This window comes from Diprion similis, chromosome 4 (assembly GCF_021155765.1).
Source record: "Diprion similis isolate iyDipSimi1 chromosome 4, iyDipSimi1.1, whole genome shotgun sequence".
NCBI lineage: Eukaryota > Metazoa > Arthropoda > Insecta > Hymenoptera > Diprionidae > Diprion > Diprion similis.
The window spans coordinates 10,326,165-10,872,637 of record NC_060108.1 but is presented as its reverse complement, the minus strand read 5'-3'; the positions used below and the strand labels follow the sequence as shown (position 1 = coordinate 10,872,637).

The window sequence follows — 546,473 nt, the reverse complement described above, 5'->3', positions numbered from 1 at the left end:
ACCTGGATCACGATCGCGGAGTATTCCATGCTCCATTGCGTTCTTGGGCATCACATTTGCCACGAATGGATGAAGAAGGAAAACAATGGAACACAATAGAAGTAACAGATGCGGAAAATATGAAAAATGAAGTGCAAATCCCAACCAACAGTGGACGCGAATTTATCGTGAGTCCTGTGGATGTTTTGAATTTTTTTTTAAATCATACCAACTCATGACCGTGGGAAATTCGAAATGTGGCGAATGAAAGGTATTTGACCACCACCGCATATGTGTTCCTGGTTTTTGTTTACGTTTTCAAAATTACTTTCTGCTCATCCCCCGCTGGGACTACGTGGGATTCAATTAATCTAATCATCAAGTTGTTCGTGCAAATACGCTCAGGAATGTTTTTCAATTTGTTAACCTTCCGGTTTTCCCGCAGCGATTTCGACTACAGGGAGAAAAGTTTTAATCAATTTTATCAAACTTTAAATCCACGATGATCGACATTTGACGCAAACAAGTCGTAGCTGTTACCATAACCACATTCGTCATCAACGTGGATCGAATGGACGAAGAAATTAAGGGAAACTGAAAGTGAAAAAAATTCCACTCACTTCCTCCAAATAGAGCGGAACTGATCTTTTAAAAGTTTTTACCGATCGAAAAGAACGACCGCATCAAGAAATCGTTAAAATTCCAAGAATATTTGCTTATGCGTAATGAATTCTGTATTGCAAGTCCGCTTTAAAAATAGTTCAACTAATGACTGCGCTAGTAAAATGAAATTGAAAGCTCCACGGCTTTTTAGAGCAATATGATTTCGACTTCACCTTGCGGTTATACTTTCGATTTGAAAGATTGCAAGAAAATTAATAAATGGATATAAAGAGAAGAAAAAAATGGAGAAACTGTTCTTTAATAAGCTACTTAAAAAAAACAACAAAAAAACCATTCAATTATAATATATATTTGGTGTATAAACCAAACTCATGAACATACGTATAACGTTACACTGCAGTTGTGAATTACTTTGAGAAACAAATTGTTTGATGAACGCGTAATACAAACACAGCTTAAGGACTGACTTAAGGATTTAGATACGATGCAAATTTACATTTCATTCGAATCCAAACGTGTTAGCGCGAGCCGGATTCGACGTACCGAAACCGATATTCGGTCCGAGTACTTCCTGAAGAAAAACTCTGAAATTTCTCAGCCCTAATCTAAAGCAAATAGTAAAAATCGCAAGTTGCAAAAATAAAATAGCAGGAATAAAATAAGACGAATTCCACTCGGGGTTACAAAGCCACCCACCCATCTCATCTTGAGTGGAAAGCTTGCACGGATCTCGGAGCCACGTGGCTTCGAGTCAAACCTTAGTCCTCGAATTCGAAGAGTTTCTCTTTCAGCCGCCGGAACTTAGATGAAAAGTAATCTAATCTCCGTGTACAACGATTACCACATTTCACCGCGTGATTCTGCGCTCTTATTACTGATCAAGGCTCATTCCGAATAATCGACGATGTTGATCCACACTTAAAATGAATCTATTTATTATGTTATCTATTCACTGACCTCTGGAAAATACATACTTTAAATGACGATTAGTCGTTGGTCACAAGTAATAGGAAAATTAGAGTCCTAATATAGGTATATAATACCTTAAATTAGCCATCGATCGGTACAATGTGGGGTGAAAATTTCTCCGCGGTAGTAGAAATTGGCACCGCATCATTTCCTCGTTTTTGAAATCATTTATCGTACAGGCTTTCGTTTATAATCCCATCGTTCGATCCGACGATATTCAAACTTCACCCCTAAATTCTACCCTGTATTATTTCAGATTAGTTTTATTGTTTTAAATGTTGCGTTTTACTTTGTATACCACTAAACGAATTAGAGAGACCGAATTTCTTCTGAAAGAAAATTCCCGCCACACGTTTAATCGACGCGATTTTTTTTCCAACGTATCAATCGCACCGTAATTATTTTCCGATTTATACAGGATCGATAGCACTTTTAAAACGGCTATTCACGATGGTTAAACACTCCGGCACGCGCACGCGACTTTGCAGGCCTTCAAGTTCGAATCTTCCTTCGCGCAACGCTGCAGGTTGTCAACAGGAGCGGCTACTGCCGACTGCGACGCCTGACGCCGCGACGCCTGCGAATCTACCTGCGCGCCTGCGTCTTCGTCAATTTCGTGCACTTAGTACCTATGCACTTGAGTTATATCCTATTTACTCACATACCTGCGGCACTCGAGTATATGTGGCGAGTTAAACTCACAGTGCACAAATTGCGGCCGGCAAATTATCACCAATGACTTTTCATAATGTGTACTTAGGTCTTGTTTGTCAAAGAATAAATCATTATTGTTTATCGGTGTCTTATCGTCGTTATTCAAACTGGCTACAGCGGAAAAATATCTAAAGTAAGAAAGTAAAGAAGAAAGAAAGAAAGTAAGTTTGGCATACACTGAAATTTAGAGAAAAAGTGTGGGAAAGTTTATGAGAATTCTAAGAGAAGCCATCACATTTTTATGGTTACTTTATACATGGTTTTACGGTGGTAAGAATTACAATTTGATAATTGATTGGTGAATTTTATAAATTTGCTGGTTCTACTTACTTCAAGCTAATTACACAATAAGCTGAGAACCACTTTCCTAGTACAGATGGTGGCAGTTTGGACTATCCCTTATGATTCTCCAAAAAATACTTCTTTTTTCATTCGTAATTCACTAATTTCGCTAATTTTTTCCCTGAAAATCTTTATACTTTTTTTTTTTGTGATATTCGTCTCTTCGTATTATAAATCAAAAGAGAATCTCAATTCCGTGTAACATTTTTTGAAATATATACTCTACAGTCTTCAGTCATAATCTTCAAAAATGATTTTCAATGAGCTTTGTACAGCTTTTGATCCATTAGAATTTTTCATACTTGAATTCCACAATTGCAGAATTATCGTTAACGCAAACAGATTATACAAAATACTTACGTAGGTGTAAGCAGGTATCCCTTTAAAAAAACAACCATAATCCTCCAAGTATTTCGAAGTTTATGATAATAGAGATTTTAAAACTTACTAGTTGTATTTCCAATGGAATTTCTCACAGAGGACTATACCTAAAACTATTTAAAAATGGAAACAATGGTGTTGAGAATCCTACCGGCGAAATCGCGAGTTGAGATGATCATGATAAAAGTAAAACCGAGTGTATCGGAAAATTCTTCTTAATATTTCTACGATTTTCATTCCCAGTTAATACCTAATCGACTGGGTTCTGCGAAGAATATTTAGCGGAGTTACGTGCAAAAATGTACTGAACAAAATTCAACGGAATACAGTGGTTTTTTTCTTCAGACACAATCGTAGCACCGCCTAATACTGCTTTGTCAGGCTAACGAAAATTATCGATTCTACCTGCACACAGTAATCGAGTTGTGACACTAGAGTAAAACAGAAGCTAGTGGAACGTGCTCGCGAAGCAAATCACGGTGAGAATCTAGCGAGGCTTACATTCGAGTTTTCGTTCGATGATGCCAACATGCAAAATTTTTCGGGTTGTCAGTGAAGCTTTTTATCGAAATAATTACGGTTGTCATTATGTTACAGCGCAGCGTGAGGAACAACGAACCATTGAAAACAGCCAACGGATTGTTTTCAAAAAATATTCAAGTCAATAATAAATGTTCAGAGCAGAGAAAATCATTTACACTATTGGTATCAGTATAAAATATTTACAAGAGTTATATATTAAAACGAGAAAGAATCTTGATCTCGATTTAGGTCATTTTTCAGCAGTGCAGTTTAATTAGAATAGTATTTTATAATTTCCTGAAAAATGATGAGGGAAAATCTTTAAATGACGTCACTCGTAATCCCACGTATTCGCAAAAGGTAATAAATTGCCGGTTATGCGACGTAGAATAGGTACACGTCCTACAAAAGAGCCTATACACTCTTATTCTTGTATATTCAGTTCTTATGATTTCGTTGGAAATATGGGGAAAGTTCGTAATACGTACTATTATGTCGATTTTGATCCAGAGAACTGTTTTCGTCTCGCTCCGTCCATTTCTCAGAACAGCATCTGTAAGCCTTACTTTGCCTGCATCAAAGTCCGAATGGTGATGTCTTATGATATCAGCTTGTTATATCCGAAAATATTCATGAAGTGCTTGATGGGGTTATGTACAGTTAAAATTTTCAAAAGACCGGTTTTTTTTTTAAATTTCATTTTCGTAATGTACATATAGTTAAGTTCACGCACAGAAAATTTCTTGTCAATCCGGTAAATGTTGACAATTCGATGTGAGTTGAAAAAAATATTTATTTACTATATGTAAAGTGCTTTTGAAACTTTGAATGCGTTTTTCTCAAAACTGTGTTTTTAAAGTCAAGGCTCCACCGATCAGTCTCAGATTATAACACAAGCTTTTGAAGTATATTTTTCAGTAATGAATCGAAAATTTTTTCTCAACGATAAATATTTTCCATTTTATAAACAATTTAAGGCCTAAATTTTTGTTAAGAATCGATTTCTTTTTTTGAGAAGTCACCGTTCTGCAAAAAATTATTATTTTACTCATTTCTTCTATCTATTACAAGATTATATATTACATTAACGAAATATTTTTGGTTTTTTCATTTTCTTTTTCGAAGTGCTTCCGGAGATCAGCTGTAGCAGCTTTCAAAATAATTATTTTTACAAATAAAAAATATTAAGACACAGTCAAAAGTCACTATAATATTTGAACAAATTTCTATTTAAATAAATTGAAAGGTCTTGTAAAGAAAAATTTCTGAAAAATCGATTTTTCCGGCCTCCTGACTGTATATAACCCCTCAATGAAACTGCGTTGAGGAAAAATTAGCTATTGGCAAGAATCTCTCCCTGTGAAATGTACGTCGTACCGGCTCCCTCGTGAAACAGCTCAATTCGAAAACGGGAAAATGGAGTTGGGAAAGTGGCGGTACACGTACAACTGACTGAGTGCTCGATGTCGGTACCATGCCTACAGGTAAGCGCCCCTTTTCCTGGTGGAGGTATTGATGACTTTCAGTAGGTGTAGACTCTATACGGGAGGCGTGGTGGGTATCGCAAAGTGAAGACCACAGATATTTTGTATTGTTGAAATTTCCCATCCCCGAGGAAAGCCATTGGGGAAATTATGAGGGTACACATACACTACGCTGTTTCGAAATTGTTCAATTTCAGAAACAAAGAAATATTATGTAATATTGAATGAGAAGTACGGTTTGTTTTATACGTCGGGCTTTCGTGCTGTTTACACTGTTTTCTCTTTCTTCGCCGAGGGTAAAGGTCGTACTACCTGTACCACTGATTACAAGAGCTAACCAAATGCTCGCGAATTCAGAGCCACACGAGGTCAATCCAAGGCTGGTATTATTTATGCCCGAATGAAATACGTTTCGGTTCAACAATTCCATCGGGAACAGTCAGTACATTGAAACCATCGTTTTTAGAAATCACACCGACAATTGGATAATCAGTACTACGTCGAAACATGGAAAACACTTACCAAACTTTGGATTTAAAATATTATTTGATTCCATTGAGACATACTATGAACTTTTGTGATGGTCTGATAATCCGTGGCTTAATTAATTTTTCACCGTACGATTGAACCGGCAAGATTAAATCATTGATTTTAACTCCACATTACTGGGACAAGAACGTGGTCACATTTTTCAATTTAGTAAGCTTATCTCTTTCCTGATCCAGCACGCTGAACCGTATTGGCTATGATTCTCCGCTAATAACCGGTGCGGGAATGGAATGGAGCCACTGAATCCATGCCTAGCTCATTCAGGCATTGTTCGGCTAGATTTCCTGCACGCCAATTAACAAAAGCAGTGACTTTCAAGAGCTGACAGCATTTGTCTTCTATTCTGTTTGGTCACTTTCTAGGACGCAGAAGCACCGTCCTAAAATTACTCGTAATCCATAGTCCTTGTCTTGGGTTCGAGTTTTTGTGAAAGACATGATGCACGACAAAGACAGGTCGGGCGTTGGAGGCGACTTTTGGGTTTGATAGAAAAATGAAAAAAAAAAGAACAGTAGAATGGTGTAACGACGGAAGGAACAGATTCTGAATCATTCATAACTCGATGCAGATGATAAAAGCGTTTCTTTGATATAGTACCTCTTTGCATTTCTCGGTAAAATTAGCCCGTTAGATTGAATATCTCGATGTTGATGGAAGCTGAGAGGTGCGGAAGAGGCGAGAGAGAATCCTTCAGATGAAAGCGTGTCCTTATTTCATCTTCAATGGATATTTTCTTTGTTTATTTTTTTTTTTCATCATTTTTACTTCCAATTTCCCTTTGGATCTTCGTGCTTCTCAGCCGATAAACAGGCGAGAAATCCACTTTCCGATTCGAGTTCACTGGCAAGATATATATATATATATATATATATATATACATATATATATATATATATACATATATATATATATATATACATATATATATATATATATATATATACATATTCAAAGCAATTGAATTGGCAGGTTTTTTTGTAAGTGGTCATCTAACTCAGTTACGATCATGTGAGAATGATTCAGATTCTTGAATATCAACATCAAGTTCTGGGTGTCAGCTAATTGAAGCGAGTGCTTTCCTAATATATAGTTAAGACTTTGAATCATGCAAAGAGTAATGAACAGTAGTAACAATTACTTGCTACCAATACATGTGTTTGAGAACCGTTCACCATAATCACTCCGAAGAGATTATTTTCTTGAGTAATGGTTCGTGTCGATAAGCGTAGGGCACTTTGGGGAGGCTCACGTAGCCTCTACTTAGCACTTTCTTCTTATATTGATCAGCACAGCCAGCTCGATCAACTGGATGAGTGAAAGAACGAGGCAACGTGACGCGACGTAAGAGGGCAGCGAGAGAGTGCGATAGCATCTTGGTGCAAACTAAGCGAGCCTATTTATCCATGCAAAGTAGTACGACTCTATATCTCCGGTCCTCCGGAAGTGGAGTATTTGTTATCGGACGGAGGCAGGTCTGCCAACAGCGACGCACAAGTTTCCCACTACAGATCTTATCTCCCTCTATACACATTAGACATTATTTAGTCCCGATGTTTTATTGTGTCCGGCAGATCGAGGCTGATTGCGTTTTTATGACTCTCTCGCTTAGCCGTCATTAGCCCTTTCTCCTTCCTCGCTACACCTATGGCCTTAGCAAAAAAGTCGTTATCCCAACGGGGCGATGTGACCCTTTTAACATATTCATAGAAGTTGCACGAAATCTCGCTGACGAGATGACGTGCTGAGCATTGCTGAGAAATCCACGCGCCATTTCTGCAGGGAGCTTGATGATCGTATTGACCTTTCTCTCAAGGCATGCAATTGATTTTCACCGGCTCACGCGATTCCCGGCTTTCACAGTCACTTTATTATGATCCATCATCCATATCAAACATTATGTCAGCCTAGCACTATACTCAATAGTTCTCACCCCTTGAACAATCGATTTGATTCAATATCCGTTCTGTGGGAAATGAAACAGGACAAGAGAAATGAATTGCATGCGAAACCTTTAAAGTCTACATTGAAATTGATACAATTGAATCGAGGATTTCTTTTTACATTCTACGTATACCTAAGATCCACAATAAAATTTGTCTACACTTGAATTGAATATAAAAACGATTATTATAAAAAAATGGTATTGTAGCAATTTTATACATTGCTTGGCCAAGCGTGACAGCTACAAATTTTACCTTAAAACGTTTGATGACCAACTAACTAGCGGACCATAATGTTTGCTCAGCCAAGCCTCTCCTTCTCTCTTACATATGTGTGATCACATTCGTATTCACCCTCACACAATGCATTGACATGACTCAAATTCCAGTGTGCAACGAAGTTTGTCTATCGATATGTCCATACGAAGTATTCAACATCGGAGTAAACGAAAGATACGTATCAAATTGAAGCCCAACGCTGACATAGCTCACGGAAATTAATGTGACCCGTTAATACTAAGGGAGGGTATTTTCCACATACAGTGCAAAGAAACACAGGCCACTTTCCGCTTTGAGGATCGGTTGGGTGGTTTCTGTAAGGGTCAAGAGGTCAACAAGGCGAGGAGGAGGGACCAGGCAACCACGTACCTCTGTGACAAGTCGACCCAATTTAGCAGTTCATAGAATCCTTTTACCGCAGGTAGACACAACATTGACATAATCTTCTGTGCCATTTAATATGGGGTGCGGGGGTCTCGCATATACATACGCCGGTTGAAATCATGCGATGCAAAATAGCCCGTCTCAGATTTCACAGCTTGTCGGGAATGCCTGCCTTGCGGTCTTTGGCCAACCGAAATGATGGGGCAGAGGTGGGTGGCCAGATAGCTTCTGTCCCCTAATTACACGAGCTCTACACTCGTGTCGTCGACGGCAGAGAGACCCACACGCACGCAATGCCTCACATCTACATGGCGAATGGCATACAGTGACGCTCTTTAATCAATTATGCAAAAACATTTCCGGCCAACTCGTTGTCGCGGTCCTCGTCCTTGTTGCAGGTTGGCACAAGTCACGAAACCCATCCTCTTCGACGTTGTATCTTTTTATAATCTCTGGTAAGCTGACACTGTGGATTACGACTAGGTTGCGTTACGGTTGATTCGTTTCTAACTTTGTCTGAACTGAAAGCTTTGTTCCATCTCATCAAACAACTGCACCTCATTGTCAGTCTCTCCACACTTCGACTTTCTTTACTGTAGGTTACTCTTCTTCTATAGCTCCATTTTTCCTTGTTTTGACAAGACTTTCCATGCACCGTGACAGCAACTCAGAGTTACGATGAAACACGGGGGCAAATTAGCCGGCGAGTAAAGCATTTCATCAAGACAGAAGCATCGTCTGATCCAACGATTGCAGACGATTCTGCGACGACTCACGTTTCGAGGAAAATTAGAGAATCGGCGAGTCGTAGACATCCTTCAACATGTTTGACTTTCACCAGCACTTTGGGTAATTCCTTCTTGCAGTGGGCATGATTACCAAACCGTTTGAGGTAAAAATGAAACCGTTCATAACATTGTTGTTAATCCATTACTACAATAAACTGATCATGAACTGCTACCGTATCTACATATTATGTGTATTAGGACGAGCGAAGTAGAAAAAATACACCACCCAAGCCTTTCAAGAATATTGCATGTTCTACTAGGTGCCTACTTCCAGGGATTATACTTATTTGGATTAATGGTAGTCGAACAACGTGAGGATCACTCTGAAGAATTATTTCTTAATTTGTTTCAAATTTCGGGGTGAGTATATCGTTTCCAGTCCTATCCTAGATTCAAAAGCCCAACGCTTTTGTTATTCGTTACAATATTGAAGTAAGACCCTGCGACAGTGAGGCTTTTATGCAATCATCAAATTAGCCGTGAGCTTGTTTTCTTGACCATCTGCCAAGTCTTGAATAATCCTCTTGGTAGAGTTCCAAATATCAATCTTCACTCAGGTCACCCGGTTCGGCAATCTACCGAACGTTCATTCTATTTCCGGGAACCTTTGTCACTTAATTCCGTCGAACCGGGAAACCGGTGTAAACCGGTTACCACTTGAGCCAGGTCAGCCGAGGATGGTGATGCATTTACAATACGGCTTATTTTCGACAGATTCCTTCCCTTATCACCGGTCTCACGTAGCACCTCCTGGCTCACGATAGAAATAAGAAGCGACGTGGCCGTCTCTACGAAGAAGAGGACTATGAGGCTGAGATCGAGGCAGAGGATATATAATGTAGTTTGCTTGAGATTCAGAAGGTGTCGTTAGTACCCGTGAGACCAACCCCCGAGCCACTTCTTCCAAGAGGGAGGGCAGGGCTGGATCGAGCTAGAAAAGAGGGGATGAATATGTCGACGACAAATTGAACGTCACTAGAGATACACGTACGTTGCCCATTCCCAATGATGCCAGCTTCTTCTTCTTCTTCTTCTTCTTCGTCCTCGTCTTCTTCTTCTTCTGCTTCCATTTCTTCTTCTCCTTCTTCTTCATTTTCCTCTATTCTTCCTTCTTTTAAAACTTCTTCTCTATTGCTCTTCCAAATGAGATAGTCGGTGATCTCTCAACCATACTACAACCCAAGGATTCCAGCCGTGCACTCACCTTGCAAAACACTTCCACAGCAGTGTAACGGCCACGGCGCGAAAAAATATTATTTAATCCGCTGGTGCTACTATCAGCTGAGGAATTTATTTGATTTAAAGGCTTGTACAAGTTTACCAAAAATTAATTTTATCAACAAAACCACGTGGCATATTGTACCAACATCGCCACTGACTGTTCTTGATGCAACCTCCGATCGTACCGCCAATAAAATGCGAATGATTTCACTCTGGATCAGAATTAAGACGCGACAATAAATACACTGAATAGACGAATAGAAGAGTCATCTGCACTTTGCTCAAATTCAGCAAAATTTTGAAATACCAAAGTGAAAACAAGCTTGCAAGAACCCGAACAAAAGTAAAGGAACATGACAATTGGAAGGTATGATTGCCCGAGTTAAAGAGGAGCGATTTGTTGGGAAGAAATTGATTGAGGCCTTCGTAGACAGAGGAGTGAAGTTGGATTTGGTAAGGAATTAGTGGATAAGATTCCTCTACGCGAGCTGGCTCCACAATCAGGTCAAACTCAGTTCTCCTCCGCGGTTAATCTATCGCGAAAACCCCAGGGGCTGCTGGCCGGCTGGCCGGATTCAACTTTCTATCCATCCAATGGGCGCATCTTTGTCTTTCAATTTATCCCTCGCTTGCCTACTCCTACCTGCAAGACGTCCTCCATTTCAATCGGAGGCTGCGCAAAAAAGGAAAGAAAAAACAGAATACAAGATTTCAGAATTGTCGGGTCAGCCTCGATATTCTCGCAAAACTTCTTTTAAGCAGCAGAAAGAACTTTGCATCATCTCATTATGGTGAATTAAAATCAAATCGAAGTCGTATCCGTTTTTAATCTTGTGAGAATATCTGCGCGTGGTTATTTCGATAATTTTGCAAGCAATCTGGTTATTAACTGTTACAAGTATACATATAATTAATTCATTCATTGTTCAAGTTCAACGTTTTGTACTTAAGCATGCTTGGTGTGTAGTTAAGCGTGTTTAGTGATGACGGTTTCTTGGCCAAAGAAAAGTAATTCCAGCTGGAGTCTTAGTACACAGAAGCAACTGGATCCAGCAGACGCAAGAGGGCCATTTATGTCAGCAAAAATATGTGTTAATGATAGGGTTTTTTATTTTTTGACCTATTTCTTTCTCGGAACACGAGAATTCTCGAAGTTTCGAAAAATTTCTAAAATATTTCAAGAACCGTGAAGTTGTTAATTAAATGCAAAATAAAACTAATCTTATTAATAATCATCAACATTATATTTACACATTTTCTAACAAAACTAACTAAATTAAGCTTTGAGTATCTTCCCAAAAAAAAAAAAAACTGTTAATGTCTTTTTATTGAAAAGTAGGTACCTACTTTGAATATGTATCTTATTGTTAGCTTCCTTCCTGAGGTAAGTAAAAATATTAATCACACAGTCTTTCAATTAAATAAATAATGGGTACTGAAAGCATCTTTATAAAATCAATCTTTAAATTGAAATTACATACAGTATCTACAGTGACAAGCAATTGAGACGCGGTTTCTCGATTTCTCCACATTTTTTTCTCGTCTCGAGTAAGGACAAAATCTTCCAAAATCTCGACCAGAAACCCCGGTTAATGAGTATCGCAGTAGGACTGTGGAGGATTTATTATAGGCTGTAGCCTTTTTTTTAGACTTTCAATTATAACAAAAAGAATTTTATAACCATGTTATCGGTACGACAAATCCGAACAATCTGTAAATCACTTCGTAAAACTTACGTTCACGCATCCGCGAGAGTTGGAGTAATTCCATGTGAATTCAAAAAAATTCGTAAGACCTCAAGTGACTTCAAGAAAATTACAAAAGAATTCGTACCCGGTATCCTTACCAAGTCAAGTATTCTTCACTCTTTTTACTCAACCAGTCACATTCTTGTTCGCTTGTCAACGTGACGTTGACAAATAATGAGTCTTACATAATATTTTGACACCTTGATCAGGTTAGGCTGAATTGAGGGTAATTAGGTTGATACAATAGTTCAAATCTGTTTGGACATTTTTTTATAAAATTTTATGAGAGAATACTAATTTTTCATTGCAGTAATCTAGTAACTCATGTATTAGATTCAATCCAATAGCTTTCCCATTAATGTGACTCAACAACTTGAATTGCTAAATCGAAATCTTACTCATTACAAACGTATAGTGCAACGTCAAATTTGATTTCACTTTACTTTAAGTTTCATTCAATTTATACTCCATATTCGCAAGAGAATCGCATGATTCTAGAACAGTTATTTGAAAAATGATGGGTGAAGTTTTATTTCGCGAGTGCTAAAAGATTTAAAAAACTCATCGCCTTCGGCGTCATCTAATGACTAATGGCTAATTAGCTATTCCTTAGGGACAATTGAAGACATACTGAGATAAAAATGTAATTATGGCGACCGAGTTTGGGTCGCTATAAGTATGGCTAGATCTATGTTCATTAGTTTGCGTTCCTTGAATGATATATAAGCACGATATCTCATCCTGTGAAACGAAATCGATGCGTTCTCTCGACCTTAGTCTGCATAATTCACGTTTGGAAATGAGACAGCTCTAAGAATAATACGACGGGTTTCGATAGCTCGGCAAAATTCTCTCCTTCTCTCGAATAATAATTGAAGAATTGGTATATCTTCGGTGAAACGGATACTAGTTCATTTAGTAACGCGGTAGAATGACGGCGAATGCACTGCAATTATCCAAAATAAAAAAATTCACAAGCTGCATGCTCGGTTAGCGCAACGCACTTTTCAGCAACTGTAAATATAACAATGTCGCCCAGTTTTCGTAATTTTATTATGAAAAGTGGCGCACGTAGAAAACGAGAAATGAATAATCAGTTGCAGGTACAAGAAATAAGCGATATTAAAAATGTGGTCCCTTGAATTACGTTCTGACTCGTCAGAGATCGAAAAAAGAATGAACCTCGCTCTGACTCCCTTTGAACCTTAATTATTTAGCAACTGCCCCAAGCCGGCTCAACGCGTTCCGAGATTCTTTTTTACCGTGGGGAGAGTAAAATTCTGAAGAAGGGTCGCGATTAGCGAAATCTGCTTCCCTCATTAGTCAGCCACTTCGGGGATCTCGCGACTTTCGGCTGTTGGTTGATGCTGTACGCGTGTATCTGGCATGCATACATCGTCATTTGTACAGGAATATTCCACTTTTTCGTCTCTTTGACTTCCCTCGTTTAACACGGTACGTGACTTCCGGGTCGACATCATGTATATACATATATACAATTTAGGGTGATTCAAAATAAAAAAATGAAATTCTTTTTTTTTACGGAAACAGGCTTAAACTGTCGTTTGAGTATAAAAGTGAACCTATGAAAACTTGAGCTCTTAATGTTAATATTAAGATGCTCCGCATCGCACTTTTCTATTTTCCATAAGAATAACAAGGGAAAAATTGTTTTTGTTTCTTCTGATTTTTATAACTAGCCAACGACGCGTCGTACAGAGAATTCACTGATACATTTTTGTATGGAATTGAACGCTTTATAAAAAAGGTCTCTTGTCATTTTCAGATAAATCTACTATTTCAAAAGTTATTCAGGGTTAAAAATTGACCCCCTGTAACTTTTGAAAGAGTAGATTTATCAAATAATGAGAACAGACCTTTTTTGTAGAGCGTTCAAATCCATATAAAAATGTGCCCTTGAATTTTTTTTGCACAACGCGTAGTTATAAAGGCTAGTTATAAAAATCGGAAGGAGCAAAAACCATCTTTTCCTGTTATTCTTATGGAAAATAGAAAAGTGCGACGCGGAGCATCTTAATATTAATGTTAAGAGCTCAAATTTTCACAGGCTTATTTTTATACCTAAACGAAACTTTTAAGCCTATTTCCGCGGCAAAAAATTTCTTATTTTTTCTCTAATACACATACATATATATCATCTCGCTCAAAATTCTGTGGCACGCCTACAGGAAATATTCCACAATACCATGGGGTGCGTGTCGAAAATAGAACGGTAATTGGTTTTATTACTCAATAACTAATTCCATTAAAGGGATATTCATTTTCATGGTACGGTGTGAGCTAGGCTCCTTTACTCACCCTTCGTTTGTCTGTGCCAACTTAGCGTTATTTATTGCTCATTAGTTGCCGCCATAATTAGCCGAGTTTTTAATAAGTCTTGGGAGGCAGGGAAAAAATTGCGACCCCCTGGTATTTTACAGATTTCTTTTGCAGCAGCAGCAATACGGCTGATCTTGCTAAAATATAAAACTAAACTCTATATAGGGTGAGTCACAGTGTTAAAAAATATGGTTGAATTCACCATATTCAAACTATAAAATGGAGTGACTGAAGTTGACTTCGATTTTTTATTTCACTGAAATGTAAGACATGATAAATTTTTTGTGTCGTGTTGTAGTTTATTCTGTTTAAGAATTTCATCCCTGAACAATAACAACAACTCAGATTAGCCATTTCACCATGCAGCTATCATGACTTGAAACATAATGGTTTAAACTATAGTTGTAGGTATAGTAAGCCGAACGTGTAGTTGTGTTGTGACGTTAGAAAAAACAAACAGTTTTATGTTTATTCATTATGCGTCATTTTGTTTAATTCCTCATGCTGCAGTACATATAAATTTGAACTCCCAATGACTTATATGAAAACCATTGCATTCGGAGGGACTTGAACTGTAAATGCTCGCGTTAATAGTAGCTTCTAGAGCTTGAATCATGTCAGTAATATTGCAGTACTGGGATTTATTCATCCGAGAATTTGCAAAAAAATTATAATGAGTACCAGCTATGCTGAGTGTATAATGCAACTAGAAATATATGATCAATGAAATTGCATTTATAGTTTCCTATGTTATAAACTGACGATGGTTTTAGTCAACTACAGTTATTAAAGTGTTGTACAAACTTTGAGAATTGGAGGAGCTTAGTTGATCAACAGACGCTGCCCAACAACCGATCAGCCGATTGAACAGGCGGACTATATTAAACCAATAACGATATTGAGATCAAACCACTTCCTTCAAATCACTTATTAATAATCCAGCATGTCATAATTGACATATTTTATAACTTAAATTATTTCACTGACAAATAATTGTGAAAACCTTGACGTTGAAACTTGCACACCAAGGAATGCAAGTAATTTTATATATTTTTTGTTCAACACTAGTCATTTTCATCATATGAATACATTCAAACACAAGTAACATCGAATTCAATTAATAACTTTCTTAAGTTCAATACAAAATAGATCGTCTTCTACTCGTATTCATCAGAGCTATGACAATACATGAAAAGCTTGAGATAAATCCGTAGAATAATTGTTTTCTTTCGAAACATGCATTTCGTTCCTCTTAGTAGCATGCCTCTCAAAAACATTTAATCGTAACGTCGCTCTCACTTGCTCGACGATATTTTGATCGATATACTCTTTTCATTCCATATTCCATACTTACCAACAATCAAGTCAAAAAACGAAATTGGTGGCAGTAATCACTCGTCGGATTGGCTGCGAAGTTATCAACTAAGTTCCCCGCCCAATTTTGGAGTTTGTACTGAACCACCCTGTAGGTATCTAAAAATTAGATCCACGCTGTTTTCTCTCCAGCGGATACGCGTCTTCAATTTCATATACAGACTCATCCAACTTTTCAGCTACAACCCTGCTGCTTTCAGGCTCAAATATACGTAAATACAGGCACTAAAGGTATAAACAGATTAAGCGTACGAGAAGAGGGAACGCGCGATGTGGTGCCCCATCAGCTATTCAGCTTATCACTAACGATGTTTAGCTCCACATTTCGTTTCAAAATTATTTCCTACTCCGCCCGACTAGCGAGCACCTTTCTGAATTCGAAAATCTGATTGAAGGAGAATGTACTTAAAAATTCAAACCTAGGCAGCGCCGAGCTTCGTCTGATGTATTTATCTCGCGTGAAGTACATCTCACTTTTCCCTCTTCCACACTATTTCATTCCATTTTATGGTATGAAGATTAACGACGGATCGGAACGCGAAAGTCACTCACAGCACCCCTCATCGTCTGTGAATTAATTCAATTTTCACACATATAATATATATTATATGGGGCATTCCACGTGAACTGGGTAACCTTCAACATTAAAAAATGTCTGGGATCCAAACAAACAATTTGCATAATTCTAAAAGATTACTCGATTGACAAAATTTTGTTTTATGTTCTTTCAGATTACTTTTTGTTAATCAAAGGTAGATTTGAAACGATTTTATCAACAATATTGCCTCTGTTACTACAGCATTCTAATTCCAAGATAATGTCAGTCGAAATTCTTCAGATTTTGTTAGCCAACAAAATTTTACTCTGAACTCCGAAATTGTGTTCAAAAATTTTGAAAAAAAAATTAAGGAAATTACTCTAACATAGCGTAACAATTTCTTAAAAGGAAAACAAAATCAAGGATTTTGTGTTCCGTAGGTGGCTCATTTTACATGGAATGCCCCATATACGGGTACTTCGCAGTTACGAGTATGACGATTGTGTGTTTTCTCCGATGAGACCAAACCTGCAAGGGAGAAGAATTTTTGCTGACGCTGGATCATTATTATTATCAGAATTATTGTTATTAACGGAAAGTTTAATTTTCATCGTTTAAAAATTCGCCGCCCCGAATTCTAAGCCTGATATACTATTTTGAGCTGCAGAATTAGGGTTCTTCGTGCTTTTGGGGAGCCAGCTTCATCGTTCTCAATTCTTGAAATTCTCTCAGATTTATATCTTCTGTGTATCTCCACCCTTGATATCCTCGTCGCTTTCTTTATTATACTTGCGTCATAAAATCAAAGAAACATTTACTGAAGTGTGCCTCGAACTTCTGCTCGACGAAGAAGATCATTTTATAATCGGTTCTCAAATATTATCAAATCAATCCACCCTCACCTGCTTTTATAATATCATTGAACTTTGTTTAATATCCGTCTACCAGACGCTCGAGTGAACGGCATAAGCGGATACTTCCGGAACCTCTGATCAGCTTTTCAATAAGGCGACACGCCTTTAAGTACATCTAAGTTCATTCGATTATTTTTCGTAAGTAACTAATTGCTTTACAATTAGTTTAAAATTCTTGAATTATTTACGTTTCATAAAATCACTCACTTAAGTAGCACAAATTTAGAATATCTATTTCACAAAAATAATTACAATTTTATTATCTTATTTTACTTCAAATCCATTCGTTCAAAGATTCAAAGACTTTTCTGCGGCAAATTGTGATATTTTTTTACTTTTTAGCTCACTAATCAGAGACATCTTTTTAGTATTTGGAGTATAATTATCTTTTCGGCGTTACTTTGCACATATATAGAAGGAAGGTAAGTGACCACGTAATTGATCCAATTTTTGTATGCTGATTCTGATCTTCTCAGTGCAAAGACCCTTTTTCGTATCATTCTGAAACAGTATAAATTTTCCACTGCTGCGGCAGCATAACTGGCTGGAATATCACGATCAATTTACACATCAAGCCTCGCAGAATTTCCGCTGTTTGACATACTCTGTACACATAACGATGCGGACCCCGACAGGAGCAGTTTATCTCTATATTTGTTTGTACCATCTCAATGTACAAATACCTGAGAACACGGCATACATACGTGAAGTGTAGGACGTGGCATCGCGTAGCTTGGATAGTTAGCGCAGAGGTGGCGTTATTTATATCACAAATTAGCGAAACTTGTTCAACTTCAATAAGTAGTCCTGCCGCTGCGGGGGTGAAAGTGCCAGCTCTGGAGAACTTTCCTACTTCGCGTTGGATAAATTCAATCAATGTTCGTACGGACGCACAGTTACTCACAACGGGCGATGCTGCGGATAGGGGTTGAGGGAAAGAAGGCTGCCGTGGAACAGCCAGAGGGAAAGAAAAGATGGAAAAGAAAAAAACAAAGGACAGGAAGAAGTAAAAGTAAAAGAAAAAACTCACGGAAATTTTCCCGCTTAGGAATCCACTGAGCCTCTGACCACTGCGGTGTCATGTTTACCTAGGATCATTGGATTATGGTGAACACCGTCTTCCGAAACGCGATCCTATACATATATGGTGCATTAAACATGGGCGCCTGAGGCGACGACCAAAGATGCTTATTTTCAACGGTGAAATTCACCGTTGGCAAACAAAAGAAAGAATCAAGTGAAGAGATGGAATCAATTGATGGTAATCCCAGTCTGTTTTTGCAAACTTTTTTAAAGATTTTCGAATGAGTATTTGAAAGTGTTTGGTAAAGCTTGAATTTGTGGTTGAAGTTAGCAGTTTTAAGCAAGAATTATTATTATCGTAGCCATTGGACGACCAAAGTTTGAACATTTGAATTTCGATAAGACTAAAATCTTCCGGTGTCGTATAACCTCAGAATTTGCGAGAAGAAATTTCAATATTTCTTCTTTGGCAGAGCTTCGATTTGAGAAAGTTCGTTATAACGTTTTTTAAAATATTCAGGTCAATTTTGGGCAAAAGCTGGATCCAGAAATAAGGAATTCAAGAAATGAAGAAAATGATGAAATTTTGTGTGATAAAGATGAGTTGTCAAGAACTCAGGACATAATTATTCAGAGTGAATTAAAAAAAGTGTAATAATTACTACAGGCATATTAACAGTAAGTTCATTAAAACCAGAATTATCGGACTTATTCGTCCGCAGTAACAATACCTAATTCAAAATCATATTTTGGCAAATACGTTCCTATAAAGCATGGCAATATCTTAACCCGTTAGCTTTAAAATAAAAATATTAACTAAAAGTGCCTTTATCTAAGTGAAGAAACACTTTTTCGCCGGTTTTCAAATGTTTAGGACATCTTTCAGTAATTGAGTTTTTTTCAAAGTTAGCGTTTTTCTCGCAACGTGTGAATAATTGTTCAAAATAAATATCAGCGATGGATTTGAGAGAAAATCTTACCCCCATTTTATATACCTGACAATTATTTAATATTCAGTCCATCTCGAGAACATCGTAAAAAACGAGAATCAAGATTGTACGCTAGAGTGTAAACAAAAAAAACGAATGGCTTAATCAATTTTGATATCTCGAAAATGATATTGATTGTTTGTCAGAAAACATTTTATCATGCTTCGAAGAAGTAATTTTTTATGTTTGTTAAATTGATTTTGATCCATCAACGTTAATTTCTGCAATTCCCAGGGCCTTTCGGATTAGTTAGATCAAGTTACGAAAGAGTTGAACAGATGACTATATAGAGATCAAAAAGAATGCTGAGAAATCATTCGAAATAAATAGTAAGTATATACTCGGTGAACTGGAAGCAACAACACGAAATGTAATAAAAATCAACTAGAAACACTCGACATATTGATGTTAAAGAATTGAAGTTATTCGGCATTTGCTGTATCAAGACTTTCTACGATTTCCCATAATTTAAATAATCTCGGTTGATCCCACCTGATTTCATAGAAACACTTCAACCCTCTGAGTTTCTCCAAAGTACGATTTGATTCCATGAATGAATGGATCGTTGGTTCGTCTCCACCTCCGTCTATCGTCTAGCCCTAGTTATATTACTATGAAAGAAAGAAGAAGTATACAAAGAAGAGGCAAAGGAAGAACGATAGTGAGGGACGAAAAAAGGATTCGCAAGAAAAAGCACAGACGATACCTTTCTCATTAGGCCGCACAAAGCGAATGTCCAGACTCCTGTTTGTTTGCGGAATGAGCTGCATGCCGTGAGCAAAGGCATCGTGCACACAAACCCAGCCCATTTCTGCAAGTGTATACCAAACCCTCCATCAACTATAGAAATATCAATGAAACGGTGACCATCAACTGGCGTTTGTCGGCCTGGGAACCGCCTCACAGCTGCGAGAGAACAATCGCTGCAGGGATGCAGGAATATATGGGTGAGCATTGCTGGCACTCCGTTCCACATCCATGTTGTGTTCGGTGTTTGCGAATATTACGGGCACTTTGTCAGTTTCTCAGCTCTTTGTACTTCCCTCTATACCTCTACGTGGACCAGGAGGAGATCTTTGAGGACTATTGTTCCTAAACAAAAGATGGCGGATACCCGAGGCAATCCAACTGTCCCATGCCGGCGCACTCTTGGTGTTCCTCTGAATGTTAGAGACACGCCTGAAGGGCGGGGGAAATTAAGCCTGCTGACAACATATGATGCGGAATTGCTGTTACACATCCTACAGTTATATGTATGTATGCCTCTACCTGCATGCTGATTACGCTCTTCCGTTCTCTTTGCTTTCTTGTTTTCTTTCTACCATTCGACTCGCAAATTGCACTCCGCTAGTCGTTTATACATGGCTACTTAAAGTCTTCTGATAGGATTAGGAGGCGCATACGCGGCTCTCGGCTGGATATCTCTTCTCGCATCTGCGTCTCTATGTGCAGATCTGATTATCCATGTGCCACGCTGCAACTCACGTGCCAAAGTCGCTGGTGTACAACAGAATCTACGTTTAATCCCGTAATTTGGTCTCGACGTTTCATTTCGGGCATGCGTGAGAAATTGCGGGAGAATTTTTTACGATTTTATTAGATTAACTTAGTTAACATTTTTATACTCAAAGTTTTGTAGGTAGATCGATCTATGGTTTCTGTTTTCAATTTGCAGAGTGTGATTTCCTCGGAATACAAATCTTTTAAAAACCAATCCGATTCCTGTATAATAGAATATCACGAACAGTTGAAACGATAAGTGAGCTTCTATATATTTATTGACTTTCTTTATGTCATAAAAACAAAACAAAAATTCCATCAATTTTACAAATTTACTATTACGATTTCGCAGAATCTATGCTATTATATTATCCGAATGAACGGTTAGAGTTTTCGGCAATTTCGAAGCGAAATTCTCTTGAGGGGTTGTTCCTCTACAAAGTGAACCTAAAATTTGTGAACAAAGAGGAAAATTGAGAAAATGGTGGCTAATATTTGAACAACATCCGAAAATGAATGACATTTGTTGTAATAACAACAATAGGAATTTTTTTTTCATGCAGAATTCACTCTATAGAGAAATTTGATGTCTTCATTATTAAAAAAAAAAATCAAGGCGATGTCTTACAGCGTTTTTAACTCATCGTAGCAGAACTAATGGCAAACGTTGTTAAGAAAAAAACACGTGTAACTACGTATTACAACGCTCGGTTGTCTTCAACGCTCAGATTTTTAACAATAAAAATATTACAAACTTGGAAGTTAACAAAAATTGAGTATGTTTTTCAGTAATTTATAAATGCGAATTGAACTTTTACCACATTTTCAGCCGTCAAAGCCTTCCTAGTCCCCCTAAATATAATTTTGCAAATTTTCAGTTTTTCTTACGCCAAAGTGTTTCAAATAGATGAAATTAATGGAATAAAAAAAAATTAAGAAAAACGGAAAACGATATAAGGTGTCTGGGTTCAGATTTTAATCGACATAAGTGACACGTCCATGACCTACAGTTTCGTTGTTATACTTTGATCGAAATCTTGTCCTCAAGAAACATCCAAGGCCGCAAGAAAATCGATTTGGATGCACCGCTCCGGATATATGCAAAAAAATTCTGAGGGTTGGTACTTCCGATTAGAGCAACCCCTTTAATTCAACGGAAATGTAATAATTTTAATACACCCAACAAACGGCTGTGCCACTCCCTTTGCGCCAATTCGAAATACCGTCGAAACACAAGGCGTTGTTTACTATCTGGTAAAACTTAGTATGACAGATCGTTGCTGGGGGCTTAGGCGTATCCTGTGATATTGAGATTTATAGGGATTCTGTGTAGAGTTTCCGGAGCAGCGGGACCCTCCAGACTGAAAACGACAGAGCCAAAGCTGACCTGAGAAGTTTCTTATTTCCGACGCGTTAAAAATTGGTAGATTTGAGCATCAGGCGATCAGCTAGGTACTCCATTGATTTATCGGCTGGAAAGTCCTTTGAACAATGCTTGAGAAATATTGAAGTCTTGGGGGATGATACACACAAGGACTCTTGACTAATGTTCTATGCGCAGCTCAAAGTGGGGGACTTTTTACCGGGCTGGTACTGCGGTATGAGAATTTTCGTAAACCTTATTACGCAAGTGTTAGTTAGTCCCCCGAGGAGTGTAAGTTTGAAGGAATAAAGGGAATTGATATAGCTACGCAAGCCATTGTTGGCCTGACTGTGACGTATAGCGAACACCCGACAACTTCCCAGGATAGCACTGAGAAACACAATGCCGTTCTCGAAATTAAAAATCCCTTTAAATCGATATTTAATCACGGATTCTCAAGGAAGGAATTCAAGTGCGGTGAAAGGACTGCCGCGATGGCGTTGCGTGCCTCGCGCTATCGGCACATTTCTGGTTAAGGGTACAATTTTATCCACAAATAATCTGGAAATTGTTTGCGTCTAAGAAGAGTACGTGTGCAGTTCGTTCCACCAAGTTTTTTCATTGAGCTTTTATTTTTCATTCAAGTTCGTTTCATTTTCACTTCTTTCGATGCATTAAAAAAATATATATAATCGGAGGCTTTTTACTCGTTAAAATTAGAAACTATTTTTTACCACAATCACTACGGAATTGCATGAAATCATATAAATTCATTTGAAATTAATTGGAAATTGGTTGAATCGATTTTAGGCCATTGAGAAGATCGCTTGGAACAAGTTTAAAACCGTCAAAAACTTCTTAATATCAGCGTTAAATCAATTGAAACTTACAAATCGTTTGAAACTGCTTAAAATCAGTTCCACACCGTTGATAAGATCGCTTGAAACAACTTTGAAATCGTCAATGACTTCTTGGAATCAGCTTGAAATCATTTGAAACTCTTTTAAATCACTTAAAAATCGATTGAAACTCCTGAAAATCAATTCCAGATAGCTCGGAATCACTTTCCAATCGATTGAAACGGTTTGTAATCACGTTGAAATCATTCGAAATCGATTCCCGCTAGAAAATTTTTAATTCAAAAGCAATATTGCAACAAAGTCGTACTTTTGCACCTTGCAGATTAACATGGATATGAATAATCGTAAGAACTGCGTCAAGAATCTGATTCTTAGTAGATGTCAATTATGCTCTACGGATGCATTTTGTATCTGCCGATTGACGTCACTTATAACATTGCAGAATCAATCTCATTCGTCCATGTCGTAATAACTTCACTCTGCTAATGTTTCAATTCACTTAGCGATGGTTATGAGTCCAATTGTGGATCGACATCTACGTTTTCGAGGTATTCATCGACTGGGTTTAATAAATTATAAGTGAAATCAATTAAAGATTCAGTCTCGAAAAAAAAAAATGTTAGTAACAGAATGAAATGAGGTGGCCTCACGGTTGTTCGATACCTTTAACGATTATAGTTGCTGGAAATTTTTTACAACAAAATCGATAACCAGGCCAAAACCAGGATCAAGGATTCTCAATTCACGTCATAATTAGCAGACCTAATTTATCTTTCATATCGAAAATTTTTCCTACCCGCTAAAGTGAGTGAAATTTAAAAGAACTAATAGCTCGTTCAGCAGTCGGTAAAATAAGATCGTGCACCTAATATAATAAGTAAAAACGTGCTTTCTACATTTCTCAAAATAATTCGCGTGATCACAGAATACTACGAATAGTTAATGCGATAATTTTGAAGTTTCTGAGAATATGTTCAAATACTAGGTTGCAGATTGCTATTATCTTATTGCGTCTGTGATCAAATGTGATAAGTCCCTACATAAGAGATTTCAGCCTTCATCATATCACCACAAAACACAGAGAAGTCAGTTTGACAGTGTAATTATCTCATTGTCAGACAGGTTAATTATACGAGGAAAAGAATATCAAATCTTCCCGCAATGGAATTGAGCACAAAGACTTCAAATGCAAGATATGTTGTACTGTAGCCCGGAAAGCAACTAAAAAAAATTACAATTGGTGAAAAAAAACTAATAATTCAAGCTCGGAAAAATGACACTCTGTTAAGCATGTTTCATGCAGTAAAAAAATACTTTCTGTACTTGATAAAACCATGAAATAATCATAAAGCTATGATTATAAGATGTATCTTCTTGGTACTATGTGTAGTCCGAGTTTAGCTTGGAGAATCAATCTAGTTTCTCGATTTTCAACTAACAATAAGTCGTATAATAATCCGAGATGAGAACAATGTAATAAGAAAATTGATCCAACTCTGAACACCATTGAATTCACAATGACGAACAACTGCTCGTTGCCGAAACGAAAGACTTTTGGAGGAAGGCTGCGACAATTGGCAATCGAGAATCGAGAATCGAGAATCGAGAATCGAACCGTCGGAGGCATAAAGGAACCTTTGGACTCGCCCTCGCCCACCTTGGTTTCGGCGAACAGTTTCGTAACCTCTCATTTGTTTCAACAGCGTCTGACTCCCACAGACTCTATTCCGAACCGGTCGTTCGTTCCTTCGACAAAGAGGAAGACAAAGTACAGAGAGACGGTGCCGTTCGAACTTCGATTCAGCGGAATTCTTCGAGAAAATCTCCATAATTTCCGCAATTCCCTTTTGATGTCGAGATGAAAGAGCTGGGGGCCAGTAACTATCATTTGCCCCTGCATCCTTAGCTAGCTTCAGGATTCGAGAAAAGTCCCACCCTACTTCTGAAAAAAGAAGCCTGAGTATCCTCTCAACGCATCGCATTTCAAGACCTGCACATACACTTTCACAACTTCAGGAAGAAAAGTTCCAGCACTTTGATCACGAGGGTATCGAACGACGATACGAAATCTGCGCTCGTTGTATAATTACTTTCTGCATGTATAATGTTCACCATTTTTCACCAAATTTAGGAACACTAGTGCTGACCATTTCGTAATTTTGATAAAAAGATACTAATTGAGAAAAAGAAAAAGCAAAGCATCAAAAGGATTCAAGGAATCGTAGATAGCAATCGCTCATGTAATATTAGAGAATTGTGTAATTTATCGAAAAAGTTAAAACTGTATTCATCTCAGTGAAGTTTGACGGGAAACGAGATGAAAGCGGAGACTAATTGCGAATGAAATGCAACAAAAAGTAATTCACGAGTAAAGTCCAAACAAAGATTACAAACAAACTAATAGGAATTAACTCTAACTGGGCGAGACGCGCTCTGTACTCGTCGATTGAACTTTTTCCGATTCAGGAGACAAAGAAATTATTCAAATACCTTGTACTCAATATTCCAGCATAAATAAAACGAAAGCGAGACGGTCTTCAAACCCCGCTACTTCCACAAAATAATGCAAAATATAAAAACAGCGAACGCCTATCTGCTGTATACTATATACGATTTCGTACAAATGAAACTGAAATGGAATGAAATTGGTATGAGAAAAAGATTATATGTAAAATATTTCTACGCCGTATTCTTCATCAAATTTATGTATATACATCTCTAAGTATTTCGGCATATCTTCAGGCTTTCATTTGTTTCCTTGTTTTTATTTATGCGTGATTGACGACCCAAAATGAGGTAGATATTACAGTAAAATATTGTCCCCGTCCCAAATCGAGAGTCCTGTCATTATCACACCTATCTTACGCACATCTGTAAGCCGTAATCGCCTCGTAAGCATCAGAACTCAAGATGAAAAATATTCGCTCGGCATGTAACCGCCTGTTTCTGAATTCCACAAACCCTTGACTCAGCCCTGATTTTGTACGGAATAAAAAAAAAAAAAAATTCGCCCTCCCTTATACTTATCGGCAAATGTTTGCAGGGAAACAATCGTTCGATCAACATAATCACATGCCGTAGAAAGCGACGCAAGTAGCTGAGAGGAAAATATTTGTCCCGGTAATTTCAAACTCTCTACGAACTACAAGTCTGGCGGAATTAAATTGTGACAAACAAATAAATAAACTCAAATATATCACGGAATAGAATTTAAAACACACACGCTCTGATTTGTATCACTTAGTTGTAATTATAGGTTTAACAACATCGTTTGACAATAATTAGACGTGAATTATGAAACTCAAGATTTCTTGTATAGAATAATTTTTATCCATTCAGGTCAGATTGTGTGCAATGATTGGATGCAACGTTATATTTTATATATCAAAATACTGTTTGTTTGACTTACAACTGAAATTGCATTTGAATGCAGTAACGCTGGAGAAGAAGAATGACTTGAAAGAAGATAATAACTTGATATAGAGATAATTTGTGATTGAGAAACAGGATTGCATCAATCATATTCAATGCCAGACCTAATTATGTCTGATTCTAATCCGCAAATTTAGATACGATTGAAAAACGGTTTTGATCCCGTCGTAGATAATTTCGATTAATTGTATCCAAAACATCTAATATACATGATACTGAATGGGTTCGAGTGAAGTGCACTACAAAAGTTGACAATAATGGCAAACCAAGCCGAGCGGTCCATTGTGCAAAGTTTTTAACGGGAAACCGGAAAGCAAGATCCACGATAATCTAGGTTATCCAGGGTAGAACGTGGAGCTCGAAGAAAAAATTTAGAAGCGAGCGAAGTCAACCTGCAGGGTGATTCGGGAGCGCGCTTTACTCGTGTTCTTGTTGGCAGCGCGGACTTCCGCCTACTGTTTAGACGTGGTTGTAAAAAACTGACAAGTACCTGCGTTGTAACGTGTATGTACGTAGAAAAGACGTAGGTACATAGCTATTACTCAGACCTGTGGTCTGAAAAACCGCTAGTCCCCTGGTTTTTCTCCGTATAGACCGATTAAATCGCACCACCAGCGCTGCCACCCACTGTCCTCAACAGGCGCGCACACAAACTTGAATTATTTATGCATGCATCCAGTTCCCTATCTCTATATATCAACGAGGCTGTTCGCGTGCAGACGAACCGGCCACCTGCAACTACGTAGTCACGCACCTTTTCAGATTGGATAAGCCTTTATGCTTTTTAATGCTCCACCAATTGCAGCCCGCGCTGCCACCCGCGGTTTCGTGTCAAACGTTATATTCAGTTGGGTGTATCGGTTTCGCAGAGATCCATGATCGAGGCAATTTATCGAATTTATTCTGGCATTTTTTATGCAATGAAAAACTTGCGGTATATTTACATCCTGCAGCTGCAGCTGCTCTGACGTAGTTATTCATCTTCAATATCTATGAGAAATTACATGTCTGTACACGACGAAAAAGCATGTTCATTGAACGGTAGTTGAAAGCTACTGGATTTCAAATAGCCACGTCGAAAGCGTGGATGAAATAGCTGTGGATTACTTTTAAGACTACTTAATAGGTGTTTCAGATCACATTTGATAAATTTGGTACCAGTATTGGGGGCGCTGTTTCATCTAGTTGTGTCCATGTGCATTGTGTGAAATGATTCAAGGTGTTTTGAAATGAGGGAATGTCAATTTTTAAACAATAAACTGTATCAAGTGCTTAAAAGTGTTCAAAACTTGCTGTGAGTTGCTTTTTACATAGTAGATTAAGTCATTAAATGGATGAATAATCAGATTATTAAATAAAGAATTTCATACAATTGGCCAGATATGGTGTATCTATACCAAAGACCGATTAAGTGTTTGTATGAACAGAATTCATATGCGTATTCGGTAGAGAAACCAAAAATATTAGTCCATTTTTTTCTCTTTTTAATAAAACAGAAATTAACGAAAACGCAGCAGGCTTAAAACTGCAACAATGTAGCTAAGGTATCCAATTGCTTATCACACCCACCCTTATCTTTGTTGGGAAAGAAAAAAATAAGAAATAATTGTTTTCTGTTTAGACACATATAAAAAATTATTTTTTTTCAACTTCAACTCCAGTCCGTACCATTCCAAAAATAATTGCCATTCTCCCATTTCAAACTGCAGCGAGCAGTGCTGCAAAATGGCGTGATCTACTAAATAAGTACAATCCAGTATCTCATTTGCCCAAACAAAAAGTCGTCGTATATCAAGTGACTTTTTTCTAATGGCTAAGGGTCGTATTTGCACACGAAACGAGAAGATCGGAAGCATGTGAGCATGATCATTCAAATTTTCGGGCAAATGCCTTTTTGGACGGTTGTTTGAACTGGTGCCTGCAATGGTCAGCGAATATGATCGTTACTTTTAGAATGGCCGGTGATTCTGATGACCGTGCAATCGTGTGCGGCGTGCTTGTAACAATATTATAGAAACGTAAACCTTACCACACGAATAAATATGATACTTCTAACAATACCCAAATAAACGCGTAGGGAACGAAATTACCCTCGGTTAGTACAAACATGCCGAAATGTGGTGTGAAGGCTAAAAATACTTCAGCTCAGCTTTAAACTCATACTCAAGGTACGTACGTGTAAGGGCTATTCCTACCCTTTGGCGGCATAAAAAGAGTGGAACACTCTAGACTCTGACCTCAATATTCGAGAGCGGGTTAAGCAAAAAGCGAACTCACTTTAAGACATTTTTAAAGAGCTTTGGTTCTTGGATCAGAACTTGGTGTGTGCCACGTATGATTTGCAGTTTTTAATAGGAATCAGTTTCATCAGAATTACAATGTACAGGAGAATTGTAAAGCACCACGTGATTTTTTCTGATATCCTCTTGGATGTATAATAAGAACAAATGTACTACCGAATATAAGGTTCTGATTGGCATTTGGTCACATCATAAAAGTCGAAGGAATCGTTGAAGAGATATTCAGGCACAAGCTTGAAGACAATTGAAGACAGCTTACCAAATTTCTTTGGTTCAACCATTGAGATTTCAGGGTGAATTCAATGAACTTCTCTCAATTTCATGGGTAACTAGTAGTTATTGAACGACCCAATAAAACCTATGAGATAGCTCTGAAAGCACCTACGATATTCAATATGAAGGTATGTATATTGTATAGATGTGAATTTTATTTGAATGGACGTATAAATTTATGTTTCTTTTGTGTTTGACCGAAATATACATTTCAAGAAAAACATTTGTGATTCTTTAAAAGGCTGTATGATCTTCTTCTTATTTTCTTATTGTTAAACCACTCGTATGGAAGTGGTTCGCATTGCACAAAGTGATGAAGGAATCAAGGTGAAGAAATGACAATGAATAAAAATAATAATGACAGAGGAGAAGGCCCTCCCCCACACTCAACTTGACCTCTATTCTGAGGCACTTAGCGAGTGTAAAGCTTGAGCGCTTCTTTGTGGAAAATCCGGGGTATGGTAGAATGCTCTATTCTTTTGAAAACAGAGCCAAGGCACCTTAGACCAAGTGCCAAAGTAAAAACGTCACTTACAGCTGGGGACACGACGACAGCCGGAGGTCAGGGCGGGGATTAAATCGAATAATTTGCCTCATACGTCGTAGGTGAAGATAATTTTCTCATTCTATATAGCCACAAGGTGGCACATGGCATACGGTATTCGAAAGTTGGTCGCGTGACCAGTAAGACTCAGCAAAACAAAAGGTTTCCCCATCTGTAAATTGAATTAAATTATCAACAGGCACGCCATCGGTGATCTTCATCAGTCTAGATATAAAAGCGACGCGTCCCCAGGGTTCAAATAAGTGAGTAGCGGGTCGCCATCCCAACCGTCGCACCGCGTCTCACTTCAATAATAAAATCTCGATCCCCCGGCGAACACAATTTTACATGAAAATCAATTAGACGTTTGTAAACGTTCTCCGAAATCAACCACAATAATTGACAAAAACGGATTCGAGATTGGGGTGAAAGAACGTCCTCATCTTGCATAATCAAATTTTTGCCGAACCTCGCGCTTTGATATCGTCGCTTGGTGTGCAGGAAGAGATTTAACATGTACTTCAACGAGTCTGTCCTCATCACCCCTGCGGCTTTTGTCGGTGGTGTCGGGTTCGTATTGCGTCGCTTACACTCTGTATAATTAAGTGCCTCCCGGTTACCAGGATTGATCGATGCCAGGATATGAAAATTCATTTTTACGTATTCGCGTAGGATGCGATATGCTAAACGAGAACACTTCACCGCTAACGATCATATCCTCTTCCTCGCTCGATCCCAACGCTTGAATTTAACTACGGTTCCTCCTCTTCACACTCCAGCCTTACCGTCCCTCGCGAAATGAAGTTACAAGTGTAATAAAAAGTGAAAATGCGAATGCTCCGTCTCTCTCGCGTTTCCCTGTTAATCAATTCAAAGTTCAGACTCATTTCTGCCTGAAGACACCACAATCCATAATTGTCACAAATGTCACATGTTAACTAAACACATTTTTCATCGATTTCAGGCAAGTGCAACAGATGCAGGAAAGACTCTTGGGCTGGAACGTGCCACCGGAACATTCGGATTTGGTACATCCTCACTGGAGAGGATTCTTGGCTCCGGGAAAATACTGGCACATTAGTTTAGCCCTGGTCTACTTCATGCTGATGATTATGTCAGTCGTTGGAAATGGCTGCGTCGTTTGGATATTCACAACGTGAGCAGACCACTTCCATGGGTAGAAATTCACGGGATTCTCTACGGTAGAGTTTTGTGGTATGAATGGTAATTGTTCCGCCTTGTGCTTCCACAGATCAAAGTCACTGAGGACCGCATCCAACATGTTCATCGTGAACCTCGCGTTGTTCGACCTCCTCATGATGCTCGAAATGCCAATGCTCATAGCAAACAGCTTCCTCGAACGCATGATAGGTTGGCAACTTGGATGTGACGTATATGCAACCCTCGGCAGCATTTCGGGAATTGGTTCAGCGATCAACAACGCGGCCATCGCCTTCGATAGATACAGGTTCGTTCTGATCAATTGAAAAGTGTTTCACTGAAAGAGGAGTTTTTACTGGTATACTCATTAACACTATTTCAGGACAATATCCTGCCCTATAGACGGTCGATTGAACGGAAAACAGGCTGCAGTTATAGTGGCCTTCACGTGGTTCTGGTCTATGCCATTCTCCATTCTGCCCATCGGCAACATCTGGGGTCGCTACGTTCCAGGTGACAAGTTGTTTTTGCCCATACCTGTTTGATCTATGGTCTAGTGTCTTGTTCATTTCACGTCGTAGATTTCGCTACGGTGAAGTTGCTTCGCTTTCGCTTCTAGGCAGTTGCACGGTGCATATATTGCAGTGAGTAAAATTAGGCCAAGAATAGCTTCTCAGTTACCGTAGGGTGAAGTTACTTGCCTACGCCAGTTCTGCCGTACGTACACGCTACACAGCCACCTAATTACAGCTGCATGCAGCTGGTTGGTTGCTCGATGCGCGGTTGTCGGTAATGCTGACGTTCAGGTGCAACCGGTAAGACGTCAAACTCGCGACAGGCTTTATTGTGAGCGAAGTAACCGAGTCCGTGCAGAAATTTTTATTTCATGGAAATTTTGATACCTTACTTAAGCCAATTTCACTCCCAACAGAGGGTTTCCTCACCACCTGCAGCTTCGATTTTCTCACTGAAGACCAAGATACGAAGGTCTTCGTCGCAGCGATATTTGTTTGGTCCTACGCCATTCCCATTAGCTTGATCGTCTACTTCTACTCTCAGCTAATTGGAAGCGTACGCAGGCACGAGAAGATGCTTCGTGATCAGGTGAACTTTGAACATCTTAACAATATTCCTTTACTAACAAGGGAGCTGTATTGAGTGAGTATACTAAAAGCGTGGGGCTTCAGCTGCCTGTTCAAGTGATGCTCTCGACACGAATTGCACTAAGCCTCAGCAAAAGCAATGCATCTTGAATATCAGTTCAACGCTGCATGTTTTTATCGATCGAAAGTAAAAGTGCATGGAAACTGAGTAAATAAATGAGATAATAATTTGTTTTTATCTCGATTGAAAGATCACGAATGCTGCATATGAATGAAATTAGAATTCCTCGAAGGTTGTAGAATTAGGAACATCACCAGAGCTTCCCGTTGATCAAGTCCTTTTTGTTGTTGGTCATTGGTATTCAATGTTCTCCTCACAGGCTAAGAAAATGAACGTCAAGTCCCTGGTGTCCAATCAAGACAAAGACAGGAGTACGGAAATGCGAATTGCCAAGGTAGCATTTACGATATTCTTCATGTTCCTTTGCTCTTGGACTCCGTACGCCATCGTCGCCATGACCGGTGCCTTTGGGAACAGGTAAATTTCAGTCACTTTATCCCACCTTAAAACGATAAAAAACATCTTGATCACGAGTTTGTTTGTTTTTTCTTTTGTCTTCAGAGAGGCGCTGACACCGTTTTCAACAATGTTACCAGCTCTATTTGCGAAAACAGTGTCTTGCATAGATCCTTGGATATATGCGATCAATCATCCAAGGTAAAACCCACCTCTTAGTTTGAATATACCATGAAAGAAGTGATCTGTAACTCTGTCTTATCAACAGGTACCGATTAGAGCTCCAGAAGAGATGCCAATGGATGGGAATCCATGAACCAGAACCCACGCATGACACGGTATCCGCCACTACAGAGAAACTTAAGACCGAAGACGCTTAATTGAATAGTTGCTGTTTAGAGGCGTGTAACTGAAACTCTGCGATGCAACGAGAAGTTTGTACTTTCACCAGAAGTACAAGCTTTACGAATCATCGGCTGTGTTACATTGGATACATTGTAAACGACGACGAATTACTATCTGAATTTGGACAACGCTTATATGGACACGTGACTACCTTCCTCTGTGCAGTAGCATTGTTATTTGTGATGCTCATTGTTACCCTCGCCGTTGTATAAATTCAATAAAAGCAATTTCAAAGGCATTCGATTTGTATATCTACAAAAAACTTACGCCCTTGACCTATTTCACCATAGTTTTTAATTCTTGGTACATCATAATAGCATAATAGATCGTATTGCAGTAATCCATTGAAGAAAGTCGAGCATTTGTTGGAATTTTGTGAAGTGATCGAAGAGTATAAATGCGAAAACTATGAAGTAGCTGACATTGGAAACAAGACATTCCCAAACCGTGCCACACAATTGCTGTACAAACTACACCCGTTGGTTCTAGTGGTTCAACGAGTTGAATTTTCCTACATGAGTGGTGGTAACACTACCTATCGGAGTGTTAACAAACTGACAAACCTCTAGGTTGGTAGACGGCAGTCGGTAACCTCAAACCACCCGATCGATTCTCTGAGTTAACATTTCGCCGTCGCTTCAGACTTGAACAGAAATGTTGTAATCTACCTTATCACGATACGTTGCATGAAATTACCGACTGAAATTATTGCAGGTAGTCAGAACGAAGATTCGTTGAAACTCTGCAGAGGGGCGTACACATCTGTTTCAGGGCCGGATTTAAAGCCTAAGGGCCCTGGGGCTAAGTACATTTTCCGGGGCCTTGCGTGGGAATAATGTCTTTGCGAATAGAGGAAAGTTTTATAAATACATTCTGACAAGCATAAGAATTAAACATGGCATGATAGACATTGAAAGAATAGAGAGCGTTTGTTAGATAATACTCTTGACTTATTTTTATTCGTAGCACATTTTTTTATATTATATAATCGTATTTGAGTGATCGGAACATCGGAGATCGGAGATCATACAAATAACAATAATATTACCCACTACTTTCAGAAAAACTTGAAATTTGTTGCCTACAAGGTTTTCAAGTATAACTAACTGTAACTATACTTCCATCGGCCAGTTTGTTCCAAAAAAAAAATTGGCAGCGCTAGTCGCAGAAAACTGCAGCAATACATTAGTTATCAGCGTGATCAGAAAAAAAACTGATACTAATCGGCAAAAAAAAAAAAAAACACCTAGCTTTTAGCGCCGTCAATAAATCTCAAATAATCAATAAATTTCGATGGTCTCCTCGAATTTTATTATCATCTCTTCTTTTTACACTAGTTTTTCCCAAGAGCACGATAATAAATTTATTCAATAATATATGGTTGTCAATAGTACAACAATCGATACTGTCTGTAGGGTGGCATCCAGTGAATAAATCACACGAACAAGATTTGAGCTCCACATTTAGAACCAATTCGTTTGAATAAGGTCACGCAACATTACCAACTGCGCTGCATTCGCTCTCTTACCCCTACTAGAACCATTGCTTTCTACGTTTTTATCAAGGTCCTGAGAATAATTATCGCTCGACACTTGAGAATCAGAATTGGATTACTTTTTCATTATTTTCTCCGTACGAAGCTCGTTCTTTCTAGTGAAAGGAAAAATCCTCAGATGCTTTCACGTCAATCTTATTTCATCAGCCTTAGTTCCATTCCAGAATTGTGAAGTCAACTTCTGCATCTAACTTTTTGGACGAAACCGTAAAGCTCACTTGTGTAGTGAATGAAGCTATTCCTCTGAATCTTCGTACCTGACTCTTTACTAATCGTATGTTGAATGTGCTTGATATCATAGGAATTCATTTATAAAGTCAAAGTTGAATAAATGCAATTGCGATATTCATTCGTTTCCAAGAATTTTCGAGAGACCAAATACAGAGATGGGTCCACCTAATTTCCATCTTTTCACTATGAAATGAGCACCGTCTTACGTGTTTAATATTCACACTCTGAGTTGATGAAAGGGTGAGACTGAATATATAAGTTCCTTAATTTCATCAATTTGAATACAGTTTTAAATACATTGAAAACTACCTTCAACTTAATTAGTCAGCCTGGCTGCGTTCAAGGGAATTGACTCGGTGGTATATGGGGCGAGAAATTTCACCAAAATTGAACAAACAATGCTCGCAGTTGGTTATAAATAACCGTTGTGCCGTGTACCGTCTTAAATCAGCTTAAGAAATCGACGCCTTTTCTCAAACCTCTGGGTATAGACGAGCCCATAACAAAGGCCGGAACATTATTCGTGGTAAAGGCTTCTCGTGCGGGAAACGATCAACGAGGAGTCGCTTAATCAGATCCGACGCGTGTAATCAGGAAAAATAATTGAAAAAGAGAGGTTAAGATATCCGCAAAAAAAAAAAAAGTTGCAATATATCAAAGCTCGCCGGGCCGAGGTGGCGATGGCAGCCGATGGTAGATACGACATGAATCGAAATCGAAATTTCCAGTCGCGGGGGTGGCACGGCTCCAGGGATGTCGTTAATTGGAAAATGTGAATGATGGACTGACTTTACTTTTCTACAATTTTCCTGTGTACCCCAACCGCTGAAAGGGGATCAGCTGTACACGTGTACATCCATGTATGTGTCTATACACCTATCTACCAACATCCAAGCAATGGTTGGCTGCCGTACCGATCGGTGGCACAGACCAGCGCCCATTGTCTGCTCCGTGCGCGGGTATAATAACAGTGACTGTGAAAAGCTTGGAAAAATTTCATCAAGGCGTCGTTCCGACTCAAGACATTCTACAAATATGACCAGCCATACTCTGCACACACACACTAGTTCGCATATTTATAAGTTCGGACTCACACGTCTCAAAAGGATATCAAATGTGTCTTTTTATATTCTAACTTTCTATTTGGCGTACCTATAGATGCTATGAATACCGTCTTCGATATTATCCCCGATAATAAAATGCAGCGAGTGATGCGATGCAATACACGATGACGGACAGCATGTAATTGGTTATATTGTATATGACCAAGGAATTTGCGCCGACGGATTGAAAACGTCATCGTTCGCTACCTACATACGCCATGCCACCATTTTATTAGTCATTTCGATGAAAAAATTCTAAAATATTCTTCAAACTATGAATAATAAAGCCCTCAAATTCAAATTGCTCTAAGTGTTTTCATTTTCTTAAAAAAAAAAACTCATAAAAACATGTATAATTTCAAACCGTCCAAGCAATTAACCCCCCCCCCCCCTCCCCCCCAACATGAATTATAAATCAAGCATGAAATTTTATCAGACTCATTAATATAAATGTGGAAAGTTTCGAATCAGTCCACTCAATCCTCGAACTATCACATTTTGATCACGTCTACGGTATATTTTACTTCAGAGGTATTCCATTCTACTTGTTGGAAAATCTAGTGCTAAATGCACGAAATATTGAAACGTAAGTCTCGAATGAAAGATGAATTGGAATTAATCGTTCAGGAGAAGAAAAAAGTGTGCTAGAAACTGCGATCCATGCTGCAAAAGGTGCAGAAAATTTGTAAACGAGTAACGTACAAATAAAACTTATTTACATAGCCTTAAAGCAAAAACTGCCCGGATAAAGAGAATTCAATGTATAGAGAAGATAAAACGGACGTATACATGAGATTTCGTTGTATTAACAACACTTTTGTGAAAACATGCTTAAATGTGCCACTTGAGCGTTAAAATATTGAATCGAGTAATTCAGTGTCTCGATCATATTTAATTATTTCAATTGGTGTTAATTTTCGAACAATCCAACATGGAAAACTGATTCAATAACCGAACAGTACATCCAATGGGTTAATCTCTCTAACTATTCACGAAGTTTCAAGTCAGGTGAAATTAATGAAATCGCTTATAAGATTTATAAAGTAGTGTGATGAAATCGTGTCGAAACACCGCTAAAGTGATATCTGATCCATGAATAACCTACAAGTAAGAACTCGTGAAATGCTTTTGGAATCTCTGAAATCCACGTTTAATTATTCCACCGTTTATTATGCGCGTGATTGCGTCGCGATTTCGGCGTTATATTGCTGGCGTGTATTCATTGTTATTATCAACGAAATATTTTTGTTGTTATAGTCTGCCAAGGGGTTAATCACTGTGAAAAAATTACGTAGGCTGATTACAATTACAAAGATCACAAATTGATTACAATGATTGCAGGGATTACAGAAAGATTGAAAAGATTGCAGTAAGATTACAAAAGTTTATGAAACTGTCACAGAGATTGCAACGATTACAGAAAGATTGGAAAGATTGCAGTGAGATTACAAAAGCTTATGAAACTGTCACAGAGATTGCAACGATTACAAAAGATTACTGAGATGACGAAACGATTACAAAAATTCTAACAACATTAGAAAAGATTACAAATGACTAGAGAAATTGCAATGATTGTAAAAAATTATAAAAATTGTTAGGATTACTAAAGATTACAGGGGCTTACGCGATGATTATAGAGATTACAAACATTCCTGGAGATTACAGAGATCACCTGAGATTACATGGAGATTGTAAAAAGATAACAGAGAATACGCAAGATTATAAATGAGATTACAGTAACTTGTGGAGACCAGATTACAAAAATGATTAACCCCTTGTAGTCTACCTTTTAATATTGAAATAGCATGGTTCTTCCACAAACGATACGCAGATCCTGCTGTACGCAGGCTATTTTGCACTTAGATGATTGCCGAGCAGCGTCCACGTAGCTTTTATTTATCTCAGTGTAAAGTGCGCTTACATATAATTCCGCGGAACTCAAGTCAACTCAACTTTTAAGTTTTAACGGGTTCTCACGATTCTTTCTCCCTCTTTACCTTTTCCAGCTTGTTTCTCATACGCAGCGACGTTTCTTGTGTTCGGCAAAACTTTCCAAGCAAAGATCTGAGGAAACAGCAGCGCGTAACGTTATTCATTGCTTTTGTTTTGAAAGTTAGTCGGTTACGAGACAATTTGCAAAGAAAATACTCATAGAAATTATAAAGGAAAGGGTTCTCTCGCTACTCATTAACCAAAGTGGTAGCTACGTCATAACGTAAAGTAAAATTGAAAAAGTATTCAAATGCTTCCTGGACTCACGAAGCTTCTTCTCTTCATCGGGTTGGGAGAAAATCGATTATTTCGACCAGCCCAACAAACGTGGAACCTGGCATGCGAGCCCTTCATCTCTTCCCAGAACGTAATCACCGTCCATGAATGGGCAAACTATCAATGTACAACTCCTTGGTGCTAGATGAGCAAAATCAGCGAGCCAAATATTGTGGCCACCGTTTCTGTCGGGTCTGCTAAAGCAATTGCACACAAAACGTCAATACTAAGCCTAATCCTGTTTCTCTTAGGATGTTTCGCTCGAGCATGAAGCCGTACAATATAACCTACATTGTGATCTACTCGAAGACAGCTGCCAGACCTAAGGGTGGGCTGAAGACATTCGAGTCTCATCTTACCCTAAACAGAATGTGATTGTCGTTGGCGAAATATCACGGCTGTAGCAGCTGCTGGACTGCTTTGACAGAATTGTACGCGTGGAAACAGCAGCCTGCATGTGTAGTGATAAGGAAGAGGTAAACAAAGTTAGTTAGTGGTTGACGTGCAGCGTCCCATCATGCGCGTAATCCAGCGTCATAGCTGCAAAAGGCAGAATTAACACGCGAGAGAATTGGCCGAGTAATAATGTGTGAATTTTTGTGAAAATCGCTCGTAAGCTCATGCATTTTAATCAAACAGACTGCGTCAATTCGTTCGAGGAATTTGCATATTGGCAATTCTTGATCATGCACGGGAATTATGACTGGAACGAAAGGAGAACCCCTGAAATTGGCGGGTGTAGGGTCCATGCAGAATATCCAATTCACCCGTAGCCGCTTACAGGGTGTTTCCCGTAAATAAATGACACAGATATTTGTCAGAGGAACTTGAGGCGGCAGAGTAAAAGTCTCGAAGTACTAAGCACGTTCTAAGTTCGAGGTACACGGGTGGAAAATAAATAGGATGCGATGCCTCTGACGGGTAAATTCTCGGCTGTTTTCTAGTGCTTGCATAACTAGAAACGGCGTCTCTTCCATCTCGCGTCAACTCTTGGCGAAAGTTTTCGGTACGAGTATAACTAATACCACTCGAGTGTTGGCAATTATGAAATTTAACACTTCATCTTAACGATCCTCGAAAGTACGATGTAATTAGTTGTACGCTTCGAAACTGGCACATCAAACACTTGACGTTTAGCTACCTATTTCATAAGCAATTATTAGGATTATATAGAGAATGTATATGTAATGCCCTTCATAGTGTGGATTATAGTTGACGATGCGTCAAAGGGTTTTGCGATTTGAACGAAGCGAATCATCCGATTTTCAGTAGGCGTGAGGTGTGATAAGTTTTTTTTACAACGCCTGCTTAGGAAGTTTGATTATCAGCAGCGATGAAGCGTGCGGAAAGCGCTGCCCATTTCCGAACAGTGCGGCAAAATGATATCGGTATGAGCACGTAAGTAAAATGCTTGATTATCTACTTCCGATCAACTCAATTAATTCATTCAAGGCGCCAATGGACGTGAAATTTACAACCCCAATGTCACGCTCTGTCAGTGGCACCTCTGGTGCCACTTGTAAAATGAAACCTTTCAGGTGTTGCAGGGCTTACACTCATCGGAAATTACCCACTTTCCGCACTTGTAATACAATATACTGAAGTGAATGCCACAGTTATGGGCCATCAAATGCTAGCATGTTATTTTGCCTGTGGGAATTGATAGTAATAAACAAGGAAAGTAACGGTGTTGCAATTTCTCACTGCTTTCCACCATTGGCTGTTTATCGAGTCATGGGCGAAAGAAGTGTGGAATCATGCGGGGAAGAGGAGAGTCAGAAACTGGGGCGTATACCTTACTCTTCGACGATCAATTCCCAAGTAACTTTGAAAGAATTTAGTAGCAATTGGACCAACGTTTAACCCTTGTTCTTTTCGATTTCGTTACTGATTGTTATAACATTCCTTGGGGTAAGAAAAATATTATGTAATTAACGATTGGGAGTTATGAGCAATTCAAACATGTGATTATTGGTGAGAATCGTCAATATTTTTTGTCATGTTACATAAAATCATCAATAGGAATTCGAAAAAGGTGATGGCCAGACGTTGATCGAGTTGACATGAAATGCACTCATTTAAGATTTTCCGAAAGAGGAATATTATATTCCTTCACTAGTGCAGAAAAGCGATTTCCATGAACTTATTCTACCCGGGGTTATTCGATACAGACTTATTATACATCGGTTCTACACGAATGATTACTTTACGCGGTTTCATTTTACTCTAAGTCGTATTTGCACATGTGGTAACACAAGTTATATAGTAAAGTAAAATAACATGCTGTTTAACGTTACCCATGTAGAGCAATTTTGTGTCGAATATTTTATGAACTACTTGCGTAGAAACGACTCAAGTTTTATAATTTTGTGTGGGATATCAAATGATGTGCATTTGTGATTGTGCGCAAAGTCAATTGAGAAAAATCGAAATGTGGTATAATGGTACCCTCTCAAATTATTGCACGCATACGCAAACGTTAAATTGCTTTTTACATGCTAATAACAGTGCTTAAAATTGAATCATTTTACGCACACTATGTGAAAAATTATTGTATGAAATACGTGCGTACGATTTACGAGCTTATTTTGTAATATATTATTATTAATTGATAATTATGGTGCGTTATTAATTCATAGTAGTTACTAAATAGTTACTTAAACGTCAATTTCTCGGTCAGAATTATTATTTCAGTGAATCGCACGAAACAAATGCATTCATTCAAATCAATCTGATAGATTTACGTAGAATTTATTTGACCAATTAGGTTTTATTGGTATAAAATGAATAGAATTAGTTATTATCAGGATTTTATCAATCACATTCGAATTTCTTTGGATTGCGTTATCAAAAATTTGAACAATAATCGCATTTCCTGTTAATATAAAACAATGGAAATTTTTTTGCTTACCCACACTCAAAATTCTACTTTAATTTTTTTTTCATAGATTTTTTAAAGTTTATTGAATCACTGTCTTTACCTCAGGAGTATATTTTTCTATGCATTAATCAAATTCTGTATTCAACCTATTCAGAAAAGAATGTAAAAAAAACCTGTTGACGGACAGGATTTCACAACATGTGGAACAAGAAGGAAAACAAGAGGAAAAAGAAGTGTGAAGTTATTTATTCGAATAGAATTGTACTTGCATAGAGAAAGTGGCGGATGCATGTAGAACGACATTGTTGGTAAAAATGCGGAGAGAGAAGAAAGAAATAAAAAAGGCAAAACGCCGAGGCGAGCGCATTAGAATAATTCCTTCCGTAAATTACTCTTAAGCACGCAACAAAGCTCGAACAAATGTTTCACGGGTTCGTTTCTCCCGATCCCGAGAGAAATCCCACCATTGAAAATCTTCTGCACACGATAGATATAACCCACGTACATTCTACCTCCCTTAAATTCAATCACCGTGCAATAGTCAGAGGCGAAAGATGGCGGCGGAGTTGAGAACCGCAGGATGATGTCGTTTTTCGCTATTAAAAATTCTATTTAATTTGTTCAGACGATAAATATTCCCAGGTTCCGTCATAAATCGAAGGTGGTAATTGAATTTTTAAACCACTCGAGCTTCTGCAGGTATACCGGCTCGTTGCGCTCGGGAAAGTTCAGGAAAAAGCTGAGGACATTTCTCGGGTAATAATTTTTAAACCTGAATCTTCGCAACCCATCCTTTGCCTTCCATTTCAACGATAAAATTTATATCCTATTTCCACTCCCCGTCATCGACGATGAAGGAGTTTTTGATTTCTTAACTCGACTCCCCTTCTTCGTTCGGGTTTCATATTTTTACAGATTTGACCAGCGTTGTAATCTCTGATAATCATCTACCTCAAATGGTACTTTCATCCATATGACGTTGAGAAAAAAATATTTTATTTGTTAAGTTGATATTCTCATTTTTGTGAATTTATTGACTTTTACACTGATTCTTACCGTGATATTTGCAACTTTTCAACATTTTTCCAGGTATCCGACTTTTCTTCTCAACTGGAATGTAATCTAATCATCTTCAGCCGTACGTCAAGCAAAAGAAGCGCAAAAAACTTGAAACCTTCAAGTGATAACGGTGTGTTGCAGTCGGGGACAGGGGTTTCAGAAGTTGTGACGTCACGGCTTACGATAAGCCCTTCACCCGGAGCGATGAGGAACAAATGACGTACTAACTGCATATAAACTAGGGAGAGCCGCCGCGGGAATATGTGTTGTCCCTCGGCTAAGTCGCCGTTAAGGGGATTAAGGGTTGCTAATACCGTTTCCTAGACATTACTTTACCAGGACGATAAAACCCGTAATCGTATTGTCTTGCCTGATGGATCAGAAGCGGTTCGCGATGGTAAAAACGTAAAAAAGGGGGGAGACCCGTTTGACGCGCTTACAAGAAGGTGATTTTCAGGATTTTTTCTGCATAAATCGTGCGATTGATCATATCGAAATTCTTAGAGTATTATCCTGTAAGTTTAAGCGAACAGAATCAATTTTTTTTTTTTTTTTTTTTTTTGGTATCAAACAAGGTCATCACAGTAATTATAAACTGATTTTTTTGCCGCGAATCCGTCAGTGCGATGATTTGGCGGGTAGTCTGGCACTTGTTGTATTCATCCAAAATAATGATAATAATAAATCCATGATTTGAATCCAATTAAGAAATATATACGATATATGCTAAGTTGCACTAATGGTGATCCTCGGACAAAAAAAATGCGATTTTATCGAAAAATTTCCACGTTAATCATGGAATTACAGTAATTTCATCAGACAATATCATTATAAATTTTGGTTCAAATCCAAAAAAATACCGTAAAAATTTGAAACGATCAATCGTACGGTGTCTTCAGAAAAACTTCCATAAACCACTTTCTTGTTAACTCGTTAAACGCGTCACTCGTTGTGAACAGTTTTCTCAAAAGATGTTATCGTTGTTCGTAATGAGTCAATAATCACATCTTCAAATCATTAATTGGTCCATATGAACCTCAATCTCATTTCAGAAATCACGTTACATTTACGTGGTATTCAATACAACTTTGAAACCTCTCAAGTCTAGATCTTTCAGCACTGATTATGGGTGAAAATAATGTTGCACCGATTGAAAATATTTTTAAACAATTTAGGGCATCCCAGATTTTCTACCCGACCCCCAAGTAAATCGTAATCCCCCCTGTATTAGCCGACTCCATCTATTGTACGTCGTTCAACCCAACCGACGTGGAAGATAACGTGATTGGAAATTTCTGATAAGAAAATCAGTGAGGATGAGTGATTGACTCGAAGCCACGAGCTGGGTTTGATTAATCCTAAATAAGGTTTCTTCGGTATTTTCATTACCACGACCGGTTTTCAGATGTAATTGAAATGTTACACGTGAGTGAGTTGCTGCTTCGGGAATGAATTTGAAGCTGAATCAGAAACGGAAAAGGGGTCGAGGGTTGGGAGCGCGCATATAATACTGCAGAAGTTTTACTTTGATGAAGGAAAAACGTTGAACGTTTGCTCATTGCCTGGAATATGTATATATACGTAGCACATTATACGTATACGTATATACATCTATACACAATATCTGCTTCTCCGCGAAGGTATGTTCATTTATTCAACAACCGCGCAGCGTCCGTAGTAGCAGCATAATTTTAGGATGAGAATCGTTGACCCGGAAATGAAGAAAAGCCATCTTGTGCTCCTATATTTGATAGCATGACGGCAGCCCGCGTTCGTTTCATATTTTTCCCCTTCCTCTTCCTTATTCTCTTCCTGCACCGCTGCAGCGAAGGCAAAAATCTATCGATGTTAACAAAGTTGTAAAACACTCGTGATAAGGAGTCATATTTATTGCCACCTTGTTATTTATGACAATACGCTAGATGGTTTGAAATTTTTTATTTCTTGCATTCTTCCTTACACTCCGAATTCGTCACCGTCGGTTCATCAGTCGCAATTAAATAAACTATGAAATCGCTTGTTCTGTTCGGGAATTGCAAGTGGTAAAAAATTATTCCAACATTTTGTGACTAAATCCTCTCATTTTCAAGATTTTGCAATCATAAGTTGATTTATAGAAATATTGAAAGTTTTCATAATGTTTTAGAAAATCTAAAACTTGGCTCTTGATTTTCAGAGAATCTCTAAACCTGTTTGAATTCATGTATAGTGACAGAGTCTTGAACTCGATGTATTGACATGTTTTAAAGATCACCAATTCAGTTTGATTACAAACCAAAAGTAATTAAGAGTTTCATGAAATTATCTTTTACATCTTCGCAGATCTGATTAAAAAACTATGTCAAAATTTGAGCAGTCTCAAATATTCTTTGAAGGCTTTCAAAAAAGGTAAACATAATTATACACAAAAATTTTATAACAATAATCTAATATATATGTATGTAAAGAAAGTGTAGCCAATGTAGAAAACCTTATTAAAAATGTGCACCAGTGGCATTAAAAAATGTTTCAGAGATTTTTTGTAGGAAACCTGAAGATAGTTTTAGAAAATTGTGAAAAGTTACTGAGGTTCTCTAATTATTTAATCATAGATATAGTATCTGATACTTGTCGGGAATATTCTAGAAATTACAATCAATTAATATTAAATAATCACGTATAAGAATAGAAAAAATAAAGGTTCTCGAATAATTCTTAAGCTTCTTTTGTGGAGTTTTAAACAGACATAGTAAAATCGGTGAAGGATTTTCAGAGGATTATGGGGTTTTTGGCATCATGAATCGAGTTAAAAGAACAGTTGATACATATGTGCAATTTCTATTTTCAAGAAAGAACAACACGCCACATCCTGAAATAAAAAGATAGTCCAAGTTGAAGTGGAACTAATCAGTCAGTTATTAGATTGAAAAAATAGGTGTTGCAAATTAAAACTGAAAATGCTTTGAAATTCAAAATGCCATTCCATCGTTCCAAAAACACATTTAAAAAAATTACTTTTCTTTTGAATCCGTTTGAAATTTTTTTGAGAATCTCTGAATGTAGTATTTACGTTATAATTTCAATGAAATGAATCTCAGAGGAAATTTGAATTACTTCTAAAATATTACAGATATATTTGTTCACCAGGTCAATTATTCACGTTACATAATCAAACGTAAAATTTTCATGCATTTTGAAAAGTAAATCTATATTGTGATTGGATTTGCAAATTTCTCGAGTTTTACACTCGCTCAAGATCATCATCCCTAAAAATCTTCTTATGCTAAGCGAAAACCACGTTTCTATTTGAAGCATTATCGATGTTAATGCTAAGTAAGTAATTTTTATGTTGAATTTGAAACCTGATAAGTCTCAGAGTAGCTGAAAACCTCGGAAAAAATTCGTTTCAAAGTTTAGAGAGTTTTAAATTATATCATTTTAGAAATTTCAGCATGTCGTAACGGCAGGGTGAAGCGTTGGCGTGCCGGTGGACTTCAATTCTGAAAGACTTTTGAAAACTTTATGAAATCGGACCAGCCGAGGCCGCTAGTTAGTTTCTCTGTTGATTTAAGTACACTGCGTTGCCATGGCGCCGGAGCTTAAACCGCTTAGGGGAATTAGTCGTTGCGAGCTGGAGGAAAGTTTGTTGGGCCGCAAAGATCGTCCTCGTAATATCAAAGTCACATCCAAAGCGGAGCTCTTATCTGGAAAATTCGTCGGCAATTACTCGCAGTGCGTAAAATATGAGGAAAACTCCAGAAATCTGATGACCGCTCTTCAATCCTGTAATAAACGATTCAACAGTTCCGGGGAAAAAAGATCCGCGACCATCCTTGCTGGAAGACAAACCTGCAGGATAGAAGAGAAAAAAAAAACAAAAAAAAAAATTTAAGGTAGGAGCGAAGAAAAGAAGACAAAAAATGTGTAATAGGCGATAGGGGAAAGCACATTACGAAACAGCTTTTGGTCACGATCAGGCTCCGCGCAGATCCACTCGGTTTAAACTGTAATTATAGTAAAAGTTCGCAGTTAACACCTGGCAAAGTTCTATCCGACCCACTGAGATAATATGCTAAGCATCGCTTGATATCGCGCCAAGTGAGCCAGGCCTGGCCTCGAGCTTCCCCAGTCCCAAAAGCTTGTTAATAATTAAATTGGCCCTCCGAAAGGACGTTGTATGAACGTCTACATATATACCTACGCACTACTACGAATACAGTTTTTGGCTACCGGATAATCACGTCGTTACTTACACGATTTTGCGTTGGATAATCTTTGTTGTGCTTATGAAAACTCCCCAACGCTTTCCTTAATATTTTGCAGAGATAATTTGAAGGCGTGACATCCAGATGACTCCAAGTTTTCAATTTAATCTGTCGTCTATTACCTTAAAGGAAAAGTTTTTTCAGGTTTTTATTTCATAAATAATATGTTATACAAAATCCGGATGATTTGTGAAAAAATTATTCATCTCGGTTGAAGATGTTGAATGGAAGTTAGACCAGAGTTATGGTTTGGTATAGAAGTTCTTTTTAAAGAAGAAAAAACACTGGATATACCAGAGAGAATGAATGCAAGGAGAAGTAGACAAAAACGAAATACAAATCGAATATGAACCCAAAAACTATCTCGAGTGACTACTAATAATTATCGTCGAACAACTGTATGAAGGTAGGTACTAAGCACTACGTTTGACGTATTGAGCATACTTGTCACCATCAACCCACCAATATGAGCTTGAGCTCAACGAACATCTCGTGATAACTGGAAGAAATTTGCGCAGCTTCCAGTTTAAAGAATAATTGATTCCGTCTCGACACTGGCTACATTATACACATCTAGCAGATAGTGCACAAGAGGGGATGCAGCAGATGATTCACTCTGGAAAGTACGGAGAACCGTCGGTTGCTGCGACGTAAACGGGGAATCCCAGAAGCCAGAGAGGTCCACGTTCTCTCTGAAGCTTCTTTATCTCAAGTACGAATCTTTGCGAAAACATTGACTGGACTTATTTACGAGTGGCTGAGCTCGCTAGGAATTTTTCATTTTTCGGTATGACGCGATAATGTCACTCCTTCGTTCCGGGCCGTAGTATCAATGAAACAGTTTCCTTGTATACTTCAGTCTAAAGTCACGTAACATCGGAAATGTCGAAAGAGTAGAATCGAATTGGCGTTGACGGATGATTGAGGGTAATGCATGAATCCAGAGTCGCGTACTCGAGCAATGGCAAAGGTAACTCGTTTTTTGTTAAGTCGAAGAGGCGCAGCGGTAAACGCTATCAGCAAACGCTCAATCCACGAAGACACCCACACCTGCCCCACGAGTAATTGAAACATGAGCGAAATTCTCCTCCGGAATACAAGTCACGCACGCCGCGATACGCAACTCAACTGCGTACCAGTTGAACAAAAATTATGGGAGCTCCGCCACGCTTCATCATACGTGCGGCTCAGGATTCGACGAACGTATTAGAGGATAAAATGGAAAAACGGAGCAACGGGATACACGAGTAAATTATCAATGAACCCACTGGCACTGTACTTGAAATAGACGTCATACAGATGCTTGAATTGCTTCGCAAATATGCTTAGGAATGATCGTCAATCCAATTTTGACGAATGATGTTCTATAAACAGACTAACGATGAGAGGCCATCGCAGAATGTGGGTAGAAATGAATGTTTAATATTCGGATTTACCATCAAGACAAATCTTACGAGTCCTGTATAATTAATATTGAAGATTTCGAACGGCTTTAATGAATGAAACACATTTTTGTGAAACGTTTGGATGATTGGACCCGGAACATCTGAAAATTAGGAACTTTGGGAGTTTTTATCTTTAAAATATTCAAACCACTTGTAATTCAGAATGGTCGTGATATTAAGAGTTAGGATAATGATAAAGATGAATCTTGACTATGCGATGATTCGTCCCAGATTCAAACTACGTTATCTGGTCACAAGTAGTTTCTACTATCATCCTTCGTAAAACAATTACTTGAAGATGGTGAGGACCAGGAAATCAAACATTGGTTTGCCCCGTTATGGTATTGTCTTTTAGTATATTGCCAGCAGTATCTTCTGGGTACATACATGAAAACTAGTGCCGTGTGATGATGCAGACTGCAGCATATCCGGTTTTATTAAGGACTGCAGGCGAAGCTGGGACACAAAAGACGGCTGTTTGTGGCACTCAGTCTGCAAAGGACCCTCGACTCTGCAACCTTTTTACCAAGCTTTTGGAGCTGTGACCGCCTTTCTACCGAGCGCCCTCGAATGCATATTTCCAAGTGTTTGAACCACGACAAGCTATATACACCAGTCGGGCTCAGAGTGTGGAGTTGAATGACGTTAAAGCCTGCTGTCCAAGCTAGTCGCTTTGTATAAAGGGTCTGAAAAGTATGATGCATTCCTATGCAGAAAACAGTAACTATTAAGAGTATTAAAAAATGAAAATCATAGCGAGCTCTGGTTTGAGATTTGAGACTAAGATGTTGAATGAATTGAAGCGTGAAAATCGTGGTAGAATCTCAGCTTCGGTGTGACGAAGCTTCAATGAACAATTTCATTGTTTGAGCTGGAGTGTTCTTTGCTCTTGAACAGTCACCTGGTAAAGATCGCGGCTGGCAGAAACCCGACATTTTATTCTAGTGATACTGTTGATCATGATTACCATTTCGACCCTTCAACAAAGCCGTGGACAGACTTATGGAAATGAATCGAGGGAGCTGTAACTGAAGCAAATGGAGATAAATCCGTCACGTACACTCTGTTTCAGCTCGTTAGCTGCGTGGCACCTTTTCGGCAGGTAATAAATGTCGCTTTGGCACCACAGCGTGACGTTTGTTAATATTAGTGCTCGATCTATGTTTAATTCTGACAACGTCAGCACGTATTTTTTCGTTTCTGGAGCCCAATAAGTCTTCGGCAGTGGACTCAGTACGCGGTAGAACGATTTTGAGTTGCAGCATCTGTCAGCTCCTGAAAGTCAAACTGGGAGGACTTCCAATAAAATTTAAGATAAAAGCTGAGCCCAACCTTTTCAGGATGGAATTCGATGCCTGACTAGATTTCCGCGGCACAGCTCGGGGTAAGCTATAGAGGCTTAAAGAGTCGGCCACAGCTTTAGTCCCAACTTTACGCACCCTCGAGTAGAACGGCAACGGTACAGGGACGCAGATACTAATTTCAAGGATCAAAGATCACAGCTTTAGACTCTTCTGGCATTTATTCTATTTTGCATAACTACCCTCCGGAAATTTTATGCTGACTATAAGGGAAACGGTGGAATAAAACCAAACGAGGCTGCGGGTTACATTTTTTCTTTTTTTTTTTTTTTTTTTGCAACATTGCGTAACTCGTTAAAAATTTGTCCTGAAGTACGTTTAGTTCCAAGACGTTTAAGCACTTCGAGTCGATAAAGGGGAGTGTCCCATTTTTTGTTTTTTTTATTTTTTTTTAATCATCGCTTTCCTTGTGCCTTATTTCATTCTTTAAAGTATTAAGGATGTGTGTGCCAAATTCGAACTCGAAATTTGCAAAATTGACTCAAAGTAGCAAATGAACACTGCGAGTACTCCATATCCCTGTAAACTCTACTTGAAAGTTTTTAAGCGCATTTTTCTGGGAATAGCTTTGTTACAGCTGGTGTGAACGATATTTGAAAAACCAGAGAACTGATCGACTTCAAATTTTGACAACATGTAGAGTAAAAATCCTCTTATCGTTCGATGAACGAAAAAAGCAATACACGATATATTTTTTCATAAAAAAATTCGCCTAATTTTGTTTTGCCCAATTGATCGTTTCAAGCTTGATCATTTCCTCAAAAAACTTTTTTTTCTGGCTCATCGAACGATAGCTACACATTTACAATCTAATGGTTTTTTTTTTTATTTGCACTACCAAAAGTGAAGAAATCCTGCACATCAGCGGTTGCGGAAATTTCCGCGGGGTTACAGATGAGGAGGGTTAGTAGGCGGAATTTTTATAAGAATAATTGCTATTGTTTTTTTTTCACACACCTGAAATATCAATAAATATAGACTAAAATTTGGAGATAGTTTGTACATTATAATTTTTAGTATATCTAAAAAAATTCTCAATTTAGCTGAAAAAAATGGAACCCTAATTAGTCACACCTCAGTAAAATCGCATGACGGCCACATTGGGTGAAATTCACCCCAGCTCAAAAAAAATTATATTCTGCTTCGACAATAAGTTCTAAGAGTCTAAAAAAAATATCTAGGTATTGTTGAGGGATCGCAGAAAGAGCTCTCTTAGTTTTGTCAGCCAAAATTGATTGTTTAAGTATAGTAAAACATCGGCAAATTAAAGTAAAACGGTAAAAAAATTATTACGGAAAAATTTCCTTCACAGAATTGATTTCGAGCAAAAAAAATATGAAAATTCATTCTTAAACTATACGAGGAATTTGAAAAATGTTTGTGGTAAAATTCACCGACAGTCGCTAATTAGGATTAAACTATTTTCCCGAAATTCAATACGGTTCACTATTGATCGCTTATGGTAGTTGTTCGTGAGTTCAAATATTTTCTATGGTCGTGACACGATACTTTAGTCAGTTCCGTAGAATCTGTGAAAAAACTCATACTTTTCAACGAATTAATTGATCATTTTTTTTTTCTTTTTTCGGATATTATATTGATAAATTTGAAATTTAAGATTAACTGTTTTTGTACTTTCTTCTTTCGTATATTAAATTGATATTAACGTTAATCGCTTTGAATTTGTTACATTTTGATACAAAACGCAACTTTACGTCAAGTATGAATTAAAAGATCAACTAGAAATCGGTTTCTTTTGATGTCCGTCAGTACTGTCTAGCAAATTCTTAGCACTATTTCCTCATAGAATTTGAACTGCTTACAGGACTTCGATACTGTTTTTTCTTTATTGAACAATACAACTAACAATATCACATTCATTTATGGTCCATTTAATACTCTATAATTCTAACCAACTTTTCATTTTTCCAAAGTAATCGAAAGTGATCACTGAAGAACAGTTCAAAATTCGTAGATCACTGCAAAAATCTAGACTATTCGCCACTGAATTATGGTATCAAATACAATTTTGTCAAAATCATCATGTGATTAATAAAAATAAGAAACGAGTTTTTCCTGCTTACACCGTAATTCTTCAAAGTGTGGCATACATACAACGTATTATACACAATAACGTGAAAAGCCGAACATGCTTTCAAAACGGCACAGCATGAGCTCCTGGATAACAGTAAAATATCTACAAGAAGCAGACTTTTGATCCCCGCCGGGCTCCCACTTCGCACTCTGTATGCAAAATACAATAAATACTCAGAAAATATCCGTTCGCATAGCTATATGCGTATGCATTATACCAATGTAGCCCACCTGACGGTTCTCGCATCGTTTCAACGGCGTCCCGCTAGCGGGCGCTGGGCAATCTTCGACGGAATACTTTTATTAAACGGATACGATAAAGCCCGAGTTACGACCGAGAGCGCAATGCCTGCGTTTTGCCCAGGGGCTGGAGGTCCCGTTTTCAAAAATTGCTTACCCGTCGTAGATAAAAATGCGCAAACGTCACGCGTTCCGAGACGCGGAATCAAATCTGGTGAATTCGAAGGACACTGGCAGCCGACGAGTGAGCGTTGATTACAAATGGATCCTTGTCCGACATGCTAGTATAATTGAAAAATTCCAACCTCGGTGGATACACGAGAGAAGTCAAGGATTTAATGAGAGAAATGAAAAAAGGCAACGAAAAAAACGAGGAAACACGGTATACCGACAATTACCGGGTCACTGGGTCGAAGGCTCTTCACGCAAGTACGGAAGTTCCTTTATTCCGTACAATGGAAGTATTTATGCGCAAGGCAAAGGGCGACGGGGTGACGACTGTGCACAAGTGTGTGAAACGGCACTCCGTCGTTTTCACGCAAACCTCCGACACACACGAGCTTCTGTATTTCTTGCCTCTCATTTTTCGTCTTCTTTGCATGTACCTACAAGCTTCCGGCCCTAATAGGCCGAGAACGTTCCGCAAACAGAATTGATTTTCCGAAAGCTCTGCGGCCGCTGAATATCCGCCTCCAAGCTTGCACGCATGTCCCAATATTTCCCGCTTCACGGCTCGTTAAACAGCGATTAGGTCACTCGGCTTAGGCTGGCGGGTACCCACTTCATCCTTCCTTGCACCCCGACCCTCTGCGCCGTCGTCGCTCTGCCCGCCATGTTTGATTATGACATTGCGCCAGGTAGTACTGCTGCATGTACGATGAACCGTAAGTTCATCGTTCAATTTTTCGATTTTAATGCACTCAAACCATTGAGGTCTATCATCTAAGTCTTGGAGAATTCATATTCAGAATAAGTTAAGAATCTTTGACTTTTCCACTAAGCTGAATCATCTCCATTATGTGCAAAAGAAAGAAAATCGTGACTGTTGGAACACTTTGCATGAAAAAGAATGCAGCAATTCTCCAGAATAATCGTATTTTGCAGTTCAACGTGACTCTCTCAACTGAGAAAATCCTTGTAAAGTTGGAAAATCCCAAATAGGGTTAAGGAATAGTCCCGAAAAATTTATGCATTTCCCCTCAGCTTCACCCATAGTATGATAATTCAATCAGTTTGATTGTTCAATGAGAAAAACAAAGATGATCACTAACCAATTGTGAGCACATCGATTCTTCGATCCGAGCAAAATTCACGACATTCTTCGAATCGTTCCAAAAGAATGGAGAATCATAATTAGACGCTAGACACTTGCTCGCTGATATTTCACACTTTAATAGACAGTTGAAATGGAATCAATTATCTTTACACGTTGCTCCAATGCTCGGTCGTAATTTTCAAATTTTCACTGGTCAGACGATTATTCTCTCTGCCTTTACCTGAGCTATGGATCACGATGCCTGGGCTGAACGGTTTCTAATCTACGCAAATGCGTAAACATCGAAATGATGTGACCGATGATCGAATGCCGCGAGTGTTCATGACAGAGATGATCGTAATTAAAGCTTAAAGTTCGAAGCTGAAAGCTCAAAACTGATTTTAAATTGTTTGAAGTTTTCACCAGCATTTAGGAAATTTTTATCAGTTTTTGTCACATTGGTTGCGTAGCAAAAAAAAATCAATTTTCTAAAAACATATAATCACAAAATGTAATTTGCTTTTACGTATAATCATAATAATATTTTGTATTATATTTTAGTGATGAGATTTTTTAATGCAGCTGTTTTGGCAGTGTATTTTCAAAATATCTCCAGAGCTCTTTTCTCGCTCTTCTTCCCCCTCGAAGCAGTCTGGAAATTACTTTTACTAGGAATCCACTATACATTCATCTCGATAATCAATCGTGAGTAAAGATGAGATAGAAGGAGACAAGCGGTTGACGTATTAAACAGTTAAAAAATTCTCTCACAAGATTTGGATTTATATCTACAAAGCTGTTTTTGTGAAAGTATTAAGTATTATTGTACTTTAGACCATGGAAAAATACTCGGACAGACATGCGAAATGGTTATATCAACGTAGCAGAAATTTCTCATTTTTCACGTATGCATAATTAACACTTTTCTTGCCAAACTGAAAGATACCCGTGTTTTGAATAAGTATTCGATTCAAGAATCACTTGTAAGAACTCGAGAAAGTAAAAAGTCCGTATGAATCGTCCCAAAGCGAGATAAGTTGCACTGGATATTTCATTTCGAATATAATGAACGAAATTAAAACTGAAAAGAAAAAAAGAAACGGCAAAAATGGCGCATATAATCGATGGCCGTTCCAACCTTATGGCCCAGAAAAAAAGTAAGCTAGCTTGATTTAAAAAACTATTTTGAAATTTTCGCTGCACAATGTTCCAATAAAAACCGAAACAAACAAAAATTCTACATTTCCGACAAAATGACGACGATCTAGCGATTCCGTGCATAGTACATAAAATTCTCACAAATTTTCAACGTGTCAAAACGAATCGTAAACACCTTAAACTCGGTCGTTCGTTACAGCTGTCAAGGTCGATATTACGATCACGAATAGGTCGGTGTAGGTACATTATATATTTGACTAGGTATACTCTAAACTTGACTCCACGTTCGAAACTTCGAAGCTCTACGTTATAAATGTACGTATAGACGTCCACCTACACTAGCAGCGTATTGTAAAATGTACAAACGTCTGACCCTATCCTCATGCATGTCGCTCATGGGTATAAAGTATCCGTAGACGCTCAAGGGTTGCAAACCAGGCATGGTCACACGTCCAGTCCTGTACGCTCTTCAGACATGTCGTGTGCCGAAGTAGAAAAAGTGCGCACCGACCTTCCAGCCCTTAACCACCCCTCCTCCTACCTCCTCCTACCTCCTCCTCCCCCTCCACCCCCTCCTCCCTCCACCGTCCCTCGCCTCTCACCCGTTATCCACATCAGGAATATAACATATAGTGAAGAGAACTTGACGGGGGTGCGGAGGGCGCGACGAAGGCGTCTGCGCGGAAGCCGTAGCCGTTAGAGGGTTGATTTCGGCTCAGTCAGACCCTGACTTTTGGAAGGGGTGCTGCGCGTTCGCGAGGAGATAAACTCAACGTGCGTTTCTTCGATTGCTCGTATCAAAATCACCGGAATCACTAACGTCAGCATCATTCGAGGGATGTTTTCCTGACCTTGATTGATACGACTGTCTGACGATTATTACCGGCTCAAACTGTGCGGACGCTGTTGAGAACGGATTGAGCCTACTTGTCGAAGGCACCCGCTGAGCTTAGGAGTCGTAGAAAATAAGAGGGATTTTCAGGCGCCCGAGAAACGACGGAAAAAGAATTTTCTCATATCAGACGTCAAGTGCGTGTAAGTGTAATCAGTTAGTTAGTTCAATTTGTGATTGTTGGTTGGTGTGTTGCTTGTAATTGACGCGCCGACGCACCGTCTATGATATTAGACGTATTTGTGAAAAGTGATTACTTAAGTATGTTCATCAAGGCGTGAGCTTCAGGAACGTGTGCTGATTTTTTAAAGGATTCTACACGACCGTTGGCATTGGTGAGTGGCAATTTCCGACACTTTTTTTCTTCACTTCCAACTCACTTTTGAGAATTCTTAACAGCTGAGCTTATCGATCCCACGTGTCATGGCTTGCTGGACTTTGGCGTTACTTCAAAACTACTGCCTGAAAACGCAGGAGATTGTTTAATCGCCTTACGATAATTCTTATAGAAGCGCGCCTTGCTACGATTCTACAACGTTCGCGAAATATAATAAGACTTCATGAAGTTTACTCTTTCTTTTTGGCACTAGGCTTCAGTGAACTGAAATAGCATCAAACAAGCGTGAGGCCTGTGTCAACATTAAGAAAAGAGTTTATTTACTGTTAACAAACGTATATTTGAATATGGCAAAATAAATGTTTCCTTATTATTATGAAACTTTAGTTGAGCAAATATGATTTGTAGACTTTTAACAAATTTCTATCGACTATTATATTTTGGCTCAATTAAAATTTGATAATAATAACGAAACAATCATTTCACCACATTGACGTATACGTTTTTTTAAAGTAAATAAACTTTTTTCTCAGTCGTATTGAAAATTTTTGTTCAATCAACTCTACCAGCTAACGTTTCGCTCCGAATTTTTCGTAATCGGTAAAATTGAGAGCTCGGAGAGCTACGGTTCGAAAATAACGAATCGACCGTGAAGTCAATTGAACTAAGAGTACACTTCGCGTTTTTATAGTCCGATTTGAGTTTTAATACGGGCTAATTGCGGCACTCAAGTTCATTAACTTCCAAGAGGACTTGTACAATTCATCTCGAGTCGCTGCAGGCCGTTGTATATACCTATACCTGAAATTAAGTGCGAGAACAAAGGAAGAAAAAGAGGGGAAAAATGAAACGTAAGAAAATGAGGAAAAGTTAAAAAGAAACGATAAAGTACTCGCTGTAGTCCACGGTTACTGTGATATTATCGAACTCCTGGAGAAGCCTACACGTAATGCAGGATCCGTTCGTGCAGCATTATGGTGTTGCCTGTACCCACATCTATACCATATAGATCTACGTGTGCACCACCATTCACATATACTTATGTGGCAGAAGTTCTAGTTCATATCCATCTCGTACGATGTGTATGATGGATTCCACGCCAACTCACCTCAACCTGCACTTCCACCATCTTCGATTCCCGCTTCCAATTACCATGTTGTGGAACACATCAAGAAGACAGCTTGCGCAAACTTGCACTCTAGCCGTTGATTATTGATTTAGAGGCACTTCCGTTTGTAAACGAGAGTGCGTTGTTCGAAATTCATAGAATGAATTGTCTAAATGTTGACGATACTTCAGACCTTTGTTAGTTCAAACCAAGTCGGTCAGACCTTTTCTTGACCCGATTTCGAAGTGGTGAATATTAAAATTTTTCGAATACTCTCAATTTCTTGAAGATCATTCATTCATATGTGTGATGTAATTTTCTTGAAGACAACACAGTGTACTTATCTCACCAATGTTTCGATAAGCTTTTTACAAACTACCCAAAACTGTGTTTTGCTTCAAATTTTTTATCTAATCACAGAACTTCAGTGTTCAACTCAACTATCAGGCCCTTGCAGGTGATGCGAGATCGAGAAGAAGTTCAGCATTTCAAGGTAACAAATCAATCATTAACAACCCGATGTCAGAGAAATCTGAAACATTTCTGGATACTTCTCAGATATCCCGCGGCATACTAATAGGAAGAAGAAATCTGAGATGGTGAGGTTCAGTGTTGGATCGGAGAGTTGGCTTGGAATCCTCCATGCACATGCATTCGCACGAGGCAAGACAAATCGTTACACTTTTATGCAGAGCTAGGGCATGTCGGGGCTGAGGGTGAGGGGGATACGGATGTACTTGTGTTATACTTACACCCAGTGCTTGACATGTACAGGAACACACACACACAAACACACACATTGTATGCGGAAAATTCTACTGAATTTTATGGCTTTGAGATAAAAGAGCCGCAGAAGCGACGAGGCCGCATAGCTTTTGTATAAAAGTACATTTAAGTATCCTTAATAGCTCTTTTCCTCAACTTATTAAGCCGGCTCCGTTGATATAATTCCGCGAAATATCAGTCGAGGGAAAGAGTGTTGTTCGGAAGGCCGGAACAGCTTGAGATATACGAAGGTACTCGCCTAGCTTCGAAATAGTTTCTCTGCGGCGAGCGAGTTTACGACAAATGATTACTACGTGCAGCGCCACGCGGCCAGGGTGGTGGTAAGGGGTGCTCTCTTGTGGCTGTATGTTAAGCAGTGCGAAATAAAATTCACATCAACTATAAAACTTGTGTGCACCAATTGCGAAAAAGGAGGAAAACGCCGACGCCGAGTTACCTTTTTCTTCTTCTTCACCTTTTCACCAGTAACGAGAAGAAGGTAATTTTGCGAGGGTTCACCTCCGCACAAAAAGCGACATGCTCCAGGTGAAAACGAAACCCTTACGAAATACCGAACTTGCCTTAGGAATCTTATTTTCTCGATTTCCTCACCACTTTTTCTTTGGTTTTCCCAAATTGTTTTCTACGAGAAGGATAGCCAATATAACACTACTTGTCTCTGAGTATTGCGAATGGATGTTTGAAGTATGTGATTTTCCGATCGTGAGCTCATGCAATTTCTGTTTGGTTCTCCATTCTTTTTAAATATTTCTAGTCGTGAAAGTGTAGAATTTTTGTAACTGTAATTGCATTGTTAGCTATTTAGTTTGAGAGAGTATATGGAATGGACATAAGCTAGTTCATAATAGTTAGGTCCAAATGAACGTGATCAAGGTTTGACTCTGACCCCCTACCTAATTGGTTGCCGATTTATTTTCTACTTCTGCTTCATCAAATATACATTTTCTATTTTTTCAGGTTTTTTCCACTAACCCTTCTTCATGATAAGTATTTTAGACCTAATTTTCCATGACTCGAAAACTGTGCATTAGGGAGGAAAGTTGTAAAGAGAATAAATTATATTTTTTTATAAATTGGTCACAAATAATGATTTCAGAATTATCTGCGAATCATAATTGAAATTTTTAAATTGAGAAAAGTGTTACTTTCTATGCATTTTGAATCCCTTGTCAAAATATGTTGAGCAACATTTTTCTTTTTAACATGCTCCCTTCGTTTTGGTATTCCATTAAATTGCAATTAAGTTTCTTTTTTAGTTTTCGGCCAATGCCTTGAAGCATCGTTATTATTGTAAAGAAACTTTACACTTGCTTATTTTTTACAATAATTGAGTATTTTTTTCGTACATAGTGTTATTTATTTCGTTATTATTACAGTGTTATTTAAAAAATTCATTATTTAGAAACCCTCGGCACGCGAGACTCGCTGAACATAATAATTAGAGTAACGATCTACTGAATCCTTGTTGCGTCGACATTCGATGCAACGACGTCTATCATGAACGGCTCTCTCGCTCTCTCTCTCTAATTCTAAAATAATTCTAAACTAACGTTCTCAGATTCAACCGTTACGGTTATCGAGCAATTCGCAGATTATTACAGGTAACAGTGATAGGACGTTTTCTGTTAATAAGCACCTTTTTGTGGCTAATTTTAAGTCAAAGTGTCGTTCAACTGATTTAGAGCCCAAAATAAAAATAAGTTTAATGCCACATCATTTTATACTCTAACCTACTGCATAATTTTTATATTATCGAATATCGAACCGACTTTATTTCGCGACTCTATATCTCTCGTGAGCTACGTCGTACCTTGATAATTGGGCTGCAGTTGGACCGTGCAATTATTCAGTGACTGATTTTAACGTCGACTATAATTAATTGAAGACCCTATTCTCTTCGAGCTACTTCAGCGAATTTCACTCAAATGTTGATCTGTCATGGCGAGTGCTCCGATCTGAGTAAGTTCAGATCATCGTGTACTGTTTGATCGCGTCTTGCACAACGCGATTCTGTCACTTGTGTTAGTCATTGGTTTTACAGTTTCGTACAAAAGAATGCATTGGTCAAGTCATGAGGCTTGACGTTTCCGTTTGAGGGAATAATGCATGCATTCCGACTTGGCTTACAAACATCGATGTATCTCTAAACCTATTAATCTGGTTGTAACTAAAAATAGTCTAAAATCTAACCAGATGATGTAGCTTGGAACAGATGTACATCGGAAAAGAATCATCAAAATTGGTGAAATGAAGAATGCGGAGAGCAAAAAACCCAATGATTTCCGACAAACAGGTGAGTGAGGCTAAAATATGTTTTCAAGCAATATAAAAAAGAGAATTACGAGCAAGTTGAACAGCGAATAAAAAAAAAAAAAGGAAAACTAGAAATGAAATTGCCAAGACGATTTCGAGCATCTATGCTTGTTCAAAATCGCAAGAAAACGCGGGAGGGAGAGGAAAAGATTATTTGAGTCAAGTGATATTCGTTTGATTCAACTAAATGTTGTGGTCAAATACGGCGAACAAATTATTTTTGTCGGACGAAACATGCTAACTATCAATTTATTCAAGATAATACAGAGCCAGTTCCTTGCGATATTGTGAATTTTGTATGAAGAAAATTTTGATTGAAGTGACTATATCAGTTTGATTGAACGCGCCTCGATTGTTTTGTTTCGAAAATTTGAAATTGTTGTATGAAAACAAATTAAGCTTATTCTATTTCATCATTTGTTGAATCAGGAGTTCAATGGTTGAAGCAGGTGATGAAATTTATTGTTACGGAAAGCTTCTGCATTGACTGAACATTGGAGTCGTAAAAAAATTAGTGCAACTGATTCAACCAATTACGCCAGACAAGCTCTGGTTAAATCAACAAAGTATGGCATTTAATCGATGTAGATTTTTTGATGGCTAGATCCGTGTGTACTTATTTGATTTGAAGACTCGCCAAGCATACTCACCTTCGGCTTGTATTGTTGGCCCGAAAGGACCGAGTTTGCCTCCTTTTTACACAATATGCTCTTAGTTAATTTAATTTCGGAAACATTTCGAAAGGTTTACTCGAATCACTACTTCACTCGATCGCGACAAGAAAAACTTTTGTTGAATCAAGGAATTCGCTTGACTAAATCATTTTTAAAAACTAACTAAATCCAAATTATTGAACCGAAGACATTATATTTGAATCAAATAAGGGACACCAGATGGAAGTGAATGGATTCCAACAAAATTTATTTCGTTGGTTCCAGAATGCCTTTCACCACGTGTATACTTTTCAAGCGGTGATGACGTCACCAGTTCGCACACTCGCGAAGCAATTGAAGTCGGTGAGCTTTTTTATTTCATGAGTTTAGCCTCCTTATCTACGTTTATTCAAACTCTGTCTCACGATGGTTTGCAAGCTTTATATCAATGGTTAATTTCAAGCTGGTCATTTCCGCGCAATTTGAAAAAATAATGTAACATAAGAATTTACCTTAATATAATATCTCTCACAATCTTCTCCTTCTTCCAGGTGGTATTGGCAATGCCAATCAACGATCGGCTGTCTCGTTTTCACTTCCATTCCATGTCGACGTCTCCCTCCATCTGTTCAAACGTCCATGTTGTCTGCTAGCAGACAACGAGCTTTTCCCTGCTTACAGCTGCAGTTGGATTGGCATGTTGACCCACTGCTGCTCATGGAGCTTTTGAAAGACCAACTGCTCTCGCTGAGCGATCGCTTACTTACGATCAACTTACTGGTTGGCTTTCTCGTATCACCAATAGCGTTCATTTATGTTCAAGTTACCGTTGATACAGATATTGCTTCTCAGCGATTTTAGGGTTTGACGACTAGCTTTGTAACAAATTCTATTCTTGAAAGTAATATTTTATTTTACATGTAGGAAAAATTGATAAATAAAATTCGTCAGATAATTTTTAAATAATTCTCATGTACCGACAATGAGAGATCTGGTAAAGGGCTTAGAGACCGAGCTACGAAGGCAAAGGTCTTGTGTGACGAGAGAGACAGTCGTTACCGAGCCGTGCAAACGTGCGATGTATAAACCTCTCGAAATGAATAAACAGCTGATATTTATTCTAGGAACTCTGTGTTCTTATTTTGATATCCAACAATAATATTTTCAGTTTCTTCTATTCAGGCACATTTGTTAAATTTTCTTAATCACAATAACATTCAGCAGTCATCATTCATCCAGCAATCAAATTAAAATCAATGCGTAAATTATAACTTGAGATTGTGTTCACCAAGGTCTTATTACGTCTTCCTTCTCTCAAATATCCGACAAGACTGACGAACTGAGGGACTGAACAAGATTTAGTTATTACCTGTCGCTCTGTACACATAAGAGCGTAATAGAAACGTAAACAGTCTAAGTACGACTTTTCGTTCTTGTATACAATAGAGTTTAGTTTTTGTATAAATGTATAATTTTAAATCCCAACACGTTTCATCAATTTTTTGTCTAACAATTTATTATTATCAACATGTTTTGCAGTTTAAACGTTTTTCGAATATAGAAGTCTTCGGCAAGTGTTGAATGATAGATCTATCTATTAAATTCTGGAATATATAGCGCTGAGTTTGAATTTCGTTATTTGCAGTGATTGCCTGATACAGCTTATCGGCTTTATTTAATGACTCGATATTATTATGCCCTTCAGGTTAAGCAATCGCATACGTTTTGGAGTTGGGCATGATGCACGAGTAATGCGTGGCATGACGTTGAGGGATGGTATTCATGCTCTTGTCAATCGTTCGGTCTGCGTTCTTCGGACAATAAGAAAATGCTCGTTATCTATTACAATTATTAGGATTAGATATTGACTAATTTCCTACATTAGTTTTATTTTATATCTGTCTTAATATGAGGTAAGGCAAGATACAGCAGCTTGATCAAATTATTTAAATTATTCTTATTACTAAGCATATATTGTAAATTCGTCATTTTGTATATAAATGTACATATTACGCGTAGAAATAATAATGTATGTATGAAAAACTTATCATTAACCTCCAATATACAAATTTCACAAGAAAATGGAACCATAATTAGACTTTCTGACAATATTCACTAATTTACAAGTTAAAAAATCATCACTCAGTTGCATAGCAGACGTTGTTTGGTCTACTCAATGAAGAATATAATTTCTGAATACTGCAATCTTCCATTACTTTCAATGTGATTTTTCATACATAAATCACTACTAAAGATCATTTACGCAAAGACTAATAATTTATGTTTCATGCCATCCCGCGTGTTCGATTCTTCAATCAACAAATTATAAGCGCTTTACACTGACAGTGGTTTCTGCCTGGATTAATATTTGCCATTTCGCATTCAGATTACAGATATTCGATCAAATTAAATTGGAAACCTGTGCTTGTCATCGCTAGATCCAGTTTTCAGCTAGGCTATCTCGCTTTACCGTATTGTAGCAGGTGTTACGGCATGCGGTGTAGCCGTCAAGTCTGATTTCCACGCGGCCATCTCGATGCTTACGCTTCTATTAACGCAATTTGTCGGCCTCTCGTCGTCGGTAAGAGTGGGTTACACTATCTTCCGGTATAGTTTCAAACCTTTCAGTAAATATAAATCGTATAACTTTGTTAAATAATGTTTTTACTATCAACGATATTGGCACGAATATAAAATACAAATTTTATTCTTTCGAGACTTAGACCAGACTTTTTTCTGCGAATTTATTTGCTCTTCAATCGGACTTCAATAATTAATATTATACTTCATATTATTAACAAATTTTTAATTATACAAGGGGGAAAGGGGGGAGGTGTAACAACAAAGTAAATCACATCAACAATATGGATTGCAAACAACTGCATGAAGAGGTGAGATTTGGTGACGGAGGGTTTTAAAGAGCCTAAAACACCGTGACGCAATATTTAAATGGCCCCTAAAATCTCTTGCCAACATCGTTTCGTCTCGCTTTTAAGACAGTAAGACGTCTGTTCAACAAAGTATAATGCTTTAACCTTTCTATCAAAGTCAACGCGTTCTTACACATATTGCTTTAGACACAATGGAAATTTGTTTCCAAGTTTCACTTCACGGATACGCCTTGCCGAGCACATGTCTATCCTGACAATGAGTGGAAATTCAGAGGACCTGAGGTAATTCGATTTCGTTTTCCAGTGTATGTTCCCTCTTTTGCTTCTCTTTTTTCTTTCTTTTTTTTTTTTTTTTTCTTTTAACGCTACGCCAAGATTGCATGACAATAAGTCTTTCATGCGTCCAGCCTGAGAAAATTTTTAACCCTTTCAGTCCCAGAAGCCACTATAGTGGCAGCCTTCGTCTTTTTCTTTTGCATTTTTTTTTTACATCTTACACGTAAAATCCTGAATTTTGTGGCATTTTCAGGTAAAAAATTCTTAAGCCTTGGAATGATTAACATTTTTTGTGCATTCCTTATTGTTTATGATTCTTATAAATGAACACATGCAAAAGAATGTAATTTGTTAGGGGGAAAATTGGATAAAAAAAAAATATATTAGAAACGCTTGGAATTCATTGGTTGACAAACAAAGATCTCAGAATGGCCTGAAACCGGACTGTCTCAAAATAAATGTCCATACAAATCTCATTCCAAAACACTGTGTAAAATTATGTTGATAATTCACTTCGTTTGCACCCCATTTTAAGGATTGTTTTTAGTTTTATTAAATTTTTCATACGAGCTTTGGATTCAACGTCAAAAGAGACATAAGAAGCGTGTGATCACACTTCCGCGAAAAAAAAACGCGAAAAAAAATGAACTGCGTGACTAAAAGGTTGAACGGAACCTTGTTAATTTCATATTTTATTGGACCAATTCAGTGGCTTGGAAAGATTATAAAGACTTGTTATCTCGACTCCTTTGCTTGGAAGAAGTATCGTCCTCGTTACCATTGAGGTGAAGTAAATTAGTCGCGAATCGATACATCTCACCCCGCTCTATTCCACAATCTTTACCCTCTCATCAGCGATTTTATTCTTGGCTTAATTAAATCGAGTGTAGATAATGTACGTTGGTTTGTTCAATATCTCTAATTAAGCAATGCCGTAAAACTGCGTAGGTACATTTTATTTCAAGCAATTCTCTACGAGACTCCCTGATGAAAAGTAACTATTTTTCATTCCGGTCTACGATAATGAAGCTTAATTCCGTGCCACAATTACGTACCAATTGTTCCGAATTCGAATTGGGAAACTTATGATATTCTACTCTGTGGAAAATTTTTTTTCACAACCGTTTTTCTAAACTACGATCAAACCAGGATATCGGAAAAGACTATAAAGTTCAACTCACCCGAATAAATTATTACTATTATCTGCGAATATTTCACGAATCTAAATTTTACAATTAGAAAATTGTCAGCAATCTTGACAACATGTACATACAAGAATAACTTCTTACAAGAGTGCCAAAGTCTTGATAAGCGCCAGCACACAAATACTAAGTCACAAAAAGGATGAAAGCTTTTACATATACAGACCTGTGCATGTTCCTTCGTCCCCTTAAGCAAACCTGGCAGGAGTTGGGTTTTATTAAATAAATCTAAGTGCGCAGGATTCACTCGGTTGTCAGAATGTTGATAAGTTCTCTATAGTGTAGAACGAATCAAAACTCGAATTGGAGAAATTGAGCCATGTCACATCTGTTTATAGCACACCTTTCCAAATTGTCATGAACCATATGCCTTTATACGAGAGAAGAAATAAGTGTATCCTGAATGAAACCTGAAGCATACGGAAGAAGAATAATAAGAAATAGCTTGTCAAGCGCTTGAAGTTCTTTTATTGAAACGTGAAGAGGAATATTTTTGAATTTGAATCATCCAATCTTTCAAGAAACATTAATTCTAATCTTCATTTCGTATCTCGCAGTAACTTTATTGTGCATTATATTTGTGTATTATGAAATGTATTTGTACTGCGTCATCCGGTTCTTAGAACGGTAAGAACCGCATCTGCTTTGGAGAGGTTGAATAGAATTGCGTACTGCGAAGCAATCACTTCTGTAAACTTCCTCTCGATCCGCTGGATTGAAATCATTCTGAATCGTTTCGCATTTCAGTTTGCAGCTGGACTGCTTCATTGAAAGTAGAGATACACTTTCCAGAATTACGTCAACAGCGTTGGCACTGGGCCTGAATGAAAAGCGATGAAAAGAGGGGAAAAAATTATTGCAGCATTTTCTCAGCACCCAACGACTGTTTGAGAAATGGTTGTATTTGTCACACGTTCAGTCGTTTATCAATAAACTGTTTTGAAACGTATCGCTTCACTTTTAAAATAATTGCTTTCCATCGCCGACAAAATCGTGAAATGATTCTACTATTTCTGTGTCATGGAGGCCATGGTATTCGAGGCCAACTTATGCGATGAATAATCAGAAAATACCCACATTGCATAAATTTGGTAACATTAAGTTTGATTTTACAAATGTTATACCAAGTGAGTTTTTTTCGAATCTATTGCTTATTATATTCACTACTTGACTGCGTATTTACAGTAGAATCGTCATGAAAATAACCTCAAGCAATTTTCCTCAGAAATTGAAACTTGACTCGAAAGATATTTGGAAAACTTATGCCAATCTCTTGTGAATTCTCACAAAAATATTGAATGAGCATTTCTAGCAGGCTTCTGGTACGCTCGTAGGAACCATCGGGATAACCCGAGGCAAAGTATTCAGTTTCGTAAAAGAAGAGGTGAATCGTGTGCGCTGTACTTGGTGTGTTTTGTGAAACCTCATTTCACTTTCAATTTGTGAAAACGAAGAGCATGTGTGGACAGATCTCAGAATAGACGCCGCATGTTGCTGTTCCCACTCGGACTCATGACGTAGCTTCATAAAGTGTATATGTCTGATGTCGAATTGGCTCATTTCAAGAATGAAACCCACAATCAGCTGTCACCGATTTCCTAGCGTAAATGCTCTCAAAGAAGAGTCAGAGTAATTCGTCGTACATGGACTGTGGATACATTCATAACCAATGATCTGGGAATCATCTTCAACTGCGATCGAACTAAACATTGTTAATTTTGGCAAGTCAAGCGTTTCCAAAGAGGAATTCTAATCGATGGCCGTGGACGTGGCTGAATGGACCAGAGCTAGGCTAGAAGTGTTACACTTTACTAGCCAATGTAGCTAACCATACCAAGACCAGTCTCCGTTACATTTCGATAACGAGGCTCCGATAAAAAAAAATTGCTTGGAAATATATAAATGTGACTTCCTTCAGCGCTGAATCATTTGGAAATCAACAATCTAATCTCAATCGAACAAATTTTGATAATTATTTAGTATTTCGATTCTAAAAGTATCCTTGATGTTGAGAGTGTTCGAGAGGTTGATCTTTAGGTCACAAATCAAGTATGCCGTCCACTGAACCACGAATTTCTCGCGATGTACTTCAAAAATGCTCTTAATTTTTTTGTCATTTACTATAAGCATAGATATCTCGATTTTTTAAATTGGGAATGGTTTCTCAGATTATTAATTCCACTGATCCATTGTTGGCGTCTGAACAAGTCACTATCTCAGTTCTGATCAGCCATATCTACGTTGACCTCATTCACGCTGATCTCAAGAACTCAAGTCATGTCGACAGTGTGCAGGATCAGATCTAAGAGAAGTGCGGGGCTAAATTTACCAAGGAAGTAACAAATTTATTTTGAGCGGTAGTAAAGCAAAAGCTACGCTGATAGGAACACAAAGAATTGAGGGTGAACAAACGTGTTTCAAAGTAAGAGGGTGTAAAGTTGTCGTTTGACAAGTGATTCAAGGTGTCAATCACATGCTATTTCAGAGATGTGCTGAGATTTCCCACTTTTTTAGAGTGTGTACCTCATATTCTTGATACTCCGACGCAGGGAGGAAGCGATAAAGTACCGGGTATGGCGAGGACTTAGGGCGGCACAGCATCCCGCCATTCTAAGGCTGGCATAAATGCCTTAGCAAGTCTCGGAAGTGTGTTATTATTTTTTTCAACCCACATTCTGAGTGACGTCTTTTGCTCTGGCGTTGCCATTTCCCTCCAAAAAAGTTAAACTTTCAGTGCAGAGCTTCGGTACATGCGAATTAAAAAGTTATAGAACAAAAATCAAGAGCATATTCCTTGTAATTAAAAAATTAACACCTTCGAGAGGTCGTTCAAACTCTGTGATCAAATTGTTTCAACTCAGTAAGGGAAATCCAAAAATCAGCCGCTGAACTATAGAATTGGGTCTAAGATTTAAAAAAAAGATGCTCAATATTGCCAATTGTGGTCGTACAGTCTTTTTTCTATTCATCGGTTGTATGAATTTTTTTTTAATTTTTTGGTACAAATCTGAAATGATTAAGAAGCTCTGTCTTGTACCGAAATTCATCATCCGACATAAACGAACACCCATTTCTCTCCCCAGTCCGGTGAAGAAATGTCTTGGAAGTGACAGCTGGTGGAAGTGAAATTCTAGACAGAGAAAAAAATGTACAGCACCAACGTCACTTTTGTTCAGGTCTGTTTGTACATTTCAAGGCATACGAAAAGAATTTTTCAACATCTCTCGTGGCTTCTGAGATGCTTAGTCAAATGTAAGAGATAAATTCTGCTTGAAAAGATTGTTCAACTTCAAGGTTTTTCATCATGAATAAAAATAAAGTATCACTTTGTGTCTCTTTTGAACTGTTTAGCAAAAAGAAAACCCTTCCGTTAAGACGTACAAGTTTTGATTGCTACCTGCTAGTGTTGTTTTCTCAAACCGATAAGAATAGAGCGACTCTTGAAAACAACATCCTGGCCAGCACGTACAAAAGACAATCAACTTTATTCGCCCAATTCGAAGAATCTGTCCTATGTCTATTGCTTCATCCTTCTCTTTGATGATCGAGAATTGTGATCTGGGCACAAGATGTAATTAAAGACAGTGATAATCTTCTGCTTCTACTTCTCACTAACGATTCCAATTCTTCTTCCATACTTTATAATATCAGGCAGCTGAACCAAAAGAATTCATCATCAAGTTATTTGTCAGGAAATGAGTCCCTTTTTTCATCCACGTTTTCCAAGGAACATGTCGACGAGGTTCTGAAAGAAGTGACAGCGTCCTAACTCGTTAAAAATTTCTAAATTAGTTGATGCGTCTGCATCCCCAGGGTGGCATTGATCTCATTGAAACAGAAGAACATTGGCAGAGTGTCACTGTGGATATAAAAAGAGTAAGAAAGGCGTGGAAAATACCGTGACCCCATATCCATACTTCGACGATTGAACGCCTCGAATAGGGTTAATTTATGGGGGCCCAAAAACAAGTGAGGGAATACTTTGCATGTGTTGAAGTTTGCGTGCTGAAATGATTTAGAGGTGCACTTCGACCCACGGAACGATTTCTGCAATTTAAGCTCACTACGGTGAATATTTTGTCCGTTGGGTATGCTTTCCATTCCTCAATGCACGCTCCCTGAACTAGGTGTTCGACATAGGCAGGGACGTACGTACCGAGGTACACACGAACCCATCTCTTGTACCCACTGTTTATCCATACACACAAGTACGTGTCTGTGAACTGCGAGATTTACCGTTGGCACGTGACCTTTGGTACACGAAATTAGGGCCGATCCGTCATCCTGGATGAATACCGGCACCCCGCATACGCCAACCAAAATTATACGGGGCGCTGAAACAGCGCTTTCTAACGCTTCAGAATGCAGTGCAGCCTTCCAAAGCCATACCCACTTCCCGGGTGACGTTATGCCGATTTCATTGCAATATTCCTACGTGGTTAGCGAAACTAGCTTTTCTTCAAATCAGTTCAATGAACGCCATTTACGTTGGACTTTAGTAACCATTAGCATCGGAAGAGTCTGAAAGTGAAAGAACTCGCTAAAGCATGTTCAGTTGCTTACAGTCGTACATCGAGGCGGAGGTTCTGGATGCAAAGAAGACGTAATTCTAAACGTAAATGTACTTTTTACGCTATTTACATTTACATGTTTTTATACATGCAATTTGTATTATTGCATATTTGAATTTCGTTATAACGAACTCACTCACATTAAATTAACAATTATTTGTTCAAAAGAAGGCATGTGAAGTTATAATTGCATACATTTATCGTCTTTCTTCAGTTTAAACTGTATATTATAAAAATCAGCTTTCCTTAGTTTAATTTGTCTATGTAAATCGACTTTCTTTGTTTTGAATTGTACCTTTGCTATCTGTCATTTGATTGCAAAAAGTTTCTCTTCAATTTTATACTTCACGTTGAAATTTGTGCCGATGATGGTAACTTGACTTGTGCTTAATTTTGCGGAGCTCTTTTTTCAACGATCTTCAATGGCGACAGGTTCGTTGAAGATGTTTATCACGTTTTTATGTATCCGAAGAAATATAATAATTTTTAAGGAATCACATCACCTTTTATTTTATCATCTCGAAGATACTTCTCAAAGACATATTCTATTAGAAAGTTGTTATATTTATTATTCAAATTACAATTTAGAAATGCAGTTTATTGAGAAGTGATTCAGCACGTCACGCTTCAAAGAGAGTTTAGCTGTGTGATCAAGTCTCCTGGAAGACGGATGGCCACATGCATTGGTAGAAACCCAGTAATCCACGTAATCCACATTTAAATCCAGTTTATACTCGATTGTCTCTTGAAAATTCGAAGCTATGATATAACTTGGCGAGACTAATCGACATCTGATAAAACAAGTTCTAAAGTTTTAAACAATCCCGGCACTGGCTTAGGGCTAAGCATTACAGCCACGAAATAACATGAATAATTGTATTCAATGATGAATTTCGTTGAAACCTCGCATTATATGATCCAGACCAACAATGCCTGCGCACTCTTAGCATACGTAGGTACCTCCACTTTGTACTACATGCGAGGTGACAACGGCGTAGAGGATGATTCGATGCAAGGGTGGTTGAGCGACCTCCGGGTAATGACGTCCGCGCCTATCCATAGCGCCTCGCGCACCCTAGTAACGTGGTAATCGAAACTCAGCGTGCTGAACCGCGTGCGGGAGAACAGCGGCTGCAGGATGGCTGGTTATTTAACCAGGGCTTGTATTTTACCGCTGACAGTGTTGCCGTATCTGCTTGACTACCAACAGCCTGTCCGTTCTGCTTACAGAAGAATGGATAACCGTGGCCCTCCTTCTTGGTATCCAAGGCTCCCTGACGTCTTACCTTGTTCCAGAGTTTTCATGTCCTCCGATAAAGTAAAAAGTGTTATTGAAGAATTTATGGACATAGTGCGGAACCTCTGTCGAGTTACGGGAGTCAGCTTTGAAGGTTTCTCCCATTGCAAAGGTTCTGCAATATATCGAACTTGCTTTGCTTTATCTAGGCTCATTACGATCAACAATTTCTCAAACGCTTAGTTTCTCCACTATTTTTATGATATTAGCTTCTTCTTCTTGCTTTTTATTTTTAAAATGCTCAACAGGCATTCGAAGAAAGATCTTAATGTTCTCTTTCATCGCTCACAAGTAAGAGTTTTAAAGGATACACTGTTTCACAATTAGTAAAAATTCTGACAATAACTCTCGACCTCAACTTACAGAAGTGAAATATCTTGATGAAAATTCCGGACCTTCGTCTGCTCCCTTTTCTCCTTCACATTATATGAAATTCTGGTCAAACTATTAGTATACTGCCTCGTTGAGCAGTTGGAGTTTAGTACTGTAGTCAAAGCGATATTGTCTCTAGGATGCAATTGTCAAAGTTTCATTTGCCGGAGACATGTGCGAAGGTCTAGTATACATATATCTTCTGTCAGTGCGGACTAAAGAGAAGTAGGTAGAAGAAACTGTGCTGCGTACTACAAAACTACGTTGGTACACCTTGACGTCGTTGAGAGTCAAACTTCTCCGATAGCAGTGTGGAAAGTAGCGATAAACGCAACGTGGCAACGGTGGAGCGATACGGCAACCCGGTGGAGAGAACTTGGTAGGGGACAGTCTCCCGTCTGGCAACCCCCAAACTACAATCCTGCTCTCACAGCTTTTTCTAACCTCTAGCGACCTCGTTGGGTCGTTATATCAAACTTGTAAAGAATAAATAAAATCGAGACGGACCACAATACGTGTCGGTTTTTCGCAGATGACGCACTGACTGCAGTGCTTCATTGAGAAAAGACATCTGTGGCGGGATGCAAAGGTTGAATCCCTGTCAAGTTCCAAGCGTCGCTTTGGAAATTACATCGTCTCAGCCAGGGTCTAAAAGCAAGGATGCCAGTGAAGGTGAGGCGTGGAAAGAGAAGCGCGAAGAGGATCCCGAGAAAAAGTAAGAGGAGCGGAAATTTTCTACTTGATTTTCTACTCGACGTCCGCCTTGGCTCTGGCTGTGTGGGGGGTCGAATGTAATTTCTTGGGAGGCGCATTCAGGCGAGAATGCTTATTCACCCCAGAGGCCGTAGTACTTCGAAACGTTCGAGGCTGGGGCTGAAATCCCGATGCGCTCTCGAGATACGAAAATCAGGGCTGGGGCAATGGAGGGTGGAAGCAATGGGACAGCTAGCCGAGAGAAGGAAACGCGAGATGAAGTGGCGGGGAAACACACGGAGAACGCTTAGCAGTCATCATCCTCATTCTCAGAAATTTCGATCAGAAGTCCGTCTCACAAAGTTCTCTGCTGATTTAAGAAGATTAATAATCGGATCGGGGCTCTTAACTGCGCCTTGATAGGCACGCCGGAGCTGGTGACATTATCTAATTATAGCTTACCGATAATTAATTAGCATTCAATGCTCAATTTCAAACACTCCATCGCTGCGCACAACTAATCCGAAATCGATACTAAAACGAGGAATTACATTGTTATTCTCACTTTTGGTACAAGCCTGCGGATCAAATTATTCGAAACATCGCGATACGATGTATAATGTGAACAAAATACTATTCATAAAGAATTTTGACTTTACGATGAACCTATCCCTCCGACTTTTAATGTAAATACGATTTTTGTTTTCATGGGATGTCCAATTATGCGTACTTTGTACAGTAAACGATCAATATTCATTATAATATTGATTTTAGTACGTTTCCAATATGAAAATAAGTGACATGTTCTTCGAAAAGAAGCAACATTACTGCCGATTCTAAGTACGCTACTGAGTGGATTTGCTTTTACTCATACAAGTTAGAATTGTAAATTCATTTATACTTATCTAAAGGTTCCTCGCCAAGTATCCGAAAAGTAATAATCTCGGTGAAAAATTATAACTCATTTTACTTTCGACGAATTATTACGTTTTCGACGGTCTGGTTTATGATAGATAAATTTCAGAAATATTTCGGTATGTCAGTTTGTTTCCAAAAACTCGCGCGGTGGTCTCGGAAACGGCTTTTTGAAGAAGATTTTGAATTTGAATGCTTTTACAGAAGGTTTTCCACTTAAATTGAATGAAACATTATTTTGATACTTCACAGTATTCTGTATGAGTCACAAGTAGTGAATCGTTCTGTTTGATAGCTGCATTTTCAAAATATTTCTGTGCTGTTCAATAAAAGACTGAAAATCATAGGAAAAATTAATTTTCCTAAGTCACTTGCATAAATTTTCCACATTTCATCAAAAGTAACGTTATAAGAAAAGCATTCCTCGAGGACGGAAAAGTAATGTTTATAAAATTAATTTTTGGCCACTACGATCAAAACCTAACTATCGATCGATTTCACCAGCGCTGGAGTAATGAAATGCTTCGTTTCCTGAGTCATAAAAACTCCATCTAACGTTAACGCACATAGTTGATTAGGAGCTGAAAAAATTTTTCCTCAGAGTGATTCAACGTTTGTCAATATGGTAATAAAATTCAAGACATCGTCTTGAGGGAAACGTCAGTTCAGTTGACAATAAATCAAGCCTAGGATAAAGAAAATGGTTTTAAGTTTATCTTTGAATCTGGTTTCGATTGCTACATTTGCTAATCACTTGATCAAATTTCACTGCACGTAACAAATCGTGAAACTTGAAATTATGAACAAAGTGACACCGATTTTGTGAATTCATGTCCTTCTCCACCAGCAGATAATTCAAATATGGACTCGAATATTCATAGACGATTTTTCTGGGGTACATTTGCAATGCTCCTCATCACGGATCTCGAACACGCTATTGATTTTTCATTCTACTTTTCCGTTAACAACAGTTGCAAATACCCAGCCGAGTGCTGGGATGACGAAAAAAAAATGGAAGAGCATATACTCGAGCCAGATGTCGACTGGGTGCTCGTCGATTTCAAGTACTACTCAAACTCTCCGGTACGCGATAGGCGAGTCCCATTGTAGACTTCACCGGACGGATACTGGCGGATATATGCATATGAACATAAAAACAAGCTATGGATACAACGACTTCACCTACAGGCCTGACTTCATCCAGTGCCTGTGAAATTCTATCCCACCTGAATACTAGAAAATGGAAATTCTAGGTATTCAACGCTTGAAATACAAGATGCTCGAAGGATCCGAGAGATGAATCCATTTCTTCAGAACTAATCCTGAAAGGATAGCACGTTGTTCTTCGTAACAAATTCTCCGCTTGAGGATATTAACAAATGAAAACTGCGGAGATAATGAACGTTAAAAATTATTTTACTTCGCCTCGATTCTCAACCTTTACTCCATCCACAACGTTTCCCTCGGGAATGGTTCTCCTCTGAACTGAAATATCATGTAATAATAGATGGAAGGTGAAATTCAGCATCAAATGATATTTCAGCACTGAGGTGGGTTGAAAATGAATTTTCTACATTATTGATCATTCACCGATTTTACATGAAAATTTTGATACTTTTATACATTATTTCCATTAAGTTTGTGTACCAAGAACTGATATTTTACCAAGTTTCGCTTCTCTGAGATTGTTCTCAAAATTGAACTAATTAATTTCCTCAATTTTTTGAGCTTTGCGATAAAATTTTCATCGTATTCGTGTACATTCTGTAAAGAAATTCACCACGCGAAATTTTAACATGGAAGGAATTCAACTTTCTGAATATAATAACATCCCTGAATTTTGAGATCTCCCCCTTCCCAAGTTTTGTCAGTATATCAAACGATGACATATCTATTTTCCAGACCGGTGGGTTTCAAAATATTTGAAGCATAATGTGGAGACGCTGAAAGTCCATAGCAAAAAATATTATATTGTAAATAAGAACCCTGAAGCTAACACAAAAATTAGTATTGAAAGTTGTAAATACTTGTTCAAGATCAGTCGATCGATAAAAACGTTACTCGTGAATAACGAAACTAAAACTCTTTATCTGTACAGAATTTGATGTTCCGGAAAATTCCACGAAGTATAAAAAATATGTTGGAATAATTCGAAGACCTGAGTTCCACGAAAAAATTAATACAAACAAAAATGAGAAATAAACAAAAAATGTAACTGCCCTGAGAGTTTTAAGCGATTTATCAATCCGGATTAAGAGAACAGTTGTCCTGCAGGATGAAAACTGCGCTACAATTGCAGATAAAGTATTGACTCAGTTAATGTCTTGAACCAGGGACCGAGTCTTGAGCGTGCCGCGAGTATAAGGTATGAAGCAAGGTGAGAGAAGGAAGGAAGGGAAAGGGTGGAAAAATAAGCGGAGAGGAGTAGAGAAAAAGGAGAAGAAAAAAAGAGAGAAAAATCGTTTTCGCTCGAGCTTTGAAGAGATTTACGGGGCTGTTTGGACGACATGTCCATGCGCCGAGCTGACGACTTTATTCTATCGCTTCTCCCTCGGTTTTCCCCTACATACATGTAGCTTTACATACAGGTATTATGTACCTGCCCTGCACCAACGTGCTATACCATCGTATTAATACCCGTCTCTCCACCGATGCTGTTTACTCCACCGCAAGCATCCGCTTCTTCTCTCTTAAGGGCACCCATCATTTTACGAGGTAACAACAATTTTTATTATTATGTTGTTTTTTTTAACACCGCCTAGTCGTGGTACATTCCTGGCATCGCATCGTGCCATAAATAGACACGTGAATCCACCTAATGTGAAAAAATTTATTAAATCTACGGTCGTTTCGTCTATAGATATATATATATACAATATACGAGTGATGTGGGTACTTATAATTTTGCGTGAACCGTTTTCTCTCCATCGAAGTACTCCGGTCGAATGGTTTATAGTCAAAGAAAAGATTCCTTTTGGCAAAGTGGAACTGAAGTTTATTAACTCGATACCTCGAAGGTTAGCAAGTGTATACGGGACAGGACTTTGAGCAGCTGTTATCAAGTGGATGATAAAATTGCACCGTTTTGAAATTTATGAACTAATTTCTTTTGTTGAAAGTAAAGTCACAGAATAATGTGACAAATATGGCGATCATTGTGGGGATGATGACACTGAGTTAATTTTGAATTCCTAGTTACGTTCGAAATGACCATCGAGTTATCGCCTGGTAAGAACTTTTTTCAAACCAACCCTCCCATTCCACCGGGTGAATATCTACGAGCCAATTTAATTTTTTCCTGCTCCATGGAAAGGGCGGGGGGATGAAAGGGAGGGAGAAACGTTCTCGGTGTATCCAATCAGCATTGATTTACGGTTGCTTTTGGGGACAATAGTTTTTCCGCGGTAGAGGCGGGTGCCACCCCCGCTTGCGCCGGTGCTAATAAGCGAGAATATCAACGTAAATCTCTCGAGTTAAAGAAGGAGCTGAGGGAATTAGTGTGTCGGTGGTAAGAAAATTGGAATTAAATTTTTGACAGTTATTTATCGATCGTATGGTCATCTACTGCTGTGGAAGGAGTGTTTGCCGAACAGATTCAATTTTTTCTCTCACCATGAGCCACACACACACGTGTTTGGAAGGGTCGCTAAGAATGTGATCGCCTCTGTTTGTTTAACTGTTCGATTCTCTCTTCCATTGTTTTTCATATATCAAAAAAAATACTTCGAAAGAATGAAAACTTGCTATGTAGTTGATTGATACGATAAAAATTTCCAAGATTTCCTCGCATCGAAATAATTCTTGATTTTTCTACCCGAATTTTTTTTTTCTCATGTAATGTATCCGCTCCAATCTGATAATGTCGAACTTTTATTTGAAAAAATAAAGTCTCAAACACATGCAGTGACATGTATATGTATATCACACTTAGAATTAACACTGTGTAATGTAGTGTGGATACAAAAGTTATTGTGATCTCGTGTAATCTACGATAATTTTTATAATCTCTGTAATTTTTACGTAGTCTTTTCACAATCTTCCCTTAAACTTATAATGTTTTATAATCCCTACACATTTTGTAATTTTTTGTAATATTTGCAATCACTGTAATCTATTGTAATCCTTACAATTTTTGTAATTCTTTGTAATCTTTCCAATCACTGTAATCGCTTGTAATCTTTTGTAATATTTCTATGATCTTTGTCATCTTCCTGTGATCCCAGTAATCTTATGTCATCATTGCAATTTTTTTGTAATCCTTGCAGTCTCTGTAATCGTTTGTAATCTTGATGCAATCTTAGCAATATTTTTATAATCCCTGCAATCATTGTGATCCATTTCTGATCTTTGTAATTGTAATTAGTGTACGCTAATTTTGCCTGGCGATTAATGGTATATATTCATCAGAAAAACTGGATTCGTACTACTCTCATTAAACGAGTGTATATTTGATTTCATAATTTCTCTTCCTTACCATTTTCGTTTTCTTAAGTTTCAAATCGATCTGTTGAAATATTTATCCAGAATGTTATTGGGAACCCGTAGCTCTTGTTACAGATGTTTTGTCTAACATCCGTGAAGAACCATTAGATGAATAAAACGAAAGATAATTTTGTGGCGAAAACTTCCGTGGACCAAGTAAGCAAGAATATTCAGAAGCATATCGTCGTTTTTCCAGATTTCAAATGTCCCAATTAATTAATAACAATTAATAATTATGGGTTTGAAATTGTTTACTAATATCCATCTGATACCAAGTTGAATCAAGCTTTTACTCCAACTTTTGAGAGATTAGGTGCGTTTAAAATCCGTTGACTAGTTCCAAAGTATAAATTAGATGTATGACACTGACTAAATGGCATCTGGAAGATGAGATTCGAAAGAAATATCTTTCTACTCGCAATCAGAAAATCAGAAAAAAATATTTTCTGAACTTTACTTTCGCGAAATTCGCTTGTCCTTTGACTGAAATATTTTCCGTGATTAAAAATAAGTCTCATGCCTGCAAAAATTTTCTGAATTTTCGTATAGGTATCACACCATACGTAGGACATCCATTTGGACGTACATTAGTCCGATACAGGACCACCGTCCATCTGAGTATGTGCTAATGGCCAGGTTCACCTTTTTAACAATTCATGCCACAACAGGACATTCTCGAAAACAGCCTTTGTCAACAGGGTCGTATGAAAATTTTTCTAATTAACCAAGCTCTCAGCTCCTTTTTACACCGTAACGAGAGTAGGCTCTGAGTACACAGAGTGAACCCTAAAGCACAAAGTTTTCCAGTGGCTCAGAAAAACTGGATTCATGCTACTCTCATTAAACGCGTGGATATTTTATTTGGGAGTTTCTCTTCGTCGCCATCTTCCTTACTTTTCTGTCCCTTGGTATTGGAGGAATAAAAAAAAAAAGAATTGAAGAAGTGCAAAAAACACATTGAAAACATTCCGATAGACGGTATAAAAATGCGCATAGCTCGAACGTGTTCGGAAAGTACTCGTTTTCAGGTTTTCTTTTTATTTTTTCTTGCTCGATCGGCACAGGAGTTCTGAAACGATCAGGAAGCCGTGTTCTCTTGTGTCGACGTATATGTATATCCGGGAATCTCGTAGTTTAGGAGTCTCCCTAGGGATGAGATCTCCAACTTATCTGCCAATAGCGCGGCACGAGGTGCTTACCCTTCGACCCGCACCCGCACCGTCCCGTATCTCCAACCCGGAAGCCATTGCAGAGACGCGACGCGACGCGACGACGAGCTTTTCCCGCAGTATGTATAAAACCCGATTCAACTATATTCGTTACGTCATACTCGCTGCTGGAGAAACCGAACATTCCAAATCTTCGAAACACTTTGTAGCTTCTATCCTCACCGTATAAAAATATTTTTCCATTCGATGAATAATCGAATAATCGTATTTTAGTCTATTGTGAGTCAGTTGAACTGTTTTCGTAAAATTGATAACTTTATTCAACAATGCAGAAGCATACGCGTAAAATATGTTGTGTTAAAAGAGCTAATTGGCACCGTTCGACTCAAACGCAAGTCACGTTTTACAGCGAAAGTGGTAATAGATCTCTAGGAAAAGCGCGAAACTTTAGTGTTCTCTGATTGGTTTAGCATTCACGACGTCATGTCAACGAAGGTTATTTCGAAGGATCGGTTAGAAATTTCATTTAACCTGTGTAAAAGCGTGGAAACTACTTCGTGTGCGTTTCAACTCCCAAGAACCTTTTTTCATCGTAATGAAAGAACCCCGCAATGATCTTATGGGATCTGTCTATCAGTGAAATCGTCTACATTTTTTGTATGTATAAACATGGTCACTTTAGTCTATGGACTCATCCCCACCTCCAACCTCAATGACCTCACTTGTAGATGCCGTTACCTGGTGGGACCTGGAGCAAATGAGTATTTTCAATTCTTAGATGGAAAAATAGTCAATAGAGAAAATAAAAAGCGTCGCCGTGTTTCGAATAAAATCTCGATCAATTTATTTGAAACATGGTGACGTTTTTCATTTTCTCAACTGTCTATTTTGGGAATCGGAGAACTAAAAACACGTACTTTTTCCAGGCTGCACCACGTAACGTCATCTAAAGGTAAGATCACCGAGGTTGAAGGTTGGACGTAAAGTGGCCATGCCCGTTTTATTTATAAGTTTTATTTATGAGAATTAATAATAACTTTTTTTAGTTCTTCTTGCACAAAGGATTACTAGATATAGGACGAAAATTTCTCCAGTGCCCAAATAATTCACAGCGGAGTGTCGGGTTAACGGAGACTTTTTTCAGAATGTCACAATCCACAACATATAAAAAATCCAGACGATTTCACTGAAACTCAGTTCCTATAAGATTATTGTGGGGTTTTTTCAATATAATCTTTAACACGTCAAATTTTATGCAGAGAAATGCAAATCGATTAATACCTATTTATGAAACCAATGAGTCTGTTTCAAAATAAGTGAAATTGTTTCATGTACGTATAAAGAAATATGTTATTAGTAGCTAGCTATTAGGTGCCAAAAACCATTAAATTTTCCAAAATCACCAAAGAAAACTCTATAATGTAGGAGGAAAGAAAACTTTTTTGGTGAATTCTGATTAGGTCATACTTAGTGACAGTCACGCTTGTTATTTATAAAACTGTCTTCCAAAATACTTGAAGCAATTAGAGTAGCTCCGACGAAGGTTGATTCCTCAAGTTCTTGTCCACAGACACTATGAAAATCCACCGTTAAATTGGTAGGTATAAAACCTATTACTGAAATTGGATGGTAACTACTAGACTCAGATAATAACTATCGATTACCGCAAAGAGGTACCTTGGCACCTTTTTCCGGCTCTGACTCCACATTTTAAATAGCAATTCAAAAGTAGGAATTATGATAATTAAAAAAAAAAAATGTTTTTCCATGTCAATGGTAACGTTCCGAAATAAGTGACGCGATTTTATAGCTCACAAAATTATATGCAGACAAAATGAGTTGCAAAATTATTTTAACCTGAATTCAATCGAACAACGTGAGTGAAAATTGTGAACTAGTGCTAGAAACTAATAGTTGAAAATGATTGCTTGTTAGCATATTCAAACCCTTAATCAATCCATTAAATCAACAAATTGGTACGGTGGGAAATGCAATAACGTTGATTAAGTTTGTAATTTTTTTTATAAATTAAGCAGCATGCAGAATGTTGTAATGATAATTATCGCAATTCTTTCAAATACTTTCCCCACTGTGAAAATGCATTTATGCATGAAATACGTTCAGACAAAAACTTCTCTTCTCGACGCTACTGAAGTCAGTTCCGAAAGCCTATGTATGAGAATCAGTAACTGGATAACCGCAAACCTGAAACAGGGCACGATGAGATTGTGTATAGAGCTGTGCTCAAGGTATTGTGAATTGGATGAGAATGGCTTTTACCCTAATTATAGTGCCCACCCTATTCAACGTCGAGCCCATTGATCTGTCCATATCCGAGTGTTTTCCTTGCGTCGATGAACCGATTGAGGACCCTGATATGGCCATTTCAGACGTACACAAGGCAGAATTCATTGTAGCTTCAAGCCTACCTACTCGTAGCTTGGTCGACGAATACCTCCAGGATAGATATCTTGTGGTTGGATGAAAGCGGACCACGAAGATAGGAAGGTATTTTGCCGAGCGGAGATATTTGGGAAATTTGAAGCATCTTTCTGGACCAACGTACCGCTACGCAGCCTCAGCTCGTCCTCGACCGCGACAGAATTAAAGCTCTTTTCCCTGCATCGTGTGTAACAATTCGGATTATGCGCAAGCTCTAATATCACTTTACCGCAAGGCAGTTTAAATAATTAACAGGAATTTATTGCACCCACCATGTGAGCGTGGTAGCCTCAGGTATTCTTCAACAAGAATACCATCCAACTGATGCAGCAGGTGCACCACAGCTCGGTTGCACCAACCACTGTGTAGTTTGTTTACACCCACCTCATACCTGCAAAACTTTACTCTGAGACCTGAATTTTTTACCATCTCTTCTCGACCCTCATACCAGACGTAACAATTTCCGAACGAGTCGGTTTCGTGATAAATGTGAAAAGTCTGTAGGAAAAACGTAAACATCGGAACGAATCGACACGGAAGTTTTGAGGAAGTTCAAACTCTGTTGAGTTTGTTCAAATGGAAGAGTAACACTCTGCGATACGATGTGAGGTCGAATCGGCGAGATGCAGGCTTCACGGAAACGAATGCGTAGCTGGACGATCGAATGCATAACCCAACTTTTTCACCTGAAAATTCGAAGGAGGTGCAGAGTTTCAGAAGAAATGGGTTTTGTTCTGGGCTTCTCTGACTTGATCTGCTGAGCTGTCGCAGCACGAATGCAGTATGCGCCTTGGCACTATGTCTTAATGTCTTTGCCTCAGCTTGCAGTGACGGATGCACTTGATGATGGTATCTAGTGTGGCTATCGATCGAAAGGAATCAGACCTGTGCAGTGCAGAGTTGTTCGTGCAGCAGACGTTGCATACGTAGGCAGGGTGAGATAGTGAATCGTGCTTTCAGGAATCCAAGCAGAGTGAGGATTTGAATGATTGATTTTTCTGTTTTATGTATATACAATTCAGTCCTGGTGAATCGTTGAGAACACTTCGACAAGTATGCCAATGTTTGTAGACAACGTACGTATCCACATGGAGTTGGTCTCGATGTACTTGGCATTTCCATGTCGAACACGATATCGGAATAAAAACACGTCTTCTATTGAAAAATCTCCGCTGGTTTTTCACCTAGATGAATCGATTGAGAACGAAACCGGTAGAATACGAATATAAAAAGTACAGCAAGTGTGGTCAAGGAACAGATACTGAAGCACCACGAAATAAAATTTGACAATAGTGAGCATAGAGTAGCAGTCTGCGACTCCTGTGCGATAGAAAATCAAATCGGAAACGGGGATTTCGTCGAAATGGGATAAGTCAGATCAAATTGAATATATTCTATCACTGGGGACGATTTGCGATAACCTGTTTAGAACATGTTCCTATTGCAACACCTTTCGATTTATGATATTACATTTGTTGACAGAAGATTCCTAATCACAGAACACAAAACTATCATCTGAATACGAGACAAATCACAGTTTTCTTTCAAACCCCTATTGACTGAACTGATTTTATACGCAGAACTCATCAATCGTCTGCTTTTCGTTTGCACAGTGTTTTAAGGTGAGCAAAAACTAATCGACGAAAGACGTGACACTTTGGGTCTGGAGAAATTGATGCCATCCCATCGGACTATCGTGAAAAAATTCTTCAGGACGAAGAAAAAAAATTTCATTTCGGTAGACGAAATTAAAGTCTGGCAAAAAATTTACTAGATACGAGTCCATTCTAAACGAAGGGATGAATTTGACAAAGAGATGCTGAACGAAAAGCTTTTGCCAGGCTCTGGACTCGCACCTCAACCATGCAACTACATACCACCTAAGTCACAGCGTCGTGCTGCTATTGCCGAGTACAGTTATACAAGTAGATGTAAACTGGGGAATAACGTCGGGCAGAAATACGGCCAGCCGATAGTGGCTTCCGCATGTTACGCCGCGGTGCCCGCTTTGCAATCTAGTGCGGATTAATTCGTTCTGCGGAATAGCTGTCCGATAGGAAATACACCAGTAGAGTCTCAGGCCTCGGGACTTTCGACTTCAATTGTAGTAAGTCCTCCCTGACTACGTCGTTCAGATTCAAACGTCTAAGTCTTACACATTGTGTCTCAGGAAACGACTCACAACTACTTCATTAGTTGCATGCAAGCTACTCAAGGACTCAAGGCATCGGAGATAACAAGTTACACCTGTATTTATGTATAATTACACTCGCATACATACTTATGGGAAGACCGGGGCAAACTAGACGCTACAAAAAAAAAAAAAAATCTCTCCAAGAACTTGAGTTTTTTTTATTTTCATTAAAAATCTTTTCTTTGTTTCATCAAATTTTTTCGCATCTCGACTATACTTGTGTTATTTTAACACCATGTTAATTTAATATTTCTTCTCCCATGTTAACATTTAATTTGTAATTTTTATATTTCTGTGATTCGATAATATGATTGAAAAATTTTTTAAATAAACGCAAAAGTTAGAATGAACCATCTGAAACTTATTTTTTTATGAACTTGTAGGTGACGACTACGTTCGGATCAAGTCATCTTACCGATTGGTCGAGGTACGAAGAAATTGTTTCATGAAGCGAGGAAAAGACTTTATGTTGAAAAAAATTATCGACAAATTTTAAATTTTCAATTTATTTTGCTGAGGTGCCCACTTCGCTCGGATCTAGCCTATTCCTTTGAAAATTCCAATCATTATTGAAATAATGCTGTGCCATAGTCCGCTCTTTTCATTGATTTTTGCAAAAATGTAAGCGAATTTTCCAAGAAATCACTTTCCAATCACTCTTTGCATTGCTTTTTTCTGCTTTGACCATTCGGCAGAACATCTTACCATTTTTAGAACTTGGGATGAAAAGTACAATCTTACGTGTATGAATGTGCTAGTGGAAAATAGTGAGAGAGTGCCTGTCGGTCGTTCGTAATCAAATCTAATGAAACTATTCTTCTACGCAAATTAAATTAATAAAAAATAGACTTTTTTCATATAAATTCAAAAAATTTTTCACGACTAATAGATATAATTCTGTGGTTATTCGTATTTCTACACTTTTTGCCACTCAATCCAGGTAAATCGATTACGATGTAAACCGAACACTGTAATAATAAAATCTCCAACGAATAAACAGTTTTTTATAATAACGAATGAATGCTCTCGACTCATTGAATAAATGGATCAGTGGAATACATTTTTATTCCATTTATATAGCTTCAGAAATTAAACATTCTTTTATTACTTTTTGCAGCAATTGATGAATGTTATTGGTATTATCGTAATAATCAGTAATGTTTATTTGTTTTTAAATATTACTCCGATAAAAAGTATCGATTCGTTGGATTTTGACGCGTGTATACGATATTTCAATCATCGAATGGCAACCAATATCAATTTCCATAGTAAGACTGGAGTTTGCCAACTGTCGATATTTGCTTTGAGTCTGTTCTCGCGGAACATAACCGCATACTAGACAATTCAAAATGACGTTGTCTCTCCACGTAAATCTGTATCAATACATACGTGATTTTCAATACTAAAACACGATTTTCTCAACAAACGCTTCGAACAAATGATTTTCAATTATTATCAAGAGTATTTATATTAAACGGATATTTTTATTGTACACGAAAGACTTTTGTTTCAGGCAAGAATTGGAAATATTTTTCAATATCATACATATGTAGAGTGTGTTTAATCACTGGTAGGCTTTCACCTATTGAATACGACTCTACGTTTCATCGAAATGAATGAAAAAGTGAAAAAAAAAATAACAAAAAATAAAATAAAAAACAAAAACGAAAAATACTAAAGAAGCAATGTATATATATATAAAAATTTAACGGCCAAAGTAAGCCCATGTACAAGTACCTGCGTGGAAATAGTTACCCGTGTAGTTGCTGTGCGAGAAACGACCCCTTGTAGAGCTGGCAAATACCCCGAAGCCGTAGGAGCTGAACTCGAATATTAATCGCAGCTACTGTACGCTGCGTTTTCCTCTCCCAAAACCTCAACCTCTGTGCAACCCACCCTTCGCCCTCACTTACGGGGGGGCTGTGAGCTACTAATGAGACCAAAAACATCAGAGTCGAATTACGACCGTCCTAAAAACGTTACCGGTGTGATTTAAGGGATGGTAACGGAGCAGGAACTGTCTGCACACTATAGCGGATTGAAACACCGCACCATGCTTGCCACCCATGCATACTGTAACTCCGTTTTTTCGTCGTTCGTTGTAAATCACGTATGGATTAGGGTTGAGAAGAAATCATCCTCTGTTATCCTGTTGAGACGGGATATGTGCACTGAGTATTTTCTTGACTATTAAAACTCTGACATACGAAAGGAAACACCAGTTCAACGTAGTCGAAACTTGAAGAGGTTCGTTAGCTGAAATTCAATTCCTTTCAATAATGATGTTACTACATAGACGTGTACTGAATATTTATTAAATTCTTATAATCGTGAACTATGAATATTTTCTACACAAAAATAAAAAAATTGAAAATACTATAATAATTATTTAGCAAAGCTCGGATAACGGTGCTTCGTTTCAAAACGTTTAATGGTCAAGGATCCAATAAACTTGTTTCATTTCACTGTATGGTCGCTCATCTTAGTCAGAAGGTTAGTTTCTAGAAAGCTAATGAAACACTTTTCTCATTATTGGACTGACTACTAGAAGAATAGAATGTCTATTTTAATGACTTAATAAAAATAGTCTTCTGAACAGAATCAACCATCGTAGATTGAAATTGAAGGAATCCACTACATTTTTAACCATAATGAAGCGATTTGAAATAGATTGATTACGGAATGTGCCGAGCTGCTTTTTCACGAGCATTGAAGGTGCATCAGTCAGGTCTGCAGTCATGAACGAATGATTTATTTTTGAAGATTTTTGAAGGGAATAAAGTGAAAGGAGGAATATTTACTTGTGGAGCTTCCTTCACACTTTTCACACTCTAAATTTATGCAGATGTGTTATATTACATGCGCGATCCGGTTCAACCAATTTTATGTGGGACTTGATATCTTTTATCGACGTGAAAGGTATCGTTGGCTAAAACGCGTAACCCAGAAGTATGATATAATGAAGTTAAATTCGGGTAATTCGATCCTCAGCCTCCTTCAGTCTAAAGTACCAAAATAAGCCAATTTTCTCCTAAACTATTGAGTAGATTCAGCGTTACTAGAAGAGATAATTGCTGAATTTCAGTTAAAGACTTGGTGCTTCAATATTTTGATACTATAAGTAATTGGACAAATTTTACGAACTCTAGGTAACTTAGTTCCGGGTGAAGCATGCTTAAAACTTGCATCTAAACTGTCCATCAGGATCCTTTCCGTTGAAGTTTTTTCAGTTAGTACGATCGTGAGGTTCGAGCTTATTTTCAAACGCATCGAGGGACCTAATTTATTTATACCTAAAACTATGGCACAGATGAAAATTTATTCAAAATTCTGTACTAAAACCCGATATTCAAGCAATTAATTTTAGAGTAGTTGTCACTATATTTTGCTGGTTGGATTGTTTTTTCCATCAATATTTAGTGCCTGCTTATTCCAAGCGGTTAAGAGCTGTTCTAAGCTTTGGCTTTTCTTAAACCGAGAAACTCTAGAATCCAGGTGAAGAGGTGGTTAGAAGGTTTACTGAAAACTTTAGAAAAAGAGTAACTAAGGGAATAATCTATGTGGTCTAGAATTGAAAGGCGAGGTTATGCAGTGCTACCTACATGTTGACGTCGACGTCGAAGCGACGACCCACATATCCAAGCCGCGATTTGTACACGGTCACCGAGCTCAGTCACAGATCTCTAATTACAAAGGGGCGGGGGGGGGGGGGGGGGAGGCGAACGTGCAGGGTGGGCAGGAGTCGAGATACCCTGTCGTGGTGATAAGAAATCGACCCGCGTGATGAGAAAAGGAAAAAGCGGCCACGCGGCATGCCATCGTCACAGCGAAAGAATAAAGGAAAAGAACGCAGGGGAAAAGGAAAGGTAAAAAGGGGTTTATTGCCATCTGGGACAACATGGGTAGGTTCTCTGAAAACAAATTTCATCGGGGAACATTTTAAGTTCAAATATCCAACGCTGACCATGTTCCTCATTCCATGAAGTAGCGCGAAATGTTTACCAGAACAGCATAATACTGCAAAGTGTTAAAAACTTACGTGAGAACTTCTGTGGAGCAATTTAACATTGGAACAGATAATATTATAAATAATGTTGCGAACTGTCAATTAGGGATGCAAAAATATTTCAATACATGACAGATATTATGACAAAGTTTGGAATACCTACTATGGAATTTAAATAATATTACACAACGTGGTCATTAGGGTGGCGCAAAAAAACCGACTATTTTTTTTTTTTTTTTGAGTCTCGTGTGACAAAATGTTAGTTTTTGATGTTTTAAGAGCCTATTTCAAAGGACAGTTAAAAAAAAAAAAATTTAAAAGGTCGCTCTACAATTTTTAAAACGTCAGAAATCGTCAAAAATCGATTTTTTTTTTCTCGTTACGATATAATTTTATAGACAAAAAAAAAAATAAGTTTCCGAAAGTTTCAGTTCAAAATTTGAATTTTGAAAGGTCGCTCATAATTTTTTTCAATTTTTTCGTGCATTTCTTTAGATCTTTTCGAGCGACCTTTTAATATTCATACTAAAATTTCATACATTTTTTTTCTTCTATTTAGTAAGAAAGAATCGATAACAATACACCACGACATGGATTAAAAATCAAACAAAATACTGAAAATATAATTTTTTTTTTAATTTGTTGACGATTTTTGACATTTGAAAAAATTTGGAGCGACCTCTTAAAATTTTTTTTCTGAGCTATCCTTTGGAGTGGGCTCTTAAAACATCAAAAACTAACATTTCGTCACACGAGACTCAAAAAAAAAAATAGTCGGTATTTTTGCGCCACACTAGTGGTCATAGCATAATGAAGATATTACTGGAGTATGGAATGATTTTGGAAAAAATATATAAGAAAGATTTCCTCAAGTTTTAACAACAATCAATACTTTGAAAATCTTCTGATAAATCTGATTAAAATAGCCTTGCATTTTATCAGATTACTAGTAGCTGAGAGTTGAGAAGATGATCGCGAAACGAGTGCGTTTTATGGCAAGAGATGAGGCAGCAGCGGTTCTCTTGCCTTCCAAAGTAGAAGCGACCGCAAAGGTCAGACAGAGCCTCGCCGCGCGCAATAGCGACCACAATAGCGAAGCAATCTAGTCGGACACGGCACAGTATAGATAAGACAAGATAGTCTAGTCATGCATACTTTAACAGCAGCTGGCCCCTGTAACCTGGATTCCCAAGTGTGCCCATAAGGTATAACACAACATAGCTGTGGATGCATGTAGGTTATAGGCACATCATTAAATACATACGGGTGTGTTCACATCGTCAGACTAGATAAGAGGTGAGCTTTCCTTGGCTCTGACTCAGACGACGCCGACGCCCGATCCCCACTGGTGAAGAAAATGTTGTTACACATGAAGGATACAGCAAATTTTTCCGTTGAGTGGTGAAGAGTGGTGAAAAATTGTGCAAAACGGACACCGTCCGAGTGGAGTGAATGAAATATTCGATAAGTTTAATTTTCAATGCTGTTACTTAGGCCTGGTAGGCGTTTGTTGCAACGTTCATGCCTAGCGGTAGAGAATCGTGGATGAAGAAGCGTCAACGGTTACTAATGCAAAGTTTAACGTAAAGGGTTTACCACTTGATATAAAACGATACTGTCACTACTTCCTTTCATTTGACCCGATCGATGGTACACTTGGTGTCGTAATTTGTCGAGTTATATGCTAGTGTGCGAGTGTGTCGTAAGAATGAAAAGTTCAATCCGAGTGCCAGAAGCTTCTAGTAGCAACTCGTACGTGATTAACGAGTAATAGAGCATTTTGGCTAGTAGTCAATTTTTTTACTTAAAATCTCGTCGGGAAATTTTGGCAGCGTCAATCACCAACGCAATTCAAGGACATTCGATCAACCCTTTTATCACTTACAACGAGACCGTTGTGTAGTCGAGTCTTAGAATATCTCCATACTATACTTATTTAAGGTCAAAGGTCGAAAAAGGATCTTAGATTACTTTTGAAGGAGTAGATTTATCATAATCATTATCATTTGTCAGAAAATGATGATAAAGCCTTTGTAGAGCCTTCAATTTCCTACAAGAATACGTTCTAGTCTTATCAGTATACTAATATGTTGACGAGTTATAAAATTCCGAAAATTAAAACAAATTTTTCCCGTATTATTTGAATGGGAAATAGAAAACCGCGATGGGGCACCTATAAATCTCAGTATTAAGAGTTGAACCTTGGACAGCAGCTTTTTTTCGTCATTTGGAACAATATTTTCGACCTGAATTTTGAACAAGAAATAGTCAATTTTTTTATACAGTCTAGACTACTCAGTCTTATTGTAAGTTACTTTATATTTTAGAAAGACGTTTTCTCAGGTATTCTTCGCTATTTAGCTCAATGCCTTTGTGAATTTAATAGTCAAGAGATACCCCCCCCCCCCCCCCCCCACACTACGACAAGTATGGAGATATTCTGAGACCCGACTACCCTACGATCTCCTTGTTAGACTGGGACCAAAACAGACACGATGAATCTCAGGCATTCTCCGTCATCAGACTCCTCGAAATGGATATCAAAACCATTTCTTATTAGACATTGAACTCAAACAGCGTTCGTTTTGCACCATTCATTTTCACAATCGTAGACTCGATCGGCTACTATTGTAATGAAATTTATATTGACTGAAAGTAAAAAAGAAATACGATACAAAACTGTGATATTTATTTCTGCCGTACCGAACATCAAAGCATCTGGCTGGTGTAGTTTGACGAAAGGAGGAATGCGCGAGATGGAGAACCTTCACATGGCACTCCACGACGGGTCTGTTATAGTGTACATAGAGTCGGTGAAAAGGAACGGTTCGATCGACGTCGCTCCCCTGCTCGTATCCTCCTGTATTTCTCCCTCGCACCCCATGCTCCCCGCGCTTTCAGCCCACTCTTCGTTATGCCGGTATGCAAGCCCCTACTATCGCTATGATCGATACATGCTCCCCTCCTTCCGGTTGCGGGCTGCACAACGAACTGCCGTAGCACGATGGTCACGTCACGGGGAGCTGATCCACGGCAATCCCGACATGCTTTGGTACATGTGCACATTAAAACGTGAACTACGACGATCGGTTAAGCAAATCGGACTGTGAAGCCAGCAGCACTTGCACGTCTGCCATTTTCCCATACCGCAACGACGGATTGAGGGCTCGAAGAAGAGTAATAGCAAGAGGTTGGGACCCAAGGAACCAGGCAGAGTGAGAAAGATTAGTATGCAGCTGAGTGCGTACGAAGATTTTATTTATTGAATTATATGGTTTTTGAGCAAGGTATGAGCGCCATCATAAACCGTCAAATATGTTACAAGTCCGGAAAGTGGAAGATTCCCAAACAGTGTGAAGCTTGCAGTGTAAGCCAAGGCGAGTGCTGTGATCAAACAAGTTCCACGTTATTTTTCCAACGCCTGTGAAAGACATTTTGATTTCAGAAGTAACAAAGATGTCACTGAGAGCGCGTGAAATTGGGGTTAGGAAACTTACGCTTGATGTTTGAAAATTAAGTTATTTGAAAGTGTGCATACGTCAAAGTAAGCCCTAGTGTGTAAAATCGAGCACTTTAGTTGTGCGCATGTGCCAATGTCGTTTTACCGCACCGTTTGGTAATAGGGCACTTTACGCATGCGTTACAGGTTGCGAAAATCGCACTTTCTAAGTAGGTGTTTGAGAAAAGAAGTCTCACGCCAAAAAAATTTTGTCTATATAATTACTGCTGCGCATGTAAGTCAATCAGGTTTTTTTTGCATAGTTTTTTAATTGTATAGTACTTGGAAAATTCTGAAAAAAATTGCTTTCGAGAAAAATTGGTAATACTGCGCTCAACAATTTCAAACAACTAATTATTGACCTCGAAGGAAACTGAATTTACACTTTCATAGTAACTCGTATCAAACAATAGTTCGCTACTGTTGCATCAAATAGTGTCACACCTTCGTGATGTGAAAGTAAAAGGAGTAACTATCTCATGCTTGCTACAAAAAATCGTTCAAGTTAATTCTCTTGTTTCCGCCCATTCTGCATCACGTGTTTGATATTTTATTTCGAATATCAAAAGACAAAATAGTTTCGATGGTGATAAAGATTTTAAGTGAAAATAAAATCTATTTTTCGACATTCATTGAGAAATGCCAGCTCAATGAATGTTCTAAAATCGTTTTTTGCATTCCAGGAATTAACAAAATTTCTCTTCCCAGCTTCTAGCAATCCTGTACATTTTTTGAAAAAAGTTTGGTACGTAAGATAAAATGAATTGTAAGATTTGAGCAAATGTTGGCTTATATTGTTATTACTGTCGTTGTATCGACACACCTATCAAAAAACTAGCATTTTTATAGCGTATAATGATAGTCAACGATCCATCCCCTTAAATCTTAAAACTATCCAAAAATTGAGCAATTTTGTAATTCATGTAAAAAATGTGAAAACTCGTGCGTGGAATCACTGTACTCCTGTTGTAACAATCACTGAATGAATGAATCAATAAAGACTATTATTATCATCGTATTTTGAATTCGATTTCTTCTGCAAAGACCTTGAAGAAAATAATGAGGAAAAAATAATTCCAACCCGCGTTTTCAACGCTTGTCTATCGCACGATCGGCTCTACCCGATTAAAACCTCAACTTGCTAAAGCTCGTGCGTGTTCCATGTCGGGGGAAAATGGACGTGGCGGTTGAGCAGGGGTGAGTTTCAGTCTAGGTGGAATAAATCTTGGATGACGTCTTAGAGGTGGTCGTAAGTTTTTCACGTGCCCGCGATTAGAGGTGGCAGTGGTTGATGCGGTTCCCTCGAACGAGGCGGGAACTAATTAAACCTCGAATTATCGGGTGCAGCTCACGTCCCGCTGCATTCGCCAGAGGTGAAAAACTGGGGGCAAATTGGAGCCTGGGGACTCCAAGGAAGTACTAACAAGGCGGTTGCATGTAATGCTCGAACCCCGTTCGGACAGGTACGAGACTGTTCAGAGAAGTTAGGAAAGTTACCCGCAAGACTGCGGCGATACAAGCGCGAGTACTACCCTGAGTATATTTTCAGCAAGCCCTGTACAACCACCAGAATAAAATCTCGTTTTGCTTATCGTGCTCGCGAGCACGGCTTTCGAGAGGTTTCGCCTTTAACCGTTTTCCAAATATAACTTCGAAACGCCCTCAAGGACTTATTCATTTTAACGACCCTCAGATATAACGATAAAAAATACTTTGACTTATTCATCTTTTAACCCATTACAATTGAACCCGTTTTTTTTAACCCATACAACAGTCTGATCGGTTCTATCGTCATATTTTATACTCTTTCATTTGAGTTTGTTGGTGTTCGTACGAAAGTTGAACGACAATGGAACAAAAAAAAAAAAAAAAGAAAATTCTCATTCTCAAAGTTTGAGCAAGAAAAACGAAGTTTGAAACACTATTTTGGACCTTTCCATAACTTGGTCATGTCACCGGATTTCCAACAGAGTATAGCCATATTCCTATTCCATATATTTGATACAACGAGCCCGAATTTCCCCCTTTAATCTGGATGAAACAAACAAAATGGATCCACCGCCCTCCCCTACAGGAACAATTCTTTTTCTGTTAGCCACGGAAGTTTTAATGAAAGGTGTAAAAAGTATAGGAAAAAATATGCATGACTTTTAACAGAATTAGCATTGGTATGGATGTACCTTACAGACGAGAAATTGTCTTGTACTGCAGGACTCAAGCAAAGTTTACTTCTTTCACATCATAATTTGATCAGTGCACTTGAAGACAGTCTACTTTGGTGCATTACGTACCAACACGAACACTCTGCTCAGGAGTGCTTCCGGGGTTTATGTGGAGGCGATTTGTCCAAGGTGATGAAAAAAAGCTTCAGCTTAACCTCATCAGGGTTCAATTTTGACGGAAATAAACCAATGACTAGCCACGTGAACCCCGCAGCAGAAGCACGAGTGACCCGTCGAATGGGGAATGACCGACGCTAAGTAGGGCTTTGAATTGCGAGGAGTGCCATCAATTCCGTGCTCGGCCATAGGCGCCGACTTGCCAATAGGCGAGGAGCACTCACTGGATTATGGCATTAAACTTGGGTCGCTGTGGGTCACTTTGGGTCACCTCCTCCCCGACCAATGCCGAGATTCGTTGGCCTGACGGTCGTATGCATACGGATGAAAGACGGATCGTAAAATACATCACGTTTTGTACGATTCCTGATATGATTTCAGTGAGACTCATGTAGGTGTATCGTAGAACACTGAAAATTAAGAGACAAGTATTTTTTTTTCATCTGCGGAAAAACGGCTTGAAGGGGTGAAAACGACCCCCAAAGATGGGCACTCAATGGGGTGGTTTCTTGACGCGCTTCGTGGATTTGAATGAAACTAACACTGAAGTGTTTTTTTAATGAATAGGAAAACTTCAGCGTTAGTTACATTCAAATCCGTCAAGCGCAGCATTAAGAAATCACCTCGTTGGATCCCCATTTTTTGGGGGTCGTTTTCAACCCTCTAAACCGTTTTTCTGCAGATAAAAAGAAGACGTGTCTCGCAGTTTTCAATGTTCTACAATATACGTGAGTCTCAACGAAATTAGAGGGGAACACCAGACTGATGTTCCTTGTGAGAGATCCATATATAGCTGCCTCTTATAATATTTCTTCCTGCAGTATAGCTTTCCTTAAATTTTTTCAAATTTCAGTATAAGCAAAGAATATAGTTTTATGTAGAAAATGAGATTGAATTATGTAGCCATAACTCAAAGATTTATCACCTGATATTATTCTTTTTCGTTATGGTTAATCAAATTTCATTTTCTTGCAACGATTGCAATAATTTGCAATCAACTCAAAACAACTCAAAAAATATAGTAAACTAAACAAACAAATTTCGTGTTATAATAACCAGAAAATGAAGTAACGACGACCATAATCACACCAATTACCCACATGTACCATATTTTCAATTGATTCCAACATTACATTTGAATCTTTAATGCATCGATAGTCATTTCATTAGCATTTTTTAGCAATTATAACGAATGAAATTCTACTCAGTCTTCTCAGCTTCTTACAAGAAGGAATAAAAATCTTGTTCGTGCTTTCGTGGCTATCACGATAAGAATTTTCAGGGAATTAACGTAACCTATTTAATTTACATTTTTTCGAAATATCACAATTCCATTTTTTTGCTAAAAAATTACTCTGCATAATGATATGCAGAAATTGAAATTCTCTTTTGAACGGTACTTGCAAAGTTCAGGTTTTAATTCTGTTTAACAGTGGCGAGAAAATTCTAGCTTTTTTCGTCCCTCTTCTAATCTCAGTAGGAGACAGAAATACTGGGAATCCTCAAGGATCTTGTGACAAATGCGTCGTCTGAAACGACCAGAATCCAACGCTGGAGGATCCGCGAGCTGCAGCAGAGCGAAGTATTGCCGTCGTATAAAATAAAATAGCTTCGAATAAAAGTTAATAAAGCTTAGAGTGGAGGATCAATTGAGAAATGTCGATCAGTTCGGATCGTCTCTATATTCTTTCCATTTTCTCCTTACGTATCGAAATTTTCACCAATCTGGACGCTTCTTTGTAGTCCTATAAGAAGCATATGGGTTTCCATTTAATCACCAAAGTTTTATTTTTATTATCATTTCTTCAGCATAATACAATGGCAGAGTCCAATTACCTTTGGTGAAGCTCCCATACCCATCGCACTTTCCTGCGCCTAAAACTTTTTATATTTTTGAATAAACTCCAGCAATATCGTGTATCAAGTTGTAAAGGCGCCTGGCATTATGACATCTGATATGCCACAGGGAAATCGTTTTTATTTATGCTTCTTGAAACTACGTTCTTGAGTGGTTATATAATACGTGTATTGTCATAGAATTACAATGCACACACCGGAAGTCTTTCGTGTCTAGCGATGAGTTCAAATTACGAAATAATTTTATTGAAGAAGGATATAAATTCACCTTTTTTCACTTTTTGTTACCATTACGTGGGATGATCCACGAACCTTCGGCCAGCTTTTTAAGCTAAAAATTTCAATTTGGCTAAAGTTTAGATTGTTGTATTGTAAACTGATGGGGAGCGACGAGAATCCTGAAATGGCAGGAAGTGCTAAATATTCGAAGACGAAAGTCCAATTCGATAAACCAATAAATTTGATCAACGTCTTATCGCGGAAACGGTGAAGGCTGGACATGAAAATTTAAGGATTTTCGTATATCAGTGTACGCTACGACACACTCGAATTTCAGTTGAATCGATTTGACCCTAAAAACTGGCCGAAGCTTCAAGAAGCGGCTTATGTACAACAATATTATATAATGTGATATGCTATTGAGCATACCTTGCATATTTGTTATTCACAAATGAGAATTATATTAAAGTTCTTCTCCATTCCCATTCTCTTCTTTTTGTGACAAAGTTTCATGGACAAGAATTTGTATTATTTTGTTATTGTTAAAAGTCTTGCCAAGATTTTCTCAAATATAAATCGTTGTAAAGCATTAATTTAGAGCGTTCATCGAAGTATAGTGTTATTACGTTTTCCACGACACTAACATACTCTCTGAAAAATAAATATTCTGTCGAAGATGAAAACTTTCATCTCCTGATTTCAAATTCTGGACAAATGTTTGAAATGAATTTTTATCATACAAGAAAACAGTTTTCACGATACCAATGCGTCAATAAAAATTTTCTAAAATCTCATTCATAAAAAAATTATCATACGAATTTTAATCACATTCTTACGTGAACTTGAGAGACCTTTTTTAGTTAATTACACAGAAGTGTTGTTGAAACAAGTGTAACAAACAAGAAATTTTTTCCATGGATCATATCGTACCGAGCCACCATTATATGGTGGATTTTCACGGTTGCTGGCAGCATTGCAGGATCAAGATAGCACCGTGTCGGGAGGCGGGGGTCGTTACATATATTTAGCTTTCACAAATTGTAGATTAAGAAAATTCTTGAGCCTTATCCCTCCGTACTGTGGAAATTTTGTAATTCACAATTACTTTGATAATAATTATAATCCGTAGGTCTCGAGCCGGAGCAGCAGCCGACTAATAATTCTTTATCTATCTTATTTATCTCTTAACTGCCGTGATAATTCGCGTCTGAAACGTTATAACCACTCGAGAAACGCGAGCCCTTCCTCAAGGAGTGGCATTTTAATTGTTATTCACCGAAGAGCCGAGCTCAGCTCCGTAGCCTCCACCAACACCCGCACGTCGTCCTGAATATTCTGATTATTTAGCAGATACCAGGAGGATCCGATCCACCGTCTGACGTTGAAGGACTCTCAGTCTGGGGAAGTTTGAAAGCTGCATTTTTATTTCCTGTTTTTCGCCGCTCTCTCCTCCGTACATTTTTAACTTAAATTTTTCTTCCCTTTTTGATCTTTCCCCCTTTTCCCCGCCTCTACTCGCCCTTGCAACAACAAACAACCCCCGAGCTGGGTTCGACGGAAACAACAAGCAACTTCCCAGCCAGGGGCGAGCGGTTATCAATTAGAACCTTCCAGCTTCGTCGAAGCTTCGACCCTGCACATCCGACGGGGTGGCCTGAGGGTGTGACGTTATTAATTAGAACTTCGTATAATTTTAATCAATTCCGATCAACTAAAACAACAGAGAAAGAGAGACCTCGGCAACGGTCTATACGTATACTTAAGGACAAGCCTTAACGCTGGGCTCCTCTTGACCTTAGAAACCTGCAGGCGTAACCTTAAATTTGAAGGACTTCAGGGTCGCTGCGAGGCGAGAAATTATCGGTAAAGGGGTTGTCCCAAACAACCCTTCCAGGCCACACCATGTGCCGTCGGACGAGGCGGAAGTTTCCTGTTTAGAGAGGGTCTCGCGGGAGGTGTGACGTCACGATCTCGACCAGACCCCGGAACCGGGTGGAATTAGAGCTGCCCTCAGGGATATTACCACCTCGTGCCGCCGCCGCGTGTCTCACGGGTTATATGCAGCAGCTGCGAAAATCGCTGCATGGAAATTCAATTTGTTTCAATTAAGCAAGATTTGTCTTCTTTTCTTTTCTATTCTTTTCATTTTTTCTTTCTTTCTCCTCTGCTTGTTCTACTTTGAATTGTTTGTACCAATTCTTATACAAATGGATAAAGGTTTTAAGTTGAAAACCCATAAGGTTGCGAAGAGCAGCTCTGGATTTTTTGGACAGTAATATTCATTAAAGCTATAACTTTTCGGTTTGACTTATTTGCGATTCGAAACAAGATGCGAGTTCAATTCTATACGAATTACAACGGTCAACACCAATTATGAGTCTGGGTTTTAGATATTAAATTTTAATTCCTTTTACGTAACTAATAAAAGAAAGAATGGTTTTAATAGGTAAAGTTTGTCTTTCTAGAAACCAGAACGATATTTCTGATTTTAAGAAAATTTACCTATTTTTTAAACACTTATTGCAAGTAACAAATAAACAAACTCTGGTAAAAACTTAAGGACTTATTTAAAAACATTAATAGACAAACGCAAACTTCACAAGTAATGAATAAAGATTTTGGTTATTATTCGATGTTTATAATCAAGATCCATTTATTTAGATATAAAGTAAAGGAAAAAAAAAATTTCCTGATCTGTGTTATGTGACAACACATCCCATTTTCTCACGTCATCTGCATCGCTAGTCATAGTCACATAATTCGTATAGAATCCAAACCGCAATTTGTTACTATCTATAAAAAATACACATCAGCTAATCTAAACGAATTGAATTTCTTCTGAATAAAAAAGTTAGAATTCGAGAATGTGCAATTCTTCCAGATTGCCTGATACGATGATGTGTATTTTTTTCAGTTACTATCACTAATCTCCACTGAAACCTCGCAGTTATAGATTTTTTGGAACATTATTAGTACAGTTACAATAAAATACATACTGAGTAAAAAAGTTTTTCCATCTTATTTCCGTAAGAATTAACTTCGATCACAAAGCGGACTATCTTAAAGTTGAGGCAAAAATCTAAAAAAATTATGCAATTGTTTTTGAATTATTTGAGGTTGATTTTGGGGGTGGGGCGGAAAAAATTCGTCAACAGCTTAAATAAAGACCACCTAAATACTGCACTGTGGAATTTGCATACGGCCGTACGTTGATCAAGATTTATCCAACTATCTCGAATTCACGATGTTTTCTTTTTATTCCTGTCCACTTCAGAGTGTACGAGCGAGTATACGTGATCCTGGACATTCTCTGACGAGGGAAAAGCAATTAAGTCTGGCACCGGTTGAGGGCAGCTTGGAGGGCGAGTACGGATCCGTGTTTGAGAAGTGTAAAATTAAATTCTTCGAAATCACGAGGTGGAGCGTTCGTCTGTAAGCGTCAGTACTATAGGCTACTCGAAACGCACGGATTTATGAATCTGTCTTTCAACCTCAGGCGGATTTACACCACTCGTAGTATAATTTTCTCCTACCTATAATATCGCGTATCAAAGCCCGACTCACCGTTTTAACACCATGAGAAAACTCGGTGAAATAAGGCATGTAACAACATTTCAGAGCAGATTTTCTGCTTGATTTAATCTTTTTTTAGTCAGCGCAACGAACTTTTGTAATTTGGTAATTGAAAAAAAAAAACAAGCTTAAAAGCGTGTTCTTGAGAGTGAAAGTACACTTTTCATCGAAAAATAAAACTGTTCGGTACCTCTGAATTTTTTATAACTGTTGATTACATTCGCGAGTTATCTAATTATGAAATTCTGTGGTTATACTTTGGTTCGTTTCATAATCCGGTAGGTCCGGAAAGTGAGTGGTGAGAATGAAATCGTGAAAAGTTCAACGTTTCGAGAGAAAACTCATAAACAATCTACGCCAGCATAGAATGAAACACATGCGTAAGATTTTTTTTTTTACGTCTGCGAAAAATCTTTGAAGATATCTAGTTTCTTTTGAAAAAAGTATCCTTGCTCTAAAGTTTTGAAAATGGCAAAGCCATGAGACTTTTGCCTCGACCTTTTTACTTTTTTACTTTTAACCCTCTGAGGGGCAGCGGTACACATTTGTACCACCTTTTTTCCTGCAGTTTTTTCATTATTGCCGTTGTATTTTCCAATACCTTTATACTTCTAAGTCGCTTCTAGTATCTTGAAGGTTCAAGCTAAAAGATACTTAAGGAAAAGAGTGGATATTTGTTTATTTATAATTAATTATACATAATTTAAATGCAAAAAACTCGTTTTTTTCAGAATAAATTCAGCCGTTCTCAAACGAAGTGTCGAAACGCTTTGAATTTTTTTTCATATATTCTTCAGGTCTATTACTAACTTCTAAAAATTTTTCAGATTTTTCGGCAGGCTCAAATTTTCAAAGAAAATTATCGAATTTTCTAAAAATCCAATTTCGAAGAAAAAAGTTTATGTTATACATCCGACATCAGAATCGTAATCAGCGACCTCAAAAAACCCTCTATACCAAATTTTGTACCGGTTGAACGAAAAACCACGAACTTAACCTGAAATAGTCGCCATTTCGGGTCCGCCATCTTGAATTTTCTAATTCTGACATCAGAATCGTAATCAGCGTGATTTTGAAAATTTGTTCCATAGAAAAATGTGCCCCTCAAGGGGTTAAGCCACTTCCATTTCGAGATATTCAACTGTTTCTCGACTCGATATTTATATATTATTACACACGCGATAACAGCAAAGTCATCAGAGTGGCGTACATTATAAATAAATTAGTCACTTGTCAGAAGGTGAATTTATTTATCGATAAATATTCTGTTTCAGTGTTTATGCAGCGTGGTTACGAAACACTGTCGCGTAATTGGCTCTAAGCCAACGTTTAGTTGAATTCCAATCTAATACTGACGTCGGGTTTGATCATAGAGTCGTTAAATGCAGGCCTACAGAGTCGAGCAATTCTTCGTCACGCGATACGTTGGACGTTTGAACACCTTCGGGTGTCGTAACCATGCTAGAGTTGACCTCATGCATACATTCATCAAGGGCACTGTGTATTGGCTTATAAGAGAAGGCCACGTGGTGCCGAGTGGCTTGTATAAAACTTGTCGTTACGGAAAAATTTAGATCAGAAGTAGAATCGTATTTTTCAAGTCCATTTCAGGATCGAAGTGCTTGGAAGAAAAGCTTCGGGTCGATGAAAGCGAAGTAACTGTCGAAAGTCGTGACAAAATGCCCTAATTGTGAAAATTAAAAAATTCCAAAAAATACGGCATATTGTTAAAAAAATTTATCAAATTGTATTTGGAGTCGATCGTGCTTCACGCTGCTTGACGATATTCATGGAATTTCTCATCGTATTTCATATAACCCAAGACATTTCATTGCACTTCATCAGATTCCATCAAATCTCACACATGACTAAACGTTGCTAAAAAATCACTCAAAGTTTGTTTACTGCAATTTCCCCGAATTGACAAGTAATTTGAAAAAATACTTCCCAAATTTCAGTCTTCAGAAAGCGACGACGTATTCCGGTTGACAATGAAAAAGAAGACAAAAAATGACGCACAAAAAGTAAAGTGAATTATATTCAGATCGTAAAGTCTTCTTCGCCAAAGACAATATTTTATTCAATTGTAATCCAATTTCTGAAAATACAGAACAATCACTATTTAAAAAATTACTCGAAAATAGCTCAAGTTCTTGTTAAACTGTTTTTTTTTCTAGCATGGATTAAAATTCAATTATTTTTATAACCATTCTTCTGGGTAAACGGTGTGCCTACCCGGCAAGTTGTTGGTGGTGTTCATTCCTCGTGAGAACCCCATTAAATTCTTCGTTAATATTTGAATGTGAGCTTCTCTGCGTGACATTTTTACCTTATTTTAACGGTTTAACAATACTTCAATCCAATTCTTAGGGTACAATACATGTACCGTAAATAATAAGATTTGTCCTGGCAAGAAACAGCTTTAAGACTGACAATGACATGAATTGCGCAAATTTCGAGAAACATTTTTTTTTTTTTTTACTTACCTTGGAATCGATTCGGAAGCTGACAGCAAAAACACTCACCCATGATTTGTACAACGTCCATCCAGCCAATATACCTGCGTGCTGCATCCGGAAGGTGAATCTGTCGATCAGCGACGTTAACGTTCCGTTTTAATTACCAATAGCATTTCTAAATCAAGGAGATATTCCCTGACTACTGCTGTCTGCTTGGAGTTGCTAGAACAAAATAAAGATCCAGTCGCTAGTCTTGTACTGACTATAAATTTATTCACGATAACACGGCACCAGTTCCTTGCAATAATATCAATTTTAATGACAAAAAAATCTGTGATTGCAATGACTGAAAATTTTATAGAACGCATGTCAATCGTTTTGTGGTAAAAGTATGAAATTGCTGTATGAAAACAAATTTTCGTTGGGTCAAGAGTTTAATGGTTTAGATCACTTTTCTATAGAAAAAAGATTTTTCGATATTCTTCAGACCTAGGAGACCAGGTCCTCTAAGAGATAACGTAAATTTTTTGTTATCTAGATGACATATACTTATTTTATTTGAAGTATCTCATCGTTTTTATCAACAAACATGCGACATGGAGGAACAATATATATATGTACTTCAAATAAACTGATATTTAGTTAACTAAATTCCGAAAATAGATGAAAAAGTTCACTCGAATCAATACTTAAATCGATTGCGAGAAGAAATAAGGCTTTTGTTGAATCGAGGAATTCGCTTGACTAAAAATCATTTCTATAAACTAACTAAATCGAAATTGTTGAATTCAAGTCATCGTGTTCATAAAAAATAAGAGATACTAGATTGATAGATAATGAACGGACCTCAACAAAATTTATTTCGTTTGTTCTCGAATCCCTGTCCCTGCATGTGACCATCCATGCTTACGAAATTGAGCACACACAGTATCATACTTTAGCCGTTATCTACGAGCGTGAAGGGGTTTTTAACAAAAAGTCCGTTAACAAGGATACTTTGGCGAGTAAGTGTCCGTAGTTAGCCGGTAGCCGGTTCACACCACCAAGAGCTGGGCTGCCGGGGTTGGCTGATTTTTTTACCCTCTGCGTCCCTTCGCTTTTCCCTCTTTTCTCTTTTTTCCCCTCTCCAGCATTCTCCGGGCGACCCTCTCACCCGGGTCCGAGAGTGGCAGGGTTAGCCAACACAGTTTCAGCCGGTGTGATCCTCTAATAAAAACAACGGGCCAAGGGTCCTCGAGAAAATTGCCTCCACGAGCCGACGTACTCAACGCAGGCAGGTCATACCCGACCATTTAAGCCACTGCTGTCCATTCCTCGAGTGAGCATCAAACGCCTAATTCAGCGTCGGGGTGAGCAGCGCGATTGTCTCAAGTCGAAAGAAAAGGCCCGTTTATACAACCCTCGAAATCGAATTATTTCTCTCGCCAGCGTTTCGCTTCGCTGTCATGATGGCCGTTGTCAAATAAGACGAGCGGAATCGCATATATAGTACTTATATCGGAGTCTCTGTTCTTTTCTTTTCCTTTTTCCTTTTTTTTGTTTTTTCTTCCCGTGTGAGGTTTCTTCAATTAAAACCGTTCGCCGGCCAAGAGTCGTGGAAGCTCGACCTTAAGGGTTGTTTTCCTGCCTCTCGACTCACTGCGGCTGGAATAATTCGTGGAATTGGGAATATTTTGCCCTACCTAGTACCTCCGTATCGCCAAGCAGCCCTCTTACTCCGCTATTATTACTTTCGGTTTTCCGATACTTTAGCTGATATTAAATTACTATATTTCATGTAGTACACCAGCCTTCCGGTAACCACTAAGCTCTTACTGATATAGCCTCGAGCATACTGGCCTTATATCGTAATACAAGTTTGCCGTAAGGGGAGAAGAGAATATCGAGATGAGTAGAGTACGAGAAAAAAAATGCGACAAGTCATTCGTAACGTTTATTATTGATATTAAACCTCCCGCAATGGCTACAGATTTAATTTTACTTAACTTTAATGATTTTCTCTCAGGTGGGTTACTTCACTGGTCAGTTCAAATTTCTAATTACCCATATTGATCGTCATATATAACGGGATTTTTTTTTTAATAAAAGAAGATTTGCAGAAAAAAAATCACGTTCTTATCAAATTCAAACATTTACGAATTATTCGGAGAATGTTCCAAGGATTTTAGCAATGTTTCAATTGAACTCTTTTATAATGTAATGATAAATTTGACGTGAAACGAAAGTAATATGCAAAAATGGAACAGTTTTCAATTGATGTCTCAGAAACAGCAGCTTTTTTCGTACAATTTTTTCACAGGGATTCCATCTCTAGAGTAGAGCTTTTTTCAAATCTTAGAAAACCGGAAACATCGATTTGAATAAGTTAAAAAAATTTCGCAATGCTCTTTAACTATTATATTTCAAAGCAAATCACATATCTTTAACAAAATAAAATTTTGAATAAGAAAAAAATTCATAAAACAAAATATCGAAAAATGGATCAGTCTACTCAAAAAATCATTACTCACTGAATTCTCGATATTTTCAGCTGAAAATAGACTGAGTAACTCTCTCGAGACATAGATAGATGAGAAAAAAATATGGAAATACTGCGTGATGAAGAAATGGTATTTATTTAAACGAGTGAAGTTAAATTTTTGCTAAAGAAATGAACAAACGATTTTTATAATATTTTATTATTTATCCTGAATCAAACCGATTACCTTAGATGAATTGTACATGAAATTGACAGTGAAGAAGCCGTGGGGTCATTTCGACCCCAGTGTGCAGCGTAAGGGTTAAATCAGATCCGCACACTATGTAAAGACATAGATTATGTGTCAGAAAAAAAATAACATTCAGAGCAAAGAATAAAATTTCGAATGCCCAATATTTTCGAAATAATAATTCGTAATTTAAATATCACATCTATAAATCAGTGATTCTAAAAATTCACCAAGTATTTTTATCGTTGAAAAATTACGCATAATCGTTCCCTTGGAATGGATCCCTCAAGGAATCCTTGAACAATTTTCAGGTGACGTAACAGACTGACCGTAAGGTAGGAACACTTGTTTCCAGCAGGATAAGGGCGACTTGATAACAACTAATAAACAAGGGATAATTGGATCAAGTTTTGACCTATCACGACCATAATTCGAGTTTATCACGCCTCGGTTACGAGGAGACAATTATAAAGCGGTCTCTCTCTCTCTCTCTCTCTCTCTCTCTCTCTCTCTCTTTGTGTGTGTATACATCCACACTGCTGGCCTGCTAGGTACCCGGAGAACCATCTCCTACATTCACTAACCTCTCCACGAGCGAGCTTCGTGAAGTGTTGCGGTTTTGCTTGCATGCTAACAATAAGCCATGGTATATTCATGGGGCGTATTTACGCCGCTACCCCTCTTCCCCGCATTCTATCCAACGTTATGTACCCATCCTATCACACCGTCGCGTCGTCGTGTCACGAGAATACGACAAGACAAGGAGAGACAGGGAGTTCACCACCGCGTCTCGCGTGTCACCGAATTTTTGCCAAAAATTGAACTTACTGCTGTTATGGGCTGGGTTGGTTGATGACCAAACCACTCCCAAAAATATAACGCTTGGCTCGGACTAGTTCTCCCGGATGGTGAATTATTTGAATTTGATGTCGTTTTCCCTCTTGGTTGAACCGACTTTGATAATAAAATGGTCACTTACCTTTTGCTGGTGACCGTTGATTCGGGCTATGTGGGCGGCTCTGCGTGTTCGGCCGGTGGTGAAATTGGTTAAAGTTACTGATCGCTTAATTTATATTAGGCGTTAAAGGTAATTAATTGTTCAACTCGCAATGTAAGTTTAACACACGATATTTGTTTATTCAATTAAGGTTTAAAGAAAATTCTTATAATGATTTTAATTATAAAAGATGAAAGGTTTTAAATATAAAGTCACGGAATTCCCTTTTAGCGCTTTAGTTTGTTAAGTTAAATAAAATAAAAGACCTTTTGAATTTCTAACAGATTCTCTGGTCTGATTGATCTGCCTAGAACTGAGAGAACAAATTCTGTTAAAGACTGTCTGACAATTATGTAATGACTGCTTGACGAAACGGTAAGAACTGCTGAACTATGTCACGACTGACTGACGACTATGTCACAACTGTCTGACGACTATCCCACAACTGTCTGACGACTATCCCACAACTGTCTGACGACTATCCCACAACTGTCTGTTCAGAAAAACTGAGAGTTGAGAATTGAGAAAAACTACTTCCTGATTGGTTCCCAGCATCTTTGAGAGAGCTGTCCAATAAGGAAGTATTGATAAGATTTTGAATTTCCCATTCGCTATTAACTACCCCCGCCCTTTGGGTACGGTGTAGCATGCAAAACCATCTTAACTAATCCCGCCTCTTCCATGAGTGCGGGTGGGAATTGCCGTGCTTGTTTTGGTACATGATAAAAAATATTCTACTGTATGTTCGGGATGACCCTGTCCAAACAGACACTTCAAAGATGGATATATGGATTTTAATCCGTTGCACGTGCGTGCCAGATTCTGCATACCTGGAAATATCGAGAAGCGATTTCCGGTCATCTGGTTACTCTTAGAGAGTTTGTATATTCTAGTCTGTTTAGATAAGGATTATCCCGTAACATTATTTAATGAGTAAGATTATTATAAGCTGGGGGTGGTTATTTCCCAGAGCCGTAAAAAAGTGATAAAGAAAGCCGTATGCATACAATGCATACGGAGACTCAAAAACATGAGATATAAATGAATTTAATCGAAACTGAAATAAAACTAATGAGTAGGGGCAGAGGGCATCGAGGATGTGACACCTCCCCCCTCCGTTTCAAATGTTAAACGTGTGTTTAACATTTGACGCTCGCGTAAATGGTCTTCTAGCACTCTGGTGGGTATGAGTTTTATTGCCTGTGATTGAGGTACGACCGGTGGGTTTTCCATGTTTTGTTCTTCTGTAAAAGCTTCTCCATTGTTTCCATTGTCCGATTTGGGTTTTCCCAAATGCGTCAGCAGAGTTGTCAATGAGCTGAGTAGTGCCCCCAGCAGATGTATACTCCAGCCATAAATTGTGTGTAAAGTATACCCATGGATTCCAACATTGATCACCGTTTTAATTAACTGAATAGTGAAGTAGACACCCAGGACTCCAGAACTAGCAGTTCCAAACAACATGAATCCACTCCAGAGTTTTCGTGATGTAGATTCGACGATTTTATTTAAAGAGTTCTCATCCAACAAGCCTGATAAAGATATTTTAGACTCGGAAATAGAATGTCCGGTTGCCCCCCTTGCAACTGCGTTCAAGACAGCTGGTTTTTCGATCGGGAACATTACTCGATCGCGGTAACTTTCCAAATCTTCTTCGGAATAGATACCACTGACAGAAAGAGGTGGCGGTTTGGTATATTTCCAAGATAACTGGGTGATTGGTGTAAGCTTCTCCGGTGCGTCGACGATAACCTTCGGTAGAGGTGAAAATTTGATTGCTACTCCTCGAGCAATTACATCTTCCCATTGTCCGTATCCATCGTCGTAACTGGCACCAACACAAATTCCGGTGTCGGTTATTTTCCCGGCAAAAATCGCATCTCTGATGTTGGTTCTGTTCTGAACGAGTCCTGATACAATCACATTATTTCCCAATCTGACTATTCCAAAGTTATAAAGCCCCATACAGGCTTCTCTGCTAACTTCGTGTATATAAACTCATCGTCCTTTCCTGACCGCAAAATTGTGTGAGTGCATAACACAGTGATAGACTATTCCATCAATCTCAATTTTGCACTGAACGACATCTACATGATGAAATTCAGCTAGTTGCAGCGATTGAACATGGATTTCATCGAAAATAGGTTCCCTTTCTGGTATGTTGCATTTTCCGATGCTGGCAGTGTCGATAATTGATGTGTTCCTCGAAGTTCCTCCACAGTCATATCCCACCAGTGCCCAAGTTACGATGGGCATCAATAAAGCGATCGTAAGAATGACTTTACTCATTGTCCCTTTTCTTTAACAGAGTGTTCTACTCATTTAATAATAAAGAAAATATTTGCTTAATTTAGTAATCTTAAACTACTGAATACAATTGCATTATATCTTTCTGTTCATTCATTCTAAAAGCAATATACTTATATTCAAATGACTGAAACTATTGATTATTATTTCTATGAATTTATCCAAGACTGGAAATATTGTATTATAAAAGATTATTTTCCTAATTTTAAAGTATTCTATTAGATTCAACTAACATTATTTTGTTTATACTTATATTTTATACATCAGTCAATCATTATTCCTAAATGAAGCTTATTTAACGTAATTATACAGAATGATTTGCCTATTACTGAAAATCTACAATAATACTTTCCTTATTCTAGTTAACTATGATGATTAGTTATCCTTTTAAAATTTTTAATTTGTTCATATGAACTGTCTTGATTTTATTTCCAACTTGAATTTTGACATTCTGATTTTCTAATAATTCTTGAATTTCATACGGTCCTGAATATTGATCAGCAAATTTCCCTTTTTTGGGTTCCTTTAGAAGAAAAACTAGATCTCCTTTCACCAAGTTTAACGAATTTAATTTTTTATCATAATAATATTTAGATTTTTCTTTAGAGTGTATCAGGTTTTCTTTAGCCAGATTTTGGATATTTCTAATTTTGGTGAAAAGTTCAACTAAGTATTCTTCGTAAGTTCGATCATTTAATTCCTCAATTATTTCATGTTCAGAAGGTAGTCTCGCTAGTTTTCCAAAAACTAATTCGTAGGGTGTATATTTTGTTCCCTCATGAACACTTGTGTTGTAAGAAAACATTGCAAAGTCTAGCCATTTATCCCAATTATTATTTTTCGTAACATATTGCTTTAGATATTCAGCTAGAACATGATGTGATCTTTCTATAGATCCATTTGATTGGGGATGGAAAGCTGTTGTTTTGCATTGTTTGATTTTAAATTTCTTTGCTACTATTTTCATTAATGAACTTGTGAGATTAGCACCTTGATCAGTAAGAATATGCTTAGGAGCTCCAAATTTACAAATAAAATTATTGATCAGGGCTTCTGCCACATCAATTGAGGTTGTTGAATTTAATGGTACTGCTACGGAATATTTTGTTAATTGATCTTGAATTGTTAAAATATATTCATTGTTTGAAGGAGTGATAGGTAAAGGACCTACAATGTCCATAGATATTTTCTCAAAGCTTGAACCTGGCGTGTCAGTTAACACCATAGGTTGCTTAGTTTTAACTCTTGTTAATTTTTTAAGTTGACATTCCATACATTCCGTAACGTACTGCTGGACTTGCAGTTTCATATTTGGCCAAAAATAGTTTTGTCTGATTCTATTGTACGTCTTTGTAACTCCCTTGTGTCCTCCTATTGGTAATGCATGATATTCTCGAATTATCTCAGTACGTTCTTTGAGTGATGGGACTCTAATTAAATTTTTGCAAATTGTTATTCTACATTCATTATCATTAAAAATGGATTCCAACAAAATTCTAATTTCTTTCCAATTTATTTCATCTATTTTTCCAGATTTTGATATTGATAAAGTATTCAAATTTAATTCTCGAACAACATCTAAAAGAGATTTTAACGATTCTATTAAAATATCACGATCCAAGGGTGTATTTACTGATTCCTTGATTGGTAGGACAATACATTTCTTGCTTCCCATTGGAGTTACTCGTGCTTTTCCTAACATAGCTTCTGTGATTTTTGGTAATTTATTTACATTTTGCAAATCTTTAGATCCCTCATCTAACGGAATTCCTCGAATAGTTGTAAAAATGACACAATTATCACTTCGCATGGAAAGTCTATCCCTAGTCTCAATAAATTTTAGATTATTTTGTGATTCTTCCTCATCTGATTCAAGATTTACCATTTCTATTTCACTATCTGCGGATAATTCTGTATCCTTATCAGATTCATCATCAGAATATTCAACAGGGCTGTTCATGATTTCCTTCTTTTTATTTTCAATGGATCTGTGAACTTCTGTGTTTTGTATGTTATTATTTGTGTTAATAGTTTCTAGAATTTCATCATTCATTGTATTATTAGATTGTTCTTGGTTTTCATTGTAAAAAAGATCAGAATCATTTAAAATATCTTCTGCATTGATATGTGTTTTAAATTTTGATTTACGCATTTTAAAATTGTCCGTGTATCTGTCTGGTGCTTTTATGGTCTGTCTGTCTCGAAGTTTACGACCCATATTTCCTGTATTCTGAACGTTTGGGTTTTCCGAATTTCTATCCTTTTCTACACTTGGGCCAGCTATTACACTACCTTCTCGCGATGGACTACCCTCGTGGTATGGTTTACTACCTGAAGGTCCTTGACCTTGTGGCCTATATATTTTGGGTGTTTCAGTTTTCTTGTTGACATATATAAGTACTTGAAATGGTTCTGTAAAAAGGATATCGATCTTTTCTTTTACTTTTTCCCATGGCAATTTATCTAAACCACATCCTATCTTAGGCATAGCGATTTTATAACAATTCAAATTTTCACATAAACTTCTTAGTGATATCAAACTTCGTTCTAATGATTTTAATGTTGGTTTTTCGTTACTTCTTTTTTTCGTTATTAAATAGAATATGTGTCTATTAACATCTTTTAGAAAAGCTACTTCACCAACAGACTTCCTTTGAGATTTCAAGCAACTGACATTTCCGAAACGTTTTTTAAATTCAAGCGCTATACCTGCGCTCATACTGAAATCTTCTGCTACGCAATGAACTAATGAATAGTTTTGGTCTACTGTGAATAAGTCACCTGAAATAATTTTAATATTTCCTGTTGGCTTTCCTTTCACATCCTGGATTTGTTGTTCAATTGCCAATATTTGTGTTTCATTCAACACTGGGTTTCTTGACAATGCGTCAGCATTGGCGTTTATCCTTCCAGGTTTGTATTCCCAGCTATATTCATATTCTGCAAGTTTTAATCTCCATCGTACGAGTCTTGACATTGGATCTTTGACTGAGTGCAACCAAATTAAAGGTCTATGATCTGTGACCAATTTAAATTTCTTTCCATATAAATATGGTCTAAAATAATTAACTGCATAAACTATAGCCAATAGTTCTTTCTCAATTGTTGAATAATTTCTCTCTGCCTGGTTTAACAATCTAGATGTATACGCTATTGGTAAGTCTTTTCCTACTGTACCTTGACTTAATACTCCTCCTATCGCGAAACCTGATGCATCTGTTGTTACGATAAATGGTTTGGTAAAATCCGGATATTGAAGTATTGGATTTTCACACAATTTATCTCGTAATTGATTGAAGGCTTTTTCTTGTGCATCTTTCCAGAGAAATTTAACATCTTTTTTCAAAAGTTCCGTCAAAGGTTTTGCTATCTTGGAGAAATTTGGTACAAAGCGTCGATAGTAACCGATTAGACCTAAAAATTGTTTTATATTTTTCGCATTCTTGGGTTTCGGGAATTCTTTAACTGCTACGATTTTCTTTGGATCGGGTTTTACACCATCCTCACTAATTATGTGGCCTAAATAGACTACTTCTTTCTTTAAAAATTCGCATTTGTCTGGTTGAAGTTTTAAATTTGCATTTCTTAGTTTTGTCATTAATAAATTGAATTTATCTTCGTGTTCTTTGAGTGAGCTTGAGTATATTACTATATCATCGAGGTAAACAAATAGTTCTATACCCTGTAAACCCCGTAAAACGTGATCCATCAACCTTTGAAACGTTGCTGGTGCGTTCTTTAAACCAAATGGCATTCTTTGAAACTGATAATGGCCATATGGTGTTGAAAATGCTGTTTTAGCTGCATCCTTGTCTCTCATTTTAATTTGATGAAAACCTGAGGCTAAATCGAATATTGAAAAGTATTTTGCACTACCTAATTGATCTAAAATTTCCGTTATATTTGGTAACGGGTAGGCGTCTCCTACTGTCTTTTCATTTAAATTTCGATAATCTATCACCATTCTCCAGCGCTTATTACCCTTGGAATCGTCCTTCTTTGGTACGATCCATAGTGGAGAATTATATGGAGATAATGACGGTTTAATAATGTCATTATTTAATAAATCCTTTACCTGCCTATTTATTTCTTCTTTATGAACTGGCGGGAATCTATATTGTTTAATATTTATTGGTTGTTCGTCGATTGTATTAATTTCATGTTCTATAACATTTGTGGCTCCTAATAGCTCACCGGGAATATGAAACCTGTCTTGGTTTTCATATATTAGACGACGTATACTTTCTTCTTCTTCGTCATTTAAATGTTCGAGTCTTAACAGCTCTAAGATTTCGTTATAACGTGTTTTTGCGTCAATTTTATAAATCTTTCGAATTTTTTGAAAGCTTTGTATGCAATGATCATTTTGGATGCTCTGATTATTTTGATTGCAATGATCATTTTGGATGCTCTTATTATTTTGAATGCGATGATCATTTTGGATGCTCTGATTATTTTGATTGCAATGATCATTTTGGATGCTCTTATTATTTTGAATGCGATGATCATTTTGGATGCTCTGATTATTTTGATTGCAATGATCATTTTGGATGCTCTTATTATTTTGATTTTTTTTGATTATTTCTTTTTGAAATTAATTCTGGATTTGAAAACAAACTTTGTTGACCTATTCTATCGTCATTTCCCTGCCCTAAGGAAAGGTTTGGCTCAGAAATTCCATTTCTCACTAGAGGATTTGCTAAGTCACTCACGCAATTTTCCTGCAAGTCAAGCCCTAAGGTTGAATCATGCAGCGGTATCGCGCCCTCGCTAGGTAGCAAACTTATGGTCGGTACAAGCAACTCTATCTCCTCGTCCGTAGAATTAATTATTCGAATATGCGCTTTTCCGTTATCATTTTTAACTAACGCTTCTCCTAAGAATACTCCTTCTTTTACGGTAAATCTTGGTACGTAACCTTCGTTTACGTCTTTATTTTTTATTTTGATATAAAATGGAGCATTTGAACGTGCGGGAATTGTAACTACCTCACGCGTATTGAAATAAAATACCAAGTCGTTTATTTCGACTAATTCTTGAGCATAATTAATTGTTGCTTTTTGAGATTGGAAAAAGTTCGTTCCCAGAATGCCGGTTTGAGGAATTGGAAAATTGTCACTGACGACATGAAAGTAAACGGGCATTCCAGATATTTCAATTTTTACACATCCTAAGGTGTGAACGTAACTATCTGTTATTCCTCTCAGTTGCAACACATTATTCATATCAATATTATTTAATGATGAAAGACTTCCTATTTTTAAAAGATTCGGCTCCGATCCCGTATCTATCATTACGTCTATTTCATCTATCAAGTCCCTGGATTTTATTTTTATTGTAGGTACTTGATCATTGATTTTTAATTTTATTGTTGCGACGCGGACTCTTGTACCTCCTGAGCAATCATGGCTGTTTGGGTTTGGTTGACCACCCGGGGTCCGCTTTGTGTTACCGAGGGTCCCTGGCCGTTTCCCGAATTCTGATTACTCGAATTTTCTTGAATATTTCTACGATATTGCAATTTACGACACACATCTATTGTGTGGCCTGTCTTTTTACAATATCTACAAGATGCTAGATTTTCATTTGTGGAATTACCTACTTGCTCGTTGCTTCGACCACTTTGAGGTTGATTTTGCGTAAAATTTCCACGTCTACTGTTATTTCCGTTATTGCTATTGCTTCTATTACTTCCGTTATCACTTCGCGGTTGGTTTTCTCGTCTGAAGCGACAGTTTTCCGTTGCATGGTTAGTTCGCTGACATATTCGGCATTTTATAAATGATTGCGGATTAGCCTGTTGCGATTGCTGTTTGAAATTTTGAGCTACTTTTCCCCTTGCTTTCTCCATCTCAAGGCGTCCACCTAACTCTATGGCTGTGTCAAATGCTTCGGTAAGGGAGGTATATCCTTTTAAATGTAAGCCTATGCTGAATTCTGATGGCAGTCCTTCTATAAAGCCCTTCAGTGTTTCTGACTCTATGGCTTTTTCCGTTTCCTCATTCACGTAACTGTTTGTGCGTCGTTCACATTCTAAAATTGCGGTCTTAATGTCTTTTATTCGACCGATGTATTCTATAATGTGCTCATCAGATCTTTTGAATGCTCTAGCTAATTCTCCGCGGTAAAAATTCACTGATCGAGAAGGTGCGAAAACTGTCGATAATTTATCTAAGAACAATTCGAGGGTGTCAAAAGTTTGTTCTTCTACCACGATATACGCTTTATCTTTTAGCTTTGCCTTGATATTCCTAACTAGCTGTTTTTCTAATCTAGGTGCAATCACAGCTTTTGCTCGCTTGCAAGCTCGGACAAATTGAGAAAACGGTAAATTATCCCCGTCGTAAGATGGTATTCCTGCTACAATTGAACCCATCGGAATTGACTGTTCTGCCGTAACGATTTCTACTTCATTGTGCGGACGTTCAGTTCTACCTACATTAATTGATTTTAATATTTCTTTCAAGTCTGCTAATTCATCTTTTATACCTGCTTCAGAATTTGGGATGCTTTCCTCGGGTTTTATTGATTTTACTTCTAATTTCGCAATTTCGCACTCTTCCTCTTTTTGCAAATCTTCGAGTAATTTTTTCATTTCCTCTTTTTTCCTTTGGTATTCCTTCTTACGTTCAGCTAGTAATAACATACGCGGGTCTAATGATTTTCTCTTAAGTTTCCTATTTTTAAACTCTTCAATTTGTTTTTGCATTTCAGCTTGTTCTTTTAAAAATTCTTTCTCGCATTCTTCTAACAATACCTGAGGATCTTCTTCTGTTTCTAGACCTTGAATAGGATTGCTACAATCTGAATTATCATTTGAATGTATTTGTATATTTGTTGCTTCATCTCTTGATTCGACAGTTTGAGATAATGCTTTATTAACGTTTATTACCGTTTCTTCGATTTTTTCGGACACTGGTTCTATCCTAATTTCCGATTCTGTTTGTTTGTCTAATGATTTTTGATTTTTTCGCGTTTTTTCTAATTGTCTTTGTGCTTGAACGCGTTCTTCACGTTCCTGTTCTAATTGTTTTTGTATTTCCAACTGTTTGACTGAAAATTCTTGTTCTAATTTTTCTCGCAGTTCACTTTCCCGTTTCTTGATTTCGTCTTCTTGTTTTTGTGTTAAATCCGCTGACCGTGATTCTACTAATTCTTCAGCTTTTCGTACCCTATTTTGTAATGCGTTAATTTGATCAGCGTATGCAGCTTCTGTTTCTTTAAATTGTTGTGATGTACTGGTAATTTTTTTGCGTTCTAAATCTACTAACCGTTTTTCTTCATTCACTTGTTCGGTATATGCTAATAATTCTGCTTCTGTAAGAGGAGTAACCTTTCCGGTGTCCTTTGCACTTCGCGTTAAAGGCATGATTTTAAGATAAATAGGCTATGCTGTCACCAATGAGTTTTCACACTCATGAAAAAAAATAAAAATTGAAGTCGTAATCGGTGGATTACTAAAAAAAAAAATTCCGGTTTTTGGCTAAATTCGATCCACACCGCTGTTACCACTGTTATGGGCTGGGTTGGTTGATGACCAAACCACTCCCAAAAATATAACGCTTGGCTCGGACTAGTTCTCCCGGATGGTGAATTATTTGAATTTGATGTCGTTTTCCCTCTTGGTTGAACCGACTTTGATAATAAAATGGTCACTTACCTTTTGCTGGTGACCGTTGATTCGGGCTATGTGGGCGGCTCTGCGTGTTCGGCCGGTGGTGAAATTGGTTAAAGTTACTGATCGCTTAATTTATATTAGGCGTTAAAGGTAATTAATTGTTCAACTCGCAATGTAAGTTTAACACACGATATTTGTTTATTCAATTAAGGTTTAAAGAAAATTCTTATAATGATTTTAATTATAAAAGATGAAAGGTTTTAAATATAAAGTCACGGAATTCCCTTTTAGCGCTTTAGTTTGTTAAGTTAAATAAAATAAAAGACCTTTTGAATTTCTAACAGATTCTCTGGTCTGATTGATCTGCCTAGAACTGAGAGAACAAATTCTGTTAAAGACTGTCTGACAATTATGTAATGACTGCTTGACGAAACGGTAAGAACTGCTGAACTATGTCACGACTGACTGACGACTATGTCACAACTGTCTGACGACTATCCCACAACTGTCTGACGACTATCCCACAACTGTCTGACGACTATCCCACAACTGTCTGTTCAGAAAAACTGAGAGTTGAGAATTGAGAAAAACTACTTCCTGATTGGTTCCCAGCATCTTTGAGAGAGCTGTCCAATAAGGAAGTATTGATAAGATTTTGAATTTCCCATTCGCTATTAACTACCCCCGCCCTTTGGGTACGGTGTAGCATGCAAAACCATCTTAACTAATCCCGCCTCTTCCATGAGTGCGGGTGGGAATTGCCGTGCTTGTTTTGGTACATGATAAAAAATATTCTACTGTATGTTCGGGATGACCCTGTCCAAACAGACACTTCAAAGATGGATATATGGATTTTAATCCGTTGCACGTGCGTGCCAGATTCTGCATACCTGGAAATATCGAGAAGCGATTTCCGGTCATCTGGTTACTCTTAGAGAGTTTGTATATTCTAGTCTGTTTAGATAAGGATTATCCCGTAACATTATTTAATGAGTAAGATTATTATAAGCTGGGGGTGGTTATTTCCCAGAGCCGTAAAAAAGTGATAAAGAAAGCCGTATGCATACAATGCATACGGAGACTCAAAAACATGAGATATAAATGAATTTAATCGAAACTGAAATAAAACTAATGAGTAGGGGCAGAGGGCATCGAGGATGTGACACTGCCATACTGTATATAGATGTTATGCGGTACTAAGCCAAGTCTCACTGTGTAGATTAAATTTTCTTTTTAGAGAGTTTACTTGTTCGGAATTTGGTAACAACAAACTAAGAGGAATTTATCTCTTTATAGCTATTAGGAAATTATAAATAAAGTATATATCGCCACGACGAGGGTTTAATATTAAGTTACTATAGTGACTAGAAAATATGATGAGAGTAAGTATTCAGTGTAACTATAGTTCTGAGAAATCTCTGTGATGAGATTTCTACGTTTTTTCAGTCGAATAAGGCCTTAGCATCCAATTATTGCAATAATGATAACAAGGAAATACAGTACAAATAACCATAATTAAGGAGTATCGTAACGCTTACTAGATTCTTAGCTTACAGTAACGAAACTCATCTTTGTTTTTACGTGGAGCTGAATTTTTCGTTTGCCAGAATAAAATTAATATACTTCTTTTATTCAAAAACGACAATAAATTTGAGATGCCTTAAACCCCAGCGTATCTTTCTAGGGTGGAAATAATCATTTGAACTGTTTTTACTACATACTTATTATTCTGCAACAGTGTCCTTAAAAATTTATCAGGGAACGACAAGTCGACTAATATAATGCCAATGGATCCGCTAATTTGGTTACATACTTTTTTTTCTTGCTCGTAATACAGTGGAAACACATGACGATATAATCACTGCCTCAGAAAAAAATTAATTTTCAATTGATTAAATATCTTACTAATTAATGAGTAGTCGAATGAAGTGACGTCATTCGACGTAAACTCTAAAATATATTGTCTTTTTTTTATTCTTACCTTGCTGTTCTGTGGACACACGACTAATCAAAACGGTGTATAAGATCATTATTCACAAACGTCTGAGAATATTCTGAATCCTTTGAACGAAATGTTAAAAGTCAGTAATTAGTTATCAGTTCCAGGGAAATCGTGATGTTTGTTCAATATCTCTAAAACCTCAGTTCGGCTGTGAATAATTAATAAAAATCTGAAATCAGCCAGTAAATGTACAGTTTAATATTACATACTGAAGGTAATTGAGAATTGAATTGAGGGGGTAACCGCTCCTGAACTAAAGTGAACAACGTAGAAAAAATGTCGTGGAGTCACTTGAAAAAAGCACTTGAAGTCATTTAAAGTCACTTGAAGTTACTTCAGAAGAAATTATGTGAAGTCGCGTGAAGTCACATGACTTTGAAGTCTTAAAGTCATGAGGTCAGGTGTAAACAAAAAGAAATTTTTGGTAGTGGTTAGTATACAGTCGTTAACTATGTTGTTTTTACCATAACTTAAAACCATAGTTCTCGGCATAAAATCAAAATGAGATTAGCATAACACCTAGTATGCATTACTACTAATTACTATGATGGTCACTTTGACTACATGTTCTTGTAAGTGTTACAATAATTTTATGTTGGTGTAACAACAAATTGACGACGGGAAAAATTTAAGTGATAAAAAATATGATCAACCTTTGAAACAGATTTAATGTTAAAATAATGTTGATTTAAGTAATCGATAACAATAATCACACTGAATAGTTACTTGTCTCATATTTTCGTACAGTTTCAACAATATTCAAACTGTTGTCGTAACGATATTGATTTGGAACTATGGATTACTATTAACTGTAGCAATAATCTGAACAACTGTAGTGAAATATTTCTCTGCAAAGGACGAGAGATTACACTAGAAAGAAAATTATTATCGTTTAAAGATTTGCAGACTTTGATTTCGTCCATTAAGTCTTGCAAACAACATCGATTTATGGTTTGACAGAATCATATACAACCGAGTCACTCATTCCCGACGAATACCAGAAAGCGTGAATAGAAACAATGAAACAGAGTGATAAGGTGCTGAAATATTGATCGAAATGTTTTCCGCAAGTTTTCCCGTCAGCTTGACAAAGCCTAAATCGTGATGCCAGTAAATAATAACGTGGAGGTGAAAGGAAAGGAGATCGAAAGGTTAATTAATCGTTCGGTAATTGATGGTATTGATTGAAAAGAACAGTATTGTGACCCTGGTGCGAATAAGTTGGAAATCGATTCTCCCGCAGCAAGCAGTTAGTCAAAAGTTGAGTAAAGTAATCACGATAATTGCCTTTTCGTTAGTAACGTCTATCTGAATCACAGCGTACTTGTGTGTGTGTGTGGGGGGGGGGGGGGGGGGGGGGGGTCATCGGGAAACGATAGAAAATTAATTGTTGCAATTATCTATCCGATTGTATTCTTCTTATTCGCATCATTTGAGAGAATCTTCCTTAAAGCCCAAACAAACTTTTCAGAGGGTGCCATAGTTGAAATTCGCAAAATATTTTTTTACATATCTTTGCTGTATAGTATTGCTGGATAGTTCCACGTCGTTCAAGTCAAAATGCTTTTCTGGGAAGAATACTTTCATTTATGAATCTTGGAATACGAATTCAAAATCTGAAACGATACACGTGATGATTTTGCAAAAATTCTGTTATCGTTCGATTTTCAACAGTTCAAAACTCTTTGGTGCCAAACCATTATTCCTGACGATATTCTATACAATATGACAATGAATTTGAAAAAAATTTGCTCCGTTTTTTGTGAGACAAATATTTTTGCAAATTAAATAAATTAATTTCAAGCCGTTAGAGTCGTAATCAGAAATCAAATCCTAAATGATTGATAACCAAAAGTGAAAAATTTCTATCGAAAAGTTTTGTACCAGGTGAAATTAGTCTCTTTGAAATAGCACAGCGTAAAGCAACACGCTTTATTACACACACAACGAAGCAACAAGGAGGAATTCTGGCAAGTTCGCGAATGCTATGCTAAAGTCTAGTAGGAGGTTTTAGTTATACAAGCGCAACGCCGGTAGTTGGAGCTGAAGGCAAGTGCGATTTCTCACCCTTATCTTATCTAACCCCCTCGTGCCACTCTCCCTCCCTCCTTCCGCCACCTCCACCACACACAGTGGCTCTTCCGGTTCTTTCCGCCGTCCCACCCCCTGTATTCCACCCCCTGTCCTGCCCTCGGTTTCCTTCGATTCCATCCACGAGGGAGCAAACTTAAATTTACTCCTAGGGGTTTTAATTCCACGGATTGACGTGAATTCAAGTCCTTTAAACTTTCTTCCTCCCAGAGCCAAAGAGGAAAGCAAAGGAAGGGGATAGAGGGGGAGGAGGACTGAAGTGCAAAAAGAGGGATTCGACGGGGTAATTTCGTAGATTTGCTGATACCCAGCCCTAAGGAGGGGCTGGGCTCGAGAGGAAAGTGGGGGCAGGTGGACAAGGTGGGCGTATTATACATTTATCGACTTCGGTACGAGTTAACCCCCACCCCCGTCGTTCTTATTCTCGTTCCTGGAAACGAATACGGGGAAAAAGAGACAATTTTGTTTGTCACTTGAGCTTTTCCTTCCCCTCCTCACCCCTTCAACGCCCCATGACCCGGAGAGCCTTTGGTGCGAGGTGTTACCCAGTGTGCGGTTTCAGATCCCCACCGATATCGACGAGCTTAATTAGCAATGAAGAACGCCTCCGTATTTTCGACTCCTTGAAGTCAGTGCACGTACAGCTCTGAAAGACCCTTGCCAACCCTTCGGTTCACGGGGTAAGAGAGGGCGACAATCGTCCTTGAAATAATTATCTTTAGAGTGCCTTGGAGAAGACGTGATGGAGGAGATGTTGAAAAAAAATTAACAATTGGTACTGGTAATTGACTTCAATGAGAAATGGTGGAATGATGATTCCATAAAATAATACATTCACTATATGCTTATCCTTAAGGTCATACGATAGTGAAACTTGAAACTTTTTCGATTGACATGAAGTCGATGTCGATAAGTTTATAGTATCGACAGCTTGAACAAGTATTTTTTTATCAGTTCAAATTCATTTTCTTTCGCAAGTTCTTACACAAAAAATTATTTTTCTTCAACAAGTTTCTTGCGTCACATTTTTTCACGTAAAAATTTGCAGTAACGTTCGAATTATTCCGTAATTTATATCTTTACAAATTTCCATAATGTCTTGCGTGTGGTAATCGATCGCAATCTCTGACCGTGTTAATCAAACTTTGTTATAAGTACCTGAAAATCACAACGTAGCTAAAACTCGATCAATTATTACACTTCTAATGACACAGTTTGTCGTATGTAATTAGTAAAAAGTAAAATAAATATTTTAGAGTCAGATCCACTGCTGTCCAGATCCATGAAATACAATAATTTTCAAGCTCTAATAGAAATTCGATAAACTTTTTTTTTTCTCTCTAGTCATCTGTTCAAGGGCAATTTTTGAATACAGAAATTAGCCAAAACATTTCGCACAGAAACCCGAGAGGTTGGAAGTACCAGCAGATAATAACGTCTTTGTGGTTTTTTATTCTGAAGAGAAAAAATGCCACTTCAGTGAATTCTTTCACCTAACTTACGCTCCATCGAATTTTCTTCGCCTTCTTTTGTGTAAAATATCTTATTCGTAATTCTCTGCTACTTTTAAGTCTCTCTTCTTTTTTAAAGTTGTAAAATCACGGTTATGAAATTGGTTTACTTTTTTTTTTGGAAATGATAGGTATTCAAAGTGATGAAAAATTACAAAAATTACGGCAATTTTTCGTCGCAAAATCCTGCAAGTCTTAGATTTTTTTCGTCGAGCCGTTCCCGAGATCATCGTCCGAATTTTTGCACAGATCGATTTCTCGATCAACGTTTTTCTGAAAAATCTGATTTTGGATTCTAGAGGTTCGAAAATGTCAAAATTCTTTGAAATTAGAAAAAGGGATTTTCGACCAAAACTCCAATACCTATACTTATAACATGGGTCGTCAAATTCGCTGCAGTTATAAGCTGAATTTATCAGAGTTATTCATTGATAAATAATCGTTATTGGACGCCAAAATAGTAATTTTTTATTGCCATCTTACACACATATCTCAAACGTGAAAAATGGCTCAACAGCCCCATTCTATATACAATTCTGAACAAAAACACTCTAATAGATTTTCATTCGACGCAGAAATAAAAATTAATCGGAGTGTATTTGTTCAAAATTGTGTATAGAATACAGCTGTTAAGCTCTTTTTCACGTTTGAGATATGTAGACTTCGATGTTTGGATATATATACGACAACGTCGAAATCGACCAGGACACCCCCTTAAAGATATGAATAAATTCTGCCTCGCCACAACTTTTCTTATCCCATTAAAGCTGATGTAAAATATTATTAAATCTGTGGTTTCAGCACAGGATCTAACCGAATAGCTACTCTCGGTCGACTTATTTGAATAATGAATGTATTTTCGGAAAGTAAATATCACCAAAAAAGCAAGGCTTTTACTGTGCGTTCCATAAGAATTCTAAATTTCATTGAATATCATTGGAACACCGAATGGTACGAACAGATATTGAATTAGAAAAACAGAAGAACTGGAGAATTTCAAGGCAAAAAATTGTGTTTTAGTAAGTTTTCTAGGCTAAGTCACTAAATTAATAATTATTATTTTCCTTGTTTTGATCTTGAAAGATGAATTAGTTTGAATAATATCTGGTCTCGCCTTCACGACGATGATGTCTTAAGCGAGATTAACTCAACATCAATTACCGTTGTTCATTACTTGCATTTTTATCAGCTGTGCAGAAATGGTTCTCATGTTTATGACAAAAGCAACCCTTTTACTCCACGTGAAAGGTCCTCAATAATCGCGACTGAATCTCAATCTGAATAAGGAAATACTTGGGAATGAAAACTTTAAGGAAATTTAATAAAATGTACTGCACGCCGGTTGCTCTGCAGATTGCAACGTGTTTCCGTGTACAGTGTCCCGTGCAACTTTGATCAATGCTGAATTTTGTCGCAGCAAAGAGGCCGAGACGTGGACGTATAAACAGACCGAGTAAACAGCGAGAAGTGGAAAGTAGGTAGGAGCGGAAAATACGAGTCTGGCAACTTGTTTGAATTTCTGGCAGAAAATCTCAAAGGAAAATAGCTATGGCTCAGGATAGATTTGTATTTTACTTTGCGTGTGAGTGCAGTATACAGAACTGCACATATTCCAGCTGACGATGAGAGTGTTTAAAGTTTTCACTACTTGTTCACAGAATTTCAAAACGCTGCAATCATCGCTCAACAAAATATCAACTAAGCACTGATCATTTCCTCTGAAATATGTCCAGATATTCTTTTCTGCGTTTAATCTAATAAAATTGTTAATATCAAAATTTATAAATTACTGTCCTTTTATTTTCATTTTCATTTCATCAGCTACATGTTCTAAATGGAATCATTCAATTTCTACGCTTCTTTGTTGCAGCAGGAGTTGGAAAGGAAAGGCTCCACTGAATCCCGAACTGCAAAGTTTCGGTGAGTTGCATGTGAGATATTATACTTTACACTATATATCGTCTCATTCAAATCACGATATCATCAAAACAACGTCAAGTATTCTGGTAATAAGGTCATGTCATATCACGAATACCACGTGTAGTTTGTCAATCAAATATTCACGAACCGGAAGTCCAGTGAATATAATCTTGTATTGAAAATTTCAATGAAACCTTTTGACCTCTTCATGAGTTTCCATGGATTCAGAATAATAAGAAATTCTTGCTCCGAAACGCCGACGTCGAACAACGAGATAAATCAAAGCGTTGCTCGAATAGGCGAGAAATTCTTCATGTCCAGTGCGTGCCAACGAAATGTCAACACCCATCGAGTTCCAGAAAAATTCATTGACGCACGTCAGCAGTTGTGAATATTATTAATAACGAATTGGAAATATTATTACCATGAATCACGTGATTACGCAACCGCGTCACAAAATCTAAATAGTTACTGATACAGATTACGATTTGGAAGGTATGCAACCGCTCGTTCAATACTACTGAAAGAACTCAAAACTGTTTCATGTTTTTCTGAATTTCACCGAGATTGAGAAAAATGGAAAGGGTGTGACGTAACGTTGTAAGAATTCAAATTTTCACACTAGCAACTAAGGATCCATGTCGGAAAATTATACGAGTATCGATGTGCATCGGTGTCGGTACAAAATACCTTCGGAGAATGTGAAAAGTAGTTAATTACGATAGATGAGACGGTTCTCTATGCGAGGATAACCAATCGACAGGAAAACCCTCAGAAAGTAATTACATAACCTAGTCTGATTTCTCTCCCTTCCGATTGCAAAGTACGAATTCGTCATTTCCTACATTCAACTTGCAGAATGGTTGCAGCCTCTCAATTGGAAGAGCTGGAATCCTCATGAATTTCAGCTCGATTTCTGCCGTTCGAATAGGTTGAAGGTTCAATCCGGCAGTGATCAATTATCAGGTTATCTAGGACTCAAGTATCTGATCCACTGTCAGAGAAGACTCTCGCTTTCGAAAGATATCGTTGTTACACATAGTTCTGCAGTCGGTTTGGCGGATCGGCGATAATTCCCGCATACCTACGAACTTTGGAGGGTTTCGCAAAGGCCTAGGTTGCCCAACGTGATACTGTCAATCTGGCACAGATGAAGCAATTAATGCATTATCCAAGTTCGATCGCGAAGGTTCTCTGGGCCTAGTTTAATTTCCTTGCAGTCTCTGAATAACTGGAAATTAATTCTTACCAATAAACATTGAATCTATCATAAGTTCACGATGTTTCGAAAATGTACTTAACAATTCAGAACGGACCGATTCAGATGATTATTTTGTAATGCGACGTTCAAAAAAACTTACCGATTATATGGGTCATTCATTTTCAGGTGAACCCTGATGATCCTATTTGAAATTCCTTTGCATCGGTTGCGTGTGGGAATTTAGGACTAACTCACCTAGGAATGTTGAACGGAATTCGATTCCGCGATCCTTGTATCACGAACCGGAACACTGTATACTCGGCCACGGGGTATCTACGTACATGTTGTAATATTACTGTCAATTGTGGCTACGCGGTAGTCCTACAAGAATTTGGTAGTTTCGATTTCTCAGTTGGTGACAAATTGATCTAGCTACTTTTCTCAATGATAAAAACATTCCTTCTTCACGTACTGGAATTACGAGTTAATTTGTTACTTGTATTCGTACAAAAATCGAAAGTCTTAGTCAATCTTAACTTTAGCTTCAATTATACATTGAGTAAATTAAAATATCAATAATATTTGACATGATTTGATCAATCACAAGCCTATTCGGCTTCTCTATCAGTTTTTTAATTCTTCCAGCGGTTCTGATTCAGGAATATACTTGGACGAATTTTAGCTGAACCATTCCAAAAGAATTGCGGGGGTTTTATGTCACCGTTAAAGATTCGCGAATGTATAACCCCGCAGTGAATGGCTGTGTACCCACGCACATAGTTAATTCAAGAGTCGTCGGAATATGCATGGAGGGAAGTGTAAGTTGATACGGGTTTTAGAAGTCGACCGGAGACCCTGGCATCCCGATTCCATCCCGTAAACTTGTCCTTATGAAGCTGCAGCGGCTAGACGATAAAAGAATTCGATGGCTTCGGCTGGTAGAATTCAACCGAGCCAGAGGAAAGTTTTACGGCGGAAGTTAGGGTCGCATGGAGGAGTAAGGCAAAGACAAACGCCAAAGCAAACGAGAAGACGAAGGCGATGGCGATTCAACGGGGTGCCGAAACTTTACTCATAAATTTAATATTCTAAACAGCCCTTAACAATAGAATCACAGCTAAATTTAGCTGTAAATGACTAGCGCAGAACACCGCTAGATATCCTGCAATTTTCTCTTTGTATGAAGCTGTGGGAGCTTTTTTCAACACCCCTACTTTGATGGATTCGAATTCGCTCCCCTGAGACTGAATTTTCAAAGAATTTTCTCTACCTTCAGAAGTGGTTTCGGGACCTCAGATGAAAACGAAACTCTGCCACTGTCGTTTGAAAGAAATGCCTTATCCTTTACTTTATTTACTCACATATTCATTTCGATTCACGAATTCGAATGCACTCATTCTTACAAATAAGAGAGAAAAATATTTCAGAATTCTTTCTGAGAGGTTTCAATCACTGCCTAGTGAAGAAAGCATCGTTACTTTATATTGATTAATATATTGTACGTGTACTGCAAACTAAAAGCGTATAGATTGCGACAAATATAGAATTATATCTATTTCAATTCACGTCCGTATAATTGAATTATCTGGCAACAACCTGGGTGGTGGATGCTGAGTTTTCTAGTGCATCGGGCAGCGTTCACACGTTCAGTGAAAACACTTATATACACATTGGCTGCAAAAGTTCATAATGGACTTTGCGGAGCGTGATCAAGCGGTGGAAATTTACTCGAGCCGGAAAGAGCTTTCCGTTGAAATGCAACGCCATCGATCCCACTCGCTAAACTGCACCTCAAAAAAACCCGCCATGTTTCAGCCCTTCATAATTTTTCGCCACATCCAACAACCTGCCAAGTTTTCAACACAAGCGTTTTCATTTCGCGGTGTTCAAATAACGTCTAACGAGAAATATAGTTCCCAACGGCAAAGGAGGTTGAAGGTTGGGATATAACCTACTGTGGCTTTAAATATTTACCGGATCTCTACGCAGTGAGACTTCTTACAGGTCTCTGTTATATTCCGGGAGGTCACTATAATAATCATAGAATACTGAAATGAAGTTCGATTTTTTTCCATACAGCCGCTTCTCATAAGAATGGACGATGTTTTCTCTCAACGCAATGTGAAAAATGAATGAAACCCAACCCTACGCACAACCGGAAAAATAATCCGTCGATCAACCACAACCAATCATGGGCTGCGACGTGAGAATTCAATGATCTCAATCATACGACTCGACATTTGTTTGCGTGGAAACATCACATGTTTACTTGACATGACTAAGTGCTTTTTCTGCTTCTCGAAACCGTCTTTGTAGTTAATTTAACAGAGTCATCTTCCGGGGAAGGTGAATAAGAACCGGTCAGATGAGTGATAATAAAAATTACAACAGTCCATGTCCACTTGGTAAGAACTATGAAGATCAATAGCTGTCCTCGAAAATTTTTTCAGACAACGAGTGAGTAAAATGAACAAATCATCGAGTTTTAGGTTGTCAAGGAAACGAGGATGGGCCTACATATAACTGATACCCCATGGCGAGCCACTAATAAAGTGGAACTGAAACACTGCGTACGTATTCCACTTCACATTTGCTCTCCTCGAGCAGCGGCCCAGTGTCCAATGGTCATCAACGAGTAGATACCATCGCAGAGGCAGAATAGCAAATAGAGTCACGAATCGAATTAAGCTTTTCCCAGTCCGATTACCGTTACCTGCACCAACGGATCACACCCTCGCTTCATTGGAGGGGAATTCGATATCTTTCGTTATCTCATCGGCTATTCGAATCTCTGCACGAATTTCGATATGCAGGTGTTCGTTACGTGAAGAGAAATAATGCATTGTCTAAAACAGTTTCCGGGAGTCGTCGTCTAGAGTCAGCTGAAAAAAAAACTTTGGAAAGTCATCGATAGTTGAAGAAAATCGTTTATGCTCATCGAGCCAACGGGAATTGCCTAGCTGTATAATGATTCTCAGATTACGTGGAAAGCTCGAGTAGAAAGTTCGAAAAGAAAGTTGGTAAAAATTATTTCATTATTCGTATTATTTTGTATTGAATTGCGTCAAATTATACTAATTAACGCATTATTATTATCGCTGGATAGTACAAAATACCTCCGAACTTACATAGCACATGAAATATTTCTATGCTTCGAGTGAAAGCCACGAGTAACCTGATAACTTGAAGAAGGTTTGGGTTGATTACATGGTTCAATCCAATCGTAAGAGCTGGAAACTCAACGCGTGTAAAAAGTATTCTAAAAACGAGATAGCTCAAGTTGTTCAGTGAGTGGAGAATTCTTGTAACACAGACGCAGGGTCGATACCCAAGCGGTATAGTTAAACTCTTGCGGAGAAGAAACCGATCTCTATTAAACCTTAGACTCTGGAATATTTGAATTCTTACATACCCTTAAGAAAGGGGATGATTGCCCAACGAATCAGCAATCTAAAGAGACGTGAAAATTCAAAGATACGAAATCAAAAACGTTAAAAGTCAAAAACTTTCAAGCAATCAAAACCAACCAGAATCAGAGAAATGGTTTCGATAAATTAAAGCTTACCTCGCACAGTAGTGACTGAAGTGAATAGCGCCTGACGTCGACTCACGTACATACATCCGATTCACGTGGTGGTGGAATTTCGTTCCTCGATAAATGGTACCTCTGCAGAGTGTTGTCTGTTAATTAAGCTGGAAAAAGCGGTAGCTGCTCGGTGTGTATCTGGTGGCAGCGGTGGGATGGCTGGCCGAGTTTCTGTATAAAGACGCAGGCCGGTACGTCTAAAGGAATAATCGATCTTGGCCGACCTTCGGAGGGAGGCTCGAAGGCCCAGTAGTAATTTTGAGGTGACTGCGGGTGAGACTAATTATTGCAGAGCAGAACGCAGGCTGGTTAGGTCGATGGGGCGTTAGAGTCCCGCAGCCTTTTAGCCCGCGTCGGATTCCGCGCTCTAGTGGCGGTGTTCCACCACCGATAGCTGTACCCATCAATCATCGGAGTTTAGACTCGGACACGTAATTTCCTGGGCATGAATATATTCGACAGGATAGCCCACTGGAGCCCCGTTACGATTGGCTCGGGAATGCGTCTCTGGCCTCCATTGGCTCACCCTTATGATTTACGAGTGCAAGTCGCAATCGGTAATGCGATGTGATTGGTTGTGGCGCGAAGGGTTCGTACCACCACTCTGAGTTATACTCTGTGAACCGGGCGGGTAGCCGGTTCCAACATTAAAAAAGATCGCTTCTTGACTACCTCGTGATCTATAAGGTGGTACCTTGGATGGAAGCCACGTGATATCCGCCCAGTCGGTATGTGCGTACTGTACAGTAAAGAGGTGGAAGTCTTTCTACCGAATTGTACTGTACTGAGAGAATCTTGTGAATTATGCCTGGAGATTGCAAACTTGGTCATATATAAAGAGCTTTGTTGAGATCAGTATCTGTGTCTTCTAAGGTAGCAAAGTTATTTTCGTAAGCCGTAGAGCAAATCTGTCAGTTTTTCATACTTTGCCTTTACATTTTGAAGAACTCTAGGAAATATCATAGCATCGGTCTCGGAGGAAAATTAAAACTTTGTCTTGTGGACGATTTTCCAGAACTGTTTCTTCGATCCTGGTTAATTGAAGGTCAAGATCTTGCTTCTTAAATGTCCTTGGAGGCTGGTATTCACTCTGAATATGACCGTTTTTTTTTATAATTGGATTCGACGTGTCTTATCTTGTTTCGGAAAGAATCGTGACAAAACGTTGACTAAGATTTCACAGCTTTTTGGTGCTATGAACCTTATTTGGTTAGAATTATGGTGTGAAATGAATTATCACTGTAGTTAATACGGAACAAAAAATAGCCAAATGAAGTTTTTTGCAAATAAAGTGCAATAAATTTCTGACTCATTTTTTATTTTTAAATCGAAAGCGCTATAGTCAATGAAGATTCAAATTGAATAACAGCTGAAAATCAGAAACTTTCCAACTATGCAGACATAAAGAGAATTCAAAAGTAGTGCCAAAGTGTTTCGTTGAATAATAGATTCTGGAATATTTTGATAGCACGAAAAGCTTTAAGGATCGTTCAGTTCCTTTCGTCAATTTACATATTTCTAGATCTTTTCTTGAACCGTAAGTTTTCACAAATTTTTACGATGTTCTCGAAAAATACTGATACGTTTGATATATCACAAAAATTTAATTATAAAATTGCACAAAAGACATCTGTCATAGAGGGCCGATCACATGCTACAAAAGATTCCAAACGACATGCAGTAGATACCATTCGTAGAAAATTCATGCTGTCCAATAGTGAGCAAGAGAAAAAAAAAGATGTTATAGGAAAGACCTGGCGTGATTCGTTAGTGAGAAATACGTTGTCTTCCAAGACAGAACAGTGCAGCAAAATTTTCGTAGCAATTTGTTAACAAAGTCTCGGTATCGTTCGGTCCGATCTGAAGTTAGGATGGGTGGTTGCACGCAATTGCCCAGGAGACGAGAAAACAAATGAAGCCGATAGCGTGCGAACTCGACTAGGAAACGTGGCCTTCCCGCGGACCAACCTGGCCCAAGGTAGTTCGAGGTCCTAATATCACACTTAGAGTTCTAGTAAATTGGAGCCATTACCGCGTTACCGTGATTTTATACCGTCGGGGACATAATTAGTCATTTCGCCAAACGCGCACCGTCGTTCAAGCGGCCCTGTCTCCGGAGGAGTGTGAATTAATAAAACGTGATTGCATCTGGTTGAAAGCTAATTTCAAATTCAATAGCAAGGGGACAAACGAGGCTTTGCTGCTTGGTTGGGTGTGAGCGAGGACGTGAGAACTTCACTTGGCGCTACGAGTTGGCTACTTCCTTCGGTATCTACCTCGTCATCTCTGAAATACAACGCGAGACGTAAGACATGATTTGTCAAAAATTCGTATTTCAATATCTCAGAATCTAGGTGGCCACAAGAATTTTTCCACTTCTTACTATTCAGCTTTGAACTGTTTAAACAATGTAACATGAAATGAGTTGATTTTCTTCGATCTGACCTGGTTTGTTAACAAAAGGGTCAGACGAGTAGAAATTGGTACACTGAAAGAAGTTTTTCTTATTTACCTATTGATGGTCTCTGAAATCAATAGTTACGTTTTGTAAAACTCAATTTTATATTTAAAAAAATTGGCAGTAAGACTTTCCAATTTAAAACTTTCATATTTGTGTTATTTTTGGTTATTTTTATCTTTTTCCTTTAGAAAGAGATTTTTTTGGAAATTTATCTAAGAAGTTATCAAGTTCAGGTTAATAGCTCATAAGGTTTCCAACGAATTTGATGCAAACACAAGGTGAAACAATTTAAATTGTAAAACTGTTAAAGTTTTATTTGCATGTATCCCCATTTAATTTTTCCAGTTTTTTCTTTTAATCAAGCACACCTCACAATATACTGACATCGTGAAAAAATCAACTCAGACTAATCTGGTGCTGAAAATCATCTCTCAAGACGACACCAAATTCTTATGAAAATGCTCAATATTGGTGGTAATTAAGGGCGGAGTATCAGCACTGATAACCCGAATGCTTAGAATTTGAGTTGGCAAAATACAGTCTAACTGCAAATTAGCCAGTAGAGTTCAAATTGGTGAATCGAATTGGCAGGGTCTCAGGCTGTAGTGACGCTGGTGATTAGAAGTTAATCCTAATAACTGTTTACATATTATAACTACACCAGGCAACGGATGATTTGCATTGATTCGCACACACGCTGGCAGCCCATGTCCGTATTGCCTACATGAATGGGAGGGGGTGAAAAAATTATCATTGCGGCAAATCTCCGGCCATTCATCCCACGTAGATAACAGGAAGAAGGGTTGGAGGTACGCCTTATCCGGGACAAGACAAAAATGGGATGAGCCAGTGGACGACAATGATACAAACTGCGGGGCTTACCCCTTCGCTTTATTATTTATAGCCCGGCTTTGTAAGGCCATGTCGCACGCTCCACTTTGCCCGCAGTGTCGCCTACCGGTATTATAAACCAGTTAGAATCGCCGTGGATTCTCTTCCATGGACTTCAAGCCGTCCCTCGTCCCCGGCGAATCCCATGCCGTGAAAACACAGGTCACGAAACCACCCACGGATGTAAATCGATCGCCTAGATCCATCCCTTGTGCGATTCACCGTTTGGGCATCGATTCGAAGGGCTCGGACTTGTACATCTGAAATCTTGAACGGAAGCCTGACAAGTTGCAAGTACTTTTTTCGGAACCATCTACGAAGTACGGTAGACGTAAATATGTAATCAGATACCTACCCCAGGTAACGATCTTCTCCAGACAGTGAGCCGAGAGCACCAAGGACTAATGTACGACATCACGGAGCAGAGATTTGAAAAGTTTTATCCAGTAATATATTAGGGTGTGAGAGCTAGATTTCAACCCGACTTGCACGAATACAGTCGTGATAAATCGAGCGAGCCAGTCATTGATGCTCAAAGTGTAGCTAGATCTTTGTTAAAGGGGAAAATTGTTCGCATACCGCAGATTCGTGATTTTTTCGCGGACCAACCACTCGATTAAGCCTCCTTGATTTTCTTCGGGCGATAATTCTGATGTAAATTCATTCTGAACTGTCGAATATTTTTCGATTCCTTTTTCTCTTGAACGGAACCATGAAATTTTTGCATTAAGCGATTCCAAAATTTGATGTTTTTTTTAAATACAACGTGGTCTGTAGATTGATGCATTTCTGAAACACGTTCGGTTCCTGTACAACTGCCAGTATGTATGTATCTTCTTGGCAAATCTGTACAAAAAAAGCGAGGATAGTCTCTTTTCCATTCTGTTTGGTGAGTAACACAAGGCATTTATCATTTCAATTCCGTTTAATAGAGAATTTGAAATGATGCAACATTGTATGAATTACTGTGCAGACGACTAGCCAGGTATCTGAAATAATTACGGCTCGAGGTAGATAACTTTTGATGTGCATTTCATCAGCTTCAGAATTTGAGGTAATCCAGATGCGAGCTTCTCTCTACTGAGTGAGGATCTGCCGTGGATCGACAATCCTGACAGAGTGGTAGACCGAGCGGGAAATTCGGACGAGATGGAAGCACGGTGGGTATCTAGCTATATGCCAGCTAACCCACGAACCTGAGTACAACTAAGACTGCCTGCAATGGCGGAGGTGGTGGGATTTATGCAAACGTCAACCACTAGGACATCCCAAGCTTAGTTTAATTGGATGCCTGAATTACCAGAAACAGCGTGCATAGTTTGCAAGACAGAGCGAAAGTCAGGCTGTAATAGGGGAACCCAGGATGCTGTGGACCTCGGTAATAGTTTTGCTGATATTCAAGTTTGTAAAAAGAGTGAGTTATCCCAATTTTAAAGTGACACCAAAGGAAAATTTTTGAGCAGATGCAGGGCGTGAGAGTGGTCGAAGCTTGCAAAATGGCTGCATGAGAGTGCAGATGTATGTAACGTGAAAAAAAATATGGACTTTGATTCAATTGTTGATGTATAAAGAGGAACTGAACCAAGTATTACAATCGGAACATGTACAGTAATGTTCATTAATGAGTTCTCAATGGGTCACTATTTTTTTGGAATCAGAACTCAAACGAGTTTTCTTTTTAAGTAAATTTTGTGTCCAATGACTAGCGACGCAAGAGACATAAGAAACAAACGATACGTTGATCGTATACATAAAATTTCCGTAGAACAAAAGTTTGTTTCAGTTTTGATTTAAAAAAAATTTAACTCAGTGGGAACCCTTCAATGAACATTATTGTACATCAGTGTGCGCATAACATTCTCAGACTATTTTCGCTTTGAGCAGCCAGTAGGCTCGTTCATTTCCACACCACATTCGATCGTATATTCACCTGGTTTTTCTTATCCGAATAATTTTCCGAGTTCGAGTTTCCCCTAATATCTGCGCCGCCTGCAACCCACCCCCTGCAACCATCAGCCGCCACGTTTTGCGTGTGATTTGTGATCGCCTACTACGCGAGTCCAAATTGACCGCTCGCGTGTCATCGTAATTCAATTAGACACCTCTGGTATACGTGGCTTCAAGCTGTGTACTGATATATTGACCATTCGAGGGTTTGCAATCATTCAACAAATTATTCAGAGTCGTGAAAGATGTAAAATGTCACGCGAATTGAAAAAAGAAAATTCTCTGATAAATTTTTTATCGAGATCCGACCGATGAGTCGTAAATTAATGGAAAAATTTATACATACTTTTTTTCGCTCATGATCAGTGTTGGGTAGCTGATCGTGAATAAAAGTTTTCTGATCCACGAGAGCTGGGAGTTGTAATAGCTTCACCCACTGCGTTCAATTCAATAATTAGGATAACTTCATCCATAGCGTTCGAGCAAACTGTGCATCTAGTTTTCAATAGAGATGACTAATGAATAGCAAGCAATGCGTCTGTGTAATCATGATGAATGGCAGCTCCTCGAATTGATTAAAAAGTACAATCGTACGTCTTGATGGACGAATGCCATCCACCCTCAAGCATCAGTCATCAGTGCTCAGCAGGTACGTGAATGAGAAACGGCGGGCAATTTTCCGCCCTGTAAAAGTATTTTCTGCAAAGCAGAATCGTCGTATTTGGATGTCACCGCGGAGCAAAATTTAGAACTGCAAATAACGGCGAATACACACCGACCGACCCAGTAAATGTTAGAGAATTTCAAATTCACGAGGAGTACGCTGGAAAAATCCAGTGTACATGTGAACACAGGGGTTCCGGATTTATTCAGTCCAGACAAATTAGGGTTGGACCATCAGTGAGCTGGGGGAAACACTAGTGTAAACTTTTTATCCACCAACAGCTCTAAATTTGCAATGGTATTAGACGTTCAAACAAGTATTTGATATTCGGTGCATCTGTGTATATGTAGAAACGATACCGAAACGACGTGATGCTTCACTCACGCAAAACGTTAGGTACAGTGAACATCCGGATTCAAATTTTTCGCGTAGTGAATGTCCAAAAAAACAACGCTTTTCCATCAATTTACGTGTGAGCTAATACTGAAGGTGAAAAACAGTTTTCGGCCAGCAGGGTTAACATGCAGTGCCATGGTGTTGAAAGAATAGTATTCAGCTTACTAACTTCTTAATTAATGTGAGAAAGATAATTTGGGGAAGGTCAAGGATTAACGGATTGCAAAATTGTTTAGTTTGAATTTCGTGACGCTACGGCTGAGCCCAGCCAGCCATCATCAAGTTCTTTATTTACAAGAAGAAAAACAAATAATAATTAAAGAAATGATCTACATCTCAAAGAAAAATCCTATTAACAAAAGAACTGACATTTAGAATCCCAGCCATTTATTTCTGACGTCTTTTAGAATTCAAATTTTCCAATCAATTTTTAACTACATTTAACAAAAAAATTTTAAATCTCAATTTGGCACCCGTTTAATTTAATCTTTGACTCTGTTTCACTACCTAACACAAAATTTACGAATTCCGCTCAACCATTCCGAATATCGATTCGAAATATCACTTCCTCCTTGATCGTCATGTAATCAACATCCACAGCGCTTAGAATAGTCATTTTTCGTAAGGTTTTCATTAATAATTATTCAACTATGTTATTCCCTCATCAATTTTACAATGAGACGTAAATATTATTCCACTTTGTATTGCATATGAATTTTCTGTTTAAAATGTCAATTATCTAGTTTGTAATATGACATAGATTTTGTTTGTTCGTTTGTTGTAAATAAATAGCCTGATGATAGCTGTGATAAATGATTTTACAATCTATTAATCTTTGACCTCCCAAACGAACTTCTTCTTCAAATTGACTAACTTCATCAGAGTGAATTAAAGAAAATTAAAATCTGCCTGAACTATCCTAACGCAGGAATGCTTACGGTGCACCGCAAGTGAATTTTTCATTTCTGTCCAACGAACTCGAGCAATGGCAAGCAAATCTTTTATCCTGATGAGAAAACTACTGAAAAGCTTGTCTGCTGTAGAAGTAAGACTTCATTAATTCAGAGCTCAGTGTGAATTCAAAATGTGATTATTCTTCTATTAACGAATATGAGGTTCGTGAGTCGATCGAATCTCGGTCACCACCCGCTGTGAGAGTGGTTGGTTTTTTTCATTCCTTTCATCTTAAATGTCACTTAATTACACCGATTCAGTTAATCCATTCCCCGCACGTGTCCAATAATTGGCAAAGAAGGTGATTGGTAATCAACAATAGGTAGCGTGCTGCAATTATCTGGGGAGACGAGTCTGGGCCATAGAATACGGGATGGATTCCTCGGGGTATAAATCGTGATAGCTTTTCATACAGTTCGTCTAACTTGGGTCTGATATATTGATCACAAGGGTGAAGGCACACAACCGCCTGGTACAGGGTGTGACTCTCTCTCTGTCTCTCTCTCTCTCTCGCCTATCTTTCTATCCTTACCTCAAAACCTCTGACCTAAAAGCCGCCCCCATTATACAACTATACATCGTCGGTCCTGTTTGCTAGCAAGAAGTTTACTCCCGAGGTGGCTAGTGGGCCTGAAATCCCATGAGTAGAGACTCGGTCCGCCAAGTGACGGTGGAGGCCTTTCAGAGTATGAAATGGTCTAAGCATTCGTCGACTGGAGAACGCTTGTCTACCTAGAGGCTAGATGTTTGCCATGACTTGACTGCTTTTTGACACGGTACCTGAGAAGAAAATTTAGAAACCAGCCAGCACTACTTACCGTGAATGTAATTTTATTTCATCCTTATCTGAAGACGATTTCGTGTGACGAATGCTTTTCAGATACTTCTCGATATTAAGCCAGCATTGTGAGCTCGAAACAACGATTTGCAATATTTCTGAATTGTTACTACAAAAAAGTATCCAGCTGATTAGAAAGAAAAGTAAGCCCCGTTGATAATGCGTGACTCGATTACACGCGTGCATGAATAAATACTGTCGTTGGTATCTCTAAGGAAGGGTAGTCGTAATATAATCTTCCATAAATATCTGATGATCTTTTATCAAGAATTATTTATTACTAGTGATACTATACATAGTCGCATGGCGAGAGAGATTTTCAGGAAAGTATCTCTCTCCCAAATGTCTAAACGGTTCTGAAGTCTCGTCAAGAGCACTTCGACTTCAGCGGAGTTGAGGTAAAATTTAAAATCCATCATTGGAAACGAATACCGTACGAATACACTCTAAAGACTTATGCCTGGACGACGAATCTCAACAGTTTTTAGTCTTTGTTCTAGAAAGATTCTCTCTTTTCCCACTTCTAGCCTTTCCAAGCTTGAATCTTTGTACAAAAAAAAACGGATATATTCGATTCATGCAGAAACGCATGCTTACTTTACGTTCGTATACCATTTCAACCTCGCTCTTCTCCCACCTTTTGCGCTCAATCTCATTTTCATTTGCACGAGCTCTTTCACACCGTCACAAGACAACCGCCTTACGTCAATTATAATGAAATGTGCTCAAAGGGGGAGCTCGCGTAATGAATCGAGAATTGCCGTGACAGAAACGCCAGAATACGACGACCTCGCCGACGATGAAAATGCTTTTACTAACCAGAATTTTACCGCACGTCATCGAGCTTGGGTCAGGTAATACGCATAACGACTTTGCAATCCATCTTGACGCTATGATCTGATGAAATATTGGCTGTTTTTTTTTTTTTTTTTTTTTTTTGGAAGAAAAAGAAACAGTTTTTTATGTTGTTACTAAAATTTCAAACACCATGAAAGCCTGATCATATGAGCAATATATTATTGCATGAACCTAAGCAGCAAGAACTGCAATAGATTAGTCAAAACTGTTTAGATTTAATAGTCACCACATTATTTACTACTTATTGAACAATTGATACTTAATGGAGTTTCTATACTCGGTATGAATAGAACCAAAAAATTCCTATTTCCTGTCGAAAATGGTGAGATTCACCTTCTTGCTTCATCCATAAACAAGGCATTTCAGATGACTATAAATACACTTAAAAATACCCAAGTAGCGAAGGTAAGGATTACCTTATGCCCACGCGCCAGGAAGTTGTAGTTTTTGCCGTCCCTTCGTCCTGTCACATCCCAGCATCCCACCCAATAAATAGGAGAAGAAGATAACTTAAGACTGAAGAAAATTCGATTCTAAAATTCATCCCATGATTTTGGGCCACGCTACTACTTGCAATAGACAATTGTTTCGTCAGAGAATCCCAACTGATATTACCCACACTTCTGCCCAGTTCTAAGTAGCGTGCTGCACGCTGCTGGCTTGACTTCCGGTGGAGGCGCTGAGCTCCGGAAACCAATCGTAGCCTCCAGTCGTGATATACTGGGTGAGGATCCGCTGAACTTGGCTCATGGAGCTTCCGCAGTCAAGGAACACTAGTATGAGATGGTGTTCGAGGACGAAATTCGGCCAGACTCACTATGTATGTCTAACGCGATGATACAAATGCAGAGTTAGTCAGGTTGAAGTGATCTTGGTGTGTATTCGACGTGTTCCGCAAACTGCTAAGCACCATCATTGGTTAGTTCACGGTTCTGTTAACATCGAATACAGCGTGAGCTTTCGGGATGCGCCCAGCAATCCTTGACGCAAAGGTTACTAGATTCACCATTGGAAAGTATAACCCATTTATATTTCATCGGTCGAATAGTGTTTAAACTATAGAGAAGTATTTGTAAAGGAGGTTGAGCAGGATCGTGAATATTCTTCATGGTCAACAGTCGTTTCGCTTTTTCTCTATCTCTGAACTACTATCATCAGTAATAATTACTGACCATGGTCAAGAAGAAGACCAATAAAACGTATCTACTTTTTATGAGAAAATTTTAAACTCCGTTCGTTTTGGTTTATAAGTGATATTGCGAAATGGTTAATTCTATCTCTGTTGGAAATTGCCACCATTTGTAGAAGCATCGATGTGAGTTTCTGCTCCATAATAATTTCCACTGGTTAATATTCAACCTGCGTGCGATCTTGGAGATTCTGCTGAGTTCAGCTTAAGCTTATTACCTGGTGCTTAATTAAATCCATTCAAGTTGCACTCGAGCCGAATATAACGCAAAGGATCCTTTTAGACTTGAACTATACACGTATTCGTACCCACAAGCACATAGGCACGTCACATCAACATCACCAGACACTCGAAGCCCTTCTGCATACGAGTTGAACCTCAACGAGAGAACCTACTAGTAGGTATGCTATAACGTGAATACTTGAATGTGCAGCATCATTGACGAGGTAAATAAAACCAGACGTGTTCCATCCACTTCTATCAATCTGTTACTCGTGTCACTAGCCGATGGAGGGAAATGGACGACACACATATCTGTGGTTTGCAGTTCGTACCAACGACAATTAAAAGCCAAAGATCGATCATTACAAGTGGGCATGACAGTATTCCCTACAATTGCGCAGCAGGACTCAGGTCTGACGCATTTTCAAATTCGTTCAAAAACATAAAACAATTATTGATGGTAGAATTTGAACAGCTAGTCACGGCTGTTGACGGAAGAGTAATTTAATCTAAAGAACTGTACCAGTAAACAATATCGTGGCAAAACTGCATTCCTCAATCATCAGTTATGCAATTTATCGAGTAAGATTCATCCTGAATTTTTTACGGTGGAATGAATTATACGTAGTTTCTTCGGAAGCAGAACGGTAATTCGTTTCCTTGATATTACTTCGGAGGATAGTTGAAGTGAAAGTTTTCATAAGTGCAGTAAACTGCATCTACATAGTTTTAAAAGCCGAATCAAATTGCTCTCCAAAGTGTATTCGGAGATGTTACGTCACTCTTGATAAGGTCAAGACTAATGGTTCAGCCACATTGTAGTTTATTACAAGATCCTTCGGTGGATGTGATTAGGAGCTAGATGCAGTGACGAGTTGATTAGAAAGTAAGAATGGAATATAAGAACAACTTTAATGAAGACAAAACGAGAGTTTTTTTTTTTTAATAAAATCACAGAATAAATGAAATGTCACTTTTGGTGACCAGGAAGGAGTTTTTCATCAGAAAAATTGAGCATTATACAAATGAGAAAACACCGTCCAAGTTAAGTTGGAATCGTATTTGAATATTCAATGCTGGTACATAGCTTCTTTACGCACACAAGTATTTTCTACCTTTTTGTGCAAGGATGGGTAAAAGTCGCTAAATTTATTAAATTTAAATTATTCACAATCCTTTGTTGTAACTGTTATAACTGTAGATTCAAGGTGCTGTATATATATTTTCGGTGTTGCCAAATTTTTATTTCACATATGGTCTTCAATTTAGTTGACGAACGAATTTCTTCAATAATTTCACAATCAATTCCTTAATTAAGTTGAATTAAGTGTGTACTTACTGAGATTCTAGCGTTTAGAATAGCTGTTGGGACTTTATACTATTCGAAGGTAGTAACGTAACGGTAACGATAAAGCTACCTAAATTTGCTCCAGCGACCAAGCCTAACTGGGGGATCTTTACCCTATACTGAATGTAGTAAAAAGGGACGCCAGTGATCGATGACGTCACGAAACACCCCCGTGTTCAACCAATCTGCTTTTTCTTTCACCTTGCGGGCTTTTTTGTCAGCATTTCGTTTTTACTTTTTTTCGGCTCCTTCCATCCTTTTTTACTAATCCCAGGGTCTCACTGCAAGCTACCTCTACTTTTCCGATGCTCGGCGAAAACCTCGAGGTCCAGCTCTCTTCTACGCTTCTAAGGATGACGAGGCATATAATACGTATTGTATACAAGCTCTTACAAAATTTCATTCTTCTCTTGTTATTTCGTTGATTTTTACTGTATGGCTGAACTCGAACTGCGGACAGTCTTCGGAATTCGGTAGTCGGTGATTTTTTTTCCCATTTTTTCTGTGTTTTTTCTTTTATTCATTTAGCGATTTTTTTTCAAAGACTGCTTATACAGGGTGATCTTTTTTAATCGCCTCAAGCGAATATCTCAAAAATTGTAAAAAATATAGGAAAAAATTTTGATAGAAAACATAGAGAGTTTTGAGCGAAAAAGTAATGCTGATATGGATTGATTTGTGAATTGCGTCACTTTTGAGATTTTTTTAGTACATCGTCATTTTAAATAGGGAATGCGTATTTTGACTATTACCATCTGATGGCGGGCTTAAAGACAAATGTGAAAACGTGAAAAGTATATCTGTTGTTCAAAAATTGTCTAAATTTAGCACGCATACTCAAAATTTTCAATAAATTGTAGTATTCGGGCATTTTTCCTAGGATAAGGCATGGATCCCTATAGTTTCAGTACGTTTTTGCATCTGAAAACATGATTTCTAGTTTTTTCTAAGTTACTAACTAAGTTTTGAAGTTTTGTATAAAATTTTTTCTCGTATCTCCTCTGGTCTTCGAGATATTCGCCTGAGGCGATTAGCAAAAACTACCCTGTATAGATACTTGCGTTGTTACTTCCAGCTCAAAAATACTATGAATACTATTTTCTTCCGAAAATAATCCTCAGTTGTTCGTTTCCAATGAAAATATGCACCATAAAATGAGTTAAACGGAAAACAATTGTTTTTGAAATTTCATAACGTGGTAAAAAATTTGTATTTATGATCGATTTTTGTCCGAATCTCTTTAGTATACAGCATCGAACAATAACGAAAAGTATTTGCCTCGTTTTTTTCTTTATGGACGCCTAACTTACAGAGGATTAAATTTTTTTTAATGTTCCATAATTTCTCCTTCTTTACGATCTAACCATTTTGAGCCTCCGAAAACCGTTTCAAAGTTCAAATAATGGAAAAAGCCGTTTTTTGTGAAACATCAGAACAACTTTGTCATATTTACTAAAGTTTTTCAAGTGAAGTAAGTATTAGATTCGTCAACTGAAACCACCATGGGTGTGACCGCACAACGTCACGCTAATGTAATTGTTTCCGAAACCATGACTCTAATACCAGTTACACTTAACATTATTGAATTAACGTTTTCAGTAGTTAAACTCAATTTCATACTCGTAAATTTATTTTTGTCGGTATTTAATCACACGGCGCTGGTCGTTTCATCAATCAATTAATTGACTCGATAATCTACAAAAAAAATCTTGAATACATTATCCTATTAATATCCCCTACAAGAATAGTCCGATACTTATTTATACAAACATCAAGTATGTCCTACAGTTAATTACAGATCAGTGATCACAAGGTAGCGTCGCAGACTGGGCGGTACATGATTATCAATTTATTATTCATAATCAAGGGGACCCCTTTGGCGGAACTTTAGCCCTCCACCCTCTTCGTAATTCGCGTATAAATTCAGCTACCTGGATACGTATTATACTTGATTCGTGGTACCGTTCATCGAGTTTCCCCAGATTTTTTTTCCATCGACAATGAGATTTATGAGTGCAACACGTGGCGAAACAAAAAAAGAGAAGCGTTATCGTTAGATTAAATTATCTCACCCTTACGTTATCTTTTACGTAAATCAAACATCCGCAGTGTAATTTTCACCCCCTAGTTGTATCGTCTGTATGTTACAGGCGTGAGAAAAACTGCTTTTTAATTCCGATTATGGAAATGCAAATTTAAATATCAAAATGTGGGATCTAATAAAATTTAATTGAACCACCAATTTCTAGAAAAATCATTAACTCTCATGTTTCAAATATGTGCTAATCTCTAAGTAAGTAAATTCCCAACAGTGAATGATTAGTATGGATTAGTTTTCCAATCCCACTATATAAACGGCAGATTTCATCATTTTTCCGTCAACTTCGTGTTTTCACATATTCATTTCCATTTTGGTATCTCTTTGCTGTCATACGCGCAAAAATCTTTCCAAAACCTGATTTTCCTTACGTGGATAACGTGGATACAACAGCACTAATGTATGATGCAGTATATATCAGAGTTAATAACAGTGGCCGTTTAGTGTTCGCGATAAGTTATTCGAAGTTGAAGGGTCGGGTTGTCATCGCGTCGCTGACGTGCGCAGGAGGAGCTGTCAGCTCCCTGTCAAAGTTATAAAACGGTACTAATAACGTGAACCCGAAAAGCAAAGAGTGGCAAGGAGAGCCGGAGGCGCTTTTCCACCCACTTGAGCCACAGCGCGAGTGTATCGATCGATATTCAACTCATCGATTAGCCTTCGGCTCCAGAGAAAGACGATCGAAGCCGAGTGACGTGGAAAAATCCACCTGGGGGTAGGGTATGCATGCGAAAGGTCGTTCGGCGAGGGACGGGAACTAATTCGCAACAGAAAGCCAGAGGCTAGGCCTTACAGACTCCTGCCGTCAGCCGCCTTTCACCGCGAGCCCAAACCAGGAATAAGAATGGCTGCTTAAGCTATTTTGCAGAGTTGGTAGCTATAGTTCGGGTGCAAGTTATATGTATGTGGTGGGAGACAAAAATGAGAAAAGCACAAGGAGTTGACAAAAAATTTATCGATCAGAATTTATAGTTGAAGAAAATTGGGTAGATAGTTTGATCGAGACTTGCAATTCACCCTAAACCTTATTTATAAAAGACTGATAAATGTACGAAACGAAATGTTCGAATGATGTAGAAGGCATCTTATAATTGAACGATCTGTTAGTCTGGGTAAACGACAAATATGTCAGAAAGAAAAACTGAAACTAATTAAATTCAGATAATATTTATAAAAAACCTGAAAAGCGAAGCGCGTGATTTTGAAAGAAATACCAGAAAAATTAGAACATGAAGAGTCAAGATAAATAAAGATCGAATTCTCTGATACGTTTCTCGAGTTTTTTTTACCCACTCTAAATCTAAGGTCCAAATTATCAAAATTTAACGGCAAGTCCAACATGATAGAGTGAAAATTAGGTTCATAAGAACGGGGAAAATGTTGGAAGCCGATTGAATAGCTAAAAAAAAATAATTGAACATGTACTTTTAGAATCCTGAAAGTGTTACCAACATGAAAAAGTAAATGTTACATATTTTGAATTATTATGTATATTTTTGAGAGTCAAAAGAGTAGGTACTGTTTACGGTTATGTTCGTATACTCAAAAGAGGAAAGGAATATGGCGAGTCGACTGATACTCGCTACAGGTTTTTTTTTAATCTAATCAGTTCTTACGAGACTACACCATGTACTATACTTATGAAAACACTGTGGCAAAACCAAAGTAAGATTACTCTAGCAATATCAAGTACTTTACTTTCCTCTACATTAACTTTGAGCCTCCTTACAACCCTGCTCTGCTTCTTTTCCTCTTTTTAGCCATCCTTTATACCCAGGAATCCTTATACGTAACGTTTCCTGCACACAATATTTGCAGTTTCTCTTTCTCGTCTGGATTATCAAGAAATTTACCAGGAAATTTTTCAAACTAGTTTTTAACAAGGATTAGCAGTTCAAACCAACCGTCAACCCATCTGCATCTCTCTTAACGTTAAATAAAGATTTTAGTCTTTTTTCTGGACACCACTTATAACTCTCAGCACCCATTCATAGTAGTGTTAAATTGACAAACAAATAACGCTCACATGGCATGTTGTGTATCAATTCATCAACACACCATGCGCGACAAATTCAATATCCGTTGCGGTGAGTGAATCGATTTTTTATTAGAACAGACTTATTTCAGACTTGTTTGAAGTTTGATTCTACAACATGTTCTTCCATCGGTCACCAGGCACGCAGGTGAGTTTGACATGATTAAGACCGAAAAAATATACGGCAAAAGACAATAATTCAGCTCTACTTATCAAAACTCATCAAATCATTCAGACTTTAGTTCTGTAGTTAGTCACTCGTGCATGGACACCATAAAACAAAACAAGATACAGATTCAATGACATTGAATTATTAAGTAGATCTTACTATTTTGAAACCTGGTTCTCAATCGTCGTAAAATTCATTCAAGATCACCCTGATCACTGAGCGAAAAATTTTGAGGGTCGACGATCTGCTTGCTTAAATATGTACTTTTGTTCCCTTCTCACACTTTAGGAGTTGCAGTGCAATTTAATATTTTGTGCATTTAACATTCCTATTCTTACAACCATATTTTTTTCGTTTCCATCCCAGATTCGCAGTGATTATAATTTTTGATCTTCTGATATTCTCGTCGTTCAGGCCTGTTTGTGAAGCCTCGTGTAGCTCACTTCGACCCTCTTATCTCATTTTCTGAAGCTCCGGTCCTTCTTGTTTGATCCCCCTCTCTCGGCGCACTTTTCTCCCCATTGTCCCTTCTACCAACAACAAAATAAAAGGCAAAGAGAGTGGGGGAGAGGGAGGGGTGGAAAAACTGCGAGAGTAAAAAACGAGAACCAGTTTGCAGACCGCATCACGGGACAAAATCATTGGCCACTGATTCCCCGGTCGCCTCCTGGCGAGTTTCAGTTAATTTTTAAACTTTACCGGTGGGCATTCCTTTGGTAATTTAGCTATATTCCCCGCCGTCAACGAAACATGAGTGCCCCAACCCTTCTTCCTATTTTCGGGCATAATATGTACAGCTTCGCCAAATCACAATGTGTATACATATAATTGTGCGTTTTGTGGTCACATCAAATTTTCATTCATATCTTGAAGAGTGTCTGATTTAAATTTTCAGTTGTAAGTTGCAGCTGTTTGAGAATGATTATGACTTGAAGAAAATGATTGAAAGTATAAATAATTTTTCTCCACATGATTCATGTGGTATTTTCAATTTTATTGATTGATTGATGATTTTGTTTAAATTATGAAGGTCTGCTAACAAGCTTTTGCGTAATACGTCATGCATTTCAGTTTTAATTTTTTTTTCTTCATGTAGGTCGTCACCGTCTGCACAATACGATAGTTGAAATGTGGATACAATTACATTGATTCGGGAATAAATATTCAACAGCACACTCAGTTTTATATATTTGCAATATGAGTTGCAGAAATTACAGTAGTTTTTTCCGCGAAATTCATGAGATTTTTTATCATTTAACTCTGACTTCCAGGTTGGAAATCTACTTACTACAAAGTCAAAAGTATTTATGATCGGGTGTACATTAAGATGTTTCAAGAAAAAAAAAATAATTTGCTATTTTTTACCATGGCACCCTCTAAAAAGTTTGTTTAGGTTTAAAGAAAATATCTGTCAAAAGATGAGCGTTCTACGTTATATGGAAGAACGCGCTCAGCTGATTTTTCAGTTTTCTTACATAATTTTTTTTATGAAGAACCGTAAATACATACAATTTTTTTTATTGCTTAAATCGATCACAATTTCATCACTTTATATATCACTTTACGTCACAAAGAAGACCCAAATTTGTAATATTAAGTATCTAATTGATGTTTGTGAAGTATATCTGAAGAAATTTTCATTATTAATTCAATCTTACAGAATAGTTCGAATTTCATATAAACTTTTAATTTACGAGAACAAAATTCCCAGTTTATGTATTGCTGTATTATGAATTCTCAGGAAAGAAATTGAAATTCAAGTTCTACAAAATTCAAAAAATGTGAAACGTAGTGAGAAATAAAATAAGCGCGATCTTCTACATAACGTAGAGCAATCATTTTTTTACAGAATCTTGCCATTACCTATAGAAACTATTTAGGGGATGCCACGATGGGAAAACGTAGATTTATTTCTGAAACACCCCAGTACACATATTGTTATCTCTTGGAAAAATGTTGTTCCCAAAGAATCGACTTCCACGCCCAATTGCTGCTGTTGTTAGCATTTTCGAATTTTTTACACTAACAAGCTACCAAAAGAGCAAAAGTTGCACATGGCATCAAGGGTGAAAGCGAACTGAAAATAATTGGGGTGAGGGGCCAGGGTGCATGCGGTTTTCGGAGAGTAAGTAAACGAAACAATTCAAGACTAACGAAAGTGCCTTACGCCTATGTACGAAGCCACAGATCAGGGAAACGGCGGTCTTAAGGATTAAGGTATGTGCCTTACCCATTGCGTAAAACTTTGTCAGAAGTTTGCGTTCAAGAGCCGCTGGCTGGCAATAAATCGACCTGCATGGCAAACTGTCATGTTATGGCAAGTACATGCGAACCAAACGACATGACTTCTCCTTCTTCGTCTTCTTCTTCCTTTTCTTTTCTGCTTACTTTTCCTTTTTACCACTTTTTACTTTCCTGCCCTGCTCTCGCTCCATCAGAGTAAATGACGTGACGTTCAGGAATTTCCGCCTGCCAATAAACATGATATGAACAGAATTTTATCGCGAGTGAAGACCTTAATTTTATTTTCTTTTCAGCATTTCCTAGTTTTTCCATCAATGTCACACTGCATGAGAGTCGCGTCAAAGATTCGCGTGAAGCTTTTTCGTCGACGTTATCTTCCGACCTGCGTGACGATGATTGGCCCTCGGTAAACGTAATCATCTTTGATAACGCTGGCTAACCGCCGATCTGCCGTTAATACTCCTTCGAGTAAAAGCAATTCACCGCTTCAAGGGCCACAGTGAAATTCAGAAGAATTTCCCCCGATTTTATAAAAATGCATTAAGGAAAAAAAAAAACGCACACCTCCTTGGAAAGTTGGATTTTATCGGACTGTAGAGCGTGCGTAAAATGCCTCATTTTCGAACAGTGTGGTGAAGTGACGTTGGCGCATACGCACAATTGAAATACTATATTGTACAAGTTAGGGCTTTTTTGGCATATTTTTTTTATAATTTTACGCACAGTGTCATTAAGTTACCTAACCTCAATTTCACGCACTGGCAATGGCACCTTCGTTGCTTCTCAAATCAAACTTTCCTTCACGTATTTCGCTGCAGTCTGACAGCGTCTTTCATGGTAAAGCTTTCAAAACCTTGACCAATGAAATTAAGCGTTGAACAAGCGAGCAAATGAAAGAGAAATAGAAAAGGAGATAAAAATAAAATATGAACAATTTTGTAAACGTGATTAACTTTAACCATACAGAGACTTTTTATCATAGTTGTTAGGATAAAAGAAAAAACGTATTCTAGACCGATCTGAAAAAAACATGGATGTGTAAACTGAAAAAAGGCTATAGAATTCGGGATAATTATCGCAGTTTAGCGTGTGTGAAAATATTGACAACGAGAATACACTAATTCGTTCGTTATTCATGAATTTAATTTGTAACGATTAATTACATCCCAGCAGGCACCCTAACGGTCTCTGCATAAATAATTTTAAACCTGTGAAAAACGAAAAAGTAGAGAAAAAAAGAAAAGAAAAGAAAACAACGAAGCGAAAACAACGCGATACAGTCAGAGTAAATAAAATAATCGGGCAACCTAATTAATCTCGCCGTGCATATATATGCCTGTGTGAAATAAATATACGTACACATATGTACTGTGTACATACGCTTCGAAATTGTGACTCGCGTGAACTTTCAGCCACACTGGATAATTACCCCTGTGTACAGCCGGCTGGAGCCAGCATTAGCAACGTGGACACGTATGTTTCTACTCGTATCCCCTGCAGCACGTAGCTGAACGATAATTCTCCATCCTTGATTCGTGTATCATCACACATAGACGGATGCTCAAATTGATATAGGCCTTTCGCTATACTTCTACTGCATTTCTTGCGAGTAAAAGACGAACAGAGCATACGGTAATCTTGTAAAAGGAGAAAGGAATAGAAATAGTATATTACGCACCTAGGGCGGGAAAGTAGGCTATTCCAAACTGCGTGCAAGATGGAGATCCGAGCCGTAAGTGAGGGTGGCAAGAACGCAGTTCGGAATAGCCTTTTTCACTCCCGTATGACGTATACTATTTTTCATCACCCCCTGCATCGGAAAGTATAATTTCCCGATTATGCGAGGGGCTGAAAGTTGTACTTTCCGTGCAGGTGTGGTGAAAAAAAAATTATTTTGAGAAAAACAAAAATTGGAATTATGATTCTAAGATGTATACATCATTGTTCTCTTTGATGTTCTCTCTTTCTCTCTCTTCCACTCGTACAGTGAGGTAAATATTTCATTTTTTCTCACAAGTGATGTAAAAGTGATCTGCAGAGTTGTGGATTTATCATTAGTACAGTATAGTATACTAACTGCAAAAACGTGTAAGAAGGAAAAGAAGGAAAATATGAAATGATAATTTCAAATCACAAATTGAAATAAAAAAAGAATTTTCATCCGAATTATAGATAATTTTTTTCATTAACAAGTTCTCGAATCGCCTAAGATTGATTCTACACAACAATAACGCATTATTTGATGAATAATGAACTTAATCTCTTCAATCAGCACCGACTTTTCAGCCCTGATCATTTCTGATGATTTTATGATTATTTTATTTAAGAAAATCCATCCGAATCGATCTGTAGAACATTGATTTATTAATAAGACGAATTCTTATTTGTAAAAATCAGATAAACAATATCCCGTCTCGAATCTATAATTTGGTTAATAATATGACTTATGCTGTTCAGAATAAAATAATGCCCTTCTTATCATTTCTTTTCTTCGAATGATTCGAATTTCCTTTCTAAGCCTCTGTTTCCACACATTTCCTGGCCTGACTGTACAAATCACACTCTATTGAGATGAGAAACGAGCAGATGAATCTTGCGCAGCGAGAGAAGCTGTTAACTTTAACGTACAAGTGCGTCTATCTGTTTGGCGGTAATTTGTAAGTAAGAATGGATAGGCATAAGGGAAGAGTCAAGTTGGTGTTGGTATCCGTGGGGTTGAGAAAGTGTCAACCTGGTACCAAGAGGAGCAATTAAACGGGGTGTAAATATATGATGAGATGCAGAAGCGGTACTGATGCTATATATCGTCCCGTTAGCTAAGCGATAGGCAAGGGTGTGTTACAAGTACTTAATTAATTTCTGCTAACTCCAATAAAACCCGCATGCATGAATTCATAATTATGCTAACGTGCAGCCAGCTCTCTCGGCCACTTCGACCAGCCATCCAGACTCCGCAAATCCCCCTCCACCAATCGAGTCTCAACGCTGGCTCACCAGCGAATTTGCAGGTCAAACGTGCGTGAAGGGATTGTAGAGTAAAACTAATCAATTCAAATGTTATGAATATCAAATCGTTCACTCTGCGATAGCGTTTAATTTCAACGCGTAATATGATCACAACCACATGATTGAAAATTGCAAACAGTTTACGATTCGTGGAAAATAAATAATACTCCAATCATTGCAGTTCTGGTCTGAAATGAAAGTAGACTGTAAATTGAAAGGAGAATCACTTATGTCTTGATGTTGAAAAAATAGTAAAATTGCAAAAGGAAAACTATTTTCACACCAAAATTTTTATTTCTTTGTTTCTTTCACTGACGTTTGTCCATAAAATGTAAAACACTTGCTAAAAATATGTTGCATTCAGAAATTACGTTTTTCTTCTTTCCTCCAACTATCCCGAGGATACCTTTTTTTACTCATAGTGATCTATTTCCTTTAATATCAATTAAACCAAAATCATTCAGGCAATACTTGAACACTTGAACAAACATAAACTCACCAAGAAATTTACGTAAATATCTTCCAGTGCAGCAGTTTTTGGAACGAGATGATAGACGTATGAATTAATAATCATCGTACCGGAAATGAGGTAATGTCTGAATACAATGGTACATAAGCAAGGCTTACAGATTTGAATAAGGTACTTAATCCCGCCTACTACTAAAATCTCGCATCATTTCCGTCCTGCGGATTAAATTCCCAGCTTCAGTTTATGCCTACCTTACACGTGCGTACACGTATTTATACGTATGGATACCACACTTGCATATAGGTGTAACACACATTACAGACACGTGTGCTTGTGTATAAATTACACGTAGATCCAGCAACACATACGTAGATTCTCAAGCTGTGCGGCACGTGTCAGAAAGTTATTGATCGGAATCGGGTTGGGAATGGTTTAGGTTAGCGGTGTCGAGCGTTATAAACATCTGTCGACCTCGTCACTCTCCGCGACGTTGAAAAGAAAAAACTTTGTACAAATAATGAAAAAGGAGAATAAAAGACACGGGCAAAAGACGACGGTATAGCAGAAGAACAGAGAAATCGAACAAGAACGACGGGTGAAAATGTCTCGTAGTCATTGGTGGGGCTGTAATAACGAGGAAAGAACAACGGCCTTCGAAATCTATTGAAATACCTGTCTCCAGGGATTTGCTCGTGGTGAAACACTGGCGTTCGAGGTCTGTGTGTAACGAAAATGAACGAGAATGAAGTGGAAAAATGTTTTGAAACAGAAAATTTTTCTTTTCCAAAACTTAAGAGAAAAGAATCTGAAATATCCATCACCGTTTTTGACTAATTCTAAAAGGGGTAAGAATCATCCCCAAAGCTCACACTCAAAAATAAGGAAAGTAGTCTCAAAGGGTAAAAACTGGTTTCATATAAAAAAGTTATGACATTATCAAGCAATTCTAAGAAATCGAAATCAAAGGGCGAACTTTGTGCACAGCTTCTACCCCTGAAATAGCGGAATCAGCACGTAAAAACTACGCGTCTGAAGTTTTTTAATGTACTGCATCAGCATGTCACAAAATGAAGAAACCTAGTAAAGTATACTTCTGATATTATCCTTGGTAGCGCCGTCAGATCCTTTTAGGGGATGAGTTGCTGGTCATTACGACTTACGAAATTTCACCCAACTCAGAGAAACAGAGTGAAAGGAAATATCTGTCGGTGCGGATGAGCAAGTACAAACAAACAACACGCTGGTCTGGTCACCTGCTAAATCCATCTCTTAATGACGTTTTACAGGTCCTTTTAGTGTGTACGGACTTGCGATGCCTGGAAAAAGAATTCCACGAAATCGAAAAAGTCAAGCCAGTTAAAGGTAATAAAGCATATATTTGTAACAGAATCGGAAATGGTGTTTTTTGTTTTTGTTTTCTCTGAAACACTGAATATCGTAAAAGCAGGTAACAGTGTCGATCTGAATTCCGATGTTGATTCTTGGCAACAGTATTCTCATATCAAACGTGTTATTTGTAGGCTTTCCGATAATCGGTCCAGCTTGGATACGATGCTAATTGGATTCAATCAAACGGAACAATACACAATATGCAGATTTACTACTGCAAATCGGGTAGTCTTGAAAATCAAAGACTAGCATCAAATAATACATGCCAAACCCAATCTGATAGAATATTGCCTAAAGATACCAATACCGCAGCTTCACTTATGACTGTAGACACTCAATTATACAAGTCTAGGTAGTCAGTAATTCATTTCAGGCCCAACATGTGATAGCATTGCAAAAAATGATCGTTTCATAGATCGTTTTGATCGGTACATTTAATACCACCACACATGTGAAATTTTATTTAAATCGAAGTGCCCGGTTAGAGTAACTGTTCTTGGTAGTCAAAAAAGTATCAACGTCACAAACCATTCAATCTTACATCCGAGATACAATCGAAGCTTGTGAAGTTGAATTCGATACCAAATACCGTCTTTTCATACAAGTAAGATTTCGTTCCCTTCTGCAGACAAAACAAGGGAAGCGATACCATAGCAACGTACTCAGTAGGGAAAAAGTTTTATCGACCTAAGTAATACTTCTTTGAATCAGCGAGAACAAACGATTTACTTGATTTGGATTTATGAATCCGTCGTCCAAACTATTTGGTCGAAAGTTCGTCGAAGGTTTCCAGCTAGTACCGCTGTGCCACGATTATCACCATTCTTAATCATATCATCAGTTTCATAGCATGAATCGCAATGATGTAAATGAAAACAACAGTATGAGTGAAGGTAAAACAGCTGTAAGATGTACCGTTGAATGGGATCGGAGATGCAGTTCTACATGGCTGCAGAGGAAAGGAGGCACAAGTCTGGACTGGAAAAATGTGACGAAGACCGGCAGATAAGTAGAGAAAAGCTTTTATTTTCGCGTCAGGGTGGTACCTAGGTGTGTCTCTTTGGCTCGAGAGTGCCTGGTAAGGGTGCGCGAGGCAACTAGGGAGCGGGCGTGCTTGAGGGTCTCTCGAGGTTACATAAAAGCGCGGGAAAACGAGACAAAAGCATCGATCGCGACTTCGGAATAACCCAGAAGTCCATCTATCCGTGTTTTCTCCTCCAGAGTTTCAGAGCCGGGAGCAAAGCGTGGAAATATGGGCAGGTGACGTTGGTCTCAGGCTTGATCGTCAAATATTTTTGATTAATTACTCTCAACTGCCCAGAGAGGTAAATGCATTCGTCAGTTTTCTCCCCTCGTTGGGTCCGAGAGCTACCGCGATGGGTAGAACCAACGACCAGTAGTTTTCTCTCAGAGTCTCGTCTCAGACGCGAGAAGACAACAATTTTTCATCTCCCTCCCGGACCCCACCCTCCTCATATCGATCAGTCCACCTAGTTTCTCAACTCCCAGACGCTCGTTCCGAGATCCTCTGTAAGTTGTCACGAGAATTTCCTTGACGGATTGTCTTATTTTTTATTCTTAAAGTTGTTCTTCTCATCATTTTTGTTTTATCATTTTCTTTTTTCCTCTGATTTTTTCTACCTAAACTTGCGGCAACGCCTCTTCTCAAAGTTCACTGTTTCATAACAGATGGAATAATTCATATTATTGTGTATATGTGATTTAATATGATGAACTGATTATACTATGAGTAAACAGTGATTTCAATATTTTTAATATGTCACGTGAAGTTCACGTCAATTCAATTTGATAATATTACTTGATCGGAGTAAATATTTTGACAAGCAGCAATTGAATGTATTTCGTATTCTTTTATAAATCTATGTTTCAAGATGAAAAAAAAACGGTTTTTACATTTTTTATTATCTTTTGTCGTTTTGAGTTATATCCATATAAAAAGGTAAAACAGAATACTTTTTGAAATATTGGAATGGAAGGACAAGTTGAGTTAAAAATTTGAAAAAAGTAGGTGATGTTACTTTTGCTGGATGGGTGGGGTAAAAATGAAAACAATAAATGGTAAATAGACAATTCGATTTTAAAATCTTGTCCGTAGATCAGTGTGACGGTATTGATTCAGACAGTCGATAAAACAACTAATTTAAACAGTATAACCTGTACATCGAGGATATTTGAAGGATGAGAAGACGTATTTGTTACAAATCAGCAAAAACTGCAGGACACTCATGATATGCGTGAAGTAAATGTTATGCTCGCAACTATTCCAGCAGATAGATACATATCAATTTAATTTCAAAAGATTATTCACCGTACACACATAGTCTCAATGTGAAAAACCCAACAAAGAAGATCTCTCAACGGAATAGCATGAATTCTTCACGTCGTATTGTTTTCCCAAACCGAGGTGAATTTTTGCACTCAATCGCGACCACACGAAGGATCCAACATTTCAACAGATTATATTCGCCGGTATGCCTTGAAAGAGGTTAAGCCTTACCAATAAGTGTCTCATTCGTTACCAAAATGGTTTCATGTGATAAGGTCAGTGCCCATCTTGGGCTATCTCGACCCGCCATTGACTGAGAAAGACTTCATCGTTGGATCTCATCAGCAAATTTCAAGCATCATTGACTGCTGACACCGTCACGTCCCAGAGCAAAACATTCAATGTAACGACAACCAATTCGGGATTACATAACTCGATATAATAGACTAATAGAGTTGCAGACACAGTTGCGATTTTTAGAAGCTTAAGCTGAACAATCTGTACGTTTTATACCATCTGCCATCGTAACTCAATTTCATGGCATTGAAATTCTGGCCAATAGAATGTTTTTCTCTTTCTTCTTTGTCTCTTTTTTTACAGGAGTACCAATTACGCGATCAACATTCTATACTTCACGATTTTATGTTTTGGGTACAGTCTCACACAGGTGGATAAAAATATTCACCGCAATGCAGTGAAAGTGAAGATAGACTACCAGCTGTTATGTTCATCTACCATTTATTTCACGAAAGTGCAGAATCTCAATTGTCTGGCACACGCGCGTTCAAGCATGCGAGAAAACGACTCAAAATATCGCTTGGAAAAAATGTCGGGCTCTTGAGAACTGGGACATGAAATTGTTAGTGAAACTTTTTCAACCGCCTGGGTCACCTGGCGATGTAGACTGAGGTAAAAAAGGGAAGAAGAAACTCGTGAAAAATCCACAAGTCTGGAGTGTTTTCTATTTCCTCTTTGTCTTCGTCCTATATTACTGTTCTCGAAACTTTGGTAACTTTTACTACACTGCAAAGAGAGCTGAGACATTTATCAGTATAAAGCTTTTGAAAACTGAGCACCATTTTAGAAGCTTTGCATTGTCCGTGCATGAGTATAGAGATCATATGTGTGGAGCGATGTACGTGGAACGTCTCTCGTTTTCTTATCCTCAGGGTGTGAAATTATTGTACTGCAGGTTTACCGAGCGGAAAGGAAGGGAGAGGATTTTAGAAAGTGGACGCGTTTGCCCACAGCGATACGACCGCTTGCCAGATTTTTTTTTTCTTTTTTTTTTCTTGACAATATACCTACAGTTATGGACATGCTTATGCTGCAGGGACCCTTATCCGTGATCGTCCAGCTTCAAGATGGAGAGCCGGACTCTCGATAGGTAGCCATATATCGTAATGGCCGCGGGAACCCTACGGGGAATAAATATTCACATGGGTATGCTAGTAAACACACGCAAAATAGATGGGAAAAAGAAAATAACAGAATAAACAAAAAATGAAGAAATACAAAAAAACAAGACACGGAATAAATGCTGCAATAAAGGCGCCAAGCACTAAATTTCAACGAAAAGATATTTGAAAAAACGGAATACCATGAAATAAGATAAAATTTGATGAAGAAAGTTACGCTGAAAAGATATATGCTCAGTCGGTAGTAGTTGGTAGAAGGAATCGTGTGGCTGAGGAGAGAAAGGAATATCCAACAGAAAGAAAATAGTTGGTAAACCAAGATAAATGTGGGATAAGTAAAGCAGTTTTCAACTATACCGCTCTTTGCAAACGGCTCCGTAAAGACGATAACGCAGATTTCAAATATACCGCGTCATCTACGTCGCAGAAAACGCCGGCGGGAGTGGGGAAAGAAAAATAAAATATAACAAGATTCAAAACAATAATCGAAATAAAATAAGAGAGAATAATATTTACAGGATATGAAAGGGTTAGTTTTTCTATAACACAATCAAAATCGGAGAAGATACAAGAGTTTCGATTCGATAACACAATTGAGACGACATATTCGTATTACTTGATATTTTGTTACTATTAAGAAAATCTAAATATGTGTATGATATGATTAAAAACAAACAAAAATAACACGGAATACACAATACAAGGAATGATTGGAAAACACACAATTTGTGAGGGAAAAGTGGCGTGCGGAGGTGAAACGTAGGTACTAATCTCTTCACAACGAAAACTCCGTCGGTAATTGAAGAAAAACGATAAATCTTACTCTCGATATTCTATATCAAGATTGACACAACAAAACGCAATTGAAATTAAATACAAGCAAGGTATGATATGCAAGGAATGATTCGAAAAGTATGTCAAGCCTTGACGGTCACAGGTCGAGAAATGGCGAAGTTGACCTTTCGTGGTCACACCTCCAAATTCAATCACGGTGGTCATACTGGGTAGATTATACCTAGTCGGTTTTCCAAAATGTATTGTGGCCAAACTGTCTGTCCGGAGTATTTAAAAAAATTACGAAACATGGTTTGAACATTCTAGATAGGGAACGAAGAATTTATTTATAAGAAATAAAATGGTGAGATGTTAGAAAAAATCATAAGGAGGTCAGTGCCTAAAAAGGACACTTTCACTTAAAAAATCATAGCTTTGTAAGTTTATTATTTTTTCAACTAAAACTTGGAGGCGATACTCCTTATATGTAATACTTTCAGGAAAAAAATAGTAGCATAGTGCACGTTCCAAAAAACGTATAGTTAGTTAGTAGTTTCATCAAGTGTCAGATCAACATTGAAGTTTGATTCAAATGACTAATGGTCTGTACCCGTATGGGAAAACTTTAAACCCAGGTAAATCACGACTCAAGTCCCGTTTGAAACCAGGGACTATCAAATATTAAGGCCGAAAGATGATCGAATCCCGTGATTCTACTCAGTATGTCCACGAAGGGTTAAAAGCGTTTCTCCTCTCGTAGCTTTCGAATAAAAGGATATAAGATAGGAGCCAATGTTGTTTGGGCTTGAGAGTAGATAACCGTTAGGTACCTTCCTAGGCTCTCGTGGCGCTCAACATTTTCGCCGTGTCTCTGACGAGACTTGTAAAGACATAGCAGGCTCGGTGGGGTCGTCAGGTTGAGCGTCGTCAAAGCGGGAACAGTTGCAATACAGTACCGGTAGATGAAGCTGGTTTTCAGCTCACCAAGAGAAAGTAGTAATCCTCGCCAACAGATGGAGCGGTATAACAGGTCAGTCGTAGAGTTAGACGTAGAATCCCTACAAAGTGGAAAGTAGCTAGACGGAAGTCGTCGTTTGTTATTTTGGCGGCAGATTTTGCTCGAGGTGACAAAACCGGTGTCAACTGATCCAGTTGTATCAGCCCTTGATCCAACTTGGTGTTGATCCTTAGTCACTTGGTTCGCGTAGTTGAGCAGCAAACGACGATAGTAGAGGTACGATGACGACAGAAGTTTGTGTCCTGTTTTCAAACTGGATACAGATGAAACAGTATAATATAACAGCACCTAGCTTAAAATTCCAAACGATAAAATTTCAGCCTTTATTCCTGTTTCGGCAAGGTTGACTCCGTACAGATCGCTTGTGGAAAAGTTAAGTCAGATGGGATATCAGAAGAAGTAAGTATACAGAACAAAGAAGTAAGAAATATTGTTGATAAGTTTATTTTTAACCATTCAGAATTTGCGGTATGGAGGAGGGTGGTGGTCGCAATGTTAGAATACATGAAACAGAACTAACATACTGGAATCGAATAAATCACAGCCACATTGGAATTTCTTACGAAGTAAAAAAGTCTGCAAAAAACTTACGAATCCAGTAAGATAGGTGGTGTAGTTGATATTAACGCAAGCGATAAATTTCCGAACTTATACGCCGCGCAGTTCTGCTTTCACAACAAAATTGTTATGCAATAGAAAATAGAGCCACGACCAAAAAAATAGTGAAATAACGAGGTACCTCTCGTCTCGTTTGATAGTCGTGTGCCTAACTCGTAGCAAACGAAATTAGTTATTAGAACGAATCACAAAATTCGGCAAATGCTCACTTCAAATTACCTTACAGCTGGCAAAAACCTGTTCTGTGACGTTTCAAATTCTTTTAGAATACATGACAAGGTGATGAATTTTCAGAAGATTTTGAACAGTACTTTACTATTTCAGGCATAAGCTAATTACTTGCCTAATTTTGCGTTTGATTTTTTTTTTTTTTGTGAGAAAACAGTCAGCATCCCTTTTGTCTGCACACAAGAAGACAGGATTTTTTCCCAACTTTTTGCATTTTATCCCATTTGCCACATATGCCGCAAACCATGGCGACGGTTTTTCTTCCCTCTCTTCTGGTCTGCATTTAGTTTTCCCTCGTTCTCCCGGGATCCTGCGATTTGGTAGCCTGTGGACGAATTACGAGTGGGAGGAAGGGGGTAGAGAGAAAGGGAATACGAAGGGGAGCTTAATCAGCTTATTTGGCAGCATTTTAATTTTGTGATATACGGCTGACGCTTGCTGACGCCGCATTCTGCTAATGACCGTAAAGGTATACGGTGAAAATTTATCACCGGTTATATTTCTGGGTAAAAAAGAAGAACTGAAAAAACGAGTGGAAAAACGAAAAAACTGCGAGAACGCAGAAAAAAGAGAAGAATTTTCAACCGCAAAAAGAGGTTGAGAAGAATAAGTTTCACCTGTTCCTTTGTGGGCATAAAATTTGGATTAAAACTGCCCCAGGAGACAGCCGACGAAAAAAGGGTAGACGGGGCGCGGAGAGTTTTAGGCATAACCGCATGTAAAGGCAGACCTTTTCACATATTATATCTTCTTTTTTTGTTTTGCTAAATTCTTCAAACTTTTACTTCACAAAATGTTCAGGCAGGCTCTACATCGCAAATTCTGTTCAGAATACGGGGTAGGATATATCGACTATAGCTATGCTTTCATTTTTGGCACAGTGATTGAAGGATACAAGGGCATGAGAACTCAATTTGAAGCAACAAAGCTCTAGTGAACTCGATTTGCCCAGCTGTCCGTGGAAGCGAATGAGGGTCGAAACGCTCAAGGAATATCACAGAATTGAAGGACCGACATTCCGAACTAGAAAATCCACGTAGAAATTTTTCTAGATATAAAACAAAACCAATTGTGAAACAACGCTCCGTCTGATCGACTAGATAACAATCGGAAAATGAAGGTTCGTAAGTTCTTTCGATTTCAGATAATGAAAATTTAAACACGTGAATTATCAGATCAAGTTTAAGATTGAGTTTGTCGAACTTTTAATTTACCTTTAGAAACCATATTCCATTAGAAACATCTATTTTCTAATAAAAATTTCAATTCCTGATGACCATAATTTTCGACAAGTAGACGACTCTTCCAGAACGTACTTTATCGTTAGACGCATTAGTTTTTCGTTTTCTTCAATTTTCCAACACCATTTTCCGCACTTTCGAAAACTGCTTTTGTGATTTCTTTGCGAATTAACCGTTCTATTTTTTAACCCACACTGCTAAAGGACGAAAGTATTTTCTTGGACCTTTGCTCATTGGACTGTGCATCAAACTTCAAAGAATATAAGGTTTATTACGAGGATGGGCGCACTGTGCATGGCGTATCTGTCAATAGCCGTGGTTCTGCAGGAGGAAGCTTCCTCGCTGTAAGTAGAAGTATGATAATGGGATTCTTCCAATTTCCGGGCTAGCATTACAGGTACAGGAATTCCTAGACGGAGGAGAAAGCTGCAGCAGCCACCGTCAAAGAGTCAAGAAGTAAGATGGATCTCTTTCGGATCTCCCTCTTTCTCTTCATCAACGAGTAAACGTTGGACGACAGGCAGCGCTAAAGAGCGCGCGGCTTTGCAGCTTAAATTGAAGGAGCCACGTCGTGTAACGTGATGATAAAATCGAGGAAACTTGCTCCCGTTCCCGAGATTGTGGCACAGGGTTAAAAATGTTTTTTTGTCTACACATCCGTCGCCAGGCTCGTATCTCATGGGAATTTTTAAAACTTACTATATACGTCAAGTTTATCGTCACATGCACTCTGGAGGGTGCAATTCTATCTGAACTGCCTGAAAAGTGAGCTCGAGCAGCAAAAACTTGGCGATAAAAGTACGGGAAAATTTTGTTGCTCAAACTTCTCGTAAAGATTTGTTGTGAAAAAGATCAATCACAATTTTCGACTCTAGTTAAGATGAGTTGGTCTTGGCTGAGCGGAAATGAGAAAGGATCACTTTTGAAAACTGACGTACAATCAGTATTAGAGATAATTGTTATATATATATACATGTTTGCTTTCTTTTACTCGTATGTTGTATAATATAATAATTTTTTGTTCAATTTCTGGCATGGAACATGTCCTTGTGTCATGAAGAAAGTTATTGTCTGAACGATAATATACGATGGTAATAAAACGGCAAAACAGGTCTGCGTGAAGAAAACCGCTTGCAAGTTACAACAAAAAAGTTGGAACACATGTATTACAGAATAATAAAAAACTGAATTCTGCTGGGGTTAACTTTTAAGGGAGAAGCCCGAAAAAATAACCGATTCTTAATTTTTTTTCACAGGAATAGCTAGTTAATAAAGGGATCGGATTATTGGTATTTTATTAAGTTTATATTAAACTCGTTTTATATAAATTTTTATCAAAAAATATTTAAAATTAACCAAGACATTAGCCTTGACTAAACGGTTAATAAAAAAATGTCCCTTCCACCGCGGCATTGATATCACAGTGAAGGGTTATTTGGAAACAAAATTTTTTTTTTCATCTTGGTTAGTTTGAAGTATTTTTTAGCAAAAATTTACTTAAAACAAGTTTAATGTACACTTAATAAAATACCAATAAACTGATCTCTTCATCAATTAGTTATATTCCTGTGAAAAAAAATTCCTAAAAATCGATTTTTGTTCGGCCGTCACGGTGGCCCGGTCTTTCCCCTTAAAACATGATCCGAAGCAGTGACAAAATTACCTTTTCATCAAAAACGGTAAAGTATGTTATTTTTTACACTGAAAATTCCGGCGCGTAAACATTTTATTTTAATCACAAAGAGCGCAAAACTGATTGTTCGCAGAAAATCACCTTCAACGTGTTTCAAGGCAGCATGAAAAATATGTTCCTAGTGTTTCCGGAGTTATATGGCAGTGCATAATTAATCATGTTTTTAATATTCGTTTATTGAAATTCCAATCTAATTAAAATGTCGAGTCACGAGTCAGCATGCACAAATAACGAATTGAAAAGTGCAGGAACAACTGGCGTTGAATATTTCACGCAAGCACTTCTCATTCCGATTAATTACACGACATACCATTCAAACGTCATCTTAGACAATCAGGCAATTAAATACTCAGAAATACACTCGTCCACAATTCCAATTAAACCTTTAAAGAGTGCAATCCTCTGTGCGCTCAGTACAGATCAAAGCAGAAAAAACAATTACCAATCAAAATACGCAAGAAAAGGACCAAATTTGAATGCTGGAAATAAAGACGGCGAAGGGACGAGGCCCTTTCTTTGTCAGACAGAAAGGCCCCAGTGGGAGTCGTTTCCATTTTCAAATCAGTCGGGAAATCGTGTCCATCATCGATTTCTTCCCGGAGCAAATATACTGGGAAAGTGTGGTCCATCTGGCAAGGCTCGTGAAGTTCGATAACTGCAACTGTATAGACATAAGTACCTTACACCCATAGAATCAGTTTCCTTCCTCGAATACGGTTGCCTTGGGCCCTGGTCGAGGGAAATATTTTCTTCACTTTGCACTTTCCCACCGGATAAAAGCATTTTCACTCAAGAATACTTCTCAACTTTTTTTTACGTGTGTATCTGCATGGATATATGTTTGTACATGCGGACAGAGGTAGACGTACGTGGTTGCATATCGTCAAGTCGTATCAACGCGCCAGACGTTTTCCATGAAGTAGTTGCATTTTATTCCACGTCTCGCTGGCACACACAGTGCACTAGACGACTCGAAATTGAATGTTTCCATCTTTTGGCCATGTTGCTACAGAGGAATTCCCGCTTGCACTTGGATCAAGTGCAAACTTTGAAGTACAATATTTATCCTGCTTTTGATTTGATGGAAAACTGAAATTACCTGTGATAGGTATTAGGATGATTATTTGGAATCTGGGACTAGACTTAGAATAAAATACAGAACACAAATATATTTGGCCTGAAACTCATCGATACTGTTGCATCGAGTTCCTGAGATTTGAGTATCCCATGACGCGCAGTTTCTTTCTTCTGGCCCCAAATGCTTAATTAGGTCTTTGCATGGACAAATTTTGTATGCATATTGAGCAGAAAAACTAGAAATGACTAGGTTATACTGTTTTTTCAATAACAAAATGTTTGACGAGAATATAACAGACTTGAAACTATAACGATATCACATTACTTGTGTTGTATTTTTGCTTGATATCCTTATTTCAGGAAATCAGTGAAATTCGATTGCTTGTAGCATCTGTAACTATCTTTGTGTAATAAAACAGAAAATATACGACCTAATTATTTTACATTTCTCTACGTTAGACACTCGTATTATAATTAACAAAACCTATTGGCTTGATTTTCGTGATAAAAGAATAAGGTGTTGTATTACAAGTGCGGAAAGTGAGCGATTTCCGACGAGTGTGAAGTTTGCAGCGCTCGCCTTTGCTCATGCTGTGTTCACACGAATACGTGTGCAGCAATTGCACGATGCAAATCTCAGTCGTTCGAGTGTAGTATGACGCAGAAAACTGGCCTGTTGAAACCAGTCTAGGAAACAAGGCCCAATTTGCGGGCTTCTTTTCATTCCTAGCCTCTGTGTGCTTCACGAACCGTGAGTGCCGTGTGCTCACGACGGGTTAGTGCGGAGGAAACGAGCAGCCAGCTACTATAGAACAGCGAACAATACGTACCTACCCAGAAGCTGCTCGGCTGGCTGTTCGATTCAGAGTTTCGCGGTGCCATGCCATTGTCTAACTGTTTCTTCAGCTGCCTGTTTCACCCGAATCGTAGTTCTGATTGTTTACTGTTTATTTTTAATGAAGAAAAATTTGTGTCTCAGATTTCCACCTTGAACTTTCGACAGCCCTCTTTTTCTTGAGAGAGACATTGCAAATGTCGTTTTGTTTTCGTACCGGACTACACATCCGGTATGACAATCGATCTTGAACACTCGATATTTCGAGTGGTAGTATTAGACCATTATTATAGATTAGTAATTAGAAAATGAGGTTTTCAAAAAACATTCTATCATAAATAACTTTTGAAAGAATAGATTTATCATGAAATGGTAACAGATATTTTTTGTAGAGCATTTAAATCCCTGAAAAAATACGTTCTGGTCTTGTCAGTATACTAACGCGTTAACGAGTTATAGATTCCAAAGTTTAAAACAAAATTTCCATGTGCTTTAAATGGAAAATAGAAAATCACGATGATGCGTCTCTTAATATTATTATTAAAAGTTCAAACTTTGATGGCTTTTTTATTCGTTATTGGAAGCAGTATTTTTGACTGGAATTTTGAAAAAAGTACATTTTTTTAATACAATTTAGGCAGTATTCATTTGTTACAGTCTTATTCGTGGAAATAACACGTTGATAACGAGCATGGAAGAAAAAACCACACTAGGGTAGTAAAATGGTTTTAATTCAGTATCGAAATCTAAGCACTAAACTTTCATGAAAAGATTTCATAAAATAGGGATTTCGAGCAATAAAGTAGGAAGAAACAAAGCGACGATAACGAATTACATTGATTAACGAAACCTCGTTATCGCTTCTCGACTTTATTCAATCACCTATGAAAAATCGTTAACGGATTACACGACGCTCTAGAATCCCTTAGACCCATGATTGCACACCTGCCTAGGTTCACAAGCTGCGCGCCAATCCTGTGTGGGATAATAATTACGCAAAGGTTGGTTAGGCGCACTATAATTACAAGGGACGCTATCGAACGCTTCTGGATTTACTTGGGGGATTTTTCCTGCCAAAACCAATGGAACATTGAAAGAAAAAAGTTTCCCAGCAGGCAATGGTCCAAGGGAATGAATAATGCAGGGCAGAGTGCGCAACCCCGCAAAATTTTTCGCGCGATAATAATACCTTGCGCACAACTTTCCACCTCCGCCCTTTAGGGATATTACTGCACGATGTATAAATATTATGATACCGGGCCATTATACCCAACGGGGTATATTAGCTCCGAATTTTTTCCCCTCCATCCACCCCCCGCCCCCAATTTATGCTACTGCTAACCGTTTGGCCAGTATTGCCGTAACTCTCACCTCGGGAAACAATAATATTAATCAGTATTGTATCGATATTTCACACGCAGATTATGGCTGCCGGCTCATAATCCATCCAATTTAATATCTGTATGCTTCAGTCGTTCAAATTGGGTCGCAATTTTATTAGCAATCAACGTCGAAGAGTTTGGCAATGGTCGCTTGTAAAAATGTTCAAAAGTCGTAGATGGGTTCAGAAATTTTAATTTGATACAAGATTCATGAACACTAGGGTGGCGCAAAAAAACCGACAATTTTTTTTTTTTTTTTTTCGGCGTCTCGTGTGAAAAAAGGTTAGTTTTTGATGATTTAAGAGCCCACTCCAAAAGACAATTCAAAAAAAAAAATTTTCAAGAGGTCGCTCTAAATTTTTTTAAACGTCAAAAATCGTCAAAAAATTAAATTAAAAAATTATATTTTCAGTATTTTGTTTGATTTTTAATTCATGTCGTGGTGTATTTTTATCGGTTTTTTTTTTTTTACTAACTTGAAGAAAAAAAATGTATGAAATTTTAATATGAATATTAAAAGGTTGCTTGAAAAAATCTAAAGTAATGCACTAACAAATTAAAAAAAATTATGAGCGACCTTTCAAACTGAACTGAAACTTTCGGAAACTTATTTTCTTTTGGTCTAAAAAATTATACCGTAACGAGAAAAAATTTATTTTTTTTTAAATCGATTTTTGACGATTTCTGACGTTTTAAAAAATATGAAGTGACCTCTTAAAATTTTTTTTTTTGAGCTGTCCTTTAGAGCAGGCTCTTAAAACATCAAAAACTAACATATTGTCACACGAGACTCCAACAAAAAAAAATTGTCGGTTTTTTTGCGACACCCTAATGAACACATACCGATTGCTTATATGGCTTATTGGGTACAGCATAATAACTATGTCATTGATTAAGGACTCGATGATCCAAGGGAACCTGCGAAAGATGAAATCATACTTGTGATTGTGTAATTGTAAAGCATCGCTATTCGGCTTACTATTTTCAGCTGAACTCTCGGGTAACTGATATTTTTTCCACCCAACCGATGAAAGTTTATTCGATCGTATAAGATTCAATCGATTTCTTGCGTCCAATAAATTTTCTCAGCGGTCTTTCCGATCGTAAAAAGGTTAGGGTTATTTGGAACACTGTTAGTACTCGTTACTATACTGAGTCAAGAAACTATTACTATCACCTGCGTATCGGGCACGATATAGAGAGTTTGAAACGACTTTTTAATGGGAATCGGTGTAGTATACGTGATAGGAGTTTTTAAGTACTTTATCGGAATTCGAAATAAATATGGCGCTTGTCGCTCGAATGCCTTCACTTTTTTTAAAGAGTTGATTTTACACGTGAAATTGCTTCAAGCCGTTGTATAAATTATAATTAAAACTTTTTTCACACCCTCTGGACCCTAAGAATCAATATCGCAATATCTCGGCGCTACTTCGAGATGAATAAACAATCGCCCCTGGTTATAAGAATTCCGACAATTTCTAGGAGTACAAATTAATTGCTCTCAAAAAAGTACGCTGATATCATACATTAGCTAAAATTCTTGAATAGTTAGAACGTATGTACTACAGGCAATCGATGCAACTCATTTCTTGTGATTCATGAACGAGAAGAGATGAATTTTAAGAAAGCCTTCCAATGAAACACTCTTTTTTATCAGTTTGGTCGTAAATTACGAGAATAAAAAGTACTATTAAACTCTTTTATTTCCAAAATTCCAGTAAACCAAAGAGCAACATAGTACTCCAGGTATAACGCTTATCGAAATGTCGACTATCACGTGACAAATTAAGACAGGCGTAATGTCGACAGATGAAAAATTTGACTGCGACTCGGCAGGAAGTCAGGAAAACTGTGAATGTTAATTTGGGATGTGCTCGTGACTCTCAATGAACCAAAATACCAAAACAAAAATTAAATATGGTAACGAATTCGCCATAGCGAATTTAATAGAACTTAAGAAATCTGGTTATTATGGAAATTTTAAAACTTCATTTGACTAGTTTTTAGGATCGAAAGTGGATCAGGTATCCTTAACATTCCCCGATTAAGAGGTGAGGTCGAGAGAGATCGTGATAATCGGGGGTGAAACGACTTTTGACGAAGGTGCAAGGAGACCTGCAAAATCGTGGGACTCGTTGAAAATAAATTTACGCTAGTTACCTGTCCGTGCGGGCGAGTGTTTAATTGCTAATTGCCCGATCGATGAGTCGTTTACGAGCTTTGCTTCAACTCTCAAGCACACTCCTCCGCGTACCAAGTACACCAAGTACACCAAGTGCAGGTTAGGCAACAGTGTAGGTTACGAAGTGTGTGCACAGGAAACTGCTGGGCGCGTCGCAGGAGCACGCAAGCAAAGTATATCACTAATCTTGACATAGTACAACCCCACTATGATAATTGGGAATACTTTGCCAGTTTGTGAGTCCGTGAAATGTTCCTCAAGAGAGGAAGATGGAAAGGAAGATAGAGAGAGACTCACCTTGGTCCTTGAGGACCCTTGACATCTTATTTTTTTACAACATTATGACGTACGTCACTCAACAGGTGAAGAAGAGTTGATTGATATAAGATTTTATGACGTGATAACTGCAGGGTGATGAAGCTTGGTGCGTACTTTAAGCGTAGCTTGACGTTTCAACTTCAGAGGCCAATGCGGAAATCAAGCCTGGATCCAACTTAAGGCTCGGTATTTTTCATTTGTCTGAACTTAGTTGAGAGTTTTCCAATTTCAGAAGTTCAGATTTCATCAAACTTGGTATCTCTGAAACCTTTATGGTAAAATTTGGGTTTACTTTGTTCTCCATTGCAGAGTTCATCATTGAAGAATATCGACGGTTGCCAATATAGAGCTTATATTTCGAGGATACAGTGAGAATTATGGATTCGTTGAACCAAACAGATAACGCCTACATCGCAAACAAACAAACAATCGGTCCGATTGTAAGTGATTATTGTGGTTATAAGCCAACAGCATTTTGGCACCCTCTTATTTATTTATATGAAATATTGAATTAAAGATTCAGTCAATTTTGAGTAGACTCAACTACAATAAACACATGTGCTGTTTCGTCTGTAATTGATTGATCATCATGTGAAGTTAATTTCATAGTTTTCGCGTTTGATATGCCATAAGACGTTTGCTTTAAAATTTTTTTACTTTTAATCTGCAACTATGTAACGATATCGAAAAAGTGGTGGTTTCGGTAAAAAATAACTTTCTCCACCATCAAAAAATCTCTACGTTTTTTAATGTCTAATATTCGAACAACAAGTTGTTAGGAAAAAATTCGATCTTTCTGTCAGTTCCGAAAAATCTCGCACTCAATTCAGTCATAGTTGGGTGAAAAACATGTCTGCAATTCACCGGACAATAGATTTAAACTGTGGACATGAGAGAATACATTAATTAGTGCGACGATAAAATAGGCCGCGAAAAATATTGTGTCTACTGCTTGTTTTCCGTAATATTGGAGGGTCAACTTTACTCTACTTCAGTTTACTTGTGTTGTCTCGAAACTTTGTCGATCGGAAGTTAGGGTGTGTGTATTCGAAAGATTATTAAACACAATATGGCGTGCAACCCTTACTTTTTCTTGATTTTTCTTAGGGCAACAATTCGACCCTGCTTTCCTCTGATGAAATTTGGGCAGGATGTTCACGATCACTGCTTTATAAGGAAGTCATTCGCAGGCAGAGAAAAGTAAAGAACAAGCGAAGGAGAGGAAGCGAGAGCAAGAAAAAATCCCATATAAATACAAGTGAAGTGCGGAAATCAAAAGGCGAAAAGCCCGAGAAAGTATAATTTTAGCACGGTCTGTATCGAGACTGACTGTACACGTTTTCCCTTTAATCTGTCACTCCAGCTTCCCCGGTCTTCGCTCATCCCTCGTCTTTCGTCTCTCGTCTTCCGCCTCTCGTCGCCCTTTTCCGCAACCCTCAAACCGCAGAACGCGACGCGACGTTGCACAGCATCAACTCACCCTCGCGCTTTTCATCCCTTTGATTATACACGTGGAACGCTACCGGAGCCATTAAAAAGATTTAATTGTAAGAATTCTGAACGTATTACGCGGCATCGTCTGTTCTTCAATTCCGTTACTACACCCCGTCACACCTTTCTTGGCGAAACCCTATTCACTGAAATATACATTCTAAAACCTTAACGTTCCACAGTTAAATGAAAACGCAAAATAAGCTATGAAGAAAGTTACAGGCAGATTAACATACCGATTTTTTTTTACTTTTATTTCGCTATGGTACACATTTTTTTTTTACGTAAAACGGTTCACGCTGATTTCTGATTCTAATTTATACATTTACGAACACATCGAATCATTGAATCGTCATCACTAGGAAGTGGAGTTGAGCGTAGTTTGAACCTGACGTAGACGTAATTCGCACTCGGTTGTTTTATGGAAATAAGGTATGAATGTTCATCATTACATTGAACAATATTATCATATTCATTCGGCATCTGACAGTGAATAGCAACGTCTCGCTTCGAGTTACATATTCAACTATCAAATGTCAAAACTTGTTTGGTAAACAGTTCTTCATCTGCACAAAATAAATAGAATAATACAGCAGCCTTAAAATTAACATTTACAGTTTAACCACTGAATGATTTTCTAAATGGAAATTTAAGAAAAAAAAAACAAAATAATGAGCTGTTCCTTAAGAGGTAAGATTGTTCCAGCGAACGTAGAGACGGACTTACTATGTTAAGCCACATTCCGACTAACGAGCAGGTCGCATAAATATTCAAATAATTCATATTTCAAAGCTAGTTACCCCTTTAAACAAAGGTAAAATTCTCGAAAGTATAATAGTGGAGAAAATCTCTAACAGTGATAATGACTTTAAACATTCAGCATGAAGGGATTATTATTTTTACAGTATCAGGCTAAACTTCGTGTCTTCTTTTCCATATAAATTAACGAGATAAGAAAAGGCAGAAGGACTTGAATAATAAAAATGAAAGAGTAATATGCAGATGTTTAGTCGAACAAGGTAAATAGTAATCAGGCGAATCTTGTTACGTGGCTGGATTTTCCACAGGAGCACCGTTAGTTTCTATTAGGTACGACGGAATATCGTCGGTGGCCGGAAAGAACGGCTCGCATATTTATTAAACACAGCTATACGGTATATAAACATATTCGTCGTATACCGCAGTGGAATTTATTAGCACGTCTCGACTGAGTTAAGTTATAAGGTTTTAACATGCACCAAACCGTCAGAATCTTCCCTATTTTCGCCCAAATAACCGAGGGAAACTAAAGTCAGGAGGTGGGCATAGGGCAGAACACCAAAGCTTTTGTTTCTTCACGCAAGTTCCACGTTATTGATACGAATCGTGCATAGAACTGGCTGTAGGTGCTGCGAGCTGTTTTTCACGCACAACATGGGGCCTCTGCTATACATATATAGACCCGAAAAAACTTCCCTTACAATGAATATAAGTCAGTATTATGGAAGTTTAAATTGAGTCCAGGGTAGATAAATGATGGACAAATCGATTGAACTGCAGTTCCATTTCGATTAGTTTTTCATCACAGAGTTGGAGAAATTTTTTCCGTCGTATATTACTAGCTTTTTATTCAATTTCCGGTAATACTTCGTGCGAAAATGACGTACCGGCGAAAGTTGAAAGTTTTTAACAAATTACCGCATTCGTGAATGATTTCCTGCAGGTTTTCCGTTCGGTGTTGTAAGCTACTGAATTATTTCACGACTAGTCATTATAAATTATTTACTATGTCGTGCTATAATTGTTATTCACTAATTATTAGGGATACATGATTTAAATGATACAGGAAATTATTAAGAGAGGGATTTATCGAGGAAAAGGAATCAATTTTATTTTATTATACGATTGGGTAAGTTTCTTTCTTTCTCTAATTCTTTCTTTATATTTCCCTTTTGCTTAAAACGTGAATCAATCATCGATGTATAATTTTGTACACCCATATATCTGCTTTACGGCCGATATACGTTTTGGAAAAGTTGGCTGTAAAGCAAAAAGCCGTATCACGAATCAATTATTTTTAAACAAGCGCAAACAAATTCAATTGGATCTATTCAAATTTTCTACAAAATAATATTGTTTTTAGTTCATAAAGTACTTTATTCTTTCTAATTCCTATAAAAATGCTTGCATAAAAATATTTTTTTGACCGTATAACGAAACATTTTAGGCCGTGAATCAAAATAGTGCCATAATTAAAAATGGCCGTTGTAGGGAAATGACGTGTAAAGATCAGCCGTATAGAGTTTTATAAATAAAAGTGTAAATATCAATTACTTCTAACCTTTCAATATTGTACAAATAAAAGAATACTTCTAATCATTCATTCCTCTCTTTTAAACCGTTCGCTAGATTAGAATACACTGTTCCTATATAAGTACAAGTTTAGTTTTTCATTTCTGAATCCCACAGTACGTCTTTTCTTTTTTTGTGCGACTAGTCCGTCCTTTACAATCACGGGTTTTTTAATCTCTTGTTTTACTTAACTTTTACTTCGGTTATTGTCAATAAAAATGTGGATGGATGTCTAATAACGGACTTGCTTTTTTTCGAAGATAATTCCACTTTTAATAATCACAAACTACTTTCTTGTCATTCTTAACCGTAAAATGTTCTCAGTTACAGTTTAGAAGGAACTAGAACTAGGCTCTGGCTAGTAACAACAGGAAAAATAACGTTAATTGATCAATTGAAGTTTTCAGAGTATGAATGACAAGCAAACCGATGAAACTCATTCGTTCTCGCAAACTACAGGACTACTTTCTTATTAGACTTACGTAGTAGACGCATTATTTAAACTTTTATAGTATATAGAATTCCCGTGTTATTCTGGAATTTGTTGTTTGTTCCTCTTTTAAATACCGCGACGTGATCGAGATTATTCAGTTTATTTTCTATTCGGTCAACGATTGTTGATTGGCGAGTGATTACCGGTTTGCACAAATTATTTTCAATTCTCCAATCGCCGTTAGGGAACCAACGTCACTTTAATAGCGTTCCGTACATTTTATATTCATCGAACACAGCTTAATACAATTTCGTTTTCAGCTATCAATTTTCAGTTTAATGACAATTTGCTGCTGTACAAATTGATGACACTAGCATACCCTTTAATCAACTTTTCACACAAGCTCATAAAAGAAAACATTATTCCAGCGTTAGAATATTCGTTCTTCATTTAATAAAGGTGAACCGATTCAGCTTCAACTATTCACTATTCATTTGCACGAATTAGCAACAACAAATGAGTAAAATTTTAATATTCACCTTAATTTTTCATACATCAAGTGGCGTTTGACCAGGAAAAATCAATATCACGTTTGCATTTCAGAGTGTTCATATTTCATTCAAAGGTGCCCAAATTACTAAACTTTACTCCGCTTTGTATAAGAATCCTCGTTTCTTTCTATCGATGAAAAATCAATGAAACTTCGATATTCTGTAGTCACACCTCTTGTTTCACAAGTCAAAAGAATTTTCATACTCATTAAGAAGGGTTCGGACGGCTGAAAACTCGCCCTACGAACTGACGATGATCCAAGATTACTAATTTTTACCGAACAAAACCTTGAAAATATTTAAACATGTCTTCATCTTTGAGAAAACTCTAAATATAAAACATCAAATTCTAAAATCCAGACCACGAAGTTTTCAGAAATAGTATTCCCCACACGCAAAAAAAGTTAGCAACTTCCAATTCCATGGGTTATGTCAGAATGTTATTAAAATTAAGAATAAAAAAGAACAAAAAAAAAAAAAAAAAAAAGATACATGAAAAAAAATTAGACTACGTATTTTAATGTGAAATATGTGTTCAAATTTGAGATAATAAAATTCAAGACTAATGGAAATGAATAATAGTTGCAATTTGATTTAGTTTGGACTGATATTTCTCACAGTAGAATAGAAATATCGACGTTTATTGATTCTGGTATACATTCCAGTAAGTAGCCAGTTACTAATTTCTACAATAATCACAAATCAATTGAACCATTTCGGAAATTTAGTTTTGGATCAAACCGATTAAGGTTTCATTTTTATAGCAGATCCAGCGTATTCGGACATCATTACCGAAAAAATCTTCTTTGAATACTAAATTTACTTTTGGTACATGAAATTTCTAAAAAACTGGTATAAGATATCAAATTCATTATTATTTTTCAACTAGATTTCGAATAATTATAAACACACATGTAATATAGTTTTGAGTTTCTGACAGATTTGTCTACGTAGAAAATCTTATTTTCTGAGAACTCAGCAGCATTCACTGAGAAAAATTTCTCGTTGCATAAAATCCCTAAAAATTAGTTCAAGAGATGCAGTTCTGGGTACAATATGAGAATAAGCTTTGTCGCTGTAATCTGAAAATCTAATATTTGTCACTATTCTTTTTTATTGCGGTAATTCATATTATATTCCTTTGTAACCACTGTCACTGTTTAATGTTGGTGCAGCAATACATTGATGTTAATATTTCATTTAACTGAAAAAATGTGGTAAAATGACCAGATTCGAGTTTCCTAAACCAAAAATGTAGTACAAACAACTATAATCAAACTAAATCGTTATTTGTACCATTTTTAATTACAATTTCAACAACATTTGAACTGTTACAGTAACGCTATCCATTCGACTAAAATTTCCTCATAACTGTAAGAAATAAAATTCATGTCAATACAGTAAAATCATTATCTAAAATGCTAATTTCAGCCACGTGGGTCTCCCTCAAATGTACACCATTCGTACTGTAGAAGCTTTATCCATAGAACCAGCCTTCAATTAAGCAAATCATTCGACTTGGAGTGATAAATTCCAATTCCATTTTTCAAATGAGAAATCAGTCGAATCAACAACTAGGATTCGCACTTCGAACAGTCTTAATAATACAAAGTACACATCGATGTCACAGAAGTCTCTATTTGTCATGATTTCTCATCGTCATATCTGGATCTTGGTTATTGCTTGCGTGCGATTCTATGCTTCGTATATCGTCACATCAAGCGTATGGATAACAATAAGGAGTCCTGGATTCAACTTATTGTCTGCAATGTTTCGCTCCTCCTTAATCCTTTAATATACTCTAGTGTACAACAATTTCTTGCGAGTCTTGATTAAACTTTGACAACGAAGAGACGACAAATTCACAACAAGAAATGGATAGAACGTAATGAAATACGAACTCAAAGACAAACCAAAAGTTAGCAAAATTGTTAGACATTTACGTCACTTATAAAAATTCCAACTTCTGAATTCCTTGACCACTTCTGTGGATAAATTGATAGTAACACGACGCGACGTGACATACTTGTAGAACAGCAAGATATTCTGTGTCGATTCAATAGCTGTAAGCTGGCAAAACAACTGTTTCACGTTATAAACGATGGTTAGAATACAAGTCTGGCGGGTCCCAGGAAAAAAGGTAAAAGGTACCATAAAGAAACAAGGAAGAGTAACAACGTTAACGCGGGCAAAGGTCAGAGGGCTGAAATTAATTATACACCAACTGGTAGACTGGCAGGTACAATCTCACAGAATTGTTTATTCTCCTTGCTATTGTTTCCAAAAAGCTACTGTAATTTTCTCGAGTAATATAAAGCTTTGACAAAAATCGTCGATCAAATGTGTTTCCAATATTATAATGGGATATATGTATACATATATGTATAAATGGGATCGATATGTGGGCTGGACCTTGACAGGAAGAAAATTACACAGATGTCTAGATACCTTTACACCGTAGTCCACAGGCAAGGAAATGAATGCTAGGTAACCCACATTCGGACCATATTATTCCAGACATAATTCTCATGGAAGTAAATTTCTCAACCACAGTAGCTTGCAGCCAACTGTACACGGATGCACCATTTTACCAGTTACCCTTTGTGTCCAATGGAATCTCGCCTGAATTCATATCCGAAAATTGTTTATCACACACGGGTAATTTCTGGGGAATGGCGTTGTTTTGTCGAAATATTTTTTCTTTTCACGTACGAAGCTTCGGCAGTTCTGAAACGGCGTTTCTACATTTCTGGAAACAGATATATTTGGTAAAGTATATTGTCAATTTTTATCCATGAAATGTTTGAAATTGAAGAATATAATTGCGAAGAAAAAATAATAGAATGAAAAAAGGCGTGTAATGCATGGATGAATTTCCCATACAAAAATATATCTATAATTATATGATCGCGTAAGGGACACGATGATTTATTATAACATAGATGTATTGTAAGCAATGTTTGAATGTCAGTACCGCACATGCGATCAATTGATTCGAGCAACGCATATTCGGTAACTCTTGCCGCAGAGAATGCATTGAATCAAAAATGTATCAGGTCAGTGAACAGAAACCCATTGTTGCAGAGGGGATATTCTCTACGTGAACGAACGCACATACGGATGAATCGGTCTGAACCATGAAAAATGGAAAGAAAAATGAAAAATGAAAAAATTCAAATCACTGACGAGTTAGACGGTCCGCAGCATTTCCTCAACGATTTCGTTCTTTCTTTCATATCGCTGCAGAATCCAATCCCTAAACGTTGTATCAATGCGGCTATTACTTGCAGGATATTTCCAAGGGCAGAGAAAATGATGAATAATTGAATCGAAATATAACCGATCTTTCCGGATCGGGAAATCCGGTCGATTTACTTGACTGCGTGGAATTCTGCCAGGAAATTTGGCGAACGAACAATTTGGGGTATTCGGGGATTTTCGTCCGAACCTATTATATGTAAATTTTCATCGGTATTAATCGATCATCAGCTGTAGGTATGTATATAATCTGAATCTATAATCTGAGTGTTCTGGAAAAAATTAATCGAAATAGTCAGATTATGCCGCGATAAAATTCCACAGTCAATTTTTGTGATCCGTGTTCTCTGTTGTTATAATTGTTTTTTTTTTCTGAGATGAATTAGCAAAAAAAAATAAAGATAATCTATAATCTTGCAGAAATGAAAATACAACCGACACTGTCAGTAAAGATAGAGACGTGTGCAGTCTACTTGTTTTCATACGTTTCCAATTGATATACGCAATCTATCTGTTTCCGTTTTGTATTCGTAAGAATCTCGTAAGAATTTTTACAGATTAGTATAAATTGTTTGGAATTTAACTAGCTGAATCGTACTTGTCATCACTTACACCTCGTACATGGATTGGTTTATCAGAAGACGTTATTTTCACAAGAATCTCTAGTAGTGTTGGTGTGGCCGAAGTTAAGTTCGATAATACAGAAGAGGATAGTGGTAGAGAATTGATTAGAAGATTGCGAGTTCAATCAAGGTTCCGTAACGGGTCCATCATCGTTGATTGGATCGAGGTAACCTTACATCAGGCGAATCGTCAAGCAAAGTATCGTTAATGGATTCAATCGTTGAAGAAGGTTCTACTATATAGCATCTACACCTTGGTGCCCAAGGTAAGGCCGCACTAATAATGCCAATATGTGACTATACTACAGAAATGATTACTATAAACCTATCAGTGATCGTCGACTGAAGCGCCACCTCGATGTTGGATGCCACAGTGCAGCTCGTTGCATCGGAAGTGTTTCCACGTACGTCTATTTTGCCGTCAAAGTTTCTATCTCTTTCCACCGTTCGATGGCTCATGTAGTGTGTAGGTGCCTATACATCTATATTGTACCTACAGAATGTGAAGATACTCGTATCTCCATGGCGTGCTCGATGTCGTTTGTCCGTATCTTTATTACGGGATGCTATGAAGATAGCCGCGTGACCTGAGGAGGTCAGTGAAATATCGAGAAACGAGGTTAAGCCTGAGCTGGAACGAAATGGGAAGGAGCCGGTGATTGTTGATGCAACAAAGTGCAGCTGAAGGAAGGTGATTTCTTACCACTTCCTCGCTCGTAAGTCTTATCTGTAGAATGGTATAACAACGAATAGGTGATGAGCAGAAGAAACCGGTACAAGATGAAACTTACGAATGTCTCGTCATTGGGAACGGCGCCGAACGAACTGTGGCATGACATTTTCCATTTGATCTGAACTGCTCAATCGAATGAGTTGGATGGAGTTGAATAGTTTAGACAATTGATGTCCATTTTCAATGAATACGAATCCTGAATAATCATATCAATCTCTTCAACTTCTGGCACACGAACCTTGTAATAAAAAAGAAGAGAAAAATTGATATGATAAAACCAAACCTCACAGAGTTATGGCGGACTAAAGATTATGTTTTCCTTACACTAGCCACTCCTACTATACGATCCATATCTATTCATGTCACAGGTTTAGTCCTCGATGGAAATCGAAGGACATTTATCCCCGAAGTTGAACCCTTGCAATCACTGGCATCCTGAGAAAAGTGTATGAATCAAAAAGCAGAATTTCGTTCATCTCAGTCAGCAATGAATCCCAAAAAGGCAACTTTTTGGTGGTCATTATTTCTCATACGATAAACGATGATTCGTTTTTGGCGAAATTCAGGTTCACCCCGAAAGTGAGCACGTTTCATGTACGTTGTAAGAATTTCAAGCCGATATAACGACTTGGTTACCGGGTAATAGCAAGTTTAGGAAGGTCCTCTTAGACCAGCGTCTTCGAAAACCCATTGCGTCACGAACTTGGACTGAAACTTATGAATTTCTTTCCATTATTGTGAAATCACTGTTTCGCTTGTATGGAAACTTAATGACTATATCCCAGAAACGAGCATTCCCTAAGTCGTCAAAGGACATCGCAAAGCTCCGTATTCCCCTCAGGCACTTCAAGGCTCAAACATGCGCGTGATGCAGGAGAGGTAACCGCGCTGTCTGTTTCCAACTGAATTTCAATATTTCATTATAACTGGGAAGTTACAAATTCGGTTTGAGTTTGGATCGGTGATCCCTGCTCAAGATCTTAGCCGTGAAACCTGAATTTTACGTTCTGTGTTCGCGGAAATAAGGGAAACTTATCCCACCCTCGCCCATCACGATGGTCGTGGTCGCGACGCCGTCGAATCGTCTTAATACGACTCAACCGCCCCGAATATCTCCACAATTTGTTACTGGCTAGGTGTACCAACCTGGTATCCTTCACGGGCAGAGATACCCGCTTCTACGACCTCCGCGAACGATATGAGGTCGAACTGCGGACCAGAGTCAACAAACCGCGCTGCTACTACTAGCCTCTATTCTGGCACATGGCCCAGGACCAAAACTCTTCCGCGTCTGTAGATATAAGGCAAGGCTATCTACCTCTCCCCCTGTTCTATCTACGTGTGTACAGGAGCATTCACGTTTGGTTGGAGGTCTGCATACTCTAAAGTAGGCCAAAGGACACAACTTTCGCAAATGTCTTTTGACATTGCTGTCGTGCGAGAAGAGAAAATTTGATCTACGAATACAAGTCGCAAGGTGCGATAAATCAATCTTTATGATATTCTGCTGGGAGATGAAATGGCTAAGATTAGAAAATCGGGACAGCTTGGGAAAAGTGAGTATAAACAGGGATCCACATAAATTTCTCAAAACCTTATCTAAACCTGGTATTTGAGTGATAGAATTTTTAGATAGGACTTTGGGCATTCTCTAAAAATTCAGCACAATGAGAACGATAATAATTTATTCAAGATTTGTTAACATTGTTGTGGTGCCTCAATGACTTCTAATTTCATTTTGCTCGTCAAGCTCTCTACATAAAATTTGAGTTGGATAACTTACACTCGACGATACAGAGCGTAAAATTAAGTTAATTGAAAGTACAATACCCCGAAGAAAGCCTGAGTGTGTAAAACCAAGTATTTCAGTTTTGCGCATGCGTCAAAGTCATTTTACCGTACTGTTCAGAAATGGGGTACCTTACGCAGGCTCCACAGGCTTAAAAAAATCCAACTTTCCAAGCAAGTTCTGGAAAAATGGTTTCATCCATAACCATCCGTCAGCATTACAATTTTTTACTGATTTCAACATTCTAATTTCAGAACTTTATTGTCAAATGCTCGCAAGTATAGAAATCTATTCAGACCATTACACTCAAATCATAAAAAATAGGCAGTGCTTAGAAATCAGTGCTTCTAAACGTTATAAAGTCAATTTTTACCTTTCACCCGTTACAGTTGTACAGAATAAATCGTCATGAACTTTACTCGATATTTTCCAATACCTTTTGGATCTTCGTATATGATAACAATCAATAAGTCGTTGACATGTATGTTACACTTTAACGTGGTAGCCACAAAACATTTTCAGAGTACGTTTCATTCCAACACCCTGTACTACGGGATCGACCATGGCTGTCTTGTCTTGCTGCAAAGCTGCCTCACTGACCGGTGTACTTAGGTGAGTGTCCTCAGCGGCTAATCTCGGTAGACCCTTTTCTTGAGATTACAACATGACAGAGCCACCCCTAAGGCCTCTTGCCACAGGGCAATGGTGGTCGAATAAGGTTTTCTGAGTCAGAATTCAGGGGAGGTTAGTTTACGTAGTCGTTTTTTCTGCTCAGTGGACTACGGGAAAAAATCTCGGTACAATGAAATCGTACATCTGGAAGAAATCATACCAAAAATTCATCACTGAAATCAAGTACTATAGAACTACAAAACCTTTATAACATTGATTTCAGCGTTTATTATACACAAACCTCAGGTATTGGACAGAAAATTAAAGGATATATCAACGACGAGTTTTGCCTAGAAATCAGTCACCGAACAGCTAAGCGCTCAACAATGCTTCCGATATCCAAACCAAGAATAATGTTAAGGACTAACGACTTGTGGTACCAAGATTTAAGTTAGAGACACTGACGATGAGCGTAAAGTTCGTTACTTGCAGAAGCTCTTTCGTTACATGAAACGCAATATAATTATAACGTTCCCTCTCAATGTGATAGATATTGCAATGAATATTATCTATAATTGCAAAATATATATACTGAAGTACGGTTGCAGGGGAGCACTCGATCCGTAACTGCGTTTGTTAGCGATAAGCTAAGGCCTGATTGGGGCCCAACTATATCCTCTGTAACGATTTCAATCTACTGCGAACGACAGTGAAAACAAAAACTATAGAACAAATTTCACTAGCAGTGTTTATCACGTGATGGGTTCCATCCAATGAGACGCATCTTCTTCAAAACGAATATCTACTCGCTAATCCATGTGAATCTCTCTCTTCACTCACCTCTCGTTGGAGTAACATCTTTTAAGTGTTCGTCCACAAGTTTCCACGTTCTTTTTGATTTTACATCAAGTCAGACTATGAACGTGATCTACTAGAATTTATCAGATAAATAACATTCATTCAACGAAGTTCAAGTGAGACCACGATTCAAGAAGATCTTTACGTTGAAAATAATAAAATTTCATCACGATTAAATTGGAAATCCACGATACAACGGACGTGTAGCCATTAAGAACCTTCGACAGAACTGCGCTTCAAAATATAAAAGATAATTAATCGATATGCTGGTGACAATAGAAGAACATTTAAAAGACAACAAATTAATAGATAAGTTTTGTGATTGAGAGCAACGATAATCGAAAACTAAAACTATATAGAAATTGATAATTTGAGAATCGAGAGATAATCTATACAAATCACCTATGTTGGATAAAGACATTTTACGTTTACAATCTATACACGAGAAAACGATTTACACATGTACAATTTTATATTTACATACGTTTTATGGTATACAATTTATGTTGGATGAATGAATGAGCGAGCGGATGGATGAATGAGTCTATAATGTCACAAATTAAGCTGGCTAGATAATCGTAAAATCAAATAAATGAAAAATTTATTATTTTTCAATTACATAACATAATACTTGTGTATTATATATATTTTTTTTTGTTATTTTACCTTGAATTTGATTAAGAAATTAAATAAATATCACACTTCTTTGAGAGAACGGAGCTTCCAAAAAAATTTTCCTTCCGTATTTCAAGTTCTGTTCTTCTTTGTATAGCAGTTATAATAATGAATGGTGACATTTTCAGGATACACGTGCGATTATTGCGTGGTAAACCGTACAGTTTGTGAGATTCAAGAACTCTGAGAAATTCTCGTGTATTTGAACTATTGGAAATTCTAATATCTCTGGATATTCGGTTCATGGTGTAGTGTCTTACGACATCCGTTACATCGTTGACGTGGCAATGTCTGTCCTTAACATAAAATGAATAGATGTTGATTATTTTATCAAGAAAAAATATCTTAGGGCCTACACGTGGAGGAAGAACTGCACATATTTTTATTTCTCCACCCCTGCTATTCAAATTCAATAAAATCGTTCAAGAATTGACTGAACCGACGTATCATATTCCCATTTCAATAACACGACGTGAATTGACGCACTTCTTTTTCCACCTCACATAATCTTGCGGTAACAAATCGTGATGAAACTCGAAGAAGAAGTACGTTCGAAGGCTTGGAATTTCGCGGGGTGTAAAAGAAAAACTTTGTTCAACGAATATCGGGCTTTAAAAATATTTCTTTTCAAGTTTATTGAGAATAAGCTATTGACACTTTGTTTAAGACTAACTGCCTGTACTGAACAGCTGTTTCTTTTCATAAAAACTCGGAAATGCGTTGAAGAACTTGCTGTTTAGTGCTTCACACTCTTCGTACAATAACATCTACATCATTAACAAAAACATCAAATTCATACAGTAAAATTATAGAAATGATAGGTCGCTTCTTTCTAAGTATTTTGTCAACATCAATCAGAATATTATTGCAAAACCTTAAAGTATAAAATATACTGTACTCTGAATGAAAGGAAGATCATGAAAAAGAGAAATAAGTGGTAAGTGCCGATAAATGTGAATGGTTTTGATCACCTTCGTGATCCATAATCCTGATCGTGACGGTATTTTTTTTTGAAGGATAAACAGGGGTAACGATGATAGTAAAATTAATTACTACGCATGTGTATAAGCAGGCCTGTACGAGAGGCAAGGAGAGATATGTAAACGTAATTGTGCCCACCTCTGTCCGCAGGTTGTACAGAGTGGTGCAGCAAAAGATAGGCGGAGCTCCATAACTGCACTGTCAAGTGTGCAGGCAGCGTGCGTGATTATTTGTCAAATAACCCATTATTTAGCAAACACTTGCTATGGCAATACATTGATCGCTCGTCCGCAGGCATTGAACCCCGCAGCACCGAATATCGCCAGCGATTTTACCCGAGGCGATAGTTTTCCATTAGAAAAATTAAAAGTTGAATCGATATAAACTTACCAACAGTGAACTTTTCCTGCCAAAGGAAATTCAGGGAAACAAAAACCATAGAAGCAATATGCATGTGTTCAGGTTTCAAAGGCTCAGACTTTATGCAAAAAGTATAAAAATTCTTCGGCAGCAATGATCACTCTATTTACCGCAATAACTTGCAAGGTTTCAATTGTTGTCAGAAATTTGGAATTGAAGTTGAGGGGGGATTTTCCTTCTTTTTTTTTTCTTTTTTTTTATAAATTTATCGCTTTTTTCTAATTTTCTGATGACGAAACTATACAACGGATCAATGCGAAATTTGACAAGTGGATTTATTTATCTTTCATCTATTCACGAACAAATTAAAAATCATTTCCTTTCAAAAATACGCTTTCTACCCCCCTCGACGCACGATTATCCCCAGTTGACGGTGTGCGTGATTTGAGTTTTCCCATTGATCCTGCAACAAAAACCCAAAAACATTTTACTTTACATCCATGTAGCTATCGTTCGATGAAGCGAAAAAAGAAAAAAAATTGCGGAACCGGTGATGTTTTGGACTCAAACTATCGATTAATAAAAAAATAGATCATTCTTTTTGTTTATAACAAAAAAATATTCAACGTATTGCTTTTTTCTCATCAAACATTAGAAGGACGTCGACTGAGCATGCTTGCCAAATTTTAAGGCAATCTGTTGAACAGTTTTTTAGATATCGTGCACACCAGTTGCAGAAGGCTGTTTCGAGAAAAACGTGTTTCAAAGTTATAAATACGGTTTACGGGTACATATCGAGGACTTACGGTATTTGGGTGCTAATCTGCTATGTGAATTTTAATTTTAAATTTGGCACACATATTTTTAACCCCTTGAAATATATGAAACATCGGTCGGTGAAAAATCGATTTTTTTCATGAAAAAAAATTTTTGGCCCTGTTTGTAATGGATTGTATTATTTATTTTTTTTTTTTTGTGAAGGACTACTTTTTGATTCCAGTTATTCTAGCACCAAAGTATCCAGTACAACAAGTGCAGAATATTTCCACAACTGAAACAAGATTCATTATTATATTTCAAAACGTTTTCTTCCCTAGAACAATTATGCATATATACGGTACTTTTGTATGTTACGCTAATTTAAACACTTGCAATGAAGAATATGTATTAAACATGGATATGGACATGTGCATTAGGGTGGGCCAAAAAATAAATTCTATAAAAGTTTGAGCTCGCGATATTGATATTAAGAGGTGCTCATTTGCGATTTTTCACTTTCCGTTTAAATAACACGGAAAATATGTATATTTTTTTTTATTTTGAAATTTTATTGCTCAATAACGGATTGACGTATCGTAAAGAACAATACATATTTTTGTGGGAAGTTGAAAGATCTACAAAAAGGTTTTTTCGTAAGACTACTGGTTCGAAAGTTGGTGAAAATATAAATTTTATATAATAGTTTCCGTTAAAAATTTATTTCTTGTCAAGTGATCGGAAATTTTGAGAAAATTTCGATGTTTCAGTAAAGAAGATAACATAAACTTTTAGAAATATTATATTTTTTGAATTTTTCAACCATTATTTCATAGTGGAAATGAAAAAAATCGTGAAATTTGACATAACTAATTTTTAATCTTAAATAACTTTTGAAACAGTAGATTTACGAAAAAATTGCATGAGATTTTTTTTTGTAGATCGTTCAGTTTCCTACAAAAATAAGTATTCTTCTTCACGATACACCAATGTATATGGAAATGTAAATTTAACACCTGTTTTTAATTTTGATGAGACTATGGAGAAATTAATGCTTTGAATGCAAATTATTAAAACTTAGTGTAAATTCAGCTAAGACAAGTGCTTATCAGAAAGTGCATCCGATTATTGTATTGTCGATTCGTTATAATTGGTTGAAAGATAATTCCAATTTGAAACAAAGTCAATGTATATCAGGAAAACTTTGATGCAATGAAATAGTCAATATTCCGATGAATTACGAAATTAAGAATTTCAGAATGCCTAAAACTATTATAATACTATTCATCTCACAATTCAATACATTTGTAAAAACTAACTTAAATGCAAGTGCAAATTCTGAATGAATGTGTCAGGATTCATGAATAATTTCGAGGAAAATCTTTTCACTCGCATGAATTATATTTTTCAAGATGTACCTACCTATAAATGTGAAAGATTCCTATAAATAAAATTATCAGCAGAAATTATGCGAAAAAAAGTAAAATATTTTGCAATGAACGTGTCTCGTTTCTGTTCAATTTGTGTCTCATTATAGGAAAATTTAAGGAAAGCATCACCAAATTCATTGGTTAAGCCTCATAGCTGATAAAAGAGATAACTTTGGCCACAAACTCGGTGAAATCAAACTTTCTTAAAATTTGTTAATTGTCTGGAATTTGCTTTGAACCGCTCGAGCATCAACGTTCAATTTTTTGACAGGCTTAGCGAGGGTTGGACGCCCGCCTAATCCAATTGTGAGTGGTTAATAACATGATTCAGTGTTTTCCACTCTTTTGCCTTTCGAGTATTAAAAAGTTGTTAAGTTTTTAGCGTGTGGCTTATACAGCATCAGCACAGCTTCGTAGAGCCAATTAGAATTACAGTTTATGCTGATTCATAACTTTCGACTTTTTGCGACACATGTTCGCGACGCACTTAACATATTTTCCGGGCTGCTTAAGTACCGTCCAACCCATAAAGCCCCGGCACCCTAATAAGCGGGACAATATTTGTTCCGTTCGGTGTTAGATTAGCACGGTGCGAAGCCCCTCGAATTTGTGGGGGTGAAAAATTACTCGAGAAATTATTCCGGAACTGTAGTCGAGCCACGACGTGCGCCAAACTACCCTCTGCGATTATTATCCCAGCTGGAAGTCACCATTCCCGCAAATCCTGAACTGAAACACGGTGTTCAGAGAAATGAGAACAAGGGAATTTGAAAAATTGATCTTTATCAAGCCCTGGAACCGATCATTACATAAGAGTTAATCGTTTAGAACGAAATTAGGTTTATTCCCGACTCAACCATGAAACACTTGAGCTAGTTTCTTGGGTTCGTTTATGGTTGGGGGCCAATTGCAAAAAGCAATAGATATATTTCAATCGGAGAGCAGAGAAGAATCTCAGGGGGTTTGAAATAACTTCCTCTGGTCGAATTCAAATTTCTTATTCATCGACATGGATCGCAAGAAATTATATCAATGGTACAACTGGGTTAGAGTTAACAACCTTTGGAGTTTCTACATAATCTTCGTTTATTTAATGAAAGAAACACACGTAAAATTACAGAATTATGGGATATTTAATATTATAGAATTCAGAGCTCTTATAAATTAAAAGATAATATAATTAAATCTCCAATTTTCTTTAGTATTGAATGTGATTCGATATTTGTTATTTATGAAATCTAAATCCTATTTCTTCCTAATAATTGTCTATTCATTTACGGATCTAATCTATTTTGGAAATATCGTTACATAAACACTTGATTAAAAAGAATTCCCGAAGGAGACAGATAGGGAGATCGAGGGTCATCCTCAACTGCTTGGAAATAAATACTTTTCATAGAATAGAACAGGATTGAAAACTGTCGTATTAAAAAGTTTATAAATTATAATCATTTATCCTCAATAAATATCTATCAACCGTTTCATTTATTATGGTCTGATACGCTACAACCATAATGTTAACTTTTTTTACCACAAAAGCGGGACGGAAATAGCATATTATTACCTCTTAAGGGGGGACTACAGTGAAGTTTTGATAATATTGAATTTTTGATTTTTCAAACGACTAAAAAAGATGTGATCAAAATTTCGTTCCAACAAAATTTACATTATCGTCGTATGTATCCGGAAAAAAATGTCCATCTCCTGCGATGAAAGTGCATGCGCAAGAAAGTTTTGGCAGAAAATCTTTTTCCGTCATTTGGAAAACAAAAAACTCGATATCGCAGAAATTTCACCGAAGCCTCCCCTCAACGTTTTTGCGGGAAATATGAGGCCATATGGCGATTCTTCAACTTTATTCCCTTGTTACATAATGTCCTTTGCCCCACCTGTTCAAATGCGATTGCAAAGTCAAGTGCCTATTAGGTACATTTGTCAAGTCAAGACACTACGATGAAAACAAAAAAATTTTATTCAGTTTGGAATTTCTAAAAAAACTTTCTAAAATTAGCGAGGTGTTAAAAAATTGAAAACTTCAAACATGAAAGTGTTTTTCAGTAATCGTCTAATTCTCAGATTTCTGGTAGAGTTTTTATTTTTTAGGGACTAAATTAAAATACTAATTGTAAGACGGAAAAAGAGTATGAAGATATGAAATTCTGGGCATCGCTTGTCAATGCTAATTTGAATACCTGCATCGTTGGTCGCATCTCTCTGTGCGGAATGTCTATCCACCTGCTTCTGCATTGGTTGATTTTCAAATTTCACGGGGATTTCCCGACAAGCGTTTCCTGCTCACGATGTCTGCGTATATATGCATTGACAATAAAATTTCATTTCCATCCAACCATGTGCAAGGCATGCATGCACACGTGCATATCAATGCAGGCACGAAGCCGGGTGCGATATACGAATCCCTTTTTTTACTCGTTCCTGTTTTTCCCGTCCCGTTCTACTTTTTCCCTCCGCTCTTTCATTTTCCTTTTATTTCCATCCGACCATAACTAACTACACCTGCAATTCACTCCGCGTACTACCTATATATGTATATATATATATATATATACGTAATTTGTTCACGAAACGAATATTTATAATACACACTTTGCATAGAGCGCTATAACCTCGCTGAGGCCTAGTAAACCAGAGTTGTTTGACCTCGGCGCGATTATTCACGGTGACTATAAAAGCCCGGCCAGGGGGATGCCGCAAATTTTACATGGCAAGGGTGAACCGTTTTCTCCCGAAATATTATACTCGTGTCATAATGTGAACAACCGCAATTTCCGCGTAAAAATCAGATCGAATATAATTGCATCAACTGATAAAGAATCTCGGAATAAAATTTTTCAAACAAAACGTGATGGAAAAAACCCTCAACCTGGGTGTCGATTCGTACCCTTAACTTTTTTACTCATACGAATTTAGCATTATCTATGAATTGGGGGTACGAATAAGGGTTGTCTTCCGTTAGGGTAGAGGCCAATGCAATTGGTTCATCCGATAGCCATTTGTTGAAACATCGTGAATCAAAATCTAACGACAATCGACGTGAAGTCCTAAAGAGTGTATATATAGGGGAGGGTTCTGCAAAGTGGGCCCCTGAGGGCGAAGTGGACACTTTAAAATTTGTAATATCTCAAAAACTTTGGGGGCAAAGTGGACCCCCTGAAATTTTTTGGATAACGGGATAAAATTAACCACCTGAACTTCTTACTGAACATGAATAATTCGAAAATCATAATTACTTCAAGGGTTTCTTTCTGATTTTAGGTATTATTTTCTTAAGGGGAAAGCAACATTTCGCCATGCTTTCAATCAAAGTCCAACGAAAATCGACATGAAATCCTAATCAGTGTATCTACATACAATCATTTTTTTTTTTTTTTTGTTTTTTTCAATCAGAGCAACAATTCGACAATTTTTTCAATACACTTTTCTCTAGATCAAATTTCATACCGTTGAATTTAAAGAAATTTACTCAATAATACACATATCTTACCCACTCGGCTCTGAACATATATACTTGGAAGAACTTGGAAAGTGAGCGAATCAGGAACGAACAGAAATCAATTTTTGATGACTCAATTAGACGGTGAAATTTATTTTTTATGTATGTACAAACCAATCTTAAATATTGAAAGCTTTCCTTTTCCTTCTTTTTCTTTTCTTTTCTTTGTATCAAGAGAAAAAAAATGCTACCGCTGTATGTCAGAGATTCAAGACACATTGTTTAGGCGCCTCAAAAGTTGAAGGGTAGATTACATTCTTGAGATTATAACGCAGGTCACGTCAAGGAATTTATCGTGATATAGACCGAGGCGAGAATGGTAGGGTTGAATTTTTCGGTGGTGGGTAGGACGCAGAGGCACTCGGCTTGTACAGAACTGCGAAATCCTGCAAATGCGATGGCTAAAGTTCTCAAAAAAAGAGAGAGAGAGGGAGACTGATTGATTGATTGATTTATTAATCAGTTTTATTCTGCCATGGCAAGCTTTCGGTGAAAACAAATACGTACAGTAAAAATAGGACAATAATTAAAAAAATTAATAATTATTACAAGATTTAACAAAATTTAACAGAATTAGAATCGCATGAATCATGAACCAATTAGAACCTAAAAAATGTTACCATGGCGAACTTAATTAATATTATATAATTATAAACATTAATTTCGTATCTACATGAGTAAAAAAATGAGCTTGGAGACGAGACTTGAAAATTGCTAAACTTTGAGAAGAAGTAACCTGCTGCGGTGAGGTGCGTTGAAAATAAAAGCTGGATAGAGAGAAAGCATCGTAGTGAGTAGTTGTGCGAAGCGTTGTTATTGTAAATACCGGTTGTGGTTTCCTCGAGAGATGCTATTTACTACTGTCTTCCCACCTGAATAATTCAAGAATGTGGCTCGGTGCTCTCTGATCTATAATATTAAATATTAAAATTCCTAGAAAATAATGGCCAATTTGCCACCTGAATGGTGTGATATGAAAATCACGGTGGAAGTCAAAAATGAAATGGATCATGCAACGATTAATGAGACGCTCAAGCGTTGAGTTGAGTTCGTCAGTATGATTATGGCAGACTAAACGGCAATAGTGAAGAAGCAGAAAAATCAGCACAACAACTGGTGATAACCGCGATTCTTGATCGATTGCATTTCGATGGAATTTTAATCGATATAGGGCAAAAAAATTCCAATTATCATATATTTTTTTCCTAAGTGAAGTAACAAAGTCGTTAAAAAAATTATTGTAAAGAACTTTTACCGAACTTTGAAGAAAAATATATGATGATTGGACAGATTTTTCGTTTTTTGGTTCAGACAAGAATTACGAACTGCATCTTTCTCGCCAATTGGAAAGAACTCATTGCTCTACAGTTTAATATTGTATCTATTTAAAAAAAGAATATTTTTACACTTCACCCCATAGTTTGCTGGGCTGAGTTGTTTTCTCCCTTCCAAAAAAATCTTCGAAAACAAGCTTTTTTTTCAAACCAGGATTTACCCTTAAGAGAAATCGGCGTTGAAGCAAAAAAATCCATTTTGCAAGTGTAAGAATTACTGCCATGTGGAAAGATCCTGGATTTACTAATATTGAGCTGAAGACTGTTAGTGGCTGCAAAATTGGAAGAGAGAGAGAGAGAGAGAAAGGAAGGAGGGGAGACACGAGTTTTGTTACTCGACACTACAAACAGCCTCTAATCAACTGCTCCGTCATGTTCTACTTTCCAGATTCCCTCGGATGAAAATTATGTGTATAGTAGACGGGAAAAGCGATGCCGGCTACGGCGGCAGAACCGGGCCAAGCAAAGCGACGAGACACGAGCTGGCGATGTCGGAGCGGCAGACAAGCGACTTCGTGAATGCAGTGCAAATAAGTTGTTTAAACAAAATCTAGCAGAATTCCAGGTGGAAATTGGAAACAGAAAGAAGAGAAACAAAACTAGGCTAGAGGAAAACTAGAGGTTTCAAGCACAACATTTATTTCTGTTCTTAGCAAATTCGCATATATGGAGATTTTATCTGTCGAAATTTATTTAGTTGCGAGAGTATAAATTCATGATGTCGAATAAATGATTTGTAATGACACTGGAATGCCGCAATGTTAAAAATTTGATTCACAATATGTATATACATGTACAGAGTAATTATACACGTAGGTAATGAAAATATCGATGTGCAATTTTTGTGAGAAATGGATAAATTATCTTCCAAAAGTCTCATCTCCTCACATCTTGACCTCGCAAGATAATTTGATTGTTTTATTTTAAAACTTGTGTGAATTAATTCTCAATTTCAATAAAAATTCTCAATCAACTCCTAAAGTCCGCATTTCACTGTTGCAAAATTTTTACGTCGATCGAATATCATGTCAAGAGGTGAATAAAATTGCTTTTTTTGATTTAGCCCCTTCGAAACAAAAAGTTCAAGTCATTGCAATATTCACGTTTCTCAATCCAGAATTTTGATCCATCTGTTTCCTCCTTTACCTAACTTTTCACACCGATTGCATCCCGTTTTGAGATTCGCGTAGCTGGTCTGAATCAGTTATAAACAATCTCGTATCGCTTAGGGTAGAAGATCCGTAAAGCACGCGAATCGAGTGACACGAAACTTTGATAAATTCTTGAACCGTTTTTTCCTAATGAAAGTGGAACATCGTGTGCAGCTTGAGATTTCCAAAGACCGATTTGGGTCGCCCTATTGGATGCTGGTTGAGCCCTCGATTGGGCGCGGACTTAGAGAGCGTGGATATACGCCCCTGGCCCACTTTATGAGGTCGATTTTTCCCGTGCTATTACAGCACCGCAGCTCCTTTCAAAAAGGAAGCGTATAAAGCTAACTAAGCATGAACGCTTCGGCAGCCAATACGTCTCGGAGTGCGACTTAGCCTTGATCCTTCCTTTATATTCACTGAATTTAAGTAATGGAAGTCGTGCTAATTCAATTCCAGTGGTGATCATCGCCGATGTTGAATCGGGTCGCAGTGGTCTCCGACTTCTTTGTCCATATCCCGATGAGTGTGCAGTTTCCGAAAAGCCTTAAGGTGCTTATAAAGAAGCGTTGTACACCTCGAAAACGCGGGGAATCAAAACTCCTATACCGCTCAAGCGATCAGAGTGAAACTTGTGCAATCAATGCCTTATTTTTGCAAAAGTGGAGCGTCTTTTTACTTCTTCAAAATTTGGAAAAAAAATTTACAGATTGGTTACCACCCATAGAAATTGGCTAAATTTTCACAGTCGCACTGAATCGATCGAACTATCCGGTATGATGCCACTCAGCGGTGATGAAACACACATTTTGAGCCTAGCCCCATGAGATTTGATGGTGAAATGACGAAGTAGCAGCGGATCTGGTTTTGGATTACGAAGTACACCGAAATCTCATTTTGGCGACATTTGTTACCGACCTTTCATGTATGCCGGTAATTTTTTACCGACATTACACACATACATTACCGGCATGCTCGTAATGTCGGTAACAAATGTCGCCAAAATGAGATTTCGGTGTACTTCGTAATCGAAAACCAGATCAGCTGCCATTTTGTCATTTCACCATCAAATCTCATGGGACTGGGCTCAAAATGTGTGATTCATCACCGCCGAGTAGCATCATACCCGATAGTTCGATCCGTTCAGTGCGACTGTGAAAATTTAGCCAATTTCCGTGAGTGGTCACCAATCTGTAAAATTTTTTTCAAAATTTTGAAAAAGTAAAAAGACGCTCCACTTTTTGCCGAAATAAGGCATCAACTGCCCAAGTTTCACTCTGATCGCTTGAGCGGTATAGGAGTTTTGCATCCCCGCGTTTTGGAGGTGTACAACGGGTCTTTATAAGCACCTTGATGTCACGACGGCTTACGAACTTCTTTGATTCTTCGATTCTGCACCTAAAAAAACATTGAATGCAAAGTGAGGAAGCGTATTCCATGAGTGGAAAGTACCCCCATCAAGCCGCTTTGTAGTCCTAGAGTGCAGGTGAAGATGCTTCGAACCAATCAGACCCAATCCAGGGTAGATTGAGTAGTTCAATAGCGAATTACCTGCGAGAACACATCGCATTTTGGAAATCAAAAGCCTCATTCAGGCGGAGAAGAGCTTCATGCGAAGTCTTGAAGTTTATATGGAAAGTGATTTTTAAATTAGGTTGGCGTTCATTCCGAACTCTCAGCTGACGCATGCAGACTTGAATAAGTTTGCGTCAATTTGTCTCATCTACCAGCACGCTGACGCCTCGAGAAGGTCTAACGGAATATCGAATATCCCAGAGGAGTTCTCGTAACGTTTTAACGAAGTCTGGAAGTATGCCGCGCGCGTAAAGCTCCCCTCATCAAGCCTTTCAAGGATATTAGATTAACGGCGAGGATGCGTCAAACCAATTGAGTCACATCTAGGATGACACAGTGGAATCTAGAGTGATAGAGAGCGATAGTTACTCCTGAAAACTCAGAGTCGTCGCGGCGGCGTCGGCATTCAGAAGTCAAAAGTACTTCTGCGAAGCCTTGAAGGATGTCTGGGAGTTAAGGAGAGGGCCAGACCTTGTAGAATTTTCATGTTACTCTGGGTTTCATCCCAGAACGGATGCCTCAAATAAGCCTGAAGTATTTTGAGCTCCTGATAGAAGCCCCCGTGATATCTCTTTAGAAAGCCAGAAGTATTTACTCGAGGAACGTAATAAAAGATGTTGTGTAAATACTCCGGAGTACAAGACCAGCCTCTCGATGTCTTGGCTTAGAATGGTCGCAAGTTGAAATTATTATTCGACGCAACGCATTTGGCTTTTGTTAGCCGCGTCCTCCAGATCTTCAAGCAAGCTGGCTGAAACAGTGCGAGGATTTTTATTGCAGCTCTCGTAGTCTTCCAAGATACGTCTCGAAACAATGCTAAGAGGAGAGCATAAGTCTTTTGAATTTATCTCCAGGACGACCTCTACTCCAACTATATAAAACAGTATGGCAGCTTTTATTGAGGGTTCAATTAACACGTCGACTTGTTGTAGTCGTCTGGCTTAAGGGGCCTTACCAGTGTGACACTTCCAAAAAATCGACTTTTTTTTTAGCTCATTCGATAGTTTATATCTTCAAAAATATCCCGTGAAAGCGGCAAGGTCGTATCTTGAATAGTTTTTGAATGACAGCGTTCTAAAGAGCGACCGCTCGCAGGTATAAGCCGCTCCACTTGCCTATTCTAAACGCATTTTTCTCGAAACGACATTTTTCAAAATTGCTGACATCATAACTCAAAGAGAATTTTACCGATCGACTTCAAAATGAAACTGAGTATTTTTGAGTATATTTACTATACAATGACGTACGATCTTTTTGATTGGTTGAAAATTGTCAATTTGGAATTCAAAAAACGACCATTTTCTTACTCTAAAACACGACACTTTTTTCAGAACCACGCCATTTTGTTAATTTTTTATATTTTTCAAAAATCTTAGGTCATCGTATAAGAAATACCTTCAACTTCAATGACCATTTTGAATTTTTTTGTTTGAGCTACTCATTCGGCCGGAATCATGTCAGCAGTTGGGGAACTTTTTTTTTTGGCACCTCAGAAGACAGCACGTAACTCCGTTATTTTTCGATATTTTTGTAAAAAAAAAAAACTTAAAATATACCTGAAAATATACTTTATTATTTCCAAAAAAATTCAAAACATTCTATCGAGTACTTTCTTTTAAAAAAATTCCTGAACATCGCCTAATTTTTCATGGGTTACACTTGTAAGGCCCCTTAATTCCATGATCATAAAATCATAATCATCGAGAAAAAGAAAATCATCCTGGACCTTTCTTCGTCATTCTTCGTCCTTCGTATCATCACTGCGTGAATGATATGATTTTTCCGGTATGAAACTGTTACTGTGATGTTTTATCGAGCGTCAACCAAAAGGGGCGAAGTTGAGAGGTTTTTTCGCTGAATTGTGGCCAAGTGGATCTGCCCCTTCAGTGTTTTTCCACTTTTTAATCAAGAAGACACTTTCATTATCCACATGGCATATCTCGACGTGACCCTTGTTAACGCTGCGAGCACGTAGCGAGATTCTAATTGGATTCAAAATGACTAGCCGACCCGTGCAGGCGCAGTTTTAACGACTCTAGAAAATATCTCAGTCACAGTCGCAGGTGGAAAAGTAAGTACGGATAAATTTCCGAGCGTCTTTCATATGTTCACTATCAAATATCGGGCAAAATCGTGACATGCAGGTGCTTTCCCCCAGGGTATTGAAGACAGTTACCTCATTCACCGTAACTCGTTACACACATTATGTGCTCTAGGATTTCTTGACTTACCCCCTCATCATTATCGTTGTCATTAACGCACAGTAGGATAAATGAAGCTTCTCAAACAAACCTCTGTATTATACTTCATCGTTACTGACGGGTACTAATCACGTGACTAATTTAGATCGTGATACGTGATTCACGTCGCCATTTTTGTAACATCAAATCACTCGTCTCCCATTATTTGTATTACATCGAGGGCTAAGAACCAAAAGAGCGTAACCTAGTGATTATCCGATATGCAGGAAAAGTTTGTTCTTCTTAACTTTTTTTTTGTATGCGTTCTTCTGATCATAAAATCATCGGAGACCGAAAAAACGTGTGTTATACCCTTGTAGTTCTAAGCCTTTAATATGTTCCTATAATACTTATACTTTGACTTACCAGACGATCAATGATCTATGGTTTATCCTCAGAATAAATATTCGTTAAACTAGAAGAATGAAATATTTTTCAAGTACAGTAAAGCAGGTTCTATAAAGATTAAAAGTTTTATACGGCTTCTTATTTAAATAACAATGTTTAAGCAGAAACCCATGAGAACATGAAGTAAGAAGGGCACTCATTTGGCGTCTTTAATCTTGAATAACATATTTCCTCCCTTTTCAGGGATTGTATACTATATACGAAGTCCCTAACATTTAGAGTCTGGAACTCTGATGTCGTTCGCAAAGATTTAGCGATAACTGATACCAGATTGTGAAAAAAAATTGCTAGTCAAAAAGTTAACAATAATTCCACATGTTCAATTTTTAAATAAATGGAAAATCGCCATTTCACAAACAAAGATGAAAAAATTGGAGAACCACTTCTTAATTATTCATCAGAAAATCGAAATCCTTGATTCCTATTCTTGCCCATCACGCAGCAAAGCAAGGCTAAGAATTTCGGAGCATGCGAGAATGCAAAAGAGATGAAAAACGGAGAAAAAATGACAAAGTCAATTTCTGGGGTTGAAAAGAAGAGCGAGAGGAGTAAGAAAAGACGGTAAAAGGAGGGCGTCATTTGATCCAAGTGTACCCTGAAAAGAATTGTAAGAGTATAAGTCGTTCCTTTGAAGAGGTACGTCAAAGGTTTCTCCACACTGAAGCTGAAACTCGAGGCTTGGTACTGAATTCGGGGAGCATATAAACCGTCTGACAATGAACCCAAAGGTACCGCGTGAGGATCCCTGCCTCGGTGTAATAACTATAAGTGATTATCCGTCAAGTTTTTAAAGGCTCACCGCACAGTCGGCGCCTCCACCACCGGAAGTGGGTATAACTTTGAATAAATTCCGTCAAATTGTCTGTGCAGTGGAGCTACGGAACTAGACACTCCTGCCTCTCGGTGAGGGTGTCCTTGCTGCGTCCTTATTTCCGGCTCCTTGCACCGCCTCGTTTCTCGTTACCTCCTCGGTCCCACGGTCAATTCTTCTTCCACCATAGCTCACCATTTTATTGGCTTTTCTGTGGCGAACAGATGTGATTAATTGTAAATGGATCAAGTCAAACGGGCAACCGTTGTCCGGTGTCGTTAACAGTAGAAGCAATAGTCGTAGCAACGGCTGCACCAGCGTTCTTTGCGACAATTCCTTCTTCGATTCTAAAGCTGCTGTGCAGTCGAGTTAGTTTACACTTTTATTTTGTTTGATTTATTTCTGTATTGACCGTGCCTCGAGGCAATTGGCTCCCACCCTCTGATCTACTTCTGGTAATTCCTTTCTAGTACCATCAGCTATTGCGGAAAAAGATGTTTTGTTGCTAAACCAGACAAAAAACAAAAAAGAAAAAAAAAAAAAACTCATATGTATTACGCTATGTTATTTGTCATCTTACCGACGAAGAAGTCCGCAAGGCGACGTTGCGGTGGAAAAACGACGCCCTTAACTTTTCATCGTAGCATTGAGAATATACAGTAATAAACTCAGTCGCAATTCCTTTCTTGACGGTACATGAACTCACAATGCAATAACTTGGCTAGAGAAATCGAAGATCAATGCTCAGAATTCGTCATTGCAATATTACAAGAAAATATCGTAATTATTTCGTTGAGAAAAATTCGCGGATAAGAAAGTTGAAAACAATTAAAAGATGTTTAATTTATATCGTTAGAAATCGGAATAAGTTTTACCGAGTCAATTTTTCACGCTGTATAAAAATTTGTTATTTCTTTTCACGATTTACTCGGTAATGCGTTTATTCCTCGATAAATTCTCTGGAAATAACTTTATACAAACTATATCACAGATTAAACACAATGTTGAATTAAAAAATAATAGATGCTAGAAACTATAATATTTCATTTCCTGAAAAGACGTTTCAATTCCGACAAATTATAATACATTTTCTGGATTATGATCATCAAATTTTTTTACAGATGGAAAATGAACTAAAAATCCAACAAAATCATGACAACATCAAACCAGTTTCCGTATTGTTACGAATGACAAAAAAATAAATATGATAATACACTGATTTATCGAACTAAGAGCAAAATACGAGTAAACTGAAAAAGCCGATATCATATTAAATTACAATTATCAAACACAATAAATTGTTTTAACGTTAACAGTATCAATCTTATGAACTAGAAGTTTCAATCTTACTATCCACTTTCGAAGAAAAGTTTTAAAAAAATGATAAATCTAAAGTAGAAACGTTTTATGTCCAACTTTTAGGACTGAGAATGAATAAATTGTACCAGCAAGGTTATAATTTGTCTATCCAGTACGACAATTTCTGCTCGACTCCGTGTCCCAGAGCAATTACTAGGCGTCACGGCTCAACCTGGCTACCCTCCACTATTATTTACGTTCGAATATAAATCCAAATTCTTAGACCTGGTTTCACGAAATTTCTCACAATTCTCTGCAGTTTCTCAATGATCAGTCGTTACCACTATATAGACGTTCAAAAACAATCTCAGAAACAAAAATGAATGATCAGTCTAATTCTCAAAACAACTATACTATAAAGTACAAGTAAATATCAATTGTTCGCAGATCTGATTATGAGACTTAAAGCTGACTAACTTTATTCAGTTTTTTGCAATTTCTCACCCGAGTATAATCCGCCAATTAATTTGCCAAGAAGCGCCCACTCAATTTGGCGTAACGAAGAAATGAAACGCAGATGAAACTTTAGTGTTGCTTGTCTGTATTTGCCTATTGGCGAACCGCCTTGGTAAACGTCACAGTGAAACAGGGTAATTTGCGGGTATGTATCTGATTCCGGGACAGAAAGTCGCAACGGTTATTACAGGGGTGGTGGCTATACGAGGAGCTGGAAGATCGAAGGTTGGAGGTGGGGCTTCGACGACTCGGTCTGCTTTTACGAAGTCTAAAATGTTTTTCTGTCGGTAGCCCCAGTGCCCAATATCTATGCTAATCCGACCAAGTTTCTTGGTAGACGTCATGTCCCCCGCAACTGAGCTCGCTGCGAGCTACGGAAAGGGCGTCATTTAAGCGGATTTTGAGATCGATGAAGAAGGTCGTACCCCAAAAGGCAGCTGATCCAGCAACACTGCTAGGTATAAAACCCACCCGTGCAGTGTTGGTATATAAGATACATATGCTTCGGAAGATCTTACCTTTCACCCGCTTGTTTAGATTTTTGCGTCTCTTATGGTTCACTTCGATATTCAGAGGGCAGACTATAACCAACGAATGAACTTAATTAACTAATGTACCCTTTAGTGTGAATGTTACGAGAGTTTTGGCTCACCCTCAACCAGAGCGTTTGTTTCCTTACATGGTAACCTTCGTTTGATCGTTTCAACCAGAAACGCTTCCATAAAGAAAAGGTTGCCATACTTATTATTTCCAACAGAATGCAGTGTTGAATTGCGTAACCAACATGGCATGTAAATTGTGGCAACTGTTTTTGAGCACGTCGGTAATGGACATTGACAGTACCTTAAATGCTCCTATTCTTTCACTTGAATGACAGGCGACTATAAATGCGCAGATGACTTAACGTTATCAAAGATATCTATGTTCTATAAATTGTCTGACTTTCAGAGAGACGTGACTGACAATGAGGCTTCCATTGAGAATGAAATGACACTGAGTCGATGATAATGGGTGAATAGCCGATTACTGTGGCTCTTTAGTGCTCACAGACCTGCATGTAATGAAAAAGGTAACTAGATTCCGCAGGTTAATGTCGGAGACGGTTGATAATTACTTACGGGACTTTCATTCCGACTAATTTGGTAGCTGACATCAGGACGCGCGCATATAGCGCTCTTCCTATGTAGTGACAATGGAAAACTGATTAAACTGCAGCGTTTCTCGTGAGCAAAGCATGGCGGCAGCAACAGCTATTACCTACGTGTTCGAGATGCAGTTGAAATTTCCGCGACTAACTGAATCAACGTTACAGCAGGAGCACCTGACTCCTTATATACGTGGGCGTGCACTTGTAAATTCTGACAGACACACGTTCATGCAAATCTATGTACATCTGGTACAGTCATTGCAAGTGCATGCTTATACCTGCTCGCACCTTATTACACGTATACAGCAATGCACGAAGTACGTTGTGCATGTTGTGAGCTGCTTCTGGCAGGTCCGATATCGTTCCAGCCAATGCCTTCTTACCTCAACCTCTGAAGTAATACGATTTCCGGGGGAAATACCTATCTGAGGGAATTTTCAAGATGCTATTCATTTTTTACTTTTCATCGGTTCTGTCTGCGTTTTTCCAGAGTCACTGTTCTTTCGATTTCACCAAGTTTGGTCCAGCACCATATCTGCTGATAAGCTTTGAAGACTTGCAAAACTAGGAGTCAGTTCATACCTTCAACATTATCGAAACAAACTCTTTACGTACTGATCACCAAATATCGGGTTCTTGGAATGCTCAGTCACTTCGTTTTTTTTTATTCTTCTTTGGATATTCTGTGGATCTGTTCTTGAAGTAATGGTTTCGAGACAAAAATTTGAATGTTTCGTACTTCCAAAATGAGGTGCGAATAGGGTGTCTAACTAACACTTCGATGGATTAGGTTTAGTTACGATTGGCCAAATGATGCCACAGGTGGCACCTCTTGTGGTAACTTCTTGCAGAGTTCGAGGAAATCAAGCTGAATGACGCCACTGTCTGAATCTAATGGCAACGCTCTGTTACAGACAAAAGCAGAACTATTATAAGTGTTCCAAACTTGCAGGTAACTTCAGGAAAAGTCTCGAGACGTTTCTATCAAGAGAGTTTCTCCTCATCCGATAACATCGTGATTTAATTCACTGTGATTTTTCAAATGTATTAAAAATACTGACCATGTCACAGTTCTGATAATATTTTGCTATGAATTATAAAGTCATTTGGATAACAAGTAATCACATTCAAGGGTGAAAAAGTTATCGTGATAGAAATAATAATCGAAAATTATTGGATTATTGATCTCATCTTGAGAAAAATAACGATCATCAGAAACTCACTAACAATGTAATATCGTACTAATTTCATTGTATTTTCAAAACTGAAACGATGGTCCATATTTCATCAATCTATGTCATATGGTTTGTCATCTCAATAATATTCATTTGACAATAATTATCTCTCCTTTCGTCAAATTTCGATCGCAATGAAATGTAATACTTGAGGCCTCATTTGGTATACTGAGATTTCACGCGTCTGTATGAATCATTCAAGGATTGATAAGCACTTAAGATTTTGTCTGCCCATATTTACTCAGCATGCACCTTTATCATCTAGGCAACACTAATGATGCAGGTTATAGTACACTAACAAGGTTCGTAAATAACAGGAATCCTCTACTTGAGGTCGAGGGTTCAGAAATTTGGCAAAAGACGAGGCTTGAGTAAATAAAGTTTAATTTCGAATTTTGCGGAGTAAATAAGTAATCGATACTTTTATTTTAAGAGATTCAAACATCAGTAGGAAAGAGAAGAATAAACTGAACGAAGTGAGGTTAAAATTTCTTTTACGAAACATGATACGACGCCACCCCGCAGCGTATGTAAATTTCAATGATACACGTGTATCTGTATGCAAGACGTGCATAGAATATAGATATGAACTTTCGGAATAGAAAATATATAAGAGTATAAAGAGTATAATACCTTTGAAATTCTCTGTGAAATGAAAGAAAGTCTTCAAAATACTCGCAGGCATAGACAGAATTCTTTTTCCAGACTTCGTGCCCTTAGAAAGGGCAATTTGAATTGCAAAAGAGACAAAAAGCAGTTGCTAGATTCGACTGTTCCATACACGAGTGCTGATAGTACTGTCTTACACACGTGATGTAGGATCTTTAAAATTCATTCTAATGGATAATCAAAGAAGTGTGAAAATAGTACTTTTCGTATCTAGTGCGTAAAACACGGAAAATTGAAAAAAATACAATTCGCAGAATCAATCTGAGCTCAACTATGAGTGCGAGAAACAATGATTTGGAGAATATAGGTGTTTTTTTCATTTTACACACACCAGTGCGTAAAACGAAATCTTACACCCGCAAAACGGTGCATAAAATCCCGTTTTACGCATACAAGGTTGGACAGCTAGCCGCTACAATAATTACAAATTTTTTGTGTACCAGTTTACTTCTGCAAATCTGTGGACTGGAATCCTCGGTACACAAGAAATGGTTCACACAGTAAAAAACTGGTGATTTCAAAAAAGGAATTCTTATTTTAAATTACACAAGCGATTTGAATGAACTTGCAAATCACCATAAATATGGAAACGAAATTGTACAACTTTTCACTCTTGGACGTGATTCTTCAGTGATTGTTCTTGAATACTCATTTTATTATGTCTCGTTATTATCAGCATCTTGTTCGACTCGGATTTCTCGACGTCATTATCTTCTTTATATTATCAATTTATCACACTGGACGCCATAATCAGCGATCCTCGTCTCCAGCTTCAGTTAATCTGACAGACATGCTTTCACTTCATACTCAATAATGTACGAGTATGTGTTTGTCTCCTTCATACTGTACTTGTACAATTTTAAGTTTGTAATTGTGGATTAGATCTATGATTGTTTCGTTTACGTTTTTTTTTTTTTTTTTTTAGTATACAGTTTTAAATTTACAATTTTGTACCAATCTCGTCTGTAATCGATATTGCATTCGTATTATCAATACTAGAATCTGTTTTAGTCTCGTTATAAGATAGCTATACCATTTTCAATTTGTAAACATTGTACATAATATTATTCAAAGATCGCAACACTTATTTCGCACAAATTTAATCATTAACGTTTAAATCAATGGTTTTGGATGCCAATTTTCTTTTCATTACCCCGCACTTGATAAGCCTTGTCTCTAATAAATTTCATATTATGCAATAAATTGTTGAAATTCAAATAAATAAACCACCTACCAATACAGGGCGAAAAAGTTGAAGAAAAACTGCAGGCATTGCACAAACCGTATCATATCGCAGTGAAAATATCATTCAAACATGAAATATAGGTCCAGAATTGCGGGTCAGATACTTTATTCAAAGCACGCGAAGCGGGTGGAGGGAGGGACATGCAGGACTGCAGACGGACGACGGGGACAATATTATGTGGTTCCAGAACCAGAAGACCAACACAATGCAGACCACCTGTACATTTTGATTGCGGGATTCCCGGGATAGCATCGCATTGTGTATGGAAAAATTGCATTATTTATGGGCTAAAAAATATATGAGGTGCAATACCTGCTTGCGGTACAAACCATCGTACCTTCACGGTTTCATCCTTGGAATTAAAAGGACTCAGGTAGAGGACGAACAACTTATTGATCCGCTGATCAAAAAACATTATACAAACGTGCGTCAAATCTCCAGTAATATTTGTAATCTCCTCGAACTTCCGTGATCCTTGGAGTCTTGGTGATTTTTTTAGTCTTTTGTAATCATGTTGTAATCTTTGTAATCTTCCTGTGATCTCTTGTAGTGCTTGGAATTTTTGTGAATTTTTGTAAATCTTGCGATTTCTGACGTCATTTGTAATTTTTTCGCGATATTTTTGTAATACCTGTAATCATTGTAATTGTAGGTTCGATGATTCTTGAAAGTTATTAGTGAATTTCTATTCGTGACGTGAAAATTTAAGCAATCGCAAATATTTTGAAGAGACTTGACGTGGAATGGTTTCAAGTGATTCAAATCCAGAAAGTCCTCACGAGATCTTCGTTGGTAATTTAATACTTTGAACTTCATCTAGAACGATATTTATAAGAGTTTAATTAGAATATAAAAAGTTATTCTAAGAAGATGAGGTCGGTTGATTCGATAAACTTTATTAATGAATTTGCAATTTAACCAAAACACTTCAATATTTCTGAGGCAATTTTTTTGAATCAATTGCAGTTTTTACTACTAGTAAAACCGAAATTCGAGTAACAAAACTTATTTTTCTTTTCAAAGAAATGTTGGGACACTAAATTGATTGTCATTCGACAGAGAACTTACTCGTTCAATGTGATATATAAAGAAACAGCCTGTGAGTTGATTATCATTCCTTTGATCACAAAGAAGCTTTTTTTTCAACAACCAAACATTTATCAGAAGAATCATTAAACTTCACTAAGAACTATAGGTTAAAGAATCTAATTCGCAGAAATTATTAGTCCTCTATAATTTTTGCGAATTGTTTCAACTTGAACCTGTAGAAATGTGTTACATTTTCTGATTTTTCTTAAAAAAAGCTATTTATTTTTCGTAAGAAGGGATACTAACTTTTTAAAATACGCCTTTTTGAATTTAATATCGAGAAATACATGATTCTGTTAAATGCAGTAACATTTCTGACTACTTTTAATTTTCCTTGTACGTTTATAAGGTACATTGTAATTTTGAATTCATCTTTATTTTCCGACAGTCAACGTATATTGTTATTCAGATTCTAAATTATGTTGTAGATTAAATTTTTGTCAACTCCAGAATATTAAAATAGCTTAAAAGCTTTCATAGATCAATTTTGGTGTAATAGGTACGATAAGTTTCGTAATTTACGTACCTAATAGAAATTTGAAAGGAAATTGACTGGTGATTTTTACCAACACATCGTTGATTCTACGAGAAAGGAGAGTTAGATGATCGCTCTGGCAGTAAAAATTTGCTACAATTTTGAAAGTAGCAAAATTTTTGCAAAAAACTAAGGTCCAAAGGTGATCCCGGCAATACAGGCACAGATCTCGTTCAGTGGTAAAGAAAATTTTGCTGAAAGCAGTATAACATGTGCAATTAAGAAATAAAAGAAATTATTCACGATGTATTTCTTTCTGAAATGTACACGAGAAACTGTGATCAGTTTTTAAATGATAACAAAATTTAATTTTTTTAATCAAAAAAATGTTCAACTTATCATAATTAAAGTGTAAATACATCTGAATCATGATCTACAAGAGGAGCTTTAGTGAATTGCCTGAATTTGAAGATCTTAATTTGATTCGTTACAAATTTTCTAAAAGTTTTAACTTTTGCCATTAGTCAACCGGAAATGAAAGTGAGTTTACAAGCTTATTAGAACTTCGTCTCGATGTGAATAATTCGATGTCCAAATTGTGATAAAATCGGTTCAGCGGGTCGTCTGGAATCCTGTGTAAAGAAATTTGCCGTACAGCCATGCATCTGTATTTGAAGATGCTTGAAAATAATTCTCTTGATGATAAAACGTGTTTCCGATGTGGTTCTATAATTTTCTTTCACAATCGATAAGTCGTGTTCTTCAAAGGCACGTATAAGCGATCGTACCGAAAAATTGAAGCTAAAAAAAACTGTTCAATAAACTTCAAACTTGTCGGAAAATGCTTACTTTCCGCACTGTTAAACCAATATACTATTATTTGAAGCAATAGGATTATTAAGTTATTTGTACTGTTAGCTGCATAATTCGTGATATTGCGCAACGTTTTACTTCGAAAAATAACATTCCGACAGCTTAAAGTGATTATCGCTGCTTTGAACATTCCGCGACCTATTTAATAAGACAAGAAATTGAAAACAGCGAAGCCCTCTTTCACCTGAAATACCTTGTTTACGTCAGAAACACACATAAAGCAGGTTGGTTTTCCACTGAGACCTGCCACCCAGTGGTATCTACCAATCTAAAGTAAAGGTGCGCTAAATTTCAATCAGACTGCGTAATTCAATGCGCAGACAAACGGCACAATGTTCAGGCGCGAATTTTGCTGTCAGTATGATGTATACCAGCCACATAACTCGGGAACAAATTTATCACAATTAGTTAGGGACTTCGCATGATTTCTCATCAATTTACTCCTCATTACTCTCAGCGCTCGAACACAGGGAACATTTCCTGGGAATTTTTGACAAACCAATTTTAAGAAATACGAACGAGTCGGATTAGTTTGGTGAAATCGATCGACGTTGACTGTAAATTGAGATAGCAAAATAGGTTGAAGGCTAGCGATCGAGGTGAAATTTTTTTTTTGAGTACCGTCAGACATACTGGCGAAAAGCGCAACTTGAAACAATAGGTAAGGTAGAATGTAATATAAGCTACCAAATAAAGCGCAACACATATCTGTATCGATCTCGCCATTGTAATTGGGACAATCAAGTCGTTCAGGCTATGTTGACAGAATTACATTTCTGTTGATGGTAGATGTAAATGGAACGGTAATTGCACAAATACATGTAACGATAAACTGAATAGAGAAGATCGAGACTAGTTGTCACACTGTTTACTATCTGATTTTTAAAACTTTTCTGAATACAAATTTTGATCAATACAGATGTGTGCACTGTAATTACATCCTTTGCGCACCTAGTGAAAATTCCTGGTTTTTCCAAAGCTAGTCTGAATAGTTTTTTCCAATTTTTAGAAAAAAATTGCGCAGCGTGACAACTTACCCTTAAGGCAGCGAGTTGAGAAAACGGGTAAAAAATTATGGACAATTTTTTTACAATACAGAATTACTGTAATCAATCCGATTTTAACGTACCAGCATTGAATAGATTACACGATTATAAACCAAACGATACTGTAACGATAACAATGGTAATAATGAAAATAATGAAAACAATAAAATAACGAAACTGATGACCCCAAGAAAAATTAGGATCATACTAAAAGTAATGAAAGTTATAGTAACGATTACTAAAATTTCAATACTATGAAGAATTAAAATTATGATCATAGCGCGATCCACAGACCAGACTCTTTGAATCAGCTGTTTCATCACGCCGTGACTGTTAATGAGTCAACCAACAACATTGTACAAACAGTCTTGTCTAAGATTTCGAAGAAATATTACCCACGCATATTTTGAATATATTGTTAAAGATAAGATTTTGAGAAATGTAAATTCGCAAGTTTAGAGTTTCTGTGATAATCCAAAATTGTCTCTGATAGTCTCTTCGTACATAAATAAACTGAAAACCTGAAACAATTATGCAAAACTTTAATATTTGGAGAGAAATAATAGTAATTTGGAGAAAAATAATAAGAAATCAAATCTCGTCAAGCATGATATGTAACGCGTCTGCAGCGGAAGTAAGTTGAGGATTGGCCACGATTCTTCAGGGTACATCGTGAAAAATGTTTTTGAATTGACAACACATTTACTGTGCAAAAGGGTTGTCAATTCACGAAATCAGGCCGCAAAATTTACAAATCCGATGCAGCGAAATAAATTACTATGTATTAATCTTAAATTACAATAAAAATTTTTGATTTTACTAACATTTACTAAATCACTTGTATGAAATGTACATTTTTATAAAAATTCAAGTACTAATGTATATTCGATTTGCTACCCCTGACTATGGTAACAGAATTCAAGTTCATTGAAATTAGTACGAAAATACATTGAATTTGCAAAATAAGTTTTCAAAATCACTGAAACGATGTATAGTAAAATGTGTATAAAAAAACTTCTTACAATTTTTCGTAAACTTACAATCGAAACTTTCAACAACGTAGTTTTTGTTTTTGTTAGAAAATGGTGAATGTGAATTTAAAAACCAAACGATATGCAATGGTTTTCTCTGGGCTGGTTAAAAATTCGTCAGATAGGTGTAATGCATCGGCGTGGAACCGGGAGTTGATTGAAGGTGGCGTAAACTTGGGGTACACTGATCATGCAGCAAGTTAAATTGCGCCACGCCCGACGGTGACACGCTGATACGGATTCATCCATTGAGTAGAGGCCCCCTCCACCCCAGTTATTCTCGATCGATCGCACCTGTGACTGACGTGTCGTAACGACCTAACTCATTAGTTGGTGATCCGCGTATTTGCATTCAGCCGTATGTATCTACATCCTGAATCCACCAACAAATGCAGAATAAACAACGGCATACAGAGTGAAGCGAAACGGCCGCGCAGGCTGCGCCTCATTACTTGCAGTGTAATTCGTCTTACAATAAAAACGATATCGCCATAGTTTTTCTACCTCCGAGTGTTCTTCAGGTAGATTCACAATTTACGTGCTTTTATTTTTCACTATCCCCATATCTATGGAATACTATATTTCAAATTTGACTCAAATCAGATTCGACGACGGTAAAAATTCGTATAGAACCCAAGAACCTGCTGTGAGAACCAATCATGCGATGACCAATGGCTGACAAGGTCTTGGTGAAAAACGTCGAGAAATGGCGTTATGGGCAAAAAAGAACTCGGTAACTCGAGTTGTACATACATTTCAGTTTACTGAAATCGGATGAAAAAAATCTCCAACGAGAAATCAAGTGTCTTTTGGTTAAATCAACACTTTTCTTAAGTCAACTTTGCATTCAGTATTTGAATATTCGGAGAGTCAGACACGTAATTGTTCGTTTGAAATTTTTCTTACTCTGTTATTTTTCCATTTTTTCATATTCTACACCTTTCAAGCACAATTCGGACTCAAGGCTTCGCCGCGAAATCTGTAAGACATTCTACAAACAGCGGCAGCACGAGGCTCCAATCAGGCGGATATCCACCAAAATTGCTACACAGCTGAGTGAAAAGGCACACAAGTATACATGTATGTATACGAATTCGGAGATATTGCTGGGTTTGCGAAAAGTTTGCAGAAAAAATATATATATATACGCTTGTAGCTGAACGCGGAAGAATCGTTTCAACGGCTGACTTGACTCGGGATCAGCGCCGCAGTGATCCAGGAATCCGATTTCTCTTATTCTATTCCGGAAAAATCTCTCCGCCATTTCAACGGTTCGTGAGGTACTGGGACGGGTTCCAACTGATCAAAGTCGCAAACATCCCTCAATGGGTCCGCATCCTCAATTTGGAGCCACGATCCACCCCCCCTTACCACATTCGCGTTCAAGTTCTGGCCACCAGTTGCAGGTTCTCCATCCGAATGTGTAGTCCGTTTTCTCGCGTGTTTGCATCTGTGGGCAATTCTAATTGATCTCACTCAGCTTCGCACCATTCGCCAATATTTAGGATGGATATTGCCGCTGTAAGATCCTCTCCGATTCATAAAAACTTCAGGGATGTCGCAGTGTTTCGCCTAAAATCGGTGATCGAGAGCTCATTTTCTTCATTAGCTGCTCGTTCAATCAAGAAAACAGTGTGACTAGTTGCGAGACGTAAACTTATAGTTTTTATCTAACTGTAGCGTATGTTCACACGTATTATGAGTAGAACAAGAATTGATAACATATGATCAGAATTTTGGGTCCACTATCCTTGGTTGATATTCAAAGTCAACATTAAGACCATTTTAGATCACCTAACATGGTGAAATTATCGAATCCTGAAGCTTCGAAAGTTGGGGCTAGAATTTTCATGACTACAATGTCACCCTTAAAACAGCTACTCACGATGACGAATCAGACTTAAATTCCCAACTGCTCATGAAGTCACTTTCAATTTTATAGGAGTCCACTCGTAAGAATTTTCGTGGTTTCAGCACGACTTGAATTTAGTGCAATCTTATGAGAATTTCTTAATTGTTAAAGGTAACTTTATTGAAAATAAATTAATATAGCTTTTTTTTTAATTAATGCTATTGCATAGGAGATTCAATGATTTATGAGTAATGGGCTCTGACGGAGTCATGAAAATCATCGAAATTTAGACAAAATTACTTTTGCGTATGTATACGTATCACTTTTTTTTTACTGTTCTTCAAGCTAGTAATTCAGGCGATGAAAACCGCAGAAAACCGACTTGCAAAAATAATTTAGTTTCATGCGATAATTGCACCGCAAAAGAAGAATGTGCAATTTTTCCTAATCCACGTACGATTTTATATAATTGCCTAATCTTGAAGGCTGGCACATTATACTAATTAGTGTTTACAATTGACAAGTATTTCACTATTTAGACAAGCGCAATGGGTTCCTAATGTTTCGATGTTTAACGAGTATCCGAATTCGATAAAAAAATTCATAAAAAATCTATAAAGTATATAATTCGCTTTGTGTTTGCTGTGAATGATTGATGTTGACCTGATACTAACTAGTTTGGTTCCGACTCTGGATTTTTTCAAATAACTAGTATTCCGGCCCTGTTTACGTACACAATGAGACGAGAGAAAGAGCTATTTTGACTCTTATTGGTTTACTTTTTTCTGGAGAAGAGACACTTATCTTCTTCACATGAGAAGTCTTCAATTTTCATTTCTGAAATTTTCTAGCTAGCTTAGCGAAGACTACAGAGTTCTCCTTCTCTAAACGACGTAAATCGATGATTTTTAATTCACTCGCTGTTTTTGCCACCCAGACATCGAAACCTGAATCTCTTCAGCCCCCCAAGGCACCAGTGAATCCAAACAACTTCCTGTAAAATGCAAGGAATAGAAAATACGGTTACAAGTAGTTGAGCTGTACAAAAGTACTGCGAAGTGCCAAATTTCCATAATTAGGATTGGGAATGGGGACTGTTCAAAGCTGAGTAAAATCAGTGGAAATTTCACATATGCATGTTTGGTTGTATAGATCCCTTGCGTCCCTCGTCGCTCGTCCCTCGGCCTCTGAAGCAAAGATTCGCGAGACACGAGCTCGTTTGCGAGTTGCCCAACGTGACGAAGGTTCAAAGAGGATGTCATCCTTGGTTCGGGGTCCGTCCCTCTCGCCTCGTCGCTCTTCTCCGCCGCAGGGTCTCTTTGCCATTCGGTTTCCCCTTTTCCGCCCCGTCAAAGTTGGAAAGTTGTAACGTTTTCCCGTGAATATTGGCAGCTTGGAAATTTCTACTGGCTTCAGGAATTAGGTATGCCTTATATTAAAACAGCCGCGCTGCCCCGCCGCACCCGTTATACACGGGTTGCCAGTTTGCATAAAATTTCAAATGTCATACTCCATATTCAACGGTCCGTTCTGACTTCTGATTAGAAAATGTCGACGCCGCGCCCACTTCCTGCTTTATCCTGAAGTTTAACTGCCGAGTAGGCGAGTCACGTGTTGTCTCTGCATTTCTTATGCTCTCGTCCACAATTATTGCGTACAAATTGTTCCTGATTTTAATGACCCTTCCTCGTACCTAATATGAGCAGCTGTGATAGGGCAGATGAACAGGCAGTTTATTATGAGTTTTTTAAGAGATGCACTTTTAATTTTGATACAGTTTTAAATAGTAATAATAAGATCATCTTAAATCGTATCTTCAGTTGTCATTATTCGATCTAATGAATCTGTCTAATTTTAATGACTGCTTCTCTCATGTTTGCGATGAACAAAACCGTTCTGATCGATTCACGGAGCCTTCATTCTAGGGATTGCATTGAAATGGGAAAAAATAATGACTAACGAGATAGTTCACCGCAGTTGAAAATATGATAGAATTTTCCAATTGTGAGTTCATCATATTTGATAAAATCAGACACATGTGATCGAATATGAGGAATGAATCACTAAATCATGTGTAAGACTGAAAGAATTTTATGGTACCATGTGTGCGGAAAAATTGCAATGAATTCCCCCCTGTCAAGGCATGTTGGATTGTGTAGTCATAAACTGTATAGTCCGTAAAAAGGTAATAAAATTGACAACGTTGCTCTTCGTGTACAGAATCACGGACTTTAAATTCAGAAGAGCTGGTAGAATTACCTTGTGTAAACAGTATGATTCGCAGAGAAAAGACAGCTTTCGACATCACTCATTGTCAGGTATTAAGAGCTGGTATTATAAGCAATTTTATTTTTCACTTTTTTTTATTCATATTTTTCTCTGGATTGTTTCTTTCTGCTTGATTTATTTTCTTCATGATTTATTGATGAAATTCATTTAGTTTGATTAAGTAGTATTTTCTACGCATTTTTGGTGAAAGTGTAGCAGTCGAAAAAAAATTTTGGTTTTAAGAGTCTGTATCAAATATTCTGATACTGCACTAATTAAAGTAATCGATTTGCCTCAGTTTTCCGTCTAGATAAACTAATGGGTATGTACATACTGAGTGGATGCTTGATGCGCAAAATAGTTACATCAGCCAGATAGTAGGTTGAAAATACAAAAGACAGAGAAGAGTTGAATTGCCTTACATTTATTTGATGAAAAACAGCTGCACGCAGCAGACATTTACGGTTTATTCAATGTGTCAACGAGGTTTTTGCACCAATTGTTCATTCCAGGCGTTTATAAATGTGTGTTACGTATTCGAAATTCGATCGGCATTTAGAAACAGTTGTAACGGTTGTTATTCGCGTGAAAATATTAAATTAATAAAGAGGAATTTTCGGCTGATAATATAGAAGATCCAAATTTATAGGTAATCATGGACATTCGGGTTAATTAACATTAAAATAATTTAAACGTGTATCTGTAAATGGAGAATCCGTTGAATACGATATTTTATTTTCCAGTGACTTTTCACTCATCGATATCGATTATCATATTGCTTTTTTGTTTAAATATTTTAATTTAATAAGTTATTTGCAAAATGTGTATAAATAAAATTGTAAATATAAATTTTCAGGTACTCATTCATTTATGCATACATTCATTCATTCAACACGATAAAATACGCCTTTTCGTTACATATATAATTATATATATACAAAAAAATGTTCACACGCGAAAATTAATGGATAAATTATTTGTTGTATCAAGTTTCTCTTTTAAACAATAACAATTCATTTTGTCTACTTAGCTTTTGCTATCATTTGTTGTCCTACATGATCCGTCGTATCTTGTGAGAAGTGATGTTAGAATTATTCACGGATTTCGTCAAGCCGTTGTCTCATGAATCACATACCGGGACCATCTCTAGAAACTATACAGCAACTGCGCATGCGCGAGTTTAAATCCGCCGTCCGTGCAGTCTGGCCACCCCGAATTTCAGCTGTCAACCTTTGTTTTTGTCGGCCATGTAGTTCATACGCTATTTTGAGGTTAGAGTGTCAAATAATCGAGGTAGTGACTCGCAAAGGCTTGGGAAGTATTTGTCATTGCGCCAGAAAGTTGATTCTTGAAAGAACGGTCGGAATTTAATGCTAATGCTCTTTTACAATTCGTCTTAATCGAGTGAAACAAGAAATCTGTTTAAATGTTTGGTGCTTGGAAGAAACAAAGCAGGTAAGTAGGGACAATTTATTCAATCATTTTCATTACTTCATACATTAAGAATAAAAATGACATTTTTTTCTATCAACAGACAATGCAGTAAGAATAATTGCATCTCTGCTATTCGCTGATATCTGCTCCCCCTATTCAATTCATGACACATGCAAACATTATCACTTCTTTTGTTGGTTGTTGGAAGAAGTTGTGGGTCTTACAGTTTCTTTTAATTTCATATCGCGTGCAACATATCTTTTAATCAACTTTGTCACTCTCTGGTAATTTCAGAAGGTAACATTAGATTTGATGATTCTTGATTGTTCAAGAAATTGGAATATCTTACCGTTAATAACACAACTGTGAATCTCTTTTTCTAGAATTTAGTTCAACAAAATTGTTGTTACGACTACAGAAAATTACCCAATAATTATTCGAGTTCATTTTGTGAATTTTCAGCAATGTTCGATTAAATAAATGAAAGGAACCTAATACTAAAATCAAAATATTTCATTTACTGGAATAATTTCTGAATTTCATGTTGGTGCAGTTCGAAACAAAGAAAATCTATTCCGAAGAGTAAAACTGAGGAACATTCTGTGACCCAATTTGAAAATAGACATTTTCAAAATGTACCTCAGTATCACAATTACCTTTCAGGATAACCATGTTTTAAAGAAATGTTCAGATCAATAATATGAAGATATTAACTTATCAAATTCAAGATTCTAGCCCTTGTTCCTTTGAAACAAATGAATACCTAATTTTGAACGAAGTTCATGAAAACATTTTCTCAAATAATCTCCTACTTGCTGTTATTTAAGAACAATAGACTCAAACCTAAATCCAATAAAGTATCTTCTTCATAGTGCTCGGAACATCATCCGGTAACATGAATATGCGGAAGGAATTCCTATGTCGCTGAAACCGTTATAAAATTCCTTGTTTTCAACTTGTGCCACTAGATAACTTTTGCGTTGCGAGTTCCATTTCCAATCTCAGGATGAGATTTTTTTGTTTCGGACAGTGTTAATATGGGATGCAGAAGTAATTGTAATAAATGTAGATTCACAAACTTTCAGTCTAAGTGAAGGACCATGGTAAGAGTGTAAAATTGAATCTGGTTTCAAGCTATCGAGAAGTTACCGGATAACTCCCTGATAGAGATTCATAATAAAAAAGTTAGCCAGCAAGTAAATCCTACTGTAGACCAAGTGATCATTTGTAACGTGTACTAGTAAGTGAATGCATTCTGTAGACGTTGCTGGAGTTGAACGAGACTGAAGCATGGATGATAGCTGCAACTAGCTAGTCAGATGATACCGTCAATTAATATTGGCTTCAAAGATATTTTCTACTGAAGTTATCCAACATTGTTAGATTGAGATTGGTTCAATTTACCTATCAAAACTCATTCGTAGAATCTGATTCAAGACTTGAAACACTATTCATCTGAATTGAATACCAAGAGAGTAAGAAATAAAATATCAAAACTAAAAAGAATAAAATTTGAAAAGAAATGCGAGCTAATAATACCGCTTGGATTACAATGGTGCACGGAATGATTCCTCGGCAAAATTAATTAGTAGCAACTGTTGAAAAACAAACTTATTACTATTGGCTCGATCAATCTAAAATGATCGAATATTTAGAAATCATGATCTGTGGCGTGTCGTGCTCTTTAGTTTTGTCTCAACTGATGTTCAGAAGGTGGCGACGACCTGAAGAAATTCCCTTGGGTATCTGTTGCCTGATGAAACAACGGAACAATCAGGGTCGATGGTTGGAATGGTGGCACCAATCGAGAAATCAGGGTCCTTGCCATCAACGTTTGGACCATTAGGTAAGGTATGATTTTCCTCCCATTAACCACACTTGAAACTTTGAGCCTACCAAAAAAGACGAATTTTATCATTAAATACACGTGAAAATATTGTCATATGCAAAGATCACAGAATCAGAAATTTACTTACACGCTTCGATGCCTGACAACTTTAGTCCCACTTCGATGATGGATTGTTTCCTATCTGAAAATATTAGAAGGTATCATGATCAGTTAGGAGCTTCTAATATTTTTGGACACAACTGATTTGTAAAAAATTGCATGAAAAATGAACGTTATTGTAACTCATTGCCATGTGACATCAACTGACTCCACGTTCGAAAATTACAATCACGAGTTACCGATCGTTGGATATCGTTTCAGGTGATGCGTTTGTAAGTTCCATTTATTGACTTTGAATTGTTAATTTTTCTTATAGTCCATATTTTCCCGAAATCAACAAAATTCATCGAATCGCGAATGTCACATCATGCTCGCGAGGTTATCAAAATTTGTTTATCCGAACCGCTGAACACGCGGTAATTAAACGTCGCCGTTCTCATCGCGGAACCATTTCCATGTTTTCCCACGTAATGATAAGGAAGGATATCGATTTCTTAAACTGAAAGTCAGAAACAGATCACCACGTGGTATTTAGCCAGACAATAGTACGTATCATAATTCTGTGCATACTGAAAAACACCCGCGAGGGCGCGAAAATCACGCAGCTACCACAATCTGATTGGATGAGACCAACGTCGCGACCGATATCAGCCAATCAAATCATCTATCTGTAAAGTTTCCCAACTTCTCCACCCGCGAATATAAACTCTCCCGCGCGCGTAAACTGGCCACTTTGCAAAAAGATTGCACGTGGTGAACCTCGTGTTTGATAAGTATCGTAATCCTTTTGTGAAGTTTTTTACAGGTTGAAAATGCCTAATTACAAGTTTTCTGTTCAAGAAAAAGTGGAGCTGGTGAAGCATCACCATCAAGGACTGACGTACCGGGAAAATAGAGATCATTTCGCGGCTGCCCACCCGGATCGACCGATACCGTCCATCGCGACAATCAGGAACATGGTCCTGAAGTTTGAGCAAACTGGGAGTGTCGACGAGAGGACGAAGAAAGTGGTCCAGCCAAACCGGCAACTAAGTTGGGATACCAAGCTGGACATCTGCTTGACCATCGAAGAGGATCCCTTCAAGCCAACCAGCCATGTTGCACAGGAGCTTGAGATTTCCAAGGCGTCGGTCAGAAGAGTGCTGCGTGAAGCTAAGTACAAATCGTACAAGTTTCAAGTACATCACGAACTCTTGGTTGGTGATGGCGATAATCGTCTTCGCTTCAGCCAAGAGATGATGGAACGTCTGAATGCAGATGAGGGCTTGTTGAGTCGCATTTGTTTCTCCGATGAAAGTACGGTGATACTTCTCGGAAAACCCAACAGGCAGAACACCAGAGCCTGGTGCCGAAGCAACCCTCGTCTGTTCATTCAGGCCGGCACGCAGTACCCGTTGAAGCTCAACGTCTGGCTCGGCGCCATTGGTAATCGGCTGATCGGGCCATTTTTCATCGATGGGAACCTCAACGGTGAAAAGTATCTTCGGTTACTTAGGGACCACATCGTACCAGCTCTTAGGCTGATTGAAGAAATCGTGAGTGTACCTTATCGTGTGAGGGGGGCCTTTTTATTAGCAGACTCCCTGTGATTTTGAAATAAATACTTGTTATGCTTACTAAAAGTAACGTGTCTTTTTCTGTATTTTAGGGCGAACCTGTTTGGTTTCAGCAGGATGGAGCCCCGGCTCACTTTACACGAGCCGTCCGGGATTACCTCGACCAAGAGTTCCCTGGACGTTGGATCGGTAGAGGAAGCCCGGAGGTGGAATGGCCAGCTCGTTCCCCTGATCTCGCCCCTCTGGACTATGGCTTGTGGGGCCATTTGAAAAATGTTCTCTATGCACAAGGTAGAATTGAAGGCCTTGCAGCACTGCAAGCCAGAATTTTGGACATTCTGCAGAACCTGTCGCCAGATGTTATATCGAACACAACAAATGCATTTTACGATCGGCTCGGTTACTGCGCTGCAGCTGCTGGAGGGCATTTTGAGCATTTATTGAAAGGGAACCAGTGGCCAGATGATCATGGGTGATCAGTAGGGAAGTTGAGATTGGTCTCCTTGAGTTGTAGGACGATTGTCCGGTAAGTTATCGTTTTGTTTACTTTTTCCTTCAATAATACGAGTTAGACTGTAAAATTGACTGCTGTTCTTTTTCTGTTTTTGGATGTCTGGTCAACCCTTCTTTGTTAACTGAACATCGACTGTGGTACATTGGAGTTGCGTAAACTTTGTCAACTATTCAACGGAGTCAGCGAGGATTTTTTTAGGGTATTGCATCAGGTACGTCTACTGTGACTTGCTACTTTTTGTACTCCTAAGCTTTGTGTTCAAGATACCCAATTTTTTTTTATTTCTCGTTACTGATTTTATTTATTTATTTCATGTTTATCGGTACGGATTACTGGCTTCGGGACCACTGCACTGTAACAAATCTACTCCGGAGGCACCTTCTACTGAGATTCAACGATCCATTTATTTTTATCACGGAAGTGAAGATTGGTCTCCTTGAGCTATGGGATGATTGTCCTGTACGTTATTGCGTTGTTTCCTAATTTTTCTTTAGTAACATGAGTTACACTGTGAAATTAACTGTTGTCCTTTTTATCTTTTCGTACTTGGATGTCTGGTGAACTCTTCTTTGTTAACGGAACATCGACTGTTGTACAATGGACTTGCATAAACTTTGTCAACTATTCAACGGAGTCTTTGAGGGTTTTTGAGGGTATTAGGACATTTGTCAAGTACGTTTGCTGTGATCGCTAACTTTTTGTGCTCCTAAACTTTGTGTTTACAATCAATAATTAATTTTTATTCCTTGTTACTGATTTAATTACTCATTTCATGTTCATCGGCACTGATAACTGGTTTCTGGAGTACTGCACTGTAAGAAATCTACTCCGGAGCTACCTTCTACTGGGTTTCAACAATGTACTTATTATTAATTTTATGTGAATAAAGAATCTTTTTGAGATAAACAATATTTTCACTTACCTGCCTCAGTTTGTCTAGACTCCCACTCGTTGATGACGTTTCACATTTTATTTCAGATTTCTTCAATAAATAACTAACCCAATTTCTGCAGCTTTTGATATTTGTTTCTCCATTCGAGCCTTTATTATGTCGATTGAATATCTTCGAATATCGACGACGGTATTGTTGAATGACACTATTCTTAGACAATTCTCGCGAAATAGGAATAAATATTAACATAACCTCAATCCGCTACTTTAGGCGCGAGAGATTCACAGCCTTGTCATATTTTTTGTATGTTGGTCCCCTTGGTTTGCTGACGAAAATTACGCCGCGGGGCAATTTCGCTGACCAATGAGATTGAATTATTTGGCGCATGCGCAGTTGCTGTTTAGTTTCTAGAGATGGTCTCGGTATAATAAGCCTGTGTTCGTTAATAATAATTTATCACTTGATTGGTTAAACGTTAATTTTTAAAACGTGAGTTTTAAACGATGATATATATTAAATATAGAAAAGAGCTCTAGAATTTATCGAGGTAAAATTGAAACGAAGATAGCAAAAGTGAATGTGTAATAAACAGGTGAATCGATTGTAAAGTTCATACTACGAGGTATTAATCAAGTGTTACTGATACGACGTCTTCTCGCAGAGTGAGAACGAGGCTTAGCGAAAATGGAAATCGTCAACGCGACCACAAAGGCCAAGCCTTTACCTATGAAATAGTCAAATTCTATACTTTGTATTAGACTGGAGCTTATTCAAACTGTTATACAGTGCGATACGTGCGTGACTTGGAGCGCATGAGGTATTCCTGAGGTTTCGTCAATCAGGTGAACAAAATGATTCAGGTATCTCCATTCCGTTAACAGAAATATGAAATATTCATTGCATGGATTAATAGAAAGTTGAACAAAATAAAATTATTATGGCCTTTCATTTTCACCCAGAATTTTACAGCCAAGTGGCTTGAAACAAAGCTTTTACCTTTCGGCCCGCCTTCACACATCCATCGAAGATTTATTTCTTCACTGGAATGGAGCGATCAAATATCACGATTTCTGTGGCCATTTTCGACCCCCCTCCCGCTGCCATAAAAAACGTTACTTCATATTTGAACGCGCCCAAAGCTCATGTTATCTGACGTCTTTCGATAATAGTTTGTTCGAGAAAGTTGATCATCTTGTGTACATATTTTGGTTCGTACAACAGCTGGAGTGACTTTTTTAATAAAGTAAAGGTTATACAGAAATTTAAGACATTATGTAGAAATGTCAGTCTGTTTATAATTCGTTGTAAAAAAATGTAAATGCTCTCAAGAGACTTCTCGAAAGTCGAGTTTGTAAATTGTACAATTTTTCCATTAAAGTGTCGCAATCGTGTCGAAATGTTTCGATCGTGCTGTTTGCCGTCTAAACCTTCTACATTCCTCTACACTTATGGGGAATTCCATACCACTTCGACGTGGATCTAACCGCTTTTCTCTGGGATTGGATTCTTTTTTTTTTCATACGACTATTCTGACTTTCTGATGCTCTGATTTGTTTTGAACGAAGTCGAATGCGTACGATTTTTAAAGTGAACATTGTCGTTGACACTGTTTAATTATTTATTTCGTTTTTTGCGACCTGTTCGGAGATAAATAATTTCAAAATTAGTAGTAAGAGTTTGTTCACAATCGGTGCCTGCTGGTGTAACGATTTTTGATACAACGATTTTACTTGTCAAGTGATTATTAATGTATTTTATTATATTTTCAACATAACGCCTGCGACAAATTATGTCAGTTATTTATTGTTAAATGATGTTATACATTTTGACAGCTTGTAAATAGACACATTGAAATTAATCGCATATTAAATGCAAAAATTTATATTACTTAGCGAGATTATTACACATTCGTTCTTCACATTCATTCATTTAAAATGCACCGATCAGCCAAATATATTCATATTGAATAACATTTTTTGTTTGTTGCTTTTAATTTTAATAAATGTAATTCTGTTATACAAATTACGCTAAATTATATGAGAGAGTGAAGTTAAGTTAAACAGAATTTTTCAAGATAAGAATAAATTTAAGCACTAATCGTAAATGTACTAAGCTTAACTGAGTTTGGGTTGAAGAATAACGGTCCGTTGCACGATACACTTACGATCGTGTGCTTATATGAAGTTTGTCGAGAATAATGAGGTCTTTTAGTTAAGATAATCCTCGTTGATCTTACACATGTCCTCCTACAGGGTTCGATGGATGATAATTCGTTATATTATAATTGAGATTGAGATTGGACTATTGTCACATCGACGATACATTATATTTAGTACAATTGTTAAGACTTTAAAAAGAAATTGAAATCCGACTCTACGAGGAATATCTATTATTGTTGTGACTGATCGTGTGAGCGCCTTCTCGCAAAGTGTCTCGTCAAAGCCAATTACTTCTCCCACCTGGCTGGTCTGCTTCGACCCCTTAATCCAACATCTAATTTGACGGGGTGATATTTGAATCTCATAGATGTGACACCCAATTTTCGAGAATTCATTCAAATTTTTTTAACAGATTTTGTTGTTTGAATATGAAAGTCAAATCACAATTAATAACAGACCTAAAGAAGTTTCTCAACAAACTTATAACTGGTATAATGAATATTTTTATTTTGGGTGATGCGGAAAAATGAATAATGTTAATAAAACAACACTTGCTGATTCTGGAATTAGTTTCTGTTAAATTTACCCGATCAAATTTTCATTCTTACATTTCTTTCGTTTCAAAATGAAAATATATGAATAAAATATTTTCATACCTGAACTGAATAACGCCATTCAAATCATTTGTGAGCACCGTATAATATAAGCCCCAAAATTTTAAATCTTTCCCGAATCTCTCAGAGTAAATGTGCGCTCATCGTCATCCAATTATTGATTAGGCCCAAAATTTTTGTCTAGTATACAGGCTATACTATAATCTACGGAGGAACAGTTTTTTTAAAATAATTCCTTCTCAATTTCTATTGATTATGTGATGCCCTTCGAAATGCTACCGAAAGATATTGCAAATTATGAATTGATTTAAATTTGAACTTTTTTTTCATAAAACTCAGATTTACATACAAAAATGTTTGAGCAGCTACCCATAATGTACGGGCTCGTCGTTCTAATTTCTTCAAATATTTCTTCCAAAAACAATTGAAACGAATAAGAGCGGAATGCTGGCCCATTTCAACTCCAAGCTTCAAAACTTTGATGAAGCAGGACTTTTCAGAATTATTCCAGATCCTTGAATTGTATCGATAAATACCGTCGTTTCAAAAACTTATAGATAATTCGAATTGACTTGAAAAAATGTCAAAAAAATGTGTAAGATATTTAATTTCCTATGACTCTTTCTGGTACGTTTTTCTCTATAGTCAATATTTTTCGAGGTATGGTCAGTTGAGAATTTCAATCATGGTTTTTGTTAATTATCTCGTCGACAGTTCGACATAACATAAAACTAACATATTCCAATCTAAAAATTCGTTGGTAGGACTTAATTTTTTTTTATTCATTTGTATGAGTCATTTGTATGACTCGATGCTCTGGCGTTAGGACTAAATTTCTGGGTTCATCAGTAAAAATAGTTTTAGAAATCATTTGTAATCATATCTTCCAGACAAGTGCCAACACTGGTCAATATTTCTTGTCGGTTCAAATGTGCGGTGCGTTTGTCGGTAATCTACCGTTGAATATTTCGCAGTGTCTGTCGATGAGTGAAGTCGTGGTTGAGTTATTTGCGGATAACAGTAGATTCCCCCTCTTCTTCTAACAAACATAACAAAAAGCGGCTGGTATTCACTGTCGGTATTTCCTTCAACTCTGCCGGTACAACAGACCGCATACTATACTGCTACAATCTCAGGCGGCGATGGCTTAGATCAGAGGGTGCTGGGAAAACAGATGAAGCCGGCAGCGATCGGTCACGTAGATTTTGTACCAAGCTGCAGCAAAAATCCGCTAGATGGCGCCACGTGTCAAGAAACGCGGCAGGCAACACTCACTGAGACAATATGGCCGCCGGTCTTCGATGCTGTCACGTCGAGCTGGGTCTGACGTTTCCGCGAGCGCCTTTGCATGTGTATTTTTCGTAAACAATTTTTTTTCTCATCTCAACGGAATTCGAAATGTGTGCGACGCCTAAATAGTCGCGTCGAGTGTCGTTTGTCACGCCTATGAAACTGGAAAGGACTGAAACTCTTCTCGCCTGCCTTCCCCGGTCTAACCTCAGCCCACCAGCCAACAATCGGTGAGTTTCGTTCTACACAGTCGCTCGAACCGACCAACCTAACCGTTGTAAACAAACGAGACGCGCTCGGTTTTCTTTTGTTTTCATCTTTTCGCCCCTTTTTCTCTCTGCACTAACCGCGTTTCTGTAGCAACATATTATGTTTTCGTAAGCAGCTGCACCAGCTGCATAATCCCTACGCGCCCACGATCTCGACAAACTAGTATTGCAGGCCCTACGCTGCCCTACGCGACTACTCTCACCTCTGACAGCCAATGTAACCTAACCTAACCTAACTTAACCTAACCTTCTTCTACCATCGCATTGGGATTTTGGAATACCTACTTGGGCTGCACTTTTTTCTGTGTCGATCTAGCATTTCGCAGCTTGAGTTAGGACCACTTTTTCTAGTTAATTTTAAATTTCGGTTACTCGTATACTTGAAATCAAGCAGCAAATATACTGATGTTGGAGTTGACGTTGATTATGCAGTTTTGAGAAATCTTTCACAGCTTTCTGATACATGTACTTTATGTTTTTTTGTTCACTGTTATAATGTTTTTTTTATTACGCATCGGTGAACAGTATTATCTGTACAGTTTCATTGCTTATTTAATGTAATAAAAAAAGATACGGTCCAATTTGCGATAAGTTTTAGACCGCTGGTTTCTGGTTTTTATTTGTTATCGTTGGCATCACTCACAATGTAACAATATCATGAATACTACTATAATAGTAATATCGAGAGTAATATCTTTGATTATTAGTCCGCATGAAAAGCAGTTGAAGCAAATTTTACACAGTCGTTGACATCGAAACACCGCAGCGAACAAAAATAATAGAGGTTAACAATGTATAACGGAAGTTTTAGTTAGTTTTTGAACTGGACTTTTAAATGAAATGGAGATATGTTTTCACTTCTTGTTTGAATAAAATTCGATTTGTGATAACATCGAGATTCATATAGATATATCTGGGTTCTTGTCTTGCTGATTATTTGATCATTTTTCTCTCATACACATTCTATGTAGGTCATCATATCATTCTGGCTATCATAGGTCATCGTTGGGCTTCTTAATTTCAGTATTCTCATGTAAATGGAATGAATCAAATCACCGTAGAGATCAATGAAATGTGTAAGCAACTGTTCTCTGTGTCTCCCTCCTCCTCACCGCCCATGTTATGTTCTTCTCTTACTTTCTCTCTATGTTTCTATTTTTACTTTACATCTTTCAATACATACATATCTTCCCGAGATTTATACTGAACTTGGCTGTTTGCTTATGAAAGAAAGATGATATAATTGATGCAAAAAATTTACCAATTTTTTTCTCTCTGTTTCATAGAGCTTGTGAAGGTTGGTTGATTTAAACTTAGATAGTGCCTTCGAAAAAATGGCCATAGTTTTTTATAATATATAGATTCGAATCGCATCAAATCCTGTACAGCGAAAGTCAGTTGTTGAATGTTCGTAGCTTCAATCTTTCAGTGCTGATGTAGATTAATGATCTTGCAGCCATTGCTCTAGAATAATTTTTAGAATTTGGTAATATTTTTCCTAGTTTATTGACCCTTTGCAAAGTACACTCAGATATTCAGCATCAATCTTTATAAATTCCGCATTGCAATTTATATGGATGTAGTGTGTACTCTAAAAACTGGTTCGGACAACATTTGAACAGACACTGGAAGGCATAATCTGTAAGGTTTAGACAAGAAAATTATTAACATAAATGCTATATAAATATAATATAAATGACGAACTATGACAAATCAAAATCAAACACCATTTCACTACAGTTACTCCTAATCCAAGTGTTTGCGATTCAATGAAAAAATAACATACCGGAATTATCAATTAATAACTCGGTTCTACAGGGAGTGTAGTAAATGTTGATTGACCGTGGCTGAAAAAATCGTGTTGTGGTTTGAAATTCAAAGACGTTTTTCTTATTTCAATTAAATATATTTTATGTAGCATATTAATATTGTGTCAACCTACTTTATAATTCTAATAATAATGTTGGTCTTCTTTCCTTTATTTACAGTGTGCGAGAAGTTTGTTGAGATTCTTCAGAAGAAAGTAGCCTGGTACGTATTTGCCACTTGCATACCATACTCTTATGTTTCTTTCTATTTAATTTCATGTCTAATTTTTCACTCGCAATTATCCCATTACGATGTCTGATTGACTCACGACCTTCATTATGCTATCCAGAGATAAGTAAAATTGTCTGTATAGTTATGTGTGGTACCTAAAAATGAACTAGGAACAGTTGTTCTGATATCGAAACTCCAACTTCTAGAAAATCTCATTTTTTGATACAGACAAACTTATTTATCAAACACTGACTCGTATAAATCACATAGCTAATAAGGTTTCAAGGATGTTTTGTGCTTTATCGAACAATTATCTGTTATGTCTACTACTCCTTGATGAAACCAATAATGTTACAACTCCAGTGATCTCATACGGGTATTAAACTTCCGTATATACTGCGTCGAGCGTGATTTAAAGTAAAACAATTCAATCTATTGTAGTAGTCAGCCAAAGCTATGGCTTGATTCATGGTCAAACTCATTGAACTCGAAAAAGTTTGTCTGAGCCACGATTGAAACGTTTGTAATTACCAGTAGACTAATTTATTTAACAAGCTTTAATTGAAGGACCATTTTTTTTCAAGTTTTGGCCGTTAAGCTAGCCATATTTATCATCAATGGTATTAAAATTTCCTTCCCATTCTTTCATAGATTCATTACGTTGAACCTTTGTAAGAAGATTCCTGCCTTACCAACTTTATCCGTGCAGCTTTCTGGCCTGCTATCAATCGTAGAGGAGCCTGTGAACGCCCACGCTCACATTTTTCGTGTTCCTGATCTAGCAGCGCTCTCTGACCCAATATAGGTTCTTGAAACTAATTATTGAGGTACCCGGACGGTAAATGCATGTCGGTAACTGATCTGTATTCTATCGTATTAATATCACGGAAGGAGTGGATGCTCGTAGTTTGTTTGGTTTTGAATACTGATCTCCATTAATGGTTCTGTATTATTCACTTTCGTGATGCTAAATACGGCAGAGTACTTGTACGGTTACCGACATGCGCTTACCGACCGAGTACCTCGAAAGTTAGTTCCAAAAATCTGTTTCATGTCAGAGGGTTCTACTAAATAACTAACACGAAAAATGCGAGTGTAGGATTTCTTGAGGCTCCTTTCTGGTGTATCGTTCCCCGGTTCATTTTCATGCGTTTCATCCCCTCTGCCTTACCAGCTGTGCTTTAGCTCAGTCGGTAACATATCTTCGGTGCTTTACTTTGTATTGTTGACCGAAAGAAGATGCTAAATGTTTTATCTTATCAACCATGGAAAAGATTACCATTGATAGTGCTACTGGTATAAACGCAAACTTTTTTCGCCTCGAAGGGAGGGTCTTCTGAGGGTACGTATGGTTCGCAATTGGCAAGACCGACTAACTTTGGTGTGTATCAGATGTCGCCTAAGTCTTTTTTCAGTATCTACTGAAAGTAATGATGTTCGAAAACGAGAAAAACGTGTTTTCGTTCCAGTCTTTGCTATAAAATTCTTTCTCATTATTTTTCGAATTTGGCGATACCATATCGCAGCAGTGAATTATGTTTGCTTATCGCGATTATTTTACGTGCTTTCGATCATCATTGATCTTGACGTAACGTACACATGTATCATTTTATGTAAATCTTACGTGAATTCATGACTTGCAATCAGTTTATTACTTAAGTCGCTCGTAAATGAATCGATGACTAAAGGTCGTTTCGATATGGTCGAAGCCTCTATGTACGCAACCAATTGGATGCAGTTCAACCGTGATATACGTGCAGGAGAAATTCGAAAAAGCGAGTCACAATTAATATTCATATTCTAATATTTTTGCCATGATAACTAGTTACAGTTCTATAGTAACTATTTCTAGTAGAAATCTACATCAAGAAAAATTTTATTTGTAATAGTTATCAGATTATTTGTATTAGAAAGCACAAGGCCACAATAACTTTTCAAATATTGCGGAAATTTGAAAGCAATGTGGTACATTTAACCGTATGGGGTGATTATAATATAAAGGGTGGTACGACAAAACGGTATAAGGTTCCATCATTAAGATTAATCGGGAGAGCAAATAAACTCTCCCAAAGTTTCATTGATTAATTTAAAACAAAAATCTTGATACAGCTTTTTAAAGTACGTGATTAAATTTTTACGAACTACATCGTTTTTCAGGGCCGTGCACATTGATTTTTCAAAAATTTTCAAGTAAAAACGTGTAGTTTCGATACTTTGGCACTTACACCGTTTTGCCGTGTAATAGGTCTATTGACGAGTATATAACTAATACAGAAAACGAACCCGTATTATCGGTGTAATTCACTTTTCAAATATTTCAGCATTATCTTTGTTTCGTATACGATTGAATGCTGAATTTGACGAAGCCGGATACGTCGCGTTTTTTTTTTTCAAATACAAATATATCACTCCAGCACTATAGACGAAAACAAATCGGATTATATTCTTCGGAAATTGTTATTAGCTTTTTTCCTGTAACTGATAGTGAGTGAATGTATTTCAGTCGTCACAAATATGACAATCCTCATGTCTATATAACGTTTAAAATTCAAAAGGGTCGATTCTCTGTGTCTACAAAAAGCATATGCATTAGAAAAAAGCAGAATCGTGCATAAGTTGATGTAGGTATGTGTACACGGAGTTTACAGAAAATTGTCAATTCCAAATCGTGATTTATGTTTGGCAGACAGAAACAGCATATTTCAATCTCGAATATGCCGTAGTTGAAAGCAAGGAGCTAAAATCTGAATTTATTTATTGAACGTAAGTGATTTCGGGTATTCTCAGCTGTTAACCACGAACGGAGGACATGTGCAGATTTTATATATTTCAGTTAAAGATGTTGACTTTCGTATACTAGAGGCTCAAAGTTGCATTTAAATGCGCCTCACTCTCGTAAAATTATTATTTAGTATTTTAGCATGAAAATTTGATGTCATAATCTGTGTTTCATAGACTTGAATAGTAGCATTAGAATAGGGCACGAAAGAGACAATCTTAATCGTTTCTCAATATGACAATACAATAACTATATGTTGTAGTCTATTTTTAATTGTTATTTAACCATAAACCGAGTCGTCTTTTGATAGCGTGAGAAAAATTTCATAACAAACCAAATTCATGCATACATTTTTCATACATTATATTCATAAATTCTCAACGCGTTGTTAGTTTTTTTAAACATGTTGTAAAGACGCTTCATTCCATAGAACGCAATAGTTTCTCCGCAAGGAGATGTTATATTTTTTTCTAAACTGCACATAACAAGTCATGAAATAATTGTACCTCCAGGCTTATCTCACGGAAGAATAATTCGACTCTTCACAAGTCGAAATATAACGTTCATTTATTTGTAACAAACTCCTTCCTCCGACCGTGTCAGGTCGCATATATATATTGCGCAGAGCGGAGGTATTCATACTAATCCGAAAGCGGGGGATTGACAGATGTCATGTTGGGGTTGCCTTGCCTCGCTTCTGCCGCCTGTCCTGAGGGTGAACGCTGCGGGCTTACGCGTCATTTTGGACACGTACGTCTGTGTGTACATTCGAAGAACGAATCGAATCGAATGATGGATTCGCGTTGAATTTGCACACAGGCGAAAACGTACGTTTTCAACTTTTCACCCTTTGGTGGAAGGGCAGTTCACTGCAGCCGGTAACGTCCGGTTCTACGATGATCGTGACTCTCGATAACTCGTTCATCCAATCCTGGTTAAGAAATTCTTATCAAGGTCCGTGTCCGTCTCTTCCGGTTTGCTTTCAACTTTTAACGTCGCGTAGCCTGATCTGAATCCAGATTTAACCTAGATTCCGCTCGTCCTGATCGACCCGAGGGTCTCCAGAATGGATCTAACGAAATTCTTTATCCCCTCGTCTTACGGCTGCAATATAGACCTGTTCACCCGTCATCTTGTAAACGGCTCTCGAGGCAAACCGTTGCCGTTGAAATTCGGGCCGGAGATAAAACTCGACTCACCTTTTTCGGGCTTGCTCGATCTATGCATTTTTAATCGGAGACCAAAGAACACCGACGCTCTGACGTAGTTGTGACGCTTGATACGTCACTTTTAATTGCATTCCATTTTTACCCGAGTGCTTCGTAGTTCATTGTTCGCTATTTTGTATTTCATTCTGCATCATAAAATGGCGTGCGGCATGATATCATAGGTGCGAATAACAATGGCTGCCGAATAAAACTGGAAAGGTATGTATCCTTTGGATGCCTATATTGCAGCTTCATATTTTTGAAAAATATACTCTGGTGATAGTTAAAAGCGAGATTACTCCGGGCTCTTTAAATAATGGATATGTGACTATGATATTCTAATCTTTATGAGAAAATCGACTTTGCATCTTAATATACTGTGACATGTCCACCTACACAGGTGGGCATATGTGCAAATAGTCAGCACCAACACAGCAAAGTGATCACCAACGCACGGCTCAACGCGACGGACGAACCTAGCTTGACCAGGAGATAATCCTTTCCCTCCGTCGACGTTAGCAGCTGCAGAACAGCGACGAAACCAGATCGAACCGGATTTTCGGTATACATATAATAGATTCACGGACTGATCAGCACTCAGAAGCAAATGTGTACCAAACCGCTTACTTCACGCACTTTGATAATTGGCTGTAGGTACTCAGCGAGAGGCGGTTCGACAACTTCATAAATGATATTTAGTTGACTCAATTTTGGAAAGAGATGAAAAGTTTCATTCTGATGAATAGTTTCGCTCGCTCGTGACAAGGACGACGTTTTTTTGAAATGGAAATCGTTTTGACACACTAACTAAATCGAAATTGTTGAATTGAAGTCATCGTATTTGAAAAAAATTAGGGATACTAGATTGGAAATAAATTAGGCTGAAGCTAGCTGCTGGAATTAGCAACTAAACGTTCAAATGTTCGTTCGAATAAGGTAGTTAAGTCTGAAAATCAGTTTTTTTTTTTCAAAAATACTTTTATAGAATTATGAGGATAAAATTGAACTGTATTTTCCCATTTCCAAAAAAGTTTAGTTGCCAATCACGTTTGGTTGCCAATCCTGGCTGCTGGAAGTTAATGGACTCCAAAAAAATCTATTCTCTTGGTTCAAGAATTCCTTTTCATCAGATGTGCCAGTTATTTAGAAAGATGCCGTCTTACCAAGGTAAAGAAAATGCGGTTTTTGTTTGATGATCCACTTTTCTCAATGATATTATAATCAATATTTTCGTCAAGTGTTTTTTCTCTGATTCTCATTTTTTTTTTATCGCGTTTCTCGTTAGAAACAAATGTTTGCCGTATTCATGTGGTCGTCATTCACCACCAGCAAGCCGGCGAAGAAAATTCTTAGAACATTATTTCCTTTTTTCTTTTTCTGCACAACGTCTTTTACAACTTTCAAGTGTCCAAGCTTCGCCTCGCTAGTTGAGGGCCAGGAATTTGACCGCGTCTGGAATTTTCTTACATCTGGTATTTATGGCGCGACGTGACCCTTACATTAACCTCGACTCAGGGGATGCTACACTTTTTCATATTTTTTTTAGTAGTCTTCGCCACGCTCTCGTAACACACGCATCTAGCTTTATTCTTTTGCCTTTTGCACTCTCATTAATCAATCGTGTAAATTCTGTAACTTGTTATTTCTCTGTTTTAATAAACCATTTGTTAATTTCTTGTTACCGTTAACTATAAGCCCGGTGTCAATTGGTTCGTTAATTATCAAATGGTGTGAAAACTCATGTGTTTGCCAAAAAATTTGAATTAGATTATTCTTAATATCTAAAATATCGAAACTTTCAAATTTTATTGTTGATCCCATCAAAGATCTCAAGACAAAGGTTAAGATTTTTCAAAACAAATAGTATACGTCGGTGTATATCGTTTTACTGCACAGATGTAGACTTGAAAGCAAAATTTTGAAAAAATAAGTTCGGAAAATAGTAAAAGATCGAAGACTTGTTTATGGATCAATCCACTAATTACACAGGCCTGTACAAGAGAAAAGGATTGAACAGGAGATTTGAAAAAAGTGAAAAAATATATCATCAGTATTTTTGATTTATCTAGTCTTTTAAGTTTTCTTTGAAAATAATATTGTTCATTTTATAACTCAAAATTCACTTTTATAAATATTAATTATAGTTTATTTTTTCATAAAAATTGTTCAAAAATGTGTAAATATGCGTAACTTGCATAAAAATAAATCTTGATATGCTGTAAAAAAACTAGCGCAATATTTGAATTCAAAATACCTAAAATACCTAAAAAAGCATTGTTATTTTAAGTGGAAATTAAAAGTTATATTTCGTAGGCCTGTGTTATCGGTCAACGATCAGGCCCCAAAAATTTGATTTTGCTGCAATTTAGATATGTCGTTGTGTGTATTTAGGTACAGAAATTTTCCAATTCTTAGACTTTCGAGTCTTGCCGGCCACGAGGAATCCGTTGATTAAGTCTATCATTTTTGGGAATGGAATCTTTTCATAAAGTTTTTACGACTTTCTGTCATCAAAAGAAGAATTTGACCTAACATTTTTCCGACTATCATATATCCATTATTGAATGCAACATGAGGGACACTAAAAAAAATTTCACTGTGGCTCTTCATTACATTATTAGTATACACGTCCGTACACTCGACGATGTTGATTCCGTCACCGACGCAGTCTGAAAACTTCCTTGTCTATGTAAAACTGAATATCCGGAATAATTGGTGAATCGAGGAAAAAAGTATCACGTTGATATCCAAGTTCGAAATTTATAACTTATTCATTCCATGGATCAACTTCCATGATTGAATGTTATACAAGACAGTGTTGCCAAACATACTTAATACCGTCAGTGAGATGCGGATTCGACATCGTTTAGTGTGCGCATGATGCTGGATTACAAATGCACGGAGGATACGTGAGTGTGATTTTATGGCTCTGAGTATCAGGTGGATATCTGGAATTTTATTAGGTACCTAAGAGGTATTACAGCCGTTCGTTGGAAATGCAGCGAGCATCGTATGCTGAAAATACGGCTAGTCGTGACGTACAAGAGGATAGAAAGTAGGTATGTATGTATGTATGTAAGGCGCACAGATTAGGAGAGAATTCGCGATTTATTTGTGATCGAATATCGCGTGTATGTACATACATATGGCAATTGGATTCGGTTCTGAAGAAGAGTAAAACGAAGAGGATGACAACGACAACGAAGAGCGAAAAAACGAGGTCGGAAAATAGAATTTTATCCCTTGCCAATAGCTAGATTGTGTCTTAAGAAGAGAAAATAAGAAAGAAAAAGACCAAAAAAAGCAATGAATCGAAGAGTATTCGAGAGATAGCTGCAGGAAATCGGTGGTTCCCTCTTCGTTGCCCCTTTACTTTTTTTCTATTTTATCTCTCTCTGTCTTTCAATTCCGGGAAAGAAACGCGATTCGTTCGTCGAATGAAGTACAAATGAAATAAACTCGAAACTAACGCGCGTTCTTCTCGTTTTACGGTCGATCCACTTCCGCTAACGCTGTTTCGTCTTCATCATTCCCTCGGTAAGAAATATCATTCGGTCGACTGTAACAGACCAACGAGAACCTGCATATCGCCAAGAGACACGCTGTGCCTCGATATTAGGGTGGCGCAAAAAAAACGAATATTTTTTTTTCGAGTCTCGTGTGACAAAATGTTAGTTTTTGATGTTTTAAGAGCCCACTCCAAAGGACAGTTCAGAAAAAAATTTTAAGAGATCGCGCCACATTTTTTAAAACGTCAGAAATCGTCAAAAATCGATTTTTTTCTAATTTTTTTTCTCGCTACGGTATAATTTTATAGACAAAAAAAAAAAATAAGTTTCCGAAAATCTCAGTTCTAAACTTGAATTTTGAAAGTTCGCTCATAATTTTTTTTCAATTTTTTGGTGTATTTCTTTAGATTTTTTTCGAGTGACCTTTTAATATTCATATTAAAATTTCATAATTTTTTTTTCTATTATTCAGTAAGAAAGAATCGATAACAATACACCACGACATGAATTAAAAATCAAACAAAATAATTACTGATTCATAGAAGGACCAGAATATCGAATTTTCATAGGCTCGAAAATTTTATTCTCAGAATTTAAAAATGTGGGAAGTTCAAGTACGGAAAATTGAAAACATAGTAAGTCGAAATACAGGAAGACAGAGTATAGAAAGTTCAAAACATGGGACAGCAAAATCGAGATTCTGTATGGCGTTCTATATTATCGAGAGGAATTCTGACGACTCCATAGTTTGGCATTCTATGTTCTGATCTTTCAAATATTTTACCTCCTAATACTTCGACTTTTAACATTTTCAAATTCTTTATAATTAGAAGTTGTAACAGTTTAAAAAATTCGATTGTGTGGTCCTTCGATTTTTTTATTAATTTCTATATTTTGTTTTGTAAATAATATGCTAGTCTAAATAACATGATGAACTACACATATCCCCATAACTCTGAGTAGGGGTGGTCAAGTGGTTTGTCAATTTATGGCGTGGGTCGAAAATTGAAAAAGTTCGTCTCACATTGCATTATGCGAATACAGAATGTTTGGTATTTTAATTTCGAAAATTCGAAATACTGGTAAAGTTTGCAGGCTTAGTCTCAAAAATGAATACGGGATTTTTCGTTTCTCTTTTAACATTTGGTCTTTCTCAAACAACATGCGTGTAGGGGTCGTTCTCGATTAAATTAAAATGGATCTGAATTCTGAGTCTAGGTGTCAACTCAAACATTTTTTCAACTCATCTTTTTAACGTAAAAGTAAATCCAACAGCTTATTTTTTGCAATCGTCGAATTTTATTAATCAAGTATCGATTAACGAGAATTTAGACACAAAATTGAAGATCCCCGAAATACGCCAGTTTTTATTTTGATGTTCTGTTTTTGAAAAAAAAAAAAAAAAATACAAAACGCGGATATTTTTACTTCTAATTCAACATGAGATGAATTTGTCTTGATTTATTATTAACCTCTGAATTAGGACCTTATGGAGTAAAATTGTCTGTAGAATTTTCAAATGTGTCAGTTGAATTGATTTTCGACAATTTTAATCGTAATTCGTTGCACTAAATTCGAATGTCTTCACAAGAAAATGAAAAATTCACTACATCTATACAGAATCTTTTATTCCATAGAAATTTACATAAAATCCGTTTACACATAATCCCACATTCTATTTTCTCTTACCAAATTGAAGTGCATTACAGACACAAATCCTTTAAATCGCGCAACTTCTTTCTCTCATACGCGACAGGAATACATTAGCGAATCCAAAATTCGATTCATCTTTTTTTTTAATGCATCTCCAGACTGCCAGAATGGCATGAGGTAGTTAACAAATTTAGTCGTTCAAAACACTCATCGTATTACGCGATTTTCAACATTTTAGTTTCATGGAATACATAACAAAAAAGTGTAAGACAGGTTGAAAAAAATGTTATTTACACACTTAGTCCGAATTTCTATTCCGGACGAAATTTATTCTCTACGGAAAAGATCCCTCGACCATTACGTAAAGTAGATTTAGAAAATGGTTTTCGATGGAGCAAAAAAATTTAAAGAAATAAATGAAACTTAACAATGAAATGAGAAAGTGGAGTATCAATATCCACGTTATCTGACGATTCGAGACGGAGAATAGTAAATGATACAGTGCATTCCAGTCAAATTCGATCACAACTAGATTCGATCATCTCTCTTTAATCCATTTTCCTTTTCTGTATCAGTTGAATTTTTTTTTTGGATTTTTATTCATTATATTTATCTCTAAATTCTTTCAATCCTATAAACGCCACGCCTTTGATGATTTAAAAAAGTAAGATCTGTATGCTTGATTGTTGATTTGAAAAATTGACAAACGAACAACGCTTAAGGATACAACTATGAACGTATCAAAAATGGATCCAAAATTATGCATTTGAAATAAAAGGCTGTCAAATTGTCACGGAATATCCTATGTATAGGGTTTTGCTTGCGTTTCCGGTTATACGTACAAGTGAAACTCGATTCCCTGCCGCGAAGCTCTAGTTGCCCTTAATTAAACCGCTAGACAGTGCAGCCTGTAGACGACGGTACAGGCCGTCGAGAATGAGTCGTATACACATCGGTGTGGGTGGAGGGAAGTAGTTGGCTGGCTGGCATAGGTACGAAGGTATGTGTGTCGAAGAGAAAAGCTCCATTCTCGCCTTAGGAACAACAGCGGACGAGTCTCGCTTTATATCTAGGTCAACCGTGAAATTATGAAGCTAACAAGTGTTTTAAGAAATTCTCTAGTGTTCTCTATCCGCGCCTTCATCCCGGTGGAAATTTTTACATTCGACACCTTTTCCATGTGTACTTTCCCCCTTTCTCTCCATTTATTTTATCCTCTTTCTTCGCGGCTTTCCATGATTCTTTTCGATCATCCTTTTCCTTCTTCTCTTATCTTTTTTTTATTATCTCGTTACCCTCTTTACGTATATATGTATACTAAGGTGGTGCAAAAAAACCGACTATTTTTTTTTTTTTTTTTTTTTTCTCAGTCTCGTGTGACAAAATGTTAGTTTTTCATGTTTTAAGAGCCCACTCCAAAGGACAGCTCAAAAAAAGAATTTTAAGAGGTCGCTCCAAATTTTAAAAAATGTTAAAAATCGTCAATAAATTAAATTAAAAAAATTATATTTTCAGTAATTTGTTTGATTTTTAATTCATGTCGTGGTGTATTGTTATCGATTCTTTCTTACTAAATTAAAGAAAAAAAATGTATGAAATTTTAATATGAATATTAAAAGGTCGCTCGAAAAAATCTAAAGAAATGCACCAAAAAATTGAAAAAAAATTATGAGTTACCTTTCAAAATTCAAATTTTGAACTGCAACTTTTGGAAACTTATTTTTTTTTGTTTATAAAATTATACCGTAACGAGAAAAAAAATTAAACAAAAAAAAAATCGATTTTTGACAATTTCTGACGTTTTAAAAAATCTGGAGCGACCTGTTAAAAAAATTTTTTTGAACTGTCCTTTGGAGTGGGCTCTTAAAACATCAAAAAATAACATTTTGTCACACGGGGCTCAAAAAAAAAAAAAGAGGCGGTTTTTTAGCGCCACCCTAATGTATACATAAATGTAATAACAACTCTCGTAGATTCAGCACTTCTTTCTGTATTATAAACACTTTCATCGTATAAGCTAAATGTGTTTTGTTAACTGCGTGTCAAGTTGGATGCAAGGCATCATTGATGTAAGGTAAACCAACGCGCCGAAATTTTTGATTGTTTAAATTCCGAAATATTTAATCTAAGTAGCTGCTAATACTTGTACCATCATGTTGCTTCACTTTGTCAGTGATAGTTTATTATTGTATTGGCAGCAGGCTCGGAGTAACAACTTGATTAGGATTTTGAACTTTTGTATTATTTTTTTTTTTTGCTCGAAGATTTTTGTCCCTAAAATATGTATCTAATTTGGCCAAAGGTAACACAGCCACGAATTCCTTTTCAATCAATTCAGAGAATATGTTATAAATATATAACGGAAGCTCTTATTTCCTCAAGTTTTTATTTCATTGCCTCATAAAATGTTCTATATATATGAGACCGAGAGTAAAAAAAATGTACTTTTTTAAAGCTTCGAGCACCGTATATTTTAGCATGTTATTATAATATTCTGACTTATACATGTAGCTTTAACGAATTCGCGAGATAAGAAACGCGTGTAATAAATATTCTAATATTAGAATGCTCTCAGAGTTTTTCTATGTGTGCGCGCTTCTTCTTCGATCATTTCAACTTCATTCGAGGATAACTTATTCATTTTGAATAAAAATTCAATAAAATATGACACTTTTGCTGGTGAAAATTCGTACATATTTTTCCTATCGCAATATGTAAAAATAATCCGTTGTGTCAGAAAATTTTGGAAATTTATTTCGAGTTGGCGCAAAAACTACTCATTCGACTTTAATCAACTTTGCATTGTTCTGTAGTAGACATTCCCAAAAAATATCTGCCCTTCGTTTCATCCCGATCCCTGAAGCTGAACCGCAACAACACAAGCAACAATTCAAAATCAAATTCCACTTGAAAATGTGTAATCTCACTTTTAGCCACGTGATGCAAGAACCCTTGCCTGGGCAAGGATCGAAGTTTTTACTACTACGTAAAATTGTTTGTTTGAAAAACTGGAAAACTATTCCGTCAATTTTCAAAATTCTTTTTCCCATGGATACCATTATAAATATATAGTAATTTATGCGTTATTGATTCTAATTGACATTGTCATTGCCAAACGTACAGCTGGAATTAAGACAAAGCTAAGCTTTTTGTGAAATGTTGGAAACTTTTGAAATATTCTTCTACGTGGTGTTGTCCCGTCACTGTCTTCCGGGCATCCTTTAATTAACTACAGTGGGTGAGGAGATGTCGTATCACGCAGACCGACGAATTGAAGTCCGGCCTTTCTTTCCCTTCATGGTTTTACTGCCTCTTGTCTCTTGGCTCTTGGCTCTTGGCTTATGGTTTGTGGCTCTTGGTGGTTCGAGGGCGAAAGTCGGGGACGTGGACGCGGATGCACCAACGAGGATACGCTGGACAACCAGGCCGGGCTCTACAACCCGTTTTGAAATTCTGTTTATATTTCAATATGGTTCAAACTTTAAATCGGAATGTATCATGCAAAGGTGCAGCTTTGTACGATTATTCCTTACGCTGCACACCGAGGCAAAATGGACCCGGAAGATGTTCACCGTAAATTCCATATGATAATCATCCAAAATAATCTGATTTGATCCAAGATAGGTAGTGTAAAAATCTTTAATTTAGTCTGTTTCTAAAACATCTCTTTTTTAACTCGTAGTATTTCCATGTTTTTTTCTTAAGTATCCGGATCTTGAGAGTTACTCAGTCAATTTTTAGCTTAAAATATTGAAAACGCAGTGAGTTATGATTTATTGAGTAGAACAGATCCATTTTCAGGTATTTTGTTGTTTTCTGAATTTTTCATCGTATTCAAAATTTCATTTTGCTAAAGATAGCTCATCTGCCTTGAAATATATATAATAGTTATAGAGTATCCCAGAATTTTGTCAAGTTATTTGAATAGATATATTCGTTTCTATGCAATGATTTTTGATGTGGGGTCTTCGGTGACCCCGGTGGGACACCAATGTTGTACACAGGAGGTGTGCAGCGTAAGGATTATTAGCATATACATACCGATAGGAAACAGTCATACTTAGTAGATTAAGCTTCCAACTTTGTGCTTTGTCGGATTCTCATGCATTCTGGTCATCCCAAGTTTCAGCTACCAAACTCGGCTCATCAGGGTTTTGTGTGTGATGTGTATTTTTTTTATTTTTAATATTTTTTAATCATGCTCCATTTCAAATGATCCTTCTGGATCGAGTCTGTGAATAAACCCAAGTATGGAAGGTGTTCTTGAACTCTCCCCTACAACATGGTTTGTGTGTATCTATCGCAAACAGTGAGACATAGTTGAAATTCGTTAGCGTTCGAGGGCGTAAGGGTTGTAGCATTGGCCAGATGACAAAGTTCAGAACTTTGTAACTGAATAAATCGTGTTGTTAAATCAATTGGGCAGTTCTGAAACCATTCCCCGCCAATCTTCTTTTATTCAGTATTATACACAGTAGCCGGTATATTGTGGTCTTCTCAAGAGGTCAGTTTTCCCGCTCAATTTCCTACCGTCGAATATTTCATTGTCCTCGATCCTCTTCCCAAGCTCTGAGCTTATCGCAGTCCAATAAGCTTCGGATTGTGATAACAAGATACAATTATGCCGTCTGTGTTTTGACCCTCTTTGCCACCTCGGCTGTCCACCGCCCACCCTCTTCCCAGTCACCTAAAAAAAGAAAGATAAAGAGCTCGATAAAGTGGATTTTTCTGTTACTTCGTTACGTTCCATAAATACATTTCATTTCTCATTTACTCATTTTGTAAGGGTCGATTGTGTAATTCTGACAAGACTTCGGACTGACTTAATTCAAGTATGGCCACAGTTGAGAAGAAAAGTCTACATCCTCCCCCCCCCCCCCAGGTGCTGCGTGGTTTTGTGAGTACAAGTAAGTGACACCTTAATGCACTTCAACAAAGACAGTTTCTTCATAGATATTAGAATCTTTCTACATTGATTAGATACAATCTACTTGTACCATTGGCAGTCGAATGTAGTAATAATTGAAACACTACAGGGTACACTCTACACCTTCAAATTCGGTTTAAATATTGTTCTGTATGACATCTTTTCCAAATCATTCAATTTATTCTACTTTCCACTTCGTGAGACTTTGTCTTCATCTCATGCACTGCGAAGTTGACTACTAATCAGCACTCATGTAGGCACGTATATGATGTGGTAGAATGACGTTCGATATTTCGCGGTGTTATTCATCAGCGGCAGGTATACGCGATCGCATCGAACATACACGCCATTGCGAGATGATTAAAGTCATTAAAGCTCTGGTAGCAAGTGACGCGATTCTCTACCTCCTCGCCCCTCGCTCTTCTCTTCAACCATGCCCGTCCCCATTCATCCCCGTTCACCTGCAGCAACCGGTACACCGGCCTCACTGCATCCAATATTGAGCCTCTGGCTACGGTGGTCACGCGGTTTAGTGGACAATGTCGACAACCGGCTACCTCAAAAACCTCGTAACCCGGATGCTTCGTCGACACTGCCTCCTGTGCACGTTCGTAATATGTCCCCTTCGTATGACGTAGAAGCCTTCTCTTCTATCAGGAATTCAGAGAAAGTCATTGTTAAAAATACGCTATAAATGATTTCATTGGTGCTACAATGAAAGAGAAATATTGTCTCAGTGAAAATACTCATTTTTCAAAATTTCAAAAGTGTTTGTTGAAATTTAAGACTGTATTGGTAACTTCAAATATATATCACTTTCGGCTGATCCTCGTTGGCAATTATTTCTCCGCCAATTTTGTGTCTCAAGTTGAAATTATCGTAAACTTAGTTGACCCATTGAACAACCGTGATTTTAATATTCAGCCATCCGATTTTCTCGATGTTGACATTGTCCGAGAATGAAATAAGTAGTTTTTGATCCCTTTGCTTCAAGTAATACTTATATGATTTAATTTCTTAGCTCGTGTTCAGGTGCTATATCCATCTAATCTTATTTCATGTAGTCTAACAACTAAAGATTTGATTTTGGGAAAAAATGAGAATAAAGAGAGAAAAGCAAACTCACGTAGAAGGTGTTACAGCAATCAGATGCAGCATCTGCAGGTTACGTGATAGACCCATTCGGCAACATGCTTCTGCGTCCTTATCCCTCACAGGACTCTGGGACCATGCAGTCTAAAAATTAATTTATAGTAGGTATCTGACTTTTTCTGTTTTACCCTCATCAGATTACCGACCGATGACTACGGTCTCGAAATATTCGTAACTAGAATCGGAATCCTTCGTTTTTAACTCAACATTGAGCTTACCTAGGAACTAGTTGTCAGCAGTTTCCTTTTGGTACACGAATTCTTCCCTCATGGCGGTTATTAAACTCAGGTTATTGTTAGAAATTAGCCGCAGGTGCCTCTTTCTCTCTGCTCCTACTCTACTGTTATTAAACTACCAAAATACCGGCCAGCCGGCCAGCGGACGTTTCCAACTCGTGTCATCCTGGTGGTGCTGGGTTGTTGGAAGAATATATGTAGGCTCACCGAGCCGAGCCAGGATCATTCCACTATACAAGCTTGACTGTTTTGCCACGTTTGCTGACGCGCCTCAAATTAGTCGGCGTTGCAACCTAATTTCAGGTTTGCTTGAACCTCAGATTTGCACAACTGACCGAATTCACTATAGTTACGGATTTTGGATTTCAGTCTCGTCCTGGGGCTTGCGCACCTTTGAAAAATAAATAGGAATCTATTTTCTCTATCCGTGCGCAAAGTTATCGTTACCATAACTTCCATAAACTTAAATCAACCATAATGTTAACTTTTTTTCCTTGAAAAACTGGACGAAAGTAGCATATTAAATTATTCCCTCTTGACGCATTTACGGTAAACATGAGATTTGCGGTAAATATGATGCTTCGCCCCCTACACCCCCACCAGGGCATGCGTCCCTGGACCAGCTTCCACACCTTGGTTCCCACCGATCTACATCCGTGCACTAGTTATGCGCGTTGTTTGGATTTTTTCTTCGTTTCTCTTCAAGTGAATAATGTGGCCAGAGTCGAGTCGGAAATAAATTCCCAATTGTCACACATTAACAAAAGTCGATTACTCCCTTGTTGCATAATGTACTATTATATTAATCCAGGAGTCATTGAATTTACTGAACCTACTTTACTGACTATACTCGTTTATCTATAAAAGTGTAAAATATTCGAATATGAAAATTGTGACACAGGATCTCAGTTCGATAAGATAATTTTTGAAACAAAAAATAGTCAAATCAATAAAAATTATACTTTTTCAAATACTGTAATCAACGTGGGTTTAAAACGAATTGGAATAAGAATTGGAACACCGACATAAAAGTATAACGATCGCCCTGCGACTAGCTCCGAGATTCTACCTATTCAAAACTCGTTTACCTAATTAATTTCGTTCTCATATTGAAAGCAGAAAATTGCCAGCCCCTAAAGAACGTAAAACGCGGGACCCCAACGGGTGAACCATAGCGATGGTATTATTCATTTTGATATCTGAAATCTGAGGTAAATTTTGCGGTATAGCTGGGATGAACAAACGGCGCGTGCGACGACGCAGGGTTGGGTAAAAAGGGTGGGTATCGCATAATGGGGGCGTGGTGCATTGGATGGTCGTTACGTCAGCCGACATAAATAGCCGAGCGTTTTTACACCGGGGAATATGATAGGGCACGCGTCACTCGGTCGGGGCTATATCGCTTGGCGAAATTCCCCCGGAGGGTAGGGGTAGGCAGCTCGCGTCGGTGGGGTTTGATACTCAAAAATGTAGGTGAGTGGTCGGCTGGTCCCAAGCCTGAGGGTACAGGAACCCACGGTTGTACCGCCTATACTCGCATATCGAATAACAGGCAGAATTTAATACCCTGCATGAAATGCACGCCGTGCGTTCAGGTTCTACAAACGCCATTTGTTTGGCAAGCTCTCAAGAACTTACCAACATTCGTATCGATCATTCTGTAAACATACCGTTCTATGCCTGGGTTAATTTTTACCACGATATATTGGGATTGTATAAAGGAAGTAGAATAAAATCATGGCGATCAGAATTGCTCTATTTGAAGTCATGTACGCAAAAATAATGAGCAAGGAATGACAAATATACGCCAATGACTCTTAGCTCTGCATAAGTCTATTTACAGTATAATCGCCAGGTTTTTTTCAAGCCTTTAGAAGTGGTCACATATTTTTCAATGATAGTTTTTCGAATTCTGTAACCTAGTCGATGAAATATTGAACTCTTAAATTAAGGGTAAACGGACTGAATTGTTAAATGCAACTGCTGTCACGCCACATGAATATTTTATACCCCGCACATTTTTTTAGCGCTGCGAGTACTCGCTGCGATTGTTTGATTCTTTCCAAATCTCACGAATCATCCCTATTTAAATAGTTATACCAATTTGATAGTTATAGACATCAGCAGCGTATACATCTGTGCCTATGATATTTGATTCGAATTTTTTTTTGTAAGGCATTAGATTTCACGTGATAAGAGGTGGCATAGACGGATGGCTTATCTCCTCGGTTATCTCCGTTTTAATCCTTTTTGAAGCGAAAATTTTTTTCTTCCATTCTCAAGCCGAGAAAATAACTAAATGAAAAAGAAAATTCGCGGTGAAAAGGGTAGAAAAATCGATGCAGTGAATAAGACGATGTGAATGAATCCATTTTATCTCAAGTCGCAGATCCCACTCGCCCTTTGATCCCCTCACTTGCCAAGCATCCAATCGCAAAAACATTCATTTTATATATAAATTATTTATATATAAAAATGAAAATAGTTGTACAAAATAATGATATTGTTACTTTTGCTTCTGTTATTGATATTATAATAGTTTTTATTCTCTTAAATATATTCGTATCTTCATCCAGTGTTGGTTGAACCTTTTGTTTCCTCTCTATCGAGTATTGTTTCACAGTTCTGCGCCGTCGCCGCCATGGGCCTACCTTTTGCAATGTGTGTAGGGACTCTGTCACCCCATTTGAACCTGTATCAAGTGAGCCAAGTAGCCTTTGAAATGACAGGATGAAAATAAAAACAAAGTCAAACGAGAGAAAAATTGAAAAATACATGAAATAGAAATAACAAATAACACGAATAAATGCAGAAAAGTATTTTTTCACCCCACGGCGAACTAACTTTTGGTATTGACTTATCGTCGTTATGCTCTGCCGGGTCAAACCAAAACATTAGTCATATAATTTTTTTTTTCTAGGATACTTTACACTTACATTAGTTAGATTCTGGAAACTGTACAAAGAGTCTCTTTACTAACTCGACTGCACCCAAAGTTTTGGATTAGCATTGCATTTACGAAATTCAATAATAATTAGCACGTGGAATTATCAAAATAATCTAATTTACACAAAAGTTGTTTCGTAGCTTTGAACGATAAATACAGAAACCAATACAAAATTTTAACATCCAGGATGAATAACTGCCCAAACATTTTCATCAACATTGAACAATTTTGGCTGCCGATAACGGAAATCATTATACTAGAATTTAGTCATGATAATTGTAATTTATACAAATTTTTATGTGTGTATTTCACCAGGTATAACATTAATTCACTTTTATTCCCCTTCACTTCTCTACTGAGAGAGTTTATTTAAATTAATTCTTCTCTCTTTTCCCCTCAACTACCAACTATGCAAAAATTGAGTAAAAACCCTCTATATGAGGCACTGAAGATGCTTACCTGAATTTTTTCAATCATTATCAAAATATTATCGTAAATTTTGATGATTATCAGATTGAATCAAATATGAACAGAATTTTTTTTTAAGGCCAAAAGAACTGCGATGTATCCCTGTATGCCTCACGCTTTTAGAACTGAATGATTCAGAACTGAATTAAATCTAGCGGTGGAATTTTTTTTCAAACTCATTTCAATTTTGTATCATACAACTAAGGTAAATGATTTTGAAACTATAGCAAAAGTTATACGCCTGTCCATTACAGTGATCATGTAATGTTCTTTAAGCCTATAAATTTGCATCAAGAGGTGCCAAGCTTATATATTTTTTTCCTGACATTTTAGTCTATTTTAGAAATATGAATATTTTTTTTTCCAGACAAGACATTTATTTAAAACGGCCTGTAATATTAAAAGTGAAAAAGAAAATTTTTCGATTACTTCAGCTGCACTTTTTCGATTGGAAACCATACTCAAAATAAGGGACACCCGTCAAGATATTTTGTTCCACGTGATATTGATACTTTTGACAAAACGCGTCCCTTAAAAAAATCGTACGCGTGAAGCTTTTGTTATGAATTCTTGAAATGTGTGTCCGATGAAATGGACTTCCGTTCTGAAAGGGTTGAGAAAACTAAGTTGGGGATGTACGAAATCAATTCCCGTTATACCCACCAAAGCGATTATGTCGGTGGGTAGCCTAATGAGTGAGTAAAAAGGTTTCGCCATTCATTGCGCAACGCATCATCATAAGATTCCCAAATAAAGAAATCTCTAAGCCAGCGCAGAATTCGAGGAGACTCGGAGTGTGGGGGAAGCTTTCTCCCTAAAACTGAGAGTTCATAATTTAGACGAGCTTTCTCTCACTTTGTGGTATTCAAGCACGCCCGATTAGCGGGAGACGGAGAAAACTACTCGACTGAGAAATATAGTAAATCTGAATAAGACAGAAATCTTACAGTGATCTCGAATAGATCGAATCTAATCGTCTGTGACGCTCGTCATTTTTTTGCAGTTTCTGGCTTTTATTTTCCGCAACGTCTTATCGGTTTAAAATCTTATTTTGTTATTCGTAGAAATGGGTTTGAAAAAACGTAGCGTTTCCGGATTTCACTCAGAATCCCCTGAAAATACCAGCCTTCAGTGACAAAATACCTTCAGTGATAAATGATGCATTGCCCAATGGATGCTGTCAACTTCTACTAAGTCAATCATCATGCTACCTACCATTAAAATAGTTCTGCATAGGACTTAGAATCGAAATTGAGTTTACGCATCGCCTTCGTTAGACCATAATATGTTATCTCTGACCAAGAAAAAAAAATCGCTTTCCATTCCATTCACTCCTGTAGTTTTAATTTTCGCACATTTGAAACGTTTTCGATAACGATTCAAATATAAAATTGTGAATATGATATGATAATATGGAAAAATGAAATAATTTGTTGAACTACTCCGCTGTGCAGCCTTTAAATTCTCTCGAATCGTGGATGGTATGATCTTGTAACAACTCAGTGCGTAAATAACGACGGCAAAAAATGAAGAGAAAACCCAGAAAAAAAGTCTTGGGTCGAAAGTTCGCGAAAGGGAGCATCAGCCCTCGACAGGGCTAGAAAGGGCTTGAAAGGGAATGAGTAATAGCCGCCCCCTCCTCCCCGCCCGACCAGTCGTCCCTTCATCAAGCCGCACACGCCGCGGCGCTTACTCCTCCTTTCGACTATTTTATTGATAGGAGTCGAGCTGCTGTAGGAGTGCTTTGGCACTAAATTGCCTCTTCTCTAGGCTCCGTGTTCCAGGAGAAGGGACCTGAGCTTTTCCGCGATATCCACGAAGGTGGGTGAACGAACGAGTATAAAGTCTTACGCGGTACTTACAAGCCTCGGACCAGTTTGGATCTAGTACCTGTCCCTCCCGCCCCACTCGTCCGGCCACATCGTGACCTGCTTGAACTAAAAACCCACCAGCATAAGGGGCTGCGGGGTAAGAGAGAGTCTAGTCAGCTGGTAAGTGCCCCCATCCGTCTTGCGGTTGCCTGACCCCACACGGTCTCGAGCAGGAGGTCGGGGATGAGGTGCCGAACAGAAGGGCTAAGGAAAACCAGTCCTGGAACACGAATACACGCATTTCTCTCCGCCCCATTTTCACTCTGCGCGAGCTCGCGTGATTCTTCAGGGGTTCTGTAGAAGTCCCTTCGACCCCAGAGTGACTCTAGTCAACCAAATCTCTCCCTCCTCTGTCAATTCACATACATATGCGTGGCTTCTTCGGAATGCAGAGAAGATTTTTTTTCTGTCTCAAGAATGAGACGTTTATTTTGGAGTCCTTGGATACCCCTACAAGCATTGTACACCGTTACTGATTGTATGTCGTCAAATGAATATGTGGGCTTCATGTTCCCTAAGTACGGTATCAACTTCTTTTGCTCTAACACTGCGGGGCTTAGTGCTTCAATATGTAAGGTACCAGACATCTTCGTCAAATGCTGATTTAACGGCAAACGAAAGTGATCTTGGGGGGGTATTGGTTGCCTTGTTTCACCCATACCGGATATCAGCTACTTGACAAAAGGATAAGGTGCTGTCAGAAGATTACTGTGGTTCTTTCCACTTCGGAGTCATTATTTTTTCAGTTGAGTCGAGCCTTCTTCGCCTTTCATTAATCGGACTGGCATTGTTTGATCACATTGATGTGAAAACAAGTTGGTGCAAGTTATAAACTTTTTCGAGTCGAAAAACAAGTTATGACCTTTAATTGAAAGAACACTGTCATTTTTTGAGAAACTATGCCGAGCAATCTGTTGCAGATGAACGATGAATTAACTTGAAATATTTTAGTGTGGGATGTTTGGTTATAATTGCAAATGAAGATGAAAAACTGGTGCCCCAGAACTCCTGTTTTTCTTCTATTATAAAATTTTCAAAGTAAATCACTAAATATTTGAATTAGGTAGATTCATTGGCTCATTTTCTGCCAACACAGTATCAAATGCCAGCGAATTGATCGTATATCATAGATTTTTGTTCGCAAGGTTGGATATTCATTTCCTGAAAATGTATCGCTAAGCTTCTTTTTTTCTCACTCCTAACCGTTTCTTTACTTTTCCGTTTCCTCTATATCTATTTCTTCGCTTCTGTACTACTTTTTATGTGAACATATATAGTATATATGTATTCTTCATCTCGAATAACGATGATCAGGATAGAAAAGGTACAAATGTTTCTATCATGCATTATCCATACCCGTGATGGCTTCACGGTTAGTTACTCTCTTTATCTTTCTCGGTGCTGGTACTTGTTTTTAACCTTTACGCTATTGAGATGGAACATTTGTGAACAGGTTGCGAACGGGATACCTCATGGGAGTTCCAAGTAGTGAGTCTCCAATAAAGTTCTAAAGCTACCCTCCACTAAATAACATATCCTTATCTTTGCTAGTTTATCACTTAACCGAGTACAATATAATCAATACAACGGTAGCCGGGGGCCTCCTAAACACAGCCACTCTCCCCCTTTGACCACTTTTCTTTATACAACCACTTTACTACCATGCGCTGGCTGATTTAAAACCTTCATTCTTACCGAACCCGGTTTCACTCTCCACAGTAAGCAATGCACATATACCTCGCCCTCTGCTAAAGGTAAGGACTCTGTTTTCCACAATCAGTGTACAGCTTATCTCTTATCGGTTAAGTGTACAATAAGCCCGTACTGCTGCCACTGTACGTGCCGATTACTCTTTGATTCTATACCCTGTCGAACACCATGCTCAACCATATGGTCGACTATCCACCACTGCAAGAGTTCCAATCTACGGGGTGGCTACAAACCATTACAAGCACCAGAACTCAACTTGTGCTGTGGTGTTAGTACGTTCACTTACAATCTACTTACACGTAGTACAGATTCGTCAATACCTGAGGTTAATCACGAATGATGACCATGTAGGGGTGACCGGTGTTGAAATCATAATACTGCTCAGGAAGTCGATTGTAACACGTTATAATTTAGAAAGAAAATGGAAAGGAAGAGCTAATATAAAATTTGCTATTTTCATAAATATTCCGGTCAAAAAATGTGAACAAGACCGAATGTTGAGGATCCAAAGAAAACTGAACTAAAAATAGAAATCAAATACCTGCTCAAAATATATCCTGCAAAAGAGTATAAAACGGCAAATGGAATAAGGTGAAGTCTTGAATGTATATAGTAGTTTTATATATACAGCGAATATAATCAGGTTCAGCTTCTGAGCCGCATTAACGCAGGTCAATGTACAGCCGTAATGCAAAACATTTCAACGTGTTTCTGTCTACAGCCAGAAGCTGGATATTTTGGAAGTAAATCAGGTGTAGGTCGTAATTTGGCGTTTGTGGGGGGTTGAGTCTGAATACGGTATAACCGGTACAGTGTTGACGCCTTTCCACCTCGTGAATTGATTCGGCCGCGAACCGGCTGAACGGTTTAATCTGTACCATTTCCCGCGTAACATATAGCTGGCAGTGCAGGCAGGCATTATTATTAAATGTTATTAAAGGACCGTCTAAGCTGGCTTGATATTTATTTCATCCTCCAACCTCGTTACCGCCACCACCATCCTCAAAGCTGCGGGCGCGAAAAGAGATATTGCGGTGGATTATCCGGTGCTGGTTGATTGACGTGAAATTTGAGAGTAAGCTTTTAATACCTGCGCATCACGTCCGCCTGTCTTCCACGGAATAAGACTGGAAAGACGTAGGGGGTACAGAGTGTAGGATACTCCTTATCCTCGGGCGTGTATAATGCAGGCCACTATCTGCACCTGGTGAAGCGGCTTCTAATTCATGATTCAGTGAGTCATTTTGTTAAGGAAATTAAAAACACTCGAAATATGAGCAATGTATCGCAGCTGGTTCACATTACGCTCATTCCGATTTTTCGTCGCAAATGTAAATGTGAAAGTGAATGGTTTTGATCATTCTACGGTCAAGACTACGTCTGCATGAATGCTGCAAGACTTTTAATGACATTCGAGGTATTCACAGGACTTCAAGTTAGGTTAACTAAATGTGACGTATTTGGAATACGGGGTAGGAGACAACACAGTCACAAGGAATGGTGTCATGACAAACTGTTCATTACTATAAGAGACTTCTCAAGGTACAGAGCTTTAAGCCGATATGCTTGTTTCTCCATCTTTCTCATACAGACTTCACGTAGTTTCACATTGATTTCGTGTCCTTTTCAATAACTAGATTAATCCTAAGGATTTGAATGATTATACAAGAATTCCAATGAAGCTCCCTGACCTGTCTGTATCCATGCTATGTCTTTATCCATAAATCACGTCACTTCACGTGTATCCATATAACTTCAGGTATGACTGCAGACGAATTGAAAAGACCGTTGTACATTTGACTAACCCATCGTGTAACATTTACAATTAGCGTATTGAAAATGTGTAAAACAGAACGGAAGTCATAATCGATTTCATGCCCATCTTTGACCGCGCGTTAACTATCACATGTACAAATACGCGGAAAGAGGGTAGATAAGCTTGTTTTTACGTAATTAGGTCTTTTTGTTGTCGCTTGTATAGGGGCGATCGACTGATAACGGGTTCCCCTGGGTCCAGAGAAAAAGGCAGCCAAGTTTGTTCGCCCGAGTCGTACTGTAGATATGTGTATGGTAGGCGCGACTGTCCAATAATGAGACACGCCATCTATAGCCATTGGACACTTGTTTTTGTACATCAAACATCTGTGTGTAGATCGTATAATGTCCCGAATATAATGGGTTTGACTATATCACACTGAACAAAATTAGGTGGAGAATTATTCCTGGAATATATCACCCTGAAGGGGTCGAAGCAATCGCTAACTACAGAGGAGGTGGGACTTGGTGTTTTTTATCTTCTTACACATTCTTCTTGAAAAGGGTATCCCTGGTTAAGAAAAGCCAAATGACCGTGTTTCGGAATTTTCTAATTACCTGTTCAGAAACGTTTCTTAGGTTTGAAAAACATGTGCCTGGCGGTTCATAACTCGACAACCTCCATCACCCCATCCGGAGCTATAGGATAACAACATAAAACAATTTTTTATACATTTTTGTTCAAAATAGTGACTGCAAATTATCAGGGGTAACATATTCTGTAATGGTATGTAGTCACGAACGACAATCGTACAAGAATCTTTCAATCCCATGTATTAACGTCATAATTATCACCCCAATAATTATCACATTTTATTCAGAAAATCTGACTTTGACTTGTTGACGATAAGAAAAAATCGATATTAAAAATTATCATGACTAATTATATTTAGCACTGAAATACGACGTTTTATCAACTCAATGCTCTCGTATACAGGGTGGCGAGGTTGTATATTAGGTATAGTAATGTTTAAAATGTCGATAGTTTTAGAAGTTACAGTTTTAGAACATACGTAGCACCGAATAAATGACAAGAATTCTTCAAATAAAAAACGATCCTTCTCTCTGATCGGGATGCCGTTATTCTTTTTCTTTTATAGCATTACTCTTTTTCCACGTTTTACTATCGCTGTCTAAACCTGTGTTTCGTGTTTTCTTTTCCTTCGTGTTTTCTTTCTTCTGTTTTATCGTTTGACACATCACATGCTTTGGCTGTTGGAAAAATAATCGCAAAGCGATTTATCTAAAAAAAAAAAAAAAACTATCGCCCGTCGTGTTTCTGAAATTTGTAGGTTTTGTTTGATTTCAAATTACAGCTCATTTTCAAGTAGAATATTATGTATAACTCGATTTTAATCGCCCACCGTCACGTCCGAGTGATGTTATCAGGTAACGTCGTTGTTTGTTTGCTTATTTAACAGAGATGGCGTCGCTTTGCACAGTCATTCATTTGTACAGGATCATTCAAAGTATTTTTAATAATTCTCCAGCTCATTACAATCATAGATTCCAATTTTGCATTAAAAGTTTGGTCATTGATGGAATCAAAATGTGCTCTTTGTGTAGGGTAACAAGGAAAGTTCAATGTTCAAAAACTTCACATCAATTGATATGACAATTCTAATAACTCCATTTTCTTTGCATGACTTGAATCAGTGCGGTCCATAAAATCCGAAAATGTCACAGAATATTGCGACTGCAATATTTCGATACTTTCTATATATTGAGAAAATTGAAACCTTCTAATCTGTCATTTTCGAAATTTACTGCAATTTTGCCCGCCATTCTTTGCGCTTCTACCTTCAGTAAATTTTTACCTTCATCTAGGATTAGACATCGTGGTACCTAATGGCCATAAATTACGGTAGAATTGAGTTATCAACAAGCCGTACTGCAGTACATCAAGTCCGTTTCCGAATCGCAACTCGCGTTCGTTTGTCACGAACGAACAGTACGTTTCTTTCTCATTGTGTTCGATAGATTCCAAGTTCCATAGTCGTGGATCGCGTGCAAATATATAACATTCAAAACCGCCATTCTACTGCCACGGTGCATTCCTTCTTCGTTATTTCTCACCAGACTATGTCCTTGCTGCAGTCATCAGCAGGTGGTGATTAGCACTGCCGCAAACATCGCCTTGGATCTCACTACAGGCCATTATGTTGTGTGCGGGGGATCAAATTAATCGGAGACCACCTACCGTCCTGTTTCTCATGACACAATCAACCGCGTTGCTCTCCTCTTGCCTACTGCACTGTGCACTGTGGCACTACGATGCCTCGCCCTGATGCAATCGGGAAATTCGCCTCCAAATTTAGTTACATCAACGCAATCCTCTGCTGTCATATCTGTGGTACAATCTCGTTAAAGACACCGCCGTATAGAATTGGAGTTTAATTTATGGATGCGAGCCTCTGTCGACGTCGGACAATTTTTGCGTCTACCGTTTGGATACCCTTTATAATTCGCTGGATGCTAATGTCCGTTGAAAAAATTCGCTGTGTTATTTTTTGTATTTTTACACCCAAATGGTTGGGGGAAAGGAATATTGTTTTAATAATTTTAACTGAAAATTTATATTGTTACAAAAAATGTAAAAGAGTTTTGTGGTTAAAACGATATATTTGAACCAGAAGATAAAGCTCCATGTATAAATTTATAAGGAGATCTGATGCCGGTAATGGTGTAGCCAAGTCGCACATCCGGTGACAATTCAAAAGGAAACTTCATTTTAATAATATTGTGAGGCAAAGGTTGGACCCTGTTTTCCGTACGACGAGGCACCACGTTGCGAGATGTTTTGACACCCGTCGGTCGCATTCCGAGTATCTAATTACGCGCGGGGCTATGGGACTGGAGCTACGGGGCGCTGGCTTGTATTGTGTTATTAAGCCACCTAAAGTGCGTTGAAATTTAATCAGGAAAACCATCAAACCGTGAGCCAGCTCGTCTTGGTTCACCCCCTACCTCTACCCACCCCGTGTCTCTCACTCTTCACCCCAAAAACACAGGCGCCTGACCAAACCCTGATAAAATTTCATTCTCACGACTACCCTGTACGTTCCTACCCCCACCGCGCACCCTGACAACGAATTAAGATTTCTAGGGGACAGCATTCAGGCAGTTAAACAGAATCCCTAACAACCGGCATTAAATACATGCATAAGTTTTAAGGGGTAGTACGATAAACATGTTCTTCAAATGTTTCAGTGGGACGCTTTATCGAAAAGTGTAATGTTTAATCAACATCAGTATATTCGAAAATTAATAGTGGTGCCAGTATTTTTTTTTTTTACTTCCATTTTAGTTGACAATGTCATTGCAGTTACTACCGGTTAAAAGAAATTCGTAGTTTTCGAATTTGTCGCACACAGTAATGCGAAATGTTCATCAAGTTTCGAAATTTACAATTCCAACATTTCATTTCGTTGAATAGCCACCAGGTTTTGTTTATTCTTCGAAAATTTATCCTTGGGACTCGGTATCAATGGAAACTGTAATTTTTTATCAAACTTGGTCGAGCGGATCTTCAGGTAGCTAAACTAACGCAACTTCTGTAGTGTAATAAACGTAGAAAATGTTATAACTTGAAATCGCAATTCATTTGTACGAGTAAGTCACGTTTGAATAACTGTGCCCTCGTGATATTACATATATTTGACATTGTATTAGATTACCACGATATAAAACCGAATTACACGAATGTGTAACATTTTGACATCATGCTAACTTCGGTTTAGAAAAATTATCAAAAGCGGTGGCTTTATCGCTGGGCGCTTAATCCGTGGTACGAGAGTGGGGTATCAAACAAGCAAGTGGAAAAATAAAGTACGAAAACATCAGATATGGAATTAAAAAAATCAACTTGACATACGAAAATCCCGTGATGAAACGTACGAACCAATTGTACACTAACGGCTAGTCCGATAATCAGCTACATATAAGACTAAGCTTTGATCTCACTGTCAGTATAATCCTTGCTTTTTCAACGAGTCAAAAAGGCGGGAAGTCGACCCTGATCAGAAGGTAATCCCGGTAAGCCACCAGCGTATGTAGCAACTGGGTTGGATATAAATGAATCGCCTATGATACGATGGGTGCATTGACTGGTATGGGAATTCTCATTCATACAACAGGTATTATGAAATGAAACTATACTGCAGCACTTCGACAATAGAATGGATGTTACATTAGATGAAACAGTTATCGTGAATATCACTGCAACTGGTTTTCATTATCGACAAAATAAATTGACATTGAATCACCCAAATTAATTTATTTCTATGACTATATTTCCATTCCACGACAAAATATGATACCAGTTTTTACATGTAATAATAATCATTATCAACGTGTGACAATCTTTGTTTGTGATGTCGTATATTTTCCTGGAAGGCTTGGAAACGCCAAAGAACTTCAGAGAGCATATTGCGTTGCAGGTGCATCGCGACCGTGTCAAAGTGATATTAGAAAGTTGAGTTGGTGCCACGTCCCGTAACCCATCATTATAGGGCCTAATATGCATTAGCCAGACGTTGTTAATGCAAGCTATAACCCGGCCATATAATATCGGTGGACCCATAACCGCGCTCGCTACTGGCTCCCAAATACTACGGGGTTGGTGGACCGGCAATCGCCTACTTCGTCCCTCGGTAACTCCGTATCTCCTCTGCCACTCGACATCGTGTAACAGTGAATGCTACTTCTATCGTGGTTGAATCTAGGCAAGGCCCAGTATGTGGCTAAATTATTAGGGGGTTGTGTAATTGGCTGGTTGATAGCGTGCGGTTAACTCGCCAAGGTGGTTAAGGTGGTCGGCAGGGCGGTTTCGCACGACTGTCGTTTCTTCACCCTATAGGATTACACGCACCTAACGCGGCCTCTTGCTACACCTGTTCACTCATTTACACGCGAGTCAGAGCCAGAATTTTGATGTGTATAACTTTATATACGTATTAAATTGTACAGGAGCAACATCTCTTTTCTCGACAAGTATATTCTTCCTGCTTTCTATAAGCTGGAATTGACTAAAGATACATACGTCACTAACAGTCAGTATACAAGTGTAACTATTTGTTGGTTGGGAAAAAATTGATTTTTCTCTGGTATAAACATTTTTATTTTTATTTATCTTGGTTTATTTGGTTATTCCAATACAATGTACAACATTTCCTTTTACAACGATTGATAGTCATGGCATTTTGTTGGTTACAACATATTTCTAAGACCAATCTTAGTTACATAATACTTATATCTTGATATTTGGTGTGATTACACCAATTGATTCCAAATCTAGGAAATCGTGAAAGAATTTCTTGGAATCATACGATATCTTGAATGGTACGTAATATGTATCTTTTGGACTATGATTGTATGGTACTGAGCTGGGTTCGTATTTGAATATACGTGGTGTCAACAAATAAGTTTGCCAAACTTTGAGAAATGGTAAATTGAAGATAGGCAACGTAAGTGGATTTACTAACAAACAAAGTTTTTCATTTTACATTTCGCCATCAATGCAGTAAAAGCATTGCCCATTTCACGCAAAGAAATCAAACGTATCAATTGAGGAGTACAAAAAAACGTCATCTTTCTTCTTGCAGGATTACAATTTCTAACTTGCTCGGCCTAAATCTTGTTCTAATAGTTTAAAACTAGAGTTGTCCAAATCTGGTAACGATGATGATGACCTAGTAACTTTAATGTCTGTAGAAGTGTATTAGGAGATAATTATTGTTCGTTGATAGTAGATCAAATAAAAAATCATTGTACAAATCGGTTTTGGGAGCTGCCAATCGTGTGACACCGATGCAGTAATATCATCGACGCAGTTTAGCAGGAGCGAAACTTGTTAGAAAAAAAATACGTTGGAGAGCCTTGTAGAGCAATTTCGTGCACGCCATCATTCTACCTGCATCGCTGCGTTCTATTTCCATTCCATTTCTGCGCCTACCAGCCGGATATAAGGTGGTGCGTCTATGCCAATACTTTGGTCGACTCTGAGTGTACACACCGATCGAAGGTAAGTGGGAGCCTAGATGCACGTGCGATGTGGTAAGGCTCTTTGACTCTAGGGGGGGAAAAAATTAACGACTCAACGCCACCAGACCCTGTCACTTGACTTCTTCGACTTCGGCGTTATTAATGACCCTGTCATGTACCAGCGGAATAAAGTTCGGAGTACTGCCTCATCGTAACTGTGCGAAGAACTCACGAAGCTCAAACTCAACTCTCGAACTGTTTCATGCACATGCATGAAACATAACTGCGTCATGAAGGGGGCTGAAGTTGAGAGTCTCATGAAAGGTGCAATTAATTATTGAGTAGTGCCAAGGACTGGAGTCCCGCCATTCATCTTCGATCTATAACTTTATCCGGATCATTCCTCCTTTCTCTTCAGGTTATTCGGCTTTCGTCGGAGATCGGATATCACGTAGATAGTAGGCATGTAGGGGGACCCGTGTTGGTTGTAACTCTTTTCGAAACACATATTGTTGTTCGCAATCCATTTGTTATTTATGACTGATATTTAGAAAATTGGGTGTATTTATTTTTACTTGTAGGGATGTTATTTTCATCATTTCAAAAAAGTACCCTTCACTATCATTTACAATCAAAGAAAGCCGTGGCTGAAGATGTTACAAATGGCACCTGTAGTAACACAAAAGAATTTGTCGGAAAATCGCTACAAATATGTTCATTTCTTTCATAAACAATATTTTATATTATACGAATGGCGTGCAGATAACTGTTTTGTCAATAAGAAATTATAATATAATCTTGTTAATGGCACGTGCTATTAGGATGATTGCCTGAAGCGACCGCAGTGAGAGGTATGAATTACGCTTTAAAAATGCCCCAAGTCAATCTTAACTATAGGTTTCACCATTTTTCGCTGTCTATACGTTATGCACATCTGAAAATATCGAAATTGTGTAAGAAATGGTTATAGAACAAACGACTGGGCTTGCATAGTGTTAATATGTAAACTACAAATTCAAATCTACATCTTGAGTAATCAAAGCATCATAGTTTTTAGATTATTTCAATTGAAATAAGATTTACAGTTTACGTGCTAAACGAATACATAGTTGAACGGAAATAATATTTACAAAATAATAAATACAAAATTCCGAATCGTCTTTGGATCGAATCCACCGAATTCACTTGGTGCACACATGCGTATTAATAATTTGGGATTTTATACTATCGAAATTTTTCGGCCTTGAAGGTTTGCTTGTTCGATAATTTGTTGTTCAAAACGTCGCCCAATTTTTGAACTTTGGAGAATTCTTTTTCGCAACTCTGACAATCGGAGCCTTGCACTTTCGAGACTTTTTAATTTTGGCTCTTAGTTTGTCGAAATTGAGACAATTTGGAATTCTGCACATTCTCCTTAAAAATTTTGGGGTACATGGTCATTCGGAATTTTGGACCGTACCTTCAGGGGTTCGAGTAAGGATCGTTAAACATTGGGTTTCCTGGACGAGGAAAGTGGAGAAAAGTTTTCAGAGATAGAGTGATACGAAACAAGACAATAGTCAGAGACTTTCAACGTTGTTAAGAAAGGCCATAAATTTTGATAGAAACTTTTCACTGTTAGCTTGCACATTCGGTTGCCAGATGTGGATTCAAGTTTGCAGTGAAGAAAGGCTATCGAGTAAGGGCTTTTGAAAAAAAGAGGAAAACCTTAATAAACGAAGGTCAAAGATTTGGAGTCTCCGTTTAAGGATTTCGCATGATGTTCGTCAAATGTCACATCGAATTCGTAGTCGACATGAAACATTGTAAAATTATGTCCACCTTCTCTCATATGCCTGTAAGGTAAACTAGGCAGATGAAATTAAAACGATAAATTATTGGTGAGCCTAACATTAAAAAGTACGAGACCCAATTATCACGATTAAATCATACGTGGAGTACCTAGCACGTAACACACCGATTTCCCCTACTTGGAGTCAAAATGGTCACGATTCACACCCTCGTATTACAACAGCTATATTGTTTTCTTTTCCACCGAGACACTGGAGACGTGAAAGGAAGAGGTTAAGATACCGATACTACACTTGGAGACGTTGAGAGCTCTTAATTTTTCAAGTTGAAGACGACATAAGTGAAGGTAAATAATTGACTGGTTCAAAACATTCTTCCTGTGAATCAGTGGTCAACAGTTTTCCAACACGCAAAGCCCCAAGCGGGGCTTATTGATTCTGAAAATGTCACCTTTAGGAATCCCTTATTCCTGAGGCTTTGCCCCCCCCCCCCCCCCCTTCCTCCTCCAGTGGTGTCTATCTATCGCTTCTTTTTATTCGCGAAAGAGGAACTTGGGAATGGGGTACGGAACCTTGTGGAACCAGTGATGCTTGGAAGGGTCCCTATCAGCATGGGAATTTGCTGTAGTACAGCACAATCATGCAATTCGATCCACTCGTTCTCGTAATTATGAAAATCGTAGCTTCCGTGCTCGGGAACGTTTCAAGTATTATTTCTCGACGTTTCTGTAACTTGTTACGCAGCTATGAGCCACTTGATCAGAAGAAAAAAAACGATATTTTCTTCATTGCGTTTTATATACTTGAATCCTCATAGCTTGGTCAAGTGTTTTTTCTGCTCGCTGTACCGTCACATCCTATGATATTTAATAACATTCATTACATCATGATAGGCAGAGAAGCTATTTCTGGACTTACTACAATTTTCAGTGAAACTGCTTCAAGTTAAAGTTAAAGTATCTAAGTGGCTAAATAAACGACATGGCAGCCATATAACTCAATATGGAAAAAAGTTGCTGATACAAAAATTAGTGATATCAAAAGTCAGTATGTTTAAATCACAATATTCAGTCTTATTATTCTAATTTTCTCTCAATTTACAGTCGTGTTTAAAACTTGTTTCCATTCTTTGTATATCTATTTTAACAAATGATTATTCATTATACTAATTAAGCCTTGCGGTGCACAAATTTTTTAAAACCACCTATCAATATATCTTTTTGTTGGTTCAGAAGCAGTAGCCAATCACCTAAGTTCTTTATTGATTTGAACTCAGTACGGTTGTTTGTTCATGAATATTTATTGCCTAGACTGTTATAATATTTTTTGGAATTGATTACGATGATGAAATTATTGTCGATAAGTTTGATAGGAAGAGTGGCTATCTGTGTAGCTTCAAGTATTGCAAACACTACCGTACAGATTGGAGTGATTCTATTTATTACACGACATCCAACCATCCTTTTGTTATATTGCAGTACCACAAACCACAAATACCATAGATGACCTCTGCTTTTTAATTTCTAAATCATCCATGAAATTTTATTCAGATTGGTATGGCATGACGACTCTTGAATTGTCGTGTACACCATTCCATGGTTGATACTGATATCACACGGCATAAATTGTAGTTAACTTCACGATTTCATGGCGTGATGTGTTGGGTGATTCCAATTACTTGGAAGATTCTTAAATGATACTCAATTTTCTGTAAAATAATTGCAGTGACACAAAAATCTACTTTCTACTATCGCTGAAATATTCGTATGTGCTTGCGGTGAATTATAGATCGATTGACGTTTTTGTAGAGACAGATTGCGCTGCGACACTTACTACAATCGATGGTACACAGGGTTCATGCTGGCTAAAGCACCTGGCTTTCCGAAAACGATGAAACGTCGACCTGAAATGGGTGAACCGCGTGAACCGGTGTGTCTTCAGATGCACCTAGGGACTGTTTTACAAGGAAGCCCCGTGGCCTTTCAGCATCGTATATTCCCACGTACATTTCCATACTCACCCTGGGGTCCGGGTGAAAGAGAGGCGGATGGGCAATATACAAGAAGGACTCCGCGGCTGGTCTCTGGTGGCTTTGCATTTCGCGCCCTTCACGCGTGACGTCATCACCGCAATACGTGACGCGCGTCCAAGATATCAGGTAACGCAAAAGAGGTGCCTACCGAAGAAATTTTTCTCACAAAGTCCCGTGGTCCTCAGTTATGTATTGGTATTGGTCACATAGATTCAGACTGGCTCAAATCGCCGCAGTCACGGATTATATCTAATGGTAATAGGAAATTTCACATATTTCAGAATTGGTAACGTGTATCAGGGAATTCCACTAGTGGTCAGGAAAAGTTCCCAAGCTATCGGGTGAATGCCAACGTCTATAACACGTAGAATTACCAATATATCAAAGAACAATTTTTCAACTTGGACAACGTCGAGTCGAGCAGTGCAAAAGTTTATACGATCATAAAAATGTCTTAACAACTGATCTATTTTTTGTTCATTCTTTTTCCTGCTTCCAATGAGATGGATTTAAAATATTACACGGCCTCTTATGAGGCAAATTGTGGATTGAAAACTTTGCATATATTGCGAAGATTGCAGCCAAGAAAGAATCGGGATCTAAATGCTAAGATTCCATACCCATCCTGATAGAGATCATTCAAACTGAAAGTGGTAATGAGTTGAAAAGCTTTTTTGACTTTCGTCTCCGTAAGAACAATTCAATGTCCCAATTCCGTTCGACATGCACACCTACAGGGAAACATAAATTTTTGAAAATACTTAAAAATAATTCTGTAAATGACAAAATTTAATTTTTTCTCAATGCAAAATTTTTCGCGAAGGCAAATGTATGAGACACTGTTTACAAATGGTCGTGTTGTAAGATGAGAATGGTTTTAGATCCGCGAAGTATTTTATACAAATAACATGACAAAAATTATGCATTTGAACTGCAACAGAAGAATACGTGAAGTGAAACGTTTTAAAACATCTGTAGAGAAAATTTGTGCGAGTATTTATTTTGTTCATTTTTTTTTTGTACTGGGATTCTGTGGCGAACTTAAAATTGTGTAAGAGCAGCTTATAGGTAGTAAAGCATTGCTTTATTGCGATTAGAGACTTAGTAAGATGAATAATCAGTCAGCGGCCGCGCAATATCTTACAGTAGTTGGAAGCAAAAGGGTAAGATGAAGCAGAATAAATTCACCGACTCGTATACGATGACCCTGCACTGCAGATCCTGAAAGAATAATGAAATCTCAAACCGAGCTTTCGGAGCTTGAGGAAAGAGTGAGGGTGAAAAAATGGGGGAACGAATAGGTTTTAATATCGGGTAGTGTGGCTGCAATGAGAAGTGTAAGGGAGGCTTTGGGTGGTGGAGGAAAGTAAAACGAGTACCCTGCAAGCCGCGAATCTGTTAAGCCTCACAGATTATGGGTTCGAGACTTTGGGAAGTTAATCATGATGATATCATGACGAGTATGATGTTTCCGTTGCTTATATATACATTTGTATCCAAATACCTATATATTTATGTAGAGAATGAACCCAGCTGCTGTGATATACGAAATCATCCTGGGGGCTTAACAAAACATTAATACGCGGTAGGGTGACAGGTCCACGAAAAATACAAACGCTCGACAGGTTTTGGGTGAAAACTGATACACGAGAGCATGTAGAAGTATGTGAACAGCGAATACGTGGCTAGTTTCATATGAAATAACTGTATTGATATGTTTTAGTACGTTTTTTTATCATGACTTCATTCTTTTATCCCACCGCTGTCACCAGTCTCACGCGACGTCAAGTCAATACTGATAGGAGAAGTTCGAAGATATCGGCAGGTGCCATAAGTGTTTCATGTCCGCTAAAACGATTGTAACTTGCAGTACATAGTGCAGTCAGCTGAAACTAGAAGTAGTTAGCCATGGATATGTTAATTTGATACTGTCGCTTACAAATAGTGGAATTATCTTTGGTCGATATTCAATTGGAAGTAAGTTGAATTTATCAGATGAGACTGTTCCAAATTCAAATATACCACATGAATCTATAACCAGCAGTGAACTGGGTCAAAGTTGGAAATAGCTGGCTGGACAGGTTAGCTTGATACCTGGGTATCCGCTTGCTGGAATTATTCAAACGGTCAAAAGTTGTTGTTGATTCGCCCTGTGCATGCTCGAGTTTATTATATCGCATACTATGTTTAAACGTGGACTCGTGTGTTTGTTCATTAACGTGTAATTAGTCTCTTTCAAGAAAATCAAAGATCTCAAAGTCCACATTATTTTACCTGAATTGACGAGACACGTAGAAATCTCGGTTAGACTTTACCTCATTATACACTCCTACACGTGATAATGCTGCTGAAGTGCTGTGAAACGATGCTGTACGAGAGTGAAAGAACGCTACACATGACATGACATTACACTTTATATGCAGCGATATCGTACTCTATGTGTAGTAGGGTGTTTCATTTTCTGGCGATATTTTTTTTTCTGTGTGCTACCTGAAAATCTCATACTTTATACAAATAAAAAAATTGTGCCACCGGGTAAAAGGTTCCAAATGCATCAGAGACTTAGCTCTTTCAAAAATTCGATTTCCCATATAAATAAGACAGAAATTTTTTTTTTTCGATTTCAATTTGATTTTTCGATGTTAAAAAAATTGTACGATTTTGCATCGAATCAGTCAATAGTTTTATTTGAACGATTCAAACTTCGCACTGAATTTTTAAAATTACATCCAAATCAGTGGAAATCTGATCAAGATTATAATACGTGTTTAACAGTTTTGCGAAATTTACATGTCGTGAATGATTCTGCTGAAAGGGCAGTTCAATTAATAGAAGCATATAATCGGAGTTTAACTTATAATGAACAACAGAAACAATACTTATTACAAGTTGTGGCAATGCATAGAAAGAAATTTCCGAATGCTAATAAAAAAACATTAAGTACTAACAACTCATAAATTAGAGAAAAAATTAGTCTTCCAGATATTATCATTATTTATTAATCAAAATTTATATTTGTTTACTAAATTTCAGAGTGGTTCCTGAATTAAAAAATTTAATTGTTTTCTCATATATATCATAAGTTATTATTTGATGTATAAATAAAAAAATATGATTTTAAGAGAATTTGATATGAGATATAATTAACATTCACCTTTCGAGATCTATAACTCAAAAACTGTTGGTCAGGGGGAATTAACTCAGAAGAAGTTTTTGCAGCAAATTTTATGCCCTGCAAAAGCTATACACGTGTTTGTCTCCCAAAAAAAACTTAACCATCGAAAAATCGAATTGAAACCGAAAAAAAAAAAATTTCTGTGTTATTAATATGGGAAATCGAATTTTTGAAAGAGCTAAGATGCTCTAAGAAGCTCTGATGCACTTGGAACTTTTTACCCAGCGGCAAAATTTTTTAATTTTTATAAACTAAGAGATTTTCAGGTAGCACAGAGAAAAAAAAATATCGCTTTGAAAATGAAACACCCTAATGTCTACACTTCACCAGAAATTTTTTCTGCAATAGTATACAGAATTTTTTCGTACGACTTACTCACTTGTTATATAACATACTACTTTCCACTATAGGTGACGACCCTGCAACATATCATCATTAACCAGCAATGGGTTGGTAGATTTAGAAAATCAAAACGAAAGAAAAGCACGGGCGTTAAACAAAAAAAAAAAAAAAAAAACATTTATAGCGTGACGCTTGTCATTAAGGCGGTTGACTCCGCGTGGTTCAGGCCACGTACTTCCACCGATCGCCAGGTCTCAGGCAAGGCTAGAAGTAGAAATTATCTGGTAGAAAGACGTCACTCTGTGCTGGACAAAGCAGATTTTCCGTTATTGCTCCCCAGTGTGTGATGCAAGTCCTGACTTTCCAACTAGACTTAGCCTCGTATTTGGTATCTCAGGACAGATTCTGCAGAGATAAATAGTTCCTGTAGTTGATCCATTGTTAAAAGTTATGGCTACGATGTTTATCGAAAGATGGTGTCCAGTGTCTGTCAACCGCCCTATTCCAAAATTCTTATACAACTTCTTCATTTCTTTTTCCTTTACAGTCGGCTCGTTATCGCCTCTGGATCCCTCTCGCGAATTTCTGTACTGACTGACTGTAACGAGTTTCGAGACTTTTGAAGACGCGGCTTGCAGCCAGTGGTAGCAGCAGTGGCACTAGTGACTCGGTGTGTCAAAGGGAAAGAGCGCGATGTTCTACACCCGACACTTGAGACTCTGCAACGATAGATAATTAGGAGGTTGGCAAATCGTGTGGATCTCAAACGAAACTAATATTCTTGACGTTTCACGCGGCACCGAGACAATCCCGCATGTCAGCTCAGCTCAGCTTTTATTCGACAGACTTCAGTTTGATCTTCCGAACGCTGCTATCACTTTTCTTTTCTACTGTGTTTTCAGCTATTTTTATAATATCCGTTTTTCTTTTCTAAATATTTCTTTATCCTTTTCGATTGTTTCGTATTTACTGCTGTTTGACGCGTTGAGGTTGTCCGCGGTGGATCCGTGCTCTCGTCTTATGCGCTGAGCTTAATTAAAATTTATACATTCACGTGAGATTTATGAGGCAGTACGCAACGAGTTGAGTGATGGTGCAGCTGCGTTCTGACAAAATCTGCTGGATTTCCACTTGACTGACGTGGGATTAGCTCAGCAGCCGCAGCTTTAATCTTCGGCGAACTGAAAAATTCGAATTTTGCCTAACCGCCTCGTCAATAATTATTAGCTATAATAATTCAACCGCGAGCAGTGTAATAAATTTGTAACGTTATTTCATCGTCTACCTTCGCCATGCTCGCAGTTTGGTTAATTTTTTTCTATTGTGTTCGTAGAAGAAAGAATCTGAAAGAAACACTTCGCTGTCAGTGAATTTTTTTTTTTTTATCTTCTCAATGCTTCCAGGAATCTTATCAGTAAATTATTTTTCACAATACGTAATGATAATTTATATTGGTGTTTTGAGTATCCTTCGTTTTACAAAAGAGTCAATTCGATTGAGGCTGGGCATGTTTTAGGGTCGGCGCAAGAGTCGGTCCTCGCGTGTCCAGTCTAATAAGCTAATTAGGCGTTATTTCGCCTCAGCACAGTCGGCGAAAGTAATTTACTTCCCGCGTAACCGCCATACAGGAAATCGATTTTTTCCCTCGGGGTGAAAGGTTTCTTGAAACACGGATAGAGTATAACTTTGTAATTTTTTTCTCAGAAACAATCTCTACAAATAACGTCTAACAGTGTATCTTGCGTATTTAAAAAATTGTTTTTTTTTAATTTAAACTCTCATAGAAATTATCTAAATGAAACCAAAACGTCCAGCATACTCTATAAAAAGAATCTGCCTCATTCATTCTTGTTTGGTCTTTAAATTCCACAAAATATTCACTCCATGGTTTGACACGAAGCCGCTGAGACATTTAAGAGGTTGATTAACCGCACGCCTTATACGAGCTGGGCAAACCCGACGGACGTCCTTGCAGCAAATACGCAATTCAAATCGCAAAAAAAGGACTCGCCAACCTGCTGTGTGTTCTGCTCGGCAATTCCGGGGATTAATCGTGGCTCTATGGTTTAATCAAATCTTACAGCAATCATTTTGACTCGGGTTAAACACGCTTGAATAGTTGATAACACGCAAGTGCACCACCCGATGCTCGGTGCTTGGTGAGTGGCATGCGAACGTGCATGCAGGATGTGGATTCAGATCTAGCACGGATCATCTAGTAGGTGCCCCAATGGAATTGAAAAGCCTTCTGGTTCCTGATAACTTGTGGACAATAATTTTTCAAGTCCAGCTTTATTGGCACACTAGACAAAATGAGCACCGTTCTTAACCGATCGATAGAAACGGCGGACTTTTCTCTTCACTAGCGGTTAGACGTTAGAAAAACTTTCGGGAAGGTTCGATTGGCTTACGCATAAAAGCTTTTGAAGCCATATACGTAGATATCGGGGTCTTTTGCGCCTTCAAACGACTCTCCTCAGAAAAGTTTTGAGATTGTTTTTATCTTGGAGGTTAGTTCCTCGAAATGGCTGGGGTTAAACGCAATTAAAAATAACGTCATCATTCAGCAGTCAAGCAGCGGGTTTTCCCAACCACCTGAAGCTGCTCAACCCAATGGTACATCAGAAGTCTAGCTAACCGTTGAAGTAATGTATGCGCGACTGTGTAAACATAGACCGAGGACCCTCCTTGTGGTAAAAGTGGCTGAACTAATACTGGTTCGCTCGTGGACTTCCACTCCTCTCTTCTTCTCATCAACTCCGACTTTCTCTCTCTGTCTATCTCTCTCATTGAATCCCTCTGAAGAGCTCATGCGTTTACCTTTGATATACTTCTGTGCGGCAAAATGTTCGTCAGGAATTACTCTGAAAACGAGGACTGCCAAAATCGAAGCCCATCTGGATCAATCGAAAGTCACAGACTTTACTTGGAGACACCAACCTTAGTGCTATGGATATTATGTTCTTAGGGAAGGACGTCGGTCCACATGCAATTTTCAAAGAGATAATATCGATCTCGAAAATCCCAATTCTAATCGTCATATAGAATTGGTATAAAAGCCATGTGTTTCCAAGGGCTTTTCACTTTGAGAAAGCGTAAACCAGTGCTTGCTGAGACGCAACAGAAGTCAATCACACTGTAAATTTCACTTTAAATATATTTCACTGACATAGCTATCAGTGGTCTTGATTCACAGAGTTTCTGAGCGATGGAAACCGAGAGCTTTCGTTAGAACTAACGCGTTTTTGAAACCTAATCTCGCGTTCAAAGTTGCGGTAAAATTGAAAGTAAAATTAAAACTATGCCTAAATCGAAACACTTGTTTGAATTTTATTAGTGCCTTAATGCAACTCTTCTTGGATTTTTCGATGTAGCTCCCGAATCGCAAGTCTGTATCTTTGACCAGAAGAATACGTATCGTGTTCGCTAAACCCGAAATCCCAATCTTCGAAGAATTGTTTGCCGAGTGTTTTATTCCCTGAACATTGGAATCTTCAACCTCGCCCTCAGCTGTTTGCTCTCTCCTCGAAGCTGTGTTACTTAGATTGTAACTGCGACACGTGTTGCTTTGGGATAGACTCTGACTGCATTTCTGCTCGCCCTGAGGAGTCAAACTGGTGAAAGAAAACCACAAAACCAGAGCGCTTTGAGCCCTTGCAGAAGAAATCAGAAAATAGAAAATTCATCGTAATCTGAATTTAAGCTGGTTCTTCAGTGACCCCGGAGTCAATAGAAAATCCTTGTGGAGACATGTATAATTGAAATTAAAGTTGCTGGAATAACGCAAGAATACAAAGTTTCTGAATTTTAAGAACATTTTGGGCTACAGTTTATTATAATTTTATTAATAAACTTCTGTTTGTAGTTTTTCATTTACCTACCGTTGTCGTCAGATTCAATTGATAGCAAGTACATAGTTCCATCATTTTTATACATTTCAATCTACAATAAATTTCTTTTAATCAACAATGAACGTTTTATTCTCCATTTTGTAATCATCGCTAATAAATCAATCTACGATATTTAATCTAACAGAATTACTGTTGACGATATTCAAATTCTACGCCATATCACCAGATTCCGTTTCAAATTTTCAAAAAGCTTGCATTCGCTTGTTTGACCGTGATGAGTGTTCATTCATGACAGCAAAAAACACTTGCAACTTTAGTGATCCTTAATTTTGTTCAAAATTACTTAGCTTGTACAGTAAATTCAGTTTTCCATGTCCAGTATAATTGATACGCTTTGCTTTGCAATATGACTAATCAAATGTATCGTGAATTCACTACACCGTACGTGCATAAAAATTTCTGTACATGTTTACTAAGTTTACAGTAAACATTGCTAACAGTGTACCTGACCTCAACCTCAGTTGGCATGAGCATTAGTATCATCGCATCTACGTAAGACCGGGATTCCTCGCGGGCGCCATTTATGTGCAAATTCGTAGCAACCCCATGGCGTCGGTTCCTAACAGTCACCGGCTTCACTAGCATAAGACCTGTTAATGGTTCACAACAAGCGAATATTAACTTTGATGGTATTGTGTTCACCGCTTCTGCGATATGTAGATATTCATGTGCGGATAACAAGGTACCATTTATTTGCACATAACAGTCGCCTTCCCCATCCCGATTAGAGACAGGACATCACCTTCACATAAATATTGCTACGCCAGGTACCATTGAAGTTCCTCTTTTTTACTGACTGTGACAATGTTTTGATAGTCGAAAACATTGCAATGACTTCTCACTGGAATTGGCTAACTTTTAAGCTTTGTCTAACTCCATTCATGACCTCAGATTTTGTCCAATCACATGAAGTTTATCGCGAATCGGTGCGTCAAAAATGATTTCACCTTTACCTTTGGTACCTCATTTCACCAACAGCAAGACGACCCTTGAGTAATCTAACATGCTCTCAGGATATTAGGAAATTATTCGCCTTTGAATGAACCGGTGAAATCGATGTAATATCATTAATATTGTACGCCTTTGAAAGCCGATATGTTTGAAGTCGTCTTTGATCATCTTTGAATAGGCCGGCATACTCCGCAGTGTAGACTCTTTATCGGAAATAAGCGAATAGGATAATATTTTTCTGGCTCGCAGGAGTGCTTCCCATACATCTTAGTAATTAATTTTTTATTTATTCACTATTTCTTTTTTTCTCTGTCTCGATGGCCTTTAACCTAGTTAACCTTTTTTACGTGTAAAAAGCACTCGGCGAAATGTACTGCAGTCGAAGATATGAACCTTGGATTAATAAACGAGCGTAGCAAACATATCTAATTTTAATCACGATACCAGCTTGAAACCGGATGGTGAATTGGCAGTTGAAAGCCGACGTCCAGATTAATTTACTGCTTGATTAATTCCCATTTCAATTCGTAATACCAGCGCACTTGAATTTTCTCTAATTACGATATCATATAATATCAGGTTTTATCTACCGGCAAAAGTCGGTTCCGCTATTGGATTGAAAATTTTTACATTCTCATGATGTTCATTCACTCTTCGACACTTGACAATGACGCACGACGTACGTGCGCAGGTTATGCACACCCGTGAAAAAGGAATTTTTTCCCCCTCTTGTCCCCATATAGATTGCAAAATCGCTATTACTCTTTTTTTCACGAGGCTACTTTCGTCGCATGGGGTCGTTTGTTACAGTCACGCACGAAATGGGCAGTCACGCGTCACCTAACTCTGTCGTCGACTGCCATCCTATACTAGGGATGACTGTGAAAATTCATAAAAAATTGCAGGTTATAAGAACGTGGCAACTGAAATCTGTCTCCTAGACAGAAAGGAAGCTACCACGTACCGCTACTATTATCTTAATTACATCCATACTGAACAGGCTTTCTTTATTTTTCGAGTATCGTTAAACCGAGAATAATTTCTAGGCAAGATTTTAGCTGGTTCTGCTTGCTACTTTTGAAATTGTTAGATAGCAATGGTCTCTACCCGGTCTATTCGTGATTTGATTAATCTATGTCCGAGCGACCGAAATAGATGGTGAACTTTTGCTCCCCATCTGTTCGAGGTTATTGGAGAATACCTCTCAGGTTAGAAGGGTATTTCAGAATTAATTTTTTACATCAGTAAAAACTTTTATCGCGAAGATTGTCAGCTTGACGTAGTCAAATAACTAACTATTAAGTTATTTTGATCACTTGCTTCTCTTTTTGTACAACTCTCTAAAACACTGGAGTTCTCTGTTGCCGCTGTTTGATGCTACTAAGTTAAGCATTTTGACTCAATTGATGCTGATCCGAGAGAATTTTTGTTTCAAAACTTTTGGTACCAAGTGGTAGGTTACATCAACAACGCTTTGAAATTGTCAATATGTTTAATTGCTAATGGGTGGTCAGTAGAATTTTCAAATTAACGTTTGACAGATCCAGGAAAATTCTATAAAACAATCATGAATGAATATGAATCCGGAATTACTTACCGTCTTATAAAATTTTTCAGAGCCTTGTCGATTAATACATGAGTAATTAGTGGCATCAATCAGTAAACTGTAGAATATTGGGTATTTAACTTTAATAATTGACGTTGATCATCGATAAATTCAAACAGATAGCATTAACTGTTGATGAGTGATGATCGCCTTCGATATCCGATGAATGTAACATGTCAACTCACGTTTCTCTTTTTAACAATGCATCGTATGTATAGAATATTGTTTCCAAGAGGTTGTTTTTAGTCTTTTTGGGAGGACAGTTGTCACCCTGAAAAGGTTTTGCCGTATAGATTTATCTGTGACATCCTAAAGGCCAGAACCAATCACATTTGACGGTCATCTGGCGTAGGTAGCCCATAAATCTATCCCTTAGATCCAAGTCTTAGGTCACACACTTGCAAAGAAGTGGTTTCGTAAACTCCAGTTACAATAACAATGAAGCGACTGTAGATAAGGAAAAATTTCAGTAACTCACATATGAAAAACAACCCGCCAATCACGGTGAAGTCGGAGCCTCGCAAGTCACCATAATCGACGTGACGTCACTGGATTTAAAACATTTTAAAAATTAGATAGAATTGGCCAAGTCGTCGAACACTATATAGTAAAAATCTACAAGTTCAATACCATATTCAAACCATATTTTTGCATCGATTTCAGAATTTAATGTCATCCAATTCAGTTCCAGTAACTAATTTGGTCGATTTCTTTAACTATTACGCAATGAACATTCCGAACACTGATAACTATTTATAAATGATCAAACAATTTGCGACTATTATCAGTAATTAATAAATCAGTATTAGCAGTAAAACCGAGTACCCCTTGTTTTTTATCTGACCTACGACACCGAAGAAAACATGTACATTATCAGTAATTATTGCAGATAACATTCAGTTATCGGTAATAGCTAATGAGAGTTTAACAATTATTTCTCAACTCACACAGTGTGATGAACGTTGACAGTTCATAAGTGATGGTGACTATTCAGATATTGTCTAATATATTTTTCGTGGTAATTGTCAATGATAGATATTTAGTTTAAATAATTGCTCGTTGCCATTGCGAAACCATCAAATACTTTGTCGTAATTCTCAACGAATGATGCGTGACCGTATAATCAATAATCTATAAAATGCATGGTGTTTGCAGTAATGATGCTAGTGATTTACGGTGAGGTATGATGATCGATGAAAATCGTTTGAAAAACTAAAAAATAATAAATCGTGAGCAATTGCGGTTTGCCGGTAAACGGGCATTAGAAATTTTGCAATATCTCGGTCGGCCGCGACATCATTCCCAGCAGCGTTCCCCAGGCATCGAACAAGCGTCTCGCTGCGCAACTTGGGCGATTCTAAGGGATGGTTTGGCGAGGGTCTCGAGAAGCCAACCGCGGGGTCACGACGAAGCGGCGTGGCGGTGGCAAAAGGTAAGCCCACGAGGCAGTTTATTAGACGTCCCGCTGTGGCCTTTATTAGCTCGCAACGTGGCAACGCCTACCTTACGCCCTCAAGCTTCCACCCTTCTAACTTCAACGCCCGAGCCATCTCAGCATCGTCATCTCTCGATATATCGGGCGCGTTGCACCCCGTCGATAAGAGGAACGTGCCCTGAATCATTTCAATGCCGTGACGGCCCGACGTTTTAACGACACCTTCTGCCAATCATTATTTCAAACTTTAACGACCCTCTTCGACGTCCCTCAAGCGAGGCTCAACTCGCCTGGAGAATACACGAAGAGCAGTGGTTTGTACATACGATGCAGGTTACTCTGTTTCTGAAATTGTCGGAAACGTTCCCACGCGTTGCTTTTCAATACCGTATCATCGTTCCAAGTTTTTTTTTTTTTTTTTACTTTTTGTTCATCTTATAAGCTGCGTAAGGTGTGAATTGGATTTTCTCCCGGAAATACGACGCCAAGAATTGTTTGGGCGGAGGTCCTTCGTCTTGGCTGGGGATCCCTACCCCGGGAACGACCCGTCAGAGGGTGGAAGTGCGAGAGAGCAAGAGGCAAGTTCATCACTAAGTCATGATGCTTTTATCCAACCACCGTGTCACCCTTGTAACTCACCCGTGCGCCGTGGCGACCCCACAGTTTCCTGTCTCTCCATCTGCCAAGGATATACACCGCCATTCATCCGCTCACCAGTCACAGGCGGGGCACCCTCAACACCTGATACCCACTCCACCTCACCTGACGACGCCTTTAGTCGATCCCGCTTTTCTAATCCACGCTTTCGTTTAGATAACCACGCGACAAGACAACGCTTCTGGCGCTACACGGTGCTGACGCAATGTTGTCACTTCCTGAAAAGGAAAAGAGTCGTGCCCTAACGCAATGGCCATCTTTTCTAGTTTCTTCCGCTTTGAAATGTCTATGATCTAAGCATGTTGTTCTAATCCAAGTCCTTGACTCACTAGCAGAAGCTTATTTTGTTTTAGGTCTTCATTTTGGAATGCATGGATTAGTGAATTTCAATCCTGAATACTTCACATTCTCTGATGATAAAACGTTCCATTTACTGCTTGAAGAATTCTCGCAAACTCCTGTTCGTGTAGAACTAATTTGTCGAGTAAACATGATTCTCTCTCCAAGTGGAACACGGTTAATAACTGGAAGCACTAGAAATGAAATTGCTCCCTTCGCTTGTCTAGCAAAGAAAACATAAGACGGCTAATACTTTTGTAATTTAATAATCCAATATCAAAATAAATTCAAAAGATCGATGGTAAAATGTTCGAAAAATGTACCTGAGATGAAAATTTAGTCATACTCGTATTTCCTTCTCGATATTCTTATAGAATGAAAATAAATCATGATTCATATTGTTCATATTATTTATCCGCGCACGAGGTTCGTGATATCTATTCTTCGATTTCATTTTTTATTCGCAACACTTGCCTAGAAAATTTTATTTTCGAAGTATGCGGAGCGTGCATAGAGCGACCAAATTTCTGAATAATGCGCTAAAATGACATTGGCGCATGCGCACTTTCGGATAAGACAATTTTACGCACTATGTGATTGAACGTGAGTTACTCAATTCTAATTTAAGTGGAACTTTCATTGCTTCTCACATCCAACTTGCCTTCACAAATGTTGCAACAAGCACGCGTGTTACACGTGCGAATGGGTAATACCTGATTCGTGTGATTACAGCGCTAATTGCTTTGGCTCATGCTGAGTTTACACTCATCCGGAAGCAGCCACTCGTCGCACTTATAACACAATATAGTATCATTCATTTCTTCTATTATTTTGCATATTTTTCACCTCATGAGTTGAATAGGAAAGATAGAAGCAAAGTATGGCGGCTCAAAATTTGATTTTTTTTAGAAATAGATTTCTATTTTCTCGTGGAACAAAAAATAATAGTATGTTTGTTAGCAACTCACAAAAATGGAATATTTTGGTTCATGATAAGTATCTGAACAAGAAATCAAAATACCTTCAGATCCATTGGCTGAATAGAATTCAATTCTTTGATTTGTCAACACATCATGCGCTGACAGTGAAGTATTTGCAAAAACTGTTTCTTATTAAAAATAAAACCATTTTACCAACAAACGCAGTTACTGGTACACAACAAGACCTATGAATGAAGGTGTCGCAGGTGTGGCAGATGTACTTGGAAGGATTGAGTAGTTCCGTAATTGCCGTTTAAACTATCGTACAGGAATGAAATATGAATTAATTACGAGAATCGTAATCCAAATTTTTACTACTAACGGGCCACTTAATCTCTCATCGTCTCTGCAATGGTGGATATAAAACCCGGCATGATAACATGCCGTAACACCATATGACTTAGGCTCTTTTAGGGTTGAAAATGACTGTCGTTTGCTTCTTGGCTGTGACGGAGTCGACATACCTAAACGCAGGTGAAAAGTCGCCGGATGGTCTGAATGCACCATGGGGGTGCGGGAGGTGGAGATGAAGACTGCCAAAAGTAGCGCGTGGCCTCAAGGGGTTAAAATATTAAGCTCCCTAAATATTACAACAGGGAGGCTAAGTGGGCTAAACGGCTCGGTGATTGCCACGGGAGTGAAAGCCAAAAGGACGTCGTCCCCTCCCTCTTGCCCCTGCAGGGTTTTCAAGCTTTGAAGTTTTAGCCATTCGCTGAGTCTCACCTTCCAACGCCCAGAGCTCATTATAAATTCAAACTCTTCGTGCGTGAACCTTCTCTCATGTTTCGCACACGTGTACTATGGGCAAGTTTCACGCCACTCGGGCCATTCAACTTGCCATTTCCAAGTTGCATTTGGTGATGCAAAGACTCCGGAAAATCAGCGGAAAGTTTAGGTAAAATCAAGAATCGTTGGAATGACTCATATTGATCATGCATCCCTGGAGCTTGAGCTACCCCATCGATAAAAGCCTACTCTCGGGGATGTATCGGGGAGATTGATTCCCAGAGTTGGGTTATCTACCAAGAGCCGCTATCGATCGTTGATTGCCTGAAGTTGTTTCAGATAATTTTTTGAAATCTTGATAGATTATTTTTCACCATACGTTTAACCGTTTCTGAACTCGTTATCAAATCAGGGATGCAACCAACATTTTTTTTTCTCACTTACTTAGGAACCAGTGAGAATAGATGCAACTTTGACTGGCACGATATTGAACGTGATTGGTTGCTACAATTTTGACTGCTTGAGAATTGAGCCGTGAGAAGAGGAGTGAAAGTGGTATCTAAATCTGGAGAGGTGAGCTGGCCTGCGGTAACAGCTGGTAAAATAAAATCGCTTTGCTCGCAATTATTTAGTAGATTGTCAGCTCTTTTTATTCTGCTTCTGCAGGTAGCTGGGTACGAGGGCTATAAAATCCTGCGCGTATACCGTACTATATATGTTTGCGTATGTGGAATTTTTTTGGTCATCCAGAGTCCGGCGACCCGCAGCCCGGGACGTGGGATCTGAAACCTGGGACGTGGGGGAGCAGAACTCTCTCCCACAGGAGCTTAATTTCACCCGGGACACGGACTACAACCCCGTACCAGAAGTTCGTAGTAAAATTTAATCGGGTCTCCAGGTCCGTGCTTTAGGGAGAGAAGCCAGATTTTTAACACCGAGCACATATTTTCCGCTCTAGTTTCACCGGAATCAAATTGCGCAAAGGGAAAAGTTGTTAGGTTATTAATTCTGAAGACCAACTGGGAAGCGGAGCAGTTAGTCAATTATTTTCTTTCTCTTTTACTCACTTTCACTTTCAATTTCATTCGAAAGTAATGCACATTTTTTTAATTATGTTATGTATCATTTTAAATATATATATTGTAAGTATAATATATGCATATTAGGGTGGCTCACAGAAAAATATTTTGCGATTTTCCATCATGGCATCCGTTAAAAAGCTTCTTTAGATTGAAAGACAGGTTCTGACAAAAGATGAGTGTTCTACGTTAAGTGGAAGAATCAGGCTCAGTTGATTTTTCACTTTTACACTTTTTTAAAAAATGATGCTTGTATTAACAAAAATTATTTCAAATTTAAATGATGATATATAAATGTATACGTGTGCTTCTTTCTGAATATTTTTAAATTTTGAACGAATCCATTGTATGTGTGTCAAGTGTCTATTCGAAAATTGAAATCATTCCTACATCAAGCTGGAAAAATCAATCATTTTATAGGAAACAAATTAGTCACACTCGAATTTTTTTGACTCTTATTTGTTCTTCACATATCTTCTAAACCACGCTATGCCCGAGCTCGGTTGATTCAACAATCTTCAAGTGTCATTATATTCATTCCAAATTTCTAATAAAACATTTTTTATCAAATTACAAAGATGCAATGTAATATTTTGAAATTGCTCATTTCTAAATCAATCTGTATATCCATATTCATCACGTTGTGTGTCGGACTGTACATTATGTAGCGAACTATGCAGTCTATACGATGTAAGAAAAGGTAGATTTTCCCGGTCGCACGTCGTTATTTTCATTTCTTACAAGTAAGCTTGGGTGGCACACCGTCTTTCGAAAAGCTTTCAGGTCGGAAAATTTATAATTCAAATTATACCCAGTTCGAAGTTACCCTCCCGGGTGAAGATGATCTGCGGTGACGCCTTTGCAGTCCCTGATGTAACGGGTGCGAGATAAAGACCACTTTCTTCGAGATGAGGCAGGTACCCAGGTGCTCTTTCTGGGGCTTCACTTTATAGTTCACACCACCAAACCACTCATCGTTATTAATCTTTCGCCCCGAAAAGCCGGTCGCCTGTGGAGTCGATGCTTTCACAACTCTTTAAGGGTTTGTTGTCGTAATCTAAGATCCAGCAATACATCAAACCCCTGATCTTGATCGGCAAGTTGATGTGTTCGTTCGGAGATTACATCTGATGGCTGGCTTCAACTCACTAGTGATTGTGCACAAAACCAGAGACATGCGGGGCTGAAGGTTGTGCCATTTGTTACCCGGATGTTGGCTTTCACCTCTAGCAGACGCTTACTGCAGGTACCTAATCAACCGAAACGTAAGCTTGCTTTTGGTATATAGAATTCATGATCTTACTTATGCTTGACGAAACTAATACAGAACTTGTCTGTATGTCGACTAGGCGATTTCAGACCAATCAGCAAGCGTTGTATGCTCCCAAAGGTCATTGAAGAAGTTCGATAGTCAATGACATTTTAACCTTTTTACACCCATCCGTTCGTTCGAATGATTCTAAGATTGGAGAATAGCTTCATATCCAGACTTGTCTACTGTACATGAGTGTGAAGTTGAATTTTTCTGGAAACCATGTTTCGGAGCAAGTTGTTCAGTTTCTGTTAATCGCGCTTGTTCAAGTAATGAAAAATGTTTGTGCTGTTACTCAAAGCAACAAATTACTTGCTTTAAAAAATTCTTGTTCAATGTACCATCAATGACTGATTAATAAAGAATGCAGTTAGTCAATTGTGTTGAAAAAGATGATGAGATTTCCGAAACTTTCCAAAATCGCTGGCAGAGTTGAAGAAACTTGCAAAAAACTTAGTGAATTGAATACGAAAGGAGGCTTTTGTAATCCACTTGAGCATTGAATACGAACACGTTCGAAAATACTTCAGCCTTAACCTTGAGAGAAAATGTTTGCACACCGCTTATTTTCCTCTGTACTTATAGGATAGAAGTATTTGGAATGTGTTCAAAAAGAAAAGGCAAACACGAAAAAGCAGGGCAAAAAAAATAGTAAAAACATTCTCTACCGTGGCAATTACTACGATTCACTTCCCAAATCTCAATCAGTTCGCGGGTGCACAAATGTGTGTTGCAACACACAGAGAAAAAGCGGGGAAAATCTATTCTCTCTATCAACGATGTCACGCTTCATTCGAATTGCACGAAGATAATGGATCTGCATTGTTTTGTTTTCACCCTAGCGCGTAGGTTTGATGCAGTTGCAGTTGCGTAGCTACCAAGAGTAGTTTTGCTTTCGATTTTGCACCGTGCTAAAATATTATAGCGGTGAGCACTAATTCAATTTTCTAACTTTGGTTTCCACGTGCTTTCACACTTTTCGGCATGCTTTCATTGCAGGTGTTGCTTTGTGTGACGTGAGAAAAGACAAAGAAACTTTCTTGCCGCGGTGAAAACCCTATCGTCAACCATCAAACTTAGCATCCCTTTTCCAGGTCCTCTTTTTCTCCCCCCCCCCCCCCCCCCCCTCCTCCTCCTCTCTTTTCACGTACTTTAGGATATTCAAGCTGTCGCATTCGATCAGTCCTGAAAAAGTTAGCTTTCGAGATTCTTTGTTCTTTTCTTTCACTCTCTCAGAGCAAGCTTCACGCCATTATTCCGTAACGTAACTAGTGACGATAATCGGTTCAAAGCATCCGACAATTGCATTATCAATCTACCTTATTACCGGTTATTATCTGGAAGCGTATAATCGGTGGATAGGTGTGAGACTACGGGAATGCATGTCTTCGTAATGAATTTAATTAGGATTTTATCTATCCTGTGGGGCAATGTGGAACGTGAGGCGCTGAGGGCTGCGAAGCGTTTCATCGCGCACACAAGCGCTCTTTCAGTAAACATACCCGGCACCACCGCATCCCTCAACTGACGCCCCTTTCAAACTCTGTAAGTCACTAATTTGTCTAGAGTCTAGACGACGACGCGTCAGATTGTAGCTAGTGTTTTGTAGCCACAGCTATGCCGGAGAAGGCGGCACGGCACGGCGGCACGCGAAACAAAGCATAAAACGAGAATAAGAGTAAAAGCAAGGTAGAAAGGAGTAAAAGAGAAGCGCATGAAACCACGACGCAAGTGCATCTAAGTACAGCGTATAGATGCGGGCATGTCCGTCGACTGCTGTGCAGCCCAGCCTTAACGGCACGTCATAAAACGGGCACAAAGTGGCAGTGCTGTGGACTTAAATCTGAAACTCTATTTGCATTTATTAAACTTGCGCATAGAGCTTTCTTTGCCGTTTAATTTCGAAAAATCAAACGCCTCTTGAAGAGCTTTAATACCTTGAAATGATACACGCAAATCATTGTTAAGGTAAGTATACCAGTTACTGACCTTGTCACAATTATTCACCTTTTTTGGTCGTATCTGTTTGATCTTTAGTTCTAAAATTACCAAGTAATATATTTGTATTGTTTAACTATCAAGAAATTGGTTTTAGTCACAGAGTTATTCACGATTTGTGCCGTCAATTTCTCATTATGGAAAATAAAAAAGTGAGTAATTGGGTCTAAGCGTTTCGATAACTGGTACACTTATCTTACTTACGTATAATACAGATAAGCTGAATCAGCAATGTTAAGGTATAAGATACATCATCTCAATGTTTAAATTGTGTCTAAGTTGCACCTTGATATATTTAACTGTAAATGCATTAACGTAAATACATCAACGAAAAAAAAAAGTTATGGATGTCTGATGCAGTTACTCCATCAAACTTACAGATTCAAAGTCCATTCACTTGGAAAAAAAACGAAAAATTTGGAATCCATTGATTGTCAGTAATTTCTATTAAATTTTGTACGTTATCAATTTCGATGGATTTCCAATGATTACCCACCGTTACAGGTGATTTCACCTTCTTCCAAATTTTGATAGAATCACAAAAAATCTGGAAGAGATCAGAAATTACCTAGAAGCCTAAAAAAATATTTGATTTACAGAGTATTATCCGAAATCGATGAAAATCGCTTGGAAGGTAACGAAAATAGCGTGATACGGTAATAGAATAAGATTACAGACATATTTCTCAAATCATGAAAAAGGAAAGAACCTACCAAAATAATATAAATAATTTTGACATATCAAGATACTTTTCATTCACAAATTTGGTAGCAACGAATCTATGCACTCTCGTTGTAGTCACTTCTTTATCAACAGCCTCAATAGTTTTTACGGACGCTTTTATTCCCTCCCGATTAATTTAATGGAGCCTGCACTTGATTATCTGTGAATGTAACGTACCATGTATATCACATACACACTTTTACATATATCCTTAATTATGCCACAGTAAAGCTGGATATTAGATGAGGCCTCGCCTCCTTTTCTTCCCATCCACCTAGTTCTAAGATCTTTCGACGCTTCGCCATGTTTTCTCTCCTTGGGTTTCCTCTTCTTTTCTTCCGACGCCAGAGAAGCGTGGAACCAATTTTTCTCCCGGCTGTCGCTCGGCGTTACAAATAAATGAAGCCACCCTGCTCTCTGTCTCCTATTCCAGAAGGAAGGGGTGGCTTTCCGAGCGACTCTCTCTTCTCTTCGCCCTCCTTCGCCGCTTCCCCAACCCGACCAGATCCAACCCTCACGCTGTTCGCGTGGTGAGATCTAATAAAATCGCTCCGAACAGTAATGCGTACGAACACCGAGCTCCGCGAAGATGACGCTCGTCGTCCCGACGCCTCGTACCAACTTCAATCTTGTCATTGACGGCCACTGCGCTCTATCCGGACGCCGAACTAACCACCTCATGCTCTGCTTCCGCACCTGTCAAGTACAAGATGGACACTGATTTTTTCTTCATTTTTCTAATACTTTTCACCGATAAGCAGTTTAATTTAACAGACAAATTTTCAACTTAAATCGAATGCTTTTTAAGTATTATTTTTCTCTTCTCAGTTTCATGTTTCATTGCGGGATAATTTGGCGTTTATTTATTATAGCTTTCTTGCCTTTCACTGCGAAAATTTTTCTGTATTATATGTAATAGTTCATGCGTCATTTGTTTACACTATACTAGTTAGTATATTGCACTTCAGTTTGAGCAGAACATTCCAAACTAATTCGTCGTTTGAGGCCTCGTTTAACGGTCACATCAGCGAATCACCTTTAAAATACCAGTAAGTTTCTTATAAATTGTTCGGTAATCACCGGTTTCACCGAACGACAGTTTTTGAAAAATGTTAGGATGCCCAAATTCATTCTAATTCTAACCACCTTGATCAATTTTATACCTCGTGCGCTCAACAATTTTGTACTTCTGAGAAGCAAATTGAAATGAGTACGAAATTCCGTTTGATGGATAGGTATTCTGAATGGTTACCACAATTTTTTCTCTGAAGATGCGTAGTATGTATGGAAGTGTTCCTTCATTTAAGCCCCATGGATGAAAATTTGATCCTATTATCCGAAGTCTGAACTAAAATGCCATACGTGTTGGAACTGAGACGTGCTAGGCAGTAGCTCGTACCTTTATATCAGCCCTTCCTTGTAACTCACTCTGTGCAGGATCGAGATAATTTTCGAAGTCTTTTGGCTCGTATACATCTGGAACCGGGGGTTGAACCTCGAGGACGTGGAACCCGCGCTCCGGATTCGAGATTTGGTGGGTGGTCCGTAACCATGTTAGGCTGTTCGTCCCACTCGATTGCGAAATGGAAGTACTATAGGTGGATGGCGGAGCGTTGCGTAATTGAGTTATCGAATTAAGCCCGTAAATAAACAGGGGGCACTTTGTTAATTAGGCTTGGGTTTGACGTATTGTTCTGAGGCAGTAGGCAGGGGAGATCGCTGATCGATTTTTTTCACCCTTAACATTGCGTTCTCCTCGCCGCTTACGATCCATCGTCGCCCGAACCAAGCAGCTTGGATACGAATGTAGTTTCCCCTGCCTCGTCGTCTCCGTAATTCGATTATGTGATTCCGAAGAATATCAGCGTCCACTTTTCTCCATTCTATCGCCTCTTTTCATCATTTGTATTCTAAACTTTCGCTGAGTTCCTCCACTTGTCACAGATCGTCCCAACGTTCATCGATTCTCTTTCGTACATGGTTAAGCTCCGGCGGATATTACACGGGGTAGTTCAAGGATCACTAGGATCAAAAGTTTGAACTTGTTAAATCGGTAGGAAAGTAGCCCGTCGATGGGGGTTCGACGAAGTTCTTCCCTCTTTCGTCCTTCGACCATCATGGTCCCGGGGCTAAGGCCAGGCGTCGTCGCATTTTATTTTATCGATTTTCTATGCCAGATTACTGCGCCCTCCTCCATACGTTTTTGTCACTACTCTACCATACATACACTGGTAGTGGCGATGTGTTCTGCTTCCCTGTTGTTGCTACTGCTATTGCTGCAGCTCTTGCTCCCTTTGGTTCACCAGGTAACAATAGAAGGTACAACCACCACGTGGATAGAAATCCGTTACACCCACCAGCCGATGTATCAAAACGAGCGAATTTACCCTGGGTTGGCAAGAGAGAAGGACGAGAGAAGCAGAGATGGGGGAACAACCCGTATAATTCTGTTTGTTTATGGCGCCGTGGTGTCCCGATTCTTCACCGTAATGGCCGCTGCAGCCTGACAAATCTCCGTTTCGTGATTTTTACAGATTGCACAAGCCGTGATACATCTGCTCCCACTCCCGCCATCTCTTTATCTTTGTTTTTTTTTTTTTCTCTTTTCCTGTGCGTTTTTTAGCACCGTTTAATCGCTTGTAGTACAGCTTGAAAAAGAAATAAAATACACAACCCTTGTTGCAATACTGCGCGAAGCCGCGTAGACACATCACGCTCAATGTTTACAGTGCAGCCATTTACACAGGTATCGAAATTCGTGTAGAGGATTTCGAAAAAAAAATCATAGTCATCGCCAAAATTGGTAGCATATACTATGAGTAATTTAAAATTTACTATCTCTGTCGCAAAATAATAACAAATTCTTATTCAACTTTACTCTTAGATCCCTGTATATAGTATTAAATATATTCTTCTGTTGAGGTGAAAAATGGTGCCATTACATTTGAATGAGATCTCAAAAAATAATCGTGGGAAAGAAGATTTTCGTCAGTTCAGGTATGCGTCTTCTTCGAAAGTTTCCAAGAGACTGTAATTCAACGCGGTTATGTCTTGGCACGTGCCCTTCGCCTTAGTATCTACGGCAACGACGGTGAGGGCAAGGGAAAGGAGTAAGTGATATTACACTGGTAAAGATGCGATGTGCAACTAGTGCTAAAACCGAGATGGATCAGCGCTAGGGACTCTCAGACTGTCTCTGGGTGGCATTAATTTTGGTCGGTAGTTGGAGTGGGTGCCTTGTGCTAAGTGCTTTCTAAACATCGTAATCCTCGCTCGGACGATATCCCTTTTATCCCCTTCCGTACGGAATACTCTCCATCCTTCGCGTATAAACCACCAGCCGTGTGTAGAGAAGAGGAGCGGATAAGACACGAGAAGAGACAAGGCAAGACAAGACGACAAGACGACACTCTGAACGAGTGAGAGGCCAGTTTAGCGACAGGCCGTAAGGCTTTGAAACTGAAACTCCTCTAAAGACATACAAATGGCCGTCTTAAAGACCTCCCTTACATAAGCTGCTCGCAAACACCAGCTGACAAAGATGACCCAAACTCAACTACGCACTGTGTCAAGCTCTCGAGGCTTCTCTTTGCTCTCATATCCATAGTTCAGCGTATGTACCCCAGTATAGAGAAAGAGGGTAAATGAAGAGTAGATCCAGGAGGTGAGGGCGAGGGTAAATGGGCTAAGCTAAGGGATTTACATTTTATGAACCTTACAGAGCTGAAGCTGTGGTGAGTTGCTGAAAAGGGTAGTTTCTGGCACGTGCGATATTATAACCTGTATTGTCGAGCGAGATCAGGTCGGACCCCCGTTGTTACTGCCTGATGCTGCCTGCTACTGCTCTTGCTGGCCTTTTCTCATAACTCTGCATATATCCGGCGTATGTCAGTTCTATGGGGGTATAAAATTCCCCGCGAATAACTTTCTGATTTTCTATGAGCTTGTACATTTACAGTTTCATATGTTTTATACACATTTTGGAAACTACCGTAACTACGCGTTCTTCTCCTATGTGTAACCAAGAAAACTGACATATGTAATAACTTACACCTTTTATCTCTTGATGATAAATGGAGAGTCATAGCTTGGAGACCAATCTGCTGTATCAAGATATTAATATTGAGAATATGCTACAATTTTGATCTTTTGATAACAACTTTTGAAAGCTTTGTTATATCTATCATACAAATAGCATTGGTTTTTTTGATTCAAAGCTGTTTAAAAAAATGGAAAACAAGTAGCAAGTTGGCCAGCCAGTATCGCGATTTACGACGATATTGTTCCACTGAAGCGATAACAAACGTGCTTGAAGATTGCACTCCATCTTGGAACATAAAAAGCTTATTTATGAAACGATGCGATACTTTCGGAGACTTATCATGTCAACATCTATCATAATTTTAGAACTGGTTTCATAAGAATATCTAGAAGTCTTAAAAATTAAAATCATACCACTTGATCCGAGAAGTTAAATATTTTTAACATATCGACACAGTGACACAAGAATCAAGTACCTACATGCCTTATTCTGACCGTAGGACCTACGAAATTTTGATTTCGGTTGCAAAAACGGTGTCAAGATTGATCAACGTAAAAGTGCAATTCGTTGAATAGTCAACTGCGGAAGTTTTATGCGCGAAAGTATGAAAGCAAAACTGAAGTCTTAAAACTTCTGTCTCCTTGTGGCAGCCGCCTAGATGGCTGAGCTCCACCGGTTCTTTCTCCTTCAACTTTCACGGAGAAAATCGAAATGACATTATACGGTAAGTTAGCTCGTCTTCTAGCGGCGTGCTTAGGTATCTAGCCGGTAGCTAAAACAGTCTGTGTAGCTACCCCCTGAGGCACTCGTCTTTATCGTTTTCTTCTCGCGCGACGAGAAGACCATGGGAACTTTCTAATATCTGATAACCGTGCCCACAATGCCGAGAGCCGCTACCCTGTATTCGCTGTTTTAGAACCAGCACGAAACAGATTTTCTGTCGAGGAAAAATGGACGCTTGTGTTTTTCAAATCATGTAATATTAACGCACTCAACCACGCAAGTCCAACAGTCTCAACCATTATTTAGCACGATTTTACATGGTAATTGCAGTTAGAGCTATGACTGATCCCATTGCGTTTGTAATTTTTTTTTTTTTTTTTTTTTCATTCAATTTTCATCACTTTGTTGTGAAAAAAATTACTGGCCCTTGGTGATAAATGACGTTTGCAAAATTTTGCATACTTCTTGAACTTTTCGTGACATTCCAAAACCAGAAAAAAAAAGCTTGAGCAAAATCGTCTTCCGTCAGTCTGTGGTGTGTGAAAATTTTTAGTCTCCTATTTTTAGTTTAAAGTAATGTTTACGAACTCTCTCAAGATCGCACTGCCTGTGTAACTTTAAGCTTCATTGACTTACGCAAAATTTTGTCTATCGGTCAAATTTCATGAAACGAATATTGTACTGCCTGTTTGATTTGATTGTATTTAGGAAGTCTCTAGATATTGCTTTTAAGAGGTATTCGGTGGAATTTTTATGGAAATAATCTCTTATTTTTCAAATTCACTCAGAAAGATTTGATCGAAAAATTCTTTCTATAAGATTGAGATTATAAGATTGAAAAAATTTGAATCTTTTGTGATAAAAGTGTTGACACAAAAGAACGTTCGCAGTAGGCGTTCTGCACATAACCGCTACTTATACATTTTTTTTAGTACACGTACTACCATAATCTAAATCTTTTTTAAAGTGATTTTGAATCACATTTTCTTCTGTCATTTAAAAACGGGAAAAATCGTTCGTATCAAGATTTTGCCAAAATCTTCCATTAAATAACTTCGGAAATTGGAGTTTTTCAAACATGTCCTTGCCACACAGGTTTTCTTGTGGAAATCGTAAATAATTATCAAAATTTATTAGAAGCTATCGTATATCTAAAGAATAATACCTAAGATCCGATTTGCAATTGAATGTTTAAACATTTAAAAAATGAAGACAAAATGAAGAGAAAAATATAGTAAAATTGTTAGAATTCAACACCTAAATTATTTGTGAAATAAATCTTTTTCAGATCATCAAACATTTTTCAATGGAAAATTTATTAGAATATTATTAATTTCAAAGTACTATAATTGATTACCTCTCGAAAGTTTATTCACCATCATTGCTTAACTACTTAAGTTCCAATGTTAAGTCCGAGTATGAAAGACGTACTAAACAACCAAAATGACTGTGAAACATGTCATATCGATTGGTTTTTTTTTAGTCTCCCGATAAAAAATTTGAAACAACCAAATGAAAAATTTTTTTTTCTACAAATTCTGTTGTTATTTGTACGCGGATATCTATCCATAAAAGAATGATAGATTTTCTAGCATAATGTAGTACGTCGAGAAAGAGAACGTCGCATTACATAGGTGACTCTAGGAAGAATGAAATGAAGCTGGGAATAGTAATGGCGGAAATAAAGAGCAAAAAAGAAGTCTACCCGCAGAGATCCTGGCCAAAAATTAGAAGATATGAGTACTAAATTTACTGGTTTGGTTAAATGATAAAAGTTTCAAGGCATTTTCACACGGTGATGCTTTCGGTCGACACCAGGGGTTGGCTCCAGCATAAGAAACGTTCGTTGCTGCCGCTGTTCCCGTCTTGCCGCAAGCTACGGGGTAGGTATATTTATTGAGTCTTTTATATTAAAAGCGTCCGTCTTTCTCTCGCCCCCGCTCGTGTGCACCGAAAATTTCTTTCCTCTCGCTCTACTCCTTCACCAAGGTAGGTTTCCTTCTTTGTTCCGTTGGACCCCTAAATCACGCCGTACCGCAACATTATTAACTATTTACATAGCCACGGTATTACAGACACCCTGCGTGCTGGAGAGCCCAGCAAAGTTACCCTCCTTCGAACCGCTGTAATAAGAAAGAAAGAATCCACGAAAAGGAGTGCCGGAGAAATAAATCCTTTTTCTTAGGATGACGAAAATTGAATCAAAATAGAGATGGGAGTTTCGGGATATGCATAGTTTTATGGGGTGTGCGAGTGAATGAACACCGTCACTGATTTTTTAGTATTACACAATGCTGGAATATCCATGTTTTTAATAATCCATGTTTTTAATAATCCGTTCATAATCAATTAATTTTGTGAAAAAAAAAACAAAAAACAAATCGACTATTTATATTGTAAATCCGGTGTAATACTTGTTGTGTCGTCCCTTACATTTCTTATGATAAAATTGCGGTAGTAAAGTTTTCTTTATATAATCGTAAAAAGTGTTGCAGCTATTAAAATCTCTGTGAAAGTATACCCTTGAAGTTAGAACTATAAGCAATTCTCGTAAAAAGAATCTTTCAGGTTACAGATATAATTTTTAACAGTCATTCTACTAAATAGGAGTTTCTCTTGAAGCATCCTCACTCGTGAATTGAATCTCATATATTTTTCACCGTTCAATTTGCTACCACACAGCTTGAGGTAGCATACTGCACGAATCGTAGTAGGATAAATCAGAGTGATCGGAAGATTCGTAGGGTTTCGGATATGTTTTTATTGCTTTACTCGAAGTAATAAAATCCCGGAAGAAGTTTGGTCGATTCAAAGGCGTACGTGTACACGTGCCTCTGCAGAATACGAGGAAAAATGGTGTCCTAAAAATCTTCCAGAAATTCCTGTCTCCTTAATACCCACGAGTACATTTCAGCTTTATTTTTCCTCTTTCGTTTTCTGTTTTCCGCAATTCTCTTATTCATCTATTTCTTACCCCTGAAAGAGACATCCCGGTATATTTAAACCAACACACATAACTGTTAGAAAAATTATTCTCCCTGAATAATAGTTTTCCGTGAGCATTAGACCCACTGGGCTTGTAAGAATTGATCAACCATTCAAGTTTAGAGTACGTGAAACTCAAGGTAGAAAAGTACAAAGCGTGATATATTACTCAGCGGTTTTTTACTCACACTGGGGTCGCCTCGCGTCGTTCAGGGCTCGGCATAGCGCATTAATATCGCGATACTCTGGCATCATCTCGGTAATGGCCCGGGAAGTGAAAGATCACGCACATGCTGAGGATGACGCTGAAGCTGAAGGCTGGGAGCTGAGACTGGTGTCGTTGAATGTACGGATGTGTAAATTTTTACCGGGTATGGAAAAGTTGGTGCGCATCAGTCTTCATTTCGACAAAGGATAAAAAAAAAAAAAAAAAAACCCGCAAAATATGTATATATCAGCTAAAGGTGTAATCCGGCGACGGTGACGACGACGACGACGACGCGAGCGAGAATCATATATTGAAAACCGGAGCTTAACTCGTAAGGTGGGATGCGAGGCTTACACGCTAAGCCAACGCGGGTGACAGAAAGTGGAAAAGGAAAAATCCTCATACCCACATAATCTCCATCTACGCAGTGGATCCGGACCTTAGTTCAAAGTATGGTTACAGTTCATGCCTAGATTGCGGACCAACTTGGCAATCAAAAGTGGCTCAGATAGATGGAGAGTTGGGAGATTGAGAAAAAGTGTCTACACGTGGACCAGAAATGATATTTTTGTCAGTCGACACTCTAAGACGTGGGGATTGGGTTGATTTGATGATATATCTAGAGACCTGGATGCTCACTAAGCCATGGATCGATCGAACAAATTAATTTTCTCCACGTCGTTTTGCCTCTTCTTTAATTAACTCTACTCCGTAAATCACGATTTATTACCGAAACTTTTCCTCTTATACTGCTGGAGGTCTGAAATCTGTCCGCCTCGGTATGCGTCGTGACTTGGACGACAAGGGAAAACGGGACAAGCTCGGTAATCCGACATCGTTGTCCCCCTCTTGTGACATGCTTCTTCATTTCTATAGCCTTTGGAGAGTTACGGTCTTGGGTATACACGTTACTTCGCAATACGTTCACCAGGGAGACGACAATCGAGGATTAAGCAAACGCTGGTAATGTCAGGGAATTTAGAAGAGGTCTGAAAAATAGTGGAATCTCGTTACTGGATACAGAATTTTTTTTCCATTTCATGCCTTAATCAGGTTTTGCCATCGTAATCCAACGAATTACCATGTTGTAGTGGCGTATTAGTAATTCCTTGACTTGAATGACGTTCCTAATGGTAAAATATGATGAATGAATAAGATGAACAGCATTCGTTTACAGTGCCATTTTGACATTTTTTTCATCCTCTGTTATATATTTTCAGTCAAATTGTCATGATAAGGTTACCTTCTTCTATCGTCACTCCAGGAGTGTCTCGCCGCCGGCCCCCCCTCCTACCCGTCTGCCATTTTCCGCCAAATCAGAAACACGACGCACCACTATACACATTTTTATATACATGTTTACGGGATTTGGCAGGAAATGGCACAGCTAATCAGAAAGAAGTTAGTGTTCATCTAGACTCCCCTAGAGTGGCACTACCTTTTTCTGTCAAGTGCTGTTAATACCTAACCGGACAGCACTTACGGGATAAATCCGTTGTCTGTTTGATTGTCTTTAGTTATATTTCCAAATATTCGGCTTCTTTTCTGTAAATAGACTTGATTTCGAGTCACAGATGCCTTTTCGTATCGCGTTTCTTCGTTCACTTCTATATTCGTTGGACTATACAATGTGAGTCAGTACAATGTATACTCATTTATAAAATGATATCATTTCACCGTTGGTTCCACGAACCATTAGTTATTATTAATAATCTCGCCGAAGCCTACTTGATAATAAAAAGTAGACTAGTAGCATACCTCGTTAACTGACGAAGATTCGTCCTTACAAATTGTAGGCCATAGCATAAGAACTTAATGCCTGTAGAGGTAGAAGTGCAGTTGCGTTGTTTCCTAATAGGTACACAACTTTGCCGATGCTTTTCAGTAATCGCAGATGATTCTAAAGATTTTCGTTTGATCACTACGCTTGGTCCCGACTAAAACTGCCACACCTTGTGAACCGAGAGTGAAAAAAGGAACGTATTGACTTCTGCGAGCGTCATTACACGTCAGAATATATGCACTTGGGCAAGAATAAACGAACACACAGTGTAGAACGCCTCGAAACATCTTAGCAAAAGTTGTTCAAGGAAAGCGGCAATACTTTTGCTTCTCTCCTCCCTTGCTTTTCAGATGCTTTCTTCTCCTTCCACTACTACACCTTCTACTCCACCGGCGAAGAGGTATAACTTATATTTAATTACTGTCGGTAATATATTAGATTTAAAGACTTTCCTGTAAAATATCGCAACATTAAGAAAACCTCCGACCACCTTACCCAAAGCCGTGTTGAAGAAAATGATTTATTTTTCATGAATTTTTTACACCAACGCTCGCCACGACAAAGTTGGCCCTTTTACCAGACTGCGGTGAGAAGTTGGTAATTTTTTACTCACCAGAAATATTCTTTTAATTCTCTCTCTCTCTCTCTCTCTCTCCCCTCCCCCCTCTCCTCTTCTCTTTCTCTTTACCTGTCTGTGTTCTATCTTTCAGTAGTGACTGGCTTTGGCTAACTAAAATAATATCTATCATGGCTGCGGATTCTTCTTCATCCTACCGGCATTTATTTTCTATCAAAATCAACACATTCATCCTTTATCTATTGTTGGTAGCCAAAGCCAGTTATGATTTTTCAATAAATACCCAAACCAACCCAATGTCCTGTTGTAATAGACAATACAATTTTTGAAAGGTTTTCACCCTGTTTCAACACCTTGAAATAGGCTGTGCTGATTCCTCATGGTAGAAGTCCACAAAAATCTCTAATATAGCTCACCTTTGTTTTTTTTCTTTTTCCTTTTTTTTCTTTTTTTATATATCATGTATAAATTATTCATTGCGTGAGAGCTTTCAGCCACGTAGAGTCGAGATGTTTTCAGGAGCCATAAAAACAACCTTCGTCTTTTCACCGTTGAGTAACCGCGAATGTGCTCACCGGAGAAGGGAAGCTGAGCAGTAACCCACAATGAATCTTTGTCCGGCACCCGCCATTCCCATCACCGTTGCCGTCACCACACCGAGAATAACCAGCCGCACCTACATGCACCCACCAAAACCCATAGAAAACTATAAAAATAGCTGTTACGCCATACTGTTGGCATATATTTACAGACAAATTCATTTGATTTTAACTCACGTTTCAAAATGTAATATTTTATACAGCAATGGAAATGAATGCAACCAAACTACTATTAATAAAAATGCGTAAAACAGTTGAACATTGTATTGAAAACAATTATTCGTTTACTTCTGATTGTCAAAAAACTGTGTAATGATGTGTAGTACAGGATAAAAGATTAGCTGCTGTACTCGGCGCAGGACAACAAAGTTGATCTGGTAGTTTTAGATTGGAGAATAAATAGGATACATTATACACTATAACGTAAAATTAAATTTAAAATTGTTTAAAAACACAAAGAATATTCAAAGCTAGGATCTTGGACGGTTGTTGTTACGAGTTACATGAAACGTCAAGTGGTTCGGAACGTTCTTCTAATGAAGAGAGCTTGAATAGAAATATCTGACAAGTGTGTGTTATTTTATTTTATTTCTTTAATTTAATCACGTGATTTCAACTTATTGCATTAAATGTCGTATATTATTATTAGTCGATTACCTGATTAGGATTAGGATGCACACACTTGACAACGGAACTCTGGCCTTCTAGTGTTATCGGCCTACTAATCTCTTCCGACATTATATCCTTGATATTTAATTAAAACCGAACAAAGCGTCACCAATAATCCCGTTTATTCCGACCACTCAAGATAAGAAAAACTGAAGCGTTTGTAATATCAGAAATGAACCACATCTCAACTCAACTCAAGTGTCGGTGATGAAGTGAATCACTGGTTTAGTAATAAGTAACAGATGAACAAAAAATGATACAACGAAATGGAACCAGGCAGCATGCATACTCTTATAGACAACTGGAACAGTCAGCATCCACCAATACTCGAGCTCATAATGAGCGTGATATTCAAATAAAAGGATTCATGGACGTTGAACCACTCCTTTATGCCGGCAGTCAAATGACTCCTGCTAAAGCTTATCCATCCATGTTTGCATCGAGGTTAGTTTGTTGCTTGATATATGGCTGGAGTCTGGTACTGAATAGACACGTACCTACATATGTGAACGTGTACCTACGTAATCATCCCCGGGGACGTCCGTGCGGATAAAAGCCTACTTAGGAACCATAGGAAATAGGTGAGTGCACACAGGGGTACCGCATGTTCCTTAATTGACGCAAAGCCAACCCGAATCAAACAGTAAGCTCCCAGTGGACCGCGTGTAGTGTACTACTGAGTACGGTGGCCAACATCCCACTAAAATGTCGAGACAACCTTTGCCCGGTTTTTATCCTTGGTATGGAAGGAAAATCAAGGAAAAAACTAAAGCTGTGAGCCTGTCAACAGCTCGTGACGGAATTGCAGATACTGGATGGATAATTAACGAAACACGTACAGTTTTTTTAACTCGCAAGGATCAAAAATGTGCCATGACGTCCACTGCTCACTTCACACTGCCCGTCTAAATTTTGAACATGTTTCTCCAATTAGTGGTAGAGTTAGAATCGGTTCATTATTCTAATGTTTCACTTCTTTTCCAATAACGATACACTCATTTGTGAATTGGAAACTGAAGTTTTTCTAGTAAGCAACAAATTATTATAGGTATATGTATGGACTCACATCATGGTTCCAAAAGTTATTTTATACTTATGTTAAATATTGAGAAAAAACTTGTTATTTACAATTCTCCGTTTTTACATCTACTGTTCTTTCGCCTACCTATACTCAATTTTCAAAATGTCAATTGTTGCGTTGTTCAAGTATTGCGGTGTGAGTTCAGATCACGATTCAAATTTATTCCAAAGGAAATTGAATAATTCAGTTCAGCTTCTCGCAAAATATTATCTGTAACACCATTTCTACTGTTATCTAGCTTTGACCTCTAGTAATATGACAGCTGGCACGTTGATTTAATATTCTGGTTTGCTGGAATTTTAGATCAATACTCTAATTCCCACTGCAGGAAAATATCTAAAATTGTGAGGATTCGCAGTAGATGTTTCACGTCAATTTATCTGCTGCTGTTTATCATTTACGTGTCAAAATCTTCGCCTCCAAGTTTCCCTCGTATTTCTCCATAAATTTAAGATCTCTAATCGGAGATAATGCGCTAGGTAATTGGCGCGTGCGCGTGTATAGCAAACGCGTGAACAGTGTGCGTCGGGCGTGGTGTAGCCGGTTGAACAAGCGGCTAACGGGGTTTTCCACAAATCCAATTTTTCTCCTAAAGTGGCGCGACTGGGTAGACACATTATTTATTCACTGCCTAACAGAGTGCCCGTTAATTAACGGAAAGCGTCGCTTGGCCGGTGTGCTCTGCACACCCCCCTACACGCATACGTGGGGGCCTGCTGCCCCACCGCATCCACCACCCTTCGATATTTCCTGCTTATCAAACAAGCCCGGGCGAGTCAGCGAGTTTTCAAATCAACGTTGCCTCACCAGAAGTAATTTAATTGTTTCGAGGGCAAACTTTTTATCGTTCGCGCTACGGATCTCAACTTACAACAGTCACCCTTTGACCTCGAATTCGCTCTTTGGCACTTTCCACTCTTGCCAATTCCACACAAGTGGCCAATAAGACTGGTCCCTAAGATCGTTTTCAAACTGTGGTCGTTTTATCAATTACCTTGACCGAACTTTACGACATGAAACGAATCAGGAAATGGAACTACACTGTCGGTGGATGAACCCAGACTTTAAACTCACGATTCAAACTACAAGTGACTTGTCAATCCTACGGAAAATTCATGATATGCGGATCCCTTGATCACGTTTAACAAATCTAAAAAGTGTCATAGCGTTATAAAAAAGTCTGCGAAACTTGCCGTGAAGACAGACCTTGTTATCAATGATGGCCGATGGCGGTGCTCGTCACTATACAGACTACTTATTAGTGACCACGTCAAGCTCGACAGCCCAGAATGAAACCCGTCAGAAAGTTTCAATTAATATGGATAGATGACGAACGAACAATGGCTAACCTGGGAAAGAATATCCGCCGCAAAAATAGTAGTCCTTGATATCACATTTGAGAGGATCTTTTCGTTAGGAGATAGTTGAACTGTGAAGGATCAAGACATGATAAAAATGCATTACTAAAATCGTTGGGAAATCAGGATGATGTAAGAAAAATTATAAACTGCCATGGGATTTGAATGAAGCCTGAGATTTTGGATTCCTTTCGACATCTTTCATGGCTGTCGAATTGGCGAGATAATTGCATTGTGTTCGGCTGTCGGAACGTCTGGTGGCCAGACGAGCGCAGCAGCTCGAGAGTGGCGTCACAGAGGGAAATCTAAATGAAGGACGGCAAACACGTTCCGCTGTACCAGTCATGAAACATTTACACGACCCGACGCTATCTGTATGTATTGGTAGATATATTCGTAGGCGGAGCGTTGATATGGGACTGAGAGTACTGATCCGAACTAGATTAAAAGCATTCGTTAACATTTGGCCAGTGTTTCACGCGGCTAGTGCTTCAATCTACAACAGAGTTCTCCTTGTTTTCCACCGTTTGAACGATCCCCAACGTGCTTGACAAACTCCACTTTTTATACACCTTTAGCCGCAACATGCTCCCCGCATTATACCAGCCAGTAAACGTGTTCTCTGACTTGGCTACAACGTATTTATGATCATGGATGTTGACCTCGACTTTGCTATAATCCGTTATCAACTTAAAAACACCTTCTGCCCAAGATACGATGAATTTTTGTCAATGAGGAGTAGAATAATAATTAAATATCGATGGACTATCGTGTGTGCCAGGTTAAGTACCTGAAATTGTTTTTTTCTATTTAACGATTCCGATTTTCGTCTGGGATGGACAGAGAGAGAGGATAACCAATATTCAATTCATACTACGTTTTGGCTAGGCTAAACCAACCACCTTCGGATTAATTATTAACAAAAAAAAACAAAGGAAACAAAATAAGGTGAACGGTTTGGCAACAATTTGGTTTGATTGTGTCAGTTCAATCTTAATTTGACGTTTAGGTGGCACCTTAACATTGCTGTGATCTTGGGATCATGCACCGAAGTAATTTAATATTCTTACTTGAATTTCTTTTGGGTATCCACTTAAGCGTCTCGTACAAGATAAAAAAGGTCGTAATAATAATTTTTAATTTTAAGGTCTTAAAAATTTGTTTAAAAGGCAGAAACTTTCAAATTAAGAAAATCTCGATTAAAAACCCTTAGGTCACGAACGACCCCAAAGGTGCCAGCTAAAGGTTAAACAAACGTTGTTTGAAAGCGATGGATTACAGGTTAACCATCTTATCGTGCGTAAATTTACATTTGGTGCGAAGAAAAAAATATTTTATATATATATAAGAATTCTAACATGTTGACATAAAGCTATAAGTGTTTTAATATTCAACGAAAAAACATTGTGAAAAGTTACTAACTAACGAGTAATGACTATTCTTAGCATCTGAGTTGCTTAAGGTATGAGGTTCGAAGAGGAAGTGACAATCAACAATTTTAAGGATGTAACTAGATGTGAAACATCGCTGATATTAGAATACAAATGGCTTAAATCTGGAACATCAGTTATTTTATTCAGCGTATTGTCTTTCATCTCCTTTATTGATCTTTTATGCCAGTTACTTTCCTTGTCAATAATCATGACATTATCGAAATCTACCAGTTTTTTTTTTCCTCAGTAAACAATGACGAACTACTGACTCTATCTCTGATACGTCACAAAATTTTATTTTTCTGATAAATCTTTGTATAAATATCATCTACCGATATACATTATGTTGGATTCAAAATCTTCTTCGATCTTTATGAGGTTGAGATGGAGAAAAATGATAACATTCCCCACTTGCAACGGCGTTATTCTACACGGAAGCGACTTGTTTATTCTCTCAGATCATTCCTGTGCAGCATCGGTACACCTCTGTGTGTAAAAAGCCTATTTTTCCCGTGTAGAATGATCTGAGATCAATTTGCCTGCGAAGCAAATATCTGGAGGAAAATCCGCTCGAGTGTAGCCACGTAGCCTGAGACCAGCTACTGGTATCGTATGTCGTCGATATTAATGCGTAACGAGACACGCGTATCCTCTTACCCTTTATTGCTTGTCACCTCAGGTGCGGAATCTGTATTAAGCATTCTCACGTACGGAACGACCGCCCCAGGATACGCATGCAGGGTATAATATCCCGTTCTGATCTTGATATACACGTCACGATATTCATGTTCAAATTATCATCATCACTGACATTATACTTTCAAATTTTTAGTCTCTTCTCGCATGGATCACAGGTATCCATCCGACGTGGAATCATTATTGCATTTGAATGTATCTGAAGAGAAATGTAAGAAAATCAGGTCATGGATTGGAATTCCCGGATATTTTAAAAATCAATTCAAAATATAAAAATATTCCGTCCACTTTCCAAAATGTCAAAGTAATCTTTTGCTAACTTAAAATCGTCATTAAAAAATCTCACAACAGGTAGAAAATTGCAAACATTTTCTGTGAAATTTTCTTTCTCAATGGATAAAAATTTTTCTTATTGAACCAATACTTTTTTTCAATTCAATCGGGAATCTTATATAAACATTTTTTCCCACCGAGTAATCCTTCTTCTGTAAACCTATACCGAGACAAAATTCCTCCAAAGTATTACGTGTACTCAAAATCAACCTTGAGGCGAAAAGATTGAGCATTCTCGAATTGAATGAGAACTGATATTTGGGTTCCAACAGACAGCTTTGAAGTACGGGGCATTGACGAAGATGATTTATTGATTCTGACTCGATCCGCGTCTACAGAATCGCTTATTTTTATAGATAAGGTTTTCAAACATATCTGTATATTCATCATATGCATCGTATGGGGGCATCTATAGACCAACAATATACGGAAGCTTACGTCAAAACACATTCAAATCCTTTGTGCTCTCCGAGCACCGAGCTCGCCCCCAATAGAGAGGTTGAAGATATTTTTTCAACAAGTGCCGTGGATAAAAGTTTTCAATCTCCCAGCTTCGCCGCTGCTGTAGGCTATAAAGTGAAAAACAACGCCTCTATGTGTGTACGGAGTCTCGATTTTATAGAGGAAAAAACAGGTAGAAAACATCAAATCAAATGCAATGGCTCGATTGCCGTTCACCAGAAACAAATTTGCGATCGCAAAACAAGATAAATCATTTTTTTTTGCTTTTTATAAAGTATTGATTTTTTTGTTTGTTTGTTACTAGTATCAGTGGAATACATAGACTGTATTATTAGCATGACAAAGATATTTGATCAAAATCAGTTTCCCTTTCCGTATTACAAAATTCACTCATTTGACACTAAAATATTTGTAATTAGTGACATTTTCTTCGTATTTAATTGTATAATCAATATTTTCAAGCAGAGAAATTTTTTCTCTCTACAAATAAATCATTTCATCGATTCTTGTTGGAGAGAGGGAAAAAAATTTCCTTCGTCTGCGTGTAGAAAACTTCGTTCAATACCACGAAACGATCTTCTTTAATTTATAACCTTAATTAACGCCGGAGTATAATAAGTTGTACCTTACAAGTTTCAAGTGATTAATAGTATTGCCTGTCTTCGAAGACACAATTAAACGTTACTTTATTAATTACCGGAAAAACTGAGCCAGACTCTTCCTCCCCTTATTATCAATGAATTCAAGTCCCGAGACGCGGTAATATAAGATTGGTGTCGGTGAAGATTAGGTAATCTCAAAAAGCTATACGTATAACTACCTACGTCCACGTGGCTCATCATTAATTCTTATTTTTCAAATTCATTTGGCTCAAATAACTGTATCATCGGTAACACCAGCTCTTACTATATATTATAAATTCACTCTAGATTACAAGTTGATTGAGAATTATTCGTGAAAATTTTCTTGTGCATGTTAACGATAATACAAGCTTATTTTTTACGGTCAACATTAATCTCGCTGCTTTAACGCTATTTTCTGCTTACTTCTCATTTTTTATTTCTTAACGCTGAAATCAGTATTTTCTAAGTGCTTCATGGTTTCTTTAAGGTCATGTAGTACTTCTACCTTTACCGACCGAGCACCGCCGACCGTTTTCGAGATATGAAAAACTTTCCTGAATTCCGTTACAAAAAAGCCATGCATCGTCGAAATTTCAACCCTTTCCGTCGTTCGTTTATTTCTTTACTGTAGGGAGAAAAAAGGTCAGTTTGCTCGGTCGGTAATGGTAGGAGTACTACATGATCTTAACAACAAAGGTAAAGTAGCTGCGCGTTAAAAGATCGATTCTTCCGCGTTGGGCGTTCAATCCAACCCCCAAATTTAAACAATTCAATTTAGAAAATATTCGAACCCGCGTTGCTACTTGGAATTTCATTCTCTGACAGCCACATTATCGGTCGTATAACGAGAGAGGACTGTAGCCGCTGGTTCAAACCCGAATCTTAGCCTCGTATCATCATTATTAAACGCAAGTGCTAGACGTTGCAGCAAAATAGATGGAATAGACAACATGCAGCAGCAGCTGCATTGCATTTCTTGAAGCCGGATGACCCTCAACCTCGCCAAAGTTCCACTCTGCACCCGCTCGGTTTTACTGTGTACACACATATATCTTCACGTCTACCTCTGAGTAATAATTAAAATGAAATACCCGCAGCCGATATCATTAAAAAGTAATCTTAAAAAAGAAAACAGTTATACCGCAGCTACCCCCCTTATTAATTGGAGTGGTTATGCGGTATAGAACGACCGCGACCACCACCCCTACTACTCTCTATCTCCGCGATACCCACTTTGCTTGTGTATATATATATATATATATATATATATATATATATATATATATATATGTGTGTGTGTGCATAAGCTGCAGCTCGATCCAACCACGGCATGTCTATATACCTGCGGAAACTTGCTTTAATCTTGCAAAATTCCGTCTGATCAAAATTCATTTCGCTTTATGTACTATACCTATAGGTACTTCTATATGGATGTTGTATCGCTTCAAAACCGGTTATTTCTGACTGGGTTGCTTATGAAAAAAACGAAATTTTTATCATGAGGAACAAGTTAAATCAATATCAGGACTTACGAACGCGATGAATATTTTGTTTGTCTATACATATTTATGTGGGATTTCAAGAATTTTGTGGCAGATGCTAATTAACAAGTTTTCGCGATTTTTTTAGAATTCAAGAATGTTTAATTATTCTCTTTAATCAAAATTTTCTCTTCTCTTTTTGTACCTTATTTATACAATCTAGATCTTTCCTCACATTAGATTATCAAGTCAATAAACGGTTATCTACTCCGCACAATCTCACAATATTATAGAAAAAATAGAAAACCAGAAACCATAGAAAAAATAAATATTTTCCCGACAATTTTTCAAAATTTTTTCAATCTCCATCAGCGAAAGTGAATTATAATTAATACCTTCAACGTAATCAGCGTCAACGCTAGTCGGTGTACGAAGCTCAACCTCAGAGATAATTGTGATTGAAATTTTGTCCAGTACAAAGAATTTTTCTCTTAAATTTTTACCAATTGCTTATAAAAGGGTCGATTAAATAATTCAGTAAATAATGTTACATTCAATTCTATCCTATCCTATCCTATGATACGTATTTTACAATTCCTGAAGAGTACAATTCGCTTCACCCACTCATGAAAAGTTTGCCTAAGAGTCTTCTCGAAGCCGTGGAACGAGACGAGGACAAAGTAGGATTTCAGAAGGGGGATATAAAGCGAGGGTGAAAAATGAGTAAACGGAAAGAAGAACCCGTCTGTGTAAATTAATTATTCATATTTCGTCGGTACTCAGAATTACTTTTCCGTGGCTGCTAATCTTGTATACCTTACACCTGCCATGTATAAATATGTATGTAACGCTTATATGTATACATATATACTTTTTCACATAATGTACATGTTTTTACATATATATATATATATATATATATATATATATATATATATATATATATATATAAGATGTGGGGACTTAGGGTGGGTAGCGTTTAGCAAATTTCGTCTCCCGCGCTTCAGTGAGAAGAATAAAGTGGCTCAACTCGTTAAACTCATTTTCGTAAGGCTAACCCCGCGAAATGTTTATTCATAACTTTTATCCAAACGGCGTTAGGTACATATTCTATATTTCTCGTGTGCGTCTGTGTAACGGGGGTGATACGGTTGTCCAGTTTTAGCGTCTGATCCTCGAGCCGACAGCGCCATCGCCTCTCTTGCCTCGTCGTTTTTCGGGGTATAGTATAATAATATAAACGGAGGGGGGGTGCCGGAAGTGTTGCAGAATTGCCCTTTTTGCCAAATGCAAAGCGATTTCAGTCAGGGAAAGGAAATTAACCGAGCCAGCTTGAATACGTGCGGTTTCATTTTCCCTAATCAAAATAATGCGGTGTGCTCTTTACTAGCTGCTAAAGCGAAAATTTACTGAAGTAACGTCCGATCCCGTCTATAATGTATATATATAGAAATACGTCAATGGAAAGATACGACTTCCGTCGGACTAAAAAATATTTAGAACATTATTCTATGAGTCATCGTGTTCACACATCGCGCGTGTTGCTTACAATAGAAAGGAGAAGAGAGAGAATCAGAAAGAAAAGTTCTTGACTAAATCCATTCGTTTTGGTATTTGTTTGTAACTTTTTCCGTTTGTTTAATCACATTGACGTTCAAGGATCGATTATGATGCTTACGATTTAGCAATAGCAATTTTTCTTTCATTTTCAATAATATTAAAGCCTTGCCTTAAAACTTGAATATTTTACAAACAATTACAATTCTTAAGCCCTGTGAATAGTTATCTTAGTTTTTCAAGTATCGCAATTAACCGGGCACTTGTATACCTCTGATGCATACCAAGGAAATTTGGTTATGAATAAATTGACCTAATTTTTGTTTAAATCAGACTAATCGGACAGAGGCTTCCGTAAAATGATGATAAAATTTTTTTTCTCTGCCGTATTTATAAGATAGTGTTACAGATGAAATCGAGTGTTTATATTCTTAGCTAAAGATCATAGAAATTTTTTTGAATCAAATTTGACTCGGCAGATTAGCTTTAGTCTCACGTTTTAAATCCAAGGAAGTCGAAAAGTTTTCTTTATTTCTTGTATTAATTAATTCATTGATTGATTTTCATTTTAGCATCCTTTTAAGAACGTGTTTCGATGATTTCGTCATATCACTACAACGCGACCTGACTAAAATTTCATTTCATTATTCCGCACAGCCTAACGCTTTTGCATTTCGTCTCCTATTTCGTTCAAATTCTGATCTTAAGTTCGGGAGTTTGATGGGAACAAGGCAAAAGGCAATAACGTATAATTCAATATGCCAAAAAGCGGTTTCCTGCATCGCACTTAACCGACTCAGCAGTTCAATTAATTCGCTACAATAATTCGAAAGCTAATTTACGTACGCGAGTATGAACATGTGTTGTCCGTGTATATTAATTAGAGCGATTGTAGCAGTGCGATTACCTCGCCATTTATTACGCGTTTACTCCCCTAGCAACTTTATTCTGCGACACATACACGTGTCTACGTATGCGTATATAGCTATATAATATGCATATCATATAGGTGCCGCGATTCCTCGCGACACATCGCGCTAGTCGTTCTTGTCATCGTCGACGTTGATTCGTGTCAGCAAAATTATCAAGTTGACGTGACCTGCGAGCTACGATTAACGGGTTACGGGGACTCCGTCTGGTAGTGTGTAAGCACATACACGAACGTATTTGCATAGGTACGGGCATATCGTCGGGGAGTTTATCCACCTCGCATCCCTTATTCGCTACGCGACATTGCCAGGAAACCGCCTGTTAATTATTGCCAAGTTCTCATCGGCGGTTATATGTATATGTGGGCATAACGGCTCCTCGAAGACTGCTATCAACACCGTAGCGTCGAGGAAAAGCAGTCGAGCGACAAGCAGGCAGTCAGCCGGGCCCGGTCGAAGCTCCAACCCCCGAAATTCAAAGCAAAGTAATCAATATTTGGCTTTACCGTAAATAAACACTTCACGTTAGACTGATACTGCACGTTGATGTTTAACGGGAAGTCGAAGAGTTTCGGTTCTTCATCATCGCCATGGAGTTTCATGGGGCGGGGGTCAAGTTCCGAATTTTTAAAAAGTTTTCAAAGTGATTTATTCTCGATTATTTGGTGGAGAAACTTGAAGTAAAGAAATCAATATTTTTCGAAACATAGGAGTTTTTGGTGGTCGGAAATCGGATGGCTCAAAACTTCGGAATGCAAGATTTCTAAAATTCAAGTTACGTTAAAGTAAAATTCTGGGAAATGAAGATCCGATAGAATGAAATTCCGAAAATTAAAATTATTATATTCACACAGCGTAGTTTACTCCACGAGTGGGTGTAAAAATGAGGAAAACCGGAAATCAGAATGACTAGGATTCCGAACGTAAAAATATCGAAAATTCAGAACAAAGAAAGATCAAAGTGGTGAAATTTCACCGATACAGAAATTCACAGAAATGAAAATCTACGATCTTTTAGATTTTCTAATTTTCTCACTTTCGCACTTTCGGAACTTTGACTTGTCGAAGTTAATGCCGTTTCGGGATTTTACCCTTTTGGAAACCTTGTACTTTCGGAAATTTGAGCATCGGTGTTTGGACCATTCGAGACTTTAATGTTTCGTCGAGGTTTGATTTCTTTTCTTAAAGTTTCGCCAACAAAAAATTCAGGATTTGGTGTTCTCGAAATTTCAACCCCGTTTTATTTTCGCGAAAATGAGGGGACTCAGAGACACCGACAAGGAAACCACCTCACGTGTGCCTCACTGATTCATTTCTTTTTGTGGCATGTTGCAGTAGAATGAAAAAATGTTCGACACTCTTCAAGTGATAAATTGACCGTTTAAGAGGCAAAAATCATCCCCAAAGTTTATCCTCGAATAATTAGGGATACCACTATCAAGATAAACAAAACCACTTCGCAGATTATTACAAATAAAATTTTACAAAAAATATCTACATCATGATTAAAAATTTCTGAGAATTGATATTTAAGGGTAAACTTTAGTGATGGTCTGTATCCCTTGAATGATCAAATTATCTCTTAAAAAACGTATCTAATGCTTTTTGATGTACTGTAACATATCAGAAAAGAAAAAAAATCGGTGACGTACACCCCAGGTACTTACTTTTGAAGCACTGGATGGTCGAAGCTGTCAGAAATTGATAACTGAATCTCTTCTGCAAATTCATGCATAATCTAGTATTCAGACTGCATCTTTGGATTTTTTACTTCATTATTTAAATACGAGTAATAGCTTTATTTCGAAAATTTTATCGCATTCGGCGAGTTATCGTAGATTTTGAAAAGTGATTGTATTGTATTATTATTGTGTCGTATTACTCGCATTCACTCGGATTGAAATCATCGGACTATAAGAATTAAGAAAACTCACTCGAGGTGGCTTTCAACGAATTGATTCGTGAAAATGAGCCATGAATTTGACTACATACCTGGTATACATATATATTATGCTAACAAGATACTTTCATTAATATTTGCTCTTTTGATAACTTGTACACTCTATACATACCTAAAGATAAATTTTTTTTACACCCGAGGAGATTTCAGGTGCTTTTTCCGAAAACCACGGGAACTAGTACTTGCAAAAATAAAATAATGAATACAATTATTGAAATGAATAATAGGATAAGCGTAGATATATCTTAAATTAGTTAAAAAAATGAGTGACACATTCCATTGAAATGTTACGTCACTGAAAAACACATTGAGAATACTACTAGACTAGAATAGCTACTTTTTAAAAAACAAAATACCTTGCATCAGTACTCAGATTTAATAAATTTTTTTTTATTATTATTATCGCTTCTTTGCAAGTCTGTTTCGAAATCAGAACACCTGCGGTGATCCGAATGCGTATTATCTATCCTATATTCGCGATTCGGATATTGAAAATACGCCTCACTGTCGAAGAGATTCTGTAAAAATAAGAAATTCTTCACACAGGCACGTCTGGCTGACAGCAGTGCAGTATATTAAACACTCTACTCAATCTTGACGACGCAGTCGTATTTCTCTGGGTCGATAGCGAGTATATATATATAAGACATTCGTCGTATTCCTTAAGTACTGCAATGAATGGTATAAAAGACATCGCAGGATGGTAAGTATACGCGATAATGCCACAGTCTTTAATACCGATAGAAATGAAATTTATCGAGATATTTATTAGATTTATTGAGATGTATAACAGGACGATTGACCGTCTACGAAATGCTTGCTTTCAGATCTAAAACTGTAAATTATCATCGCCGTGAATATTCATTTGGAATATTGTATTACAGATCCTATATCGTCCGGCACTGAAATACTTGATACTAAAGTGATTGCAGGACGGAAATGGTTTACAAATTTTATTACGTCTAGTCAGAGAATTACCAAGGATTCTCTTTATAGCATTGAAAATTTATTCCAATCCTTTTCTATCAATTAAAAAATATAGATCCACTAGCCGGAACAGAGCGATAAATAAAAGTTCTTATAAGGAGAATAAAGAATTGCGAAAAATAAGAAATCGCATATATATATACAACGTAGTCGATTCTCGTATAATGCCTCTCTCCCAAATCCCCCCCAACTGCGTGCTTCCACATTTTTAATGCTTTTATAACAATAACAATTCTCGAATCCATACCTGCCGGCTTGCTGAGGAGAAAAAATTAAACTCGATTACGACAATCGTTTGAGGATATAAATAATCGCGATAATCTTTATTACCGCGGCTCGGCGAAACCCCCAGTAGCACAGTCGGTAATGTTGCGAGTGGCTGACGGTACTAACGAACAGTACATTAGTCGTTGAAAATCTTGATGAGTACCTAGTCGAAAAGAGATTTTATATACTTAAACTATCCAGTAATTTAAATCAGTCGCTTTGCTGCCAGATTTTAATACTTATTTCCGAATTCGCACCCCACTAAATACACACGTGAAGAAACATAAGCATTCGATTTGCCGAGCAAGTAAATGCGAGGCTTTTCTTCACCCTAGAAGTAAAGGGAGGTTAAGAAGATATTATATACCGTATTTGTTCGAGACGAATTTGACTCTCAGATGAATTGCTGAGTCAGCGAAGCTGCTCCATTTTGCTATGTCTACGATTTCATCCTTCTTTAACACAACTAGTATTTAATCCCCTAAAGAATGTTCCTCAAATCATTTATTTTAGTGAAAAGCACATTTCTCATTGCCATATATTGACTTTTTTTTTCCTGAACCAGAACATTTATCTATCGAATCTAACTGTATCGCATAGGCAATAATAAATGTCTCTCGTATCCTGTTGCAATTTATCTAAAAGCAGAGCGAAAAAATGAAACGAAACTACGACTAACGGCATGAGCGAGCAAAGTAGGGGAGGGTGGGGCAAATTGGGCCCTTGGGGACAAAGTGGGTACTTTAAAAAATTTTTATATCTCAAAAAATTTGGGGACAAAGTGGACTCCCTGAAATTTTTCAAATAACAAGGGAAAAAATTAACCAACCTGAAATTTTTATTAAATATAAATTATTCGGAAATCAACGTTTAAAGTTGGTTAAAGTTTAGTCAGAGTAAAATAATTTTCTGAACTTGAAAATTTATGATCACTTTTTCTCGAGAAAGCTATAGATAATTATTTAACATAATTGTTCATATGAAAACTAAACATTTTATTCTAATTGTAGGCATTATTTTCTTAAGGGGCCCACTTTGCTCTACCCTTCCCTAATATAAAAAAAGTAAATGCATTTGCCGTCCAAAATTCTACTCTGAAACCGTTTGCATTGATATGACTATGATGAACTCAGAAAGCAAACTTGAAATTAGTTTGCAAATGTTCGCTTCGAATTAAATATCTCATTCACCAAAATGTAGATTAAAATAAAATTAAAGTAAGACAGAAAAAAAGTGACGTCATGAAGATGTAGACAGTCAAAAAATTATGGGTAATTCCATGCGAACCCGACCAACGTCCGACTCTCACCATTCCTGATTCTGCTTAAAAAATTTTCTACAATTGTCCCAAGTCTGAAATTTTTATTAACTGCTCAATTGTTTATAAATATTTACAGCAATTTTGATAGGAACCTTTCTTAAAATTCTCAAACATTTTTAGAAATTGTATTTTCTAATCCAAACATTTCCACGACATTTCTGAGCGTACAGAATCGAATGAGATCGTGTAGTTATCTGATCAGAATCTTATTCCGGCGCGTTATCGCCAATCCATCAAACACGGAGTCTTGAGATCTGAACCAACCAGAACATTTCTAATCCACTCTTTTTCAGCCCTACCTGGATCCATTCCAGGGTGAACTGAAGACGGTGATGTGCTTCTAGACTATAACGAACACCCTGTACACGGCCTACATACATGAACGGGCAATGAAAAGAGCAGTAAACTTTTAAGCTCGACGTATTCGTGACGACGCGACGCAACGCGCGACGCTAGGACGAAGGAACGTATAACGCAACTGCGAGCATGCGATGATAACATAGGCTTGGTAGGTATATGACGTGGTGCGGTGGTGGTGCGTCGTGCTTCGGGTTATGTCAGGTTGGGCGGACGCGTATAAAAGCATAAACAAAGTAGATTACTTCCGCTGTAATATCATAAATATTGATCAATTATCTCGAATAATTAATTAATAGCCGGGCTCGTTCTTCCCTCGCCCCACGTGTAACACACGCGCCGATACATCCATGCATCCACGACAACCACGTCCCCTCGCGTAAACTTAGTTTTTCACGTCGTCGTCGTCGTCGTCGTCGGTGTAGGACGTACTTTGCGACGCGCCCCAGGCGTCGACGTCTCTACCTTGTGCAGAAACTGGGAGCGCAAGGAAGATGGGGAGAAAGACGGAAGCGGCAAAGATTAAAACACTTGACGCGGGAATATTCTTGTATCAACTTTTATCCGTCAGGTTATGTTCTGGGCGTCTTTTTTCCCCCTTCTGCTTCTTCTTCTTCTTCTTCTTTTACTTTCACTTCATGTTCCTACCTCGGATTATCATGTCGATCATTATTGTCGAGTGAAAGTAAATAACGAATGGTAAAATTCGATTACGACCGACAACGTACCCTTGTCATCGTTGAATTAATCACTCCGCATAAACTTATGGTACTATCGTTAAGTTTTTTTGAACTGTTGTATGACTTTACGTTACTTTCATTATACTTTTCGTATCGTTTTACCACGGCCTTATTTTTTTTTTTATTTTTTTTTTTTTTATTGATTCTGTTCAAACTTGAATTTCAGTCAACCGAAAATCTTGTTACACTCTTGGATTTCTTGCACAGTGATAACGGAAAATTATGAACTCAACAAAACGCATCGGATCAGCAAACTTTAATTACACACTGTATGTTTTTCGAAAGTTACACACATCTTTTAATGCAAAGAAGTGCTAATAGTTGAAGCAAATCATACCTGGTTGTGTATACCTTTTATTTTTGATTAATACATCAAAAATTTTATCGATTGAAAAACAACGCGGTTTTTTCACGAAAATCTAGTCATTCTTGTTTGTTGATTGAAATATCATCACTTAAAACAAGGTCGCTTGATTCTACATGGAGAAAGAGGTGAACTAAAAATTCACATACAGTATAGTAACAGTTGACTTCAATTGCGTAACTCAATTCTCTCGACGATAGTAAATTTAGTAGATAGTAGAATTCAATAGTAAAAAAAAAGAAAATTTGGGATGCAGATCCTTCGAATTCTTTGAAAATTAAAACCTGTTCCTTATCGTCTATGCAGAAGAAACGATTCGAGAGTTCAGTACTTCGTTTTCAGCAGCAGCGCATTCAATGTTTAAAACGTAATCTCATATTTGTATAAGGCGGGCATATTTTCAGACACAACTCAATTTTGTTTTGCAGACTGAGAACTCGATACTGAAAATAGAATATGGATTTATCGATCGATTGTCGAGATGTACGAGACGAAGAATACCTTCACAATATTTTTCCAACAGACCACCGAACCTTTTCTTAATCTTTCAATTCTGACGTTCGAAAAAAATTCAATCAAATCCGGCCAGCGCATGTTTCGCGAAGTGATTGTAAAATATATCAGCACTTTGAAGTGCCAGAGAAACGCGAGCCCCGTTTGCTTCATTTAAACTACAACTATTCCCGCATTTCAAAACTTTGTGTATTTTGTGATCACGCTGCGTGATAAATTGATCAGCCAAAGAGACCGTCATATTCGCGTCAATGTCAGATCTCAAATGTAACTAGAACGCGGTTCATCTCACGCATTGGTCATCATCTGACAAGTCAACTGAACAATTTTTTTTTCTTTCATCATTCTAATTTTATGATAGAAACGAAATAAATTTGCGAATTAATTTCCAGACAAAAACTAATATGATTGGCTAATGCAAACTATTTCAAAAACAATAGAAATATAAATCTACTTATTGTTTATATACTGACAACTTTCTTCTTAACATTTTTTTCAATTAATTGTACCATCAGATTCACAATATCGGTATACGTTGTACTTTTTTTCACTATTGATGTGAAACGACGATGTTAAAATGATCGCTGTGATAAGTTGAACTACCATATTCAAAGTAACCTGAAAATTTTGTAAATCCTATCTCATCTTCCATGACTTTTGCATATGAAAAAAAAAAAAAAAAATGCATTGGTAAACTAGGAAGAACACACGTATAATATGAACCATATTTTTTTGCGTGTAGTTCCGTGGTAATTGGCTGAAAGTAACTTATTTTCGAAAGCCAAGCCATGGCGTTTTCCAGTTTCACTGTCTGTTTACTGGCACAAAAAAGTGTAGGTACTGTCACAGGATTCGAACTATGGTTAATGTGGCGGCACATTTTTTCATCGCATTAGTGCTAAAGTTTTAAGAATTTGTGGTTAAATCGAAGTTTTCCGTGAAAACTTGATAAAAAAAGAATTCTGCACCACCTTGGCAGATAATGGGATATGGATGACGGAGACAAAATACGTGCGTAAGAGACAGAAAAACGTACTCACCCATGATGACCACAAGTCGATTCCATCAACTGCGCTTCATCCCCGTGGTACTGGATTCAAGTAAGGAGACCCGGAAAATTTTGAAGTACAGGTTACTCCCAGGGTAGAGGAACCGAATTTATCAAGGCGAAACCATAAGGGTGCAGAAAGTACGAGTTAAAGTTTTGAGATGGGATAATAGAATCGCGAGTATTTGCTCACGAGAGATGTAAGGGGGTTGCAATGGGGTTCGAGGAAGCGGTAGAGAATGGAACATGCACCAAGTAGGAAGAAATAAAACAGGACAGGGCCAGTCGGAAGACGGAAGAAGAAAATCCTTTGAATTTCTTGTATGTATAACGCACTCCTTGTATATTTTCCCTGAAGCTCGACCGATCCCGAGAGAACGTTACTTCAACCCTCGTGCTTTCAACGCCGTGACAGAAGTGGTCCCTGGGAGCACCACGCGGACAAACATCGGGCTAGAAACTGCGATACTTTGGCCGCTGTTCGAGCTGCACACCCCCTCTCTAGGGGCGGGAATAAATGGGCGCATGCGTCGAGTTGAACCGTCAAAACCTACCCCGATGTTTGTTGCGTCCCGGAAGGATCATCACCTTTATTCGGCGAAGTTCTTGGAATACGCCCTAATTGGCGTATGCACAGCCACCGGATTACCGGAAATTTCTACTGTGACCCTTCAGAAATCCAAACAACCCCCTGACCAATAGCTTCATTACAATCCCAAGCTGAAGAGGTAGAAAAAGCACAAAAAAAAAAAAAAAAAAAAAAAAAAATGGGGAACATGACGATATTTATGATGCAGCAAATAAGATCCGAGCGATCTGAATCGCCAGCCTTCCTTCTTCATCTGGGTTTCGCGTGATCGTGAAATGAAGGAGAAATGATCGTGGCGTGCCGTCACCGCCTCCTTTGAGGGTGCACGCGGAGTGCTTCGTGTGTGGATTTTGATGCGCCGGCGCTGAGCGTCGCGGCGCCTACGGCGGGGAAGAGGAAGCGGCTGCGTTCGGGGTGCGGGGGTGAGTCAGTGAGGTCGCGGCGCGCGCTCTGTGAACTACCCTTATGTGCTTTGGTCGGGTCTACTTCCCGGCCAGCTTTTCAAAATCCCGATAGAATATAAATCCACGTAACGAATTCAAGTGTACGCGCCAATCCCCTGGACCCGTTTATAACCGATTTGAAGACAGGAATCAAAAAAAAAAAAAAAAAAAAAACAAGCAGCAATCCTCCATCGGGAATCAAAAATTCAGCTGCTGGATAAATCACATCAAGACTGTTCGACGGCCTATGTATAAATGTTCCCAAGTGTTTTGGTGTTAGCGAAACATAGAAGACAAAGAGTGTTTGTGTGATTATAATCCTTTTTTATTTGTGTTAATAGGGTTTTTTGTGATAAAAGGCAACGTAAATTGTGAAAAAATCAACGAAATTGGCCATTCCATATATTCACAGCTACTTCTGTGCTTTTTTCCTTCAAATTTTTTGATCACCGACGATCGATTATCTGAAAGAATCACAAGGAATACGAGGAAAGTTTTTTTTTAAAAAGTGCTCAAAATTTTTATGTAACAGAAAAAAATGTCCAAAAAATTTAAGCACACTGTTTGTACCCGTGTGTTAGTTTTCCGTTGAAGTCCGACAAAGCTTGTGGGAACGGCAGAGATCAAGATCGCAAAAATTCGTCGAACGGCAAATTGTGCAGCAGCAGCAGATACAACGGCGGCAGTTGATCAGTCAATACAGTGGCTTCCTCATTAGAGACACAAAGGTTGAACCGAAATGAAAATTCTCTGGGAGCGGGAAGTTCCCGCTCAAAATGATGCCAGCACATGCGAAAATTCTTGAACTATGTGGCCCGAGATGTATTCACTGGTTCAAAGTTTTACTGGATTATCATAGAAACGTCTGTAAAAATTCCGAGCGTCTGTTTCTAAGAGTGTCAAGAATATGGGATGGTCTTGGAATCATAGGAAAAAAGAATTTTAGCAAATATTGAAAATTAAACGTAAATCCCGAGGAAAGACGAAAAGACTCTGGTGATAATTGCAACGAATGAAAGTAAAAATTATCGAAAACCAAAGTGAAATTTAGCAGTAAACAGCGAGCGTCTGGACCAAACTTTCGGGAAATCAAGACATCGAAACGACAGTTGAAGATGATTGAGAGTTGAGAAATTGGTAACTTTTACCTGGACGGTAAATACTCAGTCGTAAACTGCGCGGTTTTACGAAGGTCTGGATGTGTCTGTGGGCATAGTAGCTAGTGAGTAAGTGAAGAGAAGAAAGGAAATGTAATATAACAGTATAAGGGAAAGTGGTAGGTGTATGTAAAAAAGAAAGAGCACTGATAAGGGACGATGGGGGTACTACGCAGGGCGACCCTGCAATGTTACAGCTCGACGTAGAAACTGTAAAAACACACTTCAGACTTTCGACACTCAGTCTTCGAACGACAGCCTTTCCTCAAAAGATTGGAAAAACCTGATTCCAAAAAACCAATCGCGATAGACAACCCACGTGAAACTGCCTAATTTAAACTGTTAAATTGCAACTACTCGACTTACAGTCATTGGTTCGAAACTGCTCAAGGCAATAGCCTGCAGTGGTTTCAGATGCAGGAATCTCAAAAATTATTTAACCGGATCATCAATAGCAATTGACATTGTTTCCACGGGAAGCATTCCATCGTCTGAAGAGAAGTCAGAGTCAACATAGTGTAACCGTGTTCGACAAGTTTGTTTAATCAACAGTACATATCATCGACCGTCGATTGCAGAGTGAAGATGCAGCCCAGCGTAGCAGCGATCGAGAGGCATATTTTTTCATACCGGAATACCATTTGTGTTGTTTACGTAAAATAAATGAAACAGTGTATGAATTTGAAAATATAATTATAAATGAAAACCGAGTGTGTGTGAAGTAAAGTGCACCTCAAGTTCACATAAACTTCCACGCGAACGACAAACATCTTTCGAATTTCACGCTGGCACCACCGTGCTTGAACCGCGTTTGAACGTTGATCTCTTTTCCGTTTTTCACCAGCACACACATAACACAGAACACAAAACTTACACGATCACATACACCGACGAAACACGAGTCCCCGTACATATAAGAATTCCTTGGGACGTTGGAGGGTGAGAAAAGGTTCGACACCCTCGCTCAACGAGCTGACCAGAAGAAAGCTCCATCATTCAAGCCATTGGTTGGTTGGTTGGTACGTCTTTGACACTGGTGTTGTTTTGCTCATTGTAGGAAACGCGAGGAGAGGTGGTGCTCAGGTGCTAAGTGCAGCGCAGGTGGTGGTTGCCCGGGGCAAGGCGAGTCTGGTCAACATGACCCTCGTCTTCCTGGCACTGTTGGTGGCGATCAACCCAATCCTAACGGCAGCAGACGGTGAGTAAACTTGCGACAATGATTAAGAGTGTTAAAAGACATTTACGACCGTGCAAGGTCCGGACTATTTCGAAGAATGGAAAGGACGCGATGAACTTTACGCACGTCATTCGTTCAAAGACTTTCACATCGTCACGTCGCGACGGATCAGTGTTTTTGATCATGCATATACAGGACTTTGAATTCTCTTCGTCGTCACCATCGACTGCAGCAAGTGATTACAACGTCACCCAGTTTGCGGGCTCGATCCAAAAAGGGAATTGAGTCTGAAGTGATGCGATTTTCGTACTGTATTAGCAATTAACCAAACTGATACTTTTCTTTCCCTCACTTTAGTAAAATATTTTTTTTTCTCATTTATACGCTAAGAATAGGTGAATTTACAGGTAATAATCCGTGACCTTAACTGATTTTAAATTAGTTGAAGGTATTTACTCGGGGACGTCGACGTCTCTTAAAATATCCAGATTTTAAAAGGAACGTTGGACAGGCCAAGAATAATAAGAAGCGGATGCGTTTGAAAATCTTCTCTTTAATGACTAAGCTTTAAGCTCTTTGTATAATTAAAAGAAAATGAACGTCGGGTTTTGATTTTTTTTTTTCTTTCTCTCTCATTTCTTTTTCGCTATTTTTTTTTTTCTTCTTCTTCTCCTTCTTTATTTCTCTTTTATTTTGTACGCGTTTTTTCCAGTGTCTTCTCTCTCTCGTCTCTTTCTCGCTCATTCTTCCATTTTCTTTCTCTTCCTTTTTCTCGAACGCTCGTTAGATTTCGCGCAGACTACGCTCTTTATTTTTACAACCCGGCGAGGGTAGAGGAATCTCTTTCTTTCATTCTAGTTTTTCCTTTGTTCTTCTTTCACTTCTTTTCCCTTTTTTTAATCAATTTTTAATCGCCGATCGATCTGTCCTCTGCTATTCGGTACCTGAATCTGAAATGAGACAGATTGGAAGCGGACTGCCGCGGAGGGAGCTATTGGCCGCTGTGGCACCTAACCCATCCCGGGTCGAGGAAGCTTCATAGGGCAAGAATTGCCGATGTTCATAGTAAATGTAAAATTTTTATACACCGCATCACCATCCACTGCCATCGGGCACGTGGTAGTGCAAAACTTCCAGAGATGAAGCCACGAGAAGATCGGAGATCGCACCCAAGATTTCCTCGGAGAGTACTAAAGCAACGATTCAAACGTTCACAATACGCCTGCTTGTAGGTATGAACTGATTCAACGGAATCGTCTCATTCGCCCTTAGTCTAACCGCTCCGTATTATTTTCCAACAATCCCACCCTCGAACGCCGTTCTGCCTTCGCACACCTTCAATAAGACCTCTAATTCCATCCCTTCGACCGGGCACCGATTTAGAACCAATTCTTTAACGGAAATTGATGCAAATAGAAAACAAAAATTAACATCCACCACTACCGATCCTGACAGGCGTTTGTACGAACTTAGCCACGTTCGTATTTACAAGAAGGAAACATTTCTGAAGATTGTTTCAGGAGTTTCCAACTTTGATTTCTTTCCTGAAAACTCACGTACTTTCATGTTACCGCGGATTCTGATTGTTCGAGTTTCTCTGAGTACCTATTATTGCCAAAATTCTGTCTTCACGAATGTATTGGTAGATCGTCGGGATGAAAAATTCTTTTTATTTGTTTGTTATTATTCTCGTCGAGCAAATCAGGATTACCATACATTTTTGAAAATGTTATAACAAAATCAGAATTTTAATACCTTTTGCTGCACAAATATATGCAACTGGTCTGGACACATGGTGAACAGTGTCCTAAAAGTGTCTTTAAAGATTGAGTAATAATCTTCGAAGATGGAGCTCAAAAAGTTGAATTTCTGTTTGTATTCGACCAAATTTCTAGAACCTCCTGAAACAATAATACGCGTAAAAAATACACACAAACTCATACGGATAAATTTTTAACCATGTTAACCATGAAAAAGCAGTCGGTATTGTTTTAAAGTCTATGTGTGAATACGTTTTCCAAACATGTTTGATCGGCGCAAATTGACGCGTGGCAGCTCCTGAAGGCTGAGGGTGAATGTCGACCCGGTAAGCCCCGAGGCCCGTTAAAAACTCATCGGGTCAGTGAGTTATTAAACAGGAGCTCCTGCTTTCGTCGACTATATCAACGTCCTGATTAGCGGGAGTTGTCTAGCGTGGCTCCAGCCGAGTCACTCAATAATGCAGGCCACAGACTGCCGAATCCTCTCTGAAAAGTAGTGGGAGCACCATGGAAAGAACGCTGCCTAACTTTCTCGGGGAAGCCGAAGAGACCAACTTTTTGCAAAGTGACCCCCCCCCCCCCCCATCCGTTCTTCTTCCTCCCTTTCAGCCTCTTTCGCCCCCCGTCAGAACCGTTATATTCCCGAGAGTTGGTGAAGAGCGTTGGGGTACCGTTCCGAGCGCGTGAAATTCTTCCGTCGATATTTATCGCCAAGAGAGATGGATACAGGGTAGGTTGGCAGGGGTGCCACTATCCCTTCTCTCAGCGTTGACGTGACCCGGTGACCTTGAACCCTGCGGATAGTAGTGGTTTTCCAGAACTAACAACCATCGTGGTAATTTAGAAGAAACAACAAAGTAACGATTTACCTGCCTCACGCATGCGAATGTCGAAAACGCGTGTGTTCGTCGTCGTTCACTTTGGGATCAGAGGAGATAGAGGAACTAATAATGCTTTGAACGTTGTTATCTTAATATATGAACCTTCAAGTCAAGACAGTATACGCGTAAAGACCTTCTTGCATATTTTTTCTTTTTCTTTTTTATCAACGTGGTGTTTCAGTAGTTCCGTTAGTATAAATGTTCGCCAAATCATGTGACTCGCTGCACAATTATTTGGCACACAAGGTTTCCCACTACTCGGACAACCAGACGTTGATGCATTGCGATCTCGAAGGTTCTACGTCTGTCGGTGTTTCAATCTCTCGATCTGTAGATCGCGGATCCAGGATCTAGTCGGAGCTCTAAACTGAGATAAAGTGAATTCTAGATCTGAATAAATTAGAATATATTCAAATCCATGCCTAACTAAATTTGGATATCGGGAGAGGGGGGATAAAAAGTGGGCTGGGCTACAGTTACTTTCGAGAGGCTTCGCCGTGCGGTGATAAATATTACCAACCCCGACGTTGGCGCTGAGGCGTGCTAATATTCTTTATTCACCCCATCTCGCTTCTTCTCTCTTCTCTTCTGCTACGACAAAGCCTGTCTTCCGATACGAGGTTAACTTCAGTTAGGTCGGGTCAGGCTAGGTTTGGTTATGTACCCGCATTTGGTGTACGCAGAGATACCTACTCCCAAGTCAGCGACGAAAATCATCCCTCGGTAATCGTTTCGCCGCGTGCTACGAACTGCCTTATCACACGCAACTGCTGCTACTGATGCGCCCCTTCCATTTGCCGCTGCCTCGGAATATAAAACACTTGTAACTCGAACGTTTTACCCTGTTCAAAATGTAAGAGTTTGAAGTGACGCGCCTTTTGGCTGGAATTGTCGTACCGTTACTCACTAAGTCGAGTAAACGAGAAGCTGAGATCCCCCTGACTCTTGAGAGAGTCTGCAGTCAATTAGTAAGCTCCGTAAGGCGAATACCACCTGCCAAAACTATGTTCTATTAGCCGCTTACTCCGGTCAGCCTTGAAATTTTAAAAGAACGAAATTTCTATCGATTTAGAATTTGGAATTATAATGCATCAAATTTTAACTACTTTAAATTTCCGAGGGGTGAAAGTTCGCTACGAACTCTAACGGTTCTAAAAAATCGCGGAAGATACCAGAACCATAATTCCGGAGGAACTTTTGAAAAATAAAACCGGTCTGAATTACGACTAAGTACTTGGAGTTTTATCAGAACGCAGGAAAACTTTCAAAGTCAGCATTAGAAAACATGTCCTGTAAAAAGTGGCAGCTTCCAATGACGGAACTGTTGTACGAATTTCGGAGATCTACATTCGTTGAGATTTTTCTCAATAGTAAAAAAACTTTTGAAAGAATCGATTCGCGCTACCCTTGTTTAAGGCGTATAAATTCTTTGGAAGAAATCTTCAGGAATCTTCGCAAGTGGATTGGATCAACGTCACTTATTCAGTTAGCCGGCGTGCTTGACTATCGGTCCGCAGGGGTCACGATACGACAAGGGGTGAACACTGGCATACCCGATAAAGGGGATCGTATTTCAATATTTCCCACGATCATCGCACCCCAAAGTTCGTTAGCATAAACTGTACCCATGCTCCGTCGGTGTATAGCGAATACCCATAAAGTGATACGGAGAGCAGTGTATCGCAGTCTATAGGGTACGTGGTATAGACCTAAGGTCGAAGGTTGGCTACGGATGGTTATAAAATAAAAAAGTTAGTCCTATTTTATGGAGGTTCTCTTCTTTTTGCCGGAGACTGGAAAGAAAGTGCGAGAAGAAAGGGGGCGGTGGAAGGGGGGAACTGAACTACCTCAAAGAGAAGGAATCAAGCTTATCCCTGGCCTCGACTTATAAGCTTAGCTTCGGTTCGTACATTTGCGGGCTTACGACATCCTGAAACTTTGCTCACTGAGATCACCGAGCAGTCCAGTCGAAAGCATGCAAAACAGATTCTCGCGTCAATGCTAAAGATTATACGTACAACTATATAGTAAAATGAGTAATCAATTGTCAGCTCAATAAACCGATTGCTATCAATTCATTTTTCAAACCGTTCAACTTGAAACAAGTCACCAAAAGTTCAAGTTCAAAACTCCGTATTATAGATAGTGTGTTGAATTTTCAGGAAAGTCTGTATGTTCATTAATAGATTTTTCTCTAATGGAGTCAGAATCGTGATAAAAATATCCACTGCCATCTATGCTTGAAATCTGTGAATATCAATACTATAATAATTAAAAGAGTAGAGAGATTAAATAATGAGAAATTAAAGAGTATTAATTAATAATCGATTCGCATGAATTTGAGTATTGAGTTAATTTCGATCGTATGTTCCCGCCTACTTTGTGAAACTACGGCGGGAATAGCTTGCCACAGAATTCAGTCTCGAATCGGATACGCAGGTGATATCCGCAATTATGCAAGTGAACCGTGGAAACATATTGAGGCTCATACCAAATTTGTACAGATCGCTGACCAACCAACCGAAGCATTTGTTCAATTCGTTCGAAGCATTAAATTAAAGCTAATGAACCCGCCGCTGTAATGTTGAAAGTAATCAACTCCCTGACTCTTGCAGCTCGATGAAATTTCAATCGCGTTCGTAAAACTTTGCCGATACTCCGATAACAGTCAACCGGGCTCAGATCTCGCACCGGAGCAGCACCGAAAGACCACTTTTAGCCTTCGAAATTTCCCCTAATAACAGTAACCACATCGTTACTCAACCAGTTTACGAAAAATAATGCGGTGGAAAATGAGGCACGAAAACATCTACTTCGTTAGAGGAAGGATTCAGTCACGCTGTGTTTTCCTTCCGAAAATAATATCCAATTTGATACTGACAACTAATATACGTGGTGGCTACATTCGAAGCGGTCACTCCCTAAAACCTCAAAGTATTATACAAAGGTTAAGCAACTTTTGCTTTGATCAACAAAATTTTTATCTTAAGGGGGTGCCCTGGTTGATGTCAACATTGACGTATATATGACCAAATATCGAAGTCCACGTATCTTAAACGCAAAAAAGGGTCTAATAGCCACATTCTTAACATAATTATAAATAAAAACACTCAGATACATTTTTGTTTAACGCAGAAACAAGGAAATGGCATGGATTCTATGAAATCGGAATAGGAAATTCGCATATTTTCCTTCTGTATACAATAATTTAGAGATATTTTTTGCAATCCATTTCTTCTGTTCTTTGCGTGACTACCAGGGCAATTATCGCGGTGGATAGAAATAGTACGAATCAACGCAGGCTCAGGTCATGTGACGGTGTGCGATTGACGCCCGGTACATAGAATTGCACTTTGAGCAACATAAATCGAGGTGGATGGAAGCATTCCTGGGTAGAGAGTTTATCTGGGACCAAAGGAACCCTCCGAGATATATCGAGGGTTGGGTCGGATGAATCGATGGATGGTTTATTAAACATCGCGTCCCTGGGAAAGCGGGAATATGTCTCGCGTATTATACGATCATAAATTATTAAAAGGAGAGTCAATATAAGATAAAATTACAGACGGTATTTTCCCCCCGGATAATTTTTCTCTCCTTTTTCCCCCGGTTTTTTTTTTTTTTTTTTTTTTTCTTTCTTTTTCTTCTTTGTTTTTTGCCACTTCTTATCTTATCTTCCGTCATCTCTCTCTCTGTCTTAGGTATACAGCGTAGTAGTACGTACACGTATAATACGATCGGAATGAAAAATTCAGGAACCTCGAGGCCACCGGGTGCATAAACGCGAACGGTTAATAATATTCGCCGAAACAAATGGTCCCTTAAAACGTTTGGAACATTTGCAAAATTTTGGGTATTAAATTTGTGATGGATCGTTCCACCACTCGCGAGGGAAAACCCGGCCAAGCAAGCAGCCAGGCAGGCAGGCGGCAGGGGGCAGGGGGCAGGGGGTAGAGACCACTCTTGGCCTGCCCTGGGAACCCAGGAGAAAATAAACTACGTCGCTTCTGTCTGGCTGGTTGGCTCGGCTGTTGCTGCTCTAGAATCTGGAAAAGCGGCGGTGCAACCCCCGTCTCCACTTTTGTGAATTTTCCCCATCGGGTCAAAGACTCGACGTTCGATGTGCGAATTCGGTGTTCTTGCTGGATCCTCATCTCATCTCTCGTGACGAAGACAGGTTTTATCCCGAAATCGATAATTCGGGTGTTATCAAACACGGAAACGCTCCGATACGAACCTAACTCATTTTCCGCGATTCTGGACACCCTGGAGACTGGGCGACACCCTTGTTCGTCCTGCACGACTGCCCCGCGGCCGCCATCGTTCTGAAATCCTTGTTAAGCTGCCAAGGTCGTGGCCGGGCTCATAAATACAAGGCTGAAATTCGTATGTCATCGAAAATCGTGAACGCAGAGCAAGACTCGAGCTGTGAATTCACCCCTGGAAAAGTGAATATAGATGAATGTAGATACAAAAAAAAAAAATCCGGTGTCTACCAGCAGCAAATCTCCCGCTTACCGACTGAGAACGTTATCAGTTAACTGTGTGAAATATCCGCTTTATGATATTTCCACATCGTATATCCTTACTTTATCGATCTCATTGAGTAATATGGTTTTTCTAACACAGTATGACTTACGCGTTTTTTCCTTTTTTTTTTTTTGTTTTTTTTTCTTGCCTGTGTTCCGTACATGAAATGGTCGTTTTAGCGACAGTACAAAAAAAGAGCAGCGGAGTACGTAAAAGTGCACTTTTACGTCCTAGTACTTGAAAGTGTTCTTTTTTCATTCCGCTTTGGAGAAAAAAAATTATACATTTGTTACATGAAGTACCGTGTGCGCCATGGAGGCAAAGTCTTTTCGCCTCGCGTATTTGCAATTCGTAAAAAGTCGTAGAAAGACTTGCTTTGCTTTCTTGGTACAGAAATACCAATCAAACCTCGAATTAATTTGTAGCTGAAGCTAAGTTTCATGCTTGATCTTTGCAATTGTGTTATTTTCTATTTTCTCTCTCTGGAGCTTCTGGCGATTTTTCGAACATTCACTCGAGTCCAAAAAATGTTCTCAAATAACTAATCGGTGTGAACGGGATTATTCCTTGGCCCCTCCAACATCGTAGAGTACTTGAACAAAAAACTCTATTTTTTGCTATTCTGGATACACTTCTTACTCATTCATTCTCTAATTAAAATTGGCTACTTGCTAATTGTCGGTATCAACGATCTCCACGCCATTAAATAACAACATTCATATAAGCTGATGCAAAACTAAAAACTTCTGATTCGGAGGATCTTTGCCGTAAGAGTCATCAAGTGTAGAATTGACGAATGCCTGACGTCTCTGAAAATTGCGAAGAGAATGTATAACAGTTCTTTCTTTCAATTCAACGATTACGCTCATATTACATTACATCAACCTCCCACAGCACCACGAGTGTCCAGTCTTCCAATTTCCACCCAGTTCACCGATCCATGTAATTCCTTAGACACCAAGCTGCATCGAGATAACCCAATTCGCGACATCGTCGTGTTCCATTCGATAGTTATCGGTGTTATTGGTGAACGAGCCATTGGCAAGCTTGGTGCAGCAGAAGCGAGTGCAGAGCGGGAGAAGCGCCGGCGGAACACCACCGTCCACGTTTAAAGTTAATCTGGTTTAGCGCTCTCTTGCCGTCGTAAAATCAGTTATGATCAAGCCTTCGTGGTACTCCTGCGACCCCGAAGCGACTCGTGACTATCGTCCACGTTCGGTCGTTCCAGCGACCATTATGTACAAAAGTTGTTATTATATATCCTTGTGCAAAGAGCAACTAGCTACCTTCGAGGGCTGAGGACAGGGTGGTTAACTCTCAGGCATGAAACGGAAAATTCATCGTGATGAAGTACTAGCTCGGCTTGGTGAAGAAATTTTTACGTAAACAGAACTCGAAAATGAATTTAAATTTCCAAATAAATTAGGCAGGAGGTTTCGAAAAGGATTGAGTCCCGAGCTTTATTGTTTTTGGAGTGTGCGATATACGAGACATAAAAAAATCGTGCGTATGAAATTTGTTCTTTTGTGTAAAGCTGATGGAGACAACGTTGTAAGAGACTTGGACATCATTTATAACCTAAAATGACTATGGAAAATACTTGTTACTTTTTCTTAAAAAATATTCCGTTTTAGTCATTCTTCTACTTTTTGAAAGACGAATAATTCTGAAATTGAACTTCAGTAATCCCAAATCTATTTTTCAAAGCACCAAATTGGCTACTTCAACTGCCTATAGCAGAGCAACTTCGCCTTATCAACACTCTGCATGAGGCGACAAAATCTCGGTATAGAAATACCCGAGTGCGATGGAATTCAATACGCCATTTACCATTTGAACAATCGATGCCACTAAAAATACTGGCACGCTCGTCATATCGCCTTTGCGATAATATCACATTTGTAGAAATTGTGCACCGACCGTTGATCGAGTTTCAGAGTCTTTCCCATAGTCGAGGATGTCAAACTGATGCTGCTGATGTCGAGTAGCCACAGAGAAAGACGACTAAAGAGCACAAAATGAGGTGAAATTGCCATTAGATACCAAGCTGCTTCTGTTTTGTTATTGGTTGAGCTAATACAATATTGGTTCTAATATTTCGAATCAATAGTCAAACAATTTGATATTCATCAGATTAGCCTGCTTGGAAAGTCTGATGAGAACCTGAAAAGGACTTACGATCAGACTCCTTTGTCTTATAAAAATTTCTACGACCGTTTTTATGGAACTCAATTAACATTCAACAACTGTACCCCAGTTAATCCCTAACAGGAATATATTATTATGACTCTCAACGGAAATGATTTAATCCTTCATTTTTCACCATTTTTTCCTATCAATTTCTTTCTAACAATAACAATTCACATTGTATCGAAATAATTAATCTAGAGTATTGAAAACCTATTACTGAACAAAGGTGTCGAAAAGATCTTTAAATATACAAAAACGGCTATAAAATAGGTGGTGGTAAGAATACTCACCACTATAATCCAAAGAGTTAATGAATTAATCAAAGGTCGATGTATACAGCGCTATTTGCTTCGCTGACCATAGAAAAGGCGAGCAAAAACTCAATGTTGTCACCAGTCTCATGTACCCTAAGGCATCCCAAAACGTCGTCTAGGGGTAAAACAGGTCCGCTTTTCCCAAGCTTGGGCGCATGTTACGCAGCATACACATGCTCAGCACGTATAGCTGTCTATTTAACGTAACGAGGCTAGAGGGCGCTGTCGTGTTTTCCAAACAACGCCTCCCGCATCTTACGTGGCGATATACCAGCCACCGACCGATCCCACCTCGACCAAAACATTCCCAAACACTTCTCACATAGCCTTGTTCCTGAATTCCTTAACAGCCGGCCTGCACCGAGTTTGGTTTATTCATTTAGACCTAATCCGACCCCGCGGGCACTCTTTTCAGATCGATATGGCCAAGTAGGTATATCGCAGGCTTTCTCGGAGTCCCTTTAGCGCACCCTTTGCTGGTAGCTTATATTCCAGAAGCTGTGAAGATAAGAATAATAGTTTTGGACGGATTTCGCGATATCAGAAATAACGATAAAACCATTATGAAGCATACAGTGTTTGGGCTATTTGACCAATTCTCACTCAGCAATACGGCATAAAAAATCTGATTTGCTTACTATTTTCGTATCTTTTCCGAAGTGCTCAGAGGTAATTTCTGCAACATCAGAACCGTAACTCTATAGAATTTCGCATGAAAGATTATTCATCATTTCTATGCAAATTAGCAACTTGGATTTTGTTCAATAATTTTTCAGATCAGTGGATAACTTGCAAGAAAAAAATATGAAAGGCTGTTTCGATGTCAAAAAAAGTTTAAATATGACAAAAAAAAACACTTTTATATAGGCGCAGCTCTCATCCTGGAACTGAATTTTTCAAAGTGACATTGAATGGGATGTCTCGATACATTTAATCAATTCAGAGATGAAAAAAAAAAAATTATCTATCAATCGAATATTTTTTTGGAAAATTTTATACAGGTTGAAATTCGATCGATCCTACAGTAATGCATTGATTTTTACGTTATTTAGTTACACATTTGTAACACTTATATATCGGAAACTTCCTATCATAGATGTCACCAAACAAACTTGTTCACGTTAATATAGGTGAGATTTTGGCGAAAAATATTTTGGATCAAAATAAAAAACCAGAAGAAGTGCTTTATGTCATAGTTGTCCCTTTAAAATTGCACTTTATGAAATTCAGCCTCGCTGAAAAAAGATACGGACTCCCAGAGGAAAAAAAAAATCCGAAAATGTACCTTCTTTAGACATTGAATTTCTTTTAGGTAGAAACAATCTCCAACTTGAGCTTGTTTATATCAAAAATGCTTTTTTGATTTTTCTTCCAACCAATCATTCATAAGTCTGAAAATTTTTATATATCGGTAAATATAGATGAAAAACAATTCTCTTAAAAACCGATAGAGTTATGAAGCAAGTTTTTTCTCAATCATTATCTGTTATTTCATAGAATGTGATATAATTGTGGTGGTAAAATCGAATTTTTCATGCCAGATTGTCGAGTGAAAATGAGTAGAAAATTGAGCAGCAGCATATCCGTGGCAAACAATTCCCTACATTTCTACGAGGATAATCGATGATCGGGGGATGATTGAGACACATTTTTCTGCCGATATAATCAAGCTGGTGAGTTCCTGGGGTCTGGGGGGCGCGAAATATTCCAATAACCTCGCAGCTTGCCCCGCCACAACGCGATCCAATTCGCCAAGATTAGATCTAAGTTCTCCTAATAGACCGCCAGGCAAGGAGAGTCTCACAGTTCACCGTAGCCCGTTTACCATTCACCATTTGCCGCTCTCCGCCTCGGTATAAGAGAATTGAACCTGTAATTGTGAAAGAGAGTTGTAGCCAAGGTGGATGCCTAGTACGCATTAGGTCGAGTGGCGGGTCGATTTGCACCTGGCGTTCGCCACGTAAACGTTAACGTTAACGCGAAGGATGGATACAGCCTCGTCTTTCGCGAACCTTCCCTTCCCTTTTCCGTTGTCGCAGTGAGCATTGCCTGACCTAAATAAATATAACCCAGCACCGTAAGGACCTAGTAGCTATGTGATTCTGACCACGCTTTGAGCTACCAAGTACCAGCTATGATCTGGACCAATTCTTAGGGTTATAGTCAAACCCCGCTTTGTCAGCCGCTACCTTGTGCCAAAGTAGATACGGAATATTGAAGGAAGTACCGCGGAATTATTTTATTCCGAAGCCAAATTGGTGGAAACCAAAAAGGTGGAACTTTAACCCAATCTTTCTATCAGCAAAGTTATGTGCTACAGCAATCGAGTGAAAGTTGACGAAACTCATGAATTTTCAGTGAGAATCGTGGCAACTTGTTTGCATGAACCATTCGAAACATGAATTTTCAAATCCATTATCAAGAATTGAATAATAAATACACATTGACACTTTTGTAGATCAGTTATGCTCATGTAAATTTGAGTGATCGTATTTTCGCACGAAGTTAAAGATATTATTTGTTGATCTATGAAACTGAATATCTGCGTAATGATCCCGTAGACTTTGATTCAACTGTTATGCAAAACGAGTTCAAGTTACCTATTTTATTTATAATTTTTACTCATCGGATACTGTACACGAATATATTGCATAATCTCTCTATTTTTCATCCTAATTCCGTGTATGGTAAGACACTCTATTGATATGGTATGGCATACTAGAAGTTAAATAAGAAAAATGAATTGTTTCCAAAATCCATCAAAAAATCACGAGTATTGTTGTATCGAGTGAATAAACCAATCCTGCGCAGTCATAACAAATTAAGGTTCACAGACTGTAAGTTTCTTCAAAATATTTCTCGGTGTTCTTATTCTGTAAACACGGTGTATTAATTAAATTATCCCTGAAGCCGTGAGCCGTGCGAGCAAATGTCGGAATCATAAGTTGTTGAAGATTCAGGAGTTTCACGTGTTAGCAGGTACTAAGTATTACCATCTTCATGTAACTCGGGGATCCTACTCGTTTATATATTTATATCTTATTTTATATATGGTACGTATTTCGAATAAATGACTACGTGTTTACCATCTCTCTCTATTTTTGAAGTACAGAACTTCGAATGCAGCTCCTTGCATACGTATTATTATGGACAACGATGTTGACTTATATTAATAACATGTAAATCATTAGTGAAAAAACTTTAGCTCGTACAATAAACTCTGTAAACGGGTCACCATGTATTCCGTACGACCGGTACAAAATTCGATGATGTTCCCATGTGCAATTTAGGAACAGAGTTTTTTATCTACTTCACCTTAACAGAGGATTTAAACCGGTTTTTCTAACAGCCTACAGAGATTTTTCATTTGGTAAAAATTAGTTACTATTCATTGCAGCTACACATGCGAATTGTTGTGAAGTTAAGGTCTTTCTGTAAATTGACAACCAAGCAGAGAGATAGGGAGAGAGAGAGAGAAAGAGAGAGAGAGAGAGAATAGAAATTGAAATATGATAGAAAATCATTATTTATTACAATTGTTTGTAAACGTAAGGAGTAAGGTCGAGAGAGTATAGCAGATTGCCAGTTGCAAATAGAAACTCCTGCGAGAGAGAGAGAGAGAGCGTGGAAAAGGGAGGGGAAGAAAGAGAGAGACAGATAGAGAGATTGGCTTTGATAAGCGGCTGATGGCGGAATCGGTTATAGTTGTAAAGACTTTGAACTTGAAGACGCCTCACACCGCCGAGCAAAGTGCTAATTACCAAGCCATTAACAACGCGAAATCGATCATGTAAATTAAACCAAGCTTGAGCTTAATCCGTCAAATGATTTAACGAGGGTCGGACACCTTAATCAACGCAATTAATTAATCTAGACTCCAAATCCGTAGATATACAATACATCTAACACAAGCATAAATCTACGCCCCGTATGTCATCACACACTACATATATATACGTATGACAATGTATATATGCTTACGCGGAATCATATCAACAGTCCAATGAACACAGTTGGCACAAATGTCCTGCGCAATTTCATATCTATCCCATCTATTGTCTGACGATAAATTTTCTTCATACAAAAATTAATATTGCCTGAAATGAGCAAATATTGTAATCGGAAAAAATTGCAGAAAATTGTAATCAGTTTTTGCAGGAATTTCTGCTATTCATTGCATCAAACCTCTCGTTTTTCTTGTTGCGCTATTCCTAGTCGCGCTGTGCACTAGTTACTCAGGCACCTATTATAGGTCGACGGGTCTGACCTCGACGCCCTCTTAGCAACGTTAAGAATGTTAAGATCCTCGTATCATTCCGCTCCTTGTTTCCTTATCTTAACAGCCCATCGACATTGTCTGAAGACTGTCTCCCCTGAAGCGCAACACGATACCGTCACGTTTATCAGCAGCTTGAACAATGTGTTTTTCAACCCGCCCTTTTACTCCTCTTTTTATCATCGTTATAATTTTTTCCAACACCTTCTCCCTCCGTTTCCCATTTCTTTTTTCTTTGGTTTTTGTTCACGGAACAAGCGAGACAGTTCAAAAGTTCAATTCCCCTGCCTTCCAACAGTTTCAACGAATTATCTCATCCCTCTCGTTTTTTTTTTAATCTGCAGAATACGAAATGCAACGGATCTTACGCTCTTTATGGAACAAGTAAAACAATTAACCAAAATGTCATTTGGAAAAATTCCCTTTCATAGCCGAATATGCGTCATAAAATGGTTCAAGTATTCAGAATTGAAAAACAATCGTTTAAGATAATCCTGTACTGATTATTACATTCTGATCTTATAAACATTACTTGTTAATATAAGATTTGAACAAAATTGAGGTAAACAACGTTATAGTAACGAAATTTCTTTTACAATGATTCTGAGGGAACTAGGTTTGCAAAGTATGAGAATATTTCGTTTTATTACGGTTTACTAAATTTCAAACAGTTCCAAAATTGCGAAATAACGGTTTTTCCTCAGCGTGAATCGTTACGATAACGTTGCTAACTTCAACATTATAGATCCGACCATGATGCAACCCAGCCAATTCTCACCGTAGCGATAATTCCGTGGGTCGTCGTAGTTCCGGAAGTCGTAAAGCTTCTGAAACGTACACGCAAAATAGAAAGAGCGTTTCGAAGATGTTTCTTCTTATACTTCGTCTGTTTCTTTCTTGGCAAACATTTGATCTTGATTACAAGGTTTTGGATCGATCTGAGGAAGAAATAGGCAGTGATGCTGCGGGTTAGTCTAGGGTGTTGGCTATAGACGCGGGTCGGATGTGCCAACGACGTATTTCTCGGTCGACCTCGAAGTTGCGGTGAAGTAACTGTTGATTAAGAAGACTCGGGAAGTTCCCGGTGAGGCGAAGAACGCGCACGCGGGTGGGAATCGAGTTTTTCGAGGACCCGCGGCCTCAATTAACCGTTTGCAGACCCCCGTCCTTCGATCCACCGTCCCGCAACCACTGAACTGCCCTTGGCTCGCAATTTTCGTAACTAAATTCGAGGAAACCGATCCCACGTTGAGTGTGTGCGACCTGCCTATCCTGCTGCCCGCAACGTGTCCCGTTGATTGCTGGTAAAAGTAACGTCTCGTGACGCTCACTGGACACCCCTATATATAACCCGTCCGACAGCAGGTATATACTGGAAAAGCGGCGATTCTTTTCCCTCGAATTTTCGAGGTGAGAAACGTTCTAAGCGAACGACACAGTTCTCATGCGGGAAGGTGCGGTTCGTGCCGATCATTCCATTGGACTGTAATACGTGTTGGTGATAGATAATTTTATACTCGATGTGTTTTTTTCCAACATCCAAAGATATACTTTACTGAAAATTTTTTAATTACTGAAAATCTTCCAAGAAGAACAACATCGTGATTGTATATTACAGCGGAAACTTAAACGCAGAATTTTCCGTTGCCACGATGAAATGAATCACGAATTCACGGGTTCACGAATGAAAATGTACGACTTCATTGACTATCATTAAAATTTTTCTGGTAACATTTTTGTATTGCCTACAATATAATGTCAATCAAGTGAATTTGGAAACAACTTATTTTCGTCCAAACTTCGTGTATTTGACTTTCAGAAGGTACCACCTTAGCAAAGTACAGATAGGCCGACTAAATTGAAAGTCGATACGTACAAAGAATGCAAGTGAAATGTGAATGAGAAAAAGGGCACTTCATCAATCACTCGATGACCATGAAAAAAGTTTCGACTTCTTTCAGAAGGTTTAACCTTTAATGAATAATTTCAGTCATCTGTTTTCAAGTTTGTGTACCATTAAAGTTATGAAAATCCTCTCGTGAAAAAAACAAATAGTTAATTATAAAACTTCCATGTTGGCAATGGGGGCTCATGCAGACTATGAAAAAATATATGTCATACTCCTATGATATATTTCGAATTACGAAATAACACCCGGTTGCATTCCACCAAAATTAAAAACCTGCAATGCAACATTCTGAACATACAGAGTTCCGTGGATTTTTCCCAGCACAAACAAGGAGTTATCAAAAAATGTTACCCAAAATAACAAAGCTTAATGTACCGCGGAGGGTGAGCAGTCGCTCTGCGCGTTTTGAGATACATGTTACACATACGCGCACACAGTTAGGCTGTGTGTGTGTGCTTCGGGGTAATAGGTGGCAGCATTAATGATAATAGATTAGACGGCGATGTCGGTGGTTGTCAGGGCAGAAGGCCTACCACCTTGTCCAACGTCCTCTGTCCATACGCAAGCGGACAGTCACTAACACGAAGAAGGAGGTATCCTGGGAGGTGGAAGGTGGTGGGCTGCGAACACGTAATGGGTCGTTGCGGCTGGCCTTTCGCCCGCGAAACTGTCGTGCAAAGAATGTCGTAACGGAGCACTCACTTCTCCTCCGTGTTGGATCGCCCTGATAATTTCCCCCGGAAACCACACCGTCGCTTGTTACCGGGAGGCGGCCCGGCAACCGGCGCACCTCCGTCTCCCTCTCTCTGGTCCTCGTCTTTCTCCCGGTCATCTCTCGCTCTGACGATTCTGACGCGGTGCTGATATTGGATACAATAGACGGGAGCTTGATAGCCAGTCAGGCGGTCTGACTACGACAAACGGGATCCTCCGATAGCCCGGGTCAACTTAATCGATTCAATTATTTGACTCCGATCGATTTGTCCCTGCCCATTATATTCTGCACCAAGCCTGACCTTTGCCCCGTATCTATACACTAGGACGATAACCGCGAATGTATTGTTAAGTTGAACGTTAACGTTGTTACAAAAGACTTCAAGGAAGAAACTAATGTACTGATCAATGCTCATGAATTAAACACTTAGTTACAACGTCTTTTTGTTCATAATACTCGGTAGTGAACACTTAATGATGAACGCTTTGTCACCTGACATCATAGTGTAACCTGAAATTCATTCGTTGTCGCTTGGAACCTTGCAAACTTTCTGACGTTAATCCTGAAACTTCATCTTCATTACCAATTTCAGGTCACTTGATTGAGGTCATGCAAAATCACATCAAATCATTTGGTGACGATCTGAAATTTGGACAGTACTACTTCGTCACCGTCTTGGATCCCTGCGTGAAATTGCTAAAATTCATTTGGATTATGCTCATTAATAGATTAATTATAATCATAGCAAACCGAGATCTTTACATTTCTAACCAAGAAAAATCTTTATCTCAACATGTCCACTACCTTAATTCTACGTTGCCAAATATTGTGTAAATATGGAACCGATTGTATTCAGACAAAACGCGTTCATGTCGTCTATTACGCCAGCAAATTTCGCCGGAGAGTTGGTCACATGCGCTGCTCTCCACCAGACTATCCGTAATCGTATTTGAGCATCGCAGAATGTGATCAGTGTGTTTTACGAAGGTTTAGTCCGACGAGATGAAGCACTGAACCAACAAAAACTCTGAACAGTGCTTAGGATACTCGATAGATAATGTGCCTACTGGGTTCGCCTTCTGTCAGTGAGAAATTTCAGAAATTCATTCATAGGCTACATGGGTGCCGCGACGGGGTCACCGCCAAGGGCAGCAATACGCAGTAGAGCAGCGGATACGGAATGGGATCCGGATGGACCGGGGTTAGTTTTTTGCACGATTCATCCCTTCCACAGACCGAAGCGTTTCCCGATCTCTTCAACCCTACGTCGCATGACAAATGACGGTTGTTTTATGACGCCATGGTACCGACTTCCCCGAAGAGGAAGATTTAGGAGGTAACGTGAGAGAAGCTCGCTCAGGAGAGACTAGAATATGCTTAATATGTATTTCTATAAATTTTATTGTTTTTCTCCTACCACATGGTCCACCCCCCCCCCCCCCCCCCCCCCCCCCGCCGCCATCCCCCAGTCACTCAACTCTTCACTGCGGCAATCACATAGCACCCACTTTAGGCGTCTGTATCTTCAGCGCGCCTGACTGCGTTGAAGGGTGGCACGATAATAATTCATTTACGATTTGCATTTTATGAGATTTAATCATATATATATTTTTTGGCCTCTTCCACTCTTTTTCGCACCAGACGACAGAGTGCCACCATCTTTTCTCCCAACCTCGCGGGTGGCTGGCCCTCCGGGAGCCATCTGTGACATCTCGCCTTAGGACGGCCTGTGTCCAATCGCTACGCAGCCTGGGACGATGCCATGTCGCAGAGATCTTGCTGCGAAATAGAAAACTGGTGATTTTTCTCCTATCCTCACTCATTCGCTCACTTTCTTCCTGCCGTCTGCCCAGCTTCTGTCTCGATGCTTCCGACTTCCCGTTACTCTCCAATTTCTTGCTCATTCCTTTTACTTTACTCTTTCGCCATCGGCGTCTTATCCCGTCTTGGTAACTCCTCGTTTTTACCACCGTCACCCCCAACCCGCTGACGAGGTTACACAGCTAGACGGAGAGAGATCTCTACCACTGACTTACCACGCAAGAAGCTACCGCTATATCGTAAAGTTTCCAACGAGCTACAACTAACCGTTTTTCTGGAACTCGACGATTCCGCAGATTTCTTACTACCAAGTGGACAAGAAAATTTGCTTTCCAGGTGAAATTACTAAATCTGAAGTAGTGAGACAGTAACAGCTGGACATATTTTTTTATTTGGAAATGATATTCTCGATAACGGTAAGAAATTCAATCATGAAATAGAACCGAATTTCACGATCAAGCACCTCAACGACGGTAGGAGCACGTGCAAATATGGAACGCAGGTGGCTGTGATCATAAGTTTGTTGACTGAGAGTTTTACGTCCTGGTATATTCCATTTTACACGTTCCAACGCAACACGATCTCGTCATATCTTATTCATTCCCACGCCTCGAATGATTCCGTCAAAATTAAATATGGATGCAACGTATGTACCATACGTTTACACCTACAACCCTGCACCATCCACTCCATAGATATAAAATTGTGACTCTGCGCGTTTCTTGGATAGAAAATACCACTTGTTATGCAGGACTGAAGCTTGTATCTTTTCAAATTCTGCAACAATTTCCAATGGCAAGAGTGTTCAAAATAGTAAAATGAAGTGGCCAATTTCAATGAATATTTCAAGAAAAATCATGGGTTAGGTTAGAAGGAGCTCCAAAACTTTCCAAACCTCCTCTCCTCGGCTTCCCAAATTACAATTCCTTAAACTTTTAACAAATCAACAATTTGCCCGATTCATGGTGCAGACGTGCGTGATGACATACATCGATACCTCTTTACCATAACTCCTGACCCATAATACTACCATTGGGCAGGGTAATTCAGTGATGACGCCTATCTTAATTCGGACTGTACAAATTGCGCTATTCCATTATACCCGCACAAGTGTTGATACTTCTACGATGCGACAGAATCGACCGGCGGTTTGAAAATCAGCTACCACTGTGCATGGCTAGGCATGTTTGAGGAAAAGAAAATTGGCATTCACGTTCCTGATTACTATTCTATCTGTACTTACCCCTGCACGAAGTGCAGAACACGCTTTCTGGATTCTTCTTTCGCCCTCGACAATTCGAGCACTACAACGGCACATAAATTTGTGTAGGCAATTTCTCGAGGTTGGTTTTACTAGCGTTCGGCGTGCGATTTCAGATATAATAGCTTCAGCCAGAAGTCTGTGTTGGGTCTGTTCTGCTTGAATTGTTCCTGCTATTCCCTCCTACGCTCTGCTCTCCTCTCCTCTCCTTTTCGTTCTCGTTCTCTCCTGCTTGCTCTTTCCTCTTCGCGGATCGCACTCCTCTTTCCCTCTTCCTTTTTAACTCAAGCCCTCCTCCGTGAGCTGGGCAGCCGGTTGGCCTCGACCGGTCGATGCGTAGCCTTCGACTCGCACGCGATCTCAACTTGTGGCGTGCCGAGTAGCTCCATGCCCGCCCTCCGGCCGTCCTCTGCCACCTTTCTGGAGGCAGGTGGAGGACGTTACCACCCCTTGGTCGTCGACGGACCAGCGCTGGTCGCACACTGTAAAAGTAAACCGACGTAGACCACGAGAGGTTGTAAAGTTGCCACTTTTATTGTTCGACTACCGTGCAAACAGGCGGAGAGAAAAATAACGGCAAAAACAGAAACCGAATTGGAAAAAACGGAATAAACGTTGCCTACTGTAATAAATGCATCGAACAAAGCTTGCAGCGAATCTGTTAGAAGACAAACTGCGAGACCTATTTGTCAGCTTACTTAAACTCTTCTCGCTACCCTAGTCATACCTGTCGCGTGTGACTGTCTATGTGTAAGTTTTTTTATACGCGAATTACAGGATATTCAGTGACCTGAAAATCCCAGAAGGCCTAGCTATTGCAGGGATTCTCATTTGCACAGTTTTCAAAAGATACTTCACGAAACCTTTCCTCAACGTGTAAGTTTCGAATTCAAACTGCAAGATTTCCTGTGCAAGTAAAATTTTAGTGGAAATTTTACAGTTCATTTGTACTGTTCTTCCTTCAAAAGATTATTTAGTGCTGTGCAGCTGATTGAACATCAATCAATTATACTACAGACCAAGCGTTTGTATGAAATTCGCATGAAACTCAAAATTGCTGGCCTACAAGTCACGCTCTACAGATACAACTCAATCGTTGAGGGTCGGGTAGTTAGAAATCTTAATTATCGAGCAGGCATTGTATCGAACATTTTATTGGTTGGTTCTTTCGGAAGCGAAGCGACAGCTCTTTCGTGACTTCACACGGATAATGGTGGATTTTATTACCGAAAAACATGATTGAGAAAACTGTGAATAGTCGATCCATCAACCAAGCAGCGTCTGCTAGTCTTCAAATTATTCCGATTTCGAATCAATCAATGGATAACCTGCAAACGTTTAACTGGCTGGGGCCAACACCGTCGACAGCACTTCCAGTTCTCGCCGTATAACTAAGTGTCGGGTGTTCGTAAAGTAGAGCAGGCGGTACGGATCCGAAGGAAGATCGGATCATCGTACCGGCACCCTTGGTTTTTCCACAAGTTGATTAACGAGCTTGCATTGTCTCCGGGTTTTGAGCTTTTTTACGGTGCCATCCAGTCCTCGCTGCCTCCAGTCCATTTTCTTTTTATTCGGAAAACTCGTCTGCCCTTTCCCTACTTCCCTGTCCCCCAATCCCAACAGAGGGAATCATGGCGTTACTGTTTTTTAATTCTCTTTTCAGTTTTGTTTTTGCCTTTTTTTTTCGTTCCTCCCTCATCCGCACCCCCCTTTACCCTCCCCCCTCACTTTGGGGCGTGATAAAGTTACAATTTTACCAACTTTTAAGAGATTAAACGTCATCTATTGTTCAAACCAAGAATACCCCCTACATCTTCGTGAATAGATAGCGCCCTCTGAAAACGAAACCCTGAAACATGGCTTGCGACCACCCCGCAGTTCTTAATTATTGTCCTTGTGATTTTTCATCAGTTGGTTAAGCTTTTCCTCTCATTGCGAGATGTACTTACTCGCCTTCCTACCGTTCCACTGTCGTGCATCAGTTGATGTCGATAATTCAATCAATTGAATCATGCGTATGCAATAAGTTTCATTTCTGTAGAAAGGGAATCTCGTGGGGTATTTCAAAATATTTTCATACACCATTTAAAAGAAATCTCAAATCAAACACGTTTTGCCATCAATTTTTTAGGTAGATTCCACATTTGAAAGAAGAATTGCCAATGGAGATTAGATAACTTGAATAGATTTGATTTGCTCTCGTCTTACCATTGAGCTTTAACCCATCATATTTCACTAACAAGGCGAATATCAGATCTCCAAGTCACGGGTTCAGCTGCAACTTCTGGGGGAAATATGGAGTTTCTGATACGTAGTTCCATTTATTAGGCCTTTCTTTACTCAATTTATAATAGATTAGATTGTCGAAAATTCGCTATACTTTACAATGGTACTGATATACCCATGTACACTTGAATCTGTAAAATACTATCGTCGAAACTTCAACAGAGGGCAATGAAAAATAATGTATAAAGCAAAAATACACAGCAGGTTTCGTTTATTTGACATTTCATTCATCAAGTTACTGATGTAGTCAATTTTACCCGGAGTAAAGAGAAGCCTATAATAGAAAACTACGTATCACAGAAAAAACGATCATAGAAGTTTCAGTAGAATCCGTAATACAAAAGTCTGACATTCTTCTTTGACAAAGATACTTTCAGCCGGATTATAGAATAAAAAAAAAAAATCATAATATTTCCGAATGGTTCAGATTAATTTTTTTATTTTTTTGCAGCGTTCCTACAAGGCACTGCTTTACAAAAAGATGTAACGTTATGCAAAAATGATTCGAATTTCTAAAACTTTCATTTGGCTGTTCTGTGTTTTGTTCTTTTTTTTTTTTTTTTTTTTTTTTTTTTCATGTTACGTTCTGTTTGTAACGCAGAAACGATGCGGAATTCGAGGTAGACGGGAGTATGAAAATTGCTCTCAACTTCGCAATTAATTAATGAATAATTTTGTTTTTCTCCCCCATTTTCCACCGGTTTACTTCATTGTTTTTCAGGCATGTCCGAGAGCCTGCTACGCCAACACACGGTTACGCATCTCTGTAATTGGTTCTCAATCCGCTTGCCTTGCGTGGTTCATATTTTCCCTTTTCAGAAGTTCCGCTCCTCTACCAGCTACCCGGTTTATCCCAAAAGCAAGGGACCGAGGTCCGTGACCGGGACGGATAGATGGTCACAAACGACCGGCGCGCGGTGTGCGGATTTATAAATGCTCTCTAAACGGAGCTGGGTTCAAAGTTGATCCGGCTTTAAAGGAAAAGTACGTTTCGACATAGTTGAAAAATACTTTGTATGTTCCCCGTTCAACGTAATCCAAATATAAAGTGTGTGCAGAGGCATGTGTGGGTATGAAGTGGCACACAGTTCAAGCTGCAGGACGGTGCACCACACATTTTCTACCGCATTAAACGTAGGCGCCCTTCTCCCTTTTTACCCTTGGCTTCACCTTACCTTTCGTCGTCCTTATCGCACCAGCGTGAAGAAACACAGTTTATACATACATATAAACAGAAATGCACATATCTACTCCATTTGGCGATCAGCCAGTCAACCAGCAACGTGACTAGGTGGATACCTGCTCACGTGTGCGTGAGTCCACCTGCCCATGTGTACGTATATGCTCGTTGAAAGACCGCTGCCTGATTTTCTGATGGTTACGCTCGTGAGGGTGTACACGTCCTTCCATAATTGACTCCAAACCCACATAATCGACCGACGAGCAATCGTTGCCTACGATTCGTCTGTCAACAACCATACTGTCCCGCGATAATGGTTCACGCTAAATATCATCAGGTTCGATCATGGGCATATGGACATACTTACACAGCCTGGATGAAATCGAGTTCAGACTTTTACCGAAGACGAATCCCTCGGCTGACATGCAATGGACGTAGCAACATCAGTCGTGTCTGTTTATGAGGAGTGCATTGTGCAATTATTCAATAACGATACCTCTATGCTGTAATAATATAATTGGTTCCTGTTACATTGATTCCTCCATTAGACAAAAAAGAAAATTATGGCAATGGTTTACTAAACGAAAGTAGCGATTACGAAACAGAAGACATAAAATTCTTTACAAGGTTATAAAAGTTTAATTTTAATCGCGTTTTTCACACCACTCGGTAACCACATCTATTTCAGTGTCATCATGTTTGATCACTTTTCTTCCACAACCCGTCTCAGTTCTAACATTCTCCGATTGAATAGAATCTTTTTTATTGTTTCATCAGGGCCCGTGGCTAATTTATTCAACCCAAGCCCCGCCCTGTTGCCTGTGAAACGTGAGTGTATCAGACGCGCGAAAATTGTGCCGTTAAACCGCGAACAAAACGATTAGAGGTGAGTTGTTTGGGCCGGCGAAAGAATACGTTTGAGTTTGAGAAGAGTGGTGGAGTGGGTGAAGAATCGAAACTTTAACAGGGAGAAGGGGATCAGGATTGAAATATAGTAATGGGCGTCGAGTAACGTGCGGGGACCGAGAAGACAGGGGTTGATTTATCGGCGGATAGCATGACGGTATGAATATATACACGAGAGTAATCGAAAAAGAGAAAACGGAAAAAGTCAGTGCGGAAATTGTTGCAGTCATCTAGATCGTGTTAAAAAGGCCATATCCGGCTGATGATGCTGATCTGAAAAAATATTAGTGCGTTGGTTTGATACAGTGATTGCTTTCCAACGCATTCAGCTCGGTAGCAAAAACGCAATATCCGGTTACCCGCTACCACACATGTTGGTAGCGAGTAACGCAGCAGTTAACAAACGACCCTGTTCAACCAATGTTCCCTGTTTAATTGTTCGGTCGTTAACGGGGCAGCCGACGTTGACTTACCAAATAAATATACGTTTTTCAAGAGAGAAATTGTAACGTTCGAACGAAAATACGTTACGATTTTTCACTTTCGCTCTCTGCAAGTATTCTCAGACACAGAATTGCACACGGACGTGTTTTGTCTCAGTCTCGGTCTTATTGGATTATTTCCTGGCCTTGAATTATTCGGGTATTATAAATTCTGTATAAATTTTTACATGAAAAAGTTTCAATTATGACTTTGAAAATAATTGATGAAATTTTAGATAAATTAATCGCCCGTTATTACTCTCTAAGGCTTTCCTTCGCACATCGTCCAACATTTGAAGTTTTTTCATCGTGATCTGGTATTGGTCTCGTCTCAAAAAACAAGACAGGACCAAGCGAAACCCTTGGTCTTGCTCTTTTGTCCAGCACTAAATTTCTTATTGGGTTGCATTTGTAGAAACCTGATGAACCCGGCCCTGAAACAAACGGGGTAAAGTTTTCTTCCCCCACATCCAGCACTTCATTAAATAACCAATAGACTAAGGCCTATTTCCTGATCAAACAGTAGCCCTGCAGGAAGGCAGATGCCGGGATAAGACGAGGACAGCCACTCGGCTGAAACCTTTCGGTCTGCCCATGCCGTACCGGTGAGAAACCCTCGAATCCCCGCGGGGATGTGCCTCGAGCAACCCTCCTGCTCGTCGGGCATAGCATAGCGGCGTGCCGAGCCGGGCACAAAACAGCCCTTATATTAATTAATATAGAAATCAGCATCCTCGGCTCCTTGTACAGGTACACACCACTTTCCATTCCCTCTTACACCCCGGCCTCCGCCCTTGTTTTGTGGTTGATAATTACGGTTCCAGGATTTTCAGACTCGAGAGGTTCGCGAACGAGGATCGAGAGCCGGTGAAACTTTGTTAGTTCAGGGAAACCGGATATGTGACGCCGTTTCCCGTACCAAGTTTCTCGTGCCCGGTACTGCGCACGATATGCGAGAAGCACCTATCGTCTTCCTGGCATTACCCAACCGCCCGACCTCCTCGTACCTCCTCGCCATCAACGCGCCAGGTTAATTTGAGCTTCCGTTTTTACCCGATTAGAAATTAGTTCCCACAACCAACTTACAGAATTCGATTCTATACGCCAGCCGCTACTACCCTTCGATTATACACCTTCATGCCGCCGCTGCCTAATGAATTTAGATTTTAATTCGTGCGACGATGTTCGGCGATTTTTAAAAAAAGAAAGTCATTTCTCTAGTGTGCTATACTCACTTCTCTGCCAACCTTTTCTGTGAAATTCACCAAAAAGTTTTCAGCTATGACCCGTCGCCATTCATGTCGTCAGGAAAATGTAGACTAATATTCAAGTTTATTAACATCAATAACAATAACCTCAGATTCTGTGTAACCTCTGCATTACATGCATCTGCATCTATCAGTTTTCGTTCATAGAGTCAGCTGAACCTTTTAAAACGAATAGTGTATCAATTTTTCCCGTCAACGTCATTCCAAGGTGTATATAGATCATTTTTTTTTTTCATCAAGTAATCAGTTTTCTCTAGGACTATGACCTAGACCACCTGTACCACCGAGAAAATTCAACAAGCTTTTGACCATAATAAAAAGGTATCGCAATTCAAGACGCGATTGAATTTTCGGAACGTCAAGTACCTTTTTGGAACAATGTAATGCAACATTGTACGTGTAGACGTTGCAAGTTGTGGTGCACATAAAGCAGGGAAAATGGAAATAATAGAGATCTATATGTCTTCTCTCAGCGATAATATTTTTCCTGATAATACTGCAATTACACGCGCGGATGTTTGTGAAAAATGGGAATGGAAGCGGCGCGTTATATATATGTATGTGTAGTAAGGGTCGTGCCTGGGTATTCGCCGTCTAGACAAGGGTCATGTTTATGTACTCGCGCCTCGCGCGATGTTCGGGCTACTTTTCCATTTGTATATCTTATTTAAGCACGCGAAACAATACGTGCCATTGTTTACCGGCGGTCCCGCACATCCTCTGTTTCACCGGCTGCCGACTACCAACTTCCGCACCAGCAATCCCAGCTTTCCTTGTTTACCAAACACATCTCAACACCCTTCTTTTCAGGTTAGCTCAATTTTATTTCATCCTGTCAGTCTGATCATAAAACCTAATCGGGAAATAGTTGGGCTTTGTCAGCCTGAGAATGAGACAGTGAAACAAACTGTATCTTTATTTTTATACTATATTACTGGAAATTGGACTGCAACGAAGAAATCTTATGCTTGAAGCACAAGTTATTCCATCGGTATAATTCAAAAGCCGGAAGAGAGTCTTGAAGAATCATTCGTTAGAAAAAATAGCAACATGAAGCACCAAATTCTTGACAAAGTAAAAAAAATCTTCACACTCAGTACTTTAGCCATTAATAGCCATTAGTACCATAGCCATAGTTTTTCAAACTATAAGCAGTACCTTCGAGAAGCGATTTAGTGAAATGATAAAAGACGACAGTCTTCCAGTTTCAGAAAACGGGTTGCTTTTCAAGTGCCGCAAATGTCAAGCGAAAATTGCTGTACAAATTCAGGCTATATGTCAGCTAGCTCACATATCTGAACATCTACTTTTCACGTGGTGCATTTCACTCTTGAAAAATTTACGTCTAGTTGGTATTTTTACTATCCGCTCGCGTCGAACGCCGGCTCAAGCGTTGTACGAGGAGGTGAAATTCCCTGCCTCGCCTTTGAAGCTTGGAATATTGAGTGCCTGGGCTCCAATCGTGTGCTGGGAGGAGATCAGAGCGATCGCCAACTGCTTTCAGTTTGGCTCGGTGTTCTCCGATGTGAATGATCCGCGGTCTGCATCCTGCGTTCGATGTATACCTATCATGGTATACTTCGGTGTGTTGGTTAATGGTCATCAATAGATTTCGTTGCAATTTAGCCGAGCTTTAATCTCTGCGATCGAGCACTTCTTGTATCCTCAATCCAGCTGACCGTTATCTTTCACGGCAATGAATACAACGTGTTCAAAGAGCTCCGCTATTCGGCCCGACCTCGAACTCGACGGATTAACGATTTCTGTAAATGATCGAATGATTGTGAGTGGCTATCTTGCGGGTCATCTTCTCTGTTTAGTCATTCTCGCTGCATACTCTTGGATCCCTAACAATACCTTAAAAGCAAAAAAGACTTCATGTGCCAGTCAAATTTGTTATTTAAATTATTTATTCAAATTTGAGCGGCATATAATAAAGCAAATTTGCTAATAATTAGTTATAAAATGGGCATATATGTGTTAGTTGATAATTGCTTAATGTTCGAATGTCGTGCTGATAATTTTTTTCATTATTTCTTGGTGAAAAAGAAAGTTTGTTCTGAACTCAACCACCAAAGTGATTATGTTTGCGAAGCAGTAATTTCAATATTGAGAACGAACCGCTGTGGTTCGCAGCATCGAAACTGGAAAATTTTTAAGGTCGGGATTTGTTTTAAACTACAGTTGGCAGGTGGTTTGATTAATAACGCAATGTAGAAACGCTGATAAAGTTAATTGATTAAATAAATAGACCTTATGTAGATACATTTATTCATATGTATCGTACCCTAACTGGCTCTAAGCCAATTCAAAGTGATTTAATCAATTTTCATTTGGTGTTCCTATTCCAACTACGATCTGTATGTATTTTGATACGCGTTGCATTCAACGAAATGTATGGAATTGCGCTGTATATGGAACCAAATTTGTATAAGCACTGTACTAGCGGATATACTTTCAACGAGCGTATTCGAAAATTGCCGAACGATTGGATCAACTTGGAACTAATTAATAAGGCTCCAAAAGATTTCACACTTGCAAAATGGTATAAAATGCAGACAACGTTATCATTGCTGTAGAACAGGCATTGAATTACATTCCAAACTTTATCGCAGCTCATCAGTTCTAAAATGTCGTAAATGCTTCGTGGAAACACTTTCGCGATGCCGTTTACCATCGCACGTTACAATTCACAGCTTGAGAAGAGTAATTAACACTAAGTAACGTCACGATTTTAACTGAGAACAAAATCTCTAATTTAAAAATCCTACATCTACCATATTAATCCCCTAAAAACATATTTCCCAGATGAAAGTTATCGCAAATAGACATTATCGTCTATCAAGGTTGGATGTTTTAATGAACGCAGGTACCACAAGTTCGAGATGGTGTTTGATAGTATAAACAACCCACCAGCATGACGTTTTTCACTGTTACTTTTGACACTGATTTACTGCATCCATTGTACCAAAATATAAAATTTTGCGACGGACAACCTGAAAGAATTCCAAATTTCTAGACACCGTAACTATATCATCTCTTTCTTCACTTTGAGTCGACATAAGTGTGGAATCTTTTGTTGAGGTAATAATATACGTGGGCATCAATTTTCACTCTCGTACATACCAAGAGTACTATTTACCTCTTGGTAGAAAATGGATATACGTGGGCAAGTATCTATATTTCTTGCACCACGTCCACCTGTCCGTACAATTCACATCATTCTTCTTCATATCTACGCCGACTTTGCAATATTCACCAGGCGTCTTTTGTGAGCCGGCTTAACCCCTTTCACCTTCCTTTACTTGATTTTTTTAATACTCATATTTTTCAAGACAGTGTATGTAACTTCACTCGACGCGACGTAGGCGCAAACCAACCCCTCTTGGCGTAATTCCCGTATCTTATTTATGAATCTCCTGATGCAGAGGAAACTGTTTTTAAGACAGAATGATTTATGCAATTTCTCAGCACAAAGAGTGCGTGTGACCCAGGGAGTTCTTAATTTAGCAGATTACCATTCTGCGTGCACGATACATTCCCCTAAGATTATCCGCGGTACCTACTCTAAAACTACTTATCATACCCCCGGCTCTGCTTTCAACCTTCCACTTCATTTTACTTCTAATATTCAACCATTTCATGAACGTTATGTGTGTGTAATTTATGGATTTCATGCCAAGCGTTTCTCCGTACTAGAATATCAGACCATTGATGCCTTATGATAATGCAAAGCAATATCATCAGCCAAAGATATTTTTGCAGATTGGCAATATTCCGAAATCACCATAGAATACCTTTCAATCTCAATAGCATTTTTTTGGTTGGTCAGAAATATTTCGACGGCAGTTTGGAAGTTGACGATCGATCATATTTGGAGGTCGATGATTTTGGGTGTTCATAAAAATGAAACTAAAATAGGAAAGGCTGGATGCTTGGAAATTATCAATCAAATGCTAGAATTATACGGTTTACCTTCCATTCCTGTAACGAATCCCAGACCAAATGAAATATAATATTTAACCTAGAGTTGAGTCTCTTTGTCTCGGTAGTTAAAAGTCAATATCTGCAATTGAGCGGAGTTGGACGCAAGTCCTTGCTGGTGCAGGATTGCAAAGCTGCACAGGCGAACACCAAACACCATCCAATTTCCTTTCCTCGTTTCCTTTCGCCGGCGTTGCGCTGGGACGCTCTTCCACGTCCCCCTAGCTCTGTCACTCCGACTTCCTTTTCCTCTCCCCCCCTTTCCTCCGCTATCTTCACTTTCCTCGATCCACCCTCTCGGCATTTTCCCGCGATTTTCCCAGCTTCCTCGTTTTCACGCTTGCTCAAAAATACTCCCTCGCCGTGGCTCAGCGTCGAGCCTCAAAGGGTGAACCAGGATTGATCTTAGCACTTCTCCAAGGACTTCCGCCCTCGTCGTCTCACTCTTTAATTGAAATTCAACGAAGGTCGCCTTATTTTCTCGTCCAACCGTCTCTCCCGGGCTTTCCGTCCTCGGGTCTCGGTCGGAATTCCGAATGATCAAAATTAATATTGACCATCAGTCATGTTAAGCTTCAGCAGTCTAACCATTGAAAATCATGACTAGTCAAATTTTAGAAAAATTATCAAGTAAATTAACTCAATACTGTAACAAAAATCTCTCACAATCCACTGTAATCAGTTGAAAAGTTTTTACAACTAATTTAAACTACTATTCAGTGTTTTAACCTAGACCACGATAGAACTGCCTAACCTACCTACGAGAGGCGGATCATCGTGACTTAATATATTGAAGTGATCGACGAAAGGACCATCGAGTTTCATAGCCATTTAACCACGACATATGTGGGCCGCGGGTGAAGCGGAAAATTCATGTTTAATTGCCCGGAAAATATAAAAACTTTGAAATAGTTTTGTTAAAGCCAGAGAACGGGCGGAAAAGCCTGGTTGAGTGAACGGGTCAATACCGGGTGGCTTAAGAGGGACGGGATTTTTAACTTCGCAAACTATTTCAGCATCGTTCGGACCTCAAGAGTCCGTTCCAGCCAATCTCGCTGTTCCGCTTTAATAACGAGCCCTCCTGATCCGAGCAATCAATATGGTATGACGTCGTACGTGTGTGCCAAGTGTGTCTCAGACGTGCCCCCATCTCCAAACTCGCGACAATCCTTATTATCGTTGACTATTATTAGCAACAAAAAGGTAGGAGATGCGGTCAAGCGCGATCATTTGATTCACAGTTGATGAAATAATACTACAATAATTTAAAAAAAAATTCATTTTCATCAACTGTTATTGAAAAAGAATCATACGAATACAGGAATTTTTCTAATACTTGAGAAAATCCAAAATATTTTAATGCCATAAAACATCAGGGAGAAGATTAACAAATTTACATTTGACCATTATGGTGAGAATTGAATCCACGCCGGTAAAATTTTGACGTTAAACTTTGTTTTTTTCCGCTTACCGCATTTTGCTTTGTAATTGTGAAATTCAGAAAATTTGCAATATTCACAATTCCTCGCGAATAACTCTAAGAAAATAAGGAATTGATTAAAGTTTTTGCTGCTCCTACGTGATTCGTTTTCCTCAAGAGCTGCAGGATTCCATAGATTGAAGTCAAACGTTATATTGGGATCAGCTTGAAAAGTTGAGATATAAAATTTATTCGAATAAAAATTGATAATTTATTGATTTATCTACCACCCTTATCAATCATCGATAATCAGCAGACTGAGATAAACTTCAGTATAGCAGAAATTTACTTTCGTTCCGTTTAGTGGCTGAAAACTTGCATTTTCCCAGTTGTCAGTAACGTTTACAATTAGTCACGCTGCTAGATCACGAAGTACCATCGTACTATTGAAATTTTCACGAGGCAACTACTACGCACAATCTGAGTCGACGTACATAGCGCTTTGCACAATTCGTATCTACATATTACACGTCCACATGTGTTGCGTATCAAGCTGCTGCTGCTGCTGCTGCTGCACTTGCACGCGATATTTGCCAGGGTTCACTCAACCGCGGCGCCAAAAGTTGACGATGAGCTGGTGAAAGGGGGACTTGAAACTCGTGAAAACTACCCCCGTCCAATTAAGGATGTATTGGATGTACATTCTCAGCCAAAAGTGAGTCTCGTCGACAACATTAAATCCTTTGTGATAAGATTAAAAGCTGAAATGAACCACAATTAAAATGATAAAAAAATTAATTTTGAATAATTATAATGTCCAAAAGTTGTCAAGAAATTGTTTAAATTTTCCGGGAGTGTTTTTTTTTTTTTTTTGTCATGTGAAATGAATTCGTTAATTTTTCTCAATCCACATGAATTTCTAAATAATTTTCTTAAATTTTTTAAATTTCCGTTTTCGAAAATTTTTGAGGGTTGTATTTACGAAACTATTCGGCCAATGGCCCGGAAACTTTATTATTGTGACATAAAACGTTTCTACGTATCAAAAATTCACGCTTTTTCCTCCATTTTGCTAAATATAAAATTTTCGGAAATGGAAATTCAAAAAATTTGAGAAAAAAGTCTTAAAAAATTCATATGTATTAAGAAAAATCTATAAATTCATTTCACATGACAAAAAAAAAATATTTCCAGAAATTTTCTTAAACAATTTATTTATAACTTTTGGGCATTATTATTATTTAAATTTAATTTTCTTATCGTTATTATTGTTCTTGATGTCTTTCACATTTTTATCTTGTGACGAAGTATTCAATATTTTCGTCTAGACTCACTTTTGGTTGAAACTGTATAGCCAATACATCCTTAAGGCATCATTCTCACAGGGTGGGCTTAGTGCTGAAAGGCAACTTTGTGGCTACGCTCTATTAATCTGTTACGGCTGAGTGCAGTACCTGAGCAAATGCATTCAACCGTGACGCTCCTCTTTCATTTTCGCATCCCATTCTCGCTATCTCACATCACTCTCTTTCTCTCTTGCTGCAATCTATGATGCTGTAAGCCAAATCTGCCTAACATCCCATACATCCCACTTGTCGTACGTACGCGTAGTAATGTACGGGTCAGATTATGTGCTTTTTTCTCCGTCTGAATGCAGCTCCCTGCACCCTTTGGTGGATATTCTCGTTGTTGGAGCACAATCCTTTATCGAGCATGAATAATTCTCGAGCAAATACTTTTTTCTGCGTCTGTGCTTCTTTTTAGTGGTTTTATTTTCTTTTGTTGTTGTTGCTTTTTTTTATCATTATTACTAAATTTCCCTTTTTTCTCTTTCACCCTAGGTGTCTGTGTATAAATTAGTATGCATATATAAATCCGTTGACTTTTAATTTCCTACCGCAAAAACCTGAGTATTCATATCATTTATTTTTTAAGAAAAGAAAAAATTCTTTTGACACTTGCCAGAAATTTTTTTTAGCCCGCTTTGTGTTGTACCAACCGTCGCCACTATTAATCAAGCAGTATATAAAGATTTATTTCTTTCAACCTTGCAGTGTGTCTTCTATTTGTTAATATTACGAGAAAAGCCTGATTATGCCGAAAACTTGATGTCACTTTTGATTTATTAGCTACACACAGCCGTACAATTTTTTTAATTCATATTACTTGTTTCAATATGAAAAGTGAAAAAATGCAACAAACCGCGAGGAACACAAAATAAAATGTAAAAAAACGTATTATCCCTAACTTCTTGAACTCTGATTGAAATGCCGCTTCTTCACAATACAGAGTTTCAAAAAAAGTATATACGTCTTGCAGCGAATTTCATTTCAGCGATTTTTTCATCAATATTTTTTTATGAAAATAGACTTTACTTGGTATTAACAGATAAAGAAGAATAATAGAAAGTTTCTTCCTCTCCCTCAATAATCTTGACCCTTCTTCGTGCTAGCGATCAATTTTTATTGCAGTGTAATTTAACAATTTTTTGTTAAATGATTTTGTAATTTCCTCGATAAATCTACTGAAAAATACTAAAATTAACTTTTCAGGTGTGTTGAAATGATCAAGTACAGTAACGAACATATTCCACCACTACACAAGAATTCAAACTGCAGTGTTCGGTTTACATCGGAATTTCTCAGTGCAACGATCCTCACCGAAACAGTCTGTACAACTCGGCATTTCCCTCTAATGTTTTTCTCGTTAGACTGAATCTTAACTGTCGGTATAATGCGGCCCGAGTAACGTGTAACGTAATGATCCTAGTGTTCCTTGAAACGGGGCGTTACGCCGGGTGCGGCGAACCTCCCTTCCGAACGATCAGTTAAAATTTCGTGAACTGGCCTGGGAGAATCGTAGGTGCGCCCACCGGAATCAGGCTTGCCTATCCAACCCCCAACGCCGGGTCCAACCCAACCCACAAGAGAGCTATGCGAGCCACCAACGCAGACAAGGGCGGCTTCCCATCAGATAGAGCGTATAGAGCCCTCGTATATTTCGGGGCCCGTTATTATCGAGGGGTAGATTTCATCGTGAATATTTATGAGGGTGGTCTCCACCTCTCCTTGCCTCTCGCCTTCTCTCTTCCCTCTTCTCTCCGCATTCTCCTGCGTCGGCATTTGAACATATATGTATTTAACGGGTGGTAGGTGCGTACCTGCAACCAGCTACACCTTGGCCCTATTCCCTAGTCCTCGGATACTTGCCGAATAAAAGTGGAATCAAAAAATACATCCACTGTGCAGACACATTGGAGGTTGGAGGTTGGAGGATGACCTAGGCGGTAATTTCTCATCTCTTAAATTTCTTTATTATGCCTGAATTTATTTTACTGGTACGCAACTGTGGCAGAATCAAGGGCAAAATGTTCCGGGGATGCTCTTGTCAAGGAGATTGTGGTGAATTTGGGTGTAAGCTGTAGTGGGAATGATTTTTTTTTCAAACTTCTAATAAAAGTAACCGAAAAAAATTGCTGGAGAGTATCATTCATAGGTGTGTGAATAACAGATACTGGAAGCAGAAGGTTGATCTTCGTGCCTGAACTACTCGAAGAAAAATACACGTGAATATGGTTTACGACGTTAGTTCATTGGATGAGTGATCGAATGTTGAAAGCTTCACAGAATAATGACTACAGCGTGTCTGAATCTGTGTCTCATCCATTTTCACGAGTAATCTCATCCTAATATCGTCAACTTTTCATAAACAAAGAAAGAGCATCTTACTCATATTCATTAAATTTTTCAACACCGCACTGCTTGATTTCAACATCAAATAAAAATTCGATTTATAACTACTATACATCAGTCTCGGATACTTACATTTTAAATAAAATACGTTTCAAATAATATGTGGACATTTGATCTTCGTTAGATCATCTTATGTCCAGCTTTCACGTGCTTAATTCAAAGAAGGTATCGTTTAAGAACAACGTTAGATTTGAAAACTCGAGATAATAACGACTGAAATCGTACAAGAAATTGATGACAGCTATTCAAGAAACTGATCAGCTATCCAGAAGCTGTTGTACAAGCTATTGTCGAGACGAGTTTTCAATATGAAACTCGACGAGGTATCTTAGCTATTGGAGCTTCCCTAGTTACCGTAAATTTATTACTTGATGTAGTAATGCAAAAATTTTGATAACGAAATAAATTCACTTCTACTCCAAAGAGTCGGATTGGACAGTGAGAAAGTCCACTATCCGTGGCGGTGGAAAATCGGTTTTGCTGAAAGTCTCTCCCCTTAACCCTTACACTGCATACCAGGGTCAAAATGACCCCACTGCTTCTTCACCGTAAATTCCATGTGGAAAACACTCAAAACAATCTGATTTAATCCACGATAAATAGTGAAATATCGTAAAAATCGTTAGTTCAGTCATTTTCCAAAAATTCAACCTCACTCGCACAAATAAATACCTCTTTTTTCACCGCGCATTATCTCCATATTTTTCAGAAATATCTATGTTTTGAAAACGGGTACTCAGCCAATTATCAGCTGAACAGACTGAAAATACATTCAGTTACGATTTTTCGAGTTTTTTCCGTGTTCATAATTTCATTTTGCTAAAGATAACTAATTTACCTTGAAATATAGTAGTTCCAGAATTTTTCCAAGTCATTTAAATCGATATATCCGTTTCTGTGGATTATTTATGACTTGGGGTCTCCAGCGACTCCGGTGTGACACCAGTGTTATACACAAGAGATGTTCAACGTAAGGGTTATAAGAGAAGTAAATAGTGACCTGAAAGCCCGCTAGAGAAAACTCCAATCCCTGAATTTTTAACCACTCTATTCTCCTTTCTCGCTGGCATGGGCATACTGGAGAAGCGAAGCAGTGAGATCACCATTTTGGTACAAACGAAATAGTTAATTTACCGCTCGGATTCACGAAACAAGTGTTGTGCCATCGTCCGTGACAGGCAGATGTTGGAAGCCGTCTCATGGAATAGCCGGACCGACTACAGTTTCCGTGGTAAAACACCAGTCTGCTTTCTCTCTTTCTCTATCCCACGAAAGGAGAGAGAGCAAAACAAAGGGATGTGGCCTGGCAGGGAGAGACGACAGCTAAAAGGATAGCCGGCAGTAGCACCCCTGTCGACCGTCGCCCAGGGACAACCTAGCTGGACATTTTTACCAATTTACTCCTTACACCCCGAGGCACGTGAGACGCTGTGCTGGTCCCGAACTCGTAGGAACCAACCGAGCTATGCTCCATCAGAGTCTGTATCCGGAGCCAAAGGTCGTCGTGACGGTGCTCTTCCAGCGCCGCGCCTAATCAAGCAAAATTGCCGAAATTCAAGCGAGTTAAGGTCTCGTTTATTCATTTAGTTCGTTTCTAGATGTTTTGGTTTTTTCCACCTTTTTTCGATATCGTTACCCCAGGCCAAATTATTTTAAACTTCTTAATTCTCCCATGAACATGAATTCGTGAACAATCAACTACGGGAGCAAAATATCGAGAAAGAAATAAGGTTTTCCACACTTGTATCTTTTGCGAGTTCAAAATTAGATATCGTAGATACTTGGCCTGAAATATTTCACCGTCTTTTTGACCTTACTATATCAGAGTCAAGAATTATTTGCATGATTCGTATTGTAATTCGTATTCGTAGACCAATGAATTTTGACGAAGTATAGACATCGTGAAAGGTAGAGCCTTTCGCAAGACTAGTGTGTAAGTCTTCAAACAAGTTTGATGGCTACTCATAAAAAGTTGGAACTGTGGACTGCCACTTTGCAGTAATAAAATGAAATGATCAAGATCATTTGTTGACCCTATGAGTCTACACTTGAGGAACGATTGAAGTTAGGCCAAGCACTAAAGTACTCGACGTTTCTAAAATGTCTGCCCAGCACTTTGGGACAAGTGTTCATGGCCCCCAATGTGATAATATTTTCAACAAATGGATCTAAGATTAGATGCAATGTTGATTGTGAGTGCATCAGCTATGACAAACGTTTCGTTACCACGAATCAATGACCACAATTTTAGTAGCCTGTCAATGTAAATCTGAATTTTCAAAAAGCAGCGTTATCCAGTTATCAAGGACAATTTCACAACTTGGATTGATAAAACCTCGATATTCCGAGGTAGAAAGTGATTTCCATAGAACCTACCATGCAGCAACAGCGAGATTTTTTTCTTTCTAACCCTGTCTCTTGAATTTCCGCACCTCCGGTAGATGAAAAAATTTCTTTCCCTTCCCACCCTTTTTTTTCCCCCGACAAAAGGATATAAAAATTCTGACATCAACCCACAGCAGACAAAAGTGCGACGAAGATGGGATGTTGCGGAGCTGTTAGCATTGCAATTTGAAGCGATCGCAAGAGATTTGGGAAGCTTTGCAGAGCTTTTGTAGAAACAAGCTCACTCGCTCGTTCGACGAACGGGCCGAGCCGCATGCCGGTCCGTCGAGCGACCGGATGTCGAGGGTGGCGACAAAGGGCGGAAATTCTCGTTTGGCTCCCAGTTTCCGGCTTCTTCCCCAGCACCGTGCCAATGTCTGTCCGGACCCCTGCAACGACCTCCCTTACTCGGCAGGATGACCTACACCATACTTGTGTGCTTGCACGATGTATACGCGGAGGAGTTGCTCGAGGGAAAAAGGCGGGAGGGAGCGAGAACCTCCGAAGGATTCGACGACCCACCATCGGTTGACTGATCCAATACACGTCGGGCCGAGTTCGGGATTCAGCGTAAAACTCGAACTCAGCTCCGTTCTCGAACTTGGCCAAATTGGATACGCGGTAGAGGGCTGGCGTCCAGGACGACGGCGGTCGCCGATGAGCGAACGCCGCGAAGCGGAAGGTGGGAAAATACGACGAAACGAGCACCGGAACAAGGGAACGATGAATTCTTCGGTTGCTCGGTTCTTTCTTCCCCTGGATTTACTTCCTCTTTTCACCCTCTTGTTCGTCCGTTCCTTCTTCTTTTATCCACCTTTTTGTCACTATCCTATGCATGCCTAGCTTCATAAGTAATTCCCATAATTACATTGAACTGTTTGTGTTGTTATTCGAACGGCTTGTGCCCGGATCAAGCGTTTAAACGTTTAGCTGTTGTTTGATAGACAATCGATTTCCCATATTGTGGAAGGAAAAATTCTGAATGTCAAATAAAAAAATGCTTTCTTCCTAATTTCTTATACAAGATGTCGACATTTTTTCAAGACTTTGCTTGCCTGAACTAAGAGGTCATAAGTTAAATTAAAAATAGCAACATTTTTTTAACCAGATTGCATTTTTTTTTTTTTTTATATATAAATTTTGTACCTACTCCAACATGGAAAGATCAGCGAAGCTTTCCGAGGTAGGTTTTCGTTCAGAAGCCGTTATGGTTTGAAACGTCGATCTTTCCCATGACTTGACAGCAACAAAAAACTATCCAAATTGTATTCAAATTTTTGTCTGGCTTTGGATAATTTGTACTGATATTTGATCGCGTTACCAAATCCCACTGTCCCTCCGTTAATTGAAGGTGGTGAAAAAACATCACCATGATGTCGGTAGTACAAATTTGACGTCACCAGCTGTAGATGGGTCGGCGAATGTTGGAACAAGAGGCGCAACGCAGCCACTTCGGATGTCAGGAGATGCCGGAGAGAGAAAGAAACTAAAAACAAAACGAGAATAAAGAAAACAAAAACAAGAAAAAAAAAAGGTTAGCGCGCACTTGAGTGACGCAAATGAAGTCTCGGCAAGAGCCAGCCGGCACATTGACAAAACCGTACGCTCGAGAATAAGGACCGGGAACTTCTCTGCTCTCCGCACTAGCTCTTGCCAGAATTAGCAACCCCCGAACCAGCGAATATAGACGTACATACTCGTCGTCTCTTCTCTCGTCTTCATATGCCCTGGGACATCGTTAGAAGCCACGATTCCAAAATCGTCCTCTCTTTCTCATCCCGTTTTCTCGCACGCCTAGATGCACCGCACGGTTTGCAATTTATACCTACTCGCTTCATTGCGACGGAATTACTATAAGTCTTTATTTTTTTGGTTCTGGATATCTAGTCGATGTAGATTTTAAAGTTGAAGTACCAAGTCTGTAATTCTCATCCGCAATTATCGTGAGATTGAGAATTGTAACGTCAAAGTAAACGACAAATTTTTGGCAAACACAAAATATCTTCATTACTGGAAATCTCAATTCGTTTAGAATCTGAAGTTTGAAGTTTATGAACAGTGATTTTATTTTCAGTGGTTAGTTACGTTATCAATAATAACTTATACCTCGCCAATTATTATCAATGCCAAAGTATGCAGCTTATGAATCATCTTTTCTGTAACATGTCTCAATTACTTCAAAATTTTCTCTCTAATCGTTCTCATCTGTAGATAAAAGGATTTCGTCATAGAATCTTGATCATCGTTATTTTCATTACCCAAGATCGGGTGATCATCGAAAACAAATATATAATGCATATAAGTTTCGAAACCACAACCTGATTTCTATCAATTTAAATTCAGTAACAAGTACCTCATTCTTAGCATAGAAAAATACTGTATAGCTTGTCAAACTTTAAGGTATCACAGCTAGTTGTATTTGTAAATTCACTGTGGATCTACTGATTAATTATCCAACGTATTACCACTAGATATTCAGTTGCTCAATAAACACATTCAAGTATTTTCAATCTGAACTGATAGTAAAATCGAAACAACTATACGCTTGCTTCGTTTCATAACAGTTATCACACGAAAATGTGATCTTTGTATTAATTTTTTTCACGTCTTACCTACATGGATACGTCTTAGTAAATATCGAGCAAACTTTTTTCCACATCTTGATTGACAGTGTCAATGACTCGAAAGAGAGTGCTACAATATAGTTTACAATTCACATGAAATAAAGATCAGTTTAGCAATCAAAATAGCAAAGAATTCATTGTTTCTAATCGATGTACTTCTAGTTACGGAGAGCGCGTGCTTACACCATGAGCCGAAGCTTACACCAGGCAGGCACGTAGGTGCTGGGGAGCTTACAAATATCCGGAAGAAAAGGAGAACAAAATGTAAAGAAGCGTCGAGCTTACCACCAGGTCAGACTGGCATGGCGCTCGCATCCCTGATAGCGAAACATCCGTAAGCGAGTATAAACGCGAGTAACAATGAAGCGGATGATTATCGCAAAAATGTATCTCGCGCTGCTGGGTCGACGCGATTATGGTATGTGTGCAAACCCAACAACTCCACGCACATATATTTAGTACAATTCTTACTCATGCGCGTGAAACGGCAGGTTTATTTTTCCACCGAACGTTTTTTATTTTTCACTTCATTTCCTACTTCCTATATAATTTTTCAAAACGTTTTCCTAACCTTCTCCTTTTACTTGCAATACCACACAAAGTTAGCGTTAGTGTGCTGAATTATTGAGCTACCACGAGCTTGCAGGATTCTCAACGTAATATATTATCCGATCGCCGTACCTAAATGTAGGTTTAAAGCTTTATGTGTACATACGTGCGGTGTACTTAGTGTGACAGTGGTCGGTTTTGTCGGACAGTAACGCGACCGAGCTCGGCGCAAGAAGTTCCCCCATAGTTTGCAGCAGCTTCTGTTTCATGTTTTGCGTACTCGCGACGTCTGTTACACCCCGCCTCATCCCCTCAACTACTCGCTCATGAAATCCCGGACCGGCTATACGCCACCCCTTAAAACGGTTCGAAAAAATATTATGCGGACAAATTATTGCCGTCATTATTATTAATATATGTAGTTGTAGCATCATACATACGTGGCACGGATAATTACCTACACTTTACCTGCGCAGAGATGGAAAATAGGGGCGTTTGTAGTTTGCAAATTTTGCATAACTCCACCTCCTGGGTAGAATTATTTCCGACCGCAATATAGAGTTTCGGAATAGCAGCAAACAATTGACATCACGACCGCAACCTGTGAATAAACTAGACATTGGAACTCTGATGTGCGACAAGAGTATAAGAAGCTTTCGTAATTGCCGTACTGCATACAAATGTGTAATGGTAGTCGTAAATTTTCAACATCAGATAGCTTTGGTATCAAAGTTTCTTCCTCTATGCGGTCGTTAAAATCTAAAACTCAGGATTTTGACGTTTTAGCCCCATCGTTATGAAACTAAAACGTCTAAAATTCAGAGTTTTTTTATTTCACCGATCGTAGACTTCAAAAAACATTAGGATTGGAAAAATTTTATGATCAAAAAACCAAGTATAGGTTGAGACTCAAGATTACCAGGAGCTGAAATTATCACCGTATCTTGGATGTTATGAAGAAAACTATTCCAAGATCGAGGGAAGATTGCTAGATGATAGGTAAAGAAAGAAAAAGCTTCGGTGGATAAACCGGTGGAAATTCGCGACGGAGAATAAAGTGATAGACGGGTCGCAATAGGTGTATCTATTAGTTGGTGATCCAATGAAAGCGGAAAACAATTCCAAGCTAGATTAAGAGTACGAGGATGAGGCATGAAAAGGTAGATGCAGGGATAGAGCAGGGTGAAAAAGGAAATACAAGAAGTGGAACGGGAGAAAGAAGAAAAAAAAAAATACCGGGGAGAAGCCGAGACAAGACGCACGTATACGGGATCTCTATTAAACAGAGCGAAATTCGTTCGGAAAAATCACACCCTGCGCCATTGGACTGACGCGACCTGACGGCCCATGAAATGAACACACTCCCCGACCGCCGTGCCGCGTCACAACTACCCTAGCTCTTACGAGACGCACACCCCCTCAATTCTCCAATATGACGCAGCTGTAGGTACACATTCACGATCACACCTCCGTGTAGTGTGAAAAATCCACACGTCGATCGGCATAGGGTGAGGTGCGTGCAACGTGACAGACAGCTACTGAATACGCGATACAGGATTGTACGTCTGAGCCCGGAAGAGGTCCTCCATCCACTCGGTGAAATCAACACCGAAATTAGATCGACGTAACGCGCTTGTTATTCTCCTTTACACATCTCGATCCGAGACAAGGCGTTGAATGATTTCGCCGTTTAAGGGTAGTGGAAGGGGTAGAGCTTGGATTTATAGTTTCAACTACATTCTAGAATTTTTTTCTTAAGATTAAAAACAAAATGGTGGAATGGCGTGTGTAAGTAGAGAACGACCACGTTTTCAATTCGAACTTGTGACTAGATTATTGAATTTCAAATCCACCATTTTTTTATACAAATTTTTTGGCCGAAAAATTATTATTTTTTTTTCATCTGAGTTACTGATCGAACCCGAAAGAGTGTTTTAATTCAAAAAACTTCTTCCATCTGTCACAAGTTAGACAGTGATGTCAGAAGATGCACCACCGCAAAAGCCCTCGAACTCTTTCTTTACCTATATGCGCCATGTCGCCATTTTGTTATTAATTTTAATGAAAAAACTCTCAAACTGTTTTTGAAATTATAAATTTTAAAGCTCTCGAACTCAAATTGCTCTAAGTGCATTTTCTTAAAAAAAATAAAATAAAAAAACTAAAATAGGTATAATTTTAGACCGTCCAAGCTGTACCAACCCCCCACCCCCCTCCCTGGCAAGCTTCCATCACATTTTTTGTCGAACGATCTGTCAACTCAAACCGTTTTTTCGATATAATCAAGCCTCGCTGAACACCTCGAGTCACTCCTTACTGACTTCTTCATACAAAATTACTCGCCGTTTTTACCCCCGCAGACTCTGAACCCTACACATTCAGCTCAGCTCGATTCACAGCTTATTTGTTTGCGTGAGTGGGTGATATGATTAATTGCATTCCTGCCGTAAGCAGACCTCTAAGCGTCATATATCCTGCCATAATAACTTCTGTTGTCCATATTTCAAAACGGTTCATCGGTTTATATGTGGAGACCGATAGACAGGGTGAAAATCCATGAAATACTACCGATCAACGAGCTACTTGGACCCGTGCCAGACACTCCAGAAGGAGAAATATTATATTTCCCATATTATCCGAATGGAAAAAGTTGCGAGCCAACTGGTACTCCCTCTTCCCCCCCCCCCCCTAACCTCCTCTCCTTACCGTATTTCAACTCAAGGATCTCCCCGTTACGCAGATTCTTTGGCGTGCTTCGTTGTTGTACGTTGGCTGCCTCTGGCACCGTCTATTTGAGCATGACTCGAAAGTAACGTTATACCGACTCCTTGTTTATCGCGTCGCTTCTTTGCATGCTCATGTATACCCGGCTGTTGTTTGCGATCTCTCAACTCTGCAGAAGGCAACTCCGACCACAAGACGAGCGTGAACAAGTCCTAATATCAAAAAATCTTAAAATCTGCTACCTTACCGTAGGCCAGGACAAAGCAGAAAAACTGGATTTCAGAATCTCACCCGTACTTGTAAACAATTAAGATTTCAACAAGTGATGGCATATTGTTCATTGACTTTAACAATGCACATGAACTTGTAATGAATTTGAATTTAAACAAAATCTGAGTTTCATTGTGTTTTGAAACACGATTAATTCACTCTTTTTTTAATAATAGATATTTGTGAATTTTGTTGTATATTCGTAGTTACCGGCTATTACAGTTTTAAAACGATATTCCATACGGTATACAACAAAAAAAATATTTTCGTCACTTATTCATTCACCAGGTGACACGTTTTGTTATGGCCTGTTGGCAAAAAGTGGACCTCTTTATCAACGGGACACTTTTTTCGGGAAACATAACGATCCAGATAATATTCTTCCTCTGACTCCTGTCGAGATAGCGATTAATTCCTTGGTCACTTAGCCGCACGCGACTCACAACATCTATCGATCTTCCTGCAGAGGCTTAGTTTGTGTTTGTACTTACACAGGCACCTTTAGCGCGGATCTTTGCCTCTTTCCTTTGTATAATTCTTATTAGAGTTCTGGATGCACCGAAAACAAGAACATCGCCGGGTAATATCAGCTGCGATGAAATTTTTCGAGGCAGCGTTTGAGACCCGGCATTTATATCCACCACGGCGCCCCGATTGATTGAGAATTTTCCAGCTGACTAGGTAAGTTCGATCTAAATTTTAAGGGTAGTGAGCTGAGAGGGTGGGTAGTTTGGTCGAGGTTGTGAGATGATGGTCAACGGGGAGCACTAGGCACTGTGTGCCTTGCCTTTATTGCTGGTCACCCCATCCCTTGCCAAGCACGATCTTTGAAAGTTTCGCATTTTATCGCTCTTCCAAAGATATTTAATTTTTCTTCGGGGATCTTCTTTATAGCAATTGTTCGTTCCTGACTCGCTCATGGGTAAGATAGAAGCCATACAACCCCAGGCTACCGTATTTTCATCCGGTAAGTTTGATGTTTTAGTCATGATAGTTTTTAGGTAGGTACAATAATCATGGACAATAGCTATCGCGCTCTTAAATAAAACATATTTCAAAAACTAAAACTTGAACGATACCAGGATTTAGTGAAATTTACGATGAAATAGATGGTCGACTTAGACCACTTTCTCTGAGTTGTGGCTTGTAACTGAGCGCTCAACGAGCTTGCCCTCCAGACTCTGGTTATACTATTTTAAAACTACTTGACAATTGTCCTCACATGCTTAAAGATGGAGGGAAGGATTTACCCGCCTTGTAACCATCAGTCGTAGACTCATGCGACTTTCTCTGAATTTGTCAGTTTAAATGTGCGGATCCTTACGGTACCATATCGCATTTTTGGAAAGGCGTTTGTAATTTGTAACAGCAATCCTCCCTCCCGCCCCGTCTCATCCTCTGACGATCGCCCCTGTCGTTCAACTCCTGTAAAGATGGGCCCACGCGCCCGGCTTGAAACCAATCTTTTCATTTTTTTTCCCCCACTTTCAATTCACCTACCTAACTTGAATGCTTGTGTTTCTTTACACAGTGCATTCGTCGTTTTTAGAGAGTTTTCTTTTATGCTTTTTGCCAGATTGTATTCACAATTTTTTTTTGATCCATGGGTATGTTCTTATTCGTCTTTTTGCCCTGATGGTTTGTGCTTTTCGTTGAAAACTTCAAAAGCTGGTGTGCTTTGCGTGGGTATCAAATAAGTTTCAGAATCAAAAGTATCAATATTTTACAGGTTTCAATTTGATGGCAACTACGGTTTCACTGGTATGCTTTACCTCCGGCTGCTATCCCCTTGCCATTCCAGATATTGTATTATACTTTCTTCGACTTTCGATCCTACCCTGATTTCAAGATATCGTAACATGCATAATTCCGAGTGTTTGCCAAATAAACTCTGATAAAAAGTTTGCGGACCCTGTACGTAAACAAAAATAAAGACTACTTCACCGTCAGGAATGAATTGGACTAATGGCGTATTGGACATCGGAATGCCTTGACTGTTTGAGTTTACATTTTTTTCTACACTGAGCACAAATCTGTACATTATAGCCTTCCCGTCTTACTCTATCATCTTATAAATTTTATCGCAGTAAGGAAAAAACTATTTTTTTACAATGTTGAAATAAATGTGCCATCAGTATATAATTCCACGTATGGATTTGAATTCTCCAAATTGAAAAAAAAAAAAAATACGAGTACAACTTCGTTATATCTGCCAGCAATAATTCCGATTTATGTACACTGGACGCAGTGGGTAAGTGAAAATGAAAGTTTAGAAACTTACAAATTTTATTTAATTCCTCTCGGGAGTTACTAATGCAGTAAAGTTATACTTTAAATGAATTGATTGCATAAGACCACAACGCATATCGACTCTGGTCGACCGACTCGAAGCGTAAACGAGAAATTATTGGTAGAATCAACCATTTTTCCCTGCATTATCCGCATTATCGTCAGACGAGAGATTCCTATTCAAACGTAGCAAAAATAGGCAAGATAACTTGCAGTTTTGTCCAATTTTCCATGTAAAATACTCGAAGAGGAATACGTAGCTGTTCTGAAGCTGACATGTGACGTCCGTCTTCCGATGGAGATTCATATTATAATGTAGGTCAACGGGACATTTGACCCTTGGCTTCGAGAAATGCCGGTGTATTAGAAGCGCCGTTGTATCGCCGGAGTATTTAGAGGGCAGAAATAACCCGCTCGTTCATTCTTTGGAAACGTTGAAAGAAACTTGTAGTAAATAAAGCCGAGTATCCCGGTTGCTCAGGAAATTGGAATGACTCTTCTATGACAATGAATAAATAGGACACGCCGCAGCGTCCGCCTCCCCAGACGCCAACAAACCCTTCGCTACCTTGATTGCCTTTAAATTGCAGCCTCTGGTTTTGTAATGTTATTTTATAACCGCACGCGAACTTCAACCAAATCCCAACTGTGTACTCCTCAGAATATTCTCACGTACTGCAATCCAGCCTCTCCGAAACGTTCATTCGAGACCTTTTCCAACTCCAAATCAACGACCAGCGATTTCACAAGTTTTCTATTGTTTTTAGTTTCTTTTACCCCTTGTTGATCAAACTCCCGCAATTAGTGCTAAGGGGATGAATAGTCGATCGCTTTGTTTCGGGTCGTCTAGCTAAATCAATTGGACTTATACGAAACAATACGGTATTGCAGAGGCGGCACAAACGCGCCGTTCTCTGCTGCATCGGAGACACCAAGTTAATAAAAGGGTATGCTTTTGTTGTGCTTAGTCAAGTGTGTGTATGTGTGTGTGTATATATATTCTGCCCCTACACACTGCACAAAAGCGAAAGCCTCCGGCAAATCCCCCGAAAACTTTTAATGTATATCCCCCCTATAGCAGGCGCCTGCTGAGACTGACTTTTCCTCTCATGTGCATTGCATAGAATATTATACGTTATATACCATAGCTGCATAAATATATTGCACCCGCATATGACAAGCATTTATTTACGCAGTGAAGACTCGTTGGAATACCGAGGTGCTTTTATCTATCGTTTATTTATCCACCAATCGTTGGATATCAATTTCAAGAAATCAGAACAAGTGTATCAGCACCGGTGCTAGAGAAGAACAATAATTTGTAATTTGTACTTACAAATTTTCCACTTGCAAAAGATTAATACATCTTGCAGTATGGCTTCTGGAATTTAAAACATATCGAATGAAACGAAATAAGGTTCTGTTTTCTTTTAAATGGAAGTAGTAATTCCGAAAAATGAAATTTTTTGCAAGCTAGAAACATGTCACAATCAATATGCGGCATACTTCCAGGTGAACTCATGCTACCTAATAAATACTGTTTCGATTGGCAACAAATTTTTTCCCCAAAATTCCACATTAATCAAATTACCAGTAAGTTAATTTTCGCGTTTAACTCTTTTTTTCTACGCCAATGGTATACGTTTTACCTACACTGTGTAGATGGTAGAGTTCCTAGAATTATCAAAATATCTTGCTTTCATCCAGGCCCGATTACGATTGCTGTTTTGGTAACGTGCTTGAGCTGACAATCGAGGTTTTCGCGGACTAGCTGAGTGTCTTAAAATTCGTTGGAAACTAGGTACTCTGTGGAACAAAGGGCTGATTGGACAAAGCCGGCAGAAGGGGACCGCCAAATGACAATAATGCCCTAGCTGTGCGCTAGACTGATTCGATTACGTTTATAATTTAAGAACAGGTACCTGCTCTCATCTCTGGAGGCGTTTCGACGGTAGAGACGGAATTTTATACAGAATAAAAGCTACCCTTACAACCTGACATCCAGCTGTCAGCACCCAATGGCACTCCAGCTGGTAGTGTATCTGGTCACCAAGGTGCACATTGAAATCCTCTTTAAATAAAGCCCTGAAAAGATGATCGGTTTGCGCATGTTCATTGTGAAAACACCCTGAATGCGGACTGGACCATTTCACAATATACGCGTCTTCGATCCACAACGGAATACATGCAGCTGGCAATAATAAATCCTTTCTGATACCAGGATTTTCGTCAGCCAACGAAGATCTCATTGGGCATATTATGCGAGTGGACCAAATACGCTTGCTAACACTTATAAACGCAAAATTTCGTCTAAAATTTTCCGTTACATTCTCAGTTGCCAATCACTGAACAAACTCTCTTTAATGTTTTTTCTTAAAGCCAGTACCATCCCTAAACTCACTGTAGCTCTACCCACGCAAGTGCTTTCTTATTTTCATCTGAATACTAAATCTTTTTTGGCTTTGTACACTTTTTGCATATCAAAATTTTTAGCGCGTATCTCCAGTATCATCCCAACGTCAGAAAATCATAAATAATTGGCTGTTAATGTAGAGCATGCTCAAATATATTTCAAATATATCATATGCATTGGAAAAACTTCGCGTAGTCTGTACTTCATGAACTTGAGACACCATGAGTCCTGAGTTACGTAACGAACATCTTTATGCTATTCTCACTTTTGATAATTCGGTACTTCGTTGTCGACATCATTGGATGAATCTGCTATAGTTCGAATTGATGTTCAAGGTGGTATGAATGACAAACATGCCTCACTCCTCAAAAAGTGCAAGTTCTGCGTTACTTATGTATCCGGTTGTTGAAAAACCAACCAGATAATCATACAAGACTTTCATTTATTGATCTTAGATATCAATTAAAGTAAAAGGAGACTCGCTTTTCTGTCAACGTCTGTGTAAAACTTGACAGTACTGAGCATAGAGTTTGACAGTTTGATACGTAACGTTGTCAACTAATGCGTGCATGTACCGACTCGTGCAAGGTGTTGAATTATTAGCATGCCGTAGTATGTCAGCATGTAAAACTACCCACGTGTCACGTCTTGATAACTTGACAGGCTATTCTACGTGTGATAAATAGCAATCGAGCAAAGGCACCTAGCCGATGCGAGGATGATTGTAGACGAGTGACGGCAACAGCTGGAATATAGGTGCTCCTTGGAGGGCTGTATTTTTCTATGGTCATGCACAGGGTATCAGAGCAGAGTAGCGAGAAGACGTTGCTGCTGTTGCTTCCACCGCTGCGCCGCAAAGAATGGGACAAAAATCTCCTTCGCGTCGTTCGTTCTGCTTCTGGCGTTCTTTCCGTTCGGCTTTGCTTTTCCGACCTCGGTCGAAACCATATCGCAAATCCTGGAGTCTGACAAACAGCCATCATCCTCCTTTCTCAGTCGGAATGCTGGACGCTGCTGCGAATGCATTGCTATCTAATTGTTAACTATCTACGAATAAAAATCAACCAATAACTGCCCAGATTATAATTGCAGCGAAAATGCAATTCTAGATACTCGTTGTGACCAGGTTCAAATTTAAAGCGTGAATTATGAAAGTGTTTACACTGATCTTGTACCCACATTTCACGCGATTATTTTAATGTAACATATATAACGTGCATGCCGTGGGTTGGCTTATCATTTGAATGTATTCGTGATATTTCGCTTGTAACGTACGAGTTCCACAGCGAACTTCTGAGCTCCCGATCTGAAATATTCGGAGACAAGCCTGGTATCAATCACGCCAGGCGGAAGGCAGTTCGCTACGCATATCAAGTGCTCTTTCTCCCCCAATCCTACCCTCGACCCCACCCATCCAACCCACGGGAGGCCGCAGTTTCCCGTATAAATGACAGCATTATGCTCGAGCTAGTACGACTGCTACTGCTACTGCTGCTACTCTCCCTCGACTATTGGTCGATGTAGTTGGGAGGCTACGCTTCAACTTTCAATATTTCAAACACTTATCGTGTGTTGAGGAGCGGTGCAGCGGGGTGAAATGGGATGGGATACCGTGGAATGGAGTGAGGAGGGCTGCTTCAAACCACGTATAATAGTCGCATTTATTTCATCTCCTCCCACAGTTTTGACTTTATAATTCAACGTGAAGCCCAACCGCGAAAGGGTTACGAGCACAGTTTTGCCTTGCGCGTATATGCTATGTGCTACGAAAGCACCGCGGATTTGTACGACGACCATGTGGTGACGTGAAACGGTTTCGTAATTTTCAGCTTTGTAGTCCGAGCTTTAGCGTCGTGCAGAGACGCGAGCCTTTTATGTTACTCCGGAAAAAACGGAATCCGACTTCGCAAAACTTGCACTTACACTGCTTAATCAATCCCCAAAGTTGCAGCGAGCAAACTGAGAGCGGCTCGAGGTAGGTTGAATTCGCTCGTTTCTTTTCGTTCGGTGCAAAGTTAACGAGCAATTCAAGGTTCACGTTCACACAGACATGAAAATTCAATAGCTCATCCGCAAAATTGAAAATATGATTTGTAAAACCGTGTCATATAGAATTGTGTAACCTCATATCCATCCATGCTGCATTAATTCAACTCAAGTTTGATAGCGTGAAACTACCTAATATAAAAACTGAGTATGTGTCTGCATTGTAACCAAAGCTTTGTTTCTGATGGCACACAATCGCCCAGGTCAACATCATCACCTAGATTTAATTTTGGCTGAACTTTCTAAGCCGGTCCTTGGACGGAGATTTAATCTCGAAACGCTGCCCCATAATAAGTGTTCTTGTACACACATGAGGTTCGATAAACACAAACACAACACAGAGTAACAACCGCTCGATATAACCCAGTTCCTCCTTTCTTCCTTTTTCCTCCATTAAAATTGACCGTGGAAGACTTGATTAAAACTTGATCAAATAAGTAATCAATAACCTGGTAATAAAATACGCGATTCAAGACATGTTATAATTGCTCCTCCTCGGATACTCCAGTCGACCGAAGGACTGTTCAACTGTCTTGACGAGGCCCTGCGGTTAAGTTAGACGCAACTCTGCTGACGTCACATCAGTGTCCGGATCCGGTTTTTGCCAGAAGCCAGCTGCCTCTTATCCGTGCAAACTACGTGCGTAAAACTTGAGCCGTTATTCCTAGAATACCACTTTGCAAGACTCTCCAGTGAAGTTACCCCTGGCTGCCTGCCTGCGACCGACACTTTTCAAGCGAGCAACGGTTTGCCACTCACGTCTACCCACCTTACTTCCCCTGTGTGACTTAATCTTCACATGTAATAGGAAACAATATACTCTCGTAGGTAAACCAAACCCTTCAAACAGTCGAAACATCGTCGTCTTTCGGAACCCTATTGATTTCCATTATCTGCACTTGCGTCGAGCATTTATACATTGACCACTTTTTGTGCCCCTTAGATTTCAACATTTCAATATTTTGATGGACCACTACAGACCAGTTCTCGAATGTCACTCAAACATTCTCTATTCTGACCTCCATTACTCCCCTAGTTAACCGTTTTTCTTTTAATAGAGTTAGTAGAGCTACCGATAGATTCCTCGGTTCTGGTACTGATCGAAAAATCGAAAATGTCAGAGCGAGGTAGAAAATAGTCCATTTCTTTTATTTAATCCCGATATATGTCAGACACGGATCCATCCTGCACCCACCATCTTGAACCCGGGGAGCAGCTGCTGGTATATAGTATACGAAGCGCAGCACTGGAACTGGTAGTGGGAAGACAGGGTTTGGCGTGGCATTAAATATAGTTTAGGGGAACCACAAGCCCCAAACGCATTCGTATCACTTAGTGGACCCCCTTCCAACGGAGGCCAAGTCTCGCGGGAAAAATCTCCAGCGTTACCACCTACCCGCCCGCATAGGCAGGGTGACTCGGCGGGCTGGAACATCCAACACTCTGTTCAGCAAAGAGTTCATTTTCATTTGTGTGATCCAAAAATTATCACTTGGCTTTTTCCCACGACTATGGCTATAAGTAACCGATGGGTGAGCGAATATCACTTTTTTTAATTACACACCGATGATCTTAGAAAACTCGGAAAAGGTCCAGGTGAACTACCGCATCGTGATTGCATGATACATAGGAGCTGAAAGAAACCCCTATGGGTTGGTACCGTATGACTAGATTCAAATCAAAGTTCATTGTATTATGGATTTAAGAGTGCTAAGATTGTGCAGTAAGCTTACTTCACGAGCGTGTAATGGTAGACTCATACAGTACCCTTGCATTTCACCATGCGAATCAATACAGTGCAAACGTTTCATTTTAACTCTTTTCGGATTATAAAGAAACCTCGTATCGATTGCCTGATCTGTACGGCAAACTGAAAATCCTACGAACCATCAACTCCAAGGAACTTGAACAACAAATTTCCCAATTCACAGAACTTTCCTTGAATCTTCAGGGAACGTACCAGAACCTTGGTCTTGAGCAACAATCTATAAGCGACATCGGAAGCGTTTATTTCTTTTAGAACCCTCTAAGCTTCTTTCTCCTAAACCTAGCACCTGGTGATAGGACTAACATAGCTCAGTTCTCTTGGTAAACGGGTGGCACTCCCCACTCTCAACGGTGGCAACGCAGCACTGCTACTGAGCGCGATATCGGCAGCTGAAGATTTAGCTCGACTCATAATGCCGGCACGGTGGGCCGCGTACGTGCCAAGCTTCCCACACTGCACAACCCTGTCCCTCCTATCATTTCACGCCGTATCCTACGTACGGAGGTTCATAAGGTTTTATTAAAAATTTTCGGTTCTTCTACTACTTTGTGGCAATCGCTTCTGCTCTAACTGTTCCACCAGACGTGATATCGTATATCTAAAACAGTGAACATTGGATAGAAAAGTGTGTCGTGAATAGGCAGTTTCTGAAACAATCGATGAAACCAGTATGGTAAAATTCTCGGAACAGTCGTAACGCACAAGCATGATATCAGAACTCTACTAGCAACCCTGGCAATGTCTAACGACTTAGAACAAAAAGTTATGTGCTTCCAACACTTTTGGAAGGAGAATTTTGATGCAGTTTCAGTTGAAATACATACTTTGGCTGGAATTGTAAAAAACATATATTACGTCAGAGATGAAAACTAACGTGGACTCAAAAGTCTCCAGGCTTGTGGTGTGGTTCGCCAGACCAGGATCGCGTTCATTCACCATCGATAAATAAGAATGCGATTGGGGAGAAGTAATGCTTCGTGGATCAGTGCGTCAGTCACCTCATGATGCCCAGCCTAGCATCGAATAGTACAATGACAGTGATCATGTGAATTGGTTTTCGCCTGGTACTTCGCTGTTCCCAAAGACTGACATATGATAGATTTCGTCCATCCAAGGTGATGTCCTGCTTTTTGAAAGCGATTAGGTCTTTAACTTCAACCGTCTCTGCCGTAACTTTGCCTGCCAGGGATTAACTGCAACCAATGACCTGCGAAACCAGCTCCGCAATGCTGCGCAGTTTTATTGTGCTTATCAAGCAATTTCATTAGGCTATATTGATGTGTACATATTATCATTTTATACCTGTAGCTCGAACGCTTTGAGTACCCCGTAGTAATCTTACTAATGGATGTCCACCATTTTCATACACGGCTTATACCAACGGGCCATGCAGTCGTTGGTCGCGAAGAGCTTTTGACTATTTCCTGGTATCCACGATACGATGTACGTCCATTATGCCAACGCTGTCACTAATATGTTAAGTGCAGTTTACGAAATTGTCACATTTCAATTGTAGTCCTGATGTTTGGACGATATTTATGTTTGCTATAGCTTGGAGAATACCAAGTATGGATTTAACGTAGACGAGTGAATAGAAATATACAAGATTATGACATGGTGACTCATCAATGGAAATGCGGAATTTCAATCCCTCTATCTGCCGATTCTCTCAGACGTAGATCTAAAGCTTGATTTATTTTTGCTCATCCTGCATTTTGACAGCAGTCTCTTAGACTACCGCCTCTGTCTGTCCGCATGACAAACGGTTAGGGAATTATATTTTCCCAAGCAATTACAAGAATATCACGGGGGCACAGTTGGGGGTGAGGAAACGCATCGGTAACATTAATAACGAATTTAATAGTTTGAAGGGTAGAGGCTTGCTCAAGACCAAACCGAGGACCTAAAACAATCGTATTGTAAGCGTCGCGATTTCGGTCGGGTAATGGGACAATGGCTACCCTTCCGCATATCTCAAATCCCTTACTCTCTCTCTCTCTCTCTGCATTCGCCAACGTCGCTGAGATATATCTAACCTGTGATATATCTGACCAACCCCTATGTGCTTACATAAGTATTCCTGTGTGTTCACGAATATTATCGTCAACCGATCAACTCGCGTACAAATGTAACGAAATACACTGTGAACTTGAGAACTTCGCTAAATATGTTTCATTATAAAAAATCCATTTTTTCGATACTACTTGCTTACTATTTTTTCATTTTTACTCTGTTATTTCCACTGACTAGCTGGAAGACACGCCTGTGCATGATTATAGTGATTTTCAAAAAGTTATCAAGCTCTCCAATCCAGCATTGCCAAATAGCCAGTAAATATTCTTTACCAGTATCCTGCTCTGTTTTATTGCTTGTTAGTTTTTGTTGTAAATACTTGGTACTGCAGAGCAAAAAGTTGGGTAGGCATTGGCTGGAGTGAACTTCATACCTTTGATATCAGACTTATCGCTGTAACCCATAAATACCCACGTTGACGAGGATCTCGCGACCAATAAGCGAATGTAACCAACACAATAGACATTTTGCCAATTAGGGACACCTTGAGGTCGTCGTATTCCGAACGCGTAAACGCACTTTGGATCGCTTTAGCTCGTTCAGTGAGTGAACTGAAGATCTTTGCTGAATAACGTGGTGTAGGTGGTTTCAGTGTTTTGCTCGGCACCCTCCTAGGCAAGCAACCGTAGAGTATATCCCTTGCGTGTTTCATTTTGGCGAATAGTACAAAAAGTCGGTGGCGCGGGTTACTCTGCCCAGCGTTCTTGCTTCCATCCCCAACGTGGGGCAACCTCGGGGTTACTAGATACTACCGCTTTCAGCGATAACCACCGCCATTTTTTCCTTCCTCATTCTCGTCTTCTTTCTCTTTTACTCGTTGCCCTGTAAAACACCCCATCTCTTTAGCCAGACACGCGTTGGCTTGAAAGGATTTTTGTTAGGCTTTCACGGTCGACCAGTAGATTCAGGGATACCACCGCGCGGTGGCTCCGCTGCGGGTTTCATTTTTCTTCATCGTTGTACTAAAATTCTGAAATCGATTTAATCTTGACCTACTTTGCGTGGTGGTGACTTTTTTTTCGCTTCCTCAAATTCTGTCCAGTTGAGCTTTAACCCCTTGACTGGCAAGGACGTCTATAGACGTCCAAAAAAGACGTGCCACTTCGGGCGAGGAAGTCTATAGACGTCCTCTGAATGTTTCGTCAATATCTGTGAAACGAGTTGACCAATCGTCTTGAAATTTATAACTCAGTGGTTTTTTGGGTCGCTGAATTCAAATTTAAGGTCGAATTTTCAAATTTCAAGATGACGGATCCAATATGGTGGATAAAAAGTTCAAATTTGAACAAATCTGTTCGAAAAATATTACTCAGGGGTTTTCAAGGTCGTTGATTACGAATCTAAAATCAGATTTGAAAAAATCAAGATGTGGATCCAATATGATGGACGAAAATGGTTTCAACTGAATTCGATCAGATTTGAACTTCTTGCTCCCTATATTATATCCACTATCCTGAATTTTCAAAATTTGATTTCAGATTCGTAATCAACGGCCCTGAAAACCCCTGGGTGGAGTTTTTTGACCGAATTCGATCAAATTTGAATTTCTTGTCCGCCATATTGGGTCCGCCATTTTTAACTTTAGGATTCCCACATCAAATTAAAATGCAGCGAACCCAAAAACATTTGCTTATACAGTTTCATAAAGATTGACTAATATTTTCCGTCTGCCAGTAATGGCGCGCAAAGTGAGTTTCGCCATGCCAGTCAAGGGGTTAAGCCATTGTCGGCAAAAATTTTTCTCTTGCCAAAATAACCTATGATGAAAATAAAACAGTGACATCGTGTCAACTGTACACCTGCTGAAATTACTGAAGGCCTATCTTCCTTAATATTTAAGGTAGCATGAGGGTGTTAAGGTTTTACAAAAGCTTCAGACCGTGAACCGCGTTTTCGGAATTCGGTATACCGGACGATGGGAACGTGCTGTAGGGTAAGGACAAAATGGAAGAGACAGTAATAGGTAAACCGACGAAGCAGCGATCGTGCTGGGGACTAAGTTGCTGCAATAAGGTCTGTATAAATCTTCCGCGAAGGATTCGATTAAACGGACATAATTTATGTTGACTGAACCTCGACCAACTCGCGGGCCCTCTTTCGTCTCCTCCTCAAGCGTCTCGTCTGCAAAAGAAAGGGGCTTTTAGAGCCCTTCCCGGTTAAAAGACGAAAAGTTGATAGAATCACTACCTCACCCCTAAAACAATTGCCTGAGGGAATAAATTGTGAACCAAAATGGCTCCAGTCTTACCGGACAAGAGCGTATAGTTGCAGAACGTAGATCTTCGTCTCCACATCTGCTTTGAATCTTCCACCTTAACCTTCGTTCCTATAAGGTGGCACAACAATATGTAGAAGTACGCCGAGATAAAGGGAGAATAAGAAACTGAAAAGAGAAACAACGAGAATAAAAACTGAAGTATGAAGAAAAGATAGGAGGGGGAAGGGGTTATGGAAATAAATAAGAAAGTGAATAAAGTGTAGCGCTGAAACGCTGCAGGATATTGTGAGATAAATTAGTTTGTATTCAATTTCTCTTGTAGCCACGTTACACGTATACACGGGTCTCGGTCGTCGTTTCCAGCTCCGAAAGCTAAGACGTTTCATAATTAAATTCGGCGAAATTCCGTTCCCCATCCTCGCCCATCCCGGCCGCACATTGTCCCGTAACTAGCTATTGTGCAGGCGACGTGGTACCGCGGAAACTTTTATCCGCTACCGTTCCTTCGTGTCATTCTGCATCTATAGGTATACATAGACCAAGGGCTGCAAACTTTAGTTCTTTTCCCCAGGTTCCTCTACAGCCGTAGATTTCTGCTCGGAAATTCTCCACCATTTCCATGATCGGCACCCGGTGGAGAAAACACTTGGCGCACCTGTGGATTACGGCGTCGATCCTGGTGCGTTCCTGGGCAAAATTTATCAGTGGGTAAAACCTGCCGCTTGTACCGACCAAAGTTTGACGAACAGCGTTAGCGGGACGAGTGCGAGGGCGTGGAGAGCAGTGGTGGGTACCGACAAAAGTGAAATTAATGCAAAATGGTTAACAATCCCTGTCGGCGGTGGTAATAATCAACCGTGAACTGAAACTGCTCTCCACTCTCGTGCTCGCACCGTGCTATATCCTTGGAAAGAGCACGGAGAACTCCGTATTCCGCACCGCAATGAGTCTCTGTCTTTCTCCTGTCTACAGTCACGGAACCTACGCAAACTCGACTTCAAGTCGGTCTATTATAGTTGCCAAGTCTGCGGTAATCACGTTAGATATTTTAATAAGAGAAGGGTTCCCCTTGCAGAAGCGAAATCCACCCTCTCTATCCCCCACCCCTATCCCAGTTTCCATCTCTGCCCCTGGTTTAAGTTAGACTGGCGCCCACATTTATACGGCAACTCTCGTAATTCCTTTACGTCTCCACTGTACCTGGCTTATACTGTCATTTGAGTATAATATTCAAATACCGTTGTGTATACAAAATCAGCTTTTTCGGCATTTCTTTCTGCCATGGGAAAATAACTATAATTATAGTTAACCTCGAACATAAATCAACTAAAAAAAGTAGGTCATCATTATAAAATATTTTCAGAGTAGTTTAAAAAAATTAAAAGAAACGGTAACTTCTTCTCCGATTTCAGTTTACATTCTGCAATCCTTCCTGAAATATTTTATGCCCCTCATGTCAATGACCTGGAGTGGCCTCCAAGCATGAATTCGTCGTACGATTTCAGACTTGTAGGGAGGCATTCAGACTGTGAATTCGTGACCAAAGGTCTTCTGGCTCTAAGAGCTTTGAGATACGATCACACCACGCTTGAAATATCTGGTAAAACGAAAATCTTGCTTATACTGCAGTTTTTGTGAATGCAAGGCTGGACATTGGAGCATACCGCCCCATATATACGGTCATGTTAATCTATGAACCACAATTCGTCGCGTGTTATCCGGGATTAGATGACACGAGAAGAAAAAGCTATGGTGAAGGAAAGACATTTTCAATTTATGAGAAAATACCGTCCAAAATCCCAGGGGATGAATAGGGAAGAGAAGGAGAAGAGGTAGGAAGTGTAAGGTGATGGGCAGCACCCACTCCAGGTCTGGACGTGCATAGTTTATTTGTACTTGCTGTCCGGTAGATGGAAATGGACTACGCCAGGCAAAGTATACGCCCTGCTTCTCTGCTTGGTCAGAATTTACACATGAACTTTTCAGATACGCGCGGGTCAACATGTGAGGGTAAATCTACTTTGTACCTGTGCTCTCCTCTCTATCTGTGTGTAGAAAATGCTAATAAAGTTCGAATAGAAAAAGAAAAAGGTGCAGCGTGGGCGATGTTCGCGAATATCACGGACGTTCAGTAAAAAGGACGAGCCATGCGAACGAAAGTAAATCAGCTAAGTTTTCAGGGTTCGCGCACAATGCCAAAGGTTACCACGAATCGATTAAAATGTATGAAAATGATGGTGCCATTAAATAACCCAGTGGTTACTTCGTGTGCCAAAAGATTTTCGGTTAACGGGATCATTTTTTATCCTTGGTACCATAATTGACACCGCCTTTTACTCATATATCAAGAAATATTCACGTAGGACATTGTGCAACTGAGGAGACAGTTTTTTCAATGTATTTCAGTCTTCTGTATGACCAGTTGAATATTATTACCTGCATAATCATATCACTCGAACCTCAATCTCGCTTTAGAAATCCCATATTTCGTTGAAAGTACTGTGTCTCAGACCGTAATGTCATGCAACAGTCGTTCAATATCTTCGAAGTCGAGTAGGAGTATAGTTTTAACGGATATCTTTATGTGCAACAAAACAATTCGTTCTCAGATTTGAAATAGCACATTAATTCGATTATGAAAGTGTCCATCGTGTGACTTGAGGAAACTTTTTGGCACAGTGGCACTTCATTCAAAAATAATAAAAGTGTGCAAGAGCATCTAACATCTCCTGCTATTCCTGCTAAATACCGTTGGAATTTCCTCTGTTTATACGATTACGACGATTTTTTCTGAAAATTTAGCTGAACAATTTGAATACGACAAACGTCAAACTTGGAACTTTTCAAAAACTAAGAAATTGATTGAAATGAGTTTCAGAAAGCTTAAGTGAACATTCATTCAAATAAGTAAACCATCTATTTAAAAAATGGACTTGAATGACAGAAAATGAATTTCAGTGTGACTGAATCTCTGTTTGTTCTCTCCATTAATCAAAGTAACCTCATACTGGGCCTCTGAAAATCTTTCGACCTGTGACACCTACCTGCCCCATTAAGTATCCAGGAAGTACAGCCTCCAATCCAGCCCCTGGACCCAGAGAGGCAGGTACCTCGACTCTGGGGTTGACTTTAGTATCATTAAGTTTCATTTATCACGAGATTCTGGGCGGTAGCGCTTCCCCGTCCTCTCGACCGGAGGCGGAAGAATAACTGGAGGAAGACCGGACTCGACGCTGGTCTATCATTAGTCAGACGTTGATTGGTAATCGAGCCGGGAACTTTTGACCTGAAAACAAGGAATTAATTACCTCAGAATGAACACCCGCCACCGCCACCGTTGTTTGAAGGAAATCGATTACGAAGTATCGCCTGATAATCAGACTCGTGTACCGCAGTTACGGTCCAGAAATTCTAGCTGTTACCCAACTTCTCGCGCGGACTGACTCAAGAAGATCCACCAATTATCGAAACATTTGATTGAAGTCATTCTGGCTGATGGAAACGGATCGGTTTACGAAGCCATCCAAGAGGTTCGAGATTTTTCCCAATCCCACCTCCGTGTATAATAGTTGAATAGCCAGAGTAGATTGGGAAAATCTCAACCAGAAATCTCGCGGCAAGAGTGAGGTAAACGTTGCCTCCTACTTACGAGATAACTGAGATCGTAGCGCCATTTTTATTTTCTCTCTCTTCGCTCAGCGTCACGTTCATTCTTTCGGTTTTCCGCATGATAAAAACGTCTCGGAGTAAGTAATTTATCAGCAGCTAGGGCATATTACTTCTGGTTTAATTACACGCGCTTAGATCCCTTCACGTCAGTCTTGATTGCGACTTTCGTGAGCTTGCAGGGCTGTCCTCTGCTCACCTTACTGCAGAATCGCAACAACTTCTCTCGTTCTACTCTCGTCTTGGTTTTGCTCTAGTCCCACGCAATAAGTGAGATTTACAGCCGGCTAAGCTGCACCATGCGCCGCAAGACGCCGCCCACGAATTGTTGCCCCGCAAATTGTAAGAAACAACGTTAATATCGTGTCGTGGTCCAGGACTCGAGGATATAGCGAGGAACGAAGCTACTGATAAACTTAGCCCGGAACTTGTGTAGGTGAGGAGGATCTCATCTGGAGGCTCTCATGGAACCTCAATTAAAGAACATGCGCGTTGTTACCCAACAAAAAACATGAGTAAATAGCGTCGCCAGAGCTGCCCCAAACCTGGCAAACTGCGAAGTATCAAGTGTAATGTGATTCGAATCATAAAATTCAAACGTTGTAGTGACGTATAGTGGTGAACGGTGTTTCGAACACGTGGTGAAGGATTCTTTCCATTAGATCGAGTAAGACTTAAAACCGTACATATTCCGATTCAATGACAATTTTGTCTTCATATATTTTTTTGGAAAAATTCCTCGGTACATTGTTTTTTGAAAAAGTTATCTGGAAGAGAACAATATTACTAAGCCACGTTAGCGCTTTGTTCTATCTCGCATACCACGCATTTGGTCAAATCTAACAATTTGATGAAAATATCTGTCAGGAATAATAAAATTGCTTGCCTCAATTGTCGCAATAACTCCTTCGATCTCCATGTAATTCAAAAAACAAACCTTATCAACCTCGTCCTCGGAATAGAACAACTCTGAAGAACTTTCTACCTATTCCGCGCTCTGAATATGTAATTTTTAATATACCCACAGATGTAAAATACAAATTTATTGAACCCAACGTTTCCAGCTCTGATCCTCTGCTGCAGTTTCTGAGGCATTAGCTAATATTCTGTGCAAAGATGTAGATCGTAGATATACAGTTTACTCTCAGACGACCAAATTTGTGGGGTAAAACTTTTCCGAGTCAACTTCTCGAAGCAATAATATATCGCGTTAAAGTGTTAATACTTTTGCCACAAAAAGCTTCTTCACCCCGCACCAACTTGCCACGATGCCAGGCTGTGTCGTCTGGTGATTAATAGCTTCTCCTTACCGCAAAATTGTTATCTCATAGTCGGTAAGTCGGCTGTGTCTTAGCTACAAGATGGTGTTTTCGAAATGAAAAATTTTATATACGCTACTTGGAAACTACAAATGAAAATATTTTTTGCATATTATATTTCACTGACACCTCAATTTCTACAACTTCGGGAACACCTTTTACGTAAGCTTAGTCATCTTACTTGGAAAAGCAGCTCGAGTTCCAGCACCCCAAGGTTTCTATGAGGTTGAAAATGCGAGACTGAATCTTTCTTCCTTTTTTCTTCAAAAGGACGGATTTCTAGTGATTCTTATCAGCGACCCAAATACGTACTCCGTAAATTTTTTCTGGGTTGAATTATGCATGAAAAGCTTCATACAAATAACACATAGTTTTTCTTACCACTGGAGGCTGGAGGCAACTCTCGACTTACAGTTCCTTCGAGACTTGGTTAATAGAGAAAATCTACGTAGGCTCAACCCCTCATCCACAAGCTTGCGGGAACGCGAGACTCTTTTTATATCCTGAAAACGCCGTAAAAAATTTTACCTGCTAATATATTTTACAGTGCATAAAGGCCTGCGAAATTTTGCATGTCCATAAATCTGAGTAATTATTCATATTTTATGACTGTGTATAATTGACGCCGTAAAATCTCCATTAGTACCCCCCTCCCCCTTTCACCAGCGTTTCGCTCGACTCCGCCTCACCCAGCTCACTTGAACTCGGTTCATTTCCCAGGAAATGTTCTTCGTCGTCCACTCCCTCGCCTCTCCTTCGACATCTTTGACCTGCCACGAAACAAGTAGAGGCCACTTCTGACGCGGCACTGTAATCAATCACCCTCGATTAACTCGCACAAAAAAATCAACGGAAGATCCATTGGATTCCCAAACTCAATCTTCATCCCTATCCTTGACTAACGCAGCTGAGCCTCAGCCCTCGTCTTTCGGATGGTCCAAAATCGGCAAACGTTGGTTGAGGCCAAAGTCTAATGAAGCGGCATTGTAACCCTGGCGTTTTCATGTCTTCCGTCATCCTAGCAGTTCCACAATCCGTCAACCGCTTCTCGTCTATCCCATTGTCGAGGCTCTTGCTCCTTTTGTTTCTCCTGTATAGTTATACTGTCAGTCGAAACTTGATATTCAAGCTCCGGGATCCAGAACACCAATTCTAGATCCACGTCGCAGCGGTAGCAATAGCGAACAATCTTAGGACATGACCAATTCACAAGAGCTTCTACACTCCCAATTTTGTCGTATAACGCTGGTCTCATCCATGGTTTAAAAGGTTAATGCCGCTTTCGAATTTGACGAGCGGGTATTACGAAATCGATTATACTGCGCGAAACGTTCTACTCCGTGTCAACATAGAGTACGAAATTTCTAGCCCATATTTGCTGTGGGAATGGAATCCACGAATGCAAGGTATAGCTATGATGTAGATGTTAAAAATGCAAAAGCATTTCTACAGACATACGTATAAACCAGGCGAAGAGGATGATACATCCAGCATCCATACCTCTCTCGATGTCAATTCAATTTCAAATCTCATCGCAGCGTCTAGCAGTAGACACTTTTCACAACACATTTTTCTTGCTCTCAAAGCTCGACTGCCTCTTCCTGGTCGTACCGTGTATTTTGGAAAATATCATTTACATTTACTTATAAAAGAAACAATTATTGCCCTCCAAAGTGTTTTCTTGATCCTTCATAAATAGTGACAGCCTATATCACACAAATGACTGTGTTTCAGACTGCTAAACAACAATTGTGTGTTACTGACTATTGAATAATAAAGTTCTATAGTTCTTTTACTTCGAGATTTCCTTCGTAATCCGAATCACTTATTAAGTCATCAAGTACCTGTAGTGACACCTTTCCAAAGCCGAGTGAACGTTACTCAGGCTGTAACGAAAATGTACTTACAGTTTTAAACTGACATCCTGAAGTGACCGACTCATCAATAATCATGACCATGTACCACCCATTGGCTCGAAAAATCGGTTAAGCACTAAATGCAGTTTTACCACAAGGGCACAGACTTGAATAGGATTATTCCAAAAAAATGAGGTACGAAATCGACCTCAAGTTGCGAAGAAACTTTTCGAAAGTAGTTTCCCGTGGGATGAATAAGAATAGCCAATCCTATGAAAGTACCAATGGCCACCTCAAGTACTCGATTGAATTGGTGACCATAGTGTCCTTTCGCATTTTGAAACAGCATCTCATGCACCCGGAAATTTACTTAATGGCAGCTGCATGAAAATAATCGAAATCTCGCGCTTAATATGACCCTCTCGAATGGGGCAAGAAATCCCTCGGGATGTTCCCTTTCCTCGGCGAACTATTTTAAGCTCAATTTCATTCGATCGCGATTCCCGAACGCTGGCGTCACCTCCCACTCCTGCCTCCCCGGGTGAACAAGGCTCGGTAGACCGTGGCGTCGGCGTCGCGACGTCGAGGGGTGGGTAGTCGGAGGCCGGGCCCGCGGGTGGAAACGGGAGCGGAGGGAGATCCGCATCGTGAATGGGAATTGTTTCAAATCAGGGCATGCCGCGCCGTTCCGCGGGCGGATATGAAAGAAACTAAGTGCGTTTTAAACCGCGATGCGGCCACCTCGTTTTATTGACGTTACCGCGCCGCTGTTTTTTCCTTCTCACCACGAATCGCCCCGAGCCCTTACGGCTCGGCCTAAGCTTTTGTTTCCCTTCCGTTGATCCAGTCACGGAATACTCGATTCCACTCTTAGCCTCGTTGTTTTCATATATAACAAGAGCATCCTTGCTGAGATTCGACGAAGAGGAAAAGCGCCTGGAGGGGGACAGTTGTTTTTTATTGCCCTTACCCACGACTTTGCGTCAACCCCGAAGTGACCTTCGACCCTCTCGAAAAGGGTCACCGCATTCCCCCTCCGCCCTCAACCACTATAAAAGATCTCACTCTCTCTTTCTTTCTCGATCTTTTCTCATTCGCTCTTTCTCTTTCCTTCTCTCGAGAATTAGCCACGCTCCCTGCGGTATCTCGTTGGTGCACCGAACTGCGGCTGTGAATGTGCGCATGTGACGCCCATGTATATGTATATGTACACCTTGGGGTGAGAGACTAGCGACGGTTGAGTGCCCCGAGCCTCCAACTAACCCAAGACCTGCTCGTGAGGACTACTGTGGCAGACAGATTGAAGGCTCTTCAAACACGGACTGAATCGAACCCTCCCAAACCGAATCCGAGGTGATATTGCAAACGTGGCAAGTGGGTAGTTTCTTTTTTCGATTCCCGTCGTCGTTGTCGTCGTGTCGTTTAAAATATTTTCACAAGTGTGGTGAGGTTTTACTCGGGTGGATGGACGCGTTTCAGGAACGAGCTCACCGACTATTCGCCGTAGGCATTTTTATCTATCCACGTACTTACGCATGCAGTATTCCATCCAACTGGATTCAACATTTCAATACAGAGAGAAATATAAGCTTAAGCTGTGAGCCTGAAAAACCGGCTACTGTAGAAGAACTGTTGAGCTACGCAAAAGTCAGGACACTTTGGAAAATTCACGAATAACATGCGATACTTTTTCGAACATGTCATCCTCAAACAAATTTCATTTCAATATCATAGCGTACAAAGGTCACAATAGCCTAAGGCAGTTCTCGTAATGCACAAGAACTTAAATTTTTCACAGTAAATTATGCACAGTATAATTTTTCTATCGATTTATAAAAACAAAAAACTTTCACAAAGAGGCATTCCTGTTGTTGAAATCGCAAGCCACTCTGGGAAGCAGTCACTTTGATACGAATGAACAGTCCTTATTTCATTTTGATCAGATCAAGAATCAAACAGAAATTCTTAGTTCAATACATTTCTTGGGGTCCATTTTAAATTCTTTCCTCTCGTTCTCCCAATCTTCGACAATTTCATCGGAAGTTAGATGCTCGTTCGGTGGTACCAGTCACTATACCGTGAAACACCGTGGTGCGAAGAATATGCGACCATACATACGTGATACAACCGTATCGGGGAAATGATAACACTGTCTTTCCGTCTCCGGCGCAACTGACCGCCCCTCGTTCACGGAGGCAGATAGCAGAGTACATAATAAAAGCCAGCCGTTGGGTGAGACTCGTATGTTTGAGGCCTCAACCCTTATAACGGCCGGGGAGCCCAGAAAACCCGAGCCAGAGCGAAGGTATATATAAAGCTATAAATGGCAGGGATCGGTGTGTACTAACTGCATAGATGGACAAGAGCACGGCAAATGACTAAGTGAGACCCAGTTCGTTACGAACAAACATTTTCCGATTACCCGTGCGCGAATTCGCTCCTCCTATCTTCGTTTTTACTCTTTAGATCAACTGATCTAAACCTCGCTCCAGTTTTCACAATGATTAATATGGAAATACACCCGCTTTGTCTTCCCGTGATAAATCGCATCACAATCCTTCTTGCTATTCCTGATTCCCCCTGCGCTGAATCGAAAAGAAAAAGAAACGAAACAGGAAGCGATCGTAACATTAGTTTGATTCTTATTCATAATGGTTTCGGCTGTTACATACATGTTATTGCATAGAATTAAAACCATTTCATTTTTTAGTTGTCTTGATTATTTTTGCACAATAAAGAACACCATAAGTTTCCAGATCTCTCAAATTCACAAATGTCAGCCTGACGAAAACTTCGAAATATTATTTCTTTGTACTAAGTAAATAGTTTTCCTAACTTTTGAAAAACGGAATACTCCGATGTTATTCATCATTTTAATTGGAATGAAAATAGGACACTATACAGCTAAACTAAACGATATATCAGTTGCGTTATGAGAGACAAAAAATATAAGTTGAATGCTGAGGAATTGGGTTTTTTCTTCACTCGAAACTGATGAAAATGGCATCAATTTCGAGTGCTAGAAATGAATTACCCATTCAAAAATTGGCAGTGAGGACTATGGATGTTTGCCTGCCACTGATGACGTAATACAATGAAACATTAGCTGCGATTCATGATGGCGCGTATATTGGAGGTGGAGGAACAGGTATGAGAACTGGTCGCTCCGGTGCGCTATAACCATTGGTCACAGTACCTACTGCAAAAGAACAGGTTCAAAATTCTTAATCAAGAAACCAGAGTGAAAACAAGTTAGTGGAAACTCGGGGGCACAGGTATGGCCGGGATGGCGTCATAAAACAAAATGTAATCAACCCCGGACCGCATAGCAAAACACTGTCGAGTTTCTGAATACCCTTGCTCTTCCGGGAGCGAGCCAGCAGACACTCGGCCCAACGCCGGCGATGCTTATATGGCTGTAGAAGCCATTTTCACTCGCACGAGGACGCAGATATTTCAACCTGACCTAACTCAACGTAACTCCAACGCAAGATAACCTAACCTAACGAAATTCACTTCAATGGATTATGGATTTAACAATTAAGACAGATTTATATCAAGTTCCTTACAATGGAATTCCGTTCATCTACATATATCACCTGCATTTAGAAATTACAACTTGTTTGGAAAGGAAAAATTTTGACTCTGAAATTGAAACATTCCAACCCGTAGAAAGTGTCCAAAGAATTGAACACAACGTCCCTGACCACGAGCTTAATCTGAGGCTCTTTTTTGCTATTGACATTCCTTGAAGCTTGACATTCGGAACACATTACCTTTCATAAACTATAAACAAGGGTGTGGCTAATCAGACAGACTATCATGAGAAACATGATCTCATTAGCGTTATTGCCAGTGTATATGGGAAAGGCACATCCGTCTGATGTCAAACAAAACAAAATCGGTCGTTAGTGAACCAACTGCGACGCGTGGGATAGTAAGAAGGAACGTCTTCAATGGTCTCTCAATGACTAATTAAACCGAATTACTCGGGTACTGCAAACTGAAATTGCGAATCAACGCAATCTTACAAATTCAAAGTAAAACACGCAAGTATAATGGGTTTTCAGCTATCGTCCTCAATCCTGAAGAATCAAGGTGATTTTGTTCCCCAAATGATTCCAGCGAACTTTGGTACTGTTACAAGGTTATTCGACTAGCGCAATTAACTCGGTAAAAGTAATATTCTATACTTGGGGTAGTGATTAACATTCGATATTAATACACGCCACGTGTACCTGTAGTACGAACCTATAAAATGTGTCTCGTGATATACAGAGGCCCGTTAGAAAACCGTAGTAAACTCTTGGATATTGTGGAACAGTTTAGCTCCAGCCCTCCGCAGCACCATCATTGTCGCTATATTCGCCGCATAAAGTCGATATATTATGACCACCTGTTAATCAGACTTTAGTATTTTGCTCTTCGCGTTTTATCGGCGCCACGTCAGGGAAAATATCTCCGATCATCAGGCTGTTCGAAAAAAAAAGGGAAACAACGTGCAGATCGTCACTACGATTTTCACGCTTAAAAACCATCTTGAAGACGAAGTCAAAGTTGCATCATCTATTCCAAGAAAATAGAATACACAATTCCATACTGATCAAAATCACGGAATTTCAGGGGGCTGTCCGTAAACTACGCAGCTTTATTCTGGACGTTTTTAAACCACCCGTCCCCATGTATCGTCTATCGTGGATATCCTCCCCCCCCCCTCTCCCCTCTTTACTAGACTAGCCATGCATGCAAATCATTATTAACAGTAAAGGAATTATTCTCAGCTTTTTCGTGATAATTAAGCTTAGTTTCAAGCCTACCTATTACGAAAGCACATCACTGAAACTTGTCCCGCGGACGAACACCCCCCCCCCCCCCCTATGACTTAGCATAGACTTTCATCGAACCCCTCCTCCCCCCTCAAACTAGCTACGTAGCTTATGGACAGCCCCTTCACCGAGTCCTACTTTGCATTATTAAACTGTATTTCATTCGTTACCTTATGTCTAAATCAATGTATCATTCAACTTTTCAGCAACCTTAAGTATGTTTTATTGCACCACTGCCCGCAGTAATCGAAATTAATACTCTTAACCGTGAAAACGTGAGTTCTCTATGAAAAATTCCGAAGCCTTGTGGAAAGGCTAATTTTACAACATTTTAGAGAGTCGTCCGTCTTCGCAAAATACTAGTCGATACTCGTGAGGAATAAAGATGATGTTTGTAGTATTTTTCATTACCTACACAAAAAATCGCACTGGAAATGTTAGTCCGCCGGTCGCATCTCGGGTGGGCATCCCGTTGTAGCGCAACATCTCTAATGGAATCTTTAATGTTCAATAACGACTTTTACGGGCAGTTTTCTGGCTCGCTAAAGTGCAATAGCTTCGTCCCTTCGCCGTCTTCGTGCAGTAGCACGTGTAAACGTGGATCTGTATGCACGCGTACTTGAAGGTATTTGATATGTACCCTCCATTTTTTTTTTTTTTTTAATTTTTCTTTTCATTTTTATACTTCTAGGTGAGCGGAAGGCATGTACAACGCGCCTTATAACCTATGTAAATTTCTACGAAGTAGGACGTCCGTCTATCGACGTATCGACTCCATAGCTATACGAAGAATATTTACATATGCAGGGAATTCCGAATGTTCGACAAGACAAGCACGTAAAATTATTTAAATATCAAATAATAATTAGCCGGACATTAGCGGCACACTGTACCTCCTACACAATTCGAGATTCGAATGAAAATTCAAACTTACTGTGGGCCATGCTTACGACGAGTAAACGTAGTGTGGGTGCTTGCAGCAGCCTCGGCTCCGTGATGCAAACTCGGAACAGCAAACCGCAGATTAATATCACCAAATCCACAAGCGTCCCGGTATTATTATAACTACACAGGGATGGTCTTGCCTCTGATTGCCTTGAATTCTCCAATTGGAGGATGGCTATGGACCAATCCGCAAATTCATTTATAATTTCAAAGGAAAAAACTTTTCATGTATCAAAGGTAGCGCCACATGAATATGTGAATTGCAGTTCGTCGAAATTCATGCTTTGATATCATCGCATTGAATCATGTAATATCGTCGACGATCGAGTGAAAATGAAACGTCAAATGTCGATAACAACAACAAAATAAAAATGATATTATCCGAATTAACCCCTGGCTGGCCGTCTGTTGTAATTGACGCGCGAACCTCGGTTGCCATTCAACAAGTTGTCAGCAAAAATGACGTGGCACTTTTTAGTTTATTATACTCGAGCCGCCATCGCTCGGAAACGATCCTATAATACTTTTTTCGCGAAACTCAGTATAAGTTTGACTTCCCAGATGACTACTTATTTTACGAAAAATATTGATTATTTGGTATCTGTGGTGCAAATAAAGTTAGTTAAAATTTTCTTGAGGAATGAAACAAAATGAAGGAATGAAAAAAAGAAACTTTTCAAGATCGAATGTTACATCTCACCTCGAAGTAGATGAATTCTCGTGGAATTGTTTTAATTCCTTCGATGTCACGTGTAATCATGTGAAGTAATATCAAATGATGTCAACTGAATAATTTATTTCTGAATTTTGTTAGTTGAATTAAATACATATATGATTCAATATATTTCATGTAATGTAAAATGAATCATCGAGCCATAAAATCACATACCTAGGTGAAATCATATCTAATCCTGCAGGAGAAGCGTAACTGGAGGAAAGATATGAGATAGCAGCATCTATAAAACGGTCGGAATAAATCTCCGCGGATACTATGGGATCAATGAAAGGTAATTTGATAAAATTGTTGAGATTATTCAGAATATCCGCCGATCGAGCGATGAAGAGAGGGGGGTAGGCGAATGGAGGCTAGCGGTTGCTTAAGCCCTGAAAGTTAGTACGAAGCCAAACAGTCTTATACCGAGCGGGCGTTCTCATTATAAAATAACCAATTAATTCGAATTCCGCATAAGAGGATCAGCGATAATTAATGCAATAAAAATATACGGAGCAATAACAATAGCAAAGTTGTGCGCAAAATATGCTAAGAGGCTTAGCATACCGACTCCCTGACTTGCTCTCTCCTTGGCTGCATCACAGTCACCTGAAACGGGGGATCGAGGAACAATACCGGCTAGTTCCTTCCATAAGACGAAGTCCTGCATCCAATTTATACCGGTTGTTCCACAAGAATCGCCACGTTTTCGGCCAGGCATAGATATTTCGCGTACCGTGTGGCTATGCACGTGCACGCTGAACGTACGTCCTGCAAGTAAATCTGAGAATAGCCAGCTATATCTGGAGTGCAGCGTGGAGGGAGACACGGGGCACGCCGAGCATACGGTTAAACTGTAATGGGTCGGTGATATATTTAAACGTGGTAAAGTTTGGAGCTTGCCAGAGCATGGCGGGCTGAAGGGGTGGTGGAATAAGGGCGTGCTTCGCATAAGTTTACATTATCTTACCATCTGATAGCCAGCTCGCCAGCAAGCCAGGGTGCCAAGGTACCAGAGGCCAGAAATCTCGGCTAGAAAGCTACCGAGAGGATCGGTCTATGGAAAAGTTGTGCCAAAACGTTGAAACGAAAATGGAATAGCAATTACCTAGAGAATGTTATGCTACGGGGTTCGAAGTGGAGGGAGGTAATACATCCCTGGCTTAATCCCATCTCTTTCTTTTCTTTTACCACTTTTTTTTTTACAGAACCGGCACACGTGGTTCGGAAAGTTCAGGGTGGCATGAACTACTGGAAATGGTGTGGATAGGTAATATATAACAAGTAACCTCGCCCTTCGCCCCATGAAATTTAACGGTCGAGGAAGTGTCTACGTACCGCTTAGCATGTCAAAAGGTTTTCGTTCCGAAGTTAGAATTGACGTTTCGAACGCCTCTCAAGTCCATTTGTGACAAAGTTGGTTCAATATCCCTCAAGTCAGCTCACTGCATCGACTTGCTTTCTCTGGATTTATTTTCAGTTCCAGAAATTGAATATCCGTCGGTACATGGTCAATAGGCTGCAACTTCGAACACGAAGCTGCATCTCCGGCTTTCAGTGAAATTTTACTTCCTACCAGGATTGTGTTGCAGTAATGCTGATGTGACACGTGAAATTATACCGTTAATGAAAATCATTTCTTAGCTCTTGACACAATTGTTCTTAATTTAAAACCATAAATTTCTCAAACGACGTCTATAAAACTATTTTTTGACTTTGCGATAGCTTTTTTCTAATTGTTTGTACCCAGAAGGACGACTACCAGGCTAAGTGAGTGACGTGGAAACTCATTGAAATTCATCATTTGAGAAAAGAAGCACTGCAATAAAGAAGTAAAGAGTGCTACTGGGACATGGGGGAGGAGTTAATTTAATCTACACCCAGTCGAAAAGTTCACTGATTTCATCGTGCAGCAGCGCCGACTTTAGTACCTACAACTAATTTATTTTTCATAGCCACGGTATATTACGTCCATCCTGTCCCCGTCTCGGAGTTCCGTTCCCTTTCTCTCTTTTTACCTCGTGCAAAAGAGGAGCAACTTCAACGAAGCGGAGGGTCGCGCAGGAGCAGGAGGTGGGTGGTTGGGTGTTTCAGGACGTAACCCAGACTTGGTAGTTCTTGTTTTCTCCGAAGAAACCAGAAGGAACGGAGAAGTTTGTTTCGCTGAGCTTGGCAGACCGTCCGCGCGTGTCTGATCTCTTAATTGTGAGCCCAGATTGAATTTGTCTAGATTTTGGATTTCATCCTGCTTGACGTACCTCGCCAAGAAGCTTTGCTTGGGAGCTACATACCTCTCTTACACTTCTCTTACATTTAATGCAAAAAATCTACCCGTCACGTACGTCACAGGTTCGTGGTGTCTAGACAAGGTGAAATCTGTTATAATTAGCCCAAACTAAGTGAAGGGAACGAAGAGTTTACTCTGATTCCCAACTGTTTGCAATGACTCAATATTATCTTACTTATTTAAAAAGATGCCTCGAGACGAGAGATCAGCGTTGAGATTACCCGATCTCGATACAAATTACAAAGATAACAGATAATATTCAAATTCTATCGAGATTTGTGAAAAACTACGATTCTTAAACAAGTCCCGAGCTGACTGCGGAGCTTTGTACAGATCATACCTCGTCGGTGAATTTTTCCCTGCAAGAAACACCTAGAAAACAGATACGATGTCCAGGAAACGCAGACAAGGGACAGCCAAGGCTAGCTACGTTTGCATAATCGCTAAGAACCCGACCCACTCGACTCGAATAATCGACTCCCCGGGACAAATTCGCTTTGAACTGCCCTGCCTTCAATCGAGGAACCCGATTCGCTTTAGCTTCAGATCTCCAGATCCAGAAAGCTCTTCTTCTGGAGCCGTTAGAAATTTAGATTTATAAATTTCCTAAATCGATACACGAATGGTATTAAACACGACGTCTGTTTGTTGTGTGCATGCCCAACTTATATTTCCATGAAGAGTATCTATTGCAAACTGACTCAGAGAACTCAGGTTGAATCCCAAATTTTTTCAATTTCGCGAGTACTTATATATACGTAAACCTATCACCTCATCTCTAATTTTACGAAACAATGTTTCCGCGAGTACCTGCTTCGTGGCATACGAGTTGCGTTGACTGTGATGAAAAATTTTCCGCGGAAAGAACGGAGGTCGTGTAGCAAGAATAGAAAGGTGAAAGACTGGGTCACATGGGCGGGTAAAGGAAGTAGAGAAGAACGTGAGACGGTGGGGCGTTATTGCATAGTGACAGTGACAGATTGTGGCTGACAGAATAACGCTGTGTTTTTCGTAAGCTATGAAAGTATTGTCCCGTTTCTAAACTGGCGTCGCCCTCGCGGTTCCCTCGACCACATTTTACCGGCCAGATACTCCGATAGGACAAACACGGAGTGACACAGGTGTCTGACAAACAATATTATCAATGAATAATAACCAATAGACGTCGGATCTTATCAGAAATACCTTAATAACGTCAAACCACTCAGACGACGGGGTCCCATTTCGATTGATTCAAGATTAAAGTGATCGTCTGGCTACGAAAAAAGCCAAGAAATTTCCGAGATACGAATCTTATACATAAAAAAAGCAGAAACCGTTTCGTAGTTTTCAATATCAAACCCGAAGGTGCAGAAGTGGATATACTTATCGAGCAACTGGCGCGCAACTGTTTTGGTAGTAAAATAATACACGTGTCTCCACCGATATATTTTCGAGCTTTTCTGTTTTCGCTTTTTCGCAGATGCTGTTCCTATTTCTGCTACTACCATTCCTACTGTCCACCTATAAATATGTATTAATGTATTCCGCAGGCGTGCGTTCTTCATTCCCCTTACGCCTCTGCTGATCTGATTTCTCTTCTCTCTAACCGCTACATCCCTTTATTCTTCACACACAATATCCACCAACAAAAATAACCGAAAAGTGGACTTCAGCAAACGTTCCCCGATAACATTTCATCCGATACTTCGACTGGTATTCTCTGCATCACCCACATGCAAAGTGATATAGATTTCGGGGCAGCTCTACGCCACGCTGATCAGGTGACATGGCGGCGGTAATCGTAACGCCTGTTTGGAATTATTTGGTAATTAACAACCGCAACTGAATTTCATCTAGTACTGGACCAATTAATTTGAGCTGTTGAGAAAAGTGCCGTTAAGCGCGACCCCAGTGGCTGTAGGAGCATACCTCCTACCCCACAGCACGCCCTCGCAATCGTCCATTTTCTCGAACGAGCACTGCACCAACGGCATAGGTACATGCTGCTGGTGGTTCGTCGTCCGTTCTTTGCCTTTCACCACCATCAGGCGATTTAAAATGAAATTGAATTTTAAACCGTGAACCATACTCGCATGCACTAGTCGTTTGCAAACAAAGGAACGTGGCTTTCATTATCCTTTTTCTAAATTCTAATTTGTTCTCATGTCACGTTATCTGCTCGAGCTACAGTCCCCGCAGGATGAGTAGATACACCTGACCTCTGTTCGTCCTTGACGCTATTCGTCCTAGAACTGGAGACCGTTGACGGCACTATTCCTCGGGGAAAACGCTTCTTGACTATATCGAAAAAGCTCGTTACCTTCAGGACCAGTAAAGATCCTAGGTCTTCCCCGAAGTTTTGGTTGGAAGGTAGCGGATATCCCAGAATTCCACAATCGGGACCGATTGACACGGACCCTATCTCCGTCCCTCCGAAACATCTAGAAGGGAAATGAGTTGAGAGCGGTGCGACGCTTGAAAGTGGGAAAAAGCTTGCGACGCAAATTCTAGAAAACAAGGAAAAGTTGGTAATTAAGCTTAAGTCAGGACAGCAAAAGCGGTGCGACTGCGGATATGCTTGGTGGGGGGGGGTACATGTAAATGTATTCGTTCTAGTAGTGGGGAAAAGGAGAGAAATGGTAAATATTAAAGGGTTAAAAAAGCTGCTACCACCCTGTCACCAAGAAATTATGCTTCACTTCAACTTTTCAGAGCTTTCCAGTTTTCGCGTTTTCCACAGTATTCAACGTCATTTCATTCCTTCATTCAACTCTGAATAAGTAGTGGAGAAGGACGAGGATTGGAGAGATGAACGTAGAAGGACAAAAGCAGTGAAATAGACCGTGATAATAGTTAACTAATGGCAGTGGTATTTTTCAACAGTGGAGGGTCGAACCCGAGGCAGTCGCCCTGCCTTTTAACAAGGCTTGTGTTGCCACCACCTTCAACCTCGTGCAAGAGGGAGTAAACTGCCACTCTTATCCTAAATGTCCCAGTGATTCGGGCCGATGGTATCGTCGCGAACGCAGCCTCCTTTTCGGGCTAACTTATACGTGTACTTACGGAACTGAAACTCTTCCGTATCCTTAGAGTAGATTTGAAACAATTGCGCAGACTCAAAACTCCTCGGGGAGTGATGAAAAACAAATTTTGGACGGCCATCAAGCCCCAACCCTAATCAAACGAATCACTTAGAGATTCATTTAAGATCAAAAAACCATTTATTAAAAGCGCATCCGCATTCAACGTTCAAAATTGAAACTATCTATTATTTTTTTATTTAGGAAATCGAATTGGGGAAGGGGGGGGGCGGTACAGCTTGGACGGTCGGACATCATACCTATTTTTAGGATTTTCTTTTTTCAAAGAAAATGAAAACAATCAGAGCAATTTGAGAATGGAGGTTTTATTATTTTCAAGAACATAGTTTTAAGAACATTTCTGAATGTTTTTATTTGAATTAATAACGAAATGGCGGCATGGTGCTTATAAGTAGCGAATGACCTCGTTTTCAATCCGATTGCGCAAATTCCTCAATCAATTTGTATCCGATTGGCTTGAAATTTTGGCACAATCTTTGAAATTTTTTAATGAATTGAAACTCGTGGCTAGATTTTTGAATTTCAATCACAAAAGTTTTTTATAAAAATTTTGTCAACAATCTTTTCGTCGAAAAGTGAAATTTTTTGTAATTAAAATATATATGAAATACTCGATAGTGTATACGTTATAACCGAATTATTAATGGAAAATTATTTCAATTCAAAACATTCGAGAGTTATGTGCCGGCAGCTAGCATGTAATGCGGTGACACCTAATCTGTAAAACTGAAAAACTACCTCAGCTGATTGTTTTTGACAGTAAGTCATCGGCAGGATAACTTTTTACCATAAACAACAATCGGCAACGGCACTAACTACCGTTTAGGGAGTCTGGACACTCGGTACCAGTTGAACCGAGCGGTAACAACGTTATAACGCAGTGGTGGTCGCAGCTATGCTGTAGGCTTTATGATGACGAAGGACCCACCTGGGATGGAGGGCTGCAGTCTCCCCTATCCCCATTCACCCTACACCTGAACCATCGCCAGTGTTACAAACTCGGTTCACTGCGATGAGGTGGAAATGCGGGCGCCTTTTGCAGCCTGGACTCGAAATGTAAACACGTCTGCCCTAAACCTCGACGACGTGACTCTTTCACTAGGAGTAGGCAATTCTCACCGCTGCTTGGATTCCTTCTGACCTTCGGAATCTCCTCGGCGTGTCGCAACCCATCAATTGCGGGACGGCCAATGTAGCCAGCTAAAATCAACAGTGCATGCTGTCAATCTCTCTTGCCCTTCTCCCGCGCAACTGCCTCCGTTAACGGGGTCTCGCGTGCGTATCGATCGAGTACCGTCAGTCATCCCCGTCGCCCTTAGCTACCTGGCCATACGGTCGTCGTTCCGACGGCACGCACAACAAGTTCTTAAAGACAGGACCCGGCACCCGCCACGAAACCGCTGTTCAACCAGGTCAATAATATTCCCAACCTCCACGAACGACCAGCCACCGTAGTGCGAGTCCCAGTAGAGGTCAAGTGGCGACGCCGTCTACCGTGCGGCAACCCCGAACGCAGGAAGTCGCACCCCTCGACGTGCGAATTTACCGCCAACTTTTGCAGCGTAGAAGACGCCCCAGATGACCTGCCGACCCGCCTCGGCGATGACGCCATTCGGGCTCAGGACGACGGCGATTTTTCATCATCCGCGCAGCCCCCGAAGAATCTAATTGCCCCTAACGACGCCCTCGCGCACCCCTAGCATCCAGGCGCCGCGCTGGGGTGTCACGTCATTTATCACAGCTGGACGGAATCCGGTTCGGCACATGCGGGCGGCCAGGGCTCTCGGGCGGCAGGTAGATAGAGAGATGGACGCTAACCGCGACCTACAGGGAGCGGTCGACGAGACGTATTGCAACGTATTTGGCGCCGGTACGGGCATCGATATTGCCCATTTCGTTACGCCGAATTCCTGACTTCCGGATCACCGGTAACTGCTCTTAGTTCCCCTGTGGTCCAGTAACCCAACTCACTGATCCATCCCATGGACGACTCACGAAAGAACAGCATTGCTATAAGGGCTACTAGGGTTGGTGACTTCACTTTTTGCGCCAATACAGCCTAATAGGATACTATAACCCAGCCAAAATAGCCACAACCCAGCCACAAATGGCCAATATGATACCTTTGCCAAATACATCAGATTCGAAGAAAGGATTATTTCAAAGAGTCCTGCACATTATTCACTCTGAATATTGACTCTAAGTTATCAACATTGAATAGCAAAGTTCATATGGCGGCCTTCAAATGAACTTACGAACAGATATTTTTGTTGATAAAAGCAGGTTCTCGGAATTCTATAGTGGATTTTTTTACTGACTAGAGATGTTTCGCTAAATTACCTCTAATAAGAAGTAAATCGAGTCACATATTTCGGTCTATCAGGTAACTAACAAATTGACCGTGTTTTTACGACGGAAGAAAATTCATCGATATTTTTCACAATTCAAGTGTTCATCCCTGAAGATAAGAATATCCCGAACAGATTAACACTTATGATTACATACGGAATCTTTTAGCTTGAGGACGAGAAATGCCAAAGTTACAAATACATTTCCGGAGGTATAAGAGAGACATCAGAAGCACCGATGTAGATGATGTTAAACCATCCGTAGACAGTCGGGACGTACCTATCTCTTACAAAGCGATACGCTTTTCCTTTACCATTTTATTCATCTGCTTTCCCCGTTGACATCTCTGTTGGACCTAGAAATCATTTGACAATCTTGGACGATAGCTTGGCTGGAGGACTGCCCCGAGGGCTCAAGGATCTCAGCCACGATCAAACGAGACTCGAACTTGGAGGTCGACTCTGCTTCCACTTTTGCTCGCTCGCACAATAGTAAGACACGATGAATTGGTAAAAGCGCTATGACTCGAGTTTCGTACAAGTGCTTCTACAACCCGTATCCAGGGGTACTCTGCACGCGTGTGTGTGTTCAGCGTACATAATACAGTTCAGGTGTACGATCACGTACTGGAAAGTAAAATATACGAAAGGGAGAAAAATTGTCCGCTCAAAATGTTTGCTGATTATTTGTTCCGTTGCCATTAACTTCGAGGCTTTCAGGTTAAAATTTTACCTATTCACGCAACTCAGGGTTCAAGGAGTCTCATTTTCAACGCAAGCGCCAAACCGCCAGGTTATAACAGTAGATATGTATGTATATACGTACATGGACATAAACTATTTCTTTTTCAAGCGCGGGCGATCGCTTCGAAAGCATTTTTGCGGTGGTGCAAAAAGCTGGATTTTTATTCGAATTTTATGATTTAAATCGCGCACTCCGCATATTCCTGCACCATTGCAGCAATCCCTAGTCAGCATCTGATTTTATGCTTTACTTTTTATTACTCTACGAGGAAAGAGTGCGATTCGGTTGGCTCCCTGCGCTCTGCTGTATTATTCTTCATTCTCTGATCTCTAGCGGGATATAGGCGTCCCATTTCTTCTCAGCACTACCATTATTACACGCATCTCGTTACGTCAACGCATTTCCATCTCTAGGTATATTGACCGTTGTATGTAAACGATTTTACGTTAAAATCGGAAAAATTATACGGATTAGGTACAAGTTGAATGTATTTTTTTTTTTTTTAATATCACCTACCCACTTGTTACAATTTTTAATAATGTCAAATTCTTCAATATACTTAATAACTGATTCTTTTACGTGATTTCAACAGAAATTTATGCTGAGCAGTTTGTTTTAAAGCTTGACACCAATTTTTTACGATCGCACGTCGCAGGCTCCATAATTCTACTGTTCAAAACTCTGATTAATTTCCTCTACTTTGCTTTTATCACAATTATCGTACAGGTTATGATATTTCTATCGCTCTAAGAACCACGTAAAGAATCACGTTCAGAAACAAATGTCGTTCATCAATATCAGAAGTCAAATGGTTAGTGATTACCTATGAAGTAATAGTAATATTGGTGAGCCTTGGCATTATTTTTCACATCTGAGGAAGAAATAATACTATTTCTTAGTCTTTTTGTCCCAAAAAAATATCACATCAACGAGTCTTTTTTCTTAAATTGGTCAAACATCCTTGGCGTGACACATTTTTTTATTTTATATCAGAACTCAAAACTGAAACCAGTGACAGTTGAAAACCGTGACAGTAAACACAAACTTTCGCAGAGTAAACCAATCAAAATCTAAGCCTGTAATTAAGGAGGTGCCCTGCTCCAATTCGATGTTGACGTATATGCCTCCAAATATCGAATTCCACGTATCTTAAACTCGAGACAGAGCTCAACAGCCCCATTCTACTATATGCAATTCTAAACAAAAACACTCCAACGTATTTTCATTTTACGCAGAGATAAAGAAATGGCATAGATTCCACGAAATAGCGATAGAAAATTCATGACAGTCATGCCAGTTTTATATTTCTGCATCAAATAAAGATGTGTTGAAGTATTTTTGTTTAGAATTGCATATACAATGGGGCTGGTAAGCTCTTTTTGGCATTAGAGATACGTGGACTTTGGTATTCGAAGGTACATACAACGTCGAAATCGACTAGAGCACCCCCTTAACGTCTTTCCATCGATTCACAATATATTCTTTCGTATCGGTGATAATGAATATGAATGAATAGGAAAATACGAGTACGGTATACGTTAATTCCATCGTTTTCTACTTACCTTTCGTAAGGCCTGTGAGATATCGTTAGAGAGAATCACAGCACATGAACGATGTGGATTTAAGGAACGCAAACGGAAAGAGGGGGAGCATTTTTCCCGGTATTCGGTTAATAGCAGCCAGGAATCAAGATGCAGTGTTGTTTTAACGTAGTCTCATTCAGGTCGTTATGGTAATCTTAGAGGGGGGATTTACCCCAGGACTCTGGTCAACCCCGGGACTCACGCAGCCCACGCAAGCCTCGCATTTTTCAAACACTGTAGCTCGTGCTATCGAAGAACTGCCTCACGGGAGAAGTAGTGGTGAAGTTGGAATCAAGGAGGGGGGGGGGGGGGGGCAGGGCAAATATAAGAGAGGCTTTCGGAGCGCATGCCTCGCAGAGTTCACACACGGGCACATCAAACGCTGTTATGATTGGCTAAACTTAGCTGTCGCCGGTGGAGATTATTGAATACAATTGAACTGCGAACCGAGTTTCTTGGCGCGGTCGAGTGATCTTTCCGAGCATCGTTGAGAGGCTTCTTGTGCAAGATCTGAAAACATTCCTTCCCGTTGCCTCACCGCGTATCTCCGCCCCTGCGTATTGTCGGAAGCAATGTGCATGGCTTAAGACGTTCTTATTAGAAGTCGAGTGGAGGCGCTTCTAGCGGGGTTCAAACCCAAGAGGTTTCGAACGTAATAAGTCGTTTCAATCCAGGGATGAAACGCCAGTGCCCTATAGCTAAGCCCAAATTTATACATTCATTTTCTGCCAGAGTTTTCTCTGCGACTTGTTATTAAACCTATATACCTGATTTTTCTTATTTTACTCTGCCATTTCAGTTTGTTTTTTTTCTATCAATTCTGTGTTTTTTTTTGGCTGCGTGTATTGTTTATTTATGTATACATTAAGAATTTTTTTCAACCACCTTCTCGTTCATGTCATTCCTGGAAAACGTTTACCCTCTGGATTAAAAAATTCATGGGAATACCCCGTATTCGTTGTCAATGCTTATACCACAAAAACTAAGCACAATCAACCTTCAATTGAGCCATCTAAAATTTTCTATGAATACAATTACTGTGAATCTAAGAATTTTCGATGTTTAACGCTCCATTTACAATCATAAAATCCGATGAACTTTTCATTGCATTATGGACGAGAATTAATCTTATCATGAAGTTTTTATATTATTGGAGTCAAGAGTCTTTGAGGTAAGATCCAAAAATTCATTCTCGAAAATCAAGTGTACTCTATCATCATAAAGGATCACTGAAATTGATAAAAGTGTGCAGGACTTGGTTTGAAAAATGATGAAAATTTTTATTATTAGAAATGTTTTATACCATACGTGTGATTTGATCAATTTTTTCGCCGGAAATCTCTCAGTGTGACTCCTCCGACAGAGTTCGTGGGAATAGTAATCGGATATTTAGACGTTCTCAAAGGTTTTTGGAAAATGATATCCGTTACTCCTTAAATACACGACGCTATTCCAGGGCAGTTTGAAATCTGTAAGCTTTACTTTGTAATTCCATACTCAAAGCTCACCGGAGAAAGAGTCTCGATTAATCACGCAGCAATTAAATAGTCATCAAAGGTCAATTTTTGCGGTGATAAGAAAGTGAACGGAGATTTTGAGTGGAAAGAAAAAGAGGTGATGGATCGGGTGGGGCACGGTGCGGCAATAACTTACGTGCAGAGCTCGTATCATTTTTCAATAGTTTTCGGCGTACCCGGCATTTATGTAGGTACGATTCCTATCGGACTCTGCGATGTACGGGTATAACGTCCTCCGAAAGCGTGCTCGATCCACGGCGACGCCGAGTGGACGGTGGTAAATTCTCGATGCAAATGAGATCGCTGATACCGAGCGAAATATAAATCCGAAAAACCCAGTGAATTTATGCTCATTATCTTACCGTGCTACCCAGCTGCCGCTTTATTTCAACCATACTGCGCACCCTGGTGCCGAAAATACCGACGGAAACGGACCACACTCTTATTCCCAGACACGGGGCTGGTTATAGTTTGCGGTTATTCGAAAGAAGGCTTATCCGGAAGTGACAAGTTTCCAGGAAATAACGAAGCAAGATCTCGTCGTGGGGGTTCAGAACCACATTTTCGGCCCCAATCAAAGCCATTATTAAGCTCATCCCCACACTTTGTTCGCCTGGATATAGACGGTTAGGTTGGTAGGTGGGCGATGTGGTAGCTGCGGTCCTTCCGCGGGTATAACTGGGCAGAGTTGGCTTCGGGCCAGGGTATTCATTCCTGAAACTAACCCCTTCCTCTCGCCGTCTTGCCGATCTAAGGGGCCAATTATTTAATCAATTCCACCCTCTTAGCGGTCCGGGACACCGCGCCCCCCTTGCTGAGCTGAGTCTCGGAGTTTCTGCGACAATTGAAATCGCTCCCCTCACCAGAGGACGCCGTCGCCGTCGCCAACCAGCTTGTCCCCCTATTCCCGCAGACAGATTTCTCTTCTCTGGATTGTAGACTTGAAATCATCCGTTATACTAGCATGCTTCGAACGCTAGGGATAATTTTCGCCAAGCAGATTCAGACTGCTAACAAAATTCTCCGAAGTCAGAATATCTCCAATCCAACCTGACATATTTGTTTCAAGCGTTCGGCCTTAAGCTTTTAACTATTAACCATCTTCATAGGCAAACGAAAATAAATGGACCATTAGAGCGCAATTTTATAGAAATTAATATCATTCGCCTAACCAATGTAGTCTTGAAGGTTCCATGAGAAACAGTGAAAGCATTGAATTAACTACGCGTACATATACAGCGCGAAATCTAACAATTCATTTCCTCATATTACCGAAATGACATCATGAGGAACGCCGTCTCAAACAAATCGGGATAAATTCGATGCAACACTCGACCAAGACTTGTAGCGTTGTATCTAAACCCTTGACCTTTATCGATCAGAACTCTTAGTCACCAAAGCTTGGAATACGTAACGTGCTGCAGTATTTTCCTTGATATTAAAATTTATGACTCGCTGAACTTCACTCAACAGGTATCTCCTTTTTCCTTAGCTCGCGACTCCAGAGGCTTAAACATAGGCCGATTAAGGCGGGAAATACGTACGGATAGTTCAGACGCTTTGCACAGCCCGCAGGCTACCCCTGGGAAAACCGTGAGCTCATTTGATAGCGAAACGTCGTCGTGGCTACAGCAGCTCGCCACGTTTACTCCCTCAGGCTTAGCTGATGAATGATTAACGAATTCTCCCCCTTCCACCAGCAAATAGAAACTCCTTGAGAAAAGTTTTCCCTTTTGAATAATGGGAAATATCGAGTTCGTGCCAAAATCAGGAACAGGAATGATTCTGGAGTCTTTCTTGTTTCCTTCTGGAGCTTATTTTTACTTTAACTTTCTAGCTTCCGAACAAGCGAGGCTAAAGTTGTGTCGGTCGTGATTTGCAGACGGTCATTAAGCGGATCGCGTCTCCTCCGTGGGGTCCTCGATTATGCTCTAATCCCAGTGGCTCCTCCTCGACAAACGCCCGACAAGAGGCCGACAAGAGTCAGTTGTAAAACCTCGAAATAAATCCCGTCCCATGCTCTCCCTCAGGAGTCGGCACCGCCCTGAGGCCCACCCGATGCCGAAGCAACGACCACGTCCCAATCACGCCACAAACAATTAGATATAAAACCGTACGCCCCAGGCTTAAGGGCTGCTACGGTACCCTGGAACCCGGACCTGCTGGAGTGGTTGAGGAAAATGCTCCGGGGGACATTAGATCACTGCTAGCCAGCCCCTCGAGGAGCCGCCCTAAAACCACTAAACAACCTCACTGTCCGATTTAAGTGTCATTTCAACGGAGACTCTCTCGGAAATTCGATATTTACTTCTCAACTCCACCGGGTTTAATCAGGTCGTAATTGACCTCCTGTTCCACCCCTTGATCAGTGGTATTCATGAAACAAGTTGAAAAGGCACATCCGTCTCTAGACTTTTAAACTATAATCCATATTCCAGTATTCCGCTGAAAGATATGAATTTAATTCCTTGATTAACCGAAGAGTTTTGCATTAAGGACAGGCAACACGAGTGAGAGCCACTCAAGATCGGCGATCGCTGATCGCGCCAAGTTCATTAGCCTTTCGTTACTAGCGCCTACTTACCCATGAATTTCATCGCAGTGTGCGACCCATGTTACATGAAATACGACGTTGCGACGTCACAATATCGTGATGAAATATTTCTATTAAATAGCCTAATTGTTTATTTTTGAAAAACATGTATCAAAAATAATTACATCTACATCTAAGACCTGGTAAACACACTGCATGTATCGGCCATCTTGACTTTTCGCTGAGAGGTTTCGAGTAAAGTTTGGCAACGTGGTGAGAAAAATTGCGCTGTGCCGCTTTTTCACGATCTCTGTATCAATACGATAGATGCATGGAGAACGGTACAGAAAGGATTGGTTTGAATGGACTATGCTACGCGAAACAGATAATTGGCGAACCAAGTGGAGAACTCGTAGAATAGGCAAGATATAAATTCTTTTATCAACTAGATTTCCTCAGACATCCGATGGCAACGAACTTCTATATTTGTCAAAGGTGCATCAATTTATCTTGGGCATACCGATCGGCGTACACCGCGTTTCATTCTTCATTTTCTAAAAAGGCCAATCAAATACAACTAACCCTGAAATCTTCATTTCGTACCTAATTCGATATGTTCAGTGTTGATTTCTTATTTTTACGAAGAAGTTATGTACTTGGCAGTAAGGATTTTGAATTCATTTTTCTTTTTGTTACTACGAAGGGTATTATTGCTAATACTTATTTGAATATACATCATCATTTTGATGGTTTCTAAGTTGCAGAGTGAATCTTTGTTGGTAGTTTCCACTTTAATATACCTACTCGGCGCAAAGTTTATGTACCAGAGGTACTTTCAAGGGGTATAATATAACCTTAGCTCAGAGAAAATGTATCTGATTGTGCCAACGTAATATTCAATTCGTAGTAGGGTATCCAGAGAAGTAATACGACTGCAAGTTCTTGCTCGCGGTTGTACTTTATCCTCAGTCTGATATCTCATATTTTCGCGATGCTTTCAGTCCAGCCCCCCCCCCCCCCCCCCCCCCCCTCGGTTAAGTCTGACAATCAGCTCTATAAGCTGTGTGTTTTATGGCTTGAGTTGATTTTGCGCGAGAGAATGTTTCTCGAAAGCTAATAAACGAAATTTTACCGCATCTCTTTCCCTCTGTCTTCTGTACTTTGAGATAGCTTGTTTTCTGTGAGGAGAATACTTGTCCTAAATTACCGTAGAGTATCGTCCACCCTCTTTCTTGCGTGATTCCAGTCGATTAATCGCAGAAATATCAAGCACAATGTTCGCGCCAGTTCTGCTGGAGTAAGCTGTTACCACGCCAATGGGTACGAACGCGTGACAATGCTTAAGTGAAACCTTAAACCTTCGTAAAATCGAGGGTCTTGGACGTCCCGAAGGAAGTAGTAGGCCATGAGGAAAAAGTGACGGCGATCTAAGCGTTGGGATGAAACCGCGTCGGCCGGCACGCGCGATTCCGTGGGCGGAATATGGAAAGCTTGACAAATCGTTCTTCGGTAAAACGAAAATGGAATTTCGGTCAGTTATATCCTCTCACGAATTGTCGCTGGCATGGCGTGGAAAGCATTTGCGTGTGTTAGTGGCCTTAAGATTGGCACAGAATCGTGAACAAACCCTGTATAAGTCACCATACGGATCCACATCGGTGTTTTGCACTCGGGACAAAGGATAGAAAAGATGCAGAATGAAAGAAAGTCACGATCATATTTTACAATAAGAAGAATCACTTATTCGAAGTGCTAGTATCGAAATCACTTCGCAAAGAGCCGTAATCCCCATCCGAATGGGAGAACAAAAACCCCGGTGAATGAAATTCATCGTCTTATTTCCATTAAAATATAAATTTCATTTATAACCGTGGTATCAATGATATTGAATAAAGACATTGGATCGGAATAGCGGCGACATGGTTGGACGGTGGTAGAATATAAGATGGAAGGATGAATACGGAAGATTGCTTCATAATAAAATGACGCCCTCCCGGTAGACTGACGATGAGGTAAATAACGTTCCTCAACCGGCTAACTTGTGTATACAAAAGCAGAAAAGGGGTAGTTACATCAGGTTGGGCGAGAAAACGGAGAGAGGTGTTAAGCTTAAAAATCCTACCGATAAATGTGCGATGCTAAAAATATTGGAATTTATTTCGGTGAAAAGACCTCCGCGTGACGGATCCTCATCTCAATAAGTTCGTTGGGCAGAAAAGCTGCTTCTTTATTTTCCTCTCTATATATGCGCGTATTCCCACTTCGCCGGTGCCACATTCCAGTTTCCTCTCTCCCCCACGAACCGTGCATTCTTTTTCTCCCAGAACGATTTTTTATCCGTTCCAAAATCGCCGTGATGAATTAGACAGTCGTTCAAAATGCAGAACCGTGCAGCAAATGATTCTACACTGCTACATCAGAAGTGGAATTAAGGTCCAAAATAACACTCCACAGAGACGAGAAGCCGCTGCCTGAATTGCATACAGTGACAGCCAAAGCTGGATACGAAAGTAGGCTGATTATCAGGCGAGTCACGTGTGATGAATACCAATACATGCATAACCCTACAATGGTTCAGTCGTTAACCATTAACCCTCAGCTTGACTGAGGGATCTCATCATTTTGCATAACTATCTGTCGGTCTCTTGCAGGCATGCAAAAACTTGGCCTCCGAGTTATGAATATAATACCGGCGACTTACTCGACTGCACCCCGATGCTCAGAGAACTAATATAGCCTGGTGACAAGATGTCAAGGGAAATCTCAAGGTCCAGCAAGTATCGGGATGTTACGTTACATTTTCGGTACTGTGTTCTTCTTTTCAGTGGGCTTAAATTGTACCTATTCAATTTTATTTATTTTAATGCAAAGAAAAAATTTGGTGAACACTCCGTATACCCTCAAATGAACTCACCTAGTAAAAAAAGTTATCATTATCACGATGTTGAAAGAAAAGGAAACGTTTTTTGTTGCAATAAAGTTTGAATGTGGTCCATCGACTCTGAGATCAAATAATACACTGTCAAAAGTAGAATTTATCTCACACTAACGTGATCGCATCTAGTAGCTATTGACAATAAGAAACACGAGTTTCTTTCCCTTCTATTGATCCATTCTACGATCTCCTACGATTTATGGTAACCCTCTATTCAATGGGGTATAAAAGCAGACATTTTTCTGCATACAGACTGTCTTAACCTTGTATCTTTTTTCTTCTTTTCATTTATGAAAATGTGTGTTATTCTTTAACCCCTACACAGGATAAGTCCTCCACGATACATCATAGGAAGAATAATTCTCTTTGCTGAAAGAAATACCAGGACGTTGAGCGTTCCAGAATAATGCGACGCATAGTTATTCCCATCTCCTGAATAAGCAACGGATAGAAAGAACCCGTGCTCCCAACATTTTGTTCACTGCTCTTTGATCCCTGGCAATTTGATTCATACCCTTACCGAAGCTACGTTCAACTATACCGTATTAAAACATTATCACGCTAAAGCTGTTCCGAAACCAAGAACTCTGTATTGCACGAGAGCCAGTTACCTATGTATATGTATACTGCAGTTTGAGTGCCGGTAGTCAGTTATACGATGCCAGAAACGTGCATCAGAGTAATGGCACCAAAGTTATGGTGGAACTATTTTAAATATTGGCTGAGACGGAGGCCTCCGCCTTCCGCTTCCTTCGTGGATCTCCTTCCGCTGCAAGCACGCTACTTGCACGGCATTGCCTCAGGCTTCGTCCACGCCTACACCAAGTTGAACCCCCAACGCACGTACGTGTATTCTCGTAAGCCTGTGAGGCACACTACACATATTTTATGTTCTCTAAGGTATAGCGACGTTAAGAGCCTCTTAGAATTATTCCAAGCACCGATTTGTTCATCTTTGGTGGTAACGTTCAGCCATGCTCGAAGCCGTAAAGCTTGCTGCCCTGTGGAATATGGTCTATAGACTGGGTTCAAACTGTTCAACCCAGGACGAGCTGCAACATAATATTTCTGCGTTAACTCAGCTTGAAATTTCACAGAACTCTATCAGCGTAATTTTTGACCCAGTTAGCCTTCCGTGAACACATCTCATCGTCTCTAGCGACTCGTTCCGGTAATGAGACGCGTGAACAGAGTAATAGATTCGAATTACGCCGTGGCTAAGGGTCGGAGGGCAAACTGCTGCCCAGTGACGCATTGCACTGCATCTGGTGGTTCGTGTTAGCTAATTACATCGCACAGTTCTGCCATTACATTGGCTGGCGTGGAGTACCTTAGAAATAGAATAGTCCTTGCGTTTGTTTCCTTATTTCCCGTCCACCTGTTCACCAGGAAATGTTAAATTGTACTAGAGTAAACCTCAAAAAGAGATGAAACCTGGAAGCGAGAGAGAGAGATGAAGATAATCCAATAAGGATCACGCGATATCCCACCGGCTACACGGACACTGGGGGCATCTAAGGATTCTGAGATTCTAGGCACGTGGTGAACGCCTCCGTTGAGTCAACTGCCGGCACCAAACCGTCCACAATGGGTACCCACAATGCCCACAATCGTATCTGCGATGTAACGGGTGTCCGGTCCCACCGGCAACACGATCATATGCCAATCTCCGTGACCAGAGAGCTGATAACACTACACCAGCCGCCATGGTTCCTAGCAGAATCATTGTCTAAAACGTAGTTTGTTGTACATTTATTCGATTCTAAACGGTTATAAGTCACCATTGAACAAACTGCGCGTATTCACAAGCAGATGAAAATTCGAACGAAAATTTAAATGTAAGTTTTAACCCTAACGATAAGTTGTCACAGCTTCATTACGGAATAATGGGACTGTTATGTCGTGTCATCTAGATGTTTACCACTCAGAGTGCATTTATACACATTGTACATTCGATGGAACCGAATTTGGAAAGCCATCTAAACGCCTTTCGGTAATATCCTATTCAAGGGTTTGTATAGACGTGGTAAGACGTTGAACGTCGAGTGAAAATGAAATTTCCTATGACTATAACGTCGGCAAGAATTGACACTATTTTTGGGCTTAATAAATTCATAAGATATGAAGAACGAATTGGTTCAATTGTCCAAATCTGACGTGGACTAACAAAACGTGTTGCATTCAGCTGAGAAATACCGCAGTGGGATTTTTGGTGATCCCTTACGACATTGACGAGGGTTGGATCTGACCTTTGCTAAACTTTGCGATAACAATACGAAAACGAAAGGTCCTGAAATTTGTTCATAGTTCGCAAGTCGCATATCTGAACTTGGAACACTCCCTCCAGTTTCTACAGTTTCTCAAAAGTTGTCGATACGATGTCAGCGAGCTAGTCAGTGCAGACCAGATTTATAACCCCAATGCACGCGGTCTCAGGCGTTCACTTGCCTTGGGCCAAACTCCGCAGTGAGAACATTATAAAAGCGATAATTCAGCACAACTTTGACGTCTAGCTCGAAGAGCACACACCAGAATGTGCTGGGATTCGTCTACTTACACGGCCCCTTTTCACTTTTAAAGATTTGGGAAGTATCGCTACCCTTCTGCGCCTTTTTACTCTCGCAAATTTTCTTAAACAATTTGTATAAAAGTAGCTTATCGCTTATTCTTTAACACTGCTACTGACCGAAGTGCTGGATGCTGTATTTCGCAAGTTAACGCAGCTTCTAAAATCAACCGTTAACATATCGGTGTTAATAGAGGGTGATCCGCACCCCTGCGAGCAGGCGAAACCGAACGTTGAGAAAACACGAGAGTAGAAAGAAGCGCAGACAGAGTAGAACCCCGTAAAGCTGCCTTCGTGCTTCGTTGAGATAGGGCAGACTTCGACTAAAGTACGTGCGTTTCGTTCGATCGTCATCTACGCGTTATTAACGAGACAAACTCCTCCCGGAATTGATAAGAGTCAACTTACTACCCTGCCCCTCCACTGATCGCTATTCGCTATCGATTTTTCCTTAATTTAAGTTTATTAATTTCCTCGCTTTCCATAAAATACCGTCTTGTACGTCCCCGCTAAGCGCCAGTTTCATTTTAGATTTGTATTGCCATTCTTAAAAGAAGCTTTGCTGCATGTGCCGAGCAGTGAGATTCGCCGAAAACTTCTGGTATAATGAACGGAGCTTGATCGGTCGAAATCGTAGCTCTCTTTTTCTTGACACTAAGCATAAAAAAATCAATGCCCCACCTTTCATACAAAAAAGTGGACTCAAAAAATCGATATAACAGTGTAAAAAATGCATACGTAGGTGTTTAGGGGACCTTGCAGTGTGACACTTTCAAAAAATTGACTTTTTTTTTGGCTTATTCGATAGTTCATATCTTCAAAAATATCCTGTGAAAGCGGTCGTATCTTGAATAGTTTTTGAATGCCAGCGTTCTAAAGAGCGACCGCTGAGATACCGCGGTATAAGCCGCTCCACTTACCTATTTTAAACGCGTTTTTCTCGAAACGACATTTTTCAAAATTGCTGACATCATAACTCAAAGAGAAATTGACCGATCGACTTCAAAATGAAACTGAGTATTTTTGAGTATATTTACTATAAAATGACATCCGATCTTTTTGATTGGTTGAAAATTGTCAATTTGGCATTAAAAAAACGACCATTTTCTTACTCTAAAACACGACACTTTTTTCAGAACTACGCCATTTTGTTAATTTTTGATATTTTTCAAAAATCTTAGGTCACTGTATAGGAAATACCTTCAACTTCAATGACCTTTTTGAATTTTTTTGTTTCGGCTACTCATTCGGCCGGAATCATGTCAGCAGTTAGGGAACTTTTTTTTTTGGAACCTCCGAAGACAGCACATAACTCCGTTATTTTTCAATATTGAAAAAAAAAAAATCTTAAAATATACCTGAAAATATACTTTATTATTTCCAAAAAAATTCAAAACATTCTATCGAGTACTTTCTTTTAAAAAAATTCCTGAAAGTCGCCTAATTTTTCATGGGTTACACTGGTATAGCCCCTTAAGATCGAGGGTTCGTTAAACTTTCGTACGTTCATGGTGTACATATATTTTTGTGATATACCAACACCTTCAAGACTCGATGGTCAACATACATATTCCGTAAGATCGCCCTGTGATTGCTGCTGAATCATAGAAACAATTTTTAACTATAAAAAAGTCCTATACGTCAAAGCTCAAACTGACGAAACCTTGGAAGATCTGATGACGAACCGTAAATCCGAGTTTGTGATTCGTAATAATATTATAATCACTGTGTCCAGTTGTAAATTTGGTCACAGCGGTGTTCACTTTGGTAGGTGATTAATTTTCACCGTGACCTAGCTGCTTAGCTGCTTTAACTTCCGTCCGCGGGTTACGGTATTCCTCGTTCTCTGCTCGCCCTCCGGGAAGCCCTTCCGCGTCGTCTGTCCGTCCATAAAACAGACGGAAGGGAAACAAAGGCCCGTTCCGCCCGGCTTGTATCTGAGTTTTGGTCGCATGGAAGCACTCCCTCCTCGTTGGAACGACCTTGGATACCAGCACTGTTTGATCTCGTCCCTTCATCCCCTTCACCTCCCTCCCCCTTGACCTGCCTCCTCAGAGCCTGACCCCGCTGCAATAGAGAGACCCTTTTTTAACTGGAAAATGTGGGTTGGCAATCCTTTCACCCTACTTCGGCCGTTCAATATCTATACATGTATACCTATATAATGGACGCGGTAAAGAGGAACGGAAGGTAGTATTATTGACTAATGCAGTCTGCATGTGTCATTGGCATCCTTTGCTGGTGGTACTAGTACATTGGGTAATGGTGTGTGTTCGCTATTGGTGTAAGGGGTTATAGCCTCGTGTCTTATGTCTCGTGAGTTTGGTGGCTTGAGTTTAATGGAGTGAAAAAAAGATATTTGGATTTTTCCCTTATTCTTCGAGGGAGCACTAGCACAAGCAGCACCGCTTCCGTGACGGTATTCGCTGGAGAAAATATGGTTGAAGCCTTGCCTTTGTCGGGACTCGAAATATGTGGGCCTTTGTAAGGAACCGCGGTGTGCATCTCGAGTTTTAAAGATGATTTGGCTAATCTAATATCAGGTTTCCATTTCACATTTATTCAAACGAATAAAGTGACGTTATTGTTCGCTTATCAAACCTGCTCATTTCTGTAGTTCTTTTTCTCATTCCTTTCCTCATTCTTTCACCCTGTAGCACACACACACACACGCATACATATATGAGAACTTTCATCCCTTCAGCCACGTTTCATCTTTATCACTGTTATATTCAACCTTTCCACAAAAGTTACAATAAGAGATAATTTCTGTAATCTGTTATACATCTATAACGAAAATCGCATCACAAACGACCAACATTTTCTCGAATGACTGAAATAGTCATCCAATGGCATCGGGCCCCTGCTAGGTGACGGTTGCTCATCCACGACGATGACCATCCAGTGTTTTTCAGGGAACTTCAGCGACCTATCCTACATACATTATCTAACGCGTAAGTATCATGACTAGATGTAAATATATTTATAGTTTGTTTCACAGTAAAACTGTTTATAGTCCTCAGCGTCATTTATAAAAGATTTAAAAAATGCTGACTTCATCTCCGTTGCATTTACCGGCAGTTGCAGACTTCAAAACCCTAATTCAGGAAGTGTACATATAAAACTTATAAACGTTTTTGACTCAGAATTCTTTCTGGTCTATATTCCATTGGCATTATTAATCCTCTCTTGCAACCCTCCGCAAATGAGTTTTACAGCGAGATAAACGGTTAATTAACGATAACGAGTGAGTGTGGCACTCTAACACGCACCCGGCAGTTGAGTCTAGACTAAAAAAAATCCGGAAAATCAGGTTAAAAGTTTCTGACGACTCAGTACAACACTTGGAAGTACATTTCAGACTGAGAATACGTATATTACAGCACCTTCTCATACATGGCTTGTTTAGTAGCAGATTACCTACTCAGGTTAGAGGACTAGTACTATACAAAATTACGTCTGAACCCCAGAGTGATACATAAGTCATGATTTTTGTGGCAGAAATCTCATCAACTTGTCGATTTGTTTTCATTTATAATAGTAACAAGTGCACTTCAAAGTGCAATAGTTGTTACAATACAACCTTTCAAACGAGTGAACTCAAAAATAATCCGACGATTCTAGTCCAGATTATTATGGTTCATATTATTTTTTGCGAGATGTCTGAGACTGGCCTCAAGCCTGAACCAGGAACTCACAGACTTCGACAGTGGTACTGAAATATCGGTAAAATTCCAGTTTGATAGCTAAACGATCTAAATTTCAAATCTGCTAATGTGTATTTTTGATCCACTCACTCTTATCGACGTATTTTGAATTTCAAATACCCACCGGTGAGCGGACCAATCAGCTGGCATGGTTCAAGCCGCGCTTGGGATGTTCCTGTTTGTTGTCATTTGTTTCGTTCGACTCACATCCTCGTTTTATTTATGGTGCTTTCAGTTCTAGAATTGATTTTGTGATTTATTCCCGAGGCTTGGTAGAGCGGTGTAGAGGTACGCCGCTGCTGCGCAGGCCATGCCTCTGCCAGTACCCGCTTTGCATTTTCAATTTCGATACTGTCTGTTTATGGGTATTTAATTTTTCTTTTATTCCATTCTTTTTTCATTTATACGCGCTGTGCCCGCCCATCCGCCATCAGCATTGCTTTTATTTTTGTAATTTTGAATTTTTTTTTCGTTTTATCTTGTCTACTTCCGCAACGTCATGCTTCGCGATTACGATTTCATACCCATTAACGAGACTCCCTCGCCCTCCCTTCAACTCCACATTCGCTGCCTCGCGTTAATTCACGTTTTCACGTTTCCGTAACCCAAAACACACCCGCGTCAGCTTTTGCCGGGTAAAAGTGAATTAACAAACTTCACCGGTTGGAACTTTTTTCTCTCACTTTTTATATCTTCTCGAACAAGCACGAGCTAATCTTACCACAATTAGTGACGCGATGACTCTGTTGAGTAACTGATCAGAGAAAATCATTTCGCCAAGTGACTTCTAATTCCTGATTTCTTCAACGAACGACTTGGTTTTCTTCCCAGAGCCATAAATTAATTTGCGACAAATACCTTAACACGAATGATAATAGTCAGATAAAACTCAGACACTTTTTTTCGCACACGAAGTAGTTAAACTAAATGATATCATTTTAAAACATTTATGCTAAAGTAATATTCGGGTAACGGATAACTTTTTGCTGAAAAATAAAAAAAACGATTGACTTCCAATTTCGATCTTGTCGCTACAGTAATCAAATATATTGAAATTTCACACTCAACTCCACTCGACCCGATGCCATATTTTTTACCGATTGAAGCATGTTCGTTTCGCATGGCTGTAGCTGGTATTTAGCCACCTGGAAACCGGGTCGTATATGAACCCTATCAATTACGCGGTGATTTCAGCCAATAACTATGTGCAATACCGGACCTTTCCTTGTCCAGATCAGCGTGGATAAATTTCGAGTATTTAGTGTCCGAAACGCGATACGTTTTGTACAAACCCAGCGCTGTCTATACGTTTGTTTGCTTGTTTGTTTGTTCGGCCATCCATATTGTGGGGGCTAGGGTGAAGGGGAGGAGCATTGCGTTGATTCAGAGCTTCTCGAGGGCTGCAGAGGAGCTGCCCGGGTCTGAAGGGGACACTTACTTGTTTAGAATATTATTGGCATACATCTGCATATATCTCGCGCAGGTCTTCCTGAGCCGACAGTACTTTCGCCCAGCATTTGGTAGGTGGGCGTTTATAACCCAGCAAACTGACATCACCCGTTCTCAAGACTCAACCCCCCCCCCCCCCCCCCCCCCCCCTCCCATTTCGTGACGCCTGACGCCCGAGATTTGACGCTTGATGGACGAGAGCTCGCCAACTTCTGACGCGAATCATAATCAACCCGCGAATATACGAGATCAGTTTCGCAGCCTCCCGATTGGCTGCAAATTGTAACTAATGGCAGAGATATCGCAGCGATACGATGGCTGTCTAACCGCCGATCAGAGGCGTCCCAATTATCTATCGAATCCCTTGCTCGCCGCGATGAACAAGTCATTCGTTTGGTCCTGAATGAAGACACTTGGTGAAAATTGGCGCGACCGACGCAGCGTGACGGATAAAAATTTACGGATTAATGTGCAGATTCTGCGACCACTCGAGATCTCCGCTCCAAAATACATATTCAAATTGAATTACTCGCGCTACTGGACACGTTGATTTGAAATCATTCGCTTAAGCCAAAGCCATGCAATGCCACGCAGCGTTGTGACGCTCGAGCACCGTTCGTTGAGCTAATGGAAATTCTCGGCGTGAACTCGTTTAAAACACAACTGTTTTGCATACGTATCCCACTCAAACTCGCAGCCGCTCCAAAGACTCATTGTCAGCCTCCGAGCTCCCTCGATCATAGCTCTCTACCCTGGATAGTCGTAAAAACATCGGCCGTTAACAGCGAACCTGAATAATTTATCGCGAGGCGTTGAATAGTGAAGAAAAATTGGGAACGAAGGTTTCGGTATTTTCGTTAGAGCAGAAACGGGGAACGTAAAAACGGCGTGATTCCAAACATTTCTCACTGCTAAGCTGCGGGAATGAAAGAGTAGTTTCTCGGTAATTTTCTCCACATAGAAGCATCGCAATCAGTCTAAATTCGGATTTGTTAGGATAACTGCACGAATGTTTTCCGAAGCTTATCTCTGTCTGTGCTGCTTCTTAACTTGACATAACGAATATCCGTAGCAATAAGACAGAAAAGCTCAACTTTCGAAACCTGATCTTTTCCTTTCGAGTACTCGTTTGGTAATCTTTTTTCATATCAATCGATGGTTACGAAAATCATTGAATTACACCTGAATAATTGCAGCTGATAGTAAACACTTGCCAGCAAAATTAGCTCTGCTAGTGATACTCGAGCCGTAATTGATCACTGTTGTCACATTATGTAGAGATGGGTAAATGAATAAACAGATCGATTTTTCGCACGGCATGGGGTGAAAGCGGGGATGGGATTCCAGGAAGGGAAGGTGAGGGTGGCCAGAATTATCGCAAACAATTATACGGGTCTTATTCACGTCAGACCGGCTAAACCCATCGGGCGACGAACCGCACTCTTCGCAGCCAGCAAATATTAATTCAATTTAAAAGCGCTCTCGCCGCGACCCACATATCCTTGCCATGTAATTACAACTATACACGAGTGTTTTCAAAGGCACCCTGCGAACCGACCGGCCAACCAGCCAGCCAACTCGCTTGGTTCACCGCGTTCGAGAAATGCGGTAACGCTGACTTAGCCAAGCTGCTTTGCCAACAATTCCAGAAATAATTATTCAAAAACAAAGTGAGCATTATATATTTTTTATTTGTAGCCCGGAACTGCACTGATCAAATTTTTATTCCGGTTCCGGATGCACAATGGTATCCGTTAACATTTTGTTTCAGTATTTCGTTTTCTGTTGCGTCGGTAAAACTGAAAACAACCTTTAGTTCCATCACTTCAAAACTGTTTTTTCGATAGTATCGTGTAATTTTTATACTCATTGACGAAACTTTTATGGAATAGACCTTTTATCTTGGTTTCTATTCTTGGCATTCAGCCAATTGGAAATAGACAAAAAAATGAAAAAATGTGCAGCTTGTTTGCTCACGTAATAATCCTGTAACCGAAGCTCAGCTAATACCGATGAGTAAATCATGCAAGCACTGTATTGCCTCACGCAGAATATCAATACACCATAAGAAACTAATGATTCACATTATCCTCGTGATATACGTAATATTTTTCACAGTTAATGATATTTCGAAATTCTGAAGAAACTGCGAGTCTTTGTTTGGGCACTGACAAAACGCGATGAATTTCCGAATAAAGCATCGCAGTAAGTATGAGCGAAGAAGAAAACGATGACAAAGGACCTCTTGATCTTCCGCAGTGTAGAAAAAAAATTCTTTTCTCTGTTTAAATTCGAATAACCTCTTGAATGTTCACGAATTGTGGCACCAATATTCACTGGCGATTCTTTCGTTTGTTCGTCATTGCGAATGAAGGAACACGTGCAAGCGGACACAAGTCGAAGCTTTGTCTCGTTCTCTCGTGTACGTAGGACGCTTCGCTCACCTGCGATTTCAGTTTTCATTTTATTTCCTCCACCTTTTTTCCCTTATACTTTTATTGCTTCGGTTTTTAATCTTCGTTATTATTCGTTTGTATTTCCTCACTGCCACCAGGCATTCCCACGCACCTCTCTATGGCTACCCCGCATCTGAACGGAAAACAAACGATCAAACGAACGGTTCCACTGTACAGTTGCAATTATTTTCTTTCCCACTGTCCACGTTGTTTGTCACGTATCGAAGCCGGTTTCGTTTTTCTATCTTCCCGCCCGCGAATCGAGAGGATCGCTTTGTTCTCATTCTCTCACCTTTTCACAAAGTGCATTTTTATTGGGAAATGAATATAAACTGTTAGCTGGTTATGGCGAAATCAGCAGAGTTGTAAATTAGGTTTGACGAATGACAGAAATTATATAGTTTTATTCGATACATTTATTTATTTATTGGGTTCCCTAAATACAATGTAACTTAATAAATTCCAGATAGTGTTTGTAGAAAAAATTTACGTTTCGATGATGTTATTAAATTAACAATTGTATATGCATTTATGGTGATGTAGATAGTACAGTTGAAATTGAGACAGATGATGATTTATGGTTATAGATTTGCTAGATTAGTTAAGATTGTAACGCGATCATGCAGAGTGTGTGTGATCTGGGCCATGAGGATTTCTTAGTAAAGGATTAGGATGGGAGAATTGCAAGGGATGCTGAGTCGATGGAGAAGACTGGAAAGTGTTTTGAAGAAAAAACGAATGGGAATTAAAAATCGGCGAGGGTTATAACCATATGTGATTTCGAATAGGTATTTATTCGGTTACAAAATTAAAAAAGGGAATAAACGGAGGGATTTCAACTTCAGTCGATGAAATTAGCAAATGTTGAAAAAAACGTGTTGCTCGATGAATATAAATTCGTTAAAATTTTTGCTGTTCTTAGGATAGCTGCTTCTTTTGTACTCTGTTCATTTATCAAAGTGAGCTGATACTAGTCTTTTGAAACTCAGCTCTAGCTCACTCTTCACGTCAGTAGTTAGTTTTAACATTATCTGTTGAAAACAAGTTGCGGAATTTGAAAAAATAAAGAGAAAAATCTATTCTTTCTTTTATTCACTAGAGCCGTCCATACTTTATTCTATTACTTGTTGGTCACGCTCTCGATCAGACCAGAAAACAAACAGAACACTTTGAAACTTCGAAATTTAATTAAACATAATCAAGAATGACAGCTTTTTTTCATGCCATTTTCTTCCACAGTTTCGATTCCGTCAACCGTCAGCTGTCTTTCTTGATTATATTCAATTAAATCTAATTGTCTAAAATAACTATCAGCCCAAATCGCTGGATCTGCTTTATCGTAAGCGCGACGCATTCAGATAAAACTTCTTGCGTTTTTAAAGAAATCAATTCGTAGACGTATTTTGTGGAAAGTTTTTTTGTGGGAACACAATATTTTGTTGCAAATAGCAAAATTTTATGGTATTAAATATATTTATAAATACGAAATCTCGATTTTTATTTTACGAATTTCGGATAAAAATACTTTTTTCATGATATTATCGAAATGTTAAAGCACTCCCGGGTAGATTAAACTAAATTGCTTTATACAGTTCAGTCAATCTATCTGGCTGATGATGCCTAGTCCAATTTACAAAATCATAAGAATTACTAATTGATTACCGCAATTAAATAATATTTTATTCAATAATACGCATGTATGCATCGTGAGTTTACAAAATGCTTTGTTAAAATGGTAAAATACTCTGTGTAACGTGTCAAAAAACATTCTTTGTAGAATAAGTAACATGAGCAGAAGTCCACGCATGTGTTTAATAAAATCAGTAGAACTAAATTTTTCGTAGTTTGATACCGTCGAATCAGCCTGTCAATTCATAATGTCATATTTCATCGTCATTGTTTGGAGTGCCACTTATTGTTAATGCATGTAGCATAAATTACAATCAAATCATAATTTTTTCATTTACAATTAAACAATCAATTTTCAATTCATACAAAATTTTACTGGATACATCTGATTTCACAATCGCAATAGAATCTATAGGACTGTAGTGCCAAATCCTCACCTAGGCAGGGCTAAAATATTTTTTCGTATGCAAAATAGTTCGATTAAATTTTTTTATTACTCCAACGCAAGGTTTGGTAGGTTGTGTATTAACCCCAAAATTTATTCACGTTAAAAAAATTTTGATTGTCCAAACTACACATTTTACTCGGTTCGCCAAGGCAATTTCCCGGGAGTAAATCCCTTCGTTTCAACCTTACGCAGATATTGCTCTAATTTTCATTCCGGATGAAATTACGCTTCATATATTCGAATTTTCTCACCACCTACAACGCAGCGCAGCCGACGATTATTTTTTACGTCGAAAAAAACAAAATTCCACGCGACTTCACAGTCGTTTGTATTGTATATCTATACATATATACATTTCTAAATGAATGTCTGTCTGTTTGTCCCGTATGCGTTCATGCACCATTCATACGATTGCGATGAAACTTTGGGAAAGTTTCTGAATTATAAAAATTGATTATTTTTTTTTTTTTGTTTATCCCGCAAAAAACAGTTGTTTGTTTATTTTCTACGCATGCGTCCCTCATACCCGAGCACGTTTCATTATGCCGCAGTTAACCACGTTTGCCTTCGTCTTTTCGAACGATCAACGTACAAAGAATTTTGAAAAAAGCAAGGAAAGCAAATTATCGAAGAAAATATCCGTGATCTCCACCTGAATCACCAACCGACTGCAGTAGGTATATCCAATCCACATCCACGTTCATTTTATTGATATATACCTACATTCATTTTCTTCGTCACGTGTCAGGAACGTGATCCTCATATTTAATATAGATCATTTCCGCCGTTATACCGTGCTATTGTGTTGACATTATCATTATTATTATTTATTGCCCTATTGTTATCGTTAGTTTGTACATTATTGGTGTTACTATTATTCTTATGAAAAGACCTAAAATATAACTCTGTTTCGCGTATGTGGGTTATGGCAATGAAATCGACATTAAGAAGAGGGAAATTATTTTTGTTCGCAGATCCGCCGGAAATTTTGAGAAGACCACGATCGCAACATGTCAAGGCTGGTGGAATAGCGTCGTTTTACTGCGACGCCCGTGGAGATCCTCAACCCCAGATACAGTGGCGAAAGAATACTAAGAAATTAACAAGTGAGTATATATTCACAAAAATTGTCCCTTTTTTTCTCTCTCTTATTGTATTTCTCCTTCCTTTAAAAAGAAAAGGTAAAGAAGAAAATTTATAGTGTCAAATGATTTTGATTTCTGTAGGTTAGGGATTCAGTTGCTGTACCAATTTTGTCTATTATTTTAGAAGCATGTTAATATAGGCGAAACAAGCACTTTAGCCCAGTGGTGAAAGTTTTAATATACACAGCTGAATAATTTTCAGGATTTAGTGAAATTACTGGGACGTTTGGGGGAAAGGAACAATTCTATGCTAGTTTAAATATCTTGGTTTAATGCGGTTTCCCATTGCCGCACAGTTGTTGCTGGTATTCAAGTCATTTCAAAAACTAGGTTTTAATATTTTTTTCTTTTTTCACACTGTAATAATCCATGAAGGCCATTCCACAAGCTCTAGATGCTTCTACATTTTGTCTTTTGTCTTTTGAAAATTATTCAAGGTCTATTTGGTTTTAACTTTTATGACACGACCAAACATCTTCAAATTCTCCTGTATTTCAACGTTTCGCATTATCTTCATCACACCAAGTTTTTGTAAACAGTGGAATGAAATTGTGCTCCAATGTATCGGATGAACACATAAACAAAAAGTGGTATTGAACTAATCGAGGCTAGAGAACTGTATGTTGTTGAAATCTCGCAAGCTTTTCTCAATTGTAATCAAGAAATGAATTAACCCGAGCATTTTTGAGTTTTATTTTGCTGGTAATTGACTTTTCACGTCCCGTAAACCTGCCAACTGATCATATGAATCCACGATTCTTATTCAATTTATTTTGCAGCATCCCAACCTCGTTATCTGGTGCAATCCTACCCCGGTGGTGCTTTTTTGAGGATCGAACCTGTTCGCGATGTTCGAGACGATGCTACATATGAATGTGTTGCTGAAAATGGCGTCGGCGACGCCGTTTCGGCTGATGCCAAGCTCACCGTCCACGAACGTGAGTACTTTTTACATTTCTTGATTTGTTTTTCATTCTTTCTTATGGTAAGTCGGACATATGGAAATCGTGTCAATAGTTGGTATGTTATAAGTGGAAGTACAGGCACCAAGCATGAAGTCTAGAGGACTGGACTGACGACGAAGCTGCACTATGTGCCTGGTGGTTAGTAGCCAGGCCAGTTGATCTACTTATCAACTTATGCACACTATTATAACCATGAAGTAGTTTCTTGAAAAATTACATTCTCAGTATAATGAGCACAAAATAACTCAAAACTACGATGATGGACACTCCCATAATACTTGTATGTAGCATTTCATTCTAACTTCGTCTTACCAGTAGGCTATCACATATTACATCCACCATAGGTGACCGCCAGTTTTGTCAGCGTGGATTTAATCCTCTAAAACCGAAATCATTTGCAGTTTGCTCTTATTCCAAATCCACTCTATTGTGATGCTCAAATATATAACAAATTTATTGTTTCCAGTTCCTGCAAAAATTTATTTCAGTTTCAAACGATTGAAAACACAAACCGCTCAAATTCGCCTCAGTAAATAATTATTTAGAGGCTTTAATAAGTTCATTGAAATGGTCATTTACTGATTGGTTCATTCAACCTGTTCTCTATGACGGGGTATAATACTCGTGAAAATATATCTCGCGTGATTCTGACAATTTTGTTACATTAAACGATGTGATGGTTCTTGCATCTGCTATAAAGCCCTAATTCCGTTACCTTTACCGAATTTATATACAAACCTATACTCGGTATTGATGACTATTTTGACATTCCAGAAACGTACAATTCGTTCGCAGTGACACAAAATACAACAATACGAAACAATCCAATCATGCGATTCGGTACAACTGTTGATTCTTCTCAACGCTACTGTTTGTACTTGATATGATACAAAAACGTACTGTACAGTGACTCATCCGATGAGCAGCATGAAATCGTTTATTTTACTAAACCTGCTTGGAAAAAAGTTGTTTTTTCACAGTACGGAAATAAAGCACTTTTGCACGATCCACAGGCTTTGGAAATCGAGCTACCAGGCAGGTGCTGCAAAAAAAAAATATATATATTGAACTCTGATAAGGAGACACTCTATTGCTGTTTCTTATTTCTTGTCAATTCATCTCGCTAATGGGTGCAAAATATTGCAATTTTTTGCTGAAACTAACGTGTAAACTCAACTCCAGCCGCACTATTTAAATCCATGGCTAGCAAACCACCAAGAGAATAATATGGAAGGCGTAATTTTACTTACGATTAAAGTTTTCAGCCCTGACGAAGACTTAAATAGGTAGAAACGGAAGCAAATGGAGTGTTTTTGGGGGGTTGGTAAGATTTCAGGTAGGTACTAGTTAGGGTTGTTTCGGGTTTACGAGGCGTGCAACTTGCCAAAACTCAAATCGTAAAACTACACCTGACAACGCCCGTTCTTCTGCCCCTCCTCAACTGGCCCCCAGAGTATTTCCATCTGCAAGAATTCCAGTCCTTGCGTCCACGGTTTTCGAAATAGGAAGGAGACGGCGGCGGTTTCCGGTTTGTCACCCATCCTGAAATTTTATCTCTCTGTCCCGTGTGCATGTATATGTCAATAAAAAAAACAGGGCGCGTACGTGATCCAGGGATGGCGTTACCCCCCCTTTCCCTCCGCTTACACGGATCGTGATAGCGGACTTCTACCGAGTTTCAATTTATTTGTTGCGCAAACTTGATTCGCCCAGCCGTAGGATCCCATCGGGCACGCGTAATATCATGCGCATTCGCCATGATTTGCTGGAAAAATAATTGTTAATATTTACGGTGCGATGCAAGTACGCAAAACTCTTTCAGAATAAATGTAAATGATAAAAGTAAATTGAATATATGCATGTGTAACACAAGTATTAAGCGAATAACTCGTTGCATTTGTGTTTGCTTTCTCATTCATGTACGTAAATGTATTTTGGTAATTTAAATCCAGTAAATATTATATATTATTTACATACCAAATTACGATGAAACGTTTAATTGAATTCAATAACTTCTTGTGCTGAAGATAAGCATATAATATGTTCTTTTCTGTTTGAAAAAGCGTAGTTTTTGTCAAACCAAAACGCCCAATTCAGCAGTCCAACTGCTGCCCAACGATATCTACTTACTCGTCATTGATTCAAATAAATTGTTTATTATTTTCGAATCTTGAGCTCGACGAGCACTCACACTGTTACTGGTAGGTGGGTATGCGATGCAAAATTAATTATTTGCCTCCTGGCATTGTGCAGAGAAAACCCTTTGCAAAGCGAAAAACAGTATTGGTGTTGGTTGAAATCCGATTCTCAATAAGAAACGGCAGACAATTATTTGACGCCGTGATTAAAGGAGCCAAATCTTATTATCAAACAAAGAAATTATCTTCAAACAGCATGACAAGGACAATTATCTTTAAGGTACACGTAATTGTTGTTCTTGGCCATATACAGCTAGATTGATGATGTTGAAGAGTATAATCTAGCACCTGAAATTTAAAGTGTTTAGTGAAGGCGTATTTTCTACCCAAAATAACAATTCAGAAATCAGCAATGACGCTCGGAGTCACACAACAACATCACTCAAGTATTTTGGCAAATGGAACTGAGAACCCTCAATACAATCACAACTAGAAATCCTAAAGATTTTCTGCGAACAACTGCCAATTTAATTAAGATAATTATTTGTACGTTTCCCGGAACGAAATGGAGCACGCGTAGGTATCAAGGACGTAGCCTATAGGGGACGAAGTTGAATAAATATTGTATTTTCGTAAAAGGGTTGTTTTCGATATTGTACAATTTCAATTTTTTTCTCGCTACTCCGAGACCCCATGTCCATTAAATTTTCCAATATTTTGTGAACGCGATGAAAGCGACTGATTGGAGTTTCTGCGCACAACTCCTCTCTCTTCCGTTCGTCCCATGCGATAACGCACCGTTCTCCATTCGCGCTTGTCCCATTCGGACCATTAAGCGACCAAAACGTAAATTGAAATTCATACACACTAGCCCCGAGTTTTCCCTCTCTTCTATTTATGTACGTACACACTTGTACGTCTTTACATACGGTGTATGAATGTGCTGCCACTGGGAAGGTCGTGTCACTTTCCGATCACCGCACAGACGGTACGAAGTACATTCAGCATGCTTGTTTTCTATAATTTCGATTAATTTAAGCCGCAGATTTTCAGAAAATCATAATAATTACAAATGCTTCGGCGTTCAAGGCGTATCTTTTATACATGTACGTAGCCATTTTCTCTTTTCTCGCTTATTTTTCCACTCAAAGCAAACTCCAATTTACTGTGACCGTTTGAAAATCTAGCGTCTATGCTCCGTTTAACAGTGAAAAATTACTACAGATTTCTATAGAATCAACTTCTCAAAATTTCGACGAACGGAGCTAGTATTGAAATCAATTACAGATCAAACAATTATTAAAAAAATAAAACCCACAAATCGAATGACTGCATGGCTTTAACAATCGCAGAAAAAATAACGCACATTGGATGAGCTTGATTGAAATCATAGTAAGAAATTAATGCAATGATTCGACGAAACTTGTCTATGTATATTTTATCAAATGATTCAGCGACCAGATCGTAAAGAGAGAATTAAATTTATATACTATTGAACATGAAATAAAAGAGACCAATAAGAAAAATGCACAAGATAGTTTAAAATAGTGTCAAGAAACACATTATTCACTTATTTAACTGGTTATTATCGAGTCGTATCATAATGTTTCTAAGATACCCTGAAATGAATCCTTTCTACTCGTCGCAAGCAAAAAAACTTGGCTTGATAGTTTCAAATCTTTATATGTGTATAATTCATCTGTGCGTCTGTTAGTGATCGTGTAACTTCCTGAACATCTTGACCGATCGAGATCATATTCATACAATATATTTGTGTTGTCGAGACGATGATTCATAGCTATATAGATATATTTATTGTTAACTTATTTTGAGAAATATAAAAAAATAAAATAAAACTATGACAATCAAAATTTATATGAAAGAAAAGAACGTTTTAATGACGTCCTGTATTGAAAGGAGATCGATAATTAATATTATTATATATTATTTATATCATTTTCTTTTACGTTGACTATCTAACCAAATGGATTTTTGTATTAACTTACGCTTTCGGAATTTATAGTCTTGCACTGATTCAGGTTAGAACGTTCTCCTTTAAATGTTGTAAGCCTATTGAAACCTTATATTCTCCCTATTTATTTTGAATAAGATACGTTCTCACAAATTGTAATAACACAAGACAAAAGGTATAATAACCTCAAAAGTACGGCATGGCATCCTCTTTGCACTTACTACTTTACCTTCCCCAACGAAAAATGTAAAATATTTCTTGCAATAAACGGTTGTTACAACCTTCCTGCTGATTGCCAGCCCCTTTTTAAGTCTAAATTAGTCGAAATAATTACATCCCGGGATATTACAGTTCTGCGGAACGATCGCTCCAAGTTATGAATATATTCAATGGTTGGGTAAAGTGAACAATATTTTTAGGGAACCATGAAAGGTCTCGCAGTATAAAAAGCTCTTTCACAAGATACAAGATACTCTTCCGTTTTTTTGAAATCATCTAAGAAATACAAACCGTATATTTGTTAGAAGGAAAAAATGTTACTGTTATACTTCTACGTAAAGAAATTTTGTAATTCGGAAAGTCTTTTGCTTTCAAATATTGCATAAACTAAGAAAACTTCTGAACCTGTTCATTTGTTGCCGTTATTTAAAATCATATCTGACAAATTTCAAGACGCGTTTGTATAAAATGAAATTACACAAAACCTTGGGAACGAGATAGATTCAGTATAAGTATCACATAACTGCATCTCAAATGAAGTACGCTGTTAATGAAAATCTATAAAAAAAAGGGACTTGCTATCAGCAATTCCCAGAGTTCCTGTTTTGTTTTAATAACCTGTTCACCCTCTCCTTTTCTGTCTTTTTTCTCTTTCTTTGAATATCCAAAAGCGCTTATGTACACAGCGTAAAACTTGAGGTGCGATAACGGTTCGGTGACAAAACTTAACAGGGCTGATATATATTTTAATTAGAAACAATTCAGCGAACAGTAAAGTGTTTTCACAGGGAAGTAACTGGGGAGATTAGGGAAAAGGAGGTACGAAAAGTGTTTTTAGGTACGTGAAAACGTCCCACCATTTAGCTGTCAAAGAAACAGCGAGTCCAGACACTAATGGAAAATTGCTACTTGACTTTCTCAATCGATATTTAAAGTACAAAAATATTTTCCAACCTTGCTGACTAGCGTGCAAGTGTGAAAAAACTGAAAGTTCGCAACATATTTCAAAAGCACTCAATAGAAACGTTACCATGGAAAGATTTTTGAAAGAGATGGTTCGAGTTCTCCGCTTTGGTGATTCCTTAGCCAGAATTACCTCCGTCTGTATCTGCTGAACCGGTAGAAAGGATCTGGCAAATATTTGAATCCTTTCCATTATTACCACCAATTAAATTTATAACCATCAAAAGCGCCCTGAGTCGCCAAATTATTTCCCTCCTCCTCTTCACCGCCGCTTGATACTTTGCGAGTAACGAGGTATAATCACTCGAACTGAAAATATTCCATTATACTTTACGTTCTCTGATAGCACTCAGCGCTGTTGGCAAAAGGACTACTTATACCTTCTCACTAACGACTCCTCATCCTCATCCAAGTTGAAAAAAACAACCGTGATGAAAAATAACTAATGCGAAAAAGACAGTTCAAAAAAGAAGATGTTGCAGAAACATGAAAACAGAAATAAGTAGCAATATTAATTGTTCACCTCGGAGAAATATCGCGGAAATTCTGACTTAGAAGGAGAGTATCAGACCTCGATATCACGGAGTCTGTTGAAACTTCTCAGGGTCGTTTCACCGACTCAATTAACAAGTGATCAAGCTGTCGAAAATTGGCAGTTTATATTTCACTATGGCTCTGAAGTTATGATATATCCGTTAACATTTAATTCCATGAAATCCCGTTATCGGAACTCCAATAGAAGCGAGTGAAAGTGAGTACTTAAGGCAGTTTTGACCGGAGCGAAGAAAGGCCAAATTATTTTAGTACTACGGGATTACACGTCAGAAGCTCCATATTTTGTCCCAATGAAACACCCCTAGAGATTTCAGCAGACTCCGTGATTCGGAGGTATAATATTCCTCATTTTGCTCAATATCTTACGACAATTTACTTTCGTCGATCCATTTCTCTCCTCCTGCATTCTTCACTTTACACTTAGAAAACTTCTTCGGTAGAGCGAATTCATTATTTGAGTTGGCCAAATTTCTTATGTCTTCCTACATCAACGACGTTTATTCCATTAGTCTGATTCACCACCCTTTTTGTAAAAAAAGAAGAAAAAAAAAATTTACATGAAAATTTTTGAAATCAGATTCATTTGAAGTAATTGACATCTCTGAGAATAATAACAGTTTTAAAAAAACAGATTAGGAGCTGCTTTGAGCTTACATTTTTTGTCGTTATACATTTAGAGGATATACTTTTTGCAATTTGAAATAAAATAATTCTTAGTTTATTTTCAATAAATCTCTCGAATAAAATGAAAACCGATAGAAAATTTATGTAAATTTACCGGGCTTTTGAAAATATCCTTAATATCCCAATTCTGTATATGGTTTATACGTACTTATATTCCAGAAGCTTCGAATTTCTCTGAGAACCGTGCAGTCCGTCGCTATTCGTCGTTTTTATAAGAGATCGTTGAAAATGGACGGATAAACGGATCGACGGGTATTTGCTTATAGGGGACGAAACGTGCGCGTTAGACGGCTGGAAGATCGCTGGTTTATCGTTGAGAGATCCTCTCTGAGCACCGGGTACTTGAAGAGCCGTATAGAGTAAGCCTCGAAGAGGAGGGTGCGGCACAAAGTTAAATTACTAAAATAGTTGTCGCGCGCTCGCGTTCTTATCGCGTATATACATAGTGGGAAAAAAAAGTTGGCGGAGTGAAAATTCACGGCTAATTTATGTACCAATTAATTACTAATTAAAGCACTGCTTTTTTGGCCAAATTAAATTCACCCTTCCGCCTTCCTCGCACCCCCACCCCCGCCTTTTCCTCGGAGCCGCGACTTTGCAATCGCTACAGACGTTCGCCCGCAGTCCTTCGCGGCGCCAACTTTTACCCTCTCTCCCCCCGTCTCGTGAACACGACGTTCTTTTTTCTTCAGATTAGCTTTTAATCAGAGTTCGCGGAAGATATTTTTATCTTGTTTTCATTCCTTCGCGCTTCGCTCTGCAGCTGCACTTTAGCACGCTGGGCACACTGCACAATATTAGAGAGCACGATTTTTTACTCCTCGCAAAGAAACTCCTGATGAAAAACTTCCAGCAGAAAAATTTCTACCGACTGACTTGATATTCTTCTTCCGGAATTAAAAACGAAAATTCTCCACATTTTTTCCTAAGCGAGTGATAATGATCGTCAAGAATATGATCACTGACGGACGTATACCTACACATAATCTTTATTTCATTGGCAGTACTCAATGACTTTTAGTTCCTGGGTTCAAAAACGGGATGTAAATAAAAATGTTGGGTTTTGACAGGCGGAACGACGATAGTACGATCCACGAGTGTTTTCGGGTATCTTCAAGTGTGTTCGGCTGAGTTCGGGTGTGCTCGTGTGTATTCGGGTATGTTCGTGTAATTTTCGGTGCGTTCGAGTGTGTTTAAATGTGTTCGGATGAGTGTGTAATTGGTCATTATACATGTACAATTGGTAATACAGCTACAATCACCGAATACATTGCAAAAATTGGTTGTTTTTATCAATGATAAATCGTTTCTGTGATATACAATTGAAATAAATAATTTTTTACACATCTCATTCTTGGCACGCAGTGAATATTTGATTGAATTAATATTTCTTGTAACTGACCGTTTGAATTCAAATTTGTTCTATTTTTACAGTTCAAAAAATGTTAGTGTTTTGATTGGGTGAAAAAATATAAGAAAAATTCGGACCACCTTCTCGCGACCGGAAGACTGATCTACGTTAGTCATACAATTTTTGTGAATTTTTATCAGATTTTAAAAAATGATCGTTTTTTCCGAAAAGTCTGAAAAAATTCAGAAAAATGTTCTAGAGCAAGGATGACAACAGAAAAAATCACGAAGCAGATAAAAAATGTTGCGATCTAGAGGCTAGATGAATTGACGTGGATAGCCCCATATACATATATTTAATTATAATAATAAAAAATGGAGGTTCAAAGTAGACACGTCGCGTGATCAACGAGCCAGAATAAACGTGTTGCTGGATATTGCAACGTACTTGGATCCAGGATATTACGGTGCCATGATTCTGGAATGATAACGAGAAGTCGCGTAAGGAAGACAAACTGGTAAACTGAGACGTTGAGAAGCGGAGGAATTATGTGGGATGGTGAGAATTCTGTCACGCTCTGTGAAAGCAGGCGCACTCGATGGTCTCGGGGAAATGGGACAAATTGAACCTTTTCAGGTTATTGGGGATAATGCTGGCATTTAACAATAGGCTATTTGGTCCTCTGGAAGCGGCTGAGAAAAGATGGAAGAAAGGGGGCAGGTCGAAACCGGGAGCAAGGGCTGCTGGGTACACCCCGGGTTTTTGGGTTTGTCAAAGGTGGTGGGAAGCCTATACAGAGAAGTCAATGGAACCGCCATCTGCAATCCACGAGACCCTATAGAGTCGCTTTATGATTTCATGCTCCATTTCGGCTGTTTTGTCGACGTTTTCGTATTCTATCCTCAAATTTCGACACCCCTGCCCTCTCGAACGACTACGGCAAACGAGATCAGAATCGGCGGGAAATCATGTCGCGCGGCGACTTCTCGCGCACTTGTCGAATCCTCATGTAAATATGAACCAACGACAAACACATCACCCAAGTTCGATACGCCCCCCTGTGCGTTTTACGAGAGCCGATGAGCACAAAAAATATGTATCTGCTCTGGTTTGCGAGATAAACGGATTTGCAGAAACCAGTAAAAATGGCGTTTATATTCAGAGAGACGTTCAAATAAATACGTACTCAGCCATAACGCGAGGGTAAGATACGCTACACTTAGCATTTGAAATCAAGCTATCTCACAGCCCACTACTACTATATATGCTACGATTCACTAAAACTAAACCTTCGCCGAGTTCGATTTTGTGGGTGTGCTTTCATTTTTTCCATTCAATGACGTATCTCTTTTGCAACACGACATTCTGTGAACGGATTACGTTACAAATAAAACAGCTGGTTTCCAAGTGGCATGCAATTTTTTTTGAAGACGTGTTCAACTACCTGCGCTGTAATTCGAAATTGAAGTGAACAGTTCATGATACAACAGTCTGCTTGTTCCAGAGTTGAAAATTACAGGTGCGTACCTCCAAGATATTCTTCACCACGTCACAACTTCAGTGCTTTCCACAAAATTTGCTTCTCCTCATAAAAATTACTAAAACATTAGCCAGATTTGCATAACTTTTACAACTTCATTAGACAATTTCTGCGAATTTTGAACCCACCTTTCCCATAAGTCTGAGTTAACATCAATTTGTGCATTGTGCAGTGTGCATTTGACGTTCGGCGATCCTCAAATACATTCTGCAGCGTTAAATGATAAAAAGTTTTGGAAGTAAAATACATGTCCGGATATGATTCATATCCAAGAACCGATATGCCGGATGTATGGAACGAGTCCACCATCTGTCTCTAGTAATTTGCGACGTACAAACAAGGCGACGTGTTATCTCGTCCAGGAGAAGCGCTGCTACAGGGATCAAAATTAGTATCGGATTGTAATTGGATCTGGCAACCTTCGACGGGCGTCGCCTTAGCCCCTCAATAAAAATCCTCGAGTCAACTAGGGAGGCTTGCAGCCGACCCTTTCTCCTTCAAGGAGCGGGGTTGGCCGGGGATACTCAGCAGATTCGACCGACCCTCCGGGAACAAGAACAAGAAGGAGGAGGAGGAGGAGGAAGAGCACGAGGATGGAAGGGAAGAAGAAGCGGTGCTTTCCGGTGTGTTCATGTGCCTGGTCGTCGCCGTCTCGCCCAGCAAGCACCCCTCTCGATAACACGTAACTTTAAAGCATCTGTTAAGTGCTAAGTTGTCGGGTATATCTCCCACGTATCATCTTAATACCCACCATCTTAATTCTGAGACACCGCCCCACTGGGAGGTCAGGTATCTCCCAGCCCGCAGGCCAAAGAGACCGTCGGTTCCTGGATATAGGACTAGGGCACACGCCGTAAACACGCACGGATCAGAGTCTGCTTACATTGCCTACCCTTCTCTTGTATAACGACGCCGTGAAACGTAAAGCGGGTCTATATTTCGGTGATTAGTTTTTTAAAATACACTGTTTATGATCTTTCTCTAATTGGAGTGCTCACCTATTAGTTTCTTCCACCCGCAGCTTGGGCACGAATGGCTCAAGGGGGTGAATAGTTGAAGAAAGTGTAGAGGGATTCATAGCAGTGGGAAACTTGCGGGACAAGTTTGACAATGAGATGGTTACATCCGCCAGCTCAGACCGACTAACCGACCTCTAATGTACTACCTCACAGAGGAGGAGAATAAGGATGCGGAAGAAACAAGGAAGAAGTGAATTGAGAGACAGCAAGGCCAGAGAGAGAGAGAGAAAAAACCGGTCATTAGAATTCCCCGGAGGCTGCTCTTACCCATCCCTATAGACATCAGAGCACTTTAATCTCCCGGTCTGAACACTCAACAACTTAACCTTGCGTTAAGGGCACGGACCAGGAGACATATCTAATTTCTTAAGGGTTGAATCTTCTCCGCTCACTCTTCTCTCTCAGGAGAAGATCTCGCGGAAGAGGATCGGAATCCCTCGCGTCAGCGGGCTTCAGACAAACTGTAGCGATATTACACGTACCGAGAAGAGCTGAAAAATAATGAAAGCCAACTCTTCCCTCGATTCGAAACCATTTTTCAATCACTAATGGGTATCACGGTGCATGAAACTCAATCCGAACTTCGAAACGCTCCTTTGCCATGGCCGTGAACCGCTTGCAATACATACGAATTCTGGAGTGGGAAAATGGTCAAAATTACTGGCCACATCGAAGTAAAGGTGAGATAGTCAGCCTGCAACAGGTTTGGAGTGTGGGTAAAAATTTAGAATTGACACGGTTTGGACTAACCATTACATCGAACGAGTGGTCAAAACTCGTCAAAACCTTCAGTACTCAAAATCCCGAATGGTCATAGCTAAAGTTGTGAAAATTCCAAACGATTGAAAGTCTGAATGATCAAACAACCTCGAATGAGTTGATGTTAAAAATCCAAAAGCTTCACGGCATGTGTAAACATCACTAATGTTCAGAGTTTTGACAAGTTCAAGTTTCGACCATTTGAAGTTTCTATAATTCGATATCATTACATGTCACCATTGTGAATCTGAACTTTGACAATTCTGAATTTTTCCAATCAACTCCGTATCTTCATTCCAGATGAAAAGTGGAAAATGTGCCGTCACTTCTTTTTCAAACGCCTAAGTAACGTCTCGAAGCGAGATAGAAATCATACCAAATCTGATAATGGCTGTCCATGCTTTACCAAAGTTGCAGAGAAGCCGAAGTGTCACCTATTAAAAATGCATTATTGGCGATACATGACCATTTCTTCCTGCGTATACAACAATGAAAAATTTCCATCCACCCACGACTGGAGACATCTTGCATCCCCTGCTGTGTAGCTGCTACCCGTTTCCCTTTATCGCACATGTATAATATGTATATAGTAACGGCTTTCGCTGCCCCGTTCTCAGCCCCTCTGCACCATCTCCTACACGTTTAATTCCAAGGGAAACTGAATTTTCCACATGATTGGCCGTCGCTCTCTGTACTCGAAGCAACCACTTTGCCACCCCGGCTTTGCCCGTTGCTTCGTGTATCAGACCCACGCATACACACGTGATCCTTGTGCCAACATGCCTAAGGGGACTGAGAAATGGAACTGGTGGGAAAAAAATTCAATTGTATGTGAAGTGGAAAATTTATGTTTAGCAGCTCGCTTAATATTTTGCTCTCGTTAATTGTGAAGAGATCTTGAAATCTAACGGCATAGTATATTTAAAACGTATGTATCGATTTTGAGCTGTAGCCTCACACACTTAGATTATCTGTTATAATGAAATTGATAACCAAATTATTCACACGTATCGTCATCTACGCGATCTTTTTGATGTCGTCCTACAATACTTGTAAAGGACTGCAGGTATTTTTGGGGATCAAGGAATCTATGTATCGATTCAAAACTGTCAACTATTGTACATATTTAATATGCAAAATAAATGGTAGGGTTAAATATGACACAGATGATGAATTATAGTTATAGGTGAGTGTAGATTGGTATGTGAGCTTGTAACGTGCGTATAATTTGAAGTCGATGAACAACTTGTGGAGTGCGTGAGATCATTCTGAGGATTCGGTTGCGTCTGACGAGGATGAGAAAAATTCCAAGGGATGTGGGAGTTCAGACAGACGCAGAGAAAAAAATAGAAGTGACACGCATGAAACTTTAATGGAGTGAAGGTGTTTAATTGAAGATCAATTGTTAAGTAGAGTTTTTAAAGCCTAACTATATATTTACACGTTAAACATAAGATGTTTCTATACAAGTTGCGAGTTATGTATTCGTACTAGTTTATATATCGAACTCGCTATAGTATTGATGTTGATATTATTTATCAGTTTATTTTTTGAACTGGTCATAGTCCGTAATAGTTGTTTATTAGATATATTGATAATTACTTGACTTGATAGTTAGTTAAGTTCAGATATTTTGTTGGTATTTGAAATTGTTAAGTAGTTGTTATTGGCTTTAGGTCTTGATAGGAACTGTTGGTAGTTTGATGTCTCGACGAGAACAGACTATTTAAAAAAAAATAGAAGAAGGAATGTCAAAGAGTTTTAATAAAATGTGGAGGGTGTAGGACTTAACTGATTCGTCAACTTTTCCTATTGATTGATTATTGTGATTGGTGGGAATCCAGGATTGGTCAAGAATTTGCACCGGAAGTCTTGGTTGTAGGAATAGAAATTTTGTATATAGGAGGAGAGTGGGAGCATGCAGGTATGACTTGTGCTAAAAAAATAAGCGATCCTTACGGAATTTCGCGTACCTGCTCTCCGGGCAGGCCAGCGTCCACATCTGGCAGCCAACTGAGTATTGTTAATTGGTAAAAACACAGGGGTAATAAAGTAGGGAAAACCAGCGCTGGTAGTTCCGTACGAGGCTTCGACGGTTCAGTTATTGCTCGATATTAAGTTTATTGTTCAGGGTCGCAGTTCCTTTAGCGCGGTTTTGTATTGCCAGATGTAGGATTTCTGTCCTTTCCGGACAGCTCGATACAGGTTGGGATCCACCGTGCAAGGAAATCCCAGCCGTATAAGAATATATCGATTTAAATTTGAAAAACAGACTAATTATGTTAATGAAAATGTGTTGATACGCAACAAGAAGCACATGGAAAGGAAAGCTTAGCGACGGTTACAGGAGGGCACTTGATGCGGTGGATTCTCAGAAGGCTGAGTTTGGTTAGGTAATCTAGCTTATAGTGGAATGAAATGGAATACAAACAGTCCTTTCAATTCAATTGAAAGCCATGCTCGGTACGATTTTTGAGGTCAAAACGTTGTGTTCAAATTGAATAGACGATTAGTTCCAACTCATGATGAAACCAAAAATCATGATGTTTATAAGATTCATGCAATCACTGGATCCGAATGAACCCTTAAGAAATAAACTCCAAACTCATTGTCAATTGATGAAAAGTTTTTTAAACTGTTTTGCCCGATGTAGCAAACATATGATTTCAATACAGTGTAGGATGACATTCACCATGACTGAAAATGTCCGCACTATCGGAATAAAAACTTCTAAGCCTTTTGTTTTGTAAAAAGTATCTTCATCTTGGAAGATGATTCAGTATTTTCTCTAAGTTCTGCATAATTTAAAGTGAAAATTACAAAGTACTCAATTTTTTATAAATATACTAGAGCAAATTATAGGCAAGACTATGCCTACAATATTTGAATTGAGACCAAACATAAACATACAAACACCGACGCAAAGCACACGTGTTAATTTCCAGCTTAAAGACTGGGTAAAATTGTCGAGTTACATGAGTATACAATTAATCACTTACTCTTTATTTTGTCACCCCAGAGGGGATGAGCTGCGTAAACGAAATCTCAAATCTGATAATCACCGTCGTACGAATCGTGTGTACGAGATGTGTTAGTTGGTATGTACGGGGGATGGAAAGTTAGGGAGCGTCTTATCGTCTCGGGTGAGATGATGGTGCGAGGGAGAACAAGATCCGGAGGAGATTCAGAAATTACAAGAATTATATATTGGCTCTTCAGTCTCGCGGCGGTAGAGAAGCCTCGAAAACTTCCGTCGCATCTCGCCCCGTGAGAAACGGGTGGAATGATCATCCCCTCTTATATAATTGAAGAAATAATCACAACCCTTAACCGTGGGGGGGGCGAGTTGGGTGCCGAGCGAAGCTTCCGGAGGGTCTTGCGCCGGAATTAAAGAAGTTGGAGAAAGGCGACGGAGAGATGCGGGGAATACCCCTTAAAAAAGGGCGGCTCCCAACTTCGACGTGTTAAAATTCATACTTTGAAACAATTCTATGCCAAAGTGCCAGAGACCCCGAGGTGAAATCAGACTCGCAGCATATACCTACGACAAAGTCGTCGTCAGAAATCCCTCGCGTTTTTCCTCGCAAGAATGAAACGGAAAAAAGGATGAAAAAGTACTGGACCATGAGGGTGAAGTGGAGGAAGGGAGGCTCGAGGCTAATAGAGATTCACGGAAAGTAAAAACGCGTATATACGGAATTAACATTTCCTGGCTCTTGCACCAACGACGTGTATCACAGTGTCGTTATTCCGCTATCCGATTTGTTTTTAAATTGAAGAGAACTAAAAGAGGCTGTATAGATGCCATTTTTTTACAAAAGCAAATTTCCTCTAGAAAAAATTGGCCTTCGCACGTACATACTTTCTACAAGAAAAGTTCTGTTTTTTGTTGAAACCCTACTCTTACAGATTTTTTGTAAGTACTTTTTTCAAAAGTGCTACGACTTCTGTACCAATCGTCCGAATTCGATTTTTACATTTGATATATATATATTCTTGCGAATCCTCAAGCAATTCCAAGTTTAGCCGGGTTTTTCTAAAGCGTCGATGTTATTCAGTACAAAGTAAAATGGAGCCGAAAACATCGAGCATGATATCCGCCAATTATATTTTTGTCGAATAATTTGTTTCTCACAGTGATTTATAGACTTCGAAAAAACTAACTTTTTTGCAAATCACGTTAGCAGCCAAGCTTTTTGAAAGGGGTTTAGAATTTTTTAATTGCTGAGAATTCAGAGCGATTGTTGACTTGACCTAAAAATTAATTACTTTTAATTTCTTATAAAATTTAATCTGAACTTTAACGGAGGTTGTGATTGACAAATTAAGCTTTTTGCAAAAAAGGTATGCCTAATCTTTGATGTGTATTCACCAAAATCGTGTTTATTATTATAATATACAACTATTCAGATTAATATAAAGACTTATATTCGCATAAATTTTTTCGACTTTGCACACTTATTTCCTCGTAAATACGTGTATTGCGTAGTATGAAAGAATATAATACGGTTGGAATTACCAAAAAATGTGTAGAAAATAAAAAGGTTTAGGGAAAACATCGAAACCCGTTTATTGCCTCAACAGTTACGGCTGTTTTGAAAAGCGTCAATTCACGAAATTTGTAAAAACGAAGTTTTTCATGAACATTGTAACAGCCATACGGGAGGACGACAAGTTTTTTGAACACAATACTGGAATACGACTCTTCTTAAATTCGCCAAAGTAGAGTATTTATTTTTCCAAACGATTTGAATTTTTCTCCCAACCCTGATATACGATTGAAAAGGGAACCATTCCGAAACTCTATGACATCCCATACTTCGAAGTCCTATGAAATATTTTTGCGTCCGTCAAGTTCAACGAAATATCTAACGTCTCGAAGTCCGTTGTAAATAATTTTTCCAGCGTGATTAACCCTTCGTTCCGCAAATTGATTTCGTTCCCTGTATTGTTTCGTTCAGAGCTGGACTTTATTGACCGAAATTTTTTTTCTATCGAATCAAGCGCGTTCGCTCGTGATCTCACGTTCGCAATATACGTTATACCTTCGCTATCTGGATATTACGTTCCACTATCGATACAGAGCTGCATACAGCCCGTCTACGTTTCAAATATTGCCCGCAACAAAATACCGCAAACAAAACTATGGGATGTAAAACAAGGCAGATGAAAATTCGGCTCTAGTTAAAAAACGACAGTAAAACTAGCAAAGAAAATAGTGTGATGAGAAAATTTTTCAAGAGAACCAACGCCAAGAGATAATTAGAGCAAGTGACTCCGATGAGGAATCGAATCTTATACGCTCTGGAAATAACTGTCGGGTCTTTTTTTTTTTTGTTCTTTATATTCAGTCATACTTGAATATTTCAGCGTACCTAAGATTTCTGGATTTTAATCTGAAATTTTTTCAGATTTTTTTAGTTGAAGACGATTGAATTCCTTAGATTTCTAGCCGAAATTTTATTCCATTAAATAAATATTCACAAACGCAGGGAAACATGCAGCGCGAAGTAAAACTCTCACAATATACTTCAGTCTCAGGCGAGAGATTAACGAGGCCCCTTCAAGAATATGAAACGATACGTATTTGCACCCGCTACAGAAGATGAGTGATGAAGAAGTTTGAATTAATGAAATTTTCAACTTACCACTGGTAAAAGAGCAGTTAATTAACGTGGTTGAATTTCTGGAAAGACGCTATTTTAATCAATGTCCCTAATTTTGCTAAATAGCCGTTGATTCTCTTTCCATTCGTCACCCTTATCGCACGTTGCGTATAATAATAACCGTTACTTTTTGGAACACGTCGGTTAATTTTACCATCTGATTCTCATCCGTCGAAAACGCAAATATAAAAGATAGGGAAGTTGACAGCCCAGCGCAGAAACTTATCAGAAGCAAATGAACCATCATGCGAAACCGAGGCACGATTTAAGCAAATCGATTTTTCGTAATTTTCAACCTGACCTGACCGCTTCTCCCTCTCTTTCTCTGCTTTTTTCTTCTCTTTCTCTTCCTCCCCGTTCAACTGTTATACTAATGAAAATATGATGAGCGTCGTTTTGCTGAGCGATGGCGCCCCATCAACAGACATTGTTCGCAGGGCAGATCTCTGCATCTGAAGCTGCGTCCTCCTCTTTGATTTAAATCACACTGGTTCTGATACTTCGCAGGGGGTCAGTCCACGCCTGCCGAGAAGGCCGTTAACTTTCCATTGTTGGTAGTTGCAGCAAACGCACGGTACATGAAAATTTATAAATCGTTGTGAGTGCTCAGAAAATTTTCTGAAAAACCGAGACGACCTCTGGGCTAGACACGAATATAACCTGACTTAAGTGCGATTCCATGCTTCGCTTCGGAGTAACGTCGAGTAATATTTTTATAGCTACCAATTTCCACCGATTCATTCTCGGTCAAAAAGCTTTCTACTTATACACCTGATGATCAATAAAAGTCAGCCTCTGACTCCAACGCATCAACTCTGTACGAGAAAATTGTCAAGTCCCTAATGATTTTTGACTTGACGTGAGTGTAACTTGGATGATGTGAAGTAACAAGGGACCTGACAACTGATACCAATATCATGTGAATAATGTTGAGACCTGAACCGGGATTAACTGTGACCTTGCGTACAAGGTAGACGTAACCCTGTCACTCGTTCGTTTTAATATCCAACTAAAAAACGGGTTGAAATTTATTTTATCAGTATCACAGAGAACTGGGGGTGACATTATCTAGTGCATCGGTATCAGGTAAATCTGGTAACTGGACGCCTATTCGTCAGCTCGCGTTGTCGGAGAGTGGAAAGTGGCTCTCCGTAAGTTCCACCCTTAGTTCTCAACTCTCAAAGCAGCTGGGAGGAGAGCGCTGACTATGCATTATAAGGGCGCGAGGATGCGATAGCGACGGTGTAGCAGCAGGGATAGAGATGTAGGGTACTTTGATAGGTTAGGCCGGCGCCTATCGGTCATATTAAGTAGCCTCCAACCACGTTAAACCACCCCGAACCGCCATCAACCCTACGACCTCCCGTAGATGGCTAACCTAGCCCCATCCGTCACTCGGTTCCAAGGGTTATGCGGGACTCGAAAGGAGGCCTTAAACCTCCGAGGCCTTCCCGAAATCAATGAGCACGCATTGATTTTAATGGCCGTATTCGGTACCTTTCCAAATTTGTTGCTCAACCGTGGTTTGATTTTTAATTTTTTTAATTCGACACCCTTCTCAGTAAGACGAGACGACCCGATTACACCTCTGCTCTGCTCCATTTCTTCACCACCAATTTAAACAAAAAAGTTGAGAATACGAAGAAAACTCTAGTCATAAAGCACTTACGTTTATACCACTTCTTTATTGTACCTACCTTTCACGTTTATGGGTCGACTGAAATAGTACAGGAGTAGCTCACCCATGAACGACTCCGAAATACTCACTTCTATTGATAAAAGAATAAAAGTGAAATTCTTCGAACGTCCATTCGGTTGAATAAATTCCCGTAATTTTAATATAAAATAGACAACTAATGTACCGGTGACCTTCAGTACAATTCAAAGCAATAAAATGACAACTCAGTTCGGGATGGATCTTCAGCTGAACTCACGACAACCAGTAATATCTTGGCAATTAATAAATTAGAGATTTTGTCATTCCATGATAGAAGAGAAAGCAATTGAATTCAACTAACTATTTCAAGAGTTAAACACAATATGTTGTTTGCTAAAGGTAAATTCACAAGACTCTCCACTCAACACGTGCGTACTTCTGAAGGACGAGTTATAGGTAATATCCCGTTATTTTGAAAAATATTTGGCAACATTTTTCAGGGAAAAGAATTTTGAAATAAATAGTAAAAATGATAAGAACACGACGGAGTGTCCTGTTCGTCGGTGTCTTTATAGAATATACTGTAAGTGGGTCGGTTCGTCGACAGGAGACGGAACAACGCAGCAGCGGTAAAGGAGTTGGGCTGATGAAGGGGCAAGATAATCATATTCGATTACGATCATCCTCGCGGGTGGTTCCTTTGTCCCGAACGAACGAAACCCCGGACCAGACCGTGCAGAACGCGCCTCTCCCGCGCCGTTTTGTACGATAGACACGCCGACGACGACGAGGACGACCTTTAATCTAAATCGTGCTCCCTTCGCCCCCAATCCTGAGCCACCTCGCGTACGAGTGCACCCACTATAAATTGGCTAATTATAATCCGGACGGCGGTGCTGTCGGCCTGATGTGGCCCTGGGTACCAGGTTAATTGGTTGGCGAATCATGACAGGTACGCGTGCTTGAGAATTCCCAACGTTATTCGACCTTTCCTCGAATCTATACCCGACGACTGTACAGCCTAAAACTATAAGCTCGAGGGCTGGGCGTCGCGAACAGGGACAGGTATGGGGGTGGAGGCATGGCCTCTACGCGTGTATAACAACTCTCGAACGAGAACTGAGAACTCAGGAATCCCTGGTCAAAGTTGACAGAGTTGTACCTGCCTGCCTGCCTGCCTGCCTGACTCCTTTCCTTCCTCCCTCTCATCCTGTACATGCTTACTCTACTCCTGGATTAGGTCAAACTTGTTTTGCCGTTGGCACCGTACGAGATTAGCATCTTGAGGAGGGGATCTCGTCGTGCTTTGCATGGGGTTCCGCTGCTGCTCTCCCCTTTTATCAACCCCATTTACCTTGATTGTGCTACTTGGAGGTACCTCCGCCTTTCAAGTCAGACATGCGTAAACTGCACCGACTCTTCTTCCTACCTTAGAGTACCACGTCAGATATTCTGCCGATTTTTAATCGAGCATTGTTTTGTTCGACTATTTTTATCTTCGAATTATTGATATGTAATAATTACACTCAATGCTTTACTGAATCCTTGGAACATTTTTATTTAACAAATAAAAGTCACTAGACGTGTCGGAATAATTTTAACGTTACTTTACAATCAGGCAAAATTACGTATTTCGACAAACACTGATGATTCTAGGTCAAGCAGTATGACATAACGATATTTTATTCGATACTAGGATCAGAGTTTGATTTTTGAAATTCCTGTTTCTTGTCAGCAGTACATTCTTCACTTTTTTTACGTTTTGTTCGCAATAATCTTATCCCCATCAGTTGGCATTATTTTCCATTTTGAATAGTAACTGAGCTTGGGATATAATATAAATATCAATTTACCTGTTTTTAATGGATTCCCCGAAGACCCAATCTATTCGTATATATATATCTATCCTCAGCCCGGCGCTCCCAGTGAAACAACATACGTGAAAATATCCAGTGTTTACCTATCGAACGAAAATGTGTTTTCCCTGAGCCCCTCTGTCTCTGGTTCTGGAGTGGCAAACTGGAATAGGGGTGAGGAAGGCTCGATGTGTGAATGCAATACAATGCTGCAGACACAATGGCCACTGTATAGAGGCGCGTAGAAATGCTCAGTCTGTTACACAGCTCCGATAAATTTCTCCAACTTTTATTGAATAAAAGGTTTGCTGGAACTGAGCTTGGGAATATTATAAAAGTTGGTCTCTCTGACGCACATATAACAACGATCAGAATTCACGAACGGCGCTATTCATTCATCAAGTTACTGACCCATAGGTCCAGGCGAACATTCCTGCAAGCTCTGGGTTTAAAAACGGATCAAATTATCTGGTGATTGGATTTTTTTACGACTCTATATCCATTTGACAAAGGAATCTATTCTCGGTACATTGATATTTACACGTCACCAAAAACCGATCCTTATCGATAATTATAACCGAAAGCTCAAACTGTCTGTACCCTTGTTTCTACAAATTGAATAATTCCTGCACTAGTCCGGAATGCGTTCAATCCTGGATCCTGTGAATAAAATTCCTCCGCGGAGTAGCATCTATCTGATTAAACCCGCACATTACGAGCATACAAATTCAAGGGGAATGCCGTATTCCAACCTTCGACGAAAGGAATGCGTCCTTCACCCTTTTATTGTGAATATTTTTCGGCATACGGGGATGGAATCGAGCGACGGATTTACGGTTGATTTTAGTTAAAGAAGTTTTTTTTTTATTTCGGAACTAGCAAGTGTTCACCGATATGCAATTTTTCTCAAATATATATACTAACTAAATATATAATAACAAAATGCTATTTCTCTGCGAATGTTTCATCGACGTTGAATTTAATTCAGTACCTTAATCTCTGAAGTCTATTTATACATAAGATATATCAGTTCACGCTGCTGTTATACAATCTGCAATCCTTTCCTGACTAATTAAAGATACATACTCGGGCACACTGCATACCTTTCATCGGCAGTAGCAGCGATATTCTTTACAGAAATTTTTCCATGTAACTGCCTTCGGTCGTTTCTCCCACCGAAAGTCTCATTCATTAATACTCTTCTTATTCTGGACAGCCGAATCCACCCTTCCACCTCGTCGACCAGAAATACGTAACCACAGAGCAGACGAGAGCCCCTTCAAATACTGCTCACTTTTTACCCACCCTAAACCGTGCAGCCAAACTCCTCTCCTCCTTCTCTCTCCATTAGTGTAATTGCCAGAGAACCATCCGTATCTTGAGACTTCAGATTCCAGCACGAACCTTTCACGGTACGTATTGCCACATATATACGTATGTACATTATTTTTTCGACTATACCGCAGCTTATCTACATATCTATATTCATCAGCTTTGTATTCAGCTAAATACTTATTCAAATAGCCTGTTTAAAAATTCATATACACTGGTAGACAAGAGTCTACTCAGTTCTGTATGGTATTTTATCCCCCATGAAGTCGCAACCAAAAATACCCAAATATACCTCGTTTGTTTTGAAAATTTGGCACTGTTCACCAATAAACAAACCAAGCAACATTGGATAAGTGGCAGTCCTTTCAATAAAAGTATAAACTAACAGAACATAATTGGTACAAAGATTCGAATCATGTTGTAAACAGACTATCAATTTGGACACCGAAAAAATTGCGAGAGATACTGATTCCGAAGGAGTTTCAAAAATATCGAAACGATTGGCAATCGTCAGTTATATATCATTGCCGTACACATAAGAATACCTCGCTGGACTGAATATGATCCAAGATGTCATTAGCTTGTGAACTGAAGAGTCTGACCTCCTGCGGAACATGCATGGAGAAAGAGGCATCTTCGGCCTCGAAGATTCTGAAGCACGGTTCTCGGATCCTTTGCGACCAGAATGTTATCATCTTCTAAATTGAGATTGACTGCACGCGCGTGGCACGTTGGGCACGTATATACACTTGCCACGCAGTGCTGCACCAGCAGTCTCTGACGCGAGGTTCATGCACCGGCTCGGCAAACTTGAGGCACGCGTGACCTGGTGGACTCTAATGAAGCGTAACATGCCAGGTGAGCTAGTGTTTACCCGGTTCCGCCGCCTACGGGGACGCGTTCGCTGCCTCGCTGCTTTTAACGGATAGCTATGTACGTCAACCTGGAAGTCTGGCCACGCAACGCAACGCCACCCGGGACCAGAACTGCCTTACCAACGCCACTCCACGAGCAAATCCGTGCTCGCTTACCCATCGACACTCCTGAACGAGTACCAGGAGACTCGTTTATCACCTCGAGAACCGATTACACTCTGAAAGATTTACGCTAGGCGAACTATTATTTCTCACGTCTTCACGGATCCAGCATTCCTTCGCATATATGGAAGAAGATAGCTGGCGATGGAATTGCGTGGTTTTAGGCACTGGCGAAAAGAGAGAGAAACTGAGTAGCTCGGTTCGAGAAGAACTGAAGAATGCTGAGGATCAGATCAGGAGTAGCCATGGCTATCGCGACAACATTGCTTTATCACTACCCTGCCAGGATCTCGTCAAATGTATTCTGTTAATTCGTGAAAATAATGGGCATTGATGGAATGAACATATTCAATTCACTTAGAAGTGACTTGAGGATCGAGAGATGACCTTAATCAACATCCGTCGTGCGATTGATTAAAATTCTGGTTGATACTTTCTCATAATCAGTGCTCCGCTTACAAATAGAACCAGTTGGACAGGAATTCGTTCCAACCCTGACGAAATTTCTTCACGAATGATTGTGCTTTCTATGAACCTTTCCTTCGAGCAAAATGCCATTGCGAGTGAGTTATACCCATGACTTATTGCAAATAATGTATTATACACTAACAGAAAAATATTATGTGCGCATAGCCAATTCGTGCTTCAACATTGATTTACGGTTTAACTTGCCCAAAATATGGTGGTTGTGACCATTTTTATGGTCATGATGAGATTTTCATTGACTTATCTTGACCTCGACTGAAGGTTGGTGACAATTTTCGCCACATTTTTCTTTAATTGTACTTATGATTATTTTGCCGCAAAAGTCCCAGCCATTGCTGACGTTATGAATATGGATTCGGTGCTGATTGGTCGCAACAGAGTTTGGTGATATTGAATTCAGTATTACGACGTCGCTTAATTAGAAACAATAAAATTCTGGTTGTAGAACCGCTCCAATTACGAGGCAATCTATCGTTTCCCACGTTTGAACCCTGTGTTGTTGATTTAGCGGTGGTTGAAGTTTCCACTATGCTTAGTTACCCAGCAATAATAAAAATCCAATTTCGTAACGCGACGTCGTTAAATTCAACTCACTAAAACAACAATACTGCGATACCAAGTGTTACTACCGCCGACTCTTGTTACTTTTTGTTATTACTTGTCGCACTTTCTTACCCGTGCTACTTTCATCCCCTGTTAGTATCATAAACAGCCGTCATGCATAGCTTGAAACCAAAATTTTTTTAATCCCTGAACGTTTCGCTGGCAATTCAACGTCAAACGTTGATAATTCATTCAAGTTCTCAGGTAATCTTTCAAAAGCTTTGTCTTTCTTCTAGGAACTGTCAACCTTGCAAACTGTTGGATTCCTATTCAGTAATCAATCGCCACCACATTGCTTAAATGACATAAATAGGTAACCATGCACTCTAGCTTCTCTCTCACACGCTTACGTTTAGTTCATCGTCGACTCGACGTCGAGCAGATCGTAGGAGCGTACACATCTGCGTATCCCGCACCCGGCATAATTGCATACCCGCAATTAATAATTAGACGCGCAATTGGGCGTCAACCGGCCTCCGGACGATTCGATTTATCGAACTATACCTACGCGCCCAGCGTTCGAATATCGAGAATACACGAGTCTGCCAGTGTTATCTGGTATCTGTGCGGCAACATACGCCGCCAACCACGCTCGCTACCTTCGTACTGGAGGTTACCAGTCTCGTGTCGAGCCATTGAACTATAGCAGGTATATATGCCTCCGAGATATTATTAATTGTTATTAGTCTACGGTTTGGCTGGGGGGCTAGTTCCACCCCACCCTCATTAAGGGGGTGCTTTCTCCATGAATGTATAGTATAGTATATTTTCGTATAATTTTTAAAATTTCACAACACACATGATTCCATTCTTTTTACGCATTTTCATAGTTACTTTGATACGTATGAAGTATCGGTAATATCCTATACTTGAAATTGCAAACTGATTTCCTTTCACATCAAAAGCGGTGTATCCTTGTTTACTATGAACTAATTGCGATGCTGCTGTCTTTCAGTAAATCCATATAAAAATTGTAAAACCAAGCTTACAGTACAGTAGACACGCTTGTACCTTGCTTCGGATGTCTTGCGAATGTACACAACCTCCCATTAATGACGTTCAAGATTTTTTCCCACACCCTCTGAGCATTCCGCCTTTTCACTCTCCTCGCCAACTTGTCAGAGACTCTTCGCTACCTTGTTCAGAATGGTCACGACATTTTATGGTGAAGTATGTGAGTATGAATATAATAGATAAGATTGTAAGTACCAGTGACAAATTCGTTTTCTAGTGGCATCACGGTCATTTTATGTATTTAAAAAGTGCCCAAGTATAAAGCTTATGAAATATACAGAGTCGAGGTGGAAATCTGAAGAAAATCAGGCAATTGTTTTCGAATTATTTGAAGTTGATTTGGGGGTTGGGGTGGCAAAAATTCGCCAACACCCTAATTAAGAGACACCTTAATAACACATTTAAATACCATAATATTTTGATCACTATTATCGATTTGCAAAAGTGTCGAAAGGCTGCTCGATAGCAAAGTAAAGACAAGTAAAAGGATTACTCTTATCAGTACCGAGGATAAGTTGTCGAACGACATTAAGATCGGACAGTGTACATGTAACTCCATCTTATTTCCAGTTCTATGTATAGCAGGTATGAGACCAGCTATCTGTTCCCCCTCCCAATTTCATCCATCACTCTTCTGCCTTTGGCTTTGCACCGAGCTAGAACCAGCACAGACACGACTGTTATTTATTACCCTGCATGGTTTTGCCCAGCGATGGGAAGTTCAGGGAAAGTTGATCGAAACTAGTCTCAAAGACACGGTTTCAGTTCTCTGTTGGTCAATTTTCGAACACTGCAGTTTCTACTCCCACCATGTTACGCTGAGTATTGAAGCTCTATCAAAATTTCACTGCAACACACATTCGCTCCAGTTTGTTGACGCAAAGTTGTCCAACCACTTCGCTCGTTCAACTTTTCCTCGAAACTTCCAACTTCCAACTTCCGCCGCCCCATAATGTTCGCTGTTTGAGATACAAGTGTGATCTGGAGGGGAATTATGGAGAAATAATACGCCTAGTGTACTTTGCACCGCCGTTCTTTACATCTTTTTATCTCTTCACTTCTCTTAGGAGTTTCAAGCATAGTCGAATAATTAAAACTTTTTACACTTGGCTATTCCGCACACATCCGTACGCATCTATGTAGATCAACAGCTTTCTACTGTGAATTGTAAAGGGTCTTCGAGGCTCTCGATACTTCAGTTTTCTAAATAACTGTCACTCAAACTACTGGAAAAATTATCTTCTCTTCGACTCATGAATCATTCATATCGTCGTGTGATTTTTCCTAATTCAATGATATCGAGATTCTGGATTGATATTTCCGTCAGATTAATTGAATAAATCGTAGTGTAGCACTTTTGATCGCTTCAATACTCCCAATGAGAATATTGGCAACCTCTGACCTTTCCAAAAATTGATAACTTCCAGAATATCTTCGATGCGGTCGTATCTTATGCAAAGTAGAAAAGCTATTTAGTTCATCCCACTCACTCTTTATTCTTATTGCCGGGTGATATAAGTACCGCGGTGGAATTTTGACCCAAGATTCACTTCATCCCCAACGAGACTCCCCAGTGAACGAGGGGAATTCCCGAGATCTTCGTGGACCGTTCCTATATTTTATGCAGCGGTTTATAGAGATATATCGGCCACCGAGAACGACGGCATAAGTCAAAACCTACTCTCCCTAATGGCCTGCCTTCGGGCTTCCAGGAGCTGGAAGTTAGGAGTTGGGAGTGGAAAAGTGGACAGGCGTGTATCCGCTTCCAATCGTTTACTTCTTTCAGTTTTCCCCCTCACGATCGGCGATCCAGCGCTCCATGCTTCTCCTCCACCCCGCATTTGACATCAAAATTGCATCCCCAATCCCGTAAACTCCAACCGCGCCGCGATCTGAATGCACCACAACCTCGCAACCAATGGGAAAGGATTCAAACCTCTACGTGTTCGCGAGTAACTCCGCAATGTTTTAATGCATCACTTAGGTGAATTCCAGAAGCGTGTCTCGATATTCTTAAAAATAATATCTCAATCCCCTCTCGGATCCGCACAGTTTATGGAAAAAAACTTTTCTTCCTAGCCAATTTTTTTTCTCGAATTTGCTTTGTGGTGTCTTTATTTATCTCCATTTTTAGTTTAATCCGCGGGAATTTTTGAAACCTTGTTCAAATAGCTGAACAGTTTTTTACGTTATTCGCGTAATTCGTTAATTAAAACCTCCACCGAGTAAATTACCCGAAAAAATCTTTCTCCGTATAATTTAGCTCTTTGAAATAATTTAGTCTTTCTTGATTTAATGGGTTGTAATTTCATTCGTTTGTTTCCACTTCAGGTTCGTTCAATTGAATTCATCTACGAAGACACTCGATGGCAATTAAAACGGGACACGATTAAGAGCCGGGCGAGATTATTTCGTCCTTTGTTTACAGTCTCGGAAGCTGGAGACGTTGAAAAAGCTGTCTCTCTGAGCTCGCCTGCTCTTAATCTGTAACCGTATAGTGCAGCTATAATTTTCAATTTAGCGTTGAAACGACCAACACAATACGTGTAAATTATCAAGAAATTAATGAACCGGATTAGCAGTACTTGAAGCAGCTTAATGCAAAGCTTCATGGATAAAAATTTGTTGAAAATAAATTATGAAACATGATCATGAGTCTACATCACAAATAAGTTTTAATGAAAAGTAAGAGATAATTTCGGAGCTTTGTAAGGAATTGAAATATTATTTGACACAGCTCAGACTGTTTTGCAACAAAATAAACCTTGGCTCAAAGTGTCTTTAATGAGCAAAGTTTTGAGTCTCCTATACTGTCATCGATTTATGGGATATAAGCATTGACCTCGTTTTCAGAAAAGACAACGTCAATACTCACAGATTTTGAGAATATACCGTAGATAAGAAAAAAATTAAAATTTTGTATGAACTCCTATTATTACGATAAAAACCAATTATGAATCATGGAGTGACTTGGAAAATGTAAGCCTCGATAAAATTATAAACACCCGAGAATCTCTGAGCCAAATGTGCAAAATGTTGTAATTCAAGTGTAAACTGATAACGAGAGGGTATCGTTTTTACAAGTTCGTTTCTACAAGTGCCGATACCTAGAAGTTTGTTTCTATAAGTTTCAATCTTTCAAGTCCGCTTTTCCGATTCACTCCCAAAAAGTTCGTTTCTACAAGTTGCGGTCCTACAAGTTCGTCCGAAAAGTTCGTTTCTGCAAGTGGTGATCCTACAAGTTCATTTCTACAAGTGTCTATTCTACAACTTTGTTTCTACAAGTTGCGACCCTACAAGTTCGTTTCTACAAGTTACAATCATACAAGTTCAATTCTCATACATTAAACTGTCAATTTCGTACATTTTGATTTAATATATTTTAATTTAAATTATTTGACCGCCATTTGTAGAAACGAACCTTTTGGACGAACTTGTAGAAACGAACCGTTTGGACGAACTAACCTCTTTGAATGAATCGGGAAAAGCGAACTTGTAAGGATCGCCATTTGTAGAGACGAACTTTTAGAAACGTTCCTCTCCCAACTGATATAATACTATTTCAGAGCCATAGTAAAGTACAAACTGCCGATATTCGACAACCTGATGTATTTTAAATTGGGCGAAGGAAAGCCCCATGGATGGAATTATACACCAGAAGCTCGATATTTTGGGCCAAAGAAAAATTTCCAGAAGTTGCAGCAGAATCTGTGGTCCGGAAGTCTGATACTCTCCTTGTCAGTGAGCGTGTGTGCTATATGCGAACGCGATGGATTCGATACAAAGACCTTTCGAAATTTTGCTTTAATGAGCATTCTGCTAACCACAATTACGTTCGATCAGAAATCTGTGCATTCTATATTTTGAACCTTTGGTACTTGGCCGTTCGAACTGCTGGTCAACGTTGACGAATTGAGATGCTTCACTTTTGCAGCTCTACTTTTGGAAATTTGCACTTTTTGGGGTTTCTGAGTGGCTTTTCGGCAGATCATGTTTTTCGGTATTTCATGATTCGAAATTTCGAACCTCTCCCCATGCCATTTCAAAATTGTGAGCAAAGACTTATCCACTCAACTCACTTGGATGAAACGCACTTCGAAAATCAACTGTCACGTAATCATACACATCACGCATTATTATCAATCAAATAAAAATAAAGGCCAATTAAATTTGACCATGAATCACATTAAAGATAGCACCAATCAGATTAAAGCCTTATTGTTTATTAGCGTCATTCTGGTGACTCGTTGAACCACTCTTTGTTTTTTTGGCGGACACTTTTTCAGTTGAAACCCCATATGATATACTTTTCCTTATCTTTATCTGCCATACACAGAAGCCATGAGGAAGAAGTGAGTGTCCCTTAAGGTATTGAGCATGGGTAAAATCACCTCCCCGTCTCATATACTTCAATAGTTTTATTTTCGTTACAAGTTCGACGGAACTCCTGTGATTTTCCGAGTAGACGAATGGGAGTGGGTGAACCAGCGACCGAAGGGGATACGAAAGTCGGAATGACGGTAGAACGATGTTTTATTGAGTTAGACTGACGAGGTTACCTATTCCGTTAGGCGCTACCCGCGTCCAGAACACTAGCGAACTGGGGGAACCAGGACTATCCACCAACGTACAGGAATATAAAATTACTAAAATTGACTTTCCGAGACGCGCAAGGCTATTATTATCTTTCTCTACCAGTGCGCATCCATACACTCACGTATATCTATTTATTTTATTTCCTCTATACCTACCAACCCACGTGCACATCCGTGCAGACATCGGATCACCGGCGGTTGCCTCGAAGAGCGGGTGCGCGTATATAGTTACCTTGGTGATTCGATTGAAAGATGAAAGTCCCTTGTCTCCCTCGGGATAAGAGATGGGCAGTAAGATCCATCCTGCAGGCAACCAGTTAATACCACGAACAAGAAAAGGAACATGAAGAATAAAAAGAAAAGACCGAAGCCAGGGGGCAGGAACCGGCTCTTCATTTTTGGCGGGAAGACGTTGGACGTTGGTGTGGCAGTAGGTAAAAATCAGACCTAAGCAAACTGAAAATCTCTCGTGAGATTCCGAAGCACCGAATGGGTCTCCCTGCTGTATCAACCCTTAAACTTTTCCACTCCACCACGAAGAAGAAACGAAAGAGACAGGGTGTTGCGCGTGTCTCAGTTCAACCCCTCAGGAGCCGAAAAACCTTTTGCTCCACTCGCAACACCGCTTTCCCGAAATGTACCGAAAGAATATTTCGCCGATTTTTAACTCAATTCAAAACTTTTTCATACAGCTCTCGAAGAACCGCGACTAATCCTACCCAGGACTCTCTCTGCCGCCTAAACTTCTACTTCTTGCACGAATTTTCTCTTTCCCTCACCCTTGTTCTTCGTCTTCTGTCACGTTCCTACAGCCGGCACACGCGCTATATTTATTTATTCATGTATTCCACTAACCGTTGAAAGTCCCTCCCCACCCGTGCTATTCCTATTGTTCTCCTTGAACGAGAGTTGAGACGAGTGCCGAAGACCACTCGTCGCTTTGTACTCTTCAGGCAAACGGCTCTGCACAGCTATCGCAGAGAGATTAGTATAACGCTCGCCAATTGTTAGCTGGTGGCCGTAAGCGAGGAGTTGTGTAATTTTAAGTCAACCTCAGGTACTTCTCGTCCTGGTCGGTGTCGTTGTCATTGTCGTTGTCGTTGTCGCATTGTCGCGGTGGCGTATGCAACGTCTGGAATTGGATGTTCCATCTCTGTCTATCTACACTGGTGTGTTATAATATCCTGGCACTCCCGTAAGGTGGGAAAATCTCCACCTTATTCCTTGTCAGGTATACACACTCAACTCCGGTAATAACGTTTATAATCAGGCGTTTTGTTCACACCCTGCCATCCCCTTCCTTTTCGTGGGCATATGCTCCTTACATTTTATCCCCTGATTTTGTTTAGTGAATTTTCCCAACATTTTATCCCTTTGATCCTGCTCAGACTAACAAAATATCGACGTATGACACGCGTTGAGATTCGTTTACATACAGACGTTCTTTTCACGGTACACGGTCACCTGTCCGTGTCTTTATGTAACCGAAAGATCTTTAGGGTTTATTAAACATCAAACAAAACGGATAATTTGTTTCATTTGCTGTCGAAAAGTACTTCTTGTTTTGAACAAAATTATCCTAGATACCTGGAAAATATACGTATATCCAAGGCCGTGATATGGTAGCTTAAGAAATTCAGTGTGAAGGGTTTTGGCGGTGATTGATTTCAAAGCAGACCTTGACATTGCAGTAAAATTCAAATCGATGAGTCCAAACTGTTGGTTTACAATTGAGAAAGGAAAAAAAAATTGTGAACATGTAAAACGTCCAACAAACAATTGAATACCGTATTTTGAAAGCCCACCGTGAGCTAGATAAATCGAAATGTGAAAAATATTTTAATTTTACTTGTCTTTCAATTTTCGAATAAACAATCTTCAGATCAGCCTTGCGATAAAAGGCTCAACATACCCGAGAATTGATTTAAATCAAATAACAAAAAAACTTTCACATTTTTACCAATGTTTAAGCTGCAAAATGAAGTTTGTAATGAACTGCTTTTCTGCGTAAATCAGTACGTTGATTCTTGTTAGATATCGACATGATGACTTTTCCTCAAGTATATCGCTGTCCGTCATACTCTGGTTTATTTGGCGCAAGCGTATGTTCTGTTCCAATTCGTAAAGTAAAAAAAGATTTATATTTTACTTTGGGTGCAAGAATCAGCCTATGTCATCCGTCGTCCTTTGTAATGTAAAAATAATTTATACGTACTGTTATAATGAAAAGAGACCTTCTCTTTACGTATACACAGGGCGGGAACATACTCAACTTCATCCTTGGCGCTCTGGGGCTTATATTGCCATGATAATTATTTGTTTCGAGGATTGAATAAAAATTCAAATTAGTTTTCGCAAACTTTAGCAGGCACTCGTGCAAACGGGATTGCGGGAGCAGCATCCCTCTCCCCTCTCCCCTCTGACGTCTCGAGAAAAGTTTGATCTTACGTTATTACGATTTCAACGAGATGCATTCTCATTTATACCCATGGATATTACCACTCGCTGGGAGAAGAAAATGTTTCACCAATTCCATTTTAGCCGAGGTGAATAATTTCGAAGCGACGCCACTTGAGCTCGAAATTTTGAAATTCAGGTATCATCGATAAAGATAAATCCGTTGATCGGGAGAAAAGTTTTTTGTCAATATTCAAACATCCCATTTATAGTAGAGAATTTGTCAAATACTTTTCGTGAAAATCACTTGCTTTTGCAAAAATTTGAGGCTAACGATCTATAAATAACTAAATAACTTTCTTTGAACTTTTTAACCGACGCAACCCTTTTAAACAGAAACGTTCTCCGAAGAAATTTTTGATCAGACTATTCAGTGTTATATCACGATACACGTTCACAATCAATTGCAAATATTTCATTGTTTTTCCTATATTCATTTTTCGGCAGCTACTTTTTTGACCTAGTATCATGAGGTAAACTCGAGACGATTCGAGCGAATTCGTAAGGGAATGGAGAAATGGAAAAGGCATGAGTGTAGCAGCGCACTAGCCAACATAATCCAGGTGTTTACTTAATTACAAGTAATCCATTATCCCACCTCACAGCACGCCGTATAGCATATCGCAATCCGCATTTGCCGCCAGTCACTGTGTACGAGTACTACGGTTGTATAGGAAAGCAGCTCTCAGACTTCAAATGGACAAAATATTGTCTGTTAGCGCTGGTTACGGTTTGTTTGTCTTTCGGGTCCTGAAATTCTGGAGTTGGCACGTAGGCAGAAACGGCGCTGGTAACAGGCTGCAAAACATCCGATAACACCGATTTGCGAGCATTTCTTAGTCCAGACGTAGTCCGACGATTGTAACGTCAGAAAGCGCCGCGTCCTCTTAATCCTTACCAATAGCAAAGCTCGCTCAGTGGGTTTGCCAAAGCTTTGTTCGATCGCAAGATATGAGTAATTCGCGGCCAAGGAACAGCTGCAACCGAGATTACACAAATACCACAAATTAGGTAGGGTCATGGAGCGAGAGAAAGAAGGACAGAGACACGGACACCGTGGGGTTACTGTAAAGGGGGTTATTTCTCCGAGGGTGGACAATACTTAACAGCGTAGTGGTATTGCTGGTGGTGGTGGTGGTGGTGGTAGTGGAGGTAGCGGGAGCAGTGGTGGTTATGCTTGAAAACACAGGCCAGATGTAAAGTCTAGTGATTAATCAAGGGCTTCGGATGGGGTAAAAGCGGTGGGCGAGAGAGATTAAAGGGAGAGAACCGAACGAAACATACAAAGTGCTCCCATGTGTGCATCACACGTATCTCGCACGCCAGTTCATATGCAACCAAAATTCGCAAAAGGAGGATGGAACGAAAGAAGAAAGCTTTCCCTAATTTCACTCAGCATCAGCAGTATCTAGTGTAGAGCCACATCCCTACAGTTAACTCATTGAAATTTTTTTATAGTGCTACAAATTGTAGAAAAATTTCAGCCAAACATGGCTTGGTATTAAAAAGCTCCAGGTTAAGGGCACCCGGTATTGGGATTTTTCCCATTTGTCAAAGTTGACTCACACTGGTCCCCTCGTCGGAATATAAACTTAAGTTAACCTGTTTTGACGTATACGACATTTTTGATCGATTTTGATGGTCTATAACACCGAGATGAAACGTTTAGCATTCATGCTATTCAAGCTGTGTTTTGATTACACCGTTACGCACAAAATGGCTTCTCTTATGAGTTAATATGCTCTACGATTTTCAAAATGCACATGTGTGGCCGCAATCCGGCAAGTACTGTAATGTTGTAATAATTCTTTGCGGATAACGAGCGAAAATTATGTATAGTCATGCCTTTATACGACATAAGATAATTTCGTAACTTAATGCACTGATCAAAAACGGCGACCGTTATACTAATTCAAATTATCAACACCCAGGCTGTAGAAGGATACAGAAAATTTCACATTTATGCACACCCCTGGTGCGAACCGTTAAAAGCCAGTCGCTTTTTCCATCTTTCGTACGAAGTGGAGGACGTACACTGGCAGACCAGACCCAGGAGCCCGCACTTCGCCATCAAAGTAATAAATTTCTATATTTTTCCTCAACTTTTCTAGCGCACTGCACTTTGCCAGAGCCGGTCGGCCGCTACTCCTACTCGCCTTCCTGGCCCAGCCATGTGCACCCTGCACACCGCCGTGTAACCATAATACGAAAGCATCTCTCTTCCTTGCCATGTACTCGCACTCGAATCTCGCCCTCTACGTATGCGCGTTGTTAGACCAACACTTCCCCAGGAGGTTGCTACGTGTGCCGGCTACCTGCCCTGCTCCTCTCTCTCTCACCCTGAACAGTCGCCTAGAATGAGTCGTTAAGTAATTAGCGCAACTTTGATAATGAAACGTGGTGGTGCATATGCTGCTCCGGCCTTACTTGCGTGACGTATTAAACAGATTAGTCCATTTTAACGCCACCCTCTGCGGGCACCGAGCTAGGCTAGTGTGCCATGTCCGTTAAATCTCCGAAAGTCAAGTAGACCTCATTACGCCTCCTCGGTATTAACAGTCTGACGTAATTTAGAAGAGATTGAGAAAATCATCACTATGAAAATTTGGATTCAAATAATTCGATCGAATTCATGCTGATTGGCGTTTGGTGCCACCGCAGGGTGTTCACTGCTCCTCCAATATCCTTAAGTCCTGGAATATTTCTATATACCCTAGAAAAGTTGACATAATACATTTTTTGATTCAAAACCTAACCAACTTATCTTATTCTTGATAATTCATAAGAAAACGAAATCAAACTCCGTGAATTTTTCAATTATTTTCTACGATTGCCGTAGACAATCTGCACTGATAATAATAATTCCATAAATTGGGAGATTCGCGACATGCAAGGTCACCCTAAGTCACGTGGAGTCAGTTTCAAATTTCTTGAAGTGTTCTCAAGTATTCCGAATTTATGAAGGCACTTCAAAGTTCCGAAGTCAGGCGTATATACTCAGTCACAGAATGAACAACCCCTCGGATCAAACCAATGATTTTTTAATGTCTTGAAGGTTGAGTTTAAAATTATCCTGACGTTGGAAACTTTTCCTCGGACGACTTACAATTAGTTGTGAGCAGTGAGTTCCTCCCACCCGATACATTGATTAACTGGCGCGATTTTCATTGATCGACTTGGGTTTACCATTTTTATAGCTATTCAAGAAATTGTTTAAATGAAATTATACTCAAAGTACGAGATCATTGTTTTCCTATTTTCGTTTCCAACGATTGCCTGAACTTCACGTTTTAACCTGACCTTTAAGTTGAAAAACCTCTTTTGCAAGAAACATTTTAGACACAAAAAAACTTTCTTGCCAATTACAGCGTTAGAATTTTCAATTCACTGGTACATGCGAATAAATTTTGGTCAAAAACTGATAAAATAACCTTGTCCACCACAGCGGAATTCATTTTTACTTCACATTAAAAGATCGTTTCGCTAATTATCGAAGCGAAGGTGTTCAGCTTGTGCCGTGTCAAATGATTTGGCTCAACCGCAGAAATTCCACTTCACTAATGCTTAAATTCTATTAGTGCATCAATGTTAAACGAAGACGTACTCAAAGTTATTATCGCATCTTTGACGCACGTTCGATCGTGATGTTTGCCTTTTACAGTAGTATTGCTCGCAGATACGATACTTTTTCCTTCGATTTAAGGTAGTGTGCGTCTCTGCTCTCTGAGATGGAATTCCTCGGTTGTAAACCTTCGAACATCGAAGTCGAAACACGAAGGTAAAAGCAACACTATACGAGCAGTGAGGGAGAGGAAGTCAGGTTTCGGTTTCTCAAATATTGAGTGCTTTCCCGTTTCCCTAAACCCCTGAATCACTCACCCCTTGGCTCACCTATTCATCCTCTTCTATCCATACCCCGTTGCACTTTGATCCGACTTCTAGATTTCAGATTCCATTTTATGTCTCTCTTGCTCCCGCTTCCTTCCGTTTTTACCCATCTCTCAACGCATTCTCTTTCCCTCTCCCCACTGACCAGTCGACCCAAGCTCTCAGATCGTTGAACGTAGATGAAAAAAAATAGACGTCGTTGAAGTTCCAGAAACGAGAGTGAATTGATTTCTCGCTTTTCGATTCGTCGTTCACGCAAATGCAGAAATGAATAATACCCACCTGCCCTTATTCGCCGCCCTTTTATCCTCGGAGGATTGTAAAGGATGTGAGACGATATACGGGCAATCTTGAATAGCGGTATCGTGCGCTATCAGCGATCTAGATATTATTCACTCTTGGATTACTTTCACTGCACGATCTCTCAATACCTGATTGAATATTTCTACTACTCCATCGTCACTCACGACCACAGGTGCATCGTGGGCTTTCAAGCAGTGACGTTGAAAGATATCGTTCACAGAGGTGGATCGTCTTCCTCGCGGTATTTAAGATCGGACGAAATTGGCCGATGGTTGTACGATCTGCAGAATTGGTTGGCAAGCAATTGTGAAATCGCGTTGGCAGCGTTAGCGGTGCCAATAATAATGATTAACGCTTGGGACAATCCGCAAGCTGCAGCAAGTACGCGGTGCAATTCGTGGTTCGGTGGATGCAGCTCAACCTTGGCTTCCGCGTCTAGTGGTGTGCAGGTTCTCTCTTGGATCGATCGCCCATTCGTATGGTAATATAAGCAACTACCGGACCCAACTGCTCTCTTGCCGTTGCTGAAGAGAGTTAGCGAGTGAAAGAGAGAGGAGAAGAGAGGTAAAACGGAGGGATGAGAATAGGGAATAGGGAAGCGGGAAGCGGTCAGGAAACCAAACGATATGATCTATGGAGGCGCGCGTGTTCCAGGTCGACGTGATAATTTCACCTGATCCTATGATAAATCAACGCAGTCTGAATACGCTCTCCGTTAAAACGGTTACACGCTTCCTGTATATCAGCCAAATGATCCGCCAGCGTTACGGACTCGATACGTCGATGGGAGCAATCGAAAGATGAAAAAACGCGATATGCTATGCGATGATAATTACCACTGGCATAGTCACTTCGTCGAGTAACCGCCCGGTTATATGCCGCGGTGTGCTATACCTTTGTACAGGGTGCGCGAGGTGTGGGATGGGGTAGCGTTATAGCGCGCCATGGCACTTGGCGCGCATATTGGCTAGTTTGGTTGGCAATATCTTGGGAACCAAGGCACAGGCGAGACGCGGTATAACCATGCCAGAGAGAGGCAGGGAGGGAGGTGAGTTGGGGAATAGAAGGGTGTCGGGTGCGAGGGGGTGAAATAGAGTTATCGCGGCAAAGTGCACGGTAACACGGTTACCGTTCACAAAGCGACCAGCGAGCTGGTCCTACCCGACCACAACAACAGCCCGATTCGATTGTTTGCGACTCCCAGACCCTGAGACTTGGCCAGCTTTATCATCCACAGAACACGAGACCAGAAAAGACGTTTTTAAAGCTTACACGGTCTAACATTCCTCTTAAACGTCAAAAGCTCGAACTTTTCTTCAATTTGTTAATTACATCGGGATACCACGGCGGACTGAGCTACCTGTCGTTTAGAGTTTTTTATGCTCAATACAATTCTGCTAGTGCAAACACCACATCGTGTTACAATTACGAGAAAGTTTTATTTGAATTGGGTGAAAATAACTTTTTAACCACGTTTGCAACCACATTACTATGATTACAGACCAGACAAGGTTGACAACTCATCCAAAGATTTCAATTTACTTCACAGCATAGCGAAACTGAATTCAAAAGCATTGAAGCATAGATTTAAATTGGAAATAACAATTTCTGAGCTGCAAACATCTCTTGGTTTATGCTCGGATCTATCAACTCACCTCCAATTCCACCCAACATCTTAAAAAACGCGTCCCCATTACACGATGCCGAGGTTCATTATTATTGACATGGTTATTTTCGTTATAACGGGGAAAGCAAAAAACGAATCTGCTTATCGTGAGTAGAAATACAAACACGCAGCGCTGAAGTTGCGTGAAAATGTTACTTGCTTCATTTAAATTGACTAAAATGAATATGGCTTGATGTATAGGTGATTCCCACCAACTAATTAGTATTCAGCATCTGAAAATTTATGCAAGCTGGTTGGTTCGGTTGTCAATGCTGAAAAATAATTTATTTTAGATGGACACCAAATAATCGATTATTTACCATTCTTGAAATGACGAGAAAGATTTCTTTTGTAGAAGGAGAGTTGCGATGAAATTTTGGTAAAAATAATTTCTCAGTGTATGAAATACCTCAGGAAAGATGTAATCAAAAATTGCGTGTTCAAAATTTCGATCATGGTAATATATGTACTGGAAAGAAAACTTCCATCAGCCGCGATTAAAGTTTACATGAAAAAAAATTTGCCAGTGGTGCGCAAGAAATTTTATGCGAAAGGTGTCTTGCGGTAACACTTTCATTGCAGAAGATTGAATTTTTTTTTAAGCACGCATACTACCATTATCTAAATTTTTTAAGGAGCATTCTTTACTTGGATCTTTTTGAGTGATTTAAAAAAAACAATTGTTTTCAACAAAATTTTCCAGAAATAACAAACCTCAACAACAAAAATAATACAGATAAAATAAAAAATTTGAAAAATCTTAAATCTGTGGGAGTTGGTGGCTTAAATTGACGTCGAGAAGGACTAAGACGTTTTCGCCGATTGTGGTACCGGGTCGCTTCCTGCAAGGGGAGAGGAATGGGACTGTGAATCCCGGCGAGCAGTCGTGGCGTAGTAACGGATTCGCCCCTATCTCGTACAACTTCCATCCCACCATTGGTACCCCTACCTCGGCCACGTCTCCGCGCTCTACCACCCTGATAATTAATTTTACGAATCCAGTTTACAGTGGGTGGGGTAGAACCAGGTAGGTATGTATAATCAAATTTCGTCCCAAAATTGGCGGAGATTGTTTGAAGCCGTGGAGATGGAGCCCGGCAATCGTACCGACTCGATCGCCGCTCGAGTGGGAATAAATTAACGCGTTGGTACCCCGCGCACTATACGGAACGTGCTCGTTCTTCGAGACCACGATCGGCCATTGTTACCGGAATTTTCACCGCCCTGTAATCACGTATTTTTTGTCTTTTTTATTTCCTTTTTCTATCGTCTAGGTTGATTGTAAACTCACGTTCGCAGCCTCTACTTATCGTTAGATCATTAACCACCCACTGCTGTTTGCGCTTTAGTCCTGCTACGTGTTGAGAAAGCTTGTGGACTCACTATTCCACCCATTCGTAGGTTGTTGACGTGAAATTTCAACGTAGCGCAGTGAGCTAATCAGATCTTTTATACGGCTGATCGAATTTAATGTTTTCCCAACCACCGTGTCGAGTGCAATCATTGTTTCATGGATTGGTATCGTCAATATTTATATATTTCTCTTGCCCTCGTTACAATGTCGACCAATAAGAATTGTTAAATTTTTTTTTACGATAAAACCATGGTGAAATCATGCAATAAGAAAGTGAGGATAAAAACTTTTACGGCAGTGTCGGAGGACCAGAAATTCGAGAATCTGAAACTCAACCCCGATACCACATACTAAAAATACAAAAACGGAAAGTTTTTTGCATACTTATCGTAAAAACATACCATCATACTACTTCGGTCTTACTTACTTCACAGAGCCCGCGGATCTCTGTGCAGTAGTCATAATGTGTTGGTATGGGTCCTAGAAGGTACATCACTTATCTCACGTACAGTGCAGTCTTACGTCATGAACACAGCATTCTGTGAGTGGAGATTTCGAGGAATGGCCATATTCCATCATCTTTTCACTTCAGCGACTCCCAGTCATGAGCAAACAGTGCATATTGCACACAACACTGTCAGACGGAAGTACCTACATTAATTTCTTGATTACTCTAGAGTATTCACGGCATTAGCATGACGGAGTTACGGGGATTCTGGGAAATTTCCAGAATTCCGTTACCTTTTAAATGTTTCATTGATTTCTTAACCAAGATCTGGAGCAAGTTGTGTCTGATTTCACAGCTCGGTTGTGATAAATTTCGAATTTTTATCAACAACAAGTTGCTTCTAAATGTTCCTATCAGTTGACGATGTATCTTGAATCTGACACCAAAATTTTATACTTTTCACCAGCAAAAAACTCATGATGGTATAGCTCTGCTTCCCGAAAGCAAAAGCTAGTAGTAAAGAAAAATATTTCAGGTCACCAACCCAGCAGACTGGGGGCTTCTCTATAGTTACGTAATATAGAGCAACGGTGCAAGTAGAATGAAAATAGGCTCTTTTCGCAGTGTGAAGAGCGTGCTCACTTCGCCGCCCGTTTTCAGGGACGAAGAAGTACAAATAGGCATTCCCTTTTACGGAAGCTTTTGTGAAGGTACCTCTTTAATATCCTAGCCACCTCCCCCCCGTCTCGACGCTTCACGTCTGGCTGCCCTCTACCATCGCTTACACTAACCTAGACTGCCTCCAGCTCAGTACCCAACCCGTATATCTATTCTGAGCCTCACTCCTACTCGGAAAACTCATAATAGTTTCTTCAATCAAGGACTAATTAATACGGAACCTCTTCCCCTCGCAGTCATCGGTTGTGACTAGAATAGAATTATCGCATGGAAAAAACTCATGTGCGCAGCAGAGACTTAACCTCATTTTTCTTCTCCGCGTTGGGATTATAATATTGTTTAACTCCGACGAATTATGGCTCATTTCACTCGGAAGTCAACTTTCTAACATTCATTTATCGGGGAGAGACAGGCAAAATGGGCTCTCTGTACAATCAAACTAACGTTATTCCTTCCTTATGTGACCCATTTCACCCACCTCTTCCCTATATATGGCATATACTTTTTTTAAAAAGATTACAAGCTTCTCGCTTATGAGCTGATTTTTGATCATTTGGTCTAGCAGTTCTTACTTCTATTCTATCTAACTGAAAATCCAAGTGAAAGAGTTATCTCGAAGGATTTTTAAGTATTTTTTAATTATTCAAATGAGGCATATAATCCATGGAACTGGACCAACGATATGCTATCAAAACTAAACGATACATATTGTACCCATCACCCAAGACTCAACCTTATCAAGTCCTCATTTTAACACGTACTATGTTGTACCTATGTGTTTTTGCTATTTGACACTTTTTTCACTAGCTTACGCTGGAAACTAGAACGTTTCGCGTAAGAACAAAAGTAGAGCAAAACTCCGTTGCATTTCAGAACACGATACGTTCTCCCTCGCTCAAGTGTCGTTGAATAGAGTAGTAGCGTACGGTGGCAGTCTAGTATTTGATATAGTATTTCCGTGGCTGTCATGGTCTTCGCGGTACTCGATCGCAATGATGAATATTCTGCAGTAATCTGTCCCATTTCACGAGGGGGTTGGAATCCTAGCAGATTCTATAACCAGGTGGCGGTCCGGCGTGGCTTGCAAGTTAGTTGCTCGTGTCCCTGGGCGCTGCGCCCTTGGCGTTGAGCGCTAAAACGTGGCTAAGGTACCTACATCGAGCGAGGCCATGGATCGTAAAGCAGGGCGGTTTAGTGCAGGCGTCTTTTTCCGCCAGTCCACGGTGCCTGCAGTGGCTAGGCTCACTTCGTTTCCTCCAGTGTAGGACGCGTTACCGAGTTTGGTAATGGGCTGGGAATAAAAGCGAAACTAGAAGCGGTTCCCGGGCTTGCCTATACGTTTTTCAAAATATGTTCAATAAACTTTTCACTCTTTCGACCCAGCGAATTCCTGACCTGGACGGGCTTCGCCCTGCACTCACAGCTTCTCTATACCTGCAGGCAAACCAAAGGTACAAAAAGTTCCTCTTTCCTCTCAATATTCCCGTGACAGTTCCCTCCAGGTGCCTGCAGCTAATGCACCTGCAGCATCAGGATCCGGCTACGGAAGAAGAGGATGCAGGGAGAGGCAAAGCATAAGACAAGACAAGACGAGGCGAGGCGAGGCGAGGCGAGGCGAGGCTCCACCGGAGTTGCGCCGTGAGACACGCTGCAGTAATGCACGGGCATAGTTCACCGAGTATAGAGGTAGGATATCTGCTGGGTGCGGTGCAGCGGCACTAAGTGACGTCATAGGGAAACACGCCTTACCACCACTATACACAACATCCGCTCCAGGTTCATGAATAATAAAGCGGGCGAAGTGTTTCTAGCCTCCGCCGCTAACCCCTGCGCCACCTTTTCCCGCAAGAAGACGAGGAATGCGATGTTTTCATCCCATAAAAATATGCGAGCCTAGCAGCAAAACGCAAGGGTAGAAGACTCGGAGCGAACAAATTGAAAAAGCAACTTTACCCTTACCATATGGACGTGTGCCAGTCCTCGTCTTCAACTACACCTGTTCTGACGGTCGATTTGTAAGATCTCCTCGAGCCCTGACCACACGTGTAACGATTGTTTGCTAAATTTATCAGAAGCTTCTTAATTCAAAACGCAAAAAGTTGTTGGGTTGGAATAGTTATACACCTACCTTCAAAAAGGTGATTCGGAAAATATACCAATATCGTCAATTAAAATGATATTAATGAAACAGAGATAAGTGTTTTTTTTTCAATACACTTCTTGGTAGGTACTACATGCAGTATCACATATTTTGACAGCTACTTAAACTGACTCTTTAAATCCATTCCCAGTATATTTTTAGGTTAAACAATTTATACAAAAAGTCATTGGATTCTCATTTTCAGGATCTCGAAACTATTTAGCAATCGATTTTCTTTGGTACTTTTATTGAGGTTACTTATTTTGAGTATTGACAAGTTTTTTTTATCTGATATTTAATTTATAGCCCATTGTTCACGCCAACGTATCTATGTGTCTATCTAAATCGTAATTAATTACAGATAGTGTACGCTTTTAAACTTTCACACTTTCCAACAATAATCATTGTACCTGCATTGGTTGAGTGGTGGTTGACACTTGAGTTTATAGTTATAGGTACTCTGAAAAAGGAAAGTTCCGAAATATCTGCGCCGCTTTTCGAACAGCAAACCGAGTACGTTACACTCCATCATGGATGCTAATGGGTATGAACTTTCTTGAGAATAAATAGAACCATTAGCGTACCTAGTCCTAGACCATCGTGTACTGTATTGTATATCCGATATTCTCTCGACTATTTGTTTGCGACCGCCATGACGCTACGAATAGCAAAATACGATGGAGCTTTGAGCGACCAAAGTTACGTGGAGGAAACTTCTATCAATCGAAATCGTTCGATGCTGAATGTTCGGTACGTTGCTTGTTCTTTCAATCAGCCAATGTTCCAACCAGTCATTATAGTTTTTAACGTTTGGCCCTTCTCTATTTCTCGTAACAATTGTATTGCTCCGTACGTACTTACATTGTTATGACACTTCTAACTGAGTTTTGCTATCTTTTTTTTCAGAGGTCGTATATTTTATTGATCGACAGTTTACTGAGCGTTCATTCGTTGGGCCTTTTACGCGATAAGTTAAATTGTAGATCTGCACTTAAGAAAATTGCCAGCTAATAACTAACTCGTTTACATTAATTCTTTGTCACACTCTCAGGCGGTTTAAAAAATTAGATCATTTACAGTAAGCTACCTCATCAGATGAATTTGACTAACAATAAATCGCTGACACTATTTCTTTTCCAAATTCACATAATTTTATGAACGTTTTAGAGGCTTTCACGTACCCGCCTTAAGCCGCAGGATGCCACGCCGGCTTAATAGACATCCAGGAAAGTTTTACGCTTGCGGTGGCAACAGTAGCTGTACATCGATACAGAAACGCGAGAGAGGGGGGGGGGGGGGGAGTGAAAAAGAAATGGAGAGAGAATTCGCGGTCCGGCGCGATAGACGCGGAGATTGTTTGCGAACTAATCCCGACCGTATAATGGCTTTATTGTATCAGCGGGTAACGAGACTTTATGAGATAATAATAACTGGTATAATGATAATAAGAGCAACACGACACCAAAAGGGAGTAAAGCAAAGCGAAGTAGGACTGAAGCTAAGCGGAACAAAATAACCCCCAAGTACAGAAATAAGCGGTGATTTTTGGCAGATTTCAATCTTCCCTCCGTTTCTCTCTATCGATTCTTTACGATATTTCTGTTATATTCATACTGTCTCTTCTCAAAAGTTGACAGATGCACTGAGCCTTTTATTTTACTTCTTACTTCAAATAAATATTGTTATATTGACTGTGCCTTTGCCCTAGAGTCTGTATGTGAATTTTCTAAAATTGAACTCAAAAATAATTCTTGCACTCATATATCCGATTGGTGCATGTCGAGGGGACTTTTCATTTCTCGGATTTTTCCACATCCGTTTATTCACGCTCCAAAGTACAAGTACATGCATTTTGATGTTTTTTTTTGTACTTGATCGCAACGCGATAAATTTCTGGACTAAAGAATTGTTCAAAACTGAACTGAAACGACAGTTTAGTTACAAAAAAGTGGTCGAAATCGTTTCACTTATCGATAAGATAGCCTCCAAATAACGGAAAATACTGCTTAGTAGCTTCATCTCTGGATTTGTCTTGGATTGAGACGCTTCATGAATCAATCTAAAAAATCGCTTCTTGGTCGTTATCACGAACCCACCACCGGGCCTCTAGCTGGACATAGTTGCACCCTTAGCCGACTGTTAGTTGCAGGGTTGACTCCCCTGCAGCGATCTACAAGGGTCTGTAGAAAAGCCAGACGAGGAGGCAGCATCGCTAGTCGAAGGACCCTTTGATCGCCTGCGGCTATATTCACGAGAAAGCCGGAATTAGTCGGCGAACCGACCTGAAGTTAGCGCCAAAGCTTCGCAGTCGTCGTCGTCTTGTTACCGTTTCTGTTTACTCAGGGTATAAACACGCCTGACCTCCACCTCGTGCCTCGCTTTATTATTCGCGAAACGCTGCCACTTCTACCGGTATTTATTAACAAACAAAGTCTTTGATTAGTCCGCTCGACAAATCTGCAGTTTAGTGTTAACAGCCACCGCCAAACGTCCGTCGGGGCCTGCCAGCCTTGGTCTCAAGTCCGTCGTCATAATAGGACGGAATGAAACAAGTGACTGTGTTATCGCCACTCCAGTTCGGCTCGGCCTACCCCAGCATCCGGGCTCCAGATTCCTCCTGGGGCCTCCGAAGCTATGACCTGCGAATTTCATTAACACCAAACCCTCTCTACGTGGATCCCGGGGCGCCGTCACCCCTTCCACAATACGTTCACTGAATAGTAGAAATTTCATGGAAAGCGAACATACGTCGTTAGTTTTCACCATCTGTTTACCCATCCTTGGTACATTTTAACGTAACAATCCTCAAATAAATATGATCAAGGATTTGTAACGAGCTTCCAAATAGAATTAATCAACGATCAAGTGGCTCAGCCATCATTCGAAATCCCGGGCGTACGATTTTGCAAATTTTTGGCCTGTTTTTTATCCAATTTCGAAGATATCTAAAATGTACCACAAATCTAGGAAAACTTGATCGATCGAGGTGAAAAAAATTTTAATTCGTATTTGGCTAGGCTGACCTTTTTCTAGATCTGTTAATCTAACAATTATGTAACTTCATAATGAGTGGATAAAAAATTTCATAAACAAAATCAAAGTGACAAAAGTGACTTGAGATCATAGAGAGTCCATCGTGTAAGTTAACTGATATTTTCGAAAAAAAACATTTTATTTTATTTTTCAGAGAGTGAAAAGTTGATGTGCTGAAAATTTCCGAGCTGTACCAACCAACTCATCTCAAGACATAGAATTCACGTAATTAAGCATTACGCGTCACATTTTTTTTTCCTTTGTAAATCTGTAGAAGCTTCACGAACTGATAGATTGTAATAAAAATTCCGTATCTTTGAAACGCATTCAACATGTTGGATTGCAGTAATTCGTACGGTTTCATTCATTTTGTGGGATTTCGTACGAACACAAATGCAGGCGATTCAGCGATATTCACGTTCCGCGTGATGTGCAAAAAAGTAAAAAAGTCGTATTGAAAATGACGATTGGACTGTGCAGTGAAGTTTTAATGATTTAATGACCAGGAATGAGGCCCCATGGCTAATCAACGTTGCACAGGAGATTATTATTGGCCTAGTACGGTTAATTTAACGGATCGCTAAACAGGCGCGGCGGCAAAATATCTCAACCATAAATTAATTAGCCGGTTAGTTAATGAAATTCGTTTCCTAGGTTACACATTGTGTTATAATATAATAGAAAATACCTACCGAACCCCTATTAGTCGTATTAGGCAGTGGACCTCAGCATATGTGCTTGCGCGGCAACTATGCTGCGCAACTAATGAACATCCGGTATTTCGGGTATTTTCCCACTAAATTACCTCGAAACAAATGAATGGGATGGTCAGAGCGGGCAAATTAGCCGAACGCTACCGTCACGTTTCTGCAGTCTCCGGTGCCATTCCTATCAATTTTAGCATCGCACCTGCCTGCAGTATCGGGAACCGGAAGTGGGTGGTCTCATATCTTGATTCTCGATAACAGAGCTATGATACGAATCAAATTACCTTTTACCTGCACTCAACAGTCCAGCGTAAGTCTTAATCATGATTAAAACTGGCGAGCCAAAATGGCGAAATGAGGAAAAGAAGAAGCGGGAAATAAGAAAACAAAACAACAAACTCGAGAAGTTCAAAATTCTCCATCTCATGGTCGCAATATGCCAGAATTTTCATTAGTGAGCCATCAATCGCGTTAACAACGAGGAACAGTATTGGTCGTGAGATGAAATAAACTTTCAACACTCGAAGCATACGCATGGAGATTTGATGGGTGCTTGCAAGCTGTGCTACACATTGGGATTCACTCTAAATATCACTTCCGGTATTTGTGGTAGTGACTGTGTTGACCAAATTCTGATGAACTTGTGGAAACCACTCATAAACCCCTACCATTGCAAATATTACACAAAAGTTTTTACCGCAATCAATATTGTGTATTGTAACCTAGTTTTCTCTACAATCTCCCAGCCCGGATAACCAGACGGCCATTAGCTATGACGTAGAATTATTTGGCATCCGCTTTGATCCCAGATCAGACGCTAACGTCGCGAATAATTTTGTTGAACGCAAGGTATATTGCTACATCAATTTTTTTATCCGCTACTGACCAGTCGACTCCATCGTTAACACAATATTGTGGAGAGGTTATTAAAATTACGGTATTATAAGCGCAAGAATGAGCGCAAACTAATAACGAAAGAACTGAAAATAAAACGTAATCGAAAAGCAACTAAAATCAAAAAGAAATCAGCTAACTTAGCAAATCACTATATACTTGATTGATTGAATAAATTCTTGAATATTGATTCTCGTTCTTCATCCATCGAACATCAATAATTCAAAAATGACAAGTACATCATCTTACACAATAATTTCTGGCTTTACATCTTTTAAAAACGATTTATTAAATTGATCTTTCAAGTAAAATGCATACTGTATAATAAACACTCTGTGATGATCATGCATTTCCACGGCTCAACTGTGTTGAAATGCAGTTATCGAATATTTGTGCGTCACGCACAATATGTTTTTAACAAAAATTTTGCATCATTTTGCTTATAGTCGTTCCCCTCTCGAATACAAAATTTGGTGAACATTCGTAATAAAGCTTGTTGAACAAAACGAGGCTTAAATTCAGAGGGCAAGTGATAAACCTTGTGCCGGCCATCTATAACGATATCCTTACTTCTGACTTTTAGGTCTCTGGGTATCTCGGAGTTTTCGAATGTTTCAAAATTTGTTAAACAACTAAAAATGTTATAATGCAAACTATTGGATCATCAAGTAGAATTATTATACTGATTTCCCAAACATTTTAAAGAATTTTTGGACACTCCTAGATGGGTTAAAAATATCCATGAACGATATCGTGATAGATGTCTGTTGGCGTGGTTAAAAAAAGACATGGCCGATGCAGGGTTAATGGAGTCAGTTCAGCCAGAGACACTCGGTGGCGGAAAATTGCCTTTTTTGCCATGATTAATTTGATAGAGTACAGGTACTCACCCTATTGAGAATTTTCTTACGAGTATGCACCGACTACAGGCGTCCATTGGTAATTCGAGTGAATCGTGACTTTGGCCCGAAAACTAGGGAGTTGATTTGATGGACACGTCCGGCGAGGAAGTACCTTGAGCCATTAAATTAATTCGTCAAGGGAATAATGGATTAGCCAATAGCTTGTTCGTTGTACCCATAAAGAAATACACACATTGATTACGTAAAACAATCGAACCCCATAAAAAGAAAGTAGGTGTACAGTCAACGAAAGGTTCGCCTGATGCAGTGCGTGAAGTGTGCAATGGGTAATACAGTATACAGTGTACCCAACTCTGCACATAAACGTCGAAATGTGTGCCACGGAAGAAACTCCTCAAGGATTTAAAATTCGCACGCGAAACCTGTAAGCCCTTCGTGTTTTGCGCCGAATGTATTAAGTCTGTGATAACCGTTATATAACGATCAGCGATCTCTCTTACAGATTAAACCGCACACCGCTAATGATTCGTGACAAAAAAAAGGCCAGTAAAATTTGAACGTTGTACACGTGATTCAGTGATTCTGTCATGATCTTACAAGCGTCACTTTTCGCGTTCAAGGGCCATCACATACCTGTAAGGGATCAATCCATTGGACAAAGGAAGAAAATTTGATGATTTAAAAGCATAATAATTGTACTTGCAGTTTCTTAACATCTAAACCAGCATTTTTATTGTTAGCTTTCTTGGAGAATCAATTGTTATTCACAAAAGTATTTGAAGTTCAAATGGACGCCAACTACAGAAAAGGAAAATCGTGCGTCGATACGTGTGTGAGATATCTAGATTCCCAGAAAAAATGTCTAAGATTGTAATGGAAACATCTGTGTATACCCTCTGTTGCAAAGAGGTCAGTATCAAGAACATTACCCTTGGTTCGAAAAATTTGGAGTCAGCAGAGTAAGGCTGAAGAAAGTGAGGTAGGTTCGAACGTCAATAAGCCAGGTAACGCACGGTAGGCAACGATGCTTGTAGCGGAAGTCGCCCGAAGCAATTGGAATCAAGGATCCTGAGAAAGCCTGCGAAGATCGCGGTTGGTCGTGCATGTCTCTTGCGACTGGCGGCTATAAACCTGGTACAAGTTCTGGTATAATAATAACGAGAACCCCAGACAGCGCAGGGGCGTTTGCATTCGGCTTACAATCAGACGCGGCGTCGAATCAATTCAGTTGAAACACCTGAGCAGGTATGAACAGAGTTAGTCTGAAACTCGGACTGACTTGCGAAACAGGCCAAGTGAAGTTGTCACTCCACAGGCGAGCGGTGCAGCTGCGAATGCACCTACTCTAGCAACGCTCGTTATACTTTGCGTTGCACAAAGCCCAACAACACGCCGTGCACAAAGGTATGGAGGATAAAAAAAGAGTCGGCAACACAGACTCGTTTCGAAAACTGCCTTGAAAAAGCAGCGGTGATGGCGATGACGCAGCAATAGCAGCAGCAAAAAGCTCGCGATCAAACAGAAAGTCGAGTAAACACTGGGCCACCTACAGGGGATGGGGCTGGTGGACCAGAGAATAGGGAAATGAGGGGAAAGAAAGAAAGGTACGTGCAAAATGAGATGGATTAAAACATCCTTGCATGGGGCCGCTGACTCCGTCGGTGAGACTTTCATTAATTAATTAAGTACCTCTGTGCAAACATCCCTCGTATACACCGTCGTCCCCAAACACGAGCAGGTACCTACCTACCTACCTACCTACCTACCTACGCAAATACACGCGTAAAACCAACCAACATCTATCGTCGGAAGTGCATCACGCAGTCGCCGAGAACTCGGTGCAAAACAACCGGCAACTGTTTTCCTACGATCAACACAGAGAGGCTCTTTCAGAAAGCTTGCAGATTCTGTTGCATCCATGGCGTTAAGCATTCTTAAAGCCGTGTGCATACCTTCGTGACAGTCGTTTTGATTCACTTTGTGTAACCTGAAGTATTTCGAAGTTTTATAAACCGTTTCACTTGACTTTGTGAAAAGCTCATTGCGAGCAGGTCAGGTCACCTGGTGTCACTTGAAGTCATGTGAAGTTCCACGAAATTATTTGAAGTTATTTAAAGTCTCTAGAAGTCTTTCAAAACCATTCCAAGTCTTCAAAATTACCTTTTCTTACCAACTTACCTTATTAATTAACTTTCGAATCGTTGCTTCGCCTGAAGAATAGACAACTAAGGAGAATAACATGAAGTGTTTTAATTCCCATAAAATCTTCCTCTTCAAAAATATGTTCTAAAAAGAAGAATTCAGTTCTTTTGTTTCATATGAAGTGCCGTCCACGGTCAATGCTGGTATACTACGTCTGAATGAGATCGATTAGAATCGGCCTATCAATATACGTTAATATTAGATATTATATGAGTTTACTTAGCTTTGTGATATGTGATATATATTTGGTTGCGGGACCTAACGACCTCCGATCACTTATGGAAAGTGGCAGAATTTGCAAGGCCTTACCTGCGAAGAACAGGGCTTCCTTGCCGTTACGACTATGCATCTTCCTTACCACAATTTCTTCAAATGGGTATGATTTGAATCTGCGGGAGAAATAGTGTTAGATTTACGATGAATTTAACCGATAAAAACATAATGGTTTGTTAAATATATGAGATGTGATGATTGTTTATGATGTAAGATAAATGGTGATAGTTTTCAGCGGGGGCTAGAAAAGGCTAAGACCATTATTTGATACCGAAAGAGATGTAGATTTAGTTAACTGTTGACATTGGACTCCTGATTCCTGACTATTTTTAAAAAAATAACACGAAGTGGGTCAAGTGTCTAAAGACGTAGGCAGCTGATTGGTAGAAGGATGGAAAGGATAGGGGTGGAAAGTCAAACTTTGTGAAAAAGTTCTTGAGAATGCAGGCGAGGGAGAAAAACTGCAAATACTATGTGTGGAAAACGTTGATTGTAAGGATTCCTGTGTATAAGGAATTGGTAAAAAAAGGAAAAGATGCAGAGCAGAGTTGCGATGAGGCTTAACCCCTTCGAGAGAAGGGAAAACTCAGTGCCCATAAAGACACATCGATTTCTCGACGCAATGTTGCATCAATGCCACCGAAGGGGTTAGTCAAAATATAAAAAAATATCCAATACTGCTAGCGTAATCCTGGGTTGATTTTACAAAACATTCATACCACAAAAATCAGACCTTGCAGCACCAGCACAATGTATTGAGTTATGTGAAATACATATATGTGAACACCAGAGTGAGTAATTCCTATCAAAACTGTATGTTATATTGACTGAAGCTAGTATCGTATCGGAATCAATTCCACCCTTGTAGCGATGTAATTTTAGCAGTATCAGTTTTCTTCACATCAGTGATGATTACGCCGACCTCGGCTCGTGTTGAAGAAGGGCAGAGATTGGTACACTGCGAACGGTCTTCCGCCGTCCCTTTCGCCAATTAAGAGCGATGCGCAAACAGGGGTGAGTTGGTAGGTGGTTAGAACTTAACAGCAACCAGGATACTTAATGGGGAATCCCAGCGTGGGGGAGAAGCGAGGAAAAGGACTCTCGATGATACGGTGCTCGAACTTTGGCAGACGATAGCAGTGGCACAGGACGCAAGTAACTTCTAGCCAATTTCATCACCGGAAACTCGTGATCGCTGCGGCTCGACTAGCCCTGGTGTCGCATTGGTTCAGACGCAGTTCCCTCAAGCCGGAAGTACAAATGACCAAGAGATGCTGGTAGACGGTGTCACCCTTCTTCCCTGTTCCAGAACATGGGGCTGCATATGTAGGAACATTTTACTACTCATACACGCAAGAATTTCCCGTGCCATGATTTTGCGGTTCATCATATATCATCCGAGTAATGGAGGCGAAACAGGACAGCCCATTTTCTTGCAATTAATGTGCGACCGTCTGTCAGTCAGTGTTCTTAGTAGCTGGTATGCCTCCAATGTGCATTTATCGTGGTGTCTATCTGAATATTCTCCAAGCGTATATGTCGACTGGTACGTCATGGTATTGACGGACCTTTTTGTGAGGTCGTCTACTCTGAATTACCGATCATCGGTACCATGTACCACTCCGGGGAGTCATCTTAAACGAATTTGTGGATCAGATTCAGCTACTTTTTGGACGGAGAGGTTAATGGTGCTTCACTTAAGTAGTGTGGTGAAATGAAAGAGTAGTGAAATAAAGTAAATATGAAATGCAAGTTTGTATGAACGGCTACAAAGTCTCTTTTACCCCAACTTTCCATACACAGACCAATACACAGTATCGAACAATACAAAAACATTCCACTCCCAACCTGGTCTGCAACAAATTTGCTATCCAACCCAGCCGAAATCCGAGGGTGGGTGGCTTGCCTGGAATGGGAGGAGGGTAGTCGGGAAAACCGGAGTCCAAACATGGGAGGGTATCCGGGGTTTAAAACTGTACCGTAATGGTTTGCAAACACGTGCTCAGGTTTGACTGATTCGGCTGGAACGTTCGGGAAAGCGCCGGAAACTCGTGCTCTACGTCTTCTCCAAACTATCCCGCATGACGGACTACGGGAGGGAAGATCAAGTCTGAACTCTCGCGAACTAAAATCTTTCACGCTTTCGCACTACCGTATGGTTCTTCCCTAAAAACTCTGGTGTAAGTTTTTGATTGCACAAAGATACGGAGAAACTCCAGCTACCCTCAGAAGAAGGGCCAAACATTGGAAACCCGAAAAAGTTTGCTATTTTCAAAGTGTAGTTCTAGTGAGGTACAAAAAGCAATGACATTTATTCGCTCATACTTTTACGATTTCTTTATCTCAAGACCTCAGTTTTGAATCGTTTTTGTCAAACGATCGTTCAAAAGTAAACTTGTATGCTGGAAGTTAGTTGATTGTGGACATGATTCTATCCACAAATGAAGATTCATAATATACTTGCACACGGATTTCGTCGTAAAACGAAGCATGTACCAACTCGATGAGGTAAAGAAATTATTCAGGGCTTGCCTAACATTTGCGTTTATTAATCACAAGAAGCAGTTTAGCCTTGCAAGATTCTACAATTTGGGGGAAATCACTTTTTATGGTTTAATTTAGATTTTTAACGACTGGTGTGTTCAAAATCTGTCGAAATGATTTCTAAATGATCTGTGGATTACTGAGAACCTTGAATAGCGGAGTAACGATTTCTCGCTCTTCGGATGGGACTAAACAGCTTGGGGCCCGGTGCTCGGTCTAAAGACACTTTTTTTTTTTTACTCGAAGACCGGTGGCGTGTCCGAGATATCGGAAACGCCCCTTCCATCAGCCCGACTAAAATAGCATCTCCTCTCTTAACCCCAATGCCCTTTCGCGCAACTACGAAGGGAAGCTAAAACCACCCCCCAGCTGTAAATCCAACGGAAAGACGCCACGCCGCCACCGCCACCGCCTTCGTAGAGCTAATCGAAAGGCGCTCCGGCAGAGATAGTATTTCGCTCTAGTCTATACACATTCACCCCGTCCTCACTTAATCTCAGGTCTGGCTCGGGATAGGTAGCAGAGGAGAATATTGTATCTACCTACACGTATCTTGAATGTCTACCGCGCGAGACACTTACGCCTCGTTTACACTCTATGATTAAGCGACAATGTTTACACTGCCACAGCTGGAGTTTAAACTGCATACATCGAGCTGACGGAGAGAATATCAATTGCTAAATTTCAAGTCATCTTCAACCGGAAGTTATTACAAGTCTAGGGCGAGAACGCAGACACTGTAGCAGTTTGATTAGTTTCCAAAAAACTGCCCTTTTCAGACCAACTAACGATAAATGAATCAGTGACACGTATGAAGGTTAATAAGGCGTTCTGCAACTTAGTCATTGTCAGTTCATTTACCATCAGGAATTATATAACTATGATAAGTATGAAAGAGTCAAATTACTCCTGCTCGAGAAGATGATGATCGTTATAACACCATTTCAATTGCCTGGTAGAGCAACTGAAATGTCAGAAATATTTTAAGTTTAGTCCAATCTTAGAAAATCACCATTGAACATTCCCGTTATTTCAAAAAATTTGAATATGTTCTATTTATCCAAATTGACTCATGTTATTACCCTTCACACTTCGAATTCTCAATGTAATTGGCTTTTTTTTATTAATAGAAATCGGTAAAGAACATAAGCAATCCTGGCTTCAAAGATGCTACCAACGAATAGTATAGTGTGTATAATAAGTACACTCATTCAAAAACAAGATGGTGGTGAAAAAGTGGCGTAATTTTGCTGCAAAATAGTAGAAAAAATAACGTGATCATTTTCAAAGTTGTATTTTGCGCAAAATCTCGAAACTGAGATGATGTTTTCTGGTACCCGAACCCATATACTCATCGTCAGACACGGAGTGCAGACAGAACACACAAATCTATTACACCAGACGATACGGGGTTGATTTATGGCGCCAGGGCATCTCAAGGTTTTTTTTTCACACCCTTGAACGATGTAGATATATGCGCCGTTATTATTTCTATATTTCAGACTAGCGCCGCCAGGCCCAAGTCTTCGGCATCTGGATGGAGTTAAGCCCTTGCGTAAGGGTGGGATGACCGCGTGATACATTCCGCGACGCTCTGGCAATATCTCAACGCCAGGCGGGTCCTATTTTTTATTCTGCTTTTCCGATTCTCATGTTTCAAAGATTTTTAAGCCCAGGGAGGACCGCTGGATCCTGGCGTGGCGCGCGCCCGGCATTAAAAGAATCCTGCGGTGCCTCCGGTTCCTGGTTGCTGCTTCAGGAACCGTTGAGACTACGTATAGTCGTTCCTCCGCCTATTCTTCGCTCGCCGCTCTCCGGTCGTTGCTTTCTCTTCCCTCTTTGTTCGCCCGACTCTACATCGTGTAACCAAAGTCGTTTGTTTCCTGTACTTTACTTTTTCCCCTCCCTGTCCTTCTCTTTTTGTCTTCTTTTTCCGTTGGTTTTTCTCTCCACTTTATTTCTTCCCTTCTTCCCTTCTTTCTTTCTTTCTTTCTTCTTAGTCAACTACACACTCTGCAAATCGCGACTCAATTGCCTTCGACGGTTCTTCTTTTGTTGTCAATCGCTGATGAACGTGATTATACTCAGAGAAAGGATTGTTTCAGTCGTTTAACTATCGCTTATTCTACTGTATCGATTACGGCGATCAAATATGACGAAGAAAATGGTTTTTCGTTTTAACTAGGAATATCTTGGCTCGCTAGATGAGATCGATGATCTCGTCGTACAGTTGAGAAAACTAATCTAAAGGTAACGTAATACTGGTAATTTACAACTAAACGTTGATCGATAAATATATTGTTGTATTTTAAATGGGAATGTGGCAGTCTAAACTATACGTGTAGTCTTAAGACAAACATTTTAGTTGTGTTAATATAACCCGATAGAAAATTAGTTCATGTTTAATTATTATACGCTATTTCAAATCATACGGGAACCCTTACAGTACTAGTCGTATAACTACTAAACGAAACTAACGAAGCTCTTTATTCATATCAGTAATATTGCTATCACTATGAGTTACTCCAACGTGACGTTGCATGTTACTAGAATTATTTATACAAGAATTTACAAGTAAATATGACAAATGAAAACACTAATTTTAAACTGCGGTTGGTTCGGCAAAAGTTATACTTATATGGATTAACCAGTTTTCCAACTAACCAGTTTTGAAACCAATGGCAAAATTAGTTTAGTATCACATGTACATATAATTCTTCTAATATCTCGTCAAAGTCATAAATTATATTTATTTTATGCAATTTCAACCTTGAGATCACGCTGTTCTCAATAAATTGACAGCTATCTTGTCTTTAAATCAAATAACTAATAATACCATAGACAGATTGTTGAATAGCAGATTATGTCTAAGGAGTTAAGAAACGAATGTTTAAAGGGCCTGGCCGAAACGTCGGTTTTACATTTTGTAAACAATTAAAATTTTTTACTTTCACTCGACGAACTTTTCACTCGACGAACTTTTCACTCGACTCATCTGCGTGGTCACGAATACTTTCCTAACCAGTTTTCCGGTACATAGATGAAAAAAATACTATATCTGAAACGACTTTGAGTGATCGAAAATCATTTCGATACTTACGTTTCAAACATTTAGAACAACATCATGCCTGCTCTCGACTTAATTTTCCTAATCATTAGTAGAAGTAAATTATCGGTTACGTTGATACAAATTCAGTCATGTCAGTAAAATACATTCTTTACATACAGAACGAATATTCAGCTCCTTAGATAATTGTGTGTTTGATTTTGAAGTGCGGAAATGTTACAGTAAACAAAAATTTAATCTATAGAAACCTGATATATCGACTAAATTTTATCGTTAACCAAAAACAAAGTCAGCTGAAACAACCACGCCAAGTTAACGAAATGTTTAATTGAATCAAAAGATTTCTTATTGATTCAAGGGGTGCTTTATTTTAACGAAGAAAACTTTCCGACAAAATTATACAGTCAATTTAACTTATCATCAATTGTCGAGCCAAATTCTCGGTTCTTGAGTCAAATAAACTATGCTTGATTCAAAGAAATAAAGCTCTTTAAAATACATATTGTTGACTTAACAAATTCTTTCTCGGAGTGTATAGGTAAGTGTGGCTTCATTATCGATCGTGTTCATGTAGAGATAAACATAGAATCGTGAGTGTAGCGGCCAATTAACCTTATAATTAAAAAATATCGAAGAAAATGTAGCATTTTTTTTCTATTTACCGACGCCGATTGAAATGTCACAAGTTCATAGACTATATTCCTCAATATACTTTATTCACACCCTATGAATTATAAATTTTACATTTTTCCTGAAAGGATCCCTTTCATCCTTCACTTCAATTTTGAAAGAGGGGAGCATTTGGTCCCGCACTCACCTATTTCTCTTTTTTTAACCTCCAATTTATTTCAATGAGCCAATGGTGAATTTCAAGTTACAAGTTACGCAACGTTTATTTTAATATCACATAACTTTGAGGGGTTACATGGGGTTCGAAGGTTAAAAGAAGCATATTTTCTCGAATTTTTTTACTATGATAAAGAATTATTTTATTCAAACTTTAGGCATATAAAAAAACAACGTTTTATTGGTTTCTGAGAAATCGTATCCACCAACTTCAACAATATAGTTCTGAGAAAAGAACGATGTCTTCATATGAGCGGAATTTCAAAAGGCTCTTTGAGAAAATATTCTTGACACGTTGTGTATAAAAAAAAATTTTTAAATGGAATTTTCGATATTTCCAAACTCATGTAACCCCTTAATCCGAACACGAATACTTGAATAACAAATATGACACACCTGTCGAGATGGTTAAGTGAAAAAAAAAAAATCTGCAAATCTTATCAGATAACAAAATATGGCGAAATAGAAATCATTGAAGAAGTATTATAGGCGCGACAGGAAAATAAAGCTCAATGAAGCGTTGGGACGAAGAGAGAAAGGAAGTGAAAAACATCGAAGAAACGAGACATATTTTTCTATTATATTTCGTTTCATCTGTTGCCATTATCCTTTAGCGACGTTCGCTCGTTGCGACAATGCAGCATCCGAGCCGAATGGCTCCTGTCATCCCTTACAAAATATTCGCTATAGGTATACAGCATTATTTTTCATTGTTTCGTTTTGCTTTACCGCGATTTCTTTTGTGGTCGTTATCGCGTTGTTATCATTCCGTTATCCGTTGGGTGATGCCAATTATGTCAGGGAGTTGCGTGGCCGCCTCGCTCCTCGCCCTTCTTTGGCTCCTCCTCGCCTCTCGGCAGCTTCCATGTACCCGACAATAGAAATCACCAGCAGGACTCGGAGCCAAACAATACCCGGTGGCCGGAAAATTATTGTCCAGGAATATAGCCGCGATCGACGCCATTCTCGAGCCAGACTTTACCCGACGCGACTCGGCGAGAGGGAGGGGAGGGGGGGGAGAGAGAGAGAGAAATATTCTTCCGTTAACCTCCGTGGAATTTGTCTTTTGTGCCTTTTTACCCGCAACACTTGACCACAATATGTCCCGCCGGGTATTTCGCCAAGGATGACAATTTTTTTATTCAACAAATCTCTTCACCACGCAGCCGATTTCTTTTCGTACTCATCCACCGCCACGTGCAGTATCCTTAACCCCTGCCAGAGACCCCGATTCCCTCTGTAAAACAACTCGGGAAAATAGATCTGCTGAATGGACCGAGCGGAAATTAAAAGTTTTTATTTAGACAATTGAGGAAAAAAATTTGCCGAGGGTACTTAATTGTAAGGAAAAATATTTCTTTAACCGTCCAATGAATCTTTTATGAAATGAAATAAGTTATTTTTACTTGACTTGACCGAAAATTTGTATTACATTTGCCATAATTACATTTGTATCAAGCGAGAAATCATTTTTGTCAGGTTTTATTATTTATTTTATATTGTTTATTGCACAGTTCTCGATATTTTACCAAAATTTTAACCTTACTAAACGTAACTTTCTGACCCAGTAGGTTCTTTTATTCCTGCAAAGATTTTTGCAATCTGTGGTAATGGATATTTTCTGAATGACAAGTGCTGGCATATAAGATTCAAATATTACCGCGCTAAATTAGATGTTCGATTGAGGTGTCGAGGTAGATCAGCCAGGTGGAAGAAGTAATTGGCTGTGACGAGACACTCTGCGAGAAGGTGCTCACACGATCAGTCACAATAATAATGGATATTCCTCGTAGAGTCGTATTTCGATTTCATTTTAAAGTCTTAACAATTCTAATAAATATAACGTATCGTCGATGTGACAAAAGTCCAATCTCAATCTCAATTATAATATAACGAATTATCATCCATCGAACCCTGTGGGAGGACATGTGCAAGATCAACGAGGATTATCTTAACTAGAAGACCTCATTTTTCTCGACAAACTTCATATAAGCACACGATCGTAAGTGTATCGTGCAACGAACCGTTATTCTTCATCGCAAACTCAGTTAAGTTTAGTACATTTACGATTAGTGCATATATTTATTCTTGCCTTGAAAAATTCTGTTTAACTTAACTTCACTCTCTCATATAATTTAGCGTCATTTGTATAACAGAATTTAAATTTATTAAAATTAAAAGCATAGAACAAAAAATAGTATTCAATATAAACTATATTTGGCTGATCGGCGCATTTTAAATGAATGAATGTGATGGATGAATGTGTAATAATCTTGCTAACTAATATAAATTTTTATTTTTAATCAACTTATCATCAGTTATTGATCATCAGCGTACAGATATCAACGATTATAACAATCGTTCATCGGCAAAATGAATCACAGACTCATTTCTGAAGGTTAAATTTTTCCATGCTTTCACCTTCAAACATCAAATTTAATATTCTTTTAAGACTTAAGGTTATAACATTTGAAACCTGTAATTCATGAACCTTAGAAACATCCCAAAAGCGAATTATTCTAAACGACAAATAAGTATTTTCTCACTGTTAAAACTATAATAATTTGCTCACCTATCAATCGTAAATACAAATGAACGAAATGAATCGTACAAATATTTAGGCTGATTCGTTACTCATTTCGTTTCTCCAATAAAAAAAATTAAAGCAAATTCAATGCGACTTAATTGTAGGTTCAGAAATTATCTGGATGAACTTGTGGCATTCAATTATCACATCCTCGATCGCAAAATCGAATCACGTTGAGTTGTCCGAATTAGACAAGATCACCACTGTTGTTTCACGTATAAATTATCAGCTCCGGTGAACCGAGTCTGACTAAAACCCTTCCGGGATCTGAAAACTCCACCGTAAACCCTCGGCCAACAAACACATACCTACGTAACTACCCACTTGAAAAGTGAAGTTTGAAAATTCTAATAGAAAAATAAATACCAAAAGTTTTACGGACAACTCTAAATCTCGCCTCGAGTTATCGCCACGCCTCGCCTCGCCTCGCTTCACCGCTCGCACTCTTCAACGGCTCAACTTTTCGCTACCCTATTTCCGAGCCTCATTGAACTTGCATTTGTCTCCTAGGACCCCGGATTGCCGGGAAACTGTTCGCCGACGACGCTCTGAATCGGATATTTCAAAGCATTTTACCTTTTCCCCTTCCCTGTCCCTTTGTTTTTTCGTTTCTTTTTGTTTCTCCATTCACGAACGGCGTCGCGACGCTATTAAACCCGGGGTCGGAGGGCTTGAGTAACACGCCGAAAGAAAAGAAAACAAACCCGGATCTCCTCTCTTTATGTCCTCGCTAAATCTCGATCGCGCGGTTGCATATATCCGGGCTACTTCAGACCCGCTGCTGCAGGGTAAAGCAGCTTCAGTCCAGGCTGGAGGCGAGGGGTGGAAAAAAAGTTTTATACGAGATATTGAATTTTGATTCTATCCTAAGGCCTGCTCTCCACTCCTTCAGCACTCTACCCTATCCATCGCCGTATCGTCGGTCTCTCTCCTCTCCTCTCCTCTCCTCTCCTCTTCTCTCCGATCGGCCAGCTTCCCTCATGAAATCGGAGGACTTCCAATATCCACCTATACCGCCTTTGCTAACTTTTCCCTCCCTGGAGATCCACTGCCCCAGTTCTTTCTCTTCAACGTCACATTCGTCCAACGCTACACATGCAAAATTTAAAACAATTCATCTGTGGGTCAGTCAAATCCTAAATGTAGTTTCGTTTTCTTCTCTTTGCATGTTATGTCATTTCAAATTATTTTAGCAACATTATATCATATGCAAAGCATTTCTTTCAATCGCTTATGTAATGTATTAACTAACGATTGAATATACAGGAAAATAGATTACGAATAAAAAATATGTACGAGATAGTTCAGACAAGGTTAAGAAAGTCAGATTAATCATTTATTCAGCTGGTTATTCGCGAGTCACAATATCAAGTTTATCATATACCAGAAAATAAATCATTTTTACACGTTGCAAGTCAACAAACTCGGCTGGTAGTTCTAAACATAAATTATAAAAATGTAAGTATAATTAACTTTTGACAAGATCCAACAATTATTTTAAATAGAGAAAGATTCAAGCGATAAAAACAATGACAATTTACATTTCTTTCCTTTTTTTTCGATGATCGTCGAATTAAATAATTGGCTGATTAATTACCTGATCAGGCATTTTATGTATAATTACACTTTCGAAGTCATGTGATAATTTCCGAATTCTGTAATTCGTGAGTTTTTTTAAACCAAATATGTATATTCGAATGAATCAATTCGTTACGAGGATGCGGAATAAACCAACAAAATGAAAATATTGGAATATGTGAGTCGCAATATTTAAAATCCTATGCTTAAATATTACCTGTTTCACGTTACAAATGCGGAAGTTGGGCGATTCTCGATGATTATGAAGTTTCTAGCGTGAACCACAAGTGTGAGTGCAACATTCAGACAAGTTAGATACAGTCCATTCGCAAATTTGACACACGCTATTTTTTTCAACCATGTGAAGGAAAGTTTCATACAAGAAGCAACGAAGATACCATTGACAACGCGTGAAATTGAGGTTAGGTAACTTACGCTCAATGACACAGTGCGTGAAATTGAGTTGTCCAAACGTGCACATGCGCCAAAGAAGGTGTAAGATACAGCATTTAACTTGTGCGCATGCGCCAATGTCTTTTCACCCCACTGTGCGGAAATGAAACACTTTACGCACGAATCATACGCATAAAAAATCCAACTTTCCACGCAGGCATCGGAAAAATAATTCTATGCTCAAGATTATTACAAATTTTTACTAAAAACATGTAACTATGAATGAAACAAAATGAAATAGTTTTTCAATCATATCCGTTTTCTCGTTACTAATTTTTTTGACGTAAATTCGTTTTATGCTTACAGCGGAAGATCTGCCTCCCGGTTTTCCGATGATCACTCAGGCACCCACGACAAAGGTAGTGGAAATCGGACACAGCGCAGTGCTATCTTGCGCCGCTGTTGGATCGCCAAGACCCATCATCTCCTGGGTCCGAGACATGATGCCCATCGACACGAATAATCCTCGATACTCAGTCCTAGACAGCGGTAAGTGTTTTCGTAGTTCTCCCGCTCATTTCCCAAGAGACAAGTAGACGATTCATTGAAATCAGCCCAGACTCACGTTTCAGACTTAAATCCGCTCTCACTCTCAATCAAGTATATCATTTGCAACTTCATAGGTCGTATTGAAAAATCTTCGTTCCATCTCCGGGTGGAATCCTTGCTAATTAACGCTAATTGGTCAGAGAAAAAGGAAAAAAGAGAATGAGAGAAAGAAAGAAAGAAGGAGGTAAAGTCGGATATCCCTTAGTCGGTAACACCATTGAACTTTTAGCGAAGGAGAGTACGGGGCGAGGGAAAAAAACGAAAGAAACTCTTGAAAATATTATACCCTGCTCGGCACGCGGAGGAGGTTTGACAAATCGCAAAAGTTTTTCCCCCGTATAGAAATCGCGAATACATGGAGTATATGACTGTGGATATCATTTGAACGACCGTAGAGCGTATGTGTGTAAGTAATATATAGGGGTGCACGTCACACGAACGTTACCGCTTAATTTTTAACCTCGTTATTACAACGCGCATATGCGGCCAAGTTCTGCTGCAGTGCCAATATCGCCCTGCTCGCTTCGAGTTGTCGATAAATTGATTTCCATCGTCGTTAGCGCTATTACATTCGCACATATTTACATTATCAATGCAAATATAAACGCTCGATAAACCATTAACGCTGTATGTAGTTAGGCTTCACCCTTCAAATTGTTGAACGAACTTCACTTAATTGTGATCGAGTGTTTTTGATTTACAGTTTATATAATACATGTTGTTGATTTTTATTTGAATTTGTGTGTTTTTTTCTTTTTTTGAACGTTCTTTTTTTTCATAAACGCGGAATTGAACCGAATAAAATTGTATGTATTGACCAAAACATGTCGGTCATACATGAGTCGACTTTTATTTTAATTATATTCTAATATCACGGTTGATCGCTTGGATTACTATATAGATCCTGTAGTAATTGATGCACAAAATTTGTGTACAATAATCAACATAATAATCGACATTCTTTTGCAAAATTCGAAATAATTGTCTTACTTTCGAATAATATAATCCGGAATTGAGAGAATTTAAAACTGAGGGGCTATCCGCTTCTGAAATTTTCTGGTACATCCAATAACATAATCGATTTGGAATCTCATGTAACCACTTGAAACGATTATAACGAAACGTGAATTGCATTCAGAATTATCTGAAATTACTTGAAACTAATTACAAAACTTCTAATCACACTCCTAGTTATCTGAAATCAGCAATAAACTCGAAGTCATCGGAAATCACTGAATCGAAAATTTTCGTTGAACCACAGAGTGTATTTTTTTCCAAATCGATTCTCACAATATATTGATAAATATTCATAACACTTTCTGCGCTACTAATTTTGTTAACTCGTTTATCGCAATTTCACAACCTCGTATTGGACACTCCTTACATTTGTTATTAATGCGGAACATAAAAAGATAAATGTGTAATCGCGCAAGAATTTGCGAAGTCACAGAGCATCGAACAGCATATATATTACTGTTTCGAAGTATGAAGTTTTTACTTCTTGCTGGAACAATAAATTTTGCAGCAAATTTTGAATTTTCCGTTGACTGAATAGCGTTGAGTTGAATCAAGCGAATATCACTTGACTCAAATAATTCTCTCCCACCGTGTGAGATTTTTTTTTCTTGATTGTAGAAATTCGAGTAGAGCCTAGAGAGTAAAACCTCCAACTTTTCTCGAGTTCGAGGTGCCTCGACAGTCACTGGCGTGGAAAGCATTTTTCAAAATTCATTCCGACAGAACGCGTCGCGTGATACGTATATACCTACAAAATATCACGAGATGTAGACTCTTCTTGCACCTCTGCGTCGTAGAGCTCTGCTCGAAGGTGATATCAAGTTTCAAAGATGCCTTTGCAAGGTCTCGAGGCTCGAGTCTCGGAGAGAAGAGAGTAGGAGAGGGTGTCGAACACGTCGTGGTTCAGGAAGTACGTCTCAGGATCCACTTTAGCGCGGCTAGGTGTCTAGTTGCGTTCGGATATATAACGGGTGCCTGCCTCTACGTGAGCCTACTCTCAGTTCCCATGCGAAGGTTTCCCATCCATACTTTCGTTCTGCCAAATTCATCCCAAGAAATATATATCCGTAGCAGAAGTTTTCCCAGACGTTTTTATCCCCGATCTACAAAGTTTTGGTCAGCTTTTTGGGGTCGGAATTTCTATCTGACTGCAATTTCGATGTGTTATGGTGTACACTTAGATCTCAGAAACCCACCAGTTTCTAGGCTTTTCTGTCTTTCTGTCATCCAAAAAAATTTTATGATTCAATTTTTTTTTTCGATCAGGAAGAAACTGACCTTTCCGAATATAAAATCCGTTATGTGGTAAAAAAAAACCACAAAAACTAACAAAAAACCTATTTTCCGACATTTATAGTCCCTTATATGCGAAGACAAATCAAAAAATTAATTCTTATGATTGAAAATGAATACTTTTTTAGAGTTAGATGAAAAATGAAGATCAAAGTTTTTGGATACATTCTGCAACACTTAAATATTTATAGATATTGATTCGATTATGATCTCATTTTCACCGCTCTCTAAAAATATAAATCAAAATACCTGCTTTTTTCGAACCAAAAAGAAAACGAAATAATTTTTTATCCTTCTCACATACAGAACTAGGAATACCGTAAAAATGCATATTTTTTGCAGCTGATCCTGCGGAGCTTCTACCATAAATAGATTTTGTTTTTGAAAAAATTAGACATTATTGTAAAAAAATAAAAAACATATCGAGTCATATTTATTATCTAAGGACAACAAGTGCTGGAAATCCAAAGGATAAGATTCGATTGAAAAGTGGGTTAAAACTGATTAACGTGTTTTTCGTAAACGATAAAGCTTGAAAGCATAAAAATTATAAGATTTTAATATTTTAGTGTGTAGACTTCGTGGTATTCAAGCTGAAGCCAGATAAAAATTCTTAGCATAAAATGCTGGCCAAAAGTTGGTGAATCGATCCATTTCCCATGCTCGTCACACGTACCTTGTACAGACCTACTCTTGTCATCTGCGACAAAACTTCACCCATTCCTCCCATGAGGCAAACTTTCAGCTGGTGCATTAATACTGGCGATAGCTATATATAATCCCCTTTGTTTAAAGTTATTGATCTCAAGAGATTTAACGGCTCAAATAACCGTGTGCGTAATCCTAACCATACGGGTTTTGGTACGACAAAGTTCGCGAGCCAATTAATGCGCCCTTTGATCGGGTCGCGATATTTCCAAGGATCAACGCAAAACGAGTGAAAAAAAAAGCGCTTCAATTTTCCATACATATATACCTCCTACTACACGGTCGGAGATGAAGGTTGAATATGAAGAAATATGCGTTTTTTACTCTTCAAAAATCGAGGGTCAAAATAAAGTTCCGATATCGATAACAGCTCTGAATGGTTAGGAATTAAATCATGTCTTCGCTGCTATAAATCAGAATGAACGAAAATAAGTTTTACAACGAAATTTCCTCTTTCAGTCATAAATATAAATTTTCCAAGGTCGAAAGGCAAATCCGTTTTAAAAGTTCAAGTTGAAAAGTTTCGTTTATGTTCAAAGTCGAATGCTATTAGGGCTCAGCTTGACGATACATATAAGCAAGGCGGAATTCTGCATATTGGAACTTTAAAATCCCGTCTTTTTTCGAATCAAATTCTTGCTAAAATGTTTATTTCAGGATATTTTCACAGATATTTAATCTCTTATCATTAGGTCTTTTAGTTATAGCGTTTTAAATTCAGAGTTCAGTTAATTCTTTTGAATACTTACATAGTCAGTATCCTTGAAATAAAAAATGTTAAAATTATGTAAACTTGACGTTGAAAATATTTGTACTTTGTTATACAAGTTGAGCTCTTCGAAGTGACCGATTCCGTTCGAATCAATTTTTGTTCGCCTGCAATAGCCACAAGCCGATAATTCTTGTTTTTTCTGTTTAATACATCAAATACGAGAGAGTATTTATTTATAGTTAGATAATATTACTGTAGTTTCCGCACAACTGATATTAGTCGCTACGAAAGTCTTTCAGCTTCTCGTGTAGAAAGCAGTCGAGTGTTCGAAAAACGGAGCGGCCATTATTCTGTTCGAAATTCTGCTATATACGGTATATATTTGGTAACGGCTTTCACGCCAAAATATTTTTCAAAATTCAAATGCAAAAAAATGTCACAATCTTCCGTACTCAAACAAAACGTTTATATCCAATGCCGCATATGATGTATAGAATTTTCAACTCGTGTCAGCTTCCACAACAGAAATGCAATTCATTCGGACAAACAATCAGTAGTTTATTGCATGCATGTAGCTGTAATGAAAACTCTCCCGTTGATTCGTTGAGTTTTATTCGATAATTTGATAACAATTGGATTTTCGATCCTGGTTTTGTACTCAAAAATACAGAAACAGCTGACTGTGCTCTGGGTTCATTCGAAAGCACTGATTTTAAATTGAAAGCCGACCTAATTCAAAACGAAGTGAATCGTCTATTCATATTTCGGTTTTCACTGACTTTTCGTACTTCGCCTTCTTTCCTCAATCTCTGGTTATTATTATAGTAAATTTAACGTAATGCCTGCTCCCCTTACATTTGCATATTATTGGATTATTCCACGTCGAGCACGAAGGTCGAGCTACGCAACAAATCCACATATTTCCACCATTCTTTCTTATTTTCTCCTCACGTTCTCGCCTTTCCTTTTGCGCCCCACAGAGGGTCGGGTAAAGAAATGCCAACCTCCCTTAGAAATACGAAGATTTCGCTATGTGCGTGCCAGTCGCTTGTCTCCTCATTCCGAATGCCGAGATAAGATACTATCTCAAGCACGAGTTATAAATTATACTATCGACAAATAAAGACAAAATCCAGATTCACTCAATCCAGACACAAGGTCTGACTATTCCCTAAAAAATGCATACGATAAGTTAATCGATCATGACGAATCTCAAATCGTATATTATCTACCGTTCCCCAAAACTTGCCAAGAAAGTTTTTTCTTTTCCGTTTATAATACCACCGCCACACAAGGCACGACGAATTCAGTTGTTAAAACATTCATGCGCCTTTACCACAAAGTAAGAATTATACCTAAGGCATGATAATATAGGGTAATAGTAGACCCTGAGTAAGGGTGGAAAAAAAAAAAACAACTTTCGTTTTAGTCGAATAGCTTTCCGAGAAAAGTTCAAGCTATAAAGCATCCCTTACGTAGATACGTAATGTTCTCACAACCACCATCGCACACTACCCCCATCTGGACACATCCACATCTCCTTTACGGAGAAACATAATACCTATATGAAAACCGTGGATATATTGCGTCAGCAAGGGAGAATACACGCGAATATAAACTTAGGTCAATGTGGATGGTAATGTAGCTAAGTCACCGCGTGCGTGAGAGATAGGAGAGCTCTGTGATACTGACTCTCCCTCCTTCTCTCCCTTTATCTCACTCTCCCTCAAATATTTGTTTAAACTTGAACAATAAAATAACATTTTACTAATATAATTTCACCTAGGATCAATATTTAGCTAGTGTTCCTGTAAAAGTACGAACTGTATGTTAAGGGTGGTTCTTAAGAAGGTTATTTTTGAATTTCGACTCTCTCACTTCTCCAAATTGCCTCCAAGTAATTCGAAAAGAATTCTCTTATTTTTTAGGATTTTTATGTCAACTCTAAATTAACCCTTTTCAAGGGAACAGTAAATCTACAAAACAGATTTTGATGAAATTTGATAAAGGGGAGGTTTCTTGGGTCTCTGATTACGAATCTGGTCTCGAAATTATTTGGAACCGATTGGGGGGTGAGACAGTCAAAATTCAAAAATGACCTCTTTAAAAACCACCCTAGTGAATGTGGAAATTCATTATACTCGAGTTAGAAAAAAATATTAAATAATCGCATGGTCCCAGCAGCATCAATCCCGCGATGATACTGTAAGCCATGAAGTACCCCGCATCGGTACACGAGTGGCAAGAATTTTAATCAACGAGTATGTAATTGCATTGCAAATCATATAACATCCAATAACTTGTCCTCTTATTTTATTTCATATAATCACACCTACAAAAAGTGATAAAAAAAAAAGAACCACGCGTTTCCTGTGACCTGAATTCATTTAACTGTGTGCTATTTTAATCTAACGAGGTGCAGAGTATTCGAGATTTATCCTCATCTAGTTGCAAGAGGGTAGAAGAACAGAGGCCATAGATAAGCACGATAAGCATAGTGAATCGGTCCCAGAAGGATATCTGAATCATCTTTTGAGGGTATGGTGGTACTAATGAGATACGTTGATCCTGCAAGTTTCAGGCCTCAATCTATTTTGGTTTTTGAATAAATCGAAAAAAACCAAAAGACAAGAAATCATTTTTTCCTCAAAAACGATTTAACCGATTTGAATAAAATTTCGACACATTATCGAGGTACATATAAGGGCTTTTCGGAAAAAACAACAGCTTATAATCTTCAAAGTCACTATCAAAAACAGGCCATTTCTTTTTCGGAAAAAATAGATTCAAAATTAAGAAGTAATCAGAAATCCATTGAGAGCCGAGGAAATGGGAAAGGAGTAGAAATAGAAAGGATAATCAAAGCTAAATTAGATACGAGACCGAGGGACATATAAAATTATTAAAAACTGGCAATTTTTTCTTTTAAATGAAGCATTACAATCAGCAATTTGTTCAAAAGCATAGAACTCAAATAACCTTGTCATTTTCACGAGCCGTCAATCTTTGAAAAAACTCACCAAAATTTCAATTTGCCGAAGCTCAAAAAAGTGGCAAACATTACAGTATATTTTTCATTATTATCCGCTTTTGTCAAGCTGATAAAAAAAGGACACTCTAGGCCCGCTTAATAGGTCCAAAAAGCGCAGAAAGCGTGCATATGTTACAAAAATATTATTTCAAAGCTGTTTCCATGTTTTTTCTCGGCGTTCCTATACGCGCGAAATTGAAATCTTAATTCAAGTTCGTAGATCAGCACTGACTCGTCGATCTCTAAACGGTTAATCAGAAAAACTCCATAAAGTAAGAACCATATGAAAAATGATCATTATCGAAACGGTATCTTTCTAATGTGCTAAGTATTTATCTATAAGTCACTATCCTGTGTGTAAACTTGCAATCTAATTCTGGTACAAGGGATACAGTCTATCTATGTATCTATCGATCTAATCTGACGAAAGACCCTACGCCGTTGGATAAAATTATATGCATACGGCTTAGGCCTGTAAACGTATCTACGTATTCGTACGCCGATATGTTATACGTCTCGAGTTGCGCTGGCTGATCGCTCTGATATTAACGCCAAGAATAATCGTCATGCAAGACAACACGCACAGCGTTCTAACAGAACTCGCATTAACTATACGTCAAATATTCGCCGCGTGGGGTATTTCCTTTTTGTTTTTTAATGTAAAATGTTCTATCAAATGTTACCAGAATTATTTGAATTAGAGAAACATTTTTTTTGCCGTATTTGATCATCAGGTTTAGCGAATTCAACGTGTTTTTTTATACGTGTACGCATTGCTGCCAATTGTATAAAACTTCAGGTATATATTATTATCTTTTTCTATTTTATTTACTTTTTATTATGAGGGCTGGCAGGCGTTTTATTTTATGTGCACGATATGTCAGTGGCATAGGAATAAAACAATGTAACTTTTGTTATTATACGTAGCGTCTCTCAAATTGGAAAGATCGATAAAAATTATCAGCGGCCGAGAGTCGAAAATCGAGAGTATGGCCTCATCTGCTGTTTTTGTCAAAATTCTTTTGTGGAAACAGATGAATATGCTGAGTGTCGAAGGTATATTAGAAAGGAAACAAACAATCATTTACATAATTCTTAACTATGAGATATCACCAAATGGTTATTATCGAATTAATTAACATCTTTCGGAATTAAAAATCTATATACTACTGGAAGCTTTCTTTAACGAGTTGCCCTCTCCGTATCGAACAACCTTTTTCTATTTCATAAAGCAATTCTCACATCAAACGACACTTGCAAATTAATGGAGTACAGATTATTTTGCGTAAAATGACAGAGTTGGATTTTTCGAATATTTCGAAGATGATAATAGAACGATTCACGGAGGGAAAAGAATTCTTGCACCAACAAAATAGATGTTCTTGGAGTCCATTCACTTCAATCTAGTATCCCTAATTTTTTCCGAATAAGATAACTGCATTTAGTTTGTCAAAATGATTTAGTCAAGTGAATTCCTTGTTTCAAAAAAAGTCTTTCGTGTCGCAATCAAGTGAACGCAATTGATTGGAGTGAACTTTTTGATGTGTTTCCGAAATTGAGTCAACTAAATATCGTTTTATTTGAGGTTTATGTATTTTTTCTTCAAATCGCATGTTCGTTGACAGAAACAATTAGGTACTTCAAATAAAATGAGTACATGAATCTAGCCAACAAAAAGTTGACATCGATTGAATGCAATATTTTATTGATCTAACCGGAGTTTGTTTGGCGTAACTGGTTGAATTAGTTATACTAATTTGTTTACGAAGTAAAAGAAACATCACATGATTAATTTGTCATCAGATCTGTTACAAACGAAAAAAGCCTAAAGGGTTACACACCCTTGGCGCTCGGAAAAATAGGCATAAAAATAAAAAATAAAATTTTTGACGCATTGTTCACTCATGTTTTGCAATTGTTTACTCTGTCAGGCATCGCCTGAAAGATAAAAAATGATGTTTTTCTTATTTAGAAAACTGAGATGTAGTATTAGAAGAAATTAAAAAAAAATTCGTAGCAGTCACAGCTGTTCGAAAAAAAAGACGAATTCTTATCGAGATTTTGAGTTTAAAAATTTGTAACTTATGAACGTGGTACTCAATCAAAAAATCTTAAACGGTTGAATGAAAATATGTTAAATTTACGCAATTTCACACTCAAATGATGGGCTTAAAAAGTTCTATCTAAAAAAAATCATGAAGCTCCATCGACTTTACCGTAGTTCATACAACGTTGATAGAAAATTTTATACAAATTGCAATGACACAAATAAAATAATGCAATAACGAAGAATTTGATAAAAAATAAAGAAAATACTTCATGAAGGAAAGAAAATTTCAACGACAAAAGAATTGGATCATACTTGATGGTACTTACAGTAATTGAATTGTTTTTCATGATGATGAAAAGTACCATGTAAAATATTATTCTTACAGCGTTTTCGTGATTTCATCTAATTAAGAAACCATATATAACTGTAAATTAGTTACAGAATATTAGAAAATAATTGAACATAAACAGAAATCACACGATGAGAAAGAAATCAATGGACATCAAATAAATGACGCAACCGCCATTAAACAGTGAATCTCAACACCGCATCATATTTTTGTTCCGTCTGCATTGTAAGACTTCCTACATTTGGCACTCTGTTGAAACTAAAAGCTCGTGAAATTCCACCCATTAAACTTACGGCCAGAGCCAACACCCAGATACAACTTACTCCTCCGTTCACGCCTCTAGTACACGCATACAATCTCCCCTATAAGGGTGCCTACTGCTTAGAGATGAAGGCCGCTTAACACCTGTGCTCAAGCACGCCGAGGCACCGGCCCACACGCTGCTACTAGCCCACCACCCTCCCTTCGAACCATTAGCCCCTGCATCCTCCCCTCGCACCTTAGGGACTGACTTATGACGGTGCCGCGGAGGCTCGAGTGAGTTACCCCGTCGATGGTAATCTACGGGGCGGTATAGGTTACCTGGGGTGCTTGCCGAGGCTAGATCCCGTCTTCCTATACCTACCCAAACTCGGCAACACCCCACCCTGGAACCTCCCCGACGATGCTTTCCGTCTTATCTTCGGAGGCGCAGCCTACCCGCACCTCAGTCTCGTGGAAAGGGAGAAAAATGTCGGTGCACTTATCAGCTACCCTGTCTTTAAACGTGTTCGACGAGATACCGAACAACTATATCTGCAGGCGCACGAAGGCGGGTGGTAACGCCGGCACTCGACCCTACCAATCGCGCTTCCAATACCTTTGAGTTTCATTTCGAGAGGGACAAAGGTGATGGCAGGTGACCGATTAACTCTTTGGAGGTAGTCTGGCGACGCCCTTCCATCGAAGTCTCCCTCATTTACATCCTGACCCGTTGCAGATCGATTTGTAGGACACTTAAGGGGTCCACGAGCTTTTGATACTGCTTTTCTTAACTCTCCGAATCAAAATTCATCTTTTTTAATTTCACTAGATCATGATCAGAGCAGCAATCAGAAGCCCCGGATGATGAATTCTCACAAGATGGCATTCTACTCGTAGAAGAAAACTGCCATAAACTAGATGTTTGCAAACAAACACTGCGGTATGTTGGATTGCCTACTACTAAGGGGTGTAAATATCGGTACAGTGCATTTAAAGTCCTCGCGAGTGAGCTGGAACTAATCATGTTGCCACGTTGTGTGGAACCCTTTGGTGTGGATTTGGACAACCGACTGTTTCGTTATTCATAACCTACGCTGAAGTGATCAGTGATAGCGTTCCGGAGTCACGTTTAAGTGCTTATATGATTTGACTTGACCAAAGCGATGGTAACTCGGTAGCTTTGTTTTACCGATATTTATTCCCCTTAGGTCTCGGCAACCCAACGTACTGCGGCGTTTGGTTGGAAACACGGTGTATATCTCAGTCTCATTGTTAAGAGTGTGATTGAATCGACAATCTTATTGGCACATCTTCGGGATAAGAACCCATCCAGTGGCCCATCCAAATTTCAACCGAATCATTTAAGCGGTTCGACTGAAATCGGCTCACGAGAAATCCATGCGCACATACATCTACTTCTGAAAATACTTGTAAATTTTTTTTTAAGTGCCATTAGGTGTTTCCTAGGTAGTTTTGAATGTTTTTTTTTCAATCCCATGTTTTTGGCGTTGGCAAATGAATTAGGCAGTTCGTACACTAATGACCCTGCTTAAAAATGGTAAACGCGATCATCTAAATCAAGTACTAGTCAGAAACTCTGGTTCTAATGAACCTAATGCACATTTTTTTTAACAGTAGCAGCAAAATATATTTAAGGTGTAAAACGTTATATCTCGCAAAGAGTTTCCGTAAATTCATTCATTATAAAAACGGAAGTAATTTAAAAAAAAAAAACTGAGCTTCCAGCAACGCTACTTCACGTATAAAACGTAAATTTCGTGAAATTTGTAAGCATTGGGATCCAATGATACGCAAGTACATATTTGGTTCGGAAATGATTGAAGTTGTTTAAAACATATATTAATTTGACAGTACTTTGACGGATTCAAGTTTCTAGCACCTGATGATAACCCTGGAAATTTAAATGTAAAGCTATCTTATCACTTACCCATGTATCTAATACCTGAATTTCACTGTTTAGCTTTTTACTAACGTTACGCTCCCTTCCGAAGTCCTTTCTTCAGGATATATTTTCTAAAACCAGCAACGTTTAAACGAGAAGAGGGACGATACGGAAGAAGTTATAAAATGTACGGAATGGACAATGCATTTGATTCTCAACGAGTGAAGAAAATCGTCCCCGTTTACGACTTGCTCAAGGTCCCCAAAAAATTCTCATCCTGAGCTAATCTTACCTTTTTCCTGTGAAGTGGCTTGGCCTTATAGAGCATCAAATAAATTGTAACGAGGGTTCAGAAGGGTCGGCCGAAACGACGATTGGTGACTTCTTTGATTTCGACCTAATCGCTAAGAGTAGACCCTTCGGTGTATCGTACCGAACGTTTGCATGGTGAATGCTCATTGAAAAGGGTTCGCCAAAAGCTTCCGCGCAGAGTATCTCCGATCGTGACTCGCATTTTCCGCGCTCTCTGCAGTTGTCTCTTGGCCATAACCACAAGACGAATAAGGCCGCCACCTCCACATCCGTCTTTCAAGTTCATAAACGTATTTTCCATTGGCAAATTTGTGTTTTACTTACGAGAGGAACAAGAAAGACGAAGAGGGTGCATCTTGCTCGCACCTACGTTCGCATGCGTGATATTAAGTCTTCCAAGACATTTCAATAGTCGTTCAGAAGTTTGCGAGAACGGCTGCTGCAGCATCCACTTGCAGGAATGTAACTCCATTTTTCTTTCAATTATTGTAAGCTTAGTAGTTACAACGATTCCTATCTCGGCGCCATGTTGAACTTTTTTAGTCAAATATAAAAACCTTTTCTCAATATTTGAAAACGTCTTCACAGCTCCGATATTGGGGTATATTTCAACAATTCAGTTAGTCCAAAAAAAAATTTCATCCTCCACAGAACACTGAAGTTGTTTAATAATAACTCGGTCTGCAAAGACTGTTAGGACCAAAAATAGACGCGTATTTTGTCAGTAAATTCTAAGAACTGTAGAAACTGCGCAGGGTTGTTTCGATGGTGGAAAAAAATTCTCACATGTAAATAGATAGTTGCTGCATCTGTGGTGAATTTTTATCTGTAACACGGATAGCTAGCTACCTGCTCCTTGATCTTGACCGTTACCTACTCGATGGCGCGATATGCACGCCTCTTGACAGCGAATATCTTAACAAATGATACGACACAAGGCTGGTATCGCAGGGCGGTACCAGGTAAGCACTCCATCACTGGGCGAACAAAGTCACTATCATTGCGGATCGGAATACATAATGGTAGACGACCGGTATAATTTGCCGTGACTTTGTACTAATGTAATGACTCCTTTCTTCTCGAAACACAACCATTATATTCTAATTAGAGAAATAATTAAGTCGCAATTAGTAAGCTGCCGTTGTACGTCATAAATAATTAATGACGAAACACGCGAAGGGTCGCCCAGGGGGTGAGTGGCCGGGGGAAGCTGGTAACGGTGCTGGCTTAACCAAGATTATAATTATATACCCCCACCGCTGACAGATAGGAAAATGTTGCGAGATAACAATATCCATGTGTACAGCTTATGAACGCAGGTATCGAGCCGAAAAAGGATATTTTTGCTGCTTTATCCTCCTGGGGATCGATATGGAACCTCGCGCGATTCTTATTTTTTAATTTATGTTTCATTTTTCCACGTCGCGAAGACGAGCCAAAGTAATTTAATCAACTCCATCCTGAATATCCCCTCGAACGCTTGGTCCCTTGGTCGCTGCGATAAAACACGAAATTTCGAAGAGCGTTAATAACTCGACATTTCAACCTAATCCCGTCATTAGCTCTCACTAAGTATTCCTCCCCCCCACCCCCTTTGCTTTTTTCTTTATTCTTTTCCTCGGCTCTATTTATCTTGACAGTTATTTCGATGAACGCTTCGTGAAGAACGCTATGAAGTATTTGACAAGAAAAAAAGTATGAAGAGAAGAAGACTCACCCTCATTTTCTGAAACGCGGTAATCTGTTTAAGAGCCTTACCACGCCATTCGACAACTTTTTTTTCTTCCTTACTTCTTTCTAACCCATCAACCCCAAGTTTTTGGTGTCGTCTTCGTTGCTATTTATATTGAATACTGCCGGTATAAGCTGACCCATTATTGTGTGATGAAATCCCTACTCAAAGTCAGTCAGGTTTTTCTTGCTTCATTCGGAAAACGCAATCTCTTTTCGATCCCTGCAGGAGGAGATCAATTCTTCAAAAGATTAATACAGAATCTTCACGAGCTTAGTAAAATCCCTGACAAGTTTCTTACACGTCTTGCTATTTCGATCCACTACCATCAATCAATACACCAATAACTCTACCGTAAACCTTAAATATTACAGCTGTCTTGCAAACATCTTCCGAAAAATTTATCTCTGTGTGATGATAAAATTGCGAGAACCTTAAAAAAATATGCAAAACTGATCTGCTTTACCGGAGAATCCTGAAAAAAAATAAATAACTCATCAAATTCCTTCCGTTCATATTGTATCAGCTATATAAAAATCTTGTCAAGAATACTTTCCACCTAAATATTATAACGTGATTTCAGGAGCTCTTCAGATCACTGGATCCCAAGTGGAGGATCAGGGGAAGTACGAATGCGTCGCAAACAATTCTGTGGGTACGGAATACTCCAAGTCTACTCTGCTCTACGTGAAAAGTAAGTTACAAGAACGACTAACCCAGGCCTGTAAGCTATACTTTATGCTTATACCGATTTGGCACTTGTTTAATTGTCATCGCATATTTATCAATTATCCAGTTCGTCGTGTATCCCCCCAATTCTCGATACCACCACCCGCCGTGAACGACGTTGTTCTCGGCGCGTCGTTGAACATCACGTGTGTGGCTTTTGGCGCCCCGATGCCATACGTCAAATGGCGTAAAGATCCAGCTACCGATTTGACCCCCGAGGACAAGCTGCCTATCGGGAAGAACGTACTCTACTTAACCGATATTCAAGAGAGCTCGAACTACACTTGCATTGCTGCAAGCGATCTGGGAATCATTGAAGCTGGAACTATGGTTAAAGTGCAATGTGAGTTGACAGAACTGTTGAGCATTTGAAATAAGAAGAACTAATACTTTAACAAAGCAAATTCATTTCAACCGTCTGGAATGGCTACCAGTTTTCATTTTCTGGGGTAAAAAATAACCGAATCAATGTTCCGTAACATGTTTTAGTAACTATTTATTCTAAGTAGGTACCTGAATTTTATAACTGTGAATGTGTCTGATATGTCTTCAACTTTAAACGATAACTAGACTATCCTAAGAATGATTCGACCAGGCCACCTGAGAAACTGGTAAAAAATAGTTACATCAATCCGAAACACTTGAAATGAATTTTTCCTTTCTCAAGTATAATATGAATTTTACGAATAACGTCTGTGGAATTTTTCTCATCTTATGCGTAGCTCTGCCAGTGCCACCGGAGAATATCCAAGTATCTGACATCACGGCAACGTCTGTTAAACTGACTTGGTCCTACAAGGGACCTGACGAGTTACAATACTACGTAATCCAACATAAACCCAAGCATGCCAACCAGGCTTATTCTGAGATTTCCGGAATCACAACCATGTACTATCACGTGCGAGGCCTCAGCCCCTACACGGAATACGAGCTCATCGTCATTGCTGTCAATAACATCGGACGTGGTCCCCCCAGTGCGCCAGCGATCGTGACAACGGGTGAAACAAGTCAGTATTTGTATGATGCTCTCTTATAACCAATAGCCTAGAACGTATGCATTCTACTGTTCTTCGATCAAAGCTCGTTTCAGTAGTAAGAATTAATAAGAGAACAAACGGAAAGACTGCGAGAGGATTTTTTCACCGGAAGCAAATTGGGTATTTGCAGAAAAGTACTTTACATTCATATTGAATTTAGCTATTTTAACGTCGGATTTACGTTTGGGAAACTGAGTTTCAATTGAATCATTTAATTTTATTAAACCCATGTATCGGGCTCGCAATTTCGAGGTCAGTTTCATTTTCACTGACTCAAATTTCTGAAACACGTCATACGAAAGTATCTTTGCAATTTCACATGGAAACCTCGACTATTGTTCCATACAGCGTTAGAGTACTCTATAACCTTTATAAAAATATGAACAGTTGAAGTGTACCATGAGATGCAAAAAATCAATCTGTCTTACCGGTTAATGTTTTTTAAAGAGCTGTACCAATGATCAAAGGACTCTAGCTGTAGCCACCACTATGTAGATTCATATTTACAGCGATCGCACCGCCGCAATACAGAATTTGATGAAAGTTATGTTTATTTTATACCTGTTTGCATATGTGTATAGCGATTAGGGAATCGGCATGAGTGATAACGTTAATTACGTCATGTCGCACCGAATGCGATGAAATATCGATATACATGTATACATCCAGGAAACGTCGAGGCGTATAAGACCATCTATAGGAACAAACGAATCGATATCCTGCTTGGCATCCATCCGTCAGTTATTGAAGTGACTAAAAAACTTCACGTTCACGTAATACTTTGGTTGGAAAATTATTTAATGCTGCACTCTTTATTATCGTATAACATAATTTTATTGTTACTTTCGTCAGTAGCAGATGTGATTAACACGCATTATTCACGATCACGCCTCAGAGCATAATCGCTTTGGGCAATAACAGGATCATCGAATCATAATGCAGTCCATCATCAATTTTCACTTTTCGGATTCTGTATCATCGTTAAAAAATGTGGACGATCGGTCATTAGAGAAATGATATTTTTTTAAAGGAAATTATTTAAACTTTAGTTTTTGCACCTAGCTAGATTTTTGCACCAACATGATGAAATGTTTTTGTACTATTTTTTGAGGGAACTTTGATATTTTTCCATGCTGTCCATGGTCTTGATCCGCTCGCTTGGCCTTGGACACTTTGATCCATGTAAGTCTGAAAGAATTTTCACTATCCCTCATCTCCTGACCACCTGTTCGACGCACTTTGCTGTATTTTTAAACAGTTATTTTTGAAGTTGGCTTTTTTCCATTACAAAACTCGTCAGACTCTTAATTTTTCTGTCAGTAATAGAATGAGAATACTTATCGAAAACGAAAAGAACGCTGCGTAGCAACGTTCGTCTATCATATTTTGGACTTTTCTCGATTCTTAACACTTTGTTGTTTTTGTAATTACAATCTGCCGATAATAAGTATGTGTGTTTATGTGTGTAAGCAAACTCGTTTAAAATCTCTACACTTCCAAAAACCACCTCATAATTATTGAAAAAAAAATATTAATAAATTATTGAAATGGTAGTAATCAATAATATTTTTACATTTGCCGTTGCCATAGCGGAATCAACATATGGAGGTGCCAGTAAGTAATTATGTACTAAGAGTGTCAGTAGAAAATCGTAAAAAAAAACATATTTTAGCGCACGAAATGTGTGTTTTTTTTCTTAATCTTTCATCAAGGATTGTTCTTATGATCTTCAACAGTAACAATGTGTCATATGATGTACATACATCTATTTACTTTTTATAATCCTTTATAAAAATCTAGGCTCGTTCATATAAACTATCACAAAGCACGCGTTGCCATTTTGGGTTTTGTTTCTCACGTTTGTGCAACTACTAACCGGAGCATAGTCGTTGATATTTTTTAATCCACTGCGTATGATTCCGCCATACTGTTTCAGCTGGTACTCTACAATACAGTAAAATAACACGTTAAATTTATGGTGCTTCCAGAACCGGGAACCGCACCCCGCAACGTTCAGGTTCGGCCGCTGAGCTCGAGCACGATGGTCATTCAATGGGATGAGCCAGAGACACCCAACGGTCAAGTCACGGTTAGTCTTTCTCATAAACCATTTTAAATCGCAGACAAGTATCTCAATCACATCGTCCAATAATCGTTAGACTGTACAAACAAAACGACTTGAATTTCAATGTCACAAACCAAACCATACTAATCATGGTTAATACATGATAAACCGTCCTATAAATACTTGAAAAATTGGATTATCTCGAGAGGGTTACCATTACACTGTAAAAAAAAAGTTCTGCGAAGTCATTTAAAACCACATGAAATTGCGTGAAGTCATTTAAAGTTGTCAAATCCTGGAGTCATTTGGCGTAGCTTGGATTCACGTAAAGTCACGTGAGACAATGTGAAGTCATTTAAAGCCAGCTGAAGTTATGAAGTCTTGAAGGTCTGAAGTCGGTATGCACCTAACTTCAAAAATGGTCACCCTCTCCACTTATCTTCATTTTTTTTTGCATCCCTTCGATCCCATTTTATCAAGAGCTTGTTGTAATAGAAAGATATTATCGATTCATGAATTCAAACAAGACAGTGTTTTCTATTCTCGATGTAAAATCCACAGAGAACAACGTGACTAACCGATTCTAATATCCGAACGATTTCCTTATACTTCTCAGGGATACAAAGTCTACTACACGACGGATTCGAACCAGCAAATGGCTTCCTGGCTCTCCCAAATGGTAGACAACAACCAGTTGACTACGATTTCTGACCTCACTCCGCACACCATCTACACGATCAGGGTTCAGGCACTGACTAGCGTCGGTCCAGGACCTCTGAGCACTCCGGTACAGGTTAAAACACAACAAGGCGTGCCCAGTCAGCCAAACATGCTGCGAGCGACTGAAATTGGGGAGACCAGTGTGACACTCCAATGGAGTAAACCGGCTCATAGCGGAGAAAACATTCTTAGCTATGAGCTTTACTGGAACGATACTTACGCAAAGGTATGTTGAGGGATCGCAGTTGGCGATGCTCGGTAAATTTCTCTTTTCCTCTTGCCTTACGAATTACCATATCTTTCGATTACTGCAATTTATTTATGGTAATTTCCCGACGCGCAGGAGAAGCACCATCGAAGAATACCGATCGGTGAAACTTATACACTGACAGGGTTGTACCCGAATACTCTTTACTACGTTTGGCTGGCAGCTAGAAGCCAGAGAGGTGAAGGTGCCACGACTAGTCCTTATCCTGTTCGCACCAAACAGTACGGTAAGCCCTAAAACCAACGAAACATGCTGCGAGGAATGCCGGATCAGCTTACTGTCCCCGTTACTCGTCAAAATATAACGACAATTCCATGACAAGGTTTTATTTTGATGAGGAACTGGGCATTGTAAGTGGCACAACAGGTAGGAGGTACTTAGCACCCGCTAGATGCTCCCGCAAGTAGCTTAAGCTACATATTATCTCATAGCGACCAATTAAAATATGAGAGTTAAAAAGGAATTGTGTTCTTAAAGAGAACAAGGAGAAAGAAAAAAAAAATTGAACAAAAAAAAAAAAACATCAGTGTGGGAGAGTGAGAATGACTGCATGTGTTGCAAAAACGTTTTTGGATGCCATTTTATATATATATACGTATATACATATATATAAATTGCACTTATGCACTGCATTGATATATGTGTGCATTTTGGGCACCTTTTTATTATAAATAAATTTATAATTTAGGTCCGTTACCTTGGTTTTTCGTTTAAAAATGATGACTGAATAATCGTTATTCACCATTGGGCAACTTCTAATCAACATGTTCTTCAAAGTGTTCAAGGATTTTCTTTTATTCAATCTCCTTAGTGTTAAATTTTAAATTTCATTAACCTTTGGTAGCCACTGTTGATTCTTGGATAAAGAGGAAATGTCATAGGTTTTTACCTCAATAATGGTCATTGATCATCTGCATGGGGCAATACTTTGTTTACATACATACGTCATTGAATCTAACACAAGTTACTAGTTCAAAAGACTCTCTGATTCACGAAATAAGTAGTTAAATAAAACGATTTCTGTCCTGAAAGATACACTTCAAATACGATCATTTACAATAGATTTGTCGTACTTGTCATTTTAAATTGAACAATTTCAAAATAATCTTCTTGTCAGAAGCGCACTGCTGTAACATCCTCATCATAAAAGTTTTGAGTATTTTAAATATTATCTTTAGATTTTGACATTGCGTATATTGTACTGTCCTATACATTATATACACAATTTTATCTGAGTGCAAAGTACTCTTTCCATTTGTCCATGCTTGAAATACAGATTCAAATGCAATATCGAAATATTTGATTTTTTTTTTTCAAATTTTGAGACATTTTGAGCAACCTGGTTTTTCATCCAACATACCTATATGAACGTCAGGTGGTAAAAAGTTACTCCCAGAGAAGATTTTGTATTTACTTTGTAAAAAGACTTCTCACAGAGTCTTCTCAAATTTTTGCAACCGAACCATTGATACTTAAGTCATTAAAAAATTTCTGTACAGACGTCTTTTGGACTAGAATACTATCGTACCGCTTTCACAAGGTGTACATTACAGACCTACAACTGACTCGGAATCAAAAATGATCAGTGTCTACCATACATCCCCATTATCCCGATTTTGTTTTCCCTTAAAAATGAGTGTTGTACAGTCCCTGGCGCTCCGCCCCGCAATGTAACCGGACAAGCTGTCAGCCCGACAGCAATTTTGGTCTCTTGGGAACCCCCGCCAGCTGACAGTTCAAATGGAAGAATAGCCTACTACAAACTATTCGCGGTGGAAAGCGGGAGATCCGACTCTGAGGCCTCCGTTATCAAACTCAACGCAACTAGCTTCGTTATGGACGAACTTAAAAAGTGGACTCAATATCGGATTTGGGTTTTGGCTGGCACCAGTGTTGGTGACGGGCCCCCTAGTTTTCCTACCACTGTCCGCACTCACGAAGATGGTATGTAACTGTAATCGTACGATTTTGTCTATGAAAAACACCCGCAAAAATTGGTGTTCAACATATCGGAATTTATTTCATTCAACGTCTTTTGGAAACGTTGCATTTGTTTCTTCTTTCGGTATAATAATCACGATACTAAGTACTCACAGATTTACAATTGCGAAAATGATTACTTGAAGAAAATTTCGCAGAAACGATTCAATCAATGCGAATAATGTTAAGCAAATTTACCACGAAGTTTGGAAAATAATATACATTAAATTTGATGCCATAATTTCCCCCCCCCCCCCCCCCCCCCCCCCCTCGGCATTCGAAACGACCGAAAAGACTTTCTCACAACCAGTAAATTGACTGACAATCGATTCGAATCAATGTCGTGTGCGTCAACGTGTGACATTGATTAGGTATGGCATAAAGCTTTCTAATTTTTTGTCGATTTTTGGAAGATTAATAAATGCTATTGCTAAAGTACGCAGCTTTCTCATCGACTAATATTTGTTTTCAATTTTTGCCCCCTTTTTAGGCAAAGTACAAATATTTCGAACATATCAATGAAGATAACGAATGTAACGTTTTATGCTGACAAAAGTTATCGGATATCTAAAGTTCGCATTTTTTATGCCGGTTCCATGCTAACCTAAAATTTGATATTTTGAATACCATACTTTACGGATGGCGTAACTTGCAAAATCAATGTAATACCCTCATGAAATCATCAATCATATGTATAAAACACCCAAAAATATAAAAGCCCGCCAAAAATGTCGATTTTTCCAAATTGCGCGTTTATGTGCGGGATACAATGATATGCCAAATACGAATTAATTATATTTTAAATTTCAGATTTCGCTCTCGCTCTTCAACCTCTTCCTACTCAATCGATCAACCACTCCTGGTTTATTTACGTCAGTTGATCTGTCGATACACTAAAAAATTTTTTCGTCACTGTTTAATTTTTTCATGTACGTCTCCGTTGTATAATTATTATTATTCAAAAAAGTAATTGTAACAAGTTGAAATTCTCACAATTCATTTTCGACTATCTTTTGATTTTCTCTTTATTTTTTTTGTATTTTTTTTTTTTTATTTTTTTTACTTTTCTTTTGATTTTGCCCATATCTTAGTATATTTGCACGTACACGTACGATGCAAATGACATTTTTCGCCACACTTTGACGATCGTGCACGTTTTACAATTTTTTCATATTTGGCGCCTCAAAAATCATAATTGTGAAAAAAAAAACAAAAAAAAAAAACTGGCCGTATTTTTTGGCTGGCGGAATTTTATATTTTTGGAAAAAAATTTTTGCACCAAAAGAATCATAATTTTTCTCCACCGATGGTGTTTTCCGCACTAGAATTTTTTCCAGGTTTATTACGCAGCCACGGATTTTTTGGATGCTGATAACAATTTTTTGAATTCAGCCGAAATAACATTTTGTTTTTGCTCACATATTTATGTGTACATTGCAAAAGAAAAAAAAAAAAAACAAAGATAACCAACAACAAAAAAAAAAACATTTTTTTACAGGGCCTAATATGTTTTTGTAGCATAATGTGAATAATATCTTTTGTCGAATAATAATTCATCAATTTTTGTCTTTCCTTGAAGCTTTTGCAGGAGGATGATGCAGGTTTTGAACAGCTAGTTTTTAAGATTATATATCCATTTAATGATATGTAAATCGATGTTTTTCTGGTGGTTAACGTGACTAATTGATATGGTTTTTTTCTCATTCTCTGATTTAACTTGATTTATGTTCTTTTTCAATTTCATTTCCACTTATCTCTATTGATTCTTTTAAATTATTTATTTATTAACTGTTAACTCACTCTTGCCACATGTAATGACGATAGAAATAGCTAACTGTCTCGAGTTATATGAAATATCTAGTTATCTTGTACGGAGAACTCAAAGTACGAGTGGCGTACAACTCAATGACAGCGTGCTAAAAAGAAAATTTCAAATTCATGTTTCTAAATGCTTACATCTAGCACACGACACGCGAATGTGAAACAGACACACAAATAACGCACTTATAACTCTGTTCTGATATAACATATATATTACTAATATATATATTATCTCAAATATATAAGACTGATATATTCTTTAGTTTAAATTTAGTTCTATTGTTTGCACATGTTAGAGCATGCCTTACTAATTTGTTTATCACATATCTCTCCTCATCCTGCAGATTCCAAAAATTTCACCTCAAATTTACCCGTCTACAAAATTTTCAACTACAGTCGCCAAACTTACAAAGTCGAGTCTGCAAATTTTTTCATACACACGTATCACATGTTATTACGTTCAACATATTCCAATGAATGGCACGCCGATGCATGGGGAACTTTGTTTCAAACATTGAATGCCACCTACACCTTCTTACATCCATATTCATAATTTCAATACATTACCAAGTTCGTAGTTCGTTCTACACTTTAATACCTACATTTTCAATATTGATATCTTCCGTCACGACAAAAAATATTACAAGTGGTATTTCGAAAGCTTTCCATATAATAAACCATGTGAATAATATTTTTTTTTCTGCTGTACGCATCATTGAAAAATTAAGAAATCGGAATGTCAAATCTTTTTACAAAAATTTTCGTTTGCCAGACACAAATTGATTTCAAGAATTCTTCAACTTTATTTTCACAGTTATGCAATGATGTTTAATTTTGCTTATCGCAATTTAAAAGAGTAAAATTAGTAAAGGCGTCGCTAATTGATGCACCTCAGATTGACACTCTTGATATTCCATGAAGATGTAGGATGAATATTTTTGCTCTGACTTTTCTTAGGTGTGCCAAAAGTTTTCAATGGGAAAGATTCCGGGTTTTTGGTTGTTACTGTTTCATCATGTTTCTTTTTCTTCCAAATCGCAAACTACTCGAATACACGTAACGTAATATAAAATACAGAATGAAAATTGCTCAACTATAAATCCTATAACCCTATTATAATTTGTAACAATTCGAACACACTTATTATTCATTTTTGTAATAACTCGTTTTCAAAAATTTGCAGACTCGGCTTGACAGCAATATGGTTAAAAACTGTAAGCACAGCTGAAAGCACCTGTATATTATTATTGGGAAAGCCTGTTTACACCTCGTAACTCACAAAGATAATTCGTTCTACTTAATCATCGTGATTGTGTACTTGAGCGCGCACTTGCAGCTGGGTTGCACTTTTATTGCACCATACTAACTTTACACGCAGAGCACAAATCACGTCTGTCACAATTTATGTAAAATCTGACGTACGCATAAGCGCACAATATCGTGCTAAGCACCAGCACCATACTATAATATTATTCTCATAAAAGCACCTTATAATACTACGCACCCCACTTTCAACTGTCATGCGAAATGTACTTGGCCTTTCGCAACATTGCATACATAAAATTACTTGGCTATAGTTATAGTTCATATTTGTAAATGAAATGTGAAAAAATATTGTTGGCTTGCCACGTTGCGAAAGGCAAAATGTGTGAATGGACGAGCGATTGTGGTTAAAATGATATTAAAAAGAAAGAAACAGACGATTTTAAAAACGAAGAAGTCTCATTATTCGATGAAGATTGGAATGTAAAAACAAAAAATGTTTATTCTCATTAGACAGGTGATACAACGAAGCAAGTACTTTTATACATTTGAATACCAATACATTTACTCCATTATCTGACCAAATGAATATGTAATCATTTTTCTTCCGTTCTGCACAATTCGATGCCCAATTATTAAGTGATATAAAGAAAAATAATCATATTACAAGAAAATTTAGTAGCGACAGCGCTTTGTTAACAAATACAAATACACGCGAAAATCTTAGTTTTCGGTATGCAAACAGCCACTATAATAACGCCTGCGGCTTAAATCTTGAATTATATTTTCTTGTTTATACACGATATATGTTCTAAAAAGTGAAACGTGATTATTGCAAACACCAACAATTGAAGCAATATTAATTTTTGGTCTTGATTTTACCCGAATTTTGGTATGAGAAATGCCATAATATTTTAGGCTCGTTAGAATGCATTACACATTTTATATATTATATTATACGTATTGTTAATGTATCAATGAATCGTGAATTTTGCATGCCAGCAACCGATAATTTTTATAATTCTGATAACATGAATTTTATCATCGTAATGAAGAAATTTAACTATTTTCTTTTCATAAAGTTCTATACAAACGCTGATAAATTGAGTCAGAGTTTGCAACCGTGTAAGAAGCATGATTCAATTTTAATTGGCCAATTCCTGAAGTAACTTACGTAGAACGTTGCAGGATCGATAATAATTAATATGTATCGTAAATTCGTGTACGTACGCACAACGTAATTTTTTACAGCAGCGAATAATATTATTCTGATATCGTATCCGTGATAATCAGTGGTGAAATATTTTTTGAACGGATGATGAATGGGTGGGTTTGGATGAGAGAAAAGTACCTAAAGTACCTTTTTGACAAAAATCCTTTTTGATAAAAAGAAAATTTTCCCCCCTCTCAATAAATTTTTTTGCGCCCAATTTTTTGTGGTGGTTTTTTGGGTGATTTTTAACCACGATTTTTTGCCCACTTGCAAATCCTTGCAACCAATAGTTGTTTTTTTGACACGCAGACACTGCAGCGCGACGTTTTCATTAATCTTATTCGAATGAAGGATACATTTTTTTATTATATTTTGCATTTTATAACGAAGTAGCTACGAATCCTTATTTGTTTTTTGTTATTTTATTTTAATTTTTTTCTTGTAACTAGGTATATACATTTTCATTATACATATTTTTGAAAGGGGAAAAACAACAATTTCCTTCTAGCTACGTATTATGATTCGACGTACGCCACGTCGTGGAATTGGGTTTTAGTCATTTTATTATATTTGGGTAGTAGTGATTGCGCATGCTAAAGATATTCTCACGTCTCCCGCCTCTCTGCGATCATCTGCGAAACTGAGGGCCAAGCCATTATGTCAGCCAGTCAGAGAAATTTTTCTCCCATCAAGATAATTTTTAAAATGAAGCAAAAGAAAGAGAAAGAAAGAGAGAAAGAACCAGCTACAAATTTTTCATGCAACAACAATTATAACAGTAGATGCTACTTGTCAAATTTAATTGAATAAGTATTCTATATTTTAATAATCAATATGCGAGCGAAATTGACATGAATTTTGACGAAATTTTTTGTTTTTTTCAATTTTTTGGCGACTTTTGGGGCGCAGCTGAAAAAAGTGAGTATTTTATCGACTCTCAAGCGTTGTGCCTCAAATTTTTTGATTCCTCACTTGCAGGCATCTGCGGTGATCCGTTTTTATGGATTTTTGTTCTCTGCGAGTGGCAGTTAGATGTATATGAGTGTCTGTAGAATATAATTTGTTTGATCATTGTGCGAGTGGTAAGAGAAATTTTCTCAAGTACTCATACACTGTAGAATATATTGGACTCGATTTCTTATTTATCACAATTAGGCAGGCACTACTTTGTTTCGTCTGTCACATATTTTTTTTTCTTCGCTCTACTGCTTCGTATCAGATTGTCCATGATCTCTACCATTATTTGTATTAAACATTACCTCACATTGTGTCACGATGCATAAATAAAGTAGGAAATTTTTCAACTAGTATAGTTGGAAATCATCTTCCAAGAATTTCCACAATTGCTATTTTTCACTTCAGTGCCAAGATCGTGGACTGTCTAATGCTGGTAGATATGTTGTTTTATACATGACCAAATCTCGTGTGAAAAGTAACGTGCAGGGAAAAAAAATTTAAACATTGCTTACAATTATTGGTATTCAAATGGAGCAAATTTTGAATTGAAGGTAGAAGACAGGTATTTAGTACCTCGATATTATGTGTTGTGACGTCCATGTGTGACTGCAGTTGGCTTCTACTATAATTTATTTCATTAATTTACCGAAAGAGGACTAAAAGAAAACTTCATTTTGATAAATTTCTTTATTTACTCTTTCAATTAACAATACTGCTATCACTTACTTCCTTTGTTGCATCAAGATATAATTCTACCAGTCTAATTAATTATTTATAAACCTCAAAAAACGTTTTTCATTTACGTCCAGGAGATGTTTAATAATTAGTCATATAATTTAAATGTAACAACTAAATAAACCCGAAATTGTTATATTTTTTCTTAGTCCTGCTTCAAAAATTCGATACAGAACATGAAAGTTTGCGTTAGAATATTATAAAATAGGAATCAGAAACACAATAGACTAATCCGTTGTACCGTTGTGTGTTTTTTATCCCTATTCTATGATATTCTGCAATACCTTATCGTAGTCTTTCATGTATCTTGTCAAACTTTTCAAGCATGGAACTTCTAACTATTATACTTATGTTCGCGAAAAAAATGATGACTTATTTTCAGCAAACGCATAATAAATTTGCGTTTCAGTTATTTTTCCTTTGCCTAATTAGCTAATGTCAGCGTGAATCTGCGTGTGACTGTGCGTCTGTGCGTGTGCGTGCATTAACGTATGTGAAAAACAACCGGATACTAATATACAGTTGCATTGCAGTGCCTGGAGACCCTCAAGGCGTTAAAGCGACTGCAATAAACTCAACAGCCATTCACGTGTCGTGGAAACCACCCCTAGCAAAGGACAGAAATGGTCTGATTCGTGGGTATCATATACACGTTCAAGAAGAAAGAGAACAGGTACGTAGTGCAAAAGCTTTTTCAATAAAATCTCCCTCCGTCGTGTAACTACTGTTCAATATTTCTGCCAAATCCTGCTTACCTTAATTCATTTGCTACCAGGGAAAAGGTTTCTTGAATGATCCCATGCGTCGAGAAGTTCTTGAAGACGTCTCAGAATTGAACATTACTGGGCTACAACCCGACACAAGGTACTCTGTCCAAGTCGCTGCTTTGACTAGAAAAGGAGACGGGGATCGTTCTCCGCCAGTCCATGTTCAGACGCCAGGCGGTGTACCTAACAGACCGCAAGTGAATTTAAAGTATGTATTTTTGTTTTTCAATACTGATTTAAAATAACTTCGAGGTTGTCAAAATGAATCAAGCTTACTATACGTCAATTATTACACAACTGTAACAAAGCTGAAGAAACTTTGTACTTTCCTGCTTGAAAAGTCTGACAGGATTTAATAGAACACGATTTGGTGTTAGCAAGTATCATGAAATAGGATTCAAGAACATGATACAAAGTGATGAATCTTTCATGCTTCTGAATTCCATTCTATAGAATATTCTATCAGAATCTTTTATGTCCTATCAAAGTTTTGCAGCAGGGCAATGAGAGTTTCTTCACACCCTCAAATATTCAAATGTCGTATGTAATCAGTCTGAAAGAAACCAATATAACATTTGCATTGCAGTGAATTCAAATACTAATTCATTGATTTCTGTAGCATGGAACTGAGACACTCTGGACTCCTTGTGATTTTTTGAAACGAAATTAAAGATAACGAAAAACACCTAGAAAAGATAATATTCTGCGAACTTGAAATAAATAAATATCTCATAGATACAAATATCATCTCATTTCTCAGAGTCATCATGGAGAGAAACCCTATAGTCCTAGAATTGGAATGGGGCCGTCCAAGCGAGACTTACGGAGAACTTTTGGGGTACAGAATACGATACGGTATCAAGAATCAGACATTGAAGGAGGAATTCCTCGAGGGTACTCACAGGAATACCCACAAAATCACGGATCTTGGTAAATATTTATTATTAGAAAGTAATTGCAAATGTGATTCTTTTATCGAGTCTGTCATATTATGTGGAAAGAGAAGACTGCAGAGCTAAATGAGTCACAGTCACAATGTCAATATTACACAGTGTCAGTATTAAACGCTCCATGAAATTTGAAATTAGCCCGTCGGCGACTTAACAATTTTTTTTACGAAGGGTCTGCATTTTTTTCACCACACGATTAATATTAAAAGACAATTTCGATGCTTGCCCTTAAAGCACCACCATGTAATTTTTCTTACTTTTTGAGAAGAGCGAGGTGTGGATTACGAGTTCAGAGTCGCTGGCCAGAACCACATTGGTTTTGGTCAGGAAACAGTACAGTACTGGTCCAGTCCAGAGGATGCACCCTCAGGACCACCGACAAATTTGTCGTACCACTTTCAAACGAGGGACACTGTCTGTGTCACTTGGGAGCAGCCATCTCATCACCATAGAAATGGTCAGATAATTCGCTACGACGTGCAGTTCAACAAGAAAAACGACCACACAACAACAATTGACAGAAACACGACACAGACCAGAGCTGTTTTCACAAATCTCGAAGAGAATACGGAGTATGTTTTCCATGTCAAAGCCTACACGTCGAAGGGTGCCGGTCCCTTCTCTGAAAAGATCACAATCTTGACTGAAAAAGACGTTGGAAGAGCTCCGATGTCCGTCAAAGCGGTAGCTACTTCAGAATCCAGTGTCGAAGTGTGGTGGGAGCCTGTTCCTAATCGGGGGAAAATAATTGGGTACAAAATTTTTTACACCATGACAGCCGTCGAAGATCTTGACAAGTGGCAGCAGAAGGCGGTTGGTGTTACGGAGTCTGCAAACCTGGTTAATTTAGAAAAATATGCTCAATACGCCGTCGCTGTAGCAGCGAGGTACAAGACGGGTCTCGGAAGGCTAAGTGACAAGGTCACGGTGAAGGTAAAGCCAGAAGATGTGCCGTTGAACTTGAGGGCACCTGACGTATCAACCCACTCAATGACGCTGCTATGGGTGCCACCAATAAGACTGAACCCAGCCAACTACACTATATCCTTCGATGCCATCAAGGAATTTGTTGACTCTCAGGGTATAACTCAGATCCAGGTAGTTCAGCGTAAACAAATCGTTGTCGATCCACAAACGACTACAACCACAGTAAACGAGTTAGCTCCATTCACAACATACAATGTAAATGTTACGGCGGTTCCTTTGGATGGGCAGTACAGACCCCCTGCCAAAATCACTGTCACTACTCAAATGGCCGCACCTAAACCAATGGTGAAGCCTGATTTTTATGGAGTCGTCAATGGCGAGGAAATTCAAGTGATACTACCCCAGGCATCCGAGGAATATGGACCCATTTCGCATTACTACTTGATCGTTGTGCCGGAAGATGCAGCAACTGCTAACAAACAACCGGATGAATTGACCGAAGATATGATATCAAACCTCGGTGGTAAACAGGAAAGGGAAAACGCGCCTTACATTGCTGCCAAGTTTTTGCAGAGGAATATTCCATACACGTTCCACCTTGGCAGTGGAGGCTTGTACGAAGGATTTGTCAATAGGAAATTGGACAGGAACAAGCGATACAGGATCTTTGTACGTGCCATTGTGGACACCCCACGAAAGGTAAATAATTCAGAAAGCGAAATATTGTAGGAACCAGTGATCTGAAGCCCTTTCTGAATCATTCAGCCAAAGTTGAAAAAAAGGTCTACAACTTCTATCCAAAAAACTGCAAGCAGAGTTTTTGGGATCACTGATTTCGAGTCGGACTGCCTACAATTGAATAATTCAAAATCTTGAATCAAAAATATTGTATTATACAGTTGAGAAAAAAGAGCAATCGGTTTGAAAATCAATGTTTTTTTTTATTCTTGATATGCATCCTGAATATGTGATTTCGAATTCGATAATTCACAGCTGATTTACGCGAGCGTGACTTCGATAAATTCCAAGAGTTGAATTCCATGAATTGATTTGTTTACAAAATTTTTTATCTCAACCTGAAATTTGAAAGCAAGCAAAAAATATCTAGAAACTACAGATTATGAGATTGAAGATACTTTTTTAGATTCAACCGATCCGCATATCAATTTTACTCTTCTTAACTCAACAGTTTCGACTCTGAATTTGAGATTATCACAAAAAAACTCCTAGAGACTGAATCGCGTTACAATTTGTACCATATGTTTTTCAAAATGCAAAGTTGCGATAGCAAAAGGTGTCGTTCTCCCTGAAAGGTTAATTACAATCCCAAACAGAATGAAACATTTCTAAAATAATAAACTTTATAGATATTTCTATTGAAACATTACTTCAAATAATTCATGCTGCGAGGGTTGCGCGTTTCAGTTTATTATTTAAAAATGTAATGTTTGCTATCATAGACGATAAATGAAAATTCTTCATGAACTGCTTGTGTTTTTCTCTAGCATCTTTACACGTCATCCCCCTTCTCGGAATACCTGTCTTTGGACATGAGGGAAGTTCCTCCAGGCGAGCCACCAAGTAGACCGAACCCCAACATTCCAGTAGATGGACATCCAGAAGTTTCTGTGACGAATAGCGGACAAGAACCAGGAATGGTCTGGGTAGTAGGGCCAATCATCGCTGCTCTTGTGGGCAGCGTATTCTTGGTACTTTTGTTCGTCGTAAGGAAGTAAGTACAGCACATATAAATACTAACTCAAGACTAAATTTGATACAGCGTATCAAAGAAACACCATTGAACATGTGTATAATTTTTTTCTAGACGCAGACAGCCCTGCAAAGCTCCTGATCAGGCAGCCGTCACTCGTCCTCTAATGGCAGCGGACATAAGCTCAAGCCACGCGCCTTCAGATCCCGTCGAAATGCGTCGCCTCAATTTCCAGACACCAGGAATGATCTCGCACCCACCGATACCAATCAGCGAGCTGGGAAATCACATAGAGCGTTTGAAAGCCAATGACAATTTGAAATTCAGTCAAGAATACGAGTCGATTGAGCCAGGACAGCAGTTTACATGGGACCATTCAAACATGGAAGTAAACAAACCAAAGAATCGCTACGCCAACGTGATCGCGTATGATCATTCCCGAGTGATTCTTCAATCTCTGGACGGAATGCTGGGTTCAGACTACATAAACGCGAACTACTGCGACGGGTATAGGAAGCAAAACGCCTACGTTGCGACCCAAGGTCCTCTCCAAGATACGTTCGCCGATTTCTGGAGAATGTGTTGGGAGTTGAGGACAAGCACCATAGTGATGATGACGAAGCTCGAAGAGAGGACCAGAATAAAATGCGACCAGTATTGGCCAACCAGAGGCGCTGACACGTATGGTCAGATGACGGTAACCATCAGCGACCTACAGGAACTGGCCACGTATTGCATCCGAACTTTCCAAGTCTGCAGAAATGGCTATTCTGAGCGACGCGAGATCAAACAGCTCCAGTTCACAGCTTGGCCTGACCATGGGGTACCGGAACACCCTGCACCGTTCTTGCAGTTCTTGCGTCGCGTAAAATCCCTTAATGTACCCGACAGCGGGCCGTTAGTGGTTCACTGCAGCGCCGGAGTAGGAAGAACGGGCTGTTTCATCGTGATCGACTCGATGCTGGAACGCATCAAGCACGAAAAGATGATAGACATTTATGGTCATGTGACGTGTCTCCGTGCGCAGAGAAACTACATGGTCCAGACCGAAGATCAGTACATTTTCATCCATGACGCACTGCTGGAGGCTGTTATTTGCGGTAACACCGAGGTACCGGCGAGAAACCTGCACTCCCACATTCAGAAGCTGATGCAACCTGAACTGGATAATATAACTGGAATGGAACTTGAGTTCAAAAAGTTGTCGAACATAAAAGCTGACTCGACAAGGTTCATATCTGCGAACCTTGCGTGCAACAAGCACAAGAATCGACTAGTTCATATTCTTCCATACGAGTGTACTAGAGTCTGTCTTCAACCGCAGCGAAACATCGAGGGATCTGACTACATAAATGCCAGTCTGATAGACGGATACAGATACCGCGGTGCTTACATAGCCACTCAAGGACCGCTAAACGATACGACTGATGACTTTTGGCGCATGCTGTGGGAGCACAATTCTACGATAGTCGTTATGCTAACGAAGCTCAAGGAAATGGGTAGGGAAAAATGCCACCAGTACTGGCCCTCCGATCGCTCAATAAGGTACCAGTGCTTCGTCGTGGATCCAATCGCCGAATATAACATGCCCCAGTACATACTCAGGGAATTCAAAGTGACGGATGCACGAGACGGAGCCAGCCGTACGGTTCGACAATTCCAGTTCATAGACTGGCCGGAACAAGGGGTGCCCAAATCTGGAGATGGATTCATAGACTTCATAGGTCAAGTGCACAAGACGAAAGAACAATTCGGCCAGGATGGACCCATCACGGTTCACTGCAGTGCCGGCGTCGGTCGCACCGGCGTTTTTATCACCCTGAGCATCGTCCTCGAGCGTATGCAATACGAGGGTGTTGTCGATATCTTCCAAACAGTTAGAATACTCCGCACGCAACGTCCTGCTATGGTTCAAACGGAGGTAAGTTGAAAACATAAACATCTATAGAGTTTGAATTGCCAGCGATATTGACAATGTAAACTACGCCTAATTTATTTCAGGACCAATACCAATTTTGCTATCGAGCAAGCCTTGAATATTTGGGCTCCTTCGATCACTATGCTAACTGACGAGCAGAAACATGCGATCGAAGAGATACGACCGTGGACCGAAGGGAAAGGCAGCAGCAGCAGCGAAATCACGATTCCGGAGATCAGGTCAGAATACGTCGTGTATAGAACTGCGAGTGATTTATTGGTGAATGTGAAAAACGATGTGACAAATAAGATTTTGATATGGCTATCGATAACCGGCGATGGCCGAAACACAGAGAATGTTATATTCTTATTTTACAGAGACTTATATTACGATCGCAGCTTAGTAAAATGTTAAGATAAGTTCCAACAAGTGTTTAAAAACAGTGACTATGTAGTTAGTGTTATAATGATTAGTAATAGTAAACGCGAATGCAGGAGCAGCAATTTCGAAAGGAAATTTTCATTGTTATCGTTTTGTAGAGTGATGAGTGTCTGCGCTGTACTAGAGTAACAGGAAGAAGGTAAAATGAACGAATTAATAAAAGGAAGAAGAACTTTGATTAATTAGAAAAATTTGATAAAATAATCGGTAGTTTACTAAAGAAAGATTTTTACCGCGAATTTAACGATCTGTAGACACGCGATAACTGACGTGTCATCAATTCCATCGTTATTGATAGGACTGTATTATTACGATGTGCAGAGTCTTCTCGACTGTAGGATTTAATATCGTCGACGTGATGAATTTAACGCGCGCGATGGTATCGAAAAAATAAGATTTCTATTAAATTTCAGCTAACAGTAAAGACGTCTGATCGTAAGTCTGTCTAATTTTTCCCCAAGTAGGTATCTACAATAATTAATTAATATTTCTAGATTATTACCGATGCGCGTTATAATTGCAGAAGCACGACGAATCTTTACAAAGAAATTGAATATATAAATTATATATACGAGGCTTTCTCATGTCAACTCGAACAATAATTTTTCCTCACCATTTTCGATTTGTCTCAGAATTTTTTAAACAGTTCTTTGATCAGAAAAAAGCACTTTTTAATTTTTTCAGATTTTTCCCTATAACCGATAGTTTTTTTTTTTTATGATTATTCAAACCTATCAAATATATTGGCATTTTTTTTTTTTAACCTCAAAACATTCTCAAAATCTTATTTTTCATCCCTAATGTTTTTTCTAACACTCAAAACATTTTGAACAAACAAAACACCATGTTTCAACGTTCTGAAAATTCTTAAAAAATGTTGGTTTTTAGATAAGTTTGAATAATGAAAAAAATTAATGGTTGTAGGAAAAAATATGAAAAAATTAGGAAGTACTTTTTTTGTAACCGGAGAACTGTTTAAAAAATCGTGAAGAAAATGAAAAATGACGTGGGAAAATTATTGGTCGAGTTGAGATGGAATGCCTCATATACATATAGTATACATACATACGACATAAATAAGTAAATGAAATTAAAATTAATTGAAACTTGCAAAATTATTCACAAATCACAGAATGGCTTAACGAGTATAGCTATCGGAGTTGGACATATCTGAAATTGGGATGTAGATAATTAAAATTTTCACCCTTCTTTGAGGGTAAAATTTTTGGAGCCCTTTTAAACCTTTCTTCATCATATCTAGTTAGTTCAATTACGTAGCTTAGAAATTCGATAATGTTGAAACGACCATATTTCTACTACGCATAAAAAAAATAAATAAAAAAAAAAAAAATAATAAGAATGATTAATACTAATAATGAGAATAAACAAAGAAGAACGAGCATGCGAATTATACTTTAGAGAAAGTATAATAGTTATACTTCTAGCGTATGCTTCACACTCTACAATTACTATAATAGTGAGTAAAATATAATAACATAATAACTCCTTGCAAATACATGAAAATTTCCATTTATCGACGGTGAAAATTGCCATACTGCCAAATCGACAATTATTAATACTATTATAAATATACGTATACATTATACCCCACTATGCACTATAGGTAATCTCCTACTCATGTATGAATTATCTACATTATTATTATTATTACGTTACATTATAATAATAATGAATTGAAATTAGACATAATAAGCGAAACATTATACAAGCTTGGACTAAGAGAAAAGAAAGCCGTTAGTAAAAAAGTAGTCGTAAATAAATAAATGAATGGTGTGAACGAGAAGAGTGACAGATAAAAATAGAGCGCGATATGATGATATGAAAGAAAGTACGGTGCCTCTACCTAAGGAACGTTGCACAGTTCATTGGTGCACAATATCTGATGAGTTATTGTTTAAGTAGAACACTGTATGTTGACTTCATGTAAAGTTTACCTGCGCCCTCGATCACTATTTATAATCCCACTCCACAGTGCAGTCTCGTCACGATGACAAATTTCTCATTCACAAATCGTACGATGTTGACATAAGGATGTATGTATACGCGACTAATTTTTCATAATTATTTCACACATGCCTGTGTGTATGTAGAGCGTTCTTTGTCAACTATCAATAAGTTACGTTTCCCATTTGCTTTTTGGATATTTCTCACGTATTTACACATATTTTAGTACTCGGCCATAACGAGCGTTTTTTTTTTTTTTTTTTTTTTCTTAATAATCAATTTGTTATGAACACGATAGGTGACGCGAAATCGGTCTACAAACGAAATTATTATTCGTTCTTAACACCTGCTTACTATAATTTTACCTGATTATCATTTTATTGAGGATGTGCAGACCAGTCTTAAGGAACAATAGTCCAAATACAGACTCGATTCATTAGATTTAACGTCTTTAAGTGTCTGATACGTTTGGTAATACTTTCCAGAAAATGCATGAGAATTTATAAAAAAAATTCAAAGATAAAAATACGTTTTCAGTATTTATGGTTAAATATAGTCTATACATATATACCGTCAATAAAAACTTCGCAGTGAAGTAAAATTTTATTGTACTACGTGTATTTTTCCATAATATATCAACTTATAAGAAAAAAATATACGAATTTACCGTATGATTGGATCTAAAAATATAAAAACAAGTGAGAAATATCCAAAAGTTATTGACGGAAAAATTGGCCCAGTTTACAAAGAAGAATACACCATATACGTTATACATACATTAAACTATGCCAAAAATATTCGCAGCTGATGTAACATCGTTTATTTTTTTTTTTTTTTTTTATAGCTTTCCAATTTGCATAATGAATGCAATTTATTCCGAGCTTATTTATTTCTTGATTTCTCTACGTAGTGAAATTATTGCAAGAAATTGTATAATTCTGAGTTAAAAATCGCGACAAAGTTCCTTCAAATTTTGGCTGCCGAGCTGTTTGTAAATAGCCTAACGGGTACATAAATGTATATCTTTATTCAGATCGAATTCTACGATTTCGTTTGTTGCTAATATACATTATAATAAGTACTGCTGACAATAATGTTTCAAAGAGAAAAATTTAATTGTGCCTGTTAACATTTACAGTACTGCACCTTTATAGTGTACACATATGCGTACATTAGTAGATATAAATATATATACATAATTAAAAGATAATAATAATTATGAATAAAAGAAAAGAAACAATGCCCTCCAGGCTCGCGAAATTTTTTGGCAGCTTTTCTTTTTACTTTCGTTGTTCAAGACTGATAATTGTCGTTACTATATAAATAAAATTCCTTTCAGAATTAGTCATTCACTTTTCACTTTTATTCTTCTGTACAAAACAATATATATATATAATAATTTTGCTATTATTAACTCATCTTCTATCATTCCGACTTCGAACATTGTAAACGAATTCCATATATCTATACTATAAATCATCGTAAACCCACACACACAAACACACACACACACACACAAGTGATAATAAATACATTACCAAGTGTGAACTCTAAGGAAATTAAAATTAAATAGTCGTTCATAAAACTTATTATTTAGTAATAACCGATTAACGAGGGCCAGGCTATCACATTTATGTGTACATAAGAAATGCACCGTCTATCATTGATAGCGTTTAATAGCGTATAATACGTGTAGAAAGAATAACACATACATATATACATGAATACACATATGTATATATATACATATATTATGCATATTTTATCAGTAATATTAATGATGACGATTAAGACGAAGACGACGATGATATTATTCTAAAAATATATAATATACTATGTAATCTATGTATATATATATACATACATAAACATAGTGCAGCTGATCGGATGGATATTTTCAAGACTATCAAGATACTACGATAATAATAATAATAATAATAATAATATAGTTACGATTAACTGTATTTAACTTATCGTATCGACTGCACACCTTCCGATCAAGGTGAAAAAAAAATATTCGCGCAGCATTTAGAAAATATAATTATTTTAACACGCTTCTTTTATACTTTGTATCATCACGTTTTTATATATTTTTACAAATCAACAATTGCATGTTATATTTTCTAAGGGTTATTATCTATTTAGTTTACGTCGAGCAGCTAATATGCAGCCTCATAGGGTGAGCTTTGAGATAGTTTTAATGATATCTCAGTTACGTTTCGAAGACCGCTCTTAAATTTTTTTTTCACATCCACGGAAAGTAATTTAATTCGAGTGAAGTATATTTTTCTCATTCCTATCTCTTACCTGGATTGTATTATGTACCTTCAGTGATCGCAATATTTTGAAATTTCCGTATTAGAATAAAGTTATTTGACACGTGGTGAGGTTATAAGTCTTGATTTTCCTCGTTTAATTAAGATTTCTCAAAACTCACGTCTAGAAAACGTAATTCCATTAAAATATCTATGATATGAAAAAAATAATGAATTGTGTATGAATAGTTAAATGATATACGTTTTGCATCAACTGCAAGTGTAGCATTTATTAAATGCATTTACCGTTTATCTGTATACAACAGTCCATTATCCATATATACTTATATGATATACAATATATTATATAATAATATCTATACATATATATATTTTTTTTACATATTTTTTAGAAATCTTTTTCTTCATAAACTTTTTTCTCATCGTTACTACAACTTTGTTTTATCGCCACCATGTATCAATTAAATTTGAGTGTACGTTGTATTTTAGCTAACAGTGTTGTTATAAATTTTAAGTTTTATTTATAACCCAAAGTGTTTCACGAATGCGTGCATATGTAATATGTGGTTTGTTGTATTCTTTTCGAATGATTGCGAAGACCTACGCGAAGCTGAATTTCATATCATGAATCACGCGGATATTGAGTATAATAATAATTCATGGCATTTAGTTAGTGAATTGAATCATTACTGTACGCTAAAACTCTCAAATTGAACAGAATCGAAAAGAAATTTAATCCCGAATGATCGTAAAATTGCTGATTCTTGGAATTATAAAAGATATACTTAAGGGTAGTAAATGGCAAATATAATTTATGAAATTGTAATAAAGTATCTTGGAAGAATTAATATCACTTTTATTACAATCACTATTACCATTAGTTTTGGGGAATAATTTCTCTATGAAATTCAGAACACGAAAATAAAACGAAAGAGTACAACAGGCTGCGGTTGGTATAAATGAAAAAAAATGCCAAGTTACTACTTACAATTATTAACATACACACACACACACACACACCTACACCCATACCCATAAAATCGAATATTATTGTATACATATATGTGTATATAATGGGGACAAACATGAAAAAGTCTGTTGTCAAAAAGAGATACCATGTATATATAAATATACATTATGTATAGCCTCATGGCATCAATAAACTAGCAACCAACATATTATCCATCTTTTTGTAAAATCAATTTTTATATAGAAAGTGAAGTTTAAAAATAATGTATTAAATTAACCGAATATCGAGATGAGCTCGAAAATAATCGTTTTTTGTAGTTAGCTACTTGTAGCATTGGCAAAGATTTTTCGACTGATTTTTCAAGATCTTGATATCATAAATTTTTTCAAAACGTGCAACAGTAAATGATAATAATAGACATCTGTGCCAGGTGGGAAGAGAAGATCATGTTAAAGACGTAAAAAGAGGCACCCGTCTCAAGTAATTGCCACAGCTGTTGCAGTATCCTTCAACAGCACCTGTAACCTGAAGCCTGCGTAATATATTAAAGCTCATCAGTCTTCATCACGGTGTGTAAAATATGTTTATTCGGTAAAGTCTCTCCCTACGTTAATTCAGAAATTTACATCATGCCAAAGATAAATTCATATCCAGACACATTGGAATTGCTACTATAATTATCAGAGTGTTTAAAAAATCAAACCCAATGTAAATTGTGATCAAAACGAATGGGGATAATTGACGTCATGAAAAGGTGAAGTTACAAATCTTGTAATACTTATTGTTAGCTGTGACCGCCGAAAAATAATTGTGAAGAATAATGTATACACACATATGCGAGAGTATTTATCGTGTTTGATTCTCAGACTTTACAACGCCTTCGAAAGTGCAATTACAACTAAACTATTCTTTCTGTTACTCTCTTCTGTGCGATAGACGGTTTTATGACTGGTAAGTGCTAGAAATAGTTCTATATAGACATACGAATTCTGAGTGCAGCAACATTAGGACTATACATAGGAATTATACGTAAGGAAGGCATAATCTTCGTAGCTTATAGTGCTAGTATCCTTATTTCACTAATTCTACACTATTTTGGAGGTTAACTATTTGGTCCAGTCGTAGGTGAGATAGGGCGTCAGAGGTATAAAGTATAGACTCTCGGGAACACAGAATAGACATCAGAAAGAGCGTGGGACCAATAGCAGACGAATAAGATCCCCGGAAAGAAAGAAAAGATATCAAATAGAGCGTCAGACCAATAGCGGAAAAACGAAGGAAATCTCTAGTTTTTTAGCTGTAACTCTTCACTTGTTGCTCATGACGTATTCGGACTGCGCGCAATCGATTCCTCTCGCAAAATTTTTGCAGATATAGTACATCCAAACCTTGATTCCAGCATTTTTCAGAATCGTCGAAATTTTCATAAAGAATACAAAGGGGTTAGCCTTACTTGTTTTTGGGACCAAAAATCTTTCGTCTCGGAATCGATTTGTATGATCTTTTCTAGACTGAGTGGACACTCAGAAACGCAGAAAACGCGCCAAAAAGAGCGTAGGACCAACAGCAGTGGAGTTACGAACAAAATCTTTCGTTTTTTCGCTGTAACTCTTGACTCGTTGCTCGCAGCGTATTCGGACTGCACGCAATCGATTCCTCTCGCAAAATTTCGCTGATATAGTACATCCACACCTTGATTATAGTATTTTTCAGAATCGTCGAAATTTTCATAAAGAATCCAAAGGGGTTAGCCTTACTTTTACAATGGGTAATTTTTAAACTATAACTTTCATGCTAAGAACATGAATCTTGATTCACTTGTTATTAGGCCGTCATTTTGGTCGCTAATTTCCTCCTGTAATCGAAATTTTTTCAAAAAATTAAAATCATGGGTGAAAAATATCGGGTAAGTGAGAAAAACAGACCTAAAAGTTACAGGAAAGTATTGCATCAAGTTTGATTATAACATCGGTTGAAGAATACATGTATCGAAGTATTTTTCAATATCCGGATAATATTGTCATTTGTTCATTTTCCCAAAATTTAATTGGTTAATTAAAAAAAAAAAAATCACAACGTACTTAGCTCTTCCAAATATCATAAGCCCGAAGTGAACAGAGCAATCCGCTTTCGAGAAAATGATGTGCCAAAATTGATTTTCTCCGTGTCATCGGTGTAAGTCCGTGTTCATGCCAATTTTTTTTTAACTTTGAATGCCAATTAAAACACACAATTACGATATCAAAATTACGAAACAGTTATGAATCAAAAACTTGAACAATACAGATTCACATCCGGTTGTAGATTTTCAGAATTCTAGAAATTTACAAATATTACAGGCCAGAATGGTTTGGTTGGAATGGTGGATGGATTTGAGTAAAACGAAAGTTAAACTGAAGTTTTCCTATTCTTTAAAAAAACATTTCAGTATTGGTTTCATTCAAATACATGAAGCGCGTCAAGAAATCACCCCGTTGAGTGTCCATCTTTGGGGATCATTTTCACCCCTTTAAACCGTTTTTCTGCAGATAAAAAAAATTTATGTCTCTGACTTTTCAATGTTTTACAACATATATGAGTGGGGGGGGGGGGGGGGGGGGGGGGGCACCAAACTGATGTTCCTTGTCAGTATCGGTCTAATTTTGGCTATGGACTAATGCACTGTTCGAGTATTGGTAATTTGGCATACAATACTGGTTGAACACTGGTCTGAGAACGGCTTGTCAAACAACGTTTTAGTATCGGCGTGCCATATCTGTCCAACATTGGCTTCGGAGTTGCAGTGGATGTACTATCATCAATGTACAATAATAAAAACGGAACAACAAGAAGCAATAGAAAAATTTGAGACTAAACTTTATATAAATATCGGCTTATAGCGTTTCCGTTACATTCATTCGACGAAAAGTCGCTATCAGATTTCATAAATAACTAGCAATAAATACATATTAAGAAGTGACATTGAAATCCTATTAAAAGTTGTGAAAAGTTATGCATATTTGTATACAAGAGTTTGGCGTTATCAGTTAAAACGTATAACTAGTAATACGAGCGATGCGTCCGTCCCAGGTTTTAATTCACTATCGAAGGTCTAGCAAGGTATTTCTACGAGTCGAAAGTGCGTTTTGATTGGTAAGCAATTACTTATGAGTACGTTACGCACTAATAAGCATACTAATGTTCTAGATGAAAAAAAAAACATTTTGCCAACTTACTTCGAAAATTTCGTTTTTTTTTTTTATTTACTTGGCAAGCTTGTGTTAGTCTGCGATCAGCCGTTCTGGTACATGAAGTTGGCCAAGTAACAGTAGCCAAGCTTTATCCAGCGATGGCCCAGAATCGGAAAGCCAAGCTTAGCACAATTATTTCTGCCAATAATGGATCGTTCTTGAATGAGAGTCTGGTCCAATACCGGCAGCCATGTGTGAACCAATATCTTACCGCGTCACATCCCAGTAATGGTCCAACATTGACCAACGGAATGAAACCAATTACGTTGGCTGGTGATCAGCCGTTTTAGTATCGGAAGTTGGTTGAAGAACAGTAGACGAGCGTGGACCAAGTACGTTGGCCCACAATGGACCGTTTTTGCGCGTAACACTGGCCCAATACTGGTGGCCACAACTGATTGTGAGCCAATATCTTACGGCGTCACGTCCGACATCGGTAGCGGTCCAGCCTTGAAAACAAGCTTGGGCCAATGTAGTAAGAGTGGTATCCAATATTGGGCCAACCTAATGGCGTTTTCACACTTCTGCAAGGATCGTGACGTTAAGTGATTTTGTGAATTTTGAACCGACGAGAACCCACAGGAGTTCAAGGCTGGTCAAGGCTGAGAAAAGCTGATTCATATCTATCTCGTAATTTTAATATTGTAATTGTGTTTGCAAACACCATCCAAATTGAAAAAAAAGTTGGCACGAACTACGGACTTACACTGGCTCGGGAAAAATCGATTTTCGCGAGTCATTTTCTCGAAGGCAGATTGCTGTATTACCTGGGGTTTCGACCATTTGAAGGAGCTTAAAAAAATATGAAAAGTACTTTTGATTTTCAGTTTAAATTAATCAATAAAAATTTTTTTCGATCGGCAGTTTTACGATCTCCGAAAGAATCATAATCTTGGCACTCACACGATTTTGCCGTGCCAACTTTTTATGATTTCGTAAATAAAAGAATAGAGGTAAAAGGTAGATTGCAATATCGTTTTAACAACCACGGACGTGACTGGATTGATTGTCACTACTTGTAATGGTTTTTTTTTCAATATTATCTAGGTTCTCACAAAGAGGCTGAGAGTCCTTAAAATTATGTGACACCTCCAGAGCCGACTGTGGACTATCAAAAAAATCCTACAGCAAGTAATGCGATGCCAAAAATTGATCTAGAAAGAGGTGTCTCAACTTATATAGAAATTGGAGAGCTGTCGTTGGTGTCGTATGTTTTTTATTCGTGTCATAGATGTGTAGTGTTAACGTCTTGTGAATTTATATGTTATTTATAGTGTGTTCTTTACATTCATAACATGTTTGATAATATGCGAAAAGGGTCAATCAAATGCCAGTATTGAGGAAGCAAAGACCCTACTAAACAAAAAAGCTCAAGCGTTGCTCATGCTTTTGATCACATCGACGAAGAAGAATGAATTCCGTCGTAGGTACTTGGAAAAAATAAAGGAATTGGCTCTACGCATATATTATCATTCGCCGCGCACCTATATAGATATCTAAAATCATTTCTGCTTCTTCCATCAATCACTGAGGTTAACTTACCAAGACCAGATGCCCATGAATCCTGGGTGAGTATGAAGTAGTACCATCAGCGCTAAAAAGAACTTCCCCGTCGTTAGAACCTAACACAAAACTTGTAAACTTATTATTCGATGAGATTCATCTCAATCTTGGAATCCACTATGATTCAAAGACAGACAAGTTTGTAGGCTTTGCAGATGACGGTGTTGCACGGTAACCTAAAATTGCTACAAGCGTACTGGTATGTATGATTACGTGGATCAATTGCAACCAAAAACAGCTTGTTGGATTTTGATTGTTAGCTGCAGAAGAAAACAGAGATAGAATGCACAGCATTGTGATGGACTGCGTAGAAAAAGTTTGTGACACTGGTCTACAGTTAAGGTGCTTATAAAGACCCGTTGTACACCTCGAAAACGCAGGGATGCAAAACTCCCATACTGCTCAAGCGATCAGAGTGAAACTTGGGCAGTTAATGCCTTATTTTGGCAGAAAGTGGAGCGTTTTTTTACTTTTTCAAAATTTGGAAAAAAAATTTACAGATTGAGTACCACTCACAGAAAACGGCAAAATTTTTACAGTTACACTGAATGGATCGAACTATCGGGTATGATGCCACTCGGCGGTGATGAAACACACATTTCGAGCCCGGTGCCATGAGATTTGATGGTGAAATGACGAAATGGCAGCTGATCTGATTTTCAATTACGAAGTACACCGAAATCTCATTTTGGCGACATTTGTTACCGACATTACACGCATGCCGGTAATGTATGCGTATAATGTCGGTAAAAAATTACCGGCAGGCATGAAAAGTCTGATTTACAATGGAAAAACTGTATATTGAAAAGTAATACAAGTAGTTTATGACGTTAGCAAATGAGTTAAATTAAATATCATCCCCAAAATCAAGGATGATCATCTTGACGTATCAGGTTCATTTACCAAAATGAAAGTATCGCGTATAGCTCAAATATTGAGCCATTCAATGCATATCGCAATTTCCTGTTATCTGATGATGTTCTCGGAAAGTTTCAAGGACTGTCCTCCCTGGTTTTTTTGATACTGCAGCAAATAGTTTCCTCAGTCAGGAAACGATTACGTTGAAATACGATTACGCGATTTCGATGTCATGGAAGCATCAACAATTCCTAGTAGAAATAAAAATTAAATTTCAAGGGTGCAGATTTGTCGGAGGAAGAACAAGACATCCGTGTATTAATGGATGGCTCCTAACGATAATTGAATTATCCAATTGTGCGAGCATCTACAAATTGATTACGGCAATGATAAACTTAAAACAAGAAGACTATGTCAAGATCCTTTAGAAAACTGTTTTGCGATTGTACGACATGGTAGCATGGTTGTAATACAAAGCCATCTCCGCGAAAATTCACTTCCGGATTCCGAGAAGCAATAATTTGACGGATCTCCAAAATATCTGAAAAAGATAATCATCAAAATGACGTCAATATCGTCGCTCTGTTGAGAGATATGCGAACTGAGCTGTGCATATCGAGAATTGCTGAAGCGAAAATAGCTCTCGATATTGATATATCACTTATTGAACAAGATAAGGATGCCATTGGTAAGTTTGGCGAAGACAGCTCAATTTACTATACAGCTGGTTATCTGTGCAAACGATTTTTGAGATATAATAACTGTAACGACTGTAGGGAACTACTTGTTAACTCAAATTCAGGAGCGAATTTATTTAAAGAACACCCAATTTTTACGGTACTAAGAACTTACGAAAAGCCTAGTTTGTTTCATTGCCGAAATGTCGTTTCCGAATAAGTACGAACTTGGAAGCAAGCATTTAATAAGTTCATACAAAACAATATGCGCATGGATTACGTTATTAACGTGTTACGTTACACAATTACTTTACGGGATGTTTACCAACGACCCTATACTGCAATTGTGTTCACCAGAGCACACTGCAATCTCTTCTCTCGATCGAATAAAAAAGTCCTGTACCGCATAGCAACAGGTAAAAAAGATTATAATAACAATAGTATACGCATGAAGTTGGCGGTGGGGTGAGATGCCGAAAACAAAACAAAAAGCATCTAGCAAACAAAACTTCCTATGTTCATAACAAGATGTGCACTGAGAAGTCGAACGTGGAGTATTTTAAAATAAATTCATTAAATAATAAAGTTGCTGTTGCTATAAAATTAGTGTCAAGTGATTGACAGATGTCATCGGCTGTTTATGACAGTCTTTGACAAATATCTTTATAGTTATCTGTTTCTGGCACACAAAAAATAAATACGCAAACGAGAATTATCAAGATGATTCCCGACGGGAATTGTCTTTTTCGCGCAATGGCGTATTGTGTACGATAATCGTGTATCGCGGAGAACAAATTCATCCACACCAAATCGGATCCCAAAATGAAAGACAATTATCGCTACTCTTCACCGGCGACAGAGACAGTGGACACTTTGATGTCTTGCAGAACCAAAATAAAATTCAGATAGTAAGTAATAAGTATCAAAAGTAACAAGCAAATGATAGTAAATATAAATATATCACCAAACAGTTAAAAGGACAGCCAGGATTTACGTTGGCAATGGAGAAAGAAGGAGTTTCAATCAGCAGACAAGGCGATGGAGACGGTGGATGGTCGAACGTATCACAAAAGAAAAAGGAAAATAAAATTGTAAGTGCGAATAACCAAATAAGCCATAGAATAATATCAAACAAATATTCGTATAACCAGGCAAGAGGACGACCAGGATCTATGTTGATCACAAGAGAAAGACGTGTTTTGCGGAGTGAACAGCAACGCAAATATAGAGAAAAAAATAGTATAAAGAAGGTGATTTTGGAGAATAACAGGCAGAGCGGTAGCAAAAATAATTCAGCAATGGTGAGTGGTTAAAAATAATTCAGCGAAGGGTGTAGAAGAATTAGAGGAATCGATTGTGATTATTGATTTGGAAAACAAATCATACTGGCAAACATGTCAGCATAAGTAATGAAACAGAACCCGAGGAGAGTGAAGAAATATCAAGTCAAAGAGATAGATCGATATCAATGGAGAAGGAATACCAATTTTCAACCAACGAACAGAAGCTTAGATTGACGAAAAAAAGGAAAAAATTATACAAGGAAATGTAAAGAAAATGATAAAAAATTTACCATTCCACAGCAAAAACATCCCAAAGTAAACGATTTTTCGTTACTAATTAAATTTAAAATGATAAATGTACAAGAAAATATATTTATTTGAAAAAAAAAAAAAAAAAATTGATATCAATTATTTGTACATTATAAACCAGACACAGTAGACTCTAATCTCTATATGTAGATATACGTAAAAAAATCTGAAAATATAACTATAGCAAAATAAGTCGCCAAATGCAATTGAGGTTGCATGGCATCGGGGGTTTTGTACATGTGAGTGGATTCGTTTACTAGCACAATCTGAGCAGGCCTGCATAGAGAGCCAATAGCAAGCCGGGTTGATCGGAAACAATCGATCAACAGTTGCAGAACTGTCATCAAATCAGCATAAAGGAATTGACCTGTCTAATAGACAATGTATAAGGAAAGAGTGAGGCGCCGAGGTGGGGTTGGCGTATTTATAAAATCCTACGCAAGGATAAAATGTTACTGGGAGACTCGATTTCACAGGAGAGTGTCAGGCCCGAAGAAAACGCTGGATAAATACTCCAGGTTCGTACGTTAGTTGTTGTAAATGTTCGGAATTTATTATCATAATACATTCTTAACATTTACAACAAGTGTACACTTCACGATCGTATGTTATTATCACATCCAAAAATACAACTTTTTGCTTAATATTTTTATTTCATAAATTATAAGATGTATTTGTAAATATTGTATAAAATGCCTGTTACTGTAAGCCATACATGTACCATTTACCATAACATAAAATTAGAAACGAGATGTATTGTTTCACTATAATATTAAGCAGCTAAACAATTACGATAAGCGGAAATAACATGATTATGAAGAAAAACGTCAAGAAAGCGATAACATTGTAATAATAAGTTGAAAACGTTGAAGAAATAGCAAGAAATGATTATAAATTGGTCAAAAATAAGCATATTTCACGAAAATATACGACTTATAATGTGAAAACGCGTTATTCTTTGTTTTTTCACATCCTCTCTGATAATATGATCCATACTAGATTAAAACTTCACCACTATATACTTTTAACTACTCTCAGACTCAATGTTTGGTCAGTTAATTGATACAATTGAATTATCTGGAAGTACTTGGACGAGTTTTGAGAATTGTTGGAAGTCGAATATCAGTATTTTGCCTTTATTACAATTCAAAAGTCGCGGGTGTCACGGTGCTGGGGGGTCGTTAGTTCCGCGTTGACTCAAGAGAGGCGCTTCAGAACTCTATGCGGTATCTAACAGTGGCTCCTTATGGGAACCACATCGCTATCCCATCCTCTTTGGCTAGAACGGCATAGGCAGAGCTGGTTTTGGAATTTGTAGTACCTGTTATAGTCGACGCGTTATAATTATGGTATATTTAATAGTATAAAAATCTATAATCTATGTTATACATTTTTATATTAAAAAAATCAATGTACGTTTATCATTAGCTTTCAAAAAAACACAAATTTAAAACTCTATATCTCACAATTAGCCATTTTTCCAAGTAACCTTATATTTATACAGAATTTCTGCCCGATTCCAAGAATCTTGAGATTCGTCGATCGTGATATTTGCATTCTTTCGAATGGTTGGCTTCGGCGAAGTATGGGTGCAGGAAAAAACATTAAAAACTTACCGATTCCCCTGTAGCTTACGCTCTTGTGGCTGAGAACCCGCCTGGAGCTGATACCTGTTAATTCTAAGGAAACGCCCTTACAGCGGTATTTTACTGCTTACACCCTTCCGGTCGCTAGCCTTCGACATGATTTGTGACGTTTGGAATGAAAAGACTATCGCAATCCGCATGGAGGACCAAGCTGCAGATTGAATTTTGTGTACATACATTAACGCTAGTTTCCATTCTTTATCACTGTCTATAGATAAAACTGAGGTCATGCGGTGGTACAAATTATTAAAAGGTCTGTAGAGTACTAGTGTAGACACAGCATGAGTCAAGGTGAGCACTCGAAATCAATACAAAAGTGTTTTTGTTATTGAAGGTATGAAGTCCTGCTTCCCAAGTAAAAGAGAAATAGGGTAATTTATGTCTTTAAGACATAACAGCCCATCAACACGTGGAACACACGCTATTTTTTTGCAACCCCTGTAAGGGACCATCCATAAATTACGTAACGGACTTTACGGGGGGGCGGGGGGTTGTTACGTAACAGAATTTCTTGGTTTTTCAGCCTCCCTCGTGGGAAAATAGATTTCTAATTCGAAATTTGCGCGCGTGGGAGCGAATTCACCGTGTCGAATATGTGGTCGGTGTTACGTTATCTCCTGTAGGGGTGGGGGGTTAAAATCGCTCAAAAAGTGCGTTACGTAATTTATGGACGGCCCCTAAATTAAAGTTTCATTTAAGAAATATGCCATTGATGACGCGCAAAATTGTGGTTAGGTATTTCATTGCAGCTGTGCACATGCGCCAAAGTCGTTTTTCCGCACTGTTCGAGAATGAGTCACTTTACGCACGCTCCACAGACATCGAAAGTCAGACATAAAGTGCGTGGCCAGTAATGTACTATTGGGAGATAGGACTGAAGTTCTATACGGAGGGATGTAACAATACTTCTAAGACGAAGTGAAAGTTCACGCAAAATCAAAATCGCTGCTGTCGGAACATTTGTAATTTCAATTAGGCTCAACGTCATTCTTGGCACTCGGTATCTGCCGAGTTTCAATCGTTGGGCTTCGTCAGTAGAAACACCGAAAAAGTAGGGAGGGTACACTCAGTGACCACTTTTTTTCTCTCCCTCTCTCTTTCACTCTCTCTTTTCCTTTTTCTAACTCTCACTGGTTTCTGTGACGGGGTAATTTTTTGTGGCTGAAGATAAGATTCAGTGAGTACGTCGTTATAATAAATGGTGGGGCCGCGTTCACCATTCATTATGCACTGTGCAAGGTTAAAGCTGCAATACACCGTATTTCGGTAAACCGTGTGATGCGACAGCGATTAAGCTACAGTTCAGCATTTAAATCCTTCGATTATTTATGATATTCATTTTTTAGGTATACCCTTCCGTGTTGTGTTAAATCACCGCCTTTGTCATTTAATCGTCTAACCTGATCCTGATGCAGGGCCTACGACAAAAATTTATGCAGGAATTAGTTGTTCCGGCGAAGAAAGAAGTTAATACAATTAATGAGATACCGTTCTATCAGATGTTTGACAGTTTGTCTATTCGGCTTATTGTTAGTCGTACGTGATATGAAGCATCATGGGAAATTTTAAATCATGAGTGAAAAATAGCAGACCTAGAAATCATAAGAAAGTATCGCATTAATTAAGTACGATTGTAATATCGGTTGAAGAATACATTCGTTCACATTTCTCGATACCCGGATAATATTGATATTTTTTCATCCGACTCACCCGTTATACATATAAATATATATATGTCACTCGAAGAGAAACATACCCCACCACACCCTGCGGTTTTCCTCGAACTTTAATATCCCACAAGGCATAGTAAGATAAAACAGCTATGAAAATTATATTCTATAATAAGAATATCATGACAAAGAGCGTATACAAGATTATGTATAATAATGCTTCAATATATCCGGTCCATACTAACCGGATATCCGGATAAAGGAGAGCCAGCCAAACAGGCTTTTATATGTATAGCGTTCATACACAAGGTGCTGTATGCCAATTGAATGATGACTAATAACACGTGGCTTATTGTTTTATGCCTCTACGTAGGCGTGATTAATAATTAACGTAAAATATGAACCGGCCTATATTACGTGAAAACTCTGTAATGCCTGTAACGAAAATGTTTAAATGAGCAATTATAACGGGCTGTTTTACCGACTGAGTAACGTTTTCCGTTTACCTCCGCTAAATTAAGTTTAAATAAATATTTTTATTTAATATTAATTTTTAGCATAATGATTGTTATTAATTAATATAAACATTAGTTTTTTAATTTGTTTTTATATTCTTGTTTATTTCATCAAGTTTTTGGTGTAGTTTATGTATAGATTTAATTTTACGGTATTTTATTGGTCATTTGTTTTGATATTAATATTAATATAAATAGTATAATATAATTTTTATATTCATTTATTTATATATGTTGTATTGCATTGAATATGTTTCATAATTTGCCAAACTGGCAAACGAATCCAAATATGTTCGTAAGTATAAAATATTAAGGTGACACCATGACGAAGGACGGAATTATTTGGGTGCCATATAGCAGGAGCTGGATATTATTTAAATTAATACATTTTCAAACATCAAGAAAAAAGTGAATAATGTTTGTACTGATTTGGTTACTTGTGTCCCAGAAAACTTATTGAAAAATTATTTCATGCTTCAAACCTCGCAATTCGTCCAATTTTCGTAAAAATTGTGCCCAAATTACTTTTTATCCTAAAAATTAAATATGTTTAATTATATCATTCGGTCTCCAAATATACTTTTTCGGTGAAATTTAGAATCCCTCATAAACACAGAGCGTGAGCCTTGTTTTTTTATGGACAGCGTAAAGTTGCTATACCTACATATATTGACGAACTCCCTAAGTACTGGTAATAAGAATTACACTTTTAGTAGAAGATGTAAAATCAATATTGGATGAGCGCATGAATCCTATTTTGCGAAACATTCAAATGCGGGAAACGTTATTGTCAACCTTCAATTCAAGAAGACCGATTTTACATTTTTTGATTTAGTCCCTTGATGGCAATCCGTTCCCATGAATGGACCACTCAGTTTCCGTTGTTGAACCACAGGAATAATGAACAATCCACTGACCAATATATTAGTGTGAATAATAAATTGTTGACATATAAATAAAAGCTTGTTAAAATAGCACTTTCAAAAGTTATAAAACCATTGCACTTATATTATAGTTCGTAAGATAATATTATCACTTTACAACTATTACAGTCAATTCAAATATTTTTGATTTTTAATTTCCCACATCTGTGAGAAAAAAATACAATCTATTTGATTTATTGTAACAACAAATGAAAACGAGATTAAAAGCTTTTTGAATATACTTACTCATCTGTTTTGAAGTATCACAGACTAGATAAAAAAAATGAAATGCTTTGATTTTAGACGTTCGTGACCAATGAAAGAATGTCTGACATCTAAACTGATTAAAAACTAAATAAACATGTTGCCACACGTGTTTGTTCGTCTTTTTTTAATTATTACAGACAAACAAGATCAGAAGAGAAAAATAAAACTTCCACGAAGAACAAAACGGTCCGTTTATTCTAAATCAAATAAAAACCACTTGGAAATCTTTTTATCTCATGCAAACATGGCGAAACCACAAAAGCCTCTCTCATAAATTTCTAACATAATAAACGAAAAATCAGTGGTCCATTCATAGCACTGGTTCACGGTCCATCCATGGATATTGTTGAATAATACGCAATCCAGCTTACCCAATCTTTCAGTGGGTAGACACAAAAAAAAATGTCGGATGTCGTTTTAAAGAGTGTATGAATCATCAAATTCAAATCATACACGACGTGTAAGATATCGTCACAGAAATGAACGGTAATAAAGTTTAAGGATGTCAAAATTCTTCCATAATTTACGAACACTGAAATTTACCTGTATCGTTTGAAAAAAAATCTACCTGCAGCAACGAACTTTTAATTTGGTTGTTATGAAAAAACCATTAGTGTCAATCCAAAGGTGAGATAAATTTTTTTCATTACTACAATGTCACGTATAATGATTAGTGGAACTGTCGACGGTCTTCGTCAGAAGTGTGGCAAGTACGGAATTGCAATGCTATGCATAAATTGCTATTTACTTCTTGGCATGTTGGATCGGGAAAACGTTAACTGCAGCTTTATTTTGTACACTTGTAGCGAAAATAACTGTAAGACAAGGAGCACAAATGTTATTATATACTCAACCTTAATTCGACAATCGTTAAGGAATTATTGATAAGGCGCTTGATGGTTTCATCTCTGTGAGTTCGAGTGGAAGTCCTAGTAATTCATACAAATATTTCGAAAGATCAATTTTTAAATTGCAATCAACGACATACAAAAGATTCGCGTGCATTCACCGCGGAGGATTCTTGCTTTTCATTTTCTTGTTAATATTCTGCTGATCAGTAGAATCCACGTATATAGATCCATGCCCATACCGTACGTGTCATAAATAAAGAAGAGATTTTGTTGACGTAGATTAAATTTTGTTGGATCAGATGATCCTTTTTCTGAGCTTGTACAGAATATGAGGGACGGTGACAGCTGAGGGCGCTATTCGTGCAGCTAACAAGTGAGCCCCTCTGGCAGAACTCGGGATAAAAAATGAAAATAAAAGTATCGGGTCAACCCGGTATAAGAAGCCTCGCGTGTTAGAGAATAGAAAATAAAAATTCAACCACCGTTGTGCTCGTAAGTACAAGCAAGGGAAACATATGGATAGAAAGGAAAACTACTTGTGTGGTGAACCTCACACTTTCCTTAATCTAACGATTACGTAACAAATGCTGAGAAAATATTATAATAATACGTATTATAGTTACAATTATGAAAGTCCGTGAAAATGAGTACAATGGAATAAATTTCAGTAGAAGAATTTTTCCTATATTCTGTGTTCCAAGCGATTGGACGTCGTTGCTTTTTTCAGTTTATTGAGCAGAAATGCATAAATTTTATCAGTACCCATCCACTCAAAAGTCATTTTTGAATTGCATTGACGCAACTATAAAGTGCGCGCGAAAATGTCTGTAACGACAATTTAATTATTGAATCAAGAAATGTTCTATTAATACATTAATCAGTTCGAAGAGAATTGTGTTTAGAGAAAAGGAACGGTTAAATTCTGTCATATGAGAATGACGGCGACATTATAGGGTCATTACATTTTGTATTCATACGCAGACGCAATACTTGTATGCATGGAAACAGTATAAACTACATATTTTGATACACGTATCGACCATAAGTCGACGGATATCGATATGTGATGCAGGATTGATCTATTCACTTAGTTCCAACATCCGTTGCCAAAACAATATCGTCCTTCGATGGGCCATAAATTCGATCCTACGTTCTATAGACTTTTTTCACGAGCCCAAACACAAGCATATCACCACATGTGGTTCACTTCTTACCATAAGAACGATTTTTGAATATTTTACACTTATTTATCTTCATGCTTCTTCGCTATCACAGGATATCCTTCCCTCAATAGATATCTTGACTTGACCATGCAAAGATTCTTATCGCTTTAGAAGTAAAACGCTATGATAACAGCTGCAGTATTTCCTGAGATTTAGATGGAGGGATGTCCACGCCATGCTACAATATTACAAATGTAAATTAGTGTAGTTCGAATCGTTTCTAATGATGCTTTAACTGACAACAAATGTACGTTCTAATCCGGATTCCTGAGGCTTGTGTTCCCGGTTCCACTTGCCCGTTGCTGTTGTGAGTACGAATGTACCCATGTAGGTACTTTGTGGTCCGTAGCCTGGGTTCTACTAGACAGGTGTGGTAAATTGGTGCCGGGAGGAAAACACGGACTCGTCGTATAGGGCATCCTACAAAAGCACCGCAGGTGACACGTGCTCAAAATCTGAAAAGCCCCCCCTTCCACTCACGTAATGTTAACTACGTATATCTATGAATACATCCCAGAATCACAAAACGCCTTCAGATTCAAGCTGAACCTTTTTTATCCCCGGCAAACGACTGCCTTTACAGCTTTTCTCTCCAACGGCGCGTGATTTACTTTTCTAACCTCCAAGAACGATGGTTGCTGACTCGCAGAGTGAAAGGATGACCAAAAGACGAAGAAATCCTGGCGTGTGTAGGAATTTGGTTAGTTACTGTTTATAACGTAAAATTAACTCCTGCGTTGCGTCTATTCATGTAATACTGTGAACTATTTTCAGAAACCCATAGAGGTGGTTACTTAATACTATTTTTCATCTACCAAATTGAGCCATGCTGACAGAAATTTGTGAGATAATTGTAATTTAACGGGCCTGCCAAATTTAGGAGCGCTTAAAAAGGCTATTGACACGAATTTTTTCAATAGGTTCATATTATAAATATTGACATACAAGGATTTTTTAAATTTTGATTTAAACTATTTTTTTGGCCGTAAACGATGAAAAAAACACGGTTTTCATGCATTTTTCGAAAAACGTCCGCCATTTTATCAATTTTGCAAAAATAAAAAATCGTATGATATGCGCTATAGCTATTAACACACTGAATCTGAAACCGTTGATTTTTTTTGTTTTAGACAATCCATCCCAGAGATTTCATCAACCTCGCAGATCAATTTTTTTTTTCGACCCTTCTCCAACTACCATTTTCATGTATAAAAACTCATAAAATGAATAAAAAAATTTTTTTTTTATGTATACCGGGGGTGTAGTTATTAAGCTAACAACTAATATATTAATATTTATAATATAATCCTATTAAAAAAATTGCTATTAATGGCAGACTTAAGCAAAAATAATCGCAAGAAGAAATTTATAGTGCCTAAAATCTGTATGATGAAAATCTTGAGTTTTTGGAAATAAAATTTTATAATCAGTATCACGTGACATTTTTTGATAAGTTACGTCCGGTGAAATTATACAAGATCCCTTTTTTATTGATACAGTAAAAATTTTTTGAAGAATAATGCTCATCGAGCTAGTAGCCTTGATAAATCATTTTTAAATAAAACGATCGAAAAAATGAGATCACCAAGATCTTGTCCCACCTGCATCCCCTTCACACTTCATTTTGCTGCATAATATAACAGTGAATATATAGGTATAGAAATACATAAAGCTTTATTGATCCACGAGCGACCCTAACATTTGTGCAGGTGAAGCAGTAAGACGAAATGACTTGACTAAGGAAGTCACGATCTGAATTTCAAATTATTTCCTTCTGCTGCGACCCCCGCCACAAATTTATAATCTAAAATATTTTCCGAGTCAAAAACCATCGGGCCGAAAAGTATCTTCGGGATAAAAAGAATGATCCATACATTCATGTGGTACTTTGTTTGACAAACCGGACAGATTTGGATAAAAATTGACCGACACATTTTTGATTTGGCTTAATTTTTTTTTTACGGGTTCTATATCGAAAAAAAGAAATACGTATTTGGGGATTTTTTTTTCTTTCACATATTTTGGAAAACAGAGGGGATCGGAAATATAAGAATCTGTTGATTTTCGGTTTGTAGACTAATTATCCAACACACATAACTCCGGTTCTGTTTGAGCCGAAAGGTTCTTCTTTTTGCTACAATAATATTTTTAATTTATTAAATTTTTCCTTTAATTTTTTATAGAGTCTTATTTGATAATAAATAAGATTATTTAATGAAAAATATAGAAAAATCATTTATATTACAGAGAAAAACGATACGAGGCAAGAAAATCAGGTGTGAAGTAGAAATCGCGCGCCGATGTGACATGCTACGCTGGATAAATTAATTTTATTCCGATAGTAACAATAATTTCTCCATTAATTAAAAATGCGTTTTGGATGAGAAATTTGACGTAGAATACGATGGTTATACTAAGAACTCGCTACTAGGCGGGGTCGATTGTTAAAAATCAATTTAAGCATTTTAATTACTTATGACAATATGAATAAAATTATATCAATCCAAAATACACGTGTTTTTTGTAAGGGACGCCATTTTGCAGCCTAGCATATAGAGCAACAAAATGTGTGAATCCAGCGATGATATAAGGGAAAACAGTTTGAATTTTTGTCTATACTTATGTTTATATTCACATGGTAAGATCGTATAAAATGAAATAAATCGATCGGAATAAAAAACCACATTTGTTGGGACCAAAATCTAATTTCTTATTTAATATATTAATTTATAAATAACCAGTAATGTTGTGTTTGTTATAAAAGGAATGAGCACTCACGTCTTCCTTAGATATATACTTTATTAAGATTATTATAGCCGAGAATCATTTACCTGGCCCAACTTATGCCCAAAACCAGGGTGTCATGTCTCCGGAATAAGTAAATATTTTCAAGCGAAACAAGATTTGATTGAAATGTGTCTCTCCGTTTCAGAGTTATTGACCACTAAAGTAGATGTGAAATGAAAATTTTTCTTCTTCTTCTTCTTCTCCGGCCCTAGAGCTTGAGATCTCAATAAGTGACTAACTGCTGCACACATTGACTTGAAATTTAAAAGTGAGGTTAATGCCATCAAAATCTCACCCCCCATTGATTTCGAAGTAAATCCGAACATGCACTCGAATGGGAAAAATTGTTGAAATCTTGAGGCGCAGAACACTGCTTGGGACCTCATTACGTATCGAACCGCTTTCCATATTGAATTCCAAATTTAAAAAAGTAGTAAACGCCATCAAAATCTTGCCCCCTATTGATTTTGAAGTAAATCAGACCACGTAATTGACGGTATTACCGAATTACAAGTTTACAAAGCTGCATAAAAATGGCCGCCTGAGATCCGAAGGTAGCCGTTTGTGAGCGCGGACGTAGCGCCACTACCGGTCATTGCCTAATCTAACCTAATCCTACGCTCCCTGGATTGACAGATCCAGGTCATCTGCTTCGTGGGTTTCGGCGTCTAGGTCCTGCTAATGGCGTAACTAGACTGTATGGGTCCCAATGCAAAAAAAATTGAAGAAACCCCCCTCGTATTGCCTATGAAAACAAACGTTGATCGTTGACCTTCGAACGATAAATCGCCAGTAGATATCTGAGCGCTGGCTTTCATTATCAACGAATCAAAACTGGAACTGCAATTACTTTGTAATCTTGAAAAATAGCAGTTCCAAAAACAGCGAAAATTTTGCTGTAACTATTTTTCGACATAGAACATGATTTCTTATCAAAAACCATGTCCAAAAAAAAAAAAAAAAAACAGTGGCTGTGTAGCATATTTGTTTCGTAGTGCTGAAATTTCCTTCACGGGTCGTGTTAAGGTGCATATAAAGACCCGTTGTACACCTCGAAAACGCGGAGATGCAAAACTCCTATACCGCTCAAGCGATCAGAGTGAAACTTGGGCAATTAATGCCTTATTTTGGTAAAAAGTGGAGCGTCTTTTTACTTTTTAAAAATTTTGAAAAAAAATTTACAGATTAGTTACCACCCACAGAAATTGGCCAAATTTTCACAGTTACACTGAATTGATCGACCTATCCGGTATGATGCCACTCGGCGGTGATGAAACACACATTTTGAGCCCAGTCCCATGAGATTTGATGGTAAATTGACGAAATGGCAGCTGATCTGGTTTTCGATTACGAAGTACACCGAAATCTCATTTTGGCGACATTTGTTACCGATATTACGCGCATGCCGGTAATGTATGCGTGTAATGTCGTTAAGATATTTACCGACATGCATGAAAGGTCGGTAACAAATGTCGCCAAAATGAGATTTCGGTATTCTTCGTAATCGAAAACCAGATTAACTGCCATTTTGTCAATTCACCATCAAATCTCATGGGACTGGGCTCAAAATGTGTGTTTCATCACCGCCGAGTGGCATCATACCGGATAGTTCGATCAATTCAGTGTAACTGTGAAAATTTGGCCAATTTCTGTGGGTGGTAACTAATCTGTAAATTTTTTTTCAAAATTTTGACAAAGTAAAAAGACGCTCCACTTTTTGCCAAAATAAGGCATCAATTGCCCAAGTTTCATTCTGATCGCTTGAGCGGTGTAGGAGTTTTGCATCCCCGCGTTTTCGAGGTGTACAACGGGTCTTTATATGCACCTTAAAAGTTTCTTCTCATATCGCGAAAATTATCAAGATTTTTTTGTGTAGTATCGACCGTGTCGGTAAGAGTGTGCTCTAAGCCGTTCGTCGCACAATGATTTTGTTGTTATGTTTTAGTTTCCCGGGTCACAATTAGTGAACACACGCCTTCGAACGTACTGGTGTCATTTTGATTAAACTTCGGAATTTGTAAAACTGTACAGCGCCAACTCAATAGGGACAATAGTTTTGGATTGTCCAATGTTTGAGATTACGATTATGCAGAACATAGTTTCGAATCAATGGATGAAGAAATTTCATGAGTTTATGCAAATGAATTGCGAGAATTTTTCAGCCTGTCGAGGTTTGAAGCAAGGGCTGTTTCACTAAGCAAAAAATTGACACTAGTATTACATATTTTATAGAGTGAATTTTTGAATGATATTAACTTCACGATTCCTCTAGTGAAGTACACCTTCGTTTGAAATTTTCAGAAACAAAAAAAAAAATAAAAATTTCGTGAGCCATCGCGATTTATTTTTGGTCCAACCTGCGTCAACAGTAAGGAAAACCCCTTCACAAAAGTTGATCATACCCGAAACTCCAGCAAGTGTATTATTTATAGATAACTTGCGTTTGATTACAAATTCCGAGATGCGGACGACAATCGCTGTGGCTAAATATTAGACGACCGGGGTTATTGCCTCCAATACAAATGCGTCGTCAATGCGGAATGCCTGAGTGTATGGATCGGATGCGGTTCCCCGCATCCGGCGCTCGACAAGTTTATCGAGAATATTTATGTGTGTAACTTTTTTTAAAACGATAAATTATTTGACGGATGGGTAGCGGAGCTTACAACCCGTGTCAATTTTCAAATGGCACTATAAGCGTTGTATTACATAACAACGTCTTGTGGTGACACACGTGGCACTCCTCAGGCTCGACGAGCTCGGTATATTTCATTGGTCACACTTTGAAGGAGAGAAAACATACGTCCATGAATCAACAAACAAGAATAAATTAGTGAATGGAATTTGTGTGGATTTTCGCAAATTACATTTTGACATCGGTCACTGAATGACGTAAACTGACAAAATCTCGAATCCAGAAATGCGGCAGAATTTTATGCAAAAACCTTCTCCACCTCTGTTTTGATTCGTGATTTTCTATTTTTTATGGTAGTACTATAATACCTCTGAATCATCCTTCTGATTTTTTCAGACGTTTGCATGAGCAAGATCATAAAACTTTGCTGAATTCTCTCAAAATAGTCGGTGTAGCCGTAGTTTTGAAGTTGAAAAAATTTATCCCTTCAGAAAAAACAGAAGAGTTATTCAGAGGAAAATTACCCTTCAAAACAGAAAAGGTAAGGATGATTCTTCGATTCGCCTTGAAAAACCCCCTGAATATAAAATTTTCCTATAACGCAGACTCAACTAAATTTCTATGGACTACGATAGCATTATCCCCATTTTTATTAGTCCAGTAATAATTTTAAGATTTACAATTACAAATTTTTCTTAGAATGTCATTTTGAAAATGTTTCATTTAAGGAGATAGGTTGGCCAAGAATCGATAACTTTTATACAGTCGTACATTGAGTACTCACGTAAGCTAAGAAGATCTCTTTGAAAATATAAAAATATTAAATACTGTAATTTAAAAAAAACTTAGACATGTAGATGCTTCGATTTAAATCGCTTCAAGATCGTTAAAAATTTTGTAGAATCGTTCGATCATACCCTCGAATGGCTTATTTCATTCAGAAGACTATTTTCGAGGAAATCGCAGAAGCAGATTTTCATTTTCTTCAGTAATCAATTCATTATTACCATTTATTGATCACACTCAGTATCAATGCGGTATTGTATATCAGATACACGTAACAATGCCAACATGATTAAAAAACTGGTCTCAGAGAACTTGTAGGAAATACTAATAAGTAGTCTTCTGAATGAAATGAGTCACGTGGCTTACGATTCCAATAACCTGATAAATACTTAACGTATCTCGTGATAAAATATAAAAAACGACGTCGAATTTTGGTAAAGCAAAATTGTATAAAGAGCGGATTGCTAACGATAGAACGATCCGTCGTCTGCTATAGTTTGATAAGCATGCGCTACAATCCGAGAGCAGTTGTTTGCCAGGACAACCAATCCTGATTAATTCAGATATTTCACTGCGATGTATATAACCTCAAACATTTCCGCAGCGGTCAGTGTTGAACAGAAAGAACTGCCAGTGACAACTGTCAATATTTTTGAGGTTACGTTTATGACGGTTGGTCGCCCTGGCAAACAACCGCCCTCGGATTGTTGCGCATGCGCATTAAACTATAGCAAACGATGGGCCATTCTATCGTTAGCACTGAATTATAATATAACTGGAACGTACTCCGATGCCTTCGACGCGACCGAGAAAGATAGCGTAATGACGTAGCTGTGTCTCTGTGCGTACAGTCTATTCCAAAAATCTACTTCGCGTGAACAAAAATTCTGCTTTACACGACTTCATGACGCAATCTCTCTCAGTTAGCTGCATCTTTCTATGCCATAGAATAGCAAGCAAACGTTTCAGTTATATTATAATTCAGGGATCGTTATCAATTCACCCCGTAAAATATGTAAAGACAAGAGGTCAGCCCTGCAGCATTAATTCATCCGCTAGTCAAGTTGGTACGAGTGGTTACCAGCAGAGTTGTGAAAGTAATAATTCAAAAGTGCTAATTATTAATGCATTAATCGATTTTTAGTTAGTAGACATTGGTTATTACTGTTACGATAATTGATAACGGATTGACAATTGCATTCATGATTATTGGAATTAAGAGAATGATAAAAGGTGTACAATGGATAATGCATAGGCGGTGGGAGACGGCAACCGAAAAACGAAAAATAATTTCAAGTCGCAAGATTTTCTCCAAAAACTGTCCAATTACGAATATTGCGAACTTATCGCAAAAATCGAACGCCACGTCGTAACCAGACTATTCACGAATAAGAACATCCTTTTTATCAGATGCACCATTTCGCTGTTTTTCGATCGACCAGCGGCTCAGATGGTATTTACGGGAATAGTCTCAGCGCGCCGTTTTCAATGACGAACAAATAATTTTTTCACGAAACCAATCTTATCTTGTAGCCAAAAATAAAAAAAGATTCGTTCAATATTTTCGTGTTTATAATTTTTTTAATTCAAAGTGTTTAGACCTCTCAAGGTCATGCGGGATTTCTACCCTTACCAACAGTGCAAACTCACCCTTTTTCTTCCACTATTAAATAAACAAACAAACAAAAACGGTTTAAACTTCAACGGTGGATCGCTCAGCAAAAAGAGTAAGTTTGCTCGGTCGGTAAAGGTAGGCGTACTGTATGATCTTAAGTTGACACCAACTACAGACCAAGACCAAGTTAAGACTCTCAATCCCATTTATATCCTTTTTATAACCAGGACTTGAATTTCAATTCATGCAAGATCCGTAATATGGCCTAATATTCTTCTACAGAAATTCTTACACAGTTTCAAGTTTTAGTGCAAACTTCCTGCAGAAAAGTGAAACCCCTCGTTTCAAGTAAGATGTAATGTAATTATGTCCACTACCCCTGGGATGCGGGGTAACGGCACTACGTGACCTTTGACCGGGGGGTATCCGGAGCAGTCTGGTGACATGGCGGGAAGTGGCTCGCGGTGAATCCGAAAAAGGGCGCGTCGCTGTGCTGTGGGGGTGTCTGTCTCCATGGATACCTGATCGAGCGACGACCGAGCGAACGCGGGAAAAGCCGCATCCCCCGTATTTAAGGTGAGTGCAGCTAATCAGTGATGACCAAAATTGTGATTACTCAATGCATACTACGAATTGTACAACAATTGGGAGAACAAAACATGAATGATGTAAAATTCAATTCCTAATTGACGAAAAAAAAACGATAATACAAATTGGAATTGTACAACAATTGGGAGAACAAATCATGAATGATGTAAAATTGAATTCCTAATTGACGGAAAAAAAACGATAATACAAATTGTTATTCAATATTTTTCGTCATTGCCGTAATTTTCACAGTCAGTTGCGGTGCTTCAGGATTTAAGTAAAAAATAAAAATTGGAAACCGCAAAATGGTCAATTTAATGTGGTCGATTTTAGAAACACTGCAGGTGAAAAGCAAACGCGATTCTTTCAGAACCTCGATCGGCTAGAATTTTCAGACTTTGAATTTTGTTGGACGTTGTAATTAACCTAAAGAACCCTGCAATAATGTTATGAGACTTTGGTTAGAGTGAAATCTTTTGGATTTTTTATATGTCGTAGATTGTGGCATTCTGAAAAAAAATCTCCATGGGCACGGACCCTCCGCTATGAATAGTTTGAGCACTAGAAAAATGTTCATCCTATATCTAGCATTCCTCTGTGCAAGAAAAACTGAAGAAAAAATTATTATTCCTAATAAATATAACTTAGGTATGTAACCGGACATGGCCGCTTTAAACCTCTGTGAAGTTGGCACCCCATTTTGGGAAAAATAATTTTTTTTCAGAGTTCTGGAATCTTCTCCAAAAGTTGTACAGTTCCTGAAAGCGTTCGAAAATAATTCCGGTCAATAAGGGTTCAAAATATCAATTGCAAAATATGGAGTGCCAATTTCACGATGCACTTCATTTTAAAAAAAATTATTTTTTTGGGGGAATTCTGGATAATACTCTAATAGTTCTACAGTTCTATGCCCATATAAGAAATAGTTCTGGTTGGTTAGATTTTCTCTTCTCTTTTTTTCCTCTAAAGTCAATAATGTAGCGAGGAGTATAAAGGCAATAATGCGACCTGCATTACCCACCGGTAACCTAACTTATCTAGGTAATGTGGTCGACACCTTAAAGTCGGTATTGGAGTCAACTGGACCCCAATAAAGTGTTGGGATCGACTGGACCCCAAGGAGGAAAACGAAAACAGTAAACTTAAACTGCCCAAAAAGGGCAACACCCGTTTGCGCTGCAGTCGACATAGAACGCTCAACTTCTGTACGTGAGTGATTTCCACTTTTCGAGTCAATAGATGTGGCCAGAGTTGAGTCGGAAATAAAGTCCTATATTTAACATAGGAATAAAAGTCGATTATTCCCTTGTACATTATGTACTATTTTTCGCAATACTTCTCATCGCCACAAATGGGAAGAGTCTATCGATCTGCCAGACAAATTTACATGATGATTTCAAAAATGACGGAGTGAAAAATCTGAAACTGGTAAGACTTGGCAGCCACATGAAAAAGTTTTAAAAGAAAAATTGAGAATAAAAAATTGTTAAAAACAAAGAATTAATGAATTTAAAAAAAATAAATATCCAAACTGGTAAACCATAATCGTTTATTTGGAAAAAGTATAGGTTTTGCAGTGAAACATTGAAAATCGATTTATTTCACGATCAACAGGAAGTTCAAATTAAACGGGACATGGCAATTTTTCATGCCTAACATTTGATTAGAAAATCTTGTGAGATTCACATTTTTCCGTCAATCCATTTCCGAGATCATCGCGGGAGTTTGTCGGACTGGAATTTTTTTATAAACCTGTTTTTCGAATTGTAGAATTCCGAAAACGTAAGGATTCATTGAAATTATAAAAAGTGATGTTCGACGAATAGCAATTCGTTTCTTATGTCACCAAAGGAAATGAAAAGTACAAGTTTGGCTGCACGGACTTCTTACAGTACCTGTTCGCTGATCTCAAGTAAGATAGACAGAATTTTTAATCTTCTATGGAAACGTATTTGGAGCATGAGAGTTGGTCAATCAAGTAAACTTTCCATAAGAGACTCGATAAAATTTGAATATAAATAATTTAAAATATTTTAATTCAGGCCATAATGATAATCGTAGGTTCAAGTTTATAAGAAATGCAACATTTTCAGGAATACTTTTTGAAGAAAATAAAGCCAGATCGCCGTGATGAAATAAATAGTTTCTTCATTCAAAATCAAAAAAAGTAGGTAATTATGATAAGACATAATTTTTTACATGTTTTATATGTGAATCTATGATTCAAGCCGCAAAAACACATCCCAATTTTTATCATTATCTCTTTTTGTCTTCAAATTGTATTCGTTAGAAAAATTTGATCTGGCATTTTTTCGAAAATTCACAATTAGACAATGAATGGAGTTAAAAGTTTTAAAAGAATCAAGAATTCTCCTTTCAATCAACCCGATTAATTTAAATAAAATTGTAATGAAGCTAACAAAAAATTTGACTTCAAAATATTATCCAACTTCACAAGCAATACCCCATACGTGAAAAGAAACATGTTATTGTTAATTGTTAGTTTTTTATAACCTTTATTTTGTATTTTCTGAACATTTCTGCAAAAATTCAGCTGTTAACAACAAATCACATTGATTTACGTATCAAAATTAACAAAAAAACACCGAAAATTTTCATTGTTATGGATCATCAATCCCGATTAAGTTGGGATGGCCCTTGTATGCATACTGCCACACCATAACCGTTATTGTAGTTGAAATTTGACGTCAGTAATTTCAAACTATCTGTTTCGAAATTCTTTGGTTTACGATTCGCTTTTGCTATTAATTGGCAGTCGAACCCATATCGTAAATAACGTAGGAAAATGAAGTTAAAATGGCGTAAATATTTCTAGTTCTCGCTGGAAAAATGGTGTTTTATAACAGATAAAATTTGTTCAATATGACTTTACCGACTGGTGTGTCACATTTTTTCCCGGCTTTCAAAAATTGAAGATCTAGGGAAGAGTGTGGCAAAGTGAGCTTCTGGGGCCAAAGTGGGCACCTTAAAATTATTGATATCTCAAAAGATTTGGTAGCACAATGGACCCCCTGAAATTTTTTTAAGAACAAGGGATAAAATGAACCACTTGAACTTTTTACTAAATATGAATTATTCGAAAATCATAATTACTGTAAAAATTTTATTCTAATTTTGGGCATTATTTTCTTTAGGGGCCCACTTTGGCCAATCCTCCCCTAATGTGCGATCATTGATTATATTCAAGAACTATAATATAATTAGGTAGACCAAATGTACTTAGGAATTATATTGGAAAATTTGAACAAAAAAATTTGTTATCTCTTTCATATATGGTTCTCATACAACTTTTTTTTATTACAGTAACCAAGAAAATGGTTGATACAAAATATGCGGGGTAATGAATTTATTTTTTATCATAGTTATCAAGTTGATCACCACATATAAGTTGTCATAATTATATTACCAACTAGCATAATTGTTGCCATAAAAAAGAGAAATTTCATTCGATAGTTAAAGTGCAATAAATAGGTCACTCGCTTTTGGTATATAAAATCAATATTAGATAGTGAATTTCCTAATAACAAACGACAAGTAGTTGATCCGACAAAGAAATTGTCGGGTGGATGTTTACTCACCTGTTTTATTGAATCAACCAACGGTTTTTTCCCCATTATGCGATTGCACCAACATTTCAACACCTGTAACATATGCTGTGTTTTTTAAATCATGATTAGCCAATCGAAATGATTGCGTTTGTGTAACAGGTATGATACCCGTTCATCTACATAACGTACGATTCGATTGTCTTTCATACGGCTTAATTCAAACTGCGGCGCGCATGTGAAATCAAGGATTACGATAATTATAATAATGATCGATGAACCGGTCTGATTAACCGACTTACCGGTCAAACAGCGACCGGGTTCACCTGAAACTCGTCCAGACACATTTTGTTTTTTAAATATAATTTTTTTGCTCAATTCTAAATTTCTAAAATAATGCTAATATAGCGCAAGGTTTGACACTGAAAGATATTTATAGTTTTTCCATGGTTATGCCGCTCTACAATCTTTTCTTTGACTCGTTTTAACGTGGGAATCACGCTGCATGGGATACCTTGTACGAGCATTGCAATACACGTGTGTTTCCCACCGGTTATCAGAAAAACGCTTTGATAACTGCATCCGGTCTTATCCTTGTACAAACTTACAAACAGAAGAAATACTTGCGAAGACTTGTTCTGCTGTTTGACGAACGATCGCAGTGAAAGGCGTACCTGCAGCGACAGGCCGGAACGGAGGATTTATGGGATTCGGAAAAAATGAACTCGAAAGTCAGACACGCTGAGAAAAAAGCTTTGCGGTGAAAGCAACTTAATTATAGTTGATTTTGTACCCAGCGAAGGATTTCTCGATTCAAAAAAATTTGTAATTTCACCTTTACAACGGGAACAAGAAAGATTTACGAGACTTACCAAATTATACATTGTTGCATAAAAATGGTACCTACCTTGTGTCGAATATAACTCACACTTGTAAGAGAATAAAATTGGTACAAAAATTGGTCATCTGCATAATTTACATGCTCGAATTGAATACTGAACATTCATAGTTTTTTATATAATATTATATAATACAATAAAAGTTCATAAGTTTTTTAATCTACTTTGTTCTCATTCTTACATAATTGTATTTTACATATTGGGTGGATTAAAATAAGTGAATCGCAGTTTCGACCAAATGAAAATTCCTTCATATTCGCTTGAATTTTCGTCGGTAAAACAGGAAAACTTAATTAAAAAATTGAATTGACAAGTTCTTCATATCTGTACACCCTCCTTTGACTCAACGCGATGTAAAATTTTTCAAGTAAAAAACCGATTATATAAAGACTCGGGCATTGTGTGCTAAAAACATTTGAGAAAAGCACTTAATTTTTCAAGGCAAGCAATTTACACGCTCGTTCGAACGAGAATTTATCAAGTCGTGGATAATGTCCGGCGATGTATTCACAAGCCTCCCAAGTCGCATAATTTTATTATCTTCATGCGCGCGAATTTCGGTGCCGGAGATCCGCGAGTCTGGAGCATGTGAATAAAAGGATACCCTGGAGGCCCTCTGCTCTGGAACCTGAAAGGCAGGACGACACGACGTTGGGATCGCCACGCAGGATCAACGATCAACATACAGGTGCGTGTCTAGACTCTTTCTGCGCTGCGCACACACGTACACGCATTATACACTTGCGCGCAGCACGCTCTGGTATAACTTATAAGAGAGCTGTTAGTTCCTCGGATGATTCCGGCCAATTTCGACAGATACATGTGTATGCAGATGATATAGAATAATAAAAAGAAACGAGCTGGAAGAACGAGCGCCTTTGTGACCTGCAGATCGCGATGCGCTCCAGCATGGCACTCGCTTTGCTAAAATACGTTGCCCGAAGCCGTTGGTATAAGTACCGGTTTGCCCGACGCCCAATTCTTGTTGTGGTTCTGTTTTTCTTTTCAGTCTTACACGCATGCATTATTTCGCATACATGCCGACGATCAATTTCGTACACGGGTATGTTCCTGTACTAGAAGCCCGTCGTGGCTACGCCCGCATCCATATTTAAGGTTATGTAGTAATCCTACCTTTACCGACCGAGTAAGCTTACCCTTGTTCTTTCTGTATTAAATAAAGAACGAACGGAAGGGGTTCAAATTCGACAAATTCTCGTCTAGTAACCTCAATATTGCATAAAAACAGTGTCGTTATGGCTAGTTGTACTCATTCTTTCCGGAATTGCGCAAAGTATCTCAGTTATGCACTTTTTGGCCTCTGAAATGCGGGAAATGTGGGAATAGTAACACGTGTTAAAAACTACACATTTTTTCACGATTTTCGGGACATGAGAAGTTTCTTGAACTCCACTACAAAAAAAAAAATGCGCCGTCGAAATTTCAACCCTTTCCGTTCGTTTGTTTATTTAATATAGGAAGAAGAAGGGTGAGTTTGCTCGGTCGGTAAGAGTAGGAGTACTACATGACCTTAATGTAATAAAATGAAAATTCTATTCAAATAAAACATTCCAAACAAGAGTATCAGGTTGACTTAGCTTTATTCGCTTGGACTTGGCATTATAAAATTGCTTTTGTTTGTGAATATTATTAAGTGAATATATATTTCCGTGATAATAACCTGACTGAGAAAAAATTTTCACCACGTGCTCCAACTCCCCTTTTGAAAATACTATTTTCATACAAATTCGCAGTTCTGAAGGCCAAATGCACAATTACTCTTAAAAATACGACTCGTAAAGGAGACTTGAAGTTTCAACAGCAAAACTTCCTTCCCATGAAAGGACTTCTAATTCCTTGCCATTTTCTAACCCAAAGTCGCAAAGTTTTAAGACCGCATTTTCTCGAAATGTGTTTTTTTCCTAACAAATCGACAAGGATTAATATTCCAAAATGCATCGATATGTGATTACATGAGAACGATTTATAACTATGCTATTAACATACAAAGACATATCTATCGACGTGAATTTAACTTGTACTTTTAAAAATGTATAAAACGTAGTCAAAGAGCTGCAGAGACAGAAATATCGTGCAATTGAAGTTGATCGATTACCGACAATTATGCGTAATTGAAAAATTACAGCGTATAATTCTTTGAATCAGATCTGCGCGGAGAAAATTTTGATTCGTAGAAACTCTGTAATTCATATCCTTCTCATGCATGGTTTTATGCATATACAGGAAATCAAGTAGTCTATCAATCGTTCGAGATGCACATTTGAAGCAGCAAGTGAATTCCTATTTCAGAGCGATAAACACAGTTATAATAAGTCAATTACAAATTATGAATTGCAAATATAATTAAATAAGTTACTCGTATGCAAAAAATTTTGAATTTAATTCTGTGATTAATTATGATAATGAATTTTTATTGGATAGAAAAAAAATGTCAATGACTGAGAAAAGTTTAAATTAAATCTAACTGAACGATGGATAAGAAAAATTATTTTTAGTTCAAATATTTTTCCAATTATAAATATACAAATGTGAATAATAATTATTATTATTCGTCGTAGTATTTTTATAAATATATACATTTTAGATGAATCAGGGTTAACTTAAATATAAAGTTATCAACAACCATCGTTAACTTAAATATACCCTGACCAACCTTGATTTCGACTCTTTTTGAGACGAGTTGAAACGATTCAAAACAATAAACTATAAAAGAATAGAAAAAAGATAAAAATTGGTTGTTTCTTCGAGGTATGAAAAATGAACGGTATAAGAATGTGAATATTTCTAAGGAAATTTATAAGCATGTATATACTATGAATTTGGGCCGAATTCCAAGAGCACTTTTTTGCTATCTCCAGTAATTCATTGAAATAACGTCCACTATGAAATTGAAAAAGTAATAGAATAACAATATAAAAACAATAAAAATTATTGCAAAAATGAAATCATTTCTTTCGCGAGGTTAATATTTATGAGAAAACAAATCTCTTACCAGATTATCGAAACACTCGGCACTTTTGTGTAAATTGTAGCATTTGTCGAACAATTTTATTCACAACCTTCCCTCTGTTTTATTCTTGTGTTTGTTTTCCGTTAATTGTAAGAACCAACGGATCGCAGGATACGACTAATCAAGATACGTGAAGGTTACCAGCTAATGACTTAATAAAACACTCCAATTATAAAACCTCATTACATATTCTATCATTCGGCTGATTATTATTGCGATAAGTATTGCGTCGGTGTTTGTGCATTTTCGCATACTTTACCGGCACGATCCAGCAGGTATAAGGCAACTAAGTATTTACACTTTACTCTTTCGAAAGGGCGTCTGCGTACAATCTGATCGCAGCGATTGCTATCACAGGTAAAGCGTCCGGTTAATTAGTAATTGGTAATTACCTATTCATTATGCGTGTGCTCGGAGATAAATCTAAAGACCATCAGAAAAGTAAGATTACTTTCATTCTTTCACCATCCGACCGTTTTCCACAGATTAACGTGAAACATTGCATTTGCTATTTTTTTTACTCTCCTTCAAATTCCATTTTCCCTATCCGAAGTGAAATTTTTTCGCCCTATCGCTGGACGAACTTCCACAAAATTGACGGAATTTTTGAAAATTTTATTACCCGAAATTTTTCTCGTCGTTTTATCATAAAACTAGCAAAAACTGGATTATATTAGGAACCTTTCACCGCAGTTCGCATGCTTGAAAAGAGCACAACGTATTTTATTTTATATTATCGATGATTAAAAACCAAAACTTGGTGTACTTATATTTTGTAAATTAAGATGTCTTGAATATTCTGGTATGCAGGTTACATATTTCAAACAAAATATGAGGTTTTCAAGTTTCACGCACGATATACACAGTTTACTTCTCTTTAAAGAGTAACATCGAAAAAAAAAAAAAACTATCAAAAAGTGTATTAGTTACAGGAAAGAACTTTATCTTGTAATTTTCTTGACTTCATTCAAAAAAAAAATTATACAAAAAATAATCGTAATTACTTTTCAAAAAATTTTATATACGTAGGTACTGTTCATTGATTGGTTTAATTACGATGGAAGAAGAAAAATGAAGTTACCGTGCAATGACAACCAAGCAAAACGATACAAAAACGTCCAAGTAACCAGAGATTCACAATTTCAGCAGGAATAGGTTCCCGGAAGGATAACAAGGATTGCAATTCACGGCGAGGACTTAGGGCTCATTTCTTGCTTGTATAAGTTGCCGCACCCACCAGGCAAATACCCCTGGAACTGTTGTTCCTTAAAATTTTTCCTGCGGGCGGCGTCGACCTTTCCAGGAATCAAAACCGAGGAGCGTTGTATTGCCTTTCAGAAAACGCACCCTGCGAAATTGAAGGACTTACTGTAAATGTGGTGTGTACAGTTGTGTACCTAAGATGAGCCTTTGAGCCGTAAAAAGGGGAGCGGAAACACCCTTACTTTCTGAATAAATCATCCATCGGAACGGTGGGAATACCCAAGTCTTAAAACTACACGAGGGTCGTTGCAATATTGCTGCGAAAGCGAGGAGGAGTGGAAGAGTTTTGGCGATATCGAAACTCCTTTCGTAATTGCTATCTTAGTCACAGCTGCAAGTAAAATATTGTTTTCTTATCCGGATCAGATAACGTCACAATATTGCAACGATAGATTGTCAGAAAAATTTTCCACGGTTAGAGAAAATCGTCGACAAGTCGCTGATCTTGTAAACTCATTGGACACTTTCTTGGAATTCTGAGAAACTTTTTGCACGTATTTTAATTACAAGTTAAATTTTCGTTAAAAAACATTTGGAGATTCTTAAAGCATGATTTCGAAAAGTTTTCGTTAGGAATGATTTCAAAATAAAATAAGAAATAAATCGTTAGGTACTTGAGTTCATTTGTATTCCAATAGACGAAGCCCCTTTCGAATAGCAATAATGCAAATCCCTTTCCTCCGCGGTAACGAAATATTGACAAAAGAAAATTGCCGATTCATCGTTCGACTGACGATGAGAAGACAGTTTGGTTATGGTTTTAGTATCGTACACCTTTCGAAAAATCGTTGATAAATCAACCGTCACTTTCCGCATGCATTGATTTGCGATGACGTTCAGAGAGCAGCTGAATGCTTTCGCATTGGCGAAAATTCTGCACTTTCAGCGCCTTAACCCTTCGAGTCATAGTGGTAAGAGTATTCTCATATCCATTTTTTGGACATTCTTTGCGGTTTTTTGTTATTTCTGATAGTATACTAATAGTTTTTCAATATTGGACAGTAATTATTGCGATATGATGTAAATTATTATTGTTGAAAAGAAATTGATTGAAAATAATCGTGAAAATCGAAGGAATACACTCATACACATATATCTTGGTGTCACTGATTACGCATCTGGAATCGGATTTAAAAAAATCAGTATATCGAATCCAATCAGCGACCCCTAAAACCCGTGCATAATTTGAAATTTGCCTCCACCATCTTGGATCCACGCACTAGAATTTTCAAAATCTAATTTCAGATTCGTGATCAGCGACCCCGAGAACCCCTGCACATGGTTTTTTGACGGAATTCGATAAAATTAAAAATATTCGTCCGGCATCTTAAATCAGCCATGTTGAATTTTGGAAATCTGAATATCTGAAATCATAGAATTCCATGTTTGAACATAAGTTATCTCAGCACAATAACGCGTGACTCGCAAAGTTAAGATAGATAACAATAAATCCGTTCGGTGGATCGGCGAAGCGTTTTGCGGGGTTGCAAAAGGTCCGCTAATGCAGCAAAAAAATCCTCCTGTCCATACAGCAACAAATCTTCTTTTTCAGAGGCACATAACGAGACGAAGAGGCTAGCCGGCCACTGGCGAGGCGAATCGCCGGCCTCGGATGCACCCGGCTCCCTATTTCGACGTGCCAGGACTTCGTAATGATCAGCGGGGAGAACCCGAGTCGAGACTAGCCCTGCAGGTCAGGCCCAGAAGACGGAATTCTCCGATCCGCACCTCGTCCTCGGGCGCAGGATGGCCGGCGGTCCCTGCAGGACCTTCTGGGAAGTCTTTACGCGAAACATCGTTGCCAAATCTCCGCGTGCGCGCGAGAATTCGGGGCGGCCAGTTGAAAGGGTCGGAAATAATTGCCGCCTTACAATTAACGATGTATCGCGACTGATCGTTTGCAGTAAAAAAAAAAGTGTCGACACGCTGAGGAGAGGGAGTTTCTTTTTTTTTTTTGCTTATTTTTCTTCTTCTTTTTTTTTTCTTTCAAGTGAAATTAATACGTTTAATTAGCGAATTTCAGAACTTGATAAAATCATAAATGTGCCTGTGTAATTGCAATCGAAATAATAATAACGTAGTATTGAGAATGAAATGATAGATTATTGAATCAAAAATTTTTTATTACGAGCAGGTGAAAATCATATATATTAGCCGATTTAGGAAGCGATTGTAAACCGGAAAAATTAAACTGCGAGTCGACGAGCTAGATCGGAGAAGCAATTTGGAAAACCGTTTCAAGATCAGACCATTCATGAAATAGCTTATTTACGAATGAAATTAGTTGTTTGTTGAACAGAATTACGGTGTGAAATTTTTTCTTGACCATAGAAATTTGTAAATAAAAAAAAAAAACTCGGGTAGAAACGGTCCTCTAGATATTTATTCGTTTTGGCTAACATTCTGGCCGAGGCATGATCGACCATCGGCAGAGCCTGGATAATGTATTTACATTGTTGATAACAGAAAACTTACACGTATAGAATAAATTTTTGAGAAAGATCTGAGGTGTAGATTTTTTGTAATTAATTATTAAAAATTGGATATTTAACATGGAGTCGATCTTTCAGGGAATCTTGTGTAAAACGCATATTTTTAATACAATTTAACGACAACTGCTAAAGATAAAAATAATACTCCTATATTACGCAAGAATGATAGAAAAAAAATTTATTTTGACGTGTAGTTTTGTGTATATTTTAATCTAAATGATCGAAAATTTAGGGAAATATCAGTCAGCCGTACTTAAATGACATGTGAAAGTGTGGCTACGTCAAATAAATACAGGCTCCAATTTTGAAATTGAATCATTCAATCATGTGTTGTTTTTTTTTTATTAAAAAAAAAATATATATTTTTTTTATTTTGCAAATCATCCGTTGCGGAGAAATTAAGTTGTAACCTCACTCATTTTGTAAATTTAGAAAAATTAGAATAAAATAGAAAAAAAAAGAATTTCACCTAAACACTGGTGACAAACGTACAGCTGTTACATGCGCTGTTCCCAGACCTATTTTATGCAGAATAACACTTGAGTCAAATGACATTTATTTATTATTGTTAGTAAATAAATAATTGAATAATAATTAAGTTAAAATTTACATGTTCAAACTTTTTATTTTAGTCAAACGAGAATCCACATTTTATCATGAGTTACGGGTTACTGTCCGAACAACCTTAAATCAATTAAAATTTACTGTTCAACAGCGGATGTTCGAGATTAAGGGTACCCGCGAGTGAAATTCTAGTCGTATGATACATATGATATATATACTAAAGGGCTGGTGAATTTTGGTTTGGTGCATGGTTTTGGATACGAAATAATGTCCCATGTCGAAAAATAATTCCTCTAAAATCTTCGCTATGTTCGAAATTGTTATTTTCAAATGAAAAAGAATTTCGCAAAATCCATGTTTGATTTTGTTCGAAATAGTCAACAGAACATGGCAAATAATCGTCGAATCTTGATATCGAGTATTGAAGGAGTTACAAAAAATCACTAAAAGGCCGTTTTTCGTTATAGCAAACTGCTCAATTTTATGTTTTATGACTTCTACTCTCACGAAATACCGATTCTAGAAGTAACGGAAGTAGAAGTAAGACTAGAAAGTAAAAAAAAAAAATTACTCTCACTTATAGTCGGCTAAAATTTATCGAGATCGGTGGTCGTTGATCCCACAAAGTTCATTAAAAATAAAACGAACGCGGGCGAGCCGAACTCACTTCTTTTACCGCGATGAGAAGCCTTTGGTCTACCCAGCAAAAATATTCAGGCATATTGCTTCCATCTCACGGTGAAATTCGACGTTTGACAAGTTTCATACGTTTCTAGACTTTTAGACCAATCAAGCCCCATATCAACACAATCGATGCACGCATACCTGAAACGTACCACTTCTATCATTTCCAACATCGTCGAAATGGTCAGTTCCATCAAGAACTTTCTTCGTTTTATATAGATATCCAGAGCAGAGTGACACTACTTGTGCGACGTCAATTCAATATGGTCGAACCAGCTGAACGGGCCAAATCACGGTCTTACATACAGGTTTTGCAACTCAGGCAGAAATTCAAGAGGAAGCAGTGACTTCACTACTGAAGAAAAATCCAGGTGGCGCTGTGATCGAGGTATACATAAACATAACCTACATCTTGCGTGTGACTGATGGTCTCTCACAGTCTGGTTCACCGTCTATGTTCGTGTGCGTGCTCGTGTGATGCGCATGCGCGACTATCGTTGTCTTTATCGCACCGGGAATCCGTCGATCGCAGCGACGCTAGCGGCGTGGCACGTTAAGAGGCTCGCGTCGAAACCCACAGTTGCAAGACATGTGTGAACAAACCGTGGGCGGAACGGATTTACATTTCACACGTGTTTACATGAGAGGATGATAAAAATCAGTATATTGTCAATAATCGAAGATCACAATCATGTTGTGATTACGCTTGCCACTTAGATGTTATTTGTGATTTTACGAAAGCGACAGCATTTTATCACGGAACACGACTGAAGGCCAGGAAGTGATTAGGCACAGGTCGACAAAAAACTTTATTTTTCTGGGTTTCTGTTTTAAACACCAGAATATCCATTCCTAGTTTTTAAATTTTGCTTTTGTCTGTTTTAAGGTCGAGAAGTAAGTTTTCAAGATTTTAATTGATTTTGCAAGCAGCAGGTGGTGGTACTTTGAACAAAACGGTACCAAATTGAGTTCTTGTGTGTTACTGAGTTATAAAATGGCGTCAAGACAGTCTAAACAAGATGTTGATTCATTCTGTTTTATTTGCTGTGAATTCATTAGAGTAAGAAGCTACAAATTTTCTGTGGCAACAAATTTAAAGCTTTGTGAAACTTATGAAACTTACTTTAACCTGCAAATACGGAATCAAGATGAAAAATAGACGCTTTACTTTGCCTATGTTAATTGAAATTTATATCTAAAACTAAAATCTAAAAAAGCTTCGAACATATTAATATTTTTGTAACTTGAATACTAAATAAGTGTTATTGTTACACAGAAAAATCATCAGAATGAACCCCAATTAATGTCAATTCTCGTACGAGAATATGATGGCGGATTACATTTAGGGTTTAATTCGAGAAAGTCCGTATTATACAAACGTAAGAAAATCACTAAAAATATTAATTTTTGAACTGTTTCTTTTTTTAAATTATTTTACATTTTTATGTCATTACTAATCATTATTCTTGAATTAAAAAGACTCCGACGTTCAGAAAAAGTATTTCTGATTGTAATTTAAAATAAAATTATGAAAAATTCATTTATTTTTCTTAAAATTGGAAAAATTGCTCTTGTTTCTACAAAAGCAAACTTTGATAGAAAAAATTATTCTTTCCTTTATTAGTAACGTAGGAGAAACCAAAATTTGATATTCATAAGTTAGAACCAAAAATCGTGTCGACTGCTGTTATTATACGGAGTGTGTAATGCAGTCGCATGTGATAATAAACATATTCAGAGTAGAAGTAAAATTGAGGAGCTTGTTAGTACGAAAAACAGCCTTTTAGTAGTTTTCATTTACTTAATAACGCATTTCTTTCTTCGATACTTTATACCAAGATTCGCCCATTTGTTGAATATTTCTATCAACTTCACGCATGGATGTTGCGAAATTATGTTTTATTCGAAAATAACTATTTCAAACATGGCGAAGATTTGGCTGGAATTATTTTTCGACGTGGGACATCACTCATTATCCAAAACCATGCACCAAAAAAAATCAGCAGCTTTCTGCGGGTCCCCTTAAGTTGGAAGAAAATATAAGGAATTAAAACTTACAAAAACGTAACTTTTGTTAGCACATGAGATGTTGTAGGTTATGTATCTAGAGGGGAAGTGAGGAGTAGCCATGATCGAGACCAGTACGATCAATTGGTAGGCAATTGATTGGTTGGTTGGTACTTTTGATTAGTTGAAATATAGCGCGCGAAATCTTAAATCTATATACAGGAGAATTTACTACTGCAGAGTCGATTTACACATTAATTAAAATAGTGGGTTGTATAAATTACTGAGATTGTGTATATCTGATCTTTTGTTTACAGTATTGTGTCTCATAATATTAGTCATCTGCTTGATAGATCTACAATATCAATTATTTTCTTATAGTCAATATTTTGGTGTTTTCAAATTCAAATCTGTGACGAAGAGAAACATGGGGATTAGTTGAAGCGGATCTTTCGAAATCCGCTGTTTTACAATCAAATTGATGTGAGTAAATTCTTATATGTAAATTTTGTGATGTTTATCCAACGTAGGAGTTATCACAATTAAGACAATCTATTTGGTAAACAACGTTCGATTGATCTTTTAATGGAACTTGGTCTTTTAATTTAGAAAATAATTTGGAAGTGGAGTTAGAATTCCTAAATACAATTTTTACATCGTGTTTTTTCAAGACTTGCTGTAATTGTTCAGACAGGCCTTTGACCTATGGAAACACTGTAATTTTCAATGTCGACAGGCTTCATGAACTTCCTAGCAGAATGGCCGGTCTAAAATATTTTACGTCCTTTAAAAAATATAAATATTGAAGAGAAGTTAGGCGGACATGTTCTTCTTCATCTTTAAGCATCGATTCACAAAAAAAAAATTATGAAAATTATATCTAATGAAAACCACTGATACGTTTAAAATTGAAAAAAATTATTATTATTTCGTTGCTCCCATTTTATTCTTCTACGGTAAATATCTTTTAATAATATACATATATTTTTTGTGATTGTAATTCAAACGTTATTATCGGCCGAGTAATAACGAGTGATATTTTTGTTATTTACCTGTAGGTATGTGAGTTTTGTTGAGTTCATTTCTTGAAAGTTGATAGATCAGTCGCCTAAGCCATGCTTTGTGGCCAAATATTTTATCATTCCAATTTTTTTTTTTGCTCCTTTTCTTTCCGATGAAAAAAAAGAAATGCGCATCATAAAGTATCGCTCAACCGACGTAAAGTATGATGAAACGCATTCTTAATACAACTAGATGTCAAGTTTTTTGCAAAGAAACTCAACCAAATTCGCATTCAAATATAGAACAAAAAAATAACGAAGAAATGCCCGACACTTGTTTCTGATACTTGGCATTAAATTTGTAGAAAAAACAAACCAACATGTGTACGGACATTTTTTACAAGAGAACGAAACAGGACCACCACGATGAAAAAAAACTTCCACCAACTGAAAAAAAATAAATAATGAAATTTAAAAGATGTAACTCCTTCATATTTTTTACGGATCTATCACTCAGGATGAAAAAACACACTTGTGTTGACTTTTTTCCTTTATTTCGTACAGACTTCGAGCTATATTCATTTCAAATACTCAAGTGCAGGATATATTTTTCTCAAAATTATGTCGAAAACAAATTGAAATGAATATTTCGAAAGAAAAAAAAAAAAACAACAGTCACGATCGTTCCCCTTGGTAGGTAGACCAAAATGAGGGAAAAATTAAATATGTACATTAGGGTGGCGCAAAAAAACCGACTATTTTTTTTTTTTAGACTCGTGTGACAAAATGTTAGTTTTTCATGTTTTAAGAGCCCACTCCAAAGGACAGCTCAAAAAAAAAATTTAAGAGGTCGCTCCAAATTTTAAAAAATGTCAAAAATCGTCAAAAAAATTAAATTAAAAAAAATTATATTTTCAGTATTTTGTTTGATTTTTAATTCATGTCGTGATGTATTGTTATCGATTCTTTCTTACTAAATTGAAGAAAAAAAATTCATGAAATATTAATATGAATATTAAAAGGTCGCTCGAAAAGATCTAGAGAAATGCACCAAACAATTGAAAAAAAATTATGAGCGATGTTTCAAAATTCAAATTCTGAACTAAAACGTCCGAAAACTTTTTTTTTGTCTACAAAATTATAACGT

General features: G+C 38.5%; 3 protein-coding genes across 11 annotated transcripts; all 3 read left to right on the top strand.

Annotated features, from left to right (window-relative positions):
* Positions 1-29,630: 29,630 nt before the first annotated feature.
* Positions 29,631-32,798, top strand: LOC124405388 (opsin, blue-sensitive). The gene is made up of 8 exons (XM_046880240.1): positions 29,631-29,944; positions 30,339-30,530; positions 30,627-30,842; positions 30,918-31,048; positions 31,467-31,639; positions 32,019-32,176; positions 32,261-32,356; positions 32,424-32,798. The coding sequence occupies exons 1-8, from the start codon at positions 29,889-29,891 to the stop codon at positions 32,533-32,535; spliced, it is 1,134 nt and encodes a 377-aa protein (XP_046736196.1). The 5' UTR covers positions 29,631-29,888; the 3' UTR covers positions 32,536-32,798.
* Positions 32,799-211,043: 178,245 nt separating this feature from the next.
* Positions 211,044-212,263, top strand: LOC124405895. The gene is made up of 2 exons (XM_046881163.1): positions 211,044-211,766; positions 211,880-212,263. Exons 1-2 carry the CDS (start codon positions 211,044-211,046, stop codon positions 212,261-212,263), a joined length of 1,107 nt encoding a protein of 368 aa, XP_046737119.1.
* Positions 212,264-217,270: 5,007 nt separating this feature from the next.
* On the top strand, positions 217,271-501,546 carry LOC124405236 (tyrosine-protein phosphatase Lar). Of its 9 annotated transcripts, none has more exons than XM_046879958.1 (22): positions 217,271-217,486; positions 219,514-219,556; positions 305,221-305,361; positions 405,219-405,350; positions 406,169-406,327; positions 468,088-468,270; positions 482,264-482,374; positions 482,477-482,752; positions 483,132-483,416; positions 485,055-485,060; positions 485,435-485,535; positions 486,128-486,457; positions 486,575-486,725; positions 488,147-488,443; positions 493,686-493,694; positions 495,002-495,141; positions 495,244-495,443; positions 495,996-496,165; positions 496,451-497,811; positions 498,618-498,844; positions 498,938-500,744; positions 500,825-501,546. In XM_046879958.1, the coding sequence occupies exons 3-22, from the start codon at positions 305,301-305,303 to the stop codon at positions 500,891-500,893; spliced, it is 6,075 nt and encodes a 2,024-aa protein (XP_046735914.1). In that variant the 5' UTR covers positions 217,271-217,486; positions 219,514-219,556; positions 305,221-305,300; the 3' UTR covers positions 500,894-501,546. The 9 variants fall into 9 exon arrangements, with proteins under 9 accessions (XP_046735914.1, XP_046735913.1, XP_046735912.1 ...); XM_046879957.1 differs by having other exon boundaries at positions 485,037-485,060; positions 496,454-497,811; XM_046879956.1 differs by having other exon boundaries at positions 485,037-485,060.
* The last annotated feature ends 44,927 nt before the right edge of the window (positions 501,547-546,473 follow it).

Bases quoted from the DNA above. Each gene is read 5' to 3' on its own strand.
- LOC124405388 (XM_046880240.1), top strand. From the start codon at position 29,889: ATGTACTTCAACGAGTCTGTCCTCATCACCCCTGCGGCTTTTGTCGGT. The intron at 30,531-30,626 runs GTGAGCAGACCA...GTGCTTCCACAG, and splicing joins GTCGTTTGGATATTCACAAC to ATCAAAGTCACTGAGGACCG. The intron at 31,049-31,466 runs GTGACAAGTTGT...CACTCCCAACAG, and splicing joins CTGGGGTCGCTACGTTCCAG to AGGGTTTCCTCACCACCTGC.
- LOC124405236 (XM_046879956.1), top strand. From the start codon at position 305,301: ATGACCCTCGTCTTCCTGGCACTGTTGGTGGCGATCAACCCAATCCTA. The intron at 485,061-485,434 runs GTAAGTAATTAT...TGGTGCTTCCAG, and splicing joins ATCAACATATGGAGGTGCCA to AACCGGGAACCGCACCCCGC. The intron at 496,166-496,450 runs GTAAATATTTAT...TTACTTTTTGAG, and splicing joins CCACAAAATCACGGATCTTG to AAGAGCGAGGTGTGGATTAC.
- LOC124405895 (XM_046881163.1), top strand. From the start codon at position 211,044: ATGCCTAATTACAAGTTTTCTGTTCAAGAAAAAGTGGAGCTGGTGAAG. The intron at 211,767-211,879 runs GTGAGTGTACCT...TCTGTATTTTAG, and splicing joins TTAGGCTGATTGAAGAAATC to GGCGAACCTGTTTGGTTTCA.